The sequence below is a fragment of the Dasypus novemcinctus genome, chromosome 4, assembly GCF_030445035.2.
Source record: "Dasypus novemcinctus isolate mDasNov1 chromosome 4, mDasNov1.1.hap2, whole genome shotgun sequence".
NCBI lineage: Eukaryota > Metazoa > Chordata > Mammalia > Cingulata > Dasypodidae > Dasypus > Dasypus novemcinctus.
In genome coordinates this window covers 45,441,040-45,991,396 of record NC_080676.1, presented here as the reverse complement: position 1 = coordinate 45,991,396, position 550,357 = coordinate 45,441,040, and the positions used below count along the sequence as shown (strand labels likewise).

The following is a 550,357-nucleotide window of genomic DNA, read 5'->3' as shown; positions in this document are numbered from 1 at the left end:
TAAGCACTAATCAAAAGTATTTAAATGGTTTCATACTATTTTTTTTCATAGTTGAACCATAATTTATTTAATCATTCCCCCTATTGTCATTTGATTTGTTTTGGCTATGTATATCTGAATTCCATTCCATATTTAGGGAATGCCACCTCATCTGAATTTTGGTGGGGAGGAAAGCTCTCCTCCCAGGCTAGAAGTCCAAAAGGCCAAAGTCTTGCTTACCAACCTCCTTGCAACTAGAGTAGAGACACATGACAAAGACTTGATGAGTGAGAGGTACCTTCTCCAGAGTTTATATCAGGAATTTGTGACTTTGTAGAAGCTGTGAGAGTAGAGTACCCATTCTGGCCATGGCGAGAGGGGTGACAGTCACAGCACTTTCCAGGGGCAGTACCAGTGGTCAGGGGCTGCAGCCAGACAGTGCCCTCTGGTGCCGCATGTTCCGTGACAGCTGCAGTAGTGCACATAAACCATGTCCTGGGGTGATATTGACCATGGCATTGCCTGCTACCCAGCCGTCTTTTCTCTTGTAAGTTTTCCAAGCTTGGTTTGCCCACTTTCCTGGCAATACTATGAGTTATCTTTTTCTTGACCATTCTGAGACCACCATTAAATAAAATTGGAATGGTGGTACCAACTGACTTGACGAGACAGTGTGAGTACACAAACGATTTAGAACTATTTAGGTATTCAAATTTATGTTATTTTAAATGAACTAGTGTTTAGGCACTAAAAGGTATTGGATTTGAAACTGATCATATATTAAATAGCATATGACATTGCCTTCACATTTATGTGTGAAAGTGTAGTCTAAAATTGCAAGCATCTAAAATTCTCATAAAAATTTCATTATGAAAATACTCTCACAAAAATTTAATTATGTTTTTTCTGATATCCTGTCAGTGCAGTTAAAGAATCAATCACCATTTTTGCTTAAAGTTGAAACTATTCACGTTGCATTTATAAGAAAAAAAAAAAATATATATATATATATATATACTGTTCATTCATTCTCCAAACATATACTGAGCCTTTACTATGGACCAGGCACTTTCAGAAGTTAAGAATACAATAGGCCCAAATGAAAGACTGTTGTTAATTAAAGAATCACACAAGTAAAATGGTGTCTATAAAAAGTGCATACTTTAGAGGAATTGACCCAGACAGCAAGTGAAGCCTTTCTTGAGAAAGTGGTGACCAAGATGAGAGCTGAGTGATACAAAAGCGTAAGTTGGTAGAGCAATGGGGGGTTGGGATAGGACTTGCCAGAAAGAGGAAATAGCTCGGACAGGGTCAAGAACAGGAGGAAACATGGTACTTGCCAGCAACTGAATGATGAGCATGCTGTGTGCAATGAGGCCAGAAATATAGGTAGGGGCCAAAACAGTGGCCTTATAAGTCATCTTGAGAATTTGTTGTTTTCCCTGAAAGCAATGAAGAGCATCTGAAGGGTTGTTGTTGTTTTTTAAGATTTATTTATTTATTCACTCCACCCCCTCATTGTCTGCTCTCTGTGTCCGTTCTTCTGTGTCTCTTGTTCTCTCTTTAGGCAGCACTGGGAACCAATCCTGGGACCTTCCAGAGTGGAAGAGAGGTGCTCAATCTCATGCACCACCTCAGCTCCCTGGTGTGCTGCATCTCTTATTGTCTCTCCTGTGTCTCTTTTTGTTGCATCATCTTGCTGTGCCAGCTCTCTGCTTAGACCAGCTTGCTGTGCAGGCTAGCACTCTGCTCAGGCCAGCTCAGTGAGCTGGCCAGCACTCCACATGGGCCAGCTCACTGCTCGGGCCAGCTCGTTGCACAGACCAGCATGCTTTCACCAGGAGGCCTTCACCAGGAGGCCCCAGGAATCAAACCCTGGACCTCCTACATGGTAGACAGGAGCCCAATCGCTCGAGCTGCATCTGCTTACCCTCTGAAGGGTTTTAGTGTAGGAGTAGAGGGAAAATGGAATGGATGACATGATCATATTTGCCTATTGCAAAGACACAGATTCAAAGCCTCCATATTTCCTTCAAAGAATCTGTGCCTTGCTATTTCCTCTGCCTGGAGTGCCATCCCTTTTCCCCTCCTCCCCATATCCACATGTTTTTCAAGGTTTTACTCAAAAGTCATCTTTGTTGGATGCCCTATCTAAAATTGCAATTCTCTCAGATCTTTCGTATACCTCTTCCCTACTTTGTTTTTCTTCTTAGCACTTACCACTATCTAACATACTGCATATTTTACTTACCTTTTATATTATCTTTTCATTTTGTAGTAAAGTTAATGAATCTTGAATACTTTCAGGGAAAAAAAAGTAGATGGTATACAAGTAATCAGGAATTAGAATAGTATTGCATTTGAGAAATTCTGCAGAGTAATTCCTCTGACATTTTGAGGGAAAATCATGTCTGATGCAGAATTCCATACCCAACCTCTCCATAATTGTTATAGCAGAAAAAAGACAATTGAGATATTAAAGGTCTCAAAAAGTTTACCTCCCATGTACATCTCCTCATGTTTCTTTACAGAAAGTGCAGCGTGAAAGAGGTAAAGACTCCATGTGTAAGAAACTGGTAAACTGATCTGTCCATGGAAAAGAGCCAGGAAAAGGAAATGCCCAGGATAATGCTGGAGAACCAGAACAACAACCTGTGCAGTAGAGAGCTTTAGAGCCCATTGCAGCAGGAGAGTGGGGGGCTTGCAAGGCCATGCTTCCAAGAAAGAGATGAAAGTCCTAAGATAGCCTGGTGGGCTTGGATATGTTGAGAGGATAAATTAGTGATGGTTACATAGAAACTAAGCAAATTGTTAAGGGAAGGTTATAACACTAAGGAAAGTAAAAAGTGTTTCAAAAAAGGAGAACATAGTATATACATGTTTTTGCTTTACTAATATTTACATCAGCATCAAATGTGAATGCTGATGACAGGTCTAACCCCAAAATATTGTTTGAGTGTATTTGGAAGATGAAGGGAGAGAAAGTATATACATGTGTGCATGTGTGTGTGTCCTGCATGCAGGTGATTTATGGGGTGAGAAAGTAAAAGAGCTAAATACCCTTCTTTTATAACGATATATAAACAGGCAATAATATATAACTAGTATGAACATGCTTTAAAAAGTCTTAAGTAACTATTTGAAATTATAAACTTGTTTATAACTTTGATAACTTTTAAAAGTTAAATTCTAATATTAATTAGGTTGAAATGACTAGGTTAAAAGTAATAATGTTTGGCATCTGTTATAAAACTAATTGTAGAGTAACAATAGAAATATGGAAAGTTCCATTGGAATATCTATGTGGAAAAGTCTGGAAGCATTGCATATCATTGATTTTCTAACATATTTTAGTTTTTAGAAAACATATTACTTCAATAAGAAAATCATGAAGATTTAAAAATGAATTTCTAACCTTAATAATTATTTACTTTTTCATCATAATCACTCATGATAATATGACTAATTTGCAAATTAGAAAAAATATTTTTGGGTGCCTGATCATTTTTTTTTCCAGAAATATAAACTTTCTTATTTTCTGTTGATGTAATTGATATCAACTCTGGATCCTTAAAGCTTGCTAGTCTGGAAAGAGTGCTGTGTATTTCTTTTTTTTTTTTTTTTAAAGATTTATTTTTGTTTATTTAATTTCCCCCCCTCCCCTGGTTGTCTGTTCTTGGTGTCTATTTGTTGCGTCTTGTTTCTTTGTCTGCTTTTGTTTCTTTGTCCGCTTCTGTTGTCGTCAGCGGCACGGGAAGTGTGGGTGGCGCCATTCCTGGGCAGGCTGCACTTTCTTTTCACGCTGGGCGGCTTTCCTCACGGGCGCACTCCTTGCGCGTGGGGGTTCCCCCACGCGGGGGACACCCTTGCGTGGCACGGCACTCCTTGCGCGCATCAGCGCTGCACATGGCCAGCTCCACACGGGTGGAGGAGGCCCGGGGTTTGAACCACGGACCTCCCATATGGTAGACGGACGCTCTAACCACTGGGCCAAAGTCCGTTTCCCTGTATTTCTTATTTTGAAATATGTATATGGTATTATTTAAATGAGGCTACATAATGTGGTGGAAAAAGCATGAGTGATGAAACCAAGTACATTAGTACTTTATGTACAAAGACTGAATGAAACATTAAAATAAATTATGCATTTTATTAGGATGTCACAATGTAGCACATAAATTTGTGTCCTGTTTATATTTTTTATTTTAAATGAAATATAAAATTAATAAAATAAAATGTTTATTTTAGCAGTTCTTCCACCTGCAAGGCACTGTACAAGATTTTATGGGTCGTTTAAAGAAAAAAAATATTTTTGCTCTCAAATTGTCTAGAGAAACATGGAAGAGACTACAAATTGTTTACCCAAATCTAGAATCCTGGGAATGGTTCAATACCCTTCATAAAAGTATATTTCCCTGACTCCCTTGAAAATGTGACTGGCCAATGTGCTGCAAGCAAGAGTTTTGAGTTGGACTTCTAAGAAAGATCTTTTCCCTTCCCCTTCTGCTGCTTCTTGCCTAGAGCTCCTTCGGATGACAGGAGCTTGAGCTGTGAAGTGACCTTGAGATTGGAAGCCACTCACAAAGGATGATAGAACAGAAAAACCCAAGGGACTTGAGTTCCAGATGACATCATATCAGCCCTGGACATCCTATAATTCGATGTCTTTTAGAAGAAAAATAAATCTATAAACTTTTATCTTGTTTTGGGCTCTTTTTTTAGATTTCCTGGTGTATGTCTCCAATCCTGTTCCTAATTAATACAAGAAATAAGACACAAGCAAGTGAAAAGTTCAAGAATAATATAAAAATGACAGTTTAATAAAAGTAGAAATGGCTCATGGCAGTGAACAATTCATTGAATGGCACAGATAAAGCATGGAGGCACAATCCATAGTGCCGAAGTGTTGAGTCTGGACTCTATAAATACAGACAGAAATTTAGTATAAAATAAAGAGCATCTCAAATTATTAGGAAAAAGGTAGATTTTATAAATGATGAAACAATTGGATAACTATTGGGAAAAAAGATAAAAATTGGATCCATATATCACTCCATACAGCCAAATAAATTGCAAATCAATCCAAAAAATAAATGTTAAAAATAAAACCACACAATAATAGGAAAAAACAATGGATGCATTTCTTCATAACTTGGCAATGACTAAAGCTTTTGTAAATACGAATCAAAATCCATGAACAATAACAAAAAGACTGATAAATTTGACAACATAAAACTTAAAACTTTTCCATGACAAAAAAAAATAGTAAAGTTAAAAAGACAATTGAACAGCTGGGGAAATATTTCAATATATATTATTACGAAGGAATATTCTTCAACACCCAAAGAGTTCCTAAAAACTAATTGTAAAAAGTAGATCAACAACCTAATAGAAAAAATAGGCAAGAAAAAATAGCAACTCACACAAAAAGAAAGGCAATTTTACTATTAGTGGCAATGCTGATGCTACTTGAAATTATTTAACAAGAAGATAAATAACTATGTTTATTGGTTATTATTTATTAAAAAACAAGATGTTTGGTATAAACATAAAATGAAAGACCTTAAGTAGATAATTGAAAATTGAATTTTAAATATATAGATTTACAACTTTTTATTTGGAAATAATTTGCAAATAATTTAAAAAATAAGTTACAATAATAGTACAAAGGAACTCAGTTTACTATTTTCCTGTTTCATCCATTATTACCATTTTGCCCAGTTTTTAAATCATTATTTATTTACACACAAGCTCATGTTTGCACATGATATTTTTGTGAACCAGTTGAGAGTAGTTGTATACATCATGATTCAGTGGATATTTTCCTGAGAAAAAGAACATTCTTTTTCACACAACTATCAACTTCAGTAAACTGAACATTGATTCAAAACTTATATGTAAGTATAAATGTTGAATACTTATATCTTTTATCTAATATGAATTCCATTTGTATTTTAAGTTTGCCAATTGACTCAAATAATGTCCTTTATAGCAGGTTTTCTCTCTAGTTTATGATCCAGTCTAGGATCAGATGTTAGATTTAGTTGTTATGTCCCTTTGGTCTCTCTTAATATGTAACATTTCTTCCATCTTTCTTTTTCTTACATCACACTGACATTTACTGAAGACTTTAAAAATAGAATGTTCCTCATGTTGAGCTTGTCTGCTGTTGACTTGTGATTAGATCAAGATTGTACACTCCTAGCTGGAATACTACCTAAGTGACCCTGTGTTTGTTGAGCTGAGGGTCTTGGCTACTACCAGGGGAGAAGGCCCACCACACAGAGAACAGCGAAGGTATGCCAGTGACCCAGGGTAGTCATCCAGACATTTCTGCCTACTCTATTGTACTGTGATATCGCAGTCACCATGGAAGATACAATATACGCAAGCACTGGTTGGAATAACATGCAAAAGAGATGGAGCAAAGCCAGCTTCAGTAGAAGGCTTCAGTAGTGGCCAATTCCCCATGGCCAGCAGGTCCCTCCTGACAGCTGGCCGGGGCAATGGACTGCACACACCCCTCTCATATTGCAGTAGGGAAGAGCTCATTTCCTCCAAGCCAGGAATAGATATACTAGTGGGGTTGGCCTAGTGCCATATGGCCACATGCTTAAGCAGGCCAAAGTTCACTGTGTACCTAAACAAGAGAGGATTACCCTATAAGGAAGGACCTGGCCTGAGCATAAGCTCATTGCCCAAACTCCAAATAAGGGACAGTTCTGGGCCCAGATCTCTGATTAGGGCAAGTCTGGAGAGGGGTGGCAGGTCAAGCAATGGCTGCTTCCCCAACATTCAACCCTGTGACCCTCACTGACCTGCCAGAAAGAAAATTTCAATAGCATTTTACATTCAGTAGTAACAGGAACTGCTTTGAATTTGAACACAGAGTTGGGTCCAATGTGGCCCTTGAATAGTCCAGATGTCAGTGACTCATTTAGAGAGTCTTGTTCTGCCAGTGGATAGTAATCAAGGGCTATCAGCTAACTGCCAGCGTCTTGCCTAGAGAACTCAATGAATTCTATTGGTCTTGAATTGCTTGGGTGCTAGTCCTAGATATTTTCACCATGGTTAGAGACAAGTTGCATGCCATCTGTCCTATGACATGCACACTTATGCCTGGTGTGAGCACCTGGACCACAGAATGGAGCCAGCTCTTCAATTATCCTGCTGAAAGAGTATGTTGGGCCACAAGATAGATGATCAGAGAGGGGGCCTTCCAACCCTCCATGTGATTGTCCATGTGGATGGTGAGTCCTAATATCTCAAGGCAATGAAGGACTCCATCCCAATAAATTCTACAAACGAAAACATATTGTGGCAGGGTGCATACACAAAAGACTTATTATTATAATGGGCCCTAGTCCTGCTATAAGTCTGTTTAGTTTGAGTTTCTCGCAAATTGACTGTGAATGAGTAATTGCGAGCATTAGCTCATCCAAGGTGTCAATATTAGTCAGTGACCCTGGTTCCTATGTGAGAGTCCCTTCCACACATGATATAGTGGTGTTGAAGCAGGGGATACTGGGATGAATTTGCAGCTAAACATGCATCCGTGGAGTTGCCTAGAGATTTGACCGATTGATTGCTCAAGGCAGGTTGGTGTCATTGTGTACTGGCCAAGCTGCCATGATAGCAGTCTGTGACGAGACAGATCGTGTTCTACAGTAGCAGATTCAGCATTGTTTTAAGTTGCCTCTTGTTGCCACTTCCATGCTGGCCTTTCCTACGGTGTTGCTTATCCAGACACTATCAGGATTTCTGAGGGGACAGAAAAAGGGGTTAGCTTCCCCATCCCTCCTCCACCTGCCCTTCACACTTCCCAGAGCCAGATAAGCTCCTGTCCTATTTGAAGTGAGGGTTGCTTAGGTATTGAGAACCAATCTGTCTATTCAAGTACTGAGGCTACTACTCCAGTGGAGACTCATTTCAATCATGTCCCAAGGGCAAATAACCACCCTACTGTACAAATTTAGGTATCTTAATGCTGTTTTCCACTACAAGGTACCAAGGATTCTTGGAGAAATGACTATTTCCAAGTCTAGAGTGCAGAACATACAAGGCAAGCCCAGGGTATCTTATTGGGCCACAGAGAAGGAAAGTTCTCAAAATCTAAGCAAGTCATGCCAAAGGGACTCTGGAACCAGGATTCCATTTACCAAAGACAAGACAATTTGAGTATCAAAAAGAAAAAATAACCATAATAGATTGGTATGTATTGACTATATAAATCTATAATGTGTCATAATAATACTCCCCACACCATTCCTAGTACAGGATATGCCCCAATGACATTTTCTGCCCCTTGTTTGGACTGTTGTGCATGTTTTGCCTCATCTGAAAGAACTCATCTTTCAAGAACCAGCACAGGTGCCATGTCCTCTGAGAAGATTTCCCTAAAGCCTCTATGTCATTCATTGTTCTTTTCTCTATATTCCAGTAGAGTTCGTTGTGCATGCGTCTTTAAATGCACTTACCATACGATATTGGAATTATTTAACAATATTTTTCTTCCTCGATTGTAAGCTTATAAATAAAGGACTTGTATGTGTCTTATTTATGTTGGTATCCCCCAGTACTTAGAACATACTATGTGCTTAAAGACAGTTATATATATAGTATTATTACTATAAATAGTATATATATTCTAAATAGTGTTATTGTGTGTTATGAGTGAATGGATCAATTTCAATAGTCCTCTCTGTTTCTTCATGATCACACAATACAGATTTGTCTATATATTAGAAAATGGTTGAGTGGATTTAAATAACTATTTTAGTCAACCTGTCAAATTTTTATCATAATAGATCTAAATGTTTTCACTTTCAGCCATTGCTTTATCACTATGTAGACTAGAAATGTACCCCACAATCTTTTTCTGATTCTTATTCTTAGACAATAGCTTTCTATTGTTTAAGATTCAGTCTTATCTTTTGATTCAGCCCTGTCTTCTCCCCACTAAAGACCTATCCACACACATAAACCTACTTTTTGAAAAAATCTCACACATACAACACATGGAGTTGTCTCCCTCCTCTCGTTGCTTGTTGTTTTGCATTCATTGTCTATTTTCTTTAGGAAGCACTAGGAACAAAACCAGGGACCTTCCATGTGGGAAGCAGGCACTCAACTGCTTGAGCCACATCCACTCCCCAACCTACTTTTTTTTTTTAAAGATTGATTTTATTTATTTCTCTCCCCTCCCCCTGCCCCAGTTGTCTGTTCTCTGTGTCCATTTGCTGCATGTTCTTCTTTTTGTCTGCTTCTGCTGTTGTTAGCTGCATAGGAATCTGTGTTTCTTTTTGTTGCGTCTCCGTGTGTGGGGTGCCATTCCTAGGCAGGCTGAAATTTCTTTTCCGCTGGGTGGCTCTCCTTATGGGGCGCAATCCTTGCATGTGGACACAGGAGGACACCCCTGCGTGGCAGGGCACTCCTTGCCTGCATCAGCACCATGTGTGAGCCAGTTCCACACGGGTCAAGGAGGCCTGGGGTCTGAACTGCAGACCACCCATGTGGTAGACAGATGCCCTATTCCCCTATTCGTTGGGCCAAGTACGCTTTCCCCAACCTACTTTTAATATAGGGTAGAGAATGTTAAAGTACATCAAAAAAAATTTTTTTTACTGTTATATAAAAACAACTTGTAAGTAACTGGTGATTTGACTTAGTTGTAATATTCTAAAAAATACTTACAAATAAAAAATGTTTTAAGTCAATTTGGCCCAACGTCTGTAACACACCAGCTACAACCAAGCCAATATGTAGCATGTCTAACTTGTCTTTTTCAAACCTCAGGCAAGTCATCTTTCACTAGGTGTGGAATCTTTTATGCACATGTTCTTACATCCTGCTTTAAGTCTTTGTGGACTTTCAAGCATTGACAATTTAGGTGGCAGAGATGGTGTAAACCTGTCAAAGCGTGTACGAATACACTAGAGGGTTAAAACCTTCCTGCACACGCTGTGAATGGATTCTCCTGTAGGACCTTGGCGAGTAAGAGCCGACATGTGAGGGGAAGGCGACTGCTAAATGCGCAGTCTGTGCTTCCGGGGAGTCTCCCCTGCTCTCTCGGGAAGTAGAAGAGAGACGATGGAGCAGCGAGTGGAAAAGATGCCCGGGACCCGACTGCGGGCGCGGCTCACAAAGCCCTGTGGCGCTCAACCGGCTCACAAAGCCCTGTGGCGCTGAAGGGCCTGGAGGGTCCGGGCGCTGGCCGGGGTGCTGAACCAGCTCCCGGGACCGCGCGAGGAATGGAGCGCCTCAAGGTTGTGGGGGAGGGCGTTGAGTTCGCCGAGACTCCCAGCGAGGACAGGGGCGGCTGGCGACCCATTCTCACCGGGAGCCGCTCCTGCCCCCTCAACAGCAATCGCAGTAAGAGTAATGCAGCCTGTATTTATTTACTGAGCACCTACCCTGTCCCCGAAACATGAAATCCACCTCCAGTCCTCACATCAGTTTCTCAGTTCAAACCACAAAGGAACTGAAGCGGGAGATCTAAGGCTTTGGCCACAGTAACACAGCTATTAATTAGCTGATCTCTCTCAATTATTCCACAAAACGTGTTTACCGCGCACCCCCGAAGTGCCAGCTTCACAGGCTCTGCTCTTCCCCTTACCCTGTCCATCCCTCCTTCCAGACAGGTGTCTTTCCTTTTGCTCCTCCCACACCCTGCCCCCCCCCCCCCCCACGGTCCTGAGATTATATTACGCCAAAGCAGTTTCCCAGTCAGCATATCCCCCACGACCACCAATTTTGGGGAGTGTACAAAGAACTCGGATTCAGAGCAGGGTTCATCCATAAATCAGACTCTTGCCTAGCGCGCTCAGAAGAGGCAAACCAGATGGGAGATACAGTCTGGTCTCTGCGCCCCCAACTCGCTGTTTAACCTAGCACAGTTGGCGGCACGTGTCTAGGCCTCAGTTTCTCTCCGCTAACACGAAGATAGGTTCTAGGACCGCGTGGGGCTCTTCCCAGGTGCACGACGATCTCCTCTCCATTCGGAACACAAACATTGTTCCTTTTTTTAACTTCCTACCCCCTTTTCCCCAAGCCAAGTTTGGCACGCTTGCTCCTCCCCTCTAGGTCCATGGCCAACTCTGCCTCAGGTGGCGGAAGAGCGCAGATCCCTACTGACGCCGTTCTCCCCGCCGCCACCAGCGTACCCCATCCCACCCCGGGTGTGACCTGTCCTTCCCGGCTACACTAAGCCGGCAGCGCTCAAGACTCGGGAGAGAAGTCATCGCGCTCCCCGCTTCCCAGCGCTTGGTTTCTGAGGTCCCGGAGCCCCGGCGGCACTTTGAGAAGAGCGAGATGGTGATGGAGAGAAAACGCAAAAGGGAGGTCGAGCTGGGGAGGCTACTGCCGTGACAGGTACGTGTGTGGGGGCCGGCCGGAAGCTGCGTTGGGGGAACGGCACTTTAGGGAGAGGACCGGGGTGAAGGGAGGTGCCAGAGAGGGAGGGGGTGGCCGCGGGTCACTTTCTCTGTCCCTTTCACAACCAGTCCTGTCCATCACTCCCTCCCTCCCGCTCTTTCTCTCTGCCGCCTCATTGTTATTCTCAGTCTCACCTCCTCCTAGGTTTTTGCCTCTCCCTTCCCTCTCGTTCCTCTCCAGGCGTCTTCCCTCTCCTGCGCCTGAGGGGATCTCCTACGGTTCGAACCTGGTCCGGTCTCCCAGCACGGTCGCGTACTACAGCCCGCGCGGGGTAAGCCGAGGCGACCGCATGTGGAACGCGACGCCGAACCAGGAGCCGGGACTCAACCTCACGTTGGCGGACCTGGCCTGGGACGCGGCCCCGGACAATGGCTCTCTGGCCGACGATCTGCTGCAGCTCTTCCCTGCACCGCTGCTGGCCGGCGTCACGGCCACCTGCGTGGCGCTCTTCGTGGTGGGAATCGCGGGCAACCTGCTCACCGTGCTGGTGGTGTCGCGCTTCCGCGAGCTGCGCACCACCACCAACCTCTACCTGTCCAGCATGGCCTTCTCCGACCTGCTCATCTTCCTCTGCATGCCGCTAGACCTCGTCCGCCTCTGGCAGTACCGGCCCTGGAACTTCGGCGACCTGCTCTGCAAACTCTTCCAGTTTGTCAGCGAGAGCTGCACCTACGCCACCGTGCTCACCATCACCGCGCTCAGCGTCGAGCGCTACTTCGCCGTCTGCTTCCCGCTGCGGGCCAAGGTGGTGGTCACCAAGGGCCGGGTGAAGCTGGTCATTCTGGTCATCTGGGCTGTGGCTTTCTGCAGCGCGGGGCCCATCTTCGTGCTGGTCGGGGTGGAGCACGAGAACGGCACCGACCCGCGGGACACCAGCGAGTGCCGCGCCACCGAGTTCGCCGTGCGCTCGGGGCTGCTCACGGTCATGGTGTGGGTGTCCAGCGTCTTCTTCTTCCTGCCTGTCTTCTGCCTCACTGTGCTCTACAGCCTCATCGGCAGGAAGCTGTGGCGGAGGAGGCGCGGCGACGCGGCCGTGGGCGCCTCGTTCAAGGACCAGAACCACAAACAAACCGTGAAAATGCTGGGTGGGTCTCAGCGCGCCCTCGGTCCTCTCCCCACCCCCACCCCTTTCTTTCCCGGCCCCTTCTCCCTGAGCCTCTGCCTGTCTCTCTTGCCTCTCTCTTCCTCTGTCTCTTAGGGTCTCTCATCTGCGCTCTCTCTTCGTTTCTCTCTTGAGTTTTCTCTTTTTTTGGTCTCTTACTTTGTCTGTGTGTGTGTGTCTTTCTCTCTCAAGTGTCTTCCCTTTTGCCTCTCTCTCTCCCTTGCTCCCCACTCCCTCCCTCCCTTCCTCCTTCCATCTCTCTCCCCCACGGTCTCTTTCCAGTCTCTCTTGCACTCTGTCTCTTCGTATTTCTGTATCTCTGTGTCTCTCTCACCGTCTTGACTTTGTGTTCAGTTTTTCTCATCAGTTTTTGTCTCCCTTTTACACTCCTTTTTGACTGGTGTGTGTGTGTGTGCTTTTCTCACTGTTTTGTCCCTCTCCTGTTCCTCTGTGCCCCCTCCTTCTCGGTGTCTTGTCTCTATCTCTGTCTCTTTCCCCCTGTCTCTCCTTTCTCTCTTCCATGGAAAAATTTCCCACCTTTATTTTCCCCTAAAATGAGTTTTTTATCAGCCCAGAAGCTTTTTTCCCCAAAACCGAGATATTTCATCAAAGTCTATTGTGGTCCTTAAATATTTAAGGGCAGATTAAGCTTTCTGCCTCAAATAGAATTTGTGGATATCTAAGTTACATTAAGAAAAGCAGACAGGGGATCTAGAAAGTATTTGGCCATAAATTTAACCTAAGACAATCAATTTGTGTAATTCGGTCAGAGATGGCTCATATTTCTTTCAATATTGCCGTTGTCTTCTGCCTTGCATTTTTCCCAGATAACTGTATCAATTCCATTTACCCTGCGCTATTTATACCTGTCTCTCCAGGTAAGACAGCCTAGGATAAGCTAGGATAGGCAGCTCCCCAATACAAGAAAAAGAGACTTTGTAGAAGCCAATAGTACCTGCTGCCCCCTCTTCAAATGTCCTTAAGAGAACATCCACTGCAGTGTCATTATTGGGGTGACCTGAATATTTATTGCATGAATCCAACTTCTTTAAGTTATGTGTTTAGTAGAAGTGAAAAATACAAAATGTGCCCATATCCAAGCAAAATCCTGTCTACTTGCTTTTTCAAAACCAGAATTGGTCTTTTTATTATTTGGACATTACAGTAAACGTTTTATACTTATTTGCACATTTAATGCTCCTTAGAAGTCATTCCAGGATTATTTCATAGCTGTAATTTTACAATTCCTGGAATCCTGCATTCTAAAATGATAGTTTATTCAAAGAATGTCAAAGGTTTTCCTCTTCTACACCAGTGATTCCGTGACTTGACTCATGGATTGTAAACCTGCGAGGCTCAGAGGACGGTGGGCACTCACCTATGAGATTCATGTTGCTGCTGAAGTAGTCAAGTTGCTACTTTGCAACTTAGTTTTGAGAGTGTGTAATAATTTCCTCCAGTTTTATTTTCACACTGTTAATTATCCTCATTGGTGTCTCAATATCAACGTTAATTTTCTTTTGCCTTGACAATTTGAAGGGGATCACTAAAAAGTGGTCTGCCTAAAATATTATTTTCTGATATATTTCTGCTGATTTCTGAATTTTTAAAATTTAATCTAGAAATTTAGAGGTCTTGAAAAAATAGTGTTAAGTGGAGGAAATGAAGACTTGAGTGAGTGATAATTAACGTCTGTTCGTTTTATGGCCTTCTATACCTCAATGATGTCTAGAATCATCCCTCTCAGGGGTTCTCCATCCTGGCTGTACATTCAGGCCTCTGTGAAACTTTGAAAAGAAAGAAAAAAGGTTCCCAGGTTTCCTTTATAAAGATTTTAATTTAATGAGTCAATAGTGCATCCAGGAAATCTGCATTTTTAAAAATTACCCTAGCAAACTGATATAAACCTTATGATGAAAATGCCCCCTTTACCTCCTGTATGTTTGGTTGTTTCTAAAATATATAAAAAGGTGGGCCATTGTGAATAAATTGTCTGATTAGTTGAGCTGGTCAATTTATTAGCTTGTATTAACTTGGTCATGAGGTCACTCAAATAGGTGTTAAATAGAAATGACTGACCAGCTCAGTAAAAATGGTTGAAGTGTTGGTCCAGACAGACTCACTCTGGGTTAAAATGCAGGAATGGGGAGGCGCAGAAAATTGCATTTCTTTGAAGTCAATGATCATACTATACATAATCAAAACAAAACTATGTCTTAAAAGTAGAATGTGATTTGCTATACCATTGCTTGAACTGACATTCTCTTTCCCCTTGTCCTTTTAGCTGTAGTGGTATTTGCTTTCATCCTCTGCTGGCTACCCTACCATGTAGGGCGATACTTATTTTCCAAGTCCTTTGAGCCTGGCTCCCTGGAGATTGCCCAGATCAGCCAATACTGCAACCTGGTGTCGTTTGTCCTCTTCTACCTCAGTGCTGCCATCAACCCCATCCTGTACAACATCATGTCCAAGAAGTACCGGGTGGCAGTGTTTAGACTGCTGGGATTCAAACCCTTCCCTCAGAGGAAGCTTTCTACCCTGAAGGATGAAAGTTCTCAGGCCTGGACAGAATCTAGTATTAACACATGACCAAGCACAGTGCTGAGCAAAGTCATTGCTTTTTATACGGAAAGCCATAAAGACCGCAGAACTTGGAAGGAAGTTGAAGGTTACATTTAGAATTAGGAGCACAACCATCTGGGATCAATTTTAGGGGAAGATACGATAGGATTTATAGGGTGTGGGCAGTTTGCACACTCATCAGTGCGCTCATACACTATTTCTGCATATTCACTATGATTTTGCTTTCTGCTGGCAGTGCTGGCAAGGGCTTTGCAAGTCAGAGGGAGGAAAAGGCACAGAGGGGCAATTTGAACACTTCTTGGTGGGTAAATACTAAATCTGATTTACTTTTTCATAATGATAAGAATGATTTGATTAAAAGAATGACATTAAAGTAGAACTTTTAGAATATGACTGAAAAACAGCAACTTTCATATAGCTCTAGGATCAGCGCTATCCAAGAGAAACAGAACGCGAGCCATAAAGGTAATCAATATAAAAATTATAATGAGATATTTTATCACACAAAGTCTGAAATCTGGCATGTTTTTTAAATACTGATAATCCATCTCAATTTGGACATTAAAATTTCATCAGTAATACCTGATATATTTAGATTTCATAATGTTCAGAAATAAAAGGTAGAGTCATATGACCACGTTGTCCAAAAATGCTTAAACTATTTCCAATAAATAAAATGACTATAAGTTTTTAAAGTTAATTAAAAGTAAAATTTAGTTTTTCAGTCACCCGTAGCCACATTTCAAGTGTTCAATAGCCAAATGTGACTAGTGACTACCATATTGGATAATGCAACTCTAGAGTATATACAAAATTATTATTTAATCTTATCAAATGCATTAAAATAAATACCCTTTCCCTGAAATGTTTTATGACAAAATTAGCATAATATAGTTTTAAAGAGATGTTATCCTAAAAATCACACCTAAATGTCCTATTCTTCATGGTGGGAAGAAAATGAATATGAATTATAAACCACATTTTGAAATCAAGTTGATTGCATGTGTTAATACAATGAAACTTTAATAAAATTTTACATAATCACAAACTGCCTTATTTGGCTTAACAGAAATACTTAAGCCAATTATAAGGTTTTGATTTATGAATAAGGCAGGTACCTGGGTATAATTTATAATGTATTCTGGAAAGCTCAGAGGAGCTTAATGAATGAACATAGAATATTTCAAATTGGTAAAAGTAATCCCATGTGAAAAATTCAGAATCCCTTAAATGCTACGGCTTATTAATATTCAAAGCTATTTTTAGTCTTGTAGTCATTTATTTCAAAATGTCTTTATCCTGTCCTGTCTCCAAATTAGTTTTGCAGTTAAAATCTCACAGCTTATCTGATAGATATATTTACATGGATTTCCAGTCTCCCTCTTAATCATAATTATGAATGATTAGACACCTTCTACTAAATATTGTGTATTTTGGTTACAAATCTCAAATTTTTACTTATATTGACATTGTTCTCTGTGCAGTCAACCTTTTGTATATTAAATATATTATTCCAAAAATGATTTCTATATAATCCTATGTAGTACCAAGTCATAAAAGCAGTTCCTACATGAAGTTATTGGTTCAACAGGAGAACTGATTGAGCCATTTGGGGAAATTACTGCCGTAATTGAATTATCACCCACCCAAAGGAAAGATTATTGCACTGAAATAATTGATTGGCTATTTATTTTGGAAACATAGAAACAATGAAACAATGTCATAATTAGAATTATTTATCTAGGGAGATATTTCCGAAATTCATTTGGACACTAAAATTTCTCCATTGATTTAGTCTACGTGCAGAACTTTAGCAAATTGATTATTCAATTAATTCTTAGGAATACACCAATAATTTTTTAAAGCACACCAACTCATTTAAGTCCATAGGATACTAATTAGAGCATTCAGCTTTATTATCTTAAATAGTGTGCGGTAAATCTCCAATAGGTAATTTAGCTTCCGGAAGCCTTAGAGTGTTTGTCTACAAATACAACCAACTTGAGAGGAATCAAAGAAAAAAAGCTTGACTTCCATCACACAGGTGATTGTTTTGGAGACAAACAAACCTAACTTCTAACTGGTCGTTAACCTGTTCAGTGATTTCCCCTCCTGGGTGTCAGGTGTCTGTGTCTGTAGGCATTGCCTAACTTATTTCCAGAGAACTGTTCACACAGCAAGGATCACCATTGTCCTTCACTGGTGTCAACCTGTGAACTTGGTGGAAATGTTTAGAGAAAGGAATCTTTAATTTAAACTCTCCTCATACCATTGTCTTTTTATTGTTTGTAACTGCTTTATGACATCGGACTGCATAAATGGTCTAAGACTCAGGGAAAAGGGGAACTTGTGCTGGGGAAAATAATGTTAAAAGTGTATTATTTCACAAATATTTATTATGTGGCTGGTATGTGCTAAACTCTAGCAATTAGTAAACTCGTGTGTTATTTTGCAGTGGGCAGCTGACAAAATATCTTTAACTTTGTGAAGTAAACATCTCCAGCTGACATTGGATCAAATGCCTCCCCAGCGTTAAAAGAGCAAAAGAGGCTGTTCCTCGCTCTGTATTGTTGTATATATGGCTCAAAATCAATTCAAAATGTGCAGTTCCTACACACACCAGTCAGACTTGTGGCAATTATACTAAGTGCTCTTCATCAATGTAGAAAAAGTAAAAAAAATAAATTGGTTCCTTTTTTTATTTGACTGTGTTTCCATTTTCCTGGTCATCCAGCAAAGAGGTTTCTGTCACCATCTTACACTGTGTCACTAAATGGAGGGTTGGGTCATTTATTTTTAGAAAGTAACTGTTAGATGCTCAAGAACTTTTAAATAATTGTTTTAAAGAAATCACTCCTTGCCCTGAGTTATTTAAAGCTAGAAATTTTGTGGTAATGAGACTTAGAAACACTTCCAGTGTTTGGCCAGATCTTGAAAACCATTCCTTTGTAGACAATTTTTTCATGCTAGCTATGATGGAATTCAATCTGAAATTCCACGTTTTTTTTCACTCCAATGTTTTTTAAGAGCCTAAAATCACTGCAAAACATTTACAATTTTTGATTTAACTTTCACAATTTTACCTATAATTTTCTTTGCTGTTTTTCATCTATCCATATACTCGATAATACCATTTAAAAAACAACCATGAGACTTTTCTTTCCAAGATCAGTGCCTGAAAATATTCCTTTGTCTTTTAAAAAACAGTGTGTACATGTTTTAATGTGACATACAGTTACATATATCAAAATTTCTTGTCACACATCTAAGTCAATGGAATGTACTTTCTGCTTTCGGAAACACTATATCTAATGTAAATAATGTCCTTAAGATATAAATTATAAACTATGTCTAACATGTTCATCATCTAAGATTCTCCTATGATTTCTTTGCAATTTAAATTATAATACTAGCCACGATAAATACAATTTGAATTTAATGAAGTAATTATTGACCGATGTTAATTCAGAGAAGTGATAACACAAATACTTTTTATCCAGAGAATGAACTGCAAGTTAAAATCAACAGAATGCAATGTGCTGGTAATAGAAGCTAAATGCTTTAACTTAGGTCAATTAAATGAATTCAGTCATGTTAATTCTTGACAATAATCTATGTTTGAAGCAGGTGGGGGAAAGGTTTGGATGAGATTTGTTTTTGTGTTTTAACTTTTGAACGCACACTTGTAGGATGCTAGAGACTAGCAGTTTTGATTAACAGAATATCTTCATCCAAAAAAAAAAAAGCAGTCATGCATTATGTTCCTTCCAAGTGCCTGGACATTTGCCAGATACCCAATTAATATTTTATAGTGTGACATAGTACATACCTTTGCTCAAAGGACTACTGACTACACAGCTGGCAAGCCAATAAGGCCCTTGCAAAGCTTGCCTCATGTAAATGATCAGAAAGTTCTGCCAAAATTTACAAATGTTCCTTCTAGAAGAATTGGGTCCTTCAATTCCAGAGAAAACACTGGATAAGAATAGTTTGAAAGATTTTTCTGTGATTTTAACATCTCAAATCCAAAACATTTCTCTGGCTGCAAGAACAAAAACATTTAAGTCTCTTTATATTTTTCATTTTAAGCACTATATTTTACGATTCTAGGGAGTACTTGCTCATATAAATATATCCAAACAGCATAGTATCTTGTTTCACTGATACATGATGTATTCTTGGTCTGTATGAACTTTAATATTGGTCAGTTTGGGTTGAATATGTCATAAATGTCACTTACAATATTTTGATTTGTAATTCTTTTTATATGAGGCCTTTGTAAATGTTAAACAAAAGCTTACTATGGCTCTCATGTACCTGTCTTTTGGAAGTAAGGCATTGGTTTTCCTTCCTTTGGGTGTTCTTAACAAATTAATTGCCTAATAAATATCTTTTTAAAGCATGTGGCTAATTTCATCCACTTATTGCAGTAAGCGTGGGTGTCTGGGACATTTCACCTCTACTCCTGTTCTAGTTTGAGTTCTATTGTGTTCTTTCATTTCTGAAATACATATTTTGCAGCTGTGAGGAGGTATTTTCTGAAGTGAATTTCAATTCTTTGGGGGCTCCCATGTTTGAAAATGAGTTAAACAATTCTTGTCAGTATTAAGAAGAGTCAGAGGCCCTGTGGTGGACAGTGATGACCAGGCTTTCTCCTCCTTCTGAACCTTTGCACCCGTCTCCCTTAGAGCTGATGTGGTTTTGCACCTATGGATGCCCCACAGACTACAAGCTCTTTGAGATCAAGGAAGGATTCCCGTTCATCTTAGTTTCCAGACATATGGATTCCAGGTACACAAAAAATTTAAAGCTGAATTTGGAGGACCAATAAAAATGGGCAACTTTTATTTGCCAATTAAAGGACTTTAAAATACACTACCACTATCATTATCTTTTCAACTTAAAAAGAACATTAAACTAAAAAAGACAATCTCAGAATAAAGGATAGGCACAATGTGAAAATTCAACATGCTCTATATACTTTGAAAAATACACATATTCTGTCAACATGAGTTAATTATAATTGGGAAATAGTACCTAAATTAAAAATGTACCTAAAATAAAATGTCAAATAACAATAATTAGCAATATATTAAAGTAATCCAAAAGTGCAAATCACTGGATTTGTTTTATTGCTCTGCTGAAGCCCTTCCCCATACCTTCTGCCCCCTTCCCTCCACCTCTCCTTCAGTTGAGTACTGTCCAGTGCTCCTTGGTTCTTTCTGGCTCAGCCTAAATGTAGGTGCCAAACCTGACTCTAAGCTTTAAAGAGGAGAGGCCAGCAAGCCTGCCCAGGACTCAGCAGGTCTCAGATTCTAGGGTCACCCTACAACTGTTGGTTGCTCCCTGCTCCCTAATTCATAACTCATAAGCAGTTCCTGATTTCATAGCCAGTTTCCCTTCAGGGGCCATCTCATTAATTATATATCAATACACATCTCCTGGAGAACAGTATGTATCAAATACTGAAAAGTTTTGCATATCATTTGATCCAGTAATTTCACTTCAGGAATAAAGATTTATGGATAAAGATCATTTATAATATAGTCTTCCTAACATACTGTGGTAGACTGATTTAGGTACCCCAATTTAAACATCTTCTTAATCGTAATCTGCATACCTTTGGGTGTGAATCCATTGTAAGTATGACCTGTTGACCATGTTATTTTTAGTTAAATGTGGCCCAATTAAATGACGGTGGGTCTTTATCTTATTACTGGAAGCCAAGTAAAGAGAACCAGGAGGTTACAGGAGACAAAGGAGAGGACTTTGCCATATGGCAGAGGAGATACAAGCAAAGACCCCAAGCATTGCTGGAAGTCAACATCAGAATCCTACAGTCTCTGGGGAAAAGTAAGCCTTGCCAGTGTCTTGTTTTTTCCTGATGATTAAGCCAAAAGCAGCTTGTGGTATTTATGATAGCAGGTCAAGCAAACTAGTACACACACCTGTTGGTGTGGAACTGAAGTTAACTGAAATGAGAGGTTTTGTCATATGGTCAACAAACGGCAGAGCTGGGAGCTGAACCCACACTTGATAGGTTCCATTCTACAGCACGATGCAGTTATTAAAACATGCTATTTTGGAGGATGCCTTAGTTTGCCAGAACTGCTATGACAAATATCACATAATGGGTTGGCTTAAACAACAAGCATTTATTGTCTCACAGCTTTTAAGGTCAGAAGTCCAAAAACAAGATGCCAGCAAAACTGTGCCTTTTCCGGGGCTGGGTAGTGTTCTGGCCACGGCAGTGCTCACCTGTCTCATGGCGATTTCTCCATCTCTCATTTCTGGTTTCTTCTAACTTCTGGCTCCTCTGAATTCTGGCTTCTACTGACTGGCTGTGTGCACATTTCTGTCTTTGCAGGGCATCCAGTCATATGGATAAAGGACAACGCTGATTAAATTTGGCTTCTTCTAAATAGGATCTTTGAAGATCCTGTTCACAAATGAGTCCACACAGTTAATAATAACATCTTCAAAGTTCCTGTTTACAAATGGGTTCACACCCACAGGAATGCAGATTAAGACTTGACTATATCTTTTATGGGGGTTGTGATTTAATCTCCAACAGAGAATTTTAATACATGGAAAAATGTGTCACCAATATTACTAAGTAAAATATATTTTTTTATATATATTGTCCCATCTTGTAAAGAAAAAAAGCTGTTCACAGAGGCAAAAAACCTGAAACAATATAGTATATTAAAGCATTAACAGTATTGCTCTGGAGGGTGGAAGTACTTACTTTTTTCTGTTTGTCTCCTCGAAGGACTGGTGTTACCCTTGTTACCCAAGTTACCCAATGATTACTACCCTACAGAGCCTGTCTCCCTGGCCCTGCCCCAGGCTCTGCCCACTCCTCTCTGCCTCTGACTGCTTCAAGGACCTTGGGTTTGCCTGGTTTCTGTGAGAAGCAGCACCCTGGCTTAGGCAGTGGTTAGCAGTAGGGGGTGACAGCCTCAGTACCCACCCCTGACTCGGACCCCTGGACCTCTGTAACAACACATTAGACACCACTTGTCTCTGGGGTTAATCCTTAAGACTGTATTTGTATGGGGCCACCTGACCTGCCCTTACTTGGCAGTAATGGTCTCAGGGAGGTGGCAGAAAAGGGAAGCCGTCCAGTGTTGGGCTTGCAATCCAGTTCTGCCACTACAAACTATGTGACTTCTTGCAATTCCCTAACCCTCCTCCATGTAAAGTCATAAACACCTAGTAGATGTTCATTAAATGAGCACAATACCCTTTGGTCACTTTTCAAAGTATGCAGCAACACAAATTTGTGCCCTTCCTCTTTGATGCTCTGTAACCTAGAGCCCTTCTCCCGATCTTTCTGTCTGCCCCACAGACCAGCTGGGCAGAGGTCTCCCAGAAACTGCATCAAACATTTAGGCTTTTAGAGAGACTGATAAAAGCAGCTGCAAATTTAGCAATACTTGGCAATTGGCTCTGGCCAGAGTGTTAACAAGGCATTCTCAGGTTTTTACAAAATACAATAGACATACTTCAGAGTGAATCCCTGGACCTTCTCCCAGGATACATTTGTACCTCTATTTGCAGAAAAAAATAATTTCAGGTTCAGTGAGAAGAAGCTGGAACAAGATTGTTGGGGAAGTAGGTGGGGGGGAGGACTTGGGGAGACTTCTGTTTCTCCTGAAACTATATGTCTATTTGTGGCCATTTGCTCATTATCTGGGCCTGTTTAACTCTGCTTCAAAACCTTTATTGAACAACTTCTTTATTTCAAAATATAGAAACAAAATGTGAAATGGAGTATGCAGAGGCTTTGGAGCCAATCAGGTGTGGAATTTATTCTGGCTTTACCATTTCCCAGCAATGCAAAGCTGGACAGTCACCTAACATTAACCTCTCTGGATCTCAGTATGTTTAGTAGTACAATGGGAATCATAAAGACTTAGAATAAGTTGAACCCAAAATCAAAGAGGGGTAAAACAAAACCATGAGGCAAGGGAGAATTGACCACCAGAGTAAATTTACCAACATATTCAGGTGCCTAGACATCAGCAAAAAATTACAAACTATATTAAGAAATAGGAAGAGATGGCCCCAAATCCTGATGAGATTAAAAAAAAAAAAAAAAAGCCAGCCCTCATTGGGGGCTGGATGTAGCTCAGTGGTTGGGCACCTGCTTCTCCTGTACAAGGTCCTGAGTTCAATCCCTGGTTCATCCTAAAAAAAAAACACTTGAAAGTCTGCAAGGAAAAGTAAGAGAGCTTGTGGGAATGAAAAACACAATGGATGAGATTAAAAATCCATTAGAGGCATATAACAGCAGATTTGAATTGATGGAGGACAGGACTAATAAAATTAAAGACAGAACATCTGAACTTGAAAAGACAGGAGAAAAGAATGGGGAAAAAATGGAGCAGGGTCTCAGGGAATTGAATGACTACACAAAATGCACAAACATATGCATTATCAGTATCCCAGAAGGGGAAGAGAACAGAAAAGGGGCAGCAAGAACATTTCAGGACATAATGACCAAAAACTTCCCAACTCTTATGAAATACATAAATATCAACATCCAAGAAGGACAACACACCCCAAACAGAGTAAATCCAAATAGACTTACTCCAAGACACTTACTATTCAGAATGACAAATGCCAGAGAAAAAGAGCAAGGAAAAGCAATGCATCACATATAGGGGAACCTCAATTAGACTAAGTGCAATCTCTCATCAGAAACCATAAAGGGGAGAAGGAAGTGGTATGATATGTTTAAGGTACTGAAGGAAAAAAAAAAGACTGACCGCTAAGAATTCTTTATCCAGCAAATTTGTCCTTCAGAAATGAGGGTGAGTTTAAAGTCTTCCTACACAAACAAGAACTGAGAGAGGATGTTACCAAAAGACCTAATTTCCAAGAAATACAAAAAGGAGTTCTATAATCTGAAAGGAAAAAACAAGGGTGAGAGGCTTGGAGAAGAGTGTAGAAGTGAAGATTATTGGGAAGGGTAACTTCAAGGGTAAAAGACAGGCAATAGTAAGATAGCCAAAGGAAAGACAAGAATAAAATGGATGAAGTAAGTAAAGCCTTTACAGTAATAACATCGAATCATTAATGGATTGAATTCCCCAATCAAATACATAGACTGAAAGAATGGATAAAAATATATGAGCCATCTACATCTATATGCCATCTACAACAAGAGTCTCACCTCAGATATAAGGACAAAACCTGATTGAAAGTGAAAGGTTGGAAAAAGATATTCCATGCAAATTGTAATCAAAACAAAGTGGGCTCTTAAACATACTGGTAGAGAAAGCAAACTCCTTCCTGTATCAGGTGATTGTGGGAGAAGTATGGGGAGATGTTGGTTTAGGCAGCTCTTTGATGTACTTTCCAGCCATGCTACAGCCACACAAAGCTTTCAGTCAGCAGGGACAGTGGGAAATGTGCAAAAATATAGATTAGGCACATGTGCAAGAAGTACAGGAAATAGAGGTTGAGCAGTCCTCCTGTTGGGGGTAATTTGAGCACTCTGGTTACAATGGTAGCAAGTTTTAAATTTTCCATAAATTTACTCATTAGTAAATATTTTAATAAGGCTGTTCCCAAAGATGAGGATTTGACACATGATACTGCAGAAGCAGCATTTACATTTTGGTATGCAAAGCAAGAATTTTCATTTAAATCAAACAACTTTTCTTTTAAATTAATTTTATTCATTTTGGATTTTACTCTTTCTTGCACATGTACGAAAAGTTCATGACAGCTGTTATTGTGTTGGCTACATTGTCAGAAGATCTTGGCACCACAGTTGAATGAGGCCAATTTTATATCTATGCCATCAGGTACTTTGATTTATTTATTTATTTTTACCATCAGGTACTTTAAATAAAAGATCAGATCAGTTAATCTCATTTACTCATGAATAAGTTTTTTCAATCAATTCATGCGATTGAGGTATAGCTTTTGAAGTCATTTAGTCAAAGTGAAACATTTTACATGATTGGAAATGTAATTGCAATTTCAGTTAAAAAGTTCAACACTGAAGTTAAGTATATTCACTTTGTGGTGGTAATATAAACACCAATTTTGTTGGGTATAGTAATGGTAAAAAAAAAACAAACCCAAACTTACTAAATTATGAAGCCTATGGAACAGGCAATGGAACTTGGAATTGGTTAAGGTGCTGTACCTTATATTAAGGCTGTAATAAGTTCAATAACTTCTGATACCAAGTGAAAATACTGCATTAACTTCAAACATTTTCAACAGCAACTCAATCCAATAAAACTCAATTCTAACTACCCGAGTTAGGTCAGACGCCACGAGTAAGAGGCAACTCACAACAAATTGCCCTCTGACATCAGTCACAAGTTTGGGAGACCAGACCAACAGTACTTCTGACCAAGTGGCTACAAATTTGGGAGACCTCTTAGTTATACTACAAGACTCACAGAACTCACTAAGTTTACACTTAGAGTTTTGGTGTTGTTTTTTCCTTTTTAATTATCTTTTTTTTTTTTTTTAAAGACACATAGATCACAAAAAATGTTACATTTGAAAATATAAGAGGTTCCCATATACCCTACCACCCACCCAACCCCGAGTCTTCCCACATAAACAACCTCTTTCATCAGTGTGGCACATTCATTGCATTTGATGAATACATTTTGGAGCACTGCTGCACTGATGGATTATAGTTTACATTGTAGTTTACACTCTCCCCCAGTCCATTCAGTGGGTAATGGCAGGATATATAACGTCCTGCATCTGTTCCTGCAATATCATTCAGGACAACTCCAAGTCCCGAAAATGCCCCCACATCACACCTCTTCTTCCCTCTCCCTGCTCTCAGCAACTGCCATGGCCACTGTCTCCATATCAGAATTTCTTCCATTGCTAGAGTCACAATAGTTCTATAGTAGAATACCAGTAAGTTCACTCTAATCCATATTTTCTCTATCCATCCTGTGGGCCTTGGGATGGTGATGTCCACTCCACCTCTAAATTGAGAGGGGGCTTAGATTCCACATGGATGATGGATGCAACTCTTCTGTTTGCAGTTATAGACACTCTCGTTTCCCTGGTATAGTGGTTGACCATCTTCACCTCCCTGTTTTACAGTTTTATTACAGCAAAAAGGTATAAATAAGATGAAGCCAAAAGAAGAGTTGCACAGGGTGAGGTTTAGGAGGGTTACAAACACAAACTTCCATATCCTCATATCCACTCAGACATAAAGTGCTATTTTATCAAACTTGGAAGCTCCCTGGAGATTTGGGAGTCCAGAGTTTATATAGGGCTTCATTATATAGACAAGACTGGTGGAATAAATGCCCACGTGGTTGAACTCAGTCTTTAGCTCCCTCCCATCTGAAAGTTTGGGGAAGTTGGGTCAACAAACATGGCTCAAAACCCCAAAGCCCTAATCTCAAGGTTGGTCTTTCCGGTATGGTCAGTCCTAGGTCCCACCCTGAGTCATCTCATTAACATATGAACTATCAGGTGTGGCCCCAGGCCAACCGGAAATAACAAAACACTGCTATCACAGGACATTTCCAAGATTTAGAAGACTTCTCCCTGGAACTGGGGACAAAGGCCAGCAAATTACTTATTATATACCATATAATTTGTAATTCATCTGAAGAAGTTGTGATATTCTACTTCTTGATATAGAAGATATATTGCTAAATTTACCAAAAACAAAATATAGGTATGATACATATGCATGTACATGCACACACACGCACACACATACACAGAGCAAATGAAATATAAAATAAAATGTCTCAGCCCGCTAGTACCCACCCGCTCTCTTTGCTGCCCATCATCAATCACGTTTCAGAAATGCTTGTGCCTTTGAAGAATTACTTTGTAATTCAAACTTAGTGTTCTAAGATGGGATTGTAAACGAGTCTGCTACATTTGATTACCTTTTGCTTAAAATCAGTTGAAATCTTTAATCAAAGTAGTCACAAATGGAGTACTCAAAAACAACAAACCAAAAAAAAATCTTTACCTTTTGAAGCTCTTAGAAATGTGTAAATTTACTAAAAACAAAGCTGTGTAAACCTAATGAAAACAGAAACACATTAAAATATATGCTTATGAAAACAGAAACTCAGCAAATTACAAGAATTACATGATAAGGGCTCAAAAGTTGTGCAGATTTAATTTTGAAATTTTATAATTGATCTTTGGACTATCTCTAGGTTTGAGTTGTATCTTTTTGCTGAAATGAAATTGAGATAGTCTACTATTTTTCTAAAATCTAAGTATGTTGAAACATTCAAAGGAGTCATATATTCAGCTTATTTAACAACTTTTGCCTTATAAAAATATTTGTCTAAGAAATGTACTTTAAATGTGAACAAAGTGATAAACTATAAAGATATTTGGGCTGAAATGAAACATTTCAATAAGAAAAAAATACAAAAAAAATCCTCCATTTTAACAGAATTTTCTCTGATCTTACTTGAAGGAACAATCGAAAGTGTTTAAAATGTCAAAATTATTTGCCATAATAAAACCAGTTGGTTAGTCAACAAGTAAATGTTTCAATAATTACCCATTCTAATTATTTTCTGTATCTCCTTTCACTATCCAATGTGTCCTATTTTGGACACAGATTTTTATGATTATCCTAATTCAAAAGCTATACCTGTCCTTTGCGGTAAAAAGTGCCATTTCCTCTTAGTGATGGCTGAGGGAAATGGTCTTGGGGCATTTCCTAATGGTTTTGATTCTTGCCGGAGAATGCTATCATCTATTAATCCCAATTTTACCTTTATAAAAGAAAATCCCTTATGTTGCAGTGCTGGCAGTGACAGGCCCTAAAGGAGGATTTTCTCAAAAGTCTCCCATAAAGCTGTTATTATAGGGCACTAATTTCAATTTAAGCTTGGGAGTCAGGAGTAAGAGTCAGATATCAGATAAATGTCAATGTCACCTGAATCCTGTGTTCTCAATGGTGTGAGTAGACAGCTCTTTATCAGTTTCTTGCTTCCTCTCTCTCTTTCTATCTTTGCATCTGTCCTGAAGAGCTCCAAGATGCTAATCGTAGATAGGTAAGAGAGAGAAAGAGAGGAAGAGAAAGAAAGGTCTCTTTTCCCCCTGGTACCCATGATTGCGGGCATCAGTAAACACTGCTGTGGTATCAGGAACTATACCTTGTTAAGATGGAATTCTGTAAGGGAGGCTGCTTACCAAGCTTAGCCTGTTAGAAACACCAGACAATTCTCTCTGATAGACTATCTCCAGTTCTTGGTCTCTCCATTTCTGGGAATTGACAACTATTCTTCTTAAGCCACTCAGACCTTGAGTTCCAAGCTGGACTGTGGCATCACTTGATCTGCTACTTTTTTGAAATCTTCAATCAGACCACATCCCATTCTGTGACCATGACTTTCTACTTCAGGACTCTCAGCTGCTATTTCTTCCACACAGAAGTTCTCCAACTTCTACTTTCTCCCAGTCACTGGCACACCTATCTCCATGATCCTAGTCAATCCATATTCCATCACTTCAGTGCTTTCTGGTTAATGCTCTTAGTTCACATGCCTACTGCCCATCCACGTCACCAACCTCTGCCTCATCCTCTAGCTGCTGACGATGGAGAAATATCTCATAGCCAAGTGCTCAGCACCTCCAAAAAGCCACAGTTGACAAACTCTTCTGGTCCTTCCACACTCTGTGGCATTGTCTCCCTAGTTAGCTTTCTTTTTCCCCACAGAATCTATTTCAAACCTTCTCCCTTCTCTTCAAACCACCCCTGTCACTTAGCAGTCACTCGCACTTCAAAAAGGAATAAGGAAGCATCAGTTGAGAACTCTCTTAGCTCTTTGCCACTACATGGACAAGGTCATCTGGGGCTGCATATGACCTTTACTCCTCTGCTCATGTCATGGTGGGGGCCATGTCACCCTGCCTAAATAGAGCCATTTCCTCCATCGTTTTTCTGCTTCCTTTCTCTCCCCACCTTCTGTGACTTACTCCCTCCCTCACCTGAAGCGTCATGCTTCCCCTTGCTGTTGCATCTGCCCTTTAGCATTGAAGCGGGCTGAGGGCTTCCCACGATAAAAATTCTGCCCTTAACTCACAGTGTCCTCCTAGGTCTGTCCTCTTTATAGCTAAACTTGTTGAAGCATAGTCAGTCTCCACTTTCTTTCCTCCCATTCATTCATTAACCCACTGACATCATACATAATGATAGTATTGAAAAAGAAAGTTTAAGTAATGTGACACAGGCCAGTACAGTGGTTGGACAGGCCAGGAAAACAAACATTGAACAAATTATTGCTCAATAATTATTTAACTAAAATTGAGTTACATCTTATACAGAGCAGTGTGGGGTGGTTACTGTGAGAGCCTATTAAATTTACCCAGCTTGGTCTGGGGTACAAGGCTGAGGAGGCTTTCTCTGGAGTAGGGACATTCATATCATGCCTTCAAGGATGGGCAATTGCGGATGGTATTGCTCATTCCAGGCACAAGCAACGGCATCAAAAAAGCTCAAGTTAGGAAGGAGCATGGCATTGTCGTGGTGCTGAAAGGGCAAAGGACTGGAGCATGAGGAGGAGAGTAGCTTAAGGACAATACCCAAGAGATAAATAAGCAGGGCCATGGTATGCCAGGGACTGTGCTCATTATCCCAAGAGCCAAATGGAAGGTTTGGAACGGGGAGAGTGATGACGTAGCTTTTGCATTTGAAGAACACCACTCTGCCTGCTCTTGGGAATAGGCTGAAGAAGATAGGAATGAATATCAGGAAACTTCTCTTCAATAATAACTAAAGCCTTTTCAAAGAGAGAAAATCACTTGAGTCAATGATGCCATATTTTTTTCACACGTGGTAAGATCGAAGGGTGGGTGAATGGAGACAGCTCACTGGTCTGTTCTTGCCCACACAAGGCCTCAGTGTCAAAAGTGCAAAGTTGTAGCATAGTTGAAGACAGATTACCAGAAAGAGTTCTCTTGACCTCAGGGATGTGAGTTTATCTTGAGCTGACACCGATGAGTCTCTGGCTGCCTGGGCCATCCATATTCTTCCCCACCATGGCAGCCACCATGGGAATCAGCACAGCAGATGGTGCTGCAGATGGGATTGGGAAATGGAAGCATTTTCACTTTGTTTTTGAGCCTCCATCAACCAGCAAGTGAATGTCAAGCCCTGGTGCTTTAGCTGGCTCGAAATTCTCCATCAATTAGAAACCCCAGAAGAGATGTCTGAATGTCTTCTTTATTTGTAGAAAGTTGTTTTTGTTTATTTGTTTTGTTTGTTTTTGGTAAGGAGAGATGGAGGAGGGCACACTTCGGGCTGTGGATTGGTGCCAGATCACATCATCCCTCCTCCATCCCCTCTTCTCAGTGAGCAATGGCTGCCTATTGCCTGCAGATAAAGTCCTGAGTCATGCACTGGTTTCCCTTGCCCAATCACATCTGCTCACACATCTCTATTTCCCTTGTCCCCTGCAGGTCCATGAACTCCAGCAATTTTAACTATTATTACCTGGTCCCTGTACAAGTGCCACATTGGCTTCTTTGTTTTGCTCCTTCATTAATTCCCTCAAAAAATATTTACTGAGCACCTATTATGTGCCTGGGAAGTAAGGATAAAGCAGAAAACAAAGCAGTCTTCACTTTCATAGAGTTTACATTCTAGTGAGAGAGTTAGGCAATAAATATCAAGTCGTCATCTTTATTTTTGTGTGTTTGGAAAAAAATTTAAGTTCACTGTAAATTTTATCATTTAAGAAACCTCCACTGGAATCCTGTATTTTATACATGATTGTCCTGCAAAACCATGACTTTTCTAATTAAAAAGAAAAACACCACCATGAACGTCCTTCCAGACATTTCTCTATACGTACACTGTCCAATACACACACTCACATATACACATCTATACACTTTTACGTTAGTAGGATAAAACTATACATTTGCTTGATTTAACTTAAGAAAATATTAAGGAAATATTTTCATGTCACTGAAACCAATAGGAATCATATTTTTAAATGTCTGCACCATGTGATATTAAATAGATCAACTATAATTTACTTAATCTTCTCTGATCGGCCTTTATGCTATTTTCAGTCCTTTTTCGGTTGTTCTCTAGCCTGAAATGCCCTTTCCTTCATTACAGTTGTTCACATGGCTTGATCCCTCAGTTTCTTCAGCTCTCTGTTTAAATATTAGCCTCTCAGAAAAGTCTTCCCAGAGTGGCATAAGTAAAATAACACCTCCTTATTCCCTCTCACACGGTTTTATTTTCCTTCTAAGCGGAGACATGAAGGAACCAAGGTTCAAGCCATATGAATATCTGTTAATGAATGAAAGAGCATTTCAGACTGGAAAAATACAGAAGGAAAATAAGAAGGCTTAGAGTTAGTTGTGGAGCAGCTGGACTGGAGAGCAGCACTTCTCACTCTTGAGTCCAGGGTTTCTTCTGCCATAAACAGATCTCCCTTTTTAAAACGGGGAAGCTTATGTCCATCCATTAATACTTTGCCTTCTTCCTACAGGACCTAGACAGTGCTTCTTAAACTTAAATGTACATACAAATCATATTTAAGAGCAGGAGTCTTTTTAAATGAAGGATTTCATTTAGTCTGGGTTGAGGTCCAAGATTCTGTAGTTATAAGAAGAACCCAGGAGTTGCTAATGCTGCCAGTTCAAGGACCACTTTTGGATTAGCAAGATCTAGAAGTTTTCCTAGATGGCTAAAGTTTAAGAAAGATTCCTCGAACTCCAGCTGCATTGCCTCCACTAGGCCAATGATTTGTTCTTCTATCAAAACTCAGCCCAGCAAAATTCCTTTCACTTTCCATTGCTCTCCCACCCTCCAACCCAGAATCTTACATGTCTGCGACACCAGGCCATCTGTCTTTCTACCTTCCTCATTGCTTCTTGGACTGTTTCAAACCTGTTCTATTTCCAAACTTGTTCTACTAACAAACCCTGCTCTTCCTATGGAAGTGATTCCCTGGGCTTCTATACCTGGGCGTGTCCTCCACAAATGTGCGAATATATAATGGTGTCTTTACAACCATGGCTCTTAATCTTGGCTTCACATTAGAATCACCTGGGGACACTGCAAAAAATACTGATGCCAGAGTCACATACTAACCTAATTAAATTAAAGTTTCTAGGAGGAGACCCAGGCATAAATATTTTTAATATTTCCCAATGGTTCTATGCAGCTAGGATTAAGAACCATTAAACTCTAGACAGACTCTAAATGACACCAGTAGCTGAGGACCCTTTCCTGAGCTCCCAACATGAACAATTACCACTACTACTTCTCCTTCTTTTAAAAACAGCTTTATTGAGGTATAATAGACATGAAATAAACTGTACATAATTTTTTTTATTTTTGTAATTAGAGAAGTTGTAGGTATACAGAAAAATCAGTAAAAAACACAGTGCTCCCATATAGCACTCTTCCCATTGTTAACACTTGGTATTAGTGTGATGCCTTTGTTATACAGTTGATGAAAGAATATTATCATTGTACTACTAACAATAGTCCATACTTTACATTAGGTTGCATTGTTTCTCATATACCACCCTATTATTAACACCTTGCATTAGTGTGGCACATTTGTTATAATTCATGAAAGAATATTTTTATAATTGTATTATTAATTACAGTCTGTCATTTACAGTAGGGCTCACTGTTGTAATCTTATGTTTTATCTTTTATTTTACAACATATATACAAACAAAATTTCTCCTTTGGACCACATTCACATACATAATTGAGTACTATTAATTATACTCATAATGTTGTGCTAATATTACCATCATCAATTTCTTAATTTTAAAAATCAACCTAATAGAAATTCTGTAAAAGTAAGCATTAACTCCATATTCCCTTTTGCCAACCCAGCCCTGGTAACCTATACTCTAGATTCTAACTCTATGAGTTTGATTATTACAATTAGTTCACATCAGTGAGATCATACAATACTTGTCCTTTTGTGTCTGGCCTATGTCACTCAGTTTAGTGTCCTCAAGGTTCATCCATATTGCTGCATGAATCAAAATGTCATTCCTTTTTAATGCTGAATAATATTCTCTCATATGTATACACCACTTTTGTCTATCAATTCATTCATTGATGGACACTTGGGTTGCTTCCATCTTTTGGCAATTATGAATAATGCCTCTATGATCATTGGTTTGCAAATATCTGTTTGAGTCCCTGCTTTCAATTCTTTGGGGTATATACCTAGTAAAGGGATTGCTGGACCACATGGTAATTCTATACTTAGCTTTCTGAGGAACCACCAAACTGTTTTCCACAGAGGCTGCACCATTTTACATTCCCACCAGCAATGAATGAGTATTCCAATTTCTCCACTTTCCTCCAACACTTGTTAGTTTCCTGTTTTTTTAAATAGTAGCTATTCTAGTGGGTGTAAAATGGTATCACATGGTTTTGACTTGCATTTCCCTAATAGCTAGCAATGATGAGCATCTTAACATGTGCTTTTTGGCCATTTGTATATCCTCTTTAGAGAAATGTCTATTCAAGTCTTTTGGCCATTTTTTATTTAGGGTTTATTATTGAGTTGTAGGATTTCTTTATATATTCTGGATATTGAACCCTTATTGGATATGTGGTTTCCAAATATTTTCTCCCATTGATGAGGTTGTCTTTTAACTTTCATGATAAAGTCCTTTGATGCACAAAAGTTTTTAATTTTGATGAGGTCCCATTTATCTATTTTTTTCTTTTTTCTTTTTTTGCTTGTGGTTTGGATGTAAAGTCTAAGAAACCGTTGCATAACACAAGATCCTAAATATACTTCCCTACATTTTCTTCTAGGAGTTTTTATAGTCCTGGTTCTTATATTTAGGTCTTTCATCCATTTTGTGTTAATTTTTATGTATGGTAGGACATAGGGGTCCTCCTTCATTCTTTTGTATATGGGTATCCAATTCTCTTAGCACCATTTCTTGTAGAGGCTATACTTTCCCAGTTGAGTGGACTTGGCAGCCTTGTCAAAAGTCAATTGGCCATAGATGTGAGGTCTATTTCTGAACTCTCAATTTGATTCTATTTGTCTGTATATCTATACTTGTGCCTGTACCATACTGTTTTTTTAATTTAAAAAAAATTAGTTAAAAATAGTAGACATTTTATTATGTACTTTTCAAACAGACAGAAAATAGGGAAAAAAAACAGTACAATGAGCATAGATTCAATAATTAACATGTTGCCTTATGTGATTCAAGGACACACATGCATCTACATTTTGCTAAACCATTTTAAAATATATTAGAGACATTATAACATTTCACTCCTAAATACTATCAGCATGCAATTGTTTTTTAAAAAAAGATATTTCCTATAAACTTCAATACTTTCATCACAGCTCATAAAATTAGCAATAATTACCTAATTTAAAATTCAGTCCACTTTCAAATTTCTTCAGTGTCCCCCATCATTTATAGATGGTTCTTCAAACCTGGGTCCAATCCAGAGTGCCATATTGCATTTAGCAGTTATGTCTTTTAAGTCTCTTTTAATTTAGAGCAATACCTATTCTGTCTCCTTTTTTTCTTTTGTGACATTGATTTTTCAAAGGAATGAGGTCAGGTATTTTCTATAAAACTCCACTTTCTAGCTGTCTTATTGTTTCTTTTGTGGTGTCACTTAACTTGTTCCTTTATCCCTTGTAATGAGATTAATACATAATCCCATTAATATTACTTGATTAAATTCTGCTTAGCCTTTTTGGTCCAGAGCACTTCATACGTAATACAGTGTATTTCAGATTGCATCACAAATTAGAAAGCATATGTTTGTTCTGACTAAAAGTGGAGCAAAGTTTCATCACTGATTCTAGGAATCTCTTTTTGTAAAGATATGTTTTTGCCACACAACCGGTCAGCATATATGTGGTGAGATGATGCTTTAGCACCATGATGAAAATCTAGTGGGGGTGGGGAGCAAGTTTTTACCCAATAGTGTTGGCATCAAAATGTTTTGAATATTGTTATTACCATTAACATTTCAATTGTAAACATTCGTTTTCTGAAAACCACAAAATATGTGCAAAAGTGAGATGTACTTGTGTGGTGATAACAGACTTACTCCTGATTGTTTCGTTTGAAACCCAGATAATAGCCAGTATGATAGCCGCTCATGTACCAAGAGATTAACATGCTTCCCAAAGCATCAGTGTCTTCAAAAGAATCTGGACGTATGGGAGAGGAAGGGGGAGTGGGAAGTATTGGTGGTCCGGAAGGAAGTGGAAGCAGCCAGCATGACGGAAAGGGGAGTGGGGGGGGGGCATTGAAGTTTAGGCCTGACTTTGCTGGTCCCAGTCCTGATCCTGGCATAGGGACTGACGGAGGCAGAAAAGAGGTCCATGGAGTAGCTTTTGACTTTATGTTGTTTGGTTTATTTCCAGGAGACTTGGAGGAGTTCTCACTTTCATCTGTTGAAATTACCTCATTTTCATTCTCATAAGCATTCTGTTCTACATTGTTGACTCCTTCTAAGGTTGGGAAAAGTAAATCAGACAGATTTTGCTTTTCTCTATTGCCATTCCCAGTGTAAACCACAGCACAGTTACCACTCTTAAAATCAATGAAAGCAATGGCAGCTGAGTGAGTGCAGCTGTCTTCTGACCAAACGGCAGAACAAATGTTACCAACTTTCCGCTGTTTCAATGGAGTTGCGATAGTCTTTTTTTTTTTTTTTTTTTTTGGCTTTTATTCTTCCTAACAGACTTTCTTTGAAGTGTGTCTTTTGATCTGTCTGAAACTTCAGAAATGTCACCGTTCTTCAGAGCATGCATAAATGAAGCCACAGCTTTATCATGGGCTTTTATCAAAGCTGCATCATCCTAAATGTTGGAGTCATCACTCTGCCACGTGTCACGCAGGAACAGCACTGACTCCTTCTGCTCAGGAATGCTGCCACCGCGACCATCCATCACCATCAGTAGCCTATTGTGGGATCCGCGGTGTGAGTACCATGCTCTTTTGACCACTGTAGCTTTGTAATTAGCTTTAATGTCATGAAGAGTGAGTCTTCCAAATTTGTTCTTTTTCAGGACATTTTTGGTTATTCAGGGCCCCTTGCTCTTCCAAATAAATTTAGTAATTGGTTTTTTATATTTCTGCCAAGTAGGCTGCTGGAATTTTGATTGGGATTGCATTGAATCTAAATCATTTTGGGTAGAATTGATATCTATATATTATTTACGAGGTACCAGGGCCAGGGGTTGAACCCGGGACCTCATAAATGGGAAGCAGGGGCTCAATCACTAAGCTACACCCATTCTTAATAATATTTAGTCTCTAATCCATGAACACAGAATGTCCTTCCATTTATTTAGATTTTCTTTGATTTCTTTTAGCAATGTTTTGTAGTTTTCTGTGTACAAGTCCTTTACATTCTTGGTTAAATTTATTACTAGATATTTGATTCTTTCAGTTGCTATTGTAAATGAAATTTTCTCTTGATTTCCTCCTCAGATGCTCATTACTAATGTATAGAAACACTACTGATTTTTGCATGTTGATCTTTTACCCAATCACTTTGCTGAATTCATTTATCAGCTCAAGTAGATTTGTTGTAGTTTCTTGGGACTTTCTGTATATAGGCTCATGTCACTACACATAGTGAAAGTTTTACTTCTTCCTTTCCAATTTGGATGTCTTTTATTTCTTTTTATTGCCTAACTGCTATGGCTAGAATTTTAAGCACAATGTTAAGTAGCAGTGGTGACAGTGGTCATCCTTGTCCTGCTCCTGATCTTAGAGGGAAAGCTTTCAGTCTTTCACCATTGAGTATGATGTTAGCTGTAGGTTTTTCACACACACTTTTTATGTTGAGGAAGTTTCCTCCTATTCCTAGTTTTTAAAGTGTTTTTATCAAGAAAGGATGCTGGAATTTGTAATATGCATTTTCTGCATTAATTGAGATGATCATGTGCTTTTATTCCTTTCATTTTGATACTGCAGTATGTTACATTAATTGATTTTCTTATATTGTGCCACCTTGCATATCTGGTATAAAACTCACTTTATCATGGTATATAATTCTTTTAATATTTTGTTGGATTCTATTTGTAAGTATTTTGTTGAGGATTTTTACATCTATTGCCATAAGAGAAATTGGTCTGTAATTTTCTTTTCTTGTAATATCTTTATCTAGTTTTGGTGTTAAGGAAATGTTTGTTGCCCTCCAAGAATGAGTTAAACAGTATTCCCTCCTGTCTGAGCAGGATTGATAGTAATTCTTGGAATGGTTGGTAGAATTCATCTGTGAAGCCATCTTTGTTGGGATGATTTTGATGACTGATTCAATCTCTTTACTTATAATTGGTTTATTGAGATGTCTTATTTCTTCTAGAGTCAGTGTACATCATTGTATATTTCTAGGAATTTGTCCATTTCATCTAGTTGTGTAATTTGTTGGCATACAGTTATTCATTGTATATTCTTATGATTCTTCTTTTTTTCTTTTAAACATTCTATTTTTTTAAAGATTTATTTATTCATTTATTTCTCTCACCTTCTCCCTCCCCCCCCAGTTGTCTGTTCCCTGTGTCTATTTGCTGTGTCTTCTTGGTTCGTTTCTGTTGTTGTCAGTGGCATGGGAATCTGTGTCTCTTTTTGTTGCGTCATCTTGTTGTGTCAGCTCTCCACGTGTGCGGCGCTATTCCTGGGCAGGCTGCACTTTCTTTCGCGCTGGGCGACTCTCCTTACGGGGTGCACTCCTTGCACATGAGGCTCCCCTACGCAGGGACAACCCTGCGTGGCAGGGCACTCCTTGCACGCATCAGCACTGTGCATGGGCCAGCTGCACACGGGTCAAGGAGGCCCGGGGTTTGAACCACGGACCTCCCATGTGGTAGACTAATGCCCTAACCACTGGGCCAAGTCTGCTTCCCTCTTTTTTCCTGTATGATCAGAAATAATGTTTCTCTTCCCAGTTCTGGTTTTGTTTATTTGCATCTTCTCTCTCTTTTTCTTAGTCAGTCTAACTAAGGGTTTGTCTGTTTTATTGATCTTTTCAAAAAATACACTTTTAATTTTGTTAATTCTGCTATTTTTCCATCTCAATTTCATTTATTTCTATTCTAATCTTTGTTATTTCTTTCCATTTGCTTGCTTTGGGATTAGTTTGCTGTTCTTTTTCTAATTCCTTTGGGTGATTTTAGCTCTTTCTTCTTTTCTTTATGTAAGCATTTAGGGCTATAAATTTCCTCTCAGCACTGCCTTCACTATCTCATAAGTTTTGATATGTTATGTTCTCATTTTTATTCATCTCAAGATATTTACTGATTTCCCTTGCAATTTTTTTCTTTAAGCCACTGATTGTTTAAGAGCGTGTTATTTTTTTAAAATTATTTATTTATTTATTTTTTTTAAATTACATTAAAAAAAAATATGAGGTCCCATTCAACCCCACCGCCCCCGCCCCCCACTCCCCCCCACAGCAACACTCTCTCCCATCATCATGACACATCCATTGCACCTGGTAAGTTCATCTCTGAGCATCACTGCACCCCATAGTCAATGGTCCACATCATAGCCCAGACTCTCTCATGTTCCATCCAGTGGGCCCTGGGGGGATCTACAATGTCCTGTAATTGTCCGTGAAGCACTATCCAGGACAACTCCACGTCCCAAAAACGCCTCCACATCTCATCTCTTCCTCCCGTTCCCCACACCCAGCAGCCACCATGGCTACCCTTCCCACACCCATTCCACATTTTCTCTGTGGACATTGGATTGGTTGTGTCCATTGCACACCTATGTCAAGTGAGGGCTTAGATTCCACATGGGTACTGGATGCACTCCTCCCGCTTCCAGTTGTAGACACTCTAGGCTCCATGTTGTGGTGGTTGACCTTCTTCAACTCCATGTTAGCTGAGTGGAGTAAGTCCAATAAATCAAAGTGTAGGAGCTGAAGTCTGTTGAGGCTCTGGGCCTGGGTGTCATATTATCAGTCCAGAGATTCAAATCCCCTACATATATCTTAAACCCAGCACCAACTACAATTCCAATAAAGTAGCATGCAAGTCTTGTGAAAAGAGATCCCCTCTGAGTCCAATTCCATCACGCAGAAACACCAGCTCCAAAGAAGGGCCATCTGTCATGGCAGTGAACCCCTTCTGCCATGACCATAGAACCCGTGGGTCTCTTTATCCCTCAAAAGAACCAATACCTGGGGTTGTATCTACCTTATCTGTCTCTTAGACTCTGTTCAGTTGTACATAGGGGTATTCCTTTTGACAACCTCCAGACTCTTTTTTAGAGACTCACAGCCTTATAATCTCATTTCTCCTTTCCATTTCCCCCTTACATTAGGTCAAACAGCTTCCCGAAGTCATGTTATTATATGTAGACAGGTATATTCTGCTGTTCCGCATTGAATCTTTAATTCAAGGTCATTTTCTAGTTGCTTCTTCAGCTGGTATGTGGTAGTGATCCCTCGGTGCCAGGGAGGCTCATCCCCGGGTGTCGTGTCCCACGCTGGGGGGAATGCATCGCATCTACACGCTGAGTTTGGCTGTGAGAGTGGCCACATTTGAATAACATGAAGGCTGTCAGGAGGAAACCCCCAGGCACAATGCTACTCTAGGCCTTGTTCTTATTAAGAGCGTGTTATTTAACTTACATATATTTGTGGATTTTTTTATTCTCCACCTGTTATTGATTTCCAGCTTCATTTCATTAAGGTCAAAGAAGATGCTTTGTATAATTTCAATCTTTTAAAATTTATTGAGGCTTGTTTTGTGACTCAACATATGGTCTCTATTGGAGAATGATCCATGTGCACCTCAGAAGAATGTTTATCCTGCTATTTTGGGATGTGGGTTCTGTATATGTCTGTTAGGTCTAGTGCATTTATCCTATTATTCAAGTTCTCTGTTTCCTTATTTATCTTTGGTCTAGATATTCTGCCTATTGATGAGGGTGTTGTACTGACATCGCCAACTATTGTTGTAGAGGTCCCTATTTCTCCCTTCAGTCTTGCCAGTGTTTGACTCATGTATTTTGAGGCATCAGGATAAGATGCATAAATAGTTATGACTGTTATTTCTTCTTGGTGCATTATCTCTTTCATTAATATATAATGGCCTTCTTTGTTTCTTTTGATTTAAAGTTTATTTTGTCTGATATTAGCATAGCTAGCTCAGCTCTTTTTTGGTATTTGCATGGAATATTTTCCCCGTTACTTCACTTTCAACCTATTTGAAACTTTGGGACTCAGGTTAGTGTCTTGTAAACAGCACATAGTTGAATCATGCTTTTTTTTACCCATTATGTCCATCAGTGTTGTTTGATTGGGCAGTTTAATCCATTAATGTTAGGTATTATTACTGTAAAGTCAGTACTTACTTTAGCCATCTTGTCCTTTGGTTTCTATGTGTCATATCCTTTTTTTGTCTTTCTTTTCCTATACTGCAACCTCCTTTTCCATAGTTGATATTTTGGGATGTATCTGACTGATCCCTTTCTCATTTCTGTTTCTGTATATTTTTAAAATACTTTCTTTGTGGTTACCCTGGGGTTTATATTATACATTATAAACTAGAGATCTATAATCTATAAACTATAAACTAGATCTATCACCTATTAATTTGAGAAGATACCACCATAGCTTCAGTAGCATACACATTTTCTTACAAGAATTAAAGAGTAGAATAGTATATTGAGGATGCAGTGCTATTAGGTTTTGCACTTACCCTTTTAGTTGCCCTTATTGAAGATCTTCGTTTCTTTACCCCTTTCCAAGCCACTCTCTCCTGTCTTTTCCTTTCAACTTGCAAAGCTCTCTTTAGGAATTCTTGTAGGGCAGATCTTTTGTTGACAAACTCTCTAAGTTTCTGTTTATCTGTGAATATTTGAAACTCTCCCTCAATTTTGAAGGACATTTTTGCCAGATAAAGAATATTTGTCGCGGTGCAGGCCGCGGTGGCGAGAGGCAGACGCCGGAGCTGGGCCGGGCCGCTGTAGCGAGCGGAGCCAGGCGGAGCCGGGTCAGGCCGCGGCGGGTACGGAGTCGGGCGGGGCCGGTCCAGGCCACGGTGGCCGGAGGTGGACGTGGGAGCCGGCTGGGCCCCTGTAGCGAGCGGAGCCGGGCGGAGCCAGGCCAGGCCGAGGCGGCGTAAGGAGCCGGGCAGAGCCGGTCCAAGCCTCCGGCGGGCGGAGCCGGGCCTGCGGAGGGGTTTCTGTTCTTTTTTTTTTTTTTTTTTTTTTTTTAATTTATTTTACTTTATTTTATTTTATTTTATTTTATTTTTGGAGCATCTGCAGTACTGGGGAGTTCGTGGGCCCTGGGCGGCCTATTGGGGGTTTGTGGGAAGGGAGGTGCTTGCAGACCCATTTGGGCAGACAGACGGGGGGTTTTAGGGCAAAGCGGGGGGAAGTTGTTGTTTTAGATAGTGTTGCAATTGTGACACGTGTATACCTGTATCTCTCTTCTCCCTATCCGTTCCCCACCGTTTGCCCATCCTCTTTTTCTTTCTTCCTTTCTTCTTGTCTTTCTTTTTTCTTTATTATAATTAGTTTTTTTTTTTTTCGGTTTTCTCTTTCCCTCTTGTCCCTCATCTTCCACTTATTTTTATTTTAATTCAAGTATACAATAGGTGCTACAGGGAACACCTCACATTTGCTGGGTTTTCCGATCCTCCACTGCCTCATTTCTGTGTGAACTGATTTAGGCTACCTACACTATCCCCCTTCCCCTGCATCTTGATATCCACTATCATCTACTGTCTCTCCTATATTCCACCCCCAACCTCCCGTTCTTTGATCCACAAAGTGTCTAACTCTTAATTTCTAATACCTTTGTTCTGTTTTCTGTCTATTATCCACTCTTGAAACTATTACCTCTCCTTTCTTTCTCCCTCTCTCATGAAAACAATAGCTTTGTAGTTCATACCATATTCCTCCCAAATTCAGTCATCTACTTCATAAAAGGTACTCTACCTACAGCTATAACTCTATACAATCTACATGAATCTAACCTCCATCCTTCCAGATCTCATATTCTTGCTTTGTTAACATACATCACCAATACAACTTTACACTTTTCCCTTGCTTACACAATTGCCTTTCCCCAACACTAATACTTTCCTCTAAAGTGAACTTAACCAACAACAAGTAACTAGAATAAGAAGAAAAATCTGACAAAGAGAAGATATAACACCTATGCAAAAATAACAACTAATTAACCTCCAAGAGCAGACAAAGAAGCTAAGGAACTGATTAAATTCGTCAAAATAAAGAGATGACCAGAAAGCAACAAAAATCTACAAACCAAACCAATAATCAGGAAAACATGGCTGAATCCAATCAACAAACCAATAATCATGAAGGGGAGCAAAACTTGGCACAAGCAATGAAAGATCTTAGAACATTTATCACCGACAAATTTGATGCAGTAATGAAAGAGGTTAACAACATGAAGATATCACTTGGAGGGGAAATTGCAGACATACGCAAAAACATAACAGATATGATGGGAATGAACACCACAGTTCAAGAAATCAAAAATACACTTGCAGCAAATATCAGCAGACTAGAAGAGACAGAGCAGAGAATTAGTGATGTGGAAGACAGTACATCAGAAATCAAACAGATAGTAGAAGGGGTCAATAAGAAGATAGAAAAAATCCAATTAGGATTTAGGGACCTGAATGACAATGCAAAACGCTCAAACATACGTATTATAGGCATTCCAGAAGGTGAAGAGAAGGGAAAGGGGTCAGAAAGAGTGTTGCAGGAAATAATGGCTGAAAACTTCCCAAATATACTGAAAGAGACAGATGTACATATCCAAGAAGCACAGCGCACTCCACAAGTCATAAACCCCAACAGGCCCACCCCAAGACATATACTTGTCAAATTATCCAATGCTCAAGACAAAGAGAAAATCCTAAAAGCAGCAAGAGAAAAGAAAACCATCACATACAAGGGAAGCTCAATTAGATTAAGTGCTGATTTCTCTTCTGAAACCATGGAGGCAAGAAGACAGTGGTATGATATAGTCAAGGTACTAAAGGAAAGAAATTTCCAACCAAGAATACTTTATCCAGCTAAACTAGCATTCAAATATGATGGAGAGTTCAAAATATTCGCAGACAAACAGAAACTGAAAGAGTATACCAACAAGAAACCTCCCCTTCAAGAAATTCTAAAGGGAGTGCTGCAAGAAGAAAGGAAAAAACAGGAACGGCAAAGTTGGAGGAGAGTATAAGACCAACAACAACAACAAAAAAGACAAAAAAAAAAAATACAAACAAAATATGACAAACACAAATCCAATCAAAGTATGGCTAACACAAATAATTCCTTGATAGTAATAACACTGAATGTCAATGGATTAAACTCACCTATCAAAAGATTCAGACTGGGACATTGGATAAGGAAATATGACCCATCCATATGCTGTCTACAAGAGACACATCTTAGACCCAGAGACGCATGGAGATTGAAAGTGAAAGGCTGGAAAACAATCATACAAGCTAACAATAACCAAAAAAAGGCAAGAGTAGCTATATTAATATCAGACAAAATAGACTTTAAATGTGAAACAATTTTGAGAGACAAAGAAGGATACTACATTTTACTCCAAGGGAAAATCTGTCAAGAAGATCGAACAATCATAAATATCTATGCCCCTAACAAGGGTGCCTCTAAATACGTCAGGCAAACGCTGGAAAAACTAAGTGAAAGAATAGATACATCTACAATTATAGTGGGGGATTTTAATACACCACTATCAACTCTGGACAGAACATCTCAAAAGAGAATCACCAAAGAAACAAAACATCTGAATAGTATATTAGAGGAGCTCGATCTAATAGACATATATAGATCGCTACACCCAAACACAGCAGGATATACATTTTTCTCAAGTGCACATGGATCATTCTCCAAGATAGATCATATGCTAGGCCACAAAGAAAGGCTGAACGAATTCAGAAAGATTGAAATCATACAAAACATTATCTCTGACCACAGTGGAGTCAAGCTGGAGATTTGCAAGGGACAGAAGCCCAGATTTCACACCACGATTTGGAAATTAAACAGCACACTCTTAGGAAAACAGTGGGTCAAAGAGGAAATCTCAAAAGAAATCAATGACTACCTTGAAACAAATGATAATGATAACACAACATACCAAAATTTATGGGATGCAGCAAAAGCAGTACTGAGAGGGAAGTTTATAGCCATAAATTCATATATCAAAAAAGAAGAAAGAGCAAAAATTGAAGAACTAACTGCACATTTGAAGGAATTAGAAAAACAACAACAAAGCAACCCAACAGGAAGAAGAAGGAAGGAAATAACAAAGATAAGAGCAGAACTAAATGAAATAGAAAATAAGAAAGCACTTGAACAGATAAACAAGACCAAGAGCTGGTTTTTTGAGAAGATTAACAAAATTGACAAACCTTTAGCGACACTAACAAAGAAAAAAAGAGAGAAGATGCAAATACACAAAATAAGAAATGAGAAAGGCGATATCACCACGGACCCCACAGAAATAAAGACTATCATAAGAGGATATTTTGAAAAACTATATTCCAACAAAAATGACAATCTAGAGGAAATGGACAAATTCCTAGAAAAACATAAACAGCCCATATTGACAAAAGAAGAAATTGATGATCTTAACAAACCAATCACAAGCAGAGAGATAGAATCAGTTATTAAAAATCTCCCAACTAAGAAGAGCCCAGGGCCAGATGGCTTCACAGGTGAATTCTACAAAACATTCCGGAAAGAACTGACACCAATCCTGCTGAAACTATTCCAAAACATCGAAACAGAAAGACCGTTACCCAACTCCTTCTATGATGCCAACATTACCCTAGTACCAAAGCCAAACAAAGACATCACAAGAAAGGAAAATTACAGACCAATTTCTCTAATGAACCTAGACGCAAAAATACTTAACAAAATACTTGCTAATCGTATTCAACAACACATTAAACGTATTATACACCACGACCAAGTGGGATTCATCCCAGGTATGCAAGGATGGTTCAACATAAGAAAATCAATCAACGTAATACACCATATAAACAGATTGAAGGAAAAAAATCACATGATTATATCTATTGATGCAGAAAAAGCATTTGACAAAATACAGCACCCTTTCTTGATAAAAACACTCTAAAAGGTTGGAATACAAGGGAATTTTTTGAACATGATAAAGAGTATATATGAAAAACCTAAAGCCAATATTGCGTACAATGGAGAAATCCTAGACTCCTTCCCTCTAAACTCAGGAACAAGACAAGGATGCCCACTGTCTCCGCTCCTATTTAACAGTGTCTTAGAAGTACTTGCTCGAGCACTGAGGCAAGAACCAGAAATAAAAGGCATTCAAATTGGAAAGGAAGAAGTCAAAATTTCATTATTTGCAGATGACATGATCCTATACATAGAAAACCCTGAGAGATCTACAACGAAGATTCTAGAACTCATAAATGAGTTTAGTAAAGTCGCAGGTTATAAGATCGATGCGCAAAAATCAGTAGCATTTCTGTACACCAATAATGAGCAAGATCAGGAGGAAATCAAGAAACAAATACCATTTACAATAGTAAATAAAAAAATCAAATACTTAGGAATAAATTTAACTAAAGAGGTAAAGAACTTATACACCGAGAACTATACAAGATTGTTCAAGGAAATCAAAGAAGACCTAAATAAATGGAAGACTATTCCTTGTTCATGGATAGGAAGACTGAACATTATTAAGATGTCTATCCTACCAAAACTGATCTACACATTCAATGCAATCCCAATAAAAATCAATGCAGCCTTCTTTAAGGAACTAGAAAAACTAACTATGAAATTTATTTGGAAAGGAAAGAGACCCCGAATAGCCAAAGACATACTGAAAAAGAAAAACGAAATTGGAGGAATCACACTACCTGACTTCAAAACATACTATAAAGCCACGGTGGTGAAAACAGCATGGTATTGGCATAAGGAGAGACACATAGACCAATGGAATCGAATTGAAAGCTCTGATATAGAACCTCACATATACAACCACATAATATTCGATAAAGCCACCAAACCCTCTCAACTGGGAGAGAGTGGCCTATTCAACAAATGGTGTCTGGAGAACTGGATAGCCATATGTAGAAGAATGAAAGAGGATTACCATCTCACACCTTATACAAAGATCAACTCAAGATGGATCAAAGACCTAAATATAAGAGCCAAGATCATAAAAACCTTAGAAAGCAGTGTAGGGAAATATCTACAGGACCTTGTAATAGGAAATGGATTTATGAATATCTCACCAAAAGCACGAGCAGCAAAAGAACTAATAGATAAATGGGACTTCCTCAAAATTAAAGCCTTCTGCACCTCAAAGGAGTTTGTCAAGAAAGTAAAAAGGGAGCCCACACAGTGGGAGAAAATATTTGGCAACCATATATCTGATAAGAAACTTATAACCTGCATATATAAAGAACTCCTATATCTTGAAAATAAAAAGATAAACAACCCATTTAAAAAATGGGAAAAAGACTTAAACAGACACTTCTCCGAAGAAGAAATACAAATGGCAAGAAAGCACATGAAAAAATGCTCCAAATCTCTAGCTATCAGGGAAATGCAAATCAAAACTACAATGAGATACCATCTTACACCCATAAGATTGGCAGCTATGAAAAAAACAGAAGAATACAAGTGCTGGAGAGGATGTGAAGGAAGGGGAACACTCATCCACTGCTGGTGGGAATGCAGAAGGATCCAACCATTCTGGAGGACAGTATGGCGGTTTCTCAAAAAACTAGCCATAGATTTGCCATATGACCCAGCAATACCACTGCTGGGTATATACCCAGCAGAACTGAAAACAAGAACACAAACCGATATATGTACACCAATGTTCATAGCAGCATTGTTCACTATTGCCAAAAGTTGGAATCAACCCAAATGCCCATCAACAGATGAGTGGATCAATAAAATGTGGTATATACACACAATGGAATACTACTCGGCTGTAAGAACAAACACACTACAAACACATGTGATAACATGGATGAATCTTGAGAACCTTATGTTGAGTGAAGCAACCCAGACATTGAAGGACAAATACTACATGACCTCAATGATATGAAATAAACAAGCTGCCCTAGATAGCAAGAGACTGAACGAAAGGCTTACAGGAAATCGGAGGGTGGAGGAAGGATATGAGCCGATGTCTGCAGGGGTGGAATTTAAGACGAGATGGTGGTAAGTATGAACACAAAGAAGAGATAAAAGGGGGGCAAGGGGTTGCCTTTGCTTGGGGCTTTGCGGGTTTGAGGGTGGCTGGGGAGGGAATGATGGGTAACGTTGCCCAAAAGTGGGGGGAGGGAGGGGTAGCATACGAACCAGGAGAGGGTCAGGTGTTGGTGGAGAGTAAAATGCCGAGAAAATCATATCAAAATATAATAAAGAGGGTTACCTGTTTAGAATGCTCGGAGGGGAGGGTCTGATGCAGGACGGACTCCTGGGGAATGTCTAAATGCTCATTCTGCCAGAGTGGGTGACACCATGGGGTAGAAACCCAAGTAGTGAGAGTGGGGGTGGACCCACATCCTGGGGAGGACTAATGCCATCAAATAGAGGGAACCGTATCCCTCGAGAGAAAGGGTGGCTCCCAGGGCATTGGGGCAGTTGAGTAAGTTAGGACCTGAACACTATTCCATCTATCTCTGGAAGTGGCTCCTCAGGAAACGGAGGTTGGCTATCACTGAGGACACCAAGGTGGAAGGGAAAATGGACGTTAAATGTGTGGAACCAAAGTAAATGGGGGGTAAGAGAGGAGTTTCTTGAGAGTACACAAGGATGGATATAAAACATGTAATATTACACTATAACATATAGGAGATGACAGACTGATAATGTAAACCATAATGTAAAACATAGGATAACTAAAAATGTAAAGAACTGTGTATCCTAAAGTATGCACCACAATGTAAGCACAGATGTCACCTTGTTAGAAAGCTAATGTCTCAGACTCTGTACATCACTTTAAGTAAATATGATATGAATAGGGCGTAAGAGTATCACTGTGGAAGGGAAAAGGTTTTCTGGTGGATGTGTGGGAGTGCTGTATATTATATATATACATTGCTGTGGTCTAGGACTCCTGTGAAGAAAAGCTGAATAATTAGGGGGGGGCGGGAAAAAGAAAAAGATAGGATGTGGAATTTTTTCAAGTCAACATTCTTTATCTAAGTTCTTTATCTAACTTTATCCAAGTTCTTTATCTATCCTTTAAGCTCATCGCTATATGCCATTCCCTAGTAAGGGACCATGAAATTATATTGGGCTTCAAATTTCGGGGAGTTCTGGATCACAGAGTGTTTCAACAATGGCAATGGAGGGATACTGGTATGGGGTACCAATGACAGGTGATATATGGCTGACAGGGAGCTGTACAGAACATATGTCCAGGGTGCATGGTAATGTTTGGATATACTCATAGTGGCAACAATTAAAAACCACAGTAGGGGGGGTACTGGGTTCCTGGCCAGTGGTGCTCTGTCGTGGTCCCTAGGGGAGCAGCGACAGTCTCCCAGGTATAGTGGCAGGGACCGGGAGGGAGTGAGGGTTCAACAGTGAGCCCCTGATGCTAATGACTATGCTTGTGAGCTGATAAACCCAAAATAAGAACAAGGCCTAGAACAACTTTGTGCCTGGGAATTTCCTCCTGTCAGCCTTCATGTTACTCAAATGTGGCCAGTCTCGAAGCCAAACTCAGCATGTAAATGCAATGCCTTCCCCCCAGCGTGGGACATGACACCCGGGGATGAGCCTCCCTGGCAACGAGGGACCACTATCAACTACCAACTGATGATGCAACTGGAAAATGACCTTATACAGAAGGTTCAATGCGGATCAGCAGAATATCCATGTCTACATAAAATACCATGACTTTAAAATGCTGTTTGACCTAAAGTAAGGGGGAAATGGAAAGGAGAAATGAGTTTATATGGCTACGAGTTTCTAAAAAAGAGTCTGGAGGCTGGCAGAAGGATTGCCCTCATGCACAACTGAGCAGAGTCAGAGAGACAGATAAAGCAGATACAACCCCCAGATATTGGTTCCTTTGAGGGCTAAAGAGACCCACAGGAGTTATGGTCATGGCCGATGGGGTTAACTACCAGGGCAGATGGCCCCTCTTTGGAAATGGTGTTTATGTGTGATGAATCTGGACTCAGATGGGATCTCCCTTCATAAGACTTTCATGCCAATGTGCTGGAGGTGCAGTTAATGTTGGGGTTTAAGATATATTTAGGGGATTTGAATCTCTGGACTGACAATGTGATAGCCAGATCCTGAGCCTCAACAGACTCCAGCACCTACAATCTGATTTATTGGACTTACCACACTCAGCTAAGATGGAGTTGAAGAAGGACAACCACCACACCATGGAGCCTAGAGTGATTACAACTGAAAATGGGAGGATTGCATCCAGCATCCAGGTGGAATCTGACCCTCCTCTTGACATAGAGGTGCAATGGACACAACCAATCCAATGTCCACATAGAAGAGGTGGCATTGGAATGGGAAAAGTGGACATAGTGGACGAAGGGTATGGGGAAAGGCAGGAAGAGATGAGAGGTGGAGGCGTCTTTGGGACATGGAGCTGCCCTGGATGGTACTTTAGAGGCAATCACCGGACATTGTAAATCCTCACAGGGCCCACTGGATGGAATGGAGGAGAGTATGGGCTATGATGTGAACCAATGTATATGAGGTGCAGAGGTGCCCAAAGATGTACTTACAAAATCCAATGGATGTGTCATGATGATGGGAACGAGTGTTGTTGGGGGGGGGGAGAGGGGGGGTGGGGGGATGGGGTTGAATGGGACCTCACATATATATTTTTAATGTAATATTATTACAAAGTCAATAAAAAATAAAAAAATTAAAAAAAAAAAAGAATATTTGTCTTGCAATTTTTCTCTTTCAGTACCTTAAATAGATCTGAGACCCATCCTGTCTTACAATAGTTCCATTTCTCCTTTATCTTCTCTGTGAGGCTTTTCTGCCTTTAATTTCTTCCCTGTTAGGGTATCCCACCCTGGGGAACCAGATGAGGTCAATCTCGAAAAGTGTTTAGATGGTCCAGCAAAGAGAGACTGGATTGAATGTGTGTACCTCTTGCCCATGATTCTGCTGCAGTCACTCTTTCTCTCTCTTTTTCCCCTCTGGGGGCACTTTTGTGTGCAGCACTCCTTAGCCACGTGTGTTCCACCCTGCCTGTCTGCAGATTAGGTCCCTGTATCTGAATATGTGTGGGGTTCTAGTTCGCTGCTGTGAGTGGCTCTATGATCTGCATCTGCAGCTGGAGGGAACCTGGACATGCTCAGGACAGAGTAAGGGGGAAGGGTCTGGACTGGTGGGCCCAGGAGGAAAATCAACCTACCTGAGTTTGGAGATTATTTTCCTTTTTCCTTGTTTGAGCATTTGTGGAGCTGAATAACAATGGCTATGACAGTCTAAGCAGATCTACTTAGGCAGCATGAAAATTGTTCTGGAAAAAGGCTGCTCATAACTAGAAGATCAGTCCAGAGTCCATATGAATAACATGCCAAAATCAAAATAAAACTCCCTGTGTAGACTAATTTTAGATCATCTTTCCCAGACAACCATCAGGAGGGTGGGACTGTGGATGGGGTCAGAGAACATGTGAGTCTCACATTCTTTTACTCTCATACAGAGTGACCCATGTAATATGTGGTCATATCAGTTTTTTTCTTATATAACTCCCCACCAGCAGGATATTTGAGTTCTTGAATGAGGTAAATGTGGTCCCCAACAACCTGAAAACCCCTGAATCAAATATTCTGCTTTATTTTCCTCCACCCACTGCCTCCTATTTGGCATCCTAAAAATTGAACACGGGCAATTCCTCTGTGAAATAACTCTGTAGTTACCCCAAATTTTTATGTGTTCTAGGTATTACTCCACAATCCTCTGGCTGTGAAACCATGATAAATAGTACCTTGTGAAGATGTTATTTTTTGTTAAGACAGGGCCAATTGAGTGAGGTTGGGCCTTAATCTGGATTACTGGAGTCCTTCTAAAGCAGAAGTTAAGTAAGAGAAAGTCATGGGGAAAAGCTTGAAGGCAATGAAGAGAAAGGAAAGGATATCACCGTGTGCATTTCTATGTGACAGAAAAAAGAAGGACTAGGGATTTCTGGCAGCCAGCCCCAGAATGCCACAGTCTTCAGGGAGAAAGCATTGTCTCCTAGCCTCAAATCTGTGAGCCAAAAAATTTCTGTTATTTAAACCAATCCATTGCGTGGTATCTGTTTTAGCAGACAGGAAACTAAGACAATCTCCCTACCTTCCTCATTTACTTGCTGAACTCAACCTTCTAGGAACTCTAATACCAAGCAGAATGGGATAAACACCATCCATCCATCCATCCATCCATCCATTCATTCAGAAAACACTTCCTGAGCATTAATTTATCCCTGAAGATTCATCTTAGTACCATGTCCTAATTTCCATCACCAACACCATCTCCCCAATTTCTCTAAGCTACTACAGTACAAATAATCTGATCATTGCTCTTTTGTTGTACTTATCACCCAGAGGAAATTTTCTGTTTATATATCTGGTTTCACCATTAGTATATAAACCCATAGGATCAGGGGTTTCCCCTGTTCTTCTGTAGTTAGGACAGTGCCTGGCACAATGCAAGTGCTCCATACATCTTTGTGGAATGATTGTGTTAACACATAATAAAGAAACCATGGTTTTTATATTGTGCAACAGTACTAGCAGTATCTTCATTGAGGTCTGTGTGGTACAAACTAACAAAAGTAAGACTGATTTGTAATGCCTTGTCATTACTATTATATACTAAAACTCATAGAGAAATCAATCTATAATTCATCTTTTAATTTAAAAACTGAGCATTCCCACTCATTCTTTTCACAATGCTTCCACACTCCCTCTCTCATCTTTCTCTCATGACTCTGTGAAGTAGAATCCTTCCTTACAGTAAATAGGAGGTCTAGCGTGGCTCTATGAGGTAACATGACTTGCTGAAGGTTACACAGCTTGATTACAGAAAACTCAGGATTAGAATCTGGGATTAAAGTCTGTTTGTTATGAAGAATGCTCATTGCCTTGGGATCAGTTTATTTGAATTTGAAGGTTAAACAGGATACTCTAGGGTAAAAAATCCTCTGGGCTCCATGTTTAGGGGCAGAATCCAAGGAAAAAGAACCAGGTGTAAGGGGAGAGAATTGATGTCATTCTGTCATGCCATCCTTTTCTCTTGATTCCCTGTAACCCCTTTGCTATCCACAAGGAATGAATAGAAAGATGCTCCAATTATATAGTGATGTGTTTCAATGCAAGTGCATTCAAATTCACATATATTGATGAATACCTCAATCCAAAACCATGTGTTAGGTGTTGCGAAAGACAAAAAGATGAGTGGGACATTCTTGCTATTCAAAGCTGCAATATTTAATGAAGGTAGCAGATAATTAGATGCAAAAAAAGAGAATATTTTATAAGTATTATTATAAATTATAATAAGTATATATAAATTCATTTAAATATTTATTGGGTGCCCACTGTGTTCCTGGCAGTGTTCTAAGTGCTAGGATTTCAGAGGGGAAATGACAAAGTTGGTGCTCTTGTGGTGGTCCCGTTTAAAGAAAAAAAACCTAGATAAACAATTAAGAAAAAAAGCAGGGCAATTTAAGATAGTTATTTATGCCATTTAAAAATCATGACTTTTGTGTGTGTTTAAGGAATGACTGTAAAAAGAAAAATATATTATTATCTTAGTAAAAACATTGCACAACATTCAATTTCCATTGTTGTTAAATTTCTCAATACTTTAAGAATAGAAGGGTGCTCCCTCAACTTGATAAAGACATCTCTGAGGAATCTACAGGTAAAATCATACTTAATAGTGAAAGACTAATGCTTTAGCTTTAAAACTGGAATGAGGTAAGGCTGTTTCTTCTCACCATTTCTATTCAATATTGTACTAAAGGTCCTAGTCAGTGTAATAAGGCCAGAAAAAGAAATACAGGCACAAAGTTTGGGAAAAAACTATTCTTACCCTCAGATGACATGATCTTGTAATTAGAAAATACCAAATAATTTATGGAAAAAAAAAAGCTACTAGAATAAGTGAGTTTAGTAAGGTAGGAGATTATAAGGCCAATATCCCAGAATCAGTTTATTTCTACATACTAGGAATAAACACTTGGAAATTGCCAGAAAGAAAAAATAAATACCATTTAGAGTAGAATTTAAAAAAAAAACAAAACTAGGAATACTTAGAGATAAATTTAATAAAGTGTGTGAAGGACTTAAAAACAGAAAACTACAAAATGATGATGAGAGAAATTAAAGAAGGCTCAATTAAATTGAGAGACATACCATGTCTATGAGTTAGAAGATTCAATAATGTTGAAAAGTAAATTTTCCCCAAATTGATCTCCTGATTACAATCCAAATATCTGATGTGTTTTTGGTAGAAATTGAAATTGAAAATAGGATTCTAAAATTTATATGTAAAGGACCTAGAATATCCAAAATAATTTTGGAAAATAACAGAATTGGAGGACTCACATTATTTGAGTTTGATACTTACAGTAAACCAATCGTAATCAAAACAGTACACTATTGGCATAAAATAGACATATAGAACAATGAAACAGAATAAAACATCTAAAAATAGACCCACATATACATGGGTAATTGATTTAAACTGAGGCACCAAGGAATTCAATTGAGAAAGGATAATCTTTTCAACAAATGGTACTGGAATAATTGGACTTCCACATGCAAAACACACACAAACAAAGAAAACAAACCTTTGTCATTCACCTCACACCACATAGAAAAATTAACTTCAAATGAATGAATGATTTAAATGTAAGATCTCAAAGTATGAAATATTTATAAGAATCCATAGGAGAAAATGTTTGAGCTCTTGCACTAGGCAAATTGTCCTTAGAATAGCAAAAACATCAACCATAAAAGGAACACTGATAAATTGGACACCATCAAAATTTAAAACCTCTGTTGGAATAAACTGTTAAAAAAGTGTAAACACAATCCAAAGACTCAGAGTAATTATTTGCAAATTGTAGATGTGATTAAGGACTTGTATCTAGAATATAGAAATCTTTACAGCTCAATAACAAAAGGACAAACAACCCCAAAAAATGTCCAAAATATTTGAACATATATTTCATCAGGAAGGGATAAGGCTGGTAAAAGATACCACATAAAAATGCTCAAAATTAATAGTAACCAGGGAAAATAAATTAAAGCTGCAATAAGATGCCTACTAAAATTTTAAAACTAACAATACAATATGCTGGTGAGATTGTAGAGCAACTAGGACTCTTATACATTGCTGGTAGAAATGCAAAATGGTACAACAAGAGGAAAATGGAAAATAATTTGGCAGTTTCTTAAAAGTTAATTTACCATATGACTCAGCAATCTCACTACCAGGTATTTACTTAAGAGAAATTAGAATATATTCCACAAAAGGCCTATATGCAAGTGTCTATAGTGGTTTTATTAATTAATAATCAAAACTGGAAACAACTCAAATGTCCATCAACCAGTGAAAGTATAAACAAATTGTGGTAGGTCTATATAATAGAATACTAGTCAATTATACAAAGGAAAGAACCAAGATGTCTGCTTCTGATAAAGATAGAGTAACAGGGACCAGATTTTCCCTTCCACCTGAAGCAACTAAAAATCCAGACAAAATATTTGAAACAATGGTTTCAGGACATTAGACATAAGGCAACATTGGACAGTGATCCCTAAGTGATGGGGAACATATGAGATGAGTCTTATGATAGTCTCAGCTTACTGTAGTGAGAAGTCTTCCAGTCTTGATAGAGTTTCTATTCCCTGGGTTGAAAACATTGAGTGCAAAGCTCAGTGAAACCAGTGCAACTAGAATGCACAGGATAGGGTACTGGAGAAAAGAAATCTACACAGAGAACTCAGGAGACCTTCAGAGTGTTTCACTCAAGACTTCAACCAAATACTTATCAGAACTTATATATGAGGCAGCTGCTGAGTCAGGAAAAAGAACTACCTGAAATATTAGAAGGAACATCACTCAGTGCTCACACACGTTCAGGAATAGTTCATTTTCCCAGCAGCCATACTGGAAAACTTCATAATACATGAGGCATTAGGTAGAGTACTCAGATAGGCCTTATCCCAGTAGTAATTAGGGAGTAATTAGTCCTGAATCAAATGCTTTTGGATTTAACAAATCTTAAGGCAAGACTTGAAATGTAGTCAATAAATATAGTCCCTGAGGAAGTCCAGCTATTGGACTTACTAGACAAAGACTTTAAATCAGCCATGTTAAATATGTTCAAAGAACTAAAAACAACGTTGTCTAAAGAACTAAATGGAAGTATGAGAGAAATGTCTCACCAAACAGAGAATATCAATAGAAAGAAATTATAAAAAGGGATCAAATAGACATTCTGGAATTGAAATGTATAACTGAAATGAAAATTTCACCTTTGAGGCTCAAAAGCAGATTTGAGGAGGTAGAAGAAAGAATCACTGAACTTGAAGATAGGCCAATTGGAATTTTCAATCTGAGAAACAGAATGAAAAAAAAATGAAGAAATTAACAGAACCTCAGAAGCCTGTGGGACACCGGCATATAAGCACACATGTAATAGGAGTCCCAAAAGGGAGGAGAGAGTAAAAGGAGCATAAAGAATATTTTTAAAAAAATAATGGTGGAAGCAGATGTGGCTCAACTGATAGAGTATCTGCCTACCATATGGAGGGTCCAGGGTTCAATATACAGGACCTCCTGATCATGTGCTAAGCTGGCCCATATGCAGTGATGCTGTGTACAAGGAGTGCCATGCCACACAGGGGTGCCCCTGCATAAGGGAGCCCCACATGCTAGGAGTGCGCCCTACAAGAAGAACTGCCCCATTTGAAAAAAGTGCAGCCCACCCAGTAGTGGCACCGCACACATGGAGAGCTGATGCCACAAGATGACACAACAAAAAAGAGGTGCAGTTTCCCAGTGCCACCTGACAATGCAAGTGGATGCAGAAGAACACACAAAGAATGGACACAGAGAGCAGACAATGGAGGGAAGGGGAGAGAAATAAACAAAATAAATCTTAAAAAAATAATGGCAGGAAACTTCCCAAATTTGATGGAAAGCATTAATCTACACATGCAAAAAGCTTAAAGAATTCCAAGTAGGATAAAATCAAGAAGATCCACACCTACACACATCACCATCAAACTGTTAAAAGCCAAAAGCAAAAAGAGATCCTTGAAAGCAGAAAAACAGAAGCAACTCATCACATACAAGTGAGCCTTAGTAAGAGTAACAGCTGATTTCTCATCAGAAACCATGGAACTCAGAAGGCCATGGGGTGACACGTTCAAAGTTCTGAAAGAAAAAGACTATCAACCAAGAATTCTACATCCTGCAAAACTATCCTTCAAAAATGAAGGAAAAATTAAGATGTTCCTAGATAAACAAAAGTTGAAAGAATTAGTTAGCAGAACTTCCTTCCAAGAAATACCAAGAGTAGCCCTTCAAGCAGAAACAAAAGGACACTACACAGTAACTTGAATCCATGTGAAGAAATAAAGAGCACCAATAAAGGCATAGGTAAATATAAAATATAGTATAGAATGTACTTTTGTTTTGTAACTCTTTCTCTCCTATCTGAGTTAAAAGACAATTATATGAAAGAATAATTATAAATTAGTGCTGATGAACACATAATGTATAAAGGTGATTCTTGGAGAAGGCAAATAAAATTGATAAACCTCCAGCCAGACTGATTAGGGAAAAATAAAGGACACAAATTATCAAATAAGGAATGAAAGAAATATCATTACAGATTCTACAAATATTAAAAGGATAATAATGGGATACTTATGTGCCAATAAATCCAACAACTTAGAAGAAATGGAAAACAACCTTGGAGACACAAATTACCAAAAGTCATAAAGAAGAAATACATGGACAGAATAGTCTCATATTTATTAAATAAATTGAACCTGTTATTAAAAAGTTCCCAAAGGAAATCTCCAGCTCCAGATCGTTTCCTTGGAGAATTCTACCAAATATTCAAATAAGATTAATACCATTTTCACACACTCTCTTCCAGAAAATACAAGAGGAAACATTTTCTAATTCATTTTATGAGTACAGTATTACCCTGACACCAAAACCAGACAAAGATAGCAAAAAAGAGAGAGAACTTCAATAGTCATCATGCAATGAAAATATAATATGCAAACATAAGTGCAAAATTATTTTTTAAATTTTAGCAAAGCCAAAGTCAACAATATATAAAAATAACAATACTTCATGACCAAGTGGTATCTATCCTAGAATTCAAGGTTGGTTTAACATTCAAAACCAATACTATATTAATAAATTAAAATTTAATTTACCATATAAATAAATTAAAATGAAAAACTATATGATCATCTTAACAAACACAGAAAATGAGTTTGTAAAACCCAACCATCAATGCCAGATTTAAAAAAGAAAACTCTCAGCAAACTAAAATACAAGAGAACTTCCTCAACTTGATAAAGTTCAACTACAAAAAACCTGCAGTTAACATTATACTTGCGGGTGAAAATAATGAATGCGTTTCTCTCTAAGATCAGGAACAATTGAAGATTTGTTTATTTTCATCACATCTATTCAACATTGTAATGAACATTCTAAAAAACACAATGAGGCAAAAAAAGAAATAAAACATTCAGTTTGAGTAGGAAGTGATCATAAGATCCCTTTGGCCGCAGCATGGAAGATAAACAGGATACATCCAAGAAATACATATAGTGGATGTTGGAATTTGCTTCATATTTTCCAGTAACTGCTTTAAGAGTATCACATACACTACTTTACAACAACCTCTTGAGGAAAATACTATCATCATCACTATTATTCAGATAAAGAAATGGGAACTGAAAGAGGTTACACATGTCTTAGGATAATTACTGCTGGTTACTATAATAATTAAAGTATCATAACTTTAACATAATCAGCTAGAAAGTCCAAAGATATTAACCCCAAATCGTAGGCTCAGGTTTCTATTAGGCCAGGATGAAGAATTGGCAAGGGTTTAGCTCAAGAATATTACAGAGGAAATCTAGTCAGGAAATAGTGATGAAGAGGGTGAGCTCTTTAGAATTCAGGAGGCAAACAGATCTGATCACAGGCCCCATGATCTTGGTATGGATTAGATTTCAATTCAAGCAGGACTTGTGACTTCACTGGATGGTACTAATGAAACCAGGGCACACTGACTCATTTCTGCTTGACATTTAATTCGTTTCATAATTCCTAGCATACTCTGCTATCATTATGACAAAAAAGTGTTTTCAAGATAGAACATTAAAACAGATGCCTTCTTGCTTAAAGAGGTGGTGATACTGATGAGAAAGCATCTTATGACTTTAAGACCCAGGTTCTGTACAAACTCAAAATTTCAACTTTCTTTAATTCATGATTCTTTCAGTCATAACAGGTCATTAACAGTATTGGTGTCTTTTGTGTTTTGGGCCTTCATAAGTTTAATATGCCTGGTGCCTAGAGAGAAATGTGAAAACTCAGGTAATTTCTGGTTAATATGTTTGAAAAGAAGATAGTATTTTTCTTGAAACCTATAAATTGGAGGTTTTTTGACTTGTCAAAGAATAAAAATAATATGATATGATTGTATTAGAAATATACCTTGCAATAATAATCATTGCCATGCATTAGCAATGTTGGACAATTATACACTATATCATGTAAATTTCTTAGGAAGTGGAGGAGAGAAAAGAGGTGAGAAGAAGGCATCTAAGAAGTGGGTAAAATATTTATTCAGTATCTCCTCTGAGTTAGAATCTGTGTTAGATGCAGGGGATTTACAAAAAGGAATATCAAGAAGAATGAAGGAGTTAAGAGCTGGGCTCAAGGCTCAGACAGGCCTTCATTTGAATCCTGTCTCTGTCATGGTATAACCTTGTGAGGCTATTATGGTTACAACTGCTACATAAAAAATTGGGGGTATATGTGGACCTCATATTTTTTTAATGTAACATTCATTTAAAAAATAAAGACAAAAAAAACTAGTTACAAAGCAATAACCAATTAATTTTGCTCATGATTTCATCAGTCAGGATTTCAGGAAGGGCTCATCTGGGCAGTTATTTCTTGAGATCTCTTATGAGGTTGCAGTCCATTGTTGGCTGGGGTTGCAGTCATTTGAAGACTTGGCTACATTGGACCAGAGCTCAAGATGGTTCACTCACATGGATGGCAGTTGATGCTGGCTGCCACCAGGAGCTCACGCATGCTCAGATGATGCTCTAGCATGGCAGCTTTTGGGAGGCCAAATTTCTTACATGGTGGGTGTCTTCCCTCAAATCAAGTATTCCAAGAGAACTGGGAGGTGGATGCATGCCTTTTTATGACTTAGCTTTGGATGTCACATAGTGTGATTCTTGCTATATTCTATTGATAAAAGCAGTCACAAGCTTATCCAGATTTAGGTGAAGGGAAATTAGACTACTCTGATGGAGGAGTATCAAGGGCACTTGCAAGGGTGGGAGATACAGTTGCAACCATCTTTGGAAAATAAAATCTTTCACTGTGGTCTTGGGCAAATAACCTATCTAAACCTGTTTCCCAATCTGTAAAATCATCATGATAACCATATCCTGTGAAGGATTGTTGTGATGAATAAATGAAAAAATACTTATACTAGACTTAGTCCTATTCTTGGAAACCCAGGGAGTGCTTAATAAACACACAGAGTCTTAGACCTTGTAGTGTTTACTCTAGCTCCCACTTTACCTGCTTAGGGTACAAAATTAAGTCATACGACTTTTTTTTTTTTTAAAGACTTATTTATTTATTTCTCTCCCCTTCCCCCTGCACCCCGGTTGTCTGTTCTCTGTGTCTATTTGCTGCATCTTCTTTGTCTGCTTCTGTTGTTGTCAGCAGCATGGGAATCTGTGTTTCTTTTTGCTGCGTCATCTTGTTGTGTCATTTCTCCGTGTGGGCGGCACCATTGTTAGGCAGGCTGCACTTTCTTTGGCGCTGGGCCGCTCTCCTTACGGGGCGCACTCCTTGCACGTGGGGCTCCCCTACACGGGGACACCCCTGCGTGGCAGGGCACTCCTTGCGCGCATCAGCACTGAGCATGGGCCAGCTCCACACGGGTCAAGGAGGCCCGGGGCTTGAACCGCAGACCTCCCATGTGGTAGACGGATGCCCTAACCGCTGGGCCAAGTCCGCTTTCCCATATGACTCTTTTTTTCCCTTAATTTAGAAGTTGTGAGTTTATATGCATAAAATACAGGATTCCTATATACGACCCTATTATTTATACATTGCATTGGTGTGGAACATTTGTTACAATTTATGATTATCACATATCTCTCTCTCTCTCTTTTTTAGAAGGTATAGGTTTAATTAGATTTGATTGAGTTAATTAGAATTGATCAAATGAGGTTATGGTCAATAGTTGAATTATCACAACCCCAAAAACTCAGGGGCTTAAAAAAACAATATTTACTTCTTGTACTTGCTACATGTTCATTGCAAGACAGCATGGGACTGCTCCTTGGAGCCACTCAACACCTAGAATGGAAGTATAATCACCATCTTGAATGTTGTCAATTATCATGCCAGATGGCAAAGTGTAACAATTAAACGCTATCACTGGGAGTAACACATATCTTTAGTTTACAATTCATGGACCAGAACTAAATCCCTTGGTACCACCCCAACACAAAGAAACTAGGAAGTTCAATCCTACTATGTACCTAGAAGGTGGGGAGCTAAAAATATTTGGTGAATGCATTAACAATCAGTGGTCACCAGTGGTCAACACACTCACCCTCCTGAAGGCAAAATACAGTTACATTTTCCCCAAGGAAGAAAACCCCAAAGTCCATCCAGGCACAGTATCAAACTCTAAGTTCGGGATTGTCTTGGTTTATCTTTGTGGATCCCAGAAAATTATGTTACCTGTGGTGTACCTGCAGTGTAGATGAGGCCTTTGATTGCATTACATTCAGTTAAGGGAACTTTGATTAGATAACTTAATTAGGTTACTTTAGGCCTTTTGATTGTCCTACATTAGTGAGGTATGACTCAGGTTGGGTCTCCAGCCTTTGCTGGGGTCTTATACAAACTGAGAACACAGAGAGAGAGGGAGAGACACAGAGAAAGGGAGCTCTGCCATTTTGGCTCTGCCAGGTCAGAGAGGATTCCAGGTTCACCTGCAGCTACAGAAAGACAGAGAAGCCCAGAGGTTCAAGGAAATGAGGCCCAGGGAGAAATGCCTGATTGCCCACAGCTGAACTCGAGAAGAAAGTAGAGAGAGACCAGAAAGTCCACCATCTTGCCTCACCACATGGCTGGACTCCAGGACCTGCTAGCAGCTGACTTCTGGTGAGAAAGCATCTCTGATTATGCCTTGATTCAAGAAGTTTTCGCAGTCTTGGAAATGTAAGTGTTTACCCCAAATAAATCCCCTTTTCAAAAGTGAAACCATTTCTGGTGTTTTGCATTGGCAGCTTAGCAAAGTAAGACAAGATTTTATAGGTAATGCACAGTAGTCTAAAATTAAGGAAGTAATAAGTGGTAGTCCTTTTATGAAATCCAGATGTGGCTACTCTTTATCTGAGGCTCTATGAACTAAAAGAACCAACTTCATGGCTTCACATGACCTGTATTGGAACAGGGTAGAACAAAGGTACAATGAACAGCCACAACAAACACACCATGAAAGATGGAAAATGGTTCCTTATAGTTCAGAATACAGAAGTTCTTTCCTTGGAGTAAGAAATGAACCTTGTTTGGGGTTTGCCTTTCCTTTCTTAGAACAGCTTTTTTCCTTATTGTTGTTCATTACTGTTTATTAGTCTTCAAGGCCCTTGGCTCCCCTTCTGGGAAGTCCTTCCTTTTCCATTATCCTCCCTACCTGCATCTTTGAAGGACTTTGGGGAATATGCCCTCCTTGGGCATCTTCTTTAGCCCACTTTCTGCCTGTGGACAGTTTGGGATCCAAGAGCGGTTTAAAGTCTTAAATAGGTGCAGCCCCTTTTAGCTCAGAAAGTACAATTATCTCAAAAACATAATTGACTTTTATCTATGTGATTCCAGTCAATGACAGGTGTGTATAGTCACAGTTCTTTTCTGAACATACTTCCTATGTTTACTATATTTATCTTCTTTATTGGCCCCTGTCCCCTCTCTCCTTCTTCCTCATCTTAATTCATGCACTTTGAGCTTATACAGCTTCAATGGGGGAACCACATCCTTAGACTGACTCATCTCCAGCTCTTTTATCCAATTGAAAGTATTTATGGGCACCATAACATTAATTGGGTATATTTTCTGAGAAATCTTAGACTATTCAGAGATTTAAATGAGTTATGTGTCAGTCATATATTTGATTTGATCTTTGCTACAGACTGAGTTTCATTTAGATTTTTTCCCCTCAGTCTCTCTCAGTTTATCCCAGAAGCATAAATCAGGCCAGCAGCTTCCTCCAGTGTCACCCCTGAGTTGGTTTTGTAGTGGTGTGTCTCCAGCTCTTGCAGCATTTGAAGCTTCACCAGGTCCTGGCTCCTATTGTGCCTGGTCGCCTGCAGCTAGCAGCTTCCTTGGGCAATACCCCATCTCCCACCCCCATCCCATCATTGAGTTTGTAATAGATTGCTTCCAGTGAGACAGAGCAATAAATGGCATCCCTCAGCACCACAGAGGGTGGATTTCCAGCAAGTTCCAGAGAGCATGCAGGCATACCTTGGATTTATTGCTGGTTCATTTCCAGACCACTGCAAAAAGTGAATATTGCAAAATGTGAGTCACATAAATTTTTTGGGTTCTCAGTGCATATAAAAGTTATTTTTACATTATACTGTAGTCTATTAAATTGTAATAGACTCCCATCCCAAAAAAGCGAAGTATCTACAACTGCAAGCAAAACCATTCCTTCCATCTGCCTCATAAGATCTAAGCCCTTCTCCATCTGAAGCAGAGTGGGCATCACTATCCCAAAATCCTCAAGATTGAGGAATGAACAAATATAAGGGGGGAATGCAACCATGGACCAAAGTAGACTTACTATTATTGAAGTAATGGAAGAATTTGGAACATTGATATAAAGATAGTGCTTTCCAGAGGTTTAGGAGAGGGAAGAATGGGTGGAATATAAGGCATTTTTAGGGCATTGGAACTGTTCTGCCTGATATTGCAATGACGGATACAGGCCATTATACATTTTGTTAAAACCTATAAAATTGTACCATGCAATTTTGAACTGTGTGATAATTACAAAGTCCATTTTCTTTCTACTTCAGCAGGTAATGGAAAATAAGGCTAGGGCTTTATTGTAGGAGCTTTGACTTTCATGTAAATATGTCATAGGGAATATTCAGAAATATAAATATATTTTAATCTGAAAGGTTCACATCAGGGCATATGGCGGTTTGGGAGGATATTAAAAGAGAATCACCTGGGGAGCTTTTTCAAAACACACATATCTGGCTTCTCCTTTCCTCCAGCTGTTTATTTGCTCCTCCACTTGAAGGTAGTTGGGGCTGTTTGACGACTCCCTGCGGTCGCCCCTCGGGCTGAAGTGTGGTTTGCTGGCCTGGCGGGGGGCGGCGGCCGCGGTAGGCCTATTCCAAACCGCTGTCCCTGTAATAGGGTGGCTGGTCGGGCTCACCGCCACCCCTGAAGGAAACTTGGCATGGGCGCAGAGTGCCCTCGGGTCTCCCCTTCTTGGCAGCCATGCTTCCGTGGCCGCCCCTCCTCCCAGATAGCGCCACACGATGCCTTCTTTCTCCCTGCGCAGGCGCAGGGCGGAAATTCCAGTCTGCCCTTTTCCCCTCCCCCGACAGCAGCAACAGCCAGGCGTGGGCGGGAAACTCAAGTCTGCCCTCCACCCCAGCAACAGCAGCCACCAATCCCTAAACCCTGCCCCTTCCCCCAGCAACAGCGACAGCCAATCCCTAACCACCACCCCTCCCCCTTCCAGTACCTCCCACTGACCTTTCTCCGGCAACCAATCAGAACAGGGCACGGCTTCGACCAATCAGCCTTCCCCAGCCCCTATAAAACTGTTGCCTCTCCCTCAATAAAGTGGACTTGCGTGTTTACCTTGTCTCCGCGGTAGTTCTTCTGCCGTGCGCCCTCCAGTCCTGAGAGTCCCCGACAAGGGCCTGGCCTCCCTTGTCCCCAGTTCGTTGCCTGCTTCTCCGGGCGACCCCCTCATCGCCGGCTTCGCCGGGCGACCCCGTCAGCCGAACTGCGCAACCCCTGTGAGACCGACCCCTCGTCTGCTGCCGGACCGACCCCTCGTCCCAAGCGGGACCGACCCCTCGTCCAAAGCTGGACCGACCCCTCGTCCGCAGCCAGACCCCACCTCTACCGACCGAGCAAACCGTCACAACTCCCTCTACATCCATGTTAAGACCTAGTCCAAACAGTCAAACTTTCACATGAGGAAACGAAGTCCTGAGTGACCAACAAATTTGCTTAGGTTTTAAATCTGCTAAATGCCATGATTTTGTGTTTGCTTTTTTTTTTTGGCGCTGTTAAAAAGTCCTTTATTGTAAAATTGTAAAATAAATAGAAAAATAGATTGAAAGAAATTACAAATTTTAAACAAGACTGCAAAGTCAGGTGAGATTTAATAAAATCATTTATAAAAAATAGATAGCACAGGGAAGTGGACTTGGCCTAAAGGATAGGGCCTCCGCCTACCACTTGGGAGGTCCGCGGTTCAAACCCCGGGCCTCCTTGACCCGTGTGGAGCTGGCCCATGTGCAGCGCTGATGCATGCAAGGAGTGCCCTGCCACGCAGGGGTGTCCCCGTGTAGGGGAGCCCCATGCGCAGGGAGTGTGTCCCGTAGGGAGAGCCGCCCAGCGCAAAAGAAAGTTCAGCCTGCCCAGGAATGGCGCCACACACACGGAGAGCTGACACAACAAGATGATGCAACAAAAAGAAACACAGATTCCCATGCCACTGATAACAGAAGCGGACAAAGAAGAACAAGCAGCAAAAGGACACAGAACAGACAACTGGGTTGGGGGGGAAGGGGAGAGAAATAAATAAATAAATCTTTAAAAAAAAAGATAGCACAGTAGCAAACATTTATAAATATAAATAATAGTTCAATATAATAATTATAATATACTTCTATTTTTTATATTACAGCTCTAAGTATTGGACATAATAATCTCTAAGAATGAAATAAATTATTGGTTTAGTTACTTAATTTCCATTTAGGCGTTACTTTTTCTAGATAATCAAATTCCTATTTGGGAATTCTTCACATATTATTGGAATGAATTACAACAGATAACAATTGGCCAACTCCTGATTTTATGAAGTAGAGGAACTCAAAATCTTGTTCAATAGTAGTCATGCTAAGTCATTATTGACCCAGATATATTATTTTAATTAGAGGGTATGAATAAGAAAGCCTTAAAAAAAAATGAAGTACCCAAAAATATATCTCTTCTCCAGTCCTCCTCAATTAAAAGCAAGTGTTTATTTTATAAAGAAAAAAATTACAGAATACTGATCATAGGAACAATTTGCCAGTTGTACTGAGTAATTATTGTTCATATACTACTAAGTTGTTATTTTACATTTATCTGGTCTATTCCAGCTCTTTTTTGGTTATTATTTGCATGGAATACCTTTTTCCAACCTTTCTCTTTTAACCTAATTGTGTCCTTACATCTCAGGTGGGTCTCTTGTAGACAACATATAAATGACTCATATTTTTTTTATCCATTCGTATTAGTCAGCCAAAAGGGTGCTGATGCAAAATAACAGAAATTGGTTGGTTTTTAGAAAGGGTATTTATTTGGGATAGATGCTTACATTTACCAGGCCATAAAGTGCAAGTTACCTCCCTCACCAAAGTCTATTGCCATGTGTTGGAGCAAGACGCCTACAAGGGTTCAGGCTCCCTGGATTCCTTTCTTCCCAGAGCTTGCCTCTCTCTGGGCTCAGCTGTTCTGCTATCTCTACAAGGCCAGTTGTAGACTCTCAGGCAAATGGCTCTGTCTCTCTCTGGGACACCGGTCTGTCCAGGTTCAGCTGCTCTGGATTCTCCCATGTGTTTATTTCCCAGGTTCCAGCTCAAAATTCCCAATTCTGTTTTCTGCCTTGTCTTTTCTCTGTGAGTCCCCACCCACCAAGGGGATGGGGATGCAATGTCCTACTGACTTGGCGCAATCAAACCTTAATAATTATTTAATCGAGTAAAACTGAAACCTCTGAATCCAATATAATCTAAAATGACCAGAAGGACAGACCAGTTTACAAACATAATCCACCATCTATTTTTGGAATTCATAAACAATATCAAACTACCACACCATTCTATCAGTCTATGTCTTTTGATTGGGGAGTTCAATCCATTAACATTCAGAGTTATTACTGTAAAAGCATTACTTACTTCATTCATTTTGTCCTTTTGCTCTCTGTTGTCATATCACTCTATTGTCTGTCTTCTTATCCTTTAGTTTACCCTTCCTAATAATCTTCATTTCTAAACTCTTCTCCAAATCTCTTGCTGTTTTTTTCCTTTCAGGTTGAAGCACCCCCTTTAGTATCTCTTGCAAATCTCGTCTTTTGGTTGCATATTCTTTCTGTTTTTGTTTGTACACTGTGATGACTTTGAACTCAACCTCATTTTTAAAAAATTTATTTCTCTCCCCTTCCCCCCCCCACCCTATTGTCTGCTCTCTTGTGTCCATTAGCTGTGTGTTCTTCTGTGTCTGCTTGTATTCTTGTCAGTGGCACCAGGAACCTGTGTCATCTTGCTGCATCAGCTCTCCATGTATGCGGTGCCACTCCTGGGCAGGCTGCAGTTTTTTTGCAGTGGGCAGCTCTCCTTATGGGGAACACTCTTTGTGCATGGGGCTCCCTTACATGGGGGACACACCTACATGGCATGGCACTCCTTGCGCACATCAGCACTGCGTGTGGGCCAGCTCATCACATGGGTCAGGAGGCCCTGGGTTTGAACCCTGGACCTCCCGTGTGGTATGCAGATGCTCTGTCCATTGAACCAAATCTGCTTCCCAATCACCCTCATTTTTAAAGGACAGCTTTGCTGGATACAGAATTCTTGTCTGGCAGCTTTTCTCTTTCAGTGCCTAAAATACATCATACCACTTTTTCTCTCCTCCATGGTTTCTGATAAGATGTCGGCACTTAATCCTATTGACTTTTCCTTGTATGTGATGTTTTGCTTTTCTCTTGCTGCTTTCAGAATCCTCTCTTTATCTCTGATATTTGTTATTTTGAATAGTAGGTTGCGGTCACCCCTCGGGCTGAAGTGTGGCTTGCTGGCCTGGGGGGGGAGCAGCCGCGGTAGGCCTAATTCCAAGCCGCTGCCCCCATAATAGGGTGGCTGGTCGGACTCACTGCCACCCCTGAAGGGAGCTCGGCATGGGCGCAGAGTGCCCTCGGGTCTCCCCTTCTCGGCAGCCATGCTTCCGCGGCCGCCCCTCCTCCCGGATAGCGCCACAGGATGCCTTATGAGGCAACACCCTTCTTCTTCTTTCTCCCTGCGCAGACGCAGGGCGGAAAATTCCAGTCTGCCTCCCCCCCCCCCCCCCGGCAGCAACAGCCAGGCACAAGGCGGGAAACCCAAGTCTGCCCTCCACCCCAGCAACAGCAGCCACCAATCCCTAAACCCTGCCACTTCCCCCAGCAACAGCAGCCACCAATCCCTAAACCCTGCCACTTCCCCCAGCAACAGCAACAGCCAATCCCTAACCACCCCTCCCCCTTCCAGTACCTCCCACCGACCTTTCTCCCCAGTAACTGCTTGCGGCAGCCAATCAGAACACGGCATAACTTCGACCAATCAGCCTTCCCCAGCCCCTATAAAACTGTAGCCACTTCCTCAATAAAGTTGGACCTGCGTGTTTACCTCATCTCCGCGGTAGTTCTTCTGCCATGCACCCTCCAGTCCTGAGAGCCCCCGACAAGGGCCTGGCCTTCCTTGCCCCCAGTTCGTCGCCTGCTTCTCCGGGCGACCCCTTCGTCGCCGGCTTCGCCGGGTGACCCCGTCAGCCGAACCGCGCAACCCCTGTGAGACCGACCCCTCGTCTGCTGCCGGACCGACCCCTCGTCCCAAGCTGGACCGACCCCTCGTCCCAAGCTGGACCGACCCCTCGTCCAAAGCTGGACCGACCCCTCGTCCGCAGGCAGACCCCACCGCCACCAACCGAGCAAGCCGCCGCAGTAGGTGTCTCAGGGTATGTCTATTCAGATTTATTCTGTTTGGGGTGTGTTGTCCTTCTTGGATATTGATATCTATGTCCTTCATAAAGGTTGAGAAGTTTTCAGTCATTAATTCCTCAAATATTCTTTCTGTCCCTTTCCCATTCTCTTCTTCTGTTTTCCTCTCTTTTCCAGTTCAGGTGTTCTGTCTTTGAAATTATAATTCTGTCTTCAAGCAATTAAAATCTACTCTTATGTGCCTCTAATATATTTTAAATCTCATCCATCAGGTTTTTCATTCCCATAAGGTCTTTTAAACAATTTTTTAAAAAAGATTAATTTAATTTATTTATTTCTCCCCACCCCCTTGTTGTTTGCACTTGCTGTGTCTGTTCGTTGTGTGCTTGTGTTCCTTTTAGGAGGCACCAGGAACCAAACCTGGGACCTCCAAGGTGGGAGGGAAACACATCTACTATTCTTTGCAGGCTTTCAAATTATTCTTTATGCTACCCCAGTGTCTTCTCAATATCCTTTATTTCTTTAGTCATATTTTCTTTAAAATTTTTAAGTGATTAATAAGAGTTGTGTGATTATCACTGATTAATTTTATTAAATCCTGTATCTCTTCAGGATATGTGTTTTTCTTTTGGCTGGACCATCCCTTCCTGTTTCCTATTATGGCGTATAATTTTTTTCTGATGTCTAAGCATCTGAATATGCTGGTGAATTTACTCCAATGGCTAATTTCTTTCTCTTGCCTATTTTATTCCCCCACAGCTTTTCTTTGATATTTGATTCAATTTATACTGTCTTTAAAATTGCTCAGCTTAAGTTTTCAAAATCAGGCCAGGGACTCACTAGTGGGGTGCAGATTTTCTCCCAAGGTTTAGATGCAGAGAATGGTAACAGTGTTTGTCCATGCAATTCCCAGACTTCCCAGCAGATGGCACTGGTCAGGGCACCTTTCCACAGAGGTGTTTTGGTCTTGGCTTTCCTGTGTTCCAGTGTTGAATTTCCAACTTGGCAATTCAAAGAGGGTTCTGCTGGTTGAATTCACCAAAGAAAATCATCCTGTCCTCCACTCCTTTTCCCCTTAAAACAGCTGACAAGAAGAAAGATGTCAGCTCCCCTCTCAGTGGTTACAGTGAGTCAGGGGTTTTACCCCAGCTTAATATCTTGGAGATGGTGGAGGGAAAGCCTTCCTGGCTGCCACAGGGGCATGGCAACTCACAGTCATCACTTTGGCCTTCTCACCTCTCTGTCTTTCATCCTCCTGTGTAGCACTGTCCTGGTCTGCTGACCCCAAAAAAGCAGGTCTCTCAGACAGCTTTTGGCTCTTTCTCCATTGTTTTTATGAGAGCATTCAGCTCTGCCTGTTAGCCCATTGCCATCTTCCCACAATCCCTGCATTTGCTTTTAATGCATGTTTGTATGTGTTGCATGTCTGTTTTTTCTGTTCTTTTAAATTAGTGAAGAGACACATGCTTATAGTAAGTCAAACATTACAGAAGTTTACAAGAAAACATTATCTCTAACTCTCAATTTCTACTTTTTTTTAAAAAAAAAGATTTATTTCTCTCCCCTTCCCTCCCCACCCCACCCTGGTTGTCTGTTCTGTCTATTTGCCACATGTTCTTCTTTGTCTGTTTCTGTTGTTGTCAGCGGCACGGGAATCTGTGTTTCTTTTTATTGTATCATCTTGTTGCGTCAGCTCTCCGTGTGTGCAGTGCCATTCTTGGGCAGGCTGCACTTTCTTTTGTGCTGGGCAGCTCTTCTTACGGGGCACACTCCTTGCGCGTGAGGCTCCCCTATACAGGGGACACCCCTGCGTGGCATGGCACTCCTTGTGCACTTCAGCACTGTGCATGGGCCAGCTCCACACGGGTCAAGGAGGCCCGGGGTTTGAACCGCGGACCTCTCATGCGGTAGACGGACACCCTAACCACTGGGCCAAGTCTTCCGCCTCAATTTCTACTTGATCTAATGGAGGAACCAATATCAACAGCTTGATAATCCTTCCATAAATTTTATGCTAATATTTATTTCATATTATGATAAATCAGAGACTTTTTTTCAGGTTGGTAAATATGATTTAATTCATTTTCATTTTTTCCCATTTAAAAATTTGAGATAGAATTCATATACCATAAGATTTATCCCTTTAAAATATAATTCAGTGGTTGTTAGTATAATCACAAAATTGTACAACTATCTCCAGTACATAATTCTAGAACTTTTCATTATCCCCAGAAGGAACCCTGTACTTATTGTAGTCAGTCCCTTATCCTACCTCCTTCCAACTGCTGTCAACCACTGTCTCTATAGACTTGTTTCTTCTAGACATTTAATATAAATAGAATAGTATCATATAGGGCCTTTGTGTCATTTATTTTGCATGGTATGATGTTTCAAGGTTCATGTTGTAGCATATATCAGTACTTCATTCCTTTTTATTACAAAATAATATTTCATTGTATGGATAAAGTTTACAATTGTGCTTTTTTCTAAGAATTTTATAGTTTAAGCTCTTACATATAGGTCTTTGATTCATTTTGAGTTACTTTTTTTGTGTATGGTGTGGCATAGGAGTCCACATTCATTCTTTTGCATATGTTTATCCAGTAGTACTAGCACAATTTGTTGAAAAGACTATAATTTCCCCCATTGAATTGTCTTGACACCTTGTTGAAAATACATTGTCCATAAATGCAAGCTATATTTCTGGACTCTTAATTATTTTCCATTGATATATGCGACAGCACTACACCATCTTGATCACAGTAGCTTTGTAGTAAGATTTGAAATTGGGAAGTGTGAGTCCTTCAACTTTCTTCTTTTTCAAGTTTGTTTAGACTATTCTGAATCTCTTGTATTTCCATATGAATATTAAAATCAGATTGTCAACTTAGGCAAAAAATGCCTATGGAATTTTGACAGGAATTGTATTGACTCTGTATATTAATTTGGGAAGTATTGTTATCTTAACATTATTAAGTCTTCCAATCTACGAATATAGGATGTCTTTAGATCTTTAATTTCTTTTAATGATGTTTTGTGGTTTTCAGTGTACATGTCTTGCACTTGTTTTGTTAACTTTCCCCCTAAGTGTTTTATTTACTTTTTGATGCTATTGTAAATGAAACTGTGTTCTTAATTTTGTTTTTCAGATTGCTAATGCATAGAAATATGATTGACTTTTGTATATTACTCTTGTATCCTGCAACCTTATTGAATTCACTAGCTTAAAGATTTTTTTTATTCCTTAGAATTTACTATATAAAGATCATGTCATCTGTAAATAGTTATATTTTTTTCACCAGTCTGGATGCATTTCTTTTTCTTGCACAATTGCCCTAACTAGAACCTTTAGTACAATGTTGAATCGAAATGGTGAGAGTGGATATCCTTGTCGTGTTTCTGATGTTAGGTGGAAAGCTTTCACTATTTCACCATTATGATATTTATTGTGGATTTTTTCCATAGGTGTCCTTTATCAGCTGGATGCAGTTTCTATTCCTAGTTTTTTTAGTGTTTTTACTACTAAAGACTGTTGGATTTTGTCAAATGCTATTGTTGTCTCTACTGAGATGATCATGTTTTTTCTTTTATTCTGTTAACAAGGTTGTTTTTTATTCTATCAATATCATAAGTTGAACCAACTTTGCAACCCTGGGATAAACCCCTTTGGTCATGCTTTATAATTCTTTAGTTATGTTGCTGGATTTCACTTGCAATATTTTGTTGAGGAGTTTTGCATCTATATTTGTGGAATGAGTTACTCCACATCCTGGGAGCAAAGGCTCAGGGCATAATAGAAACTTTCACCTAATGACCACTTTATTACTTACATAGTATAAAGTGTCCAAAAGAGTAGGGGAAGAGATCCCCTACTGACTGGTCTCCCAGGGTGGAAAAAAAAAAATGCTTGGGTAGGGACCAGTGGATGGCATCCCCACACATCCCATTTTATGTCAAAGAGGAGAGACAAACTGCTCCCTGGGGGGAGGGAGCCCTGCCACTGATAATTCCTGCCTCAATTAGCACCTGGGGATACCTGTTCTCAGTTTCTGGGTCTAAGGTCTAACTGGGTCATTTCCTTAGACTTAATATCTTCCCTGGGTTGTGTATTGGAAGCAGGCCGAAACACCATCACACAATAGAAGAGAAGGAGGGGGTAGTGAAGGCTGGGTGATAGCCCCTGCGCATGTGTTTGTGACTTCACCAGCAGTTCACCTCTCAGCCTTTCAGTCAGGCCTAATCTACTTCTCCATGCTATCTTCCACAACTTAAGCCCACTTCTAATTCAGACATGAAGGTGGAGATGGGTCAGGTCTGCTGGCCAGTGACTCTCAACAATGTTGGCAGTAAAGGTTTGGGAACGTCAGCAGGCGCAGCACATCAGGAATGCTTCCCCTATACATACCATTATTCCAAATAGGGTGATTAGGCTTGTCTGAAGTAATGATTACATCCTTACTCTCCTGCCTCCCAGGCAACAGCTAAAGAGGTCCCATATAGAATCTGTTGGTAATAACCAGAAAAACCCCAAGAACATAGCTTGGTGAGTGGGGTCCCTGAGAAGAAGGGGCAACCACTGACCATGGGTCCTGGAGCTCATTAGGTTACTAGGAATTTGCCTACCCCCTGCCAGGTTGCCTTCCATGCGGTCACCAAGGCAGCCACTGGCCTAGCATGGTACCCACTCCTCCAAGCAGGAAGGATGCAATAAACCACTCAATAATGTCTCCTAGGGTAAGCCCTGGGGTGAGGAGCAAAATCATCTTGTTGCCCATTCATGGGGGCCCCTTCTGATAAAACCATCAAGGTCCCACTGGAAGATGGGAATCTGGTGAGGGGCTAAAGCCCTCTGGTGGAGGTGGAATATACACGAACCAATGCCCAGCAGTTGGAACACGTCCACAGCTTACTCCTTGTTACTCTACAGCTCAGCTGGAATTTGGGGAGGACCCGGATATTCTTAACTCCCTTTATGACCCCAATAAAGGTTAGGGCTATGCTGTGCCTGACGGCGGCTCCTTGCTTGTGCCCCACTTCCTCCTCACTTACCTCTAATTGACCGACAGTCTGTTGGAGGATGGGGCTGGGCATGAGGTGGCTGAGACTTTTCCACTAAACCTGGATGATCAGGGCAGTCATCATGCCCTCACTGTAAAGCTGCGACAGCCACCAGAGATCTCCTGTTTCTGCCCATATCTAGCTTTCGCATCTTGTATCTCCTTTTCCATAAAATCTCACTTTTATTTTCACCTCTGATTCCTCATCTTTGGTTTCAACAGTCCCCTGAATAATGAATAACACTAACCTCAAGGTCAGTCTGTGTAGAATGGCCAAAAAAGTAACCAACTCCATATTTCCCCAGGTACCCTGCTCACCGCACCAAAATCTGTGGAGCAAATTGCAACATGGTGCATTGTGGCAACACAGGCTCAGGGCACAATAGAAACTTTCAGCAAATGACTGTTCCATTTCTTACACAGCCCAAAGGATCCAAAAGAGCAGAAGAATCGATCCCATCATGGCCAGTTCCCAGGGTGGCAAAAACCTGCTTGGGTTAGGGCTGGTAGATGGCAGCTCCATACACCCCACTTGGTGTGAGAAATAAATCTATGCTCTTTGAGTGTAATATTTATCCACTCTAGGTGAAAGGGGCCCTACCCCTGAGGATTCCTGCTTTGATTAGCATCTGGGGCTACTTGTTCCCAGTTTATAGGTTTAAGGTCTAGCTGGGCCTTTTCCTTAGACTTAACGTTTCCCCAGATCATGGAATGAAGCACACTGCAACACTGGCATGTAATGGAAAGGCAATAAGTTGGCGAAGGCTGGGAGATGGATGCCCGTGACTTGCCCAGCAATATTCATAAGATATATTGGTCTGCAGTTTTTGTGTTAATTTTTAACAGATCCACAATAATCCATCATATGAATAAATTGTTCTATTTGTGGGCATTTAAATTGCTTATTTTGCTGAACTAACGATGAAATTAACATCCTTGCACACACACCCTTATATACCAGTTAATTTTAGACTTTCCCATATCAAATTGCTAAGTCAAAGGGTATGTTCATTTGAAAAATGTTGTAGCACTGTACATCCTCCCAGAGCAGCAGTTTTTAACCTTTTTTGTTCCATGGACCCCTCTGCCAGTCAGATGAAAACTATAGACTCCTTATTAAGTCCACACTATCCTGTATATTGTTTAATAAATATATCACACACACCCCCACATGTTCCACAAGAATAATAATTTTTTGAATTTCAGTTCAAGCTCATGGACCCCTTGTTAAGAACCCCTGTCTCAGAGGGATATGTGATTATATCCCCCATACTTTCTCTAGTATAAGATACCCAAGTTATACATTTTTGCCACTGTGTAGGACTATTTCTCAGTACTCAAATTTTGATTTTCCTAGCAGGTACCAAAGTTGAACCTCACTTCCTATAATTATTTGCCATTTATATTTTTTCTATAAATTACCCATTTATTTGCTTAGCCTATTTTAAAAATTGGGTTGTGAGAAGCAGATGTGGCTCAAGTGATAGGGCTTCCATCTACCATATGGGAGGGCCTGGGTTTGATCCCTGGGGCCTCCTAGTGAAAAAGAAGAAGAGAAAGCGTGCCTGTGTAGTGCGTCAGTGTGCACGTGGTGAGCCGAGTACCCTCATGAATGCCCGCAGGCAAGCCAAGTGCCCATGTGAGTGTCCATGTGGCAAGCCAGTGCTCATGTGGTGAGCCAGTGCTCATGTGGCAAGTTGAGCACCCGTGCAGTGAGCTGAGTGCCTGTGCAGTGAGCCAGTGCTCACACAAGTGAGTCACGCAGCAAGATGGTGATGCAACAAAAGAGAGACGAAGGGGAGAGTCAAGGTGAAGCGCAGCAGAGACCAGGAACTGAGGTGGTACAATTGACAGGGAACCTCTCTCCACATCAGAGTTTTCCAGGATTGAATCCTGGTGAATTCTAGAGGAGAAAAAATGAGAAGACAAAAAAAGTAGATACGGAAGATCACACAGTGAGTGGACACAGACAGCAAAAAAACAGCAGGGTGAGAGGAGGGGGAGGAGAAGGGGAAGGGGAATAATAAATAAATAAACCTTTTCAAAAATTGGGTTGTGTTTGTAACTAATGTATAGGAGTCTTGGAATATTAGGGATATTAACCCTTTATCAGTGGTGTTTTGCAATCATCTTCTCTACCTTTAACTAGTTAAATGTGTCATTGTTTATTTTCCTTTCTAGCTTTTTTTTTTTTTTTTTAAAGATTTATTTTATTTATTTAATTTCCCCCCCTCCCCTGGTTGTCTTTTCTTGGTGTCTATTTGCTGCGTCTTGTTTCTTTGTCCGCTTCTGTTGTCGTCAGCGGCACGGGAAGTGTGGGCGGCGCCATTCCTGGGCAGGCTGCTCTTTCTTTTCCCGCTAGGCGGCTTTCCTCACGGGCGCACTCCTTGCGCGTGGGGCTCCCCCACGCGGGGGACACCCTTGCGTGGCACGGCACTCCTTGCGCGCATCAGCACTGCGCATGGCCAGCTCCACACGGGTTGAGGAGGCCCGGGGTTTGAACCGCGGACCTCCCATATGGTAGACGGACGCCCTAACCACTGGGCCAAAGTCCGTTTCCCTCCTTTCTAGCTTTTAGGTTTCTCTTTATGCTTAACACCTCACCCATCCCAAGGCTATTCAAATTTATTTTTATAATACTGCATTCATTTTTATTGCTGCTGTAAATACATTGTACATCTCTTCTCACTGAGAAAGCTGAACAAAGCAATCTAGAAAGATGCTTAGAATGATTGTGAGAAATCTGCTTTGATGACTGATAGAGGGAAAGAAAACCCCAGGGTTGGTTCTGAAGGGAATCACGTTGCCCCAAGACTAAAGACCTCAGAAAGGATAGGCACACAGGGAAGCAGTCCATTTTCCAGAGATCATGGTCCTCTGGGGGAAAACTTGCAAGGGTTCCATGAAATGTCTCAGCAAATTCCCTTGGCCTTTCAATACCCAGCTCTTCAAAGAACTCATTTGCAGCGGCTTGCTCGGTCGGTAGAGGTGGGGTATGGCTGCGGACGAGGGGTTGGTCCAGCTCAGGACGAGGGGTCGGTCCCACTTGGGACGAGGGGTCGGTCCGGCAGCAGACAAGGGGTCGGTCTCACAGGGGTTGCGTGGTTCGGCTGATGGGGTCGCCCGGCGAAGCCGGCGACGAGGGGGTCGCCCGGAGAAGCAGGCGACGAACTGGGGACAAGGGAGGCCAGGCCCTTGTCGGGGGCTCTCAGGACTGGAGGGCGCACGGCAGAAGAACTACCGCGCAGATGAGGTAAACACGCAAGTCCACTTTATTGAGGGAGAGGCAACAGTTTTATAGGGGCTGGGGAAGGCTGATTGGTCGAAGCCAAGCCCTGTTCTGATTGGTTGCCGGAGAAAGGTCAGTGGGCGGTACTGGACGGGGGAGGGGTGGTGGTTAGGGATTGGCTGTCGCTGTTGCTGGGGGAAGGGGCAGGGTTTAGTGATTGGTGGCTGTTGTTGCTGGGGTAGAGGGCAGACTTGAGTTTCCCGCCCATGCCTGGCTGTTGCTGCTGTCGGGGGACGGGAAAAGGGCAGACTGGAATTTTCCGCCCTGCGCCTGCGCAGGGAGAAAGAAGAAGAAGGGTGCCGCCCCACAAGGCATCGTGTGGCGCCATCCGGGAGGAGGGGCGGCCGCGGAAGCATGACTGCCGAGAAGGGGAGACCCGAGGGCACTCTACGCCCATGCCGAGCTTCCTTCAGGGGTGGCGGTGGGCCCGACCAACCACCCTATTATGGGGGTAGCGGAATTAGGCCTACCGCGGCCGCTCCCCTCGCCAGGCCAGCAAACCACACTTCAGCCCGAGGGGTGACCGCACTCATTCCTTCACTTCCTTTCCACTTATGCCCTTGGTATCATGTATTTATCCTAATCCCTGTGGGGTTAACATCTGAAATAACCTTTGTAGAAATATGGCATGTTTTTTGAGCAATTACTGGGGTTAGCTAGGCAACTCTCTTGACTGGCAATTTTGCAATCCAAATTTCAGATGTTTACAGAGCTTGGTGCCAATTTCCTCAGTCAAAGCTGGAGGTTGCACATATGTGGAAGACTCTCCAGATTGTCCCGTGACTAATTCAATCAAAGAATTATAGTTTGGGCTACCTCAGAAGAGTCCAGTCTTCATAAAATCATAAACTTGTTAAGGATTTTAGAGATTATGCAGTTAACTTGCTTGCTTGACACCAAGGCTCAGAACCCTGAGCTATCCTCCTTGTCTCAGGAGAGACCTCTTCTGTTCTTTATAGGAACAATCATTCTGTAGTAAAAAAAATTGACTATTGCTTTAGTACACTTGGTGCCTTTTCTTTCATGAGGTGGTGGTAGTAGAGGAGTAAGATGAATGTGCTGGGACAGACTCAAGCCTGAAGGTAAAAAGTACAGCTGCTAGTCCTTTAATATGATCTTATACCTTGTTTTAACATCACACTGTTTATGATAAAACCTAGTTCTGGTGTTGTTGTTCACATCAGTTAAAATATAACTACAAAGGAAGAGATCCTGAAGGGTTATTTGGCAGGCAGTATAGCACAGAAGTTTCCAGCCCAGAAAACAAAGATGGTTGTACCTTTTGGATATAATGCATCCTACATTACATAAGCACCCTTCACAATAGGAAATAGGATGTGTTTTCTGCCCTAGTAAGCAAACTTCTGGCTCCTGGTATCAGAAACCTAAGACCAACTAGCTTAAACACAAAGGGAAAACAATAAGGGAACTGGAAAAGCAGTCCCAGCGAACCTAAGGAGAGAATAAGCTAGACCTCAGGTAGGGATTTTGTATCCTATATATGCCCCTCTTTGCTTCTTTTTTTCTGCCAGCTTCATTCTTTTCTCTCTGAATACCAGCTTCCTCCACATGGAGAAAACAAAACATGGCTGCCCCAAATTTTCAAGCTTTTCATCTTACAGCTTCATTCACTGGAGCAATGCTAACTTAGAATCTTAATTACAAATCCAGAGATAGGGATGCTGGCTCATGTGGGCCAATGGGACTGTTCTGGAGAACTTCAATTTGCTTTTGACATGTTTCTTTTTTTAAAATAATTTTTTATTATTTTATTGTTTTGAGGTACCAGGGATTGAACCTGGGACCTAGTATGCGGGAAGCCAGCACTCAACCACTGAGCCACACTGGCTCCCCTGAGTTGAGGCACCAGGCTAGGGGTCTGAACCCAGGACTCCTATATGGGAGGGTAGTGCTCAACTGCTTGAGCCACATCTGCTCCCCAGCATAGGTTTCTAAACTATAAAATTTCTAAATCAAAATGAGCAACTGTCAAAACTCAAGTCACTCCGGCCACAATATATAAAAGTTCAATTCCATAGCAGACATAGCATTTTTTAAAATGTCATTTATATGGTAGTTTCATGGCTTTGAGAACCATTTAAAAATATTTAATGAAAATATCCATAGAAACGCAAGAAATATTATATTTGTAATATATATGTATTACACATAATTGTGATTTTTTTATAGCTTAGAGGTTGAAGTCATTGTTAAAAATCCAAAAGCAAAAAGTATGTTTCTTTTCTAGGCAAAGAAGTCTACAGCTGGGTAGGAGTAAGGGCATCTACATTACAGAGTAGAAAATTTAATAGGGACTAAGAGGGATTTTAGTGAATTACGTACTTTTTTTCCCTAAAATTGAATGAATGGCTTGCCATACCATCCTGGTTTTCCAGTCTGATAAAGGGAAAAGTTCATAGATGTAATAAGATAATTGAAATTTAAAGAAATATTGATAGTAAGAGCTTTCAAGGTTGTCTTCTTTATGTAAATCTCCTTTTGTACTAGTAATGGAATGTTTTAATGTTTGATATTTAGCAGTGTTAACTTAAAGGTGTTAAATAGCAATACAAGGAAATAAAAAAAACGGAAATTGAAACGATGCATAGATTTTGCTTTGAAGTTATTATATTAAATTCTGTTAAAAACAAGGTTAGGATTAAACAAATTTCCTTATGTTAAACAAATAAAAATTTTCCTTAATGAAAATTGTTAATCACTGCTTTTAAATATATATTGGTTCTCCCCTTTCCTTTTTTTTCTATTGTATTTTAACCCTGAAATTAAAGATACACTTTTATGCCATCTCCAGATGACCACAAACACATCTTATGATGTTCTTTCTTAATTGTAGTGTAAACAGAGAAAAGCACATCTACTGTAGTTATTTTAATTTCAGTGAATGCTTTGCAATTTACCAACATTTTCACATATTAGTGGCGGACATATTGATGTCTAAATGAGTCTGCACTTGACTTGTCTACTGTTACAAAGTCTGGCATTGCTCACAAAGTCAAAAGTACTTTGTAACCAGGAAAAGAAAGAGAAAGGAAACTTTATTTCAATGCTTATAAGTTGAAAAATGCAATAAGATTTATACTTTTTCCTATCCTAGCTTATTTCAAAATGTGTTATGGAAAATAAAGTGATAAAAGCCGAGATAAAATATAAGCTATTATAAAGTTGGGATCACAAACTCAAGAACCTGTAGGCACAAGATAAGTAAATAAATGACTAGTCAGGTATTAATTATATTCATGAAATGTGTGCCCATCTTGAGTTGATATACCTTTTATTTATTCACTTTCAACACTTTAAATATGTCAACCCACTTCCTTCTGGCCTCCAGGATTTATGATAAAAAGTTAGTTGTTAATCTTAATGAGAATCTCTTGTACATAAGTCATTTTGTTTTGCCACTTTCAAAATTCTTAGTCAGCCTTTTGACAGTTGGACTACGATGTGTGCAGGTGCGGATCTCCTTGAAGTTTGTTGACCTTGGATGTGTAGATTAAATTTTTCAACAAATTTAGGAAGTTTTCTGCCATTATTTCTTCAAATATTCTTTTGTCTCCCATTTTCTTTCTTCTCTTATGGAATCCTATTATGTATATATTTGTATGCTTGAGGGTGTCCACAGGTCTTTGAGTTCTGTTAATGTGCGCCACTTTTTTTTGTATGTTTCTAGGGCTGGAAAATCATAATTAACCAGCTTGCAGATTCTTTTGCCTGCTCAAATCTGCTGTTGAGTTCCCTCATTTCAGTTATTGTACTTTTTTATCTCCAGAATTTTTTGGTTCTTTCAAATACTTTGTCACTTCCTTTTATATAACATCATTTTTACATTTTCCTTTTGTTCTTTGAACATATTTGTAATAGCTGATTGAAAATCTTTGGCAAGTTCAACATTTGGGTCTCCTCAAGGAGTTTCCACTGACTGCTTTTATTCCCACATATGGGTCATATTTTCTTTTTTGTATGTCTCAATTTGAAAACTGTACATTTTAGATAACATTGTGGAGAGTTTGGGAATCTGATTGTGTTACCTCTCTGGGTTTATTGATTTTCCTGGACTAACTATGTAAAGTCAGTATACCCTGCAATGTGTGGTCACTGAAGTCTGTTCAGGTTATGGTCAACTTATGATTAGTCAGATATTCCTTACATGCCTTGAACCATTAAATCTTCCACTCTTTGCTGAGTGGTTCTGTGGGTATGTTGGCATATATCTTAGTTTACAACTCTGCTCTAGCCTTCACTTCCTGCTTACAAAAGGCCTCTAGGTCAGCAATAGGTAGAGACTGGGGCCTTATCAGGTCTTTCCTGGGCATGCCATATTCCTAGATCCCCAGGAATATGTCAGAACTTTTAAAAGTCTTCTATGGGCATTATATTCCCAAGATCTTCTTTTTATGTTTTTGATCAGGTTCTTATTGCTCCATGTAGTACTGCAACCTCAAGCAGCTAGCTGCTGTTAATTGCCACTGATGATTTTCAACAAATGCCCTGGGCACAGGGCTTTTCCTCTAGACCAAGATCTGAGTCAGGGTCAATAACTATTTTCAAGGGAGCCGAGAGGATAAATAGACACTGCTCAGGGAATATGTTTTGAGGAATTCTAAACCTAGTATCTCCTGCAGGGTTCCTGGCTTTCAAGGTTACCATTGCAATACTGTTGTTTTCAAGGCTACTGTGGAGCTAGAGAGAGGATGGTTGTGAGTAGGTTGAGTTAAAATTCCCCAAACTCTACTGTCTTACCAATGTTCAGATTGTTGCAAGTATTTAGTTTCCGAAAAAGCTGAATGCCAACTTTTGCAAGATTTCTGTTGCTTTCATAGGAGTGAATTTACAAAGGTCCTCACTCAAATCGGTCCAGAAGCCCTGCTCCCTGTTTAACTACTCTGGATGGAGATATGAATACAAAAGTGATGTTCTATTATAAGAGGGAACATATTAAGATACGGCTTTGGAGAACCAGCAAGATGGCAGCAGAGTAAGGATCTCCTAAAGTCAGCTACTGCTATAGGGCACTTAGCAAACACCCAGAGCTCTCTGAAGCTAGCTGAAGCACCTGTTTGGGGGCTCCAGGAGACCAGAAGAGCATCCTGCAACATCCTTAAAGGAGTGGAAGAAGACTGCCCACCTGCAGAGACGACTCATAAGTAGAGGGCTCCACACCCCAGAGGCTGGTGCCCATCCTCCATTGGAGGCACAAGTCACCTTGGGAGCTGTTCTGTGGCTGGAATTGAAAGTTCCACTTCCCCAAAATGGGGGGAGGAAGAGACAGTTGGGCACCAATTTCAGCTACTGATGAGTAAATTCAGTGGGCTACAGTATAATCCTGAGAACAGCTAAACTTTGAGCCTGTCCAAGTCGGGAGCCGCCATCTTAACTCCATGCCTGGCAGGAGGGGAAGTGGGGCGGACTGAATATCCCAGTGCTGGTGGGTACTGGCTTCTTTCCATCCAGATCATGTTGCAGCTCTAGCGTAGGCCCAGTGTCACCTCCAGCAGGGAGGAAGCTGCGGGGATCCACGCAGCTTCAGGAAATTACCGGCCAAGTCGCGGAGGCCAGTGATTAATTATCCTACTCTGGCAGCATGAGCTGCCCCAGGAACTATTCTGTGGCTGGAATTGGAAGCTCTGTTTCCCAGAAACAGGGGAGGAGGAGACGGTTGGCTGCCAATTTTGGCTACTGATTGGTAGACTTGGCTGGCTAAGATATAACCCTGGGAACAGCTGGGTTGTGAACTAGCCCAAGTCAGAAAGAGGCCAGTAGCTGCCTTTTGGACTACGCCCCCAGCCTGAGGGGAAGCCAGGTTGATTAAAACTGTGTCCACAGGAACCAGTTTCTTTCATGCAGATCAGCTTGTAGCTCTAGCCTAGGCTTCAGCCCCATCTCTGGCAGGGAGGAAGCTGAGGAGCCCTGCACCAGCCTATACAGGTAACTGCAGGTGACTTTGGCTGGCATAGACTGAAAATCAGAAGTCTACCAGGGCAATTGCGGTCATCTTGGACCTGGACTGCATATAGACTGCTGCCCACACCTGCAGCTCCACCCCTGCCCCAGGTAGGGGAGAAAGGGATGTGAACCTTCATCAGTCTCTCTGGGCAACTATAGTCTAGACCTGCACTTGGATTACTCCATACAGCTGTGACTCTGTCCCTATCCCTGGCAAAGGAGGACGTTTGAAGCAGCTTCGTTGGTCCCTGGTGCAACGAGGGCAGCTTGAGCCTCCACAGCTTACAACACCAACTACATGCTTGGCTCCAACTGCACAACCAGTAAGGGAGAAAGGATAGGAAGCCCTAATCTAAAGAGAAAAACTGCACCCAGAAAAAATACTCTAGTAAACAGATGTGAAGACATCACCAAAAAAATTACAATCCACCAAGGAACAGAAAGCTATGGTCCAGTTAAAGGAACAAGATAAACCTCCAGACGACATAAAGGAGTTGAGACAACTAATCACAGATGTTCAAACAAATCTCCTTAATAAATTCAATGAGATAGCTAAAGAGATTAAGGATAGTAATAAGACATTGGATGAACACAAAGAAGAATTTGAAAGCATATATAGAAAAATAGCAGATCTTATGGGAATAAAACGTGCAATCAATGAAATTTAAAAAAACACTGAATCATATAATAGCAGATTTGAGGAGGCAGAAGAAAGGATTGGTGAGCTTGAAGAAATGGCCTCTGAAAGTGAACATACAAAAGAACAGATGAAGAAAAGAATGGAAAAAATTGAACATGGTCTCAGGGAACTAAATGACAGCAAAAGGCATGGAAACATATGTGTCATGGGTGTTCCAGAAGGAGAAGAAAAGGGAAAAGGAGCAGAAGGAATATTTGAAGAAATAATGGTAGAAAATTTCCCAACCCTACTGAAGGACATGGATATCCACATCCAAGAAGGATGTCCTCCCCTCAGAAAAAATCTGAATAGACCAAGACACATACTCATCAGAATGTCAGAGGCCAAAGACAAAGAGAGAATTCTGAGAGCAGCAAGAGAAAAGCAATACATAACATATAAGGGATATCCAATAAGATTAAGTGCTGATTTCTCACCAGAAACCATAGAGGCAAGAAGAGAGTGGTCTGATATATTTAAGATACTACAAGAGAAAAACTTCTAGCCAAAAATCTTATATCCAGCAAGAATGTCTTTCAAAAATGAGGGCAAAATTAAAATATTCACAGATAAACAGAAACTGAGAGAATTTCTAAGCAAGAGACCAGATTTTTCAGGAAATACTGAAGGGCGTGCTAGAGCCTAAAAAGAAAAGACAGGAGAGAGAGGCCTGGAAGAGAGTCTTGAAATGAAGATTATAGCAATAAAACTAACTAAAAGTGTCAAAAGAGTGGCGAAAATAAAATATGACAGATAAAACTCAAATAGGAATAAACTTAACCAATAATGTAAAGCACCTGTATTAAAAAAACTGCAACTCAATGTTAAAACAAATCAAAAAAGCCCTAAATAACTGGGAAGAACATTCCATGCTCAAGGATTGGAAGACTAAATATCATTAAGATGTCAATTCTACTCAAATTGATATACAGATTTAATGCAATTCCGATAAAAATTCCACCAGCATTAAAGAAAAATTGAAAACATGATCAATAAATTTATTTGGAAGGGTAATTGGTCCTGAATAGCCAGAAACATCATAAAAATGAAAAGTGAACTCTCATCTCCAGAGTTTAAATCATAATACCTACCTATAGTGGTAAAAACAGCATGGTAGTGGCCTAAAGACAGACATAATACACCAATGGAACCAAATTTATGGTTCAGAAACAGACCCTCACAGATATGGTCAAGTGATTTTTGACTAGCCTGTCAAACTCACACAGCTCGGGCAGAACAATGCATTCAACAAAAGGTGCTGAAAGAATTGGACATCTATAGCTGAAAGAAGGAAGAGGACCCCTATCCAACACCTTATCCAAAAATTAACTCAAAATGGATAAAAAACCTAAAACTAAAAGAACTATGAAACTTCTAGAAGAAATTATTGGAAAATATCTTCAAGACCTGGTGGTAGGTGGTGGATTCTTAAAGGAGATAAGAGGACTGAGTGGACTACTGATTTTTAATGTATGGAGAAGTTTTAATTGGCTTTACTGTAAAAGTGTGGAAATGTAGAGTGGATGGGTAACACACAGTAACAGCTAGTTTATAAATGGGGATGTGGCTAAAAATGGTAGTCTAGTTATGTAAATGCCAATTGACAGAATGCTAGAGAATAATCTAAGAACTAGATAGCACAGTAAATCAAGAGATGGATGAGAATTGTGGTTCATGGTACAGATGCAAGTGTCCTTTGTTAGAGCAAAATGTTTATCATTACTGCAGGGTGTTGGAATGTGGAGAAGCATAGGAAAAATACAGCTGGAGTGACCTATGGATTGTGGTTACTAGTAATAATATTCTTGCATCTATGTGAAAGATGTACTGTGTTGTAATTGAAGCAGTATGGGAAATGTGAGCCAAATGTACACTACGGACATGGTAACAATCAGATGATGTTATTTTATCTGTAGCAAATGACACACCACATTGTGCTGTGTTGATGGAGGGGTGTTGTTTGGGAATTCTGCACATGTGCATGATTGTTTTATAAGTTTACAACTTCTGTCATAAAAAATATATTAAAAAAATAAGAGTGGGTTGGGGGAAAAACACACCAAATGTAAAGATAAGGACTGTGATTAGTAGTAAGATTTTGACAATATTCTTTCATAATTTGTAACAAACATCTCATGACAATGCAAGGTGTTGGTGGAGGGTTGATGTATGGGACACCTGTATGATGTTATGCATGTTTGCTTTGTAAGTTTACAACTTTTACTATACTATACACTTAATTGTTTATGCATGTTCATATATAAATGATATAAAGATAATAATAGGATTGGTTGGGGGGGAAATACTTCGGTTAGTAGTAATATTTTGACAACGCTCTTTAATCATTAGTTAAAAAGGTTTAACAACAAAGCAAGTTATTGGAGGTAGGGTGAGTTATGAGAGTCCTGAATGATGTTATGTATGTTTGTTTTGTAAATTTAAAACTATTATACACTTATTATGTATATTTGAGCGATATACTTCAATAAATTTAAAAAAATTTAATTAACAAGAAAAGGAAAAGAGAAATCAAATTTTTTTTTAAAAAAAGGGCTTTGGTGGGGAATGTGGTCAACTGCAGAGTAATGCCCCAACTGACAAGGGCAGCCACTATACATTTCTGTTAATACCATTACAGAACAAGGATCAGAGCTGCCAGGTCTTCCAAATTTGAACAGAATCAAGAATTCAGCATTTTGTGTGAGATTTCCACAATTAAATTACACCTACTTCAATTTAAAAAATCAAAATTCTGTACCATTCATAATATATCAGTGCAAAAAGACTTGTTTTGGAGAAAGGATTTATGGATCGCATTGCTGTTATGTGAACTTTTTCCTACCTAACTAGCCAACTGAGTTCAGAAGTCTTTATTTAGCTTTTATTTTGTGTCAAGTACTGTGTTATATGTTTCAGAGCTGAATGAGACTTGCTGTTCCATGAGCATGGCCTGTTACCTCCCACTATTTAGGGACTTACAGTTTAGCAGTGAAGGTGGAGCTTTTAAAAAGAAATCTTGCATTGCCACATTGAATAAAGGCTACCTGTACACAGATTTACTTGTTAGACCCAAGGCAAAATATCCGGATAGGATTGTAAAAGGGTCGTTTATAGCCTCTTCATTCAGGGTAGTGTGTATGGTTATGAGCACTGGATTGTTGGTAGTGGGGAAAGGATAATAAAGTGCAAGCTGCATAAATCCTTTTGGGACAAAAGATCAGATAGTCAACTTCTGCCCTGAATAACAAGCACTGGAGATGAAACCCCATGGCTGTTCCTTTCTTGGTTTATTCACTTATACAAGAGAGCATATTCCTTAGTAACTTCCTGAGGAGTGCATTAAAGGCTAATTTTTGAGATCTTCCCTTTCTGAAAATGTCTTCATGCTACATTTACATTTGACTGAAGAGTATGGCAGGAGGTAAATTTTTTCCTTTCAAAATCTTGAAATAATTGTTTCACTGATTTCTTCTTTCAGTGTTGCTGCTGAGAAATCTGAAAGTCACTGATTCTTTATCTATGTGACCTGTTGTCCAATGTTTTTTTTGAAAGTGTGTGGCATCTTCTTTGTCCCTCCTGTTTTGAAATTTCATGCCATACCTTGGTATAGGTCCTATTTTAATTCTTTGTCCCAAGCATTCTGGTGACCGTCCTCTCTGGAAACTCAAGTATTTGATAATTTCTGCCAGTTCATTTTCTGCATTCTTTCTGGAATTTCTATTACTTGGATATTGGATCTCCTTTACTGAATCTACTCTTTTTTTTCATTCCTTCTTGCTCTATTTTTTGGGTTTGCTCAATTTCAGTTTCCAATCATCCCTAAACAATTTTTAATTTCTAAGAACATTTCTTTGTTCCAGTGTTCCTTTTCAAAAGCATTTCATTCTTATTCTTAGATGCCTTTCCTTTTCTCTCTGAAGATATAGTAGTTTTTTGAAGTTTCTCCCTGCAGTCTCTGATTTTCCAAATTGGTGGCTTTGGTTGTTATTATGCAAGTTAGAAGTTTTCATTAGATGTCAGAATACCCTTGTTTAAGGTGGGGGAATAAAAAGCTGATAGAGGATTGTTGACTGAGCCTTCCACTTTGGAGCAGTGGTTCTCACCTTGGCTGCGCAGTGGAAACACGTAGGAAGTTGGAAAAAAACTCATATGCTCCAGGAATATTAATTTAATTGGTCTAGGTATGGCCTGGATATTAAAAGCTCTACAGATGATACCAACATGCAGTCCAGGTGGAGAAGCACTACTGAAGGGTGATCTGGCTGGACCATTTCAAGAGGATTTTCAGATCTCTCACTTTGGTTTCATGAGGTACTTTGAGACTCTTTTTAACATTGTCCTGTACATTTAAAGTCCACTTAATTCACATTTTTGTTATGGTACCTTCATTCTCGACTGCAGACTGTCTCTAGGACCTTCTGTTTACCCTCTCCTTGGAATGAACTCCCAAGTTTCTGCAAAGGTGACAGAGGTGCAATTGTTTAGCTGAAAAGAAATGGGAAGTGATTCTGGCGATGTAACTGCATCTTAAATAGTTTCCTCTTAAATAGCTCCCAACCAATTCTATTTTGGACTCTCATACCCTCACCACCAAGGGACACTCAACTTCACATTTTTGAGACCGCAGGGTATTCTGTATGGAATTTGAGTTGGTTCTCATTTTCCTGTCAACTAATTTAAATTCAGCTTTCTTTGGTTAGGTTTCCAAAATTCTGGTGCTAATGACTTTTCTTCCATTTCTTCCAAACTTGAGGGAAGTTTTAACTTAAAAAACAATCCTTTACTATGTTGAGCATGGCATGTCAGGAACATACAAAATTAGATGTGCTTCAATTTTTCATCCATAAAAATGCCTACTATGCTTTATATACGCAAGTCAGTTTTAAGTTATAACAATTCATTTCTCCATACGCCTTGAAATCCTCCCTCACCCCCACAGATAGAAAAAAAAGATACTAGGGACTCCTAGCCAAACAATCTAACCATAATGATGAAGTGATGGCCATGGTAGGAACACTACACTTTTGTTGTTGTTGTTGACTGTAACCTGGAGGGAAAAGAGGAGGAAAAAACTCTATGACTGTGTCCTGGGAGAGGGAGCACCCACAGTGTTAGATGGACAGAGGCAGGTCTGGACTCCTGAGTTTTGGCATATAAATATGATGTTAGGCAATGAGGTACACTCTCCACACAGACTCTGGCAGAGGTTTTAAACTGAGAGCCCATGGGCCTATGAGGCCCATAATCATGTTTTAATTTGTCTAAATGAGGTTTAAAAAATATTTTGGATAGTCGGCTTAAAAAATTAGGGTATTCTATACAAAAATCTGGATTTTTGGCTTATTTTGAAATATCAGCATATGTGATTGTGCCCAGCAATCTTGCAAGGCCTCAAACAGCAGGAGCTAAATTGCAGCTGCCTGTTTAGATGGCACAAGCAAGTTTCACATATGATGCCATCTGCCCAACTTCTGGGATGTAGTTTAAGTTTTAAAAAAGTAACAACAACAACAAAAGCAATCCTATTCATGGCAGAAAAACCCTATTTAAGTCAGAAAGAATTAAAACATTTATTGGGCATAAATATATTACATATACACTACAGATACAGTTAGGTATTACATATAGCATAGTATTTGCAAAATCTATACATTAAAATTGATATGGCAGTTTTAATACAATGTATATGAAATCGTCTAAAATTTACAATACAGAAAAACATGATTATTTTTTTTTTTTTCTCCTAAAGTTGAAAAGCTTGGAATGTATGTCCACAGTGAGGTAAAACATTTTGTCTTTCAATTTAAAGAATTGTGCAAGGATAACATTCAAACACATTCAATTAGGGCACTTTTCAATTTTGACATGAATACTGAATTACTGTAGCTAACAAAACAAGGTTAGAAAATGTCAACATTTCAAGTTGATAAGAACAAGGCAGATAATATGGAAAAATTCTTTTAAAAAAGTTTTCTCATTAAACAATTTCTTTGAGGACAAAAGGCAATTTGCTTCACATAACTGGAATTTCTTGTGCTAGGGATGAATTTGACAGAGAGAGAAAAGTAAGGGCATCAGAGAGCTACTCACTCATTCCAACACATTGCAAAAGGGCAAAGAAATAAGGTTAATAAACACTTTATTTTATTGTTCATGTGTAATGGCAATATATATATAGTTGCACAGCAATATCACATATACATATTCGTGATAGAAAACAGTGCCATATAGAGTAATGATTTTGAAAGGATTATAAAGAATATCAAAAAATGGAGAGCAATAAAATAAAGTGCCATCAGCTTGTATTTCACACACTTCAGCCTTCTGATGGTTAAACGGATAGTAGGAAACTCTTAGAAAGATCAAATATTCATAGCAATTTTGGCCTAAAGTATTATTTCACTTAAAAAACTTCAAACAATTCAGAGAATTTCTTTATAGCAGCAGTTCTGAAGTGTCCCAAAAAGGATTTTTCCCCCCTCTGCAAACAGCAGGGTTTTTTGTACTCAGTTGAATCTTCATTGTTTAAAAAAAAGTCTTCTCCCCAAAACACTTGCAAGAAATTGTCTCATAAAATGCAGATGCAATGCCACAGTGGGACATATGACACAGAGGGATGAGTTGTGGAAGTCCAGAACTTTGGCAAAAATATATTGACATTGATGCCATTCATTAGTTTGCAAGGCTAATTAAACTAATTATTATAGTCAATAACAAAATACAGAACTCTCTAGTATTTACTACATCAATATAGGCACACAGAATAATTCATTGATCTTAGCACTTTCTTTGAAGAGATGATTATGGTTTTTGGATACATGTAAACGTTGCAATCACTGATAATGGATTTTTTCTTTTTTTTTTTTTTTTGGCATTTAATGCACTAGATGCTCGTATCTTTAAAAACACAAGAAAATGTCAGAAGATTAATAATACTACGGATGTTGCCAAGGAACAAGACTGACCTAAAATTACAAAAGTATAAAACACAAAAATATAACATGCTACAAGGGGAAATTAGTACATAAGTACATTAAAAAATTTTTACAATAAATAAAGATTGCACTGTAATTGGCATTTAAAGTACTGTATGCAGAATATAGTATAAATAAACCAAAAAAACAAAATAATGTTGGTTTCCCCATGACTTTGGTATGGGAATATTATAAGCTAGTACAGGATACTGCATCTTAGACAGCACAGACCAAGCACAAAACAGCTATGATCAAGAAAAACCAAGTAGCAAAAATATACAAAAACAGAAGTAAGGGGATACACTGTGTCTGTTGCACCCTTTTGGAATATATTTGCACCTCCAACTCTTAAATGTCCCTGAGGTACTTAAACATTATGGACTTCATATAAATAATCCAATGACTTTGGGTTAAAATTGATTATCTCATGACTCAAAATAAACATGCAAGAGTAACACTTTGTACTCCAATAGCACCTGTTGATAAAGGATCTCAAAGCACTTACAAACATTAGAATCCCCATTTTATTTTATTTTATTTTTAATGCATGGGAAAACTGAGGCACAGAGAGGTAAAGTGACGTGTTTAGGTCACGCAGCAAGTTAGTGACAGATCCAGGGATAGAATTTAGGCTTCTCGACCCCCCAAAACCCTGTGCTTACTGCCAAATACCATTCCCTCTCAACACATGGCCAGGCCAACTCCACAGAAATAGGAACTACAAAGTTAGACATCTTTCTTTTGGGGCTTTTGCAATTTTCATCTGCTGACAGATTAACTGTATTATGTGCATTGACAAATTAAGGTATTGAAATTCAATCTCTTCATTGATACCTCAAAGAACAGCCTAAGGGTAAATCTTTCAAAAATAATGAGCTGATGTGTAAGAAGATTGCTCACAATTAGTGTGAATCATGGACAATGGGCAGAGGCACTAAACTGTCACCAGTTTTTGTCATATAATTCTGGTCAAACATAACAGAATATAATAACTCTAGTGATTAGATTAGAAGTAGTTATATACAAAGACAAACAAACAAGTTAAAGCAGCTTTAAAAATAGCTGAATAAGGAACAACTAACTATTGCACAATGCCCTCTTAAAGTTACGGCTATGAATCGACGTGGTAAAATCTACAATGCTCTATAACTTATAGGTGCATTCTGGTTACTTGATTTCTTATACAGGCAGCTCATAGTGTTAAAAATCATAAGAAATACAGACTATTAAAATATTTTAGATTGATGTACATACACATTTTGATTTAAATGAGCTAAATGCAGTTAAATAAGTGATTGACAAAACAGAACTTGTTTAGGGCAACCATCTTTAGTGAACACATCTTCTGTATGTTTTTGATACTGTGTGTAATATTCTGTCAACACCGTAATTCTAGTCCTGTAACTACACACACTGTGATTCATGTTTACAGATATAGACAATCAAGACGTAAGAAGTGACCAGTGAATATAAATTACTAAATTGTAACATATAAAAAAAAAATCAAAGGCTTGCAAAAAGACATCAGTGAGAACAGAATTAAAGGCAAATCTGAAAATGTGAAAGAAAACATATAAAAGCTAGCTTTTGGTATCTGGTTTGCTTTTCTTCTTCTTCTTCCCTTTTTTTTTTAAATCCAGTTTAGCCTCTTCCTAGTTTTGCATTTCAAAAAGGTGCACCGAAACACTGATATTTTTTCCTAGCTAATCTGTAAAACAAGAGAAGTATATAAATCAAAGAACAAAAGGGCTTAAAAGGGGGAGTATCTGAATAAATGTGTGTATTAAAATGTGTAGTATTAATGCAATTCATACCTCTAGTTTTGTTGGGTTTGTTTACTTCATTAAAAAGTACTGTAATATAAAGGCAAATAAAATGGACAGAGTTGCAAAGCCAACCACAATGAGGGCTGCAAATTGTTCATCAGTAGGCATCATGCTCTTCATTTTGGGATCATCTAAGCTCCCCATGTCCCCTGTAAGCATGACCTCATTTCGTTGCAGTACAAAAGCCACCGAGGGGCTGAAAGCTCCGCTTAGCTCCTGAGAGGTGTCTAAACAGCGACGACATGCACAAACGCGGAACCTGTAGTCTGTGTTGGTCTGGAGACCTGAGATTTGGAATGTGGCGTCCTCTCCCTTGTACACCTTCAAAAAAGGAAAAGAACTGGTCAATTAATTTGTAACAATATTGTAGCCTCTAAAAAGGTATTTCCTGCAATCCATTAAAAAACAAGGCAATCCAATCTACTTCAAATAAAACAATAAAAAATTGAGTGAGTATGACTTTGACAGGAGATGGGGCACTGACTGGAGATGCAGCTGGCATTTAAGTACCAAAGATGCATCTAGCTAAATTTTAGTAATGATAATTTCCACTACTAAATTAGAAGATGATGTAATACTTAGAAATGACTTGCTTCTTCCATCGTTACTGCTTGATGTAGCAGTTTATTATTTTTTTGCTCAGTAGTTAGCGCTCCACTGTTTATCTCACTTTATCCATTTTCCGTTTGATGGACATTGGGGTTGTTTTCAGTTTGGGGCTATTTTATATTGCTATGAACATTCTTGTACAAATCTTTGAGGACCTAAGTTTTTATATTTCTTGGGTAAATTCCTAGCACTGAAGTGCTGGGCTATAAAGTATTAAAAGGTCTATATTTAACTTTCACGAGAAACAGTTTTCTCAGACGACTATCATTTTTACACTTCCACCAGCAAATTATGAGTTCCAGTTGCTCTATATCCTCACCAACATTTGTTATGGTCAGTCTTTTGAGTTTTATCCATTCTAGTGGATATAAATGAGACCTCATTTGCACGTCCCTAATGTGTAAGGAGGCTGAGCACCTTTTCATATGCTTACTGGGCACTCATATATCTTCATTTGTAAACAAATTTTTAAAAATTTGTTTGACTTTTAATTATCAATGTGTATGACATCTTTGTGCAATGTGGATACAAACCCTTTGTTGGATATATGTGTTGTGAATATTTTCTCCCAGTTTTGTGGATTCCTAATTGTTCATGAAGCAGAATTTTTTCTAATGCACTTCAATTTATCATAAACATTTAAATAATTCAGAGGTCTACTTGTTTTGAGTGTATAAACAGCCTGCTTTCCTGTTAAGGATCTGGGATGTTTTCTTCCCCTTTAACATAATCACCACAAGGTTTACTATACAGGGACTTGAAAACTACAAGTTAATTTAGACAAATATTATCACCCTTTGAGTTGACTGGAACTAACAGGAGTCTTTGGGGCTGTGTGGGGTGGGAATGGTTTTCACAAGGTTCTTCTATCAAAGTGACCCTGATTTTTAAAAATGTAGAGAAAATGATAGATTAAAATTACTTAAAATTTTACAGTTTATTAATTAGATCCCATGAACAGAGACAGGGAAAAACTAGCTGGAACTACACCACATTAAAAAGAGAGTTGGCTGATGAATAATTTAAAAAGAAAGTAAAATTAATTTAACCCTTTCTGTAAGAAAGTACAGGTACTTTACACCAAGTACCTGTAAAGTGGTTAAAACAGCATGGTACGTAACAACAGCACAGAAAGAATTAGCTATTACTGATAATACTACTTAGAATCTAGGAACAACCCCAAATATACTCTTAAAACACAGCAATTAAAAGTGACAGATATGGGCATCTTCAACCTAAAGACATAATAGTAATCCTAAATAGAATCAATACGCCATTTTAGTAAAAGCTGTCAGTTTTGACCATTAATGTAAATCTTCTAGAAAACAAAAAGTATTTCCAAGGGTCTCCACACTTTGAAACACTCACCAGCTACAGAGAGCTGCCGAGAATCTACAAAGTTTCTACATATTTCTGAGGTTTTGTGTGCAAACTTCTACCAAGAAGCAGCACATTCCACCAATGAATACAAACGCACTGCTCAGGACTTAGCGCTGGGCAAACTGAAAGACAGCAAAAGTTTGGAAAAGGGACCAGAATGCCACAGTTTACCTTTTTTAAAGATTCCTCTCCCTCATTTTTAGACTTTACCAGTAGGCTTTGTCTTATTATTGTGCTTTTGTTCAGTGTCTAAGCCCCAGAAAGCTAATTCTGTTTGCTGCTTATATTTTTTTGGATTTACTACTGCTTTTGCTATTCCTTTGTTAAGATCTGAAGCACGTTCCTCCTGGTGAGTTATCCTGTTTCTGTAAAGACTGTGACATGTGCCTTAGCAACTAGCATTAGAGAGCTGAGTTAGAGCAACTAAGAATGAACAAGCTTAAAAAAAACCCTGGTGATGCTGAGAAACCACTCCTTTCTCACAATGAGTCTAAATGAATGTTTTAAGATGAGTTTGTTGTCATGGTAATGACTACAACTCATGGCCAGCTTGTCAAAAGCCCAGACTACTACTGTCTCTCCATGAATCGGTTCCAAATACGTGGGTGGTCTCAGGAAAAAACAATCATGTACAGTTTTTCTTTAAACAGAATAGATTTTAATTGTGAGGTCTCTTTACTTTGTTAAATCTTAAATGCTCAAAAGTCATTGTTCGGTGAGACAAGCCTTTTCTTGGAAACTGCATATCATTCCTTCTATGACTGGTCCCCACAATCTATGGAACTAGTACACAGTTTGATAAAGCAGGTCCCATCACATTGGGCATGTGAACTTTGGTTTCCCTACTTGCAACATTCCAGATACACAATTCTTTCTGATACTATCTGGTGGTGCTAAGTGAAAGTTGGAATGTTTATCAAGTTGGAGGAAAGCTGCCAATAAAACGTAGTTAGGTGCAAGGTTTTCTGATATGCCTATTTCTTTAATTCCTTTTAAAAATTGTATTGTGGCAAAATATATAACAAAGTTTGTGACTCTAACCATTTTTAAGCATGCAAATTGGTGGTATTAATTACATTCACAATATCCATTTCTGAACTTTTTCCATCACCCCAAAAACTGTACCTATAAGCAATAACTCTCCATTGTCCCATCTCCCCAGTCTCTGGGAACCTCTAATCTACTTTCTGCATCTATGATTTCTATGTATTCTAGATATTTCGTATAAGTGGAATCGTATAATATTTGTAATTTTGTGTCTGGCTTCTTTCATACAGCATAATGTTTGCAAGATTCATCCATGTTGTAGCACGTATTAGACCCTCATTCTTTTTAAGGGCTGAATACTATTCTGTTGTACGCTGATAGCACATTGTTTATCCATTCGTTATTCGACACTTGGATTGTTTCCACCTTTTGGCTATTGTGAATAATGCCACAATGAACATTACTGACAGGTATCTTTTTGCATCCTTCCTTTCAGTTCTTTTGAATATATACGTAGGGCTGAAATTGTAAAGTCATATGGTAATTTTGTTTACCTTTTGAAGGAACTGCAGAACTGTTTTCAACAGCAGCTGTACCAGTTTCCTTTCCCATCAACAATGAATGAATATTCCTATTTTTCTACATCCTCTCCAACATGTTATTTTCTGATTTTTAAATAATAGCCATGTTAGTAGGTGTGAAGTGGCATCTTATGATTTTGATTTGCAATTCTCTAATGACTAATGATATAGACCATTTTTTCATGTGCTTACTGGTAATTTATATATCTTCTTTGGAGAAATGTCTATTCAAGTCCTCTGTTCATTTTTTTTAAAAAGATTTATTTTTCTCTCCCCTTCCTCCCCTACCCCTGTTGTCTGTTCTCTGTGTCTATCTGCTGCGTGTTCTTCTTTGTCCACTTCTGTTGTTGTCAGCGGCACAGGAATCTGTGTTTCTTTTTATTGCGTCATGTTGTTGTGTCAGCTCTCCGTGTGCGGTGCCATTCTTGGGCAGGCTGAACTTTCTTTCCTGCTGGGTGGCTCTCCTTACGGGGCGCACTCCTTGCGCGTAGGGCTCCCCTCCCCCGTGGCACAGCACTCCTTGCGTGCATCAGTACTGTGCGTGGGCCAGCTCCACAAGGGTCAAGGAGGCCTGGGGCTTGAACTGCAGACCTCCCGTGTAGTAGACAAACGCCCTAACCACTGGGCCAAGTCTGCTTCCCATCCTTTGTTCATTTTTAAATTGGATTTTTTTAAATTGTTGGGTTACAGGAGTTCTTTATATCATCAATTATTTTGGAGGCCCCACCTCTTGAAATATCTGTTAAGCACTATCGAAGAGTGCAATGTTATAGCTCTTCCTTTCCTCTGGGCAACCCCAGGCAACAGGGTCTGGTCTATGGGAGGCACTAGTCTTTCCAAGTATAATACCTGAATTAACATCCCACGTCTAAGTCCTTGCTCTGCACTTATTAGGTTTGTGATCTTGAGTAAGTAACCTAATATCTTTTGAGCCTTAGTTTTCCTCATCTTTAAAATGGGGATAATAGGAATGTCTTACCTAATTCCTAGGGGAATTCAGGATGAATGAGAAAATGTATGCCAGAAGTGCTTTGGGAAATGAATATGCTGTAGATAAATCCTTGATCAACTTTAATCTAATTCAATCCTCATAAATACTATGTCAGGTAAATATCATTACTTCTGTTTTAGAAATAAAGAAACAGAGGGCAATTAATTTCCTAAGAACTTAATGTTATAATGAGTACCTACTTATAACTTAATACCTAAGCTCACCACGAGAACTGCCCCAACTCCACTTGTTCTTCCCTTTCAGCAGTGATGCCATCACACCTGTCCTCTTAGACCTCATGTACCGACCACAGTATGTCTCCAGGTTCAGTTCTCTTGGGCCCTACCTTTGTCTTCACCAAAGCCCTACCATCTCACTGGTGCTTCCATTAAACATTTTCCAGATCACCCTCATCTTAGGTCTGGCTGCCTCACAAAGGAAAGAATTGCCTTTCCTTTATGGTGTCAAAACCACTTATCTAGCTCCATCTATCTCCACAGATTTTCTAGAGACTTTTGGAAAGTAGATGTGAAGGTACTTTTATATCTGCTTAAATGATTTATATGGTTTCCAGAATTTGCAATGGATAGGTCCTTTTAAGAAAGTTGGCCTAAGTACCAGCTGATGATGTAACTAGAAAATGACCTGGAATAAAAGGGTCAACTCGGACCAGCAGAATATCTCAGTCTCCATATAATACCAGGAGTTAAAAATGCTTTTTGACCTGAATAAAAGGGGGAAATGGAAAAGGACAAATGAGTATATATGGCTATGAGTCTCCAAAAAGAGCTGGGAGGTTATCAGAGGGGTTGCCCTTATGCACACCTCAGCAGAGTCCCAGAGACAGATAAAGTAGATACAACCCCAGGTATTGGTTCTTCTGAGGGCTACAGAGACCACAGGTTCTATGGTCATGGCAGATGGAGTTCAGTGCCATGTCAGTGGGCCCTACTTTGGAGTTTGTACTTCTGTGTGATGGAGCTGGACCTAGATGTGATCTTTGTCCACAAGCCTCTCCTGTTATTTTTACCAGATCTGCTGGGGTTTAGTGTATACCCAGGGGACCCGAATCTCTGGACTGACCATGTGATAGCCAGGCCTGAGACTTGCAACTCCTATACTCTGGTTTATTGGACTTACCCCACTCAGCTAACATGGAGGTGAAGAAGGTCAACGACCATACCAGGGAGCCAAGTGTGCCTAAACTAAAAGGAGGAGAATTGCATCCAGCATCCATGTGGAATCTAAGCCCCCCTCTTGATATAGATGTGAAGTGGACACAACCATTCAAGGTGCGCAGGATGGAGGAATAGAGTATGGATTAGAGTGAACTTACTGATATTCTATTCATGAACTGTTGTGATTAGTAATTGAGAAAAATGTGGCATTGGTGTGGAGAAAGTGGCCATGGTGGCTGCTGGGGGTAGGGATTGGGAGGAGGAGATGTGATGTGGGGGCATTTTCGGGGGTTGGGGTTGTCCTGGGTGGTGCTGCAGGGACAGTTACCAGACACTGTATGTCCTCCCATGGCCCACTGGGTGGACTGTGGGAAAGTGTGGGCTATGGTGTGGACCACTGACCATGAGGTGCAGCAGTGCTCAGAGATGTATTCACCAAGTGCAATGAATGTCTCATGATGATGGAGGAGGTTGTTGTTATGGGGGGAGGAACGGGGGGAGGTAAATGGGGACCTCATTTTTTGAATGTAACATTAAAAAATAAAGATAGAAGAAACTTAAAAAAAGTTGGCCTGAAAATTATTTAATTTCTCAAAAATCCAATTAGGAGATACTTGAACAGAGACTTCATATAGGAATTTTAATAGAACTTTTCAACTCTAACTCCTTAGAGTGAAGATTTCTGAAATTATGATTGGAAAGCAGAGAAATGCTACTTTTCTTGTACCATTAGACAAATGGCTTAGTGAAAGAAAAATGAATACTGAATTGAAGGGAACTTCTTTAATGACAAGTCCAATCAAAAGTTAGGCTTTAATTTATAAATACTTAAAACTTTTTTTTAAGCTATTCTTGTTACTTTAATTGGAATTGCTGTCTTCTTTCAGAAGCATCTTCTTTTTAAATATTAAGAGAAGTAAATATATCAATTGTGGGACTGTATTCTATTATCTCCATAGCAACCAGTACCATGACTTGAACCAAGTATATGCTCAGTAAATGCTCTCTAATTAGAACCCTCAGATATTCAAAGTAGATATTATACCAGTGTTTGAGAGGTTACTTACCAGAAACAAGTAAATGTGAACACTGCAAAAAATGGAATCATTAACAATAATTACATCATTATCAGTATAGTATACTGACAGAAAATACGGAGTTTCTGATATATTTTAGAAATGAATATTCAACAGTGCTTGATTTTTAACATTGACCTTTTGTATTAATTCTTAGCAATGGAAAAAATTAAATGAATCCCATTTAATAATAACTGATTTGTTTTCTAAATAATCACAGCCACAAAACTGACACAATTTTTTGTGATAACTCATTACACTATTCAATTAGCCTGGGAATACTAAGTTTCTATACATACTATCATGAAAAACCATATGCCTACGGATCAAGAATAGCCAAGACATTCCCAAAGAGGAACAGGGAGAGTGAGGGGATGGCGGTGGGGTGCATGGTCCTACCCAAACAGATTTCCAGACATGCTATGAAGTTATACTAATGAAGACAGTGTTACACTGGCACAGAGATGGAGAAGTTAACCAGTGAAGCAGAATCAGAGGCCAAAAATGAAGTAAATGAGAGCCAAGACCGTAGGCAGGCTCAGGGCAGAGGGAACCACTGGCAGTACTGGATCAAGGACAGAGCCCTGGATGGAGTTAGCTGTTGGCTTGAATTCTAGCTCTGCTACCTACCACCTGTGTGACCTTGCCTCACTGGTAAAATGGGCATAATAGACTTCAACTCTCTGGCTTATTACAGCATACTCTGTTAACTGAACTATTTTGAATCCTATATGTTAATAACTACTCCCAAGATGTGAAATTGTATTTCTTTTTTGAGGTGGGGGAAGAAACCTGTGTAAAATGCCTTCATGGTAGCATTTTGAAGTATTTTAAAATAGTGCTCAAACAAAAAATATGCAAAGAATTTTTACAACTATTCCAAATACTAAAATTTTTCAATGGTCTTTTAGCTCTATAAATATGTAAGTGTGGGTGTGAGCATGCAAGTTCACAGCTTGTCTCCTCTAGGTCTGATTACAATGTCCTTAGGCCGCCAAGCTCACATGGGTCAACATGTACAGCCAGTCCTATGTTAAAGGAAAGAAGTGAAGATTGTTCCAAGGAAACATGACAAATTTTCAAGTTCAAAGAAAGTGTGATGGGCTTTAAAATGAAATTAAATGTCACTCAAATTTTTAAAAGTGTTTGGTTGAATATATTACGATAACCAATGATATTTTATATAACTAAATGAAAATATTATTTAGTCATTACACTGGCAAATCTATATTAGGAATAAACTGACAGATATTTGAAACAAAAATATGAATTCAAAAGCCCTAGATACCATTAAAAAGCCAAAATCACTAACAACTGTTCATTGAAGGTGCCAGGCTTTGGCAGATAAGAAACGAACCCCCTCACACAGTGAGGATAAAATACCTAATCTTATAGGATTATTGGTAAGATTATATGGGATAACATATAGCAAACCTCCTGAACAGTCCCTGGCATGTTGTTGGCATTTAAGAAATGGCAGCACAGTAACACATTATGTAAAAAGCACTAAACTGCTAATCTTGACCTTCCTGCAGGCATCATGTACAACACTCAAGGACCAACACTGATGTCAGGGAGACTTGGGGCCCACAGCATATAGGATTTGCAAGGATACACTGAAGGGGAGTTCTGGCCTGGTGTCTACAGTGTGTCTACAGTGGGTGCTTACAACTCAGCAGTACTTAGGCACTGATCGTGCCATGGAAACCTAAAGCCATCAGACCCACTGCACAGCTGTGTCTCTACTGAGGTGACTTTTCACTGGACTGTGCAGAGCTCCACGCCAGGGCAGCAGACTGTGTCCCATACCTTTTGTTTTCATTAATTTTGACAGGGGCACCATTATGAGCTCTTCCACCTCCCTCAACCTAATTTATAAGGCATAGCTGTACTTAAGATTTTCTTTATTGAAGTAAGCAATCACAATATCACAATATGCACAGAAGCAATATTTTTTTGCAATGACTATTTCTGGTCTTGATTTGATGAGCAATATATTTTACAGTAATTTTGACATATTCATTCCAAAATGGGAAGACTTAAAGTAATATCCAGATAACAAAAATGAAGAATCTATGACCCTTAGAATAATATGCCACATAGTTGAAATCCTTTCAAATAACAGAGAACCTTTTGGGGAGGATTGCTGAGAAAAGTGCATGCTGGACTTCTTGAGGGCTCTGTCTGGGTCAACACCTGCACCTCTTTATTAATGCCCCTTCCTCCAAGAACCAGAAAGTGAGACCTAATGTACAAAGCATTATTTACTTACTCAGTGCCTTCTCATGACTGCACAGATCTGATACTCACAGTAACTTGCTGAGTTAGAGGATTATTATCCTTACTCTTACCTACTGTTAGAGAGCCGAGGCTCAGCGAGGTGAATTAATCCCCCAGTTCCACATGACTGTTGCAGGCAGACTGGCCCCATGTCCCTGGCTCAACAGGAAAGCCCCTGAGCCATAGCCCTACCCTGCTGAGGGCACACAGCTGGGCAGGCATCCTTACCCCGGAGCAGAAGAGAACAGGCAAGAGTCCTAGTACCTAACTGCTTCCAGGGCGTATGTGCTTTTCACCTCGATGGGCCTATGAGCAATCAGGCACTGACTATGCTAGTCTTTGTTATAGGCCAGTGGCACCCTTCATGGTACAAAGCACTTCAATGAACCAGAGGTCCTATATCTGGACTCCCTGAAATTGAACATAAATGTTATCTTCTATAAATTTTAAGTGGATGTATGGATGGGCATTTTTCTGGGGTGAGGAATCATGGCCTTGATCAGATATTTAAAGGGGCCTGTTTGAAAAAATTAATATTATGATGGCTTTAAAATATCTAAATCTTGACCTGTTCTTATTTCCCTTTGAATCTGACTACGTACATAAACATTTTAAAAAAGCTGTGCAATGAAGACTATCCTAGACTCCTTGTTTAAATTTCTGTGTTAGGGAATAGAGGTGTGAGTCTTGAAAAGATACAGAGGCTCCAGGACATGCTGTAGGCTGAAGACTTCAAACTGCTGTGCAGAGAGGAACTTTCCTCATGGTACTTTAGGAAGGTATCAAAACACAGAGAATCAATACACATCCCAACCCCATACTCTAAAAATATTACAAGATAAATTAATAGAGAGATGCTATTAAGTAAAATGTGCACCCTACAGATTTTTAGAGGATTCTAATTTTTTTTTTCTTAATGGAATAAAGCTGAGCACTAAGAACATTAGTAATTTGTTAAAATTTTTAAACTGCCAGTAGGTAATAATTTCTTGCAATGTGATGGTACTTTTCTCATCTTCAATGTTTTTATTCAATAATTTTTAATAAAAATTACTGTTGTCTGTACAGGTACATGAATCGTTTTGCTTTATGTGTTACTTATATACATACTAAACTGTCTTTATGTTACAGCCTGCACAAAAAAGTCATAAGAATTTACATACAATTTTCATCTATCTCAAGAAAGCGTTTCAATTAACAATACCTATTTGAAAAGGGTTTTTAGCTTCCTGAAAAAAAGCCTGTGGTTGGAGTGTTTATTAAGGGGTGGAAAAGCCAAATATATTCATGCATTCTAATGCAGAGTCAAACTTAAAGTGAGGATTTAATACTTTAAGTTAATAGACTGTTAAATGAAAAAAACCATCTGCTGCCCCTACACCATAATAGCTGAGTGAAAGCAAGCTTGTCAGCTAGAGCAAAGTTAAGGTCAATGCTTCAAGCAAAACAACCAGAAAAAGCCTTGGCCCTTTTCACATGCTGCCTGTCAAAATAAGCTTAGGGACAAGAAGGACAATCTCCTGTTAAAAGTGATTTTGATAACTTACAAACATCATTTATAGATCCACCCCCAGCTGGACTTTATTCTTATCACCATTATAGGTATTACTTGGTTACTTTGAAATTGCCTCTTTTATGCATGCAAGAAACATTTACTGAAATGCCTACTATATGCCAGCCCGGGGAAGAGATAATAAACTATCACAGCCCATATGTTAGGGGACCCTGTTAGACACAGGACACCACCAGAGCTTGTGGCCCTACGTGGTAAAACAGAGCAACGATTACCTTTCATTTTCTTTTGGTTTTCCTTATGAATTCAAAGCGCATTGCCTGTTATCCTTGGACTATAATTATTTTAACCATTACTCTGTACACATAACATAAATAGGTTTCATTCCCTATCTCATATCCAAGACAAGTGAATGAAGTAATCAAAACATCATGTTTAAGTTAATGCTTGCTGAATAGGAAGAAGCAAAAAAATAAAAAACCAGTACAAATTGTCCCTGACTCAACTGTGGCTTTCCATGTACCACTATTTGCTTTAATCTTTTCTTGGTAAATGTAGAAAACACATGGTCATATAAAGAATGTTAATTCCTATCTACTGAGATGGCTCTGTAGTACTGTGACCTGTTTCCAACAACTGTTTACATCAAGAAAAATATTCTGATGTATATATATATAGGATTTTGCATTATTATATCAAGAGTCAGTATTTATATGACTAAATATATTAATGAATAGCAGATTCAAAACAGCAAATCTGCCAATAAAATCATTGTTACCAAACGGATTCTCTTATATTTTATATCTTGGCAATGCCTGACAGGCACAGATATTAAGCAAATATTGCTGCTTTTTCAATGTGTAACAACTTTGAGAAGCAGAACATTTTTCCAAGAATGGGTGGAAAAGGATGGTACACAGAGTAAAAGACTTAAAATACAACGATGAACATGCGGTGAATGTACGGCTGAGAAATGAATTATTGTTAAGTGTCAAATGATAGGCTGTAAAATTTCCTAACATCTCATCTTTTAATCATTTTTATATGGCTATGGAACAGGACAAATGTTACTGGTGTTGAAGATGACTAAATCTACTGGGGAAAATCCCCTGTTCTCTATTTGAACCAGTATCCTAAAACTAAAAATATCTTTTGGGAAAGATGAAACTATTACACATGTGAAGTTGTTTACTATGAGGATATATTGTAAAATAGAGACTGTCAAATGAAAGGAAACCTTAGTGTCTTTGTTCTTATTTAAGAGGAATTGTAGAAATTTTGATGCCTTCTTCATCTACTGATATACTAATGTACATCATATTTAAAATAAAGTTTTGCAAAATGGGTTTAAAGCAATTCTTTTTTATCTGTTACTTCATATTAACAAAGTACAGTGAAACTGATCAATCTTTTGATTTTTTAACACATTTTTTGGGTAAATATTATTTATTATTATGAGTAACATGAGCAACTTAGCAAAAACTCTGAAATAAATTATTTTCTACTTGTGCTTTGTATCCGGAGCCTCAAAAGATGAATTAAGAGGAATCAACAAATTATACCAATGATTTGGAAGACAGGTGGCATTATCTTCAACTGTGAGTTTGATATAACACATGTTCTTCCCATTTAGAGTGCTGGTAAGGCATGGCACCTTAGCTTTCCTAATGGAATTAACAGTGCACCCGGATTTTGCATAAACAGTAGTTACATTTCAGGAAATATTGGAACCTAGAGAGTATGTGAGCTCTTCACAGCAAGTGACAGATAATGGGTGACTTTGGAAGAATTAAGGGGCAATAAGAGGTGTGGAAAATGACTACAATCAAAGTCTTTAATTACAGGCACGCTTGCACTGGATTATGACATGCTCTACACAAGTCTCTGTACTCAAGTACCATCCATGGACCAGCAGCATCGGCATCACCTGGGAGGAGGTTAGGACTGGAGCCTCGTGGACCTCACCCCAGACTTCTGCATTTTAACAGAATCTTCTAGGTAATCCTTAGGCACATTAAAGTGTGACAAGCAATTACATAGAACTTCTGATTTACAGGCCTTGAGGATTTATTGGTCACCTCCCTTATCCTTCCATTATAAAAAAAAGGGGAGAAGACATAGTCTAAAGTATACTGCTATTTCTCCTCTGTAGCAAAACCATCACTACTTCTGTTTTCAATTATATATAGACTTTGACATTTGACATTACTGCCAGTATCAAATACAAGACAGACTTTTGCTTGAGAACTGAATATCTGAGATAAATAACACTACTTACAAAATAAAATGTAAGCTAGGCCTTATGTATCCTAAATAGTTATGTAGCATGTACATGCTAGGCAGTTTCAACCACTGATTTTAGAAAAATACAGCTCTCTGATTACCGACTCATTCCTGCCAAGGAGCGGAGGCACACAGCCAGTCTAACTCTTTCAAGTCACACGTGAGCCAGGTACACTGGTTCTTACCTGTTTATACTCAGAGTCTCTTCCAACCAATACCTGCAGAATGTAGTTGACAGGATCACCTTTCATTGGTGGTACCGTCTCCCATAAAATTTCACATGAATTTCCTTCTAATTGAGTCACTCGAGGTGCTGAAATATAAAGCACACATATAAGCTCAAAATGCAAAGCATGGTATTAACAATATCTCAAGAGTCTTGAGTGAGAATCCAAAGACAGAGAGAGAGACAGCCTGTCCTGAGAGGGAAGTTACTATTGCCAGCCACCCTGAGAACCAGCACGGTGCCCTTTAGGCACAGAGAAGATGCTGCCGGACCTGTAAGCCACTGATGAAAAGTCCTTTGCTCATTATCCTATTAATAACCATCCTGGATCACATTTTATTTAATTTTTTTTTTATGGCTAGTGAGCACTGCCTGTGATTTAGGCTCTGTGTTAGGTACTTTGGGGGATGCAAAAATCAGTAAAATTGACCCTGATTTCAAGAAATGTAAAGTCTTGCTGTGAGAATGGGACTGTAAAGCATGAGAAAAGCACAGAAAGAAACATAATGTCAGGCAGATTAAAAGGAGAGGTTCCAACAAAATATTAGGGATTTCCAGGAGAGGGGAAAGAGCAATTCTGAGGAACAAGTGACTTTGATCTAAGCCCCAGAAAATGGGCAACACTGAAAGCGCTTTTAAAATTAAGACATCTATATGTAATTATTTTTTACCTACTGGACTCATCATTCTGGTTTAAAGCTAAGTTATATTAATCTTTAATAAAACACGTAAATCTCTTCTCATATCTCCTCATAGTTTATGCTTTATAGTTCAATTTAATATTTGGTACTTTTCTATTTTGTAACTAGAATACATAACTCCTCTCTAAACTGCATCATGCTATTGTTCCCAATTACATAAAATTAATTCTACAGAAGTAGTTATTTCAACTTGTAATACTGTAGTTTTCTTAAAAGAAAAGGAAACAAAACCAAACCAATTTGTGTTGGAATTACTTGGCTAAAACCTCAAGCAACTTATGGAAAAAATAAATAAAGAATCTTACAAACTAGATGGTACTCCAACTACTCCAAGACATAATTTCCTGAAAATAAAAGAGGAAGGAGTCATGTGCCCGGGTAAGTGTCCTTGAGGAAGACAAGTGCTATCAATTTTCTACAAAATGAATCCCCACTGAGTCATTTGGTAAAAGTAACTGGTAAATGTGGCAAATCTTCCTTGTTACCAGCAAACCAAGTAACCATAGTGTATTCAGGAATCTTTTCTGTGACAGCTGAAAAAGAGAGCATTTACTGCCAAAATGACCCAGCAAGCTGAGGCCTTGCATGTATACATACTTTTACACAGCTTCTTAGTCACATAAAGAAGCAATGGCCAAAGAGTCTTTGGAGCTGAGAGGCAAGGAAGCAGGGGGCAGGCATTTACCATAAACTAGCTCTGGAAGGTACTATGGGAACCCTTCTAGCATCCGAGTCAGACCTGACCCAGGTCCTGGCGGCCTATCAGCCTTCTTTCATCGACTCTGCTGCTCTGGTGGTAGCTAACATAGCTCCCCATGTGGAAGCAGAGAGTCATTGACCTTGCTTTGGGGCTAAGCACATTTAGGGTTTTTTTCCTATGGGTTGTGCTTATTCTCTACCCAAATAACACAGCAAACTCTCATTTTTAATCACCTAAAGCCTGGTTCAGGTGGACTGTTTGTCTGTCAGCCTCAGGGTCATTTTGAGCAGCATCTGGATTAGCCACTAGTACTGCGCATCCACTTAAAGACACGCAACAGGGACCTAAGACACACGGCATTTGGAAGAGCAGGTCTAAAGCTGGGTGGGATGGGCTTAGCAAGCTTCTGCCCCTGCTGCTGTTGGCCCTGCCATGTAGTCTGCTGAATACAGACAGGGACTATGTGATTGAAAATGGGCGACAAGGCTCAGCAGGTCTGGTGGAGGAAGGATCTAGGCAGGTGGCTTTTGTTCACTTCCACTGAAGGATAAAGATTTCAGAACATAGAGGTCTTAGGCCTTCTGCACTCCCTGAATGCATGAAGGGGGTGGAGTAGTAAACTAGTCATGCATAAGCCACAAGACAAATGCTCTTGGAGACAAGACCCAACTGCTGCTACACCTCAAGGCACCAAAGTTATCCAAAGATGAATGCCAATCTTTGTTCCTCTTGAATGTCTCTGGAAAAGAAGATTATCACACTTTCCTTGGCAAACTTTCTTACATGCTATCACACCTTTATTTCTAACCCAAAGCTTGGTCACTCATGTCTGTTTCTTTGTCCACTGGTCTCCTGGGGAGATGAGAATGCCTGACAATAAAATTATTAGTAATAATCATTTCTACATACTTGAGAAAAATCATGACCCACAGGCATTCTCCTCTAAGGTCTCTCATTTTTCAGAAAACCCATTTTCCAACCTTCTATTTTGGGATGTCTTTTTGATTCTCTCGTTGATATTAGAAGATCATGTTTAAGTTCAGAATTGAGCCTCATACTCTTAACTCTCAACAATTCCCTACTCTAAAGCAAAGTACAATAGTATACATTGTCTACGAACCTTTGATGGCGGGAGGGACACTTTTGGTTGTGCTGAAAGTATAGGTTTCTGAGAAGGGCCCTTCCCCTGCACTGCTGGCTGCCTGAATTCTGAAGGTGTAGCAGGTGAATTCCATCAGTCTCTGGACCTTGTAGGTGTGGCTAGGTCCTCTGTAGATTGAAATAAACCTGGAGGAAGGAGTAGAATCCAGTATCGATCTGTACTTTCATTAATGACAAGAAATTAGGTATGATGCAAACTTGTGGAGCAGATTAGGCCAACCTAGTAAATATTTTTCACACAGTCTGAATTAATAATCAACCAAGTGCTATATTACAGTTAAATTTTAGTATCATGCCTAGCAAGTTTACATAAAATAAAAATACAAAATAAACACATATAAAGCTTGGAAATGAGATTAATTATGGTCTAGATTCTAGTAACACCAGGCGTTTATATTCTAGTAAGAAACAGAATTTTCAAATCTCCCATAATGGCCATATCTGTGTAATCTGATTGTGTTAATTTACCTCCGTCATGGGTTAGGGCAATGACATTAATGTTAACTGGGCAAGTGAGAAAGAAAAAACTTTTAATTTTAAGCCTTATTTATCTTTCCAATAGCTTAAAGCCTCTTTCCTAAATTGGTAAGAGAACATTTATCATATAGATCTTTTGAGGAAATATGTTTTTAAAAAAGTACTCAGAATCATACATCAGGTTAATAAAAATAACAGAAAAGCAGCACAGGCCTAGAGAGTTTAGTTTGGCAGCTACTGGGCCCTTCTCTCACCTGACCCAGGATTATTTTGTACTTCACTCTTAATTAATATTTCTATGACATGTAAGCACAGAGGGCATCAAGATAAACAATAAGGCCTCAACATTTCTGGGGTTTCACCGTAGGATCTTGAAAAAAAAAAAAATCAACATTTCCACAATGAAACTGGATTAGTGAACTATGTTATTTTGGAAGTAACTTCTCCAAAGTTATCGAAGATATGTGGTAGATTTGTGATCTGAATACTGCTGGTCCCAGGACACAATGAGAACCACTCTTTGTTGCTACCTAAGCTGAATGGTTCTGCCAGTTTCCAGTGCTCTGAAGCTAACTGTCTTCAGATACTAATGGAAGTTGGTGACTGACAGACAGACAATTCAAAAAGGTCTGACTCTTAGGCAGGTGTGGTCTAAGGGGTAAGCAGAATTTATGCATTCAGTTGGCAAACATTTCCTGATGTTTGCTGATTCAAAGATGAATAAGACCTAGTCCCAGTGAGCAGAGTTTTCTAAAGCTGAGCTACAGCTCTTCCATGTGCTGGGAACAGTCTTTTGGGATACACAGAGATAAAAAGATGTGGATATACAAATCAAACAACTTTTCTTACAAATCCTATCAGAGTCAATACTTATTTTAAACTATCCATGAATTTATCAGCCTTTGCATTTGAGTTCTTCAATTCCAGTCATTTTACCAATTTAATATTCCTTCTGCTTTTCTGTATAAGGAAGTGCTTATTGAGGGTTGAACATTTTTAATTTCAGGGAAAGCCAGAGTCCAACTGGAAGCCCACAAATACCATGGTAACCTCTTTAATGCTCGATACTACCAGATTAATGAAGATACCCCTTTGCCAATGCTAGAGGCAAACAGCTATTTATTAACTTTAGCCTCACCTGGGAGCAACTGCTCTTAATTACATCACAAAATGGAACTCATGGTTTAAGATGTAAAAATGTTACATCTTCATTAGAAATTTGCAATAAAGCGCAGTTTTAGAGGAGCCTGGGGAGGATATCAGGAATAGTACTGCTTCCCTACCATCCCACAGAGTAAGGAGAGTATTTCCTTTTGAAAATATGTCCCATACATATTTGTGTCCTGATTTAATTATATGTGTAGGCAGCAGCATTCACAGGCACAAAGAAATTTACTGAAGCAGACTCAACTCTAATTTAGCAGTATAATCTAAATTGAGCAAATGGCATACATATTGATTCTCAAACACATTAAAAGCTACTGTTTCTGGAATAGCTATTTGGTTCCTTTAACTTATTTTTGTGCTTATACCACAGCATTTTATTTAATCTTTTAAAAATCGCATGCCTATTTATAAAAAGCACTGTGGAAAAAGCTGAAAGAAACAAAACATGTTTAAATTTTGCCATTTGTTCATGTCCCTGAATTGTGTTACTTAGAAATACAAGAAAGGCTACGTTTGCTTCCAGGAAGAAGCCAGAGTACCTCTGAAGATTCTGAAGGAGGCATTTAAACAGACGATTTCAAGATTCAACTTTAACCACCTCTGCATTGAGTGAGGGTGGAACCAAGAAGCTGCAGTAGGCCCACTTTGTAGCTGGAGTTCCCCTTGGAATGGAAAGTGGGATCTGCTCAGCAGAAGGGAGCTGAGAAAGGGGTTGTTGATCTTTCTTTGGCCTTTTCTAGAGCAAGCATGAATCTGAGCGGTCCTTTAATTTAGCCATTGTCTACCACGGTAATAATAAATCATGATCTGCTTCTTGCTCTATGAAGGCTACAACTGCTTTGTCTGACTTCCCTTCCTTGAAAAGGCATGGGAAGAAATTCTGGGGAGAAGGAAAATTCTTATTTTGGTCTCAAAATGTGTAAGGGACTAGCCAAAATGGCAGGTAGCTTATTCCTATGTCAAGTAATTAACCAGATACTGAACCCTCAGTAAGTGGCATGGAAAAGAAGATGAAGTGCAGGACTGGATTCAGAGGGCTTGGGAGCCCTAAGTGTTGTAAGTGGTGGGTCAGAGAGGGGGAGACATTCGAAATCCTAAGAGTTCTGAGAAAAACATCCCAAACAGCCAAGTATCAACAGTGTCAATCCCACTCCAAATGACCACCTAGAGAAACAGGTGACCCTTGTCCTCTTGGGAATTGCACCCTAAAGTGGTGACACAGGCTCAAGGCCAGAAGGCAATGAGCAATGAAGCAAGATGGTTGTACCCAGAGCCTTCCAAGGACCTGCCCCCAATCAATTCACTCTGATGGGAGACCAAGGGCCACAAAGAGATGTTAAAGACAGTGAGAGCTAGTCCATATACTGGTCAAAGTTTGCTTTTCTCACTTTAAAGGTCTCTAGTACACTTAATTTTCCTTAAGGAGAATTAAGGAGAGAAGGAGAATTGTAAGAATAAGATAATGGGGCAAAAGATGAGAAAGACCTGTTACTAATACTTTTTATAACATGAAAATTGTTTATTATGGTCATTTCCAACTTCAAGTCACTTTTATGCTTTTTAACAAAGAGTCATTAAATGCATTAGTGAATGAATTCTAGTTAAACTTTACATGTGTTAATTCATAAAACAAAAGAAAATCTCTCATAAGATCTCACTCCTCAATTTTAGGTTTCTGAAAGTATGATCCTTATATGGTAACAACCAATTTGGCACTGTAAGTTTGATTAAGGGTTTTAATCTTGGGACAAACAATGGCTGTATGTTGCTTCTACCCTTCCAAAGATCTGGGAACTTGATATGCTCTCAATAAATGCCAGTTCTGGCACCAGAACTTCTCTGTAGACTATGGAGCACTGACAAGTTATTTAATCTCTTTCTGCCTCGATTTTCTCCTCTGAGTAATGGGAATACTTGTGAGATTTAAATGGATTAATAAGGGAAGCAGATGTGGCTCAACTGATAGAGCATCTGCCTACTATATTGGAGGTCCAGAATTCAAACCAGGGCCTCCTGGCCTGTGTTGGGGTGGCCCATGTGAGGTACTGCTGCACGTGCAGAGTGCCGTGCTGTGCAGGGGTGTCCCCCGTGTGGGGGAGCCCCACACACAAGGAACGTCCCCCACAAAGAGAACTGCCCTGTGCGAAAAGCTCAGCCTGCCCAGGAGTAGCACCACACACATGAAGAGCTGATGCAGCAAGATGACGCGATGAAGAGACAGATTTCTGGTGCTGCCAAGAACGCAAGCGGACACAGAACACACAAATGGACACGAGAGAGCAGAGAACGGGGGTGGGGTGGGGGGAAGGGAAGAGAAATAAAAAATAAATCTTTAAAAAAATAAATAAATGGGCCAATAAATGAGAAGTGCTTAGGATAGTCATGACATGTAATAATCACTCAATATGTGTTGGTTATAATTATTTTATAATGCCGAGAACAGGATTTTAAAAAAGAAACCCATTCCTCCTTCTGAGAGACCATCTCTGTCATTTTTGGCTAACACAGGTCATTTTCAATCCTTGGTGGGAAGAGTGAATCTTGTAGCCCATGCCCCAGCGCAGGCCTGCCTGGGTTATGGGGATTTCCTCAGCCAGGCGTTATACCTTCTCTCATGCACTGTGTCCTTTCAGTGAAATGTAAGTAAGAATACCTTTCTCATATCACTGTGGTAGGGATTAACTTTGCACATGAAAAGCCCCAGCCCTAATACAAAGTAGGCACAAATAAATGCCTGTTGGTCCTAAATTTCTTTCTGGTAGGTGATACATAAAATATACACATTAACAGTGACTTCTGTTTCCCGTTGTTCCCCAAATAACAAGGAGGCAAGACTGACCAAAACATAATAAAAAGCACATAAGACAATAAAGAAAAGATACAGTACCTCTTTCACCCCAATTCTACAATTATTTCCCATCATTCCAAGATAGAGGAGAAGAAAGGATACTTTTTGTTCAGAGCCAATGATGTATGGCCAGTTGTGTGGTGGCCTCTCTAGAAGCTTCTGTAGGTTATATCCCTGTGGCTAGAACAGCTCTGGCAGAGATGAAAAATATTCCTCAAATATTTGTTTTACAAAAACCAAATTATTTTTTTCTCTTGCCTAAACCTTTTGTAAAAAAGACCAACTTCATTTAAAAATTCATTAATAAGTAAGCCAGAGGCCTTCTGTGATGTAATTAAACACCCTAAACATCGCAACACACAATGATTAAGTGATGGAGGTTCCATGTTGGGACTCTGAGCTTAGAGCGAGGCTTTGCAACATCCAAGCAGCTTTGTGCATCTGCTCCCCCTTCTATGGGTCGGTGCTTGGACCCCACACGCTTATGCAGCACAGGCTGTGGTCCACTCTGCTTCAGTGAAGCCCTGGGGAGGGAGAGGACTGCCCTCCTTTGGGAAGGGGAGGCCGCTGGAGCATAACCAGCGGAGACTGCAAAGCCTTCCAGAGACCCTCCATACCTGGATTTCTGAGGGTGGGTTGGCGGAGACAAGGGTGCACTGTGTGGGGGGTCATACCTCCTTTGCCCTGGGCCTCTTCCCTGGTCTATGCTGCCTGATAAAGGCTGGGCTATTCACTTCCCTACTGTTGGTCAGAGGTGGTGGGATACAGGGATGTGGATGAAGACTTGGACTCTAATCTCAGCTTTGCCCTTTACTGCCAAATCACATGCCCCTGCTGAGTGCCAGTTTCTTCCATCTGCAATATGGGGACAGTATCTACCCCATGGATTTTCTTAATAGTCAAATGAGACAATGTGGGTAAAATGCTCATCACTGAGTCCAGCACATTCTAAGAACTCAATAAATGGTGTCATCCAATGTTTCTAATCTGTACTGAGAGTGCCACAGTAAACCAGTATCTAGGAAGTCACCTTTCAGACAGGGTGAGGAATCCTGAGGACTGGCTATGGCTCTCTGCTCTTGGCATGTAGGCCCCAAGCTAGTGGCACCATTATTGGCTTATGCCCCAACAGGAATAGGCCAATCTGAATTTCGGACATTCTGTTGCATCTGTTATGGCCTGTGCCAGACATTTGGTATAAAGTCAAATTTAGTAGTTAAGCAATACAAATGAAATGTTTGCTATTATTTTCATTACATGAGTATTTGCACGCTGACAAGAGCAACAAGTACATAAATGAATGTATAGCAGGTAGTATTCCATCACGGAATGTAGTATGTGCTCAAAAAAATCACTGAGCAATAATTTTAGTATCAGTTCAGGCATATGTAACCACAGGTACCCCCAGTGGTATCACGAGCTCCATAAAGGTAGCCCAGGAGCCCTGGGCTCACACTGGAAATGCCTCTGAGGGGTCTACTGAACCTTTGCTGCTTATGGCCATGTACCTTCTTGAGGCTAAAACCTGAGCCTTTAGGTCCTGTAATATTGCCTTTATGGTGCAACACTGCAGTGCTATAGGAAGAAGAGGGCCTGAGACCATGCGGTGGCAAGTTTGGGTTTTTGAGCCAGCCCCACTGCTCACCATGAACACTGAGAGCTCAAGAGGGTCTAATCACTTCAATCTTTTCTACTATGTATAAAGCAGGCAGTGTTATCAGTGCCATGAGGACTGAGGATCTACTATAAGGACCGAGTAAGGGGGCATTTGTGGAAACACCATGGGGCTTGTGATGCGCTGTGTGAGTGCTGGCACAGCACAGTGGGTGATGACATTAGCTTTGTAGTCAGCAGACTTGGGTTTGAGTTCAGCCTCTGCAGCTGGGCAAGCTGCTACCTACTCTGTCATATGGTTGTGTGAGAATTAAATGAGATAATCAGGGAGACTCTGTTACACAATGCCCTGTACTTGTCAGTGCTCGACAAATGTTAGCTGCTATTGTCAATGATACTATGCTGTTAATACCAAAGCACCAAGGTTCGTGAACAATTTATCTTTTTCAAGACGGCTGACGGATGGCAGCTCTCTCACATACATTCCCTTACATTTCTTGACTTGGAGAGAAAAGCTGCGAATGTGAATAGCATCCTTCCTACCCTGGCAAACTCAGGTTAAAAGCTGCTGCTAAAAACAGATGACGATGGTAGCAGCAGGTTATATATATATTTTGTCTACTACATGGAAATTTGGGCTTTTTTACTAAGAAAAGGGAAAAATAGAGAAGAAATGCACTTCTGTACTAAAAATATTTATCGGGAAGGGGATGCACCAACAAGGCATTGGGTCATTAGAGTTTACAGTCTAAACGAATTTTTTATGGCTCCGCCTCCAACTTGCTTCAGCTTTGACAGTAATGTATTCTCATGTTCAGTAAGCACAGGTTTGAACGTTGGTGACTTATCAATGATTTAAAAGAATATTCTCCATATCTATGAATGTAAAATGATTTTGCTTTACCTGCTTGCTCTTCAAGAGTATTCAGTGGGGCGGGATGCAGAAGTACAAGGAGCAGAAAGACCTTGGCCAGAATGAAGAGGCTGTTACCTTCACTATGAACTTGAAAAAGTGAGGTAACGCTTCAAAGGCTCACTTTCCAGAAACTCTCAGTAAAAGTTACTGTCCTAATCACCTGACAGGAATTTTTATAAGATCTGAATTAAAAAAAAAATAGCAAATTCTATAGTTCCTTAGTAAATATACACTAGGACAGGAAAAAATAAACTCTTGACATTAATAATTGTAGGGGAAAGTTACACTTTTAACCTTGGTATTTTAGGCTTTAACACTGTGAAAGATGACTTTTTCTACTGAATTGCATCCGAAAGAAGAAGTTCACACTTGATACAACTTTTAAACGGTCCTTTATTTTAAATCATTTCAGGGGGAAATGATTTCATCTTAAGATGCTCCCTTAAAAGCATTTTGTTTCAAAAGAAACATCCTTAATAAAACTTATTAAGGAAGGGTAGTCTTAACTTTGCAGTAAAAAAATAAGAGACACTTAGGTTTCTATGTTTACGACCTTGCTATCTTATAATCGCTAGGTCATTACAGGTTAACAGCAGCCCATTAACATTAACTCCTCAAAACGATCTAACCTGCTGACCTAAAATGGCCTGTTCTAATAAAGCCCTGCAAATGGCATCTTTAAAAACACATTTCACAATATCACAGATCAACAGCTGTTAATAAGCTCAGTACAGTTTTATTTACAAACAATGACATGTAACTGCTTTTTTTTTTTTTTCTTAACCTCCCTGGACTCCATGGAGTGTATGTACGCGAATTTCCTGTATCACATGTGGCATTTGTTTGGATGTTCAAAATAGGAATATATAGTATATGCCCTCACTCTGCCTAGAACATAGAGTCCTATGTCTATGTAGAAGCAGATGGAAGCAGATGGTATCAGGTGGGGTCACCGGAGACAGGGACTAAACTGATTTTGCTTACCAATTGGGTAGGAAGGTCCAAGAGCTATTTCACAAGACTCCTGAGAAAAGAGGTTAATTTCCTACTCCCATATCCCCAGCTGTGTAAGGACCTTTTTTTAGCTTGTGATTGATCAGGATGCAATATATTTTGGTTTAATGGGTTGAATTTTTACACTCCTTTTTGAATATATATGTCACTAGAGTTACTGATAGGTGGACACTCTCTACATAGAATAAAGGAATACAAAAAATGCTTATATATATATATTTTTTGGGTTTAAACTGTGCTGTAGACATTGATATATTAAAAAAGATTTATTTATATTCAAAGAAAGGATGACCAGAAGCTCTAAAGAATACTTGAGAACCTCAAAACAACCCCCTCTTCATAGATTTGTTGCCTCAAAATCTACACAACAAATTACATGTTCAAGGATCCTCATCCCAGAGCTTTCTGCTGTTTGCCTACTCTCAGTATTAGTTTCCTTTGTGTCTTTGGAATAGTTTCAAGTCCAGTGACCTTGCCTCAGTATTACTTGATTTAGAATAATGGTCAGGAAAATGCTATGCAATTCCATTCTTCTCTCTTTTTCTTTTTAATAGCTTGGAAGTAGAATTCAGTAATTTGAATTCCACTTCTGATCCCAATTAATACCTCAATTCGTTCATTTATCACCCCTCACTTCTGCCTATGCTTAGATAGTTTAGCCTGACAATGGACTAATCTAGCAATGTTCTTTATTTTATATGCTGAATTTTTATGCCACTTTTGCTAAGAAATAAAAAATGCTTTTGAAACCATTTTTTTCTCCATTAATCAGAGACTAGAGACAGGCATCCTTAGTTCCATTTTATAGAAAAACTAAGGCAAAAACAAGTTAAGGGACATGCATGTAGTCACATTGCGATGTGAACTGGGATTATAACACATACCCATAGAGAACCACAATTACCTTCTAGTGGTTGAAGAAAATTGAAGCAAAGGAAACTCTTATGGGTTCTGCTCTGAGCTGGCTGACTTATATCCATTTCATTTAATTCAACAACATACCCTGAGAAACCTAAGAAGCTTGTTTTATAATAGGCATATAACCGGGGAAGTTTATTCCTCCCCACTGCCTGTATACTCAAACCACTTTTACTAGTTTCCTGGTGTGTATTCTTCCAGGGTTTCTTTATGCAGATGATTTTCTGTCCCTTTCTAATAACCCCTCCAATTTTGCTGGCTGAAGTGAAAAGTGTCACGGGCATAAGGGCTGAGTTAATGGACAGCAAGAGGTAAATTATCTACTCTATTATACCCTTTTTTTCTCCTCCCAATTTTGTTGGAGCCTTGCTTTAAAAACACTGGCTGTCTGACTAAACCTGAACAACAGATTAACCACAAATTCATTCCTGGAATTTAAGTTCCTTCTGCCTGAGTGCTATATATAATTATCAGGGAACATGGGTCCATCGGGGTCAGGATGAGAATCACCATCAACTCAAATTCTGTTAGGGCAGCATAACATTTCAGTTCAATAACACGGACAAATGCATCTTCAATATCATTGGTACAGCATTAGAATCTTAAAAGGCATGAGTTGATGTTGTTTTTCTAATCCTGGTATTAGGTTAACACAGCATTATGAAAATGTTTACTTTGGGTATGTATTTTTTCTTGCACACACACAGGAACCAAAGACATTCAGATCTTTTGATGCTAGATTTGTTAAGGATAATACTTAATCACTCTCAGGATAAATTAATTTTTTGTTGTTTTTGAAATAAAATCTCATAATAGTTTGCTCATTGTTTCATGTTAATTTATTTCCTCAGGAGACAAGCTCCTTAGAGGTAGGTTACATATCTCACAAGACTATTACTAGGGATGAACAGTCTCATAAATATAAAGCACTACTACTTGGAGGCTGCTACATAAACATGTGGTCAATGCCTATGGACTAAGGAACTTGTGGGGCAAAAGCCTGCATACAAGGAAAAAAAATATTCTAGTTAAGGGGGAAAAACCCATTCAACACAGCAAATCCAGGTGATATGGATAAACCATGGGGGTTCTCTTACCTTAAGGCAAGGGGTTGGGGCAAAATGCCTTTTGGAGATCCCTCCTATTTACATGAAATAGATTCAAGCTTCAAAAAAATGGCTAGGTTTAAAAGTACCAGAGAAAAAAAGCCTCTACTTGGGAGAAAAACCCAGCACACTTTTCCATGCTTTGGAGACTTAATCAATGGTTTTCATCCAATCTCGGTTCTTATCACTATCTCTGGCCTAACGCTCTCCTGCATGGGGTGACAAGACTGGGATTCTTGTAGATTCACCCAACTTGTTGCCCTCTCAAGGAAGCCTTTTCTGTCCATTTAATGTTAAGACTATATTAGATGTTACTCTTCTGGCCATAGTATTAAAATACTATGGGCACAGGTCAATCATTAAGCCCTCTGCATAATTTACTTTAATGTGCCTGTTTCTTCTCCCTACTCCCCACCAGGCTGTGAGCTCCTGTAGGGCAGTAATCTGTCTTATTCACCTCTGTTTACCCAACACTCAACCATAAGTTAATTGCTTTGCAAGCAGGAACATTTCAGAAATCATAAGCACATTATAGGAGCAAAACCTTAAGTACAGCTAATAAATAGAGACGGTACAGAATGGGATTTAATGATAAATTTGTATTAATAGTTCTCATTCTCATCTTTCAGGTACATTGCTAATCACTGTGGGCTCTGGATGACCTGTATTCAAATTCAGGTTCCACTACTCTGTAGATCTCTGACCTAGAAGAGTTATAATCTCTGGGCCTCAGTTTTTCTATCTATAAAATGGGGATGGTAAGATCTGCCTTATGAATTATTGTGGAAAAAAATGACATAGAACACAAAATCCTGTACTGTTACACCCTTCTTTCCCCTATTTACTTCCCACAAATGTTCCCATGGTCTGAAGCCAAAATGATTGCTGTCCTCCTCTAAGGCCATCGCTGCAGAAGATGTTCTTAGCAATAGGGTCATGGACAAAAAGGAGAACTAGCTTGATTATGACCACAAAAGACAAGCTGCTGCTCTAAAGGTTAAACAGCCTATTTGAAAAAAGGGAAACATTTGAAAATATTTCTTGTAACTCAGCATGGCTCTGCAGATTACAAGTGAGAGCAACATGTTACACACAAGTCAGCTGCAGGGAGTTAAAAGCCAAATTTACTACTATTAGCCAGAGAAACTATCACCCAATATCATTTCCCAAATGACTGTAAAAGACTGCATTTATTGGGTTTTGGGGAAAACACCATTTTCTTTGAAAAATGCTTTAGCCAGAGCATTGAATTTGCCATTACAGATGTTTAGTGTTCCATGCAGTAAATTTTTATCTGATCTAGACAGAATTTGTCACTTGGATGCCATGGGCATGAAAATCCTTGCCTCTTCAGCCAAATCTTAGAATGCACTTGTTACTTGGTTGCCAGAACCCTGTCCTTGAACAGTATAGGAAGGAAAAGGGGAAAGAGAACAGAAGTGGCACCTGTGACTTTCCCCTTAATCCTCCAGGTACCATTTCAGGCAGTGGTCTCCTGATCACTAAAACTGCTTTTTGACACACTGCAGCATGATGCAATATTCCTGCATTAAGGAGTTTCTCTATTCTCATTCTTTTGCTTCTTCTACGGGAGGTCAAGAAAACTTTTTGACAAAAGAATAAGATCACCTTCAGGATATTTCAGAGACTCTTAGAACTTCCTGTTTTGCTTCTCAAGGGCATTAGGATTTGTGAAAGAAGAAAATTTGCTTTGGTAGAATGTTCTGGGCATAAGACTCATTTTAATATCTCTTACAAAAACTCCAATTCTTCTGAAAAGTGCTACTGAACCTCAGGTTTGGCCCTTAAATGACCACTCTTAGAGGAAATTAGTATCTTCTTATTTTCTTACCATTTTAAAGTTTAGTTCACAGATATCTATAAAAATTCACTGCTTTTAGGTGAAGAGGCAAGGGGAGGTAGGAAGGAATTCAGAGATCATTTTCTAGCTCAACCCCATTATTTTACAGACAAGGAAATAGTGAGATCAAGAGTTTAGCAGTCAAAATCTACTCGACTCTTTAATTTGATAATTATCAAGCATGAAGTCATTAATTTTCATGGTGCTTTTGCTGCAAAGTATGTTTAAAGAGTTAAGATTTATTTTCATGGCTGGTTAGGATAGCTGTTAAACTCAGATATTTACAGGTCTCCTTTCAATGCTCAAAGTGTTCATAGCTAAAGAAATCTTTTGAGAGCTGACAGTTAAGACAGTAAATTAAAACTACTATTAAATTTCTCTTTGGTTCTCAACTTGGTCATAAGCAGGTTATATTATTTTTTCCCCGACATCCCTAAAAAGAACTAGCTAACGTAACTTTTGCCCATGCATATGTTCACTTTTCCCAGGAGCCACAACTAGAAGCCACTATAGCATCAATAAGTTCAACTAGAAAGACAGTAGTCCCTTTGAAAGAAGATACTGCCCCTTTTGACTAGAGAGGCAAGGTCAAAGTCCTTAAAGAAACTTATTAAGACTAGAATTGACAAAGACTAGACTAATAACAAGCATTATGATACAACAGACTCAACAAAGTCAAGATTCAAAGTTGAAGATTTGAATTTACAGGGCTTTGTGACCCCAGCAGGAGAGACCACTCATTACAAGAGGTCAGCTTCAAGATATGAAGGAAGGTCATCTTCAAACAAAAATTAGGCCAAGTTTCTATTTTATTAAATTCCCAGAAAATTATTCCATAAATAGAGCAAGAATTTATTATGCTCTATATTCCCATTACTTTAATAACTTTCTGAGAGCACTGAAAAATCTAATTTAAAGATAAATTTGGACTCTAGCTCATAAAATTAAGAAAAATACTGTTCCTAATGGTAAGTTTTCTTAAATTGCCATTTCGATTTAGACAAGTCATTTATTTGATTGACAAGGAAGCCTTGGGCTATTTTTTGGAGGAAGGAGCAGGAATTGGTTACTTGATTCTGCACTATTTTCTCTCTGTTGCATATTTAAATGTCTCATGGCAGTGTGCTCAACTGGACAGCTGCTCATAGAGCTTCTGCTCTGAGCCCTGGGACTTCCCAAGATCATGCAGAATTTGGGTTGGACCTTGTATATCTGTACAGTTCTCTCTATAGGAGGCACTCCCAGGTGCTGCCCCTTACCAGGGCAGGAATGCAGCAAATGGGATGGGATGGGATTGTATGTCGCAGAGCCACACTCTTCCACATTTCTGAAGGTAATAGAAGAGGCAGCTGTACTGGGAGTCAGGAGGCGTCAGCTCTAATCCCAATTCACCCACCAGTTTCAACTTCTCTGGGTTTTACTTCTTTTAAAACAATACAAGTAGAGGATATTTTCTTTACAACCAGTGAAAGCCAAAAGCCAGGAAAAAATGTAAATATGCTTTGCAAATTTCCCCAAATGGTAGTTTTTAAATATTTTTTGGGATTTCTGTTAGTCCATAATTCCTATTCTTGCCAGCCCTATTCAGCTGAGGAATAAATACCCTGCCAGTAAAACAATGAGCCATGAAAACACATCCAAAGCACAGTAAGAGATGCTCAAAAGAAGCTTACTTTCTCCATGCCTTCTACACTGGGACTACTTTCCAACAGGATGCTCACTTTTTGTTCTTCTGTAGCCAGGTCCTTCAAAGTCAAGGTCAAATGTTATCTCCTTCAAGAAGGTCTTCCTGATCTCTACAACTCAGATGGTCTCTGTATCCTCCTAACTCCTAGGGCATTTTTCTCCTATGGTACTGATGTTTTTGACTACTTGTGATCTGATAGCATGCCTCTGGAGAAAGGGCTTGTTTTACTCTTCATCTTAGTCTCCACTGAAGGCCCAACTCAAACAGTGCCTTCTACCACCTATGACCTGGTAGGACACCATTTGCACCATTTTGAAAGGAATCAAAACACTTGACTACCTAGTGTGAGTGAGATGGGACAGGGGCTTTCTGTAGTAACTAGAACTGGTCCCTATGAAAAGGTATGGAATATAATATTACATAAAAGGAAATGACAGAAATACTTCTACAGTGACCAGTTTTGTGTTTTAGCAAGTATGTCCCAGGAAAGCAGCAGCATGTAACATGATAGACATGATTCCATCATATCATCTTGATTTTATGGTTATTTCTCACCCCCTTTGCCAGATTCTTTGAGGTGGACTTTTGGAAACAGAGCATCTATCACTATTGGCTTAAGCTTTGCATTTGAATTATTTGTAAATACAGTTCAGTTGTCACCTTCTGATTTGCTATTTTCAGAGCAAATGAAGTTAGGTTAAAAAAAATACTAAGTGAAAGACTGAATTTGAGTTTTATAGCCAAGAGTGTTTTCTGGGTATGAAATCTTATAAAGAATCTTCTATTTGCTCTGGTTAATTTGATACTGCATTGCCCATAGTAACAGAGTACAATCCCCATCTGTATATCACCCACAGCTATTTCAGATTGGTAAACATGTTTTTTCCTGATAGTTACTGAATATTTAAAGAGCTAACATCTCTTCCCAAGCTGTATTTCCCTCTGCATTCATGACTAATATGACATTATTACATAGCATGAACTTGAATTTGACAATTTCATTTTGAGATAATTTCTCTCCATTATCATAAAGGAGGGGGAAAAGGATATATTATATGTAGGAAAATCAGGATATTTAGAATCTTTCATTTAGAAATTTCAATTGGAAGGCAGAACTTTGAATATAAAATGCAAGACCCAAATACATAGGAAATTTTTCAACAAGGAGGAACAGTGTTTTAGAGGACAAATGAACCAGTAAGAGGCCAGCCTTTTCACATGTATCCTCACTCCCACCTTACCTCTTGTTCCTGTCCTCCAGCTGTAGTGTGTATACCATGTCATCAGCAACATGTATCTTGGAGTTGCTGTCTCCCCATTTTAGCTTCAGGCTCTGAGGACCAGCTGCAGCACATTCTAGCCTAGGAGGCAAGGGTGGTAATGGCCGAGTTTTTGCCTTAATGAACTGACTAAATGGTCCAGCTCCAATTTCATTTATAGCCTGAATTCTGATCCTAGAAAAAGGGAGAAAATACAGACAATACAGGTTTAAGAAGCAGTGATTCCTCATTTGTTTAAACATTGTGTAATTCTTACATGCCGCTAAGCAATACTGAGGGTAAAGAAAAGCAGGTTAAAGTATCAAGACAAATAAAAAACTGGATAGCTTCAAGGACAGATTATCTCTCCATTAAAAAAAAAAAAGCACATTAGCAATGCAGCCTTTAGCTCTTTGATGATGATGATGATAAAAGGCTGGTTGTCTGAGGGGAGACATCCTAAAAACATGTTTTTATATTTTGTTCTAGCTACCCTTTAGCTGCCTTAAAATCGGCTTTGCCAGTAAGTGGGGAATAAATAAATGAAACAGGAGAACAAATGAGTTGTCTTCTGAGTTCATAAATAAGGGACAACAAATCTTCAACAGTTAGAGATTTTTCCCTCCCACATTCACCAGCACTAACCAACAATCTCACTTAATCTATAACCAGAGATAAATGCAGACACTGTTGGTAAAAGGGTGTCATTCAGATATTAAAAAACCTTAACTTACTGAAGATTTTTATGCTATTATGTATATAGTATTATGGGTAATAAAGATATATAACACTGCCACACTGTCTTGGAACATAAAATTGAAGAGTAAAATTGTATACATAAAATAACATCCTGTTACTGATCTACTTTTTCTTGTTCTTCCACATTCTCACTAGTTGACAGAAACAGTTCTCCCGGGTCATCCAACACATTCACAGTGATGCTCCATCCTCGTCCTCAACACCCCTTCCTGCAGTGGTGCGTGTTCATGACGCTTGCTTCTTTCTGTACTCCGTAGAGCCTTCTCCTCCCTTGCTTCTCTGACCAAAGGCCTTGGACCCCCTGGCTGGCTTTTCCTCTCTCCTCCTGTTCAATATGGGCATTTCCTACAATTCTGTTTTCTCACTTGACATCACACATTTCCACAGTTTCACTGAATTGTTGTATCTCCTCCAATCTCTTCAAGCCATTTCTAGCCCTCCAATGAATCTTCACTTAGACACCTTGGTATGTACACAGGCATCTCACCGAGTTGACTGAGCAGTGTAGTGTGACTATTTCTGAAAGTTCTGATATTTAAACTTTATTTAAATTTAAACAGAGTATTTAAAAAACATGAAAATAAACATATGGTCAAAGAGACAGATTCTTAGGAAACAGATCAGTTTAAAATACACTTATAATTTAGTCTTATGTACTTCTGTTAGAGTAATTATTGCTCACATTCAAAAAGAAATTATTTAAATATTACAATACTTAAAATCATCATATGACTTCAGATTAGTATAAATTCTTCAAATGCAGCCAACTTAAGAATTACATCATTTAGGGAAGTGGACGTGGCTAAAACAATTGGGCTGCTGCCTACCACATGGGAGGTTCCGGGTTAGGTTCCTGTGCCTTCTAAAAAAGACAAGCAAGACGGTGGACTGGTATGGTGAGCTGATGCAACAAGATGACACAACAAGGAGACACAAAAAAGAAGCAAAATGAGAGACACAGCAAAGCAAGGAGTAGAGGTAGCTCAAGCAACTGGATGCCTCTCTCCCACATGGGAGGTCCTGGGTTTGGTTCCTGGTGCCTCCTGGAGAGAGGTTGAGCAGACACAGAGAGCACACAGTGTATGGACATGGAGAGCAGACAGTGGGTAAAAATGGGGTGGGGAGACAGATAAATAAATATTTAAAAAATTATATCATTCAGCATATCAACCTATTAATATGCCTGTATACTGTTCAAGGAAAGAAGGTTAATTCTTGGTGAGATGGAGTAAGCACACTTTAGCATGTCTCTCCTAGAATGAATGCAGCTACTAAAACTAAACCTGGGCAGAAGGAGTAGTGCAGCTAATATTTAAGAGTCTGAAAAGTAAAGACCAACAGACAGATTGGAGAAGTCCTAAACTAGAAGTACCACCACACCAGCAGTGAGTTTACTATTTTTCCCTACATTATCCCCCAGCTAGGAGAGACAGCCTGAAATCTAGAAACAGGAAAAGCTTCAAGAGAAGCTTCCAGTTCTGACTCAAGGAGAAAGGAATCTCCTAATGCTCAGAAAAAGTAGAGGAAATCTCCCCCTTTCTCTATTTTTTTTCTTTTCTCAATTCTCTCATGTCCCAGTACCTCTAGACAATTAATAATGAAAAGAAGAAAAATCACATAATCATATGATGCATGAAAAGCACCTGACAAAATTCAACATCTGTTCTTGATAAAAATTCTCGGCAAACTAGGGATCAAAGAGAACTTCCTCAATTTGAGTGAAATCTACAAAAATACATAAAGCCCCTATCATACTTAATGGTGGAGGATTAAATGCTTTCCCTATAAGATCATAAACAAGGCAAGGATATATACTCTAACTACTACTATTCAACACCATGTACTAGAAGTCCTAGCCACAACAAAAAAGGAAAAAAAAAAGACATGCAGATAGTAAAGAAAGAAAACAGAAACTATAAAAGTCTTGCTAAAAAAATCAAATTGAAGATCTAGATAAATAGAGAGACATATGGTGTGAGGGAATTGGCAGAATATACACAGTAAAAATGTCTAATATCTCTGATATAAAAATGTAGTACAGTTCTAATAAAACCCCAGGATTCTTAGTAGATAAAGAAAAGCTGTTGCTAAAATTTTATCTGGAAAGGCAAGGGAACCAGAATACCTAAAACACAATTGGAAAACAAGAATAAAGTTGGAAGAATCATATTTACTGACTTTAGGACTTACTATAAAGCTACAGTAAGCAAAACAGAGTGACAAACGCATAGATCAATGCAACAGGAAAGAGACTCTAGAAACAGACTCATACAGTTACAGTCAACTGAGTTTTGACAAAGGTGAAAAAGCAATTCAATGAAGAAAGGATAGTCTTTTCAACAAATGGCAATGGAATAATCGGATATCAGTACACCAAAAAATAATGAACCTTGACCTCAATCTCACACCTGATATAAATATTAACTCAATATGGATCAATCATAGATATAAATGTAAAATATGATACTTTCAGAAGTAAACATAAGAGAAAGTCTTCATTACCTAGAATTAGGCAAACAGTTTTTCACTGTGATACCAAAGCCATGATACATAAAGGAAAAAAACGAAAAACTGGACTTCATCAAAATAAAAAACTTTTACACTATTAATACAATGAAGATAAAGCTATAGACTGAGAGAAAATATTTGCAAATTACATATCTGACAAAGGAACTGTATCCAGAACATATAAGAACCTCTCAAAACTCAACAGTAAGAAAAGAAGCAACCCAATGAAAAAGGGGACAAAAACAGCCAGCAAGCCAAAGACAATATACAGATAGCAAATAAGCACATAAAAAGTATTCAGCATTATTAACTATTAAGGAAATGTAAATTAAAACCACACTATCTATTAGAATGGTTTAAAAAAAAAAAACCAAAAAACTATTAAATGCAGGCAAGAATGCAGAACAACTGGAATTCTCACATTTTATTGGTGAAAATGCAAAATGGTACACTCATTTTGGAAAGCAGTTTAGCACTTTCCTTTAGAGTTAAATACACACATAACAATACAACCCAACAACCCCACTCCTAGGTTATTTACCCTTGAGAAATTAAAATTTATGTTTACACAAAAACTTGCACATGAATGTTTACAGCAGCTCTAGTGAAAATTGTGTAAAAATGCACAAACATCTGCCTTTAATGTGAAATACAGCAAATACCTCTGATAAAAGTACAGCAAAAATATCATTAAAAAGAGCCTTACCTTCTCAGGTTCTATTATTCTAGGAGCTACATGAGGTCAAATTTCAAGTAGAACTAAAATTCTTCCTTGCCTAATAAGAGTCTTACAAGCTATATGGCATTAATTCAAGTTTTTTCTATGATTGGAAATTAACATTTTTATGCAACTTGAGAGTGAAAATATTTTTTAAAAGGTAGGCATCATGATGGTAGAAATTACAACTCTTTCCCCTCTCAGGAAAAGGGAATTAAGCTAGAGTTTAAGTCTATTCTTTCTTCAGTGGTGCACAAATTTCCTTACCTAACGATTTATATTAAGGCCTTTTTGGTGCCTAAAACAGTCATTTCTTCCTTACATTCTGGGGAATCAGTATTCCTAGAGCCCAGAGGCAAAGATGCTTTCTTCCATCTGCTGGTCTATAGTCCTTCAGAGCCAAGTTCATCTTTTACTCCAGATGGTACTATTGTGTTGCACTGTGTTGTGCAATGTAGCCCTTAGCTATTTTAATATAAAAAATGAAGTGAATGCTATTTTAGGGAAAAAAAACCACTAGATTTGAATCATTCATATGAATTAAATAGTTTAGAATATTGAGATTTAGATTTAATATTTGATTGTCTTTTGAAATTCACTTATTTCTCCAAAGCCTCCATAGTATTTTGATACATATCAGGTTCCCTATAGCTTTAGCTCTGTGGTTCTGTGTCCTTGACTGTGTACTGAGAAGTAGCTAGGCTTATCATATTAGCCTTATAGCGCGTGCGCGCACACACATATACACACACACACAGAGGGAGGGGGAGGGGGAAAATGGGGAGAGGGAGAGGAAGAGGGAGAGGGAGAGGGGGAGGGAGAGGGAGAGAGGGACAGGGAGGGGGAGAGGGAGAGGGAGAGAGAGAAAACACCAAAAAGAATACCATGGGAATATTTTAACTTTCTTTAAGCTGGCTGCCTGAGAGTAGCTTCTTTGGGAGTCCTGCTCACCACTTCAGCAACCTTGGGAAAATTATATAAAACCTTTAAGTACCAGCTTCCGTAGTTTTATAAATATAGTAAAATCTTTGCTGTATTTACGAACAGGATTGTTTAATTAACATAAGGGATAGGAAAAATGCTTTCTAACGTTTAATATTTCACATGCCACCAAACAACCAGAAAAATATTTGAGGTGGCTAAAAGCATTTTGGTGAACTTTAATGAACTCTGATGAGTTAATTTATGGACTCAGTACTCCTCTGACTTCTTTTGAGCCTTTCATTCCTTTCCAGTACTGAAGAACACCACTGAGCTTCCCTCAGGAGCAGCTCTGCGCTGGCCGCACACTTTCATTTTAGTTCCATTTTTACAATCACCTCACTTTATCACTTGTCATTTGCTGATACTATGTTTTTCCTTCCTCTGAACTATGGCCAAGCACTCACAGCAGCAGTTAAAAGGATTGGCTTAAAGGTGGCTTCTTTTTAAACCGTCCTCAGGAAGGGGAGGGTGAGACCAAGAGCTTGGGAATAGATGGAAATGACAATATCAACCACCACAAGAAACGAGAACGTCCCCTGTCGGAGGGACTGTGCTTTTAATTAGAGATGAGAAAACTGGAGTTGCAGAGGGTAAATGTGACCTAAATGACACAGTAGCTACTAGGTGTTGAAGCCTAGATTTGATATATACAGTATTACACCTGATTTCTACACTGAGCCCATAAGGTAGGAATTCCTTTGTGTGTGCTACAACGAAGGAACCCAGGCCTAGCTAGGTTCCCTCACCTGCGCTGAGCCGCAAAGCAGATGCAGGTTCAGCTGGGTGTGAACCTCGTCTTCCAGGCTCAAAGGCTTTGTGCCCTCTGGCACACTAATTTCTCACATCATGACTAGGACCAAACACAGCTATGAATCCAACCAACAACAAAGGAAAGGAAATTTTGCTTTCCAATTTGGGGAAATGATGTAACCCAAGGCAAACGCTTATTTGGCCAGGCTGATATGAAATTTCTCTTTAAGACTCTAGGAGTTGGCAATATCCATGAATACAACTAATAATATTGATAAAATAAGCCAAATTAAGAGCATGTTCTTTATTAATTTTGATTGAAAATTTACTATTAAAATATCTATCTAATTTTAGATGTGATGCCTAATATATTCCTGCTTCAGAAGATCATAATGCTCTATAATGAACCTTACACACACAAACCACAATTCCAACACTAAATATAAAAAGAATGACTTTCAAAACAGTCCTCAAATATGGAAGATGACTTTCCCTAATCCCGATTAGCCATCCCAGAGCTTAGCAGGTATGTGGGATGGGTGGGGAAGGAGTGAGGATGGGCCCCCTGAGATGAGGGGTTGGGATAAAGGCCTAAGAAGCTGAAGATGGGCTGTCTACACACATACACACAACCTACCATCTAATTAAGAAGGGAAAAACACGAAGGAGAAAAATCATCAAATAACTTCTAATTAAGAAGTATAAAATAATGTAAATATAGAAAACCCGGTTCCCTGAGGGGAAAAGATGTGCTCAGAGTGAAGTTATTCAGAGGAGGCTTCCTGCAGGGCACACTAAGCTGGCTCTGGAGTCATCTCTCCCTTCAACCAAGGTACTTATCCTGACAAAGCCTTGGTTACCAGGGCCACCATTCTAAACAAAGCATGTTTAGAAAAACAAGACTTGCTTTTCTAAACATGCTTTGCCTTGGTGGGAAAAAGACCTTATAAATATCTTTCCACTGCTTAAGGGATCATGTATTTCCAGACAAACCTGCCTATACCCTGGTCACGACCCCCTTACTAGCTAATTTCGTCCCTACCAAACACTAACAATGAGGAAAACAAATCTGCCCTAAGTTTTAGTATTAATAGTTGAACAGCTCAGTAAGATTCAGATGTATAATGAGGTTGCCAAAAACAGGAACCATAGGAAACCTTACTAACTGCTCAGTTTGGAGGACAAGGAAGGTGAGGGTCTTGCTGAGCTGGCCGAGCCATTCCTGGAGGCCTTTGTCCTACACTTTAAAGAGGCCATCAAGACACAGAAATTACCCAAAGAGCAGGATGGAGCTGCCTACAGAAAACCCTTGCTAGTGAAGGCAGACTGGAATGAAGTGAGGGCGGCTAGGAAGAAGACAGCAATGCCTGCTCTCCCTGCCCCAGCCTCCCCAGCGCCCCCTTCCCCAGGGGTCCATAATCTACAGGCTCCAGGCAATTCTTATAGGTATTAGCATTTAAGAACCAACCATAGCTCTAGAGCGGAGGTCCTCAAGCTTTAACAGGCACCCAACTTGCCTGGGGGGCTAATTAAAGCTGAGCCCCAAACTCAATGGGGGCCTGAAAAGTTGCATTTTAACAAGTTTCAAGGCTCTACCAAGGTTGATGATTCAGGAACCCATCTATTGAGAATGACCGCTTTAAATGAAGTCCTAGGAACAATGGGTTGATTTTAGGTGAGAGAGTGAAAATATAAGGGAAACACTATACAAATTTATTCACAAATGGAAAGGACGGACTGGCAAGTGAGTCCTGCTCCTGTCACTGGAAATGCCCAAGCCAAGGCACTGGGAAGGGGTGACACCAGGTAATCTTATGTTTCTCCTAGTTCACAAAGTCTTTTTTCACTTTTTGGCTGGAAAGGAGGGCTAACATTCCTATTTTTGATAATTCCTTCTTGACCCAGTAGGTTTGCTAGAGAGGTGCACAACATAGGGAAAAAATACACATTCAGTGTGAGAACAATGTGTAACTGCTAAGGGCTAAAAAAAAAATTCTTAAAAAAAAAAACACAAATAAAAGAAACAAGTCCTTTATACACGCCACACAGTCTCATGGCCTGCTTAAAATGTTTCATTCTACATTTTTATCTAGAACATCATGATCTGTTCACTTATATTTTAACAAATTTATGGGACAGAAAAAGGTGAGGTAAAAGTTGTTTGGACCAAAATTATACCCTTAGTTCCTTGAAATACTCATTTTGTATCACACCATAATTATTATAATTGTGTTTTTGAAACATAAAAGAACAAGACTGTGGGTTGAGTAGAGTTCTACTATATAGTACGCAAATTGTGTACTACAGAAACTAAATTTCTTAAACTCTACAAAAGTTGATCTTAAATATGAATTATCTTAGCATCTTAAATATGAAATTCCCAATTTATTTAATGACCAGCAAAGGCTTTGGCCAATTTTTTTTTTCTTTTGACCAAGGAACACAATATGACTAAGGTCAATGATCTGTCCTTTTCTGAAGCCATTCCATTTCCACAGAATCGGATCATCCAAGCTAACCTCTAAATTAACATCCTCCCAATGTGACTTTCTTACCACATTCAACTCATTATACAAGCTTTGGCATATTAATAATCTATTGAATTATTTATATTACAACCATTAAATGCTTTTAAAATAGAGCCTTAAGGTATTACTAGCCAATCAAAGCTCATTCTTCCATAGTTCCTACCTCACTTAAATTATTTTATCTTCTGGAAGATATTTTTAATAATTTCAACTGTAACTGGCATTTCCTCTTAAAACAAGTAAAGATTCCCAACCTTTGTTCCTTCATTTGAGCCCCTGGGCACTACATTTCTATTCTTCCCCCTTTGATAAAAGTTATGAAATTGTTATTTGAAGGAATGGAACAATGAAAGAAATTGGTAGATGCTGAAATAACTTATAGGGAAGGTGAACATGTATATGCTGCCAGGGGACCACGGAAGTCACTCCCGTGGCTATGGCGAGGCCAGCCTAAGGCTTAGCTGTTTTCATCACTGTTTTCCAGGGTACACTTGTCAAAGAGTTACTCTGTCAAGCCAGATTCTGAGGCCCCTCTCTTGCACACATTGGTTACAGTCACCCAATTCTCTGATAGATTTCACCTGCTCATTCAGGTAATGAGTCTCAATGAAGTCACACAAATGGAGATTGTTTCAGTTAGTGGCCTTTTCATGCAGGTCCAGTAGTGACTAAATCACCTTTAGCCCCAGGCACAACACTGCATTGCTCTCAGCCCAAATTTCCAGTTGTCACGTTTTGGTTTCTTGATATCATGAAGGAAGATTTGGCCACTTCATTAATTTCTGCAGCTTCATAAGTTTCTTAGCATGTTTCCTCTCTTAATGAGATCAGGAAGAACGTATTTGGCAAAGTTTTTCAAAGTCACATCATCATGGTTAGTGTAGAAAGACAAGGACAAGCAGACGTAGGAAGCGTGGGGTTCCAGGCTGGTTATGGTGGTTGATGGCAGCCTCTGAGCCTGGTTGGAGTTCTGCGCCCCAGCGATAGGGACGTGGTGGTCATGGAGGGAGCCATGAAGAAGGGGTGGAGGGCTGGCAGAAAACCACAGCGAATCTGTGAAGACGTGTGACCCCTAGATTTCTTTTTAGAAGTCATCTGTACAGTGTTTAATATAAGTCAACATACTCCCAATGCCACTTGCTACAAACCTCAAAGTTACACAATAATTTAAGCCACCTACAAAGTAGGTGAAACTTCAGGAAGAAGTGAAATTCTTGACCTAATAGTATCTTGTCCCCAAAGCCTTTATTATAATTCCTGACCTTTGAATAGAGGATTTGCCTACTCTGAGTAGATATGTGTGTGGATCAGAGTAGACACAAAACCATCCACTAAGCCCCTGAACCAGTGAGGTTTTTTTGTAGTTCTTCTGGCCTGAGGAATCAAGGTCAGGCAATTTTCTGGACATCTGGTCTATTAGAAACAGCTGGGAGATGACATTTTCTTGGTCATTTCCCCTTGGAGGTTTACCTCACAGTCAGGTTTTCTCAGAGTATAGCACTAGGGAAATTCCCTGAGGGCAAGGTCTATATTTAACCATCGTCACATTTCCTCAGCACCTGATGAGAGTGTTTTGCACACAAGCAGCCCTCAGTATTTGGTTAGCAAACAGGAGTCAAGAAGTTCGGTTTTCTGGAATTGGCCAAAAGGCTAAAAATTAAACAATATCCTTTTCCTGCCTCTTCATCTCTGTAAGTCATACCCTCTTTATTCAGTTTCTATCTCAAGTCCCCTGGCCATCCGAACCATGGGTCTTCCTCTCTGAAACTTGCATGGGACACTGTACAGTGTCACTTGCATCATGTGATATCACAATAGTCCACTATCTTAGATTGCTATTTAAGTGTCCTCCAAATCTGTGAGTGCTCTAAAGACATAGGTAGTGTTTAATCCTTGTTTTTAAAAGTAAAATAAATATACAAATATATCTCATTCATAAAAGAAAGGTTTGGTAAGAGAAAAACAGAGGCAGAGATAATATGATTCAGCAGGACACAACTTTAGCATCTTAGAGATGAGTTCTTCCTTCAGTCTCTGGGAATAAAGAGGATAGGTAGAATTGGAAAACACTGCAGAAAAAAATAAGTGAATTGATTAACCCATTTTTAAAAATAACAAGTTTACCTGCCTGCCCTTCATTATTCACATCCCACCGCAGGAAAGAAACAGTTTGTTGGATGATCATCTTAATGATGAAAATGACAATGCTTATTGTGCACTTGCTATATACTGCTGGGCTCTACTATAAGCATTCATTCATTCATTCATTTATTCCTTACAACATGCTTATGAGAGAAGTATCTTATTCTTGTTTTCCAGAAGACACAGAGAGGTTAAGCAAGTTGCTTAAGAGCAGAGTTGATGACCTGAAGCTGAAGCTATGCTATCTACCTCCTTCCTGAGAAAACATTTAATCTGACAAAAGGAGATGCCCTAATGGGGCACCTGAGTAGTTACGGATGGTTCCAGTACTTCTAAGGAATGTGGTTTTGCTAATGAAAACCATTTTTGTTTTGAATGGGTTATGCCAACTTGGGGAATAGCTAAATTATTTGAAAATTTGAGAGGCCATGTTGGAGAGGAGGTGTGGGAAGAGGAAGATGAGGCAGTTGGTTCCCAGGTAGGAACTCTGGGAGAAAGTGGTGACGAATGTAGATGCTGAGCTTTGAGGGATGGCCCCTCATGAAATCCTGAGTAAAATCTGTATCAGGAAGGCTTTATAAAATTGTATATGCTTTTGGGGAATCAGAGGAACTGAGAATTGAGATAGGTAAGTACAGGAGTGAGGAGTCACATTGAAAATACAAAGAAAAAGTGATTATCAAGAGATCAAGAAGGAAGTGAATCAAAGTTGTAGTTGAAATTCTCCCCTAGCAATGAGGAGGTGGATAAATTTTCAATTGATTTGTAAAGTATTAAAGCCATTCAAAATTTTAAACAATATTTGCATTTAGTACTTTAAAAATATTATTATTTAAGGATGGCTAGAATCCACCCATTTGGCTTTTAGAACCTGAAAGATGTGTAGTCCCCAAGTGCTGTATTGACGCAGTTTTGTTTCTTCTTCCCTTACTGCCAAACAAACTCACCGGTAGGTGGTTTCTGGAAGGAGATCTTTCATAACATGGGTGGTGGTATTGCCCACGGTAATATTAGTGTCTCCAAGATCAATGTTGTAAGCAAGAATTTCAGATCCATTATTGCACGGCTCATCCCAGTTCAATACAAGGCACACAGAAGGTGTATCAGGATAGGAATTGAAGGTCTCTTCCTCCAGAACACAGAGAGTAGAGACAGGGTCGGGGACAGATGCTGGTGTTTGGCAAAGGACAAGCTCACAGTATGGTCCTGTTCCTGCTTGATTGACAGCCTAAAAAAAAGAGAAGAGTAAGACAAAGTCTGAATTACACCATTAGCATATGCTAATGTCAGATGCTGTTAAATAAAACTAAAATAATACACAATTTCCAAAAAAAATTGTAAAAATAATTCCTAGAAAATTTTCATTTTCATAATCACTTTCTAAAGAATGCCCAAAACATCTTTTCCACTAGTAAAGCAAAAAATAATAAAATAGCTACTATCTCCTCTTTTAAAAATTAATTATAAAATAACATTTTGTATTTGCATGGCCCATTTCAGTTTAAATATTATCTTTGGTGGTCTGAGGGAGATTCTAAAGGGCAGGTATTCTTATCTGCATTTTACAGAGAAAGAAACTCAGAGTCAGATTAAATAACTCAGGCTGCAGATTTAGAGGCAAAGCTGGGACTGGAATCCAGTTCGCCTGACTTTAAGTCTTGTACTGCCCTGGTACAGTGAAATTTTAGAAAAGATATCTACTATTTTCTGGGTTAGTGAGAAACATATCTGAAGCTTTTATTAAGAGCAGTACCTGAGACCTTGATCACTCATCACACTTTCAAACACATTTTCTCTTGTTCTCTGGGACTCTGCACTCTTGTTTCTCCTCCTACTTTACCTGCTGCTGCTTCTTAATCACCGTTGCAGGTGCTGCTCACTATGCTAATCACTTAACATTGGTGGGCCCCCAATACCTCTTCTTTGCCATCTCTAACTCTCAGAGATCTCACCCTATCTCACAGAGGTGAATGACATCTATTTACCCAACTCCCAAATTTAGCTGTCTCCTCAAATCTCTGCCTTGAATGCTGTGTATCCAACTGCCTATTAAATATCTCCACTTGCATGTCAAATAAACATCTTACAGTCAAGTGTCCAAACAGTTCCTCACCCTTGCCCCACTTCCTGCCCCAAACCCTCCATCTTCTAGAGTCTTCCCCATCCTTCCAGGTGTTAAGTCCTACCCAGAGTCATTCTTGGACATCTGTCTTCTCTTCCTCTTTTACCTCAGTCTAGTCAACCAGGACATCCTGTACCAGTCAAGTGCAGCTACACTCTCACACCTGATTATTACTGCAATGGTCTCCTAACTATGTTCTGTGGTGGCCCTTGTCTCATAACCTATATTCACAGCAACCAGAGTGATATTGTTACAGCTGTTTAAATCCCTTCAAAATGGCCTCCTACCTCACTCAGAATAAACTTCCAAGTCCTTACAACAGCCTCCATGACTCTATCTGATCTGCTCAACAACCTTACCCCTCCAAAAAAACCATTAACCCTCTGACTTCATTGCCTACCACTCCCCCCCTCACTCACTCTGTTGCAACTACCCTGGCCTATTTGCTGTTCCACAGGTACACCAATTTTGCTCCCACCTCAAGGCCTTTGCACTTGCTACTGCTTCAGTCTAGAAAGCTTCCCCCCAGACATCTGCAGAGCAGGCTCAACCACCTCCTTCAATCTTCTCTCAAGTGTTACCTTTTCAGGGAGCCCGCTCTAAACACCATATTAAAATTTGCAACCTCCCTTGAACCCCTGTGACTGTCCTCATTTTCTATTTCCTTCTTTGCTTTATTCTTCTTCATAGAATTTATCACCAAAGCAAAGTTGTCTATCTCTGTAGTTCATTGTTACCTCTCCAGCAACTAGAATATCTGATGTATTTGAGAGTATGATCTCAGTAAATGTTATTTAAAAAATGCATTTTTTAAAACAGAGATTTAGCAGCCTCCTTACAAAACTCAATAGAATCTAAAACCTAGATCTCATTTACTTCATGAGACAGCTTATGAGGACAAACCTCTAAATTAAAGGAAAATATTTTGAGCCCTTAAATCAAAGGTCTAAAACAAAACTAACAACTGTTGTGTTAAAAAAGCACAGTAAACTGATGCTCTTTACTGTGGTGGCAGACAGTTCTTGATAACCTGACTTGTTCTAAAAAAGAGAGTGTAGCATGTAATTTAACCTTTTCCCAATGATTCAACATCACTACTATGAAGACCAGATAATGTGCCAGGACCATGACTCACTGACAAAGGGTTAATTGTGTCCCATGTGTTCCGTTTGAGATGGAAGGAAAGTGTAAAGCAAAAAAAAAAAAAAAATTCAATCAGAAATGTTTAAGATAAAGCAGGCTTCCGCATTTAACAGATAAACTTCAGTTATGTGGAAAACTAACCTATGCAGAGAATATTTTCTCCAAAGAGTCAGAAAGATTGGTGTAGGTCAATCTGAAGCAAGCAATTTGATCCATCACTTTTATCAGGTGGGAACCTAAAACCAAGCATCTTGGCTTCTTTATTTAAATCTAAGTGTGTGTGAAGACAAAACTCTTCAGGGTCAAGTACCACATCTGATTATCTTTTTATCTCTCATCTTGATCATCCTTTGATCCTGGCACAAAGTAGTGCTCAATAAATGTTACTGAACAAACAGAAAGAAATGGACAAAGACTCCCATTTTCCCATCAGAACAGTAAGGCTTTGCAAAGGGAAAAAATCCATTTATCTAAGTGAATAAAATGTGTTAAAAGTAAACCCTTGATTATTGTCATTCTTAGGGGCTGGGCTATAATCCAATAACTTTGCCTTGACATTATTCTAGGACTCCAATGTGGAAGCTTACATATAACAACTTTCAGAACAGTCACTTAGAGGTGGGACATAGGATTATGTAATTTCATATGTCAGTCCAAACTGATATTACTTGTGGCTCCATTTAACCAGATGGCATATGAATTTTCCATCCTTGGCCAATTTTAAGTGGCCTTCCCACTGAAATGTGTATCTTAGGGTAATTCAGACAGAAGGCATACTCTCTAAGGAGCTGTACCCACTTTTTCCTTGAAGACTTGGCCATTTATTCAGTGAACTGACAAGCAAGAGGCAATGGCAGTGGGGAGTAGAATGGAGAAGAATCTGGTTTTGTTCTTAAGTTTCAGGACCTCCTAAAGATATAGAAATTAATGGCAAAATATCCAAACAACTAAATTTATCTTAATTAAGAGGACTCCTTTTTCCACATCAACCTTTCTGATAGCCTCCATCACAAGCCTTTGAGTAGGTTCACAAAGTGTCTTTCATGGAACCCCAGTACTTGTGAGTAACATCTGAAGTCATGCCAGCCTACCTGTAGTCTACAGCAATATTGTGCAGCAGGCAACAGATCTCTCATTTCAAAGCAGGGGTCTGTTCCGTGATAAACGAGTTCTAAGGATTCCTCATCTTCTCCCCATTCCAACCTGTACTCTGAGATATCAGCACCAGAGCTTTCAGGACTCTGGAAAGTGGAAATTTAAGTAGTTAACACTTCCATTCAGGAGAAGATCCTACCATGTTTACATTCAATCGTCTAAAATGGAAAACAGAACAACATGTCCTAGGTATTTCAAATACATGTAAAAGAAGGGCATGAAAGAGACACTCAACTTCCTCTCAGATCTGACCAGTGGTAAAATTCCCACAACTCTACATGACATAAGCATGTGTCAAAAGAGACTGCTGTATAAAGAGCAAAAAAAATCACTCACATGCTCATTTTGGCTTTATAAGTTCATCATAATTTAAATTTGGTGATAAAGTCAAAGAAACAAATTAATGCACACATGCCTGACTCACCTCCCAGCTCACTAGGACACATCCATCAGGCGTAAAAGAAATACAAGGTGCTTTGCATTGTCCAGGGGGCCCTGCAGCAGTGGTAATTTCTGATACATCAGAATAGGGACCATACTGAAAAAGAAAAAGCACATACATGCCTGTATGCAAGTATATATATGTCTATGTGTACACATGCATGTGTATGTTTGTGTAAGTGTATGATTATGAGAGCTTAAACAAATAAGGGTTAGGCTAACATCATCATCAAAGCAAACAATTTAAAAATATTACCTAATGGTTTTCACTTTCAACTACATATATATATTATATAAGGTTCTCTCCTATATACATCCCCTGCGTGGTAAATGTGTATTATATAGCAATCTCTCATGCAAAAGATTTACCACTTTTAAAAAACTATGATAGCAGAAAGAAAACCACACTGATTCTTGACAGACCATGGCATTCTGTTTTAACAGTTGTCAGAGGACAGAAATGAAAACTAAACCAGATTTAATGCATAAAAATCCACATGGAATTGTTGGTTGATCATCAAATTCTAGGTATTTCTTGTACTTATTGGTATTTTCCATTTTGAAAACTAGCGCTCTTCTCAGTATATCATCATCATCTCATTATTTAAAGGTTTATAATGCACTCCTCTTTTCTTTATATCATCAGTGACCACACTGTTCAGAGACAACCATTACTAGGAAATATATTTTAGAGCTGCAACCACCCATTTTAATTGTAGAATATAAGATATGTCAAAGAGTTGGGACAAAGAGTAAAATAAAATAACTGCAATTCAACAAAGTATGTAACTATGCTTTTCAAAATGGGGGAAAAAAGATTAAAAATAAAAATTTCTCCCATTTCAAACATAACTTGCGAAATCATGGAGGGGGGGTGTGGGAGAAAGGAAGATCTCTGAAATGGACGTCAGAAGGATAAGTGCAAATCAAATACATGGTTAACTTTCAATACAGGAATAAGTCAAAGCTGAAGATATTTTCTTTATAGAATCAATCAACGTAGGAGAAAAAAAGTAAATCTCAAATCAATTCAACTGCACATTTATCTTTGTTATAGAAGAGATTCCCTAAAAAGTTGATGGGGACAAGGGCAAAAATAATAGTAAAATAAAGTTTCTGTGATCACTCCATTCATCCTTTTTTTACTTCTGTAATTATGAGTTTGGGTACAGACTGTCTTATCTACTCATCAATACACTTTTATTGAGGTTAGTGTTTTTTGTTGTTGAGCTGTTTAAATTTTGAATATCTGTGCTGTGTCTGAAATTTTTTTCCTAAAGGAGAATCAGAAGAAATCCAGCTTCTGTTCAAGGGTCCGCTTCTTTTCACAGCCAGCTGTGGCCAAAATGGAACTAAAGAAAAACACCTTTCCATTTTGAAAGGCTTGAACTGGACTTCCAAGAACTAAAAAGAAATCACCATCAGCTTAGTGTCAATGAACCAATGAGTCCCACAGTTTCTGGCTCACTGAGTCCACATGATGAATCTCTCCAAATCCCATAACTTCATATTTTCCAAAATACAGAGGATACAATATAGATGTGTATACTCTCCATCTCTGATACTCAACTTCAAAAGTCCAAATGGACAGTCAGAGGAAGGGCTGGAAAGTTTTACAATCTGGCCTTGGCACTACTGCATTTTTAAAAACTGATGTTAAGACACTGCCTGACAATTTAGAAATGAGATCTAGAAATATTATATAGTCCTAATTTCCCATGACTGGTAAAAACAGTCCAAAGCTTCTACAGGGTGATGTTCTTATTAATCTTGAGTATTATCTTAATGGAATGTTATGAAGACAAAAGAAATGGAAAGTCCCAGTACTGGGTCTATATGAAATCACAACTATCTATCAATTCACAAATAAGATTTTATATATACTTCTTTAATTGTTGTCAAGCTTGGATGGATACTGCTGAGGTATGTCAGGAGGGTGGAAACAGAAGTATTGTGGTGAAGGTGCAGGGCCTTACACTTACCCCTCCATCGTTTAGAGCCCTCACCCTGAACCGATACAGAGTTCCAGGAAGCAGGTTCCCAACCGTGCACTCCAGGTCTGGCCCATGGTACACCTCCGAAGCTACATCCTCGGGTTCCGTCATCTCTACACTGTATTCTGAGACCTCACAGCCACTTTCAGATGCAGGAACATCTGGGAATAGAGAATTTTTTTCTTTTCAAAATGTTTTTAGGCTTCCAGTTGACCAAATAACACCTGATTTTCCCTAAGTTTTGCAAAACATCATGTAGATGGTCTGTCCTTAGCATTTCTCTTACAAAAGCAACCCCTCTTCAATAATCACTGTATTGTTACTACAGTAATTCTAGTAATTAGAATTCTTATTCTAATCCAGGCATATTTCTTTACATTTTGGTTCAAGATAGAGGGAAGAGCTAGAGAAAGAATCTTCTCTTTACCTTGAAACTAAAAGTAACTTTGCTCTGTTAAATCAAGATGCAGGACCCCAAATCGGCACAATTTCCTTATTTTTTAGGCATAGGTGGTGGGAAAAATACTCTGCTAGAATTTTGCAAGTTTATAACTTGCAATACAGTAAGAGGTAAACTGCTGATACCTTGGGAAAGGGTAATATAAGAGTAAATACTGAAAAACCACCAGGGCCCACACGAGACAAAGCAGCAGTTTTATACACAGAGAGGAAGAGGCATTAGATGTTATCTGGCGAAACATTTCTAGATTAATCTCTAAAATAAGCTTAACTTTTCTTTTTATGAATAAATTTTAAAAATTCCTGAGGAAGACTGGCTGGATAGAAACTTCCTCTAGCAGAGTGTCCTCTGAAGGGCAGAGGACCAATGACATGTGTGATACCATCAGGAATGAGACAAGGAACAGTATAGGGGACAATACAAACTCAAGTCAATATACATGAAAAAGAAGATGAGCATATCTTCAATAGAAAAAAGTGGTTTTCAGAAGGAAGACTTGAAATTTAATTACAAAGCATTCCATCTTAAACCCAATCTCCAGAGGTCCAGACTGTCAATGTCAATGTGAAGATTTGTTCACTCACCCCACTCTAAGTGGACTTCTTTGTGTTTTGGTCTACCCAAAACCCTCGGTGGCCGACACTGACCTGGTGCAATGCTTAGTGTGCGAACAGGGAGACTTTCAGAACACTGTGGGAAAAACACCAGAGAGAATCATCTCTTAGTTACTGTGAATTATTAGACCTCAGCATAACAGGCAAATTCCACCCCACAAATGTAAATGCTACCAAAAGGGGGTTAAATGCTAAACCTGTACACACATCATTATATGCTTTTTATGCAGTAAGATCTCCAGCTGTTTGCGAGTATGTGTGTGTGCGTGTTCTATGTGTGGTCCTACACTGCACTGACACTGGTAAAATTAAGAATGATTATTTCTAAAGTCAATTAGTAGATGTGAGTGTTAAGGACACAATTATTTTCCTTTAAGCCAAAATTAGAAAGACTCTTCATGAGGACAGAAGAGAACACAACACAACAGCTGGATGAACTTTTCAAATGGCGCCATAAATGGCCAACCATCTAGGTATACAGCAGAAAAGCAAAGGAAGTTATATTAATCAATTGAGTCTAACATTAATCAGCAGGTTCTGTTAATACTAAAATAAGTAGTCCTTCTTTTTGTAGGATCTGCTTAAGTGAGGCTGGTGCTGTAGAAGCTGACCCTCATTTTGGACAGCAGAAAAGAAGGCAGACGTGGGCAGCTCAACCAAACTAAGTCTTCTTCCTTAGGAGAAGAGGTGCAGAAGACACATGCTGAATACATTCAAGCAGCACAACCTTACTCCACCTTGTACGGTGCCTTGTGATAACCCAGTAATAATCAGTGGCTTTGACTATACTCCACTTTGGCAGAGGTCTGGTACTGCATAAGAATGGTCTAACTGACCTTCTTCTCAAAAGTCTGGGCAATCTAGACCTTGTGGTACCATTATCCTTGGTGTGGAAAAAAAAACAATCTCAAGGTACGGGAGGTGGGGTGAATCATTAACCAAACAAAAGGTGGCTACAAGCCACCTTACCACTCTATCTCTAAGCATTAATGGTTTCAAGCCACAATGGTAAAAATTCCTCTTGCTTCTCACTGACTTCTCTGAATATAAGTTAAAGCTCTTCAGCCAACAACTATCTTATTTCTACAGTCCTTTAAAGTTAACAAAGAAATTTCGTGTACATACATGGTTATTTTAAGCCCGTAAGAACACTGTTGGGTTGAAACTGAGACTCCTGACATTTTAACTGGATGGTATAAGGTCATATAAATATCTGACACAAAAGGTCTGTTGCCTACAGCTGTGCAAGCTGGGCACTGCACAATTGTAGGAGATGCCATTTAACTCATTCATCATAAAGATACCAATTTAGTATAACAATTTTTCCAGCAGATGGCAGTACAGTATCTTGAGGGAAGTATGTCCCAAATTCTCACAGAATCGCTAGATGTGGTTAATAGCAGAGCTGTGCAGGGGGTCTTCTCTTTTTCACTCTGAATTCTATGCCTATTTAGCATTGCAAGAACTCAGTGAGGTTCCCTTTGTTTAGCTAATGCAAATTCCAGACAACATTCAATTTTCTGCTGCCACATGTGATCATGCCAAAGTCTTATAAGAAATAATTAGTGACAAATGTACCTGAATGTACTACAATGCAGTTGAGAATCATTTGGATCTATCTTTCATGTCCTCTAAAGCACAATTCCTAATGTGATACCATAGCAGGGTTAATTACCAAGAAACATTTTAAAGACACAGTTTTATTCTGCTATAGAAAGGTTGTACAAATTTGACCAAAGATGTTTAGTTCTATATTGAAACAAAACGAACCTCGCTGTGTCCACCAGTACTGATGCAGCATGCTCGGAGTCTGTACAAAGTGCCTGGTTTCAAGTGGATGAAAGTGTATTCGGTAGCGGATCCACTGTATGCCACTTCCCACTGATTCGCTGTAAAACAAGACTCATGTATGAGTTTATGCCTTTTATAAAAATGAAATTTTATCAACCTTTACTGATGATAAAACGCTTCAAGTGATTTCCAGGAAAAGCAGTATTTCCTATTCTTTTCTTACAGTTAAAGGGCTCTCCTTCCATTTCATTTACTAAGTTAAATACTAAATTAACATGGAGATATAATTAATGCCACTGAATTATACACTAAAAATGGTTAAATGGCAAATTTTATAAGGTGTGTGTGTGTGTATGTATATCTAAAACCATAACAAAGTAACAATAACAACAAAAACATGGAGCCATTTTTAGATATTCAGAATTGGTGGCTACATGACTTCTTATTCCCATTATTACATCATTACATATGAGGTTTGGATGCTAGAAACCATATGAAATTTGTAGTTACAGCACTGTGGGGAGTGAGAAAAGGAGATGAGGAATGGAATTGGGCATTGTATTATGGCATGAGGAAGTCTATAGGCACTCAGCCAAAGATATCTGGCACTTCTTGGGATAAAGAAAGCAGGGTGGCTAGAGGGGTTGCGGTGCCTGATAAGGCTGATACCACTGGAGGAAAAAGCAGCTGGGGTTACTTCAAACACTTGCTGACCTCAAAAATGTTGGTGGCTGGGATAATTTTCCCCACCTCTTTGGTGCCACTATGTTTTGCTTCTAGCTGACTATTTTATAAAAAACTTTTAACTCCATGGCTTGTTTTAGGGGAAATATTTTTACCCTATTCTACGATATTTTACTAGCGTAATTACCACAAATTCCCTCAGTTGTTTGTTAGGCTAGAATTACAATTAAGTCACAGGCACTAACATCATATGAGAAAGGAGAATATTAGACACAATTAACCTGACATTGCCCAGAAAAGACAACAGGAAGCAGGGGCAAGTGAAAAGATTCAATTCATCACTTGCTCATGTACTGGCAAGGTGGTTAACTTTAAAATACAGAGTAACATCTACTTTTGATTTGGCATCAGCGGTGCAAATTCAAAACAGACTTTGGTTTCTTGAGTAAATGGCATGTACATGACTTCTAGGTAGGTTTCCTAATGTAAAAACAAAATAAAAAAAAAAAACAACCAACAAAACCTAAACCAGGTTTTCCATGTAGAATATGGTTTTATGTTAAGAACAGTTATACCAATCTCAAGAATTCTCAAGTTTTTAGTTTGAAAATAGGACCTGATAGACATAAAAGAAAAAAGGAATAATTTCACTTGCTACCAAAGATTCAGTATCATTTTTCTAAAACATGCTTCATTTCAGAGCCTGTTTCCAACTTATGCTTTCTGCTGATTGCTTCTAACAATTTCTCTGTTTAAAGGAGTTTCCAGAAAAAGCAGGCAAGATAAGGGATATAAAGTTTAGTTATTTATTCTGTTAATTAGCAACTTTGGTTTTAAAAAAAGACAACATGGAAAATAGAAAAAAGATGACAGACACGTACGTTTCTTTCAAGTTCACTCTGTTCACTTGAAAGAGAAGAAACTGTTAACATGTGATTAAGATTTATACTTTCGGGAAGTGGACTTGGCCCAGTGGATAGGGCATCCGTCTACCACATGGGAGGTCCGCAGTTCAAACCCCGGGCCTCCTTGACCCAGGTGGAGCTGGCGCATGCACAGTGCTGATGTGCACAAGGAGTGCCGTGCCACGCAGGGGTGTCCCCCGCGTAGGAGAGCCCCACGCACAAGGAGTGCGCCCCGTAAGGAGAGCCGCCCAGCACTAAAGAAAGTGCAGCCTGCCCAGGAATGGCGCCGCATACAAGGAGAGCTGACGCAGCAAGATGACACGACAAAAAGAAACAGATTCCTGTGCCACTGACAACAGAAGCGGACAAAAAGAAGAGCATGCAGCAAATGGACACAGAGAACAGACAACTGGGGGGGGCAGGAGGGGAGGGGGGAAGGGGAGAGAAATAAAATTAATCTTTATGAAAAAAAAAAAGATTTATAGTTTCATCACTGAAAGTAATGACTTCCCATTATTACTATAAAATATTTACCATATTATAAAATAGGGCTTGCTACTAGATTTGAATAGAAAGATTTCTAAAAACTTCACCTTCAAAATTTCCATCAGTAATCTCCAGCAAATAGGTGAGACTTTCTGAACCACCATTGTCCTTTGGAGGATCTAGAAAGCAAGCAAATGTCTTACTAGTTACTAAAGATATCAACTTTTATTGCTAACACATAAAATCATATAGATTATAATGTCCTAACTCTGGGCTTGACCAAAAGGCAAAATAATTTTTCATTTCATCCAACTTCTTTCTTGAAAAACAAAACCAACCAACCCAAGAAACTTGTAATATTATAAGATTATTCAAAGTTCTTAGAGCAAGAAATGTCAGTTATTATTAATTTAGTGAAACGAATAAAATTCAATATATGGATTGATTTTTCTAAGAGTTATGTTAATAAATTTACTTTTAGAATTCTGATGGCTTCTCTTCAATTGATGATTTTTATGTAAGATGAAATATTCATATATTTCTTTTTATTATTTTATTCTTTTTATTTCACTTATTTTAGTACAAAGCTGACAAGAATCTTTTGAGAGATTGAGAGGGAAAGGGAGTTAAGTGAAACATCTACTAACAAAATAAATAAAACATAGGAATGGAGTATATCTGTTTCATCATAGTTTGCTATGAATCAAACTTCACAAACCAAGTGAACCTCTGATATAAATCTAGAGATATGGATCAATAAAAAGTGTACACCAAGGAGATAGTTTGAGTTAGAAAGTTTTGGCTCATTACTAGCCCTACAGCATGTTGGGCATTTAGTCTACCACTAGCTCTGAGCCTGAAAAGTTTTATTTTCTGAGCAGAAAAACATCTTGCAGTATAATTTTGCAAGACTATGCAGAATTTACCTCTATGGCCACTGCCACCTACACATTCTCATATAGACTTAGGAGCTTTACTTCCCCTTCTTTGCACCTGGTATTTCCAATAACATACATATACATCAGTAATAGAAATTTACAATGGTAGTCATAAAGTTAAATATTACAGCATGTTACTAATGAAAGTAAACAGTGTTGACAGCAATTTTTCAGATTTTCTAAGAATAAAGCTCCACACAGCCCAGCAAAAGCATATCTAGATTTTCAGTTTCTCTTAATTATACCCATTTTCCTGGTAAACAGATATCCCAATAACTTTGCCTCAAAACTTTCAGATAATTTGAAATAGTTATATGCCTTGATGGTTCGTTTCCAATAAGGATTTAATAATGTTTTAAATTTCCCTTACATAATACTTGGCTGCCAGGTAAAATATTATTTTAGATTTCCATATTAATTGATGTTAGACAGTTAATACTATTATGACATTAGTGATAATTATACACAGTATAAGAGTTTAAGAGATTCACATACAATTGTAAATGCTTATCAACATTCAAATTGCCTTCCTTTCACTGAAACAATACATGCAGTAGAGGTAAGGCAAAATATTCTACCAACCAGATGCTCCCAAATACCATAAGTATCAGTACATAAACCATAACAATGAAAACAAACAAGTTTACCTAACTTATCGCATCGTAAACATTCTGTACATCAAAATTTGTTTATGATAATAACATCTTAATTTTGAAATTTATTTTCAATATTAACTTTATAAATTCATTAAATATTGCCAAACAATTTTTAGGGAAAGCTACTGAAGAATGAAGTATATATTCAAATCAACAAAGGTTTAAAATATAGGGAAAACATGAAATACAGGAAAACCATAAAGCAAATGAGATATGCTCTGGGCATCTTCTGCTCATTTTACCAATTGGTGGAATTCTCAGGATGTTTCTCATACATATATGACAAATGCTTAAACTCCCAACAATAATACTGTCCTTTTCTTTTTTTCTGGTGTGTCAGTAATGAAATAAATCATTTTTTTTAAATTGGGGGGAAAAAAAAAAGCAGCAGCGACTGAAACCTACCCCATTTGACACTAAAGCCATGAGATGTTACTGGTCCTCTAATAAGGGGTCTTGTAGGAGGTCCAGGCCGGTCAGGACTTGTCGTACAAACCAAAACTTCACTGGGACAGCTTTTTCCTTCCATATTAGATGCAGTCAGCTATAACACAACCGAGAAAATGTTAACCTGCTTTAGATAACAGGGATTAAATCAGTGATGACTTTTTAGCACGACAAGATGAAGGCATTCATAAAGCCACATAGACACAGACATAGTTTTCTCTCCTCTCTTCAATCACAGGTCATAATTTTTAGTATTTCTTTTATGGAATATTTCTTTTCTGCATACTTGACTATTAATCAAAAATGCTCTGGATCTGAGGAATGTTTCCTAACCATAAAGTAGGTTTTAGCTAAAGAAACTTTTACACTTTTACAAAGTTATTAAAAAAAAGGAAAAAAAATCCCAGCAGGTCATCACCTAGTCTGTATTGTTTTGTAGAAGGAAACTATAGGAGAAAAAAGCAGAATAACCTCACTTATTTAAGAGTAGGGTAATGCCCCCTTGTGGAGAAATGCTAGCAGTAACACTATGGTCTCATAGTGTCTGAAAGTTTTCTGAAGATATTTAACATTTCTAAAATAATATTTGTTCTCATACATTTTAAAATATCAAAAAACTCATTTTCCTCAAATAGTCAAATACTCTATTTGAAAACTATTTACTGAGTGGTCACTACATGTTCAATAAAACCATTTGGTCCCTAAATTAGGGAAGGAAGGACGGAATCAGAACAACTGCAGTGCTCCAAAATGCACTGTAGATTAGAAAGGATAGTGCCTTATAGAGAATCAATAAATACTGTAGCAGCACACAATATGGCATGCTGCTCTTCTCTGCTACTGATTACTAGGTTAAGTTCACTTTTGTGTCTTTAAGAAATGAGCTATTTGCTCTGAAATCTGAGATTACAAAATAAAGGTCCTAAGGTGACAGTGACATGAAGGGTGGTGGCTAATAACTGTAGCCCAGGGAGGATGGGGCAACAGCAGAGAAAAATAAAAAGGGGTAAGGAAAAAGAAACGCACAGAAGAGCAAAGGAAAACTGAGAGAAAGAGAAATCTGAATAAAAGGAAGAACCGCCGAGAAGAAAGGTGTGATGTGCAGTGAGAGTGGGTACGTGTAGCATCTGGTTTGGGTCCTCTTAGGCTAGGGCTACTGGCCATGCCGAATGCAATCACAGAGCATGACCTCCTCGAAAGTCAAATTTAAAATTCAAGTATGATGCGTATTTTATAAATGTTACTTTAAAAATGTAAAATGCTGTGGACTTATATTACATTTACCCTCAGTGACTGACTTACCCTGAATTTATACTGTGTGCTTCTTTTAAGACTTTTCACAGTACAGGTTAAATCCTCTCCAGTGTATTTGGGGTGGAAAAGGTTATCCTGAAAAGGCAAAGCCAGAAGGAAACATCAGTATCATAAACCCTGGGCATTAAATACCTTGGTATATAGGATTTTTATATTGCCTCTTTCCACCTTCACCAGTGGGCCAGAGGTCTGGCAGCTATTACAAAAAAAAAAACAACAAAGAAAAACAAACAAAAGTATCCAAAACCCAAGGTGTTGCGGATAGCACCTTTAAATAAAATTTAACTTTAAATAAAAATTTAACTCTTATCACGGCATAATTTCTCATGGGTCTGGTCTACTTTATTAGAGGCTGTGGGTTCCAAGGCAAATACTAATTTGAATAAGCACTATACCCTTTGTCACAATGTGGATTTGCTCTGGAATCAATGCCACCATATGTTTTTCTCACAGAGCAAACTTTTCCTGTTTACCCAATAAGCATTTCAAACAAAGAAGAATTTACAAGTAAGTTCACAAGTAGTACTATGTGACAAAGCAGAATATACTGTTTTTTAATGTGGTTAATGCTGTCATGAAAAAAACCTCTTGTAGTGAGGTTTTCACTGTCAAGCTGTAATGTGCTATGCAAAAAACTGTGGTTGGGGTTTCTGACCATGCAGTGTCCTCTTCTGGCCATGGAAAAAAGGACAGCTTGGATGGAGAATGGCATAATCCTTTGAGGATAAATATCACACTATAAACTGAATGCAGAGAATTCATTCAGTAGTGTTCTCAATCATTTGTTCATTCATTTACTCATAGACACATGAAATGTCACTGAGCTCCTTTTATGTGTCAGGCTTTCTTCCAGGCTCCATGAGCTCAGCACTGCCCAAGAAGAGATAAAGCCTTCCCATGAGAAGCTTACATGCCAGTTGGAGAAGGAAATTTAAAAAAAAAAAAGAAAAAAAAAAAAGAAAAACTGGGCACAGGTCTAGCTCAATGGTTGAGCACCTGCTTCCCATGGATGAGGTCCCAGATTCAATCCTTGGTGCCACCTAAAAACAAAAGAAAACAAAACAGTCCTACATATAAATATGACGCATGTCATGTGATGTTAAGTGTCCTGATGAAAAATAAAGCTGGATAAGAGGACAGAGTGGCGTGAGTAGTGAGGTGTTATTTTCTATAGCCATGTGATTAAAATGCACTCGCCACAGGAGGCTCTTCAATTTTAAATTAATTAAAAAATAAATTAAGTATCCTAGGCACACTGGCCAGTATTTTAAGTGCTCAATAGCCACATATGGCGAGGGGTTACTAAATTGGACAGCACAAATTATAGAGTAGTACCATCGCAGAAGGTTCTATTGGACAGTGATAATCCATAGGGTTCTTCAGGGAGGCCTATCCAAAGAGATAACATTTGAGAAGAATCCTGAAGGAAATGAGGGGAGTGAGCCAAGAATTATCCGGGAGAAGGGCATTCTAGCCAGAGGGCATGGGCAACCGCAAAGGCCCTAAGGCCAGAGCATGCTTGGAGTATTAAACCAACAGCCACAAGGCTAAGGAGTCTATAGTGGAAGGAACAGGGTAGCAAAGAAGAATCAGTTCATGCAAGGCCTTGCAAGCATTGTAAGGCTTTTACACTCTGAAGGAAAGGCACTGAAGGGTTCTGAGCACAGTAATGTGATCTTTTTTTTTTTAAAGATTTATTTTTTATTTCTCTCTCCCATTCCCCCCCCTCCATTGTCTGCTCTCTGTGTCCATTCACTGTGTGCTCTTCTGTGACCACTTCTATCCTTATCAGTGGCACCGGAATCTGTGTTTCTTTTTGTTGCATCATCTTGTTGTGTCAGCTCTCCATGTGTGCGGCACCATTCCTGGGCAGGCTGCACTTTGTTTCGCGCTGGGCAGCTCTCCTTGAGGGGTACACTCCTTGTACGTGGGGCTCCCGTATGCAGGAGAAACCCCTGCGCGGCAGGGCACTCCTTGCACATCAGCACTGCGCATGGGCCAGCTCCACGCAGGTTAAGGAGGCCTGGGATTTGAACCGTGGACCTCCCATGTGGTAGGTGGACGCCCTACCCATTGGGCCAAGTCCGCTTCCCTGATGTGATCTTATTTGTAGTTGAACAGGATCACTCAGGCTTGGGGTGGGGAACAGACTGCAGCATACTAAGGGTGAAGGTAAAGAAAATGCTTAAGAGACCACTGCAATAATCCAGTGGCGAGATGGTGGTGGCTTGTAAAGGTTAAGTAGCTGTGGAGATGGTGAAAAATGCTCTGATTTCTGGGTATTTTGTGAAGGAAGATTTAAAAGGATTTGCTGACTATATATGGGGTCAAAGATGACTTCTGGTGTCTTCAACTGAAAGGATGGGGATGCCAGTTACAGAGAGTATGGGAAGAACAGGTTGCTGTGCTTACTGGTGGTGGTGGTACAAATGAAAGAGCTTGTTTTTGAACTTAGTTGCCTATCTACTTTCATGGACTGCAGCTATGATACTGTTGATGCATATGTGTATGGGGATAAAATTCACAAAACTTACATTTTCTTCCTCCTGAATTTCCAGGGTGTAGGTGATCACTTCCTCAGGTGAACAGCCTTCTGGCTTATTCCACTGCAGTGTGATCCATGTGACTCCAGCTCGAACAAGTCTTGGTGCAGAGGGCATCTGGGGAATGTTTCCTAAGGTGTAGCATACTACCTCTTGGCTATAACCACTGTTGAGGGATAAACATAGTGGGACATACATTTAGGGACATCTGAGGACTCTCTCAGGGTCCTAAATGGAGAAAGTATAACCCAGCCTACTACTGCCCACCTTCCTCAAGTTGGAAAGTCTGGGCTTGATGGGTTCAGCAAAGAAAAGAAGGCAAGGACCCTTTGTGATATTCCCTACCACAACTTTCAATTTGCCCTACTTCTCCCTACACTTTACTACTAGAGAAGCACACCAAGTTATAGGACCACATATTCAAGAATTTATTTTCTTTCCAAAAGCATCCACCAGAAAGTATGGCATAGTGCAGTGTTTACCAAGCTAAGAGCAACAGCTGCCAAGGAATTCTCAAATCCATGCGTGCAAAAACACTGCCTACTGATGAAATACATGTTTTACAAATATATACTGACATTTTTCAGAAGTTTGTAGATGCTGCCAATTCATTAAATTCTCAAATCCTAGAAGCCTTTCATTATTGTGACTTTTTTCAACTAGTGGATTCTAAAAATACCATGACTATCAAGGAAGGGGATGGGAGGCCTGAAAACCTTTGTGATATTCAAAAGAAGTTCCTTAGGCTGAAAAAGAGGATAGGAATAATTAACATGTCTGATCTTTAAGATTTTCAACAAGCAATGATGAAAGAAAAAGATTTTGCCCTTAATTAAGAGTTACCCAGCAAGTGCGACTGGAATACGGGATTTTTAAAGCATTTAAAATCAACTGATGGCTTGCTGTCCCCCTGTTCTTGCCCTTCTCCTGCAGCCTGAGGCATGCAGCAGCATTCTAGACAGTCTAGGTGGTATCCAGTCCTGGGAGCATCTACCTTGGGCATGAAAATAATGGCCGGCCCAGCAACCCTTTATTTGTATCAGGAAACATCACACATAATTGAAAAAGGTAACTGAATGAACAGTTTGCTAAAGTGACGGAAGAAGAAAAAGGTATTATCTGAGAAAATAAACTTCCAAGAGGGATTCCTTTTAAAATCAGTAGTTACCTTCATCTTGTTTTCCTTGGTGTTTAGAAATCCTATTACAGCTTTTAAGATTGCAAAGAGGCCACAAAGGAGCATTTGTTGCCTCAGAAGGGGACTTCTCCCCTGAGTAGGCTTTCCTTTTGGAAAATCACAAATTGGTTCAGTGTGGAGGCAGAAGCTTTCTCAAGCCTTCTAGCAACACCAGAGAAGGCTCAGAAGCACCACCCAAATATTTAGGGGGAAGAGGACAAGAAAGCACCATACCTGGTGCCAATGTCGTTCCGAGCAGCCAGCCTGAACGTGTACCCCATTGCTGGACACAGCTTGGTCAACTTGCAGTGCTTCTGGCTCCCAAAGAAACACTGCCTGAAACCACTGTTTCTTTTTCCCTAAAAGAAAACAATGAAGCAATATACATAAACATTTCTTTACAAATAACCAAAAGTAAATGTAGGAGCATTTTGAGAAACCGTTTAATTTCCTAGCTTCGATGAACAAAACTAGCAGAATAGAAGCTTACAGGACAGTGTTCATGTTGCCTATAAAGTACTTTACAATGAAATTTCATCCATCATACTAAGGCATACAGAACATCCTGTAACCCATGCAGGTAATCCACTGTGCTTATGGTATTTCTAAAGTGGTTTTTGGTTAAGGAAACAAAAAGAGGTCCTCTCAGGCATGGTTCAAGTTAAGAATGACAATTTCCAAGATCCCCTTCCCTCAGACTCATTAGCTTTCACTTAGGTTGGTCAAAATTGCCCAATCTGACCAACCAATACTAAGTCTGCAGCCTCTGGCTTTGGCAGTGAATTACCAGCTCTGGAACTACCCAGCACTTCGCTGCCACTCTCTAGTGCCTGCAGGCCAGTCTAGGCAGTTTAGCCTGCCCTCTTCTCTCCTGTCACGCAGTAGTCCCCAATTTCCTCATGCATGGTGAGCTGTTTGTTCAGTCATTCTTAAACAGTAATCACATTTCTTAGAATTATCTTGCCTGCTTTCCTCATAACAGCACTTCGGACAATCTGGGAGCTGAATAAATGCTTGCAGATATGAAATGAATGTCTGATAAGCACTTGAAACTTTGGTTGAATTCATCTATATGCATGAAATCTACTCTATGTCTTATGAGGCTGGAAATATATTTCTAATGTCTTCTTAGCCTTACATTCTGCTTCTAATTGCTTGAAGTAAAAATAAAACATTCCAGTGGGTTCTCTTATACCTATGAGTAAAATAAGAACTAACCAATGACAGACTCAGAGGCATGAAATACACATATTATCAGTTATTAGAACAAGTATTTCCTATCCATAATCCACATTATTTTTATCTATGTTCTTATAAAAGAAAACCACATGCTAACACTGAATGAATCGTATATTGCACAAACTTTTAGGCCCAAAGCTCTCAGGAATATGTTTGAAATTCTCAGTTTATTTTAAAAAGAATGAAGCAAGCACATTTTTTTCCGTAAGCAAATTTAAGCATTTCCTTCCTTTAAGCAAGGCTATAGATGCTTACAACTAAAACACATTCCAGGTGAAGTTTAATTAAAAATAAACAAACATACGACCAGCTTGAAGCTCTACTGGGGTGAAGAGATAAAAATCAACCATGTCACACTCTCCCCCAAGTAAGGTGGTGCCCTTTCCAATGGAAGGGGAAGTCCTAATGTCTTAAGATTCAAAGTTCATTTTATCAAGGGTTCAAAGGGCATTCAGGTGTTATCTATGAAAAAGGAAAGTAAAGCATAACATTTTTTAAGCTGTTACTTGAGAGAAGTCACTTGTGGTTGGTATATAGTGTTCTTATGTTCACTTTAACCTTGAGCGTTAAGGTTGACACGGACAATTTATTCATAGAAAAAGTGCTTATGCACACATTTGCATAATTACACTCAGTGATTATATTCTACGTGTATTTTGTATGTTTTGTATCCATTTCAGGCTATAGCAAGATCTACCTTCTTTCCTCCTCTACTTCTGAAAAAGTAAACAGTGCAAGAGAGGCAAATCCTGCCACCACCTCGGCGGAAGCTCTCATCCCTTCCAAACTCTACGCTGGCTCCTCTTCAATGCCTCATTTTTCCTATTTCTTTGTTTGGTCGCCCTTGCCCATTTCTGATGCTTAGAAGTAGGGCCAATAAATAAAAGTCAGTCTGTTCCTAAGTTGATTTGCTTTAATATGGTGAAAACCAGACTTGTGGCTTAAACTAGAGTGGGGAGGCATCAACGGTGGGAACTAGACCTCTCTTTTCAAAGGGCTATAGAATTTGGGCTCACTAAAGAACTGGGGGGCAATGCATTATGTGCCCTTCCAGAAATTTCCCTATATTGAGGATTAAAAACACTTTTTTTCTACTTCAGTATCAGGACCAATCCCTAAATAAACTTGTTTAGGCAAGGCATGCCAAATTTTCCATCTTAACATTTTCCAAGATATACTACCATGAGCATGGGCCTTAAGAACATGTAGAAAGATCCAGATTTGTTGGAAATTTGGGATCAAGTTTTAGAAACAATGTCTGTAGAGTGTGCAGGGGTAAGGGTACACATTGTACAGAGTTAAAAAAAGAGTTTATGGTGAATTTTAGGAAGTCATTGAGAATAGAGCAAAAACAAATGAGGAAAACAAGGTTAACAATGTATTTCAGACATGAGAGAAGTCTTTGAATAAACACATATGGTGATGTATGACATGGTGTTTAATATAAAAGGAATATGTGGGAAGAAAAAATTAATATTCACAAAAGTTGTTGTAGTAACAAAAGTGATCTATGGCAGACAGGTTGGCAAGTGAAGATGGAGAAGACTCTTGGCTCCAGCGATCTGGATGGCTTTACATACAGACATGCCATGCTCCCGCCTGGCCCTGGGGTCTAAGCACTACAACTACAGGAAGGACATATTTCAAGGTAGAGAATGATCCGGAAAATCTGCTCAGAAATCAGGAGAGATCCTACATTGCAAACAACATTTATAAATAAAATATTATCCAGGTCTTGTTGACAGGACTGGATAGGGTGGGGAAAAAAAGAGAAGACTTTGCTTTAGAATATTGTAAGATTTACAAACTGATAGGAGTGGTAATGGGACTGTTTACCATTGTTGATCATAAACTAAATATATCCAAGCCTTTACTGTCAGTGAAGTTTTACAGAACAAATCACAACTTTTATATATTATAGATAGCATGGCTCCAAATGATGTTGAGAGATTATAATCTGTAGCAAATGCCCTCTTCTAATAAAGTCTAATTGAAACTACATAGAATTACTGAGATATATTAGCTTTACTTGGAAAGGAAACTTTTTAACAACTTAAAGTCAGCCTTGTGCACTTTCCTACTAAAACAAGGCCCTACTAGAAAGGGGTAATCTCCTCCACCTTTTAGGCCTGCTGTAATTTGATAATAAGGACAAACACAGGCAGCAGGTACACCCAAGGTCCAGGCCTCCTCTGGGTCAGCTGCCACTGCAAGGCCACTTGTGGTGTGTTCACAGGGAGAGCAGAGCAGAGTGGCTCCAGATAGGCTGAGTGGGCTGATGCACAAGGGAAGAGCAGGGCACGAATGCCTAGCAGCACCCCAATTTCCCATACAAAGGCAGATCAGGTAGCAGCAGAGGAGTAACCAGGATCAGCACCTGTGTCAGCGGGGGAATGAGAGAAAACTTCACCTCCATTAGAGAAGGAGGCGAGTGACAGGAGGCTGGAAGCCCACACCCTTCATCATTCTGGAGCAGACTTAGCCGCAGGGCTACTGACCTCATTCGATGTGACCCAACAAAACCCCTAGCTGTGCTCTGGCTAACTTTCTACTCAGCATCCACGAGCCAAAAAAAAAGGGCAGATTTTCAGGGTTCACTGGCTTATTTCCATTTCATAATCCAGGGCTTGCTCAAATGTGTGTATCTAGAGTACACACTGAGTTCATTCAAGGACAAGGTGACTCTTACTAGAACACGGGGAAATCTTACAGACTGTGTGGAAATAAACCCCAGGTGCTCAATTTGGCATTGGGTGACATTACAACCCTGGGTTTGCTTCCTGTTCCAATTTGGTGTTCCTCTTCTACACTGGACTGAGTTTACAGTTCTTGTTATTCTGTATCATTCCATACCCACTTCAGTGCCCTGAGCCTTGAGAACCATTTTCTGACCAGGGCCCAGAGAGCTTGTTCTGTACTTCTGGTCAAAACTGTTCTCCTGGAAAGCACTTGCCTTGTCAGCGAGTTGGCTCATGTTCACTGCATATATTAGAGGAGTCTTTCCCCAGTCAAGAGCTCCCCAGTTTTACCCGTTTCCTCTTTCTTCTATTGAAACAGAATATTACATTATTTACAACTAAAACCTCACTGGATCAGCTTATTGTCCATGCTTGACAGTGTGCTTCAGGCACCCAAACTGCCTCATCTCATTGTAACTCTATTTTTACCACTGAGTTTATCAGCCCTAAGCTGGACATCTCAAATTTTTCTGATTCTTGGCATACAAGTACCTCATTAGAATACTACAGACTAACAGTATCCACTTCCCCTTTATTCTATCCTCTTCCTCAACCACTTTTAGAAGGATCACACATTTGGTCACAAGTCTTAAGGAGAATCAGAGTTCAGAGGTTCCTCTAGATCAGGGATTGTTAACCATTTTTGTTCCATGGACCCTTCGGCCAGTCAGGTGAAAACCATGGACCTTTTATTAAGTCCACACTATACTGTGTATTATTTAATAAATATATCACACCTACACTAACAGGTCCCCACAAGAATATTTTAATTTTCAATTCAAGCTCACAGAACCCCTGAAATCTTTCCACAGATCCCTGTTCTCAATCCTACAAGATTCCTACTAAGTTCTGAAGACTGGCAACAGACTCCAACTTTTTGGCACACTATGAAAAGGCCCAATTTAAAAAATGTGGGCATGAGAGAAGGAAGGATGGGGAAGGAAGGATATGAAATGTGGAATCTTATGTGGCTACATAGCAGAGAATGACTGACCAATAATATTATTTCCTAGCAAAATACTTTACTGAACTCCTGTGAGTCATCCAAAGAACAGGGCACATTATCCAGCTTTTCAGGTGTGACAACCGAGGCCAAGGCAGGAACACTTTGCAGTGAGCTCCCTTTCCTTATCACTAAAGGAGCAAAGTGATTTCTTCCATCTTGCAAACAGGGAAAGTATTACTTCTTCCTTTCTAATTTGGATGCAGTTTATTTTTCTTCTCTACTTGTTCTGGCTAAAAATCCAGTACAATGTTGAGTAACGGTGGTGACAATTGGCACCTTTGTCTTGTTCCTGATCTTAGAGAACAAGCTTTCAGTCTTTCACTCTTGAATATGATGTTGCTGTGGGGTTTTTATTTATGTCCTTTGTCATATTGAAGAAGTTTCCCTCTATTTCTAGTTCTCTAAATGTTTTTGTCACAAAGCATTCCTGGACTATCAAATGCCTTTTCTTTGTTACTCAAGAAGATAATCTGGGGAAGCGGACTTGGCCCAGTGGTTAGGGCGTCCGTCTACCACATGGGAGGTCCGCGGTTCAGACCCCGGGCCTCCTTGACCCGTGTGGGGCTGGCCCATGCGCAGTGCTTATGTGCGCAGGGAGTGCCGCCCCACACAGGGGTGTCCCCCGCGTAGGGGAGCCCCACAAGCAAGGAGTGCACCCGTAAGGAGAGCCGCCCAGCGCGAAAGAGGGTGCAGCCTGCCCAGGAATGGCGCCGCCCACACTTCCGTGCCGCTGACGACAACAGAAGCAGACAAAAGAAACAAGACGCAGCAAATAGACACAGACCCAACCAGGGGAGGGGGGGAGTTAAATAAATAAATAAATCTTTAAAAAAAAAAAACAAAAAAAAAAAAAACAAACGATCCAGGATTAGATCCTGGACCAACAATTTAAAAAAAAAAAAAAAAAAAAAAGAAGATAATCTGTTCTTTTCCTTTGTTTTGTTAATGTGGTGTATTACGTTCATTGATTTTCTTTACAATGTAACACTCTTGCCTAGGATAAATCGTACTAGATCCTGATGTTTAATTCTTTTAATGTGCTCTTCGATTCAGTCTGCTAGTATTTTGTTGAGGATTTTTGCATGTATATTCAGATGGGAGGGTGGGCTGTAATTAATATTGGCCTCATAAAAGGAATTGGGGAATGTTCCTTCCACTTCAATTTTTTTGTTAAGAGTTTGAGTAGGATTGGTGTTAACTCTTTGTGAACTGTTTGTAAAATTCACCAGTGAAGTCATCTGGACATGAATCGTTCTTTTGGGGAGGTTATGACGATTAATTCAATCTCTTTATTAGTTATTGGTCTGTTGAGATCTTCCTCTGTCTTCTTGAGCTTCTCCATTTTATTTAGGTTATTTAATTTGTTCGCATACAGTTGTTCATAGTGTCCTCTTAATGAAACTTTTTAAAACTCTGGGGTCAGTAGTAATATACCCTTCTGATTTTGGTAATATGTGTCTTCTAAACACAACTAGCTATAGGTTTATCAATTTTATTGATCTTTTCAAAGAATCAACTTTTCGTTTCCATAATTTTTTTTTTCCCCACCCTATTTCATTTATTTCCACTCCAATCTTTGCCATTTTCTTCCTTCAGTTTGCTGCAGATATGGTTTGCTTTTCTTCTTTTAGATCTTCAATTGTGAATTGAGGTCTCAGATTTAAGATCTTTCCTCTTTTTAAATATATGCATTTAGAGCAAGGATCCTTCACCTTCTTTGTTCCACAGACCCGTTTGCCAGTCAGGTGAAAACTACAGACCCCTTACTAAGTCCACACTATACTGTGTATTATTTAATAAATATATCACAGCACAAACACAGCCCCACAAGAAAGTTTTTTAAAAAAAATTTCAATTCAAGCTCATGGACCCCTTGGTAAGAACCCCTTATTTAGAGCTTTAAATTTTCCTCTCAGCACTGTCTTTGCTGTACTCCATAAGTTTTGCTATGTTGTGTTTTTGTTTTCATTTTCCCCAAGGTATTTTGGAATTTCCCTTGTGATTTCTTCGACTCACACTGGTAGTTTAAGAGTAAGTTGCTTAATTTTCATAATTTGTAAATTTTCCTGTTCTCCATCTGTTATTGATTTCTAGCTTCATTTCATTGTGGTTGGAGAGGCTAAAAAATTTATGGAGACTTGTTTTCTGATGTAAAATAACATTCACTAGAGATGAATGTGAATTCTGCTGCTGTTGAGTGAGGGTCTAATTAGTTTAGAGTATCAATGAAGTCTTCTATTTCTTTTATTGATCTTCTGTCTAGATTTTCTATCCATTATTGAAAGTGGTGTAATAAATCTCTTACCATTTTTGGTTCAAAACTCTCAATATTTGCTTCAACTATTTTGGGGCTTTGCCAAAAATGCATATATATCAATATGTGTTATGACTTAAGTTGATCCCTTTTGTCCTTGATATCTAAGGGACATGGTGACCTTCGTTGTACTTGGAACAGTGTTTTGACTTAAAGACTATTTTATCTGATATCAGTATAGCTCCCCCAGCTATATTATGGTTATGATTTACATGGTATACTTTTTTCCAATCTTTCACATTTAACCTACATGTCTTTGAATTGAAGATGAGGCTCCTGTAAACAGCATATAGTTGAGTCATGTCTTTTTATCCATTCTGCCAATTTCTGCCTTTTCACTAGAGCATTTAATCGAATTACATTTATAGTAATTACTGATAATGCAGGACTTTCTTCAACCATTTTGCTATTTGATCTTTATAAGTCTTAAACCTTCTTTGGTCCTTCAATTCTTCCATCAATGCCTCTTTTGATATTTATTTGATTTTTTGTAGTGCACTATTTTGACTCCCTTCTCATTTCTTTGTGTATGTATTTTTCATATGTTTTCTGTGTGGTAACCATGAGGCTTAAATTTAACATCCCAAATCTATTAACAATCATGTTTGATTTGATACTAACTTAACTTCCATAGCATACACATATACTGTTCCTATACTCCTCTGTCCCCTCACCTTTTTGTTGTACTTGTTAAAAATTGCATCATTATACACTGTATGTCCAAAACCATAGATTTATCATTCATTTTATGCATTTGCACACTAGAATCTGTAAGAAATAGAAAGTGGAGTTACATACCAATAAATACAATAGTACTGGCATTTGTAATTATCCATATGTTTACCTCTACCAGAGGTCTTTACTTCTTTGTGCAACTTCAATTCACTGTCTAGTGTGCTTTCCTTTCAGGCTGAAGAACTTCCTAGAGCACTGCTTGTATGAAAAGGACTAGTGATAGAGAGCTCCCTTGGCTTTTGTTTATCTGGGAAGGTCTTAAATCTCTCCCTCATTTCGGAAAGACAGTCTTGCCAGAAATAAAGTTGTTGGATAGCAATTGTTTTCTTTAATATCATTCTGTTCCAATGCCTTCTTTCCTTCCTGGTTTCTGATGAGAAATTGGTACTTAAATCTTATTGGGACTTACTTGTATATAACAAGTTGTTTTTCTCTTACAGCTTTCCAAACTCTCTCCTTATCCTTGGCATTTGACAATTTGACTACTATGTGTGGGGAATGGTTCTCATCATGTTCATCCTGTTTTAGGTTAGCTGGGCTTCTTGAACATGCATATTCATTTCTTTTGTTAAGTCTGGGAAACTTTCTGCCATTATTTCCTCATTCCTTCTGCCCTTTTCTCTCTTTATTCTCCTTGTGGGACAACCACAATACGTATATTAGTAAGCTTGATGGTGTCACACAAGTCTCAGGTTCTATTCACACTTTTCCAATCTCTTTTCTGTTCCTCAACCTGAATGATTTCAAATGTCTTGTCTTCGAGTTCACTGATTCTCTCTTCTGCCCGCTCCAATCTACTGTTGAAAGCCTCTAGGGAAGCTTTCATTTCGGTTATTGGGATCTATAATTCTTCTTCTTCTGTTTGTTCTTAAATCTCTCTCTCTCCTATTGAGAATATCATAATCACTGTTTTCTTTACATCCTTAATTTCCTTCTCCATGTTTTCAAATATCTCCTTGTGCACACTGAGGATTATTTTTCAGAGTTTTTGTCATTTATGTCCAAGCAGTCTTTTTCATTGATGGTGTTTGAATTTTTATTTTGTTCCTTTAGATGGACCATTACCTGTTTCTTTTGTCTTGTAATCTGCTGATGCACACTGTACATTTTACTATTTTAAAGTATATACTTTGATTTAGTCTTTGAGCTGTCTGTTCCTTAAAAGTTTGTCTAGCTGGAGGTATGACTGAGTATCAGGAGCTAATGAAAACAAAGCCATGAAGAAAATACATTTCAAAATCTTTGCAAACTGGCTCTGTGTTGGCTGGTGCTCTCCTTCAGGGTTTGAAGGATAAACATGAGGCAAATGTGAAGTACAGGGTCCTCTCCAACTTTTCTGAGCCTGTGTCTTGTTCTGGGCTTATACTTGCTAGAGACCTCAGGAGTTGCCCTGTTAACAGGAATTTGAATTTCCCCCCTACTCCCTAAGAGACAGAGTTTTCACACCTCCATGGTATCGTATTGTATACTTAAAGCCATAATCCTTTACCCTAGGACACTTTGACTTAATTGTTTCTCATACTATTTTAGCTGTTGGCAAGCTGCTTCCTCTTGCAGGACAGGTTCTAGGAGGGATAGTCTGGGAGATCCAGAGAGGAGTTTTATGGTATAATCTTTCAGGCTACCACCTACATAGACTGGCACTAACATCCAGTCACCCTAACACATGCACAGAGATTATTCTGCTCCCTCGGGAACAGGGCCAGGTACCCACAATGGGGGCATGGGTTGGCTCCACACTGTGCTGGGGAGAAACTGTGGAGGGGCCAACAAGGGTGCCCTGAGCTTTGCCTACCAATTTTTTAAAAGCTGTGTTTTCTTGATTCAGCACTTGCCTAGTTACTAAAATCCTTTAACTATTTTCTGTCTGAGGAAGATGGCTCTGCCAGTTTTTGTTAGTTGTTCAAAGATTCTGTGGAGGTATAGCACCCCGGAATGTCTTATGCTGCCACCTTCATCACTGGAAGTGTAACCAATTTTTAATGTTAAAAATATGCATTTAAAAACAACTGTTAATTTGCAAAAGTGTGTGACTGAAAGACTGAAAAGAAAACAAAGAAACTTCAACTGTTTTTCTTCTTCACTAATTTACATTTCTTCACAAAGCCACCCTAAGTACTTGCCAAGATGAATCCTCAAAATGGGCTGGTTTCCCATTAAGGAACTTAACATATCCAGGGCCAATTCTATACATATGACTCACACATAACACCCTCCCCTACCCCCAATTAAGTCAGGCTACAGTGTTGTCCTTCTAGGAAGAATTCTGTACACTGCAAGGGCTGTGGTTTCTCTGGCTAACATTTTCAGTTACCCTGACACTAACAACCCCGACAGCTGATATTCTAACACTATAGGCACTAACAGATGAAGCTGGCTGGTATTTTCAATTGCTTTCAAATTAATATATTAGAAACAATCCTTCCTCTACCTTTTTCTGTAACAGCTTCATTCCTGACACAAAAAAAATGAGAATGGCCAACACAAGGGAGCTAGAATCCAGGTGAACTGTCTCCTTTTGTTCAGGTGCCTTGCACTCTTCCTACCGTTTTGCTGTTGTTTTTTTTAATCTATGGCCTCTTTCCATTGTCCTTGTTCTATACAGGTTCTTTCACATCCATGCCTTTTACTCTCCCAAGCTGCTCTTACCAGGCTTATTAACCGCCTGCTGAGCAAGTTAGATGAAACAAGAGGAAACACTTTGGTTATCAGTTGTCAAGTGCCCATGGCCCGTGGCTGCTCAATCCAGACGTGGGCTGAGTGATTTAGGGCTGGGCACTTTCTATAACAGCATAGTTCAACATGTCAGAAATGGCAACAATAAATCAAATGAAAAATAAAGTCGCACTGGCCAACTGAACTACTGCCAGGCTCCAAGATTTAGTCTGCTGGTGTGTCTATATTTAGAAGTTGTTCCAGCACTGGCAGACCCTAGGCAACATCAAAGATCAATGTTGGCTTGAGAAATAAAAGATCATGTAAGTGTTCAGTGTAATCATATATAAGAAGGGGTTCATAATGGGGAGGTGGGGGCACTCCACTTCTGGGTGGATTGAAGAGTTCCTCTTGCCAAACCATACTCTTTCTGCCTCCTCTTGCCCCCCAGTGATGCCTCTTTCATTTTACTGAAGCACGCTGAAACAGAGGAACTTTCAAAGTTAAGAAAAGAGGATGGGAAGGTTTGTGGCTACATGTTCTTAACTAAATACTGCATGTATTTTATCTCTGGCACATTAGTGCTTTCTACTAATGAGAGAGGCTCCCTAAAATAGACGATCATCAGGTCCTCTGATTAAAAACAATAAACGAAAATATCTTTCCTATAAATCCCTCCAAATAGAGTTTCCCTTTAGGTTAGTAAGATCTCCTCTTAAGTTGTATACAACTCCAAGAAGAATAAGCCTTATCTTCATTCAGAATCTCATGCCAACTGTTCTGCTAAGATCAATGTGTTGAGATTGTCCCAGGGAAAGGGGAGGAAATGAGTAAGAGGGAGTAATTTTAGAACAGGCTGCCTGTACTATTTACAAATGAACCAAGGGATGGGCTTGGTCCAGCCACCTAGCCAAGGCCCAAAATGGCTGACTTCCAGCTGGCAACCAGCAGGCGTGACAAACACAAGTTGATAAACCAGGTGCCAGGGACCTGTAATTTACTCCCAGCCAGAAGCTCCCCACAAAGTATGCTGCCCAAACACATCCTGCACACTGTGAACAAATGATAAAAAGCAGGGAGAGAAGAATCTGTTTCAGGTGTGCAGATATCTGGGGCTGAGGTCCCTAAAAGAGAGGGCTCTTTCTAACTTAGCCCTGTCTTTGATGCATGTGGGCTGCTCTGAGTTATTCAATATATAAGATATATTTACTTGAAAGATTTGGAGAAAGCTATTCCCCTAGCTCTCTGAAATCACGATTAGATATGGCAGCAAAGGTCTATGATTACAGCAAAGCACTCCCACTCTGCTGCGTCACTGATTCTGCCTAAGTAGGAAAAGACGGTCCCAAATAGCACAGACTGCCAAACAAACCTAGAAAACCCCTCTCCAATCTCAAAAGAACATATGGACGTGCACATGTGGCATTTTCCCACTATGTTTCAGCCAGGTACCAGGGTTGGGTTGGGAATGGGACAGTCTTCCCAGTTTTCTCCACTGAACCAACACACTATACAACACAATGGAGTGTGGCACCCTGGAGAGACAGAGCTTGTGGAATTCTGAGGGAGGGTTGTCTCATCTAGAGACCCAGCAAGTCACTCTGCTTTCTGATGCTGCAGGTCCCTCTATTCCCAGAAAGGTTGGTATTTAACCAGAAAACCAAAACCAAAACTCAAAACCATGTGCAAAATCATGCCTAAGAAGCATTCTGAAAGATTATAATATTAACTGTTTCACACTAGTCTTAATAGGAGGCAGATTCATAAAGCATTACTGAGCACCTCCTATGAGGCTAGCACAATCCCTAAATGAGCTAAATTGGCCTCTCCTGAACTAGATGCCCAAAAGGCTACAATCTGGTGCCAGTCCCTGCTCCTGGAAGTTTCTGCAGCGGGCACAGCCTGTTCTGCTAATGGGGCCCCAAGAGCTTGTGGTCTCTGCCTGCTGCTGGCCTTTTTTCTACTCTTTCAATTCTAAATTATGCTTCCCTTAATTTCAGGGGTATTTATTTTACTCTTGGCCCACTATGTTTTATAGCTAGGTTGGTTCATCAATCATTAGAAAAAATAGATGTAAAGTTCCTTTCTGGGTGAGCTGAATCATGTACACGATTCTCAGGAACTCCACTAATCACATTCCCAAAAAGCTATTTCTCTGGTTCTTCTGACTATTTCTTAGATGCCATGTCCAGAAGCTAAGTTAATGACAAAATAACCTCTAGATATAGCACAGATACAAGTTTTTGTTTAATTCAAACCAGCAACACTAACTTAAGGTCCTGGTAAAGTTCCTGACAGAAGAATGTCATATTCCTTTCACAGAATTCTTTTCATTTTTTCACTTTTCCTACCTCAGATATCAACATTAGCTGGACTTGAAAACCTACAGTATGAAATAATCATTAGACAGAATTGATTACTGCCCAAGTTATCTCATTCAATATTAACCAAACCTGTGAGATAACTGACACTATACTTCAAGTGGAGACACTTCTTCTCAGGTGTAAAATTACTTGCTTGGGGTACTATGACTAGTTAAGAGACAAAGCAGAGACTCCTAATCTGGTCTTTAGGTCAACACCATGCCATTGACATAACGATATGAATCTACTCCACGTGGCTTACCACCCGGCAAGATCTTAGGAGACTTGCAACTGCTCTGAGTAACTAGCTATAATAGCACCAATTAAAGTTTCTGTATAGTACAAAACAGTCTCAAAAACTAGAATTCCTAAGTTTTCATAAATACTTCCTACTTTATAAAACTTGTTTTGTTTTTGTTTTTTCTAAAATGGAGAAGAAAGTTCCTATTTGACCATGAAGATCACTCCTTTACTCAAGCTTTCAAGGAAAAGGCCAGACCAGCATACAATTAGGAGCATTGAAACAAATAGGGCAGGCATTTATGAGTGGTTAAATCCAAAGGTTCTTAACGCTTTTTCTTTCGAAAAGCCCCTCCTTACCTCAGAGGCCACCAGGGATCCTCAATCCTTTCCCCATTGCCTCTTCCAGAGAAAAACTTCTGCCTCTACCCCGCACTGAGGTTTACCCTGCACCTCACACCCTGGTAGAGAAGCACACAGAAGGGGGTCTGAGGGATCCGCAGGGCATGGTTCACGGGGAAGTACACCTCTGACACTATTCCCTCTTTTGGACCCAACTCTCCATTGTGGGAAAGAGCCTCTACCTGGAGAAATCCATCATCCAAGCAATGATCTGCTGTTGACACAAGAAATAGGTTAAGAAGCTTTCCTCCTCTTCTTAATCATGGATTAAGCTAAAACTAAATTCATAAAAGAGTTTCTATACTTTCTGTATATCTAGTAGCCCAAAGAAAGAAATCTTTATGAGGCTTCAGCTCTGCTTTCTGTCAGCCCTCAGAATGACTATCGTTTGCAGATTAAAATGTAAACATGGGGGTGGAGGCACACTATGATGAGAAAGAAATTAAAATGTGATGATGACTCATCCAGCAGTCAAATAAGACTGTTTTGAAAAAGGCCTTCTGCTCTTCTGCTCATAATGGAGAGTCTCCAGAGGGAGTAAACAGTGGAGAAAGACCTACAAAAATGCAGGGCCAGCTCAGAAACCCCACTGCTCTGAACATAAAAACTCATCTGAGTCATTACAACTATGGGACCTGGAGAATAACAGGCCTGGCCAGGAAAGGTCACCCCTTTCCAAGTTATGAAAACAAATTAGTTTCAGGTAAAAACTGAAACTGATGGCCACAGCTGAAAAGCCCAGTGACACCTGTATGTTCCATTTTTAGTTGCTCATTACCATTTCTTAGTCCCAGGTACCTATTATGTTGATTTAAAAGTTAAGGGGTTGTCTAGTTACAATTGCTACTGGGGAATTTTTATAATTTATAACAATTGTTGTGAAGAAAAATAAGCAGCCAAATCTCTCCCAGAATTATTATGAGTAATTTCTATGTGAACTCTATGCAACAGTGATGACACATGCATGACAATGAATTCATGAAAGATCAGCTTCTGCCGGCACTGTTACGTGTTTCTATTTTCTGTTCCCTATTAGGGTGCGATCCGCCCTGGTGCTTCTGAGACAGGTATGTGTTAGCTATTGATTACAGTGGCTCTTAGTTACTTCATTCTCAATCCTAGCAGAAAACAAAGGTCAGGTACTGGCTCATCTCTCTGCTGTTGCTCTTTCATTTATGAAGGTCTTTTCCTAAGAGACCTGAAAGCCCTATCTCTTAATTTACCAAGACTTTCAAAATTTTATACTAATCATGATTACTGGAATGGTGATTAAAAGGTGAACAACAGGGAAGTGAATTTGGCTCAACTGATAGAGCGTCTGCCTATGACATGGGAGGTCCAGGGTTCAAACCCAGGGCCTCCTGACCCTTGTGGTGTGCTGGCCCACACGCAGTGCTGATGCATGCAAGGAGTGCCGTGCCACACAGGAGTGTCCCACTCATAGGGGAGCCCCACGTGCAAGGAGTGCGCCCCGTAAGGAGAGCCACTCCATGCAAAAAGAGTGCAGCTGCCCAGGTGTGGCACTGCACACACAGAGAGCCGACGCAGCAAGATGGCACAACAAAAAGAGACACAGATTCACGGTTCTGCTGACAAGAATCCAGGCAGACACTGAAGAACACACAAAGTGAGTGGATACAGAAAGCAGACAACAGGGTGGGGGAAGGGGAGATAAATAAATAAAAATAAATCTTAAAAGAAAAAAAAAAGTGAACAACAGAATAAAGTATCCCAGAAACTCTTATCAGTGCTGTCCGCCTTAATATGTGGGCACATAAGACAATAGATACGCAAGTATTAGTTGGTGGCATACAGGTATATGGGTGACATATGCCCCAGGCTTTGATCCTCAGGCCAGGGTGCTACTCCTTAAACACTACCATCTCTGGGACTCTGAGTGGTACCCATCTCAAGATGTGATTTTCTCCTCTGTGTACACTACAATTGTTCCGCACTCTAAATATTCTTCTGGAGGCCCCTGGGTAGCACAGAGGTGGGTGCATAACTGGGACAAATGTCCTTAGAGAAGAGAAGAGAGTTCAAGGAAGGTATGGGTGGCACTCCCTCCCACCTTCCTGTCCCACTGCACTCTACTAGCCCAGAGTTTGAAAAGAGTCTCTGGTTTACCAGGAGTACCTGGCTCCAGAAACTACCAGCAGGTTTCAGAGGGACAGCCAGCGTCATGTGTTCACACTTCCTGCATGTCCAGACACTGTGATCCTGTTTTTATGTTTGCTTTTCCTCTAGAAAAACATGGCCCTGGATGACATGGAAATGTGGGATGTAAAGATTGACTCAGGGGAGCTGCTCAAAAAAGGCTAGTGATTCCTTACTTAGCCCCGAATTTATAAACGTAGATTGCCAGACTGTTTTGTCAGAAGCTTCATTTCTGAAATGACATGCTGGGAAGGAAGGAACTAGTTACTATTGGTTATAGTCTCACTGCTAGGAAAACCAAAGGCATCAATTTAATCTTTTCAGGGACCGGAAAGAAAGGAGATAGACTATAAAGCACTGAAGCTACAGGATGGAAAAATCTGTGAGGCTAACTTTGTTTTATTTATGTCTGTGTAAAAGTACAACTAGAGGATAGTATTACATTAGTTCTTTAGCTTGTTCAGCTATCAGAGTAAGGGTATTGTCCTCCCCAAGTTACATATCCCTCACAGGACAGAGCAGTGTTGAGGCACTGAGAGGTATGCTCCATTAATGCTGAAGTAATCAATAATAAATGAAAACTGGCAATATATTAAGCTTCATTTTTGAAGAAGTTTTGGACCACAAAGAGGTTCAAATATGGCAGGGGAGGAACAATGGTATAGGATGTTATAGATAGGGGGCACATGGGTGGGAGGGAGTTCTCCATGGCATGTATACAGGGTACATAAAAATGTTTGGCTATTTTCATAGTGGTTACAGTTAAAAATGACAACTAAGGGAGTGCTGAGTTCCTAGCCAGGGGTGCTCTATCACATTCCCCAATGGAACAGCAACAAACCCCCCAAGTGCAATGGCAAAGACCAATAAAGAGGGAGGGTCCAACAATAAGCCCGTGCACCTAAAATATGAACTAGGCCTAGAGCTGCAGAGTGCTGAGGAGTTATCTCCTAAGAGCCTCCATGTTGCTTAAATGTGGCCACTCTCCAAGCCAAACTCAGCATGTAAATGCGTTACCTTCCCCCCAGAGTGGGACACGATTCCCGGGGATGAGCCTCCCTGGCGCCAAGGGTTTACTACCAAGCACCAGCTGATGATGTAACTAGAAAAAGACCTTGAATAAAAGTGACAACTCAGCCATCATGTAATATCAGGTGTTAAAAACTGCTTTTTGACCTTGAATAAAAGGGGGAAATGGAAAGGACAAATGAGTTTATATGGCTGTGAGTTGGGAGGTCATCAGAGGAGTCATGCTTACACACACCTCAGCAGGGTCCCAGAGACAGCCAAAGTAGATACAACACCAGGTACTGATTCTCCTGAGGGCTACAGAGACCCACAGTATCTATGGTCATGGCAGATGACTCTGGAATTCAGTGCCATGTCAGTTGGCCCTCTTTGGAGTTTGTGTTCCTGGATGTTCCTGGAGTTGGACTCAGATATGACCTGTCTACACATGCCTCTTCTGTCACTTTTACTGGACCTGTGGTTGGCACTGGGATTGGTGTTACTCAGGAGACCTGAATCTCTGGACCATATATGTGACAGCCAGGCCCTGAGGCTCAGCAGACTTGCAACTCCTACCATCTGGTTTATTGGAATTAGGCCGGCCAGTGAATAAGGAGGTGAAGAAGGTCAATCACCATTCCAGGGAGCCAAGAGTGCCTAGAACTGCAAGTAGGAGAATTGTACCCATCATCCATGTGGAATCTAAGCCCCCTCTTGATTCAGAGGTGGAGTGGACATAACCATCCCAGTGTCCACAGGATGGAGCAATAGAGTATGGATTAGAGTGGACTTACTGATATTCTACTATGGAACTACTGTGATTAGTAATGGAAGAAATTGTAGCATTGATGTGGAGAAAATGGCCACAGTGGCTGCTGAGGGTAGGGAGAGGGAAGAAGAGATATGATGTGGGGGCATTTTCAGGACTTGGAGTTGTCCTGGGTGGTACTGCAGGGACAGATGCTGGACATTGTATGTCTTGCCGTGGCCCACTGGGTGGACTGTGGGAGACTGTAAACTATAATGTGGACCCTTGACCAGGTGGTGCAGCAGTGCTCAGAGATGTATTCACCAAGTGCAATGAATGTCCCATGATGATGAAAGAGGTTGATAATGTGGGACGAGTGGGGAAAGGGAGCGGTATATGGGAACCTCTTGTATTTTTTGAATGTAACATTAAAAAAAAAATAGGAAAAAAAAATAAAAAATGAACAGGCAAAACAAGAGAAAAAGATCCAAAAACAACCTTGTCAGAAGAGACAATACTAAATAGTTTCTTTTGAGATAGCACAAAAAATATAAGTGCACACCAGCTGATGGGCAGACAGGCAAATGGAGGCCCAGAGATGTCACAGTCCTAGAGCTGGCCAGTGTATAACCTGGAACTAGAATCCACGTCCCTTAGTTATTGGTTTTCTTTTGATTATATCCTACTTTGATGCCAGAGAGCTCTTCACAGAGTTTAGATCTCAGTCATTTTCCTAGGAGGTGAATATTAAGGTCACAGAATATGAAAGGATACTTGGGTTGGCAAACAACCGGTGGTAGGTGAGTCAACCAACATGCAATCTCCAGCATAGCTCAAAGGAGCCATTATCAGCAGAAATGAGAAGGTGGGAAAGAAAATAAAGAGGAAATGGGAAACAGAATTGGCTCAACTGATAGGGCATCCGCCTACAACAGGGGAGGTCCAGGGTTCAAACCCAGAGCCTCCTGACTGGTGTGGTGAGCTGGCCCAAACGCAGTGCTGATGTATGCAAGGAGTGCTGTGCCGCACAGGGTTGTCACCCATGTAGGGAAGCCCCATGTGCAAGGAGTGCGCCCCGTAAGGAGAGCCACCCTACACGAAAAAAGTGAAGCCTGCCCAGGAGTGGCACTGCACACACACAGAGCTGATGCAGCAAGATGACGCAACAAAAAGAGACAGATTCCCAGTGCTGCTGACGAGAATACAAGCAGACACAGAAGAAGACACAGTGAATGGACAGAGAGAGCAGACAATTGAGGGGAAGGGGAGAAGGGACAGAAATAAACTTAAAAAAAAAAAAATCTTTAAAAATATATATATAGAGGAAAGACGAAGGCCGAAGAATTAAGATAGAAGAAAGAAAAAGATGGAAGGAGACAGAAAAAGGAAATGGCAGGAAGAAGCCCATAAAGAATCATTTAACACTTTATGATTACGAGTCTATACAGGGTTCTAATGACTGTACATGGTCATCAGCTGCCTTCTCATTTCATCTGAGGCTGTAACATTATAGCCCCTAGCATTTCCACAGGATACATTCATTTCAGATTCCAAGGTGAGGTGGCCAACACTGGAGGCACCTACAGCCACTGGGTTTTCCTTGGAGGTTTCCCATTCGAGTACTCAACTTCTCTCACCTTACTTAGGAGATCATGGTCCAAGGCAGAGAAAGAGCAAAACACACACAGAGTTCTCTGAAAGGATATATGAAATGAAACACAGCCCCCTCTTTACTGTAAACTCTATTCCCATATAAAACCACAAGATATGAGGAAAAACACCAGGTCAGTTTAACAGGTCAACACACCTAAAATTAGACTTTCATAAAAAATTTCACTCATCTTTAGGGGGAGAAGGGAGATGGAGATGGGAAGGTGAGCATACTAATATGCTCACAGGTCAGCCAAGTTCCTTTTCCCAACTTTCTTGACTGCCTATAGAAACCTCTTTTCCTAAGTGCCATGGGGGTGGTTCACTTTCCAATCAGACTGCCTTCAAATGAAATTCACCTGATCTGTTAACTGCACCAGACAAGTCTGATATTTCACCAATCTGTACACACATATGAGCTGTTTACAGGGTTCCTAAGGGGAAGAGATCATTGTCTTTGGTAACTTGGAACTTTAGCAGTTCAGAAGCAACCCAGAGGGAAAATATGATCCAGCAGAAAGTAATAAGGGGCCCCTTCTCTCACATAGAAATTGTATCATGAGAATTTATCCAGTTTTCATTTTACATTTGGTTAAAATATTTTTTCTACACTCAAAGTCATTTTTTGTCTAAGCTTATATTCTGAATCTTGCATTTCTCCCCAAATTACTCATTTCCTATTCTTAAAATCTTTAGCTTGTTTACTCTATCACAGTAGAGAAGCAAACAAATGAATGAAAAGAATTAAGATCTATAGAACATAACCTAGAGTTGTGCCTTAGAAATTAAATGTTTCCAAATCAAGTGTTTCCTGTCTGAGATTTTGTTAGTAGCATTAGCTACGCCAGAAATGTGTCAGGGCACCATTCAGGTAGAGAGTAGCCTTGGGAATAAGGAAAGGCCATTGGATACTGACCATCGGGAACAGCTAAGGTGACAACTGTTACAGGATGGTCAAGCCACAGGGCAACTGTACCATGTGCAGAGTGAGACCTGCATATACTGCTCCACTCTCTCACAGAGAAAACTCAATAGCAACATGCACATGTGACATTCCAAAAGGAATTATGCTTCCCAAGTCATGGTGAATTTTACCATATCAAAATAAACTACACAGTATGGCCTTGGGCAGTCAAAAGATGACAAAGCAGTCAACTTTTAATACCAATTAATGGCTGGGTAGACATTAGAGACCCCAAAACAGGTAAGAACCCTTCTTTCTTTAGGGTAGAATTACTTGCAAATAAACCAAATAAATACGTTTCGATGTACATTTAATCTACAATTATTGCACCACTTTAGTCAATGTTAATTTTCCACAGTCAATAACTACTGACTTTGCAGCTTTTGTTCATTCATTACTTTGTTCTGTGTATTCAGTTTATCATATAAAAGAAGAAGATATTTGTTCAGTATTTTATTACTTTGTTTTACACTTTACTTTTACTTAACTCTTTTTACTTTATTTCACTTTTCACTTTACTTCACTGTTTACTTTATTTTTTAGGAGGTACTAGGGATTGAACCCAGGACCTTATACATGTGAAACAGGTGCTCAGACACTGAGCTATACCCACTCCCCAGAAATTTTATTTTTGAAATGGTGTTTTGGATGGATATGAAAATATGCTTACCTCATCCCATTCTAAAAGGTAGTTGGTGATTTTTGAACCATTGTCAATTGGTGCCTAAAAAAAAATTGTTTTTAAAGATTAGAGAAAGTTGTTTAGACAATATTTATGAGTTACCCACTTAGTTCAAATACAACTGCATGATAGTTCAGTCCTCTCCCCTAAGTGGGGGTAAATCTGGAAAGCTCCTGCATTTACTTGGTCAAAATGATCACAAACCACCCTTAATACAACTCAACTGTAGAGAGACTTCCCACTATTAATAAATCATACCCCACAAATGGCCACCCCGCGCCCCCAACCTCTACCTTTATGCCCACATTATGCTGTACTTCCTTTAGGAATAAAACTTTGAAGAGGCACTTTAAATTCAAGAGGAGAGGTAGAAGATAAAAGCAGTTGAGAAACACTGGCCCTGCTGGGGGTGAGGGGATACAATTTGGGGGACAGGACAGAGATGAATGTAAAGTCCTAAATAACTGACAAAATCATAGTTTGGGATGAGAAGGCTTTTTTAAGGTAAGAACTACATTTATGACAGCTCATAAATTCCTCTAGAAAGTATTCTTTAGGATTCTCCTCTGATATCCTGCCCACTAGTTAGAGCTGTAATTCCCTGAGGGTGGGTACACTGGCTGTGGCTTTTTACACTGTTTATCTGCTGTAGTAACTGTTGTTGAATAACAAGTAAATGTTAGAAGAGCTTTAGTTTTCTCAGGTCTTTGTGGATCCCAGGAAAAGCTGGCAGCCAGAGAATTGTTCCCTGTCTTGTGCCACCACCTATGCATTATACTCAGAAAAGCTGTTCTAAGGGCATTTAAATGAAACCTGAAACAATCCAGGACTTTCAAGGTCTTACATAACTGAATAAAACAAAAGTATGTTTCTGACACATGAAAGGGAACAAGAAAATGTAACGTTTTCCTACGAAGAAACTTCTGAGACCTGAATTTCAGCCAGGTTTTAAGCACAGTATGTATCAGTGATTCCCAACTTCAGGTTTATAAGAGCCTGGGGTCCCTCCAATAACCTTTAAAATATTTCTCTTTTATTTTCCAAACGAAACAGATTTTTAGAAGTTTCCTTAAAAAGGATATGTTTACATATATATGGTGTATATATAGAACACTTTTAAAAATGGATTTAGTATGTCTCAATGATGATAAACAATGATGCCCATTCGAGTGCTAAAACTCTGAAAAGGTGGGGAATCACTGACCTGGATTATCCCTGGAAGCCAGGAAGGAAAATAAAATAGTTCAGTTTCTAAGTTTCAACTTTGCCTTTGTCCAAATAACACACTCAGTTTGACCACTGACTGTTAAGAACATAGCAGCTCCCTGGAGAAGGAGCTAGGGCAGCCTGTGCTTTGGTGCTAACCACTACTCTCAACTGCTTTTATCAACTCCCTAGATAAATTTGACCCTCTGCCCTAAAAATAAAAAGATAAAATATTTCTTCATCAGAAATGGACTTCCCTAGGATCTTGTTTATTTCATACCTTAATATTTTCCCTAATATCATATATCCTTATTAGCCGAACCTCCATATAAATACCATTTGTATATATAAGACAGAAAAGGAACATATTTTGCATTTAAACTACATTTTAAAAATATCAGTACTTAGGAATAATTACTGTAGAGATTGACAACATAATTCATTTTCTTGCAAAAGCACAACCATGACCAATAGCTAACAATATATCTGAAGGATCAAAAGTACTTCTGTTTTGCAAGATTTGAAGCCATTTATATGTAGTTACTTAATGGTCTATTTCATGAAAATAATTATGCAATTTAGAATTTTTTATAATTAGTAATCCTGACTGATCTCAGGCTTAATTAGTAAAAGTTAATAAAATCTTAATGCAGTTTAGAACCCTAAATATTCTAGGCAGAGTCTTAAATATTAAAACATTCCAGAGTCACCCCTGAAAGAAGGCAACCTTATCTCTAAATCTTTCTTCAGAAAGTGTTTTATGAAATCCTTAAATATTTGTTGAAATGAACTAAACCAAAAGAAAGTAATGAGATTTGGGTATTTTAAGTATTTAATATCACTTGTAAGTATTACTTATGATGCTAGGAAATTTGCTAAATTCTCCTGCAAGGTGAACTAAAGCTGGATTTTGCAATTCCTTCTTCCCAACCCCATGTCCAATATTCATAAAAAGGGCAACTTTTGAAAGCACAATAATCTATTTCACATAGTTACTACATGGAAAATCAAACACCATCACAAGACTGGAAAAGTGCTACATACTATTTCAAACGGCTACTACCTTCAGACTATTCCTGGCACTTTGAGCTACCCACCTTCCATTGTAAGGTTAGTGAACTTTTGCTCCTGTGTGCCAGCTTAGGTGGGAAAGGACACTCAGGTGCACAGCTGTGGGTGGTGAAGCTAACTGGCTCAGAGCAGGATCCCTTTACAGAATTGTACATGGCATACACCCTGAAAACAAAAGAGACAAATACAGTCAGTGGGGCGGCCAATCACAGAAGGCGAGGATTGTTTAACATCACAGCTCTTCCCCAGGCTTCCGTAAATGAAGGAAATTTCTTATACACAGTTAACACCACAGCTCTAGGTCTTATTTGCTGGTCTTGTCCTTACCTAATATTTTCTTCAGTGTCCTCTCTCTTTATGCTAATTGTGAAAACCACCTGGCCAAGTAAGAGAGGGAAGGGTCTACTAACTGGAAAAGAATATTTTAAATCTAGAAAACAAACCTTAGTCCACTGCATAGTTTACAAACATAAATTCTAAAAACCAACAAGCCATTCTCAGGTTGACTTTATCTGGAAAAATAGAAATAAGAGCTGAATAAAAAGGCACAAGAAGAGGAGACGAGAGTCCACAGACTGGAGAGAGAATACTATCAGGGTAGAGATCACCTTTTAACTACTGATAAGGCTGCACACAGTTAATAAAAACATAGACATCTCACACATAGGAACATGTTTGCTTGTACCAACTCCATTTCTCACTAATTCAACAAAAATAATGATCACGTACAGTTGATTCATACGATTATTTAACCCTCACACATGACGCCAAGATTAAAAACACTCATTCTGCACATTGAAATGCTTGGCTCAACGTTGAACGTATGTGCCTGATTTCTCCAGAGAAGCTATGAAGAAAAGTATGTAACATCCCATTATAATACCACACTCGGTAATAGCATAAAATAGGATTGTGTTGATTTTTAGCATCCTTCTTTCTACTCTTCCATTTATTGGGTATGAAAAAAAAAATTAGAAGACATATTCTTTTATAAAAAGACAACAAAGAACTCACTACTTTCTGCATGATTTTTCTATAAACCTAAAACTGCTCTAATACTACTAACAATAATAATAAAAATGTCAAAAAGATCTAAAGGTAAAGCTATTTACAGAGTTGGTAAAATAAATATCAAGCCCTTAATTTTATAATGACCCTCTCTATGTGGGATGGAAGTTTTACTACCCCATTTCAGACAGAAGGAAATTTGAGACTTGGAAAAATGAAGTGAATCTCTGAAAGCCACACAACTAGAAAGCCAGATCGACAGTATTCAGCTCCAGAGTACCAACCATTACATTACTATATTGCCTGCTCCCCCTGCTCATCCTGCATTTATGCTTCTCTACACATACACAATCCACTTTTCCTCACTACACTCAATGGAAAAAAACAACAGCTAAAGATAACATTATGAAAAATTCCTGCAAGGGAATAACTGGACAAAGCTGACAGCAGCTCTCCCTTTATATGGACAGGTGCTGTCCAGTTCACCAGAGTCCCCACCACTCCCTAATGTCTCTTCAGCATTGAGTTTGTTTATCAGCTGCTTTACATTCAGCCCACTTTACCCACTTTGGTTTCTTGCCTTTCTGATATATCTGATTTGCAGTCCTTTGTCCTCAAAAAAGATAACTGCCCATCACATAAAATTTAGAGGTCATGCAAATCAAAAGTACTAATATAAGTGTCTAGTTTCCATCCTGAAGGGTAAAGTATATATTTATGTTTTACATTTGATCAATTTGCCTTACTGGAAGACATATGATTCAAACAAACAATGCTTCCCATTAGGATGCTCACCAACCAGTCTCCAATTAATAAAGTCCTCTCTTTTGTACTCACTATAAGTAGACATCTGACAATATAAAACTGCAATGGTAGATGTGGCAAGATCATTTCTAGGGTCAGGATGGGCTCACTGGGAGTAAGCTGCTTAAAATGAATCAGCATGTTCCAGACATAGGCAAGGCTCCAGCCTGAACTTTTTTTGATATGTAAGAATTTTGCTAACTGATGTCTCATGGGGTTGTAATGGACCAAAGATATTTTGGGGGGAAGAATGTAGTGTTTTTAAATATTAGAGCCTATTGCAAACTAACGAATATACCCAAGGATCATCACAAAAAGAGACAACCAGACATTATGGACTCCTAATGAAAGACCATGCCACTACCTATAAAGTAATCATGCTAGAAAAATTCAAGCTGTATCTAATTAAGCTACTTCACCACTTTACAGGAAACACAGAGGACAGGGGAACATATTAGCAATGCAATAGGGATGCAGTGAGCCAAATTCAGACTGTGGCAAACTCTACAGGAAAAATAGAAACAATTTCAGTCTAAAGTTGTAAAAGGAAATCAAAGGAGAGGGAAATCCTATAGATTAAAAGAAATTTAAGAGATGTTAACCAGTCAGATTATTCAGATCATGTTCGAACTCCAATGATAAGGAAGTAACTGAAAAAGAAATAAAACATTCATTTTTAGACCAATTGAAGAAATGGATACATTTATTATATTAACATTATATGAACATCCATATCATTATATTAAGACATTAAGGAGTGATTCATTAAGTTTCTGATGGGCATGTGATAATGGTATTTTAGGTTACAGGTGAAATAATAAACAGTTTCGACTTTAATTCCAAACGGTCAGGGGCAGAGGAGGCAGAGTATTAAGGAAATATTAGTAAGTTGGGTGATGGGTACATGTGAGTTCATTAAACTACTGTCTACTTTTGACTATATATATCTGAAATTTTCTGAAATAAAAACTAAGCCAACACTGAAAAAAATCTGGGAGTTTCATAGAAATGTGAACCTCTGGCTTCTATTTTAAAAAACTTCTAAAAACACTGAGCCAGCAATTCCTGCATGGATAGAAGTGAATAAAGCTGAAAGCAGCTCTCCCTCTAGATGGACAGGCACTGTCCAGTTCAGCAGAAGCCCCGCCACTCCCAATCATCTCCTTAGCAGTGGAATTTCTTATTAGCTGCCGTTCCTCCACCCCACTTTATCGATTTAGGTTTCATGCCTCAGTCTGGTAGATCTCTCAGTTTGCAATCACTGGACATTCGCCTACAAATATTCAGGCACACTAGGGCCTGGATGTTCACAAAAACAGTTGGCATCAAAAACCCATTTGAACAAAAGATCAGAGGAAAGGAAGCAAGGAACATGCAGCAAAATACTAGCAGACTACAGTAAGTTATCCGGGAAGAGGTAAATTTGGACTCAGTCAAGGTCTCTTTTTTTTTTTTTTTTTTAAGGTTTATTTATTTCCCTCCCCTTCCCCCTCTTCCCCCCGTTGGCTGCTCTCTGTGTCCATTTGCTGTGGACTGGGGATCTCATCAGGCAGTACTGGGGATCTGTGTCTCTTTTTCTTGTGTCATCTTGCTGTGTCAGCTCTCTGTGTGTGGCACCACTCCTGGGCAGGTTGTGGTTTTGTGCAGGTGCCACTCCTTGCATGGGGGCACCCTTACACAGCGGCATCCCTGCGTGGGCAGGTACTCCTTGCATGCAGCAGCACTGCACGTGGACCAACTCACCGACATGAGCCAGGAGGCCCCGGGTATTGAACCCTTGGACCTCCTACATGGTAGGTGGATGCTCTATCTGTTGAGCTACATCCGCTTCCCCTCTTTTTAAAGGGATTCTTTCAACAGAAATCCATATCTCCTAGGCTAGAGAAATATGAGTGATGGAGGCTCTTGGCAGCCAGGTTGGGAGGATGACCATGGGGATAAACATGAAAGAACCTCACAGCAGAAGTCAGAATTTGAGGCATTTGGGGATGGAAAGCTATATGGGACACATGGAGTTGTTGTCCTTACGAACATTTTCTTCTTAATTTTGGAGAATGTTATGGTTTGTTTAAATGAGGGATGAATAGTATGCACAGTAAAACTATGTGTGCCAGGGAAATAAGAGTCATTTTATACAGAATCATGAGTTGCATACAATACAAAAGAAAAAAAATTGACACCATATCTAGGTATCTCATCATTACATCTGTCTAACAACATTTTTCAGTAATAGATAGCAACTAATTGCAAGAATAGTAACCAGATACCAATAACCTTTCCAGATTAAAAAAAAAAAAGGCCTCTAGAAATGATGCTATAATTTAAATAATGTTGTAATATTTTATTTCATGCAATGGTGACAGGTTTTTCCCTAAATAGCATGGTATGATGGGAGGATGGGTAGAGAAGGGGCCTTTTCTTGGGTTAAATTAATCAGCAAACAGTTCCAATTCTTTTGCATTTATCCCAGGAAAAAAGGATGTATTTCTCTAACAATATCTTGTGTTGGGCTTTCACATTTGTTTCAGCTTAACTAATGGGTAAATGCTTACAAAACAAGTGCTCCAAGAATTTCAGGAATATGCCTTCAATTTCCTCCAGCACATCTTAAATCCTGGGACCCACAATTTCTGGTCAATAATACCTATTGCATAATCCTGGACTAGTGCTAGTCAACTTTTATTTTTGGATGTTTCATCACATAATTTTTCTGGGAAATGTTATTACACGGTATCATCTCTGGGCAACTTCTTTTCCAAATTGTTTTTGCCAATGACTGGACAACTGCTTGCCACAAATTTGTCTTAAAATTGCTATCCATTCCATCACTCATATTCCTGATTTCTATCATTGATAAAAACATAAATTATCAACTCCCATAGTAAAAATGGGTATTTCAAAGGCATTATTAATTATAAAACTACCAATTACAAGAGGTGCATACTTCTTTGCAAACTTAAGGACAAAATGCAGAGAAAAACCACTAATGTTTATGTATAAATATTTTTAAAATAATTCATTTAGATATTGACTTTTTCTCATTTCTCCTTATTCCCCAACACACACACACACACATCCTTTTAAGATAGAGATATTCTATTACTGCCTTTATATAAAATCCTATATGAAAGCACTGAATATACTTTGTTGATTATAAAATGACTGCTTTTAAATATTCTACCAACAGAATTTATATATCAAAAAAGAAGGAATTTGTATAAGAACTGGATAACAAATTTTAAAATGATGATTTAATAAAAATCTGATGACCCAAGACCAATGTAAACATTATAAAGGAATATTCTTTTCCTCAATCACCATTAGGGGAAAAAAAATGATGTGGCAGTAACACACAAAAATTTCTTAGCAAACAGTAAGAAAAAAAATTTTTAAACCTGATCTGTCTCAGGTTACAATTTTCTATGAGGAATTTGGCCTAAATGGTACAGTAGGTGCCAATATAAATAGCCATGGGCACAAGACCTGTGGCACCATCTAAAGCATGCTAATGGTCTCTTAATAAATTATTCCCAATTACTGTATGGTAACTGTGAGACCTGAGAGTCATTCTTGCCTAATAACTGAGGCCAAGTACCATGCAGTTACAATGACAGGATTCCATGACCAAGAGACTGTAAAACAAGGTTTATATATCTGATTGCCAAAATAAAAATATTAAAATGGGGGAGGGGGGCATGATTGAAGAAAAGCACTAAAGATATCAAACAATCTATGTGAATGGAATGGAATCAGAACAGCAAAATCAGAAGCAACAAGAAACAGAAGAGGAAAAGCCTTTGATGAGACTTCAGGATAGTCTATTTAAAGTAATTTGAATACAGACTAATGCACAACATTAAATTCTAGAATGAAAACGTATCTTGTATGCTGAGAAAAAAACCCTCAGGTTTCACCACTGGCTCTGCAGACTTCTGACAGGGCAACACTTTCTAAATTAGTATAATAATGACAATAAATAGAAATGCTCATTTTGCTCCTGTGTAATAACGGAGTCCTTTTATAGCTACTATTATGGAAATTTAGTGAGGAAATAATTTCCACATAGCCTTTTGATCCTCTATACATGACAGTTTAAAACTATACTTGAAGAAACTATATGTGATATCTTATTGTTCCTTGAACTAAGACTTTGAGAATATTAACTGAATCACATCATAAAAAGAGATTTTGCTCCTTCTTTTTCAGTGCCTAGCATAATATATCCCTATCCCAATAAAAGAGTGAGTGGTATGGTTAAACAACAGGTTCTTCAAGAAGGCCTTACTTTCATTTTCAGCATGTGGAAAAACAGATAAAAGCAAACAATAATAACACATACAATGCTGTGCAAGTTTATAATAGATCTGCACACCTATCTTCTGTTTTGGTCTCATACCATCTTTTTGAGGCTGGTATCATTATCCTCATTTTCAAATGAGAAATCAAGGTCAAAGAGGTTCAAATGACTTGTCTAAGCAGAGAGAGCCTTAACTCCAAATTCCAAATTCCAAGCTACATACCAAGCAGCCTTTCCAAAGCAATTCAAGGCAGAAGGAAAATGTAATTAAAGAGAGCATGAAGTGTTAAAATTCTTTTCTAGTTTGAAAAATCGAAGACTCTATAAGGAAAGAAAATGTAAGATCTATATTGACTGTGGACAAGGCAGGGCAAAAGAATAAAATTTGAACCATACACATTTTTTATTAGGAGAAAGAGAATTTCTTAAAAAACTAAAACAGGCTATGGTCAAGGAGACAAATTTTGAATCTCTCTGGTGGTTCCACAGGCTATATGAGTGGTGTCACATGTGCACCATCTATATCTTATGTGTGGGATCCCAAACTTGTCAGTGGAAAAGTTGGGTCCAAGGCCTCTAGGTGGCCACCATCTATCTCCCCCTTCTATTCTTTTTTGTGGAATCCATTAACTATTCCTTTTACCTGACTGGAAGTTCGAGATGTTCATAAGACATGTCAGCAAAAAGAGTCGATGAGCAAGGTGTTTTAAAACAATCCCTGGAGCTGTTTGATATTATTGATGAGTTTCAAAAAGAAATATTCGATTATGTTTGTAAACTGATGTTTTCCTCTGGGCATATTAGATTATACTGGAGTCACAGGTTTACTTGACTAATTATGTAAACCTCTTGTGCCAGTAGGGTGTTGAGTCCCCACCCCTTTGGTGGGTAGGGACTCACAGATAAAAGGCATGACAAAGGACAGAGTTAAGGGTTCTTAATATTGGAGTTCTGATGTTAGAGTTTGATGCTGGTCTCAACCTGGATTCCCCGGGAGAGAGACAGAGCTGTTTGCCTGATAGTCTATAGCTGACCTTGCGGAAAAAACAGAGGAGCTGAGCAAGGAGGAACCCAGAAAGCCTAAACCCTCGCAAGCGTTGGCAGTCATCTTGCTTCAACACGTGAATATAGACTTTGGTGAGGGAAATAACTTGTGCTTTAAGGCCTGGTATCTGCAAGCTCCTACCTCAAATAAATACCCTTTAAAGAACCAACCAATTTCTGGTACTGTGCATCAGCACCCCTTTGGCTGACTAATACAATCCCCTCTAATAATTTTCCCCTTTTGTAAGAGGAGTTAAAAAAGAGGGGGGAGGAACAGTCAGAATGGTAAATCAAGGGCAGACTCTTTATGGAGTTCAAATTTCTTAAGGACAGCATAAGCACATACATGAGCAGGAAATTAACAAAAAAAACCTTTAATAAAACAATAACAATAAACTGTTACAATGGATAAACACATGGCTCCCTATTTATTTGTTAAATCAACCATTTTGAAGAATGGTTTTAATGCTTATTTTATCATCTCAACTTTACAAATTACACAATTTTTTTTGTTTGTATAGGTTATGTGAAAAGTTCAGCCAACTGACTCAAAATCTCAGTTTTGATTTAAACAGAAAGAGACGGTTACAAAAGAATTTTAAAAAATATTTGGGCGGTGGGGTATTTTATGACTGAATACAAAATAGTATCTTGCTCTTATACACATTGCTTTAAACTTAACTTTAAACACTTGTGCATCTACTAAGATGAAATAACCTCAAGTAATCCTTGTTCTCCTATCTTTTTTTACTGAGAAAATTGTGGCACAGGGATTCTACATGACTTGACCAAAGTGAAATAAAGTAGCCAGTCCTTAATAGAACCAGGCCTAGAATCCAAGCTTTGTATTAGTTAATACATGTTCTTCTTAACAGACTACCCTGTCCCCAACCTATCACAAGAGAACATGTGATGTGAATTAACCTTTGGAAGGTAAAATAAAGAAGGTGCAACTGAAGCTTGCAATTTTACGACACAGTCTTTATGCATACATATATAACCGAAGAAAGCAGAGAGAACCTATTGTATATCCTATTAAATAAAATTACATTTTATGGTAGACTTAAAAATTAAAATAAAATTTAATAAATAAATGCAGTAAAATGTTATGAGACCCACCAATTTGAAATTAAAGCATGAATGTAAATAACTAACCAATGAATTAAATACTCAGATGTGCTCTGTAAAAGCTTAGGTAATACTTCTCCCCTTATAGGTCTTTGGTTGGCTAGGTCTCTTCCTAAGGTTAGTGTTGCCTTCCAGAGCAATTCTAGAAAATCACAGATTTCAGACTATATATCATACTACATGGGTCCACTGTTTTCCCAAATTGGGTTAACTTGTGTCAGAGATAATTTGATGATTGCAAAATGTGCCTTATTTCAAAACCTACTGATTTTAAAAGTTGAAATGTGTTCTTGCAACATCGGAAAGGCTTACTTAGTTATTTGGGCTGAACCAAGAGTTTATACATACAATTTATAAGAACAACTCACAAACCCTTGGTAGAAAATCATTTGTTTTATAGAAAGAAAATATTATATATTAAACTATTCAGTCAAATAGATGTTAGGAATCATATAAAACAAAAACTACATTTTAAAATTCTTTTCAGTGTAAGACTTATTCTCCTATTACGAGAAGGACTTCCAGGTACCCCCAATCACTATGCTCTAGAGTGCAGAACACTAACGAATGGCCAATGAGCTATGGTACTATAACTTTCAGGTAGGCAAGTGCCATTAACAAAAAACTTTTAAAAGCGGGTACATGACTTATTACGGTAGCAACTGGGATTCTCTTATAAAGTCCAGCTCTCATATGCCTAACTCACCTCACATGATAATCGGTTGCTGGTCTAAGATCTTTCAGGTTACATTCTAATTCTTCTCCACTGCAAAGAAAAATCATTCATTGGTTAATGATACCAGTTTCAAAAGTAATATAGGTTTTGGTTTTGGAACTCAAAGTCATGTATCATCAATGATTCAAGAACTATTATGTCTGACTCCACTGTAAACTAGAAATAAACTTTCTCATTAGGCATTATTGTTTTTAGGATGAGAAAACTAGATTCCTTTTAAGGATGATATCATAGATCTAGAAAATAGCAAGGTTAAAGTACTGATAATATTTCAAAAGGCAAGCAATTTAATGCTTTCTCGCTATAGGGGTGAAATCTTATCATTTCTTAAAACAGCAAGTAAATGCAAATAACTACAGCTATCAATCAAGGGTAGCTCTAAGACTTACCTTGGCAGGAAGCCCAATTACCTCAACTATCTCTTGATGTACTCTCAATCTACTTTCCTCACATACCAAAGCACTTGACAGCTATAAAATCAAGAGTTGTAACTGAACCTCAACCTAACGGTGAGGAAATAACAAACACAAAACAAGGAATGTTTCTTTAAAGCTGTTTAATAGGTGGGAGGATGTGTGTGTTTGACTATATTCATCAAAAATGTCAGTGTCATAGAAGACAAAGAAAGGCTGTAGAAATGTTCCCAATTAAAGAAAGACTAAAGAGATGTGATAGTTAAAAAGCAGTATCTGACCCTAGAATTAAGTTTTGCAAAATTTTATAAGCTTGAGATTATTTCCAAATAAAAAGTTAAAAAAGAAAAAGCGGTAAACTGGAGGCATACATCCACACTTTACCTGCAGTCCTGTTGTTTGACCTGCACGGTGTTTTCAAAAACTTCTGAGTTTTCTCAACTACCTAAATATCAGGAAGGTTTACTTAACTGTTTGAATTTTCACTACCTCTTGAAAATTCCAAAGAATCAGCTGTTCTGGGCCTACCTTCCCTCATGGCAACAACCTATTTACACAGAATGGTGGCTGCTCCCTTCAGATGGAGGCAGGAGCTCTCCTTTCACTCCCTCTCAACCTTCCCACTTTTCTCACTTATGTTACCCTTCTGACACCTGAGGCTCCAACCCATGATAGAGCCGGTGCCACCACTGTACATTCTGCATTCACAGAGTCTATTTGTTTCTTGGCAGCGGTGGGGGAAGTGGCTCTCTGTATTTCTTTAAGGTCTCTTTCAAGTCTCATATTTCGAAATAGAGCCCAATAGTTGGGAGCCAGAGAAACGAGCTGGGATCAAGCACATGGGGAATCCTGGAGCGCTCGCTGTAGGCGAGTGACATGGCCTGGCTTAGGTTTCCAAAGTATGGAGGTTAGACTGGAGGAGAGCAAGGGTGGGTGCTGGAGACCCTGAGGAGATTCCCTCTGGAATTAGGGAAGACCCAACAGCAACAGTACAGTAGCAAGAGGAACAGAGGGCAGCAAAAGGGCTGCCTTCCTCTGTCAGGGAGAAGGTACGACCCTGGAGCAAGGTACAGAATAGCAATGGGATGGGGAGATAGAAGGTCTGCAATGCCAATGCAGCAGGGAGGCAGGAGAGATGCTTAGGCAGGGTCGGGGAAGGGGGCTTGTGTAACCACATTACCCTGGGCTGGGGTAGTCATTTAGGGGGTTACTCACAGGGCGGTCTAACAAGTAATTAAAGCAAAAAAGGCTTTTTGACTCCCCGATTTGCAAATCTGAGCAGTGTCATTTACAAAGGAAAAACATTTGACTCTAAAATTTTTATCACAGTTTGAACATGGCTATAAATCATTTGGATAGTTAATATCCGGGAGTCCATAAAAGAGAAGGGGCTATTTGGAGGCTAATCCCTCATTCTGTGCGTTAAACTTTTTGATCATTTAAGAAAGCCCTGGGATGAAATGTTCTAATCTTTATTCAGGTTGGAAAACTATTGTGGAGGATAAAAGAAGTAGGGTAAAATGGAAAAACATCCTGTAGAATTTTTTTAAAAAGCAGTAAAAGGTCTAGATTTAAAAGTTAAGTAATATCTTACTATTGCCTCATATAGCTAAAAATTACAAGTCATAATCACTTTTTTGATAGACATTAATAAAAAAAAAATTAGCTGACAAGCTAACATAATCAAGTCATGTATTTCACCAATACCAAAGAGCTCTATAATGCTCATTTTTGCTTCATAGTTCCACTGGAAAAAATTAAGCTTTGATGTTAAGATTATTACTAATTCTTTAAATGAACTATTTAAATGAAAATTTGAAAGGGCTTTAAAATTTTGTCACTGTTTTCTATTTTCCTTAACAACTCCAACCTCACAGCTTAGCAGCAAAGAAAAGCACATGGAAACATCTGCTACCTGTAAATTATCTTGTATTTTCCATCTCGTCCTTTGTCTGATAAGGCAACCTCATAACTGTAGGGGAAGGAAAGACCACTGTGGGGTCCACATGAGAGTCCAACTGGGGGAGACCAGGACAGCACAACTGCTCTCGCCTGAATATTAGAAACCTGAGGAAGAAAAACATGGGACAAAAGTGTTCAAGTCCATTTCACGTGGTTCAGACACTATTTCCTCAAATTACATTTTTGTAATTATATATATATGTGGCATAAGACAGGCTTAGAGTTAATCCAAGGTAAATAATTTTAATAAAGGATGATATCCTGTATGGTGCTCTCTAGTCAAAGTCCTGATGTCCAAAATACAGGTCTTGCAACACTGCCTTCAGGATGAAATTTTCATCTAAGTCCAGTGCAATTCACATTCAGCCCTCCAGAAAATGAAATAAGTAGTCATGCTAGGATTTTTTTTCAGTGATAAAAAGTTGAACGTGAGAGTTCCGTGATCTACATGATGTCATCACATGTCAAAGGAGCCATAGCCTCAGGTACTTTCTGGTCACCTCCCAGCCTTGGTTGATATCAATCAAATCAACCTTTGAAGCAAATAGCTTTCTGGCAATGCTCCTTGGAGTCCCGCAGGTTCCTAGAAGAGCCTAACAGGCGGGGAATTAGAGCCAAAGACCAGCTGGTATGAGGCAGAAACGTGTGGGAGATGGAGATGTTTTGCCTCCCGTAAGTCCTGTTTTTGTGTGATCTTTTGCTGGTTTAAGATTCAGAATCTTTTGTTCAAATGAAGTTTTATGCAGAGGCTAAACCAAAAAGACAAAAGCAGAGCTTGGTTTAGCCTCTAAATCAAGGGGTTCTTAGGGTCCATGAACTTGAATTGAAAATTCAAAAATACACCATTCTTGTGAGGACGTGTTGGTGTGGGTGTGATAAATTTATTAAATAATACACAGTGTAGCGTGGACTTAGTAAGGGGTCCATGGTTTTCACCTGATTGGCAAAGGGGCCCGTGGAACAAAAAAAGGTCAAGAACCCCTGCTCTAAAGACTTCATTTGTCTACCTTCGCACTGGACTTGGGACTCCCTAAAGACCAGGGCCAAGTCATAGTCACCTGTGAAGAGCTGCTGTTTACTATTGTTGTTGAATATAATATAAAAACCAAAAGGAATAAGATAATCTGAATTTCTGAAACAGGCAACACAACAGACAACAGAATAGCATTACATTCATTTTCATAAAGTCTGAGGAGGCACAGAATCAAACTCTACCAGAGTAGCAGCTCCTCTTCCACTGTATCCCTCCACATGCCCAAGCCATGTCTCTGTGGCCACCCCTTTACCATGCCAACCTGTCATGCTTCTCTGATTTAGCTTCTGACTTTTCCTCTTTCTTGGCTTAACAAACTTCTTTTAGACCAGTTTATATGGTGCCTTTGTTCATTCATTTAATCATCAACCTCGCCCCGTGAAGGGCTATGGCCCCAAAGATGATTATGATGTCATGTCTGCCCTCAGTGAGTGCCTACCTGAGGAGAAGAGACAGAGGTACTGACACCCTGAGCAGGACCAAGGGTGGCCTAAGACCAAGCCAGGAAAGGTCTCTATGCTGTCCTTCCAGACCCCTGGTTTAGAATCAATCTCTGTTTCTTTCTGTGCTCCAATAACATTTTGTTGGTAACTATATTTGACACTTATTTTGCTATACTGTGCATTACTTGGTTATTTGTGTGCTGTTTCCCTGGCTAGACTTTAAGGTAGCTTTTTATCCTGTATACCAATGTATTTGCTTAATTTCAACACACTCTATTGATTAATCCTGAGGTATTGGATATTACATGTGATTTTTTTCACTTAATAGGAGATATTTTGTTACAATGAGTTGAGTGTAATTAAAAAGGAGGCTGATTAGCTATTGCAAAACATTCAACTGAAGTGATAAATGGTTGCTCTGCACAATTTCAAAATCACAGTATGTAATAACACTGATGCTAGGAGCAATACTATGAAGTAATACAACGGCACAAAATAGCTTGAATGCTAGCACTTTTGATACTGAACAAGTATCCGTAAATTCACATCCCCTTTAAACTATACCTTTTTTCATCAGCTGAGAGGACTTTTTCCTTCAGGATTTGCTAAATTATTACATAACTGAACAGTGATGGAGAACACTGGAAGCATCAACTAAAATCATATTCATATTTTCTCTGGATTCCCTGGGCCAATTTTAAGAAGGCAAATTGTCATCTGAACTCAGATATCTGCACAAATGTATTCTTCTGATATGCCAGTTTATCAGAAACTCACTTTTGAGAACTCAGCATCATTTTCAAAGGAGAGCAATTTCTGCAAATTCTTTCCTAGAGCTAAACAATCTGCTACCTAGATTGTTACCATAGTACTGGGACCAAATCCCTCTTCTGTGCCCCATCTCCCTCCTTTTACTGACTCTAAGAGGTCAGGATTCTTTTCAAGCACTCAATCCTGACAGGAAGAGTGCTTTGTCTCAGTCAGAACTTGGAACTCACTTCCATTTTGAGGGTGACTCCAGGACATTACATCTTGCCTTTCAAGAGTGTGAAGGTAAAGGTGAATCCTCAACACTAGACTCATTTACTCCCAGTGCCCTGGGAGATGACACCTCAATGAGAAATTCAGAACTCCCACTGCAGGACTCCTGCTGGGTTCAAGCCTACTTCAGAGTGATCATCACACTGCAGGTTTCTCTCTCTGAGGGAAACCTCTCACCAGCAGTGACCACTGACCTGCAATGGGGCTCGGTTAATCACATGCAAAATAGCTGTTGCCTGCTCCCCCCCCCCACTTTATGTTTAATTAACCCATCAAAACTAGAAGTCAATCTCATTTTGCAATGTGATGAAACTGATGAAACTGATGACTTCTAATTACAAAATTATCAGACAAGATCTAATCTGATATTTGTTTCAGAACTAGTGATATGAAAGGTCCTGCTGTGTAAGTTACTCTTATAAGTTAAATTATTTACACTTAAAACTGCTTTCAAGCACCTTGAAGGACTTGTAAAGCCATATATGCCACTATCTACATCTAAATGATTACATACTGATTAGAAATCATTCTTGCCTATGTGTTTATTAAATAGCAAGTCCCCTCTGGATTCCAAATTGATAACAGTTCTTAAATAACAGCATGTGTAGGGAAGCTGGTGTGGCTCAGTGGCTGAATACTGGATCCCCACATATGAAGTCCCAGGTTCAGTCCCCAGCCCCGATACCCGAAAAAAAAAATCCCAACAGAATGAATGTGTGTGTGTACATTTCGGGAAATGATAAAAAGTGCATTATTTTGCAGCTATATGACATATAATCCCTAGCTCTCTTTCTCCTTGGAACCTTCTTTACTATTCATCCCTGTGTTTTAATAGTACTTTGTAAAATTTTAACATCTTCATTTTCAGTATATATTATATGTAAGTGATAGTCATTATTTGGATCAGAAGTACCATTTTGTTCTCACAGTTATTAAATTGTTCCCCTTGTACTGAAAAATAATTATTTGTCCGTTTCATATCCACTAGAATGGCTACTATTTAAAGAAAAAAAGGAAAATAAATATTTGAGAGGTCATGGGGAAATAGGAACACTAGTTTATTGGTGGGGATGTAAAATGGTACAAATACTGTGGAAAACAGGTGTTTCCTCAGTAAGTTAAGTATATGATTGAATTACTATATGATCTGGCAACCACATTTCCAGGTATAAACCCCAAAGAATTGAAAACAGGGACTTGAGCAGATCTCAATAAACCAATGCTTTTAGCAGCATTCTCCATTGCCAAGATGGAAGCAGCCCACGTGCATATCAATAAATGTATTTTTAAAATGTGCTATGTAAATACAATGGAATATTATTCAGCTATAAAAAGGAATGAAGTTCTGATATATAGGGCAACACGGATGAACCTTGAAGATATCATGTTGAATGAAATAAGCCAGAAATTAAAGGACAAATATTGTATGATCTCACTGATAAGAAATAATTAGAATAAATAAATTCATACTCAGAAACTAGAATATAGTTTGGCAGGGGCTAGGATGAGAATGGGGAATGAGGAGTTAATGCTTAATTGGTACAGAGTTTCTGTTTGGGGTGATAGAAAAGTTTCGGTAATGGATGGTGGTGATGGTAGCACAACACTGTGAATGAGGCAGGGTAGAACAGGCACCTGAGGAGGAAGGGGGCGGAAAACACAAATGCACCTGGCCTGCTGACTAACATTAGCCTGCTGAGTCACACCGGCAAGTTAGGAAGGGGCAGCTAGCTATCAGCACACACCCTGCAGCTCACAGCACACACCCAAAGCCTGCACTATCAAACGGCAGCCAGCAAGGAGGAAACGGGCGAGAGGGGCACCACCACCGCCCACCACCTAGCTTTCAGGTTACCTCACGACTCATGGACAGTGACCAGAGGCTAATCATTGCCGATCAACATGCCATGCAGAGGTCATGGACAGCAGCCAGAAGCCAGTCACCACCGGAGAGCAAGCCCCACACCCCTAAAGCCCCTAGTCCTTGCTCAAACACAGACCCTGGAGTCCTATACCCAAAAAAAGAAGGGATCCCAGGGCAAGAACTTGCATTTCTCTCCCCTGAGAATACCCACCCCTCAACTCTGAGGGTGTACTTTTGTTCTCTTGATTTACCCCCCAATAAATTCTCTGCCTGCCTGATTAATTTGGGGTTCATCCTTGAATTCTTTCCCGCAACGAAGCCAAGAACTTAGATGCTGACTCCGATAACATGAATGTAGTTAACACTAGTGAATTTTATATGTGAATGTGGTTAAAGGGTAAATTTTAAGTTTGTATATATGTTAATAGAATAAAAGTGTTTAAAAAGCCACAGGACTACATAACACAGTGAATCTCAGTGTAAACAGTGGACTATAGTTACTAGTATTATTATAACAACATTGTTTCGTCAATTGCAACAAAAGTACCACACTAATGCAAAGTGTTAATAACAGGGAAAACTAACTGTAGGGGGTGATGGGCTGGGTATTGGGAGCTATGTATTTTCTGCAAGATTTTTCTATAAACCTTCAAATTCTCAAATAAACAAACAAGCAAACAAATATTTCATTGTACATTAGTAGCTCCTAAATTCAGTCTGGTTTTTGTAGATACAACTGTGCGGGAGGTCTATTGTGCTAATTAAGAAGTACCTTAAGGAATTTTATTGTACTATAGAAATATTAGCTTCACTTTGCAAGTACCATCATGAGAAATAATACCACAAAGCAAAACAAACAAACAAAGGTCAAAGAGATCATAATTCAAAGAAAATGGATACTCAAATCTAGGGATTTCACAAACTAGGAATTTCACTCTTATAACTGTCAAAGTGCTAATATCCTCATAACTGTTCCCAGTTATATTACTGTTAGTCTTTCAAAAAACTGCTTCTTACAGGGACAGTGCTTCCCTCAGGTCAGTTTACTCACTTCTAGAACTGACTAATCCATGGTTTCTATAAATTAAACATTAGCAATAGAAACAATTCAGAACCATGACTCCAGGTCCCATTTATCTACCCCCTGAAAATGAACAGCTCACCACTATGTATGAGACTGCATCCTCCAGCACCACCACCAGAGGAGATTAACACACAAGAGGAGGGATCTGGCTGGTGACTACATAGGAATTAAGGCTGCTACAGTATCTGGGTCATTGAAAAATAAAACAACTTGCTCCATTCACCATGCCTAAAGTACCAGAGAGAAAACTAGAATACATAAGTTCAAATATTGGTTTTACACCTAAAACAAATGATCTGCAAAATCTCAAAGAAAAATATAAACCTTTCATTTAGAGGTGTTACCATATGGCTGAAAGAATAAAGGTTTTAAGAACAATAACAATTTTTATAATTGTGTGCCCAACTTCCTGCAACTCTGCTTCTTTCCCTGAAAAGTGTCCTGACAATCTTCCTTCCCATTTCAGAGTATAGCAGGGAGTTTCATATTTGTTTAATGATAAGCTACTAACTAGAGAGAAATATTCCATTCCAAGTATTCTTCAAAATTATTCACTTCTCAGACAGTTCCAAGTGGTATTTCTTATCCTACCTTTTACAGATTAGGAAACTGAGACTAAGGGAGGGTATGTAACTTATCCAAGGTCACAGAGCCAGTCAGTGGCCAGGCTAGTCTCCCAACCCAGGAGGACCAGGTTGTGAAGCACAGGGTCCCCGCTTCCTGCTCCTGCTTGCGCCTGCTGCTCTGGAATTTCAAGTGTTGGCTGCACCTCACTGTCTGATGCTAGCCAGCCTTCAGGCATTTGCCCCACGTGCCCAGAACCTAGCTGCCACATGGTTATTCACCAAACATTTGTTAAGGGTCCACTATGTGCCAAGCACAGTGCTAGGAATTAGGAGTAGAAAGGTAAATAAGATACAACAATGAGTAAGAATTTCCATTCTAGTAGCAGAGAGAAGGGAGACCTAATGTAAACAACTAAACAACTAACCAGGCTGGAAGGATGAGTGGATTGTCACCAGGCAGATAAGGGCTATTTGAAGGGCAAGAGGTAGTGTGGTGGGCAGAAGAATGGCCCTCCAAAGAACACATCCTAATCCCTGGAACCTATGAATATGTCTCCTCCGAAGGGACTTTGCAGATGTGATAAAGGATCCTAAGATGGGGAAACTATCCTAGATCATCTAGGTGGGCCCAATGTAATCACAAGGGTCTTTGTAAGTGAAAGAGGGAGGCAGGAGAGGCAGTCAGAGGAGGAAAGGTGATGACTGAAGAAGAGTCAGAGGGAAATTTGAAGGGGCTACACTCCTGGCTTTGAAGATGGGGGAGGAAGTCATGAGCCAAGGAATATGGGCAGTCTCTAAAAGGCGGAACAAGCATGGAAACAATTTCTCTACCAGAGCCTCCAGAAAGGCTTGGTTTTAGCCCAATGAGATCCATTTTGGCTTTCTGACCTCCAGAAAGGTAAGATAATAAATTTGTGCAGTTGTAAGCCACTAAGTTTGTGATAATTTATTACAGCAGCAATAAGCAATTAATACAAGTAGACAAAAAGGGACGTTGTTTCAATGATGTGCAAGAGTAGGAGATATGAAGGAGCATGGCCTTCATAAAAACTCACTTGTCTGATATGTCCTTGGCCAGGCGACCTGTATATGCTGCCACCCACTGCCCCAGAACTGGAGCACCAATAACCCACCCACTTATGATGGAGCAACTATGTCCAAAGATGGCCACTTCAGATCGAGTGATTTTCACCGAATTGTTTGAAAAGTAGGATGTAATATTTTGGCAAGTCCAAGTCTCAATGTTAAAAAGAGCCTCAGCTACAAATATGTACCGACCTATAGCTCTTTACTTACTCTGGAGTTTGTTACTACTTCAGACTGTTGTCTCTATTCATCTCCTCAATGTTTTTGTCTGTCTTTTGCAGTTCTAGATTACATGTTGATTATACAGCAGAATTTGACAACTCTAGCTTTATAGGAACAAGGAAAATCCCTAGTGCTACTCACTACATCTATACCCGGCTAAACCATGCTGATATGGAAATACTATCTTTTGAATGAATTTCTTACACTAAAAAACATGGGTTCTTAACCTTTTATGTTCTACACACTACTTTGCCAGTCAGATGAAAACTACGGATCCCTTACTAAGTCCACGCTAAACTGTGTATCATTTAAGAAATATATCACACCTGCACCAACATGTCCCCACATGAGGTTTGTTTTGTTTTGTTTTTAATTTAAATTCAAGCTCATTGACCCCTTCTTAGAAACCCCTGCTCTAAAACGATTTTAGAAGTTAGGAGAATGGAAATGAGAAAGGATGGTGCCCAGATCAGCTGGCTGGGCCCCCAGACAAGTACCTACCAGGTGCCATTTAACGGACTGAATTCATCGGGTCTGGCCCTACCCCACGCAGACCTGGACACTCAGTCTAGTTGGTCAGGAATATTAGCATGAACTATGAGACTTACAGAATCAGATACATAAAATCAGACTGCTAATTAATTCATAATGAGAAACTTAACACTCTGGTGGGTTAGACAGTACTTGTCAACCTGCACCACACATTTCCCCTCTGTTGGCCATTCTAAAAAGCTTCTGGGTGGGTACTAGATGACGCCAAGGAGAGCTGTCTATGTGATTCGAGAGACTAAAGGCACCGAGCTCTGAAAATCCAACTCTCTACGGTGGGGAGAGACGTACCTGGCCAGGGCTGGGCTGGATAGAGCCAACAACCATCTGCTTCTGTGACTAAACAATCCTCTACGACAATATCTTACCGTATTACACCTTACATGATTACTTATATAAAAGCCTATCTGCCTGATTGCTCTAAAAACAATGTCTTGAAAATTTAAGTGCTGAATAAATGCTAAATCAAGGAAAGGACCAATGCATCTAAATATTGCTATTATTGTGTTAAAGTCCCATATGTGGTAGAGAAGTGATTGGGAACAACTGAAGAAAAACACTATGTATACAAATACATGACATGAATATGAAGTTTTTTGACTACTTCTAGGACAATGAACTAACCTGTTACTCTGTCTTCTCTCTCTGATTGTGGCTCTTCTGTTTTCCCTGTGATTTTTCTTCCTCCTGCTGCATTACAAATGTAGCTTTTCTGCAATTCTGCCTTCAAGCTTTTACTAATTTCTCCCTCTACATCCCTACTACCCTCCACAAGCTGTCATCCACACCTACAACTTTGACTATCATTTCTTTGCATATGCCCTCCCAATCAGTCTCTTGTTCCCTCTTCCTCCACAGCAGTGATCTACAAGACATTGCAACTCCTCATTGTATTTATCTATCTGGATGCCTTGATAGTAAAACAAACCAAGAATGATACTGAAAATACAAAAGGACATGTATACAAACCTATTCTAGAGGACCTCAAAGATTACTGGAAAGACACAGAAACAGGAAAAGGCAGTAAAATATTAAAAATAATAGCAGAAGAAGATGCAGAGCACATTGGAACCAGAGTAGAATCAGCAATTCTGAGTAAGTGCCATAGTGCCATGAAGATCTCACTTGATGGTCATGGCCAGGAAGCAGGGCAGACGTCTGGGAGGCATCTCAACCAGAAAGCCTGGTTATTCATGACACTTGATATCAACAGGATATTGTGTCTTACTGATTTATCTCTAGAAAGGAGTCTAAAATCTAGCCCCTCCTTGCCACATCTAATGTCACCACCCACTGCCCAAATTCTGGCTTTCATAGCCTCTCACCAGAACTACAGTAACAGATTCCACCTTCTTTCATTCCAAGTCATTGGCCAACTATTTGATCATCCTGAAAGCACAGCTCTGATTATATAACTTCGTTCCTCAAAAAGCCTCAATGGCAACCTGTTCTTTACCAGATAAGAACAGACTTCCCAACCCAACACCAATGCCCTCCTCCTCCACAAGTGCCCTTTTATGCCCTTCCTCCAACACATCTCACGCGTTTAGGTTTAGTCAAACTCAACTATGTGCCTTCTGGCATGACTGGATTCTTCTGTCAAAAAACCTCAGTATTTGAAACAGAATCAAGTTTTTCCATTCAGCTAGGAAACACTCCAAAGAACTTTGGCTCTCCTATTACACATGAAAGGCTGAAATGACATTTTGAATTCTTCATTTAAATTTCAAAATACCTGGCAAAATCAAACTTAAAACCTCAGAGTATCACCTCTACCACCAATTTTTTCTTGCTATTGCACCAAATATTCTGGACTTATTTTACTCAGCTAATATTTAAGCATCTTTTTGAAATTTACTTGGAAGATACTTGGAATTACTGAGGTTCTCAAAAGTTATTATTATTATGTTTAAACAAGGAAAAGGAAATTACTGAAAGAAAAGTGCTCTGTAGACTGGAGAAAGAAAAAAAAACATTACATCCTTATAAGTTAGAAGAAAATCTAATTGCATTCAGGATATCTAAATAAAGCAGACATTTCAGGGGGTAATAACTAAACAGAAGACTTCTGTTCCATATTTTCATGCTCCACTAATAATCAAACACTGTATTTCACAGTTTATGAATAATCTGCAATGGGAAGGGGCTCTTTTGCTTACCTACCGTATGGTGAAAGAAAAGCACATTTGAAATATTTAAGAAAATGTTTTTTATCTTGAGAAATCCAGAAGACATACCTGTGGTTTCTCTATTCCTGAAAGAATGTCTTGTACCCTCTTTACTTCCAACTCATACTCTGCACAGTAAAAGAGAAAAAAGGAAAAACAGTTAATGCCATTATAAGGTAAACAGGTCATCAAGTTCCTTCCCCAAGGCTTTTAAACTGGGGCTATCATTAAGTCAGTTGTATGTTACCATGAACTTTTGATACCACAAACATGATGAACTTTAGTAATGGGGATGTCTTTGGAGTAGAGGTTTCACTCTAGGTGGTGGTGCTAACTTGCCACTATATAGAGTAACTATCAACAATGTTGACTAGATTAACACTGGCTTCCACTTAATTTAATCAAAGAAACATTTAATTAGAGAAACATTTAACATACTGTGCTAGACTCTGCAGGGAAGGGACTGTACACACAGTCAGTGCTCTCAAGGACCTTACAGTTTAATAAGAAAAGACTACAAAAGTACAAAAAGCTAATTAAAAATTGGATTCCAAAAGTCAAAAGTACCATTCACTTGTCCATTTACTCAACAAATACTTACTGAGTGCGTATGATATGCCAGGCACCTTCTAGGTGTTAAGGATACTGTGGTAAATAAGACAGGTAAGGCTCTTTAGTCTCTCTGAATTAATATTTTAGAGGAGGAGACAGACCATATGCCAACTGAAAAGTAAGTAAACTGCTATGTAGAGAATATAAACAAAATGTTATAAAGAATAATTGGATGATAAAAAATGACTTCAGGTAGGAGAGTCAAGGCAGATCATTCTGCATGAATGAGACCTAAACGATAAGAAGGAGCCAGGCAATGGCTGGTTTAGGAATAAAAGGTCCTAAAAGGGAGTGGGGGAGACCAGTGCTGATGGAAGCTGAATATTGAGAGAGAGATGAAGTCAAAGGGACAGTTAGTGGCTAGTTCATGCAGGGCTTTGAGGCCAAAGCACAGACTTAAATTTTTATTTTAAGTCTGACAGGCAGACACCAAAGCTCTGAAGTAGAATAATTGACATGATATTTGAAAAAATCTGTTCGGCGTCTGTGAATACTGGATATAAGTGGAAGCAAAAAGACCAGTCAGTAAGCTGCTACAGAGGTCCAGGTGAAGAGTAAAGTCAACCTGGGCTAAAGATGGTGAGAACAGACTGATTTCAGTAGTTTTGGAAGTATAAGTGCTGATGGATTGGCTATAATAGGCAAGGCAGAGGAAATGATAACAATCAAGGATAATTCCTAGTTTTTGGCTTGATCAGCTGGACGGGTGATAGTGCCTTTTAATAAGATGGGGAAATGGGCAAGTTTTTGTGGGGGTGGGGTGGGGCAAGAATTCCATTTTAGGGAAGCAGACTTGGCCCAGTGGTTAGGGCGTCTGTCTACCACATGGGAGATCCGCGGTTCAAACCCCGGGCCTCCTTGCCCTGTGTGGAGCTGGCCCATGTGCAGTGCTGATGCGCGCAAGGAGTGCCCTGCCATGTAGGGGTGTCCCCATGTAGGGAAGCCCCACGCACAAGGACTGTGCCCCGTAAGGAGAGCCGCCCAGCGTGAAAGAAAGTGCAGCCTGCCCAGGAATGGTGCTGCGCACACGGAGAGCTGACACAAGATGACGCAACAGAAACAAACACAGATTCCCGTGCCGCTGACTACAACAGAAGCGGACAAAGAAGACAATGCAGCAAATAGACACAGAGAACAGACAACCAGGGAAGGAGGGGAGAGGAGGGATATAAATAAGTAAATAAATCTTTAAAAAGAATTCCATTTTAGAAATGAGGGGGAAAGTGCAGGGAGCAGAGAAGTTGGGGTAGGAAAGATGAGCACACAAAAAAAGATAAATAATAGGATTTATACTTCAGAATCTGCTTTCTAGAGCCTGCTTATAGAATCCAATATTGAGGTTACAGATTCATTTAACTGTTCAACCCAGTTTATGAGCTAAATGTTAGAGACACAATTATCAAGATATAGGTTCTTATACTCAAGATAATTCATGTGTATGGGGAGTGGGGTGCAGATGGTGAAAGCAAATAGGCAGATATAGTAGTGTTTGATAGGTGATATGGTAGAGGCTGTCCAAAGAGGGCGGTTAAGAAGACTTCCTAAAGGAACAAACATCTAGCTGAGTTCTGTGGGTACGAAGGCATTCAGAGATGAAGCAGGAGGTAGAACTAGAGGGTGAGAGAGTCAGTCAGGCCAGCCCTTCACATGGCTGCTCACTCACTGTCTCCTCTTCAGAGAATTCTGTCCCAACTCCCTACTGCTTGTTCCAGTCTCAGGCCAGTCACTCTTACACCCTATTTATTTCATTCCTCAATTATCAGAATCTGAAAAGTAATTTTTGCCTACTAAAATGTAAGTTTCAGGAAGGTAGAGATAATATGGGCCAGGAGTAGGCAAATTTTTCCTGTAAAGAACCAGATAGTAAGTATTAAATTTAGCAGGTCTCACAGATCTGTCATATACCCTTCTTTCTTTTTCTTTACTTTGCTTTTATAATCCTTTAAAAATATAAAACCACCTTCGTTTGTGGATCATACAAAAATAGGCTGTACAGCAAGCTATAGTGTGCTGACCCCTGTAGTAAAACATGCTCATCATTCAGTGCACAGTTTCTGGTAAATTTAGAGCTCAATTAGATATTTGTTTAATAAATGAACAAAGTCTATATAAGCAATAACAAAAACATCTAGTTGGCACCACCTTAAACTTATAAAAGACTAGTTCTTCATTTTTTCCCTTCACCCTGCTTAGCAGAACATGTATACCTTTATTTTGGTGAGAAAAACAAATGAACTGGGGATAAAAGGATATGTGGCAACAGCATATTTTTAAAAACTATTATACAACTAAAAGAAACCAGCATTCAAAAAACCAAAGCTCATCTATAATCACGTAGTCATGTTAAGATAAAGACTTATACACATAAGCCAAAAGTGTAAATACCCTCACATTTTTTGGAAGGCCTTATTATAGTAAACCACAAACACTGTGTATTGCAGAACTTAATTGTAGTAACATAAGCACCATCAAAATAAATGAACTGGTGTCACTATTAAAGACAAAATGTTTTCAATCACTGATTATTCTAGAGTTTGAAGGACCCTACGGTTTCAAATACTCAAAATTTCAAATAACTAGTTGAAGGAGTTCACTGTTTCCCTCTGCCATGGCTGAAAGGTACAGTGTCTTAGAAGAGCAATAAACCAGACCCAATCCTGGAGGTAATAAAGGTTGAGACTAAACAGGGATGATTAGCTCTACACCAAAGAAAGAAAGGAAGAACTGAAGAGGTCTGCCAAGGGAGAATTCTCAGGATTATGGACTAGAGATAGAGCATGAAAAAAAGGAGAGTAAAGGAGAATAAAAAAGGATGCCCTGCCCCACACAAAAAAGTGACTCCCCACAACCCCTACACCCCAGCTTTCAACACGGACAAGAGAAGAAATGGTAATGCTTTTGACATAAAAAGGAAAATTGGTACAGCAGGCTCGATTAGAAGGGAAAAAAAGATGTTCAAAACAAAAAATGAATGGGGGAGGGGGGGAGGGCATTAACAGCCAGAAATACACAAGAAAGGTCCTGACTGAGATTTAAAACTAAAAACAAAAAAACAAAAACAAGCAACAACAAAACACCTTCCAAAGAGAGGTCAGGACTTTCCCTGTCTGTTTGACTTTGATCACAATTACAGCTGATATCTTCTGAGTACTATGTGATACATGCAGGTCGATGCACTTAACATCTATGGCCTTTGCTAAATTTTACAACATCCCTTGCAAAATGGACATTCCTGCTCCATTTCTCGGGGTGAATGGCCAGAGACCGCTGTTGCTCATCACAGTTTTCTTCTCCAGTGCTGGGCACAGAACCTGGCATGTCACAAGACGTTAGTAAATACAGGTGTTTTGTTTTGTTGAATGAACAAATGAGGAAACAGAGACTCAGAGAGATGTGATTTTCCCAGGGCCACAAGTGCAGTACGCTGTGCAGCAGGCTGCAAGATGGTTTCTATTTGGTCCCCAAAAGGGTAAAACCTTTGATTGTACCATGACAAATTAACATGTTCTGGGGGTCAGGAGGGAGAGGATGTGCAGAGAGAAGAACAGAATGTCAAGGGGGAGGGGAGGAGTTTGCACTGAAGGGGCATGAAGAAAGCAAAGGCAGCAGCAGAGATCCTCTAAGTCCCATGGAAGCCATGAGAGAGTATTTTTTTACTTTCACTGGTCAAATAAATAGAAAAAATGTCTTTGGATCTGAGAAGAGAAAAGGAAGCCCAAGCAATAGTGGACCATGAATAGAGTCAAATGAACAAAGGATTCTGAGATGATCAGAAATAAGGGGCAGGCCATTGGGGGGGGGGGAGGGAGAAGGGGCGGTATTGCCAGGACAATTGCCATCATATTCTATCTGGTCACTACCTTACTACAGCAGGAGAATGGGGGTCTCAAAGCTAGACCAAAATTCTTTCTTTCAAGGTTTTACATTGTGAATATGAAAAAAGAAGAGAAAAATGCATTTACACAACATTTATTTAATGTTTTTCCATTTGTGCTTCCACAGACCAAGAGAAAAAAGTAAATAAATCCCAGGCACACAATTGCACAAGGAAGAGTGAAAATATCTATTTAACTGAGCGAAAGTAACAGTTACCACATATAAAATAAACTCTGGTATGAAAGCTACTACTCTGGTATGAAAAAGTCAGAATTCACAATTCTACTACCTTAAGTACGGAGTTAACTCAGACCATGGTCTACCTCTCCCTAAGAAAGATTTAACTGTGCCTCAGGTAGCCTATGAATTATCACCTTTTCTATATAACAGCTTCCTAGCCCAGCTGTACTCAGAGTATATTTCAGAGCTTGGATCAAGTTTCTGCTTGCTCATGTGCATACTCTCTCAATCTCTCCCCCTTCCCTCTTACACATACTTACACACATTTACACACGCACACATCACCACATTGTGGGTTAGAGGAGAAAAGGAAAAAATAGCTAATCCCCTCACAAAAATTAACAAACAAAATAAGACTGGAGATTTTCCTTTAGCATATTTATTTCTATTTTAAGTTAAAAAGAAAACAATGTCTTGCTTGTTTTTATTCCCCCATAAGAACTTGGTGTGTGCCAAATGAACAAGAGATTGTCCTAGAAGAGGGAAAAAATGCAAGGTTCTGGTGCAAGGTCGTGGGACAAGTTTCTCCTTCTTTACTATCAGGGCTGCCTTCATTCCTCTGGTTTGCAGCAAGCAAATGAATCAAGAGGCAAATGTTGTATATAGGTCAACTATGAATTTCTCTCTCTCATTCAAACTGCCATGAGATAAGCAAACAGATTCAAACCACTGTTCTCCCTGCTTACATCTTGTTTGTGACCATGGCTGCAGTAGGTGAATGTGAGGACCTACCTTTTACATTACTACTTTGAGCACTGGAAGGCCTCTTGCCTACAGGTAAGATTGTGCTCGTCATTTAAAATGGAATCAGGGCACTCTCAGACAGTGCCCCAAAAGTCAAGTAGAGAAGGGGCATTTTGTTTTGCAGACACAGGCACATCTGGGGATGGAAGAGTGGAAAATTTCTTGAAGAGGAGTTAAGATGGGAACCTCTGGTTTAAAAATGCCCCAAATGAAGTAACAGCCTATTTGAAGATGCCAAAAAGTAGAAAGGGGAAGCTCAGGTCAGCAACTCAAGTCTTTCTTGACCTCCAAAAGCAAATCTCCTACCAAGAAAATAAATCATTTTTATCAAATGGAAGGCTAAAATAAAGGTACATAGAGGAAAGAAAGAAAAAGAAAGAAAAAAAAAAAAAAAAGAAAAAGGAAGGGAGGGGAGGGAGGGAGGGAAGACGGAAGGAAGGTAAAAGGACCACATACATACATAGAAGATGTGTCATGTGAAATTTAAACTTTCCATTTTCATGTGCTCCTAAAAGAACTCTAAGTTCACTGTTCGAATAACTGTGAGGCCTAAACTAATTTAAAAATCCCCTGTTGTAAACACATTTACTTTTTCAGTTTGGTTCACATTTTTTCCTTCTTAGAAAAGAAATACAACCACTTAGCTGCTAGCTATAGAATGTATTTATGGTTGTAAACACCCCTTCGTTCCAATGGAATGACATCAGTATTAATTCTCTGTAAACCTTCTGTCTAGTTCTCATCCAAAAGGTTCATGTGCAGAATGCCTGTCATAGCAAAACATGCTTTCTCAGATTTCCCAAGGAGCTGACTTAGCTATTTGCTTTAACAGATCATATACAATAAACTGGGGGTATGAAAAAAACACAGCTACTGATAATGCCCATTTCTGTGACAAGAGGCTTAAAGCCAATAGCAAACAATCAATAAGAACTAAATTAACAGAAATAAATACTTTTGAAAAAGAAAAACAATAATAACAAGCTAGATACCCATTGCCTACTGATGCTTAAGAGAATAAAAGTTGATGAATGAAGGCAATATTAAAAGAATGCTTGCTGAAAAAAAGGAAAAGCAAAAAGTGACCTGTTTTTCCACTCAGAAAAAAAAAGAGGAATATAAGTGCATACAAAAGTAGAATTAATTCCCTGAGAATCTTCATTTAGTGATTATGATCCACAGTTCAGTTTTTAATAGCAAATATTAAAGATGTCTAAAATCACAAGATGAGGAATAAATTTGCATAATATAAGAACAACGCAGTTAAATCTCCAACAACAAATTTTCCAGAAATATCTTGAGACATCATCCCGATGCTAAAACTGCAAAGATAAACATCCTTCTAACCATGATAGCTGGTTAAGTCGCTATCCGAAATAATGAAAGATAGCCAAGAGAAAATACCAGACTCTCAACAGTAAAACAAACTGCTGTCCACAAAGCAGTTAGCAGGAGAAGATATACTGTAGGAAGCTACCTACCAATCTTGGAAAGTTGCTTGGGTTCCAAATAGATTCCAGAACCTTAGAGAAAGGAGAAGAGGAGAGAGGAATTGCTTTTGCAGGAGAGATGGTCAGAGAAACTAGGTGGGACAACAGAAGCTGATCTCCTCTGGACTTCTGTTGCTATTTCTGGAAAGGAAGAATGGTTTTCTTTCCTGGCCCAAGATTTGAGCAAAATCCTACTGTGACCATTCAAATGGGTCCCTTCAGGCAAATGCTCAGCCCCAAACCCCTTACGTAATACAGAATGCTAGGTCTGGGTTTCTAAAAAGTGGGGAAGGGAAAGTACCACACACATTTTTGACTTCCAGATCAACTCAAGGCTTATTTCTCAACCACCTTCTCTGATGCCAACTAACCAGACTCTACCTGAAGTACTAGGAAATTCGATGTTCAATTCTGTCAAAATCCCCAAGAAAAATCGCCTTTACTTTAAAGACAAAAATCATACATACGCATGGAACTAGGCAGAAGTAGCTAGTATTTTTAAGAAAATCAAATTAAACAGGGATGAAAATACCACAGAAATGGATAAAGTATTAGGTAGGTATGTTCGCCTGGCAGGCTCAATTCCAGCACTAGCCCTTTCCTTTCCTTCCCTCTGAGTGTTTGAACTTTTTCACTGGTTAGCTGAGTCCCAACCCATCTAGCTATAGATAGCTCTTTTAATTTGGGGGAATGCTCAACTCCATGATTATCCAGCAGAGCTGTTACCCTCCCTGGGTGTGTAAAAGGAAGGCAGACACTTAAGTACGGGATAGAATGACTTACAAAGGTAATTAAAGTTGATACACTCCTTTCTCCATGGGCATCTATAAACATTTCCAAAAAAGACTTGGCACATGACACTGAATTCTTTTCAAGTAACTTATTCAATACTTTTGTAAGACTGTAGCAACCAGCAGGCAGAATCCACAGTGCACAATTTTCTAACATACCAGTCTGGTAGAGAATTTTAGTATCTATACTAATTTTTTTGAACAGTTTAGTATCTATACTACTATTCTGAACAGTTTTTATATCTATCATTTCCTCAATCAGTATTACATACGACTAAATTAAATGCATTCGAGGCTGAGGACAGACATTTAGTCTATGACCAAAGAACCCAGTGAAGCACATTAGCTGACATGTGGATCAAATTTAGAGCTTCCTTCATGTGCTAGTGCTCCAAATAACTCACTACCTACCGCCACCAGGCAGGTAATGTCAATGAGTCATTTTCAGAGTGGGTAAGAAGATGGGTATAAAGCAAAAAGAAGGGCAAGGGCTGTGGAAAACTGAAAAAACAACAACAACAAAGCAAAAACAAAACAAAACAACAATCCTCACCCTACCTAGAAGGAGCAGCTGCTATGTATCTACTATGTATCTAATCTATTATTACCAGGTAGGATCATGAGTCCAGGATTGACAGATAGTCTCATTTTTTTTCCCCAAATTTTATATGGACTAGATATATCTGAGTTTTAAAATACGTTAATTTGAAACATTTTATTTTATTTTATTTTAAGATTTCAATTTTTTATTTATCCACCCTCCCCCCTTGCGGCTTGCTTGCTGTTTGCTCTCTCTGTCCATTTGCTGTGCAATCTTCTGCTTGTCTACTTGTCTCCCTTTGTTGCATCATCTTGCTGCACCAGCTCTCCGCGGGCACAGGCCATCAGCTCTCCACGGGCGCGGGCCAGCTTTGCCTTCACAAAGGGTCTCCCATATGGTAGGTGGGAGCCCAATCGACTGAGCCACAGTCGCTTCCCAAAACATTTTAAATCTACAGGCAAGTTGAAAGAATATCACTATGAACACACATCCTTCACCTAAAATGACCAATTGTTAACATTTTGCACTATTTGCATACACACCTACACACACACACAGGCAGACTTCTTCTCAGAACCATGAGAAAGGAAGTTGATATCATGACACTTCAACCCAAAAGCTTCACCATGTCTTTTCTAAAAACGAGGACCTGCTACTACACAATCACATCATTATCCAACCAAGAAATTGAACACATATTCAAATTGTCCCAATGTCTTCAATATTTTTGTTGCTGCGGATCCAATCAACAGGATCCAGGATCCAATCAAGGATCATGTGCTACATTATTTATCATGTTTCATGAGTAGCCTTTAATTTAAAACAAACTTCTAAATTTTTTGTCTTTCATAAGGTTGACTTTCCTGATGAGTCCAAACCAGTTTTCTTATAGAATGGCCCATTATCACGATTGTGTGACTATTGTCAGGACAGACTCAAGCTAAAAAAAATTTTCACAAAAATTTTACAGCGATGTTCTTCCCATCCTGTTATATCAGGAAGCACACAATGTCTGTTTGAACCATTTGCTGATGCTTACCCTGGTCACTTGATTACACAGTTGTGTAACACACTTCTCCACTGTAAAAGCATCATTTCCCTTATCACCTCTGGGGTTTCAGTAAATACTGATGACCCTTTTCAGAACACATCATTATATTGGTAGTTGCAAGATGGTGATTTTAAAAATTCTGTTATTTCGTCTTTCTTAATTAATTCACCCTCCCCTTTTTAAAAGTAGCTATGAACTCATGGATCCTTATTTTAATCAATGTGATATTTGTGATATTCTATTACTAGTATTATTCTCTTGGATGTTAGAATTGTCTCAAATGTAGCCAATGGGAGGTCTTTCTAGCTGTTTTGTGTGTTGCTTTATCTTGGCTCCACTGGCCTTTGATAACTTCCTTGCTTGCTGGCACCAGATGGACAAGGCTCAATTTGCCCTAGAACTGGAATCAGCTTTTTCTCCACGAATGGTATTTAGAAGTCAGTATCTGGATGCTATGTCTGCTTCTTGCGATAGTGTCCCATTGCTTCTAGGCCCTTTTTCTGTACAGAACTAGGAAGTTTTTTTTTGTTTTTTTTTTTTAAATCATATCTATCCCTTACATTGAAAACCAGTATCACAGTGTTCTTCCTCACCTTCCCCCATTCCATATTTTCATTTGTATCGCCCTCCAGATACAATAAAAGAAGCCTAATTCCAAAAAATCTCTTGATTTTTAAATAAGGTTGACTGAAGAAAGAAAAGAAAAAGAAAACATCTTCTAAGGGACAAAGAAAACACATCTGCAGGCAAGACCTGACTAAAGTATACTATTTCGTAACTTCTTTTCTGAAGCACCTGTAAGGTAATCTGGTTTAGATAATGTGAGCAAACAGTAACAGAATACAAAGTACAACTAGACTGCATGGTGAGAGATTTTAGTAGCATAAAATGAATATAATCAAACATTTTAGATTTGTCAAAAGCCACTCTTACCCAAAGATTTTATTTAAATGTGATTGATAAGGGAAAACCATCTGAATATTTCTGACTTCTATATCTTTCAGAAAATAAAGTAAAAACAAAGCAAACCAATTAACTCAAGAAGAGTCATCTTAAATGGCATTTTAAAATATAGCAAATGAACTCTAGAAGCTCAAATATGAACAGTAGTAAATTTTAAGTAGGAAAAAAAACAATATTTGGCTCCTCTTAGACTGTATAATATCTGATGTCAATTTAATTTGGTCATGTTTCATTTCTTATTCTTTCTAATAAACATCTTCCTTAAAAACAAACAAACAAACAAAAAACTAATCAAAACAGACAGCACCATCTGCCCCAGACCAAAATAGAAAATGAACTGTCTTCTAAAGGCAATGAACTGCAAAATGAAATAAGATGAAAACTTAAATTGAGCCAATGGCAGGAAATGTCTATGTGAAGAATGCTAACTCTGAGAGACTTTTCACCAGAATGGGAGCCACTCTTTGAGGACAAGAAGCCGTTAAGTTTTTCTATTTTATTCTCTATAACATATATGATAGAGCGGAAATCCCACAAATCTAAAGTCAATGTGAAAGAAATCTTGAATTGTTTTCAAATAAACTACTCTCTGCCAAAGCCATATACACTGATCTCAGTCTCATTCTCAGTGTTTTATAAAATTAAGTAATGTGGAACTTAATTTCATATAGCTTCCTATATAAAATAATGAACTCTCTGCAGGTGTGGCAGCTGGTATCTCTTTTGTCCAAACAGACTGCCCTTAATTGTTCAAAGCATGATAGGTGATAGACCTTAATAAAGCTTTTTTTACTTGCATATTTTCCCCTTCTGAGAATGAAAGTAGTGCTTTATTTAAATTTCAGTTATAAGGTCTGAGCACTAAAACACGACAATTATATGCCAAAGAGCTCTGGTACCACTTACCAGCCACATTTCAAAGTCTTCAGAAAATAGACCATGCTCATCTGATCACCTAACAAGGAAGGTGCACCAGCCCAGGGCACCTATGAGCAAAAGCAGCCATTTGGGCCATGGACCAAACTGGGCAAGAAATAAAAAGGCACAAGGGGAAAAATAAGAAAGCACAAAGAAAAATTGGGAGAAATGGCCAAAAAATAAAAAGGGAGACAAAGCAAGGAGTGACAGGAGTGACAAAATATGGCTCTCAGAAATCACTATTTTACCAATTTCTAGTCTAGGTAATAGAACTTAAAATAATTTCCTAGAGATTATAATGAAAATATTTCTATTATAAAACACTGTTAAGAAACTAATTTGTACAGACAAATCTTTAAATTTGTGTAGAAGGACAAGTGTAGAAGGACAGTACAAACTGAAGTGTCTACCCTTCTCATCCAGGTCTGGCTGACTCTTTTCACCCATCACGGCCCTGCTTAGAGGCCAGTTCTTCTAGAAAGTGTTCCCTGATTGCCCATGACTGCGATGGTGTTCTTGTAGGTCCCCCCCTAACACCCCATCCTCCTCTCCACATTTAAGCATCCATATATCACCATATGTTACTTTTCTGTTCAGAGCATACCCGCCACCCTTGTAAGGACTAGACTATGTCTGTGTTGTTGATTGAGTCCCCAGTGCCTAGCTCAAAGTCTAGCACAAGACAACTTACTGAATGTATGACTAAGTAAGTGGCCAGAGAAACATGACCCACAATGCCCAAACTGTGCTTTTATTCTCCCAGTATTTAGAAACAAGCCATTACAGAGATGGTGGGAAGAGGGGCAGTGGTAGTAGTAAGAGGAGATACGGACGATCTAGATAAATCATGGTATATCAACATACTATGATAAAATTGTGTCAAAATCTGCAGTTTGTTTTTTTGTTTTTTTGCATGAGAAATCAGTACACACATTCTAAATAAGTTCAGTAAGAATCCCAAATTTGGTGTGGATTAGAAATATTCCTTCAGCCAAAGATAACAGTCTGCTTGGGAAAGAACTCAATAAAAGCATCACTTTGGCTGTAATGAAAAAATGCACCTGAGTAATTTACTAATACTGAACAAACTGAGAATTCTTGAATCTCACTTGGGAGAGTATGGTGGAAGTGAAAAATGGAACATTTTGCCTACGGTGACTTTTTAATCCACTAAATACAGGTCTTATTTCAGAAAATTAAATTGGAATATACAATGTTGTTTTTAGAGGTTAAAAAGCCTGGGTTTTGTTTAGACAAATCAGTGATTTCCAGTTTTCCAGGTCCACAATAGTTTTTTTGTGTGCACAAATTGTGTATTTCTAAAGAACCATCTGAGATGACTATGTCTATTTAGCAACTAATTACTAACAAGAAAGGAAAGTTCAACCTGCAAAAGTACTTATAAGTCTCCCTTTCTGCAATCTAAATACTTGGTTCCAACTAACCTGACTACCCCTTTCTCATTTCCGCCTTAGAGAATATGACCATCTGGGTGCCTTTCTTCCCATAACTGACAGTCCTCTGAGTGAGATCCTAGTAAATTTAAAGCTCAGCATTTTCAATTGAAGGATCTCTCATTCCTTGCATTGCTCCCTATCCCAGGCCCACAAAAGTCCTACTTGGCTTCACTTCCGGATACTATGCAAGACTTGTTTTTATGGTTTACTACCTTTAGCAGGCAGTCTGAGGTAAGACATTTTCTGTAAAACAGAGCCTTTACTCAAGCTTTAACTTTCATGTCACGCAGGCATCAATTACCCTGGAGCAAAGATTACTTTACATTTCTCAGACCCTGCTGGCAATAAGCAATTCAACTCACACATTCCTGCTGAAACCTTCCCAATAAACTCCCCAACAACCCTCTAAAACCAGATAGGAACCAGAATGGTGTGTACACAATGGTTCCATCTTATGCCTACATAAGACATTTTTCTCACTTGCAAATTCACTGTAAGAAATGAAAACACAGCTGAGCACTAAGCTTTAAGTTTTAAAGAAGGAAATGAAAATTTTTTTAGCAACGTGTCCAACATAATACATTTTACTAAATTAGTCTGAATATTCTAAATAAATTATAAGAATTTATTTATTCTGAATTCTTATTCTAATTTAAAGAATTATAAACCATACTAATAGTATGTATAATTTTATTTATATAGTCCTCTATAAATGTACCATACAATTGCAAATGTTTATTTGATACTATTTTACCCATTCACTAGAGATGGATTCAAGAAAGCAGAGATTTTAAGTATTTGGTTAAGATCAGGTGAAGTCCAAGAAAGTCCGATATCAACCCTAAATATTCTGATTTCACAAATCTGACTCCATTTCCTCTCAGAGGCTCTCCAATGCCTCCTCTCCTCTTAGCATACCCTATGCACAAGGGCAAGAAGGGGAGACAATTTCACTTCTTCACATAAACAAGTCTATCAGCCTGTAGACTGACAGACTACTTGGTTCAGTACAAAAAAACTGCATTGGAGGTTAAAGCATGTTTATATTACTGCTTTCATAAGAGATCACATCTAAGTGAAGGTCAATATTAAAATCTAAGGGAAGCTACTGAAATTCATTTTAAAACATCAAAAATGACCATTTTCTATGATAATTCTAATGACTATTCAGTGCAAATGGATCAGTACAACAACATTCTCCCCCCTTCCTCCCACATTTAGAAATAGAACATTCAGGATGTTTTGATGCTAGTACACTGAGTATTATTCAGTGGATGCTTCCAAAACACATGTTACAATATTTTTGCAGCTGACTGTGACTAGAGAAGTACACACTGATTCCAAAAGAACAGAGACTCTGTTAGACCACCGACTACAGCTGTTTGCAGTATTGCAATACCTGAAATATCTGTATTTTCTTCCTAAGCAACTAGTATAGAGAGGATCCAGACCTCTCAACATATTTATGGCTCCAGCTGTTTTCTGTATTTTCATGCACTTGGTATTAGCTTGTGAGCAGATGAGCCTTCTTTCTGAAATCTTTCAGTAAGGAAAAAGAAGTGCTAAACTGTACAGCGGGTGTAAACTCTATTCTTAAGGTAACAACCACTAGAGTAAATCAATGTCTTTGCATTAGTAGAATAAAGTTCCTAATTTGACCTTCTTAACTGCCACTGAGCAAAAGTCTCTCACACAGTTGCTTTGTGGAAGAAACACTAATACCATAGCGAGTAAGGCCAAGGCCTGCATTGCCCATGAGTTGCTCTGTGAATATATAAGGCCCCATATAATTATAAGCCAGAGCAGAGACAAGGACACAGGCGGGGTTATAAAGAGAGAAGGGAGGGAAACGAACTTGGCCCAGTGGTTAGGGCGTCCGTCTACCACATGGGAGGTCTGAGGTTCAAACCCTGGGCCTCCTTGACCCATGTGGAGCTGGCCCATGCGCAGTTCTGATGCGCGCAAGGAGTGCCGCACCACGGAGGGGTGTCCCCCGCGTAGGGGAGCCCCACGCACAAGGAGTGCACCCATAAGGAGAGCTGCCCAGTGCGAAAGAAAGTGCAGCCTGCCCAGGAATGGTGCCGCCCACACTTCCCATGCCGTGCTGCTGACAACAGAAGCGGACAAAGAAACAAGACGCAGCAAACAAAGAGAACAGCAGAGAACAGACAACCGGGGGAGGGAATTAAATAAATAATCTTTAAAAAAAAAAAAAAAGGAAAGAGAGAGAGAGAAGGGAGACTATGATGAGGTAGCAGAGTAGTTGAAGAAGGCGGCTGTTCTAGGTGATTAGTTTGATTACATGAAACACAGGAGTTGACCCGGAATTACCAGTAGAAATGGACACAGAGAAAAATGACAGACTCAAGCATTTCTGTAAGCATTAATTGAATTTTCTAGTTGTAATTATGGTGAACTAGTCTTCATTGCTTAAATTTAAAATACATTTCTGCCTTTCAAATGAACTGCAACAGTCTTATTCTCTTTCCTACCTACTGTGCTTCTGATAAGTACATCATTAAATTGCTGATAACTAAAGTACAATTTTGAGTAAGAAATTGCCTGACCAGAATTATAAATGACGACCACAGGCATGACCTATAAGGCTCATCACCTACAACAATTAAAGCATCACATTTGACCAGGACTGTATTCCAGGAGGATAAAATCAAATGAACTAGAGGAAAAGCAAATAGGTATTGTGCAAATTTGGGTTTACAGCTAAGATTGTGAAATTATAAGCATTCCATCTGCTCACCAGCTGTGGTCCCTAATCCTCTTTAATAACTTCAGCTTGCACGACTCCATGAGAATCCAAGCCTCTTCCAAATTTCACTTTACATTAGTTGCCAGGATTGATTTTTTGACACCAGTCTCCAGTGGATAAAGTTGATTTCACTGGCAAGTGTTAATTTTCAAGGCAGTGAAAGGGGAAGTGGGAGGTGAGTCTAAGAGTGGGAAGAAAGAAATTGAGATGGTGCTAAGGTCATTACAATACTCTTAAGGGTGCTACTCTCTCCAGCAAATTCAAATGGCTCAAATAGAGAATACTGGAGTAAAGAGGGATTTAAAATTCCCTAAACCACGTAAAAAGCAACATCTAAAATAAAATATCGTCCCCAGTTGTGTCTAGAATGAGGCTATGTCCTTTTGTCCCCACGCCACCCGTTGTCTGCCCTCAGTGATGCGGATCACTGACTAGAAACAGGGTCCTGGTGCTGTGAGCTACTCCCCACCACTGGAAAGCTCAGCTGACTTGCCCTTACGGATTTACGGCAGTTTCTAGCGAGGCTCTGCAACAGGTGTTCATCAAAGTCTACTTAAGGAGTGAAAAAGGTACTCTAATAAAGAAAATACCCACATTTTATTAGAGTTGCAAGCAGGGCTCATGGTACTACGTTTTATTATCTTTAAATTCCAACACGCTTTTCTGCCCCCATCCTTAGATAATTATTCTACAGAGTAAGGGATAGAATACTTTCTTTCTTAAGCTTGGTGACAACCTGGTTTCCAGTCATATACAGGTTTATATGTCCTCTATTTTTAGCTCAGACTTCTGGAATCTTTTGAGAAAAAATCTCCACAGAATTAGAGGTCTCTGCATAAACCCTATGGTGATATGAACAATATTGCTGCTATGAATCATTAAGGCCTAGGATTTGCTTACTTTCAAATGTGATCTCCAAATGTGATAGGCTACATATCACAAAGACTTCCTCTACTAGAATGCTATAATTAGGGGGGGGTTCTGAAGCAAGATGACAACGTCCAAACTAGTTCCAAATTGTTAGTGTACTAACTGGTAGAGAATGCTTTCTTATCTCATTTATAGTGACTCCATTAATGACTTTCAAAGTATAACCTGTTGCTCTGTCTCTCTAGTAATACTTGGAAGGTGGTGGATCTATATTTTTCTTTCTGGCACAGACTTGGAATTTCTTTAAGATCTGCTTCAAAAGAGCATGGTGACTTACTGAGGTAGCCCTGGCCGGCAGAATCAAGTGAAAGCCAAGTAGGCAAATACTTCCTAATAACATCTGACAGGGCAAAGGGTTTAAAAGGCCAGCCTCTACAACATTTCTCAATACTCAGAAAAGAATATTTCACCTCATCTTTCAATTCTGACTTCAAAAGGTGCTGAGTAATACTAAATTCATTATACCATTTCTTTACAATGCTTTTATAACAGTCCTAAGGGAGTCGGAATCACTGAGAGCCACTGCCTGAAAAACATCCTCAAGTTCGGAGGGGAAATCAAGAGTTTTAAAATGAAAGGTTGAATTGGAATCCATTAATATTCCAAACTAAGTCTGCTAACAGTTTTATTTCCTATGAATGAAGTTTTAATTCCTATGAACTTCAAAGAAAATCGGTTGGGGGAAATGAAAAGTCCAGATTCAATGTAAGGGTAAAGCCAATGGTAGTAGAAATGCTACTGGACAGCCACACCTGAGTCTGCCACCACCGAAGGGTATTCTTACTGAACAAGTACTGGAGGGAGGGAGGCAGTGATGACAGCTTATTGTATTTATTTGGCAGGAAAGAAATATAAAATTTTATTCTTAGAAAAAGCCTTCATCTGTGGGGCTGAAATAGCTTAAGCATAAACCTGGCGGTTCAGTTCCTTAAAAAAATATTTCATGCCTACTGTGCGACACTACATGCTGTATAATACTGGCACTCAAACATGAATAAAAACCTATCTGATAACTCTTTATAGCTACAATAGAATTCTGTAATTTAATCCAAACCTTACAAAATGAAAATTTAAAAATAAATAACAATTTCAGTAATTCCTTTTATCTATAGAAAATTTTTGGGAGTCACCTTGGGTGTGCTCTGGGAGAAGACAGGTAACTTACATATATAAGAACAAGCATGATGAGAGGTAGGACAGCTAGAGGTGGTGGTGTCATGAAGAAAATAAAATGGGCGGTGTGATGCAGTGGTCAAAGAAGGCCTCTCTGACCTTGAAACATTTAGGCTAGGAAAGGAACAATAAGGAGACCCCATCACACAATGAGTGAAAAAAACTTTCTCTAAATAGAGTGAACAGAAAAGGCAAAGACATTAGGGCAGGAAGTGCCTGGCATGTGAGAGTCCTAGAAAGGTAGGCTGTGGGCCTGGGGCACAGAACACAGGAACAGAAAGAGAAAAAGCTGAAACTGCAGAGTTGGGCAGCAGCGAGATGATGTACTTTATGCTAAATTCAAAATGAAAACATGAAGATTTTCAAGGTCTGTTTCAGCTGCTGTGTAAAGAATGAATGTAAGGGGGAAAAAGTTAAATACAGAAAGACCAGCTAAGGGAGTAAAGCCTATTTTATACATTTAAGCTCTGTAAAAGCACAGGTGCACAAGCATGTACACACACACACACAAATATATAAATAACAAAAAACAAGCACTATAGAAAATTTAGGAAAAGAATCACATCTAAGGAAAAAGATCTTGGATATGCTGAAACTAGTTACTTGTTTCATAATAATGTGATTTTCTTAACCTAAGTTTTAGCCTATGGTATTAATATCTAGGAAGACTTGCAATTCAAGTATGTATTCAATAAAATGTCCCATGAAAAAGCAAGGTTTTGTGAAACACTTGCTCTACAATCAAAATAATTCAGAATAGGAAAAAGTTGTGAATTACAATATGAGTGCTTCATTGCAGTCTGAAGTTATGTTTGTTGCAAATGCTGCTGACATCAGAGATATATAGTATAGACCATAATATCCTTCTAGGTAAAAAAATAATACCAGTACTAAGTCCTGGTCTCCACTTGATGATTTGAATGAATGTTGCAGAGCTCCCCACGCCCCAAAATCTAAATTCTACTAAATGGAAAACATATCTCAGTCTCTAGAGCTGTTCACAAATACTAAAACAACCTACCAGACATATTTAAATAGTTTTTCCCTAAGCCTTCTATTTTTTTTTTTTTTTTTTCCCCATTTAAATTGATTCCAAAAGAAACTGTCAGGGTATAGTATATGCTGTAAGTGACTGATACTCTTATGGGGGAAAAAAAAAAAATACATAAGTAGCTAAAAACTCCTAAAGGTTCATGACTATGTGTTGAGCTAAGTGGCTTAAATTACACAGCTTTAAAAAATCATTCAAAGTAAGACCGAGGAAACACTTCTGTAGAGTGTAAAGGCTTTTTTCCGCCTTTACCAAAGTCCTCACAATATCACAGGAGCTGATGATACGATGAAAACAAGCTTTTCTGATAGAGCCTAACTCTGGCCACATGGAGGACTGTGAGCAACACCACTCACACTTCATCCCTGATTGGTCAGTTTACCACTTACAGAACTGTCATGGTTTTGTACCTACTGCCTCTGCTAAGTATCATCTTGCCTGATACAGTCTAATCAACCTGAGTTTTCAAGTCAAAACATTTTTCCCCCTAGATTTTCTTCATTACTTGCTTCATATACACGATCTGAGCTGTCTACCTCTACTTTATGATTCTCATTACCCTCTTGTCTAGGACTCCTTGTAATTCTGTTAACTGTTTGGGTAGTTTTTTGAACTCCATAGCAGATAAAGACTTCTAACTAACTTGTTCATCCAATCTGATGTTAAAAGTATATAATTACATATACATAAAACTTAACCTTGATACATGTTTTCCACCAGGTTTTATAGAGTCGTGGAATTCCAAAAGAGCAAAGAACCCTAACAGACTTCAAATATTATCTCATATGTAGCTGAACTCTTCTGTCTTTCCAATTTGGGCAAAGCACCCTTTCAAAGGTAAAAAAGGACATCTCTAAGACACAAGTTTCATTAGAAATTAGAAACACAGAAATTATTAGAACAGTTAATAATTACTAAAATGCCAGGAAGGCAGATAGCAAGGGCTTTAGAATTTATTATCCATAATTCCACCTCAGAGTCTACATAATTCTTCTTCAAAATTAAAAGGCACCTGTAATCAATCCATAGCATTAGTGACGTAGTCCACACCCAGGAAGCACCAGCTTTTAAGGAATTTTTTTGGGGAAAAGTAACACTGAAAGGATATTAGATTCATTAATTATTTTAAAAGCTTTTTTAAAAGTATCTTAAGTTTCTTTTTTGAAGAAAGTATACGTTTCATATTATATAGGGTCATGTCACTGTTTCTTGGGAAACACTATTAATTCTATTTGTCTTGTAAAAGGAATGACACAGATCCTGATATTTATCATCCATTAAATATATCCTGAAAATACATATATTTTACATTTGTAAACACAAACACACACACACACAAACCCTTGAGGAACAATGGTTACAGCACTCAATTTTGTGACCTGCCTCAAGTAGCTTAACTTACTTTGCAAAAGTTTTACTTATGTGAACTGTTACCATAAAGAAAGGCGGTAGATCTCCTCCATGATTCCTGGTCTATGTTACTGGAGAGAGATACATGGTGCTGCTTTCCTACACTCATATTATTAAATCAATTGTAACTCACTGAAAGGTTTATGGAGGATCCTGAGGAAGGTGAGGGACTATGTTAACTAAACCTAACAGTATGCAGGGCATTGGCTCTATGCAGGTTTCTAGAATAGAGATAGTGGAAGCAGCCTGTGGTAGGCCGAAAAATAGACTCCCAAAGATATCCACTTCCTAATTCCAGGAACCTGGGACTGTTAATGTTACATAGTGAAGTCTTTGAAGATGTGAAAAAATTAAGGATTTCCTGATGGGAAAACTTTGTGCTAATTTGTTATAGCAGCCCTAGGAAACTAATACGCAGCCTAACAGAGGTGTACATGTTTCAGCTGCTAACTCTCTCCATGGACAGTGGTGATTTAAATATGAATAGAAACAAAGAACAAAACATTAGTCAGATAAAAAGGATTGAGAATGGTGACATTTACTCCTGTTTAAGCAAAATCTCCTAGTCACAGAAACTAATTCCAATCTTATGCTTTTTATTCTGCTTTCCTGTTTTCCCACCTTGAGCATTAAAATGATTAAGAAATGCTGAGGGAACATCTGCTCACAGCAATATATCAGAAGGGCAGGTAAGTTTTCTAGTAAGTCTGACAATAGAAATGTTCTTTTGATAGCTGATACTATGTATGGTTTTCATAAATCTAGACTTGAAGACATTCACTAAGATTTAATGAAATTTAATAAAACTGAAAAATTCTACACAAGACTTTACATAAAACAGTTGATCCTCAAACGCCTCAAATTTTCCTTGGGAAAAGAAAAGGCAATTTTCCAGAAACAAATCCATGACCTAAATAAAGTAAAATTAGGTGAATTGTCACCTATGATTACTTCTTGTATGGAAATGGCTTGTTTTCAGGTTTGGTATTTCATTCACCAGCAGTAATCAATAAGAATCTAACACTGTTTCAAGTACAAAACTGTGACTGTGATTTTATTACACTTAATTCCTTGATACCTTTACTAAATCCAGTATCTCCTGCCTTCACCAGATCAATGATTCACTGCTCCACCCAAAAATCCCTTTTGATATGCTGCCAGCAAAAAATATGCTACAAGAACTTGGAAGATGGTGTACTAGAGAGACAAAAGGATTTACTTCTCTCTCAGAAAAATAACTAAAGGACAGGAAGAAATGGCCTGGAATAAAATGTTCTAGGGTTTCAGAAACCCAGGGAAGACTGGACACCACCCAGAACAGAGAGGAGCACGGGAAAATAATCTCGGCAGAAAGCCACGAGTAGAAGCTACAGCGGCAGCCACCAGCACTATTCGGTCCACCCTACCACCAGACAATTTTGATTTCTCTGGCCTCACGCCAGCAGACATATACCTCCCCAGGAAATGGGAGAAAGAAGGCTGATTCAGCTTTCGGCCAACAAGTCTGGCCTGCTGTGTTCCAAGAGTCCTTCCAGGCTTGGTGCACTGCACCGTTGTCTGCCGTGGGAGCTGGCAAGGGACTAAAGAGATTCGACCTCCGCAGTCACCCTCTCTCTTGACCAGGACTGGTAGCTGAGGACTCAGAGGGGAGTAGAATTACTGCCTACCCAGGAAAAGAGAGGGGGGCTGCCAGAAAAAGTTGGAGAACAGCATCTAAGAAAAGTTTAAATTGTGAGGCTCTGAATTAAGTCAAGACAGGATTTTCTGTCACATTATTGCTGTTGGGTTTGCAGAGAACACACTCCAACTAGGCTTTGCAATGAGAGCGTTCAAAGAGCACCATCTGCTGGCAGACCAAGGAAGTGCATGTGAGGAAATTAAAAGTATTAATAAATAAATGAAAAGGGCTTTTTCCAAACATTACAGCCTCTCTCTCCAAGGCCCTTAGAAGCAGGTCTGTACCCCATTATTGTCTCCATGGCCCAGATTTGAGCAACAGGGACAATGCTAAAAAGACTTAGAACAGGTTGAAATGAGAATCAAAGAATGGCAATAACACAGTCTTCCCCACAAAAGAGAAATGGAGCATCAGTGCAAACTCATCATCATTAGATGCCTAGACATCAGCAAAAAATTAAAAGCCACATTAAGGAAATGGAAGAAATGGCCCAAGCAAAGGAATATAGCTGTCTAACAGGATTTGAGACAACTAATCAGTGAGGCTCCCACAAATCTCCAAAATCAAATTAATCAGTGGAAAAACAATATGGCTAAAGAAGATAAAGGATATCAGGAACACACTGGGTAAGTGAGCACAAAGAAGAATTTTAAAACCTGATAGAAAAATAAAAGAACTTATAGGGATGAAAGACACTATAGGTGACATAAAAAACACACCAGAGGGAAGGCAGATGCGGCTCAAGTGATAGGGCCTCCATCTACCATATGGGAGGACCTGGGTTCAATCCCTGGAGCCTCCTGGTAAAAAGAGGAAAAAAAAAAAAAGTGTGCCTACGTGGTGAGCCAGTGCCAGCATGGTGAACCGAGTGTCCGCATGGCAAGCCAGGTGCCCAAATGGTGAGCTGAGTGCCTGCACAGCAAGCCAACAGCCCGCATGGGTGCCCGTGCAGTGAGCCAAGTGCCAACTCAAGTCAGTCACGCAGCAAGATGATGGTGCAACATAAGAGACACAAAGGGGAAAGTCAAGGTGAAGTGCAGGAGAGACCAGGAACTGAGGTGGCACAATTGACAGGGAACCTCTCTCCACATCAGAGGGCCCCAGGATTGAATCCCGGTGAATCCTAAAGGAGAAAGACGAGAAGAGAAGACAAAAAGAGAAATAGATATAGAAGATCACACAGCAAATGGACATAGCAAAAACAGCATGATGGGGGAGGGGAAGGGAAAAAAACCCAGCACACTAGAGGGAAGTGGATAAGGCTCAAGCAACTGGGCTCCCAACTACCACATGAGAAGTCTGTGATTCGGTTCCTGGTGCCTCCTAATGAACAGAGAGCTGGTGTGACAGTTAGGTGCAGAAGGTGACACAAGATGATGCAACAGGACACAAGTAGAAAAAACATAATGAGAGATAAAACAAAGCAGGGAGCAGAGATTTCCAATGCCTGCTAAAAGAGGAGGAGCAGGACAGCAAGCTGGCCCAACAGGCAGCATGGCGACCTGATGCGACAAGAGACACCAGAGGAAAAACATAACAAGAGACACAACAAAGCAGGGAATGGAGGTAGCTTAAGCAATTAGGTACCTCCCTCCCACATCAGAGATCCAGGATTTGGCTTCCAGTGCCTCCTAAAGAAACAAAAAAGACAAACAGATACAGCACGTGCAAACAAGGGGGTGGGGAGAGAAAAATAAATCTTAAAAAAAAAAAAACACACTAGAGGCATATAACAACAGACTCAAAATGACTGAAGAAAGAATACGTGATACAGAAGACAAAACAACTGCAACTGAAAAGAGAGAACACAGAAAGAAAAGAATGAAAAAAACTGAGCAGGAGCTCAGGGAATTGAAGGATAACACGATGCACAACTACATATGTGCCATGGAAGTTCCAGAAGGAGAAAAGAAGGGAAAAGGGGCAGAAAAAGTATTTGAGGAAATAATCGCCGAATATTTACCAATTCAGGAAAGAACTGAATTTACATGTCCAAGAAGGGCAGCACACCCTAATCTGAATAAATGCAAAGAGACCTACTCCTAGACACATACTACTCAGAATGTCAAACACCAAACATAAAAAGAAAATTCTTAGAGCAACAGGGTAGGAGCAAACCATTGTATACAAGGAACACCCAGGAAGACTTAGTACAGATTTCTCAACAGAAACCATAGAGGTGAGAAGACAGTGGTATGATACAATTAGGATACTGAAAAAGAAAACCTACCAGCTGAGAATTCTGTATCTGGCAAAATTCTCCTTCAAATATGAAGGTGAGTTTAAAACATTAACAAATAAACACAAACTAAGAGAATTTGTAAAAAACTAATCTGCCATTACAGGAAGTATTAAGGGGAGCCTTACATCCCAAAGGAGAGACAGGAGATAGAGGCTTGGAGGAGAGCAGATAAGGCAAGAGCTAGCAGAAAGGATAATCAAAAGAGAAAAAAAGACAGATGAAAAATAACATACGACATGAAAATCAAAGAAATGGTGGAAGTAAATAATGTATTTACAGTAATATTATTGAATGTGACTGGATTAAACACCCCAATCAAAAGAGGCTGACAAAATGGATTTTAAAAAAATGAGCCATCCTATGTGGCCTACAAGTGACTCACCTTAGACCCAGGGATAAAAGCAACTGAAAGTGAAAGGTTGGAAAAAGCTACTCCACCCAAAAAAAGAGCACAGGTAGCTATACTAATATAATATCACACAAAAGAGACTTTAAATTTAAAAAAATTATTAGAGCTACAGAAGGCCATTATGTATTAATAAAAGGGACAATCCACCAGGAAGAAATTACAGTCATATATCTAAGCACCTAATCAGGGTGCCCCAAAATACATGAGGCAAACTCTTATCAAAACAATGAGAAATCATTTCATACCTATCAGAATGGCCATTGTTAAAAATACAGAAATCTACAAGTGGTAGACAAGATGTGGAGAGATAGGGACGCTTATATACTGTTAGTGGGAATGCAGGAAGGTACAGCCACTGTGGAGGACTGTTAGGCACTTCCTAAAGAAGTTGAATATAGACTTGCCATATGACCCTGCAATACTACTACTGGGTATACACCCAGAAGAACTGAGAATAGTGACACGAACAGACATCTGCACACTGATGTTCAAAGCAGATTATTCATGACTGCCAAAATCTGGAATCAACCCAGATGTCCATCAACAGATGAACGGATAAACAAACTGTGATGTAGTCACACAATGGAATATTATGCAGCTGTAAAAAGAAATGAAGTCATAAAGCATATGACAACATGGATAAATCTGGAGGACATTATGTTGAACAAAGAAAGCAAGACACAAAAGGACAAATACTGCATGACTGCATTACTATGAACCAAATATACTATGTAACATATTGTATGATAAAAAAATTCATATGTATCCAGTAAAAAAAGAGAAAGAGACATCTCTACAATAACAGACTTCAACACATCACTCAACATCATTAGACAAAAATAAGAGAGATCAACAAGGAAACAGAAATTGAATAATCTGATAAACAAACTGGACCTGACAGAACAATGCACCACAAATCAGCAGGTTACATTCTTCTCAAGTACTATGGATCTTTCTCCAGAATAGACAACACGATGGGGCACAATACACTTCTCAATAAATTTAAGAAGACTGAAATTATACAAAGCACCTTATTGGAACTTAAGAGAATGAAACTGGAAACCAACAACAGACAGGAAAGGGGAAAATTCACAAATGTGAATTTGTTAGGCTAAACAACACACTCATAAACAGTGTGTCAAAGAAGAAATTGTAAGAGAAATTAGTAAATATATTGAGTTAAAAGAAAGCAAGAACAACACAACTTATCAAAACTTATGGGATACTGCGAAGGCAGTGTTGAGAAGGAAATGTATAACCCTAAATGCCTATATTTAAAAAGAAGAAAGAGCTAAAATCAAAGATTTAACAGAACTGGTACAACCAATCCCACAGCAAGCAGGAAGAAAAAAATAAAGACTAGAGCAGGAATAAATGAAGTTGAGAACAACAACAAAAATAGAGAAAACCAATAAAATCAAAAGCTGGTTCTTTGAGATCAATAAAATTGGCAAACCCTTAGCTAGACTATCAAGGAAAAAAAGAGAGAAGAGGCAATAAAATCAGTAATGAAAGGGGGTTAAGTTACAACTGACCCCACAGAAATGATCTTATGAAAAACTATATGCCAACAAACTAGAGAACCTAGATGAAATGGACAAATTACTAGAAATGCACAAACAACCTACACCGATGCTACAATAAATACCAGAACTTAACAAACCAATCATATTTAAAGAGATTAAATCAGTCATCAAAAATCTCCCAACAAAGAAAAGTTCAAGACCAGATGTCTTAACAGGTGAATTCTACCAAGCATTTTGAGAATAATTAACACCAATCCTATTTAAACTCTTCCAAAAAATTAAAGAAGAGGAAAAATTATCCAACACATTTTACAGAGCCAGCATCATCCTAATCCCAAAGCCAGATAAAGATACTACAAGAAAACTAACAGACCAATCTTTCTAATGCAAAAATTCTCAACAAAATACTTAAAAATAGAAACCAACAGGGTATCAAAAGACTTATACATCATGACCATGAGGAATTTATTCCTGGTATGCAAGGTGGTTCAACATAAATTCAATTAACGTAATATATTACATTAACAAATTGAAGGGAAAAAAATGATATGATCATCTCGATTGAAGGAGAAAAGGCATTCAACAAAATCCAGCATCCTCTTTTGATAAAAACACTAAGAAAGACATGTTGCTTTCGTGGGGGTAGCTGTAGTAGTCAAGCATGCAAGTCTTTGGCACTTAGTAAAAATGCCATTAGTATTGCTTTTCGTTACACCTAAAGGTAAAGTAAGAGAGAACCTACTCATTTCTCTTTTGATAGAACTGGCTGCATTTTAAAGTCACCTCAGTTTGGGAGAAAAAGGTAATGTGGCATCTTCGATCTAAGCAGGATATGTTTAACAAAGGTACACTAACCCGGTGGGTGAAGAAGTGGGCATCCCTTTCTATTAATTTTCAATTTAAAGCCCCCCAAAAAGAGAAAGCTTTCTAAATTTCCAAGTTTTCAACTTATCAAAACTCTATAGCTTTATTTCAGTAAATATAGAGAACTAATCAAAATGTGAAATACTTCAATATAGTGTATTCCTACTTCTTTCAAAGTACTAGTTAAGACTTCATTTTTTTTTCTCTTATCAAACCAACGTACAGTGCCAGTGGGTGATCTGAAAAGAGGAGGAGATCTATTTACAAGGAGACTGTGTTCAAAGTGGAGCAGCCAGTAAAAGCGCTCATTGACCACAATAGGATAGAAAGGCTTTCCTCTCTCAATCCTACTCCTTTGGAAAAATGTCAACCCAGGGGGAGGACTGAAATATATAAAAATAGAACCAGGAAATCTCTCTTATTTTCTGCCATTTGTTCCACCCCCCCCCCCCAAATTATTTTCATTCCAGAGTCCATCTAATCTTCCCTGCCAACTGCATTTGCTCCTTTCATTCTACTTGCTTTCCCAGTCTTTGCCACTTGCCTTTTATTTCAATGTACCATTCCTCTGAGGCCCGTCTCATTTCGCTCCCCACTTCTTATTTTCCAGTTTCCTGGGCCATCACCATCCTTGTTTGTATTTAAAGCAAATCATCTCCCACCATTATCGCCTGTTATTTCCTTATACACGTTATTGTGCAACTAACAAGCACTAAGCTAGTTGTTTCCCAGGCATCAATCCACACTTCACATTTGTGTTCTCTACTGAATTTTTAATAGTACTTCAGATCTCATCAAAGTACCAAAAATCGAAATAGAGTAATATAACCTGCTACACTGTGCAGGTGGTTGAGCAAATTATATTCATAATAAAAGCCAAGGCTGATATGGTAAAAATGATGATCTCTGCTCTCCACATTTACAATACTGACTATGTTTGTCACATCACAAAGCATGGATCCTACAAAATGCCCTTTGATGTCCTGACTCTTCATGTCACACTTGTTTGCAGGGATCCTAAAGCACCTTGCCATGGAAGGAGATGCAGCAACAAAATCAATGTTAACATAACAGCTGGAAAGTTGCCAAAATTCCATTACAAATCCTGAAACTATTTCAGATAGCGTATTAATAGAAATGGTTTCTGACTCCACACGTCATGTGGCAGCTAGCCTCCATGACGGCCCTGCCCACGAGCTTCGCCTCCTGTGTGCAGGTTCCTTCTACCATGCACCCAGGCAGGCCTGTGTGACCAATACAAGTCTGAGGAAGTGGCGGTGTACGACTTCCAAGGTGTAAGGAAAAACAGAGAGGTTTTGAAATTTCACGGGGTTCCTGGTTAGCTTATGGGTGTAGGTTAACTTGCCTTATCTAGGCCAGAGGATCTGTAAGCTTGAAATTTAAAAAAATCAACTTATCTTTATTTTCTCTGACCTCTAACTAAAATCTAGCGTTCCCTTCATTTATGAATGTATGCAATAAATATGGCAAAGGGGTCTGTGGAACACAAAAGATTAAGAACCCCTGATCTAGCCTATTTTATATTCCTGTATAAACAGAAATTAAGTTGTAGAAAACTGATAATACCACAAATAATTCCTGTTAATAGAAAGAAAAATTATGTCCAGTGGAATGCAACTGATTATTGGACTGCGGGTAGTGACCACTTCTGTATCATTTGTAAATTCATTTCCGCATTCCTTACCTGACTATAAATGTGTGGTACTCTGAGTTATCTTTTAAACTGGATGTATTATCTTACCAGTTCCCTGGTATGAGTCATGATTTTATCATCATTTAGAAGTTGTCCCTTAGGAAAGCCTAAGTCATTAAAGACGTGGAAGCTTCCATGTTGGTCTCTGAGATAGCGCACTACGGGAAAAAGCGAGTCGCCATGCCGTGTGGATGCTCAAGCAGACCTGTGGAGAGACTCATATGCAGAGGGACCAAGGTTTCCCACCAAGAGGCAGTAACAATTAGCTGGCCATGTGAGTGAGCCACCTTGGAAGTGGACCTCCAGCCCGTTAAGCCTTGACATGACTGCCGTCTCCATTGTCATCTGACTGCAATGTCATGGAAGACCGCAAGTCAGAACCACACAGCCAAGCCATTCCCAAATTCCTGACCCATAAAAAACCGTGAGAAATAATATATTTATTTTTATTTTAAGCCACTAGGTTTTGGAGCAGTTTGTCACACAGTAATTGGTAACAATATAAGAAGGAGAAGCAGTTTGTTCCCCTAACTAAGCCCTCTTATACCAGTTACTTAAACAAGGAGCTCTATTCTGATGATCAGAATACCATATGCAGAACTAAATTGGGCATTTGTGAAAAGAAATACTGCTTATGTTTGTACACTGGTCTGTTCCCCTGGGCTAGTGATACTATTAGAATGGATTGGATTCAGTGGTTTCACTTTTACTTGATTAAATAATGATTAAGGCTTTGATTGGGCCACATCAGTAGGATGTTGAGTCCCTGCCCCCATATCAGAGAAAATGACATTGCAGAAGAGAAACTTAAGAGTTTTTGAGCTGGAGCCCGGAAGTAAACACACAGAGAAGAACACAGGTATAGAGATGGCTCCAAATACACTGCCCCAGGAAGAGAAAGAGAGAGCCTAATAGTCTAAAGCTGACCTTGTGGAGGAAAGAGAGCAGCTGAGCCCGGAGAAAAACAAGCCCCGAAAGAGAGACAAGACTTATCCTAGCCTGCAACTGAGACTGGAAGAAGCTGGGACAATGAAGACTTAAGAGGAAGAAGGCTTGACCCTGGCAGACATCGGCAGACATCTTGCTCCAACACATGGCAACAGACTTTGGTGAGAGAAGTAACCTACACTTTATGGCCTGGTAACTGTAAACTTCTTCCCCAAATAAATACCCTTTATAAAAACCAACAGTTTTCAGGTACTTTGCATCAGCACCTTTGGCTGACAGATACACTGCCCTACAGCAAATAAGATGGGTATCAGTAAAATAGAGAGTTGCTGTTGTTCACCCAAGCCATCTCCACAAAAACCTTCCAAAATTATTATTTTTAACACTTCTATATCTAGCAAAGCAAGTTAGAGCAGTCAACGTATTGAGCAGGTTCCAAGACAGAGTCGAGTAGGTTCACTCTCTCATATAAAGAATTCAGCCCAGAGAGGAGGCAAAGGACAGATGAAGAGAGAGAACTGAATTTTATTCTTGCCAGAATTCACCAGGATTTTTGTGGGTTGACAACAGTTGGAGAGTCTTTTTGAGAGTAATGAAGAGCTTTCTGAATCCCCTCACTCCTCAAAATACCTGGGCATTCAATGTCACAACACTGATCCAGATAGCGGGAGTCTTTCCCCTCAGCATTCTGAGGGGTATGGTCATGGGCTGCGGGTTCTGCTGCAATTACCCATTGAAGGCAGTTCTCAAAACGTTATAATGCCATGGTTTTTCTTTAACCATACCCTCTAACATTTTAAAAGCACTTGGAAAGTTCTGGATTTGATAGGAAGCAGCTCATGACAACCTTCTGAAACAGTTGGTATTAACTGCCTCCATCTTCTAGATACACAAGGAAAGTGGAGCTTGAAGAGATTAACTTGCCAAGCACACAGAGCTCACAAGTGACTGAGGGAGCTGAACCCCAAATTGCCACGTTCAAGCCTATGTTCTAAACTCGATGTTATTTTGCTTTTCAGTATGTCACATCTGTGATGATGACCTCTAACCAAGCTAAATTCAGAATTCAACTTAGATAAATGAGAATACCGTATAAGTTTTAATTCAATAAAATTGAAGGTTACATATATACCAGAAACAAACCATATTATCACTTATACCTGCTGTTTAAGGGTTCTTTGGGAGGACATGTATTTTACCAACATGGGTTCTGATGTCATCTAAATTCCTCTATGATCATTTTCCAAGAAAGCAAAAATACTGAGAAAATAATATGGGTTTACAGAGTTAAATACCACGCATAATAGAAACTAATCAAAATTCTGCCCTCAAACTCCTGGTGAATTTTAAAAGAAAGCTCAAGATTTTTTTCACATGTTTGTTTTTTTAAATGTAAGTTAAAAATGTGAAGCTGCAAGTATGATTTAATGGTTAAGACTTCTTAAATTGGTATGACAAAAACATCTCATCCTTCCTGTTGAAAGAATAATGTAGTTAGCATCTTTATAACATTCCAGATTGCAACAAATATACAAGGGGGGAAAGGGCAAATGGCAAAAATACATAACAACAGGATGAGTGATATAACTTGATAAAGACAACAACCTATTCTACTCATTAGCAACAATTTGGGGAACAACATAATTTTTCTTTTTTTTGTGCCACAGGATTTGCCTTTGCACATTAAAGTCAGCACCCTGGAAGGAAAACTAAAATTGGCATATGAAAAATAGTTATTCCTAGTTTGATTTCTAGAGCTCTACGCCTCAGAGGATAGTGCCCAGGTCAGAAAGCACATGTTAAGAAGCAGCACACTCCTAATGAAAACAGTCTTCTGTCCCCAAGCCTGTCTCCCTTCTCGTATCACATGTAGGCAGTCGTTGCAAGGTCCCGAAGTCTGCTCAGACCTCCAGCCGAGTCACACTGAGGCCTCCAAGACTCGGGGTAGAACTGCAGCCTTCTGCCTGAAATCCAAGTGAGGGTGTTCACTGCCCAGTTTCCTGCCAAGAAGAATGTCTTTTACATTCTGATCCATGGGTCCACATTGTCCTTCTGAAAAATAAAAGTTATTTGGGCGTGTTTGGCCTATTTTCACTTTTCTGACACCTAAATCAGTAAATTCCATTGACCTGAGCAGACCATGAATTTTTTTCATGTTTTCTTGATATTTTTGCCATGCTCAGGATTCATACACAGCTGTAGATATATAAATACCCACAGGATTGTCAACTACAGATTTAAGAGATGAAGCAATATTGAAATTCCATCTAGAAACATGTACAGTTTTCAGATGCAGAGAGTAAAGCCCCTTCCACAACCAAGGATCTAAAGCACACTATGTTCTTCCAAAACATCCTGTATGAGCATGCCTAGGTGGGAATGCACTCATGAGCTAGAAAAGGGTAGTAAGTAAAAAAAAAGAGTAACCACTCCTGAAGTGGAAAACCCCACTAAATATCTTATGTAAACAGAAAAGCACCAGTGTTCTCTTTTAGAGGGAGCCAAGACCAAAAGAGATCCCAAAAGAAAATCTGTCTTGATGCTCAACATTCCAGCCCTTAACGTTAGTCAAGTCACACCAAACAAAGGACACCACTGCTGGCCCTGCACAGGTGGGTGCAGCCATCCGTTCCTAGAGCCAAGGCTGTCCTGCAAAAGGACAACTCCAAGGACCTCTAGAGGAAAAATGCCATCCCAAACCTCTGGACTGTAATTCTTACCTGTAGAATGAACGAACACTCATGCTAATTCTAGGTAAATAGATGCTGGAAATAGATTTTGGTACTGAGCAGTGACAGAAAGATATAAAGATTTTTTAAATGTCTGGGGGTGGGGGGCTGGGGAGTGGGATATATGGGAACCTCTTACATTTTTTAATGTAACATTTTATGTGACCTATATATCTTAAAAAGAAAAAAAAAGAAAAGAAAAAATTTTAAAAATGCCTGGGAGAAATATCTAAAAGGGAATTAGAATATAAAACCCGACAATAAAGAACACTGTAATATTCTGGGGCAATATGCGGTCACTGAAGGAAAAAAGCACAAGAATAACGCCCTCATCACTGGCTTTCAGTGTTATAACCAGAAACTATGATTCCACACGGTGGAATGTGGTCTAAAATGTAACTGAATCTTTGGAGTGATAACAATTCCAAAGGTCAAATACCAAAGAATGCTATATATTCATTTTCTTCTATATTTGGAATGCTTACCATTTTGCCTCAATTTTTTCCCACACGACACTCTAACTTCTAAACAGCCTACACATAAGTTACTATTTATAAGTTGGCAACATCAAAGGAATTCTCCCACCATGATACAGGTATAATGAGGACTATGCTTCATCTTAAAGTAAAAGTTTTAACTGTATGCCTTCCACCTATCCACCTCCCATTCAAGATTTTTGTTTAAAATTGCTTAGCACTGGGAAGTGGATATGGCTCAAGTGATAGAGCTTCCACCTACCATATGGGAGGACCCAGGTTTGTTCCCTGGGGCCTCCTGGTAAAAAAGAAGAAAAAAATGCATGTCTACACAAGTGCCCGCATGGTAAGCCAGTGCCCACACAAGTGAGTCAAGCAGCAAGAGAGAAACAAGGGGAGAGTCAAGGTGAAGTGCAGCAGAAACCAGGAACTGAGGTGGCACAATTGACAGGGAACCTTTCTCAACATCAGAGGTCTCCAGGATTGAATCAGAGAAGAGAGAAAATGAGATGAAAAGACAACACAGACAGCAAAAACAGCAGGGCAGGAGGAGGGGAAGGGGGGAAAATAAAGAAATAAATCTTTTTTTTAAAAAAATTGCTTAGCACTGAAAGAGTTGTTGGTTTTCAAATGTTAGTTTGCCTAATTATCACCTGGAGGGAATGATAAAACCCAGATTGCTGAACCTTTCCCTGCCCATATCACTGTTCAGTGGGCCTGAGAAAGGCACCAAAGAGATGCTGATGCCAACAGGTCTGGGTGATAAGTAGCCAAGGTCTACACTAGGGCCTGGCCCCTAAGAAAGCCTGGCAGATGAAGACAAAGGCCCAAATTCTGAGCTCAAACCCAGCAGCTCCGATCTGCTAAAAGCTTCGATCTGCTTTTATATGTGTGAGAGACAGATGACAATGGTAAAGGGAGAGGGACAGTGCATTTAATTGAGGATCCACATAAGGTTTTGTGAATAAAGAGAAAACTGCTCACTGATAAAATATTGATAATCACTGACCCTAACCCACTTGTTCATTTCAGCAAAAGGGAAAATGAGGCCTAAAGAAATGACTTGTTCAATATCACATAGTCCAAAACACAAACCATTAAATTCTTAAAACTCCAAGTTCTTAAAATGCCCAAGTAGTGTGTGAAAAAGACATCCTCACTTTTGGGTTAACACTCAGGAATGAGGTAAAGGTCAGCAGTGTCTACTATACACACAATGGACTTTTAGACTTTATTCTGTAGAAAATGAAGAATGCTACAGTAAAGGTTTTTCTTCTTTTTATTTTTTCATTTCTTTTTTGTAGAGGTTTTAAAGGACGAGAGTAGCATGTTCAGATCTGATTTAGCTCTAGCCATTTCACGGAGGATGGGATGGAGGGGAAATGAATACTCATACATCTTAGAACGTAAGGTGGTCCTTCTCTCTGTGGGATCAACTTGAGCAAAAGGAATCTGAACTTGGGTAATAAGGAATATAGGATGAGATACCCAAAATAGGGGTCCATGACAGAGAATTCCCCAAGAGTTCTCTCCTCAGAACCATAAGGCAGAGAAGCTGTGTGAAATCTTCTTGTACTTATTCTACCTGACGCCCTGAGGGTACATGGTACATTTTTATTTCACTAGCAAACTCTGGGAAAGCCTGGATGCAACTTTTAGAGGCAGTAGTTCAGGAATAGAAGGTTTAGCTTTCAAAATGTTAAAAGCAAAAGGAAGCCAAACCACTTCTGACTTATATGAAAAGGAGTTTGAGGGGAATATAAAGGGAAGGGGAAAAGCCATCTAAAGGAAAGAGAGGGCGATACCTGTTTTGAGGAAGGGATATCTTGGATAGCAGAAGCCAGGGGATGAGGAAGACAATATTCAAGTACGCCACTACACTGAGGTATTAAGAACCAAGCTAGGCTATTTTTAAAACTTAAAAAGGGTATTATCAAATATCTATTTTATGGACAAGAATAAACAGATTCAGGGAATACTCTGTCACTAAAGTGACAAAGCCTGACTCTTAAGTATGTCTGGTACTAAAACCCCTTAAATGTTCTCTGCCTGCACCACCTCATTAGCTCCAAGGTATTGCAAGGAAACAGGAATACTGCCTCTCTCTGAGGGAACTGTGGGGCTTTTTCCCATCTAAGGTCTATTTCTAAAGGTAATACTAAATGAAATGAGAGGTCATAGCAGCAGAACAGTATCTTAGAGCAATGTAGCACTTTGTCCCTTTTAAGAGAATATGGTACAATAGCTACATGTGTTCAAACAGAAGTCTTCCTCTAGAAAACAAAGCAATTAAGAATACAGAATTCATTCCACAAATACCTACTATTCATTCCACAAATATCTACTATATACCAGACACAGCAATAAGAGGTAGAGATAAAATAGTGAATAAAAACACTTTCTGATTCACATTGCATACAATTTAGGGAACCATATCTTCAGTAACTGTATTAGTCAACCAAAGGGGTGCTGATGCAAAATATCGGAAATCTGTTGGCTTTTATAAAAGGGTATTTATTGGGGTAGAAGTTTACAGTTATCAGGCCATAAAGCATAAGTTACTTCCCTCGCCAAAGTCTGCTGCCACTTGTTGGAACAGGATGGCTGCTGACGTCTGCAAGGGTCAAGCCTTCCTCTTTCTCTTCAGGTTCTGTGGTCCCAGCTTCTTCCAATATCAGCTGTAGGCTGGGATCAGTCTGGTCTCTCTCCTGGGGCTCATTTCTCTCCAGGTTCAGCTGCTCTTGTCTTTCCACAAAGTCAGTTGTAAACTATCAGTCTGTCTTCCCAGGGCCTAATGGAGACTTCTGTCTTCCCTTGGTTTTCCTGGGCTCCAGGATCAAAACGCCAACTATATCTTCTGCCTTGTCATTTTCTCAATGTCCTACTGACATAGCCCAATCAAAGCCTTAATCATAATTTAATCAAATAAGAATGAAATCTTTGAATGCAATACAATCTAAGGTATCACTAGCCCAGAGAAACATACCAGTTTACAAACACAACCAGCATTTCTTTTTGGAATTCATCAATAATATCAAATTGCCATAGTAGTTAACCTTAATTTTAGAGCAATAGTTCTTAACGTGGTTTATCAGCATCCCCAATGGAGTTCTAAAAAACAATGAAACCAAATCAGGCAAGGAGATTCTGATTTAATAAGTCTGAAATGAGGTCCAGAGTTCTGTATTTTTTTTTTTAAGTTCAACCAGTGTTTCTGAAGGTCAACTGAGAACCAAGCCAAGAAAGTAATTAATCTCCATTATTTTAATTTATTTGTTTAGATTAACACAAGTTGTTTGTTTGCTCCTTTAAGCCGTACTTAGTACAGGACCAGATACAAATGTAAAGTTTACCATTGTTAGATTTTAAAAACACTTTTTTAAGTGGTGAAAGGATAATAACTCACGTAGATTCCCTTAAAAGTTAGGGGGAAAGGTTCGACTCCACTGCAAATGAAGACTTCTTAAAGGAGAATACAGGAAAATACCATATGCAAAATGTCATGGTTAAGTGCATATCCTATTCTACAAACCATATATGAATTCAAATAGGCCAATCGTACTGTCATTAACTACAGTTAAATATTAATTAGGGGGAAGTAGACGTGGCTCAACTGATAGAGCGTCTGTCTACCATATGGAGGGTCCAGGGTTTGATCCCCAGGGCCACCTGACCTGTGTGGTGGGCTGGCCCTTGCGCAGTGCTGCCACACACAAGGAGTGCCATGCCACACAGGGGCGCCCCGGTGTAGGGGAGCCCCATGCACAAGGTGTGTGCTGCACAAGGTGTGTGCCCCACAAGGAGAGCCGCCCTGCCTGAAAAAAGCACAGCCTGCCCAACAGTGGCACCACATGCATGGAGAGCTAATGCAGCAAGATGACACAACCAAAAAGAGATGCGGTTTCCCAGTGCCACCGGATAATGCAAATGGACGCAGAAGAACACACAGCGAATGACACAGAGAGCAGACAATGGGGGGGGGGGGGTGATAAAATCTTTAAAATATATATATATATTAATTAGGTAACCCTGCTATTTAAGAACCTCAATTCCCATGTAGAAGAGTCAGCTGTAGGAAATTCAAGCACAAATCCACACTGGAGGACCAGAATGTTCACATTTATGAGAAAGGAGACAGAAGACTTTTGGGGTCATCTGAGCTATTTGAGGCAGACAGGACTGAAACATTATAAGCACCAAAACTGACTCCATGAATAGGGGGTGCTTCACTGGTCACCTTCTCCACCTGGTTCATGTGTCCCTCTTTGCTTGAGAACCAGGACACTCAAAGCTAAATATGTGGCCCACATCAAGAAACTCTACAGGAACTTTATAGAAATCTTTTATGTACAACCTAATTCATGACTTAATTTTTCTTCAATTAACTCACATTTTTACCCAATATTTAAACCCCCTCAAATCTTTATTAGAGTGTTATTTTATTAGAATATATAAAATAACACTAAATATAATAACACTATCTTTCAATGCTTAAAACATGCGGAGCATATGATTTTATGGAGGCAAAGCAACTATTGAGAAAAAGAGCAACAGATCAAATCAGGACTAAAGCTGAGATTAAAAAATGTTTTTCCTCCCCCTTTTCATCATGAAATGAATGCTCCCAGAAGCCCACAGCAAGAATGTTATCACTGTTACCCACACAATTATGTTTCCTACACAATCGCAAAAAGGTGAAGGTGTTCAATATAATTATACTCTTGTTCTCTTTTGAGATAAAATGCAAAATTACTGGTAAGCATGCATATGTATACCAGTAATTATTTCAATATTACTTTCAATGTAAATCCATTTCCTCCCTTACTGCTACGAGAATATTAAAATATAGACTAGGTTACACATTTAGGCATATCTGATATGAGATACCTTCATGTATACGGAAGACGCTTATTTTTGTCATAATCTATATTAATTTTACATGTTAACTTCACCCATTTATTTTCCTTCCCTTATTATCTTCTGTCCCTTAATTCTTACACTTGTTTAATCTGCCTCTACTATATGTATCTAAGTCATCTATCTTAAATCCTTTTGCTGCAACACAGGGAAAAAATTATTACAGAATGAATCAAGCAATCAGAGTAGTTCAAATTCATGAATACTCCAATGACAGCTTACACATTCTTTTCCTCGTCAGACTAAAATCTCCTTAGGAAAACCTATTCGTAATTTTGTATGTGTGTGAATTCTCTTGTATGCCCATAGTAAAATTGTAGCACTGTTTGTAAACTAATTTCAAAGTTAGAAACTGTGTCATTTGACTAAAACTAATTGTATGTGGCAGAAATATCACTTTCTGTTAAGAGCTGTTTAAAAAGTTTTCTGGCCCTTGAATTTCTTTTATATATTTGATTATGTTCTCTTTAAGTACCTATAAGAGTAATGCAGAACAGAAGAAAAAGCAAAATTAAAAGAACCATCTACCCAGGGAAATTACAATTCATTCATATACATAAATTGGGTGTGGGGGGAAGCTGATGCTGATGTGCCAATATCTGATATTCCTCTCACCTGACCGAGACCTGTCTTCCCTACACAATCGAACCCACATAAACCTCATTCTTCTTCATTCACAAACACATCTCACATATTCAGTCTGTTTCTATCTGGATGAGGACCAAAATGAGTTTCATAATCAGTCATTCATGTCTGTTTTCCAGTTCATTTGCATCTGTAAACTTATCTAGCTGTTCAAAATATGACCTTCTTTGGCTTCATGTAAGTCAGTCTTCTGTATGCACATAAAAAGTGCCCCTTTGTTTTTAATTATTGTGCCATCAAAATAGGTTGTTTCTAAATCCCATCTGAAAATCTCATTTAAATCATGTGTATCTCCCACCCCAAGTCAATGGATCTACAGCCACAAGATTAATCTACAAAGAAATCATATGCCCTTCTGAGCTGGTACCTCTCTATCTATATGTGTTGACTTTAATTCTTCCATCTCATTCTCAGTCTATGAATACCTCAGTCTGGATGCCACAAGTGCCATTAACCAATAACTGATGGTGCTCGCCTCAGCAGAATGTATACTAGAAACAATAACTGATGCCTGAAACTGAACAGAAATACAGTCCCACAATGCAATGAAAAATTTTACTACACTGTAGAAGTAACTACTTCTGGTTTTATGGGGTGTAATTATTTTGCGATTTAAACTAGCCCCTTACTTCTTAGATTATTTTACTTTGTATCTCTTCCAAAGCAATTTAGAGTGAAACAACAAAAGCAGCTAATGTAAAAAGACTTCCAGACACTTGTTACTGAAATGAAACTAAGAGTTAAATGGCACATGTGATCAAAAATATTTCTACTATGAAGTACTAATAACAAAATAATAAAATTGCAATATTCTTTCCAGGGTAAGAAACAGTTCAGAGAAAGTCTGCCCAATCTTGAGTAGAAAAACTAACCACCGTGAAATAATGGTCTTACGTAAAAGATCTTTCCTTTATGATGTCCCTGTCTTGATAATTCACCCTTTATGGCAAAAGTCTTGCACATTACCTTGCAAGTCTGAATCATTCGACTTTGGACTACTTCTTGCTCGCCGCTCTGTTTTCTTAATTCCTGGCCCACCACCACTGCCGCCTCCACCGCCTCCGCTGCTTCCACCACTGTGGCCCTTCCCATAGCCATTGTACACTGTTGTGCAGTTGCTTTTGTAGATAGAAGAAGGAGGGCTATTGAGGCGGTTCTGGCGGTCAATCTGGCGGTCTTTCAGTTTTTTGTGCGGAGGCTTGCTGTACTGGTCTTCTCGAGTAATGTAGCTTGACATTCCATAGAGTGGTATAATTTCTAAAATGGATGATCAGGACAAATGCAAGCTCAGTCTACATTTTCAATAATAAATTACTAAATGGTCAAATGACCTGAAGAAAGAAGTTGAAAGCATTATTAAATACAGTATAAAAAAATAATATCTTTAAGAAAATGCTATAAGCATTTGTATGTATATATTTAAACCATACCATGTGATTAGGAATGTTCCACAAAATGCAGAGAATACTGAAGACAAGGTTACTGTCCTCAAAGTTCTAGCTGAATTAATAATTAAGTTTGATTTTGCCTGTCAAAACGTTTTTAGTAGATGTAATACACACAAAAAAGTTAGAACTAATAAAATAGTCCCCTTAAATGTGTATAGCACTTACAATGAAGACAGAAGTATACATATCCTTGCAGACAGAATAGCATTCCTATTGGAAAGTATGTAGCAACCAAAATAAAGTTATTTGTAGCCTCCAAGAGAGCCAACACCTGAACAAAACTTAAGAAAATAATGAAATGAAAATTTTCCACCAGAAAGAATCAAGGATTACAGAATTAAGGAAACGCTCAAGGAAAAATGGTAAGGACAAAGATAAAGCATCTCTGAAACCACATTGATGTGAACCGTAATAAGCTGTGGCCTGGAACTTTACTATGCAAATTTTTAAGTGGCTTAAAAGAACATGGAGTCTGCAAAGTAATCTTGAGATCCCTAGGGAAGAAAATATTTTATTTTTAAGTTTAAAATGTTATATCAATTTAAAATTATCTTGAAGCATCAATAGAAATGGTAATAAACACAGAGATTTGATCCTTCTATCTTTATGGGCGGAAAAAAAGGACTCCACATATATAGAGTTACCCTATAAATTAAGTATTCCAAACTAGGAGCACTATTCATAATTTCTCTTGAAGAAGAGCCCTAAATCAGAACTGTCCTAGGCACACCAGCTGTTCCTTGGTAGAACTGCACTTTTAATACTCTTTCTATTCACATATCTTAAGGAACATCCTTTTTTAAAAAATTTTCACAAGATAATCAATTTGCACTAGAAAATGTGTAAAAACAGAATAGCCCTATTATAAGTATATCCAAATAAACTATATCGAAACATACAAGAAGGACAGTAAATGTCCTAAATATTACAATGCACTAGAGCTTTAAGATTTAAATAATCACCCAGGTACTAATATAATTATTAATCTTGTAAAACATGATAAGGGCTTTTTTTTTTTTAATCTAAAAAAATTTTATTAAGTCGATAAAAATTAATAGGTTTATCTAATTCAGGGGAACATTAAACAGTTGATATTAGACTTATCTGAAAGACGAATCATACCAAAATATTGAAGAAAATTTTAAGGAGAATATCCATAAGTTTTAGAATGTATGGTGAAACACTGACCCCTTCCAACGTCATTGAAAATGAATTTGAACACAAACTGTGGTTAAATGATAAACGAAACATTACATGTAGTGAGCAAAACTGAACATTACATAATCTTTTAGTAAAATGAAATAATGCTGGATTTCTAACTAATTTCTTTTTTTTTTTTTTAAGTAAGGTACATTCATTGCAATTGATGAACACATTTTGGAGGACTGCCACTAAGTGTGGATAACAGTTCACATTGTAGTTTACACTCTCTCCCACCCAATTCTGTAGGTAAGAGCAAGATAAATAATGTCCTACATCTGTCATTGCAATGTCATTCAAGACAATTCCTAAGTCCCAAAAATGCCGACGTATTACACCTGTTTTTCCCTCTCCCTCCCTGACCTCACAACCTCCAGTGGCCACTGCCTCCACATCAATGACAAAAGTTCTTTCATTGCTAGAATCACAATGTATCTACAGTAGAATATCAGTAAGTCTACTCTAGTCCATCGTTCATTCCCCAATCCTGAGAATTCTGGGATGCTGGCATCCACTCCACCTCTATCAAGGGCTTTTTAAAAACTCTAATGGTTTGGGGAATTAATGTTTAAATTGCTTTTTGATATGCACATTGAGAACTAAGGTAAGAGGATACATAAATAGCTTTATTTATAAAGGAAAGTGGGATTTTGTTTTACTGTTCTTTTTATTTTTAAATCAATGAAAGCATTTTAATGTGTACATTATTATTGCTCTGTGTTATTTTATTGAAATTAAACCAAAATGGACTATGAAGTGAAGAAATAATAATTTCTTTTTTGCTTAATTCCAATGGCAATTAAATCACTATTCAGAAAACAGTTAACTATTGGGCATACCACTAACAGACTGTTAAAATAAGACAGGTCAGATACTTTTCATCAAGTGATGAGTCAGTCAGTAGCCAAGGCTTTTCACAATGTCAGCATAGCACAGATCCAGAAAATTATGGCACACGCTCAGATACTTAATATATATTATGCTAAAGCATTAAATACTTTTTAAAATTAATGTTAACTGAACTTTTTCCATTTTTATCCAAATGTTTTCATGGCATATGTGCTCTAACTAATGTTAACGGGTGTTCAATTACTAGATATAAATATCATATTTATAAGAAGCTATTGATGCCTCTATGAAATCAAAGTGATGAAATCATACTTTTGAAATTACCTCCTCACATTCATATGATAGTACCTGATAATTTCAAATTACACCAAATTTTTTGTGACTACTGAAATAAATAACTAACCAATTTTTATCCCTAAGTTATGACAGGATATTCCATTTAAAATACCCATCTCAAAATTTTTCCTGTGTTAATGAGAAAAAAGTACAATGTGAGATGAATATCCAGGGGAGGAATATTTATAATTGATAAGAGTGAGATGGTAATTTTTTCAATAAGTCTATGGGGTAGTAAGCATTTCTCATTTAATTTATTTGAACCAGCAAAATATTCAAAGTAGGAAAATGCTTTAATTCATAGTCAGACTCACTAGAAAATCACGTTTCAAAGTCCTAGAGGTTGAAGCCTAATTTTTAACTTCCCTTAACTGGTTTCTTAGTATCCATTTTCATAAAGAAAAGCTTTCTACTAAACCAATATCAAGACCCAAACTAAAAAGACATCATGTTGATAGCTCTGAGGCTCTTTTCATTTAAAGTAAAGTATTTCCTTAACTAGTGAAATTGTGGATCCACTAACAGCTATTCTGAAACTATTGGGAAGGACCCAATCAACAGCAAAGGATTTTTTGAGTTCTACCAAAGATAGCAATACAGGTGTATTTAGGAAACCCAAAGGTCACTGAGACCTAGCAATCTTCTAACACTGAGAATGGGACACAAAATACCTTTCAATTTCTCTTCTAGACCAAATGGACAAAGAAATAATGTGCCACAGTTCTGTCTTAGTCCACTCTCACATTCAAAAATGTTTATAGGACATGGAAACATGCAAAGGATCACTGCCTGTTTATAACTAGTGGCTACCCACCCCCTTTATCTTTGTGAGGTGGGGATGAGGGGACAGAATTTGGGAAAAAAGAGAGAAAGACATCTAGTTGCAACCCACAAAGTAATTTTGCAAGACACAATTCAGGACATAGGAAATTAGAGACCCCCAAATGTGCTGTGCAACAGATGGATCTTTCTACTGTGCTTATTATAGTCCAAACTAAGGACTCTTTTATTAAAATACTTGAGTGTTATAACCAGTTTCAAATGCTCCTGATGCAGCAATTTTCTACTCACCTTGCTCGCCATATATTGTGGGGGGAAGATGATGCTGAGGAAAAAACTGAGGCGGTATATCTCCAGGTCCAGTAACAGGTGGGTAGTAAGCCGTGTGTGAATTATGAATAAAATGCGGGTGGTGAGTCAAGTAGGGGGGTAAGTGATGGGTTGGAGACATGGCTGAGGAGTAGCTAGGGGGGTAACATTCAGGAGATTGGGGTGTGACCACCACCCGGCGGACTCCAGTACTGTCTTCAATCACCTAAAGAAAAAAGCAAAGGAAGAGAATGTAGTAGATATTAGAAAACATCCTATGAATGTATCTTATTTGCCCTTAATTGTTAATAATTTCCACTTTAATTTTAATTGTCTCTCCTTCACAGAAAAAAATCTTTTGGTGCCTGCTGAGTTCTGGTTCTCTCATTCCAAGAGTTAAACAGATTCTTTTAAGCAATACTGTTTAACTCCTAAAACAAATTTTTTTTCAACCATCTGATCTTCTATAACAATTGTACAAAACTTTGGGAGATATCAATATAGAATGGTACTAAATCTCATTTATCTCACAAATTTTTCACAGGCTTTGTCTAAGACAAGTGAAGTTAATGTGTGCTTAAAATGACTGTAGGAATGACTGAATACAACTATCAGTTTAGCGGTCTTGTAGAAAGAAGAGACTTTCGGGCCACGCAAGTGTGCCAGTATACTTTTCCTGGGTTGGGCTTTGAGACCTGCCTGAAAACATAACCCCATTCTGCGTTAGCATACACAGGGCCATCATCACAGTTAGGAAGCTGTGCATACTCAGGGAATAGCACAGGGAATATCAACACCAGAAGCCACAAAAGTGCCTTCCAAGATTAGTCTAGGACCCAGGATGTAGAGTGAAGGGATTCTGATGTATGGGACACTTGAGCAATCCCAAATCAGGATGGACACCTGGTCTCCCAGATGCTGGAATGAGTTTGAGAAGAAGACATTATGACTGTCTCGCCTGTTACGGCAGAGTGGAACAATAAACATTCTATCTGTACTCTCTCCAAATGTTTTTTATTTTTTTTATTTACTCAAGGAAAGTGACTAAGGGAACACAATGCCAATATTTACTGCTTCTGTGGCCAACTTCAGGCTGTCTTCTCAAAGAGCAAATAATTTTGTTGAGACACAAGGTAAGAAACAGCTAATACAACAAATACCCATAATCAAAAGATAAGCTGTGTAGTACAGAGAAGTAGACCATGGTTGGCAGAATCAGGGAAGGCTTCAGGGACTTCAAAGAACTAATAAAGCTAAGGCAGGTGAGGGATGATTTTCAAATCACAGCCCTACAAGGAAGGGGACAATCTGGGCTTAAAGGCAATCTTGGAAGCCAAGACCAGGTTGCCAAGGAAACACCAGCTAGTCTAATAAGTATTTTAGACAATCAGGCACACTATGGGCAAGTTTTGCTTTTCAAAAAACAAAACACTGAAAATTAAACTTGTATATTGACGTGGAATTCTTGTTACACCTCAGGAGGTTGATTACAGGCTCAAATAAAGTGGCTTACTCATATCTAATAAAACATTCTAGTTTTAAAAGCTATACTTATTTTATATTTTAAAATATTGCTGAAGACAAATCAATATATTTATTGATGCTTAGTCTGTAATGTACAAATAGGTTTAGTGTGAATTAACACCCAGAACTTTATGTTAGATACATAATTCTTTATATGTTTATTAATGAACCTATTAACGTAAATTAATATGTTAATGAAACTATTAACAATAGTTTCAAAATAGACTCCTATGTTAACAAGTTTGCTAATAAAGCAATAGTAACTACTTAAAATTAGGCATCTGGGTCATACTACTTAATAAAATGATAAAAAACTTTCTCGTTTGACATTTAAACATTTATATAGAAGAACCAATCAGGTACAAGGTACGTTCTAGGAGTTTCAAATTGAGAAGGCAGATAATATAAACTAACAACTAAAATAAAAGGTATTTTCAATAGACACAAAGTGCTATAAGGGACTCTACTTGATACAAAAATATGACTCAGAGATAAATTAGGAGAGATATCTGAAATACACAAATAGCCAAGGAACATCCAAACTGATTAGCTTTTAAGAGAATTACTAACCGCTTAAGATTTTACAGAAAAACGCAAAACTACTTCTGTAACTTTAGATCATGATCTGCAAGGACAAGCTAAAACTTCCATCAGAAAACAGAAAAGAATCTTTGTATCTGCAAATTAAATAAGGTGCAGGCTAACTGAAAGTTTATATTATAATAAGGAAGCATAAGCTCTTATTTTAACATCTAAATCAAAATTCAAATTTGAATATAATTCAAGATTCAGTAGTTTTAAGACTTATCACCCTTTACGCTCTTCAATATAGAAAAAAAATTGATGGATGGATGCACATTTTTCTATTAACAATAAACGATATGGTCTTCAATTACAATTTAGTATCAGGATGAAGGTAGGAGGAGTCAAGATTAGTAAGAGATCATTTTTGTCACTATAAAATAAAACTACTATATAGACCGCAATCATCAAAATTTAGTACAGTAGGGGGAGCAGATGTGGCTCAAGCAATTGAACTGTGCCTGCCTCCCACCTGGGAGGTCCCAGGTTCAGTTTCTGGTGTCTCCTAAAGAAAAAACAAACATACAACAAGCCAAAAAAAGTGAGCAAAAAAGACAACTAGTGCAAACAACAAGTGAACAGTCTGAGGGAGCCAATGTCGGGGCGGGGTGGGGGGTGGGGTAGAGATAGGAGGAGAATATATTAAAAAAAATAATTAGTACAGTGGGACTAATCTGCACTACACCAAGGAAATTTCACATAGAATATTCTTCATAAATGGGGTTAACGTGAATAGTAAATACATGGGTAAAGGTAGGATAGATGCATGGATCAATCAGAAAAAAGCATCAAGAAAATGGACCATTTTTAAAGTGCCAAGTAAGAAATTTTTCCAGGAAAAGGTACAATAGATGGATGGATGGATCAGGAAAATAGCATTAAGAAAATGGACCATATTTAAACACTGTATAAGAAATTTGCAAGGAGGTTTTCTGGATGAATGATATAAATGTAGTTAAAGCTCAGGAGGAAGCTTTTTTTATGTATTCTTTAATCCGTGTGACCTTTTCTGGGCCTTGGCAAGCTATTCACATTAACCCCATTTATGATGGCATGGCTTTAATTTATGGGTGTATGGTAATGGTACTTAAACCATGTCAATGGAAATTCTCATTTATGTGTTGATAAGTATCAAAGCATCTTCTAGTTTACCTAAAATGCAGAGCATAAATATGCTATTTAGTCATATACTTTGTACAATTTTAATATAATATGTTATGGATTTTTCCTACAATCTGACAGAGATATGTATTATTTTACAGTGCCCCTCCCCACACTGGTTATTAAGAAAAACAAGATATATGCCAGATGTCCCTCTCAAATGGAATCTTTATTCAATACAGTGCTAGATAGTGAAAAAGCCACAGAAGTAAAACACTTATTTTCTAGGAGCTTAAAAACCATCATTTAATATTCAATATAAAACTTTCAGTGATGAACCAGCCACATAGACTTGATGGATGTAGTAAAATAAGAACAAGGGTCTCAATAAACATGAAGAAGAGCTCTTTGGACTTGTAAACATGAGAAGCTATAACAAAAAGGAGAATTTATTTTCACCAATTCATCATAAAATTTCTGACATTAAAACAAAGTACTGTGGGGTTTAAGTTGAGAAGAAAGCACTAACAAAGACAATTCCAGTCAAGCAAAAAGGGGGAAAAAGGTAAGAAACAAAAACAAGGGAGATACAGCACTGATATGGCTATATTTTAAATATTCTTTTTATGACTATTTTATAAGAATAAATATTTCCACTACTTAAAAATCTAATGCCTCAATCTAGGGTATAAATCACCCTTCACATACAAAAAATAGATTTCCAGTTAGAAAACTAAGCAGCACACAGAAACCACAAATTGCCTCCATATATACAAAATTGTTTCAAAGCCCCATTTTTAATTATCTTAAATTATTCTGTGGTATTTGTGAAAGGTATGTACATGCATAATGAGACACTGTCAGAAACACTCTCCCTTCCCATACCCAGAGTTGCCATATTGATAAAAAGCTTTATTTTAAAAAAGGAAATATTAATTCTGAAATAAGGAGAAACAAAAATCAAAGTTACGTACTGAATATTTCATTCACTTTTCTTCCACAACAGAAACTACAGCATATTTTAATTACCAAACACAATTTTAATCTATGTACATGGGAACTATGCCTATGTACCCCCAAAAAAGTAAGAAAGTCTGGGGAGCAAAAAAATGTGAAAATATAAAAAGTGACTTAGGAAATGTTGGACAATAACACTCTTTGGTTAATGAAGAGGGTTCACAAAGAAATATATTATTCTAGCAGGAGAATTTAGACATTAAAAAGAGTTCAGTCCAAAAAACCCAGGGCTGTAAAATGTGCCTTCAGTCTTCAAAGATGACTATGGAAAAAACAGATTCATTTCCTTGTAGGGTGAATAAGATTGTGAGGCAAACAAATCACCTGTATTCAATTCAACAATTATTTCCCGACACATATCATGTACTAATAAGCAGTGGTTATTTGAAGATGTGAAAATAAAACAGATGCTGAACAGTACAGTTCACCTACACAGCCTAAAATGGATTAAGTCCGAGTAAGTGCTGTTACAGCAATCAGAGCAAAATATTATGATTGCAAAAATCAGTACATAGTGTTCTTTATCTAGATATTTTTCCCTGTTCTGTGACTCAATACCTCAAAAACCCTCGCGTTTTTTTTCCAGAGAATCACAGACCCTTGGAAAAGATTCTCAGATGCCACCTTACCACAGCCCCACAGTGTGAAGGCTGCATTCAAGTTCTACACTATAAGCCTTGCCTGCTTAAAAAAAAAAGGTAAAAAAAAGTGATACAGTCATCCTCCATGAAGGAATACCTACTCGCGTTCCTCAGGCTAATGAAATCAGCATGGTGGCCGATGGTAGTTGGATCCCTTATCAAGTCATTTTATCTAGTTCAACAAATATTTACAGAATCAACTATGTGCCTAGTATTCTTGCTATCCTGTGGCCTGGAAACAAGAACAAGAGGCTAGAGAATGAGGCTCAAAAGTTCTTACTTGCACCAGTGCTTTTATAGGTATGACAAGAGAACTATTAAAACAAAATGAAATATCCTGGAGATGGGAGCAAGAGGGAAATCTAAGGGGAGCACCATGGGGAGATGAGAAAGGAACTCATAGTACCTGTGGTCTGCCAGGTGTTCCACGAAGGAACACCTTAACTACTTGTTTTTCAGGAAGGATACCAAGATACAGCATGACTGAATTTTACAACTAATTATGGTGCAGAACCAAGATCTTTATACTTGTCTGTACTCTTAAGTTTTCAACATGTGAAGAACTGTACAGAAGTTAGATATGCTAAGAAGTAAAATAATGAACTGTGAAAATCAGGATATCTGGGATATTAAGAGAAGTGAAAGGATTTAAGAGAAACCAACATTTATTGAGCACCTGCAGGAGTCAACACATTAAGTTCCTAGAACAGTGCCTGACACATAATGATAGCAAAATAGTACCCTGGTGTCAGTATTACTAATATTACCACATCATTAAATTCTCCCAACAATCCTGTGAGGCAAATACAGTCATCCCCATTTTAGAGACAGGAGGAATGAAGCTTGAAAAAGTAAACACTAACTCCCCCAAGGTTATAGAATGGGCGGGGGATGGAATGGGACAATTTCAAATCAAAGAATTAAAATAGATCTTCTAAAAACCTTATATTTTAAATGTTTTTTTCTCCAAGCTAGCAGAGAAGGAAGGAAGTTCCCCTTACTGATTTGAAATGCTCCCGGGAATTTGTGTGTGTGTGTTGTTTCTTTTGTTGTTTTTGTTTGTTTGTTTGTTTAATTTCTCCAGGAATTTTAGTAAACTCCTCACAGCTCCTGACTCTTTCCTTCTGAACTCCCCCTACCAGGTGTAAGTCATAGGATTAAAAAAGGAGCTTAAAAGACAGAAGGCAAAGGAAAAATTAAAAAGGGCTGCTCCAGAAGGCCAGGGATGATCCAGGAAATGGACAGAGCTGAATCTGCACAGGACACGCATGAACCCACATACATGTTTGCAGGCAGAGTACCTGGCAGCCAGCCTGCTGCTATGGCAAAGAACACTAAGTAAGCTGGCTAGACACAGACGACTGGGACCAAATAACTTTGCGAAAGCTGGTCTCCCAAGCCATATTGAGAAGGGAAGGAAACCTACCATGCAAGCAGTGGACAAGGAGAAGAAAAAGGCTGGTCAATACAAAACAGCTGCATGGACAGACAGCAAAGAGTCCAGCTTCTCTCAACTGAACTGGTGCTCACCCCTGCACCCCCAACACCACTAAACAAAAGCCTGGATTACAGATCCGTCCCTCCCACCCAACCGCAAGTCCTTCAGTGACAGCTGGGAACACAGAAGGCTCAATAAATGTTGGTTAAATGAACAAATGAATGAAAAACCAGTTATTTGCTTAGGCTTGATGTCTTCCAAGAATACTAACACATTTATTATCAAACTTTTCTCCATAACTCAGAGTAACCTGACATCCCTCTCTAAAATTTTAAATAATCTGAACTCAGTTAACTACAGACCTGTCCATTCCTGATACTTTTATTAAATAAGTGTGGGTTCACCACAAGTGTTTAGACTGAAAGATCTTAACCTGCGGTGTTTAAGTTGTTCTACTTCAATTCCGAATGAAGCTGAGGGGCTGTAATTTATTCATCACCTGCTAGAAGTACAAAAGCCTTAACTTTCACTTTTTTTGCACGAACTGTTCATTCTGCATTTTCTACTATAATGAACTAGACAAAAAAGGAGAGGTTTGTTCTTCCTATAGGGCAGAGATATGAAATATTAGGACTGTACCTTCCCTAGGTTCCTTAATTTACCACTATCGATGAAAAACCCAAACTACCACCCAAGTAGCATAAGAATAAAGCAGAAATTAGAATTTTAAAAAGTTAGAGGAGAAACAAAAGACTAGGAATAAGTAGTCAAACATTCTGTTTTACAGATGAAGTTAAGTTACTTGGCTTGAAATGTGGCAGAATTGAATATTATTACCCATTTCCTGACATTTTCTGTCTTTTTAATAAAATGGTTAAAACTGTGTTTGAACCCCAAGCCTTAGCATTCAACCTCATTTAACTTTAACATCTGTAATGGCTAACAGTTGGGCAAATAAGTTTTATTCTTTCAAGTATTTCATTATCATGAATGCTCTGAGACAGCAGATCCTCTCAGTTTAGGACTCGTTCCTTTTGCCATGGAGCATGATTATTTTTGTACCCAATGGATAAAATAAATGATTGATGATGTTTCTAGGTTTCTAAAAGTCTTTTATATAATATCAAAGGATTATCCTGCAGAGCTGTTACACCTGATTTTAAAATAGGTATTCTCTCCTGGATCAAAAAATATGTTCCTTGAAGATTATCTCAATTACTTTTCTCAACCACTACTTGCCAATAGTTAAGTCCAACCATCCAACTTTGCCTGCATTATAGGTCACCAAAGTTAAGGTTTTAGGTAATAAGGTGATTCATGAATAGGAAGAAGTCCCCAAAGCTTTTATCTACATACTCATGTATACTTTGGAAACCTTAAAATGTCTACTGGTACTTAAGTTTAACCCACAAATTCCCCCTCCCTACGCTGGCAATGGCTAAGGTATGGATTAAGGTTAGATTCAAATAACAAATCAAAGGATCACAAGCTGAAGATATTGCTATGTCACTTGTCTTCAGTACTCTTAGGTCTTTAATCTCATGAACAGGCTTGCAGCAGAGGTATGGGAAAAGGAGACACCACCACAGAGGCAATCCTCCTTCTGTTGGCTTTACATTTGCCAACACTTTTATACAATGTGTAAAAAGGCCAGACTTCTACACAGTTATGTACACTTTTCATCTGGTATACACAAATGAAAATTTCAGGAATATACAATTTCAGGCATACACAACTGAAATAAACTTTTTGTACTTTACAGGACACACCTGGCTCTTTTAAGGTACTACTGTCTATTTATGACTAAAAGCCACTGCAGGTTGGAGAGAAGGCTAGAAATAAGGATTTTCTCCATGGTATCTTTTTCATGCAACACAATATCTTTTTCATGCAATCTCAATGAATTATATAATGCAATAGTAGAGAGGGATATTGGTGGCCATTTACTAAGACTTTGCAAATTAAAAGTCCAGCAAGGTTAAGAGACCTTCATCTTACCACACCCCAGTTGCCCTAACTCAAGGACCACAGGGGGGAGACAGGCCCTTGTTACAGAGAGAGCTAAGCTTCTCAACATAACACAAACAGCCAAGAGGCCTCTAGCTTTGGGCATGGATGCTAAAGGCAAAATAGCAAATTGATTAATAAGGTATAACAATTAAAGGTAACAGTAATTCTTACCATTTGTATTATCACCGAATAGTTTATAAAGTGCTTGGTCCAGAACTTAACTTAATAAGATCCTCTAACATTTGCAACATCATAGTCCCGATGATAAAAGATTTCAGGACTGATTAAGTAACTTAAACAAAGGTTAGCAAAGTGGGTGGCCAGAGTCATACCTAAGTACTCTGGTCAGAAGGGCTGTACATTTCAATAGGAATGCATAACACGAATATAAATTGTATAACACAAATATAAATACCAAAAAGAACCAATTTTGAAGATCAAAAATCAAAGCTGATCCTCCTAACATCTGGGTGACACATAAAAATGCTAGCCAAGAGAGAAGAGTTACTTCCATAAAGTGGTCATTATAAATAAAGTGGGCCAAAAAATGAAGTAAATGGAAATGCTGCTTTAAGGAACAAACTATTTATCAAGGGAAAAACTTGATAGTTTAATTTGAGCTAAAATGAGCTCCTCTGAAATAAGAATAAAGCTATCACCAGCGGGAATGTGCAGGTAGTACCTGTTTCTATTACTCCAATACCTCCATTAATCAGCACAGAAGGAGATAACTAATCAGTGACACTCCAGTGCATGGAAATGTGGGCAGATTATTCTAGTGATACAGATATACAAAACAGAGCCTTCTAAAAGGCCATTAGCATTTTCCTTGACATGAAACAAGTCCTTGAATTTATACAGAATATATTATTTTTCAAGACTTTCACATCTATATGACAGCCATGATAATCTCCCCAGGGAAGAGAACAGCAGCTAAACCTTTCAGGAAACCAAGGCACAGACCGAGGTTAAGGTATCTGTTCAAGGTTACTCAACTAGCATAAGGTAGACCCCATATCTGGAATACTTTGAAGCCCATGCTCTTTCCACTACTGTGATATCCCACTCTTGGATGAGACTGGGCATGAGGCATTGAGAAATCAGGGGTTGTGTCATTCACAGAGACAGAGAGAGGTGTGGTTCTAAATGTCAAATACATAATTACTATTTGCCAGTGGGGTCCATTACACTATATTCTAGGAGTCTTAGTCAGAGCCATGGACTCTGAGTCCCTGGAAAATGATGGATAGAACTCAGAAGAACCATGAACTCAGAAAAGAAATTACATCTTCATTTTCAGTAACTTTTAATTGAAATTTAGCATTTCCCTCAATTATGAATGCAGGCCGTAAACCATAGCAGTATTAGCAGTATGACTTTGTTACTATTAAATCTCAGCTATTTCCATATCACAGCACAGAGTCAGGAATATTAACAATATTTACAGTCATCACAACCTCAAAAATATTGCAGTTACTAGACCTGCTGCTAGGTACTGCTAACAAAGAAGCACAGAAATTGCTCTGTTTTTAATATTTGACAACTGTATTTCAAATTAACCGGTCTCCTTTGTATCAATGAATTTTATATTTTACATTTTAAAATGCTTCACCAGTCTATCGATGGGTCCATAGCACAAAAAAAGATGAAGAATCCATGCTGACAATCCGGACCATCTCCATCACAGAGCAACGTAATTACACTATTCAATTAAGTCCAAGTTTGTGATCCTGGTGGGTTTCGAATAATGCACAGGAATATATAATTCATCCAATCTTGGTAAAGTTTTGTTACACTACAGGTCAGGCAAAGTAGTTTTTCTAAAAAAGTTATGTATGCCAAACATGGGGTTACTAATTTAGAAAGAATATAAGGATTATGCAGTAAAATAAAATATAATGTGCACAATCTAATCCTTACTGAGTCATTTCTAGATGTGACACTGTCTCAATATTATTGTTATGAAAATCAACTATCAATTTTCTACATAAATAAAGAATAATGTTCTTGTCCACAGAATGCTAAATACCACAGGAGTATACCACACCATTTTGGTATTGATTGTTGTTGTTTTTCAGGGTAGGCAAGGAAGTCAAGAGTTTATTAAGAAACAAGAAAAAAGATAAATATACAACCTGAGAAAATTGTTTTTGGAATCTTGCTTATGTTTCCACTTAATCTCTTTTTTAAAGAACAATATCAACAGCAGAGGAGAATAATTTTAGATTGGTGGGGACACTTTTCTTTCCTTCTCCCTGCACAAGATAAAAATGATTCATCCATCCATACATGCAGATTTTGGTACATGCCTACTGCATGCTGGGCACCTTTCTAGGCACTGGGGATCCAGCAATGAACACGACACAGAGACCCACCTGTGTGGGGTTTAAATTCTAAAGGGATGAAGACAGATAATGATCATGTAAACAAACACATGACGCACACCCCAATAAATAATAAACATTATTTACAATGTTTAAAAGTAAACATTATGCTTATAGTACTTATAATACTTATATTATAGTATAATATATTATAATGTATAATTATATAAACAATAATAAGTAATGTTCTTAAAAGCACATAAAGAGCGGAGGCAGAGGCCCATCTGGCCCAGTGTTTCCTCCTGCTAATTCTGTATTCTTCAGCACATCAGGATCTCAGAAACAAAGGAGGGAAGTGGATTGGCTCAATGAGTAGAGCATCCACCTACCACATGGGAGGTCCACAGTTCAAACCCAGGGCCTCCTTGACCTGTGTAGAGCTGGCCCACACGCAGCGCTGCCATGGGCAAGGAGTGCCCTGCCACACAGGGGTGACCCCCGTGTAGGGGAGCCCCATGCGCAAGGAGTGCGCTCCGTAAGGAGAGCCGCCCAGCACGACTCAGACTGGCCAGGAGTGGTGCCACACACACGGAGAGCTGACACAGCAAGATGATATAACAAAAAGAAACACAGATTCCCGGTGCCACTGACAAGAACAGAAGTGGACACAGAAGAACACGCAGCGAATGGACACAAAGAACAAACAACTGGGGCAGGGGGGTAAGGAAGGGGAGAGAAATAAATAGGTCTTTGAAAAGAAAAAGAAACAAAGGAAAGGAATCTGAGAGAAAATGGAGAACAGAGAGGTGGAAGGCAGGCTCAGAAAGTGGAAAGTGGCACAAAATTGAGGGAAAGGGGACATCTTTGGTACCGTTTCTTTATTTGGCATTGCCAGCCCCACCTATGATTATTGTCCTGAGAGAAAAATAAAAGCCATAAAATGGAAAGTAAATAAAATTGATGCAAATCAGCTGATCACAGAAACTGAAATAAGAAAATATACACACGGTACTGTTCTCTTTTCCATGGCCCCTTATACTCCCATGCATGCTGTCTGCACATAGTAGAATACTTTCCTAAATTCCTACAGAAACAGCATTCCTCCATAGGACTTAAAGTCTTGAAAGAGACTCCAGTTTCCTCACTGTTGGCTGCCAAATGGTTATGATTCTTAGTCCTTCAAGGCACAGAACAATCAAGCCCCCATGTTCCTTTCTGGCTCATCATTTTCACAGTTCCGAAGGTGAAACAAAGAACTGGTTTAATCCCAGGTGGTAATGACCAAAGTTAAGTAGTTGAGGCTAAAGTTTACAGTTTAGCTAGCTTGGCCGAGCAAAATGGAGAAAAACATTCTATACTTTCTCTTAACAGTCTCATTATTTCTACACAGGGGCTTCTGTTTTCTGGCCAACTCTCAAAACAGTCCCCATTAGAGAATGCCCAACCAAACCAAAATTTAAATGCATTCCTCAACACACTTCTTGTCTTTCCCTGGCAAAGAGGAACAGCATATATGTTATTTCAACAGCTAATGACCATTAACTAATCCCCAAACTAATGCTTATTTTGACTATTAATTCAAAGTGTTTAGTTTCTACAACTAATCTAGAAAATAAAGAGTACTTTCCCAGTTGGTAAAACATTAATTTGGGTGCTTCCCTCACTTTTGCTATTCTTTGTCTTTTGTTACGTTTTTCCAATCTTTGGGATCAACCTGAAGTTTCTCTTATAACACTTAAAAAAGATCAGTATGATCTTGTATTTTCTAGCCATCAGGTATTATGCTTCTCTAACTGACCCTGCAAATCTTTGAGGCATACATATGAGCTTCTCCCATGCTGAATTTCAGCTTGGAAAATTACGTCAATGCAAACACATTTATTGATAGCAACTATATGCAAGACAGTATTCAATTCCTCTGAAGCATTAAGAGTTCTTGGGATGGTTATAAAATGCAGTGGATCCCAAGACAGAGACAAGACAAATTGCCAGGGATGGGAAGAGAACAGAAGAACCATTTCCATGTTGGAGAGTCTGGAAGGGTCACACTGAGGAAGGGCAACTGAACCGAAAGAGTGACTGAAATGTCAGAGAAAGAAGAGGCTTCAGAGTATTCCAGGCAGAGGAAATAATGGCCATAAAAGTAGTGAGAAAAAGCCTGATGTACCAAAAGTTTGACATGGTACCAGTATGGGGCAGCAAGCAAAGATGAACCACAAAAGGCAAGTAGGTTGAGAATGAAGAATCTCATACACTACACAACAGCAGTTCAATTCTACATTACATGCAATATACACCCAACATTAAAGCTGAACAAGAAAGCCACACATTATTTAGGAAAAGGACTTTGGGACTAAGATATAGAATTGACTAGTGTGAATAAAAATGCCTTATGGACTGTTTCTTTCTCTTTTTCAATATAGGCACCAAATTATTCCATTTCTATTATTTTTCCAATGTATCTTCTAGCATTTTCTTCCATAAATCTTGTTTCACTATGCTTTAATCATCAGTTTTATGGAAGTGCGTTAAGAGCTTTTACCCATTTTACTTGGATAGAAGTTTTCCCATAGAAGTTTTCCAGAATCAGAAATATATCATGGCCTAAAATTCTCCATTTTCTTTAGGATTCCAATTAAATGCTTTGTAATTAGAAGAATCACAGCAACACCATGGCAAGAAAAATCGCAATGCAATTTCTCTCCACTAGAATGTTCAACTTTAACTTGGTACTCTTTAAATGAACCTTTAAGCATAGAAAGTCCTAAAAGGTTCTGCTATTACAATGGTGAGAACTATATCCTAGTCAACAGAATGAAACACTTCCTCAAAATAAATGAGCAGTAGACATAATGGAACTCTACATCTGTTAATTGACTGGTGATGTGAATGTGATCCATCATCCCCTGTTCTTGCTGTAAGGGACTGTTCTGTATCCGTTTCTCCCTCCAGTGATGCTAATTTACAAAGACTTGTATAAAACCAGCCATTTATTTGCTACAGTGGAAAGACTGGCCAATAATCTGGCTTCTCAAAAAAAAAAAAGTCAAATTGGCTCATGTAGAAGTAGGGATGGAAAAAATGAAATTATAGTGGCTGCAATGCCTCAGAGAAGAAATGGACAAGGTATTAGGTCTAAAAAGGATAAATCTTTGATTCCTGCCTGCACTTTAGCAATTTTCCTAGGTAGTTGCCAATTTTTTCACTCGAGCATAATCTTTAAAAACTGAATATTACGGATTATTTAACCACTTTAAAAGAAGAGGAGAGACAGAGAAAAGAGAAAGACTAGAAAAATACATCTGCAAGGATATAATTTAAAGAATGTTATCACAGTTTTTATCACCTCTGGGTTGTAAAATTACAGGTGTTTTCTTTTTTATATTCTTTTGTGTTTTTCTCCCCTAGTTTTTTTCCCAATGAGCATACAATGCTTTCACAATATAAAAAAAGAACAACAGGAATGCAGGAATGCAGGATGTAATGCAACAGTAATGCAGGAAGAAGCTGAGAGGTTGCAGACTGTGCTGGGCCTGGGACAAAACCTGAGGCATATAGAGATAGATATCCAGAACACTGTAGACATGCTGAGCATTTTACATCCAGGTATGGGAGTATAACTGTATCTTTACAGCATACATCTGAGATTGCTATTACCGTTTTTTGATTTAAGAGAAAACCAAATTTCAGAGAAATTCAAGTACAAACAGCCAAGTTCTCCCACGATTCTCAGTAATTAACCAAACCTGGTTATGCCACACTAGGAAGAAATGAGACTCCCATAACAGAAGGCAGGGCTTATTTACATTAACGAGGTCTCCAAGGTCTCCCCTCTGATATTTTTACTAATTCAGTCTATGAATATTTATTTGTCCAGCAAACTGTGGTACAGATGGAAAGAAATCTTTAAGACAGGGGACTCCATGAATGAATCACAATCAAATGGTTGCATGTGAAACCCAAAGGACAGTTTGGTAGCCCTGCTGTGTTTCCCTCCCTCTGAATCTCTGGCACATGAAGTGGCAAAACACAGGAGGCATCAGCTGTTGGCTTTATTCGTAAGCAAACTGAAACAGAAGGTAAGACCCTGAGTGAGTACCACCTCACCACAAAAATGATGGCGACCTTAATATTAACAGGAGTTAACAAACTAAGTACTATAAGAAAAAGTTTATCAAGCCTCAATATATATGCTTTTAGAACAATGACAGTGCCCACAGTAAGTGGTGAAGACCATCAGACGGTTTACCTGTGAGATATAACCTGGAGGCACATGGATAGGAGGAATGGATCCATTGGGTGACATCATGGGAACTTCAGCGGGTCCTAAAAGAAGTAAGAGCAAGATATTAATAGTTAGAGAATATATATCCTTCAAAATAATCATTGATATTTTCAAAGTATTGTCAAAGCTAAAGAAAATTAACCACTTTGACTACTTTCTCTTCAATTACTGGTACACACTGCCTTAAAGTTAGACCTGAAATCATGGATTGAAAGGAATTCTCCAGCTTTTTAATTCAAGGGGAGGGGAGAGAGGGAGCAGAACTGTGAGCATCCTCATAAACATTTAATAATTCTCAAAGCCTCAAATTCTATAAACCAAGATTGTTCACTTAAGAACTGTCTTAATATGGTGGGAAAAAAATCTTTTTTTTCTTTTTGCATTTTAAGTGAACTTAAATCTCCGATTCAAAAACTTCCTAAAGATTTTGGTTCAATAATTTTGGTTTAATAATTTTAGATAAACATTTTCAATAAGTTTTCATAACATGCTATTAATATGAAACAGACACCTTTAAAACAGCTCAAATCAACCGAATCTGATATGTCTCTTATGTTACAATGCAAAGGGGAAAATAGACAATATTTTTAAATTAGACCCTATATGCAACAAATTAACTTGGATTATTTCAAAGTTAGCCATTAAATTGCTAAAAAATGAGTTTCAAAATATTAAATTCAATGAATGTTAATCATACATCTATGATCAAATGGCTTCCCTAAAATTGAAAGAATCCAATGGTCTCTAGTTTTTCATTTGATATCCGGCTCGCCTCATATTCATCAACCCACCTCTAAAATGTCAATCTAAAGCTATGGGTTTCTAGTTTGGGGTGTGACTTCTTGACTTGTGTCTATTATTTGCTTTTTCCTAACGTATGCTTTACTGTCAGCTATCCTCAGCTGTAACCCAAAAAAAACAACAACAAAGGAACAGAGCAGAAAAGATGCATAATAGTCACCTAAAATTGCTAATGACTAGGTTCCCTGCAACTTCATGGACAATATGCCAAGGCACTAAACTATCTGAAATCTCTATGCATATATAAAACCCCAGTGGTTTCTCATAAGCAAACATACCGGCAGGCAATAATTCAAAACAAAAGAAGAGAGTGGCATAAGAATGGATAATTGCATGACTCTATTTTATTTATTTTTAGAAGATTTATTTTATTTATTTTTAGAAGATTTATTTATTAATTTATGTATGTATGTATGTATGTATGTCCCCCCCACACACACCCAGCTGTGTGTTCTCTGTGTCTATTTTGCTGCGTCGTCTTCTTTGCCCACTTCTGTTGTCAGCGGCACGGGAATCTGTGTTTCTTTTTTTGTTGTGTAATCTTGTGTCAGCTCTCCGTGTGGGCGGCGCCATTCTTAGGCAGGCTGCACTTTCTTTCGCACGGGGCAACTCTCCTTACGGGGCGCGCTCTTTGCGCATGGGGCTCCCCTACGCGGGGGACACCCCTGCGTGGGGCCGCACTCCTTGCGCGCATCAGCACTGTGCATGGGCCAGCTCCACATGGGTCAAGGAGGCCTGGGGTTTGAACCGCGGACCTCTCATGTGGTAGACGGACGCCCTAACCACTGGGCCAAGTCCACTTCTCTCCATTTTATTTTTAAGTGTGAATTAAACTAATACATCCCCTGACCACTGATATCACTGGCTTTCAAATCCATCATCCTCACCAGCTTCACAATTTTTGCCACAGCCATCAAGACATATAGGTATTTATTTAATATTTTTATTTGAATTGACTCAACTTAAAATAAATAATAATAGATACCTATTTCAGACTCAGCCTAAGCAGCACTATCTGTGAAATCCAAGGGTTGGCATATTCAGCTCTATGGAACAGGCAGTAAAACTGTGATCTCTACCTGATTTCATACTGGCTCACTATTCACACTGATTGGGTGACCTTGGTCAATCACTTAACCTCTCTGAGCTTTACTTTTCTCCACATTAAATGAGAATAATAATTATCCCTTCCTCATAGTGTTGGGTTTAAGGATTAAATTGATAACATATGTAAAACTGTTTTAAGGAACACATGGCACAATATAATCGCTCATTAAAATGTTAGCAAGCATCAATATTATTCCTCACAATTTTTAAAATTTTTCTTCCAACTACACTTCAACTAGGAATTTTTTCTTAATATGCACAGCCCTATAATACACAAAATCAATACGGATAAACTTTGTAAAATACTGACTTAAGAAATGACAAACTTTGCTCAGGTAAAAATTAAATATTTCATAGTACAGAGTGAGAACAGAAATGCTACCCCTCAATAAAGTATGATTTTTTAATCACCACAATGTATACCATGCAAACAGGCTCTTAACCCCAGGCATGACCCCTAAAACTGTTAAAGTCATTTGTGTAAAATGCTTTAAAGGATAAGGACAAGTAAGTGATTTACAGCTAGAAAATGTTTTCTTCTCAGACTTGATTTCAAGAGTAGCCAAATGACTTTAACATGCTTGTTCCTGCTTCCTCTTGTCACTATCATCAAAACCCTTTCAAAGGCATTGAAAAATACACAGAAATAGCTTCCAAAATTCAGCTGTGCCTTGGATCCACAAGGTGCCTGTCTTCTCTGAAATAAACCGTTGCACCTTCAGGCATCTGGAGTTTGAAAGCTAGTAGAATAAAATTTCGTTCACAATGCTGGAATGAGAAAAGGTGCTGTCTCCTTAAACTCTTCTCCCAATCAATGAGATTAATGCCTCTATTCAACTGTTTGTGTTTGAGACTTTCTTGACAATACTAAAATCCTTTCCTATTTATGCACAAACTTCCCTTCCTAAACATCTAGTACAAGGTTCCTTTTGGTTTTATGTTTGATACATTCACTAACACAAAAAAAACTTACAAGAATATCACCTTTATAATCTGGTGAGAAAAATCGTTCTCATTCAAATGCCAACGCTAACCATATGATTAGAGGAGCAGCAGGGGTGCATGTGGTTACATGGTTTCTCTAACAGCTAAGCTCCTACTTGACTGTATGGGGAAATCAAAAGACGATTAAAATTTTTTTAATTTAAAATATCTTTTAAGATGTCTAGAATCCATATAGGTAGTTCTATGCAGATATATTTAAGCATAGATTTATATAGTTTAAAAACGAAGTATACAAATATACATTTCCAAAATCATATCAATGAGGAGATATTTTTCAAGCAAAATAATAATTAAGAAGCTCCACTAGAAACAACATGAACTCCTTCACAGACAAATGAAAACTGTCAAATGCACAATTCGTAGAACTGGAAGTGGAATTTATGCAAAGAGTCAAGTGATCCCATGAAAAAAAAAAAACGCCCTGGGGAATTTGATCCATTTCAGGAGTAAGGGTATGAATTCAATCATCAGGAATTCCTTATTTTCACTGAACAAGATGTGAGACCCAAAAACTTATTGACAAAATGTCACTACATATCCAAGTACATCATCTAATATCTTAAAAGTGTGCTAATAACTGTTAATTAATTGAGTTTTCATTTACTTATTTAGCAAAACTTGAACCAGAAAGGTTGTAGGGCACCTTAATTATTCAATCAACATTGTACGTACCCAAGTCAAACAATGATTCTTAGACTATTCCTACATCAAAGAGACTCAAGGAAAGACCAGCAAGGCTGCATATGCAGGACCACACACAAGCTCACAGAGGGCTGGAGGCCCAGCTGAGGCTGCAAGGCCACCCTGCCTCACCCCCTTCTCTTTCCTGGCTACCAGAAAACCCCCAGAGCTCACATATTTAGACAATCCTTGCTCTGATGGCAACTGATGCAACATTCAGAAAATTTGCCCATTCTGAGGGCAGAGTTAACTAGGTTGATTTAAGGTGACTGTTCCAATGAGGTTTAGAAATGTGAAGTGGTGAAAACTGGGCATGCAAGGTATGAATCATCATTTAAACCAGCCTTAGAAATTAAACCAGCCTTAGAAATAGACCAGCTATAAATGATTAATTATACTACAATGTTAGACATTTTTAAATAGTATTTTTATAAGCTGGGTGTTCACTAATAGGTAAACAGGTAGTGACTAATAGGTTGTTTTTGTTTTACTATGCTTACCTATAAATGGTTACCTGTGTGTCCAAACGGCTATTTTCAACAAAAAAAACTTTAGCAACAATAGATTATTACATTTCCATCTTAAATTACATACCATCATGTTCAAAATCTAAGGGGAGGTGAGATCATAATACAGCAAGATAAAATTGAGAAAAAGGAAGCAAAGGTGAAATGATGTGGTAAAGTTCTATTACTCTATAAAATGACCCTCAAGTCTTTGTAAGGAACCAAAAAAGAGAAATTCTTGTTGTCAGAAGTAGTCATAAGGATAAGGCCTCAGTTATTACGGAAGCAGATGACTATGATTAAAGTAATTATCCGAACACACAGCCTAAAGAATAGGTTAAATAGGCCTAAGAGATTACTCATGGTGACTTCAAGACTCCCAGACAGGTAAGAGACTATGTAAGCACTTTGGGGAGTTTTGATATCCTTTTGTTGTTGGGTTGTTGTTATTTTAAAATTCAATCCAACCTGTCTCATCCCACAAGGGAACTACGAGAAACACAAGATAATAAAAATAAAGCACAAGTCCTCTCCCTCAAAGAAGCTTAAACTCTAGTGCAGTGTTTCTCAAACTTTAGTGTTCATCAGAATTACCCAGAGGACTTGTTAAAACATATCGCTAGACTTCCCCAAATTTCAGAATCAAGAGGTCAGGAGTGGGTCACAAGAATTAGCATCTAACAAGTTCCAGGTGATGCGGCTACTACCACTGGTCCAGAGATCCCATTTTGAGAAACCCTGACTTAATGGGTTAAAAGACAATAAGCCCATAACCAAGGAAAGATAAGATAGTAAAACTCAGGTTACTAATAAACTACTAAAAAGCAACTAAGTACAAATTCCCTACAGTACATTGTCATCCCATATATAGTCATATTTCTAAGAATGCTATTTACAGGAAAGGTGCTATGCAAAGACTAGTAAGATTCATTTTCTATCCTTGAAGGACTAGTGGTCTAATTTGGGGACCAGCCGAAAGCAAGTAAACACAAGCAACAAACACAAATAAACACAAGGAAGCACGTCAGGCAGTCTAAATTCAATAAGATTTGAATTTACACAGTGGAACATTTGGAAATGTTAGTCATTACAGAACTGAGCAGTGAAAAGGTCCTTAGGAATTTAGTAGAGGTCACATTTTTTACAAATAAAGAAACCAAGATCCAGCAGCAAATTGTCCAGCCCAGGTAGCAGCAGGCAGGTGATGGAACAACAGGGACTAGGATCCAGTTCTTCCCATTTTCAGCCCATTGTTTTTTCTAATTTTACTTCCTCCCTTCATGAGTAAAATTTGTTGTTTCTTAAAATTCTGCTACAAAGTCATGTTCTATCAAAATGTAATTTTCATATAGAAGCTGGGTGCAGGTAGCATATTCCTCTGGCTCATATAAAATGATGAGAGAAACTGTCTCTCCAATCTGTAACTTCCTCTTCGTCCCAAAGGCATTCTGTTAGATGTGAAACAGACTGAGAAAAACAGTCTGTAGTACACCAGAGACCAAACACTTTGGGGCAGGGCAGACATGGTTTGAATACTGGTTCCACCACTGTCTATCAAGAGCTTGAGCAAATTACTTAAAACTTCTGACTGATCACACTGACTTGCCCCATGAAAAGGGGTGAAAACTAAAGGGTTGGTTTAAGGATTAGAAGAGATAATGCATATGAAGTATCTATACTTTGACAAATAGTACTATGTAAAAATGTCACTGGGGAGCGGATGTGGCTCAAGCAGTTGAGGACCCACCAGTGCTTCCTAAAGAAGACATACAAGCAAGCAGCAGACATCAAGAAAAACAATGAGCAGACAAGAGGAAAAAACCAAAAACCAAAAAAAACAAGCAAACAGAAGAGGGAACCATGGGTGGGCAGGTGGGGGGAGGAGACTTTAACACTGAGCCACTAGAAGAAAAACACTGTATGAGCAAAGACGTTGATCATTTGTCACAGAAGCCAAAAAATAATTACATGGTTTCTCAAATGAATGCTTGCTGTTTTGCTCTTCACACTTTTTTTTTTCTAAAATATGGTTCCATCTTCTATCTTCCATTATTCAAGACATATGAATTAATATTTTTCAAAAAGGAAAAGAATAAGAAGGAAAGGATAGTTGCTTTCTTTTGCTGCCTACTTTCCTACCCCTAATCCTAACTCTCTACACCTCCCAAAAATTACCTGTTATCTTTCCCTAATTTCTAGGAAAACTTAGGAAGCTGGGTGTGCCTAACTTTCTAAATGCTATGAGGCAGTCTATATCAAAGGACCAGCTCTTGTTTTCTGACAGTTCCCTGCATCTCTCTGACCTTGGTTTTATTAAAAGAATCTCTAGTCTGGTACAGGCACTGTCCTTAAAAGTAGCAAATGAATATAACAACAAATTGCTCAAGAACTAAAACATCCCGCTAATACTACTACCAAGAAACAAAATTGAAAGAACTCATAAATAATGGGTCACTACCATCTTATCACTTAGCCATTTCAAAACAGAAATGTAGTCACTGTATTGGCTAACAAATCGCCTTGCCATATTGAAATATAGGTCTTTCTTTCCACATATTCCTCTTTGCCATGGTTTTGCTGGCTGCTATAAGGAAAAGAAATAGGGAAGACTGAGATTTAATTCTCACATTAAGACAAACAGTGAATTCCAATTTTCCCCTAATTTCAATATACCGAAATAGCGCCCCATTCAACCCTACCAAGTTGTTTTAAGGCTTAAATGCTAACATGTATATACTTACTGTGTAAAAACATACTGTTTGTTTACTTTAGTTAATATATAATTGAATTAAATTCAACATTTATTAAGCAAGATGGTCTAAGGAATTGAAAGCCAGAGAGAGGTTTTTACAACCTGGGGGGAAAAAAACACAGATATATAAACAACAAACTACTACATAAAGAGGCAGCCATTGTTTCATTACAGGCAAAGAGCTTTGGAGTCAGTAAATAAAAATTATGCAGCTTTGGGGTGGGGAGCTTATTTAAACTCAGTTCAATCAGTGACTGACAGAGAATGATGAAATGAAGTTGGTGAATCCATTCATAATGGGCATGATGACCTAATAGAATCTTTTAAAGGAACTTGATTTAAATTCAGAGCTACAGAATTGCAAGCCCTAAAGATACCAGGAAAGAGGCTTTTGATACAACCTGTAGCTCCTGATTTTAGTGCTCTTGGTTGTTGTTCAGTTCAAGAAACCTCTTCAGAATCTGTTCTGGTTGTCAGACCTTGTGAAGGATTGCAAAGGATGCAATGTGGGAAAAGGTACCAGAAGTTGATTTTTTAAAAGGAAAAAGAAAAGAAACCAATAGTGGGGGTTCATATATCCAGCATGGTGCAGTGGCTGGCTCTCTGCCTCTCATGGCCCCAGTGCTTTATATTAACCTTATCCATATTATCCAAATTAGTCACATACCCTGGTCTCCAAATGAAAAATATTCAGTATCACCCTGTCAGTTTGAAATTATTTTAATGAATACTAACATTCAGTCTTTCTTTGTTTTTATTTTTAGTGGCTGGCTTGAAGTGATAGACAATCCATGTATATGTTCATTTATACTTAAACCTGGGCCTTGGTCAAAGCTCTGAGGAACAATACAAATAAAACACAGTAACACTGAGGAAGGACTTCTGACAAAAGGCCCTGCAAATATTAACAGCACAATTAAAAGCAAGGCAGTAGAAGGGGCATAAAGCACTTTTGTCAAAGCACTTAAAAGCACAGCACTCCAAGTCATTTTATTTTAGGCTCATTAAGGGTTTCAAAGATTGCCTCACACCTTCCTCATACAGAGTCAAGAAGGCTCTTTTCACCTAACTACTGATATTCCAGCTAAAGGGAATTACCAAGAGAGGTAAGTAAGAACAGGTAAGCAGAATTCCCAGCAGAGTCCTCCAGATATTCTTGTTTAGGGTAAAATTTTCCCCCAACTTTCCCTTATTAGAACAAGAGTATTATAAATTTCATTATAAATGCCCTAAGTTAAAACACATGCATATTTTTAAAGGAATAATATTAAGTTCTATTGATTTAATAGGGAAAAGAATCAGAAAGAAAGACAGGAAAACAAGTAGAACTTTTCATAATAACTTTGAGGAGAACTAAGGGGCAAAATGCACATATCATATTTTATTTGTGCTCCACTTTATAACTCCAAGGTCATGCTCTAGAGGGACAAGTTTGAAATTAGTATTGAAATTATTAACCAGACAAAATTGACTGTATTCTTTATAAGCTGTTTTGCATTATTCATTTGTTTCAAATGAAAGAACATTAGAAGCATCATCCACCTGAAAGCTGTACTAAAAATAATGTATAATTTACCAACATATCATTAGTCAATATATTTAAGCAAGTTCAATTATTGGTTCCTCTAATGAGATTTACAAAGCAAACCACAGAGGATCCCTTGATAACTGCTCTCAGGGTTGGCTCTTCATGCACCCCTAAAAGATTGCTAGGCATAGAGGAAGGAAAGCCTTTAAAGAGCATGTGAAAGGCACTTTACTGAAAACAGCCCAACCAGGTTTATTTAGCTGCATTTTTTTAACTCATGCACCTCAAATTCAAAGGCAAAAGAGAAATGTCAGGGGTTAAGAGAATAGAAAATCAAAACAGTTATTATGGGAATGGAAAAAAATGACTCAAACTTTCCACAAAACACAAAGTCCTATCTACCTGATGCCATTGTTTTCTCCAAACAAATAAAGCTACTTGTACTCATTATCATGCCAGTGCCAGGTTGGAAATTGTCTCTCAACCCTGGACTACCAATCTTCTGAAATTAGCTTAATTTTTCAAAGGTGTTTTTTTTTTTTAAAGATTTTTTATTTATTTCTCTCTCCTTCCCCACCCCTGCCCTCCCTGTTGTCTGCTTTCTGTGTCCATTCACTCTGTGTTCTTCTGTGTCCACTTGTATTCTTGTCAGAGGCACCCAGAATCTGTGTCTCTTTTGTTGCATCATCTTGCTGCATCAGCTCTCCGAACATGCAGTGCCACTCCTGAGCAGGCTGCACTTTCTTTTCACACGGAGTGGCTCTCCTTACGGGGCACACTCCTTGTGCATGGGGCTCCCCTACACGGGGAAAACCTCTGTATGGCATGGCACTCCTTGCACACATCAGCACTGCGCATGGGCCAGCTCACCACATGGGTCAGGAGGCCCTGGGTTTGAACCTTGGACCTCCCATGTGTAGGACGCCCTATCAGTTGGGCCAAATCCGCTTCCCGACAAAGGTGTTTTGATTGCTAATAAAAATCGTCGCAAGTGGGCTCTAATAATAAACTTTGGGATTTCCAGTTCAAATTAATTTACAGTTCTAGTCTCTGCCTTACGTTCCCAACCCAGGGAAGTAAATGAGAGTTTGTATAACCAGCCATGTTTATATAGTCTGTTGCTTCACTCTTTTGTTTGGATGTGAAAAACAAAGGCCAGGCTGAGTATTGAGCGAAAACAACTGTAAATAGGCTAGATTCTCCCATCTCAGTGTTTGAAGACTGATCAAGGGTGGTCAGTAACCACTTCCAAGTGACTGCGGGACACTCTGGACTGCCATTTTCTCAGCTGTAAAAATGAGCTGAAACAGTTACGGTTTGAGGGGTAGCAGTTTGCTATAGGGCTGCGCCATAGGTATGCTCTAGTCCTGGTATACTGTTCCACTGAAATAATTTTACTAAACGAAGTACAATTTCACTTTCAAAAATCAACCCTCCATTTCTTAAGGAACCTGGTCAAATGAAAATGGAGAGTCTATAATCAGGGAAGAGGTTGCCAGAAAAAAATCATGGCACAGGTATCTTAATAGATTCACTGCTGTTTAATTTCTGCTGAAAACACAACAAGTTTTTCAAGAGAACAGACACATTTTAATGTCACTTCATGTAGACACATACCAGTCCTCAGCTTGCTACTCACCATTGGCCAAGAATAGGCCCTTTTAAGATAAGTAAAAATAAACAAATTTTTAAAAACCCGTAAAATCAAAAGAGGGTGCTTCACATGTACTACTATCAATGGTTAAACAACAGTATAATCACAAAGAGAGATAATATAACAACTTGAGCAACTCATATATCCCTTAAGGCAAGACTTTAGGCTTATACCTCTCCCCTTCCAGGTATCTCTACTCAGATTAATCCACGAGCGTGAAGAACACAGGGAGAAGAACACAGGAACTCTCGTCATTTTTATTTCCTTTGCAACATTCAACATCACTGCCTTTGAGAAACTACTGTCTTTTGTGACTTCTCTACCCTGATTTCACCTATAAAATAATCCCCGTGTGTACACATGCACATATCCTTAGGTCCAAAGTGACTCTCATCACCAGCCTCTTACATACCTGTAAACAGGCTAACTTTCAGAAGAATAAAACAATGTCATAGTATTTGATTTTAAAAAAACCCTGGTCACAAAGTTTTACCTGGTAGGCAGTCTGCACAGAAATTCATTACTAGAAATAAGGAATTGGGGGGAGGGCTGAGGGCAACAGTTGAATATGGAAGACTGTCAGGTATATGGTTGAAACTACAATGTTGAGAGAACTTTTTAGAAAATTATAAAAAGGGAGGATTATGTGTTTAAGGTGCTTAAGGGGAGGGGCAAGTGGCACATGGGCTGGCTTCTAGGGAGTGTATGAGTGCTCATTTTGTTATAGTGTGTTGTATCATTGGGTGGAGACCTATACAATGAGTATGAAGATAAACCCACATCCTGGGGAGACCTGATGTTCTCAAACGGAGGGAATTATGTCTTTCAAGAGAATCAGTGGCTCCAGAATGGCTAGGGCAGTCTATTATGTCAAGCCCTCAGCATTGTTGCAAGTATCTGTAAATCTGGTCCCTTAAGTAGTGAAGAATCTGGTCCTTTAAGTAGTGAAGACTGATTGTCACTGTGGGCCCTGAGGGGAGGGGGAGAGAGGTATATAACAGATGGAAGCAGGGCAAGGGGGGGGGTAATGGAAGTACTCCACAAGATCATGTAATGATGGATATAGAACATGTCAAATTACACCAAAAAATGTATGAAAGTCTATAAGCTAAAATATAAACCATAATATAAAACATAAGGAAACTAAAATTTTAAAATGTGTACAATCTAAAATATAAACCATAATGTAAACCAAAATGGAACCATGTCTGATAGCTATGTTTCAAAATCTGTACATCAGCTGCAGCAAATACAACATGAACATGTAAAAAGATCATTGCTGAGAAAAGCAGAAAAGGGTTTGATGTTGGATATATGGGAGTTCCCTATATTGCATATGTGAATTACTGTGATCTAAAACTTTTTTGAAGACAAAATTAAAAATTAGGAAAAAAAAAAAATAGAAAGGATGTAGACAACAAGGAAGAAATAAAGTGCCTTGCCACTGTCCATTCAGGGGCAACACCTATTAACACTGATGAAAGGCAAAATGTTAAAAACAAAACTTTATAATATTTTTCATTATTTTAATACATCCATTTATTTTTACTTTAGTATTTCTAAATTAGTATGTATTCTATTTATAAACTTTAAACCCATCACTATATTTCACTTTCCTATTAATTGAATTTGGCAACATATTAGCCTTCACTGTTGAAGAAGTTTTGGACCATGGAGAGGTTCAACTATGGCAGGGGAGGAACACTGGTGTGGGTTGTTATTGATGGGGGGCACATGGGTGGGAGGGAGTTCTCCAGGGCATGTATATAGGAGACGTAAAACTATTCTGATATATGTTGGGTATTTTCATAGTAGTTACAGTTACTAATGTCAACTGAGGGAGTACTGAGTTCCTACCCAGGGGAGCTCTGTCACATTCTCCAATGGAACAGCAATAATCCCCCAAGTGCAACGGCAAAGACCAACAAGAAAGGATAGTCCAATAATGAGCCCTTGACTATGCTTATGAGCCTGTGTACCTGAAATATGAACTAGACCTAGAGCTGCTGGGTGTCTAAGAGTTATCTCCTGAGATCTTCTGTGCTGCTCAAATGTGGCCACTCTCTAAGCCAAACTCAGTATGTAAATGCATTACCTTCCCCCCAGCATGGGACATGACTCCCAGGGATGAGCCTCCCTGGCGCCAAGGGATTATTGCCAATCACTGGTGATGCAACTACAAAGAGACCTTGAATAAAAGGGTCAGCTCAGACCAGCAGAATATCTCAGCCTACATTTAGGATCATGTGTTAAAAACTGCTTTTTGACCTTGAATAAAAGGGGGAAATGGCAAAGACAAATGAGTTTATATGGCTAAGAGTCTTCAAAAAAGAGTCGGGAGGCCATCAGAAGGGTCGCACTTACGCACATCTCAGCAAGACCCCAGAGAAAGCCAAAGTAGATACAACTCTAGGTATTGGTTCTCCTGAAGGCTACAGAGACCCACAGGGTATACGGTCATGACAGATGGATTTGGAGTTCTGCGCCATGTCAGAGGGCCCTACTTTGGAATTTGTGCTCCTAAGTGTGGTAGAGCTGGACTCAGATGTGACCTTTCTACACATGCCTCTTCTGTCACTTTTACTGAACCTGTGGTTGGTGCTAGGGATGGTGTATACTCAGGGGACTTGAATCTCTGGACTGCCCATGTGCCAGCTGGGCCCTGAGCCTCAGCAGAGCTGCAACTCCTACTCTCTGGTTCGTTGGACTTACCCAGGTCAGCTATCAAGGAAGTGAAGATGGTCAACCACCACACTAGGGAATCAAGAGTGCCTACAACTGCAAGCAGAAGAATTGCATCCATCATCCATGTGGAAACTAAGCCCTCTCTTCATCTAGAGGTGGAGAGGACATCACCATCCCAGGGTCTATAGAATGGGGGAATAAAATATGGATTGGAGTGGACTTACTGATATTCTACTATAAAACTACTGTGACTAGTAATAGAAGAAATTGTAGCATTGAGGTGGAGAAAGAGGCCACAGTAGTTGCTGAGGGCAGGGAGAGGGAAGAAGAGATGTGATGTGGGGGCATTGTGGGGAGTTTTTGGGAGTTGTCCTAAATGATATTGCAGGGTCAGATGCTGGACTTTATGTATCCTGCAAGAACCCACTGAATGTACTGGGGGAGAATGTGAACTACAGGGTAAACTATTATCTGTGTGGTGCAGCAGTGCTCCAAAATGTGTTCACCAAGTGCAATGAGTGTGCCACAATGATGGGGGAGATTGTTGGTATGGGAGGGGTGGGGTGGGGAGGGTGGGGGGTATATGGGAACTTCTTCTGTTTTTTAATGTAACATTTTTTGTGATGTACATATCTCCAAAAAAATACAATTTACAAAAATGATGGGGGTGGGAGGTGGTGAGTGGGTTATATGGGAACCTCTTATGTTTTTTAATGTAATGTTCTTTGTGATCTATTAACGTTAATTTTAAAAAGTGTAAAAAAAAAAAAAAATCCTGGCCACAAAGTTTTATCTCGTAGGTAGTCTGCACAGAAATGTGTTACTAGAAACAAGTGGAGAACAGACAGTAAGAAGAAAGAAGTGTTTGGGCAGAAAGTGGACCTTGTCTTTGAAAGAGGAGATAAACCAGAAAGAGACACTAAGTATTTAGAAAAGGTTTTTAAAAACTTTTATAGGGAAGCAGATGTGGCTCAACTGATAAGAGCGTCCGCCTACCACACAGGAGGTCCAGGGTTCCATACCCAGGGCCTCCTGGCCCATGTGGTGAGATGGCCCACATGAAGGAGTGCCAGGGGTGTCCCTCCCATAGGGGTGCCTCATGCGCAAGGAGCGTGCCCTGCAAGGAGAGCCACCCCGTGCGAAAAAAGCACAGCCCACCCAGGAGTGGTGCACACACATGGAGAGCTGATGCAGCAAGATGATGCAACAAAAAAAGAGACACAGATTTCCGTTGCCACCTGATAAGAATGCAAGCGGACACAGAAGAACACACAGCGAATGGACATTGACAACAGGGTGGGGGAGATACATAAAAAAATAAATCTTGGGAAACGGACTTTGGCCCAGTGGTTAGGGCGTCTGTCTACCACATGGGAGGTCCATGGTTCAAGCCCCGGGCCTCCTTGACCCGTGTGGAGCTAGCCCATGCGCAGTGCTGATGTGCGCAAGGAGTGCCGTGCCACACGGGGTGTCCCCCACGTAGGGGAGCCCCATGCGCAAGGAGTGCACCCATAAGGAGAGCCGCCCAGCGCGAAGGAGGGAGCAGCCTGCCGAGGAATGGCACCGCCCACACTGTGTCGCTGACGACAACAGAAGCGGACAAAGAAACAAGACGCAGCAAAAAGACACAGAAAATAGACAACAGGGGGAGGGGAGGGGAATTAAATAAATAAAAATAAATCTTTTTTAAAAAATAAATAAATAAATAAAGTTTAAAAAATAAATAAATCTATCTTTTAAAAAAAATTTTTATAAAAAATTGCACTGGGGGTTGAAGGTCTACAAAGAAGGCAGAAAAACAACATACAGAAAATACATGGCCCCAATTATTCACAACAGAACTGATTTCAAACCATCTGTGTGATGCATTAAAAGGTTGAAACCAGGGCACTTTTATGATACTTTCAAATCAGTGACTCATTTAAAAAACAAAACAAAAACAAAAAAAAAACACAAGAATTCAGAGGCTGGAAATTGGTTCACTTCAGCTTTCCAATGATATTTTTTAAAGTTCTTCTCTTCAAAAAAGTTCTTCCCCATCAAAATCAGTGGCTCAGTGGAGACATGGATTTGTCTGTGTAGCCCTGGACCAGTTAACTGCCTCATATGCAAAGTAAAAGAAAAGGAACCACATGAGTTTTATGCTTCCTTCTACAGCTGTGTGGTATTGGTCTCATGTAGGTCTATCCTTGCAGAGGTTAGAAAAGAGTTAGCTGTTAACTGACAAACTCTAAAATCCTTTCTGCTGGAACCTTCAAATTTTAGTTATATTAGCATCTCTGGGGTCTTTTGAAAATGCAGATTTCCAGGCTTACAGAATCTGCTTATTATCAAAAGCTGCCCCTCCCTACCCCACCTCACCACACACCCTAACGATTTTTTTTTAAAGATTTATTTTATTGATTTCTCTCCCTCCCCCCCCCAACCCCACCCATTGTTTGCTCTCTTATGTCCATTCGCCGTGTATTCTTCTGTGTCCACCTGCATTCTCGGCGGCACAGGGAATCTGTGTCTCTTTTTTTTTGTTGCGTCATCTTGCTGCATCAGCTCTCCATGTGTGCGGTACCACTCCTGGGCGGGCTGTGCTTTCTTCGTGCAGGGTGGATCTCCTTGCAGGGTGACCTCCTTGTGCATGGGGCTCCCCTACACGGGGGATACTCCTGCGTGCATGGCACTCCTTGGGCGCTGGGCCAACTCACCACACGGTTCGAACCCTGGACCTCTTATATGGTAGGCAGACGCTCTATCAGTTGAGCCACCTGCGCTTCCCAACACCCTACTGATTTTAATGCTGTTAGTCTAAGGATGAGTAAGAGGAAACACGGTGTAGAAAGAACACCATAAATAAAAGGGTGAAAACCTAGCACATTCAAGATCCTTGAGGCATATCTCATTCTACTCTAAGTCCAAATTAGCTGAGTCTTAAATTCAGTGCAATATTTAAAGGTAGAGAGAGTAGGGGATGAGGGAGAAAGACCTTAGCAGAGTTCCATAAATGTTATCCTGTTCATGGGTATTTAACTAATTAAATACATTAACTAACAAAGATGAATATGATTGAGCTAAAAATAGTCCTCCAGCTTTTAGTCATAATAAAGGAATGATTATTATACTTCCATGGCAACAAAAAATGATCATTGGTTTTATATAATATAGATTAATAAGCACTCTATTAAGAACTAGTCTATGCAATTATTGCACTGTATACTGGCCACCAGTGTTGGTTTAATATGAAATACTATGCATCTAAGAATAGGCAAATGGGTAGAGCAGCTGATAAAATCTTTATAAAAGTGTTTTTAGGTGAGAGCCAAGATCACAGAATCAGAGATCCTTAAAAGTGGGAAGGATCTTAAAAGTCACCCAGTTCAATTCCCTATATCGGGCTTGAATTGCTGAACAAAATCACTAGAAAGTGGCCAGAATACTTCAGGCTAAAATTTAGAGCTCACTTTCTCAAAATGCAGCAAATCGCATTTTTCAACAATCCTAACTGGTAAGACTTGACAGTCTTTATCTTCCCTATTCCTACCCACACACACACCCCAAAAAAATTAATATAATAGCTTATAATCTGGCAAGAAGATTTGAAATAGAAGAAATTATGTGGATTCTACTCTCTATCTTACTTAAATTTCATGGTAATTTCTTAAAGTGCCAAAATAATGCATGAAATACTCTGAAAAATTTTAGAGATGGTTGCTTCCATTTGATTTTGTTATTTTAAGAAACAAAATGTTCTCTTTAGTGAGAACTTGCTTCTTGAACTTACCCCCATTCTGCAGGTTTTTCATGGGGATTGTTATGAAGGTATAATGATAATGATGTGGGCTACTCAATTAATGGGGTTCCTAGAGGATTACTGATTCAAAACATTGATAAAAATTCAGCTATATTTATTAACAATCCAAAGACTAGAATACCTACTGTGACCTAACAGAGTAAGAAAGAAAAAAATGCATATTTTCGTATGTAGCACACAGTCATATTCTTACAAATATTTTGTCTTTAAATCTAAGATAGCATCAATACAAGGCCATATAATTTTATATGCTAATAAAAATGTTTACAATGTTGCCTAACTGCATTCAATTGGCATTTATTCATTTAAAATACATGTCGATTTAAGAGACGTTAAAATAGGAGGAAATGTGCCTCTAAGAATTCACAAAACATAGTACATGACTTGAGAAGAAACTGAAAGAAATCAGAAAGTACAGAATTCCAATCTGAAAAATGTCCAATGGCCCAATACAGCTCAATGGGTTATCTGTGGACTTAGTCACACTATTCCCATTAAAAACTAAAGATGGCTTTATATTTATACCTTGTGTAAACTGAATGTTCTAGAAACATTGAATATTATTTTCCTGCACAAAATTTCCAAAATATAAATATAGTTTAGCTCTTGTAAGTAAATGCACCCTACCCCTTTCTCCTTTAACTTCAAATTCAGGTTCATTTACTTACAAATGAATTCAACATTCCTATAACCAATTCATTTGTTTTACTTAAGGTCAATACAAAGCAATTTTTACATTAATTTTTGAAGCTAACTTGGAAATATCCAAAGTTTACAAAAAAGATAGGCCACTGTCCTCTTGAAGGACTGACAATCTCACTACCCAATAAATCTAAAACTAAGACAATTTCCTAGAGTAGTCCTGCATTGAGCAGCTCTCTCATATCTTGAATACATACAAACATAGATTCAGAACTCTTAGCACAATTTTTTGGCAAAATGAAAAAGAAAAGTTTATAAGTGGTAGGAATGTGGAGAAGCATGTGTAAAATACAATTCGAGTGACCTATGGACTATGGCTAACAGCAGTACTGTAATATTCATGCATCTAAGCCAAAGATGTACTGTATTGATAATGGGGGAGTACGGAAAAAGTGTGCCAAATGTACACTATGGACCATGGTTGGTGGTAATAGTCTGATGACATTATGTCATAAACTGTAACAAATGTTCTATCACAGTACAGTGTGGTGATAAAGGCGTGTTTTGTGGGAATTCTGCACATGTGCATATTGTTTTGTAAGTTCACAACTTCTCTAATAAAAATATATTTTAAAAAATAGTAATAGGGTGCACTGGGGGGAAATACACAAAATATAAGATATGGACTACAGTTAATAATAAGATTTTGATGACATTCTTTCATAATTTGTAAAAAAATGTCTCACAACAATGCAAAGTGTTGTTGGTGGGTCAAAGTATAGGACCCCTGTATGATGTTATCCATGTTTGCTTTGTAAGTTCACAACATTTACTACACATTTATTGTTTATGTATGTTCATGTATAAATAATAAAAATTATAATAACAATAATAATAAGGTGGGTTGGGGGAAAATACACAAAATGTAAGATACTTTAGTTAGTAGTAATATTTTGAGGATGCTCTTTAATCATGAATTAAAAATGTTTCACAACAATGCAAGGTATTGGTGGTAGGGTGAGGGTGAGGTATGAGAGTTCTGTATGATGTTATATATGTTTTGTAAGTTCACAACAATTACTACACACTTACTGCTTATGTATGCTTATGTATGAGTGATAGGTATACTTCAATACATTTTTTTGGAAAGTGTTACTCCAGTGAATGATAATAAAGAGAAACAGACTTCACTTGATATGGAGACCATTTTAGCGGTCTGTACAGAAGACCAAATTACACATAATCTTCCCTTAAGCCAAAGCCTGATCCAAAGGCAAGACCCTAAACCTTCAACGCTTGTGAAGACTGAGAGGGGTGAGGAAGCAGCAAAAAAAAAAAAAAAAAAAGTCTGAAGTTAGCGAAGGTTTGTTTATGAGGTTTAAGAAAAGAATTCATAACATAAAAGTGCAAAGTTAAGTAGCAAGTGCTGATATACAAGCTGTATCAAGTAAACCAGAAGAGCTGGCTAAAATCACTTAAGGTTGCTACACTAAACAAGAGTTTTTCAATGTAGATTCAACAACCTTCTATTAGAAAAAGATGTCATGTAGGACTTTTCATAGCTAGAGAAAAGAAGTCAATGCTTGGTTTCAAAGTTTCAAAAGACAAGGGCATCGAATGCAACTGGTGACTTAAAATTGGATCCAAAGCTCATTTACCATTCTGAAAATCCTAGAGCCCTTAAGAATTATGCTAAATATATTCTACTATGGTCCAGAAACGGAACAAAGCCTAGATAACAGCACATCTGGTAACAACATGGTTTACTGAATATTTTAAGCCCACTGTTTGGAACCCATTGCTCAGGAAAAAAAAATTCCTTTCAAAATATTACTGCTCACGAACAATGTACCCGGTCGCATCTGATGGAGATTAATGCTGCTTTCATGCCTGCTAATACAAAATCCATTCTGCAGCCCATGGATCAAGGAGTCACTTCAAATTTCAAGTTGTCTTATTTAAGAAATACATATCATAAGGCTATAGCTGCTATAGATATGTAGTGATTCCTCTGATGGATCTGGGCAAAGTAAAATGAAAACCTCTGGAAATGATTCATGATTTAGGATAACATTCAGAACATCTGTGATTCATGAGAGGAGGTCAAAATAGCCACATTAACAAATTTGGAAGAAGTTGATTCCAACCCTTATAGAAGACTTTGAGGGGTTCAATACTTCAGTGGAGGAAGTAACTGCAGATGTGCTGGAAACAGCAAGAGAACTAGAAATTAGAAGTAGAGCCTAAAGATGTGATTGAATTGCTGTAATCTCATGATAATATGTGAACAATGGAGGTCCCGGGTTCAGTTCCCAGTGCTCCTGGAAAAAAAAAACAACAACAAGTAAAACAAGCAAAAGACCCAACTCAGGGAAGCTGATGTAGCTCACTTGTTGGGTGCCGGCTTCCCACATATAATGTCCTAGGTTCAATCCCCGGCCTCCGGGACCTCAAATTTTTAAAAACATGAACAAATGACGAGTTGCTTCTTATGGATGAGAAAAGAAAGTGATTTCCTGAGATGGAATCTACTCCTTATAAAGATGCTATGAACACTGTTGAAATAAAAAAGGGTTTAGAATATTACATATACTTCGTTGATAAAGCAGCAGTAGGGTTGTAAGGCTTGGCTCCAATTTTGAAAAAAAAAGTTCTACAGTGTAAACTGCTATCAAACATCACATGCTACAGAGAAATTTTTTGTGAAAGGAAAAGTCAATTGATGCAGCAAACTTCGCAGTTGTCTTACTTTCAGAAATTGTCACAGCTACCCCAATATTTAGCAACCATCACCCTATCAGTAAGCAGCCATCAATCATCAAAGTAATCCTTCTATCAGCAAAAAGATTATGACTCACTGAAGGCTCAGGTGATGGTTAGCACTTTTTAACAATAAAGTAAGGTTTGTACATTTGTTTTAGACATAATGCTATTGTATACTTAATAGGCTACAGTATAGCATAAACATAATTTTGATATGCACTGGGAAACCAAAATATTTTAGTAATGCACATTATTGTGGTGGTCTGGAACTGACACATTAAAGAGCACTATTGAACTACTAACCACTAAACAAAAGAGCCAATCACTTCTTCAGGAAAAAGGAACTAAGAGAGCCAATAGTCATTTTACCTTATAATAGTAAATACAATCTAAAAACACTGCTTACTCACACATACACATACATTTTCACATTACAACGAAGTATACAACTGGTGATTTATATATTTATTTTTTATATATGATATATAAGTGTATATATATATATAAATATCCTAACATCAGAAAAAATTCAAAGATGCCCACTTTCACCGTTCTATTCAGTACTGTACAAGGCTCACAACTTTTACTGTACACTTACTACTTATCGTTTATGTATGTTCATGTATGAATGATATAATTCAGCAACAACAGAAAACCCTTAAAAAAAAGAATAGGGTAGGTTGGGGAGAAAAAAGTACACCAAACGTAAGATATGGACTATAATTAGTAGTAATACTTTGACAATGCTCTTGCAAAGTTTGCAACAAATATATCACAATGCCAGCTGTTGGTAGAGGAATGATGTATGAACCCCTGTATAACGTTATGCATGCTTATTTTGAAAGTTCACAACTTTTACAATACACTTGTTTATGTATGCTCACATATAAATGATACATTTTTTAAAATATTGTACTGGAAATTCTTGCTGGAGAATTAGGCATGTAAAAGAAATAAAGGTATCAAATTAGAAATGAAAAAGTAAAATCTATTTGCAGATGACATGATCTCATCTATAGAAAATCCAAAGTAATCCACAAGAAAACTATTATTCATTTGTTAAATGAATTTAGCAAAGTGGCAGGGCACAAAATCAACACTCAAATAATAATTGTGTTCCTATACACTAGCAATGAAAAAAATAATAGTGGCCATCGCACAGCTCTTACCTAACTGCACCTCCTTCTCTGCGGACATCACTAGTACACTCCAAGTGGTCACCCTCCAGCTTTCCACTACCCCACCTCCATTTCTATTTTGTGCCATTCCACAACTTGGGGGAGATGTTAAGTCAAATGGACAGGCCTGGCCAGGCCCTAAACCTGGAAACCAGGTAACAAGCAGCCCCAGATGCTTCAGGAATTCTAAGTGGTAGGGCGCCCCTCCTGGAGGTCTATAAGAACCACACGCTCAAATAGTATAGCTCTATTTCTCTTCTCTAAGAGTAAGTAGGGTATGTGGAGATGCCATTTACGAACTCTGACCCAGAAGAGTTTTGGCCACCCCAGGACAATGGCGATGATGGGATTTCTTCATCTGATCATTAGGACTCTTTGTGCTGCGTAAGTTACAAAGACATCATTTGTTGAAAGTTTCTGTTGTGCCCTGAACCTGTGTTCCCATGACACACAGCTGTAGGCAACTCGCTCCACAAATTCCATTTACAATGGCAACTAAAAGAATAAAATATCTAGAAATGAATTCAACTAAGGACACAAAAGACTTATATACCAAAAACTATAAAACTGAAAGAAATTAAAGAACACCTGAATAAATGGCAGGATACCCTGTGTTCATGGATTTGGAAGAGTTAACATTAATTTGCCAATATTACCCAAAGCAATATACAAAATCATTGTAATTTCCATTAGAATTCCAGGAATCTTTCTGCAAAAAAAATTTTAATGCAAATTTATATGGAACTACATAGGGCCCTGGATAGCCAAATCAGTATTGAAAAGAAGAACAGGGTTGGAGGACTCATATGTCCCAATTTCAAATTGTATTACTAAGCAATAGTAATCAAACAGTACATCACTGGCATAAAACTAGACAAATAGACGAGTGGAAACAGAACTTAAAGTCCAGAAATAGACCCATGCATCTACAGCCAAATTTTTGACAAGGGAGCTAAGAACATGCAGTGGGGAAAGAATAGTCTCTTCTACAAATGGTGTTGGGAAAACTGCGAAGAATAAAGTTAGACCTCCATCTCACACTATATACAAAAACAACTCAAATGGATCAACAACCTAAATATAAAAGCTAAAACTATAAAACTCCAAAAAGACAGCACTGGGGCAAATCTTTATGACCTGGAATTCATCAGTGGATTCTTAAATATGAGACCAAAATATGGCCAATAAGAGAAACAAAACTTTAATTTCATCAAAATTTACAACTTTTATGAATCAAAGGAAATTTTCAAGGAAGTAAAAAGACAATCTACAGATTGGGAGAATAGCTTCAAACCACGCATCAGATAAAGGTTTAATAAACAGAATATATGAAGAATTTTTAGGGGAGTAGATGTAGCTCAAGTGGCTAAGCACCTGCTTCCCATATACAAAGTCCCAGATTTGATCCCTGGTACCTTCTAAAAACAAACAAATGGACAAATAATAATAATAATAATAATAATAATTTTCCTTGGGGAGTGAATGTAGCTTAGTTGTTGAACACCTGCTTCCCATGTACAAGTTCCTAGGTTCATTTCCCTTACCGCCTTAAAAAAAAATTTACAGTGCAATGACAAAAGACAAATTTATTTTTAAAATGGACTAAGAAGCCAGGAGAAGTCCAGGATATTCCTCAAGGACTTTATCATTGGGCCCTCCTGGGAGACTGATGGGAGAAATAAGCAGTCAAAGCAATGAATAGCTGGAACTCCCTCCCCTGCCATTAGCAAAGGGGTGGGATAATTAACAATTCAAAAACCAGGCCCGAGTTAGCTCTCTCATGCTCTCTTGCCTCTGGACTCAACTCTGGCTGCCTTCTCCCCTGCTTGGATCACCACACAAGTAAACCTGGGGATTTATAACCTATAATGGGGAATTGTAGCCTGGAAATCAGTGCTCTTTATCATTTTTCAACCCCTTCCTCTCTACCTGGGCCCCCTGATCTGTTATTTTTCCCATTTCTCTTCCCTCCCTACCTGAATAGACCACTGGCCTAACTCAAAAAAAAAAAAAAAAGGAAAAGAAAAGGACAAAGGGCTTGAGTAGCTATTTCTCTAAAGAAGATATATAAACGGTCGACATTACTAGCCATTAGGAAAATGAAAATTTTAAAAATCACAATGAAATAGCCCTTCATACTCTCAAGGATGACTAATATTAAAAAGATGGATAATAAGTGTTGGAGAGGATGCAGAGAAATTAGAACTCTAGTGCGTTGTGGTGTAAATGGTGCAGCCACTGTAGAAAGCAATATGGCATTTCCTCAAAAAGTTAAATATATAATTACCATTTGACCCAGAAATTCCACTTCTAGTTTATATACACAAAGACAGTGGAAACAGGGTCACAAACTGATACTGATACATCAATGTTGACAGCAACATTATTCAAATAGCCAAAAGCTGGAAACAATCCAAGTTTCCATCAACAAACAAATGGATAATACGTGGTACATATATACAACAAAGTATTATTCAGCTGTAAGAAAGCAATGAGACATGATATAACATTGAAGAACCTGAAAACAATGCACAGTGAAACAAGCAAGATACATAAAGACAAAAACAGTATAATATCCTTATAAGAGACAACCAGAACTACTCATTTCACATAGAAAGCAGAAGAGAGGGAAGCAGATTTGGCTCAACTGATGAGTGTCCGCCTACCACATTGGGAGGTCCAGGGTTCAAACCCAGGGCCTTCTGATCTGTGTGGTGAGCTGGCCCACGCGCAGTGCTGCCGTGCACAAGGAGTACTGTGCCATGCAGGGGTGTCCCCTGTGTAGGGGAGCCCCATGCACAAGGAGTGTGACCCTCAAGAGATCCGCCCCTTGCATAAAAAAAAAAGAAAAAAAAGCACAGCCTGCCCAGGAGTGGGTCCGCACACAAAGAGAGCTGACACAGCAAGATGACACAACAAAAAGAGACACAGATTCCTGGTGCCACTGACAAGAATACAAGCGGACACAGAAGAACACACAGTGAATGGACACAGCAGACAACTAGGGTGGGGGAAGGGGAGAGAAATAAATAAAAAATAAATCTTTAAAAAAAAAAAAAAAGAAAGCAGATTAAAGGTTACCAAGGGAGGAAGGGATGGGGCCTGGGTGGGGGCAGGGAGAGGCAGAATAGTTTTTTGTATAAATTAAACATTCTTTAAAAGGAAAAACAAAAACGAGGGGCTAAGGCCTAGAGTCAACGTGTGGTAATGGGAGGACAAGGTTCCTCATGCAATTGTTTAAGGAAGACGTGAGTTAGCATATATAAACGCTCAGAAGAGGCCTAAGCCTGGCACACACTCAGCATGCCAGACGGGTTAGCTGAAGTCATTACTATTATACCACAGCCATGTCCTCTCCTCCCCAACTGTTCCCTCCATTACTGTTGCATCACAGTTTTAACCAGTAACTTTAAAGGCCTGAATTTTGTGTAGGTACAGGTGGTCCCAAGTAAGAAGTAATATCCAGACAACAAAGAGGGTTAATACCACAATTGAGTGGGAGGGGGCAAGAGGGTAACTCTGTTGCTAAGTTTTTACCAGTAAAAATCATTTACTCCAGCTAAGCAATATAGTTAACTGCTGCATGGGAATCTAACTTTACACTCATAAAAGCATTCCATCCTTCCCAACGATAAAAATTCTTTCTATTTCCCCACAATGAAATTGGTTTACCCAGTCCTTAATAGGACAACTCAAGCCAAAATGGATACATGTCCTAGGCAGGACATGTGCCCATTTAGCGACGATACCAATCAAAGTAATTTTTCCCACTCAACCAGGGTTTCTAAACATTAAGATGTAGAAAAATAGCAAGGAATGCCTAAACTTCTATGAGTGCGGGCCTTAAAGCATGTAGTAAATACAACTTTGGTGGAAAGTACTGTCACTGTGAACTTACACAGTACAGAAAGTGACAAAAATTTTCACCCTTTAATATAGAATTAGCTTGATGCTCTAAAATGAAAAGGTTTTTATAAAGTAATCTAAAGTCCTTCATGTCAATCTTCTATTTTTAAATAACTACTCAGGTAGAATGGAACTCTTACCATCTAATTAGTAACACATTATGAATGCATTACATGGTTTGGCAGGTATATGTGTGTACATTTAAGTGAACAGAAATGCACTATAGGCTTGAAATTCAACAGTTAAAGTTTTATTTTGCTCAGGAGAAATCAAGAATATTCTCACAATTCTATTTACAGCAAGACAGTCTTGGTTTATTTATGAAAACTTGGCCACAAGTGGCCACAATAAAGGCATTTCAAAGGGGCTGTCTTACTTTATTCTGTTCTCCAGCTCTTTCTCGTTATCCTTAAAAAGTATCTCTGGTGTATTGTTTTCTAAAGGTCTGATGAGACTATGGATGCTCTAGTGAATGCTGAAGTCTGAGAGAAATATTTCCCTCTCCCTCTCTTTGAGTCAGAAAATTCTGAGCACAAGAGGATCCATTCAAGGCATGATGGAGTGCCTCACAGAGGCAGCAATATGTTCAGAGTTGGCAAACAGAGATCTGTTTGGACAGTGAGTCCAGCCATCCACTCAGCAAACATCAGCTTTCCTATTAGTTCACAGCAGAGAGAAAGAGAAGCTGCCTGCTCTTCTTTCAGACTCCACCACCACTATGGGACAAGTCTTCTAAACAAAATGCCTTTGTCCAACAGTCACAATTCAGTGAGCCTCAACAGCTTTCCTAGCAGCTATGTCTGTCTATTTACAAATGCATTTGGGTCCAAAAAAAATCAAGTGTAATCAAGGTCTAGAGGAAAAAAATGATGGGAAATACACCAATTTCCATGTACAATTTCCATGTACAAGAAGCAACTGAATGCCTTTATACCAATCAGCAGGAGCACCAGCAGAAAAGGTATAAAACGTGTGATGCTTCTAATGAGCTGCCTCTCCCAGTAAGGTGCTTTTGGGATCACAGATGTTGTTACCAGCATCGTGTGGAAGAACATATTACCTTTCAAAGGAAGCCAGAAAAAAGATGGAGCAAGTCAAAGAGCAATCTTCCAGGAAGCGGATTTGCCTCAACAGATAGAGCATCCGCCTACCACAGGGGAAGTCCAGAGTTCAAACCCTGGGCCTCCTTGCCCGTGTGCAGCTGGCCCATGCGCAGTGCTGATGCACACAAAGAGTGCTGTGCCACATAGGGGTGTCCCCCGTGTAGGGGAGCCCCACATGCAAGAAGTACTCCCCGTAAGGAGAGCTGCCCAGCACGAAAAAAAGTGCAGCCTGCCCAGGAGTGGCACTACACACATGAAGAGCTGACGCAGCAAGATGATGCAACGACAACAACAAAAAGAGACACAGATTCCCAGTGTCACTGACAAGAATATAAGCAGACACAGAAGAACACACAGAGAGCAGACAACGGGGGGGGGGGGGGGGGGCGGGTAGGGAAAAGAAACAAATTTTTAAAATAATAATAAAAAATCTTTAAAAAAAAGAAAGAGCAATCTTCCTACTGAGTGTATGTGAATGTTAATATCCCTCCCCATAACATATCACAATAAAATGCCTAAGTGGTATCTTAAGAAATGTCTGTTCTGAAAGATAACAAAGTTAAGAGTGTCCTGTTCTATCCAAGCTTTCACCAAATCCACCATATCAAAGTAAGCACAAAGACAAATTAGATAAACCAATGCCTGCCTTGCTTTCTTCCCCCTTTGGGCATGAACTTGCTATGTGACCACTTGGCTAAGACACTTTACAGAATCTGCTAGAATGTCATTTATTTGGCATAAATAAGCAAATTTTTAAACAAGAAATTTAAAAAATTATCCTTTAAAAATGAGTAATTGTCTCGGGGGAAGACTGGGGAGGTGGTGAGCTGTATTATCGACAGCTTATAACACTAATTTTATTACTAAGTCTTCATCTTTTACACACAACACACACACCTCTCCCATTAAATACCCTTTCCATATACGTCAAAAATGAAGGACGATGGGAGCAAATATGGCTCAACTGGTTGAGCATCTGCTTCCCACATGAAAGGTACAGGGTTTGGTTCTTGGTGCCTCCTAAAAAAAAAAACGACAACAAGCAAACAAACAAAAACCAACTCAGGGGAGCCGATGTGGCTCAGTGGTTGAATGCTGGCTATTCACATATGATGTCCGGTTTCAATCCCCAGCCCTGGTACCTTAAAATACATACATAGCACATACATACAAACATACATACATACATACATAGTGAACCTCAGATCCCAGGCTACTGTCCATGTATATATTTGCAGATGTAAAGACTTACTTGGGAAAATTATGCTTACTTAGGAAAACTACTGCCAGTCTACAGCTTATTTTTTGTACAGTCCATAGGCTAAGAATGGTTTTTATATTTTTAAAAGGTTGTAAAAGAAATAAAGAATATGCTTCAGTGATCATATGTCTGCAAAGTGAGATATTTACTATCTTGCCCCTTATAGAAAAAGCCTGATGAGTACTGTCCTTAATCGTTAAAAGCCTTAAATAATAATGCTTGTTTATTTAAGACAAATCACGAATATGAAGGCAAACCAGCAATAACTCCCCCAGGAGCCAGTGGCCAGAGACCAGGGACCAGAGACTCAGAAAACTGAGGACAGAAGGCCCTACCATGATTCCACTCATTAAACAGGACAGCGTTACTAAGACAATTCTAAGGTTTCAAATAAGCCAAAACCTTTATCTTCTGGGGAAGGTACCCATTAAATTGATCAGCTTGAAGAATATTATTTTCACTTACAAAATTATAAACAATAACCATTTGCCTTTATGAGAGTGTGTTGGTAGAATCTAGTGAATCAAAGTATCTAAGAGAGGATGGGCAAGAGCTTCATTTGTATCCTGTGAGATTCTCTGGTCTTTCAGTCCAATATGCCAAAGGAAATATAGGCCAAATAAAAGACAAAGCAAGGCAGAAGGCCCTATAAAATTTTCCCTTTTCCTTATAGCATGCACAAATACAACCCTAAATAGAGTAGTCTGCATTAAGACTTTTCATTATTTTCAATGAACAACAGAAAAGAGAATTTTGTGAGAAGAATGCCTAGTGAGTCAAAATTTCTAACCAAAAAAATAAAGAGTCACTAAAGACAGAGAGAGGGAAAAAGGATAATGAGAAATTCTGGATAATATAACTTTAAGTTCCTAACTCAAAGGAGCCAGTTCAAAAGGGTTTAGTCTGGGAATCCAGAATATGTGAATTGCCAGCTCAATTGCAGTTCAATTGCCTTGTAAGGAGGGATAAGATTAACCCCAAAACTATTACTCAAGGGTTAATTTGTGCATCTTGAAAATGATATAATACAGATAACTTTTTGATCTGAAGCCAAACTAATTTTTAGAAATTGGTCATACATACATATTATTCTATGTACAAGATGCATCCAAGTTACCACCATGCAAAAACCCATGAAGCTGGGTTGCCAGATAAAAGGTAGGACACACCCAGTTAAATTAGAATTTTGGATACATAAATAATTTTTAGTATGATGTCCCAAATATTATATATACAAAAAAAAACAGGTGTAAATCTGAAATTCACCTTTAACTAGGCATTCTGCTTTTTTTTTTTTTGCTAGATCTGGTAACATACTATAAAGACAGGAAGAGCACCCCACCCCCCCATCTGTTATTAGACAGCTGCCATTTTGTAATACCCCATAGGCTGGTATGTGAGAAACTGACAAGGATGCCCTTGACTTTCAACAAGTCAGCATTTTGTTCACAAAAAGCCACAGAAAGGTTGTTAATGACAGCAGGAGTTCCCTGTTACCTTGTTCAATCACAAGGATTTTAAAATGCCCATGGCAGGGAAAGCCTCTAGCAGTACACACTCACTCACAGCACGCTACTATAACTCATGAGGACACACTTACAGGAAAACCAGTGGCAGAAGAGCACGCTGAGGTGCTAACTACCCCACCCCCACATGTACATTCTCAGTCCATATCCCCAACATGCCCAGGTACTAGGTGTTATGGTTTTTTTTGTGTTTTTTGTTTTGTTTTTGTTTGTTTTTTATTTAGGAAGGAAGAAAAAAGAAACTTCACGCACACTAAAGGGTCTGGAAAGCAGCCAGGTACAGGGTGGGAAAACTCCACCCTGTGCTTTCCCCACTGGGCTGGGGCTTTCTGTATAGGGGCACTCTGCCAGAACCCAGCCCGTGATAGGTTTCCAGTAGAAGCGGTAACAGAACTTCACTGTAAGAGCCCTCAGGAGCCTGGCAGGAACAGGAAAAACTGAAACCAGGGATGTCCCAAATAGCCACACAGGGGAGTAAGATCATAAACATAAAAGTTTTGAAGTATTATTCAAGTAAATCTGCTAAGAATTTGGTTTGAGTTAACAAGCGCTAGTCAAACTCTCTGCCCACATATGCATATGGCAGAGATTATGTTAGCAATAACCACCACAAAGGGCTTTTATTAAAAGGTAAATAAAGGCAGTCACGTGTGTGTACTTTTGACACTCTTCAAATGTTCCTCCCCCAACTACAAGATCCATTTTTATCCAGATTTTAAGTATAGTTTCATTTTTTTCAGACTAAGCCATTGAACCGAGGACGTATACACCACTGCATTCATTCCATTAAACTCCAACTCACTTGGCAAAAACAATTACAAGGGAGCAGTTGTAGCTCAGTGGTTTGACCGCCTGCTTCCCGTGCAAAGGTCCTGGGTTCAACCCAGTTACCTCCTAAAACAATTAAAAGAAAAGAAATAGTGAACTTTAAAGGAAAAAAAAAACCAATTACACACACATATCTTTACCTTGGTATAATTAAAACAATAGGTTTTAACAAATGAAATATTTCTAACAGCTACCACTCTCACTCGGCATGTTAAAGACAGACATGAAAGTTGTTCCTCCTTTACTTTTTCTTCTTCCTGGTCCCCAGACTCCAAGGTCCATCCTGGGGCTAAGGGGTCAGCCTGATGTGGGGACTGAGAACTGCAGTGGGGTAAGGAAGATGACCAGACATGGAGGCAGCCCAGCACGGGTGACCATGTAAAAGGATGGCCAAGCATGTACAATGTAAAGAACAACTGGGTTGAAGATACACATGGGAGCAGGAGAAGCCTGGCATAGGGTGCCAAAGCCAAAGGGGTGAGGTGGGGAATGCACTGTGAGACTGGTAACATTTACAGGAAGCTGGATTTATCACTGTCATAGACGGAAGTTTTATAAATAAGGAAAGGAGGATTAGAATGAATAGTGAATAAACTCATAGAATGACATTTTGATGAGGAAAAGGATATTTACATAGCTTCAAAGTAATGCCCTAAAAAATATTCACTAATTACAAAGGGAAAATGAGGAACTTTACTATGGAGAGTTCTGGCAGTTAGTACCTTAATCAAGCAATCAACGTGGTTGTCATCAGTGATGGGACAAATTGAAATTATGAGCACCTGATAGGATGCAATGAGACTAGAACATTGAATCTGTAATGTTCCTGCCAAAGATACATAACCTGAATCTAATTATGAGGACATGCTGACAAACCTAAAAAAGAAGGACATTAAACAAAATAACCACAAAAAATATCAAGGCTGTAGAAGTCTAAGAGAAAGCCATCCTTGTCAAGGTGGAAAGTTTCAGAGCTCCAAGCCCCACCCCACATACACAAATGTTTTGAACAACTAGAAAGAACTAGCAGAAACACCTTTCTCACAGCTCCAGAAAACAGTGAAAGGACTGCAGTAAGAGCATGGATTCAAGAAAAAGGCTACTTAAAAAGTAGTCGAATCTGGGTGGGGAGCGAGTGTAGCTCAGTGGTTAAGTACCTGCTTCCCACATACAAGGTCCCAGGTTCAATCCCTGGTACCTGCTCCAGGAAAAAAAAAAAAGAGGAGGTAGGATCTTGTGGCAACATGGTTGGGCCCCCCCTCACCACTCACCAGCTAAGTGCAGAGCCAGCCTACACACCCAGCGTGGATCCCTGGTCTTGGGTACAGAAGGAGTAAAATACCCTCAATGACTTACTGTGAGCAGGTATAAATTATGTTTTGCCCAATCAGCCTAGTGACAGCCTGAGGGGCTCCTGTCCCAGAATTTGCCCTACATGGAAAAGATTGCTCACTAAGCTCTACTACAGGGTTGTGGGAGAGCAGTCTAGGGGCTGCCAGGGGGCTAGGACTGTTGGCTGTTGGATAGTGCAGTGCAGTGCCCAGGACTGTGAGGAAACTGGTTCCTAGAGAACAAGCGACATTTGAACCCGTGTAAATGGGGGAATTCCTAGGGTCAAATGCACATGCCACAGATAAGATGCCATAAAATAAAGGATCAGGAAGGTCCCCCACACTTACGTTGCAAACTAGTCTCTAAATTCATGTATGGATCAGCCTTGAAGGAGAGCACTTACACAGGTCAATCTGCAAAGACTGAGAAAGGTGTTTTCTTTATTCCTTTTTCAGTTTTTGTTAGCAGCTGACATTCAAGGAAAGCTCTGTCATAACAACTGTGTACAAGTTTAAGGAACAGATAAGTTGGAAAAACTAAAGAGTATTAAGACAATTAAATGAAATACATGATACTGGATGGGATCTAAGGATGGAGGAGAAAATGCTCAAAAAGACATTATTGGGACATAAAAAACTAACATAGAATGCAAGCTTTATAGCAACATTAAATGTCTTAAGCTTGGTAACAGCAATTAAGGTGATTACATAAATAATCTTTATTCATAGAAAGTATACACGGAAGTATTATGTGTTCAAGGAATATGATGTGTGCAGCCTGCTTTCAAATGGTCAAAAAATAGGTAGATGATGGATAGAATGAGGGAAGGAAGGGCAAGCTAAGATGGGAAAATGTTAAAATCAGTGAATCTCAGGGGGGTGGGGTACGGGGTATGAGTGAACCTTTTATATTTTTTAATGTAACATTTTTCGTGATCTATGTATCTTCAAAAAATACAATTTTAAAAAATTGGTGGATTTCGGTATGTGGAAAAGGGTAAAATGTAGGTATGCTGGAGTTCTCTGGGGTTTGCAATCTGATCTAACTGGGACTCGGCTGTACATAACATTCTCTTGCAGCTTTCAGAACTCTCTCCTTGTTCTTTGCATTTGATTATGGGATCAGTATGTAACAGGCTGTCTTTTTTTTTTTATGTTTATCATGTTTGATGGTTCCTGAGCTTACTGGATGTGCATATTCATATCTTTTGCTAAGCCTGAAAAGTTCTGTTATTTCTTTGAATATTCCTTTGCCCACTTTCTCTATTAAATGTAAAAAATAAGATAATGAAATAAAAATTTTAAAATCTAAAAAGTTTTTGTGGACGAGGTCTTGACAAATTCAAACTTAAACTTTTAAGATTTAAAGAAAGAACTCACAGCCCCTAAAATGTGTCTCTAGATTAATAATTAACATTGAACATTTATAAAGGCTAACAGTAAATGCCAGAAACCAAAGAACTGCACATAATCTCATTTAATCCTCACAACTCTTTGAGGTAGAAACTGTTATCATCCCTCCTTTACTGCTAAGGAAATTGAGGATTAGAGTCATTATGTAACTCATTTAAAGTCAGGAAGTTTGAAGCAAAAGATACAAAACTTAACCCAGACAGTCTGACTTCCAAGTTTGGGCTCTTCATTGCTTATACCTACCCCTGTATGTGCAGACTGCTCACACCAATTCTAAAGGCTGGCTTGTGATTTCAGTGTTACTATCTACCATAAGGACACTGGTTTCAAATGGGAATAACCCCTTCTGCATATTACATTTGGAAAACAGTTAAGACCAGGGTTTTTCAAAATGTGTTTTGCAGATATTCAGAGTCAGAAATTAGAATGCCAGGGACTGAGCATGGTTGGGGAATGAAGAGTTAATGTTTAATTGGTATGGAGTCTCTGTTAGGGGTGATGGACAAGTGTTGACAATGGATGATGGGGATGAAGGTACAACTTTGCATATACAATTATCACCACTGAACTGTATATTCAAAAAGGGATAAAAAGATAAATTTTAGATAATGTATAAGTTACACACACACTCACAGACCACAGTTTTGCATAACAAAATCAGGGAGCCCTAACATAAACAGTGGACTAAAATTAATACAATACCTATTAGTACTTCATGAATTGTAACAAAGGTAAGAGACTAAAGTTAAATATTAATAATAGGAAAAACTGTGTTTGTGAAAGGGGTCTATATGGGAACTCTATACTTTCTGAATAATGTTCCTATAAATCTACAACTGCTCAAATTAAAAAGGAAAAAATTTGATTCACAGAAAACAAGCACTCCAAGATGTGTGTACGTGGAAATCACACACACAAAAATATGGAGGTAACCTAAGTTAAATAAAATTACGAAGAGTTGTAGCACAACTTTTCACATTATTTAATATATTAACATTCATTTTGGAGCTTCAAGATTCTGCAATGGTGCCAAACTTATCTGACAGAAAATATATGCCATTTAGCAAAGCTAGCAAAAGTCAGGTCAAATCCTTGAACAGAATTTCAATCTCAGTAGCTTAAAAAATAGTACACAGTATAGTGTTTATTCTTTTATAAAATGTTGAATCATTTCATTGCAAGAGCAATTTATATCAAGTCAATAAAAGAATTTCACACAATTTTTTTCTCACAATCTCAATATTCAAAACAGTCTCTAATACATTGTAAACACACTGCAAAGAATCGCTATAAGAAAGCAAAAACCGAATGCAACACTGAGGAAGAAACATAACACTCTACACCAAAATCATTCTAACTGAATACTATTAAAAATAGTATTAGCTTTATACCTTTGATCATAGTATATAGGTCATGATTTACAAGAGCTTGTACTTTCTAATATGCCAGTTTTTATAGACCTAGGTTTGTTTCCCTTCTTGATGAAAAATTAGTTATAACCTGAGAAACAAATTTTATAAGATCCTTCATAGTTCTGATTAACAACCCCCTAGCAATGCTAAGAAGTCTTAAGAAGCCATTAGTTCAAGGATAGCATGACACGTTTCTTGGCAACACAGTAGTCACAGTAACCATTCACTATGGTATTAAAAGTAGGATACCCATTCCAGTAGAGGCCAAAAGAATTTAAACTCAGTAAATAGACTCGAGGTAACAAGAAGACCCTTTTATAATGCCCCCTGTAATTCACTAATGTAATAAAGTTCTTATGTGACTCTTCAGGGCTAGAATAGAGTAGAAACTAACAATCAAAATTTCAATTTTTAAATCAATGTTCAGAATACCTTTTTGTTTTATTTGAAGCTAGGTGCATAACCTATGCCATAATGAGCATATTCTCAGTAGAATATTTTCATCAACGTATTTCGCAGTAGCATGTATAATGTTGATAAGAACATTACAACTGCTCCCCTGTAACTGTTTTTGCCAAGTGAGTTGGGGTTTTAAATGTGATTGGTTTATTAAGTTCTTGTTTGCCACTGATAAAATTAAGATACAGAAAGAGAAAAACTGCCAGCTGAGAATTCTTTATCCAGCAATACTGTCTCTCAAATATGAAGGTGAGTTTTAAATATTCACAAATAAACACAAACTAAGAGACTTCTTTAAAAAAAAATTTTTTTTAAGGCTATATTACAAAAGAACAGCCAAAATCAAAGATCCAAGTGAACTAGTGAAACTAGAAAAAGAATGGCAAACTATTCCCAAAGCAAGCAGAAGGAAAGAAATAATAAAGGTTAGAACAGAAATATATGAAACTGGGAACAAAAAATAAATAGATAAAATCAACAACCTAAAAGCTGGTCCTTTGAGAAGAGCAATAAAATTGGCAAACCCTTAGGTAGACTAACAGAAAATAAATGAAAGAGAAGATGCAAATAAATAAAAGAAGAAATGAAAGGGGTGAAGTTACGACTAATTGCACAGAAATAAAAAAGGATCGTAAGAGGATATTATGAGAAATTATATGCCAAAAAACTAGACAACCTAGATGAAATGGACAAATTCCTAGAAATGTACAAGCACCCTACATTGACACTATAAGAAAAACAAGAACTTAATAAATAAATTACATTTAAAGAGATTGAATCAGTTACCAAAAATCTCCCAATGAAAAGTAAGGACCAATGGCTTCACAGGTGAATTCTAACAAGCATTTCAAGAAGAATTAACACTGGTTCTGTTTAAATTCTTCCAAAAAGTTGAAGAGGGAAAAGTACCCAACACACTTAACAAAGTCAATATCACCCTAATACCAAAGCCAGATAAAGACACTACAAGGAAAGCAAATTACACACCAATCTCTCTACTGAACATATTAATAGATGCAAAAATTCCCAACAAAATACTTGCAAAGAGAATCCAACAGCACATCAAAAGACTTATAAATCACAACCAAGTGGGACTTAATCCTGGTATGCTAGAGAGTTTCAACATAATATACCACATTAACAAACTGAAAGGAAAAAAAACCCTATGATCATCTCAGTCAATGCGAAAAAGGCATTTGACAAAATCCAGTTATCCTTTCTTGATAAAAACCACTTTGAAAGGCAGGTACAGAAGGAAAATTACTCAATATGATGAAAGGCATATGTGAAGAACCTACAGCCAACATTATACTCAATGGAGAAAAGTTGAAAGCTTTCCCTCTAACTCGGGAACAAGGCAAGGATGCCCACTGTCACCACTATTATTCAGTATTGTGCTAGAATTTCTAGCTAGAACAATTAGAAAGGAAAATAAGTAAATAAAAGGAATCCAAATAGGAAACGATGAAGTAAAACTCTATTTGCAGATAACATGATCCTATATTTAGAATATTCTGAAATGTCTATAGCAAAGCTACTTGAGCTAATAAATGAGTTCAACAACATGGCAGGATACAAAATCAACACGCAAAATTCAGTAATGTTTCTATACACTAATATTGAACAATCTGAGAAGGAAATCAGGGAAAATTTTCCATTTACAATAAACAGCAACAAAAAGACTCAAACACCTAGAAATCTATTTAACCAAAGAAGTATAGGACCTATATGTAGAACTCTACAAAACAATGCTAAAAGAAATCAATGACAACCTAAACAAATGGAAAGACATTCCATGTTCATGGATTGGAAGATTAAATATCATGAAGATGCCAATCTTATCCAAACTGATTTATATATTTAATGCAATACCAACCAAAATTCTAATAGCCTATTTATGGAAATAGAAAAGGCCATCACCAAATTCATTTGGAAGGGACAGTACATTCAAGTAGTAAAAAGCATTATAAAAAAGATGAGCAACATGGAAGGACTCTCACTGCCTGACCTTGAAACATGTTACAAAGCCACAGGGATCAAAACAGCCTGGTACTGGTATAAAGATAGGCACATCAATTAGTGGAATAGAACTGAGAGTCTAGAAATAAATCCTTACCTCTACAGCCAACTGGTTTTTGACAAATCTACAAAGTCCATGTTGATGGGACAAAACAGTCTCTTCAGTAAATGGTGCTGGGAGAACTAGATATCCATAACCAAAAGAATGAAAGAGAACCCTTATCTCAGTCTCTATAAAAGAACCAGCTCAAAATGGATCAGAGACCCAAATATAAAAACCAGGACCAAGTGGTAGGTGGTGGTTTCTTGGACTTTACACTCAAAGCACATGCAACCAAAGAGAAAAATAGAGAAATGGGACCTCCTCAAAATTAGACACTTTTGTACCTCACAGGACTTTGTCAAAAGGGTGAAAAGGCAGCCAATTCAATGGGAGAAAATATGTGGAGAGATGCTACAGCTCGACAATAAAAAGATGCACAATCCAATTAAAAATGGGCAAAAGACTGAATACACATTTGTCCAAAGAAGAAATACATATTGAAAAAAAAAAACATAAGAAAAATTTTCTACATCACTAGCAATTAGGGAAATTCAAATCAAAACTACAATGAGATATCATTTCACCCCTATCAAAATGGCAACTATTAAAAAGACAGAGAAATACAAGTGCTGGAGAGGAGGTGGAGAGATGGAGATACTTATTCACTGTTGGTGGGAATGCAGAATGGTACAACCATGGTGAATGACTGCCAGTTCTTAAAGAAGGTGAATATAGATTTGCCATGTGGCTCAGCAATACCACTCTAGGTATATACCCAGAAGAAGTGAGAGAAGTGAAATGAACAGACATCTGCACACCGATGTTCATAGTGGCATTGTTCATGATTACTAAAAGATGAAAACAACCCAGGCGTTCATTAACCAAAGAAGAGATTAAAAAACTGTGCTGTATACACACAAAGGAATATTACACAGCTGTAAGAAGAAATGAAGTTGTAAAGTATACGACAATATGGATGAACCTGGAGGACATTATGTTGAGTGAAGCAAACCAGAAACAAAAGGACAAATACTGTATGACTGCACTATTACGAACTAAATATATTGTGCAATCTCATGGTCTTAATAACTTGAATATCAGTCACCAGCAAATAGAATGAGATTAGAGACTGGAAAGCTGAGAGTAAACTTGCGCACTATTGGTAAAAAGGCTGTGTGTTAATCTTTGGAAATGAATAAAAAGGTGAATGCCCAACATAATGTTTGCAACTAGCAGTATTATTGTATGGGTAGAATGGTGGTTTAAAGGAAAAGTCTAAGGTCATATATATTACTAAAAGGAAAGCTAAAAAATGTAACATGGAACTGTATAGCATGGTAAAACTGCTTATGAAATACGAATATGGTAAAATTGCATTTATCACTGTTTTTCTTTGAGCTCAGCAAATATATGTTAATACAAGATGTTTGTATCAGATAAAAAAAAATTATGCTAAGTGAAAGAAACCAGGTACAAAGTACTACATTTTGTATGATTTCATTTGTAAAAATGTAAATATAAATCAATTTATAAAAATAAAATTAGAATAATGGTTATGTAGGGCTGGGGAAGGACTGCTAAGGAGTGTAGAGTGTTTTGAGTTTTTTAAGTAATGAAACTGTTTGAAAATATTTTGTGATGAATGCACGACACTGTGATTATACTAAGAGCCACTGATTAAACACTTTGGATAAGTCATGTGGTATGTGAATATACCTCAATAAAACTGTTTAGTAAATAAATAAATAACAGTGCAAGAAAAGCCAGAAACAGCAGCTAAGTACAGCAAGGGAAACAGAGGGATTGAGAGATGAAGACTTTTCTTTTTTGTTTTTTCTTTATAATTATTATTGAAATAATGAAAGTGCTCTTATAATGACTGAAGTAATGAATGCCCAACTATGTGATTATACCAAATAACAATGATTGTACACTTTGGATGAACTGTATGCTTTATTAATATGTATCAATAAAATTGATTTGTTTAAAAAATAAAATTACAATTATTTCTAATTTGTTAAGAATATCTAAGAAACAAAAGCCTGATAATTTTCTTTTTAAGTTAACTTTTTATGTAACCATTTACTCAGATATTACAGAAGGTTAATGAATGTTCTATTTATGAAAAAGAAACAAATACCTACCTCATGTGATAACACTTTCCAAAATTTACAGCAGACACTGTGTCTGTGTTTAGAAGAATGTATTTTAAATGGCAATGAAGAGTTAAATAATAAACTGCTCAGTTTTATAGTACTAACTACCCCCGCCATTTCCATTGTTGCTAAGATTGCATATTACTTACAAAAACAGAATGTCTTCAACAAATGCCATGTTTTTACGCTAGGAGCTTTCCAATCTCATCCTACCCATTGAAAGAATACTCCAAAAGAAACACAGGTCTGATTACCACATCTGACCATTATCTACAACAGTGCAACGTGATCTCATTAGTAACTGTTCAGCATCACCTGTCATGTCTTTATCACTTGACAGATCACATTAAGTTAAGGACCATGCATTTACCTCTCTTAAAGTTCTCAAAGGATCTACTAAAGTACCCAGCAAACAGCAGGACCTCAAAAAAGGCTACTGGTTAAACAAACATATTATGATCATTACAAAATTTTTTAATTTTTGCCTGCTCACCCATAAGTGACCTTTTTGTTTATGCATTCATCCTTCAGTGTGAGCAGTTCAGTTTCCAAAAAGATATCAGTTTTGAAAAACTTTTGATCTTTCTTTTGCGGCAATACCTTAAGTTACTGTAGTTTTCTCTCAAGGGCACATTTCTAGACATCAAAATCATCTTTGTTTCCAAGTAAAAAAAATGGAAGAACGACACCTGGCCAAGCCAATTTAGACAAAATCCTGGTTTCTCAATTGCTAAACAAAGTCCACCAGGGGTAGAGGATGGCAGAGGTGCCACAAGTCAGCAATCAAATGCAATGGTGCACATGGAAGAGGGAATAACCACAAGCACAAGATCATGAAGAATATATTAGGGGCTGTGTAATCAAAATAAAAGTTATTTAAAATAACTGCTCTAACTTTCATGCTAATGTGCTGGAGGTGCAGTTAATGTTGGGGTTTAAGATATATTTAGGGGATTTGAATCTCTGGACTGACAATGTGATAGCCAGATCCTGAGCCTCAACAGACTCCAGCACCTACAATCTGATTTATTGGACTTACCACACTCAGCTAAGATGGAGTTGAAGAAGGACAACCACCACACCATGGAGCCTAGAGTGATTACAACTGAAAATGGGAGGATTGCATCCAGCATCCAGGTGGAATCTGACCCTCCTCTTGACATAAAGGTGCAATGGACACAACCAATCCAGTGTCCACATAGAAGAGGTGGCATTGGATTGGGAAAAGTGGACATAATGGACAAAGGGTATGGGGAAAGGCAGGAAGAGATGAGAGGTGGAGGCGTCTTCGGGACATGGAGCTGCCCTGGATGGTGCTTCAGAGGTAATCACCGGACATTGTAAATCCTCACAGGGCCTACATGATGGAATAGAGGAGAGTATGGGCCATGATGTGAACCAATGTATATGAGGTGCAGAGGTGCCCAAAGATGTACTTACCAAATCCAATGGATGTGTCATGATGATGGGAACGAGTGTTGTTGGGGGGGGGGGGGGAGAGGGGGGGTGGGGGGGTGGGGTTGAATGGGACCTCACATATATATTTTTAATGTAATATTATTACAAAGTCAATAAAAAATAAAAAAATAAAAAAATAAAAAAAAAAATAAAATAAAATAAAATAACTGCTCTACTTAAAATTCTATCAGTTGACCAATCTCCTGCAGCTGAATAGTATTTTGTGATACCTCTTAATATACCTGAGACTAACAACTCAAATATTTTGAAAAATGATAGGGAAGGAGTGAGATACAAAAAGGAAAAAAAGAGAGAAAAGAGACTGGGGCCTCATATTTAACATAGGTAACACAAGACTACAGATTTGGAGAGAGCAAAGCAGGAAAAGAGATGAGGAATGAAGAGTCACTGGCTGACATTTAAGATATTCATTTATTTGTAAATTAACTACATTCTTCTTGATGCTGACATTCTAGATAATGAATTCTTTCAGATAATTATCTTAGTTTTTAAAGACATTATTCTTTTCAGCCTGGAAAAAACTATGTTTGGTACAGCCAACCCTGATGGATAATTTACAATTCCAGAGCTCTACAGTTAAATCCTGGTTGCTGAAGTCAGCACTTGAGGCCTGGAAGGTTATCCACCAGGGAAATCTTCAAAATTAAGATGAGCTCAGAAATCATCATTTCCTATAACTAGAGATTTCAACAGTCAACACAAAATACGAGATATACCATGTCGATAATTAATCTTTCCTGAGCAAGAACATGTGAGTATTCAAAACAAAAGAAAGGCTAATTAATTGATATTAACTGGTATTGATACTTATAAAACAGTCTTGTGGCTTTTGTTACTATGAGTTGGTTTTCCAGAGCCTGATCACCAACCCTACTTCTTCTATCTTCCAATGCAAACTTAGAAGTTGAGTTTCTTCTCCTGTTAAACTGAGAATCAGTCTCCTATTTTAGGAAAAACGGGAGGTCCATCCAGCAAAATACATGTCGCCCTTCCCGCCCTCACCCCATCCCAGTCACGGCAGACATCACCAAACACTGTGCTCAGAAGTTGTTTCTAGATTCTCTACACAATATCCCAATTTACCGCAAGAGCTGATAGAGTTGGTAGAAGCACTGAAAGTCAATGTTCCCTGCTGCGAAACAGACAATACTTTAAAATTAGATAAGAATTTGAAAATTAGATCCTCCACTCAAATAGTCTGCTTTAATGTGAGAAACTCATGCTTTCCCATCTTTAGAACATTGATAATGATGGTGAAAATGACAATGACAATAATAATCCATTAATCCATTAAGGGTTAACAGAGATTAAGAATAAAATTTGCCAAGGTCAGTGTTGCACAAGGCATATTTAGTATGTTAAATTCTTCCTGCAGGCTACTCCCTCCAATTTATATACCACTGTGTTGACATCAACCATAGTATATATACCAAGTACTGACAACAAGAGTCTGAGTTTCAGAGTGAGGACAAGGAATACATTTTTAAAATAATTGTGGGTATCTATATGGCTTAATTTTTTGAAATAACTGTATGTATATGTACTCTGTTGAAGAAACTTCAATACGGAGGTGAGGCTGGAGGGAGCCCACACTCGTTTCCATCTGCTGTGTGCTGTGTAACCTTGGGCAAACTGCATAGCTATTCTGAGCCTTAGTCTCATTCTTTGGAATATAAGGAGAGTGGGCTCTTTTCTAATGTCTCGTTTACTTCTAAACTATGATTTATAAGTTAAATAATGAGATTATATATAAAGATAACTTTGAATTCTTCAATACTTTATTAATAAACAAAAGGCAAAACTGTTTGTCAAACTACAGACAAATTTTTTGAATATTTGATGATCAAAACCTCTAGATGTAAAACTAAATAAACTAAATTATTATGGTTATTTAACCCAGCCATTGAATTCTATAAATATTTACAGGGACAGAATCTGAAAATTTACTGTAGAAAGAAGGCATTTCATGACATAAATGCTATGTGAAGCAGACACTACAATCAGATTCCCACTGTTTGGAAAGCACTAAAAGCATTTCCATCTCACCCGACAATAACTGTCTTATCTTTTGAGCCTTCTGAAGCCTTTATTTAGAATGTTACATATGAGACTATATAATATTAAAATCATGAAAAGGACATCATAATATCTGTATTTCGAAGTGTTTCTGATTTGCCACCATTCCCATAGCATCATGCTCACTGCCCTTCTCTTTTGCCCACTCCAGTCCTGTTTGCTTGGGGACACAAAACTTATATAGCACCTTTATAAAAGCTAGGTACTCATAGCAAGTTGGCCTCACCAAGGCTCCAGCATGACAGGGACACAGTTTAGAGTGGAGGATCTGAAGACATGCTGCCTAGGCTGGAATTTCAATTCCCCAACTCGCTAGCTCTTTGGCCATGTTACTTAACTTTACTGAGCTTCTGTTTCCCCATCTATAAAAAAGAATAGAAATAGCATAATTCTAAGATACAGTAAAGCAACCAGTAAATGTGAGTTACTCATATTTGAAAATAATAAAAGATCACAATATGTTCCCTGGCATATTTTCCCCGTTCCAAACAATATAAGACACATGACTCAACGATGTGATTTTAAACAAAGCAAATGATCAGATGCACTGATCTTCTGGGACCTTCATTTATTATTAGACGAAGGAGGAGCTAGTTTCTTACTTCAAAAATGGAACAGACTACCTCGTTTCCATAGTGACCATCTGTTGAGGTGGGAGCACATTGTCACAGAAAATTTGAAATAGAAAGCAGTTAATTACCGATGAAGGCTGTTGCAGAAAGGACACCAGTGATCAGCTGGGGGTGGGATTAGATGGTCTCTAACAAAACTGCCCTAAGTAGAAAACTGTTTTTACCCTATCTTGAAAAATAAGATTGTTTAAATAACAATTTTTTTCCTTTAAATGACAATATTTTGATTGAACATTTTTATGACTTCTCTCAAAAATGGCACTGTGGTAGGGAAAAAATTATGTTTTACAAATTAAAAAATTGTGAATATATTATTATAATTAAAATGTAATAAATTTAGGCAGGTTCAGTGTTCCTTGAAAGTAAATATTAATGTTAAGTATTCTTCATTAACCAATTATAAAAATATAGTAAATAAATTTTAAATGCTTCTCTTTCCACCAAGATGATTCACTCTAAGAACTCTTCCTCCAGTATTAGGGGAAACATGTTGACAGTGATAAAACAATGGTGAAAAAAAATTTTTTTTTTAAATTATGTAATTGAAAAAACAAAAGTGTACAATACAATCCAAAATGTTGCAAGGGAAGTAAGATACCTGGGGTGTACAAGAGGAAGAAGGGTGTGATAAGAGTTTCACTTTTTAAGGAGAGGGTGGAGCACATAATATATGGATGGGGAACAAAGGCCAGAGGGCAAAAACGTGCAGGACATGTGGTTAGTACAGTTCACAGGCCTGAAACCTTTTCAACTTCAGGGTCAGGATTATTACTCTAAATAGGAAAAGTCAAGGGGAAACTTGCCTTGTTCCTACAATACCACTTCTTAGTGGTGCTTATAAAACTTTACTAAAAAATAAAAATGGTATTCTAATTGTAATTCAATGTATATTCCTATTATTAAATTCTAATTAATAGCAATACATATAAATAAGCGGATCAATCAAATGCGCAATACATCTTCAAGTTAAAATTCATCAAATTTGGTTTAAGAGGTGTAGAAATAAATGAAAAAATAGTCTTACTTTCTCACTAAATAGTATTGTTATTTCAATTTCACATTTTCTAGAATCAATCTGATTCATGTATTCAAAAATCAGTCCTCCAATATTTACTGATTGCCAGAGTACCAGGCATTGCTCTGAGTGATAAGGAGGTGAGCAAAACACTCATCTTGTTTGGTTGGGATTGTGAGAGTGGTCAAATGGTCATTAGCTGAGTGAATATATTAATCCTTTGATTCTGTCACACATTATTACTATCCAGTGAATAAGCAGAGGGGTCAGATAATCTTTTTCCCTAAACCAAATCCATTTATTTTTCAAGTTAAATAGGATTTTAAGATACTGTTTTTTAAAAGTGCAATATTGATATTTAAAAAGGAAGTTCTACATACTTTTAGGATGATGAAAATATTACATACAGCTGACGCTTTCATGAGGCTATGAGGAAAAGATTGCTACAGAACTTGTCTTACACATCTGGAGAAACAGTACATGAAACTGATCTCAGCAGTAAACTATTTTGCAGAAATGAATTCTGCAATAATGTGAAAGGCATTATTGCCTTAGATGGCATTATTGTACTTAAACAGACTAATAATGGTCATGGTTACCCACCTTAAAACAATGGAGCCAAGATTTTATAATAGTTCCCTATTTAGCTACTGAGGCAGATTAGTATAGTGGGAGAGGGCAGCTGGGAGCCAGCTGAGAACTTGGCTGTGGGGACCGTGCCCGGAAACCTCCTGAGGGGATGGCTGCTACTAAAGAACATAGCCAGAATGATACCTGGGGACCATGGCCAGGAGATCCCATTTGGAACTTTTTCTGGGTCAAGGGGAAGCCCCAAATACCTTCAAACAAAAGTTCTCACCATTGGCTCCCTGACAGCTAGAGGTGGGAATCACATAAGGCAACTAATCAGAACAGCAAACAGCTGGGGCCCTACCAACATTATGAAGGGGGAGAGGTAAAAGTCTTAAAAAGGCCTAACCCTGTGCATCTCACTCTATAGCACTTATGCAAACTATTTCTAAGATAGTGTACTGTTTTTTTGTTCTTGTTTCTTAAAAACCTCTTTACTCCCTTCCTTTTACCCCACAGTGTGTCCTTAAATTCTTTCATGCAACATAAGCCAAGCACTTCGAAGTCCAGACCCCAGAGCGTTTCACTAACACTACTACTAAAAAAATTTCTTTTAAGAATTAAACCAATGTTGTCAATTGCAACTTTGCTTTTGAAAACTCTAACTCATAGCAACTATGGGCTAAATAATCCACTTTCGGTTCTAATGATGACACTGAAAGGTCACTCAGTGAGGTCCTCATAATGAAGAAATATTAGCTACACTATAGCTCCACAAAAAAGTATGCATGAGAATGGAGCAAGAAAAAAAAACCCACCTTGAGACAGAAAAATGCCCAACCTCTCTTCATCACCTCATCCACTAATACAAAAATGAAGATGAGTAGTTGGCTAAATGAGTATCCTTTGAATTTTCATTATTTTTTCCTCCCACTTATTTCATTTTCTTATACTGTTATAGATTTGTAAATCAGGAATATAAACAGCATACTGCCAAGACACTAGGAACCAGGAATCTGGGCAAATGGCATGTGCATTTGCCTCCACTGGTCTGGTTTATGGGGTTTATCAGGCCTTTCCAAGAATGGGAAGAGTCCGCAAGTCTGGCAGTAGGTTTTCTGGGAGGTCACCCGAGAATGTGTCCTACCCATAAATCTTTAAATTCTTAACTGATTTAAGAAAGCAAGCATTTCCTGATGCCTTTAGAAGGACATCACCACAATGTTCAAACCCCAAATAAGGAGCTATTTTTAAAAATATTATCGTGGGGAAGAGAAGAAAAGCACTTGAAAATCCCACATTTTATTTAAATATCAGAAAGAAACAACTAACATATGATTTCAATTTTTTATTTTTTCCAATTTCCATAAACTAAAACTCTTAATAGAACATCATACAAAAGAAAAAGTTCCATGTCTGAGAGAGGGGAATGATTAATTCCAGGAATGTTTAATTCATCAAAATTCTTTAAGGATCCCAAATTTTGAAAGTTTACTTCAATATTTACTCTTCTAGCCTCTCACTTGAGATGTTTATGACATCTGCAATCATCTTATTGTCACTTCATTATATTGACTTTTTATTATATAGTCTTTTTAAAATCTTAGTCCCCAAGTAAAACAGAAGGTATGGTCCCCAACACAATGACAGATACCAAGAGCTAGTTACTTGGTGAGAATATACACTTAGTATATTCAATTTTTAAGAGGCAAAGAAGGTACAAACTCTACATTAAATTAAGCAGAATAATTACTCCCTTGTAAGTAAAAAGCACAATGAATTCATTAGACAAATTATTTTTCACTGTAATAGACTAAATTAGCAATACAAAAGTTCATGGAATCTATTGGCTTTTGCAGCAACAGGAGTTAGATTTTGCTGTAGCTGAGATAAACATATAAATAAGAACATTAAAAACATAAATAAAAAATAAAGTGATACATGGTGACATGTTGCAAGTAGCAGAGAATTAAGTTTTGCTCATAGGCTTTTAAAATCAAAACATACCCTTTCAAACTTAATAAGAAACAGACTACTGCAAAAGAATTCAATCTTTAAACCCTTAAAATCAGAGTAAATTCATTCTAAGAACTGAATATCTTTAGCTTTGTCAATTAAGAATGCACAGAGAAAGTAGTAATGCCCTGCTTTATAGCACAAATAATTTTTAGGTGAAACCAGACACAGGATTAGGTGTTCTTCCATGTCTGTCGGATTGCTTATATCTAATCAATTTCCAGGGAATCAAACCAATCAATGGGCATGGAGGTGCGAAGTATGGAACATGGGTGGTCAGAAAGGGTCAGGACATTTCTTAAGTCTACCTAGTAAAAAGATATCAGAAATCCTTCTTCCAAACTTTTACAAAAGAAAGGGTTTATGTGTCACTTGAAAGACATGAACTAGACTGAACCTACTCGAGAAGTACCAAACTACATGCATAACAGAGCTGTGGTGCCTCTTCTGTGCTGGATCAGTGTTTTTGAAAACTTCAAAATAGTAAACAGCAATGGTTTTGCTTCACCCATCCAAAGAAAAAAAATTTTTAATAGACAATTTTTCAGCACTTGGACACCAACTTTACAGAACTGTCTCATCATTCCTTAATGTTTGGCTTTCTGAATCTTAAAAAATTCACTTGTAGGGAAGCAGACATGGTTCAACTGATAGAGTGTCCATCTACCATATGGAGGGTCCAGAGTTTGATCCGCAGGACCTCCTGACCCATGTGGTAAGCTGGCTCACATGCTGTGCTGCTGCGAGCAAGGAGTGCTGTGCCACAAAGGGGCGCCCTCGCGTTGGGGAGCCCCACACGCAAGGAGTGAGCCCTGTAAGAAGAGTTATCCCGTGTGAGAAAAAGCGCAGCCCGCCCAGGAGTGGTGCTGCACACGCCGAGAGCTGACGCAGCAAGATGATGCAACAAAAAAGAGAAGACAGTTTCCCGTTGCCACCAAGAATGCAAGCAGATGCAGAAAAACACACAGCGAATAGACAGAGAGCAGACAATGGGGGGGGGGATTTTTTGGAGGGGTTATCAAAAAGGATAAAGGAGAAAACCTCTGCTAATTAGCACTCCTTGGTTGTTCAAATGGTTCTGATGAGACTCCACCACGGTATTATCATTTAACTGTGCAGTGTTTCCTATAAAAAAGGAAAGCTCAAGGAGAAAATTCCTCACAACTCAGGAATAATTGGAAGGTAATTTAAATGTTCCAGTTTAAACCCTAACCTTCTTAACATTTACCCTCTTTGGCTGGTCACACTCCCCTGCGAGGTACACAATTACCCTTTGAGTTTTCAGGCTGACATGCTACTTGCAGTAAAATCACCAACTCAAGTAAGATTTGAAACTTGCTAGATTCTGGATTTGGTTTTTGTTGTTGCTGTGGTTGTGTGTGTGGGTGTGGGTGTGTTTCAAGTCTGGTTTATTTTTTCCATTCAACCCTTGCCTTTTGTTCATACTACCCTAGGCTTTTAAATAGAACTAATGACCAGAATAGTTTCTCATATTTTTTCCTTTTGCTAAAAAGCATACTCCCTTTATCTCCCTTACTAGGCAATTAACACTACTAGAGATTATATTCATTCACTTGTTCATTATCTGTTTCATACCAGTTCTGTTTGTTCTTTTTGGCGCTGTCTTCTCAATAGCCAAGAATTGTTCGTGGCATGGTAGGTACTCATTAATACGAGTTGAATAAAGCTAACACGAGAGGTAGCAGAGCACAGAGGCTAAAAGTAAGGGCTGTGAGGTCAGTTGAGACCTGGGTTCAAATTTCCAGTCTATCCCTTAATAGCTATTTTCTTAAATGTTTTTTCCCCTTTTTTTCTTTCTTTTTTAATTTTATTTATTTCTCTCCCCTTCCCGGCCCCCAGTTGTCTGCTCTCTGTGTCTATTCGCTGTGTGTTCTTCTGTGACCGCATCTACCCTTATCAGCGGCACCAGGAATCTGTATTCTTTTTGTTGCGTCATCTCGTTGTGTCAGCTCTCCGTGTGTGCTGTGTGTGCGGTGCCATTCCTGGGCAGGCTGCACTTTCTTTCGTGCTGGGCGGCTCTCCTTAAGGGGCGCACTCCTTGCGCACCCCCGCATGGCAGGGCACTCCTTGCGCACATCAGCACTGCGCATGGGCCAACTCCACAAGGGTCAAGGAGGCCCGGGGTTTGAACTGCGGACCTCCCATGTGGTAGGCAGATGCCCTATCCATTGGGCCAAGTCTGCTCCCCCCCTTAATAGCTATTTGAATTTGGGTCAATTATTTTTATTTTCTATGCCTCTGATTATATTCATAAATTATAGTAACTACCTCACAAAGTAATTAAGGACATTAGAGGCAGGTTACATACCTAGCCATGTATGAGGCATGTAGTAAGAACAAATAAAAAGCTGCAAATATTATGGAAATCATTACACCAAAACTTTGGGATGGGGGAGAATCAGAAATCCTCAGTCTCAATAATAACTGGTTGAAATATTGTAAAGTCATCAAGCCTATCAGATGATTAACTTCTTGCCTTCCATCTTCAAAGCTGAAGGGAAACTACATGAGGATAGAAGAAAACATATTCCTTTCTACAGTTTAATAATTTTATAATGCAGTTGAATTCAGTAATACTTCAAAGGGTTATCTTAGTCAAGGAGAATAATAGACCAGGCACCTACCCTGCTAATTAAGACTAGCAAGGGAGAAAGTGGTTGAGTGCCTGCTTCCCACATATGGGTCCTGGGTTTGATCCCTGGCACCTCCTAAAAACTAAAACAACAAACTAACGAATGAAAAAAAAAAAACTTGGGGAACCGAGTGGTTGAGCACTGGCTTCCCGCATATGATGTCTGGGGTACAACCCCCAGCTCCAGACTAGAGAACCTTGGTTAAGTGAAAATCTGAGGCTCCAGAGATTAAAAGAAACATAACGTTATCTAAAGAAAATACATAGATTATATTTTCTTATAAAGCAAATGGGAAATTAGACCAGTGTGCAACTTAACAATATTTTGAACAACCAAACAAAATGTTGTCAGGACATTCTGACAAAGTTCACTCTCTAAGAACCATAGAGGAAAAGCAAATCACTTCAATGGCACAGAGCAAAAAAGAAATAAAATCAAAGTGTTTTCATATATTTGTAAAGCACAGAGAAATTATAGTTTTAAAGTACATGACAAATGTAAACCTCTGGAAGTGAAATTAATAAGAGATCAATTTTTATTTTCTAAAATTATAGCTCTCTTTTTTTAAAAAAAGTATTACCAAGTTGTATTCTTAAATAATCAAAAGCTATCAGGCAGAAGTTCTGACTCACTCGTCAGAAAGTCTCACTTCTTAAAAAGCTCAAAGAAGTACAAGGATGACCTGGATCTGTCCACATAAATTCCAAAGAGCAACCACCCAAAGGCTTATTTCTTATTTTTAGACCCTTTACGTCAGAGGAAGCGAAAGCAATCTAGGATACTCATCTTTTACCTTGTTGTATCTTGTATTGACTTGCCAAAGAGATGATACAATCAGCTTTCTGTAATTTCTCTGCCACTAGTGTGGCAAAAAAAGGGGGGTGTTCTAGAGCTGAAAGCAGTGATGTCTACATCACTGCCACAGGAAAGGGAACACATGCATAAAACCTATTTTAGGTATGGAATTCGGAGACCCTTTAAAACTCAACAGGCCACTTTGCATCCCCCCGCCGTCCAAAGTGAAAAACAATAATGTACGAATCTTCATTTATTAAGCAGTCTGGGAAAACACGATGAGGCTACCCAAGAAAACTGACTCAGTGGGAGAGCAGTAATCTGTTTGTCCAAGGAAGGCATCAGTACTTGTACCCACCCTTCTATCCTTAGCCTAAAGAGCCTGGAATGGGGTACTGAGTGGGTATCGCTAAAGACATTATTTATTATATATTTGAATACACTATTTCAAATATAATTTACAAGGTTTATTCTAGTAGATTCAAAATTAATAGATTATCTTTCTTAAAAAAATCAACTTCTCAAGTTTGAGAGAAGAGCATAATGGCTTCCCCCAATATATAATTCCCCCAACCTTAACAATAATCTCCAAATGACATAAATTTTTCTTGCTTCTGAGGAAACTAAAAGAGGAGCTAGATGACCCTCTCAACTCTAAGACGCTATGAGGCTAAAGTAGTGTCAACTTGACAATTTACAATTCTTTAGGTTCCCATTTTATGGGTATCTTCTCTCCCAAAGTTGTTGCTTGCTCTGCTTCTGTCCCCATCTCTCTTAACGGCACAATCAGATTCCCATACCCAGGTTCAAACTTGTTAATTACGTTTAATCTCTCCATGCCCCTCATATCCTATAAGTCTGTTTTGTCTCATCAAATATAATCCCTTCCGTCTATTCTTACAGCAATTAACACAGAGCTTTGGGTGCACTAAGCACACAAGTATTTGTTTTTCCATGGATGAATAAACTGAATGATTACAACTTACTCTGAGAAGTTTTATTTACCACATGCAGGTGGCCCCTGCCTTCAGGGAACCATGGTATTTTTTCTTCTTTTTTTCCCCCCTGAAATCTACAGCTCATACTTTGAAGTAAATCCCTCCTATTCTCAAACCCAAGGATCACTGTTGGGTTAAATCTGTTAAAATACAGATGCAAGAACCATATTTCCAGAGAATCACTTTTAGTAGGTTTGTGTGGGGACCAGGACTCTGCATTTTGACCAAGCACCCCAGGAGGTTCTGGTGCAGGAGGTCCACAGTCCATATCTGGCAAACACTGCGTCCAACTGGTTAGATGGCAGAAACACAGCAGTGTTGCTTGACTAGAGCCAAGGGACAACGCTCCTATTCACACTTCTATGTACTTCAGAGCAAGACATCCTGTGCCTGTGACAACACTAAGTCACAAGAACAACTGCAAATGAAATATGCCAAAGGGAAGAGAAGAAGAAGAAATGTTTCCATGAATCACCAGGTCAGAGGCACTTACCACAAAACTGTGGTTGATGATTCTGGAATGTAAAATTCAAAGGCACTTAGCAAAAATTCAGCCAACCCCCTCATCAGACATATGAGGGAACTAAGGTCCAGAGATAAAGTTACCTGTCTAGGCTCATACTACTGTGTGTGGGGTAGTGTGAGAGGATGAGAAATACATCTGGGGGTGGGGGGTTGGACAGCATAAAACTTGGGTATCTCAACTCATACCAGCTCCCTTGTTATATATGAAATTTGATGTTTACTTTTAAAAGCAGTGAAAACATCCATTTTAAAACTAATTTCTGCATCTTGCATTTATTTCCCTTGATCACAATAGTTATTTTTATAAGACATCCTGTGTAAGTATGTGACACCACCCCTACCCACCACAAAGAAAAGCAAAATTTAAACTTTTCATTTAAAGACAATCCAATTTTGTGGCCAAACACTTTTATTTACGGTTCAAAAACCAAAAACACTAGATCCTTCATGTTATGCATATAAGGAAGCTGAACAGGACAACATGAATGTAAAAGGCCCTAAGGCTCTCAAAATATGGCAACAGGATTTTCATCCACAAATGACGTATCTTGGTCCCAAGACAATAAAATCAAAACAAATTAATAAAAAGAAGACAGACAAAATCACATGGCAGGGATGCCCTGGCTTACTGGGTCTCCACAGGTGTCCAGCTTTTGCTGGGTTTTTGTCCTCCCATCTTTCCCGTTATTCTCCCAGCTTCACCCCTGTCCCACTATAAACCTTTAGCCAAGTCTCTTAACTCACGCCAGTCAGAGTGGTCTCATATAAGTCATTGACTTAAAGTCTTCTGAAAATTAACAGGTAGTTTTATGAAAAAGTTCTAATTTTCTCTTTCATTTCTTATTTTAGAAAGGTAATTTATGACCTCTCAGATGATAAAGTAGCATGGCTTCCTTCAAATGTCTTCCAGGCCTTAAATCCAATGCCCAATGGGTTTGCTGGGGTTTGGGTCTATCTGGCTTCTAGGATCAGTATGCTGGCTCCAACTGCCTATTGTATTGCCTCCCTCTCACCCACTTCCATTCCCAACTGGTTGTGAGCATCAACATTTGGAAATTCAAAGTACACAGAAGCTGAGAGCTTGGACTTCACTCTCTGATCAGAGTTCAAGCTTGGCTCCTTTCATGACGAGGTGTGTGTTTCAGGAAGATTATCTATAGCAGTTTGATATGATTTATGAATTCCAAAAAGAAGATATAGATTATCGGTGTAAACTGGTCTGTTCTCAGGGTTAATACCCTTTGATTCTATTAGATTCAGCTGAGATGTTTTTTATTAAATTATATTAAGATTAGGGCTTTCATTCAACCACATCATTAGGGCAGGCAGGGTTGAGTTCCCACCCTATTGGTGGGGATACAACAGATTCTCACACAGAAGTAGACACACAGGAGAACACAGAGGAATAGAGATGGCTCCACAGTCACAGCAGAGGATCCAAGAAGAGAGAAGAGCCTAATAGTCTGCAGCTGAAGAGAACTGAGGTGCTAAACCTAGAAAGAAACAAGCCCCAGGAAGAGAAACCAGCCTTATGCTAGCCTACAGATGAGATTAGAAGAAGTTGGCACATGGAGCCTTTTTTTTTTTTTAATTTCTCTCCCCTTCTCCCCCACCGCTAGTTGTCTGCTCTCTGTGTTCATTCCCTGTGTGTTCTTCTGTGTTCTTCTGTGTCTCTTTTTGTTGCATCATCTTGCTGTGTCAGCTCTCCGTGTGTGCGCGGCAACATTCCTGGGCGAACTGCACTTTTTTCGCACTGGGTGGCTCTCCTTACTGGGTGCACTCCTTGCGCGTGGGGCTCCCCTACACGGAGGACACCCCTCATGGCACGGCGCTCCTTGTGCGCATCAGCACTGCGCATGGGCCAGCTCATCACACAGGTCAGGAGGCCCTGGGTTTGAACCCTGGACCTCCCATGTGGCAGGCGGACATTCTATCTGTTGGGCCAAATCCACTTCCCCACATGGAGCCTTAAGAGGAAGAGCAAGGCGGAACCCTCACAGAGCCCAGCAGCCATGGCAACAGACTCTGGTGAGGGAAGTAACTTACATTTAAGATTCAAGGCCTTGTAACTATAAGGTCTACCCCTAATAAACACCTTTTATAAAAGCCAACAGATTTCTGGTACTTTGCATGAACAGCCCTTTGGCTGACTCATACATTATCTAAACTTTCTGACCCTCATTTTAATCTTGTCCAAAAAGTGGGGGTGACCCAAACTGTGCCTTCCTCAAGGCTATTTGGAAAATTGTAACATTATGGAAATCAAGTGCAAGCAAAACACACAATAAGGTTTGAGCAGATATGAGCCCTTGACATCAATTTACACCCCTTGTCCCAAGACAGAATTCCTGTTTGGAAACACCTTCATTTGATAATCCTGTGACCAGCTCTAACAGAGCTCCCTCATTCACACTCCCCTGCTATACAAAAGCAGTGTCACAAGGCAACTTAAAACTTTAAAAGTTTGAAATTTCTAGTTCAGAATAAGTAGCTCTAGCATAATATGTAAAAGGAATACCCAAGAACCCTGTTAAAACGCAGATTCTCAGATCCTTGCTCTCAGAGATTCTAATTGAGTAGCTGTAGGATTAGGCCCAGAAATCTGCATATTTAGCAAGCACTCCAGGTCATTCAGAAAAGTAACACAGGACTTCACTTTTATAAATACTAAGCTCCAGTTTCAGATGAACTCAAACTTTCTAACTGCAAAGCACTCTGATATTCATTTGACCATCATCATCTCCAGAAAGAGTCTGAATCTTCTCCAACTGCTGCTTCCTCCCTCATCCTCTCTATGAAATCTGCAGTTGAAGCAGGACTATCTTGAGTTTTCTAGCCCAAATTATTTTTAATTCAAGTCATCTAACAAAAACAGCTCACAAAATCTGAAACCAAAGACAGACTGGAGGTATTCCATGAAAGGTTAAGCCTTTCAAAGTATCGAAACTGAATGGAGGGGGAAGCGTATGTAGCTCAAGCAACTAAGCTCCCATCCACCACATGGGAGGTCCGTGTTGTGGTTCCCGGTGCCTCCTAAAGAAGACAGCAAGTTGGTGCAACAGGCAGGCACAGCACGCTGACACAACAAGATGATACAACAAGAGACACAAGAAGAAAAACATAATGAGAGACACAGCAAAAGAGGGAGCAGGGGTCCCTGGTACCTCCTAAAGAAGACAGGTAGGCACGGCAGACTGAAGCAGCAAAAAGACTCAATAGGAGACACAAGAAGAAAAATATAATGAGAGACAAAACAAAGCAAGGAATGGAAGTGGCTCAAGCGATTAGGCGCCTCCCTCCTACAACGGAGGTCTCGGGTTCAGTTCCCAGTGCCTCCTAAAGAAACAAGGAAGATGAACAGTCAGAGCAAGTGCAAACAATGAGGGGATGGGGAAAAATTAATTTTAAAAATAAAAACTGAATGGAGGGGAACAGATGTGGCTCGAGCAACTGAGTGCCCACCACCCACATGGGAGGTCACAGGTTAAGTTCCCAGTGTTCCTGAAAAAACAAAAACAAACAACAAGTACTACAGATGATAAAACCAACTCAGGGAAGCTGATGTGGCTCTGGTTGAATGCTGGCTTCCCACCTATGAGGTCCTGGGTTCAATCCCCAGCCTTGGTACCTCAGAAAAAAAGAAAAAGAAGAAAAAAAAAGAAAAAACTAAATGGAAATTTCATTAAAAGCTCTCGTGCACTGCGAATTCTCATGTCTACTTTTTATAATTTCTCAATCTTGTAAACCTGTCTCTGAGATAGTTCCCCTTCCTTTTAATTTGCTGATTTTAATCTGGCTTGGTTTTGAGAAAACAAAAGCTTTAGTGGTACCACATGCAAATCAAGGAATGTCTGGCTCTACTGAGGGACAAAAGGGCATTCCAAGAGTCAAATGGGTATGTGCTTTATGCGACAAAGCTAAATCCCATTGGCCAAAGCCCTCTCCAATCAATTGCCTGGCTTGCAGTCGATTTGGGAACTGCATACAGGATTATGTGTTACTCTTAACACTTCAGCCATTTGGGGCCCAAATGCTGAGCCTTTCACCTGATGGGAAAATTCATATTCTGTGTAGACATTTAAAATTCAAAAAAGGAATATAAACACTTAGAAAAATTTTATAAATAAAACTCTTATTCACTACAGGAGAAGAATATTCATTTTCATCACCCTCATGCAGAAAAGGATATTAGGGCAGATGCTTTATATCTCTACTAACACTGGCTCCCTCCCCAAGAGAAATACTGTCTTCTTCTTGGGAGACCCCTGGTACTTTACCTACATGGTACAAGTTTCTCATCTATCATGGTATTCATGTGCTTGTAAGTATGTGCTTTGAATTTATGGTTTTCTATGTAGTTATCTGGGTAGGGTGCTATCACAGATTCATTAAAAGAATTTAATAAATAAAATATGTGTTCAATGAAGAACCATTTGAGTTTCTTTTTATTACCATGGCTACAATCCCAAAGTTGAACTTTCCTCAGATACACATTCTAAATGGCTCCTTTCTAATTATTTGCCTTTCAGCAATGGGAAGGAGAAAATTCCAAGTTAAGAACAAAAAAGAACACTGGCCGAAAATAATATTTAAGTGTGTAGCTGTAACATCTCCCCTACCATCTATCCACCATACAGGACCATAATATCTTGAAGAAACCATTTAACGTAACAGTTTGTAAATGTTTCAGGGAAGACCCTTTCTCTGCTCAGTCTCTACTCCTAACTTCCAAAGGCATTAGGAAGAAAGCAGGAGGTACCAAACATTGTCTCCTATAGGCCTTTTCCCTGACAATCAACTAATTTCTCTATATGAAACAACTGAGAAACAAAAGCAATATGGACTGTCAGGTAAATCATGTAAACAAAGAAGGAAAAGCAAAGCAGCAGGGGCCTGATAAGGAAGCAAAAATTAAAATGAGGAGAGTGACTGGGAATTCCTCTGAGAAAGCATGGCAAGAAAGGAAATCAGGCTGTAGAACGGAACGAACAACAAATGGCAGGAGGTGGGTGGGTGGAAGTGTGTAGAGGAAAGGTTTCGAAAGTCCACAGAGAATCAGCAATTTGGCTAAAGCACGTATGAATAATTGGGAATTAACTGTATACGCAAGACTTCACCTCATTTACCACAGCAGCTAGATAAACACCATATTAAACCAAGTAAGAAGCTATTCACCCACAACCATACCCAGACCATTTGTCTTCATTCTCTATTGAAATTTTATATAAATTTCGCCATGATTTTGCTGCTACCCTCTCAATCTATATAAGGCGTTTAGTTTTGAAGAGGCAGATTCCAAATCTCAAGATTGAGATCTGAATAGAACCATGTTAATCCAAATGTTCTTTCTAAATCTTTCAAAATCAGATTCAAAACATTAACATAAAGATTATCAGAGAACAGCTGCTGCAATTAACGAATTGTTTATATTTTCCCTTCCATTTGCTTAACAGTACTAGAAGGAATTTTCAGCAAGATAAAACTGTATTCAGATTTGGGAGTTTTAAATAGATGGTTTTCATGTTTTTCAGGCTAAAAATAATAGTTTGTATGTTAAACTTCATGTTGTATAAGCAGGCTTTAATTTACAAAACCGAATTAAGTAGGGATCTACCATTCAGAAGAAAACCGAGCAAATAAAAACTGAACTATTCCGTATCTGGAAACTTCTGATTTTTAGACCTTTCCCATTTCAAAGCCTTCCCCAAAAATGCTCGAATGCTTTAGATTATAACAGGTAGAATCATGAATCTGCTTTTTGGTGTCAGGAAGAATGAGAAGAATTCTACATCTGGAGCTCTGAAAGCAGCACAGTCTTTACAGCCCCACCACAAGGCACCCACATTCCTCTGGTCTGAGATGCTGCCCACAGAGCACGAAAAACACCTTTCCCCAAAGGGCACCTTTCACTGCACCCATGAATGGATCCTAAGTTCACCAACGGACTCAGAGTTTTTCCTGTAAATAACACATTCCTGAGACATGCTATATCAACATTGGATGAGTTTCACTGGTTACTACTATTCTCTTTTTAGCACTCCTGCCACAGTAAGAGTCATCTATTCTTAGGAAATTGTGAGGCTTCAAACATTCCCAACATGATTCACATAGCAGTTCAAAAACTACAGATTATGAGTCTTCTCTTAGAAGCAACAGGGTCAAAGAATCTGTCAAAACACATGACTCCAGTTGTTTACCTCTTGTTTGGTAAGAGAAAAATCTCTATAAGTGTTTGATAATCCTTGGGTTTTATTTTTGAATACTAACAGTCCAGTTTAAGACAGTGGTGGTAAAAGAATCTAAGAGATTCAAGGCTTGGGAGTATCCCCAGGGAGGTGGCCAAAAGAAGGAAAGATAACCTTATGGCAAGCAAAAAAGCGAATTCTCTACATTTCCTTGTCATTCACCCCCAAGCAAAGGTCTCAGGATAATGTTCTTCCTTCATTACACTTGACTTCTAATATTATACACTAATACCAGTTTCTTGTTCTCTGATCTCTGAAAAAGTGAAAGACTTGGAAAAGTTAATCACTTAACTTCATAAGTTTTTTATAAATTATTTTATTAGGACTTCTCACAAACTAAAGAATCATTTAGTGCCCACATTATATGGATGAGAGACTCTAAATATAAGATTAAATATAGTTAAAGTAAAAGTGACATCACTCTGAATAGAATACACCCTTAGCAACTCACTTGTGAGCTTTCCTTATTTATTGTTTATTGGAAAAGATTTTAAAAATGAAAGAGGGGAGTGGATGTAGCTCCAAGTGGCTGAATGCCTGCTTCCCATGTACCAGGTCCTGGGTTCAATTCCCAGTACCTCCTTTTAAAAAAAAAAAAAACAACTCTCATTGCTGAGCAAATGTAGCTCAGTGGTTGAGCACTTGCTTCCCATGTACGAGCCTGGGTTCAGTCTCGACGTATCGCCTTAAATTTCTTTTTCAAAAAGGAAGAAAGAAAAAGAAGTAGGTTCCTAATGTTAAACTGTGAGTTTTTTTAACTATGACTTGTTAGCACCAGTCTAAAACAGATGACCTGGGTGATAAAAATTCATAGAAAAATAGGTATTGCAACACCAAATCAATGTCTCAACCTGTAATTTATAGGAATCTATTTCAAATGCCAGGATAAAAAGAATCTGGCAATTCCCCAGACAAGTTCCTGGAAATGTATTTTGCTGTGTTTCCATAGAGAGATACTTCTTCAATAACAGTTCTACTTCATTTATTCCCCACCATTATTCAGGGACGTTCCTTCCCCCAGGAAACATACTGCTTTAGAACACAAAAAATAATCCATTTGAAAACCAGGCAATTATAGATATCCCTTACTTCCAATCTTAGAGATTCCAAACACAGTTATTCTTATTTGTTCATTCAAAAACAATCTAGAAATTGAGATCTAGGTAATTTTTAGTCATGAGTTAAAAACACTTGACAAAAGGGAAGGAGATGTGGCTCAAGCAACTGGGCTCCCACCTACCGCATAGAAGGTCCAGGGCTTGAAACCTGGGACCTCCTGGTAAAGGCAAGCTGACCTGAGCGGAGTGCTGGTCTGCACAGGAGTGCTGCCCCACGCAGGAGTGCTGCCCCGCACAGAATGCTGGCCCACATGGAGAGCTGACACAGCAAGATGACGCAACAGAGAGACATAGAGGGGATACAGTAAGAGATACAGCAGACCAGGGAGCTGAGGTGGCGCAGGAGAACGAGCGCCTCTCTCCCACTCCAGAAGGTCCCAGGATTGGTCCCCATTGCCACCTAAAAAGAAGACAAGAAGACACAGAAGAAAACACAGCAAATGGACAAAGAGAGCAGACAACAGCCGGGTGGGGTGGGGAGAGAAATAAATCTTTAAAAAAAAAAACACGACAAAAGTACAGAATCTCTCAAAGGCAACAAAAATAAAGTGTCCATTTCTAGGAATGCTTTAGAAAGCCTATAAAAAATTATAAACCCCTTAAAATCATCATTTACCTACTGACAGCAATAAAACCTGTTAAGATGATTTAGACCCTGTCTAGTGCCTAAATACTGATAACAGAGCACAATCTGCAGGGACACATGTTTTCTTTTTTCATAAGGGGCAAAAAAGGAAGAATGGAATGATGAGCCAAGCAAAAAGGTTCTCTTAGAATAATAAACCTTAAAATATTTGTAGTCAACCACAACACACCTATTTTGCTACAAACATACGCACTCTCACCACAAGTCCATCTCTCAAATGCTGGCTTCCATTTCCATCCCTGGACAATGGTGCTAAAGTACAAGGCAGACATAAGAGTACTGTGGTACACATCTGGTATTTATGGGGGTTGGGGAGAGTAGAAGGGATCCACTACTAGATTCTTTATTTCAAAGTACTTTCATTAATAAAGTATATAGCTGTTTTCTATTGGCTAATAATCTGAACAGCAATATTCATGCATGCTGACTCTTAAGCATAACTATGCCAAGCTATTTTGTGTTCAACTGTAAAAAACTGGAATTCTAGGTATCAAAAGATATCCCTGTACTTTAAAAAAAAAAAAAATTTACTACAGCTGTTTTGTTCTCAGGAATGCTAAAAGAAAGTAATTCCTCCTCCCTCTAAGTTACCCCAACCCCAGCTCCACTAGTATTATGTTCCCTGCCCATGCTAATGAAAGAATCACGTTTTAAAAAATACATCTCATATTTTAACAGAAAGAGTAGAAAGGAAAAAAATGCTGGGCATCAATGTTTCCAGTATTAATTAATATGTGCCACATCTAAAACAAAGCCGAATTTTCTCTTAAATAAGAAGTGAGTACTAGACTGTATTCACACAAAATGGCAGTTAAAATTTTCATAGAAGTATATTGCTTTCTGAAATATGTGTTTTTTAAAAAGCCTCCATCAGCACATTCTAAGCCTACCATATATAACTGCATGAAATGTTTATGTACTTGTCTGGCATGCTGCTGTTGTTGTTTCTAAAGACACAACTGCATTTGGAAATAGGGGACACAGGAGCTTCAGTTTTCCGTCTCTGTAGACTTCCCCTTAGCTCGGGTGCTCAGTTCCCCACCTCCGTAGGGCCACAGAGGCCTTTGTGTGCAGGAGGCCCGCTTGCACAGAAGGCTTCTGTGTACAGGTCTCAGTCCCATATCATGCATCCACTGGCAAAGTCCTCTGAGAAGTCCTTTTCTTTTCTGACTGAACACAAACGTTTTATCTTAGTGTAAACAGAGAAGACATTTATCTGGATGCCATAAAAGTGGCTCAAGAATTTGTATAACGAAATTCTATTGTCTAAGAGTGAACTCAGAACTAGCCATTGAAAGACAAAGGTCAGTAATAGGAAGATGTTTTATTACCAGGAAGTTCGGTTTACAAAATGTGTTAGTATCTGAGCTCTTCTGCAGGCTTATCATCTGAGCTCAGAGAGGATGACCAAGTAAAAGGGGCAGAAACTATATAAAACCATGTCTGTGTAACATTTCCAATAGCCTCCAGCCCCTCGTAGTTTACTTACTTCATATACATCACCATGAGCCCTGAAACAAGGGAGAGGGAAAATCAGATATCCCCTACCTCTTTCCCCATCAGCTCTACAGGCCTACTGGAGTGGAGACCGGGAACAATTTCAGGCAGCTAAGAAATGATTGATTTGTAAGCAGTGACTGTACCACCTTATCTACCTTCCCCAACTGCTTCCATCATGGTAGCAAAGGTGAAGTTTTGCTTTCTCCCCTGAGCCATCAGACACTTCAGTTCCATGTGGCCCCCTTGTTTTTTTCATTTGGAGAAGTGGGGTTAGGCACAGAGGGAGAAAGGAACACAAAAAAGGATATCTACAATCCTGAATATTCTACCTTCAACTACAGTGAGGAGGTACTGCCAGCTCCTTTGAAGTAAAAAGTTGCAGCGTCTCTACAGAACTAGTAAATAATTTTTCCCTCTAAGCTTGCATTTTTATTTTTAACGAAAGTACCAGTAGGGGGAAGGAGAGAAAACTTGGTTATCATTTTAGGTAACAAAGATAATAAAATTTAAAACAAAAGATATGGTCTGAACGTTAATAATTCTAATTGAAGGAAGGTAATTGGCAAGCCTTGACTTGAAGCCAATTCCATGTAAAACAGCAGGGCACAGGATAGGAACCAAAGTGGCTTAAACTGATGTTAGATTCTGAGAGGTTTTTAGGTTCCCTTAGTTTTCAAAATCCTGTTTTATAAGTTTAAGCAATAAATTTCCTTCTTTGTAATAAACATATAATGTTGAAGATACTACAACTTCAAAAGTACTTTTATAAAGTGCTATTTAATGGGAATAGTGCCAGGGTAACTTTCAGAATGGAGATTAAGGTCACTCACGCAGGAGAAGTGAATGGACCAGAACAACTTATTGGGCACATAGGTTGCCTCGTTATTCAATGCTGAGTGCCACGCTCCCTAACAAGACCAAGTCAGCTGAGCATGATCATTTCAAAAGAGTATGAGTCATAAAGTCAGTCCCTGCAGGTTTTTCTGGCTGCGTGACTCTATTATGAAATAGTTCTTAATTGTTTAATATTGGCTAAGTAGCCAGGAAATTTACAACTCCACTCCAATAAAGCCACTGCAGTAAATAAAAATGCCCTTCTTTAAAAACATCTCTTTATGAAGTGGTTAATCCCTGCATCTATTTTAATACTTAATAACTACTTTCCGATCACACACAAACACCAGCTCCCAGCCCCTGCTTCTCCAGGCAGGTCATGCTCTCAGTAACGGGCATTCAGAAAAAGGCTGTATGACATCCCAGAGTCCTGCTCAGGGAACCCCCTCAGGTGCTCCACTAAAGGGCTATTGTGTACCTCTGGTGCATCGAGACAGCCTTCAGTGTTCCACATGTGTTCAAGGCACTCTCAGAATAGAAATGTCTAGGAATGCTGAGATGAGCTTAGTAGTGAAGAGTCCCAAACGTCAGTGATGCATTCTGGAGTGTTCACTTAAGAATATATGATTATCTGACATAAGGAAAAATTTTCCATCAGGGTAGGAGAAAACATTTTGAGCAATCTAGTTTGGCAGTTGAACTGTGAGGCTCACAAAAGAGTATCTACAAGTGACCTTAAATTATGAAATGCTCAATTATTTGTTATACCCACATAAACACACACACACACAAAACTGTAGTCATACAGGTGACTATTAACAAGTGAAGAATCCAAACACTTGTCTCAGAAGCATCCCTGACAACTTGAGCTCTAAAAAAAAAATCTATGAAATTATTCTAAAATGGTTTAAATGCAGTAATGATTACATTAAAAAAGCTAAATTATTATAAGGCTTTTAGCTAAGAACCAGGTATTGGGTAATCACTGGGTTCATAAACTATATCTACTTAAAAGAAAATGATTTCTTAAAAAAAACAACCTACAATGGCAACCATATTATATATCAGTAGAATTTCAACATACACATCATCTGAATTAGTTCTATGTTTGCCTCTATGCTAATGTGTGTCTCTGTACCTTGGCTTACTTCCTGACTGCTGAGAACAATCTCCCAGTTACATCTTTTCCTAGTTATGATTAAATATTATGAAGATAACCAAATAACACAGAAGATGGCAGTAGCCAGTCCCCTCCTCATTTCTAGGCATTCCTAGATGTAGTGGATATAGTAATATAAGCTTAATAACTGGCTCGCCAGGAGAAAAGGAGAGTTGTACTGGATTGTAGTGTTTATAGTGGATATAGTAATATAAGCTTAATAACTGGCTCGCCAGGGGAAAAGGAGAGTTGTACTGGATTGTAGTGTTTGCCAATTTCCTTGGTGTAAATTCTCCCATCATGGCCCATTTCAACCCACCAACATGGCCTCACTAAACACAGAGTTGGGAATAGATGAATAGCAGAATCCCATTTTATGGTATCTCCAACCGTACAGAGATAGAACAAATATTTAAAAAACCTCAAGGCGGTGGACTTGGCCCAGTGGTTAGGGCGTCCGTCTACCACATGGGAGGTCCGTGGTTCAAACCCCGGGCCTCCTTGACCCGAGTGGAGCTGGCCCATGCACAGTGCTGATGTGCGCAAGGAGTGCTGTGCCACGCCACACAGGGGTGCCCCCTGCGTAGGGGAGCCCCACGTGCAAGAAGTGCACCCTGTAAGGAGAGCCACCCAGTGTGAAAGAAAGAGCAGCCTGCCCGGGATTGGTGCTGCACACACGGAGAGCTGACACAACAAGATGATGCAACAACAATAACAAAAGAAACACAGATTCTCATGCCGCTGACAACAACAGAAGCGGACAAAGAAGATGCAGCAAACAGACACAGAGAACAGACAACCGGGGGGTTGGGGGTGGGGGCAGGGAAGAGGGGAGAAATGAAAACAAAACAAAAAAACCTCAAGAGCATAGATAATAGGCAATATGTGTTAAATGAGTCATGAAGTGATGAGTTCTAAGTATTTCTCACCTTTGTTTATAAATATAACTTAATGGTAAGCTTGCATATTTTAATTTTTAATAATCACTGTTTAACAACCAGCTTACAATATATCTGAAAATTTAACCAACAGTTCTTGTGAAACGGTCTGCCATGTTCTCTTCCATTATTCTGGGCAAAGGCAGGGGAATATCAATGATGCTTCTGGTTCTCACAACTTCAAAATAGCAAGACTCAAAAATTTTTTTTCATTGTTTTTTTAAAAAAAAGAACTAATCTGGTAGTGCCATTTTATAAGATTAGTAGGAGAATAGGAGAAGTGGACCATTGCACATGACTACAGGGCTCATAGGAACATATCCTACTAGGATATGGTAATACGTATAATAAGGTCAGGGTCAGTTTAACTTTATTCTAGTTATTTTCACTGCCTATAACAACTTGAAAATACTAAATATTAAGTTATGCATTACATATTATTGAAGTCATCAGAATGTTCTGTATAGAGAAAAAGACTTATCCCATAACATTAAACAGGTAGTAGGTCAAAATGGTCAAAATGCTTTCTGTGTTGGGAAGTTTAAGATAATCACATCACTGGAACATGTTCACTTTTTTTTAAACCTTTATTTGTACATTTAATAATTTAAAATATAAACAATTTAAAAATAAAATAGTTTAATAAAAACATTCTTTTCTCAATTTATTCTACTGATAAATACAATTTTTTTTCATCATACAATGTTACACAAAATATTTGGTTCATAGTAATACAATCATACACTATTTGTCCTTTTGTGTCATGACCACTTTTAAAGAGAGATTTAAGTCAAAATGAAAACTTAAAAAAAGTTAACTTTTAACAGAGCAGGTGTAGCTTAGTGGTTGAGTACCTGTTTTGCATGTATGAGGTCCAGGGTACAATCTCCGGAACCTCCAAAAAAAATTAAGAGTAAGTTTAGAAAATTTAAAAACAAACGTGAAAAGAGCTCGTGGGTTAAGGAATGAAAACGACTTGCAAATCTCAATTGTTTCCACTAACTATGCAAGTCACCATGCTACATAATGAGAACATTAAAAGTGAACAAACGAGGGAAGAGGTTGTGGCTCAACCAACAGAGCATCAACCTACCATATGGAGGGTCCAGGGTTCAATACCCAGGGCCCACCTGACCCATGTGGTAAGCTAGCCCACACAAAGTGCCGCTGCATGCAAGGAGTGCTGTGCCACACAGGGTGTTCCCCACATAGGGGTGCCCCATGCGCAATGAGTGTGCCCCACAAGGAGAGCCGCCCCCGTGAAAAAAAACCACAGCCCACCCAGGAGTGGTGCTGCACACACAGAGAGCTGACACAGCAAGATGATGCAACAAAAAAAGCAACAGTTTCCTAGTGCCACATGACAAGAATGCAAGGGGACATCGCGAATGGACACAGAGAGCAGACAACAGGGAGAAAGGGAGAGAAATAAATAAAAATAAACCTTAAAAAAAAAAGTGAACAAATGAGATATAGCTGCAGCCTTCAGGGAATGTATAGTCTAGGGCGCAAATAGAGTAACACCTGGGACCCTTGGTTTTCAGATTTATAAACTCGATTAATCATAATTCTAACCTGCAGAGCTAATGAGGGAATGTTTGAAAAGCATCTGGCATAAAACATTCTTCTTTGTTTCACTATCTAAATGTGCTTCTTTTCTGGAAAACTAAATGACACCAATGTTTTTGAAATCTTTTCACATTGCCTTCTCTGGCAAAGAGTTAAAGAAAAGCAGAACCCCTGAGCTTCTGAACCATTTGTATGCGTAAAGAGGATGATTAATGAGACCACCAACAGAAACTACAGGTTCCAATTCTTCAGTCATTGCCTTAGTCACAATTAATTCTTAAGAGAAAAATGAACACAGGGCCTATGGCTCTAGATTCCAGAGAACCTAGAACAAGCAGACAATGACAAGAGGACACACATTCTTCAAGTGAATCACTTCTGACTATAAAAGAAAGGAGCATTTCAGTGGTTGGGGAGGTCAAACAGTTCAACATAACTTAGAGGCTCAGAAGCAATGGGAATATAGCAATGACACAGATATATATACAGATAGATAAATATATATCCAAAGATTCACAAGCTCAGCTGTAAAATTACGGTCCTCTTAATATAGAAGGAAAGGCGAGTCTTTGAGAATCACAGACTTTTACCCCCAAGTTTAATGCAGACACACATCTGACCATTAATAAATTTATAGATTAAAAATCTGAAACTTCATGTAGGTACTTAGTCTCAAATGTATGTTATTTTAGTCCCTTCATTCTCTACAATTTAATCTCTTTGGTTCAACTTCAACAGACTACGAGAATGTGTTTAGCATTTCTTGGTGCAATATATATTGAATAAATTAATTGTTTTGTTGAAATACATGAAATATAGTTTCCTAAAGTGTTCGTTTTTATTAATATAAATTACGAGCACTTTAGACCCTTATTGTATAAAAGATTATACTTTTCCAGAGGCCAGTAGTCTCAAAGTTTCATAGTACTCATTCATTCCTCTAAGAAACAGAAATACTCTCAAAAGAATAAAAGCAAACACTTTTTTAAAAAATGGAATGAGCTACTCTCTCTTGATAACCAAGTTATTTTGTAACACACACACATATATGTATATAGTCCTGGATTTCTAAACCTGATATGATACATGAAGATTAGGGGGAAATTCAAGATACTAAACATCCATGCCTTCTAGCACTCTCTTTTTTGTCCTTACGACCACTAATCATAAAAATTGTTCTACAATGTGGAGGGAGATGTTTATGACACAATTTCTAAAATGGAATTTTACTTGTTAAAAATAGAAAAACTCATTTGACTTCAGAACTGAAATTTAGGGTGGTGAAAAACAAAGACTTCCACACTATATAATACAATAAGAAAATTCAATCTAAAGTAAGCTTATAAGAAGATATTGCAATTTTAATGATGGGGAAATAAAACTAAAATTTGGTCCAAAACACAATCATGAAAGCAAAACCTGTTAAGCTACTTGACAGATCCATTCAGATTTTGAGAATCAATGAGAGAATCTGCTTCCTCTATCACCATACCCCTTCCCTAAGCCAACAAAATCCATGAAACACAAAATTTAATTTGAGGTACATTTTTCTTATAACAGTAATAACATAAATATTCCTGGCATATCTTTAAAAATACATAATAACCTTAAAATTGTCTAAATTCAAAACTGGAAACTGAAATAAAGGCAGCAATTCATCAATTTGTCTCTCCAAATTCATTACACAAAGCTGTCACTATCTTTTTAAGTTAAGAAAAAAAAGAGAAAATCCTCCAGGTGGAGTACACTATAATGATCAGGAATCATATACTGAGTATTCATGAATTCATTTAATTTTTTATTTCTTACAAAACAGTTTCTGCTTTCAGTCCATTTCCTCACACTTGATGTAACAGTCTTGCTTTTTCCCCATTAAATTAAGCAACATTTGCTTTTAGGTTATTATTAAGTTTTCAAAATATTAATATTCCCCTTTAAGAATCTTCTTCCTATGGCACAACAGTAAAAAAGATCCAAATGCCGTATCTTTCAGAGCTTCACACACACACACAGTCTCCCTTATTAATATCTAAAATCCTTCAAACTAGTATGTTACAAATTCATCTAGAACTGTAATTACTCAATTCACCATAAACAAATGACAATTTATATAAAGTTGGGCTTAGAAATAATTTGGCTAACCCCAGACTTAATGCAAACCACAGACATTGCTTGTAGCTTCCTCTCTGTTAGGAAAAGATGACAAGATGGTAACCTAAATAAGTAATTCCATAAATGTTTTAATTTTTACACAAAAATTTATCTGGCAAGAGAACATAAGTGAATTTAAAACTTCTGACCTATCAGAAGTTCTACCTGATATCTTAGATGATAGCTCTATCATCTAAGTGATCTAATACTCTGTTATAAGTAATATACTATGTCAATAATTTTTCAGTAGTACAGGTAAGACGTCAGGTAACCCAATGTCCATTTTTCTTCAAGAAAATAAAAAATTTATATAATTGCAAATGCCTGGGTAAAATTTTAAAAGTAATAAAACACTCAGAGAATTGCAGATTAGGTCTTTTACAGGCCCACCCACAAGTCTGGCAAATACTTAAAAGCCTAAAAAGACCAAAAGTCTTTTTTGCCTTTGAAAAAAAGAGTGTGGCGTTATCGAATAAAGCTGTAATTCCAGTCCTAGTAAATATTCCAGAAAAATTCCTGTAGAGCTGGTGTCACACACAAGAACATCCACAGCAGCACTCATAGTAACCCGAAACCAAGAACAACCGACATGCTCATCAAGAAAAGAATGTAAAAATAAGAAATTCTGGTATATTTATACACCAGAATTCTGTTACTATATGCCAAAAAACCTAGGTACACGTGGTATCTTTGAAACTCACTAACTAATGTTAAATAGAAGTCACTAAAAAGTATATATGGTAGGATTTTATTTATATAAAGTTCAAAACAGACAAGCTAAATAGTGCAAACAACCCAAATGTTCATCAACTATGAATAAAATATGGCATATTCATATTCAGCAATAAAAAGAGATAAGGTAATGATACAAATGGATGAACCTTAAAAGCATTACGCCAAGTCAGTCAAAAAACACTACATACTGTAAGACTGCATTTACATAATATGTCCAGAATAGGCAAATCTAAAAAGATAGAAAAGTTAGTGATTTCCTAGCACCAGGAGGTAATAACAGATTGTGGGTAATACCAATGGGTATAAGGATTTGGGGGAGTGACAGAAATGTTTCAAAATTGATTGCGTTAATGATTGTACAACTGTAAATATACTAAAAACCACTGAATGGGTGAATTGTATAGTGTGTGAATTAGATCTCAATAAAACTCTTGTTACAAAAATGTGCATTACAGGGGATCTCTGCCATAAATAACACTGCACACAAAAATCCTCAGAAACTGTCAGGTTTCAGTAAACAGGTGCATGTGTCAAATGAACATTCAGCACCAAGTCTGGGAGAAACCTGAGCAGTAGTCATAAACCTAAATGCTACACAAAATGACTTTGTTCCCAATTATGGATATAGGAATTAATAGATTTTGATTGTATTCATCCAGAGTTTGTTCCAAAAGCCATGGTAATCTGCATTAGCCCTAAATTTTACATGCATGCAAAGAAGTTTCTTCTCTATGTGACCTATAACCTCTTTTTCTAAAGTTATTTTTCAGGACTCTCTATGAAAGGAAAATCTGAAACTCACTAAATTCGTTAACCAGAAGGCTTGCTCGTGCTTTCTGGACTTCATATGCAGATTTATTTTTCCAACCCACACTGGAAAATAACAGGATTGGAAAAGTGATCAGTCAGTTCACATTCCATTCCACCAATACTCATCAGCCTGCCTGGCCAAATTCAAATGTGAAAGTCAAACACTACCAATGTATTTTGGTCCTATATCTAATGACAGGTCTATCTAAAAGTAAATCAAACTAAGAAATTATAGAATATTGTAAAAGGAAAAATTGACAAAATAAGAATGAAACTTATTCTGAAAAGCTCTTTAAAGGTAAAAATCAAAAACCATTCCTGGCTTCCTATTATTTTGCTAACATTATTTTCTTTGCTTTTTTTTTTTTCACTTCTTTTAAATTCACTGTATCTCAACAAGTGTATACGCAGCTGTAAGTTGTCAAAAAGCCTTTCACAGCAAGTCAGGGTTATAAAAACAAATAAAATCCAATAGGGACTTCTTCCATTATTCTGGATTTATAATAGTTGTATAAACGTGCAGTTACATTTTAACATCCTGTGGCTTCCTCATTTTAAAAACCTAATTTTTAAAAAAAAATTATAAAAACAAAGGTTTAATCCTGATTTTTTATAGACAATGAGTATACTTAAAAATACATAGTTTTATATATAGATTTTTCTATTAATCTTGCTCTGCTATTGAATCATGCGTCCCTAGTCCATCAAACTGACATCTCAGATTTATAATCAGTCTTTTCATTTCTCTTTTCCCAGACAATTCTGAAAGGAGCTGACCGATATCAGGGGAATTTGGAAAACAGTTTTTATATCTTTAATTTTTAGCAGCTCTTGCCTAAGATTTAATAAGACTTCTTAGGGTTCAGGTCTAACTCTTAAGAAATGTTAACCTAAACCAAAGCAAGGAGTGGTCTAAGTAGCAGACTTGCAAAGATAAATACTAAAAAGTTAAGTTCGGGAAGTGGATTTGGCTCAAGCAATTGGGCTCCTGCCTACCATATGGGAGGTTCAGTTTCCAGCGCCTCCTAAAGAAAAGAGCAGGCTGGTGTGACGGGCAGGCACAGCAACCTGACACAACAAGATGATGCAACAAGAGACACAAGAAGAAAAACATAATGACACACAAAAGAGCAGGGAATGGAGCTGGCTCAAGTGATTAGATACCTCCCTCCCACATCAGAGGTCCTGGGTTTGGTTTCTGGTGCCTCCTAAAGAAACAAGGAAAATGAACAGACACAGCAAGTGCATACAATGAGGAGGTGGGGAAAAATAAATCTTTTTTTTTTAAAGTTAATTTCATTTGATATGTTAAAAACTGCATTGGAAGTGTTTAAAAATCAAGAGAAAGACTTCAGTATTGTCCAATTCTCTTGTACATTCAAACCAGGCCTTCAATATACTACATTTTGCCTCTCCACTAGGTCGGTTACTGACCCCTAAAACAAAGATATAAATCTACTACTTCTCTGGTTGTGCTCCTAAAGTGAATGGAAACTACATTGCAGTTTTGGACTCCTGCAGCAGCAGGCAATGGTTGGATATGGCCATATGGCCAAAAGTACAATCAATATTGCCTCCAGGGTGGTACTGTTTCACAGTGCCGAAGGGCACTATGTACCTGGCTGGTGAAATACTGGAGCCTACCTTCCTAGTTTCTTTCTAGAGTTAACAGTGCTGCAGCATGCTGGCTGTGTGAAGGACAGACCAAGCGGAGCAGTGATTACCAGAGTGATGTGAGCAGAACCTAAACACAACTGGCACTATGGCCTGCTCCCATGCTGAGATAACATGTACGGTATTGCAAACCTGGAGTTTAGATCTATTAATTGCAGCTCAAAGAGAAACGTATGCATTGGTTAGTGCATTGTTTAGTATTAAGTACTGTATCTGTATCTCTTCTATTCTAGATATATGCCTGATGATTATGATGATCTTTTCTATATTAGATCATATGCAGAGCAATACTGAACATGTTAAAAGTCCAGGTAAACTTCATTTTCAAAGTAGTTAATGAATATGCCTAACCCAGGTCTCCCTCTCCTAGCCCTTGTTCCAGAACCTGTCCCACTCATACTCTGGGAAAGACTGGCAGATCCACATGCCATCTTGCCAGGGCTAAGTGTTTCCCATCAGAAAGGAAACAGCAGATGAGGGGACTAGGACCCACTTCAGCTTAGCCCTTTCTAGATGGTCTACGGACAACCTTTCCTCACACAGGACCTGGAAACCAGATTCTGATCAAAACCTGGTAGGAAAACAGGCCTCACTCTCAATTAGAGCCAAAAATCAAAGGAACCTTACTCTGCAGTTCTGATCACTCCCAAAGCTGTTAAAGGAACTCCCAGCTTGGTGCACTTATCCCAAATAAAGCCAGCTGCCCAAAGAAATGTCAGCTCACCAGAAGCCCCTGATGGGTCATAAAAGTGCCAGTCACTGGACAGCCTGAAATATCTCTTCAAGAGACAAAGCTAAGTAGAGTCTGTATCAAAGCCAGTTGGTCCCTCCAACTCTAGCCCACTGCTAGGGGGAGGGAAAGCCAGACACTCCTTAGGAAACATGTCTGTTTCCATTCCTGTAGTTTTTGCCTATACCACAACTAAAAGGGCAATGCCTCTTCTCATCCACCTCTTAGCTATCTTATGCATAACCACCACCATGGAAAACTGGGATTGGCAATTTATACCAAACTCCATCATCTATTGCAATCACTTCCTAGAGCTAATTAACAGCGTAAAAGAAACTAGCCATGCCTTAGAATCTCTAAGACAGCAAACAGACTCTCTTGCTGCTATAGTGATGCAAAATCTAAGGGCACTTACCATGTTACCAGCAGCAGAAGAACATGTCTGTTCCTTAAGAAGGAATGTTGTCTCTGTGTAAATCTCTGAAAATGACCTAAACAGCATTCAAAACCTGCAAAATAAAGCCCACAACTTCGGGAAGATACAGTCTTTAGACGCACCTGGCCTTTTCTACATTTGTGGTCCAGTATCCTTTTAGTGGAATGATACATCCTCAAAATTCTAATTAAGTTTATTTCTTCCAGAATCAACACCTTGTTAGCTATACAGGGATTTCATCCAACTTGTCCTCAGTGCCAGATTAGGCTTCCTCCAACCATGAAAGAATAGCATGAGGGTTTCATACCTCATCAGGTAGGGCCTACTGCCCTTAACCAGCAGGAAGTAATTACAGAAGAATGGCCATCATCCTTCAGTACCCCTTTAAGAATAAAGGTATAAACCCTGAGGGGGGATTTGAGGCAGGCTAGATTAGGAAATAGAGAGAAGAACCTGGGACCCGGCAGGAAAACATGGCCATGAACATGTGGCCATGGAGACCCCACAAGATGGCTGCGGGAAGAACCCCACAAGAACTCCATTCAAAACAGGATTTGGTCCAGGATCAAGGAAAAGCCCCAGATGTTCTCAAGAGGCCTTATCACTGGGCCCTCCCAGAGTACTGATGGGTAGGGTAACCAATCAAAACAGCAAACAACTGGGATTCCTCCCCTGACATTAGCAAAGGGGCAGAATAATGATTTAAAAAGCAAGCACGGAAGCTAAATTGCCCTGTTTTGGCCATTCTCTCTTTGCCCAGATTAGCATACAAGTACACCTGGGGACTTGTAGTCTGTAAATCAGCCTTTTTACCCCTTTCTAGCTCGTTTCCTCTCTCAAACTGGGACCCATAATCTGTTATTTTCTTCCACTAGAAGAAGCCAGTAGAAATGCAAAGTCAAGCCCTGAAGGACACCTCCCCAGCAGGTAGGAAGCAAAACTTCACAGCAGGCAAGGCCCAGCAAGCACAGCAAGCACAGCCAAACTCCAGTGTGATGCCAGGTACAGATCTATGAACAGAAGATTCAATTCAAGGGAGTCGGATGGGAGAGTAGTGATGCCCATTATTCAAGTTCTTATCCTCTGGACCACATCAAATGAAAAAGAACAGAAGTAGGCCTGCCTAGAGCCCCAGCAGGAAAGAGAAAAGCTCCCTAACTATGAGGGAGGCAGTTAATGGCTGCTTTTCCCTTTCCCCACACTCCCACACACATCTTGCCAGACACCCAGGATACAAAACAGTGCAAGGTAGTAGAAGGCCTAGATATGCAAGCTGAACCCCCACATGCTTTTGGGTATGTGAAAGGTCATGGATTCTAGAAGCTACTCACCTCGAGGCAAAGTTGACCACTGAAGTTACCCTCCAAGCACTTTGGCCCTCGGGGTTAAAGTAATAGAAAACTATCCCAAATCTCAAGTCAGTGAGAGCACAGCTCCTGAACAGCTTCCACAATAGGCTCCCACACCAGCAAAGTGTCAGGTTAATACTCAAGATAGTTGGGATGGCACTGCAACACAACAGGGCTGATGTGCTTTCCACAACTTTTAGAGAATATCAGTTAAATCTGTGTAAAAATGGTAACAGAGTTATAAGCATGCAAGTATAGTTTATGGAACTGGAATTCTACTTTCTGTCTGTCTCTATCACATACTTAAAGGAAAATGTTTCAGCTGTGCCCAAATAAAACAGCTGATACAGCAAGTGTGTTTACTGTTCATCAGTACATGCACATCTACCCTGGATCAAGATGCTCTCTCCACATGGACAGGCTGCCTGCCAAGTGCAGATGGACCAGCCCATTTATAAAAGGGTCCTTGTTTACTACCTGTAAAATATGAAGGTTAAATCAATTGAACTCTACTTCCCACCCACAAAATGCTCTAATCTGTGCTATCTGAAGAAAACAGAACATACAGGAGGGCTTCAGTGTAGGTAAAACGCCTTAAGATACACAAACAACTCTTGGTTATAATGAATCTGGGTTCCAAAATTATTTTTCAAAACTTTCTGCTTTTGCTGTTACTTTTGATCATAAGAGCTATGTTTCTGACCAAAACTGACTCAAAGATCTAGACTTGATGACCCCTCTAGACCTAAAGATCCCAGAGACTTTGGTGACAGCGATACAGAACTTAAAATTTGCAAACCAATTTTTGTTTTTAACATTTCTTCGTTTTTCTGCACACTTCCTTTGTGGTTTTCCTACTGATTAATTTTCTCAGAATAAATGAGAACTGAACCAAATGCCTAGAAGATAATTCATATTCACAAGTATTTGCTTAAGGAGAACTGGCATATTCTTTTTGGATCCCTAACTGCCTTTCCTTTTCAACAAATGGTGCTGAAGCAACTGGACATCCATAGGCAAAAAAAAAGTCATACCTTATACAAAAACTTAAATGACCACAGACTTTAATGGAAAATTCAAAAACATAAAATGTGTAGGAAAAAAAAGAGGAGAAAATCTTTGGGATCTGACATTAGACAAAGAGGCTTAACACAAAAGCATGAGCCATAAAAGGAAATACTGATAAAATGGAACTCATGAAAATGACAACTTTTGCTATGCAAAAGAAGCTGTAAAGAAATTTTTTAAAAATAAAAAAGAACCTGTGTAAGAGAAAAAAGATGAGCTACAAACTGGGAGAAAATAATCTACAAAGCACATATGTGAAAAAGACTTTGGATCCAGATTCTACAATGAACTCTCGAAACTCAACAGAACTTGCATTTAAATCATTAGCCACAGAAATTCTGGTTTTGATTTTAGTTTAAAATTATGCAATTAAATATTTTGATTTCTAAAAAATATTAACACTTAACAAAAAAAGGATCAATAGAGGGGAGCGGATGTAGTTCAATGGTTGGGTGCCTGCTGCCTATGTATGAGGTCCCAGGTTCAATCCCCAGTTAGTCCTAAAAACAAAATGAAAAACCAAAAAAAAAAACCAACTCTCATTGGGAAGGAGATGTAGCTCAGTGGTTGAGCACCTGTTTCCCATGGATGAGGTCCTGGGTTCAATGACCGGAACCTCCTAAAAAACAAAACAAGCAAATGAAAAAAGAACCCTCACTAGGGAGCAATGTAACTCCAAGTGGTGGAGCACCTGCTTTCCATGTACAAGGTCCTGGGTTTGATCTCCAGTACCTCCTTTATCATTTTTTTGTTTTACCCAGTATCTCCTTTTAAAAACAAAAAACTCAGTAGAGAAAAAGCAAACAATCCAACTGGAAAATGGGCAAAAGACACAAAGAGACATTCCATCTAAGAAGAGACACACATGGTAAATATACACATGAAAAGATGTTCAATATCAGTAGTCATTAGGGAATTGCAAAATAAAACCACAATGATCTATCACTGAATACCTATCTGAATGGCTACATTAAAAATAGTGCCAGTACACCTGGTGGTAGGAGGTGGATTCTAAAAGGAGATAAGAGGAGGACTGAGATGGACTACTGATGTTTAATGTATGTAGAAGTTTTAATAAAACTTTACTGTAAAAGTGTGGAAATGTATAGAGTTGATGGTAACACATTATAGTGAGTAGCAGCTTGTTTACAAATGGGAATGTGACTGAAAAGGGTAGTCTAGGAATGTAAATGCCAATTGGCAGAAAGCTAGAGAATAATCTAGGGACTGAATAACATGGTAAACCCAGAGATGGATACAAATTGTGGTTGATGTCAGAGATGCAAGAGTGTCCTTTGTGAGCTAGAGCAAATGTACATCACTATTGCAGGGTGGTGGGAAAGTAAAGCAGCATGGGAAAAATACAACTGGAGTGACCTATGGACTGTGGTTAACAGTAAGAAATGTAATATCCATGCATCTATGCCAAAGATGTACTATTCTGATAATGAGGGAGTATGGAAAAAATGTGCCGTATGTATGTTCTGGACCTGGTAACAATCTAATGATATTATTTTATAATCTGTAACAAATGTTCTACCACAGTGTGATGTGTTGATAGAGGGGCGTTATATGGGAATTCTGTACATGTGCATGATTATTCTGTAAGTTTACAACTTCTGTCATTAAAAATATATTTTAAAAATAATAATAAGGTTGGTTGGGGGGGAAATACACCAAATGTAATAAGGACTATAGTTAGTAGTAAGATTTTGACAATATTCTTTCATAATTTGTAACAAATGTCTCACAACAAAGCAAGGTGTTAGTGGTGGGTTGATGTATGGTACCTCAGTATGATGTTATGCACATTTGTTTTATAAGTTCACAACTTTTACCATGCACTTATTGTTTATGCATGTTCATGTATAAATGATATAAAAATAATAATAATAGGGTGCATTGGAGGAAAAATATACCAAATGTAGGATATTTTGGTTAGCAATAATATTTTGAGGATGTTCTTGAAACATTAGTTTAAAATGTTTCACAACAATGCAAGGTATTGGTGGTAGAGTGAGGTATGAGAGCCTCTATGAGGTTATGTATGTTTACTTTGTAAGTTTACAACTATTACTATACACTTATTGTTTATGTATGAGTGATACACCTCAAAAAATTTTTATAAAAAGTGTCAATACAAAATGCCTACAAGAATGAAGAGAATCCAGATCACTCATACATTGCTTATGGGAATGTAAAATGATACAGCCACTCTGGAAAATTGTTTGGCAGTTTCTTACAAAGCTAAACATGCAATTACATTACAACCAGAATTGCAGTCTTGGGCATTCATCCCAGAGAAATGAAAATTCGTGTTCACACAAAAACGTATACAGGGAAGCAGATGTGTCTCAAGCAGTTGGATTCCCGTCTACCACATGGGATGGGGGTGAGGGGGAGTCCTGGTGTCTCCTAAAAAGAAGCCAAGCACACAAAAAACAGACACAGAGAGCAAACAACTAGTGCAAACAATGGGGAGTGGGGGGTGGGGATAAATAAATAAATCTTTAAAAATATACACAAATGTCCATAGCAGTTTTATTACTAATAGCCAAAAATCTGCAACAACCAAATGTCCATCAACATATTAACAGCTAACCAATCTGTGATACATTCATACCATGGAATACTACTTTGCAATGAAAAGGAATGAACTATGATACATAAAAACCTCAGATGGGTCTCAAACAAATTATGCTGAGTGAAAAAAGCCAATCTCAAAAGAGTTTCATAATACAATGATTCCTGAATGATATCCTTGAAATAGTAAAATTAGAGAGAAGGTGGCTAAGGGTTAGGGCAGTAGGGAAAAGCAAACATAGGTGAAAGATACAAGGGATCTCTCTTCAAATTTTTTATGGAATTCCTTGTTAATCTACAATTATGTCAGAATTAAAAGTTGGTTTTTTTTTTAAAATACCAAGAACTTTGTTACCATCTTGTATCCAAATTCTGATTCTGCTACTTAATACTTTTGGGTAAGTTAGCTGATTATTCTGAACCTTTGCTTTGTTTCTTCATGTTTAAAATAAGGCTAATAATATTAGCTGAAAGTTTAATTGTGGGAAGATGGCAGAGTAGGAAGCTCCGAGAATCAGTCCCTTCACCAAAACAACTATTGAAATGGCAGACACAGTCTGAATCAACTACTTTTTAACTCCAAAGACTGGGGGAACCCCGTGCAGCATCCAGGGAGAGGAGAAGGAAAAGACATGCAGTGGCTACCATCCTCCTTCCCCAAAGCTCCTGGTCAGTAGCAGTGGGGACTGGAGTCAAGGTGGGAAATAAAAACTCTAATCCTCCAAACTCTGTGGGTGTGTGGTCTGATCTCACAGCTAGCTCTACCTCCGATCAGCTGTTTCAGACCCATGGGGGCCAGATGCGAGGTGCCCATTATTCCACATCCCCTAAGCAGAGGTATTTTAAAAATAGCAACCTTTCTAAAAATTATAGAAAACAGTTAACGGGCTGCATTAACCAAGCAAGTGCTGAATTGAGAACTCAGGTTCAAAAGCCATAAAAGCAGCTCCTGGTGCCCTTGCTGGCACCTTCTCCCACTTTCTATAACACAGGGAGGAACCAACTTGCACTCCCATTGTGGGTCCCTGGCCAAATCCTAGAGGGAGCAGAACAGCCCTTGTGTACATGCTGGGGTGCAAATATGCCAGTACCTATCTTCAGGTGGAAGTCTGAGAGACTGAGCATGTCTCAGGCTCTCCTTCCAAAGAGTAGCCTCTTGCAGAGAACTAAGACAGTGCTAGACAGACAATTAAGGGGAAGCAACCTAGTGCAAAGGAATACCTGCATTAAGTCACTTCAAGGGAACACCCAGGAGGTAGAGGAGGTCTCTTGCAAAGGAAATAGAACAGGTGTTCACCAGAACTCCTGTAAACTGTAAACAAGGAATTCCTATGAGCTCTAAAAAGCACAAGAAAAGAAGCAGGGTCTCTGGCTCTGGCTCCTCCAGACTCAGATAAGATAGAGAGTACCCTGCACTTCCCATTTGCTCAGACTGATCTTGATGGGAAGGCAAAGCACAAAAGGAGACAACTAGTCAAAGGAGAGATTCTTTGCAAAGACAGTGAAAGGTGCTTTTTACCTTGGTTTATTTGTTTTGTTTTGTTTAGATTTTTTATTTTATTTATTTCTCTACCCTTCCCACCCCCTCCCCCCTGCCCCAGTTGTCTGTTCTCTGTGTCCATTTTGCTGCATGTTCTTCTTTGTCCGCTTCTGTTGTTGTCAGCGGCACGGGAATCTGTGTTTCTTTTAGTTGCATCATCTTGCTGCGTCAGCTCTCTGTGTGTGCAGCGCCGTTCCTGGGCAGGCTGCACTTTCTTTCATGCTGGGCGGTTCTCCTCAAGGGACACACTCCTTGCGCATGGGGCTCTCTTATGCAGGGGGCACCCCAGCATGGCACAGCACTCCTTGCGCGCATCAGCACTGCATGTGGGCCAGCTCCATATGGGTCAAGGAGGCCTGGGGTTTGAACCGCAGACCTCCCATGTGGTAGACGGACACCCTATCCACTGAGCCAAGTCCGCTTCCCTGTTTGTTTGCTTTGATTAGCTCCTGGCATTCAAGAAAATCTTTATGATATCATCAGTTGGATATAAATTTAAGGGACAGCTAAGGGACTGAATATCAGAGTTAACACTTCAAATTATTAAAATGTACAATATCCAACAAAAGATTACAAGAAAAACAAAGAAACAAGAAATGATGGCCCATCCAATGGAACAAAATAATCAGGAAACCATCAATGAAAGGGCCCAGACTTTGGACTTACCACACAAAGACTCTGAAATAATAATCCTCAATATGTTCAAGGAGATAAAGGAAAAGATGGAGAAAGAACTAAAGGATATGAGAAAAACAATGATTGAACAATAAGAGAATCTCTCTAGAGAAAGACTTGCAGTAGGAAAAAAATGCAATAACAGAAATGAAAACTTCCCTAGACAATTTTCAACAGCAGACTGGAGGTGGCAGAAGAATCAGAGGTCTGAACACAACACATCTGAAATGATTCAGGCTGAGGAGAAGAAAGAAAAAAATTTAAAAAATGAACAGAACCCAAAAGACCTGTGGTACACTGCAATGGTTAGTCTAATATGTCAACAGCCAGGAAATTGTGCCCACTTGTTTATCAATCAAGCACTGGGCTAACTGTAATACAAGGGCATTTATGGGCTTTAGTCATCAGTGAGTTTACTGCATAGGTAGCTGATTACATCTACATCAACCAGGGAGAGTGCCATCAGCAATGAGTGAGGCTTTATCCAATCACTGAATGCCTTAAAAGGGGAAGTGATTTCAGCATTCAGAGAGAGTTTCCCAGCTCATCTCTGGACAGCCAACATCTCCCAGAAACTCATCCAGGACCTTCACTGGACGTTCATCGGAGCCCCTGGTTTGCAGCCTGCCTGTGGAACCTGGACTTGCACATCCCTACGGTCATGTGAGAGTCTTATAAAATCTTATACTATTTACAGATTTCTCCTGTTGATTGTTTCCCTAGAGAACCCTAATACATATGCTTTATAAGCATTAGGGTTATCTCAGAAGGATAAGGAGAGAAGAAAAGGGAGAAAGAGATATTCAAAGAAACAATGGCAGAAAAATGTCTGGACTTTAACAGAAGATATGAATATGCGCATCTAAGGTCAATTAACTTCTTTGAGGTTATAACAGGATAACCTCAAAGAGAACCACATCCAGACACACAGCAATCAAAACACCAAAGTCAAGGACAAGGAGAGAGTTCTGAAAGCCACAAGAGAAAACATCCAAGGGAATCCCAATAAGATTAACTGATTTCTCATCAGAAACCATATAGGCAAAAAGGCAATGGTACAAAAACTTTTTTCTTTAAGATTTATCACCACCACCACCCCTTGTCTGCTCTCTGTGTCCATTTGCTGTGCATTCTTCTGTGTCTGCTTGTCTTCTCTTTAGGCGGCACCAGGAACTGACCCAGGGACCTTCCAAAGTGGGAGAAAGGTGCTCAATCTCTTGCACCACTTCAGCTCCCTGGTCTGCCACGTCTCTTATTGTCTCTCCGCTGTATCTCTCTCTGTTGCATCATCTTGCTGCACCAGCTGTCTGCTCAGGCCAGGCTGCCATGTGGCCTAGCACTCCTGCACAAGCCAGGACTCTGCTTGGGCCAGCTCACTGTGCAGGCCAGCACTCTGCATGGGCCAGCTCTCTCTCAGGCCAGCTTACTTCACCAGGAGGCCCCAGGAATCAAACCCTGGACCTCGCATATGGTGGAAGGGAGTCTAGTTGCTTGAGCCACATCCACTTCCTGGTACAAAAACTTTTAAATGCTAAAAGAAAACAATTACCAACCAAGAAATTCATATCCCACAAGACTTTCTTTCAAAAATGAGAGTGAGATTAAGACATTCCCAAATAAGTAAAAGCTGAGGGAGTTCATTACCACTAGAGTTGCCTATACACAATGCTAAAAGAAAGTTCTTCAGACTGCAAGGAAAGGACACTAGACAGTAATCAAAGCAGCATAAAGAAATAAAGACCTCAAGCAAAAGTAACCTCATGGGTAATTATAAATGCCAGTTATTATTGTACCATATTGTTATGTAACTCCACTTGTTGATTCTTACAGGTGCTAAAATGCAAACACATAAAAAGTAATGATAAGAGGGTAGCTTTGAACATAAAATGCCAAAGATAAAATTTGTAACGAATACAAAAAAAGGTGGATGGGACATGGGGTATAGAAAAATTTTATGCATAAGCTATTGACAATAAGTTCACATTAAATCAAATATGCCTGTTACAGATTTAGAATGTTAAGTTTTAACCCCATGGTAACCACAAAAAAGAATACATGAAAAATAGATTAGGACAGATAGGAGAAAGGACTCAATATGGAAAATACAAAAAATATGAATGTAGGCATTAATGGAATAACTCAAAGTCAAAAATGGTATAAGGCTTAAATACAAAATAGCAAAATGGCAAAAGAAAGTACTGCATTATCAATAGTTGCTGTAAATGTAACACAAACCCCCCAATCAAAAGGCAGAGATTTACAAAATGGATAAAATAGCATGACCTAACTATATGCTGTTTATAGGAGGCTTGCCTAAATTCAAACACATAAGTAGGTTGAAAGTGAAAGGAACAGGAAAAAATACTCTATACAAGTAGTAATCAAAAACAAGCTGGGGAAACTATACCAATATTTGAGAAAATAAGACTTTAAGTAAAAAACTGTTATGAAGGAAAAAGAGGTCAATTCAACAAGAAAACATAACAATTATAAAAATATATATGCAACTAACACTAGAGACTTAATACATGCGACACAAATACTGACAGAGGGAAAAGTAGATGGTTCTACATTAATAGTAGGAGATTTCATTTGCCACTTTCAATAATGGATAGAACATCTAGACAGAACCTCAATGAGTAAACAGAAGACTGGAATGATACTCTATATCAGCTGCACCTAACATACATACATAGAACACTTTACCCAACAGCAGCAGAATACATGTTCTTCTCTAGTGCACATGATCATTCTCCAAGATAGAGCATATGTTAAGGTCACAAAACAAGTCTCAATATTTCAAAAATGTTGAATTCATTTATCTTTTCCGACCACAATGAAACGAACCTGGAAAACAATAACAGCAGGAGAATTGGAAATTTCAAATAGATGGAAATTAAATAATACATTGAAACAACCAGTGGGTTAAAGAAGAAATCACAAGGGAAATTAGGAAATATCTTGAGGCAAATGAAAAGATATCAAAACTTATGGAATGCAAAAAGGGCAGTGCTGAGAGAAAAAATTATAGCTCTAAAAGCTTACTTTAAAACAGAAGATTTAAAATCAGAGTTATAACTTCAAAACTAGAAGAATTAGAAAAAGAACAGCAAACTAAGGCCAAAAGGAGCAGAAGGTGGAAAATAAAGATTAGAGTAGATATAAATAAAATAGAAAATTTTAAAAAATAGAATTAAAAGAAACTAAAAGTTGGTGTGTGAACAGATCAATAAAATCGACAAACCTTTAGCTAGACTGACAAAGAAAGAAAAGACAAGACACAAATAACTAGAATCAGAAATGAAAAGGGGGACATTATCTCCAATTCCAAAGAAATAAAAAGAAATAAGAGGATACGATAAACAACTGTACCAACAAATTAGGTAACTTATATGAAATGGAAAAATTCCTAGAAATAGACAAACTATCCACAATGACTCAAGACGAAATGAAAGATCTCAACTAATGACAAGAGTAAAGAGATTGAATCAGTAATCAAAAACTTCCTGACAAAGGAAAGACCAGGACCACTTGGCTTCACAAATGAATTTTACCAAACATTCCAAAAAGAATTAATACCTATCCTGCTCAAACTCTTTCAAAAACAACTGAACAGCAGGGAACAAATACTCCCTAACTCATTCTATGAAGTCAACATCGTTGTTTTACCCAAGTCAATTAAAGACAGCACAAGGAAACTACAGATTAATAAATATTCTTGACGAACATAGATGAAAAAATCCTCAACAAAATACTAGTAAACTGAATCCAACAGCACATCAAATGAATTATATACCATGAATATGTGGAATTTATACCAGGTATGCAAGGGTGGTACAGCATAAGGAAGTCGATACATGTAACACAACACATTAACAGAAAAAAAAAGGGGGGGGGAGCATTTCACAAAATCCAGCAACCATACCTGATAAAAACATTTAAAAAACTAGGAATAGAAGGAAACTTCCTCAATATGATAAAGAGTATATATGAAAAACCCACAGCTGCTTTCATACTCAATGGTGAACGACTGAAAGCTTTCCCTCTAGATGAGGATGCCCACTGTCAGGACTGTTATTCAATAATACACTGGGGAGCTAGAGCAATAAGGCAAGAGAAAGGCATCCAATTTGGAAAGGAAGAAGTAAAATGTTCCCTATTTGTAGATGACATGATCCTATAAGCAGAAAATCCTGAAAAATCCCCAAAAAGAGCCACTGGAACTAATAAACTAAGTTAGCCAAGTAGCAGGGTAAAAGGTCAACATGCAAAAACCCAGTGTTTCTATATGTTAGTAATGAATAATCTGAAAGGAAATGAAGGAAAAAATTCCATCTGCAACAGCAAGTAAAAGAATCAAATATCTAGGAACAAATGTAATCAAAGATGAAAAGGACTTATACACAGAAAACCACAAAATATTGCTAGAAGAAATCAAAGAATTTCTAAATTAATGGAAGTCCATTTCTTGTTCATGGATTACAAGACTAAATATTGTTAATATGCTAATTCAATCCAAAACAATGTACAGATTCAACACAATTCCAATCAAACCTTCAAAAGCTTTCTTTGCAAAACTGGAAAAGAGAATCATAAACTTCATATGGAAAGATAAGGGGCCCAGAATAGCCAAAGCTATCTTGAAAAAGAAGAGTAAAACTGGAGGACTGACACTTCCTGATCTTAGACCTTATTACAAAGCAGAGCGGGTGTAGCTCAATGGTTGAGTGCCTGGTTGGCACGTACAAGGCTCCAGGTTCAATGCCCAGTACCTCCTGGAAAAGGGGAAAAAAAAAAAATTATTACAAAACCATAATCAAACAGTATGGTACAGGCACCAGACTAGAGAGTTAGACAAATGGGACTGAATTTAGAGTTTAGAAGCAACTCTTCACCTTTACGGCTAACTGAATTTTGGGAAGGGTGCCAAGTCCAATCAAAGGGGAAATAATAGTCTCTTCATCAAAAGGTGTTCGGAAAACTGACCATACATATACAAAACAATGAAAATGGAACTTTCCCTCACACTGCATTAAAAAATCAACTCAAAATGGATTAAAGACATAAATATAAGAACCAGAACTATAAACTCCTAGAAGAAAGCATAGGGATATATATTCAGGACCTTCTAACAGGCAATGGTTTCTTTATACCCAAAGCACAAGCAACAAAAGAAAAAAATGGATAAATGAGACCCCATCAAAATTAAAAACCTCTGTGCATCAAAGGACTTTATCATGAAAGTAAAGACAATCTACTCAATGGGAGAAAACATTTGGGAACCACAGATCCAATAAAGGTCTAATATCCAGAATATATGAAGAAATAAACTCAACAATAAAAAGATAAACAACCCAATTAAAAAACAGGGAAAAGACTTGAATAGACTTCTCCAAAGAAGATTTTATAAATGGCCAAAAAGTACAAGAGAAGATGCTCAACATCCTTACAAATTAGGAAAATACACATCAAAACCATGAGTTACCATTTCACACCCCCTAGAATAACTACTATTTAAAAAAAAAAAAACAGGGATGTGGAATTGGCCCAATGGATAGGGCGTCCGTCTACCACATGGGATGTCCCCGGTTCAAACCCCGGGCCTCCTTGACCTGTGTGGAGCTGGCCCACATGCAGTGCTGATGCGCGCAAGGAGTGCTGTGCCACGCAGGGGTACCCCCCGCGTAAGAGAGCCTCACATGCAAGGAGTGCACCCTGTACGGAGAGCCACCCAGCGCGAAAGAAAGTGCAGCCTGCCCAAGAATGGCACTGCACACACGGAGAGCTGACACAGCAAGATGATGCAACAAAAGAAAAAAAAAAAAAAACAGATTCTTATGCTGCTGACAACAACAGAAGCGGACAAAGAGCACAACAGCAAATGGACACAGAGAATAGGCAACGGGGGGGGGGGGGGCGGGGAGAGAAAGAAATAAAAATAAATCTTAAAAAAAAAAAAAACAAACAGAAAATTGCCTGTGATGGAGAGGATGTGGAGAAATAGGAATACCCACTCATTGTTGGTGGGAATGTGAACTGGTGAAGCTACTATGGAAACGAGTTTGAGGGTTCCTCAGAAAGTTAAGTGTAGATTTTCCTATGTCCCTGAAATGCCACTTCTAAGTATATCCCCCAAAGAAGTGAAAGTTGGGGTGCAAACAGATACTTGCACAACGATGCTCATAGCAATATTATTTGTAATTGCCAAAATATAGAAGCAACCCAAGTGGCCATCAATCGATGAATAAAGAAAAAGTGTTATATACACACAATGGAATATTATTCACCATAAAATGGAATGAAGCTCTGATACATGCAACAAAACTGATGAACCCTGTAGTCATCGTGTTAAGTGAAATAAGCCAGACACAAAAGGACAAATATTTTGTGATCTCACTGATATGACATAATTAGAAAAAGCAAATTCAAAGACTCAGAATCTAGAATGCAGGTTACCAGGGACTAGGGGTGAGGGTAAAGAATGGGGAGTTAATACTTAAATTCTACAGCGCGTCTATATGGGTGTATCATAAAATTGTGGTAATGGATGGTGTTGTTAATTAACATCATTGTGGATTAACACCACTGAATTATATATTTGAATGTGGTTAAACGGGGATATTTTAAGTTGAATATATGTTATTAGAATAAAAATTAAAAACGAAAGTATTGTACAATACAATGAACCCTACTGTAAATGATAGAATACAGTTAATAATACATTTATAAAAAGTTTAGCTTATGAACTGTAACACATCTACCATACTAATTGTGACAGTTTGAGATTATTTTTGTGAATCTCAAAAAAGAGAAAGATTATGTTTGTAACTAATCTATTCTGGGTGTGATACCCTTTGATTATATTGGATTCAGTTGAGGGACACTTGATTAAATTACCTATGAAGATTAGGGCTGCGATTCGATGAGGTTGGTAAGGTGTGACTCAAGTTAAGACCCTGCCCCCTTGGTCACTCACTCAAGAGAACATGAGAAGAGAGAACTTCATCATTTTCATCCTGCTGTGTGGCCGAAAGAAGGCGGCTCAAACAGCTAAAGCCCCGGGGAGAGATGGACCATTTGCCTGATAGCTTACAGCTAACCTTGGGAAGAGAGCCAAGACTGATATAGGAAGCACAGAGGGGAAGGCTGAAACCCTGCAGATATCAGCACCCATCTTGCTTCAACATGTGGCAACTAATTTTGGTGAGGAAGCAGCCTTGAGTTGGACTTTTTCGGGCCTCACAATTGTAGCTTTAACTCCCCAAAAAAGCCAACAAATTTCTGGTACTTTGCATCAGCATTCCTTTGGCAGACTAATACAATGTGTTAATATGGGAACTCTTATTTTATTTATGATTTTTCTGTAAACCTACAACTTCTCTTAAAAAACAAAATAAAACATATCATCAGATCTGGGGTGCTCTCCTTATTACAGCAGTCTGAAAAAAAATCAATTAAGAGTAAATAAATAAACATATATATATATATATATATCAACAGGGTTTCATCTGAGATTAATGGGAGCAGATGTACGGTATTTTTCAAGAACAGTGCTATATACTACACCATTTGCATGATTAAGTTACACAGTACCTACAATTTCTTATAATCCATTTGAAATGTGACTTTTTCTTATACGTAGACAAAATTAGGCTTACACTAGAAAGCATTGTTAGTAGAACAATAGCCATGTCTGCAGTGCAGATTAGCATATTGAAGACAAATACATTTTCTATACTCCATGAACTGTTGAAATACCTCAAAAGTTTAAGCAAACATTCTGCAAGGGAAAGTGATTTGACCCACAATTTGATATGACTCCTTTCCACAGCAAGATCAAATAGATTAATTAGCTATTCTTTGACCAAATAAATTTTGTTTGCTTTGGAGAGTCAACACTAAAGATAATTTCAAAAATTCTGCACAGGTCATTTTTCTCAATAAAGCCCTGCTAAAGTTAGGCTTTCCAGGTTCATATTAGCAAACAATAGAAAGAAATGTTTCCAATCTTGACTGGAAATCTGACACCCTCAAGTCTACCTGGTCCTCTCACAGTGTAGCGGAAATTCCTGGGCCAGTCTCTTGCTGGCGACTGACTCCCAGCCAGCCCATCTGAGGTTCTGCTGCTGTAAGCCCTGGGGGCAACAATTCAGCTTGCTACATTTGGCAAGCAACCCTAAACACTTCCTCTTGTTCTCATGGAATACCAACAAGAACTGCCACTTGGCAGAGGGGAGGAAGCCACAGGGAGTGGGTAGCTAAAAGTGGGAACAATAACATCTTATAGTTAACATTTAGTCAAATCGTTTTTGAGGAAAGGGAGAAGACACCAAACAAATGACTGCCTGAGTTCTTTTATTCAAAACATTGGAATTATTTTATACAATATATGACAGCAAAACCTATGAGATTAATAAAACTTTTTTCTAAAAATGACAACAAGAGGCTTGATAATATGGTTTTGCAAGGGCTCAGAAGTTTCACTTAAACAAAGAGCATCCTGAACATTTGTAATGCAGAAATTATCTCATTACCATCACACATAAGAATGGTCGTTCCCACTGCCAGGGCTTCCTACTCAAAGATGTATTTGAAGAACAGATTTACCAAGAACATTTAGAAGAAGAGTCTCTAGGAAAAAGCATATAATTACATATACAGTACTTTTGCCACTGAAACAGGATTAACAGACAACGCTGTTTCTTCCCCTCTGGCCCTGCACAGTGTAAACCCAATTTATAAGAAGAGCTAAAAAACACACACACACACATATAAGATATAGAAACTGTCTAATTTCACCTATGCAGTCTATGAAAACAATATCCCTTTAAAGGAAATCAGATTAATTTACTAAAACCTTTCATACGTTTTAAGTCCCATTCTCCCCATTCAATTTTGCTGAATTTTCCTGAGATTTTGTTTGCTATGGGCAGATGCTTCTGTCTACTGAGCTAAGGGTGATAATTGGGGAGCAATAGAAGGAAGTGGCTTAAGTCTCTCTTCCTTCCATCAGCACCACTTATGCCTGTTTTGTAGAACCTTAAATGAAGAGGTCCCACAATAACTTTTTAAAAATAGATGAAAGCTACTGAAGGTCTAGATCAGAATTAAAGTTCCAGATCGTCCTAAAATTCCAGGTTACTTTGGCCTTTTTTTTTTTTTTTTTTTTTTTGAGGGGAGGTGGTTCTACAGCAAAATAACACTATTTGGACCTTTTCAAACAAGCAAATTCAAGGTACTGTTTAGCGGCTGAAACATAAGCTAATATTGAGCATCAAATGTGACGAAGACCCACAGATGGGAGAGTCACCCAACAGGGTTCACTCCAGAACAGTTTCTCAAAGAGCTCTCCTTTTCCTTCTGTTTCTACCAAGCTGAGGATGTTTTTTCCACCAAGACACAAACTACAAAAAATTTTTTAAAGGTCTGTCTGCATTCTGTCTGCAGGATGTGATCTGAGCGCTCACGCTCCCACCAACTTCTGCAAGAGCGGGGCCTTGCAGGAGGCTTCAGGATGCAGCCCAGTCTGGCCTTCTAAAACATCCTCTCAGATGTCTGAAGCAGACTGGGTCTCACCCCAGAAGTTGGCTCCTGCTGATAAGAAACCATTCCTTTGGCCAAACAAATCAGTTTGATTTTTGCAGCATTCTTCATTCCTGTTTTTCTTCCTCTTCTCTCCTCTTATAAGAAAGGTGTCTTTTAAGTAATAATATAAGGAAACCTGAACAATTAGGCACTGTTCCCTCTTAATTTGTTCCTTATCCCGCCGGTGCTTCATCCCCTCGGCTGTTCTCCTTCCTTAGCACACTGAGGTGGCTCTATTCTGCTCAGCTATGGGAGGCCACGTCAGCAGGAAACAGCACTGGCTGCCAAGTCACATTCAAGACTGTCTGGAGAAGTCAGCGTGCAGCACATGTAGGACAGAGGCTGCTTCTATGGTTTCTACCGAGGAAGGGAGCACTTGGCCGGGAAGGAAAGCCTGCCTCTGAGCACCCACAGCAACCCAAACTTAAGGGAGACACAAAACACCATGGTTTAGAGTTTTCCCATTTCTGAACGTTCCCCCCAAATAGCTCCGGTTACTGAGTTATTCGTTTCTCTTTTTTCCCTTCTTTTCTTAGAGGACTTACTGTACTGCATCCAAATTCTTATTTAGAAAAGGCTGCACAAGCCAAATCAAACTTCACCGTGGCTTTCTGGCTCCTGGGTCCAACAGAGGAAATTCTGCACACCCAACCGCTCAATCTCGGCAGCTCCAACATGCATGAGTCATGATGGAAAAGCTGATCTAAGAGGCTGGCGCAGTAAAGTGATCACTACAGGCCTTTTCTTCTAAACACACATAGTAAATAAAGTAAACAAATAAGGCAGCCAGATGTCACCATGACACCACACAGGATAGATTCAGACATGAAGCAAATGAATCGCTCTGTACAAAGAGGTATACTGAATAAATGCCATACCATACATTTTTCCTGTAGCTGGCTCATTAAGTTCTGAAATCAATCTTGCTCGAGTAGACTGACATCAATGAAGGTTAACGTCTAAAAGAGCAGGGCTCCTATGCACTTGGGATAACCTAAAAGTTTCTTAATTTACTGCATTTTAGACCAGGGATCCTTGTGAAAAGAAGAAATGTGTTTTTTCTCAGCAAACTTTTAAGATTAGGGCTTTCCCCTCCCCTCAGGGAGAAGACCTTCCTAGGAGGACAGCCCAAAAGCCAAACCTCTCTCTCCAAAAACACCAGAGTTGCTGAAGAAAATAGCCCCTCCCATGGAGAATAGTAGTAGGAACAGGAGAGAAAGGAAAAAAAAAAAAAATAGAGTAGTTCAGGACATGAAGAATGGTGTGTGAAAGGGAGAGAAGCCACAGATGGAGAGAGAAAATGCAATGCAAAATAAAAACTGTAGAAACACAGTACAGGTGGCTGATCCTAGGAGTGCTGGTAGGCAGTGAGCTATTCTTTAGACAGAGAAGGATCCCACATACACACCATGGACAACCACACACACCCAAGCCCAAACCCACACATGAAAGGGACAAGGAAGCATCTAAATGAGCCCATATTGATAGAGGTATTAGGGGCAAATCAAGAGAAAGGAAGCAAAGGAAAGAAGAAAAAAAAACCCTGCGCAAGGCCGGGAGATCCCCTCTGACTGCAGAGCCAACTTTTCTATGGGAAGGAACTCGTGATCAAAGCAAAATCAAAATGTTATAGGCCACCTAGAGAATTCATGACGTAAAAAGTACTCATTTTTACTTCCAACCATTTGCAAAAGTAAGGAAACCCAACAAAGCACACTGAAACTGAGTAGCCACTTCATCAAACTGGCTTCAAAGAGAGACTATCTTTAAGTGGATCTCAGCAGTACCTCTAGTTATGAGGGAGAAAGGAAATCAGTATTAGATTCTGCTACCAGACAGATCTCTACACCAAACAGATATTTCAAGTTTAATTAGCTACTATAAGCTTTACATAAATCTGTAGCAGTGTCATGGAAGAGGATTTCCCTGCACCCTGAGAAACCAGAATACAACTTTTAAAGTGTTTCAAAAATAAAAAGTACAAATCTCATATACTGCTGGCACACTTGTAATAAATTTTAATTAGTTATTATGCAAGGGAAGTATTTAGAGGCAGATGGTCTAGTACCAAAGTACTTCTTAGTTGACACTGGGGAAGGGGGGCACGAGAGGGAAGTAAAGAAAGCTAAGTATTTTCTCAATAAATGTTTGAAGTGCATACGATTGCTAAACAGAGCTATATTGTTTTTAATAACATAATGCTACAACAGCAAACACATAGATAAACAATGAAAGAGCCTTAAAAGCACCTTAAGTAACTGAAAATAAATTAGTGTATTGTACTGGCTCCAAGTTGCCTCTTATTACATTTTGAATCTCCTGAAAAAGGAACATACCTTACAATTAAAAGCATATCAGTTTAATTAATGGTGTTTCTCTTTTATAGAGATAAGTAAAATAACAGTACAGCTTAAAAATCAATGGCTTATCAGATTTTATAAAATGATAGCAAATAATCCTAAGAAACCAATACAAAAGTTACAGCAATGTTTCCTAGATATAGATAAGCAGCAAGGAAATCTCAACCAGTCTTAGGTAGCTATCTAGGGGTAGTCAAGACATAAACAGACCCTTCATGTTAGGAAGTATACTTGGATAAGAAAGGATATGACCGTTTTCATCTTTTTAGGATTGTTTTTCAGTCCCAAATAATCCTATACCCTAATTATTAGATGACACAAAAATGAATTCCAAATATTTTATGTAAACTACTTATCACAACACTATTTTTAAAAATATACTAGGTAATTTTCTTTTCCTTTTTGTTTGCTGTCATGATTAAGTTATGCCAATAACTTTCTGAAATGCACGTAGAACCTAAATTAGGAGTCCCAAGTAGTAATTTACCAATCTTACTTTGAAAAACTATCACTTTCAAATAAAAAACCCTAGATAATTAAGCATTTGAAATATCCTCACACTCAAACTTACTATAAGTAAAGCTTTAACCTTTTTATGAAAATTAAGAACATATAAATGGCAGAGAACTCTAGAATTTCTTAGAAATGATCTAAATGATCTGGGCTAGTCCTCTTATTTTAAAAATAGTGAGAAAACGGGAGGCTGTAACTGGTACATTCACAGAAAGAACCAGACTGGGTGGAAAGGGAGTTAAATCTATATAGGGGATTTACTTCCTCTTGCCAGAACTGGAAGGTTCTGCCATGTTCTTCATTTAAAAGGGAAGAGAAAAAATAAGAATATATTCAAATGAGTTGAAATCCAGTGATTTGAATGGAAATGAATTGAAATCAGGTGATCTTTGATGTGACCCTAAGTCAATGTTTTTAAAAAGGCTATACAAAACAGAAAGGATGTTTGAAGAGTGCACAGTTAAAGGATTTATAACAAAAGGAAACAGGACTGAAATTAATTTAAGAGGCCAGATTAGTAAAGCTATTTCACCCTTCCGGTTGAGCCATTTCCTTTGTCTCTTAAAAAAATTACACAGAGGCACTTTTTCAGCATTCTGGCTCAAATTCTTTTCAAATAATCTCATTTTCTACAAAGTCTGCTTTTATGGTTATTTGCCTCTGACTACTCTGAGTACTCCAAGGAACAGGTAGAATGTACCTGTTGTTCTTGAGTTCCATCTGAGATGAAGGCTGCAATTCTATTCACCCCTGAGGAATGTTAATTGCTGATACCAGCATGACAGGTACAATAAGGAGCAGAAAAATGATCAATGAACTCAACTCACAGAACAGCAGCAAATTTCATCTAAAGAAAATGGCTCAAAACCTGTAACTTTAATTACCAACAAGCAATTTGGAATACATAATTTGACCCTCAAAAGAGATTTTTAACACAGGGCCTAAAAAATTCTAAGCCTCAACAATGGTCCCCCCTTCCATGGGGGAATGGGTGGAATATGGATAATCCTGTTTTCCACATTTCTATGGAGTTATTCACAAGTCAGCAGCCTTTCATAGCTTGTTCCTCCTCTCTTTAGGCAGTGGTCCTGTTTCAGTTCATTGCCAGTGTAGAGTCCTATCATTTTGACTTTTGAGTCACTTCCTTTTCCCCCAGTTTTAAAGCATTTCTCCTCCTTTAGAATACTTTACATAGTGATGACTACTTCCCTATCGGTCCACCTACTTTTTAGCTCCCCCCCCTTGGCCTTTTCTTTTATTCTGACCCAGCTGACTTGAGGGGTAGGAAGAAGGGGTTGTATTTGCCTATTGCTCAAATACACTGTATGATATTGTTTATTTATTTAGCGTATCTTCATTACGGGCTTACCTCATTTTATTGTGCTTTGCTTTATTGTGCTTCAAAGCCATTAAATTTTCTACAAATTGAGGGTTTGTGGCAATCCTGTGTCAGGAAGGCTAGGCAGCATTTTCCCAACAGCATGTGCTCACTTCATGTCTCTGGCCATGCTGTGGTAATTCTTACAATATATCTTATGATCATCTGTGACCAGTGATCTGTGATGTTACTATTTTAAGTGTTTTTTTGGGAGGAGGGGCATCACGAACTGCACCCATGTAAGAGGGCATTTAATCGATGAATGTTGTGTGTGTTCTTACTATTATAGCATTTCCCCATCTCTCTCTTTCCTTGGGCCTTCCTCTTGGCTGAGACACAACAATAATACCTACAATGGCCTCTAAGTGTTGATGTGAAAGGAAGAGTCATAGGTATCTTACTTTAAATCAAGCTAGAAATCATTAACCTTATTGAGGAAGGCATGCTAAAACCGAGATAGGCCAAAAGGTAGGCCTCTTGCACCAAACAGCCAAGTTGTTTGATGTGAACCTAAGCTGCAAAGGAAAGTTCCTGAAATAAATTAAAATTGTTACTCCAGTGAAAACATGAATGATAAGAAAGCTAAACAGCCTCATTGCTGATACAGAGAAAGTCTTAGTTTTAGTGGTCTGGATAGAAGATCAAACCACCTACAAAGTTCCCTTAGGCCAAAGCCTGAGCGACAGCAAGGCCCTAGCTCTCTTCAATTCTATGAAGGCTGAGAGAGATGGGGAAGAAATGTTGGAAGCTAGCAGAGGTTGTTTCTTGAGGGTTAAATGGGGAAAAAAGTCTCCAGAACATAAAAGTGCAAGGTGAAGAAGCATGTGCTGCAGCAAGTTATCCAAATCTAGCTAAGATCACTGATGAAGATGGCTACACAAAACAACAGATTTTCAATGTAGATTAAACAGCCTTATATTGAAAGCAGATGCCATCTAGGACTTTCATAGCTAGAGAAAAGAAGTCAACGACTGGCTTCAAAATGTTAAACAACAGGCTGACACTCTTGGTTAGGGACTAAAGCAGCAGGTGACTTAAAAGTTGAAGCCCAGGGAGCAAATGTAGCTCAAGCAGTTGAGCACCTGCTTTCTGTGTTCAAGGTCCTAAATTCAACCCCCAGGACCTTAAAAAAAAAAAAAAAAAAAAAAAAAGTTGAAGCCAATTCTCATTTACCATTCTGAAAATCCTACAGCCCTTAAGAATTATACCAAATCTACTCTGCCTATGATCCAGAAATGGAACAAAGCCTGAATGACAGCACATATGTTGACAACATGATTTACTATTTTAAGCCCACTGCTGTAACATAGAACTCAGAAAAAAAGATTCCTTTCAAAATTTTATTGCTCACTGACAATGCACATGGTCACCCAAGAGTTCTGGAGATGTACAATGAGATTAATGTTGTTTTCATGCCCACTAACACAACATCCATTCTGCAGCCCACAGGTGAAGCATTTGTACTTTCAAGACATCAAATTTAAGAAATACATTTCATAAGGCTACAGCTGCCATAGATAGTAATTTCTCTGATGGACCAGGGCAAAGTAAATTGAAAAGCTCTGGAAAGGATTCACCACTTAAGATGCCAATCAGAACATCCATGATTCGTGGGAAGAGGTTAAAATATCCACATTAACAGGAATTTGGAAGAAGTTGATTCTAACCCTTTGGATTACTTTAAGGGGTTCAAGACTTCAGTGAAGGAAGGATGTAAGTGCAGATGTGGTGGAAAGAGCAAGAGAAATGGAATAAGAAGTAAATCCTCAATAAGTCACTGAATTGCTGCAATCTCATGATATAACTTGAACAGATGAGAAATAGGTTTCTTATGGATGAGCAAAGAAAGTAGTTTCTTGAGAAGGAATCTACTCCTGCAGAAGATGTTGTAAACACTAAAATGCCAACAAAGGATTTAGAATATTATATAAACTTAGTTGATAAAAATTTCTATTGTGGATAAAATTCTACCAAACAGCCTCATCACATGCCACAGAGAAATCTTTCATAAAAGGAAGAGTCACATCGACGTTGGCAAACTGCACTGCTGTCTTATTTTAAGAAACTGCCACACCTACCCCAACCTTCAGCAACCATCACTCTGATCAGTTAGCAACCAACAACATCAAAGCAAGCCCCTCCACCAGCAATGATGATGACTTGCTGAAAGCTCAGATGACAGCATTTTTTAGTAATAATGTTTTAAATAAGGTATGCATATATTTTTTGAAAACATAATGCTATTGCACACAACAGACTACAATATAAACTTTACTTTTATATCCACTGGGAAACCAAAAAATTCACTTGACTTCTTTATTGTAATATTGGTTCTACTGTGGTGGTTTGGAACTGAACCCACAATATCTCTGAGGTAGCCTGTATTTGCATAAGGCTCCTAACTCCCAGATTCCCAAATACTACATAATACTATTCATTAAATTTTAAAACATCTCTAGGATATCCTTTAAAATCATATTTATTCTCCTTATATGGAAACTAAGGCATGGAGAAGAAAATGAATTCCTGATTTAAAAAAAAAAAGAGCCAAGCAAATTAGGAGATGTAAAAACATAAAGACTCTATAAATCAGTCCTTTGAAATTAAAACTCCTGGTTCAAACCTCATTTCATAAAAAACTATAGAAGAGGATGGGGGAAAAAAATAACTTAAGAAAAAAAATTCTATCTTTGAACTTATAACTGAAGAAGTTTTTAAAGCCAGCTGTCTTTTTTTCTGCATTTACATGAGTTTTCCCTTTTGTCCATTTTGTGGCCAAATGTAATCCTGAGAGTTTTATCTTTCACTTAAAGGTAAAGCTTGTATAAATCGCCTTTTCTTACAAGTGCCCCCCACACACACCCCAACAATCTTCTACCTCAGTTCTCAAAGTGTGGCCCCAGTACAAAGAGTTATCAGTATCACCTGGGAACTTCTTAGCAAAACAAATTGTCAGGCCCCACCCCAGAACTGAATCAGAAAATCTGAGGGTGAAGTTTACAAATATCTCCAGGTGATTCCAATCTGTGCTAACATTTGAGAACTAACAAGTATACACCTATTGGTTACTGTCAGGGTCTGACCCCAGATGTCACACCCTTCACTTAGATATACTGATGAGACCCACCTGAGTCAATCAAAATGTTTTCTGGCACCTAATCCGTTCAAGGTACCAGATCTATGATAGGAACAAAAGGGGACACAAGAGTCAGAGTGTTAGTCAGCCAAAGAGATGCTGATGCAAAGTACCCAAAATCTGCCAGTTTTTATAAAGGGTATTTATTTGGGGTAAACGCTTACAGTTATAAGGCCCTTTTGAGTCCAATTCAAGGTGCCATAACATGTAATTTCTCACCAAAGTCAACTGCCATGTGTTGAAGTAAGATGGCAGGCCTATCCCCTTCCCTTCTTCCCCGTCAGGTTCTGTAGGCCCAGCTTCTCCTGATCTCAGCTATAGGTTGGCATAGGGTTTGTTTCTTTCCAGGCTTCCTCAACTCAGCTGCCCTGTTCTCTTCAGCTGCAAACGATCAGGCAAATGGCTTGTCTCTCTTCCTGGGGCCACAGGATCAAAGTTCTCTCCTCTGCCATGTATATGGAGCTCTTTCTTCCTGCTCCTTCTGTGTGTCTTCTTGAATGAATGGCCATTTATACAACCCACCAAAGGGGCAAGGACTTAAACTGAGTTACACCCTACTGACACGGTTGAATCAAGGCCCAAATCTTAACATAATTTAATCAGACACCTCAGCTGACTCAATACAATCAAAGGGTATCACACCCAGAGAACAGACCACTTTACAAACGTAATCTCTCTTTTTGGAATTCATAAACATTCTCACACATATTCTGCCACAGTCAGATTCCAATGCTTTCATTAAGCCAAATGGAAACAGAGCTAAGAGCAACTTAGCAGCTTCTGAAAAGAGCAAGTTGTAAGATGATAATGGTCTCATCTTATTTTTTCAACCACATCCACCCAGAACAGTCTTACCTGTTCTACCTAATCAATTTTGATTTTATTAGTTTAAAGTAAGTGAGCTATTATTGTGTTTACATCCAAACAAAAGTAAGATAAACCTCTACTGTGCTGAGAAGAGTAACCCCAATTTTCTGGGATGGCCACTATTTATTACTTCTGGAAGTTTATAACAAAAGTTAAAGAGCAATTTTATTTAATAGGTTTAACAAAGCCAAACACTATATAGATTTTACTTAATGAGCATACATAATAAAAGATCTTTAGGCACTTTTCAAAACAGACATAGGTATGCTGCCTGGGCAGTGTGAAGTACCTGGGAAAGCTCAGCATGAAGACTGCATAAACTATTCTGAGGGTTTGGTTAATCCAATCTCTGCTGCATATCAGAATTACCTAAGAACACTTGCAAAAACTACTAATGACCAGGCCCTACCCACTATAATGTGAATTTCCCTGGTTCTAGACAATCTGTAGAATTAGTCTGGAGATGAACGTGTGCATTTTTAATGTTACCCCCACGAAATTCTGATGTGCAAAAGTTGTAAAACGCTAGATTAATACAGACAGCTTCAAAATCCATGAGATTCTTCTCCTTGAGCATATGAAATATGAAATATGTTGCTCAAAATGTGAGTCCTTGGCCCAAAGAATAAGAATATCCTCCATCATGAACTAAGACTAAATTAACCAAACTAATCTCAGATCCTGATTTCTGCTATATTTTATTAACTTTTTTTTTTTACTATTTCATGTCTCTCCTCAAAGACAATTCAAGTATAAACCTTTGCATTATACTAACAAAGATTTCTTCTTCTCAACAGGAGGAGACAAGTTAGATTCTAGCAGTGCCTAAGTACTTATTTTGACCAGACTGTTTACACCACAGTGCCACAGGCACAGAAAATTGAAACTGTTGGATCTAGTATAAATCCACTAAACTGAAGTTCAAAGAAACCAAAATAATCCAACCCTGGACAACTGTTAAAGACTTGGCACTTCAAGAAAAGAAAGCACAAAGTTTAATTTGACATTTACACGACATTAGCCTGTGTATCAACTTTAACCAGAATTGCAAAAAGTAACGGGAAACATAAAATTCACCTATAGTCAGTCTGTTAACAAAGAATACCACTATCACTCAAAGGTACATTAAAAACAATGCTTATATTTTGATTGCTTTTAAGTTTCCATTCCTTTGCACAAAGACTTTTACTTCCCTTGATGCTAAGCCTCCTTTTTTTTGGTCAGTTTTGAAAATAAATGATAATTTGCTAATTATTGGAAGCTTTTTATTAATAAAGTGAAAATATGGAAATTCCTATAGCCAGAAAGTTACCACAAAAATGGTATTATGGCTCTACACTGTAATACAGAAAATATCCACAAAGTCCTTTAACTAGACAGAGGACTTGAATACTCAAGAACACTTCACCTTCTCTCTACAAATTGCAAAAGTGATGTGGGGAAAGTTACATCCAACCACACAAGAAATGTGGGGTATACTAAAAACCAGGAGTCTCAAAGGAAACCCTACTAACATGGGCTATGGTAAGGCCAGTTTTCTCCATTTTTGGATGGATCCAGAAAATAGTATTAAAACACAGTACCCATTTTGCCCACCTTCACATCCTCACAAATAGCATGCAAAATACCTTTCAAGTTGTGAATCCTCAGAGAAGGAATATTCAAGTTTAGGAGCAGAAAAAAAAATCTACTTAAAAAACAGCAAAGACTTATTTTGCTTTGTTTTTATCCTTTTTAGTCAATCTTAATGCTTGTCCAATTAGGACAGAGGGAATAAAAAATGTTTAGTAACTATCATTTATATTACAGGATGAAAATTTTTCTAAAAGATCATATTCCACCTATCTTGGGGAAAGATATTCCAGTTTCCAGTGCCCATCCACTTAACTCAGGAACCATCGCAGACTCCTCGGTAAATGTCCCCATTGGTAATAATCATGACTCTCTACTAAAGATGTCTAATAATCCACTCCTACTTCCACATGTGGACCACAGCTACCCTCAGGCAGCCTCTTATCGCCTTCCATCTATCCCTCCCTGCCATCAATCTCACCACTTTCCTCCCACTTCAACCATACTGTTAATAATGAAAAAACCTATAATACCAACCTCCTTTAACTCAGTAATCAGGCTCGTTTACAATTTAAGTGTACTCTATTCCTGGGTTTTACATGGTTTATTATTCTAGATAGATGTCATAATTTTAAAGTGCAAGAAAACATTAATAAAAACATTAATTAGTAATGCAAATAAAAATATTTTCTAATTACACAAAAAAGAAATATAATGTCTGGCAAAAAGTTGGCATACCTTTTATTATTAAATAGCCTTAAAAATATTTTCGAAGGTGTTCCCCAGCCTACTTCCAAAAGAAAAGAATTATTACAAAAATGAATATTAATTTCCTCAAACTTTTTACAGATGAAAGGAGCTGACCCTTTAACTTTTGAACTTTTACTTTTTTACTTTTCCTTTTATGTTAGTAGTTCTTCAGAATTACTGTTTTCTGAAACAAACTCATACCTTTGCTCATTGTTCATTATTGTAATTTGAAGTGAAGAGTAAAAATACCCAAATTTAACTATCTAAGCACAATAACAAAAGGAGAGAAAAAAAAAACCTGTGAAATAACTAAAAAAGCTTTTCAATCATTTCTGCATAAATATTTAGCAGTTTATTAGGAAAGATTTTTCTTTATTCTAAATGCCTAGTATGTGGTAGATAGCATGTGCTAGATAGGACTGTGATACAAAGATCACCAAGATTTGACCTCTACCTTTAGAGAACTCTATCCAGTATTCTTTAAAGACACTTCTAACGTGAACTTTTCCATTTTAAGTTTGTAAGTGTAAGAACAATAGCAAAAATTATAGAAAGAATAAATCAGGAACTAAAAGACTACAAGCTGTTAAGTAACAATATGGCAGACAATTGAGGTAATGGGGAACTGTGATATTTTTGCAGTTCTGAATTATCTGACAAGCAAAGATCTGTGACATTTAGAGAACTCGAAGCAGTGATACCTTCAGATGACATTTTAATCATAGTTAACACTCCTGAAAGGCAAAAGGGTGCAGAAGCTGAACTCCTATTGCAAAATTCTGGGTTATATTATTTTGAAAATTTAGGATCAAAATGTGAAGGCATTTGAAAAATCCTAACCAATAACTCAAGTTCATTTAAGTTTCCTGAAATGCTTTAAAATGATAGGTAACAAAAAACAAAGAATGGTTCAATGCCTATCCGCAGTGAAGACCTAATTATTCGCCCTTTACTATGAATAAGAAACTGTTCTAGGTGCATTCTATAAAATATTTTATCTAATCTTCACAGCAGCCCTACAAAACACACAGAATTATTCCAATTCTAACAGCTAAAGAAACTAAGGATTAGAGAAGTTAAGTAACTATTTTTATGACACACAACTAATAGGCAGGAGATTTCTAAACTAGGTAATTTCATACCAAAACCTATAATAATCTTACTAATATGCCTTACTGCCCTTCAGCAATGCCATAAGAGCAGGATGTATTAAATATAGATTAAAAGAAGTATGATCTTTAATTGATATGTAAAATGCAAGTCCTAAAGGTGAGGCATACACAAAGGACCTGCTTTATTGGCTTCAACATGAGATTATAGCCTATCGGATATAGTTGCTGAGGCTTGATGGGAAAGTTAACTGCTTATTATCCAAAAGAAAAGCAACAACTACTGTTTAACTACAACAAAACTTATCTGAAATCCAAGTAACAGTGGGCCCATTGTTACAACCATAGTCCTCTATCTGAACAAGGATGTTCATTCCCACTAACCTTCACCTGAAATATCTGAACTGGTGCCATCATCAACGAAAGCCATGAAAGCAAACCTATCATAAATAAGAATGAAATGCAGTCTAGAACTTCAACTGATCTCCACAAGTAGGAAAAGCAAGTCATTGCCCACATTTAATCGTGAAATCTCCTTTAGGGGAAAAAAAATCAGCAAAGTCTTATGCGTTACTTGATGGCTATGTTGATGATAGTCTTTACCATGGCACTTACAACGGATTATTTTACAACTCTGATAGGTCCTATCACTAGCCCTATTTTAAGAGAAAAAACTGAGGCTAAGAAATTAAGCATGAGCTAGAGAAAGCAAAGAACCAGGGATTCATTCTACAGAACCTCTACTCTCAAAACACTGTATCAATTAATCTTTGCATCTTTGAACAAATCAAATCACTTTTGAAAAAAAAGTCCAAAGAAAGTCTGATACTATAACACTGGGTAAAGTGTTTATCATATGGGTTTAAAATCCCATAATTATATAAATGTAAAGAATAAACAACAAGAATAATTGGGAAGGGCAGGAGGAGCAAGGCAGAATGAAGTAGACACACTGGGTACTGCCCTTAAGAGGGACTTAACGCCTCCAGGAGAAGTAACATAGTTCGGTATTGATATAAGGCGGCCTCATGATGTCACTCAATCCCAGTGTTTTAACAGGTTCATATATGATCACAGGCTTTCCTTCCTCTCACTGCTTCCATAAATTGGGCTTTCTTCTCTGGGTCCATCAGTACTTACAAGGCCCTTGTATAGACACTACTGCTGGTAAACTTCTAGTTACTCAGCAACAAGTTATTGTCTTTAAAGAGGCCTATCTGGTCAGCATACTAAAAGCCTGTTTGCAACAAATGGCTGTGCATCAGTCCATATTTGGAAAAACAGCTAAATCATCATATGCAAAATAAAGCCCCCAAACATTTCAGAGACCAGGTGTACTTCAAAAAGCTCAAAGTGATTTTATCCAGTATTTCAATCTATATGTGTTGTTTGTTAGTGGGTATGTGTGTGCATATATATACTTTTTTTCAAAACCTGTCTAATCAGAAGCTAACATTTAAGAGAGAAAATGAGCTGGAAAGTTGGTGAAAATTTTCATATTTTCCTAGAAACGCAGAAAGGCTCCCTAGAGGACTGTGAACTAACTCTCACCAATTACACCTTCAGATCAATCAGAAAGATGGGCAGTCCATAGGGGTTAATCTGGCCAAAGGACGTGATATTTACAAGAAAGATTTTCAAGAGAGGCCTAACAGCAAACAGTAACATTTTAGCTTATTAGCAATCTCTCACAAACCCCTCAACTTTCTGGGGTAGAAACTTATAAAATCCCAATCTCATACTAGAAAAAAAAATTCCATTCATAATACATCTTACAGCTAATTAGTCATATAATAACCAATTATGTGTCCAATATAACAACAAGTTTTCAAAAATCAGGATTTAAATGCGTTCTTGCTACAACAATTTCACTTTCACACCACCTATACATGAAGATACATAAACAGTAAGTGTATAGTAAAAGTTGTGAACTTACAAAATAAACATGCATAACATCATACAGGGGTACCATACATTACGTGCATTGTTGTGATACGTTTGTTACACAACTGTGCAAGCGCATCAGGTCAAAATTTTACTATTAGCTATAGTTCATATCTTACATTTGGTGTATTTTCCCCCAACCCACCCTATTTTTTTTTTAAACAAATCAATTTTATTGACACATATTAATAAAGCAATTTATTCACAATTTATCCTAAGTGAACAATCAATGGTATTTGGGATAATCACATCACTTCCATCATTATTAAAGCATTTTCATTATTTCAATAATAATAATAAACAAAAAACAAACAAACAAGGAAAGTCCTCCCCTCTCAATCTCCCTCTTTCCCCTGCTGCATACAGCTGCTATTTCTGGCTATTCTTGCACATTTAATTTTTTATTAAGGAGTTTTATTGAAAGATACTCACATACCATATGATCTATCCAAAGTATATAATCGATGGCTTTTATTTTCAGCTGTTAAAAAGACCTTTATGGTAAAATTGTAAAATAAATAGAATAGATTTTTAAAAATTAAACATTTTAAAAGAGAGTAAAAGGCCAGGTTAGATTTAATATAATCAATTTTAAGAAATAATTCAAATTTTTATATTACAGCTCTAACTATTGGACATAATAATCTTAAGAACGAAATAGGGAAACGGACTTTGGCCCAGTGGTTAGGGCGTCCGTCTACCACATGGGAGGTCCGTCCGCGGTTCAAACCCCGGGCCTCCTTGACCCGTGTGGAGCTGGCCCATGCGCAGTGCTGATGCGCGCAAGGAATGCCCTGCCACGCAGGGGTGTCCCCCACGTAGGGGAGCCCCACGCGCAAGGAGTGTACCCCGTAAGGAGAGCTGCCCAGCGCGAAAGAAAGTGCAGCCTGCCCAGGAATGGCGCCGCCCACACTTCCCGTGCTGCTGACGACAACAGAAGCGGACAAAGAAATAAGACGCAGCAAAAAGACACAGAGAACAGACAACCTGGGGAGGGGAATTGAATAAATAAATAAATCTTTAAAAAAAGAATGAAATAAATTATTGGTTTAGTTATTTAATTTCCATTTAGGTCATAATTCTGAATAATCAAATTCCTATTTGGGAATTCTTCACATCTTACTGGAATGAATTACAGCAGATAACAATATGCCAACTCATAATTTTATGAGGCAGAAAAACTCAAAATCTTTTACAACAGTAATCATGCTAAATCATTATTGATCCAGATGGATTATCTTAATTAAAGAGTATGAATAAGAAAGGGTTAAAGAAAATTGAAGTATCCAAAAATATCTCTCTTCTCCAGCCCTTCTCAATTAAAAGCAAGTGTTTATTTTTTATGAAGAAACTTACAGAATACTGATTAAAGGAACCACTTGCTAGTTGCATTGAGTAATTATTGTTCATATACTATAATATTGTTATTTAGTCTACTCTGGCCCTTTTTTGGTTACTACTTGCATGAAATACCTTTTTCCAACCTTTCACATATTTTTGATCAAAAAATTGTCTATAATTTTAGCCAAGGAAAGAGTTCAACTTTTTAAAAAAAAAAAGATTTATTTATTTATTTATTTCTCTCCCCTTCCCCCCCTCCCACCCCAGTTGTCTGTTCTCTATGTCTATTTGCTGCATCTTCTTCATTGTCCGCTTCTGTTGTTGTCAGCAGCAAGGGAATCTGTGTTTCTTTCTGTTGCATCATCTTGTGTCTGCTCTCCATGTGTGCGGCACCATTCCTGGGCAGGCTGCACTTTCTTTTGCGCTGGGCAGCTCTCCTTACGGGGCGCACCCCCTACACGGGGACACCCCTACGTGCAGGGCACTCCTTGCGTGCATCAGCACAGCACATGGGCCAGCTGCACACGGGTCAAGGAGGCCCGGGGTTTGAACCACGGACCTCCAATGTGGTAGGCGGACGCCCTAACCACTGCACCAAGTCTACCGCCCAATTCAACTTTAGAAGACAGACTTGCAACATGTCTTCTGCCAGAGTTTTAAGCTACTCAAACAGGAACTTCTCATTTATATACACTTGGCTTTTAAGAAGTGAACCATATAAAAGCTCTGCTTTTAAAATTACAATCTACCTTAACCTATAAACTAGCTATGACACCATTCATGCCATTTCTTAATAAACAAAGCAAGAGAACCCAAGTTCCATAGGACCTGTCATAAAATTCTTAGAAAGAATGGCAGGTCAGTTTTATCATGTGCCAAACAAGTCTAATAAATACACTTAAAATACAGTGCCAAATAAGAAAAAAAAAAAAAAGTAACATTATGTTCCCTGTGGCATTCTGGGTGCTGATTCATACATGGAGGGGATGGGGATGGGAGACAAAGAAGGGGATGGGAAACAAACAAGATTCAGAAACTTCAAACTGCTCTCAATAGTGTCGTTCATGGAGCACTTAGCACAGCTTGCTGTTCATCAAAGATACAGTTCCCACACTCACTGGAATAGGGAGAGAATGAGACACATAGACACAGAAGGCTTACAGATAATAACCAAAAGAGAAAAGTGTTTCACATTCTAATAGCTTCAACACTAAAACCATCTCAGAGTAGGGCCCTATTATTTCCCTCCTACCACAAATTATGCTATCGTTTAGTCAATTCAAGATTTCAACTCACTTAACACAAGTTAGGTGAGTAAACTGTCTTCATATAAGATGTCTACATTGTTTTAGATAAAAGCCATTATCAATTTGGTAACTTTAAATATTATTTATTAACAATAATGGTGTTATCTAAGCATTTTACTTTAATCTGTTTATTCTTATATAACCATGGCAATCACCTATTTTCTTCAGGAACACAATTTTTATATAACAGTCATAAACCACAAGTAAAAATTAACTGCAATATTAATATAAGGTCAATATGAAAGTTCTTTAGACTTTAAAACATGTTTCTCTAAGGCAGGAGTTCTTAACAAGGGGTCTGTGAGCTTGAACTGACATGTTCACAAGGGTGTGGTATTTATTAAAAAATACATGGTATAGTGTGGACTTGTAAGGGATCTGTGGTTTTCAAATGACTGGCAAAGCAGTCCATGCAACAAAAAAAGGTGAAGAACCCCTGCAATTATCAATACAATAAGAAATTTGAAAGTTCTAAGAAATTACAGAGACCACTGAAAGCACTTAGCTCCCACCAGAATAGTAAAATTTTAAGAAAAATTTTCATGCCTGATGTAATTAAAAGAGCCAGTCAAGAGTCCAGTCAAGTAATTATTACCAGACTGCATGCACTGCAAGGCTGGTGGTAGGTAGGGAATATCCTGTACCCTGTCACAACTGATTTCACAGTCTAATTCACCGACTAAGCACAAGGCTTACACATATAACCAGAATGCACAGTGCTAACTCTACCTGCTCCTCCAGGGACTCATAAAGGACAGAATGGGCTGGAGTGGTCTAGGAGGCTCCTAGAGAAGCCAGACATAGAGCCTTAAAGGAAGTGCAGTATTTGTTTTGGCTGAGAGCAGCTGGGAGGATTTTATAGGGAGTGGAGAAATGGCCCAGATAAAAAGATGGCATGTGTAGACAGGAAGGAAGGCTGCATTGCCAGCACCTCAACCCAGACAAGGATATGAAACTAGTGGGAAAGACCTGCAGCTGCCCTCTCTTAATTCCTGAATTTAAGCAAAGACAAGGATTCATGTTAATTGCTAAGATTCTTTTTTCCTAACAATGTGCTCTTTATGCAATTTCATCTGGCGCAGGAAAAGAAAAAAATCTTTTGTCTAGGATGTCACAGGTATAGTGCAACATCCAAGAGAGAATAAACTATGACCTTCGGTGGCCCTTTCAAGACCTATGACTCAGGCATCATGGAAAATACTGAGAAATATTCCATTAGAAACAATTATGCTTTCACAGCATATTGCATGTTTCCTGTGTTATTCTTTCTTCATTATCACCAAGGACATTCTCATTGGGAAAAAAATCTTGTTTTTTCCCAGAATAACCATATTCTTCTATATTAATTTGCTTTTGATTTCAAAACTACCTTTGAATGACCGCAATGAGCTTCTCAGGTCTTTCTAGTGATGTCATAAATGCTCACTAGAGAAAATTATTGGGCTAACAAATTCAACTACAAGCTAAGGGGGATGAATTCACATGGTGTAATTTCAAAATTTCCAGAAGGCCCTGCAACCAACTCCTTAATCCCCCAAAAGCAGTCCCTAACCTAAAAGCTAGTATTGAAATAGTAAAGTAATTAGGCTAACACTTTCAAACATGGCATAGGCAATGGTGTGACTTCAAAGTTTCCAGGAAGGCCCACACCACCAATCCTCACCCCTAAAGGAGGAAAAAATTTTAAAATGCCTCCCCACCTGCTGGCTAGTGCTAGAGTTTTCTTCTCTTAACTTTAATCCCTGGTAAAAATGCAAAGGCTTCTTTTATAGATATTTCCATTACAATTTGACCCACTTTCAGACCCTTTCCTGATAAGACAGCACCTGGAGCTAGGAGCCCCCCCTGGAAACTCAACCCACCCCAACTCTAAGCCTTATTCTGACTTTGAACAAAAAAAAAAAAATGTACGTTTAGAACCAATATCCCTTGCATCATGCTGCCTGCTAGTCCAACACTAAACCCAGTGCATCTGAGTTCTGTTCACAAGGTGCCTATCTTGTTCCTAAGACCCAATCTCTTCTGTCTGCTCTTCTATGTAAACTATTTCCGTCTCATTCTGGCTATCATTATACCCATCCTGGTATTCTGCCCAGAATCCCGTCCCTCCAGGAATGGGAAGCCACTCTGCTCTTGTAGCCTGGGGAGAATGGAGTTTTGCTGTTTGAGGTTATACTTCCTTGCTGTAAAGACACTGGGCCCAAGGCAATAAAGAGATCTGGTTCTGGTGTCACACATACCAGGGATGAAAAAGACTCTTCCTCTTTCAAGCTATGTGACTTTGTGTGTGTGCAAATTAACTTCTCTGGGCCTCAGCTTCCTCATTTGCACCTAAGATACCCATTAAATGAAATAATACATAGCATAGTATATGAGCTGAATAAATGGTAGCAATGATAAGGACTTTAATCATGGTAAAGGTAAAAGTGATAACACAGCAACTTGTATTGGAATTTACAAATATACTGCCAATTCTCACATTCTGCTTTGCTATGTCCTACCTACCTAGAGTGAAGCATTTGCTAACTCATGTTGGAACTCAAGTGTAGGTTTTTGGGTCTGAATGACTTGCCGGTTACATATCAAAGGCAGCCACTGGGCTTGAATTCCTGCCTCAGCCTGCCAGGCTGACTTTCCTTCCAGTTTCTGCAGTTCATTCTAATGACCCACTGATTCCCAAGTCTTAAGAAGCCACCTGGTTCCAGATCCTGGTGCCGCCCATTCTGTCCTGTGCCATTTCAGTTACCTGGTTCAGGTACCACTATGCCCCAACAAAGATAATGTAGTACCTGGGTTTTCAGAAGAGAACAAAAAATAGGAAGGCTGGGGGAGTCAAAGAAAAATGACTAATTCTGCTTTAGTCAAATGGCATTTTTTTAAAGCAATGGAAGGGCCATTAATGTCATTATCTCTAAGAACCAGCATAAATAAAAACAAAGCTCCCACGGTTAACAAAGCAACATACCTACAACATTTCCTGCACAGTACAAGTTACTAACACGGACTCAAAAAGAAAAAAAGTGGGGGAGAGACTACATAGACAAACATATATAACTCCTTAGACATCTTAGTGGTTTGAAGCTGTATGTACCCCAGGAAAACATGTTCTTACAATGGATAAAAACCCATTGTGAGAAAGACCTTTTGATGAGGTTACTTTAGTTAAGGTGTGGCTCTTAACTGATCCATCAGGATGGATCTTAATCCTATCACTAGAGTCTTTTCAAGGGGAAACAATTCAGACAGATATACGAGAAAACCATGGAAACATGCAGCTTAAGGACAATGGAACCTGGAAGAGTAGGGAGAGCCTAGGAGAGGCCTCCATATCCACTGCCATGTGACAGAAGAGTCCAGGACCAAGGATCACCAGCCACCAGCAACAGGACACACAGTCTTTGGAGGGAAAAAGCACCACCTTAATGATGCCTTGATTTGGACTTTTACCCAGTCTCAAAACTGAGCTAATAAATTCCCAATGTTTAAGCCAATCTCCTGCAGTATTTGCTTAAGCAGCCAAGGAAACTAAAACAGACACCAAAAAGTAAAATCAGGTGGAATGAGGAGTACATTTTATATATGCTGATCTATTCAGTAATTTGCTTTTAAAGTATTTATTTCCTCTCTTCCTTGACCTTTAGTTTCTTTTTATTTTTCATCAACAAAGATTAGGTTTTGTTTTTAAATGGTTCAGAACATCAAAGGTCAATTGCAAAGACACAATGAATAGTCAGAGAAATGCAATCAGTAAAAATCGCTAATTGAAATACTAAATCATTTCAGAATAACTGCATTTAATAACTCATTAGGCTTGAATCTCCAAAAATACAATCATTTCTCAATTTTTTTCCCTAAATTTTTGTTCTTACAGATACAAAAAGTGAAACTACAAAATAGCATTCTCTGCTATTCTGCAAGACAATAGAACAATCGATTGTTTCTATGCAGCTCACTAGAAGAAACCAAAGGGCATTTCTCCTAGTTTGTCCTTGTAGGTGAGCAATTATTGACAGAGCTATCATAGGTAATGCCTTCCAATGCAGTAGTGTTTACGGGCAAACTACCAAAATGGACTGATCTTCCAGCACAGACTTCCTATCGATCAGAATACCTAATTCATTTCTTTCCAAATTCAACTACGGAGAAGAAACATAGGTATTACACAAACAAGAAATTAGTTGAAATGTCCGAGGAGTTATAATTAAATATAATGAAAAGCCTCACCAACACCTGGAATTTATTTGGGTGGTAAAATTCGTAACTTTGAGCTGATACTGCTATAGGATGAGATTTATGGAGAACTTGGAAGGGGATGTTTTACATGTGGGAGGGACATGAATCACTGGAGGGCCAGACGGTAGTAAGTAGTTTTTCTATCCTGCTTCCTGGTATTCCCGGGTTTGTGTAATCCACTTTGTTCTTTTCCAAATTAAACTCATTCACTTAAAAGTCAAAGAATTCTAGATGTATTGTATGATACTCTTACCAAATTCAAGAAGGGGGAGGGGAAGAGGGAAAGGAGAGACTAGAGGGTTCAGAAGAGAAAGAAAAAATTTACTTCTAAAAAATCATATGCAGATACAGAAAAGCCTCACTTCCTTAAAATAATAAATAAAGGGAAACTACTTTGGTTAGAAGGTTTACAAAAAAATTTCCTTACCTTGAATGCACTGAAGTGTTCCATCCTCTGCTCTTATTGTAAAAGTCTCACCTGGATTAACTTGAACGAGAATAACCTGCCAAAATAACATATTAATTTCAATTTAATACTAGAACATCTGGGATTTTCCTTCATTTCAACAGTGTTATTACTTAAATTTATGTACCTGTCAGGAAGTATGTAGCACAGAATCTTGTATAAACACAAAACTGGGTATAAATCTTATACTTAGTTCAAATTTGAAGGAGGGGGAGGTACATGCATTTGAATTTAGCTAAGTGAATCTTCCTATGCTGCCTATGATGTCCTGTAACAGAAAAAAAAAACCTCCATCTTAAGAAAACTTCTTTAGAAAGCACAATCCCTTTTTCTCTTTCCTAGTTTAAAAACAATAGCGAAACTAGATTTAAAAAAAAAAAAAAAAACCAGAAACTACACTAATGAAGAAAAACTTCACCAAGAAATGAAAGCATGATTACAACTATTGCATACTGTTTCCAAGGAGACATTAACAATTTGGGTTATATGATTTTACTGTGTACAATTAGGAAGCAATTTATAAGAAAACACCTGGAAAAGGAAAACATCTGTGTATAGGACCTCACTATAATAGCAATCCAAAATAAATTAATAATATCCTAAGTAGGCCCCACCAAACACTCGAATTTTGAAATCCATTGCCTAAAGGCAGTTTTTAGTTATATGAACTGTGCCAACACAGATATTTAATATTAGAAGACAATTTCCAAAGGTCTGGACCATGAGTGGCAATGACAAACTATTTTCTTTCTTTACAACAGCCCCATAATTTTATAACTAATTATAGGATAACAAAAAGTAAACTCACTAATTTATATCTAAACACGACTAAAGGACGCAACCCAAGTTTAAAATTGTAGTTATAAAAAGAATCACCATGTGCAAGGTTGATGCCATTAAAATAATTACTACATACTTCAAGAAAGTGGCAGGATACAGGATATATCACGTTTCTCTTACAGTTCTTGGAGCAAGCCATGCTCCTCCCTGCCTTGGGAGCCATGATGCACACTGTTCCCTCTCTAATGCTCTTCCAGAACTCTTCCACTAAGCCCCTCACCCACCTTACTCCTCCCCAACCAACTAGCATCTACTCATCCTTCACTGCTCAAGAAGTGGCATCTGGCTTTCAGGACAGGCTGGGTCCTCCATTATGTTTTCAATAAAACTCTATTTCTCATTCCTAGAATTTACAACTATAATTAATTAACCAATTAGTTTAGTATATGTCTTTCCTTCTATAATCTAGGTGCTGTAAGGATTAGATCCTACTGTCTAGGACAATGGTTGGCATAGGATAAGTGCTCAATAACTACTGTTGACTGAATGAATGAAAGTCATAAATAACAAAGAAAACAAACCACTGCATATTGCTAACAATTATTTTAATATAACTTATGGAAATTAAGCTTTCACAAAATGTAGTCTAAAAGCCAGTTTTATTTACTGTGTGTACCATACTTTATCTGTTTTAGGAAACTATTTATTGAGATCAAAGTCATCTCTCATTTAAGAGCCAAATCTTTAATATCCATGTCTTTCACCTCTTCTAATAATTTACTGCAAGAGACACTGCTGGGATATTAAACATTTTAAATCAGCAAATATATTAACTGGAAAAACCAGGACTATTAAGGGAAAAGGAGTCTGAGCTTCATGTCTGGTATGTCTCATTATCTTGAATCATGCTATATCTAGACAATTTATCTTGTACAATAACTTGGTCAATTATTTTTCAATCTTCAGTGTTAAAATTCTCAGCCAGTATTCAAATTCTCACCAATGTAAACAAACTGCACCATTTCAACAACTCAAAAGGAATTCCCTTCAGATCTCCAGAGTGATTAAAATATTTCAATTGTTTTCCTAAAACTAAGCTTTTAAAGTAATTCCTTTAACATGAAAATTGTTTCGTGTTAACTGTTTTTATATAAATATAGAATATAATTCTATTACAATGGAATAAAATAATATTTAGCAAGGAAAATTACCTATATCTTCTTAAAACTCCTGAGACCAATTCTAACATCACTATAATAAAGAACCCATCTGCTTTGTGTTTAAATCCCCAAGGATAGGACAATAATGTTGGTAGAATTATTTGAGGGGGGCGGCGGGCAATCAATGGACACCAAGACTTTCTTTGACAATCCCAAATGCATATACTCTCTGTTACCATACTTAAAATGTTCAGACAATGTATCTTGAATTTTGGTTCTGGGAATATAACTCACCATTACTAAGGGAAGCCCTGGACAGGAAAGAGATTTCTGAATTGGGGTATGTTCCAGATTCTGTCACATTTTCTGCTGATCACATTGAAAAAGTGTCTGAAATAGTTCCTTAGTGTCAATAACACCAGACCACAATTCAAAGAATGGTGTGGAGGCATCCAGCCTCCAAAATCCAAGGCTAACTCATGTTCTACTTCCCTTACCCGCTCCTCCCTTGCAATCCACTTCTTCAGGTAGAGAGATGATAGGTAAAGGAGCTTTCAAGCATCCTACTAAAATACCTCTTCAAATGTTTAGCTCCCAGAATTTTCACAGCTGCTAAATTATCTGGGCAACCAGACTATAACCTACCAAATTACCTCAGAGATCAGGCATATATAGCTTGTATCCCAATACCAATTTTTTCTTACTAAGAGCAAAAAGTCATTATTCAAACATACAATATTCATCTTGGCACAAAGAAGTTTTAAAAGAAAATATTTTATTATACTGAGGGAGGACAACCACCTTACTGCTTTCACTGTCAATAAAACAGGGACAAAAATAAAATTTCGACACACACCAGCACACACCTGCCCAATGATGCATCCCTGACAACAGACATGAATGAGACAGTGGCAGCAGGCGCTGCACCATGCAGCCTTGGGGTGCATGAGTCACATTCTGGCAAGACTCCGGCACTTAATCTTTTCTTCATACGAGTCAGTTTCTCTCTCTCTTTCTCTCTCTGTCACCACAAAGCAGACATAACTGTTACAAGTTCTCTTAAATATAGAACGTAAAACATAACATCACTGTCTAAACCTCATCATTTTTTTGCCCACTCACTAAACACTTCCTGCTTTTCCAAAGCCAGCATTAAACCAATTCATGCTGAACTGTTTTGTCAGAAGGGTTAAAAAACAAAGATTTTAACCACTGATAGATTTTTTTCTCTCAGAGATGTTAAAATAGTACCATGTTAATTAACTCATAGAAGCATATTTTAGGCTACTATTGCTTCATCAGATCTGCTTCATATCTAGAAGTGCTACATATTCCAAGAGGCCTGAAATAAACAGCAGGCAATTTATCAAGGCTTAATGGAAAATAAAGACCTCTCTTCCAAAGTCTAAAGAAACAATTAAAACAAGAGTTAGAAAATATAAGTGAACAAAAGGTGAAACAAAAGCTAAGTCCAATGCCCACACAATTAAGATATAAACTGGGCTAGGAAAGGAGATCCTGTTTCACTTCTGGAGCTGTTTCCACTTGCCACACTCTTTGAAGCTTGTCTTACTGGTTGGTCCCTGTTTCATGTGTAAATGAATACTTTTCACTTAGAGCCAGCATTTATGATTATCCAACAGATACCTTAAGGGGGAAAAACTGATACAACCTAAAAGCTAGAGAAGATACCCATGTAAGGAAAGATCCTATCCAGGAATAATTAATAACATTTAAAAAGCGGCCTGACTTCATGAGAGGAAGAATGGTGTTCACACACGTGCGCGCGCACACACACACACACACACACACACACACACACACACACACGCCACATTCCCAAACTCCAGGGATATCTCAGAGAGCTCCTCCCAGGCACTGGAAGTCCCAAATTATTCACCAATACAAACCTTTGGGAAGTCCCATCCTTGCGCCTTAGACCAAAGCCAGCCTCAGGCAAAACTGAAAAGCAGGCGCATTACTTGTCTTCTGTTTTCTCCAAATCAGGAAAAGGGAGATAACAGGCTGCAAATGACCAGTAATTATTTCCATGTTTCTGGTACAGCATGTACAAAGAAAATATCCCAGGATTAAATTTTGAGCAGATGAAATAGAAAGATATTGAAATGTGATAGAAAAGTATTGATTGCCTCATCTGGCTCACTTGTCCTCTCTGAAAAATGAATCAACAGTTGGCCTGAAAATATACAAAACCAGGAAGCCTCCAAGGATGTTTAGAAAAACATTGTGTCAAGGCACAAGGACAAATAAAGCAGGTGAAGCTCTTCCTTGGTCAACACAACTAATAGGATATATGATATTGTTGTACTACTTCTTGGGCTTTACAACTACTCAATTTAAAGCAAAGTACATAAATACTCCAATACTCCAAAATTTTTAACGCTCAGGTTTCCTCAAAGAATGGAAGGCTCACACGGTCCACCTTGACTGACCATTTCATAGCTGTAAAATTAATTCAGCATGAGGCAGGCTACCTTATCTCCATTTTTCCAGTTGTTTTTCTACAATGATTATAAAAGTAGCTCTTCAATGAACCCCTATTGCTTGCTAGGCAATATTATTACCTAAGTTTTTCAGACAGGGAAACTGAACTTAAGAAGATTAGTAACGTGCCCAAAGTCACAAAAATAAAAAGTGACAGAGCAAGCAATGGAATCCAGCCTATCTGACCTGTCTCCCATTCTACCATACCTCTTTCCCCTCTGATATTTGCAGGTTTCACAGTCATTTCTCCATGGAGACACTACAATGAATAATTTTAATGAGGAAATGCACATAACTGGGTCAAAGGCATGTCCCCAAAGGTAAGTTCTATTTCTTGGAAATCTGTGCTCATTCCCTGAGGCAGAGTCTGCAGTTAGGTGATGGGGAATCCCTTAATTAACAACAAGCAATTGTTTTTATATTGGGCAAAATTTATTCTCATAAACTCCCTGTCAAGTCCTTGAATTCTCCTAGAATCCTAAGGTAAACCAATGAACTAACCATTCAATCATAACATCTCAATCACTAGATGTCATTTCTTATGCCCCAATTGTAGACATAAAAAAATAAAAGATAGCTCCTGGGAAGACTGCATTATAAGCTCTTACGTTTTCCAAAAGTCATCCATCATTAATAAAAATACTGACATGGACAATAGGTAGCCCAAGAATTAGAAGTCAGATCAACCAAGGAGGAAATACATACACACTGAAAGCATACCAGTATCTGCAGAAAACATACACATGCAAAAAAGAGTTAGATTGCATTTCATGAAATAAATACCCCTAGAGAAAATGCTTCTATCTCCAGCTTAATTCAGCAAGTATTTTTGAGTGCCATGATGGGCCAGACAATCTCCAGGCATGGAGATAGAGCCTTAAACAATACAAAGTACTGCCCACTTGGGGCTTACAAATAGAGTTTGCAAGAAATGAGGAGAGAAAGGTAAGTGGAAGTCATTTAAATTATAATAAACCATTTAAAGATAAGTGGTAAAGGCTATAAAAATACAATATAACCGCAGCTTGTAAGAAGTTGTACATTTCTACCCCCTCTAATTGTATACTGCCTTGTATAAAGAGATTTTATTACCAAAATAAATAAACTGCTATATGTTAAGAATAAAAATACAGCTTTAACTGAAATGAAGCAATATAGATAGCCCAAACTAGTTTAAAAGCCTCCTTTAAGAGAATCACAAACACCCAAGTCTACAGTTTCAATTACAGGACTTTCAAGTTAAAAAACAAGACCATAAGACCAAAATTCCATGTAAGTTTTAGTGTAGTTTTTCCCTGGCTCAGAGAAAAAGCTACCAAATATCCTTGTGCATTTGGATCACCACTGTATTTCTTTAAATCATTTCCTTCATTTTATTAAATACATTTTTCACAGATTAGTTGAGTATCAAAATTATAACTCTTCTTCCTTTAGTTGAAAATTACATTTACTGAGAACAAAATGTGTTCCTGCCATCACCATTTCAGGGCTATTTCTTTTCAAAACAGTTCATCAGGTAGGATGAAACAGCTGTCTCCCCCCCATTTCTTGCCATTCCCACACCCTACATTCCCAAGCCTGACTCTGGCCATGCTGATGGAGAATGAGCAGCTGGATCCACTTTCTACCTAATCAGCCCTACCCTGAATGTACTTTGTGCACTGAATGTGGCCTGAGTCCATTTAGAGCCAGCTACCTCAGATCTGGCTCTGATTAGCTAAGACAGAGCAATATGACCCAGGCTGATGTGCTAATTAATTAATGTCACACATCTCTAGTAAATTGTGCACTGAACCTAAACAACCAACTCTAACTTCAGAATGACAAGGCCAGTGTATTTTCAGTGTACTTTACCACCTATGCCAGGCTTGCCTTGCTCTCTACTGCTATTTTTGAAACTCAATTCAATGGTGGTCATGCCATTTATTTAATACTGTTCTTCCCCATAAAACATAATCAGGAAATAATGTGCCCATGGAATAATGTTCCATCCTTGTAAATGACAGAAAAATCAGTTCCCAATATTTTGTAGTTAAATATTCTGTATTTCCTAAATTATTTTACTATACTTTTTAATTGCTTAAAATTAACACTACTGTTGCCTGATATTTTGTACCCACTAACATAAAAGCAGAAATGAACACAAATACGGAATATTCTAGGGGTTTAGAAGAATTTAGAGGAAAAGAGGAGAAGGATGTCCCCGCTGCATAGGACCACCTAATACAATTATTGAAACTTTGGTTATTTAATCCAACAAACGTTTGCGGAGTTGTTAATGTGTCAGAAACACTGAGGAGTCTAAGATGAAAAGATGAAATAGTACCCATCTTGTAACTAACTGCAATAATATATGATCATTTGCTACAGAAACTGATGAAGAAACTGCCTAGAAGTCAGGAAAAGATATAGCCGGAGCAACATTTAAAATTTAGGAATAGAAGATTGCAGGTGGGCAGCAAAATACAATCACACAAGAAAAAACACATGGAGGCCCGAATGGTATGATGTGTTTAAGAAACAACCAGAAGTCTGCTGTGGATGCACCAATGTAGGCATGTGACATGTAAAGGAAGCCTGCAGAGGCAGACAGGGGCCACCTTAGAAAGGTCTTATCTTTCCCACTTAAAGGTCTGGACTTTATCCTGTGAGAAGTAGGATTTTCTAACAGGAAATTAACATTATTAGATAACCGACAGTAATAAAGAATACAAACCAAGAGGAGACACTGGACACACAGAGACCAGGGAAGAAGTTGCTAAAACATCCATCTATGACATAATTCAGGGAGTACGTCGTTCTAAGTAAGAGCTCTCAAAAATAACTGATTGTTTAACCTTTTCTTATGGCTGCCTGGACGTTACAGTTTGCAGCCATATAGTTCTGCCCTACCTCTCTACCATCACTGGGACATCTAAGATTATAAAGGTGTAGCTGTGTATGGCTCTCCAAGCTATACCTACACTTCATTTTTTCCTGTCACTCTAATTCTGTTATCTGTTTTCATTTCCACCCTTACTGTCATTGTCCAGCGTCCACAATCTCACACTCTTTTATGTGCCTTCTTTTCCTTCTGGACTTTTTCTTGCCCTTATTTCTTCTTTCCAGTTTCTTTGTTTTTTGCTCCAAAAAAAAGCTAACCTAAACAGCATTCAACAGCCAGTCTAGCACTCCTTTATGTTAGTCAACTTCACCAAGCTGTCAACAGTGGATGTTTGTCTACCTACTACATTTTTGCTGATTTTTCTTACCATAGGAAAGGAATACTAGTGGAATTACCGGGAATCAAATACAATTACAAATCTAAGGAGAATTGTTGCACTACTTACTTTCAAGAGTCAGAAGTCAATATCCATAGAACATCTACTTTTTGATTCCTAAATAATTCCATTTCAAACTACTTAATTCATTTATTTCAGGAAATTAGAGTTTACCTTTTATCACACTGTATGTATATAAGCAAAAAAGGTCTAAAAATGTCAAAGACTCAGAAATGCAGATAAGAAAAAAAGCTTCACCTACCTCTTGTTAATCTTCAAACTAAAAGATGAATTTCAAGTACTTTTAAGATTTCAAAACATACAAAGCATGTAATTAACACATATTTCCTGCTACATGTTTAAGTTTCTTTTTCCTGCTATCCTATATGTTGAGGTAAAATTAGATGGCAACCAGCCCAAGAGGTCTTGAGTAGCATTATAAGTATGTAAATATAGAGTAGTTAAGTCACTTTCTGCTAACCTCACTTTAGTTTCAATTCATCTTTGAGATAATACTTTAGAAATCAACCAAGAAACCTAAGATATCTAGTGGGAAGAGCAAGTCAAACAGATCAAGGATGACTACCAGGCAAGTCACTTAACCTTTCCAACCCTGTAGTTACTGATCTGTAAAACAGACATAATATCTACCTCAAATATTTGCTCTAAGAAATAGAAATCTAGTACAGCCCCTGGTACAGGGCCTGACACATAGTATGTGCTCAACAAATGATAACTGTTATTAACACTCCTTTTTCTTTCAGTTGGCTACCAATGGCAAGTCTCTCAGTAAAGTAAAAATTTAGCCTCTAATGAATTTCAAGAAAAAGTATTTACAAATCTGCCACATATTTTACATTTTCAATAAAATCTAAAACAAGCCAATTCTCACCTCTGACCGTATTTTCTGTTTGGGAAACATACTGGCTTTCCTTAAAGGCTCACCTCCCAACTCATTCACATTCCGCTATCTATTTAGCTTTTATGAATCCCAGCAACCGACAGTGACTTTGGAACCCACTCGCAGAAGTTCTGAAATCCAATCTCTTTACATCAACAAAATGGTTTGAATTATTTTGAAATGTTTCTAATTAAGATTATCATAATGAAAGTCACCAATAAAAAGTAATAAAGTAACACCACACAAAAAATGTTCAGGTTTTGACCCACAGGCTGCCCTCTCACAGGAAGAATTAAACTCGGCCGAATTTCTCTAAGGAGCATCAGGTATTTATTTGCCTTTTATACACTTAAGCAACTACTCTTATTGTGGGGTTATTCACCATACAATCCAGGAAAAAAAGAATTATACAGCTGGTTACACAAGATCATTAAAAAGTTTCAAACGGTCCAGATGTAAGATTTCAAAACAAACTTAAAATACTCTTCAAAAATATAATGCTTTAAAACTTTCTTTTCTAGATTTTAGTACGAGAGCTTTGTAAGCAACTGTTGGAAAACTGGGCATACTTAAACACTCAGTTTTGGAAGAACTACATCACTGAGTACATACACATACCAACTGGTACAAATGAGCAGATTATTCCAATTCTTCCCTCATTCTGTACCAAGTCCAAACTCAAGAACTGACTCTAGCCTTTGCAGACAGCGAGGGAAAAATGTGACAAAGATTTTCCAGCCAGCCCCTCCCCTCTGCCTTGCACGTCCTCATCACACACTAGCACACAGCAGATTCTATGCACGTCTCTAATTCAGGGCCAGTTTATGCACCATGACATCAGTGCAGTATAATGAGCCAAGTTTAAACTCCATCTGGGACAAATAACGTCCAGGCACACTGTGACTTCTTTTGTTTATATACACTGACTAAATATGTCTTGGTGGTAAATTAACTAACTCTCAAGATTTATTTCCCAAAGCCTCCAAAACAATATTCTGCACCCTGAAGCAACTCCATGCCTCCAGTTCTCTTTCCAAGGCTATGCATAAGTGATTTTTAACAGAACACATGATTTTGAAACATATAATTAACATCTTGTGAAGAATAAAAGTCCAAGCAGTCCATCATCAATCTAAAACAAAGAAAATGAGGAACTCACTAGCACATGGGTGGAGTATCAGGGCTTAGGGTACATATACTGCACAACATTTAGTTCTATATTTCCCTCTGAAGAACAGGAAAAAGTGGAGGTGAAAGATTTAAGAAAATCTCATACGGTAAAGTGGCCATTTTCTTTCTTTTTGAGAGGTAAACTTGAATTTTTGTTTTTGTTTTATTCTGGCATTCCTTAAGAGAAATAATTTTAAATTCAGAATGAAAAATAACCTCATAGGCTCAAGTCTTACAATTTTTTAGATTTCTTAAGTCTCAAAAACAGCCTCGCAGTGATGTAATTGCAAATGAAGGGTAAAGTTTAGAAGGGAAAGACACAAAGGCCCTCTCCTTACTCCTACTCTTACCGCCATCTCTCAACAGATGCTGAGCCCAGAGAGAACCCCTTCCCTTCCGTTAATCCAAGGGAGAGAACCATTCCTTGAAGAAAGAAAGAGAGCGACTGCCGTGGCTGAACCTCCTTCCTCATGGGAAGCAGGCAAGCAACCTTGTGCCTCCAAGCCTTTACCACTACTGCACAGCCCCCCACTCTCAGAATCTGGAGAGCCAGAATAACTGCCATCTTCTGGGGTAAAGGGGAAGATCATATAAGATAATGAAAGAAACACTCTTCTTCGTAAACTTTGTAAAATTTACCACTGTGCATAAGACCCAAGAAGATAAACAGATACATACCTATCCCAGGCAACGCCATCCTTCCTGAAAGATAGGACATGAGTTTTGACATACTTATTAGACATAAGTAGATGCAAATCCCAGCTCTGTGATTCCCCCACTCCAAGTACTCAACCTTCCTTATCTGTAAAAATGATCCCTACTTTCTAGGGTATAAGATTTCTGGATGAAATGATATAAATAAGTGCTTAGCACCATGCCTCACACCTCTAAAGTCCTCAAACGGTTACAATCCATTCCCTCCTCCACAAGGGAACAGGAACAAAGAAACCAAGGTATCAACTAAAAGCCATTCTTTTCAGCAATTTAACTTATCCCCAGAAATAACTACTGAAGTAAAATGAAGTCAGCAAGCTTACAAAATAACATTTAAGTTTGAGGTAAATGCCAAAAATTTAATAAGACACTTGCCATTCTTCCATTGTCATAAATCTGACCTTTAATATATGTCTCCTTTATGTTGTTGAAGCATTGAAATCTATGGAAGAGTCAACCTTACAGTCAGCTCCCACCCCACCCCAGGTTTTAGAAGAACTGCTAAAAGATGAGTCCCAACAAAGAGGGACACAGCCGATGTGATGATTGTCTTCAAGCCTCCTTAATGGTGGCTCCGAAAGCGGGAAAGCAGCCTGAAGTAGTAGCATGGTATGGACAGACAGTTAATAAAAACTAGAACACTCCGTATCTAACCTGAGTAAGACACTTAGAAAAAAAAAGACTGAGAAGTAAGCAATCATCTATAAACATCTTTTAAAAATCCTCTAATACCCTAAACTCCACTCTCAACTGATTGTCGGGATCTTTAAATTCACAGACAGGATATAGAAAAACCTAAAGTCTAATTTCCCATTGCAAACCTGAAAAGAAAAATATGGATGTCATTCTACTATAAATCATACTACGCAAGTATTTTATATTTTTTTATTTTTAGGCATGACTAAAGCCACCAAATAAATTATAAAGAAACAACCATTCAATAAGGAAGCTTTTCATGTTGCCTTCTTGCCAAGCTTTTGCTAACTAAAAAGGATCTTAAATAAACCCATTCTGGCAATGCAAAACAAAAATGTAAATGGTGAAATTAGCAAAGATGAATGAACTGCATTATTCTGGTCAATTTAGCTACCAAACAACAGCATTACCAAAGCTCATGCTTTGGAGTGTCATGGCTTCTCTCATGAGCCAGAAGAACTCTTAACACCCCAATATAAAGTCCAAACAAAGTTTTGTCTGAGGCAGTGACATGATCCAGTGCTGAATTTTTCTAACAACGTAGAAAACGTAAGAATATTTTAATGACCCCCTCAAAAAAAAAGAAAAGAAAAGTCATGTAACATACCTGGATAATAGCCCACATCCACTTTCCTCCAAATCTAAATTTCGGCTCTCCAGAACTGATTTCCACTTTTCAAAAAGGAGCAGGAATGGAACCCTAATGACAGTGTTAAGTAGAGCTTTACTGATAGAAACTCTAGTCAACTTGTCCCCAAAGCTAGACCAGGTAGATATCTCTGGCTCTCTGCAGTCTCCACTTAACCGGCCAATTATTTTCAAAAGAGAATTCCTTGGCAAGGCAATTGGCTAAATGCAGACTCTGTATTTTACCCAAACACTCATCTACTATATTGCAAGAAGTAAAGAACAGGCAGCAAAACAAGGAATCAGACAGAGTCTAATTATTCTAGTTAATGATTGTGCTCAACATACCTGCTGCCCATTATACATATTCCCCCTCAGCAGATGATCCGAGCTGATGGTCCCCTATTAAGGAAAAAAGCCTCAGAAAAGCAATACCAGTGTAGGCTCATACACTAAAACAGTACAATGAATTTTGTTTCTCCTGGGGTCCCACTACTGTCTAGCTTAAAAGTTATTGTCACATTAGAGGTGTCTGGAAAAATGACAAGGGGGCACACCTAGATCTGGTCAATGCCAATCGAAATGAAGAAACAAATATAACCTGAAAGTAACTAAACTCCAAATTACCTAGATCAGATACAATACCCATGGTGCTTTTACAACTGGCTGGCTGTTTACTTTTACATTTAGAAATTAACTGTAATAGAGAAAGAGAATGAGAATGAATATCTGCATTTGAAACTTGGAGATAAATGTAACTTTATGTAGCTTACTCGCTGTTGTCATGCTTGAATTGTGTATTTTATACACAGTCACATTTTTTAATCGATCACTTAGACAAAAAAAAGGATTTGCCTTCATGAAAACAATTACAAACCTAACTTTTATATAACATTTTATATATATGAATTATTTATACTGTGCTATGATGTAAAACAATGGCTACCACATTACATTAAATATGACAAATAGGCATTTTAAAAAAGAAAAACACCAGAAATCAGAGGTTGGATCTCTGCTATCAAATTTAATCTTATTTTTAAAAAAGCGTTAATGTAGAAATGTTTAAATATAGATGTTTCACACAGGTAATACCAGGAAAAGCTCACTTTAAAAAATATATATATATTTCATTAAATAACTAAAGAAGACTCAATTCTTGGAGACTGTGAAAAATAGTAAAAACAAAACTATTTGCACCTCTGCCCTTGGAACCCTGATTCCTTGCATCTATTAACATGTTTAACGTTCCCTGACTAGACTACAAATAGTCAAACCAAAGGGCCCAGCTTATTTCCTTTGCCTTTCCTATGTGTTAGTGGATGCTCAAAAGGGCACATATTGGGGATCAAACATTTTTCACTGAAAACCAGAGGCCAAAACAATATATGGGTTCTAACTTGTAAGACATATAATTGAAACACTTATACAAAGTAATACTAACTAGAGCTCACAATAATTCATTTTACAAGTCACAAGCCAGGCAGAAAACTAAGACGCTTACATCAGTATGATGCGCAATGTCTATGCTAATAAATCTTAAACATTTTTGCTATATTTAAAACCCAATATACCTGAGCACAAAAAGCAGTTTCAGGGTGGCAGACTTGGCCCAGTGGTTAGGGCGTCCGCCTACCACATGGGAGGTCTGCAGTTCAAACCCCGGGCCTCCTTGACCCGTGTGGAGCTGGCCCATGCGCAGTGCTGATGCGCGCAAGCAGTGCCCTGCCACGCAGGGGTGTCCCCCGCGTAGGGGAGCCCCACGCAGGAGTGCACCCTGTAAGGAGGGCCACCCAGCATGAAAGAAAAGTGCAGCCTGCCCAGGAATGGCGCCACACACACGGGGAGCTGACACAACAAGATGACGCAATAATAGAGACACAGATTCCCGTGCCACTGACAACAACAGAAGCGGACAAAAACACACAGCAAATGGACACAGAAAACAGACAACTGGAGCGAGGGGGAGGGGGGGAAGGAAGGGGAGAGAAATAAATAAAAATAAATCTTAAAAAAAAAAAAAAGGCAGTTTCAAAGATAAAAGTTAACAACACCCAGGTTCCAAACTCAGATGACCGCAGAGCCCAGGAAGGTGAGGAAACTGAGCGGAGAGAGTGGAGATTGAGGATCACACTCCCTGTTTAAAGTGAGCAGCTGCTACTTTTTGTCAGTCAATTGTTGCCAAGTGGGAAGACCAGTCTAGTGTTACCACATGATCTGGTATTCCCAGATAAACTGAAAAATCCAGATTTTTGAAAGTAAAGCATCCAATTTTTCAATACTGGCACCTCCTTTTTTTTTTTTTTTTAAATTATAAAGGTCAAAGAAAATACACTTATGACAAATGCAACAAGTAGTCCATTTTCAAGCCCTGGTTTAGATTAACTAAATTGGTTCATTGCTTTTATCCTTCATCCATTCAAAGAGATTTACTCAGTGCCATCTCAGACACCAGGCACCTTGTGAACAAAATAAATGCAATCAAGCCCTGCTCTCCCTGAGCTTACAATGGAATCAGACAAATGTTCCAATAAGTTAAAAATAATCATAATTTTAAAACCACCATAATGCTTTAAATAGCCATTATTTTGCAGTATAACCTTACCACACCAGTACTTTTCCTTAATCCACCCTTTTTTTGATGGCAGCTCAATTTCTACCTTTTGAAGGATATCACTAGATCTTGTATCTTATTATTACTGCCTTTGGCTAATTAAATTCTGAAATGTCTCTCAACACAGCTCAGAGCTGTCAAAATTATACGTAATATGCCATAATTATTGTGGGTGCCATATATAGCAACATCTTCTAATGACACGGCATCATCATCCTCCTTTCTGAGACAGAGTTTCTGGGTAGGTTATTCTTTTCAAAGGCCTTCGTAGTGGGCAGAATTGGCAAATCTAAGGCAGAGAGGACTGAAAAATCACACCATAGATCTGGATAAACGTATACCTTTTCTTACAGTTAAAAGGAGTCCCGTTGAAGCCGGGCTGGCTGCCTCTGCCACCAGGAAGGAGCTCTGGTGGAGGAAAGCTGGAAATCTACATCTCTGTGGAGGAACAGCCATCAAGGCGACAACAGGTGGTCTGCCAGACTGGATGCAAAAGACTGTGAGGAAAAGATCCACTAACAAGAATACTGAGTAGGAAAGGCTAGATAAGATAAAGATATTATAGAGTGTGCAGATGAGGTTTGTCCTTAATACAGTATTCGCTCTTCACTGTATATACTCACTACAGAATATTCTCATTTAATAAAATAGGAATTGATATATTATATGTGAAGTCTGAGTAACAGTCCTAGCTTTTCTTCAAATTAGGTCCCCATTCCAGCTCAACCTCCTGCAGATACTCTTCCTGCCCCAGTCTGTTTTCCTGGGTCTCCCTACCCTACCCCCATTCCCCCACTGCATACATTCTGTAATACAATCATTTCTCCTGTGGCTCTACACATGTATAAATACAGCCCTTTTTTTTTTTTTTTTTTTTGTAAACCACGTTTCTTTCCTCAGCTAGACTGCACATTCCTTTAGGGTAAGAACAGTGGTGTCTTATTCATCTTTGTACCACCAGCCCCTAATACAGTGCTAGCAAGTTGACATTTGACAAATGTGTATTAAAATGAATGAATCTACTATCCAATCACTCCTTAATTCAGTCATAAATCCTACTCACACTCCTTTCTACCCCAAAACTCAGAGATGAAAGGCTGACAATATCTTGAAACCAGAAGCCTTTATAAGTTTCAGTAGTAAAGGGAATGTGGATGGCAGTCTGTGATAATTTAAGCATTTGCACAAGTTGTATATTTCTCATACACCTTGATGTTTAAGAGCCAGAACAGAGACTGAACTTCCTCAAACCTGATTTTCCAAGCCCAACATTTGACCAGCATCTTTCTACTTTCTTGTTCAAGCCCAGTCCCTAAGTAGGACTGTATCATAAAAGAGCCATAAAATAATGTCATTCAACAATAAAAGCTGTAACCTCTTTTTCATTGCCAGTCTCCATTCTCATTTGGATCTTTTTTATTTCCCTTGGGCAATCTTCCAAAGAGCTGTTCATTCATTTTTCTATGCTATACTAATTGTAAAACTTTCTTTCTGTTGGAATATCTGAGGAACAGACAGGATCTGTTATATGCAAAACTCTTCACAGATCACCACTGACGAGGCTATCAGTGCATTTAAAGAGTAACCTGTGCAGTGAGAAAATTTCAACTGCTGAACTCAACAAGAGAGCTGTCAGGGGATAAGTATTAAGAAGATACCAACTACAACAGAAAAGGTCACTGGATTAGGAGAGCACTTTTGATATAAAAGACATTCTGATGATAAATACCATCTGAACAGGGAAAGTTTTAATATGTTTAATATGCTGTCTGAAAATGTGTACTCAAAAGAAAACTATGTATTCTATCTAGAAGAAACAAAGGCTTAGAAAAAGAAGAAACAAAAGTGGGGGTGCAGGGAAGGACCTTCACTGACAGTGAAGTGACATGCTGAATGCGAGAAATAGGCAAAGTCAGGGAAACTGGACATGGTATGGCAACGTTAACTTCCTGTCTTCCAGGGCAAATGTGTTAACATGCTATCCTGAGCTAGCAGGAGAGGCATGTTTTCTTTACACTTAAAGAGATCTACTTCCCACAGAACAACATTAAGAACTCTCATTAGCAAGTAATATCCTGAAGGAGATTGAAAGGAAAAAAGGAGCTAGAGATAAGATATACTGTATGACAAACAGACTAACATTTACTAGGTGCCTTTCATACGCTAAATGCTAGTCAGGACAAAAGGCATCTAACCAAATGCTCACCGACTAGGAACTCACTGCCTAGTCAATGTGTATATGAGAAGAATCACAAAGAATAAAAGAATATAAGATGGCATACTACCCTCATGCAGGTTATAAGTGTCACAAGTTAAATCAGAAAATCAGTAGACTCTCTCATCCTATGTTGATATTTCTTAACCTAATGGTTTCCTCATTTAACTGATGGCTTCGATATTCTTCTTCAGTGGTTATTAAAATATTAAATCAACAGGAAAAGCCAGAAAATGGGCTGATGTTTACCTTTGATGCTCAAAAGTAAATGCTACGTTTTTAAATTCTCTAAGGTGTACTAAAAAGTCCATAATAAAGGCGGTTAAACTAATATACCACTAGAGGTTTCGATAATGTTAACATAGGTACTAATTCTTTGATTACTGAAAGGTGTTCACCATAATTTATAAAGCCAAACATTAAACCTCAGGTCAAAACCTGACTTTTGTTACTTAAGAATAGTGTTCATTTAAGCATATTAAAAGAAGCAAACTTCATTTAGCTATGCTGGGCTGTAATTGTTTAGAGGTAGAAGAAACTACAAGTGCAAAAGCAGATACTTCATTTAGAAAACAATAATTCAAAATAAAGCTGTTAAGTTCCACTCCTAGGTATATAACCTAGAAAAATGAAAGCATATATTCCCACAACAAGTTGCACATGATGTTCATAGCAGCATTATTCATAATAGCCAAAAAATGAAAACAACCCAAATACCCACTAATTGATGACAGATAAACAAAATGTGGCAAGTCCATACAATGGAATATTATTTGGTAATAAAAAGGAATGAGGTACTTATACACAAAAGAACCTGGATGAGCCTCGAAAACATTATGCTAAGTCAAAGAAGTCAGATGCCAAAGACCACATATTGTATGCTTCCATTTATATGAAATGTCCAAAAAAGACAAATTAACTATAGAGACAGAAAGTAGATTAGTGGTTACCCTAGGACTGGAGTCGGGGGTGAAGAGGTATGGGGAATGACTGCTGATGCATTATAGGGTTTCTTTGTGGGGAGATAAAAATGTTCAAAAATTAGTTGGGGTCATATTTGCACAATTATAATGTGAATATACTAAAATTCATTGTATTGTATACTTAAAATGGGTGGATTATATTTCACAAAGTTGTTTTAAAAAAATAATAAAGGGAAAGTCTAAGGTCATGTGTGTTATGAAAAAGATAAAAAAATGTAACATGGAACTGTATAGCACAGAAAAACCACATGCAAAATATGAATATAGGTAAAATTGCATTTATAAGACCATTTTTCTTTGAAGCTGAACAAATATGTTAATACTACAAGATGTTAATATCAGACCAAAAAAAATCACATTATGCTAAGTGAAAGAAACCAGACACAAAGTACTACATATTGCATGATTCCATTACACCAAAATGTAAATATAAATCAATTTATAAAGATGAAATTAGATTAGTGGTTAGGTAGGGCTGAGGAAGGATTGCTAAGGGGTGTGGAGGTTTTCTTTTTGGAGTAATGAAATTGTTCTAAAATTTTTTTTCATGATGAATGCACAACATTGTGATTATACTAAAAGCCACTGATTATACACTTTGGATAGATCATATGATATGTGACTATCCCAATAAAACTATGCTACTTAATAAACAAATAAATGAATGTGAAAAAAAAGTAAAGCCAATGAGTAAGTTGCTTCTGTCCTCATTGTTTTTGTTGTTGTTCATTTTTTAGCAGATAATATATTAAAAAATCTCTTCACTCATAATGAGGATGCCTCTTTTTTATTCTCATTTTCTGCTACCTGTATAAAATGACAAACCAAGGTTTCCAACTTAAGGTGACTTCAGATGATGATAATTAACATTGTCTCTTACTTAGAGAGCCAGAACAGAGCATGCTACCATGAACCAGTCCTAATTAAATCCAGATAACACCACCACAACAGAAATCAGGAGGACAAGGGCTATGGGAACTGAAGAACTTTCTCATAACTGTGGTTCTTTTGCATATATAGAAATGTTTAGAATCTCCTTTACACAGCTGCAAAGTATTAAGAATGCTGTAAACACATACAAGGTAAGCGGTGTCACTCCTGAAGGACATTTAGAGAGAGGCAGAGCCCCGTGGATCAAAAGTGGCTACAGTGCCACCTACCTTAAAAGAGAGCGGATGTAACCCAGTGGTTGAGTGCCTGCTTCCTATGTACAAGGTCCCGGGTTCAATCCCCAGTACCTCCTTAAAAATAGAGGAACTACATCCTTAAAAAAAAAAAAAAAAGAGCAAGCAGCAAATACCAACAGATGCCCTGGGCAAGCACTCAGTATTTGTGCAATCCCAGGGTCCCAGATTCTTTCTTGAATACTCATCTTTGGTCCTTGTTTGTTTTGATCAACCTCTCCCCCTCGCCTACCTTCACCTCCTTTCTAATATTTCTCCACCCTTGTTGGGTTTGCTCGCTCCTCCAGTCTGTCTTTCCCTTGAGCCCTGGCCCAGGTTCCCCACACAAGCCCTGAGGAGCTCTACCGCACTGACCTAGGCCAAAGCTAAATGGTGGGACCAAAATAAAAGAGCAGAGGATGAAGGCAATGAGTGAAACACAGGATGCGGACTCTGGGATAGAAAGGAGAAAAATGTCAAGCACAGAGGCCACTCATGTAAGGCAAATATGAGGCCATGATAAACCCTGGGGTTGGTCCTGGGATGGGGATATTTCCAACGTGCTCTGCCTACTAATTCTGCCTCATTAAGGGAAATCTAGAGTTGATGACAATCAGTAGCTTGGCCTACATAACCTATAATGTTACTGTTTCCAACCCAATCAAAATATACTTACCAATAAGACTCAAACACTTCCTTCCCATGAGAGTTTTTAACATACATGTACCCCATTTTGAGAAAGCTTGATATCTGACTGTGTATAAAACAGATAAATTATCAGCCTTTCCCTTTCTAAACTTTATAGAAAGCTTCCTGAATGAAATAAATATGGGATTTTGTTAACCAAAATTACTAAGCAGCATCTGCTTTGAAATGAGGTTAATGTTCAGAATAAGGAAATGGCCTCTTGGCCTTCTGAGGAGATCCTCAGCCTGTTCAGTCTCCAGTCATTACTAAGGGCAAAGGACATTTATTTCTGAGAAAACTGAAAATCCTGTAACTGAGAGTCCTGGATGTTGGTTAAGAAACTACAAAAAGTCCATTCTGGGCAAAACAAAATACAGAAATGAGGGGGAAACCAACAAAACAAAAAAATGGTCTACAACAAAAAGGACACGCAGTCCCAGGTCTTAGGCTACTTAGGTAAATGGGAGTTTAGTCACATTTTAATACCCTTTTTTTTTAATTCCTAAAAATTAGTAAAAGGAAGAAAACACAAACACTGCATCTTGAAGCCATTCATAGCACTTAGAGACTTTGCCATATATGGGTGGAACACAGTGAGCAGAAGAACAGTCAGAGAATGGTGAAGAGAGGGGCAAAGTCTAGATGCATTAAGACTGACAGACCATGGTACTGCCTGTGGATCTTATGACATGTATGGCAGGAAGGCTTTAAGCAAGGGAGTGACATATTGCAGCTTATGTTTATAAAACAGCGCTGGGGAAACGGACTTTGGCCCAGTGGTTAGGGCGCCCGTCTACCACATGGGAGGTCCGCGGTTCAAACCCCAGGCCTCCTTGATCCATGTGGAGGGGAATTAAATAAATAAAAATAAATCTTTCAAAAAAAAAAAAAAAAAAAAAAACAGTGCTCAGGCTGCTGTGTGGTAAATGATTTCTAGTGGGGAAAAGGTAAAAGCAGAGAGACCAGTGAAAAGGACTGTCCTACTCTGGTAAGATATGATGGCTTGGAATCCAGGAGTGGTAGTGGAAATGAAGTGGAAATGCAATGTCTGAATTCAGAAAACGTTCCTGAGGTAAAGCCAATGGGAGTTGGTGACTCTGGGTCTGAAGAGGAATGGAAGGTAAGGAAGATGAGTCAGTAAGTACAGGCTCTACTTAGAGAAGTATTGCTAAAAAGGGAAACAGAGATGAGGGGTGCTAAATGGGGAAAAGATAGTTAAGTGAGGGGGGTTTGTTACATTGGGTGGGGGAAGGAGTAGTTGTTTTTGTGTTTAATGATCCAGTGGTGAGAAAGATGAATGAATCAGGAGAAGAGATATCCTCATCAGTGGGTGGCTAGAAGGAATGGAATTTAGTCAACTGACATTTATTGAGCACCCATTAGATGTTCTTGGTTCATAATCAGGTCACAGTCAAGTGCAGGAAAAAAATCACAAGTAAATTATTAATCAGAAGATCCAAAAGATGTATATTCAAATATCTATGTACTCTGACCAATGGAAGGTATTAATTTACTATGATAGAAGAGGGAAAGTACTACATGAAAAAGTTAACTGATTCCACTTATTTGAATTATTCATATATTTTGGCCAAATATTTTTCAAGCAATTGTTTCTAATTCTACTTTTCATAAAACAAAGACTTATTTTCATGCCTCTAAAGATCTATACAAAGAAAAAATATTTATTTAGTATAAGACTGAATGAACCCAGTTTTGTAATCAATAAAAAATTAATATTATCATATAATATATAGTTCAATCTCTAATATTTTTTTCAATTTTTACTTACCATTTAAATTTTTTCTCAGGCACTACATGAATAATAAGTTAAGAAATAACTTTTCTAATCTGTAACGGTAAGCAACTAGAGACAAAGAAGTTTTATAGAAGATAAGTACCACTGCCTTTTGAGCAACAGACGTTTGGAAGGGCTATTCCAGGAACCAAGCAGGATTCGCCCTGACTTGCCCATGTAGTCAGGTCAGTAACTCTGCAGCAAGAAGAGAACTCACTGGCCTTCTCCGAGATCAAATCCTGACCCACTGAGCATCCTGCTCTGGCCAACCAACACACCACTCAAGCACAATGCATGGCATGAATAAACAATTACTTTAGTCGAAAGACATATATATTTTCAAAGCAATTCATTTCAAAAATCAGATCTTATTTTGATGCTTCAAGAATACTAAGAGCAGGAGGTGGGATTTGCTGTGCTATAAAATCACAATTTCTTCCTGATAGTGTAAAAACCATGACATAATTCTACAACAAAAAACCTACCTACCTCTAGAAATAGTAAGGCTGAAAGTCACAGAACTTTGATCTCAAAATAAGACAATTTCTGAGTCAGCATTCCCCTCTTAAACAATTTGATTTAAATCTCCCTCTTACTACACCAACCTGTTGAGCTGCATCTCCATTTACCAAATGAGGCATCATGGCAACTTCTCCGTTCAGCAATGGTGGCAGTTCCAGAGGGATTTGGTCGGTCATCATCATTGTGACGTACATTCATGGAGAATTTCTCTCAACTGACTTCCTGCAAGAGAACCACCATTTTTTATAGGCTATAGGACCACAAATAATTATCACCTGTAACATTACATACCTGCAATCTAAGTATTCCATCGTGAAGTGAGCTGAAACCCAAATCATTCTAATCACCAAGTACTGTATTATTTTGTCAGGCCTCGAGCCAAGAGTAGAGCAAAGGCAATAACCTGAACTAAGCGACCAAAATCTGAAACCCCAAGCAGCCATGTGAACACGACCTCTAATGCCTTGGCACTGTGATCTAGTTATAAATTTTAAAAACGTATGAATAATAGTAACTACTCTACCCTAGGGATCTGAGGATAAAATGAAATAACAACTTGAGAAGGTAAAAGTGCCAAACAAAAACATGATGGTATCATTACCCTTAAGGTAATTGCCAAGACAGAAAGTAAATTAAAATAGAATGACCTATAACTATTAGTCATGAATACAGATTTCCTTTTCATGAGGAACAAAATACTGATCAGAGTTAATCCAAGCAAGAAGACAAACTGCAATGGTGCAATTGCTGCAATTTCTGACTTTACCATTAGTTTATTAATTAACCACATTCTAATTATATCTCTCCTATAGTTTTCTTGAATAATAATTTAACTGGTTGCTTTTGCACATCTTGAGCCTTCCTTTATCTCTGTCACCTTGTACAGAGTATGGCTGCATTGAAGGTTCCATTCTTGTTCCCACAGAACCAATGAAATCCACACAAGAATTCAAAACAACACGAAGTCTACTTCTGTTCTGTAATAATTCTTGCCATGAACATTTAGCTTTTCAATACAATAACAAGAAAATAATAATAAACTCCTATTTAGAATAATTTGTTTTTCAAGAAATACGTAATATCCTTCCCTTGTGCCTAAAATTTATGGCACAGAATGGATAACACCGTGAACAAAGAAGAATAAATATACATACATGTATATACACACAGACACATACTGCCCTGATTTCAGAAACAAACTGTCATATATATCAGTTGAAATTTTTATCATTCATAATAAAGTTTCAAATTTCAGATTCAAGAGTATTTAGTCACTGAAGGCTTTATAGCTCAATAGATTATAAGCAAATCAGGCAAAACAGTATGGCAAATCCTTTAAATTTGTCTCACAGGTTGATAGAAAAAAATATTTCTTCTCATTTTTCAACACTCCCATTCTGAACATTAAATATACTCTCCACCTTTCCATCCTGCCAAAATATATAAATAAATAAATAAATAAATAACTCTTGTCTGAAGTATCAAATGATGCATAAAGGCAATCCAAGGGATTATAAACTTTTTTATTTAAATAGGCAAAATTTTACACTATTCATTATAACCCTTTTTGGAGAAACTGTTTTAAGCACCAAACAACAAAGTCTCGTCCCATCTATAGAAGCACACTCTATAATAGCAGGTCTTATAATTCATTGTTAATAGTAACATGCTATTTTATGAGGCAATTACTCAGTTCCTAAGTGAATAAAAGTACAAAACCCAAAGCCCCATAGTTTATCCTGATGAAGAAGCAGATTCTTTCACAGTAAAATTGACTATGATAATTCCATTGACATCTTCATGACATCACTGTTTGACTCAAGTCAAATGATGAACATGGAATACTAATGTCCATTTCAATTTTATTTCTAGTATACTTTATCCTATTAGTGCATGAGGAAATAATGGCTACTTTTCTTAGATTGACAATATGACATAGGCTTTTCTTAAGTTTAATGTTTCTTCAAAATTGCAAGTTGCATAAATAGAATAAAAATATACATTAGGGGCCCAAGTATAAGCGTTTAGGGATAAAGAAGCCCTCCAGGCTCTCTTCCACCTTTTCCTCACTCTTCTCCATGGAGGAGTCCCAGGCCACTTGCTACGAGGCCACAGCTGAGACTGTGGCTCTCTGTCCTCTCTGCTAAGGCAGTAAGCTCCAAAGCCCTCTCCCAGGAGTACTTGTCATTTCACAGATCAGCATGAGGAGTACTCTCTTAATTTTCACTCAACAAGGCAGAATAAGTAAATCACATCAGAACCTGTTCCTAGGTCCTTTCTGCCTCTCGATTCTTCCATTAGGCATAAGTAGAACAACTGGTGATGCAGGTTTGGGAGGGTGGAGGAAAAGGGACATACGTGGGGATCCACTGGAGTCAGGACCGGCTTGCTTGAGTTGAATCTACTTATGCTTCACATGGTCCAATTCAGCTAACTCAAGTTTTCAGCATTGGGGTTTGAACCTCAAATCCAATTAACAGTGCTATTTTGTTTCTATTTGTCATTGTTTTTTGTGTGGACACTGGGGGTGGGGAGAAGAAAGAGGTGGAAGGTGGGAGAGATAGTTGTGATTTAATGCAAATTTCTGGCATTCCTATCCCTATTCCTGGTCCCCTATCCCTAATGCCAAAGAATGTCTTAATATCAACATTGTATCTAAGACTGACAGTCACAGTTTAGGAAACCCTTTTGGTTGGTGTAGTATTAAACAAGAGGATGAAGCAACCCAGGCCCACTGGGTAGCACTTGTAAGCACAGGTGCCAAGTCCAAAATAAGAAGGGAGCTAAACTCCAGGTTCTGCAATGGTGGGAATAAAATGAAGAGGCCCCTAGGCCCAGGTCCACAATGCTTTACAGAGTTAGGAAGGGAGAGTATGAGGGCAGACAGAGAACAGCAAAAACATTTCTTTTAGTATAGGATTTACATCCAAAGGAACAAAGTCCATTAAAACAAAGAGAAAATTGTATTTGCTTTCCAAAAAAAAAAAATGTTTTTTTAAAGATTTATTTTATTTCTCTACCCTTCCCCACCCCCCCATCTGCTCTCTGTGTCCATTCGCTGTGTTCTTCTGCTTCCGCTTGCATTATCAAGTGGCACCAGGAATCTGTGTCTCTTTTTTGTTGCATCATCTTGCTATATCAGCTCTCCATGTGTGCGAAGAACCACTCCTGGGCAGGCTGCGCTTTTTGCACATGGGGTGGCTCTCCTTGCAGGGCGCACACTTTGCAAGTGGGGTACCCCTATGCAGGGGCACCCCTGCATGGCAGAGCACTCCTTGCATGTGGCAGCACTGCACATGGGCCAGCTTACCACACTGGCCAGGAGTCTCTGGAGATCGAACCCTGGACCCTCCATATGGCAGACGGACACTCTATCAGTTGAGCCACGTCCACTTCCTTGCTTTCAAAATTTTATAGACAACTTTGGGTAATGTAGCTATTTCAAAAAGAAAAATATGACTATATCTTTTTTTTTTTTCCTAGTAAGTGATCAATTATCTACCTCAAATGATGTGTATAGGTTATTCCAGTTTGCTGGAGCAGAGATGGAAAGGAAAAACAGGATTAACTGTATATAAAAGAACATCAATTGTATGTACAACCCTTCCTTAGAAAGTCTATGGGGGAAATTTTATATGTTGAGTGAAAATTAAGAGAGTACTCCTCATGCTGATCTGTGAGCAGACAACTGGGGGGGAGGGGGGAAGGGAAGAGAAATAAATAAAAAATAAATCTTTAAAAATAAAATTAAATTAAATTAATTACACATTGGGGAGTAGGTAAGCTCAATGGTTGAGCGCCTGCTTCCCATGTAAAAGGTTTCAGGTTTAATTCCCGGTACCTCCTAAAAAACAAAACAAAAAATAAAATAAAATTAATTACATATTTTCATACTTCATTAAGAGCAGGATGGCCAATAAGCTTATCTTTTCTTAGGGATTAAGGTCATTGTGGACAATACTGTTTTAGTGATAAGCATAAAGTGATGTACTAGGTAATTAATGAAGCATTTTAACCTTAAATATCCAGAGAAATTCACACCTCTTTGAATTCTTACTCTTAATTTTTATGGATCTCTCTTTTTTTTTCCTCTCTCTCTCTCCCCCACCCTCCCTCTCCCACTCTTCCTGCCTCCCTCTCTCCCCTTCACCAGGCAGTACTGCTAACCACACTCTTTCAAATCTCAGGATCACAGACACACTAAATCTGCCATTCCAAATTTGGAGCTTGGAGGCCAGACTGCTAGTTATACAAAAAGCCAAATGGTCTGAGTGAAGGTCTCAGACCTCCCTATGTGCACTACAACACCTGCCTTGACTACTTATGGATTATCAGCTGTGACAGTAGCTGAGTGTGCCAGATGCATGATCTGTGGATAAAGGAACTGCATGAGAAACCAACCTAATGAAACACTGATATTCTTGGTCAAAGTACCTTCTGCCCCAGACAGATGTTTATCTGAGCTGGCCAAATCTCTCACAGAATTCACACATTTCATTCAAAGCTGTGCCATATCTACACTATCCACACCGTCCACACATGACAGAGATCTTGTAATAAATTCATATTTAGACCTAACTACACTTTACAAATCCATCAAATTCAAGCCATTCCACGAAGGATGTATGTGCTGCAAAGCAAATCAGAATGAACAAATGGAAAATAGATTATTTCTACTAGAATGCATTTTCCTCATCCTCTGACCTGTTTTTTCCCCACTCAAAGCTTGAAAGGTTTCTCTCCTAGTCTTCATTTTGTTCTTACCTATACATCCATCTCAAAGAATTTGGTAATAACCACAGGTCTTCTCAACTTCTCCCTCTAACCACACATCCTAACACTAAAACCACAAGTGCTTCATGCCCAGCCAGTTCTATTTTTCTGATTGACAGGGAAAGGATGCCACATGAGCATTCGTGGTTAAAATGTCTCTCTCCTAAGAGAGCAAGTCTTTTCTATCTGTTAGCAAGGCCCAACATTACCAACAGCAACTCCAGGACTCTGGAAGTAGGACTCCGGAAACAAAATGGACAGATCCTCACTGTTAGCAAAATATTTAATTCTCTCCAAAGAGGCCCCCAAAGCTTTTCAAGAAAATCTTATTTTAAAAGAACATTACAAAGGGTTTTCAGTTTTTACATTTCTCTAGGCAACTAGCTTATTACTTTTTCCTCTTATTTTGCTTCCCCAAACTCCAAGTCTAAAAGGTTTTCCATGGTATTTTGGCCCCAGCATATACTAAAAAGCACACTGGCCAAATTTACGAAAACCCTAATTCTAAGGAAAGAACCTCAGATCCATTTCCAAAGGCCAGAGAGAGAAATTATATGCTAGGAAGAATTTCTGACTAAAAAATCAAAGCCCTAGTAACTGCTGGGAGAGTTTTAAGTCTGTGAACCTGGCCTTCAAATTAACAACAATATGATGGCCCTCGCTCTGTGGGATGATAACCCAAATTTCCTTACACTAATTCAAGACGTAAAAATTAGCAATATGGTACACAAATGAATTTCAGGTGATGAGAAAAAGAAACATAACACCACCAACAGGAACACAGTATAAGCATCAAAACCAAATAGGCTGGGAGATGAAACAAGATGACTCACTGAGTTAAATCACAAATCAGTCCTGAAGTACAGGCACCCAAGCTCACTTTATGGACACCCTGATGAAGTTTTTGACTGGACTTCTAGACTATCTCAATAAGTGTTTAAAAAGTAGTTGGTGTAACGAAACCAATTAAAGGAATGAATGTAAATGACCAATTTTAAATATTTGTTTCCATGCTCCAATCCAAAATACACTTTCAGAAACCAAATGGGCACATAAATTAGAGACCTACAAAGCAATTAGGTAAATAACCTAAAAGTAGCCGCTTCAGAATTCATATCACTAGAGTTAACCATAATTCCCTCTATTTCAAAAATCTGATCTTTGCCTATAAACATAGATTAACTCAATCACCTTCACATAAAACAGCATGTGGACATTTTCCTTACTACATGCTTATGTAGCCTGAGAAACATTTTGCCAAAGGCGTATTAGTAAAGTCAGACTTTGATTCATACATTAAAAAAATTTTTTTCCCTCTGTTAAATGTACCAGTTGACTTCTAATAAAGAGAATCTATTATGGGTCAATAGTATTGTTCTAGTCATTTACATAAAGTAACTTTCAAAAGAAAATGCTTTTTCCTGATTCAGTAAGGGGAGGGACATCAACAGTCAAATTGACAACTAGATAAACATATTAAATAACAGAAAACAGGATTTTTGTTTCACTGTATTACACTGGGGGGTAGGGTTACTAAGAAATTACTGGATTCTCTTTTAAAACAAAATAACTATCAGACAGCTAATGTTTTAAAAGTGATGACAAGCCTAGCTTCTAAATGGTTTCCAATATAAACATAAGCCTAACAAAACCTAATCTTAATTTATTATGACAAACCTTCATGCAGCTAATTTACACTTACTTATGACATGGCTATTAAAAAAAAAAAAAACTCCAGAAAAGTCAGAACTTGACAGAGAATCAGATCACACAGAACGAAGAGGAGGAGGAAGAAGAGAAAGAGAAAAGACAAAAGAAAGACTGCTTTCATGAACCCTCCCCCCATCCAGGTGGCCTATCATACAGGTAGTTAGTCACAAGGACTTGTCAGTCACAAGGACTTCCTAAATGTGTAGTCTTCCTTTCTAAGCATTATTAGCAAGATAAGAAAGGAACAAAGAAAAAAAGTTGTATGTGTCAATGGGACTAATGGGATATCAAAGAATCATGGGTTATTTTTATTTTCCTCATCTGGGGGAAATAAAAACAGCCTTTCTTCCAGCTCCAGGTTGGCTTTGAAAGGTAAATCCCTCCACTGATGTTTCAATACCTAGAAACCCTGAAAACACTTGCCATTCTAACCTTCCCAGAAAAACTAGAAACAGCCTTCTAACTATGGAAACACCAACAGCATAAATAGAAGGGGGAAGAAGCGATTAAAATAGAAACACATTCCAATCTTCTGTATCTCTGAAATTCCAGAAAAAATCTGCTTACCCATCAACACACACCAGACTGCTTCTACCACCCCTGCCACTGTCAGAGTATGGCTTTCTTTCCCCTTCCCAGGAACAGTAAACCAGAACCATGGGCATGGCCTCTGGCCATGTGGAATTAGCATGTGGGCTATTTATGAGCCTGATGTGGGGCACTATCATTGGACACAAGAAATCCTGGAGTGACTTTAGTGCTTTTCCTTAAACTAATCTCTTCTGTATGCTTCAGACAACCATAAGGAAAGAATACTTGGTATTGGGAAACACTACCCTCCCCCTATGATTTTTTGACAATCGAATTAAATAGAGCAAAAGGATATGGCAGAGACTAATAATTTTTATTAAAATTTTTGATAGCCCCTCTGCTTTAAAAATAAAAGTTCAAAGAATTGCTGTGTTATGGTATATTTTTAAAAAATTTTTAAACATAAAAGGCCCTAATAACAGAGCAACCTAAGACTAAATGCTGGAAAATCTGAGTCCTAATCCAGGGTTTGCCAATAATGAGCTCTGATTATGAGTAATTAATCTCTTTTTTTAGAAAATGACAAGATTTATAGATTAAATTTAAGGTTTTAAGTCTATACTATCAACTGTCCACTTAATACAGATTAAACCAAAGCTAAAAAGAAAGGTTAGCTTCCTGTATTTGTATGAATATAGCCTGACCCTTATGCATAAAAAGGATGAGAATGCAAGTAAAATATTGAAAAAACAGAATGTATAAATAGTGATGGTAATCACTGTGTTTTTATGCCAATGAAATCTAACTTTTACACCTGAGTTCTATATTGCTGCGCAAGAAAAACTCTTGCCATGGCTTGCCACTTGAATGAAGGAAGGAGTGGTGATAATTGTTCATGCAGAAAAACCTCTCGAGACATGAGCAGTACCTAGAGGTATGCGCCCAGCTGGTTGGTCGAGGCACAAATAGTCTGGAATTTGTCTTCTTGTCTGATATGTGTTCATTAGTGAAGTTAAATCACAGTTGTCTGAAAAAGCTCTTAACCTTAAAAACACTCATGCTTTTTGCATCCAATTATAAACATTTAAATCCACAGAAATCTTGCAAGTGGAATCTTTTTTAATTAATTTTTTAAAATCCTTTGGATTAAAATAGTTAATAATAATCAGTTCAAGCAACAAATCAAAAAAGAACTGTCTGTTGTGCTCTAGAGAGCAAGGAAGAGATACCAATCTCTAACACGTGGACCCTCCCCTTAAGAATGCATAGATGTTATTTTTTAATTTGGTTTTGCTTAATTGACAAAGCAGAGTCATGGTTGAACCTAAAACTACTGTATTGGAAAATGTCATTATTTAAAAGCCATTATTTCTGAGAGAAAAATGCCAAATATTTAAGGATTATATGAAAAACTACATGTAATATGAGACTTTTCATTCTTCCCCCATTAATATAGAGGTTATAGCCATAGTTCCTCAACATACTCCAAATTTTTACAGAAACAAAAACTAGAGAGAAAAAAATTAATCACCATATATATATACAATCTCTTTGGTCTCAGATCTACACACACACATAAATAGCTCAGTTCTGCAAATATTAACTAAATGGGAAAGGGGACCTCTATCTACAAAAAAGTTTACCAACCAAAGGTTTGTTTACTTTGCTTGTTGTTTTAAAGTGGTGCTTAAATAAGTTTGTAGACCTAATTAGATATTCTATGAGAACAACTAGAGTCAAGGTACACACATATCACAGTGAATCTCCCAGCCCTCACTGACATCACCAGCATGGCAGTCTAAGAACGAAAATTAAACATTCCAAAGCTATAAGCCCTTATTCTCACCTACCTTTGCCAGATACATTATCCAAGGAGAGTTAACCGAATATATGTATTTTCAGTGAAATTTAAAATTATATGACTGCTTCTTTATATCTTTTTCTATAGAATAGTGAGGGAAAAGCATAGAGAACCATAGTCTAAGAGTGGAGAAGTCATTAAAATGTCATTTCCAGGATCAGGACATTGTACCGAGTTGAGTGGGGAGCTGGAAAGAGATAAAATTTTAAGTCAGAAGGCCTGCTCTCCTGACCAGAAGCCCACTCCTCACCCAGCCTCTGGCACTACCACCAGTTTGGAGTCCCGAAAGCACTCTGACAGGTCCCACTGCTTGTCAGGGCTGTGATTCAAGAGATGTTCCTGCACAGGATTTCTGCGACTCATTTTCTTCATCTGTAATATGGTTGTTTGAACAAATGGCTTCTAGATTTCCCTTTAATGACATCTAGAATGCCTTTTATTATCCTATTTTGAGAGCTCTTTTGTGAATAACATTCACATTTGTGCATTCACCTGGGTACCTGATAACAACCATGCATACCACCTTTTATTAGGGAAAAAAAATGTGCTGCAAGCACCAAATAACTGATGGCTTTCAGGGAATGGTCTGGAGGAACAGCTCTGAAGCTGGTACTTCAGTCTGATGGGGAAAGGACACTATTTCAGGCACTTACACACTAAATTCTTAGCTTCATAGCATTCACATGAAGCAGACTATGGCCACTGAGGCTAAAAGAGGTTAAGTAAATTGTCCAAAGAGACACAGATAGAAAGCATGGTAAAAGGTAAATGCTCTTAGCAAGCTGATTTCAACACCGAAGAATTTGACAACGGAAAACAGGAACGGAGGAGCTGATGAAAAATTTACAGATTAGTGATTTTTTAAAATTAGATAAATCAATCACATGGTACAAAATTCAAAAGGTTCCAAAAGATATCCAATGAAAGTACATCAATCTCCTTATCCAGTCCCCAGGTCCCCTCCACAAAAACAACAATTGAGTTTTCAGGGTACTACCCAGGATAAAGATTTAATGGTTATTAATGAGTGTTTTAAAGTAGCTTAAAGAAGGTTAAGCAAATCCATTTTACTATCATGTAGCCCATATGGTTGAAAATTATAGGGGTGGGGAAGTGGGCGGGAGGCCACAGCGATAGCAGAAACCAAACTATATATCTACTGAAGTTGTTTTGAGCATATGATTTTAGTGAGATGTGTCATGATTAAACACAACAGCAGAATGACTTCAACAAAGGAAAGCCAATTATTGATGAGATTGCTAAAATAATGTTTTCCCTACATAGGGTCTCAAGATTCTATTTATTTAAAAAAAAAAAAAAAAAAACTTTCCCAAAGTTAAGTACATAACAGGTTGGAAGCATTTCTACTTAAAGAAAAAAGAAGGTAGCAATATTCCTTTGTAAAAAAATACCAAACATATTATCTGAAAAAGCTAAGTATCTACTACTTTGAGCATCCACTATGTGCTAGGCACTGTACTAGAATTCTAGGATTCTAGAAATAGAATGATGAGGCTAACAGCATTACAGTGAAATGTTATACTCGACTAACTAAAAACAAATCCACATTGGAGGCTTCTGATGAAATACCACACAAAGTCAACAGACCTCCATGCTCTATGAAACCTTTCATCTAAGATAAGTCCCAAAGTCTAAATTTGGTTTCCCAGCTGTGGCCTCTTTTCCAGTCTTTGAAATCTGACAAGTCTTCCAGAAGGTGAATTGGACTTCAAACATGCCCACTGCCACAATCTTCATTTCTGATTACCCAAGAGAATACTAAAGTGATTTCTTTAGTCTGCTCATTTAGAATGCAAATGTTTATTTTACATATTCAGTTTTTGTTTAATTGAATAGTTGTTATCAAGAAAACTGTTTTGGTATATTGAAACAAATCAACTTCATTATACTCACTAAAAGGGAAGCAATCTAGACCCCTAAGTAACATTGCAATTTTATTCAATTTATACTTATACATGTATTTCAAAGATTTCTGATATTAGCAATTCTAGATGTTGGGTCAAAAATTTGCTTCAAGAAAGTATTTTATTCTTCTCCTCCTGCACCTCAGGAGGTTAAAAAAACAACAACAATGAAAACAGTATATGATACTGAAAATCAACTTGTTTTTAAAAACAAGTAGTTTTTAAAAATCAGTTATTTCTTGAAGAATCATAATTGATGACATTCTGATAGGCAGTCTTCCACCTAATGTGACAAACACAAAGCAAATAAATAACAGGTGTTATTTAGAGCTTATATGGGACTGAAACAGAAAATTCACATAAAAAGAAACACAAAGAAACAAATTAGCAGGTGCAAAGACATATTCAAAAGAACATATATTTACTATTTCAGACTAACCCATTACAACAAAATTTTAATATGAAATATGTATATAATCTCATTACTAATTCAAGCTAATATTTAGAAAACACAAAAATGCTGAATTCTTTAGAAAATATATTTCCTTTCTTTCAAAGGAAAAAAAAAAAACCACTGTCATATACCAGAGAGCATTAGGACACTTGTTAATCAAAAGATGAGATTGATCCTTGGTATATACATGGTTTATATACAGATGAATTGTTGAGTTTGAAAGCATGGTGCTTGCTTATATTCTAAACACTCCCTATGAAAAATGATTACATCATTAATTTATAATAAGATAATTTGTTAAGAAAATTCAAGGGGTTCTATTCATCTTTTTCATGTGTATAAATATGTGTGTGTATATATATTTAGGTTCTGTTCCTTGCAAGACCCTTTTTTATGCCAAAATCATGCAAATTCTTAATTTTAGGAGCCCCTTCATGAGCTGTCTTTCCAGAAAATTCATTCTAAACTTCAACTTTGATACAAGACACATGTTTCCCAACTCAATTTTTATTTTTCAGAAGGCACCAGGAGCCGAACCCATACCTACCATGTGGGAGGCAGGCACTCAACTGCTTGAGCAACATCCACTCAATTTTTAATATTTTCTCCATATGTATGATGAGCACAAAAGACTGTGCCCAAATCACGAAAAAACATTTTTTATTTAATGTTACTGATGGACTTGGAAAAGTACAAAAATGAAAAAGGTAACTAATATTTTAAGATTATTATAAAAAACATTGTGATCTCATGAACTCCACAAAGGTCTCAGGAAAGCCAAACTACACTGAGAACTCAAAATACACTGAAAACTGCTGCTCTATACCAAGCAGCTTACATGTAAAAAGCTAGGAAAATTTTAAATTTACTTTCTAGTAGACAAAGCTGTTCCTCTTTTGATGTATGGTTTGTACATCCACAATTCACTTGATGGGGTCTGAATGGAGAACAAATTAATCCAAGTGAAGAAATTTTCTAATTCCAGCCTGAATTTTTTTCCCCATGACTTAATACTACATTCCTTAAAGCACTTTTATGAAGCAAATGCATTTGGTAAAATCATGAGGGAAAAATGGAAGGAGGCTGGAGGGATAAGAAAACGGATATATACAGGGCCAGGTACTCGGTGCTGAGACTGTCAGCAAACCAGGGTGCAGGGAAGGGTTGGACCAGGACACCAGGTAGGCCTTTGTTATCTATACTAAATCCAAACCCATTAAACTGGAGATTCCTGTTCAATCTCTCATGTAATCAGACTCGGGTCCTCGATTCAAAAGAAATGATCAACATGGGGGAAAGGACAAAAATTTTTGCTGCCATTCCCAGCTCTAAGAATCTTATCTAACCTGATCTCCGGGCCTTCATTACTGCCATTCTTTCAATAAGCCCATTTTAAATCCATAAATAACTTGATCTGATATTTTCTGGGTCACATTTATTTTCTTTTTCCACAGAATCTAAAAGGAGTTTCCTGAGGGATAAGAAGACTCTTCACAAAATGAGAATCTCAAGTTTCAAATATAGACAGAATTAATAAAGACTGAAATTCATTTCCTAGAGCAACGAATTAACAAAATCAAAATCTGCCTAAGCTAATTGATTTGCATTCAGCAAACACTGTTAGATGAGAGACTTCCCTTTTATTTTTAAAAATAGATTTAACAGGCAAATTAATTTTCCACTGGCCACTAAAAATAAATGGAACTCCAAAACATCTTTCTTCGCAAGAGCATTCTGGTCAGTCACTGTTACCCTGACCCCGAGTGGAATGTGTATTTACATTTGCCGAGAGGCGGCATTGTGTACTGGTGGGAAACCACTTCTCACAAACCTCCCATTCAACCAGAGGGCTCCACAATAGGTATTCACACAGGAAGCAGGCGAACACCTCTGGCTGTTCCAGAGAGAACTTTCCAAGGAAGTGAGGATGAATGCCACGTTCACAGGCACTAACTGCCTACACTTCACCCATCAACAAAGCCTGAGTTGTCCACAACCATCCGCCCTAGTTCTTACCAAGGTGAATAGTCAACACTTTCCTTTCTCAGGGCATCACATCTTTGTTGTTTTTTTTAATCTTTAAGGTACATCAAAAACTATGATTTTTTTTTTCTCAAATGAACTGGAAAATAATCCCAAGAAGCTACTGCTTTTTCGAAGCCAACTGAAAGGTAGTTGTATTGAACATACAATTTAAAAATTAAAAACTTCAAATGTCACTTCATTATCTCCCCTGAAAATTAGTTTCTTAAATAGTAACAATTTTGTTTAATTGCAAAGCAAAGAAATAAAATAACTCTTCAATAGAGAAGCATGTATCGTAACTATTACCTTATCAACAACAGTGACTTCTGTATAAGAATATGCAGAAAATCAAGAAAATGGTGACCATGTGTCCCTGCCATCAAATCAATCTACTGGTAGTTAAAAAATGCAATTAAAAGTTGGAGGTTTGGTCAGTACAACACTAAACTACTAAAATACAGGCTTGACTTTTTCCTCTATACTTGAGCATGAAACAAAGCCTGGTTCTTCAAAAATGTGTTGTGACTAAATTCTTACTACTTCATTATCTCAAAATGCAAGAGAGAGGTACAGCTGCTTCCTAAGAAATGTTTTAAGGCCATTAAATAATTTAAAGATATTGGTAGAAGGGCAACTCTTTTATTTTTCTCATTTCGCAAATTAAGGGACTGGACTCCATGGCCAAGGTCTCTTCCCAGCTCTAATAATCTTATCGATTTGGGTATAGCAACAAAAACTAGCAACATGTCAGGGGTTTACTGGATGTTTACCTTAAGGCAGCCACAGTAAAATAAAAGATATCTGCATCCCTGCCAGTCATAAACAACATCACTAACTAGCTTCAGGAACTAACTTTTGTAATATATATAAAAAATAAACCTCAAATAGCATGAGGAAATGCTCACAATACAATGTTTAGTGAAATGTGCACAGATTGTATATACAGATGTCTTAAAAGATGAAATGAAATAGAACCAAAATGTTAACAATGGTTAACCTACAGATAAATGGAATGACAAGTGACTTTTATTTTCTCCCTTTTACTTACATTTTTTAAATGTAACGAGCATCGATAATTTTCATAAATTATTTAAGTCCTTAACTTAAAAAACAAACAAACATGTAAATCATTTTACTTTGCACCACTGATTGTTTAAGTGTTTATAAAGAAACACTTTTCAAATGACTATATATACCATAAAGTAGAGACCTAAAGGATAAGGATTTAACCAGGTCTCACAGAACGAACTGCCTTCCTTTCAACTCTAACTGTGGGACACAACAATGGAAGAACATCTGTGGTTAGTAATAGACTTGGTAGCATTTACAAAACGAGCCCCTCAGGTCATGCTTGCTGAGTAATCTCTAGATTAGGCATGCTCACTAAAACCAATGGCAGTTACAACAAGCAAGACGGGAGGGCAGGTTCCCCAGTCTTACTTTTTCAAGATAACTAATGCTTCAAAAACTCTCTTTCATCTGCCAAAATAAATCAAACTTTCTGGGTGGAGAACTCTGTCAATTGAAAATCAGCAAAGATAAACTAATAATATAATGTTACATACTTCAGTGTGCTAACTATTCTAGCTAGTCTCATATCCCCATGTATAATATATATTATATAATAATATTTACTATATGGTAATCATATACATTAATGTATAATACATGTTCACTCCAGGACTCTGGAAATACAGAAAAGCAAAAAGAACTTTTGAAATAGTCATAATCATACTATCCAGAAATAGCCAGTTAAAATGGTGATGTATTTTCTTTCAATCTTATTTTTCTAGCCTTAAAAAGCTCTATAAATTTAGTAGGATACAGTTTATACAACATAGATCATACTGTATTATTTCCATTCTTAGTATTTGACAATTATAAGAATGAAACTGACAACTTTAAAAAATAAGTGGGATCTGGTTCCTAAATCACATTTTACTTTCTATAAAGCTGCAAAATTCTCCTCTAGCCTCCCTGACCTTAGCGGAAAGGCAAACGGCTGGGGAAGCAACAAGGAAAAACAGAAGATACTCAACAGGTATTAACAATGTGCACTTCCAGAGGCATAATCTTTTTTTACCATATTGCATTAGATTTAGGTTACAACTACTTCAAACTTTAAAGATTGTTCACACATATTTCAAATAGAATTATGAAGTAAATGATCCCCAGAAATTAATGACAATGCAATTCTTTGTTCTATGTTTACATTTATTCAAGTTTCGAACAGTAAAAATTTCTATGGCACTATACCCCAAAACACTTTTAACCCTGAGCACCTAAGTGTACTTACTGCTGCCGTAAAATTATTAACTGAGAACTGGACTGGCAAAGTATATTATGTGACCTAAATCATTTTAATACAGTGTACAAAGATAGGCCACAATGGAAGACTGCAGCCATTTTTAACTGTTAGGGAAATTAATCTGCTAACATGACAAGATGTTCACAACACAGTTTATAGGTAAATAAAAAGATGACCTATTCTGTGATCCTATTTGTGCAACACTAGGCATAAAATACATGGGTTGTTTTTTTTTTGGCACGGTAAGAGTCTGGAAGAATAGTCTCCTAAGTATTCACAATGATTATGGGAAGATAGATGGGATGAAGGATTTTTTTACCTAGTAGTTTCTATTCACTTTTTTAAAATATGTTAGGAGGGGAAAAGTGTATAGCACAAAGAGCAACTTAAGGGCATATCCATCAAATAATCTAATGGAAAGAACTGATGATGGATATCTGGTCAAGGACATTCCTATTAGAAAAATATACCTCTACGACTTCCTAATAAAAGCCACTGGCTATAACAGCCCCACCCTCTAAGGCTTTGCAATCGCTCATGAGGAAAGACGCATCTTTCCTCCTCCATTCTAGGCACAGCTGCACTGACCAGAGTCGGGGTGGGGATTGTGAATCTCCTAGAAACTATTTTGAGTTTCAGAAGCCTAGGTCTAAAAAGGAACCTTGAAAAGTTCAGATCTGACTCAGACTTGTACAATATCTAAACATCCTTAATAGACCAGAAGCTTCAAAATACCTTAAGCAGGCATTTTTTTAAAATAATTATACTAATCCTTCAGTTAGTTACCCCAGGATTTCCTCCCTTAAACAGCCAGTAAAAATACATTTATTTAGAATAACAGGATGGTAGGAATAGATAAGGTCAGAATTAGAGAGAACTGTGTCTGAGTCAGTGAAAAATACAAATTGGGTATTTTTATTTTTTCTCTCCCCTTCCCCCAACTCCCAGTTGTCTGTTCTCTGTGTCCATTCACTATGTGTTCTTCTGTGTCTGCTTGTATTTTTTCAGTGGCACCAGGAAACTGTATCTCTTTTTGTTGTGTCATCTTGCTGCATCAGCTCTCCATGTGTGCAGCACCACTCCTGGGCAGACTGCACTTTTTCATGCAGGGCAGCTCTCCTTACAGGGCGCCCTCCTTGCACATGGGGCTCCCCTACACAGGGGACACCCCTGGTTGACACAGCACTCCTTGCATGCATCAGCACTGCACGTGGGCCAGCTCACCACACAGGTCAGGAGGCCCTGGATTTGAACCCTGGACCTCCCACGTGGTAGGCGGACACTCTATCAGTTGAGCCAAATCCACTTCCCAAATTGGGTATTTTTAAAGCACCACCACTGAATGGATTCTTCCTTTCATAAAGTCTGTTACTGTGTCCCTTCCTTTCTATTACCACCAGCAGCAGCAGCAGCATCCTAGTTCAGAAACAAATCAAATCAGTTCTGGATTCTGGAAAAGTCCATTTTTCCTGCCTTACAGTCTCCCTTCCACCCACTCCACCATGCATAAGCTGGCTATGTAATTCACATCTGGACCGCCCTTTCCATCAAGCCACTCACTTGCTCATAAAGCACAGTTCAAGCTCGGCCCAGAAAAGCATCCATAAGATTCATGTGGAATGGGGGACTCCACACTGTAGGGAAAGTGGTTCTTCAACCACTCAAGGTTAGTGTTTCTCCAAAACTGGTGCAGGAACCACTTGCAACCGAATCCAAGTGAGGTACTTGTTTAAAAATGCAGATTTCCTCACAAATGTCCATATATCATTATTTGTTAAGAGCCAAAAAAGTAGAAATAACCCAGATGTCCATCAACTAAAGAATGGATAAATAAAATACGGCATATTCATACAATGGAATATGACTTGGCGTAAAACAGAACAACATACTGATACATGCTATAATATGGATGAACCTTGAAAACATTATGCTAAGTGAAAGCCAGACACAAAAGACCATATATAGTGATTCCATTTATATGAAATGTCCAGAATAGGCAAATCTTTAGAAAACAGATTAGTGGTTGCTTAGGACTAGAAAAGTAGGCAAAATAGGTGGTGATTGCTAATCCTGTGAATATACTAAAAAACACACTGAATTGTACACTTTAAGTGGGAAAATTTTGTTACATGAATTATATCTCAATAAAGCTGTTTTTAAAATGCAGGTTCCTCAGTTCCATCTCAGATCTACTAAAGCACAATCTCTGAAAGGAAGGCCTAAGTATCTTCCCTTTGAAGGGGACAGTGATGTGTATTTTTGCTAAGTACCCCCAGGAAGTTTAGAGCACTCATCCATATGTTGACCACAATGTCTTTGTTCACGTTAAGTTGATCCCTTCCATCCAGACATCACTTGCTGCCTAAAGCTACCTCAAAATTGCTCTGGTCTACAATGACCTTCGCTAAGAACCCTCTGGGCCTTCCTCTCCTCCACCGTGGAATGTGGATGATGTCTGCTACTTTGAGAGACTTAAGACAGACTCTAGGCAAGCAGCCTTTTTTCCATTCAATCCACCTATTACATTCATAAAATGTGTCTCATGCAATTATCTCCCCCATTAATGTGTGGGAAAGTTAAATAACTTGAGGGAAAAAAATTTTAAGGGCCTAAGAAAGTACACTTGTTAAAAAAGTCCTCAGAATACTAGTATAGGGCCTAGCATATGACAGAGGCTCAAGTATCTGATGAATTCCTTAACTGATACTTAAGAAGCTAATTCTTTAGCTTGAGTCTAATTCATGGACCTCTCTCTAGGTGTACAGAGGTGTCTATACAGATCTTCTGCATGAGGAGCCCTGTCATTTCTGTACTGTTTCTGTTTAACATATTCTTCTTTTCCATGATGACACTACCGACCCCTACCAAAAAGACTTATTTGTAAAGTGTGTTGTTTTATCTATCAGTAATGATGGACTTATGACAGCATTTGAGAGAAAACCTGTTCAGGTTCTATGTGCATTCCATGGTCATGAAGTGCACAAAGACAACTGGCCCACCCTGTGACCAAGTCTGCAATTTTATTCTCTGAAGCAGCCTAAAGCCATTCATTATAGTCTACTACTCCCTCTGCCCACCTCCTCCCTTCCCCACTCCCTACATACATCACAAGGTCAGTAAAAAGCCAAGGCAGTGTGGGTGTGATTCCTGGAGGCACCCAATTCTGAAAGTTGCTCTTCAGTGACTACTTTTGTTAAGACAAATGCATGCAAATTCTACATGAAAATGCATGTAAAAAAGGTATTCCCCACCAATCAAAGCCAACTTTTTGAAGAAACTGATAACTTTTGTATTGCATTTTATACAATACATATATGCATTCTTATTTTTGCAGGAACTGTAGTGACAAATTTAGCCTCAAAAATCTGAATTTAAGATGTTCCAAAAAAAATACATACTGGGAAACGGACTTTGGCCCAGTGGTTAGGGCGTCCGTCTACCACATGGGAGGTCCGTGGTTCAAGCCCCGGGCCTCCTTGACCCGTGTGGAGCTGGCCCATGCGCAGTGCTGATGCGTGCAAGGAGTGCCGTGCTACACAGGTGTCCCCCGCGTAGGGGAGCCCCACGCGCAAGGAGTGCACCCATAAGGAGAGCCGCCCAGCGCGAAGGAGGGAGAACAGCCTGCCAAGGAATGGCGCCGCCCACACTTCCCGTGCTGCTGACGACAACAGAAGCGGACAAAGAAACAAGACGCAGCAAAAAGACACAGAAAACAGACAACCGGGGGAGGGGAGGGGAATTAAATAAATAAAAATAAATCTTTAAAAAAAAAAAAATACATACTAATATACATATATACACATATGTGTATATTAGTCTTTAGAATACTAAGAAATTATTAGAGTGCTTCATATGACAGTGTCCATTTCTAAGTCTATATTTGACTTCTATGACTTCTAGTAATATTTTTTCAGAGTTTTGCAAATTAGTGGAAAATACCCATCTTTTTTTCCAGATTCTCCAGGCTCTTTCAGATTCTACCATTTCTTTTCACATTTTAATCATATAGGCAGTAAAGTCTTGATAATTCAAATTAACTGAGGAAAGGCTCATCTATATATGAAAAGAATCATCTGCTACAACAAATTTCAATGCAGCTAAAACTTTCAACAGCATTGCTAAGTGAAAAGCCTTCCTGCTCTACTTAACAGATAAGACATCTTGTTCCTATAACAATTGCTACTTTAAAAAATTTTTTTCCCAAGTACTTCAGAATAGTTTTATTGTATTATATTCTACTCCCTCTTCCCACATTCCCAAGCACAGCCCTCTTTTGCTAAATTTCCCAAACTCTTCATAGGCAATGAGGAGATTACTGGATGAAAAATTATATTAATTATATTATCTTCAGTACCCAAGTCAAACAAGGTAAAGAATGATTTAGTTTTGTGAGTTGATCCCTAAGTAAGGATGTCAGCCTATTAATTTTCACAGCCCTATCCTGCTACATAAGTAAGTAAAGTGGTAAGAATACTACACAGGAAACTTGGGTCATTCTTCTAACTCCACCAAGAACCATTTCCGTGATCCTGAGCACAAATTCAGCTCCCTAAAGGTGTTGTTTGGTGTGACAACCTTCCTTACATGCCCACTTCAGTTGATTGAGTGACTGCCCAGAGTACAGTGTTAAAAAAGATTACTGCCCCAGTTCTGTGATAATTAGAGATGCCTGCCAAGGTTACAGGATTATGAAACAAGGAGATTACTGTCACCTATTTGCCATCCACTGGTTAGAAAAAGCACCTGCTCAATTACTAATCAAGAACATCAGTAGCAGAAAAGAGAACTGCAGAGGTAAAGTATCTGGCCTCCATTTCTAATTCAATTGACATTTCAGAGATAATATTATACCTGAAAATTAAAAATTGAGTAAAAAAAAAAAAACCTTTAAAACTATGTCTATTGATATAAATAGGATAAGTATACCTACTCAAGTTCATTTAACAGACATCAAATCTGACAGAAATCGCAACCAGAGCACTAATAAAAATGAATAATATGTACTAACATCATAATTATGATTGGAGTCACAGAAGCTGACAGATTTGGAAATTCCACTTACAGAAAAACCTTTTGAAAACGTGAAGTTTTTCACTTACAGCTAACTTTGCAATTGAGCTAAGTGTTCAAGACTTCAAATAATGAAGATAGCAAGATTTTCAAACATTCACATGATCCTTACAAGCCAGGTTTATTTTATTGAAGATTTATTATTTTATTTATCCCCCTCCACCCCTTGTCTTTGCACTTGCTGTGTCTTTGCACTTGCGCGTCCTCTTTTTAGGATACACCAGAACCAAACCCAGGACCTCCCATGTGGGAGGTGCCTAATCTCTTTGAGCCACCTCTGTTCCCTGCTTTGCTGTATCTCTCATTGTGTTTCCTCCTTCTATCTCTTTGTTGCATCATCTTGTTGCATCATCTCACCACGCCAGCCTATCACATCAGCTCACTGTTTGCTCGTCTACCTTAGTTGACACCGGGAACCAAACCTGGGACCTCCCATGTCACAGGCAGGAGCACAATCACTTAAGCCACATCCTCTTCCCAAGATAGGTTTATTGGAATTTTTTTTTTGTAATGTTCCATGATCCTTCAGTCAAAGATATTAAGACTGAAATCATGGTTTAGAATCTGCATATTGCTAAAGATTTATAAATTTGATTTCAACTTGTATGTGGTGTGTGTTGTTTCTTTCTTCCTCACCCCCTTCCAGTCAAAGGATGACTCAGAACTGACTTTTGTCCCAGGGAAACCTTCCAAACCTCTGCAGACAGCTGTGCCACATTGCATCCTGTTTCAAACATTTACTAAGGAAATTTCCTCATCCCTAATGAATTCTTACTGTTTTTTTCCAGGGTTTAAGAAAATCCTGTGATAAAACATCCTGCTCCTAATCTTATATTGCTGTCCTAGAACAGACACTGTAAAAGATGGTTTTCTTTAGAGTGTTTTTTTGTGGGGGTTTTTTAATTACCTCCTTCCCCTCCTCCCACCCTGCTGTTTTCGCTGTCTGTATTGTCTTCTCATTTTCTCTCCTCTAGGATTCACCAGGATTAGATCCTGCAAACCTCTGATAAGGAGAGAGGTTCCCTGTCAATTGTGCCACCTCAGTCAGTTCCTGGTTTCTGCTGCGCTTCACCTTAACTCTCCCCTTGTCTCTCTTCTGAGGCATCATCATCTTGCTGTGTGATTCACCTGCACGGGGCACAATGGCTCACCACAGGGGCACTCACATGGGCACTGGCTTGCTGCACGGGCACGCTTTCTCTTTTTTTTCACCAGGAGGCCCCAGGGATCAATCCCAGGTCCTCCCATATAGTAGGCGGAAGCTCCACCACCTGAGCCACATCTGCTTCCCAAACGATGTTTTCTTACATTCGTGACTCAAATATATAATTGAGAAAAAAGAATTAGGAAAGAAATAATTTGTTCTGAACTAATTTTTACTTTGCAAAGTCCTACGATAGATTATTTGTTTCCTATAAGTTTAAAAAGATAATATAACAGCACATTAAAATCCTATTTATTTTGCACAGTTCAACACCATGACAAGCCACTTTTCTCAACACCTCTGTCCCACAAGAAAGCTAATTTCTTTATCACTTAAAAGAGAGCCCTGAATATTATATGGCCTATATATTTTAAAGCCTTACTGATACCTAAGTGACTAAAAAGTTTACTACTTTCTTGTTACCTTCTGTACAAGCTAATCATTTTAAGCATCATACATTTCATAAGAGAATGCTATCAATAAAAATAATGAGATCATAGTCTCTCACAACTACATTTTGTAGAATTTATGTTTTTAAATGGCTTTTAAATAGTAAATATAAGATGAAGATAGATTTGTGTAAGTTGCTGCGTACAAATTAATTTCAATTTTTAAAATATTTTACAAGGAATCCTACCTGGACACATTACCTGAAATCCAGTGGATTACATGCTACTGAGGAAAGAGGACCTTGGTGGCAATGTGGAAATCTGGGCTTAATTTATATTTCTTGGCACCTAAGTTTATCTGCAACATGAAGTGGCTAGACTAGATTATCTGCAAATTCTCTTCTAATTCTAAATTCCATGATCCTAATATAGTAGTTTCACTAATTTGGAATTAGTCATAAATAAAAGCCTAGTTAGAAGAATCATTCCCTAGAAAGTATCTTGTTTAGTCACATCAGATCTTTAAAGAAAAATTAAAATAGCTGTACAACATTCATTCAAGTCACACCTTGAATGAAAAACATTTAGGATGCCAGCTTTTCCAGTAACAAGATGCGGCTAACAACTTCCTTGTTCTAAGCTTCTGGTTACTTTAAAAATGTGAATGGCTGAGGTGATGAATAGGAAAGCTTAAGATCCATAGGCAATATCATTTCTTGCTAAAGAAGGTTAGGCCTACAGCTCTCAAATTCTCCTGCAGCCTTCATATGGTAGTAGCCTTCACATGATAGCAGCATTTACTCGGTACAAGAAGATCACAAATGGACAGCCATTTAATTCTTGCAGCCCCTGGCAAATACCAAAGATTCCAACTCCTATTTTTACACATCAGCATTAACTTTTCCACCATGAGGGTTTGATTTCCCTTCCAACATGTTACAACTAATACTACTTTCAGAAATGCCCTCTCAGCACTGAAAATCTGCAAGAATTTTTTTTTTTTAAGAGATGATCTAATCCATCCCTTATTTTTCAGAGATGGTACCCCAAGTTCATACAACCAATTAACAACAGGGTAAGGTCTCTTGCCTCTCAAACGCCTTCAAATTTCTGAACATATTTCCCACCTAAGTTTATAAATGAAACGTACCAAGGTATAGGCTCTTTAAAACACACACAGAAGCAGATTTGGCCCAAAGATAGGGCGTCCACCTACCACATGGGAGGTCCAAGGTTCAAACCCAGGGTCTCCTGACCCGTGTGGTGAGCTGGCCCACGTGCAGCGCTGATGCATGCAAGGAGTGCCGTGCCATGCAGGGGTGTCCCCTGCGTAGGGGATTCCCACTCGCAAGGAGTATGCCCTGTTAGGAGAGCCGCCCAGCGCAAAAAAAGTGCACTCCCCTGCCCAGGAGTGGTGCCACACACACGGAGAGCTGACGCAGCAAGATGACACAACAAAAATGAGACACAGATTCCAGGTGCCACTAACAAGAATACAAGTGGACACAGAAGAAAACACAGCGAATGGACATAGAAAGCAGACAACTGGAGGGGTGGGGAGAAGGAAAGAGAAATAAATAAAAACTAAATCTTTTAAAAATAAATAAAATATACAAACATACACCCACTCTTACTTATCAAATTTCAAAATGTTAATCACACTGCCTCTCCCCCATCACATCAAGTTCAACCCACAAAATCCCAATTCAGGCAAGTATTAAGGCCCACAAAGAAAATATGTATTAAATATGTAACAGTAGGTCTCCAAAAGATTATCAGCAAACGAAAAGGGTAACAGTCTTAACTAGAAACACATTACCTACAAATAAGAAATAAATTCCTTTCAACAAAGACATATTCATTTTTAAACAAAAGAAAGATGACTTGAAATTTTTCTCTCCTTTTCTGTCTGGATTCTAGACTAGGTTTTAACCATGTCACTCACTGATATCCTGGAAGTAGTCTGAAAGAAATGGACTCATAAACCCAGGTAAAGGTGAGGGAAACAGATAAACATGGAGAAAGAACCCACTACATGCGGTGTCTGCTTTTTCTAAATCCATCCAGGCATCAGTGCTCCATGGAACAATTATTCTGCTAGGTGCTAATACATCTTATATGAAAAACAAATTCCACTATCTAGTAAGTCTGAGGAACTCTGGTTGATCAGAGTGATTCTTTAAGCTGAACCTCAGAGAACAAATATGCACTGACAAACTCCGCCATGTTAAATTCTTTTAAAGACTTGAACTCTTCAGGGTTAGTGTTTCCCAGAGAAAGTCTTTGTATAACACTGATATAACTACTTGTGTTTAGCTCTCCTAATGAAATTATGGAAATCTCAATTTAATAGCTATTATCTAACGATATGAAATGTTAGTAGCACTTCACTGACATAGTTCCTTTGGATAAGAACTTAACCCAATTTTTAGAAAAGAGTAAGAGAAAATTGGATCTACTGGTTAACCTCATAATCAAATAAACAATTCATGGTTCTAAGCAAATGACTACACAATCTTATTCATCCAAACAATATCAAGATATAATTCACATTTCCACATTAAACATGGTTTGCAACTGACTAGATATTCAAATTTATCCTAGGAATCGTACGTCATTTGTTTTTTTCTAAACCTAAAGCATTTGTTTTTCCTGAGTAAAGTATCACTTCTTAAAACATCAAAATGCTTTCTAAATCTTTTGCATTTTCTGTCACCATTACAAGTAGAGAAAAAATAAAACCTCTCTGATAGGCAGGAAATAGTGCAAATAGAAGATATACCTATAGGTTCCTTCTAACACCTTATCTGAGCACTAAGCAATGGGGTCCATGCACTTTCAACATCCAAATCCATTATGCATTTAATTGTTCAACAAAGGAAGCATTTTTCCCCAGACTCACGTTCCATGCTACCATTCCCACAAAGAACTGAGGTAAATTCCTCTAAGCCTGAGCTGCTATATCTTCCCTTGTGCATAGCATCAGGAATCATAACTATAATCATAAAATGTCTAGACCTAGAAGAAGTAGGGTCTTAGGTAGTCCTTAGGTCAAACAAGGGGCTGTTCAAATGCCTGCAAAGGCCAAGGATGTTACGTCAACAAGTGAAATGGTCTACCTTTCCTCTTTTCTTCTTTTGGGAAATATGACCACAAAGAAGTATTTCTTCACTCTTAAAAACAAAATTTAAAAAAAAAAACCGTATGGACGTGATGATGAAAGACAACTGACATTAAGTTTCGGTATCAAGGGTCAAGAGAAAGCAGTAGCGACCTGTGACAAACTGAAGAACACAAGCCCGTCTAAACAGTGAGCTGCTATTCAGCTGAAAACCATAAACGAAAGCCCAGGAATGTTGTAGATGCCAGTTTTTCAAGAAAAACCAGAAATCTTTTTTTATGTGAAACCCTTTAATTCTTAAATATTAGCTCCAAATTTTTAAAAACTCTATGTGATGCCAAAACAAAAGAAAAATCTTGAGGCCACACCCTCCAGCCCTAATTTACAAATTCAATCTCATCAAATTGGATGAGGCAATTTGTCTCATCAACAGAAGCCCAATTACTGGCCCAGAGCTAGATGCACAATCTAAGACACAGGTCTCATCTCTCTGTAGCGTCATATACAACCAGGAACCTCTCTTCCCCCCAATACCACTTCAACACCCAAGTGCTCAGAAACCTGTTGAGGGAAAACGGACTTGGCCCAGTGGTTAGGGCATCCGTCTACCACATGGGAGGTCCGCGGTACAAACCCCGGGCCTCCTTGACCCATGTGGAGCTGGCCCATGCGCAGTGCTGATGCACACAAGGAGTCTGCGCCACGTAGGGGTGGCCCCCGCGTAGGGGAGCCCCACGCGCAAGGAATGCACCAGTAAAGAGAGGCGCCCATCGCGAAAGAAAGTGCAGCTTGCCCAGGAATGGCGCCGCCCACACTTCCCATGCTGCTGGACAAAGAAACAAGATCAGCAAATAGACACAAGGGGGGGGGAGGGGAATTAAATAAATATATAAATCTTAAAAAAAAAAAAAGAAACCTGTTGAAGTGTACTATTTTAATACCACAAGGGAATATTTATACCTGTGAGGTATAAACCACACAGAAGAACAGTAAGACTTTTAATTACCCTATATTTTGTTGTTTAGAAAAAACTTTCATATGCTTTAGCTCAGAATTATCATCCCAAAGCAAAAATGAACTGAGACTACCAAAATTCAATTTTCTTTTTAAAAAATGTGAAGCCATTGTTAGAAGACTTTTATACCCGGTGTATAGAGGGCCTCGGGCGCTGGTTTCTTTTTAAATCAAGACTACTGGCACTCAACTCAGGTCGCTGCTGATCTGTTCATGTTGCTGATGAGCTCCTTTTGGAATGGAGAGTGGAATTTTGAGGTAAAAAAAGTGTGTGGTGACAAGCAGAAGGCTTTATTTTTTTATACTCTACCATCTGTTTTTTTTTTTTAACAAAAAAATTAAAAACTAAGGCCATGGTATGGTACAGAAACAAAGCTAAACTTATGCCTGGGACCACATGGCTACTATACTGTCATTTAACAAAGTAATAAGTAGATTTAACAGTGTACAAAGACTTAAAATCCCTAATGGTTTGGCTGTGATAATTTTTTAATATGATATGATCATGCCTAAAGTCATGGAAAAAAGATGTCAATTTACTGAACAAATCAAATTAAAGTCTTCATATTTTCCTCACATTTTCATTCTCCTGATTATGTGGCATATACTGTTTTCTTAGTGTGAATTTATTTTCTATCAACTATCTGATGCCTTTTACCAGCTGTGAAGTTTGCTAATGGGTTTCATTTGGTCATCCCCTTCTTATGACATGTAAATAGACAAAAATTCAGAACATTATTGTTGTGAGATATTCTTCCACCGGTCTCTCATGCTCCTACATGTCTTACAAGTATGCTAAAAACACAAGACCCTGACCTAAGATCATTACCCAAGCCATTTCCTAGGGTTGTTTGCAGTGAACAACCTTGACAGATAAGGTAATTTCTTTTTATGGTACAAAGACTAAGTATGCTTACTGCTTGCTACAAAAGTAATGGATTCCCCATGATTCATTCCTATTCCTCAGCTACAATGTAAATGCACTGTGTGTGGGTTGTGTGTGCAGCGGCCATCTGGGCCCTCCACATCACCCCCTGTGGGACTTGGGGGCAAGAGGCAACCAACACAAACATGCTCATGTCCATGCTGCTTGGTAATCCCGGAGTAATAAATTGCTTTTTCTGTGATGTGCAAGTCTCCTGTCTTCTGCCAGCATCCAGGAAACAGTAACAGGCTAACTTATTAGCCTACAGGTAAAGTAAAATCAAATACCAGTTCCAACAATGTCAAATCAAGTTATATAAAGAATGACATAGTTACATAGAAATGTCAATCTTGGTAAGCTTATGTACAAATTACAAAATTTCTAGTCCTAACAGCATACATAACTTCTTTTGCAATTTATTGCTAAAGCACACAAACATATAAACATAGTTTTAATGAAATCTCCCTTCATACTTGATTTTAGACACAGTTAATAAACCCCAATGGCATCTAACTAATTCATTATCTCTTGTTTCTAAATAAATAAATACAGAGCTAGGTCTGAATCTGAAATTGTGGTTTCCAATCAAGACTTCTACCTCCTCTCCCTAGGCTATGACAAAAGGAGACAGAGTGAGGCCTGGGGAAGTGTCCAAAAGTCCAGGTTAGGTCAAACTTCTCTGGGCCTGAATCTGTTTACTCATAAAGCAAGAGGGTAGACCAGAGGAACTCTGACCTTTTTTTCCAGGTATAATTCTGATGATTCTACATTCAGCCTATACACGGGTGGAACATTCTTTGCCGCTTTGTTCACTGCTGGAGTGGTTTATGAAGTGTGGTCCTGCTCAGAGTCTGGACAGTGAACTAGATGTCCTCTCAAGATGCCTCCAGGCCCTGTAATCCCATGATGTGCTTATAATGGAATTTGGCTATCCTTACAATTAGAAATGTAGCTTGCTAGTCACACATCTGGAGCAGATAAATCTGCGCAAATAGCATTTCATCAGGAGCAAAAATGCCAAGCATTTAACAGCTGTGTTGTTACATCAGCCCGCAAATAACAAGGAATACTACTTATCCACTGAAAGTAAGTGATGAGGGTAGGCAAGAAGGAAGCTGGGCTTATGCAAATTATTTTGGGGCAAAAGAAATGTTTATAAAAGAAAAAAATACATGGGGGTTGGACATTCATCTTAATTTACAAGATTGGTATAGAAAAGAATCCCCATACAAGAAACAACTCAAATGCCAAAATACTATTCCCTTATTTCCTACAATCCTAGTTAATGATAAGTTTCTTACTGAACTTTTGTAAGTATTAATAGGTTTGTCCAACTTCCATCTCAACCAAGCACATGGGACCATAAATTTAATCCACAATTAAGCATTATCAAAGTGTCAAATGTACTCTGGGAATATTCACATCCATAGAAAATAAAAGTGTGTCACGTTAATTTCCCTCAATCACTGTGCTGAAAAATGTGAAACAAGAGGAAATTAGCTTTCTAGAAAGAAAGAAAAGCTCCACCTGGTCAATTAAGTAAACATTAACTACTTTACACTTTGAAGTACATTTCTTAAACCCAAAAGCTTAATAAACTAATAGCCCTGAAGAACAACTGACAGAAGAAATGACTAATGACAAATAGGTATGAATCCACACTCTGTCACCTTTATTAATGGTCTAATTAATACCACTGTCCAAATTTTATTTTCCACATTCAAAAATGTATTCACTATATAATAGATTTGAGAAAGAAAATAGCTTTTATATGAAGGCCGTGCTCTGTTCTGAAAGGTAAGTTTGGAATACGGCCCTAAGATTTTACCCTATAAAACTCAAGATTCAAAACAGATTCACTTAATATATAAAGCACAAATATGGAAAAATGCAATCTTAGCACAACTGCCTTTACTCCAAATTCCAGGCTCATGTCAATAGTGTTTGTCATAGTAAAGAAAAAATGAAGAGTTTAAGATCAGAGAGATGATGAGACAAAGGAAATGCCACTGAAATAGGGTTACTTTGTAATAAGGAAGAAAAGAGTAAGGAATGGCGTTGAAGTAGGGCAGAAAAAACTTCAGCGTGGATGCTAAACAAGAGAAACCAAAAAGGAATGTGACTTGCTTTATATTTTATAATATTAACTGAAAATTAATAGTAACAATTAATGCCTTTGAATAAATCTTGAAAGGAGACTAGGCCTGCAAAAGTCAACTGGACAGATGAACTAGGAAAAATGAAGATAGCAAATCACAACTCTGAATCTTTATACATAAATTTTAAACTGAAACGATACCCTGATGGTCAAAAAAAAATCAATTTTCAAAACAGCATTAATTATTTCTAAACGCTGAGAAACAACTTAAGCAGCTAAAGTTCTTAACACTCATTCCTCAGTAAGTTACTGCTAGGAAAATGCATTAGGCACTTTAGAGAACCTAAGCTAGATTTAGAGAATTTAACCTACACTATTATTTTTTATATTTAACACATGAGGTACCCTTAATAAATACAATCACCAGGAGATTCATTTCCTAAACCCTCTTTGGGACCTGGCAAGTTTTTACTAAGTAAACAATCAACTCTGAACTGTATTGGGTACTTCCGTACTTCCGTGCACCACCTTCAAATCACGGGTGAGAGCCAGGCCTTCCAGCATTATGCCCAAACATTATACCAAACATTATACCCAGAAAGGGTAGGTGCCATCATCTTCAACCTGAAGATATGGTCGTGGCTGAAACACACTCAACTTTATTTTATTTTATTTTGCCATTCTATTATTATTTTTGTCTTTTTTTTTTTAATGTTACATTCAAAAAATATGAGGTCCCCATATACCTCCCACCCCCATCACCACACTCCTCCCCCCATAACACAACCTCCTCCATCATCATGAGACATTCATTGCATTTGGTGAATACATCTCTGAGCACCGCTGCACCTCATGGTCAATGGTCCACATCATAGCCCTCGCTCTCCCACAGTCCACCCAGTAGGCCATCGGAGGACATACAATGTCCGGTAACTGTCCCTGCAGCACCACCCAGGACAACTCCAGGTCCCGAAAATGCCTCCACATCACATCTCTTCCTCCCACTCCCTACCCCCAGCAGCCACCATGGTCTCTTTCTCCACACCAACGCCACCATACACACTCAACTTTAAGAGTCAATTCATGAAACATCCAACCCCTTTCAGATCCCGGATACAAGGCAATTAGTGAAACTGGATAGTGCCCCCAAACTCTTTCAAGTAACTGAATGTCACTAGTAACTAAGCTGAAGAGTGAAGTACACACTTTTTACAAGGTAAACCTAATTTTTTCTGTTTCGAGTGTTACGTATGTTCATGGCTCCATTTTCTTAATTTGGGGGTTTAAAAAAACTCCTAACTCACATGGAAAAGCAAAAAAATAGCTGGCTTATCAATCTTTTTCTCTTTTTTCCACCTTCTATAATTTTAAAGTCTTTCTTTTGTTTTATAACCCTGTTTGTGATTTCCAATTCAAAACCAAGCATATGAGATTTTCAACAGCCACGCAGACAGGATTTCAGTTACCAGGGCTGTCATATCAACAGCTAGTCCAGCAGTGCAACAATCAACTTTCCATCTTTTTTTTAAAGAAATGCATATTCTGCCTCAATGCTTTTCATTTACAGGAACAATACTTCTCTGGTGACAAGCAGTGACTTGCAAATAAAGGAGGGGTGCTTAGAAATTTGCCTTGCTCCCTCCTCACCCAACATCTCACTTTAAAAACTGCTTTAGAGGCTTTCTTTATTAGAAACAGCATTTCAACATCTTAAAGAAAACTGGTGATTCCCCAGTGTATGACTATTAAGGCATTATTTACCATTTCCACACATAAAACAATTTCTATAGGTTGTGGGTTACAGTATTATCTCAAAGGTCGCTAAAATACCTACATGAAAGCTTAGGGGTAAAAGGAGGTCAGAGTATTCTTATCTCCTGAACCAAAGTATCTAACAGTCAGATAAATACACTCCCATGTTCATCATGTGACAGTCATCACCTGAAGAGCTTCCCTAGGAGCCTAGCTGCCTTGGGCAAGAAACTCCAAAACTTAGCTGAATTGCCTCCCTCCCTCAATCCAATGAGACTTACGAAAGAAACAGAAGCCTGGGTGGCAACAGGCAGAAAGCTATCATTACAGTCAAAAGCATTTTGTGCAGATTGCACTCAGCCAAAAGCACCACTGTTTTCATCTGCAACAACCTAAATGTTTCAGGATATTTAAGTATTTATTTCGATCAGCCTACTACTCATTTCAAGGAAGCTAAGATGAAAAGACAAGGGAGGCTGAAATTTACCATTCCCAACTACCATGAATACATTCTACAGATAATTACAAACTGCTCCTCCCCGGTTCTTCTGATACAGAGATTTACAATGTATATCCACAGCGAAATAGGTATCTGTACTCACCCTCCCTTACCCCTAGGACTCCATTTACACAGCCGTATGATGAAAGCAATATTTTCACATATTTTAAAAAGAGGGAAAAGTACATTTTAAGAACTAATGCAGGGAAGCTGATTTGGCTCAACTGATAGGGCATCCGCCTACCACATGGTAGGTCCAGGGTTCAAACCCAGGGCCTCCTGACCCATGTGATGAGCTAGGCCACATGCCGTGCTGACACACGCAAGGAGTGCCATGCCATGCAGGGGCATACCTCGCATAGGGGAGCCCCCCACACAAAGCATGCACCCCAGAAGGAGAGCCGCCCCGCATGAGAAAAAGTGTAGCATTCCCAGGAGTGGAGCCCCCCACACACACACACAGAGCTGATGCAGCAAGATGACACAACAAAAAGAGACACAGATTCCCGGTGCCGCTGAAAAGAACACAAGCAGACACAGAAGAACACACAGAGAAGCAGACAACTGGGGGGGGGGGGGCGTGAGGGGAGGGAGAGAAATAAATAAAAAAGAATGCAAAAGCATCATCTAGGCTTAAGGAACACACGAAAGTTCACAGAAAAACAGTTTCAACAAGAGATCCAATTCGGATGCTCGCCTGAAACCATGTAATTAAATACATTCTCCTTCTCTGCATATTTTACTTTAGTTTCTATTTTTGGTTTTGAGGCATTATTCTATTTAAAAGCCAAAAACATGATTCGTTAGGTGACTTTAATACCAGTTGCCCAAATACTTTTTAACAGTCCATCTTTGTGAACTTAAATTACCAGGCAACTTAAAAGTATTCAAGTTTTCTTCTTTGGAAAAAAAAAAAAAAAAGTCAAATATTTCTATAGTGGAAGCCTTTCTACATGAGATCACAGAAAAGAATTCATTAATTTTCTCTCAGACAACCACACTGGAGGCCAAAATCTTTGTTCAGGAAGAGAGGGCATGCATCAATTAAGCGTAGTAATGTTCTAGGGCTTTGTTTTTAAGTCCAGCATAAATTGCCATCTGTTAACTTGGAGTAGAGAGCTTTAATTGATATTTATGTAGTTCAGAATAAAGTAAAGGAAGAGGCCTGTGTGAAAATGTCGCTCCATAATGATTTTCACACCCATGGATCAATGCAACCACATTCTTGTTGAATAATGTCATGGGCTTGCGTCCCATGCATTTTCATTATCTAAACATTAGTTCCTCATGTTAGGCATATATATACAGCTTCTATGACAAATCCCTAAATTATTTTTCCAAACGATAGAAAGAAAAAAATTCAGACTACTTTTTAAAAGGTAACTAAATTGCAACTTTACCTAAGCAGATTTCAAAATGCTTCAGAGTCCATTAATCACATTTAACTTATAGTAGACATATTTTCTTTACCAATCCATACCCATCAACTTCTTTGGTTAATTCTACTTACCTATAACTGTATTCAAGATGTACTTATTATGTGGCTTCACATCCATGGTTCATATAATTTTATGCCTATGGATTTTATTTGCTAACTCAAATGCAAGTTTTGAAGGTAGAAGCAACATTTATTTTGTTCACTCAAATCTCTTTCCCCCCAACATATTAGTTTACATATAACAGAAACTGAAAAGCCAACTCAACCTCCAAAATCATTAACATTGACCCATATTTTTCCATGCCAAAGTCACTCCAAAAACAGTCAAAATTTTATTTAAAAGGATACTTCATGGTCCCAAAGAGTTCAAGGCCTTTTTTGATGCCCTTGTGATCTGAAGTGAATTTACATCCTTTCATCATATATAATGAAAACTTTCAACCTTCCATAACCATTCTGAGCCCACTGGAAAAGTCATTTGTATTTTTTTTTTTTTACATTGATAACTTTTTAAACTAATTTCCACTTATTTTTTTTTAAGAATTAAAAGTAATAAAGGAAACACTCCATACTTTCTCCCTAGAAAATCACATTTCATCATTGCTGAGATGTACACTTGCATGGAAAGACAGGAAGAGCTCACAATTCAGAGGGGAACTGCCTAACAAGCACACAATAACAGAGAACCACAAAAGACCACGTGCAGCAGCGCTCTACAGGAAGATCTATGAATGAGGGCCTGGGTGGTGTTCCTAGTGCTTAGCACAATTCTCTCCAGTGCACTCTGAAACTTTTGTTTTCCTTCCCAAGCACAAAATAACAGTCCTGAGCACAGAGTAGTCAGTAAATGTGTGTGGAATAAATATTTGTAGAACAAATTCACAGCACAGAGCAGACATTAATAGGAAAGGAGGCAGAGATGAACTGACCCTAGATTTATTTCTGATATGACATTTCTTTCTGGTCACTCTACTTTACAAGGGATACAAACAAGCTGTACGTATTTTAGGAACAGTTGGTCAGAAAGGTGGTGAGTCAAAAACCCAAATCGTACAAGACTGTAGAAGAGAAGGACTAAAGGGAAACGAGTTAGCTACAGCTGAGTTTAACAGGTTGTCATGTGAAAGAAGAAACAAATTTGATCTAGGTTGCTATGGAGCAGTGTTTTCTGAACTACAGGTCAAGACCCATTCTTGGGTCATATCATCAATTTAGTGGGTCACTGACTGGCATTCTTTAAATGAGACACAATCGAATAGAACCGCATTACAAAAAATAAAGGAAGTACTGATTTGTGAAACTATGATTCAGTTATACGTATATAAATATTTTCGTGTATGTGTGTTTATTGGGCTACAACGTAAAACATGTTCTCAATGTATGTCCTAGTCAAAAATACATGGAAGAGCAGTGCTAAAGAAAGCCTACTTCTGACCATGACAATTTAGAAAAAAGGGAGAAAAAAAAGAATTAACTGTTTCATTCTCAAAGTTGAAGGCTCCTTGTCAGTGGATATTCACAAAGACCAAGAACTGAAAGAAACCTTAGTGACCATCTGGTCCGATTCTTTCATGAAAGATACCTAAAACCCAGCTGGTAGTTAGTGACAGAACCAGGACTGGAAGGCTGCTACTGCATCACAATGACTCTAGCACAGGCTGATAAGTACATGTCAAGGATTTTATACAAGGTATTTTGTTTGTTTGCTTGTTTCAGGAGGTACCAGCGATTAAACCCAGGACCTTGGACATGGGAAGCAGGTGCTCAACCACTGAGCCACATCCACTCCCCAATGAGAGCTGGTCCTCTTGTTGGTTTTGTTTTTAAGAGATACTGGGATTGAACCCAGGACCCTGTATATATGAGAAATGCTCAACCTGACTGAGCTACATCTGCTCCCATGCAGAGGTGAAACAGAGAATCAGATGACCTCCCGGTTCCTACAGATTAAAATTCTTTGATATAAAAACTACAAGTGCTATGCGCATCTTTTGACCTTTTATACATCAGATGTATAAAATTATCAGGATAAAAGGAAAAATGGAGACAAAATGTACATATGCTATTATTTATAGAGCTCGGGATTTCACACAAGATAAAAGCCATGAAGGAAAACTTAAAGGCTCTTCTTTTAAAGTTTCAGAAGACAAAAAAGAAGGAAAAACACAATTTTTAAAAAAGATTTATTTATTTATTTATTTCTCCCCACCCTCCCCAGTTGTCTGTTCTCTGCGTCTATTTGCTGCGTCTTCTTTGTCCGCTTCTGTTGTTGTCGGCAGCATGGGAATCTGTGTCTCTTTTTGTTGCGTCATCGTGTTGTGTCAGCTCTCCGTGTGGGCGGTGCCATTCCCGGGCAGGCTGCACTTTTTTTTGCGCTGGGCAGCTCTCCTTATGGGGTGCACTCCTTGTGCGGGGGACACCCTTATGTGGCACGGGATTCCTTGCACACATCAGCACTGCGCATGGGCCAGCCGCACACGGGTCAAGGAGGCCTGGGGTTTGAACTGCGAACCTCCCATGTGGTAGACGGACTCCCTAACAACGGGGCGAAGCCCACCACTAGGAAAAACACATTTTTAACCAAAAAAAAGTTAGATAACCCTAAACAAAAATGAAGAAATTTCACCTTGAAGTGAGTTACAGAAAACTTGAAACAAAGATCTTTCAAATCAGAATTCCACCTGTCATGTTTTCCCCAAAAAGAGAGGTTAACCTCTAATTTTTTATAGTATCTGTAGCAAAGTAAAAGGAAGTGTTAAGACCTGCCCATACAATTCTGACCCACCACATTTACATCACTCTCCATTCCTTTTCATAAGAGAACATAATGCTTCCCTACAGAAAACCCATTAACTTCCATGAAAGACTAGCAAAGAACATTTTAAATTAATTGTTATTATTTGATGTTTTTAAGTTTCTGTCCAAGTTTTGGGGGCCTCTCAGTTCCTGTATTTCTTTCAGACCCCATATACAAGGTAACTGGTTTGGGGCATCCTTCGCTCTTCCTCTTTAATTAGCTGGGTAAAAAGAAACCCACAGATTTCTCTAATATAGAAGGGTTAGGAAGGGATGGAGTCTTCAATTTCCTTAATGTTTTATTAAAACCAAGAAGTTCAAAAGTTGTGACTGGATCATGTTTAAAACTCTGTAATTATATAAGCATACAGACAGTCACATGTAAAGAATTCACCAGTCAAAAGACTGTTGTTATTGGAAGTGTGTTGGCATAACTGACGGATAGTTTGACAATGGATGACAACATCAATTCTGCCAGATGTAGTTCTGCAATAAGCTAACTGTGGTTCCCCAATTGCGAATCAGTCATGTGACTGGAGCCATTAATGGGTTTGGGACCTGCCAAGTTTCACATGTTCAACAGTTACGAAACAGCTTCCTTTTCATTTGTCTCAAAACAAACTAAAACTGTCATATTTTTTTCAGTCCTGAAAGCATAACTGGTGCTAGAAACTAGCAAACTAAGATATCTGTGACATCCCCCACCATGAAATTATCCTCTACAGCCAAAAGACAAGATTCTATTTTCACAAACAACAAATCTCACTGACTCTAGAACAAGTTACAAACATGTGAAAACATGAAAGAGCCTTTTTTTTTTCAGAGCAGCTACAGGTTTTCAGAAAAATTGTGCAGAAAGTAGTTCCAATATAATCCACACACACACCCTCAGTTTTCCATTATTAATATTTTTCGTTAACCTAGTACCTTTATTTAAACTCTGTACCAATTAAGCCTATAACTATTCATTTTCCACCCCCACTCCAGGCCCTGGTAATCTATACTCTAGTTTCTCACTCAATGAATTATTACATATATGTGAGATCATTCAATCTGTCCTTTTGTGTCTAGTTTTCTTTACTTCACTCAACATAATATCTTCAGGGTTCATCCATACTGTAGCATGCATCAGAACATCACTCCCTTTTTTGTTGTTGTTAAGGCCAGTAAAAATAATTTGGGAAATGGCTGAAAGAATAGAGATTGCTGAGAAATGGGAGAGAAAGAGAGAAATATATACCAAGTTTTGGTGCAGGTTCCTCTAGGCAGAGACAGCCCATTTCTTTTTACAGCTAAGTAATATTCCATTGTATGTATATACCACCTTTTATTTATCCATTCATCTGTTGATGGACACTTGGGTTGTTTCCATCCTTTGGCAACCATGAATAATACTGCTATGAACATGGGTATGCAAGTATCTATTTGAGTCCCTGCTTTCAATTCTTTTGGGTATATACCTAGAAGTAGGATTGCTGGGTCATATGGTCATATGGTCATTCCATAAATAACTTTCTGAGGAACTGCCTGTTTTCCACAGAGGCTGCACCATTTTACATTCCATCAACAATATAGAAGTGTTCCTATTTCTCAGCATCCTCTTCAACACTTGTTATTTTCCATTTAATAGTAGCCATTCTCATGGATGTAAAATGAGGGCTGCTCTTAAAAAGAACTAACCTGAAACCTTTAGATAAAGGAGGTTTTAACTCTGTGCTGAGTTTTCCTTTTTAAAAAGAGTTAAAGGCTCAACTGTCATCAGAAGTCCTTGATACATAGCTGTTCTGTGTGAGCACACACATGTGCGTATCATTTCCAAGTTAAAGATTCCACAGAATCTGTAAATAAAGAACTGGTTTGAACACTCCCATGGAGTTCTGGTCCTGCTACTACTTGTACTACAGGAGGGCAATCTCAGCAACAGTCACAATAGCCACAAGCTATAGTGTGGCGTTAACCACTGTATAAAGACCTCCCTCTGGATAAAAACAAACTTTTAATTAAATGACTAGAAAAATCAGGTCCAACATATGTGAATTCACTTGATAGGTAAATGTACTTTCAATACATGTTTTACAAGGTCATAACCAGAAACCATTTTCTTCCAGTCATTTCCTGTAATATACCTCTTGCTTGAAGATGAAGCACAACATTCTCCTACATTCATGAGAGAAAGCCGAGCTTCCAAAAGTGAGAACAGTTCTTGGGAGGTCATGTGGTGGGGAAGGGGCAGGAAAAAAAAAAACACCCACAAAATCAGTGTACTTTACTTTTCTGGCCAAAATAATGATATGTTTCTCAGTGAAAGGGACATAAAGCAAGGTCAGTTAATAACTTATACTGCTGCATCATAAGCCCATTACAAGGCTGGCTCCGTTTTAAAGTTTCAGGGGAAAAAAGTACTTATAAGCAAAACTTTGTGAATGTAATTAACAGCACTGAATTATATATTTGAATGCGGTTAAAAGGGGAAATTTTAGGTTGTGTATATTACTAGAATAAAAAAAAAAGAAACATAAGACTGTACCACACACAAGAGTGAACCCTATTGTAAATGGACTAAAGTTAATAGTGTAATTACAAAACGTTCTTTCATGAATTTTAACAAATATAATAAATATATGGGAACCCTGTATTTTATGCATGACTTTTTTGTAATCCTATGGCTTTTCTAATAAAAATTTTTTTAAAAAGTTAACAAGAGAACACACTATATATATTGACCTACATGTGAATAATTCATCAAATACATTTAAATAAGGCTTACTGCTCCTTAACTCTCTATTAAAAATTATAAATGGAGAATTGATTGCCAAGGAACAGTTATAATAAACACTCAGCTACCCTTCATTCCACAAATAAACCATAATTCTCTTTTCAAAAAGTCAAATCACTGTCTAGTGATATGTGGTTTCCCATCCCAACGTTAGTTTTGTCAAATGGGAAAGTCCATAGCAACTAAATGATCTGCCCAACTTCAAAGAGAAGCTGGTACCACAGCCAGGAAGGGGATAAGTTCCACCTGCCATTCAGAACTTTTTACCGAAAAGTCCCAATCCCCTTTCATACTCAGTGCTGGCTCTCTACATTCAAACTTTTCTATACCTGAGAATTACAAAAAGAAGGTGGGCAAACAAGACCCACTGAAAGCACCCCACCACAAGGTTAATTGCCAAAGTCTGTAGACACCTTCTTTCTCCACTGAACTTTTAGCAGTGGTCCAGGCCCATTGTTTAACACAATGGCTAAATAGTAGCACCTGGCTATAGTACTCCAAGCGCTTCACTTAAACAAATCCTAATGATAACAGTTCAATTCCATAAACAAAGAAAATGTCTTTTCTAACTGCTGAATAACAGCACTGCAGACGTGTTTAATATTGTCTCTTGAGTGGCCAAGGTCCAAAACCAGCCACCATCTGGATGCTTTGCTCACCTACATTTCAGATCCCCACCACTGCTGATAGAAACAACCATTCTGGTCCTTTTCATCAATATAAAGAAAAGATTAAAATAATTAGACTTAAGTGCCTCATAAAGACTTAGATGAAAGCACATTATAGGAGGCAACGATGCCATAGTTTATGTGGTCCCAATTGGAATGAAACCTGGCTTTATTACCACTGAGTCTCCTTGATGCACTTTCACAGATGAGACCTTTGCAGCAGAAAGATGAAGACAAGAGCTAATTACCTACTTCTTAATGGCTGCTATTGGCCCATTAAGTCTGTTTTAGTATCTTCTCATCACTCCTTGATGTTCAGCTTGACCAAGGAGCTGGACTCTTTACAAACTAAGAGCATTTCTACGAAGATGAAAAGCAATAAGAGAATGCCAAGGCAATGTTTGCTTGGTTACAAAGAATCAACAAGAGGATGCCTACAGACAGATGTGGTAGTCAGAAGATTTCTTATGTTGATGACCAAATAGGATTTTATTATTAGGCATTATGATTATAAACATCAATCCTCTTACTTGTAAGAGTATCTCTACTCACATTAACATCATTACTAATTAATCATACAACCATTGACTAGCCTAATGAGGCTGAAATACTAATAGAGTGACAAAACATCAAGATGCTGTCATTCCTCAAAAAAAACACAACTATATATTTTCCCCAGTCCCTTAGACTTTAAAACTTCACTGTGTAGTACTATAGGCACTAACTATACCTGGCTATATAAATTTATTTAACTTAAATTTAAAATTCTATTCCTCAGTCACACTAGCTACATTTCAAGAGTTCAATAAGCCACAGGGGACTAGTGGTTCCGGTATTGGATAACACAGATAGGAAATTTCCATCAATTCAGAAAGTTCTACTGGACATAGCAGCTCTAAAATATATTTTCATTGAATAAAGTAAAAGGAACAAGTTTTTAATATATGAGCTATTAGTACTCCACCTCTTAAACCAAGTGACGCACTCTAGCACAGTTGTTAAAAACCAGGACTCTGGAGTGCAAACTGCTGAATTTTAATCCTGGCTCAACCGAACCTTTCCCATGGCTCAGTTTCCTCTTCTGTAAAATAAGGATAATTACAATACCTATCTCATTGGACTATGGTGAGAATTAAATAAATATATATGTAAGTGCTTAGAATAGCAAGCACTATGCAAACATTTGTTTTTATTAATTTCATTTGCCTTTTAATTTTTTTATTAAAGAACTTATAGGTTTACCAAAAAACCATGCATAAAGCCTTTTTGACTATCTTTCAAAGTTAGCTCTTCACCTAGAATGAATAAAATACAATTTTATTATTGTATTGTCTAAAATAAGTATTATTGTATTGTCTAAAATAAGTATTATAATCAATTAATTCTATATGTGTGTGTTAACCATGTTATTTTTCCCAAATCAGGTTAAATTCATAGCATTAAGATATAAGAATGTGTGTGTATGTATACACTCACACAGACAAACACACCTAAAGATAAATGAACCAATAAATCTTAGTCGTAAAATCTTCCAAATTCTCCTTGTTAATTACCTGCAATTAACAAAAACCCTCCTTGAATGGATGTCACTATTAAAGTTACATACAGGGGAGCAGATGTGGCTTGAGCAGTTGAGCACCGGCTTTCCACACGGGAGGTCCCAGGTTTGGTTCCCTGTTCCTCCTGAGAACAACAAAAAAACGGAAGACAGACAGGTGAAGGGACCACCTTGGAGGAGCCAATGTGGTTCAGGTGTTGAGCAATGGATTCCCATATGCGAGGTCATGGGTTCAATCCCGAACCCGGTACCTCAAACAAACAAACAAATAAATGATGAATGTTATATACAACTTACTGAAAATTCCAAACCGGTGGAGTCTAAATTAATGATTGCATAGGCTAAAGAATACTAAATGTAGCTCATTTGAAAGAGCTAGGAAATGTAAAGATTGAAAATACATAAAACTGAAGAATATTTGTTTCCATACAATAGTTCAAAAGTTTACTGAACATTTTGATTTTTCTCAATACAAAAATATTTTAAGTCTGAAATACAGATTAATTTTTAGTACCATCAAAGCATGCATTTGTTTGTTCCTGTTAAAAACTTTCTCATTTCAGAAAAATAAAAAAATTTTTAAAAAGTCAACTTGGAAAGCACTGATTAGTTAGAAATTGCATAATCCTAACCACCAATTCCTATGTAGGAAAAATTCCAATATTTCATTTGGAAAACTTTTTGTTTTAAATTAGAAGAAAATATTTCTGAAAGACCTTACTTGAAAAAATAATGAAATACATATGAAAGGATAGGATGTCTGGGATATGCTTCAAAATAACACAGCAAGGAACGGGTAGGGACAGAGCTGAAACAGGATTGACTTTTGAGTTGACAGCTCTTGAGGCTGGTGACAAGTAGATGGGAATCACTACTACTCTCTAATTTTATTTAAGTTCAAAATTTTCCATTACAATCTTGAAAAAAGTTTTTAAAAAATCTTACCTAAGAAAACAGAGGTTTTGTAGTGGCCTGTTTTTATTTTTTGTAGGGTTTTTGTTTAAAATAAAAGGTAGAGATTAAAAGTTATAATAAATGTGCATCAGTTTCACAGTCGGTAGGGTGCTCAAATCTGCTATTTCCCCTCTTCAGCCACTACAGGCAGTATAAGAATTTATGAATTTATGAATTTCCAAATAACTGTACACCCAAAAGAGTGTTAATTCTTTCGTGTGACTTGGTTTTGAATTTTATTTGTGACTTTCTTCATTTCACCAATTCCACAGAGAGAAAACCGCAGGGTAGATTAGCTAACACACTCCAGAAATAGCCACGGGTCTTATTTTGAAATCATAATTCTTAATATTCCTTTTTTTTAGGCAGTACCCGGGACTGAACCCAGAACCTTGTACATGGGAAGCAGGCACTTAATCACTAAGCCATATCTGCTCTCTGATATCATAACTCTTGAGTGTAGGATGTGCCCTTTTGTGTACGTGCTTGTATGTGTGAACGCTATAGAGAGTTTACATTCTGTTGATGGACCCGAGTTTAGCACTAGAACACCTAAAATTACAGTTATAGTAATGACTGATTTGCTTGTATAAAATAAAAAATAACACAATCAAGGAAAATGTTAGCATAATAAAAATATTTTAATATTTGTATCATTTCAAAAGTCCTTAAGTTATGTACATACAGAGTTTCAGTTAAGGTTAGCCAATATTGAGACAATGTTTTGCCCTGAAAAGAAGAGGAGGACATGAAATCAGAAGAATGGAATCCTTGCCTGATTTCTCCCCTTTATTCCCTCAAATACCCTGAGGAAAGGCACACTCTCCTCTGGGTAGGTTTAACACTGCACCAATACCCACTTTATTTGATAATACATAGAAAACTGCTTTGAAAACCATTTTGCCCCTGTAAAATGGTCTCAAGGCTGTTCCCCTATTAGAATCAGAAAAGATACAAGAGCCAATTAAATGAAGACGACTAAGTGGAATTGTCAACAAAACTCCACAATTTACTGTGGGTGATGAAGAAACAGGAGCCACCTAGGCAGACATGTAGGCACAATCTAGGTGAGGCCTCCAAGGTACTCTGAAAAGTCCAGTTGGGGTGGGAAGGGTTTAGAAACTGAGGCCAACCAGACCAAAAGCAAGAGAAGAAGTATAATGATTGACTTATAAGATCAACTAATTATTGGAAGATCTTAACTTCTACCAAAGTGTTAGCACTATATTTGCTCACTCTGGCCACATAAAAGCCACAAAACATTTTGCTTAGCAAGATAAAATATGTAATGAATATAGAAGAACCTTTCAGAAGACTCAGTGGCCAACAGTAAGGCCATCTCTCGAGCCTTAAATGCAGTTATCCACCCGCTATCCCCCAGGAAATACGGCTCACCAGTTAAAGGCAAGAATTAACTGGCAGGGCTAGCAAATCTTTCCAGGCAGTTGCCAGGACAAGAAAATTGACATTTTGCAGCAAAAGCATAAGAAGTTGACCCAGATGACAATGAAAAATGAAATATGAAATAAGTAACAGAAATATGTAACAGAAAAGGAAAATGGAGTTTCAGGAAGGGCAAGTTTTTATGTTCTCTCGTACCCCATATAAAGACCACAACAACCTGGGTTCAAATTCTGACTCTACAACTTACTAGCTTTTAATCTCCTCTGTGTCTCAGTCTTTTCATTCATAAAATGGAGATGAAGGTGTGAAGATTAAAAGTAAAGCATTTAAAACAGTGTCTGACATATATTAATCACTCAACCATGTTTATTATTTTTATTCAATTTCCCTACGAAACAATTTAATTCTTTCTTGCTGTTAATGGGTACTCTTCACAAAACATTCTGGCCCAAGTATTTGGTCAGTGGTTTGGAAGGACAGAATTAGATATTAACTTGAGTAAAATGTCTGAGGAAAGAGAGTTAGATGAGAATTGAGAGTATGCGAATCGTTCTCAGGCCAATCACTAATTTCTTATTTTCTTCTTTCATGTGCTTCTTCATTCAGTTGGCAGAACATCAACTCTGACCCTGGGAATATGAAAGGTGAGTCTTCAGTCCCTCCAGAGGAGCTAAGAGTCCAAATCCCACAGAGAAAGAGCCAGGTAACTAATGACAACAGAGTGCAAAAGATAAAATAGAAGCTTCTGGAAAGAGCTATGGGAGCTGCAGAATGGGCCACTGACTACTGAGAGTTAGAAATCCTGAGCTGCAGTCGAAGCAGCAGACCTGTGCAGAGAGGCAGGGAATCAGACCCTGGGAACACAGGCGCTGAGCGCTGCCGGTGCCGGGGAGCACATGGGCCACAACGGGCACAAGCAGGGAAGAAGCAGTAACACTCTGGCCTCTCAACTCAGGGCAATACTGCATGTGCAATCTGAAACAGTGGCAGTACTATGTGTGGAAACTTTAAATAAAGTATTTCAGCATTAATCCCCAAACAAAGTATCTTAAAAACTAACAGGAGGGGAAACCCCTAAAATGCATGTAAGAAGTCATGAGCATCAGTAATAGGAAAGGTGCTGGCTTCCCGAGGTCTAGGAAAGAGTGTCTGTTCTGCGGTACTAACTCCTGGACCACAAGTCCCAAAGAAACACAAACTTCCACATACTCTTAAAAAGCCTGTTAGATAAAATTTTTTCAAGGGTGATGGCATTATTTCATTCCACTGATACAGATGCAAAGACTATACCAAAAACCCACTAGAGGTCGTTTCATAAAGAAAACTCTTAAAGTAATTGTAATGCTGATTCATGATGTCTTACAATACATCTATAAACACAGAGAAAACATACCTTTATGATTTTCAATAAAACAGCAGCAATGTTAATTCATCACTGTAATAAAGTAATATTTTAGAAAAGCAGAGTCCATTCTGGTACCTTTGTGAATGTGGAGAAGCCTCATAGGTCAGATTTACATCAGGTCAAACAAACCCACCTCCACACCATTTTTAACCTTCTCATCAAAAAAGCAGTAAGATTCCAAAAAGCAAATCCACTAGAGAAGGTGGTCCCTGCAGTTTGAGGAGCTATACCCAAAGTACCCATGAACTAATTACAGTACCACATATTATAGAAAGAAAAACACTACTACTATCTGAATAAAATCAGACAACAGTGGAAATTTCAAAAGAGAAGAAAATTAAGAAGCAGGACAGTAACAGCCTAGAGCAGTATTCTGGTAGCCCACAAAGTCTGAATCAGGAAAGGATGGCTGACCAAGTCTTAGATCTGCAAAGGGAAAAGGGCCTGCCTAGAAACCACCTTACTAAAGGGGATCTCAGGAAGGGCTACAATCTGAAAAAAGGGTGAGGTGGCACAAGTCCTGTAAACCCATAACAAACAAATAAGGGAATACTGTACGTCTGCTACTAAACAACTACCTTTAGACCTGTCAATAAAAGCGCCTCAAGAAAACTATGTCGAACAACCAGTGCAACCGATTAAAAGTATGGCAATCAAAATAACTGATTTTTTAAATTGTTTTCAATTTATATACAAAAATCTCAAAAAAAATAAAAATTCCTTTTTGTGGGATGCAACTTAATGTCACTTTCCCATGTGTAGCATTTTCTTTGAAAACAAAAACTTTGTTAATGTTCTTCAAACTCCTCAAGTTACTCAATAACCACAAAAGTAACTGAAAACAGCCTGGGAGCAACAGCATGTAGGTTCATTCAGGTCTTAATCTGTGTCTTGTGACCAAGATTTACTAAAAGGCTCAACTCAGTCAGACAAGCCCCAAGTTTCCCAGAGGAAAATGAGCTTTAGTTCCTGGAGCCTACAGTCACCTCTGCCTTGAAAGGGCAGGGACGTGTATCAAATTTCTCCAAAACTGTATGTGAACATATGGGAGAAGGAGCTACCTTGTTAATACCTTGGGCAGATTATTACCTCTCAGAGTCTCAGTTTTCACATCTGTAAAATAGGGATCACATCATTTCTCTTCCATGGTTGACATGAAAGCATATGAGGTCATGTGAGAAACGAGAAAAAAGCTCTAGTGCCCAGACCAGCAAAAACCTAGTTGCATATCTCCCCAGCAACATTTCCCACTCATACTAGACACCCATACTTCATCATTACCCTAGCAACCACAGAAGCATGGGGAAACACCGAGGACAGCTGAAATAATGCCTAGTTCCCATCAAGGGATGGGCCAACAGATTCAGGAAAGCCATTAAAATAACAGCCAGTAGATTAAGCACATGTAACCCAAACGAAGCTTCTGAAGTCCATTTTCAATTCAGCTAGAATGGTTTTGGTATACCTTTACATTCCAATTCTTCACTCATCTTCCGGACTTTGTAAATACTAAATGCCAGAGGGTGGAAGATACTGAAGTTGACAGAGCAACTATATTGACTACACATCATGAGCATTATTACTGGGAACAAACGTATTCCAAAAGATTAGATTCTATAACTGTAAAGCATCATGTTCCTCCCCTCATTCTCTCTGGAAAAAAAAAAAACCAACTCTGCAGAGGGATAAAGTGGGAAGTCAGCGTTCTAATATAAACATGACAAGCCCAATTCTATCACTGCAATATACTTTCTGACTTCAGCACAAAAATCTTTTCTGACCATCTGGAGCTACTCCAGGCATGAGGCCAAAACTTTGTAATTCCTTTTCAAAGTAAATGACAGATCAGTAACTGCCACGTTGCTAATGCACAGCCAAAAGGGAACACCTCATATCCTATTTGGTGCTCCCTGGCATTTTACACTTGTAGTAAAAACAAAGTGCTTCCAAATAAATCTGCCCACTTTTCAATATGTCAAATTGAACAGTGATCATGTCACTTCCAAACAAGGTGGCATTTTATCAGGTGTGATCCCCCTACCCTATTTTATAGGCAGGAAGTAGGACCTTCTAAAACTTTCACTAGAGAGAGCCATCTCTAAACTAGAATGAAGACTAGGCACTTAACTAGTTAACATTTCATTTCTTCAAGAATAGCACATGGAAAAAAAAAAAAAAATAGCACATGGGAGTAGATCAAAAATGTTCAGAGCCATCCCGTGCAGTGACTGAACTGTCCAAAAGGTTGTAATAAACATGGGCTCACATCATACAATGAGCAAGAGAGGTGAACTAGAAATCCATGTCGACTATCAAGTTGGGGGAGACTTCTCTTTAAACTCCAAGGACCAACAGGACCACTTTCTTCCTTCATCCAATGCTCTATAACAAAACCAAAGGTCTCAACATCTCTGCCAAAAAAATGTAAATCCAGAAAGTCCAAAACCAATTTCATGAGTAAGTCACCAATAGCAAAAGCAACTTAAAAGCTCAGAGGCTTAAATCTGGTAATATCCCCCTGGAGCATACTGAGTAGACAAATGTTAAACCAGCAATGGCTATGGACTTCCTGCATATATTTTTTTTTCCAGATTTCAAAGAAATGAAAGTTATCTCTGAAGTCACACTTTCCACTGGGGACCTATCTTATTCTTTTAAGTAAAACTTTTTAAATCTTACAATCTGAAAATGTATCTGGTAGCAGACTGCTTCTTAACAAGATAAGTTATAAGGAGTTTTACAGATGACTAAAACAGCAGCTAAGCACTGATTATAAAATTAAATTGCATAATCCTTAAATTGTACTGCGTTTCTATTTGCGATGATGGAAAAGTTTTGATAATGGATGGTGGTGACAGAAGCAAAACACTGTCAATGTAGTTAGCAGTACTGCATTTTGCATTTGAATGTGATTAAAAGAGGAAATTTAAGTTGTAATATATGCTACTTGAATTTTTTTAAAAATTTTAAATCCATAGGACTGCGTAATACAGAAAATCCCACTGTAAACCATGGGTTATACTTAATACAATTATAGTAATATTCTTTCATCAACTGTAACATACCATATATATGCAAGGTATTAATAATGGGGAGGTATATGGGTACTCTGTATTTTCCACATGATTTTTCTGTAAACCTACAACTTCTCTAATAAAAACAAACTGTAGACAGATTACAAACAAAAAATATAAACTAGGCAATACTGGGTCTGATTCTTATGATGAACAGACTACTCCTGGAGGATAAACGCACAGATTCAGAACAAGAGAGCTGGAAAAGGCACTATGGTTTATCCCTGATTTTTACCCAGCTCACCTCTTAGAGAAGCTACTTTTTAGTTTGTTTGCCTTCAAACAAGCAGATAATCATAACTAAATTAATGGTATCTGAATGCCCTGAACCAATTTCAAATGGGATCCTTATAATACCACCCTAAACAGGGAAGAGATCAGTGATCTTTACAGGCAGTCAGAGAGAAATCAGAACCCTAATAGAGAAAAAAGGAGTAGATTCCTCATCACAAGATTGCATAAGGAGAATTCTGTGCCTTTAGTCTTTGGGACTAGAAGAGAAAGAGGAGTGAATGCTGACAGAATTACCTTTCCAAAGAGTTTAACACGCAGAAGTGGAAATTCCAAGACAAGTATAACCATCAAAGAAAGCTAACTGCTGGGAGAAGATTAGGTAGAAGAGAGCATCAACAATACATTCAAGACAAATGAAAAAAAAAAAAAACAACAACAAAAAGAAGAACAAATTCAAGTTCCTGAACAGAAAAAAGATGGGAACGGAAAAGCAGGGACTTTCTGAAGACATATGGGTTGAGAGGTGGTGGTGATGATCTGTTAAACAGCAAAGAATAGACTATAAAAAAAGACCAAAATGGTATGATATCTTAAGAAACATTTGAAGAAAAATGGGAAAATACATAAAAATCAAGACTTTCTTCAAGTTTTTTTTAAAGTATTTAACAAGAAAGAAAGGGAAAGATACAGATGAGCAAGAGATGACAGAGAAAATAATCTAGAGGGTAAAGGTGATTTTTGTAGCGATATCTCATAAAGCTATTTCACTTCTTTCAAAGGAGTCACCAATAGCTAATGTTTTACAGAAGGAAACTACTTTCCTGACTTTGCCGAAATTTATTTAATTCTTCCTTCATTCTCCTCTTATTTTGATCTCTATTAATTATACTCTTACTTAAGGTTATATTTTCTCTCTGTAGTGAATGTGGCTCAGTGGTTGAGCACCAGCTTCCTACATACGAGGTCCCAGGTTCAATCACCAGGCCCCAGTACCTCAAAAAAAAAAAAAAAAAAAAAAAAAAAAAAAAAAAAATATATATATATATATATATATATATATACTTTCTCTCTATGAGATATGGGCTTCAGGAAATAACTAATACAAGTTAAAACGAGAAAGAAAGGAAGGGAGGGAAGGGGGCTAGGGAGGAAGGACGGTGGGAGGAAATTAGGCAGAATCAGAAAAGTACTTAGAAATTCTAAAAATAAAATCAGCTCTACCCAAATTGCAAAATGCCAGTCACAATGCTTAAAATGTCAACTAACAATGATTTTTAAAATTCTACTTTCAGGAAGGAGAAAAGTTGCAGATGATTGGGGTGGTGGAGAAAGGAGAGCCAACCACAGAAAAAGTTAAAATAAATAAATACAGCCAGGGAAAGGGGGAGTCAGGGGGATAGGACTGACAACTTCATGGTAATGCTGGCAGGACACCAGTTTCAGGAGATCTCCCTTATTGGGTTAATAAGAAGCTATTAAGAAGGAAGTAAAACTGTAAAGATTAAACCTCTGCACCAACATGATCAACTCATGCAACTACTTTTTTCAGTATCCCTAAACAAGCGGCCATTATGATAAATACAAACTATGTTTTTTGTTAAATGTCCACCAGGAACCTGATTCATGTATCATATGTTAGTTTGTGGAACTGAAAGGTTAATCCTGAAAAAGTGATCAGAATTCTATTTGGTTCCTTGCCCCAACTTAGTTAAGATTGTGTAACTTGTACAAACATAACCATTTCCTGTCCGCTGAACAAAGCAATTAATGGACTTGGCAGTTCCTGAGATGATTCATGGGAAGAAATCAACCTGGCCATGTCTCATTGCAGGTCATTTTTAAGAAACAAGGGAGACAAGAAAATACAGAATATCCCTATTTTGTTGAACAGTGATCATTCATTCTTTACATATAACCTTCCTCCCACATATTGTAAATGACACAGAAAGGAATTTGCTTCAAAACAGCTCTCAGACATACATTCAATTCATCATTAAAAAAATAGTTAGAGAGAAGCAAACGTGGCTCAACTGATACAGCGTCCATCTACCATATAGAGGGTCCAGCGCACAAGGAGTACCACTGCCACGCAGGGGTGTCCCACGCGCAAGGAATACCCCCCATAAGGAGAGCCGCCCAGCGCGAAAAATGTGCAGCCTGCCCAGGAATGGCACCACACACACACAGAGATGACACAACAAGATGACACAACAAAAAGAGACACAGATTCCCAGTGCCGCATGACAAGAATGCAGGCGGAACAGAAGAAAGCACAGCAAATGGACACAGAACAGACTGGGGGCGGGGTGGGAGGGGGAGGGGAGAGAAATAAATAAATCTTAAAAAAAAAAAAAAAAACATAGTGAGACTCAACCAATTTGGGAGAAAAAAATAAAACCTGATCTTCTTTATAAATAAAGAAGTATCCAGCTGTTCCACATTCTTGTAAGAGGGACTCTACGAGGGAGCAAGGAAGAAGTATAGAGAAGTATCAAAGAAGAAAGGAAGAAGAGCAAGAAAGAAGAAATGCAACCTTGGCTCCCGATGACTTCTCAGAGCAGTTCCAGGACCTCATGAGATCCAGGAATACTGCCTGCCTTTACCTTCCAATAAACAAAATCTTTGAGTTGGCTTCTATTATTTACGATACAAATAATCCCTAACTATTTTTAAACACTAAAAATCTTTCGATCTTCATATATTTTCAAGTATCTCAATTATTCCTTTTACTCGAAAATTTCATATACTTTCCAAGAATTAGAACATAGCATTGAAAATAAAACCAAACGTAAGTTTCCTTCTAGTTCAAAAACAAAGCATCTCGGTGTTAAAACAACATGTTGTCTTGCTCCATCATTAAGGCATTCATTCAACATTTACTGAGCACTTACTGTTTGCCAGACACTACATAAAAGAGAACAGGAAAGAGAAAGTCCGTGTCTCCAAGGAAGTTATATTTTGTAGGGAAGACAAAGAACTGGAAGTCTTCTTCTTCCTCCCCTTGCCACACCTTTACAGTTACACTCAAGTAAACACTACTCTGATTGAACTAAAGTCTCCTGAAGCTTCAGGTAATGGCTCATGCAATCCATTGAGTCCAACAATCTTCCACCTTTTCTAAAGGGGAAATGAAAGTATGGAGTGGGAGACTAGGGTTTTCTTTCACGACAGTGTATAACTAACTTCATGACCTGGGGAATGCAGGGAAAAGTCCAGCATGACTCCAACACATAATACTGTCTGCTTACCCACCATCACCAAACTCTCACCTGAAAGCCATCTACAATCATGAACACATACCCTTCCCAAACCAATGGGATAGACTGACATCTAAAAAAGTCTCTAGGGAAGCAAATTTAGCTCAACTGATAGACCGTCTGCCTACCATGTAGGAGGTCCAGGGTTCAAACCCAGGGCCTCCTGACCCATGTGGTAAGGTGGCCCATGCGCAGTGCTGATGTGCACAAGGAGTGTCCCCTGTGCAGGGGAGCCCCACATGCAAGGAGTGCGCCCCGCAAGGAGAGCCACCCCGTGTGAAAAAAGTGCAGCGAGTGGCACCACACACACGGAGAGCTGACATAGTAAGATGAAGCAACAAAAAGAGACACAGATTCTGGGTGCCGCTGACAAGAATGCAAGCAGGCACAGAAAAACACACAGTGAATGGACACAGAGAACAGACAACGGGGAGGGGTGGGGGGGAGATATAAATAAAAAATAAAGTTTCTTAAAAAGAATCCATAATTTGAAATTAAAACCACCTTCTCTCATTACTGATACTTATTCAGAGATTCGCTGCAAGACTGTACTGAGACTCCTAAATGGAGAAAATAAGACTGTTGTGTCAACTGGCCTTATCAGAATTCACTATGATGGTCCTCTCTTCATGATCAAGCACATTCTACAAAAAAGGTATTTAGTAAGTACCATCAGCTGAGGCCAAAGATCTCTCACAACTAATAGGAACTGACCAACCGGCTAAATCTTCACATTCTTACAAACTTAAATATGTATTCCCTGAAGCTGAAGGCCCGAAGTAACTGACTTTGGTCAAAAGATGCCTAATGGATTTGAAGCATTTATCTTCAAATCATTCAAAAGGACAGCCCTAGAAATAAGTGATGCATGACCTCTATTTGTTTAAAAGTTTTAATTCACTAAAGAGATAAACATCCTTATACGCAATCATTAGGTCAGCATCCTGGAAAAATACCATTATGCTAAAGGTTAAGTAAGTTTATATAGTCTATCAGGTATTAGATTTTCAATGATTACTTTTCCATGGCAAAACATGAATTGCGTTATTGACTGAGAAAAATAAACAATAATGCCTAACTTGTATTTGTGCCCTGATTTTTTGCCAAAGTTAATATACCAGATATATTGCAAATAAATAGATTAGGCAATCTGTAACAGATTCCAGTTAGTTAATAATCCATACAACCACTTTCAAACCTAAATTCCGAATTAAAAAAAAACAATTGTTCAAATCAAAATATTTGATTCCCAAACACTCTCTGAATAACAAGTGAAAATTTTCAAAGAGTTTTACTCCACTTTATGTATCAGCTTCAAATTCCCCTTACCACAAGGCACATTTAAGAGTCAGGAATCCTTAAAAAAACTAATCTCTGAGTTGTCACAGAAACTAAACTACTGGGAGGTTCCATGGCTCCTGGAATCCTTTCTATGGAAAGGGCCATGGAACACCCCATTTCTTTATAAGTGAAATATAAATTTGGAAAAGGTTAAAAAAAATTTTAAAAAACTTGCACTTTCCCCCAAGATGTGTCATGTGCTATCAACCAAGCATATTTTACAAAACAACACATATGTTAAGTAATACTATTATAGTAATTGTGAAAGTCAAGAATACCAGTTTTCTTTTTGCATGACAACTTACTTTTTGTAAGACTTTACTTACAATGACAAATGAATGAGTAAAATAAAGGTTATGAAAAACATTGCCATTGATGACAACCAGAAGTAAACCATCAAAGGCAAAATGGCATTAGGAATTAAGACAAAGACAAAGCTCTCTTGGGAACACTGTTCTCTTCCTGTGAAGATGTTAGAAACACTCATTTTTCCAATATATCATTTCAGGAAAGAAAGAAACATCTCTGTTTCTCAATGCAAAATGAATCTGATAACCTGAAGTTATGGTATTAACACCAGAAGGGCTGCTTGATATGAACTACAGATACACTAAGATGGAATGATTTCTTTTACATCCCCTGGACACAAACACTGAAACATCTCTTGATCCTATCACTGACTACCCTTATGATTTTAAGGAAGTCTTTTCAACTTAAGATCCTCCTCTTATTTCTCATGAGAATATCTAATCTACATTGATCCTAGTAAAAATGAATTCTTTATCAACTAAGAATATCCCAATAAATCAAATAACATGGCAAAATAGCAAAAAACAATTTTGCTTTATGAAAAGTAGTACAGATATAGGAGGGATATTAACTTGCTAAAGAAAATCGTTTTTAAAATAGCTCATTCTTAAAAGACATAAAAGAACTAGTGGAAACTGAGTTAGCCATAAGATTAGAAAATATAACTATGAAAGACAGTATAACTATGATGTTCAAGGACAGGTTCACATATTTTCTCTGTAACATAAACTATTACTATTTTTTTCTTTTTGTTATTGAACCCACAAAGTAATAGACTGCCCTAATAAGTATACAGATTCTGTTCAACATGAATGCTGGTTTTTTAAAAGCAAGCTAATCTTCTGTGATAAAGCTGTGACAAAGCCTTTCCCTTCAAGCAAGTTTCCAGCAGCCAGTGGAAAATGTGAAGAAAAGGGCAGTTTGCAAATGTGTTAAAATGTCTAGAGCTGGACCAGTTCTGACAATATTCAGAAAGGTTTTCTACACACTTAACTTACACATAAGTTCACTCATGATTACAACATGAATAAGGGCCACATAATTCCTTTGATGGAAATGAAAAAATTCAAGTTATTTTTAACACGACACTGCTCTTATTCCAGCCCAAGAATCAGTGTCTATGTGGTACTGTGTGATTTTTCCCCTTCCAAGTTAGAAAATTAGATTTTCTTCATTTCCAGTCAAAGGCCATTCAAACAAATCGAATGGGTGTAGACAGCATTTCCTGCCTTATTGCAAAAAAAAAAATAATGGATTGCCATTATTAACATGGCCTGAGGCATGCACTGAGGAGGGGCACTGAAGAAACTGACCTTCAATTTTCATCAGTTAGCCTGCACTGACTGCCTGGTTTTTGTGTTTTGTTTTCTGTTTTTTTAAAAGGTAGATGTTACTTTTTTTCTCCAACATTAAGGCCCAACACTGGCTCATTCACTGTCATGGACCAAGACAGGCTCCAATCCCTATTATCCTTTCCATTCAACTGTGTTTATGTCTAGAAAAACCCTGCCAATAAAAAACTAGCTAAAACTCAAATTTGTTTTTCTTCTCTTTTTTGAAGCTAGGTTTCCAACGTATAAGAAGTTGGTGAAATTCAGACACTTCCAGAACAGAGTAAACTACTTTATTCACTGACACTCTGCCAAACATTCTATGTCATTTTAAAGAAACGAATATCTAAGCAAACAGTGAGCAGCAAAGGTAGATTTCTAGAAAGATTTCAAGGTATTCTTAAATCTCTAATACACTGTTCCCCACCAGCGGAGCCCTGAAGCCATTACTGCGATGAGGGACACTGTCTGAGGGGGTGACCCAGAGATGAAAGGCAGGTCTTAGGAGCCCCATGGATTCGCCCACTAATGCCAAGGCCAGATCTTCTCCCTTAAAAAGTTAAAAGAGCATCCACAAATGGGAGGAGGGGGAGGGACGCTCCTTAATTACAACCTTTCTTTGATCCTAGACTTAGGAAAGGAAGAAGCGCTGTCATATATCTACTTAAAAAGGGGCAACTTCTCTTTAAAGGGGCAGGAAGGAAGAAAAATACTGGTAGAAGTAGTACTTGTAAACTAAATACTGCTGGGAATTCAGACTTTTTTTTTCTCAAAGTGCTTTTTACATGTATTATTTCTGTGCTGTCATACTACCTAAAGTAAACAGCTCGAGCTGTCACTTGAACAAGGATACAGTCATTAGCACAACCAAGATAAAACTTGCCCTCTCAAAGTAACTGGGAAATTTTTTAAATAACTATCATCCCATTAAGAAATGCGTCCAGCAATTAAATCTGACCACTGAAAGGAATAAAGTGATAAAATAATAAAATGGCAACCATCACTTATTAAGCACTTGTTGAAAGTACTATGCTGAGACAAATAATCCTAACAATTTCAATTCCTTTTTAGAGATGAAGACCCTGAACCTGAGAGATTTGAGTAATTTACCCAGAGGCAGTAAGACGTTTACACTATGGAATCTCAAACTCACGTCTCAGTTGAGAGCATATGGGCTCAACCATCCCACTACAAATAACGATTAAGTATTTACCTTCTTATCAAAAACATTAATTCCAAATTAAGTTTCTCATGCCTCCCAAATATTAAAGTCTTACATGATAATGTGCTATTACTTACCAACAAAAGTTAAGTAATTCCCAAGAACACTTACCTAAAAAGATGTTGCATGCGAAGCAGATTTGGACAGGGCATCCACCTACCACATGCGAGGTCCACGGTTCAAACCCCGGGCCTCCTTGACCTGTGTGGAGCTGGCCCATGCACAGTGCTGATGCACACAAGGAGTGCCCTGCCATGCAGGGGTGTCCCCCGCATAAGGGAACCCCACGTGCAAGGAGTGTGCCCCGTAAGGAGAGCTGCCCAGTGCGAAAGAAAGTGTAGCCTGCCCAGGAATGGTGCCACACACACGGAGAGCAGACACAACAAGATGATGCAACAAAAAGAGACACAGGTTCCCAGTGCCACTGAATAAGGATAGAAGCGGTCCCAGAGGAACACACACCAAATGGACACAGAGAGCAGATAACTGGGGGGAGGAAGGGGAGAGAAATAAAAAAATAAATCTTTAAAAAAAAAAAAAAAAAAGATGTTGCATGTAAAAATATCATTCTCAATTTTTTCATGAAAAATGTCATGAAAAATATCTCATAGCTAAAACTGAAACTTACTGAAGATACACAAATACAGCAATTTGTTTTAAAAACCATTAAAAAAAAGAAGAAAGTTCTTCATTAACCTGCCAAGCAGAACATCTCACAGCAAGTGGAACTGTCCCTCTACTGAACCCAAGGATGACTCAGGGGAAACTAAAATTTGGAAAACTTGCCACCCCCCCCGTGAAATATAATAGGCACAAACTCACCTTCCTTACCCCTACATCCTTCCCAAGCCCCCACCTACTCGCCTCTACTCACTCCTACTATCTCTGTTCCTCACAAAAGCAAGGGAGAAAAATCTTGCAAAACTTATCAAACACATGGGATCCAAAATTGCACTAAATGAAATGAAGCTATAGTAATTTATTAGAGAAATATACTTGAATCCTCTATATTTTTCTGGTTTTTTGCCAACTCCTGTGTTCTTATAGGTTTGAAAAAAACCCTGAAAACACTGAACTAATTTAAGAGAATCAGAAAGTGAAGCACAACAATTAGGAAGTGACAATGTTTCCATGTGTAAATTGAATATAACAAGCAAAGAGAGAAGCTAAAATTAAAAAAGGCTTTAAAATCATTCTGTTGTCACAGGTATCAAGACCCAGTTACTAAGACAGCACAATAACCACAGAGCAAAACTAAAACAGGTCCCAAATCAAACCAACCATGAAATAACTATGTTTCTTCATTAATGAAGAAAATTGGGGGTAAATTAAGGTATCAGTTGCTAATTAAAGGCAGAAATAAAATGTAAGTTTTTAAAAAATGGTATCCAATTCTTCCTCCCCTTCCTAACTCCCTTTAAAAATGAAGACAGCATTTTAAAAAATAAACTTGTTTCCTAAGAGGCTCTTAATGAGTTATTATAATAATTTCCTTAAAAATGATTATATATACACCAAGTTTTAAGATAATTTTTCTAAAATTCATTAAGTATATCTGTATAACTTTTGGTGATGGTGGCAAATGTGTGAAAGGTTAGTCCAATCAATCAAAGAGAAAGTAATATAATCAAACAAAACATTAAAATCCTAAAATCAAGCACCACATTCCTTTTTTATAGATATTTAAAACTGTTCTCTTTTGATCCTAAGATAGAAAATAGATTTTAAGATTTTAACAAGGGGTCAATAAGCTTCAATTTAAATGCAAAAAACATTATTCTTGTGGGGACGTGTTGGTGCAGGTGTGAGGTAGTTAGTAAATAGTACGCAGTATAGTATGAACTTAGTAAGGAGTCCATGATTTTCACCTGAGTGGCAAAGGGGTCCATGAAACAAAAAAAAGTTTAAGAATCCCTGTTTTAAGAAATGAAGTGGGAAGCAGATGTGGCTCAAGCACTTGAGCTCCCGCCTAGCACATGGGAAGGCACTGGTTTGGTTCCCAGTACCTCCTAAAGACAGCAAGTTGGCGCGATGGGCAGGCGCAGCTAGCTGATGCAACAAGAGACACAACAAGAGACACAGAGAGGGAAACATAATGAGACACAACAAAGCAGGGAATGGAGGTGGCTCAAGGGATTAGGTGCCTCCCTCCCACAACGGAGGTCCCAGATTCTGTTCCTGGTGCCTCCTAAAGAAACAAGGAGCACGAGCAGATAAAGCAAGTATAAAACAACACAGGGGTGGGGAGAAATAAATTAATTAAATCTTAAATAAAGAAATGAAGTACTCTTAAAAATTGGTTCGATCCTATACTAAGTTGCATCATAAGAATCCACCACCAACAAGCCCCGAAACCCAGATAAGGTCCCCAGTTGGAGGAAGAAGAGGACTTATGGGCTGCTCAGTGTTAAGGTCTCCTTTTCTCCAGGTCTCTTCCATTCTTGGATGTTTTCACCATTTACAGCCTCCCTCCTGAGGCAGAAGAGAAAGAAGAAAAGGTGGTTCTAACACCCTTATCATTCTGTGGAAACACAATCTCCAGAGAAGCATGCAGCAACTTCTGGACCATGAGGAATAATACTTCAGTGAAGAAAGAAGAAACTGTTTATAGGTAACAGAGCTCTGGGGGCTACATCTTCATTTAGTCTCTTTATCCACACTGCATAACACACAAGCACAAGGAAAGAAAGCAAGTCGGGTCCCACTTCAGAGCCTTGTCCTTAACTCACCTTCAGTGAACTCACTTTCTAAAGATGGAGTGGAGAGCTAAATGATTTCTAACAAAGGAAGCATTTAGGGTTGCCAGCTCCCCAGGTTTAGCCTGGGCCGTCTGGGAAAGCACAGGGTTCTTCTGAATCCTGAGGTCACCTTTAATTAACTGCAGGAGCTGCTCTTATGAGACATGCTCTAGTCAGTTCTGTGCTCGTCCCATTCCTTTGGCTGCCTGTGGGGCAACCCAAACCACCGTAAGTTATTAACCTTAAAAGGAGAAAAAGGGTTAGTATTAGGAATAGGAGGATTTCCTTTTCCAGGGATAAATTTTAAGTACAAGATCTTACTTTGTAATTACTTAAATGAAAAGCACCGAGCATAGGGATTAAGATGAATAAAACTGTATTACTACTTTGTGAAAAAGGACTCTCTTTCATAGACTTCTAAAGTATGTGAATAAAGTAAACTTTACTACCATTTCTTACGCAACTAACTCCTATTCACTATACTGAATTTCTTAAATATAACTTTCTATGAAATACACTTTTATTCTATAGTTTCTCTTATTCCAAGGTCAGGTTCCTATTATAGAAAACAACCTAGTCTCCCTCTTGGGAGATGTCCAAAATTTTATTGTTTCAAAAAATAAATTTTATGTTTCTAGACAATAGAAAGACTGAGCACACAAAAAACATTCAGTGACTACTTAGCCTTAGCATTCAGCCACTTGAAAACAAAAACACTGTACCAAGACTGGAGATACAAATAAGATATTTGATGTGAACTACTGAGGAGCAATGCAATACAGCTGAAAAAAGTTCTGAAATCAGTAATCAGTGTAGATGATCTTAGTCAAGTTTTTTTTACCTTTTTTGAACAGGTCTTCTAATCCTTGATCCATTCAACATTTTAAGGCACCTAGTATGTGCCAGCTCCTGTTGTGTATACTGGAAACACATGTAGAAAAACAGAAATAATATCTACCTTCCAGATTTATTTTTATATATGTATAACAAATATATACAGATAAAAATTCAAATATAGATATAGATGCCTAACAAGTAGCTAATGCTCAACTGGTTATTATATTTTATATCTGATTTGTAGCCAAAGTGTTAGGAAGGACAAGTGTTCTCATTTCTGTATAAAACTGCCAATAGCTGGCTATCATTTTAGTCCAAATATATGATTGATGAATAAATACCTTTTAAGTCTGAACCCTTCAATTCTGCCCTAGTTCCTAACTGGAATCCTTTGGTCTCTCTAAGTACTCCTTCCATCTCATTTCTTTCTAGTCACTAGTTCAAAAATCTTAAAAGGACAAATTACCAAGGGGGCAATTTTGTCTGATCATACCATTCATCTAAAACACTTATAAAATCAAGATTCCCAAGTACCACTCCAGACTCCCCACATCCCTCTGCAGACACACCCCTATTGTGCTAGATGATTCTCATCAGACATGAGTTAATTCTGTCAATTCTGCCCTCAAACAGCTGAGATCGTTCTCTGCCAGTGTCTTCCATGGCATTTGGAACTGCAGCCCTTTCTCTATGGCTGGTTCATCACTAAATGACACTCTGGCCACCAGACTCACAGAATTAACATTCCTGACTGGGCCCCCAACAGATCAGCAAGAAACATTTCATTTTTTCTATCCCTTAAATATATTCCTCCTAGATTTTCACTATAAAAGGATAATTTAAAACTACCACATATGTATGAAAAGTTACCTTTTTTAAAGAACAATTCTTAGTTTATAATCCCCATACTGATTTTAAAAAAGAGAAAATATACATAACATAGGGCCACATTTTCAGGGAAGAAATACAAGATATTTGTTCAAATTTTCTAAATTGAGTAGCAATCTAATATAGACATTTAAAAAGTCCATGTATTCTCTGAAGAATTTTCATTTCTTTAAAATAGCAATAAACGAAATCTTAGGTTTGCTTTGAAGGTGACTCATGTTTTGTTTTAATTTAACTAAATATTTATAAGATCCTACCACCTGGGAAAAACTAAGTAGAACTGTGGGAACACAAAAATGTCTATAATGTGGCCCACGCTTCAAAGGAAATCAAATTCAGGAGAAGACACAGTGACTGAGCTCCTGAGGAGGGGTACTAAGTCTTAACAACACATTCAACCTGGAAATTCACCTACCCATCCATCCATCCATCCAATGATCATTTACTGTGCACCCAACATCAAACACCCTAAGGCCAAATCAGTAATCATCCCTATATTCAAGTACGAGAGATAAGGAGAAAACAAAAAAAAAAGTTGAAAAAGACAAGTGTTCTGAAAATTACAGAAAAAGTGGCTAGAAAAGGGTTTTAAAAATATGTTATTTATTTTTAAAAGATACTTAGATTACAACCTAGAAGAGTTTAAAGAAAAAAGATTACCTAAAATGGATGGTTCTCGAACATGATATGCAAAAAAATAACAAGGCAATATTTTCTTTTGAGTGGGCCAGAGTCAATGAAGAGCACTTTGTGAACATGATGTAATAATTCTTCTTATATCTCCTGGATAAAAAGAAACTGTGACTTTCATTATCTTTTAGAATCTTTCATAATAAGTTAATGATCTTACCTCCAAAGAAATGAGTAGGTCACAAAAATGACGTGGCATAGTATATAAGTTCCTTTACTGGGTTAATATCAAGCCTTTATATAGTCAGTAAAGAAAGTATATACCATATATAGAGCACACACACACCTCAAACCATTTTTCAGGTGTTCCGGAATTAATGAACTATTACTAATGGCAAATATTTACAGTCCATCATATGTTACTTTCCCTATAACTTGTCATATTTATTTATTTCTCTTGCCTTCTACCCCCTCTCCCCAGTTGTCTGCTCTCTGTGTCCATTCACTGTGTTCTTCTGTGTCTGTTTGCATTCTTGGTGGCACTGGGAATCTGTCTCTTTTTGTTGCGTCATCTTGCTGCACCAGCTTTCCGTGTGTACGGCGCCACTCCTGGGTGGGCTGTGCTTTTTTTGCGCGGGGCAGCTCTCCTTGCAGGGCGCACTCCTTGCGCGTGGGGACCCCCACGCGCATCAGCACTGCGCATGGGCCAGCTCCACACGGGTCAAGGAGGCCCAGGGTTTGAACCCTGGACCTCCCATGTGGTAGGCAGACGCCCTATCAGTTGAGCCACCAGGGCTTTCCCTAACTTGTCATATTTAAACTTAAATCTTTCCATTTAAATTTTAATGATATTTTCAGTATTTGAAATATATACTCTACACATCTGCTGTTTACCACTTAATGACAATCCTGTCCCATCTTTGATAAGTGATCCACCTAAATTCAACAAATACCTCAGAAATGAACAAAAGAAAAAAAAATCAACACTCAAAGCACTATCAACTTATTAAATGCTAGAAACAAGTTCAGATGGATAAAACAAAACACTTCATGCTTGCTTTCACTCTATCCCTTCCTAACTTGGTTTTATAGTCTAAGGAACTAAAGAATTTTAACACCTAATTAATGCATTTCCAACATGAGTACTGAGATCACATAGATCATTTCAATAATAGGAGATCAAAGTGCTTCCCAAAGTACTGAAGATGACAAAATTGAACAAAATGTATAAAGAGTCAGAAAATGTGACAGATCCAGTTGTATATTCTACTCCCTGGTTTCTAGATGACTCACAGTACAATTCAGGATGGGTCACTTCATCTATCCTGTACCAACACGGTCTGTGGCTATTAAGAACTCACCTCACTTATCTAAATATTAAAATGTCTTTTTCCCCCACCAGAGATTCATTACTTTTAAATTCAAGTCAGTTAATAAAATAAGGATCTCCAAAACCTAGCCTAGAGGAATCCCCCTTTACACTACAATCACAGGATTGGGTAAAAAAAAATCTATATATCTGCCCAGTGTAGATCAAGGGATAGAAAAGAGAGACTGCATAGGATAAATCTGAAATATATTTTTAAGTATTCTTCAAGTCTCTGGCTCAGATTTATCTTTACCTCCATTACTCAAAACTGAACATTTTTCCCTCAGACAAGGAGAAACACAATAGAAAAATCAGAAACCATAATATATAAAGACTTTCAGTATATTCTTCTTACATTATTAAGATAGAAAATATAAAACAGATAAAAAGCCTTTAAAATATCAGAGAAACTGGAGCCTAATATTCTAAAATTATATTAAGTATTCTCTCCAAAAAATGTATACCATAAAAACTGACTGCTAAATGGTCACCTATCAGAAAACTTCATGTTTGAGTAATTGGCTGTAAAATCAATCTGACTAAAAGGTCTGCATTACAAAATATTTTAAAAGAAATATACTCTTGTTACCTCTAAGCTCAGAGTCTGGAACTGAGCTGCCCAGGAGAGTCTGGCTTTTGTGAAAATAGAAGAGGAAGATGTGTAATTAACTTATCAAAGTACTAATCTCAGGACTTTCCACAGGTCTGCCCAAAAGCACAGGCAGGAAGAGCTAGACAGCTAAAAGCAATAATGATGTTCTTAAACCTTTCACACCTGCTCACACCAATTTGCTGTCAAATGCTTAGAGATGGCAAAAAAATTAACTAATGACAAAACAGATATCAATAGGAAAACTCCCAAACAAGTAAATAGGCCAGGGATTCTTAATCAGGGGTCCACGGGAAGATTTCAGGGGATCCAAGAGCTTGAACTGAAAAAAAAACAAAAAACAAAAAAAACCCCAACTTATTATCTTTATTTTCTCTGACCTCTAACTGAAATCTAGCATTTCCTCCCCTTATGAATGTATGCAATAAATTACAGTAGTATTCATTTCATATCGTATTACAGTCGTTGCATACCTCGAAAAATCCATAACGCTCATCCATACTTCTAAATTACAGTAGTTGTTAGACCCGATGCTAGTTAACTGTCATGAAACTATCTGCTGCTATATTCTGAGAAGGGGTCTGTAGTTTTCACCTGACTGGCAAAAGGGTCCATGGAACAAAAAAGTTTAAGAACCCTGAAATAGGCACAGCTGCAATCTACTGAGTGAGTCTCATTATTGAGATTCATTTTGCATACAGATAATACAGTTCTAACTTTCACTGGACAACTGTTCCAAGTTCATTTGATGGCACTGAGTAAATCAATATTTTATTTCATGGCAGAGGTCCGACTTCAAGGGGCTCCTGCACCTCCGTGCAAATTGCAGCATCTCCGTGCAAATCACAGAAGAAAAACCAGCTTCAACCCATATTGCAATTTTACAGTATTTTTTTTAAGTAAATTCGTTTTTCCAAGGTGCTTAAAATGACTTCTCTTAATTAGGTAAATATCCACCATCACCCCTTATGAACTCCTTAAACTTCTGATACATGATTGTAAAACCTTGTCATTTAAAATAGGAAGCCAATCTTAACCTAAACTTGCCTGTATAAATGCAAATTCCTATTTAGTTACATGCAGAACAATGGAAGTATGGAGGTTTTTGGGTTTTTTCAAACAGAGACCCTTTTTTTCACCCTGCTGTGGATAAACTAAGTCTTTGAAAATAAACTGAATCATATATTTCCCAGGATTTTTTAATCTTCAACTATTTCATTAACATGCTACATTTGCTCATGTAAAAGGACCATTTTCTAAACAATTAGTTCAACAGAAAGTTTTTCTTAATTGAACACTGAGTGAATATTATTTCAATTTCAAGTAAATTTATCTAATTGGTTCCCTTTATAAAAAATGTTTACCACTCTCTCCAAGGTCAAAATGGAAAAAAAAAGCCTTAAATTCCAACATAAATTTAGTTTTACACATAGCCTGTAGATGCTCCAGGTTTAACATTTCTCAAATTCCAGAACAGGGAAAGAATTGAAGTTGTAATCACTATGACCTAGCAGTCCAGTGAGAGACACAGCTCTCTACACAAATTCCAAAAATAAAAGCAAAATACCCGTGTGTGAAGAGAAAAATGCCTTACTTTTGCCAAAAAAAGTCAGACAGAGTAGAATATATTGCCATTAACAAAGAACCTGGACTAGCACTCAGTAAATGTCTTCGGAGCCAATAAATGAGTGAATGAAGTAAAATTACATTTTAAACTCATATATATATCATTTAACACAAAGGACCTCTTAAGCACTGATACTAGGACCTCAAACGTTAACTTTGGCTCAACACCAACTCACTAACATCTTTTCCCCCAGTTATTTTAAGCTGAAAGGCAGTTTTAATGATATAGAAATAAAACACATTACGAGCCAATGCCTGAACCTACAATGAGAATCTCCAAGAGCATCTCATCAACCAAGAGCATCAGAAATTATAATCCCTATCTCCACCAGTGACAAAAAAGAGATTTAAGGATTGGTCAGTTTCAAACCGAGAAACAGTCCCACCTGTAGGTGGCAGATGACTACAGTCCATCTTAGCCTATTTAGACGTGGTGGTTTAAAAACCTCCCCATTCCTCCCACCCAAAATACCTTTAGTTCCCAAGGACTGATCAGTGACTAAACCTGCACCAAAAATCAACTCCCCTCTTGATGTGCCTGTGTGGCTAGGGACTGTCACAGCACAGCACTGGCTGTACCTTGCAAAGCTCTCAAGTACCTTCTAGTCACCTTCCCAAGGGAACCTGTACTTGGTTTCTACAGCTGGAAGACACAGACCTGCCTCTATCTAAACACAAAGATTCAAGCATTTTCTGCCTTTTAAAAACACATAAGGGGAAGTGGATGTGGCTCAAGTGATAAGGCCTCCACCTACCACATGGGAGGACCCAGGTTCAATCCCTGGGGCCTCCTGGTGAAAAAGAGAAAGCATGCCTGCATGGCAAGCCAATGCCCATGTGGCAAGCCGAGTGCCCACACAGTGAGCCGGGTGCCCATGTGGGTGCCCGTGTGGCAAGCCAAGTGCCCACATGGTGAGCCAAGTACCCACATGAGTGCCCATGTGTTGAGCCAAATGCCCACATGGCAAGCCAAGTGCCCACATGGTGAGCCAGTGCCCGCACAAGTGAGTCACACGTCAAGATGATGACACACCCAGGATTAAATCCCAGTGACTCCTAGAGGAGAAAGACAAGAAGAGAAGACAAAAGAGAAATATGACAGAAGATCACACAGTGAATGGACATAAACAGCAAAAACAGCAAGGCAGGGAAGAGGGAGAGGAAGAAAAGAGACAGAAATGAACTGTCTCCAGTGGACCAAGACAAAAAAAAAAAACAACACATAAGCAGAGTAGATGTAGCTCAGTGGTTCAGTGCCTGCTTCGCATGTCTGAGGTCCCAGGTTCAGTCCCCAGTACCTCCTAAATTTTTTTTAAAAATAAAAACACATAATACCATACCATACTGATTATTTTATGGCAAAAATATGCTTATGAATACTTTCATAGACTGAAAAACAGAGTAAGCTAAAGCAAAGAACAAAGTTTCTCCACAACCACCATCTAAGTGCATTCCCAGCAGCTTTAAGAATTATAATTGTTTATTTGAAAATCATGTCTTACCACACAATACTCTTTTAATGGATTAAGTTCATTAACTTGAAGAAAAGACAACTGTGATTTTCTTAAGGGGAAATGCAGGTAGGTTGCAAAGAGTTCTTTACACTGTAAATATTCTTTTTCCTCATTCTCATTTGTAATTTTGAAAGTTCAAATAGGCTTTTAAGAAAATACACAAGGACTAAACCTTATGCCTCCATCATTCAATACTAGGAACTCCTGTAAGAGATTCTAACTTTTCCCCTCCATCCTAAGAATGACTCTGAATCAAACCAGACTGGCTTGTCCACTTTAACAATACTAGCCCAGCTACAAGCCACATCTATTGAAAAATTTCCCAAAAATGTAGAGCTGGGATGACTTAGGTATATTACAACTTCTGAAAGATCACAAATCAGCTATTCCATTAGAAGTTAGGAGAAAATGAAACATGGCAATCTAAAGCTTGATTCATCACAAAGGGAAAAAATAAAATTTCAAACTGTCCAAGCTCAATTTGGAGGTCTCTGAAAAGGTAAAGTAATACTGTAGGAACAACTCATTTGGAAACTTTGAAACACAATGAACTATCAAGTTTGTATAAGGCTCTGCCAAACACTTTTCAATATACTGACTCACTAATACCTTTTTTTTTTTATTTCTCTCCCCTTCTCCTCCCCCCCCAGTTGTCTGCTCTCTGTGTCCATTCACTGTGTGTTCTTCTGTGACCACTTCTATCCTCATCAGGGGCACCAGGAATCTATGTTTCTTTTTGTTGCATCATCTTGTTGTGTCAGCTCTCCATGTGTGCAGCGCCATTCTTGGGCAGGCTGCACTTTCTTTTCCAGCGGGCAGCTCTCCCTATAGGTTGGCTCTCCCTATAGGGCGCACTCCTAGCGCATGGGGCTCCCCCACGCGGGGGACACCCCTGCATGGCACAGCACTCCCTGCACGCATCAGCACTGCGCATGGGTCAGCTGCACACGGGTCAAGGAGACCCAGGGTTTGAACTGCAGACCTCCCATGTGGTAGGTGGATGCCCCATCCATGGGCCAAGTTCGCTTCCCTCACTAACACCTCTTGACAACCATTTGGAAAGGTATGAGTGAGATGTTTTTCCCTATATTAAAATGAGGGAACTGAGGCTAAGAGAGGTTCAGAAGCTTATCAAGTACCTGGAGCTAAAAAGGAAAATATGTCCCCGATGGACTAGATCTTTTGATTTCAAACTGATGCTCGGGTGTTGCCCTCACAAGGGGTGTTAAGGATAGATTTTTTATTTTGTTAATCTTTTCAACATTTTTATCTTTTAAATGTGTACAAACAAGGTGTTTCAGCTATCTGAAGTTTCATTAACTGATGCCTTCCTTACCTGTTATTTGAATTTACAATTTTCAAAGAGCTGGAAGCCATAAAATTCACGTAACAACACTAAAATAATATAGTACAATTTAATGCTGACACTGATGAAGGTCCTTCAGGATCATATTATGTTCTCATATTATGTTCTCGGGTCAGGATTATGAATTGCAATTATCCCTGCACAGTGATATAACTAAAGCAGGTACACCAAAGCACATTCAGACAGTCATACTGAACCTGGAAGATGCCTCTTAAAAACCCCTAACAAAAAAGATTATCATTTGTCATTTCCTAAAAGTAGCATGGAGAGAGAAATGAACGTCTACTTTAACAGAGATTGGAGTTTTCGCTATTTCATATAAAATCAGAAAGTCGCTGAAATTCTTTCTTCCGAATAAGACTTTAAAATGCAATGGGCTTAAATTAAGTACACTAATCAAAAAACCGCTTGACCATTTGCAACTGAAAGGATCTTTTTTGTTTTAATCTCACACATTCCTCCTAGTTCATGGATGAATATAGTGTTTTATATACTTTAATAGTAAAGTAATGATTATATTTTAATTTTCCAGATTAGTTTTGCAACTACATAATGAAAAGTGAATGATGGCTTTGCTTTATTATTTACCTACCACTTACAAAGTCATTTGGAAAAAAAAGACAGGAAAACATGAGTATAAAGGGGTCATTTTTGCTCAACTCTATATTATTTGTGACTTTTCATATTGCCAACTATTTATATTCCTTTATTACACTTAAATAACAAGCTCTATTTTTTCTATATACAATTACTTCAATCAAACAAGAAGTCACTTAAAGCTTCCGTCCATCAGTTTTATTATGACATGTAAAAATTTAAAAACAAATGACGTCCTTATTTTATCCTCTCAACATGTAAAAGCAAAAGTGAGTTATAACTAACTCAATATTTAAATTCCATTTAAGGGCTGAGTCTAAGCACCTTCTGGTGTTAAAGAAAAAGAAAATTGAACAAGAAGATCTAAACAAACAAGATGACCCAGGTGAACATGAATAGATTTGGGAGTCAGAAAGTTCTATACTGCGCTCTCCAAGATTGTAACCATAGGCTACAAGTGGCAATTTAAATTTAAAATAATTGAAAGTAAATAAAATTTAAAATGCAACTCCTCAATCACACTAGCCACATTTCAAATGCTTAACAGCCACATGTGACTAGTGGCTGCCATACTGAACAGCACACACTAAAAACATTTCCATCCTGGAAGAAAGTGCTACTTGACAGTACAATGAGTAACCATGTGATCACAGGCAAGTTCCTTAATTTCTATGAACCTCAAAGTCCTTATTTGTAAAAAGTACATAACACCACCCAACCTGAAAACTGTTGAATTTTAATGATAATGTATGAAAAGCACAGGACATAATGTTTAGCACACATCAATTATTCAAGAAAAAGGAGCTAATAATACAATCCTATATTAGTCTATGATAGTGACCCTGAACAAGTCACTTCTGCTCCCTGGACCTCATTTTCCATAAGAAAAGTGAGTTCGGGAAGTTCTTATGGTAAACTTCAAGGACCCCATCAAATGCTACCATGTTAAATGCTGAGCAAAAGGGGCACACACTCCTACTGAGTAAACTACTACCTAAGCTCCTGGAGCTTCCTAACTGATCCCTAGCATTCCTCCAGAAACCCCAGAAGACAGGCTCTCCAACATAGCTCCTAGTCTAATGTGAGCTATTTACAAGGGCTATCTTAAAAGGTTACTGGAATATCTTTTTGAAATTGTAAAAACTCTAATCAGAAGTCACAACCCCCTAGTCCATGATGATATCTTTGCAGTTTCAACATCTTTTTAAAAACGAACAATATCTTTAGTTTTTTCTCTCAAAAGCATTGAAACCAAAACATATTAAAAGCACATACTAGTTAAAATAATTTTTTAATGACTTTTTTTTTTTCCAGTCAGACATGTCTCATTCTTAGCCAGCCTGTGGGTTCCCCACTGACGTCTAAACAAAGTGAGAATTATACCCTCCTCATGAATGAGGTCTCCTTGCAGGGTCAGAAACAAGCCTGGAGACTATACCCTCGTTAAAGCTGCTCCTAAGAAGCCAGGGGATTTACTGAACGCTGGGTCTACAGAGCATGCCTCCAAGGTGAGAGAACCAAGGACCCCACAAAAGGCTCAAAACCAGGGCCACGGACTGGTGCTTAGTAGGACCATGGGCGTCTTCTCCAGGGCGTTGTCCAAGCCCCCCGAGTCGCAGCTTTAACCTGGAGATGGGAGAGTAACTCCGGCAGCAGAAATCAGACCAGTGTGTGCACTTCTACCCAAAGCCTGAAGTCTCAAAAAAAAAAATGTTATTCCAAAGCAGATTCCTTTTCTTCCGGGTCTGTCTGCTCCCTCTGACTCTGCCCACAACCACCGTCTCCCCACCCCCATCCCCAGCGCCCCACCTTGCTCCACTTAAAAAAAAAAAAAAAAAAAAAACTGGCTTAGCTTTCCCTAGCAGGGCCTAGAAACGGGAGGAAATTCAAATCAAATTAGCTGCACATTAAAAAATAAACAGACAAGCAATCAGAGGGTGCCCACCCAACAAAAGACCTCGCCCGTTCCAAGACGTGATTACGCCTAGAAGGAAAGAGGGGGAGGGGGACTAGAAACCACCAGGGATGGAGAGATAAGCGCAGGGATTTTTTAAGCCCCAGCGTGGGGTCATCGCTGCCAATTTTGTTTAAAGATGCTGGGCTGAAGAGAAAAGAAAATAAAAAGTTGTAACTTTTAAGGAATTCCACAAACGACACTGTCTGGAGAAAATGCCAGCGCTTCCCTTAATCCTTATGGCAGGGTGGGAGTTGAGATTCGAAAAGCTCCAACTTCAACCGCGCACTGCTGGAAGCCTCCCCGCCAACGGCGCCGCCGGGCGGCCCAGCCCCGTCTCGGGAGACGCCGGGCCCCGGTCTGCTAGCACCCACGGGGTGCCGGATCCCAGGCAGTTGGGAGAGTGTGCGAGCATAGCCAGAGGCCCCACTTTCCACCCTGAGTGACAGGCCCTTCCCACGCCGGCCGGCCCCTGCCCCGCCGCGGGCACCGGACGGTCCGCGCGGCCACAGCCCGCCCGGCCCCTCCTGGCCGCCTCGGTACGCGGATGCCGCCCTCCCGCCCCCCCCGGCCCAGGCGCCCCTCGGGGTGACCGACTGACCGGAGCTGAGCTGGGCCACACACCGGGTCGCCCGCTCCTTCCCGCCGCGCCCCGCTCCCCGGCCTGAGCTTCCAGCCGCCAGGCTCGCCGAGTCCGGTTACCGCCCCCAGCCCGGGGGGAGCCCGGGGGGCAGGACGGGGAGGGAGGACGTGGCGCGCACCGAGGTGGCCAGCGGCTAGGCTGGGAGTGTCCCGGAGAGGCCCGGCCGGGGGCGGGGGGCCGGAGCTGCTCCCGGGCTGCCCGCCCGGCTCGGGACCCTCCCCGCCAGCATCCCCGGGCCGGCCGCCCTCGCCCGGCGCAGAGAGGCGGCCCCAACTCGCAGCCGCCCGCCCTCCACCATCCACCATATGGAAATCTACAGCCTCAGAAAGTGACACGTCGAAGATTCCTCGGCCTCACCGCCCGCCCTCCCCCTCCTGGGCAGCGTTCCTGCCGCGGAGATTCCGGGAGGGGGAGCGGATTCCTCGGACAAAATCTGCTGGGAAGTCTCGGGAAGGGGGTGGGGGGAGCGGGAGCCACTGCCCAGATTTTTTTTTTTTATCAGAAGGAATCTACCCGTTTCCCTCGTTCAAACCCTGGCAATCAGGGGGAACCGGACGGATATCAGACCCCACAGAGACGCGGCCCCACAGCTGGGGGCCGCCCCCGCCCCCGGGCCCGTGTTCCCAGAGTGCCCAGGCGAGCGCGGGGCGCCCCAGCGCTCTCAGGACAGAAACGCATTCTGGCGGACTCGGCGTCCGGCCGGGGCTTTCCAGCGCGCCGGGACCCGGCGGCCGAGGCGCGGGGTCCAAGTCCTCTCCAGCCCTCGGCTCCAGAGCGCCTTACCTTCCCTCGGCTGAAACGCGGAGGTCCCGGCGCACCACACACCTGGTCGCCCACGCCTTCCCAGCCGGCAGCCCGGAGGTTCCCTGCCGCCCCCTTCGCTGCTCCCGCCGCCGCCGCTTTCCTCCTCCTCCTCCGGCCGCCGCCGCCGCTGCTGCCGCCGCTAAAATAACTACCAGGAGGGTTGGATGGGGGATTCCGCCATGTCAATGATGTCGGGACCACATGGGCTTTGTGGCCCGCCCACTGCCGTAAACTGCCGAGTATAATCACCGTCCCAAATGTAGACTTTCGGGAGCCGAGCGCGCTTCCTTTGACCCCCAACGCTGCCAAGCGCTTTGGTTAACCAGACGGGAAAAGTGTGAAGCTTAGGGCAACTAGTAACTTTAGAAAGGCAAGGCTGCAAATCTGGAAAAAAAAAAAAATCGCCAAAACGCCAGATATAAATGTTTGCTCAGTAATAAGAGCTAAGGCTCAGTAACATTTTTTCATTTACATATATATTTCCTTTTTATAATCATCCCCTCAGTAAACTTGTGAGCTATCTTGTCAACACTTTCTTTTTCCCACAGCGCTTTGTTCATATATCCAACATAGCGTGAGCAGATTTTTTAATACCTAAATTAAAATGTCTTACCTCCCCGTTTTAGTACTCATGCATTCACAAGGGCAGAGATTGACTCATTAGATAACTATTGAGTTTATATTAATTAAATCAAATTTAAAATATTTCTGTTGTACAGGCTTAAAGTTAACAGACTGCATCCCACCTCCTTCCCGCAATTATCCAGAAGACAAGATAGCAGAAGTCATCCCAAAGAAATCTCATCCCACGGTAGCTTCCTAGGTATTCTGAATAACTACACTCAGCTGCAACTATTAGGCTACAAAGCATACTCAGTATGACCAAAAGCCAAATATTACTTTCATTAACCTAAAAAAAGTATCAGATAAATTTATTGTACATATTACTGTATTGACAAACACACGCACACGAAAAAGAACACTGAGAAATAGTTCCTTCCTTTGCAGAGTTTGCAATTCTTTTTGGAGATGTGCAGGAAAAATGGTGAGTGCAAGGAAAGGAGCGCTCCCTCCTAATTAGCTTCTTTCCTGCAAGTGTCCCCACCTGGGGCTGGTGAAACCATCTTTCTAAATCATGGTTCCAATCCTAGGTCATAGCTGTGTGGGGGGTTTTGGAAAAAGAAGAAGAAAAGTGAAAAGAAGTGGTTTCCCAGTGACCACAGGGTACAATTCAAACTCTTGTCCTGGCGTGGATGACATCCCATTTAGGCTCAAGTGCCATCTCCAATCTCAGCTTCTAAACCTTCCCCCTGTGCCATAACATCCAGCTTAGCTAAACTCTCATAGTTCCCAACTGCACCGCTGTCCCTTTACACATGCTTTCCGTCTGTCTGAAACTTACTTCTCCCACTTCTCTATCTTAATATAATGTACTTATCCTTGAGCCTCACCTGAAATCATTCTCTCCAAGCCCACAGTGTCATAGCTCACTGAACATAATTCTGTTTTGTTTTTCTCACATTGCTCTGTAGTTATTGTTTACCTCTTCCACTTGTTCATCACTGTATCCCCAGCAGAAACCTAGCATTTTGCTTTGAATATAGTACCCGATGTATAGATATTTGTTGAATAAGTCAATTGCAAAGTATGTGGAAGAATCTGAATGACTAGATAAATGAGCAAACCTGAAGGTAAGGCTTGAAAAAGAGAGAGAAGTAGGTAAAAGAAATTCAGAAGACAATTATTTCTACCTATTTCTTCCATAGACTGAATTGCTTAGGATATATTTTCTTTATAATGTAAAAGGCAAGTTCATATATATGATATAAATGTTCCATTCATCTTATTCGTAATACCTAACACCAATTTTGGCACAAATAAAGTAACCCAGTAAATGTTTCAAAATGAGAGGAAGTAAGAGATAGTGAAAAGAGGATGGAAATTAGAATCAAACAGAAACCAGTTACCTTGGGCAAGTTATTACATTCTCTGAGCCTGGGTTTTCTTATTTATTAAATAGAGATAATGCCTTCCTACTAAGATTGCTGTGAGGATTAAAAAACACAGCACTTGATACTCAATAAATATTGGTTCCTCCATGAATGAATGAAGATGTCTTTCCTGGAGGGGCGTAATAGGACAGAAAATTGGAAGCTTTAATAAGGTGGGACTTTCAGTAGAGAGATCCCAGTATATATTGAGGGATTTAACTTACTACAATGAGAAAACACTGTATGGTTATAGAGGAATGTTGTGACAGAAATAGGTTGCAAAGCTGGTTATTCTGGCAGCAGGCTGTAGAGCAAGGCTCAGGTCAGAGAAGCATGCTCTGACCCTAGAAGAGAGGTGACAAAGACTGAAACCAGAGGAATGGTTCTGGAAATGGTAAGAAGGACCTTAACCCCAGGCGATGAGTACTGTTAGTGAGGACAACTAAGTCAATTGCCACCCTAGGACCCATATTATAGATCATGGTCATGGCCAAAACTTTGCTCCAAAGCAGCTTTGCATTTGCTCAAATGCTTAAATTGGCATCCAAATGAAAATGTCTGGAATTTAAGAACTATAATCAGGGAAGCAGATGTGGCTCAACTGACAGAGCATCCACCTACCATATAGGAGTTCCAGGGTTCAAACCCAGGGCCTCCTGGCCTGTGTGATGAGCTGGCCCATGCGCAGTGCTGCTGCGTGCAAGGAATGCCATGCCAAGCAGAGGTGTCCCCCATGTGGGGGAGCCCCACACACAAGGAGTGCGCCCCGCAAGAAGAACTGCCCGCACAAGAAAAGCACACCCCGCCCAGGAGTGGCGCCACACACACTGGAATCTGACTCAGCAAGATGATGCAAAAAAAAAAAAAAAGGAGACATAGATTCCTGGTGCCACTGAGAATGCAAGCAGACACAGAAGAATGCACAGCGGAAGGACACAAGAGAGCAGACAATGGGGGAGGAGTGTGGAAGAGGAAGAGAAATAAGTAAAATAAATCTTTAAAAAAAAAAGGAATAATCAAAAGCACAAATTTGTAAACCCTTCTATCACCCATGCAATATAGGCTGAGTCACATAAAGAAAAAGATTCAAAGTCATGCTCCCTGACTTCAACTAACTTACATCATAGCAAAATAAATGCAATGTGAACACAAAGGAAAGCATATGAAATATTGAAACTACCATTGAAATTAAATCTCTGAACACTTGTATTTTTTTTTAAAACATATATTTTCTTTATTTATCTCTCTCCATCCCCTCATTGTTTGCACTTGCTGTCTGTTCATCTTCTTTTGTTTCTTTATGAGACACCAGGAACTGAACCTGGGCCCTCTCATATGGGAGGGAGGAGCCAAATCGTTACGCCACCTCGGTTCCCTGCTTTGTCATGTCTCTCATTATGTTTTTCCTCTTGTGTCTCTTGTTGTGTCATCTTGTTGCATTAGCTCGCCGCACCTGCCTGTCAAGCCAGCTCGCCATCCTGCTCATCCCTTTAGGAGGCACTGGGAACCTTTGCTCCCTGCTTTGCTGTGTCTCTCATTATATTTCTCCTCTTGTGTCTCTTGTTTTATCAGTTTGCTACACCTGCCCATTGCTGTCTTCTTTAGGACACACTGGGAATCAAACCATGGACCTCCCATGTGGTGGTAGGTGGGAGCCCAATCACTTGAGCCATATCCACTTCCCTGAACACTTTTATAGTCTAAAATTTTTTTTAATTTGAACCTCTCTCTCAAAAATCCCTATTAACACTTAATATCTAAAAGACACATCTGGGTTCTTAGGCTCTAGATCTTTCCTCTGCCTATCACTAAGGTTTCTAGATTCTCACAGGCAAGTTCAGTCTCACCTTTAACCTTAAAAACCAGTTTTGACCTTAGATAGAAGGCATTAACTCTTTACATATACTTCTTGATCCAATGTCCTAAGCCAGATCTGATACCAGCTTCAATATGAACATAACAAACCCAATTAATTCTGTTTTGAAAAGTGTTCAGAATTTATTAGAGTACTGGAATACTAACTAGAGTCAAGGACAGCCAACCAACAACAACACAATCCCAGAGCAACACCACAACTTCAGTTAAGCACATTTCTCCACCTTTACCAGTCAAAGCTGGGAATACATCTTCTTTTCTTTTGTTTATGGCAAGACAAATGCAAATTTAACCAAAAAACAAAAAAACAAAAAACTTTCAAACAAGGAGAACTGTCCCACAATTATCAAAACTATGCAGGTAGAATCTAGATGACTGTCAGGACTTGTAACATCACAGTGTTTATGAGAAGCTAAAGATTTTGAGTCTATTCTCCCTCCCAAAGGAGATGCTTCGCTGCTATGTCCATGACGTGCACCCAGCCTGAACACCTCCTAATAGGAAGTTGTTTCTTGCCAAGGCAGTCTTTTATCAAAAACTCTACTTTATGAACCAAGTCTTCTGAAATCTACTTCCTTGCAGCTCTCCCCCACTTATCTTGTTTCTGCCCTCTGGAAGCAGACAAAATAAAAATATTCACCCTTCCTCATGACATGCCTTCCATTAAATTGACCATACCTGTCATATGCTCACTAAAGATTCTCTTTTCCTGGATAAGTATCTTTGTCATGCTCAACTCTTCATCTCATGACCTCTCTTATGGATCTCTCTCTCCATCCATCTCTTCTGCTACCCCTGAGAGCCTACTTGTTCATCATCTCTGTTAAGATGAGTACCCAAATTCTTTCATATTTCAGGCATGATCAGAACACTACCAAAAGGAGTGGTATCCTCTCTTCCTTCAACGTAGACACCACACTTCTTTCACTGCAGTTTAATATTGTGCTAACTTTCTTAGCAGCCTCCTCACTCTGTTAATTCATGTTTCTTCTTCCATGAAACGTTGTCAAGCTCTGCATGCTGTAGGCATGCAACTGACTTCATATTAATTCACATTTATTAATTTAATTGAATATTTACTTTATTAAAATTTATTTTTAAGTTTCATGCTCACATTTCAACCTACCTAGGACTTTTTGTGTGTTGAATCTATCATCAAACAGCCTTTCTCAGCTTTGTGACTTCCAAGTTATCATCCAAGTCACTAATAAAAGTGCTAAAGAGCACAAGACCAAGAATGTATCACTAGTAATTTTTCTCCAATTGGAGGCAAAGTTAATTTAAAAGCTATGAATCTGCCTATCACACAGTTTTAGTTTGTCATGCTGCTAAGACAAATATCATACACTGGTTGAGTTAAAAACAGGAATTAATTGGCTCATGGTTTGGAAAAGTATAAGTCCAAAATCAAGATAACAGCAAGGCCATGCCTTCTTCCCAAAGTCTATAGCATTCTGGTGGTGGCTTGTCACATCCTTGGGTTCCTGTGCCTTGCATTTCTACCTCCCACCACATAGCAATCCCTCTCTCCTTATGTCTCCTCTTCCAGTTGCCACTAACTTCTGTCTTCTGACTCCTGCCTGTGACTTTCTCTGACTTCTGGCTTCCAGTTTTTTCTCTTTATAAGGCCTCTCAATATCTCATGTTCTTGCAATTATTGTACAAATATTTATTGAGCATATTCTATATGCCAGACACTACTTTGAAGCTATAATGGTGAGCAAAACAAACGAGTCCTTGTCACTCTTAGAGAGACAATAAATAGACAAATATGTAACTCTGCATTGAGAAAAATACTACAAAGGAAGAGATCGGGTGCTTTGATAGCCAAGGAAGCAGAGCAGCAGGAGGCTACTTAGGTAGGAAGGTCTCTCCGTAGAAATGCTATGTAAGCTGCAATATGAAGAAAGAGAGGCACCTAACCCTGTGAAGAGTAAAAGCAGAAAGCATTGCAGAGAGAACCTGAGAGATCAGTGACACTAGTGAGCGTTTGAGTAACAGAAGATGACAGTAGATAAGTAATAGGAACAGATGGCACGCAGCTTTGTAAGTTATAGCATAGGGTTTGAATAATATTCAGAGAAGCTATTGGGGATTTTTAAAAGGTGGGGGGCATGGTTCAGTTTACTTTCATAAAGATTCCTCTGCCTGGCATTGGGCACTGGACTGGAAAGAGGACTATATCAGAAGCAGGGACAACATTACAGTGGTGAGGGTGAGAGGTGGGGGGGGTGGACTTGGGTTTTGGCAGTAAAGATAGAGAGTAAGAAATAGATTAGGAAGAATCTAACAAAACAACAGAAACTCATTGATTTGTTACCAATGTGAGGGAATGATTGGAGTGAAAAAATGTGTGTAAAAACAACTTTTTTATGTTGCAAATCATATATTTGATGGGAACTTAATATTCAAAATATATAAAGACGTCCTACAACTCAACAACAAAAAGATAACTCAATTAAAAATGACCAAAGGACTTGAATAGACTTTTTTCCCAAAGAAGATATACAAATGACCATCAGGGAAATGCAAATCAAAGTGACGAACTACTTTATACCCACAAGGATAATAAAACCCAGCAAAAAATACAAGTGTTGGAGAGGTTGGGATTCTCGTGACTTGTGGGAATGTAAAATGGTATAGCCACTGTGGAAAGCCCTATGGTAGTTACTCTGAAGACAGATACAGTGTTTCCACACCAGACTTCTGGTACAACTCACTGCACTCAGGATAGGATCTGTCCCATACACAGTGTGGACACGTACTACCAACCTACCAGAAGTACTCAGACACACCACAACCCCAACCTTGGGCCCATGTCTATGCTCCAAGCAAATATCCGTAGACTGAGCAAGGTAAGTTGCAGTAGGAACTACCAACTTATGTTCCATTCTCAGCTTGAGGTTTCATCAAGGACAACTGGTGCTGTTAACTTTATCAAATGCAAAGAGCACTGGTAAAGGAGCCCCAGGTTCTGGATAGTTGCTTTGACATGCTATTTAGTCTCAGGAAAATTACTTTACCTATCCAGATCTCAGGCTTCTTATCTGATATAGCTATAGAATTTTGTGTCTGGACTGAATGATATCTAAAATCATTTTCTCTCTCACTTTCAGAGATTCTGTGGATGAATTAAGCAGTATGACATTTTTGACAGCCCAAATGTGTCCCTACCTTTCCATAAAAATATCATATTTGTCTCTAGATTGCTCTGTGCATCTAGTAACCATATAAAAAATTAAGAGTAACCTGATATATTGTGAGTGGGACTATTTGTTTCCTAGTTATACACTTCCATTCTCTCTCCCTCTAAACTACAAACTATTCAATAGTTGCAGAGCTTTAGAAGGGATCGTTGCACTGTTTCATAGGATAGACTGAGAGTCTTCTAATATTCCATCCTTCTCTAAATTCCATAATATTATGAGGATGAAGAAAGTTTTTCAACAAGGAAACATCATCATAAACCTTAAATCAGAATTATATATGAGATGGATAGACTCAGCCCTATGCAAAGGTAGCCATGTATTCAGTTAATTTGATGTTACCTTTGTTTGTAAAATTTGTAATCAATCTAACTGAATTTGGTCACTATTGATTAAGAGTCATGAAATCAGGACAATAAAATTTAAATGACAGACAGGTCAAAATCACATTTTATTGCAACATTATACCCAATATAGTACAATTGTTTGAGTAAGTTTATGAATCACCACTAATACTTGTAATGCAAAGACAAATTCATCTTATGAGGGGTCATCAAAATTCTGCATCTCAAAGGAATTCAATAAATACTTAGAAGTTCATTCTCTTCTCTTTTAGTTTCCCTTACGTGAAAATCTCTGTGAGCTTTCTCTTATTCCAGGAGTTTAGTTCAAACAAAATTTCTGTCTTGATTAAGCAAGGTGTGTCTTTTATTTGACAATGAGAATAAGGCAGTTCATTGTGATTTTTTTGCTGTTGTTTGTGTTTTTGCTTTAGCTTCTAAGAAAGTCAGAAATAATTTCATTCCCAATTATAACAAGTATCCCTAGGCTAGGACTTCTAGGAAGGCTGACTATTCTCCTTTCCCTGTCATGACATGATTCTTATTCATTTTATTGGGCCTATTTTTTTAAATCTTCCTTTTATTGTATACTGTTCTATCCTTATAAGAGTTTGGTATATTATTTAGGACTAATTTGGTTTCAAGTGACAGGATACCAATCCAAAGTAGACTGAGGGAAGTGGATGTGGCTCAACTGATGGAGTGTCCGTGGCTCAACTGATAGAGTGCCCGTATACCATATGGAGGATCCAGGGTTTGATCCCCAGGGTCTCCTGACCCGTGTGGTGAGCTGGCCCATTCACAGTGCTGCCATGTGCAAGGAGTGCTATGCCACACAGGGGTGCCCATGCGTAGGGGTGCCCCACGCACAAGAAGTGCACCCCCTAAGGAGAGCCACATCAAAAAAGCGCAGCCTGCCTAGGAGTGGGACTGCATACACGAGAGCTGACACAGCAAGATGATCAACAAAAAAGAGATGCAGTTTCCCAGTGTCACTGGATAATGCAAACGGATGCAGAAGAACACACAGCGAATGGACAGAGAGAGCAGACAATGGGGGGGAAGGGGAGAGAAATAAATGAAATAAATCTTTAAAATAAAAACTAAAAATAAATTTTTAAAAAAGTAGACTGGGGTAAAAATATCAGGGTTGGAATGAAACAGCTCATGCTAAACCTGGTTTCGAATTCCTGAACCATAATAATACTACTAACACAAATGAAACAAACTATAATCTTTTTTTAAAATTATTTTTTAATTTATTTCTCTCCCCTTCCCCGCTCTGCCCCCGCAGTTGTCTGCTCTCTATGTCCATTCACTGTGTGTTCTTCTATGTCCGCTTCTTTTCTTGTCAGCGACCTGGGAATCTGTGTCTCTTTTTTGTTGCATCAACTTGCCATGTCAGCTCTCCACGTGTGCGGCGCCACACCTGGGCAGGCTGGACTTTCTTTCGCACTGGGCGGCTCTCCTTGCAGGATGCACTCCTTGCGTGTGGGGCTCCCCTACGCGGGGGACACCCCTGTGTGGCACAGCACTCCTTGCCTGCATCAGCACTGTGTGTGGGCCAGCTCATCACATGGGTCAGGCAGCCCTGGGTTTGAAACTTGGACCTCCCATGTGGTAGGCAGACACTCTATCCATTGAGCTAAGTCCGCTTCCCTGTAATCATTTTTTAAATTCTTTAGTTTCTATAGGATGGATAAAAAAATACATTGTGTATTCTTACTAGAATATGTTAATATTCTTTAAGTTACTTTTCATATATTTATTGAAAACATTTACGTCCAGCATTATTTCAATCATGCCAGGCAACACTGAAAAAAGTTTAAACATTGTCCCTTTTCTTAAGGAAATTTTAATACATTTAAGTGAGACTAGCACACATTGAAAAATAAATATATAGTTTGATCCTGAACTTTAAGAATTTTTACACATAGGGTACAATTTATACCTTGCAGGTCTTTGTTTATCCTATAATGTCTGCACTCCCTTGTAAAAGATATTCAAGAAAATAATTCAAGGTGTTGAATCACCAAATTTGAAATTGTATTAGCTGTGCTGTAATATTTTATCTTACCTTATTGTCTTTATTTCAAAATATACATGGTACTTGAAATCTGAAAGAGTTTGCACATTTAGGAGAGTAAATTTAAAAATTAGCAATCCAGATATTTCTGTAGGACAATCTAGCGGTTTAGTTTTATGACATGATTCACAAAATAGGTATAACGTGCATCCAAAAATTATGATCTTTATTATGGCAAGGTGGCATTCTAAGGCTTCATGGAAACAAAAAGCCATTACATATATTTTTCAGTATATTCAGTATAGCTGTCTTTAATTTTTTTTAAAGATTTATTTTTTAATTATTTCTCTCCCCTTCCCGCCCCCCCACCCCCACCCCAGTTGTCTGCTCTCTGTGTCAATTCACTGTGTATTCTTCTGTGACTGCTTCTATCCTTATCAGCGGCACCAGGAATCTGTGTTTCTTTTTTTGTTGCCTCATTTTGCTGTGTCAGCTCTGTGTGTGTGCAGGGCCATTCCTGGGCAGGCTGCACCCTCTTTCGTGCTGGGCGGCTCTCCCTATGGGGCACACTCCTTGCGCATGGGGCTCCCCTACGTGGGGACACCCCTGCGTAGCAGGGCACTCCTTGTGCGCGTCAGCGCTGCACGTGGACCAGCTTATCACACAGGTCAGGAGGCCCTGGTTTTGAACCCTGGACCGCCCATGTGGTAGGCAGACGCCCTATCCGTTGGGCCAAGTCCACTTACCAAGCTTTCTTTAATTTTAAATAAAATTGCCACTGTTGGTGACCAATGATATTGAAAATGTATGAACAGTAGACTCTTCTACATGAGGCACATATAAATACTGTTACTTGCATAGCAGCCATGTGTAAATCTTTGATGTTAATCCTTCTCAACTCACATTCTACCCAAGGACTTCGCTTTAAGGAGGCCATCTTGAAAACAACAACTGAATCAATACTTGGCCTGTATGTTACACTTACCTCCCAGCACATCAGAGCAAAAGCACATTATCAATAGGAGTACTTCAGTGAATATTGTTATAAACAATAGTAACAACTAGTACTTATAATTCTCTTGCAGCTTACTATGTATATTCATTTACATTTCCTCATGTAATCATTTAAAAGAAGTTATTTTCATCATTGCCCTCATTTTATACATGAGGAAAACAACTTGGAAAAGTAAAACGACTTGCTTAAGCCACAGAGTTAAAGAACAGAGCTAGAACTTGAACCAGGACAGGAATGATAGTCAAAATATTTAATATTTGGTATAACATTAATGCAACCAATCAGAATGAGCACCAGTCATTACACCACACAGCTATTTACTGGTTGAATATCAGCCTGAATTCTTGTCTTATCACTCTAAATGGTATTGTCTATCCCATTCTCCGCAGGCCTCTCTTTTCCCTCTAAGGCAATTATGTGTGAGCATGCAAGCTGTTTCCAAGTCCCTCTGGAGTTTACACAAAAGAAAGCCTTTTGAATGGCCTCAGAATTCTGGCAAAGGAGTTTTGTGCTAAAACCTTTTTTCTTAATGAGTCTATCTTTTTACACAAGCTCTGGCTCCAGGATGCCAAAGCAATCAATTCAGAGGCAAAAATCAATTAATCTGTTGCTTGCCCTTTCTATTATACCTAACAGTTTGACTGGTTTTCTAATTTTTACTAGGATTACTTAGTTGTAAGTTTATTTTGGCCTCTAATTGACACAGCTTTAAAGGGAAGTTTGGTTCATTAAGTGAAACTGATAAAAACTGCTCAAGAAGCCGGATGTGAGTCAGCATAATGGTATGGTCTGATGAAGACAGAAGTGGAGCATCGGCCTGCACCAGGAAAACCAAAGACACAGCCAAAGATCCCATTCAACAACACTAAGCTTAAAGCTTAAAGTGTCACCATTCAGTGGAAGGTGTCATTGGAGCAGCTGAGAAAAACTGGTAGAGTGTGGTATCATCATGACAACTAATTATTGACTGAATAACTGTCAGACCAAGGAAATACTATGACATCAATGCATATTAATTAAGATTCCCCTTCTTCAGCACTCATTTCTCAGATAACCACTAATTTCTATCACCCAACATTGAGACATCCTCTTAGCCCTAACCTAAATTTATCTACTCTTGGGAGTAGATGTGGCACCCACCTCCCACATGGGAGGGCCCAGTTGGGTTCCCGGTGCCTCCTGAAAAAACAAAAAGAAACAACAAGCAAAACAAATGATAAAACCAACTTAGGGAAGTCGATGTGGCTCAGTGGTTGAGTGCCAACTTCCCACATGTGAGGCCCTGGGTTCAATCCCCAGTCCCTCGTACCGCTAAATAAATAAATATATAAATAAATTTATCTACTCTAAAATCCATTTCCTCAAATTTCCCAAAATGACTAATCCTCATCAATTCATCACTCATTCAACCATCATTTCTTTAGAATATATTATGTGCCAGGGTTAGATGTGTTATAAAATCATTAAGACATGACACATTTCCCTCTAGAAGTTTGGTGGGGAAGAAAGGAAAGTAAATTCATGATGACATGATATGGGGTATATATTATACTTGAGGTTAGCATAGGGTGCTTTCTGAGCAAAAAGATAATATGCTGGGAATGTACTAAAGATAAGCTCTTTTCTCATAAAGATCTATAATATAGGTCTTGCCTTGACCCACAGGAATGACTAATGGTTGGAAATGTAGGTGTTGGGGCAGCATAGCAAAGAGGTTGTGTCCCTTAAATTATTCTACTTCTATAGCTTTGACTCCTCCATATACAGCACAACCTTTAATGGGCATTTTCTTTCTTTTTTTTCTCTTGGTACTCAAATTCACAAAGAAATAAATGATGGGTATGCTGCCCATGAAAAAAGGCTTCCTAGATCTCTTGTCATAGTGAACATAGTTGACCGACAACCTCAGCTACTACTCCTCTGTATCCACCACCACAATCTCTGAGGCCACATTTCCTCCAGGCTGCTCACAGTGAATGACTGAGCATGGCAGGGGTACTAGTGGAGGCTCATTCCTGCAGGACATAGAACCCCTCTAATGGGTGACTTTGGCTGGAAGGCTCCTCATGGACCAGGCCAAAACTTTCTTAGACCTGAACTGTAGTCTGAGACTCTTCCTACCTAGTCCTCCTTTCTTTCTTCCTTTTGTCTTTTACGTCCCCTTTTTTCTTTCACAGGTGTTTCATCCAATAACTCTCTTGCATGTATAATCCTATGTTTATGTGTTTCTCAGAGGACCCAAATTAACACAACATAGAAAACTGAGAAGTCCCTGAGGTACCATGTCTGGAATTTTTGCGAAAAAAAACTAGCTACCTTCCCACATGTATTGATTTTACTAAAAGAAAATTAAAAATCAAGTTAACTGAACACATTTTGTTGAAGATAATAGTAGATGTATTTTGTTTCTTGCTAATCCTTGTCTGCTGGATATTTCTCTCTGTGATGGTTAAGTTCACTTGTCAGCTTGGTCAGTTTATGGTGTTCAGTTGTCTGGTCAAGCAAGTACTGGCCTGATTATTACTGTGAGAATATGTTGTAGATTTAAATCATTAGTAAGTTGATTGCATCTATGGCAATTACATCTACAATTAACAATGGGGGAAGTCTCATCTAATCAGCTGAAGATCTTGAAAGAAGAAGTGATGACTTCAGTTGTCAGAAGACATACTTCAGCCAGTTAGCTTCTCCTATAGGAATCCATTGATAACCTTCATTCAAGTTCCCAGCTTGCACCCTGCCCTGTGGATTTGGACTTGCTCATCCCCACAGTCATATGAGATAATTATTTTAAAATCTTATAAAATCTCAAAATATGTATATTATATAAATATCTCCACTTCATAGTAGATATATAGCCTGTCTGTTCTGTGTCCCTAGAGAACCCTGACTAACACAGCTTTAGTACAAGAAGTGCTTTTGAGAAACAGAATATTAAGGAAGAAATTTCTGAATTGATTCTAGGGTTTTTGGAATAGGTTCTCTAATCTGATTAAATTCAAAGGCCCTTATGACTCTATTTCCAACCAGCAAGATGGCACTGATAGTCCATGGTGTGAGTTGGCAATAGAGATACACAAAATATCACCACGGTTAGGGCCAGTCAAATGCTTATAAGAGGCAAGGCTCTGGGTGAAAGTGTTTTTAACACCTTAATAGAATTTTATGGTGTAAAAAGGTATAATGAGGGAATCGGATTTGGCCCAATAGATAGGGCATCCGCCTACCACATGGGAGGTTCAGGGTTCAAACCCAAGGCCTCCTGACCTATGTGATGAGCTGGTCGATGTGCAGCGCTGACGCACACAAGGAGTGCCCTGCCATGCTGGGGTGTCCCCTATGTAGGGGAGCCCCACGCGCAAGGAGTGTGCCCCATAGGGAGGGCCGTCCAGTGCGAAAAATGTGCAGTGTGCCCAGGAATGGCACCACACACACAGAGAGCTGACACAGCAAGATGATGCAACAAAACGAGACACAGATTCCCAGTGCTGCTGACAAGAATACAAGTGGACACAGAAGAAAATACAGTGAATGGACACAGAGAGCAGACAACTGGGGTGGGGGGGGGGGGAAGGGAGATAAACAAATTTTTTAGATCTTAGGGAAAAAAAAGGTATAATGATGTTGGTTGGTTGTTTCTAAATATGCTGGATACAGTTGCAAAAGAGGTGAGCTAAAGTCTTTAAATTCCAAACTTAAGTGCCCCATGAAGGATGTGAAAGTTTTTTATGTGTGCCCTAAAAGAAAATGTATTTCATGTAACCATGGTCTTGAGATTTCTGAAAACCAGATCCAGAGTCTCATTGTGCAAGTGGCTGAATTACAACATAAATTAATTAATGGAGTGGGAAAAGTGGACATGGTGGCTGATGGGTATGGGGAATGGCAGGAAGAGATGAGATGTGGAGGCGCCTTTGGGACTTGGAGTTGCCCTGGATGGTGCTTCAGGGGCAATCACCGGACATTGTAAATCCTCCCAGGGCCCACTGGATGGAATGGGGGAGAGTGTGGGCCATGATGTGGACCAATCACCATGAGGTGCAGAGATGTCCAGAGATGTACTTACCAAATGCAATGGATGTGTCATGATGATGGGAGTGAGTGTTGCTGGGGGGGGAGGGGTGCGGTGGGGGTGGTGGGGTTGAATGGGACCTCATATTTTTTTTAATGTAATATTTTTACAAAATCAATAAAAAATAAATAAAAATAAAAAATAAAATAAAATAAAAAATTAATTAATTAAATTCCCAAATATGCAGGGTGTCGGCTGTTAAAGTGGGGACATTGATTGGAAAGAAATGGGATCCTGAAAATTGGTATGTGGACATATGGAGTGATAGTTGTGGTGGTGGGTGGGGACACTGAAACCCTAGATTCTATTATTTGCCTGATAAACCTTTAATGGTCTTCCCTGAGGAATCAGTCATTGAAACTCCACTCGAGATTAACTTAGTTGTTCCTGATAATCCTGTAACCACCTCCCCTGATGAAAAAACCTTCACTCCTCAGTCTGAAAAGATTAGTCCTGAGACGCGGACTTGGCCCAGTGGTAAGGGAGTCCGTCTACCACATGGGAGGTCCGAGGTTCAAACTCCAGGCCTCCTTGACACATGTGGAGCTGGCCCATGTGCAGTGCTGATGCACATAAGGAGTGCCATGACACACAGGGGTGTCCCCTGCATAAGGGAGGCCCACATGCAAGGAGTGCACCCCGTAAGGAGAGCCGCCCAGTGTGAAAGAAAGCACAACCTGCCCAGGAATGGCGCCGCACACACAGAGAGCTGATGCAGCAAAATGATGCAACAAAAATAAACACAGATTTCCGTGCCACTGACAACAACAGAAGTGGACAAAGAAAAACACACAGCAAAATAGACGCAGAGAACAGACAACCGGGGGGGGGGGGGATAAATAAATAAATAAATCTTAAAAAAAAAAAAGATTAGTCCTGTTTCACTAGATGAAATAGTAACGGAATGCCCTGAAGCATTTTATTTGGTACGTTATCTTTGCTTGGTAGATTGATATTATTTCTTAGAAAGTAGAATGCCACTGGTGATATTTGTATCAAAAATGTAATTTGTCTTTCTTGTTGTTGAGGATGTAAAATGATGCAGATTATAATATTAACAATAAATCTTTATTGACATTTGATCATTCTTTACATAAAAACTATAGAGAGAGATTTTTTGCTTATGCTTTCTGTACTTTTCTGTTTGTATGCTATATTCAACAAAATGTTTTTTAAATTTTTATCTGTAAAATTTTTCAGGGAGTAAAGGTGGCTCAAGCAATTAACACCTCCCTTCCTCATGGGAGGCCCCAGGTTCAGCTCCCAGTGTCTCCTAAAAAGAAGACAAGCAGAGAGAGAGCGGAAACAACAAGGGGGTGGGGGGAGGGAAACAAATGTGGTTCAACCAACTGGGCTCCCGTCTAACATATAGGAGATTCAGGGTTCAATGCCCAGGGCCTCCTGGTGAAGGCAAGCTGGCCCACATGGCAAACTGGCCCACGGAGTGCCAGCCCATAAGAAAATGCGGTCCCGTGGAGAAGAGCTGCCCTGTGTAGGAATGCTGCCTCATGTGGGAAAAGCTACCCGGCAAGGGAGGTCCAGCAGACGTGGAGAGCTGGTGCAGCAACATGATGCAACAAGAGACACAGATGAGAGAAAATAAGAAGACATAGCAGAAAAGGGGAGCTGAGGTGGGACAACAGAGCAATTGCCTCTCTCCCACTCTGGAAGGTCCCAGGATCAGTTTCTGGAGCTGCCTAATGAGAATACAAGCAGACACAGAAGAACATACAGCAAATGGACAGAGAGAGCAGAAAACAGGGGGGTTGGGGGGAGGGAGGGAGAAATAAATAAAAAGAAGTATTTAAAAAATTTAAAATTTAAAAAATTAAAAAATAAAAAAGGGTGGGGGAGAAGTAAATAAAAAAATAAATCTTTAAAAATTTTTTCAAAAGTAATGAAAGGGAAAAATAATTTGCTAATTGAGTCAGTATTTAACATGTGGTTAAGGCAATAAATTTTCCCATAAGTATTGCTTGAAGTGCATCTAATAAGTTTGATATGGAAGGATTTCATTGTCATTCAGATCTAAATATTATCCAATTTCCATTATTGTTTCATGGTTAATAGTCAGAAATTTATATTTTTACATTTCCTTTTTGTTTCTTCATTCTTGGTCCAATTTTCTTCGTCCTTCTTAAACATATTTATTTTCTCTAAAATATATTTATTTCTCCTTCACTCTTGAATGATATATTAAAAGAAATATATTTATATTGACTATTGTTTTCCCTCAGCACATTAAAAATCTCTGGTCTCTATTGTTGTTACTTAGAAGTCTACTGTCTAATCGTTTATTGTTTCTTTATAAGTAATATGATTTTTCTAATTGCTTTTAAGATTTTCACTTTGTCTTTAAGTTCTCTGAGTTCATCATGATCTCTTCAGGTGGAAATGTACTTTTATTTATGTTACACAGGACTTAATATGCTTCTCCATTCTGAGGGTCTGTATCTTTCATCAATTCTGGAAAATTCTCTGTCATTGTAATTTCAAATATTACCTCTTCTCCATTTTTCCTATTCTCTCTGGAGTTCCTATTAGACAAATGTAGGACCATAATCTGGTAAATTCCTCTCTTTGACTCTCCGTACTGTTTTCTGATAATTTCCTTAAATCTATGTTGCATCCAACAATTCTTCCTTCAATTGTGTCTACTATTCTATTTAACTTGCTTGTTCATTTATATTCCATTATTTATATTTTCACCTCTAAAATTCACTTTATTTTTCAAATCTGCCATTCTGTTTTCATGGCATTGTAGTCTTCTTTAAAACAGTTATTTTTTTGAGATATTTAACTCACATACCATAGAATTCACTATTTAATGTGTTCAATTCAATGACTTTTAATATATTCACAGAATTGTTCAGCCATCACCACAACCAATTGCAGATCCTTTTCACTACCCATAAGAAATCCTGCAACCTTTAGCCTTACTTTCCCCTAAGAATCAATGTAAGTCAACATAAATCTAGTAAACAAAAATGAGCTAAGATATGAAATAGAAAATTTAATCTAATAAATAAACAGATGAAAGGATTTTTACAAATATTTATGTATCCTCTGTAATGTAATAACTAGGGCCTGTGGGATGCAGAATTGTTCTCTAGCCTCCCCAGCCCTAGGAAACAAATAATCTACTTTCTATCTCTATGAATTTGCCTAATCTGGGTTTTTCACATAAATGGAATCATGCAAGGTAAAGTCTTTTGCAACCAGCTTGTTTTGATTGGCATAAATGTTTTAAAATTTTACCCATGTTGTATCGTGTATCAGTACTTAGTTTCTTTTTACTGACAATTAATATTCCATTGCATAGATATACACATTTTATTTTGTCCATTCTTCAGTTGATGGATATTTGGCTTATTTCCAATTTTGAATTATTATGAATAATGCTGCTATGAACATGTGTGTACTAGTTTTTGTGTGGTTTTCACTTCTCTTGGGTATACTATAACTAGGAGTAGAATAGCTGGTCATATAATTACTCTATGTTTAACCTTTTGAGAAACTGCCAGACTATTTTCCAAATGGTTTCACCATTTTACACCAGAGTCTTTCTTATTCCATCCTTTGGATGGTATAAATTTCTTTCTTTTATGTACTTTATGTTAATATACTACTTTTGTGGTCTTTTTCAGATTTGTGTTCTATTATTTCCAACTCTGGAGAGCATGTGTTACAATTTACTTAGGTATTCTATGATATTGGTTTGTGAGCTTATCATCAGTGGATCTTTCACTGTGAGAACTGGGAGAACTAGGATGTGGGAATGTATTAGTCAGGGTTCCCTAGGGAAACAGAATCAACAAGGGATATCTGTCGATAGTAAGAGATTTATCAGAGTCTCTCACGCAGACATGGGGATGCACAAGTCCAGATTCCGCAGGCAGGCTGCAACCAGGAGCTCCGATGAAAGTCCAATGAAGATTCTTGATGAGTTTTGGGAGATGTTGGCTGTCCAAAGACAAGCTGGAAAATTCTCTCTCAATGCTGAAATCAGTTCCCCTTTAAGGGATTCAACTGATGGGGTTAAGTGTCACTCATTGCTAATGGCAATCTCCCTGATTGATGTAATTATAACTAGCAATCTATGATTTACCACTGCAGTAAAGTCAATGGTGATTAAAGTTCATAAATGCCCTTGTATTACAGTTAGCCCAGTGCTTGCTTGACCAAACAACTGGGCACCTTCACCTGGCAGAGTTGACACAATAGCCTAACCATCACAGGGAGTGTACCTCCAAATCAGCTTTTCACTTGTATTTGTAAGGCACCCAGAGGCACCATCAACTAAGAACCACAGTTTATATTAATTTGTCAAGTAAGGAAGTTCTTATACCATGAAGATAGTGTAAATTCAAATCCAAAGACCCCAAGAGACACAGGCCTAAGACTCCAATTTCTTAGGGTAGACTTTCTCTTTTTTCACCCATATTGGCCCAAGCAGAGAAACATTTCTTGTTAACTAAATGTGTTGGTGAACATATTTTTTCCAAGCAAGCTTTGTGTTTTTGTAGAAATCTCAGTTCTAATTCTATACTTTCCACAGACCCTGTGTGCGTATTAAAATTGAAGCCCCTAGCCATTCCTGACAGGTAATATTCTCCTCCTAGAGCTAATAAGACATCAGCTTACAAACTCACTGCATTTCAGTTTTTGTATATGAGGACTGATTTTTCTTCCAAACTAAAATATACATTAAATTTTGTTTTTCTATTTTATCCAGCATTTCTAGGTGTTTGCAATCAGTTCTCATGATTAGTTATATCTACCACATTTCTGAACTGGAAATTCCTAATTTTCAAAGCAACTGATATGATGCACTTTTATTATTCCTACTTCACAGATGAAGAGACAGAGGCATGGAAAATTTAAGGAGTTTTCCCTAGATAATACACCTAGCAAGTGGCATTGCCAGGATTTAAATTTGGGCTGTATTTCTTCAGAGCCAATGCCCCTATCCACTGTGCTCTACTGAAATAATATAAACAGCCATGCCCATTATCCCATGATATGATTTAGTACTAAAGTACCGAAGTCTGTGGTAAAGGGAATTAAAGAGAGTGTTGGTTTCATTCTCCAGATGTCTCCCCTTCTGGCAGCAAAATGCTTAACAATTCCAGACCTCGTATCACATTGTCCTGAAGGAGAGACAATCTTATCCAGTAGGCTGAGAGAAAGCAAGCATCTCTTTCCCAGAGCCCCTAGTAAATATATCCTGGCATCTCATTGGTTCTGATTAGGTTATGTATCAATGCCTAAATCAATCATGGTGGCTTGGGCATAGGGGTATTGTGATTGGTCTAAACCAGTCTAAGCCTACCTCTAGAGCTCAGTGTAGAGTCAATCCCACCCAAACCTGTGACTAACAATGTAAGAGGCGATTTCTCAAAGGAAATTTGGGGAGTATTTCCAGGTGTAGGCAAATGTATGTTCAGTAGCATAGGACATTAGATAGAGGGGATGGGGGTGATATTTGAATAACAGATATGCAAGGACAAGAGTGTGAAGTGAGCACAATTGTGAGAATGTTAAGAAAGGCATGCAGCAAATCTTTTATTGTTATAATACAGGAACAGTTTCCATGTAGAGATCCAAGCTCAAATTTTTTTCTGATTATTTTCTCTCTCTAAAGCGAACATATTTTGCTCATAGACCAAAGAAAGAATGTGCTTCAGAGCCACATTCTCTGGGATCAAAATCATTCCTCATCCTCAATTTACTGCAATCAGACTCTCTTTTCACCACTCCATGGAAATGGTTCCTGACTTCCAATCAAGGCCTCTCAGAGGTCAAGAGAGGTTCAAGCTCAAAGGCGAGCCAGAGCCATGGATCTTTCCCTAAAATCACTCTCCTAAAGTAGCATCTTTTGATGAAATTCCTTGGCAGAAGCAGTGTAAAAAGAAGAGCCATTATGTTCATTATGTTGGAAACAATGCCACATGGAGAAAAGGGAATCAAGGTGGGAGGGAGGCTTTTTAATGTCCTGATTTCTGTCCCAGCTAATGATGCAGCTCTACCCCCTAGCTGGGGCTTGTCTCCAGACTTGAAACATTCGATTTTAAAACCTGGCTAACTGTAAGAATATTTTCATCTGCTGAAGATATGGGTATATTAAAAAATTAAATAGTAGCAAAACAGGTTTCAAACATTGTGGGGTATTTTATACATTTATATTTTAAAAATTAATGCTTTTCACCTTCACAAATATGCATGTATTATGGGGTATGGATATTGCTGCCTTTATGTGCCCACCCTTCTTCTCAAAGCTCTCCTGCCTTGATTTTGCTATCTGATGCTCATGTTCTCCTACTTCTCTCCCAGCTGCTTGTGGTCCCCCCCTCCCCCCCTTATCTTGATGTCATTGATTAATTCAACAAACATTTACTGATTTCCTACTTACTATGTGTCAGGCACTGTGCTGGGGTGTCTATGGTGAAAAAACCAGACACAAGCCAGCCCTCATGAACCAATTTCCCTAGCCTGGCACCCAAGGCTCATCACATTTCAACTTACTCATTCTTTCAGCCTCATCTTCTTTCTGCTGCTCTGCTTCTCCCACCCTGATCTCCAGCAAAAACCAGGTACACATGGTGCTCTGAGCATAACATATGTCAAGCCTCCAGTGCTGTCCCTTTCCTTGAGCTTTGTCCAATTAGTAATATCTGTGACCTGCCAGATTTACAATCTGTCCTTATTCTGTCTACTTTTGTATCTTGAACATATTTCTTTTGCACACATCACGCCCTATCAAAATAATTGTTTGCTGCCAGTGATCTCTCTTATAGCACTTTGAACTCTTGAAGGACAGAGGGAAAGACTGCATCCCACAGGCCCTAGCTATTTTATTATAAAAGACCAATAATTATTGGCGAATGGAATTGAAAAATGTGTATGCCATGTTGAACAATAACTCTTGCCTAGTATTTTTAGTTCAATTAATTTTGTTTGCTTAACAGTCATGAACAAAAGGATTACTGCCTTTTTATTATCTTAGTTTAAAGTCATTAAAGAAGTGAAAATGAGTTGAATTAGTGTACGATTCAAAAAATTGTTATCGTTTATTCATTTGACATTGTAGTTATTGTATTTGATTTAAAGATAAAATTATAATCAGCATTGAAAGTTACATAAATCACTGAAGGAAATACTGTTCATAATTATTGTTATTATTTGAAAGTAATTTCTTAAACCTTTATTAATATCATCTTTTAAAATTATTAAATCTTTTTTTACTCCACAAATAATATATGGCCTCAAGGCAGTATAGGAGCATATAAAGGATATGTAGATTTCTTACCTATGATCCACCCAAACTTCCATATCTTCTCAGAAGTAACCACATCAATATTTCTTTTTGTAAGCTTCCAGAAATTTTCTGTGTGCCTATAACTATAGTATATAATCTTTTTATTACAGAAATGGGATCATATTATAAAAGTCTTCTCTTAGGCATAACTTAATTTCTCAAACCATCCCAAAACTATTTCATTCCCACACCTAAACCAATCAACTTTTTTTCTTTTCTGATATCACACTCAAAGCCAAATCTATTTTAAGATATTTGCATCTGTCGGGTCTCTTCTGTGCCTTTCCTTTTTTTTTTAAGATTTATTTTTATTTATTTCTCTCCCCTTCCCCTTCCCCCTCCCCCACCCCGTTGTCTGTTCTGTGTCTATTTGCTGCGTGTTCTCCTATGACCACTTATATTCTTATCAGTGGCACGGGAATCTGTGTTTCTTTTTGTTGCGTCATCTTGTGTCAGCTCTCCGTGTGTGTGGCACCATTCTTGGGCAGGCTGCACTTTCTTTCACACTGGGCGGCTCTCCTTACGGGGCGCACTCCTTGTGCGTGGGGCTCCCCTACGTGGGGGGCACCCCTGCATGGCAGGGCACTCCTTGCGCGCATCAGCACTGCACGTGGGCCAGCTCCACACAGGTCAAGGAGGCCTGGGGTTTGAACCATGGACCTCCCTTGTGGTAGGTGGATTCCCTATCCATTGGGCCAAGTCCACTTCTCGCTTCTGTGCCTTTTCTATCTGTGCTCCTAACTGGACCTGTCTCTTCGAATGTTTTGTAATGTATAGGCTGGTAAAATATAATTTTACCCAAAATATGTGAAAAGTTGATTCAGTTCTTAGTTGTTAACCAAAAGAGTATTAGTTTTGATCCATACTTTAGCTCAACTCCTTCTCCTGCCAATCCAAATCCACATCTACATTTTTGTTATGTAATTTTACCTTTTGTCATATTAGAAGTTTTATTTGAAACCATGTTTTATTTAATTAAGCAAGTCTTTTACTGATTCTATCTTCTAAACCAGATCATTGACCTTGCCAGATCTAGGCTCAAAAGTCATTTCCATTTTGTATTTGTTCTGTAATAATTCAATTATTTTACATCTTTTTAAAAATTTGAAGGGCAAATTCATAAAGGTGGCTAATTTGATCCAGAGTAAGCACAAAAGTATGTTGGGAAACTAAGATATCCCCTACCATATACATACCATATTGCCTGAAATTTCTCTAATAAAGAGTCACAGTTTCAGATGGAGTATTGCCGTCTTCCTGTTGATTTCTCTTAAAATATAAACAACCTAGTATTTAGTGAGGGTTCTCCAGGGAAACAGAACTGACAGGATATATCTGTAAATATTAGGAGATTTTATAAAATGTCTCACATGACTGTTGGGATGCATGAATACAAATTCTGTAGGGCAGGCTGCAAGCCAGGAATTCCAATGAAGGTCCTTGATAAGTTCCACAGAGAAGCTGGCTCTGAAGTGGAATTCTCTACTGAATGCTGAAACCACTGTTCCTTTCAAGGCCTTGAATTGATTGGATAAATGCAATCAAATCGCTGATGATTTAAGTCCATGTCCTCACAATACAATTAGCCCAGTGCTAGCTTGACCAAACAACTGGGCACCACTACCTGGCCAAGTTGACACGTGAGCCTAACAATCACACCTAGGGAAATGTAATACATTAGGAAGCAAACTGTAATGAGAACTTTGTATTATTTAAGGTGAATTAACTCCTCTGGAAAATTTCTAAATGGAATAGCGCAAGTGGAGATGGAGCTTTGCCAAATGAAGACGAGAGCTTAGAGAAGGGAACATAAGTCTTACTTAAATCCTGGTTTCGTTTAAGGCCTGCCATGTTTTTTAGCTTGTTGCTGTTGTTTTTGTTTTTGCTTTTGTTCAGTGAAGTTAGTGTTGTCTAGTTGGTACAGGCATCATGAGAGTGGAATGAGCATATGACTAAGCAAAAGGAGAGCTGTCCTTTCTCTCTCTCTCTTTCTGTCTTGCAATAAATATTTATTGAGCTCCTATTATCCTCCCACCGGGGATACAATGATAAATGAAAAAGACAAAGGTCCCTGCCCTTATGGAGCTTACATTATAATAGAGAGGAGATAAGCAATAAATAAGTAAAAGATATACTATCTTAGAAGGTGATAAGTTCTAGGAAAAAAAGATGAAGTTGAACAAAGTAGGAAAGATCACATGTCACTGGTGTGTAAATGAACAGTGTACAATTTTATACAGAAAGGTCACTATAGACTCATTGAAAAGATATCTTTTGAGCAAAGGAATTGAAGAAATTAATTCTGTAGACATCTAGAGGAAAAGCCTTCTGGGCAATGGAGAGAGACAGTGAAAGACCTCAATGGGAGCATGCTTGGCTTAGTCAAAGAATAACAAAAAGGGAAGCAGACTTGGCCCAATGGATAGGGCGTCCGCCTACCACATGGGAGGTTCGCGGTTCAAACCCCGGGCCTCCTTGACTCGTGTGGAGCTGGCCTATGCGTAGTGTTGATGCATGCAAGGAGTGCCCTGCCACACAGGGGTGTCCCCCGCGTAGTGGAGCCCCGCGCAAGGAGTGCGCCCCATAAGGAGAGCCGCCTAGCATGAAAGAAAGTGCAGCCAGCCCAAGAATGGTGCCACACACATGGAGAGCTGACACAACCAGATGACACAGCAAAAAGAAACACAGATTCCCATGCCACTGATAAGGATAGAGGTGGTCACAGAAGAACACACAGCGAATGGACACAGAGAGCAAACAACTGCGGGAGGGAAGGGGAGAGAAATAAATTAAAAATAAATCTTTAAAAAAAAAAGAATAACAAGAAGATTGATTAGAGAGCATAGTGAACAAGGAGGAGAACAGTCGGAGGTAGAAGATAAGGTTGGGGAAAATGGGAAGCCAGGTGGCAGAAGGCTCTGTATGCTCTATCTGAGTAAAATGGGAAGCTATTGCAAGATTTAGAACAGAACGTAAGAACAACACTCTCTGATTTAGGTTTAAAAGGTTCACTCTGGATGCTGCTTGAGAGTAGCTTATTGGGAGCAAGGAGCCTAATTAGGTTATTGTAGTAATCTAGGTGTGAGGTGATAATGGCTTACAAGTGGTAGGTAGGATTCTATATCTGTTTTGAAGGTAGAACAAACAGGATTTGTTAACAGATTGGAAGTGGGGGTGTAAAAGGGAGATAAAGTTGATTCCAAGGTTTTTGACCTGAACTACTGGAAAGATGGTGTTGCCATCAATTAAGACAGGGAAGGTGATGGGAGGAGCAGGTTTGAGGGGACAACAGGAGTTCAGTTTGGGGCATGTTGAGTGTGAGATGTTTATTAGTACAACTGTTTCCAAACATGACTAGTTGTCTGATCTGAGGGAGTCCACTTAGCCTCTCTAGATTTCATCTGTAAAATGAGAAAATTGGACCAGAATAACTTTGAGGTCCCTCTACCATTTTTTGATTCTAAGTTTTACTTGGCTAATTTGTTTTTGTGCTAATTTATATGATTACTTGTATATGTGTCACAGAGTAATTCTGTGTCACATTGCAATTCTAAATAGAGTGGTTGGGGTAGGCCTCATTGAAAAGGTGAGTTGAATGGAAGAAATTAAGAAGCTAACCATGAAGGCATCTAGGAAGAATGTTCCAGGCAACAAAAAGTACAGATGCAAAATTTTAAGGTAAGAAGTGGGGGAAGCAGATGTGGCTCAAGCAGCTGAGCACCTGCCTACTACATGGGAGGTTCCAGGTTTGGCTCCTGGTGCCTCCTAAAGAGGACGAGTGGGACAGTGAGCTGATGCAATGGGCTGCTGTGGTGAGCTGATGCAATAGGCTGACACAGTGAGCTAATGCAACAAGATGATGCAGTGAGATGATACAATGAAGAGACACAGTGAGGAAACACAATGAGAGACGCAACAAGCAGGGAGCAGAGGCGGCTTAAGTGATTGGGTATCTCCTTACCACATGGGAGTTCCCAGGTTTGGTTCCCAGTGCCTCCTAAAAAGAAGATGAACAGAGAACAGACAGTGAGTGCAAACAACGAGTGAGGAGGCAGGGGGCATAAATAAATAAATATTTTTAAAAATTGCTGGGTTTAACTTAAAAAATATATATGGGTTAAATATAGGGTATATAAATTGACTGATAAAATCCACAAAGAACCCAATAAGACTTTAGTGAGAAGAAAAGAGACATTAAAATGTTTTAAAGGATTCAAAAACGAGAAGAACATCAAATAGCCTTAAGAAAACACTACATTGATGAAAACAATAAGTTCATGATGAAATGCATAAATGCATCAAAAATATAAGAATTACTTTTTCCCTTAAATTGCTATGAAGAAAAATTCAGACATAAAAATCCTGGCAAATAAGCTTTGGATAGTTTTTAAACTCTTTTCCTCCTCAAAAAAGTCTAACTCTTTAAATGTCAAATTCCAATTTTAGAAAACAATCTAAACAATCACAATTTGCAATAATGAAATAACTTTTTAAAAGTAATATGCTAATTGAATCAGTGAATGGGGTAACTGGAAGAAAAATAATACAAGCCATATAATAATTAACTTTCCAATTGTACAAAATCATTTTTTATAAAGCTAGGATTTGAAAATTGGATGAAAACAAAGAATTTCCTTATGTAATAGACCAAAATCCTTTCTGGTTTTGGTGTTCTCCAGGATTCTTACATTTTCAAAGATTTTGGGGTTGGACAAATATTTTCTCTTTTTCTTACTCCCCTTAATTGAAATCTGATGATATTTAACTCAAAGCTGGGAAACTTGAGTTTCCTTCTTGGCTTCCTGAGATGAAATAATTGAAATGTACATGAGTAAGAACAGAAAGGAGGATGTGTCTAGTGAATGAGTAGTGGTGGGTGGAGGTGTGGAAAATAAGGTAGATTAGAAGCCTCAGATTGTGCCCCTATGTAGTAATAATAGAAAACACATAAGAAAACACCTGCCATGTGCTGGGGAATGGATTTTACATATATTAATATATGTAGTAAGATTTTTCATTCAACCTGACAGGTGAAATATGTATCACCTTGTCATAGGAGTTTTAAATAACATTTTAGTTGCATTTAGTACATTCACCATGTTGTGCAACCATCACCGATATTAAGTTCCAAAACATTGCCATCACCCCAAAAAAAAGTCCCATGCCCATTAAGCAGTCACTCCCCACTCCTCCCTTCCCCCAGTCCCTGGCAACCCTAATCTACTTTCTGTCTCTATGGATTTGCCTATTCTGGGCTTTTCATATAGATGGAATCAAATAATAGGTAATCTTTTGTTTCTGGCTTCTTTCACTTTTCATACTGTTTCATGGTTTATCTATGTCATAGCATGCATTAGTACTTCATTCTTTTTTTGTGGTTGGATGATATTTCATTGTACGTATATGCCACATTTTGTTTATTCATCAGCTGATGGATATTCTATTATTTCCAACTTTCATCTATTGAGAATAGCGCTACTGGGAACATTTGTGTACAAGTTTCTGTATAAACATATGTTTTCAACTCTTTGGGGTATATATCTTTTGCTGAGTCATATGATCATTCCATGTTTAACTGGTTTCCACAGTGACTATACCATTTTACATTCCCACCAGCAATGCACAAGGATTCCCTTTCCTCTGCATCTTCTCCAACACTTGCTATTTTCCTTTTTTTAAAAAATTTATTATAGACATCCTAGTGGATTCGAAGTATTATCTTATTGTGGTTTTCATTATTTCCTTAATGCTAATGCATTAAGCATCCCTTCATGTGCTTATTGGCCACTTGCATATCTTTTTTTGGAGAAATGTCTATTTAAATCCTTTGGTTATTTTTTAAATTGGGTTGTTTGTCTTTTTGTTGTTGCATTGCGAGAGTTCTTTATGTATTCTGGATACTAAATCCTTACCAAAAAAACGACTTGCAAATACTTTTTCCAATTCTGTAGGTTTTCTTTTCACTTTCTTGATAATGCCCTTAGATGGAATAAGTTAAAAAAAAATTTTTTTTAAGGAGGTACTGGGATTGCACCCTGGACTTCGTACATATGAAGCAGGCGCTCAAAGACCAAGCTACACCTGCTCCCCCAAAAGTTTTTAATTTTGATGAAATTCAATTAATCTATTTTTCCTTTTGTTGCTCTTGCTTTATGTGTGCTACCTAATACATTGCCAAATCCAATGACCATAGGATTTTTCAGATGAAAATGAATTTCACTACTTTCTAGCTTCTAATATTAAAGAGAATTTTACTGCCAGTCTAATTTTTCCCTATTACAATTAAGTTATTCTTTCTGTCTGCAAGCTTGTAAAATTTTTTTCTCTTCGTCCTTGGATAAATAATAACAGAGAATATTTAAAGAGTGCTTACTGTGAGCCAGGAAATACTCAAAGCAATTCATATATGTTAATACATTTAATCATCACAGCAGCACTTTGAAACTGTTACAATTACTATCACTATTTTACAGATGAGAAGATGAAGGAAAAAATAACTTGAACAGCCTGACCTAGGTCATACAGTAGAGCCTGAATAGCTGATAAAAAGAAGAGAACACAAAAGATAAAAATAAAATGTAAATACGGTTTAAAGACACTGTTTCATAGAATTCAGGAAATCTCAAAAGGGAAATTGTGTCAAAGATGATGGGGCTGCTGAGATACAAGTACCTTGATGTGTCTAGCAAAGAAGGAAACTAAATGAAGGTAATTTTATGAGCCCAGTGTAAGATCACTCTGTAGTAGATTATACCACTTTCTTCCTAAAATTTAATTTAAGAGAAAACGCAAAATCTTCACTGTGGCAAATGTCACCTTGCATGATTTGGGCTGTTGTGTACCTCTTCACTGTAAATACATATAATTTTATTTTTTTCTTTCTTTGGTTGCTCAGCTCATTTGAATACCCATCCTATGTTTGGTGAATTCACCACCTTTCCAGATCTTACCTGCCTGCAGAAGCACACAGCTTTTTCAACCCCCTTTTATCAGAGTAGAAACTACATCAAATGTGAATGGCTGAACAGCTGGCAATATTTAACCTGGAGGAGAGAAGACTTGGTTGGGAGGTGGCTGAAGGAAACCACTGATAGAGAACTCTCCAAATATTTGGAGAGTTGGCTAATGAAAGAAGGCTGTGGCTTATGAGCAGAAGCTGGGGGTAGAGTTGGGAAAGAAAAAGTGGAGGAACAAAGAGGTAAATAGACAAGCTGAGTTAGGGAAACAACCCTAAGTACATTCTCAAAAACCACTGCCTTATCTACTTAAAAATCAACTTAATTGAGGCATAGCTTATATATGATAAAAATGCATCCATTTCTATGTGCACAGTTTCATGAGCTTGACAATGTTCACACCATATAGCCACTCCAATCAAGACACAGAACATTTCCATTACTCCACAACATTCACTTCTGTTCTCTTCCAGTCACCCACTACTACTCCCCAGTCTCTGGCAACCACTAACCTGATTTTGGCTACTCTAGATTACATTTTCCTTTTCTAATTTTTTGTGTAAATGTAATAATATATTTTATGCCTGACTCTTTCACTCAGTGTGATATTTTAGATTAAGCTCTGTCATAGCATGTATCAGTAGTATATTTCTATCTATTACTGAGTCGAACTCCATTGAATAGATATGCTATAATTTGTTTAGCCATTCATTTGTTGATGGACGACTGGGTTGTTCCCCCAATTTTTTATCTAGAAGTTGCTATTGAACATCATGTACAAATCTTTGTGATATGAACATTCACATACAAATCTTATTTCTCTTGGGTAGATACTAAAGAGTGACTTGGTAAGTGCATATTTAACATTATGTTCTTTAACTTTTTATTGTGAAATTTCAAACTTATAAGACAGTTGCAAAAATAATATAAACCCATTCAGAGGACTCCAGTATATACTGCTTCCCAGATACCCAGATCCACCAATTTTAATATTTTGTCACATTTGCTATATCATTTTATCTATCACTGTATCAGTCCATCATCTATTTACCTATTTCCTAAACATTTGAGAGAAGGTTGTGTACATCATGCTCCTTGAACATGCAATACTTCTGTGCATATTTCACTTATGTAACCACCTTAAGTACTGTTAGGTTAAAGAAATTTAATATTCATACAAAGCTTGGTGTCTATATTACAATTTTTCATATGTCCCAATAATGTCCTTTTTAAAAAAGATTTATTTATTCTCCCTGCCATTGTCTGCTCTCTGTGTCCATTCGCTGTGCATTCTTCTGCGTCTGCTTGTCTTCTCTTTAGGCAGCACCGGGAACTGATCCTGGGACCTTCCAGAGTGGGAGAGGGGTGCTCAATCTTTTGAGCCACCTAAGCTCCCTGGTCTGCTGTATCTCTTATTGTCTCACCTCTGTGTCTCCTTTTGTTGTGTCATCTTGGTGTGCCAGCTCTCCGCTCTGGCCAGCTTGCCATGTAGGCCAGCACTCCTGCACAAGCTAGCACTCCATGTGGACCAGCTCTCTATGTGGACCAGCTCTCCGCGTGGGCCAGCTCGCTGCGCAGGCCAGCTTGCCTTCACCAGGAGGTCCCGGGAATTGAACCCTGGACCTCCTTTATGGTAGACAAGAGCCCATTCACTTGAGCCACATCCACTTCCCCCAATAATTTCCTTCTGAGTATTTTAATCCTCCATTATTAGCTCTAGTCCAGAATCATGTATTGCATTTAATTGTCACTGTCTCTTTAGTTGCTCTTTCTTTTAATACTGTGGAAATATACAGAAAACTTTCCTATCTCAACCACTCCCAAGCATACCATTCAATAAGATGTTGTTGTTGCTACCCTCACCACCATCCATTCAATAACTTACCCATCATCCCAAACAGAAACCCTGAACTCATTCTGCACTGAATCTCTATCCCTCCTCCCCGCTTCCTATGGTAACCTAAACTCTACTTTCTGTCTCTATTAATTCGCATATTCTAGCTATTTCATATAAATGGAATCATATAGTTTTGGTCTCTATCCATGACATTTCTTTAAAATGGTATCTTCACGGTATCAGAACTCCATTTCTTTTTTAAGTCGAGTAGTATTCCATTGTATGTATAAATCACATTTTGTTTATCTATTCATCTACTGATAGACATTTGGGTTTCTTCCCCTTTTTGGCTATTGTGAATAATGCTGCTGTGAACATTGGTGAACAAATATCTGTTCAAGTCCCTGCTTTCAATTTTTCGGGTGTATACCAAGAAGTGGGATTGCCAGGTCATATGGTAGTAACAAGTTATAAACTTTTTTTTGTTTTCCTTACTTCTTATTTTAAATAATTTCAAACTTACAGGAAAGTTACAAAAATAATATAAATTCCATACAAAGAGCTCAAACATACCCCTACCCCATTCCTAATACCAAGATCCACCAAGTTTAACATTTTGCCACATTTATTGTTTCATTTTTTCTCTCTTTGCCTGCCTATCAGTCCATTTTCTGAACATGTGAATATGGGTGGTATACATCATGCCGTTTGAACACAATACTATCATGTACATTCCCTATAGGAAGTAAAAAGTGGAGTTACAAACCAAAAATATAGTAGTACTGGCATTTATATTTACTCATTCCATTACTCTCACTGGAGATTTTTATTTCTTCACTTGGCTTTTATCTATTATATATTGTCCTTTCTTTTATTCTTTAGAATTCTTCTTTGTTGACATTTTCTGGATTTTTAACCTCTTCCTTTGGATAGGCCATCATTTCCTGTTTCTTTGTTTGTCTTGCAATCTTTTGTTGCACACTGTACATTTTAAAATTTTAAAACATTAACTCAGAGATCTAGTCTCTGAGCTGTCTGATTTTTGAGTCTGTATCTAGCTGGTGATATGACAAACATTTCCTTAGGTGCCAGGAGCTAACAAAAACCAAAATAATGTAAAAAAAACATATTTCAGTTTTTGCAAATTGTTTTTGCTTTGGCTGGTGCTCTCCTTCAGAATTCAGACCTCTTCTAAGAAGGTCTCCCCAAGGTAAATGCAAAGTGCAGGGTCCTCCCTGTTTTCTGAGCCTTTCTCTTGTCCTGGACTTTTGCTTCCTAGTGACCTCAGCATAGGCAGCATAGCAGAGAGGTTAAGAGCAGGGTCTCTCTGACCAGAGTCCCTAGTGGCTTTAGGAGTTTCCCTGCTTATAGGAATTTGATTCTCTCTCCTACTCCATAGGAAACAGATCTTTTTCTTTTCCCAAGTGCTCCACCATTGGACTTAAAACAAGTAAACTTTTGCCTCTGGCTGCCTGACTTAATTGTTTCTTACATTGTCCCAAGCTACTTTTGCCTGGAGATCAAATTTTTGGAGGGGGGTAAGCTGGAGAGGGGTTTCTTAGGCCAGTTTTCCCCAGCTGGAAGGAGGCCAGGGATTTACAAAGAGAGAACTGGTCGACTCCACACCGCCCTGAGGAAGAGCAGGAGGAGGAGCCAGCAAGGGTGTGAGGATCTTTTCCTACGGTTCTTTGAAGCTGTTTTTTTCTTGTTTGACACTTGCCCAATAAATGCAGCCCTTTAACTGCTTTCCAGAGGTTTTGAGGAAGGGTACTATCTTTAAGATTCCTCTGCTACTTTTGCCCAAGGCAGTTTGGAACAATAGCCACCCTCAGAGCTGGGCAGCTAGCGATCTGCAGTAACTGATCAAAAGTTACAAAAGACAGTGACCAGTGTTCTGATTGCACCCCACACACACCCTGGATCTTGGGTAACTAGCACCAGGAGCCAGGAGCCATAGTCGAGGACCTCACCACTTCCTGCCATGAGGCTGGGACAGCAGCAGCCACTACACATAGTAAAACGCACCAGTATTTACTGCAGTTTGCCAATCTCTCTTTCCTACTCTTCCCTGGATGCTACACAGGGTTCGACTAGACCCCAGAGTTTCAAAGTAGTTAATTCAGGCAGTTTCTGCCTATTTATTAGTTGCTCTGTGGAGGTACTGAATCCTGGAGCTTCCTTCTTCACTATCTTCCTATAATCCTCTTTTACCTCTTTGAGCATATTAAAAACCAATTTTTAAGTCTTTGTCTGGTATGTTCCAGGTCTAATCCTCCACACTGATAGATCCTATACCTGGGGCATCACTTTCTGTCTTTTGTATGTTTTTGTAACCTTTTGTTGACACTTGGACGTTTTGACATTTTATTGTGTTATTGCTGGAATTTAGACTCTGAGGTGTCTGTTCCTTAACCTTGTATCCAGCTAGTGTTATGACAGAGCTTTCCTTGAATGTTTAGAGCTAACAACAACCAAAAAAAAAACCCAAAAACTGGTTCACAATCTTTGCAGGCTGACCTGGGCCAGTGTTCTTCTTTAGGGCTTATCCATACAACGAGTTTACAGAAGACCTCTGTGTCAAAGCACAAGGGCCTCCCTGATCCTTTTGGGCCATGCATCTTGTCTTGGGCATGTGCATGTAGCCCTAGGAATCCCCCAAATTACACAGTTCTGTGAGTCTCTTCTTCCCTAGAAAACAGTTTCCTTATGGTCCTGGGCACTGTACTGCAAGTCTTACAGCCAGCAATCCCTTGCCCCAGGCAGCATGACGGGCGTAATCTGCCATAGTCTTCTGTAGGAAATCTTGGTGAACTATTATCTATACACAGGCAAGTTCTGGGACAGCCAGTCTCTCAGGTCACCACCAGAAAAACTGGGCCAGACATATATGCTCCCAGTATATACATAAGTGTTTCTCTGCTCACTCTGGAGCTGGCACCAGAGATCCACATTAGAGCTGGTCAGGGGTAAGGGAGGAGCCATCCAGGGCTCCTACCATGATTAAGTTTCCTTTTTCTTGATTCAGTGTTCACTTGGTTATAGCAGTCCTTTCACTGCTATAACAGCTTTGAGAAAGATGTTTCTGGAGAGAAGTCCTTTATCAGATTATGTTTTCCAGATGTTTTCTCCAAATTTATGGTTTCACTTCCTTATTTTCTTATGTGTATGTTTTGAAGAATAAGAGAATTTAATCTTGATCAAGTCCAGTTTATCAAGTTATTTGCTTTATGGTTAATGCTTTTTGCACCTATCTTAAAATCTGTTTTGCCTAATCCAAGTTCACAAAGATTTTCTTCTAGAGTCTTGATATTTTAGCTCTTACATTTAGCCCTATGATTTGTTTCTTGGGTTTTTTTTTTTAAGATTTATTTTTATTTATTTCCCTCCCCTTCCTGTTGTCTGCTCTCTGCATCCATTTACTAAGTGTTCTTGTGTCTGCTTGTGTTCTTGTCTTGCGGCTTTAGAAAACTGTTTCTTTTTTTGTTATGTCATCTTGTTGCATCAGCTCTCCTTGTGTGCGGTGCCACTCCTGAGCAGGCTGCACTTTTGTTTTTTCACATGGGGCAGCTCTCCTTGCAGGGCACACTCCTTGCACGTGGGGTAACCCTACGCAGGGGATACACCTGCATAGTACGGCACTCCTTGTGTGCGGCAGCACTGTGCGTGGACCAGCTCACCACATGGGTCAGGAGGCCCTGGGTACCGAACCCTGGACCTCCTATATAGTAGGAAGACGTTCTATCAGTTGAGCCACAGCTGCTTCCCTGTGAGGGAGGGTTTGAGGTTCATAGTTTTGCATACAGAAATCCAATTATTCCACCATCATTTGTTGAAAAAACTATTATTACTGAATTACCTTGGCGCATTTGTCAAAAATCAAATGATTGTTTATGTGGGGGCCTATTTCTGGACTTTTATTCTGTTCCATTGATCTCAGTGTCTATCCTTATACCAGTGCCATAATCTTGATTAATGTAGCTTAATAGCAGATCTTGAAATCAGGTAGTATATGTTCCCCAAATATGTTCATTTTCAAAATTCTATTGCATCTCCATAAAATTTTATAATCACCTTGTCAATTTCTTTAAAAAAAGTTTCTGGGATTTTGGTTGGAATTGCATTGAATCTATAGGCAGTTTGGGGAGAACTGACATGTTAAAATGTTGATTAACAATATCAAATATAATTTATTTATTTATGGAGATCTTTAGATTTTCTTAGCATTCTTTTATAGTCTTCAGTCTACAGGTCTGGCACTTCTTTTTTTGATGTTCTTGTTAAAATTGTCCCTAAATATTTTATGTTTTTGATCCTGTTAAAAATGATCTTTTAAACTTTCAATTTCTAATTGATTTTTGCTAGTTTAACAATTGATTTATAGGTACTGATTTATCTCCCACAAATTTGTTAAACTCACTTGTTAGATTTAATAGTGTTTTGGAGATTTCTTAGCCTTTTCTATGCTAATGACAAATGTATGCCTTTTACTTTTTCCTTTAAAATAATTATTTCAGGGAAGTGGACTTGGCTCAATGGAGAGAGCGTCCACCTACATGGGAGGTCCGTGGTTCAAACCCAGGGTCTCCTTGCCCCATGTGAAGCTGGCCCATGTGCAGTGCTGATGTGCTCAAGGAGTGCCGTGCCAAGGAGTGCCGTGCCACGTAGGGGAGCCCCACGAGCAAGGAGTGCGCCCCGTAAGGAGAGTCACTCAGTGCAAAAGAAAGTCCAGCCTGCCCAGGAGTAGTGCTGCACACACGGTGAGCTGATGCAGCAAGATGATGCAACCAAAAGAGATGCAGATTCCTGGTGCCACTGACAAGAATAGAAGTGGACACAGAAGAACACACAGCATATGGACACAGAGAACAGACAACTGGGGCGGGGGGGAAGGGGTGAGAAATAAATAAAAATAAATCTTTAAAATAATTATTTCAAAACTCAAGAATCTATAGGCAAACAATTGAAAATAGATGTGGGGGAGCAGACGTGGCTCAAGAGGTTGAGAGCCTGCTTCCCACATGGGAGGTTCTGGGTTTCGTGCCCAGTGCCTCCTAAAAACAACAACAAAAAATGGCAGGCAGACAAGCAAAAAAAACCAACTCAAGGGAGTCTATATGGTTTAGTGGTTGAGTGCCAACTTCCCACATAAGCAGTCCTGGATTAAATCCCCAGCCCCAGTACCTCAGGGGAAAAACAAATCCAAACACAACTGTAAACTCTATAAAGACTTTTGGCTTTTCCTTTAGCATGTCATATTGCCAAAGTTTTTTGGGGTCTCTGGTTCTATAACTGCTCATTTGAACTTCTTGGTTTGGTGACAGATAGTATGTATTAAACATAAATTTTATTATCTCACAAGAGAAATAATTTTTCCTGTAGGTATAAACTGGAAAACAGCAAGAAGAAATTTTCTTTCCCAATCTTCATTGCTGATGGGAGTCCTGTGGATTTTGCTGTGTTCACAAGCTGACACATGGGACAGTACATTTTTTGCATTGTTTCAGGCCATGTAAATTTTTCTTAATAAATGATTCCAGCCTGCCAAGCCTCGGCAAATAACACTGACATTTTCCCAGTCCATGACGCTTGCCACAGGGATTACATATATGCATTACTCACCCAAAAGAATCATTGGCTCCTGTGCCAGAATGAAATATGATTTTACAGTTGCCTTTAGAACACACATTTCCAGCTTTGGAGCTACATATACAGAGATAGATTTGCAGTTTTTATTTTCTTACACAGATCCAAACACATTTGCCTTAAGCAGAAGTATTTGCTCCTTCTGCTGGTTCCATGGCTGTAGGAAACTCTTGCTTCTTTTGGGAGGCTCTTTAACCTACAAAAAAAAAAAAAAGCAGCTCTAAACTGTTTGCTTTGTTAAAACTTTAAAAAAGGCCAAAGGAAAATGTGCCTTGGAAATCCTTCACTGATTTGTTTTTGTAGAACAGCTGGAGGTAAGACCCACTATACTAATCATGTCCAGTTGCTGCTGGTCCTGCTGCACATTCAGGAAATTCATAATTAGGTGGTTATATCCCATGAGTTTCCCCTGAAACACACTCTTTGCAATTCTCAATTTGTCTTCTTTGTCATTCAAAACAACCAAAAAAAAACAAACCGAAACAAAAAGCAGATGAGAGAGGAATAGGGAAATTGAATTTTAAGTAATGATGCCTCTTCTTTGTTGTTTTGTTTTTCTTTTTAAAGATTTATTTTTTATTTATTTCTCTCCCCTCTCCCCCCCTCCCCCCCAGTTGTCTGCTCTCTGCGTCCATTCGCTGTGTGTTCTTCTGTGTCCGCTTCTATCCTTATCAGTGCCACCGTGAATCTGTGTTTCTTTTTGTTGCGTCATCTTGTTGTGTCAGCTCTCTGTGTGTGGCGCCATTCCTGGGCAGGCTGCACTTTCTTTCGCGCTGGGTGGCTCTCCTTACGGGGTGCCCTCCTTGTGCATGAGGCTCCCCTGTGCGGGGGACACCCCTGTGTGGCAGGTCACTCCTTGTGCACATCAGCACTGCACATGGGCCAGCTCCACACGGGTCAAGGCAGCCCGGGGTTTGAATCGCGGACCTCCCATGTGGTAGGCAGATGCCCTATCCATTTAGTCAAGTCAGTTTCCCTGATGCCTCTTAAATAAACCAAATTGCTTTATGATTGTTGACCTTCCTCTTCTTAAAAATAAAAAACAGCCATAGAACATGCATAAATCAATGTATGTGTGTATGCTTGTGTGTGCATGGAGTTCTCAGAAATATTTTAAAAAGTTATTCCCTTAAAAATTATGCTCTGGAAAGTTCATCTGCAATGAGCTGATTTCAAAGAGTATGCATATATCATCAACTGGTACTTCTGGGACTTCAAGGATTAAATTTAAAATTTCATGTAAGTTGTATACTTTTCCTTATTCTATTTGCTTCCCTCCCCCAACACTTTGCATTATTTAATAAACAATGCTATAATTTGTAACTTGAGCGTTTGTCAATCTCTTGTAGATTATTAGTAAATTACTCAATTCTATATTGGAAGAACTGTCTGTTAACATACACACTTCAGACAAGCAGGATTTCCTAGGATCTTTAGTTCTTTATTAAGAAGTTTTAGGAAAAATGAGGAAAAGAGAAAATGTTCCATGAGCTGGGCTATTGTTAAGAAATATGTACCATCATTATCCTAGTAACCACACATTACCAGCAGTTAATTCACTGACCTAGTTGAAATATACAAAGGTTCAAGAGAAATGCCACATGCTAGTTAAAAAAAATTAAAACCAAATAGAAAAATAATGAATGTTTTTTCTAAGAGCTCAGTATTTCTAAGAGTCTACAGAATTTGATGTTCCTACAGAGACGTAGGTAGGACCATAATTTAGCAAAGCAATATATTTATTCTTCACTTTTCTAAAAGTGAATTTAATATGTTAATTCATTTATTAAGAACATGACTTGTAAACATGAGAATAATCATTTCTATGTTTTCCTCAAAAAAGAGGTCCTTATGTGGCTTATAGGTACATTTAGGCCTCTTCTACTTTCAAATTCTATACCTCATCTTTCTAGAAGATGCATGTTAAACCATGTTACTGAGGCTTAATGTAAATTCAATATTTCTCATTTATTAAGTTATATCCCCTCATATCAAATAGACACTTCCCCTTCTCTAGGAAAGCTTTTTCTCCCACCTCAATTACACTAAATGAAAATTGATAGCACAGGAATTTTAAGTCTTTACTTATATTAAGGGAGAAGAGAGCTGATAAGAAAGAAAAGGGCAATGGCATTTCAAATTAAACTAAAAAATATGTCTTATAGAAGTAAAATTGTAGAAAATTAAGTTCATAGAAGCAAAACAATAAACTGGGGGAAGTTGAACATGGCCCTTAGCCCATGGAAGTGTGCTTGTTCTTCCTGGTCCTAGGAGGGATTAAATAGGTAGACTGAGTCATGTCTTTCTCAGAGAGCATGAGAGATGGGGTATAGAGAGCCCTCCTCCTGCTGTCTCAACAAGGCGCCGACAGCCTGCCTCATGTCACCCCGTGTGACCTCCGTGGCGGGAGACTTCCAGGAAGGCGACCATTCACTGGACTGTCACCACTTGACATGTACCAACAGCTGGAGCGGAGCCCTGAGGAGCAGTCCTTTAAAGACTAAACAGACAGGGAGAAGAACAAGCAGAACACTCAGAATAGGCTCCCTATGAATGAGAGCTGCTGGAAGACAGAGCAACAACTTAAACTTGGACAGAAAAGATAATAGAAATAGCGAAAGAGATTCAAATGCTGCACAAAAGAAACTTTCTGGATTAAAAAAAAAAAAAAAGCAAAACAAAAGTGATTTTTAATTCCAAATTCACTAGGAAAGAAAATTAAGGAAAAATAATAGTTACTGTTGAAATCCAATTAGTGACCTGGAAAACTATGTGCCTGAAATTTTGCAGAACAGAACAGGAAAGGATGAATATTATGACAGAAAAGTTAAGGAAGATTTTGCAGAGGTTGAGAACTGACAAAGGAATACTGGAATTCTAGAAAAAGAAAATGATGCACATGAAAGAGAGGAGATGTTAAAAATACAACAAAATGGGACAAACCAACCGAAAATAGACTTACTTAACTTGAAGAAAGTGAAGTTCCAGGCAGGACTGATGAGAAAAGTTAGGTAGATAGATAGATATACCTAGACACACCCTGGTAAAATTTTTGCGCTTTAGGGGTAAAGAGAAAAATCTTATTCCTTCTGTCTAGGAGAATTTACAAAGGGAAACTAACTTGACTAGTAATGAAATTCTTTGCAACATTAGAAGCTAGAAGACAGAGGGAGCTGGTTCAACTTAATATATTTCACTTGTCAGGGCTAAAGAAAGATGTTTGACCAAAATATAAGGACTCATCAAATATGTCATACATACTACTTATCTGGTAAAAATACTAGAAAAGAACTTTATAAAAACAACAACAAAACAAAACAAAGACTTCAAGATGAGGAAGATGAAGAGAAGAAACCATAGTGAGCAATGACCTTGTGATATTTAGTTAAAAATAAGTGGACAAAGACAGACTGGAAATGTGTAACATAAGTGCTAAAAAAGGATTCTAGAAATAGTGAAACATACTACAAGGAAAATTCTAATAATAATTTGGAATTTAAAGAACTAGACCACTTCAGCAAAACTGAAGAATTGTGAGGAAAGGGGATAAGAAGAAAAGAAGCAAAAGCACTCTGAAGGTTTTATTTCCTGGGAATGAGGAAAGAGGAAATTAAGGGGAAAAAAGTCTTCATCGAGCTGCGTATCATGAGTGGAAAGGGACAGTAAAGCAACAAAGTTTCTTTATGGGGAGAAGCTGGCATCTTCTTTCCATGTGATAGTATGAAAATATCTGTTTGTGTATGAGGGCTGGAAAAAAGTCAGGCAACAATTATAAAATGTAAAATTCAAAGCAGAGGTGGTGATATTAATACCAAAAAACCCACAAAATTTAAGTTTAAAATCTCTTAACAAAAAAAGAGGGACACCATGTAAAGATAAAAGACAATTTATGGGAAGTAGATATGGCTTAAACAGTTGGGAACCCACTTACCACATGGTAGGTCCTGGGTTTGGTTCTCAGTGCCTCCTAAAGAAGATGAGCAAGACAGTGAGCTGAAGTGATGGGATGGTGCAGTGAGCTGACGCGACAAGATGCTACAACCAGATGATGCAACAAGGAGATACAATGAGGAGACATGAGAAAGACACAACAAGCAGGGAGTGGATGTAGCTCAAGTGATTGGGCACCTCCCTCCCATGTCAGCAGTCCTGGGTTCAGTTTCTGGTGCCTCCTAAAAGGATGATGGGCACACACAGACAGCACACAACAAACAGACACAGAGAGCAGACAGTAAATGCAAAACAATGTTGGGGAGGAAGAAATTTTTTTAAAAAATACAATTTATGAAGAGAATAGTCATAAACTTTTATGTATGAAACAACATAGCAGCTAAACAAAGTAAAAAATTATTAGAAATGCAATTGTTAAAATATTATTATAGTAGAATATTTAAATATTAGAATTGACCAGAATAGATAGATAGATAGATAGGTAGGTAGACAGAGGCACAGAGGAATTATATAAGACAATCACAAAGTTTGATTTTATATGGAAATATGGATGTGGAAAGAAATCAAATATAGAATATGCATTTTAACATTCCATGGAACATTTCTAAAAATCAATTATGTATTTTTCCTTAAAAGGGAAAAATAATTCTGCAATCATAATTCAACATTCATAAATAAAGATTAAATATCTTAACTATATTAAAATCAAGAAGCACATATCCTCAGAATCCCAAATAAATATTAAAACTATCAAGGAAGCAATGAAAAATTGAAAATTATCTAGAGAGCAACGAAAATAATATTTCCTAACAAAATTAATGATACTCAGTAAAGGCTACTTTCACAGAAAAAATTTATATCCTCATGTAGCAGTTTGGTATTGTTTATGAATCTTTTTAAAAAGATTTATTTTTTAAATTTATTTCTCTCCTCTCCCCCCGCAGTTGTCTGCTCTCTCTGTCCATTCTCTGTGTGTTCTTCTGTGTCTGCTTCTATTCTTGTCCATGGCACCCGGCCCGAAATCTGTGTCATTTACTTGCGTCATCGTGCTGAATCAGCTCTCCGTGTGTGCAGTGCCATTCCTGGGCAGGCTGCACTTTTTTTTTTTTAAAAAAAAAGGACATGGAGGGAGCAAATGTGGCTCAAGTGGTTGAGCACCTGCTTCCCACATGGGAAGTCCTGGGTTCAATTTCTAGTGCCTCCTGAAAAAAAACCACAAAAACAGACAACAAGCAAAACAAACGAAAAACCAACTCAGGGAAGCTGATGTGGCTCAGTGGTTGAGCACCAGCTTCCCATATACAAGGTCCCAGGTTTAATCCCTGGCCCCCACCACCTCAAAATAAAAAACAAAAAAAAACACATGGAAACAATTTAGGACAATTTGAACACTGAAATAAATAATAATAGCAAAGGATTGCAACCCATTGAATAAAATAGGAATCCATTAGTCCACACCAATATAAACAAAATATTATCAGAAGAGAAAGCTCTTCCTTACAGTAGAATGCCAACCAACAAACATAGAAGAAATTATCAAATTAGAAATTCTCCATTTAACAATCACTATAGTAAATAATAGGCAAAAGCCATCTCCACCACTCCCCCTTTTCCCAATTAACAACATCTTTCATTAGTGTGGTATGTTTGTTACAAGTGATGAACACAAAATCAAGCATTGCTGCTAAGCACAGTCAATAGCTTACATTATAGTTTATACTTTGCACCGCATATTTTTATAGGTTTTGACAAAATCTATAATGGCCTGTTACTGTCATTGCAATGTTATTCAGAACAATTCCAATGTCCCCAAAATGCCCTATGTTACACCTATTCTTTCCCTCCCTTCAGAACCTCTGGTGACTGTTGTCTTTATATCAATGTTACAAGATCTTCCACTATTAGAATAACAATAAGTCTACTTTGGTCCATAGTTGTATTCTCCCCTTATGTTTGTTCAATGCTCAATCTTGAGGATTTTAGGATGGTGATCACAACTCTGTTTGATTTCTTTTTCAATATGTTTTTAGTTATTTGGGGCCCCTTGCCCTTCCAAATAAATTTCAAAATTAGCTTTTCTAATATAGTAAAGAATGCTGTTGTACTTTTTATTGTGATTGCATTAAATCTGTAAATCAATTTGGATAGGACAGACATCTTAATGTTCATCTTAATATTCAATCCATGAACAGGGAATATTCTTCCATTTATTTATGTCTTCTTTGATTTCCTTTAACAATGTTGTGTAATTATCTGTGTACAAGTCCTTTACATCTTTAGTTAAGCTTATTCCTAGTTTATTCTTTAAGCTGCTATCGTAAATGGAATTTTTCTCTTGATTTTCTTCTCAAATTGCTCATTATTGGTGTTTAGAAATGTTACTGCCTTTTGTGTGTTGATCTTATGTCCTGTCACTTTACTGAACTTGCTTATCAATACTATAAGTTTTCTTGCCTAAGTGCTTGAACAAGTATTTCTAATACAACGTGAAATAAGAACAGTGGCAGTGGGCATCCTTGTCTTGTTCCAAGTTCTTAGAGGGAAAACCTTTAGCATTTCACCGTTGAATATGATATTAGCTGTGGGTTTTTCATAGATACCCTTTAACATGTTGAGGAAGTTTCCTTCTATTCCTATCTTTTGAAGTGTTTTTTTTTTTCTTTTTAAAGATTTATTTATTTATTTCTCTCCCCCCTCCCCCCTGTTGTCTGCTTTCTGTGTGCATTCACTGTGTGTTCTTCTGTGTCCACTAGCATTATACAGTGGCACTGGGAATCTGTGTCTCTTTTTGTTGCATCATCTTGCTGCATCAGCGCTCTGTGTGTGTGGTGCCCCTCCGGGGCAGGCTGCACTTTTTTCATGCAGGGCATCTCTCCTTGCGGGGCACACACCTTGTGCATAGTGTACCCTTACACGGCGGCACCCCTGCGTGGCATGGCACTCCTTGCACGCAGCAGGGCTGCACGTGGGCCAGCTTACCACACGGGTCAGGAGGCCCTGGGGATCAAACCCTGGACCCTCTATATGGTAGATGGACACTCTATCAGTTGAAGAACCATGTTCACTTCCCTTGAAACGTTTTTCATCAAGAAAGGATGCTGTATTTTGTCAAATGGTTTTTCTGCATCAAGAGATGATCACGTGATCTTCTGTCAATCTGTTAATGTAGTGTATTACATTGATTTTTTCTTTTAATTTAATTTATTTTATTTCTCTCCCCTTTCTATCCCCCCAACCTCCCCCCTGCCCAGTTGTCTGCTCTCTTTGTGTCCATTCGCTGTGTGTTCTTCTTCTTTTTTTTTTGTTTCTGTGTGTTCTTTTGCATCTGCTTGCATTCTCGGCGGCACCAGGAATCTGTGTCTCTTTTTGTTGTGTCATCTTGCTGCATCAGCTCTCCATGAGTTTGGTGTCACTCCTGGGCGGGCTGAGCTTTTTTTGCATGGGGCGGCTTTCCTTGCGGGGTGCACTCCTTGTGCATGGGGCTTCCCTATGCAGGGGACATCCCTGTGTGGCATGACAACTCCTTGAGTGTGTCAGAACTGCGTGTGAGCCAGTTTACCACATGGGCCAGGAGGCCCTGGGTTTGAATCCTGGATCCTCCACGTGGTAGGTGGATGCTCTATCAGTTGAGCCACATCCGCTTCCCTGATTTTCTTATGTTGAACCATTCTTGCATACCAGGGATGAAAAACACTTGATCAAGGTGTATAATTTGTTTGATGTGTTGTTGGATATAATTAGCAAGTTTTTTTGTTTTTTTTTTTTTGAGAATTTTAGCATCCAGTTTCATTAGAGAGATTGGTCTGTAGTTTTCTTTTGGTGTCTTTATGTGGCTTTAGTACTAGGGTAATGTTAGCATCATAGAATGAGTTAGGGAATGTTCCCTCCATGTGGCAGTTTGTGATTATTTATGAATCCCAAAAAGAGAAGGATATTGTTTTCAAACTGGTCTGTTTCTCTGGGTGTGATGTCCTTTGATTGTATTAGATTTGGTGAGGAGACTCTGATTAAGTTTACTTGATAAAATCAATTTAGGGCTTCTGATTGGGCTATGTCAGTAAGGTGTAGCTCAGGTTGAGTCCCTGCCCCTTTGGCCTATATAAATAGACACTCATTCAAGAAGACACTAGAAAAAGATAGAGGGAAGAGAGAGCGCTCTGTCATGTTTGTTCCTGGGACCCTGGAGAGAGATGAACCATTTGCCTGATAATTTGCAACTGAAGAGAACAGAGTAGCTGAGCAACTGAGAAAGCCAAAAAGAAATAAGGCCTATGCCAGAGACTGATACAGGAAGCTGTATTAGTCAGCCAAAGAGGTGCTGATGTAAAATATCAGAAATTGGTTGGTTTTTATAAAGGGTATTTGTTTGGGGTAGGAGCTTACAGATACCAGGCCATAAAGTATAAGTTACTTCCCTCACCAAAGTCTATCTTCACTTATTGGAGCAAGACGGCTGCTGATGTCTGCCAGGGTTGACGCTTCCTGGGTTCCTCCTTCTAGTGTCTAGCTTCTCTCTGGGTTCAAGGATCCTCTCTTCCCAGGGCTTGCTTCCTCCTGGGTCCAGGGTTCCTCTCTTCCTGGGGCTTGCTTCTCTTTCCTCTGTGAGCTTACTTCCTGGGGCTCCAGCTGAAGGCCTCAGCATCAAACTCCAACATCAAAAACCTCAACTCTGTCCTTTGCCATGTCTTTTATCTGTGAGTCCACACTCAAGGTGTGGGGACTCAACACGCTAATGACGTGGCCCAATCAAAGCCCTAATCATAACTTAATCATGCCCAGGTACAGACCAGATTACAAACATATTCCAATATCTATTTTTGGAATTCATAACCAAATCAAACTGCTACAGAAGCCCTGAGAGACCAGGCAGAAATTACCCACCATCTTGCTTCAACATGTGGCAACTGACTTTGATGAGAAAGCAGTCTTGAGTTAGATTCTTTAGGGCCTTGCAACTGTAAGCTTTTACCCCCCAAAAAATACCCTCTATAAAAGTCAACACATTTCTGGTACTTTGCATCAGCATCCCTTTGGCGGACTAATACATTTCACTTCTATTTTTTGGAAGATTTTAAGCAGGATTGGTGTTAGTTATTTCCAGAATGATTGGTAGAATTCACCTGTGAAGCCATCTTGTTCTGGGCTATTCTTAGTTGGGAGGTTTTTGATGAGTAATTCAAATTTAAAATAACAGATCAAACAACCTAAAAAAAACCCAAAAACTCAGTCTATAAATTCCCTGTCATAAGGTGCCAGCTGGATACGACAACTCACTGGACCATTCTCTGGATCCCTTCTCTCTCTCTTTTTTAAAGATTTATTTTTTTATATATCCCACCCCCACCCCCCACCCTAGTTGTCTGCTATCTGTGTCCATTTGCTGCATGTTCTTCTGTGTCCACTTGCATTCTTGTCAGCGGCACCAGGAATCTGTGTCACTTTTTGTTGCATCATCTTGCTGTATGGGGTTCCCCTATGCGGGGGTCACCCCTGCGTGGCATGGCACTCCTTGTGCGCATCAGCACTGCACGTGGGTCAGCTCCACACGGGTCAGGAGGCCCTGGGTTTGAACCCTGGACCTCCCCTATGGTAGGCAGATGCTCTATCAGTTGAGCCAAATGTGCTTCCCATCTAGATCCCTTCTCTTCAGCAGTACCAGGGATAAAACCAGGGATCTAGTCAACATGAAGTGGACATTCATCCACTGAGCTAGGCAGGCTTCTGAAAGTTTTTCTGCCTCTCCCCTCCTCTGCCTCTGCCCTCCATCCCCTCAGGCAAGTTCGGTTTCTAACAGTTTGCAGGCTCTCTCCTGGCTTCCTTCTCTCTAGGGCTGTTAGCCTGCCCCCTCACTGATGTAGTTCTTTTCTTTCCCAGGGAGGGTGGGCAGCCTGTCTGATCTGATCCCACCTCTCTTCTGCCTGGGGCCATTTCAACACTGGCTGGGTCTTTATTTTTTAATTTATTTTTAATTTTTTTTCCATCTGTTCTGCCAGTCTTATCTCCCCTCCCCTTTACACTTCACTCTTTGAGTTTGCTGGGTGCCTGTCCCACACTTACTTGCCCTTCAGCTCCCGCATGGATGGCTCACTTGCAAGCTCCACTTGCTCGGCTGGCTACAGTCAAGATTCAAAGTGGGCTCAGCTGGCCAACTCTAAAGAAAACCCACCTTCTGCCCTCCTCCAAACCCCTTTTTCTTCCAGGGAGGAGACTGTTTTTCCCCCTGTCAGTTCGCTGCAGTGAGTCAGGGATTTTACTGAGGCTATTTGCCTTGAGGGTGAAGGATATGTACCCCAGCCACGGAAGTGAGTAATTCATGGTTTATGTTTGGCCTCTGTCTCTCTCTGTACCTCTCTATAACCTGGATGATGTGTAGCCCTCTCCTGGTCTGCAGATGCCCAAAGCGGCTCCCTCTGGTAGCTTTTTGCCTCTCCTCTGTTTTTGCGAGAAAGTTGAGCCCTGCCTAGCTACTCCAATGCTATTTTCCTGGAAGTCTCTGAATTCCTTTGTTTCTCTCTGAGGTACTGGGGCCAGGAGTTGAACCCAGGACCTCATATGAGGGAAGATGGTGCTCAACACCTGAGCCACACTGGCTACCTTGAGTTGTTTTTTTTTTTTGTTCGTTTTGTTTTGCTTTTGTTTTAAGGAGGCACCAGGAACTGAACCTGGGATCTCCCATGTGGGAAGTGCTCAACTGCTTAAGCCACATCTGCTTTCCTGAATCATTTTTAACACCTTGTTTTTCTTAGATAGCAAATTTTGAAGGCTGAATGATCTACATACATAAAGGTTTCCTTTCTCTTTACCTTGGCCTGTGTAGCTCAAAAGTAAAGAAGCTTACTTCATGCTTGCTCATTTTCTCCATGACCAAACTGAACACACCTGAAATTTTATGTTTTCTCTTAGATCTGACACTTCCAGAAAAATATTTATAACATATCAGCCAATGAGACAAGTAAATTATACCTTTCATTTTGGCATGCTTATCCATCAGCAGTATCGATTAGTAAAATTTACCAGGATAAAATTTTATTAATCTAGTCTCTATTTCACAGAACTTGCTTTTTGAAGTTTCTGCCAAAGGCTAGTTCAGTGATATTACCCACAAGTAGTAGTTTTCTGAATATGACATTCAAAATCTGTCTCCATAAAATAATTCAGGGAATTTCACAATACTACATTTTTACTGTCTTTTTTATGTTTTAGGTTCTTAAGTAAAGTGACTAGCACAACATAAATTTATCCCAGTTCAAATTACGTTTTCTAAAATCACGTTTCAAGAGAATCATCATGTACATGAAAGAGATTTAAAGTTTATTCAAATGATAAGATTTATGTTTTATTATTCTTTTAAAGGTTGAACTGAAATGAATCAAGCAAGATAACTTTCTGCTTGGAACAAGAAGAATAGAACTTAAATCCCATGCTGTTCTATTTCAAAGAGTTACCTTTGGAGTAATATTGATCCTCTTAGCACAATCTAGACTCCTTAATATTTTGTTAATAAAATATTAAAAATATAAAATTAAAAAGTGAAAATTTTAACCAAAAAGTTTCACACAATTTAATCTATTTAGTAGTATTAAGATATCTCACTGAGGAATTAGACAAATAACTTTTCTTTTTCTTTTGTTATTAAGTAACTGTTTAACACCATTAAAAAAAAACACTTTAATTCTTCTCTTCTTGAACTGAAGGTGATTTAGGTTCATAGGTGACATGCAATAAACATTTCAGATACAGGATGCTGTAGCAGATATAGTGCAGAAATTTTGGGGTTTGGGGTTCTGGTTCCAGCTCAGCTGTGTGACAATCTCCCTATACCACAGTTTGCAGGATTGCAAAAAAAGACAGTTGAATTAGGGGGAAGATTATGATCTCTTTTAGCCCTTAAAATCCTATTCTGTTAAGACACTAATGCTTGTGGGCTTACAAAAATGCATGTACTTTGGTACCTTATAATTAATTCATTTCAAACATCTGCATTGAACACATACTATGTGCCAGAATTGGGAATACAAGATTACCTACCCTCCCAAGTATGGAAGAAGTACATATGTAACCTATAAACACAGTAGACATTTAATAAATCTTGATTCATAAGATGTGTTATATTCATTCACTTAATTAGGCTTTTGTCCCCATCATTCCACTGAAATTGCTCTTGTCATCAATGACCTCCATGTTGGGAGATCTAATGGTCAATTTCCAGTTTTTATCAACTTGACCTAACTATCGCAGTTGACCCGTTTGATCATTCCCTCCTCCTTGAAGGACCTTACCCTCTTGGTTACTGAGACATCACCCCCAAAGTTCTGCTCTAAATGGGTGGTTCTTTTTAAACTTCTGGGCTGATTCTTCTCATTTCTCCTGATTGCTAAATGTTAGATGGCCCCTAAAGCTTTACCCTGGAATCCTTTTTCTTCTCTATTTACATGTACTTCTGAGGAGATTTTTCTCTAGTTCTATTGCTTTAACTACCACTGACAACTCCAAAATTTCTGTCTTCAACACTGTTTCTCCCCTAAGTTACAGAATCATGCTTCGGGTACATATTTGACAAGTCCACTTCAAATAAAACCCAAGTGTAAACCACTCTTCCCCTTGCTTACTCTAAGACTCTGAGATGTGCATGAGAAGATTTACTGGGGAGTGCATTTTGAATCAGTCTGTGATGGATGAGCATGAAAAAAGTAGGATTGAGAAGAGGGAAAAGTTAACTGTAATGTAGTTAAAACAGGGGCCTCAGCCAATTCTATGGGGAGCTCTGGACCAGGGATGGATCTTCAGAATTGTTCCATTTGAGCCAAGGGAGCTCTATACCACTGCATGAACCAGCTGTTGGAGACTAGCTGCCCTAGGATCATATCTTGTTGGGCAAGGCAGCTTCTTTGGCTGAAGGCAATGCTTGGAGAGATTCAGCTGTGAACACTCAGCAGTCACCGTTCCTGGTGACCTCATCCTGAAGGGGCATCTGGGGCCAGCAAAGCTTTTATTACAATCACCCAATATATGGTAGCATCTCATACTCACAATATTCATCTCATACTTATTGTTTTTTATCCCTCACACAGTTTTACTTTTTTTCTCAAAGTATATACTACATATTTTACTTATTTGTTTGCTTGCTACTCCTTACTAAAATATACCACCACATAAACAGAAATTTGCTTTCTTCCTTTAATCTTATATCCCTAGCATCTAGAAAGAGTACTTGGAATATAGTAGGTGTTCAATATTAGGTAATGCATAAATAAATGCATCACATGCTGAGAGCACTGTGCTATTTTCTAAGAATACAGAAATGAACACTGCAGATACTGTCACCACCCTCATGGAACTTACAATCTAGTTGAAATTATTTACACATATAGTACATATATGTAAAATATTCACATGTGCTATTTTTTAAAAATGTACTCACAGTCAAACTCTATTATCTATATTTTACTAAAAACCTCTAGATTTTATATATCTGAAGGTTTATAACAGAAAACTTTTTATTGAATGACTGTGTCAGACAATGTCAGAAGACTATATTGGAGGGAAGCAGATTTGGCTCAATGGATAGAGCGTCCGCCTACCACATGGGAGGTTCAAGTTCAAACCCCGGGCCTCCTGATCCATGTGATGAGCTGGCCCATGTGCAGTGCTGATGTGTGCAAGGAGTGCCGTGCCACGCAGGGGTGACCCCGTGTAGGGGAGCCCCACATGCAAGGAGTACGCCCCATAAGGAGAGCCGCCCAGCGTGAAAAAGTGCAGCCTGCCCAGAAATGGCGCCACACACACAGAGAGCTGACGCAGCAAGATGACGCAACAACAACAAAAAGAGACACAGATTCCCAGTGCTGCTGACAAGAATATAAGCAGACTCAGAAGAACACACAGCAAATGGTCACAGAGAGCAGACAACTGGGGAGGGTGGGGAAGGGGAGAGAGAAATAAAAAGACTATATTGGAGCTGATATATCTCCTCCTACCCATATATGATGTCCTAGGTTTGATCCTGGGTACCTCTTAAAAACAGAAAAACCAATTCTCATTGGGGAGTGGATGTAGCTCAGTGATTGAGAACCTGCTTCCCATGTATGAGGTCCTGGGTTCAATCTCTGGTGCCTCCTAAAAAAGGAATATAAAAACAGCGGAGACAGTAGTGAAAGAGTAATTTCTTATTCCTGCTAATTTTTGGAAAGAAAATTTAGATCACTGGGACACATGTCTTTTGCCCAGTTTAGAAAGAAAAACTGAGGGATGAAATAAAGACAGAACACAGAGAAAGTGAACACTTAATTAACTGGAATATTTTTTACCTTTTATTTTATTTTTTAGGAGGTACTGGGGATTGAACTCAGAACCTTGTATATGGGAAGCGATGCTCAACAACTGAGCTATAACCACTCCCCAATGAAAGTTGGTTTTTTCATTAGTTTTGTTAGTTTGTTTGTAGGAGGTACTGGGGGTGCCTACATGGAAAGCAGGTGCTCAACCACTTGAGCTACATCCAATTCCCTATAGCATAGTTTATTTCCATTCACAACCAACAAAATAATTTTGACTTTTATAACGTCAGTCAAATGAACCACTTATTTCCTTTTCTAATTTTTTTTAATATAAAAAGGCTCTCATTCTGTTTTCTGTGTGGTACTGAACACACCCTTTTGAGAAAGATCCTATAAAATTCACAACAATCAAAATTTCATTTTTTTGATTTGTCATAAACAAGGTACTTGGCATTTCTAGAATAACTCGCATGGAAAATCTCAAATTATTCTGTTTTTGTAAATTCACTAGTTTCTGCTTCTTTGCACATTACTGTTGCAAAGTATAGCATGTGAACTGGATCTGAGTGAACCTGTGCACCTATCTTCTGTGTGGTACTTCATCCAAGGAGAAGTGTAAGCCCTGAGAAGATTCCAGCCTATAAGAATTTCTACCTTAAGAGTGGAAAAAAACAAAAGTAAGATTTTTTTTATGCTCATAGAGTAATAAAATCACTAGGTCCTACTGTTCTTCACTTTGGGGAACTTGACATGTTCCTAAATTAAAACAGACTTTAGATTTCAGATGAATGCTTTGATTGTCAATTTCTATTTTAATTTACTGGGTTATCACCTCTATTCATGTACATCTTTTTAAAAAAAGAATAGATGACCACCAGCTTGCAGGTTTAGTGTGCAGATCCAGCCTGATTATATCATGGTCTTGATTTTTCTGGCAAGGTTTTTAGTGCAGCTCTTCCAGGGTACAACAAATAGCCTGCCTATTGACAATTAGTTACATTGTTCTCTTACAATTAGAGGTGATAAGAGTACCTCTAAGCACAGAAAGGCTGCAACAGCCCCTACATTTAAGGCCAACAGTAGTTGATAAGCATAGTCAAAGATTCACTATGGCAGAAGCAGCTCTAACTTGCCTAATAACTCACAGACCATTGCACCTGCCTGTGCCTCCCTCTACCTGTATTTCTGTACCTTTTCTAGCTCTCCCTATCTCGTCCTTCGTTCACTTTCTTTGAGTTTTTCTGTACCCTTCTTTTTTTTTTTAAGATTTATTTTTTATTTATTTCTCTCCCCCCCTCACCACCCCAGTTGTCTGCTCTCTGTGTCTATTCGCTGTCTGTTCTTCTGTGACCACTTCTATCCTTATCAGCGGCACCAGGGATCTGTGTTTCTTTTTGTTGTGTCATCTTGTTGTATCAGCTCTCCATGTGTGTGGCACCATTCTTAGGCAAGCTGCACTTTCTTTTGTACTGGGTGGCTCTCCTTACTGGGCGTACTCCTTATGGGGCATACTCCTTGCACGTGGGGCTCCCCTAAACGGGGGACACCCCTGCATGGCACGGCACTCCTTGCACGCATCAGCACTACGCATGGGCCAGCTGCACACTGGTCAAGGAGGCCTGGGATTTGAACCAAGGACCTCCCATGTGGTAGGTGGATGCCCTATCCATTGGGCCAAGTCCGCTTCCCTGCACCTGTCTTTTACTATTCCTTGATTTTATATCTTTTCTTCCTTTCCCCATTCCTGGTCACTCACATAAACTGACCAGAAAATGGATTTCAAGTGTTTGTTTTATGATGTCTACTCTTTATCCTACGAAAAAATTTATTTTCTTGTTAAAAGTTATAAAAATAGGAGTACAATTCTTTAAATTCCATTAATTTAAAATTTAATTTAAATGCTTTTCAATTACTTGGAGATGTTGATTATTATGGAGAGTTGCAGTTCAAGTTGAAACTAACACTCCGGGTCTGGTTACTCACTTCTCTAAAAATAGTCCTGCACTTAGTAGGTATCCAATAAATGATTGTGAGGTGACCATTCAATAAATATATACTCAGTTCTTACTATTGTGCTAATAGATGCTCCTAGCACACAGCATACCCAAAACACAGGCATTCATTAAGACATAATTCTCCAAAGAGTGCTGCAATCTGTTTTCACTCATCTGGGCATGAGAGTAATAGGCTGAATCCACCTGGATGAGATGTCTGTGTATATAACAAGACCTAGACGGGTCCTTTCATCAGTCTTTTGAACACTCAAAAACACTTAAGAACTACATACACTATATCTTACACACTTCTGCTCAGTGAACTCCAAAACAGCTCTTCTTAAACCGTAATGTACACATGATCTTGTTAAAATGCAGATTCTGATTTAATTGTCTGAGGTAGAGCCTGGGAAGGTGCACTTCCAAAAAGCTCGCAGTGATCTTACTCCACTTACGTCAGTGTGAAGCGAGGGCTCCCACCCTTCACCCTCCCAGCGTCGACGTTGCGTCGGGGCAGAAGTCACGGAGCTGAAAGCCGACGGCCGGGATGAGGAGGAGGGCGAGGCCGCGGGGTGCGCAGGCGCAAGAGTCCATGACACGCTTGTGCAGAGGTCACGGAGCGGGAGCCGAGAGCTGACGGCCCTGAAGGGGAGGCCGTGGCGTGCGCAGGCGCAAACCTACGTGTGGGGGCGGAGGCTGATCACGTCCGCGGTGCCCCCAAGGCCCAGATGGAACCTCCAGGTCCTGTAAGCGTGCTTTTGGAAGGCTCCGGTTGGTGTGGGCCATCTACAGAGCTAGTCCAGTCAAGGATGGCTGTATCACTATCAGCAGCTGAAATTCTGGACCTTCAGGACCCACAGGAACAAGAGAAGGTTATGATGATGGAGCCAAGGGAAGAGGGCCAGGCTTGGGAGCTTGAGACCACACTTCAGGGGAACCATTCTCCCAGTTAAGAGGCCTCTCCACAGTGCTTCAGGCAACTCCGTTGTTAGGAGACTCTGGGTCCCCTGGAGGCTTTGGGCCAGATATGAGTGCTCTGCCTTGAGTGTCTGAGGCCAGAGAGACACACCAAGGAGCAGATATTGGAATTGCTGGTGCTGGAACAATTCCTGTCTATCCTGCGTGAGAAGCTCCAGTCCTGGGTGCAGACGACATCACCCTAAGAATGGAGAGGAGGTGGTGACCGTGCTGGAAAATTTAGAGAAAGGACTTGATGAACCAGGACCACAGGTCCAAGGCCTTGTGCATGGACCTGCACAGGAAGAGAAGTCACCTTCCTGAGCAGCTCAGGAAGCATGAGCACCTGGGTCCAGCCCAAGGAGATCCAGCTCAAACGTGAATCTGAGGAGACCCAGGCTCTCCCAGAGAGTGATGAGGAACAGGAATGTGCTGGAAGGGAGAGGAGTTAGAAGGGATATAAAGACCATAGCAGTGGCACGTAGTAAGTATTGAAATGTTGGCTATCGGCTTTACTATTCTTATCTCTTAGGTAACAGGCTTAGCGTGTTTCATCACCTGTAAAATTAGGAATAATAGCAATTTACCTCATCAGGTAGCCCTGAGGTTAAATTAAATTTATATCATCTCGGACCATAAAGCCTGGCCAGCATCTTCTAGGCTTCCATCTTGTTTAGAGAGCTCTAAAATAGGACCAAAAAATACTTCATTCACTCCCTGCCTCATCATCTCCACTGCTCCTCACTCCCTGTAGTCCATATTATCTCTTCCCTTAGCTGCAGAGGCCAACCTTGAGAGCCTTTCCCTTTTAACTTCCTGTTTCAAAATCACACTTGTATAAGCCGTAGTGCAGTCCTATCCACAACTCTGCCAGTCACCACCTTTATCTATTACCTATCCCACATCTAAACAGCCCTCTTTGCAGCTGGCTCATGTCTGTACTTCTGCATTTCAGATTTACTTGTAAAAACTTCTTGCCCTGCCTGCAAATATCCCTGATAACATCCTCTCATTCCTTAGTGGCACACAGCAAATTTAAAGACAATATACTTAACCTCAGGACCATGAACTGGTCTGTCTGAGCACTATAACATTGTGAAACATACTTATATCACTATGTTGCTAGTGAAGATTCTCTTTGATACTTGGTTTTACACCTCACCAAACAAAATCATTTGAAAAATAGAGTTCTTATAATCAATAAAATGGGAAAAATTAGAAATGGAGATTAATCTTGGAGTCTATTCTAGAAGTATGTTTTTATCTCTTGGGTCTCCTTTCTTGTTTTTCCCTTTCCTCACAGAACTGGTTGACCACTTGCCAAGTCCTTGAAAATATAACATTTTCTCTTTTAATAAGCAAATCCTCAAAAAGAATATCCTACTCAGAAGCTTATTTTATTTTTCAAATAACTTTTATAGTGTTCCATTTGGGAAAATAGAAAGAAAAGAAAACCATAAGCGGAGGGAGAAAAAAAGGAAGAAGAAAGAACCCTTTCCCCTGCCCAGTCATTCACCAAACTATAACCATTGTTAATATCTGAGTAAATATCCTTCCAGACTTTGTCATATGAATATTAAGTATGTTTAAAGCTTTTATTTTCATGCTAGAAATGTAAATCTTAATGCAAGTGTCATTTCTCCATACACCTAAAACAGGTATATTTACATTTCCCATCAACTGTTGCAGATGATGACCCAGAGCCCAAGGACAAAGGATCATTGCCAGACTTGCCCATTGCTAAAGTGGAATCACTCGTGTTCTCAGAAAAACATGGTACTGCCACCTCTACATTTGAAGCTGCCTCTGAAGTTGAGAGCACCTTAGAGGAGCAGCAGGGAAATCCCAAAGGGAAGAGACTGTGGAGGCCCCCTGTCCAGGGGAAAAGTTTTGGGCAGATGGTTGTCATTCATAAGAAAACTCCATAGTAAAGAAAGACCATGAGTGTAGTGAATGGGGGAAAGCCTTTCGTTTTAACTGCCACCGTAAAATACACCAGAGAATTTGTTCAGGAGAGAAACCCTATGAATGTTATGAATGTGGGAAGTCCTTCAGTGGGCACACAGCTTTTCTTAAACATCAGAGATTACATATTAGAAAGAAACATGAATGTGAAAAACGCTACTCTACTGACTTGGACTTTATTGAACAACAGAGAATTCATAGGGAAGAAAAACCTTATGAATGTACAGAGTATGGAAAAACTTTCCCAGGAAGTTCAGATCTGATTCAACATTTGGTAATTCATACTGGAGAGAAACCCTATGAATGTAGTGAATGTGGGGACACCTTCCTCCAGAGATTGCACCTTGTTACACATGAAAAAATTGAGAAACGCTATCAGTGAAAATCTTCAGGCAGCATACAGTCCTTGCATAGCATCAGAGAATCCATAGAGGTGAGAAACCCTATGAATATAAGGAATGTGGAAAAACTTTCACTTGGCATGTGACTTTTAATAAGCATCAGAAATGGGAGTGACTCAAGTAGATCGTGCCTTCCTCTCACATGGGAGGTCCCAGGTTTGGTTCCCAGTGCCTCTTCAAGAAAATGAGCAGACACAGCAAGCAGACACAGTGAGCACACAATGAGCAGACAGATGAGGGAGCCATGGGGGTGGGGGGTGGGCACAAATACATTCTACAAAAAAGGGAAATGGCATGCTGGACAGAAACTTGAAGAAAATGGGGAAAACTTGAGCAAGATTGAGGAGTTTAGGGAAGAGCAAAGAATTCACAAGGGAGAGAAAGCTTATCAGTGTAACCAGTATGGCAGAACTTTCCAAGACAGCTCAGACTTCACCAGACATCAGGTAATTTATACAGGAAAGAAACCATATGAATGTAAAGAATGTGGGAAAACTTTCAATCAGAGCTCTGACCTTATGAGACATCAAAGAACTAACAGTGGAGAAATACCTTATGTATACAACAAATGTGGGAAGTCTTTAGGGGTAGCTCAGATCTCTTTTAACACCATCATGTTCATACTAGAGAGAAACCCTGTGAATGCTCTGAATGTGGGAAGGCCTTCAGTCAGAAGTCACACCTTATTAGTCATCAGAGAATTCACACTGGAGAGAAACCCTTTGAATGTAGCATCCCTGGGCAGGCCTTCAGTGGGCACACAGCTTTTCTTACAACATCAAAAGTTTCATATCGGGGGAAGCAGATGTGGCTCAATCAATTGAGCTCCTACCTACCACATAGGAGTTCTTGGGTTCAGTTCCTCGTGCCTCCTAGTGAAGACAAGCAAACTGGCACAACCGGCAGGTGTGGCAAGCTGAAGCAACAAGATGACACAACAAGGAGACACAGGAAAGACAATGAGAGACACAACAAAGGGACTGAGGTAGCTCAACTGATTAAGCACCTCTCTCTCACATGGGAGGTCCCAGGTTCAGTTCCTGGTGCCTCATAAAGAGAAGACGAGCAGACACGGAGAGCAAACCCTGGGGGTTGGGGTGATAAATAAAAATAAATCTTTAAAAAAAACAAAACAAAAAACCCCACTTCATATTGGAAAGGAATTTAAGGAATATGAGAGAGTCTTCAAACAGGATGTCTTCTTATAGATAACAAAACTTAATGAATATAGTAAAAGTAGGAAAACGGGATGGAGACCCCACGTTAGTGTATTATAGAGGATTTTTATTGTTGAAAAACCATTTGAAGGTAACATTAGAGAGATTTTACTGGATGGAAAATATACAAGTGTAATATTGAATGTATCAGACTTTTGAAAGCATGGAAAACAATTGTTACAGTGTAGAAATGTTTCAGCAGTGAATGTTGAAATAAAAGTTACTTGAAAAAAAAAAAACTTGCAGGCAATGCTGGTGTGAGTGGTCCATAGTCCATGAATCATACTTTGAGTAGCAGAGTTCTAACAGTAATAAGATTTGTTTTTGTTTTTTTTTTTTTAGAGGAGTTATGGGTTTACAGAACAATCATGCATAAAATACAAGATTCTCATGGTAATGGGGATTTATAAGCAAATTTTTTCTCAGTCTTCAGGTCCTTTTCATTAAGAAACTGTTAATAAGTCTCGGCTGGGAGGAGTCTGGTCTGTATTCTATCTATCTTGTCATCTTTGTATTGGTGTATCCTGGTATATCCTGGGGTGTTTCTGTTTGCTGTAGGGCTTTATTACTGATGACACACTAACCCTGGAAACAGATGCTGGTTGCTAATTCATGCACCATTTGGGTACCGGTTCTGGCAATCTTATTCTCTGAAGCTTCTATTTGGTTTTCTTTGCTTTCCTGGGAAGGTAGATTATGGAAAGGAGTAGGGGAAGAAAAATTATTTCTTGCTCGATGTGTGGGCTTCTTAGTTTTGTAATACTCCCTATGTAACATTGGTGGTGATTTGGGCATTACCCTCAAATAGTGTGTGTCTCAAAGACATTATCTCGTTGAATTCTCAGAGCAACCCTGTGTGACACATAGTATTATAATCCCATTTTATGGATGGGATAGCTGAAGTTCAAAGTAGTTCAATAACTGCTACAAGGTCACAAAGGTATTATAGTAAGGGGCAGAAGTGGGGTACACATCCTTATCTTGTTACTCCAAGTCCAGTGCTTTCTATTGCACTTTGCTGTGAATGAATTTTGATAGGAAGAAGATTTCCTCTAGCTCCCTAGTCTATTCCATGAGCAGCTGGGGTGGGACATAAACTTGTCTGTTGAAGGCATATTAGTATCTTTAAAATGGGCTTTTTGAGTTAATTCATATATTTGGGCATAAATATTCAGTGTTTCTGGGTACCCTTCCCTCCACAGGCTTCAAACCAACATTGCCTCTGGGTATAAATTGAGTCTTAATGGTTCTGAAGGTAAAGCAGGGAGAGGGAGCACTTGTCCTTGAGCTGTCAGATTAAAATAGGCCCTCATGGGCTCTAGGGTGCTGCCCCTTTTCCCTGTTGGTTACAGGGAACCCTGCTATGTTTGCTGCTGAAGTCCATGCCTGGAAACTCATGCTCATTCTCTTGATTCAGCCAGGACCAGTGTGGTTGGGCAAGTTCACTCTTAGACCATGTCTCTGCTGTCTTGTGGTAGCCCCACTGGCTATCTATTCAGCTATCCCCAGCTAGGGCTATGTGCAAACTTTGGGATCCCTTCTACTCCACCTGGGAGCCACAGGAGACACTGGGGACACTTCTCTGGTCTTCTCCCCCCTCGGCATGTCCCTTAGCCATTTCCAACCTGCTTGCATGCTGGGGTTTCCCTAAGGGACTTGAAATTGTCTCAGTGTGTATTTAGAAAAGTTCGGACCAACCCCTGCTCTGGAAAAGCTTTAAACTTATCAGATTGTCTCCACCCACCCACTATCAATCTGTCTCCGGGGCTGCAGTCTCCGAAGACTTGGGCTGGAGGATTTGTTTCTATGCTCACTTACGTGGCTGCTGGCAGAAAGTTTCAGTTCCCCACTACATGGGCCTTTCTGTAGGGCTGTTCATGACAGGGCTTCCCACAGAGTGAATGATCCAAGAGAGAACAGCAACCAAGAGAGAAGCTGCAATCTTTCATGACATACCATCACGTTGCCATGCTTTATGAGCCACACAGACCAACCCTGGTTTAATGTGGGAGGGACTGCACAAGGGTGTGAATACCAGGAGGTGGGGATCATTGGGGGCCACCTTGGATGCAGATACCACATTGTTCTACCAGTGTTCCTCAATGGGAGCAGCACTGACATTTAGGTGGGACAATTCATTGTTGGGTAGGTTTGTCCCAGGCATTCTTGTGCTTTTGACAACCCTGGCCTTCACCCACTAAGTGCTAACAGCACTCCATAGTCACTGTGACAATCAAAAATGCTCCCCACAGCATTTCCAAGTCCCCCCCACATGGGCAGTATTAACCCCTGGTTGTCAACTTATCTGATAAATGATTCAGGAGAACCTAGGCTTTGGAAGATAATTTGAATAAAAAAGGATTGGTTTATCATTTGAAAAAATAGTACAACTCTTGCAGTAATATCTCCACATAGGGTCTGATTAACTAGGGCATTGATTGTCCTACAGGATATTGAGGGCACAGTCTGGTATAAAAGAAGGAACACTGAACTTGGAGTCAGAAAATTTACATCTACTCCCACTTCTACCATTTGCTAGCTGAGGAACTAAGAGCAAGTTATTAAATTCTCTGAGCCTTGTCTGTGAGTGGGAGATAATACTACTTATCTCACAAGGTGAGAACTAAATAAGGTCATGAAAGCCACCATAAACTCACTCCTTCCAGAGAAAGTTGTGTGTCCCAGTCAGTAGAGGCTGCTGCTTTTTCCAAGCAGCTAATCCTTGTGGGCCTACACAATTGGGCCAGCATTACTTTAATGGGACAGTCATGCAAGCTTTTCTTTGCTCTGTCACAGAGACCCAAGCTTTTCCCAGCTACAAGAGGACTGCTGGGGCTTCTTTTGGGGAGACACTTGATTGTAAACCCAGACCACTGTTCTTTCTAACCTATTGCCTCCCCTGGTCTCTGGCCAAAGTGTGACTTTCTTGGGACAGTTATTTTCTCCCATTTCACACCTCGCTTCTGGGTTGTCTTTCCCCTACCCAAACTCACTGCTCCTCTCCTCATAAGCATTTCCATTTTCCTTTCGGAAGGTGATCACTCCCCACATTCCACTTCCCTCTGAACTTTTCCTTTACTCCCTTGAAACCTAGCTCACTCCTGGACTCATTGCTTCTGACACAACAGTCCTTCCATCATAACTTTCAGGCAAAACTCTCCCATCCCACAACTATCTACTTTCTCCATGCTCCTGGGCTGGAGAAAGCTGCTAGAGAAAATCACCCAACTTTCTAGGTGGGTGTACTCCAAATTCGTGGGTGTACCCCAACTCAACTGGGCAATAAGCACTGGCCTGGAACTCCTGTTTCTCTGGTCAGCTCTCTTCCTCAATCTCCACAGCATCTGTTATGAGCTTTTTCCTCCATTGACTTCAAGCCTTCTATTTCACCCCTTCACATTTCTACTTATCTCCTTAACCTCAGACAACCTTGCTGGCTACTTCACAAAAAAATTGAAGCCACAAGTAAGAATACCTTAATTTTCCTGTCACGCCACCACCATATTATCTGTCTGTAGACTTGTACCCTTCTTGCCCCCAAACTAATACCCTCATCTCTCCATAGGCTCTCAGCATTTTGGGCCTTCCCAGGCACTTCTCTTCAACAATTTTGCCCTTCCTCCTATATTTTTGATCTTAGCCTTTTCACTGGATCCTTCCCGTTTAAATTACCTGCGTGTCATTTTCATTCTAAAACAAGAAATCCTTCCTCTACCCCCCACCCCACCTCTACTTTTGTCCTATTCTTCTCCTCCCCCTCACAGACAAAGTTCTTGAAATAACTGTTCACATTCTCTGTGGCTTCCTTACCTCCCTTCCTTCTCAACTTAACTGCAATCTGCTTCTGCCCACACCTCTCCTCAGAAACTGCTCTCACCAAGGTCACCAACTGCCTCCCTATTGCTAAATCTAATGAACAGTTCTCATTTCTTATCTGACTTGACCTCTCAGTAGTCAACACTGTTAACCACTCCTTACTCTGCTTGGAATGCACTCTTCCCTTTGCCTTCTATTAAGCAGCTTTTTCCTAGTTTTCCTTCTGCTTCTCTAAGCTGATCCTCAGTCTCCTTTGGGGCAATTTTTCTTCTGCCTTTCTATTTAATTCAATGCCCTAAATCTCTGACCTTGGCCCTGCCTTCTTGTCTCCACTCAGCTCCCCTCTTCTCCCCTCTCCTCTCCTCTTTTTTCCCTTTATGTACTCTGTCTAGGTGATCCCATCCATTCTCATGGCTACAATGAATACTTACCTGCTGATGATCCTTGAAACCATCCCACTGAACCAAAAGGCCCTCCTGAGCTGCAAAGCTATTATTTCAACTATATTTCAAGCTGTCTTTTGGATGTTTACACTTGGATGTCCCATAGCCATCTCCACTCAACAATTGAGCTCTTCTCATCATTTCCTCTTTAAAACCTATTCCTCCTGGCCTTCTTCCTTGGTTCTTCTCTCTCCCTGACCCCACATCCAATCAGTAACCAAATCTTGAATATTTTACCTCCCCTAAACATTTCTCAGCTCTGGGGGCTTAACTCCATTTGCACTGTCAGTAGCTTAGTTTAGGTCACCTTTTCTCTTCTGATCACTACCATAGCCACCCAATGAGTCTTTTGGTTTCCAGTCTTCACATTGACCCATGGTGATCTTTCTGAGACTCTACTCTGATCATGTCCCTTCCCCAACGCCTCCTTAAAATTCCTCACTGACCCTTATTGTCCTTAGGATATAAGGCTTTTTCATGATCTGCTCTTGCCCACGCTGTGTCTCACCACCCCTACCCCCCAATTTATCTTCAAGTACACTGAATTATTGGTAGTTCTATAAAGATTACTAGTTGTGTCCTGCCTTGAGACTTTTACACAGGCTTCTCACTGGTCTCTCCCTCTTTGTGGGTTAACTCTTATCCATCACTTCTTCCATGATTAACTTCAATAGCTTTTTCTTTTAGAGTTAGATGTTCCTCCCAGCTTCTATCATGTTACTCCAAATATTAGTTGGATTTGTGCCTTAGCTGAAAGGAGTTTTAGGGAGATAAGAGATGAATATAAAAGGGGTAAAGAATCGAAGATATTTTTCTCCTTCCATCTTGTGTTAGGTCCAGAAAGCCAGATGTTCCTTTGTCCTTACCCTTTATCTCCCTTGGCAAGGGGAAATCATCTGCCACTTAGGAAAGTCACTGCTGACCTTCATGTTGCCATTTCAAAAATGATATTAAAACAAAGAATGGGCCAGGATGGGAGAAATCATTGCTTTCTGGTTCTCATTGCACAATGCAGATGGAAAAAAAGGAAAGACTCAAATGGAAGAGGAGAAAATATCTTCAATTGTCACTGCTTTCTGGGCTGAAGTTTAAAAAGTATTTATTGTTTAGAATTTTTTGTTTATTTAGGTAGAGAGTTTGAAACAAACAAGTGTATTAATTGTTTAAAAAAAAAAAAGACAAACCAATGTATTTTCCAATGGCACTGCCCCTCATCTGCCTTACTTATTAAAGAAAAAGAGAATATACAGTTGCTAGTAAACCCATGCATAAATTAATGAAGCACAACTATACAAGACCCTAAGGAATGTCAATTAAGAACAGCCTGATACTAACAAGTAGATATAAATAACTTCTACTCTTAGTTGTAGTCACATGTACTTCCTCTTTACCAGACATCCAGCAGATTTAATTTCTATCTAGTTTGTTTTCAGAACTGGGGAGGAGAAATCTTGGATTTGGCAGGCACTGAGCTTGGAACCCACATTGGAGCAGTGGTGGTGTTCCAGACGCTCCTTGAGGCCAGTAACACTTCCAGCCCTAGGGAAACTTCTGTTCCAAACTTTTCCATCATTCCACAAGGGAGTTCTTTGCAAAAAGACTTTGGCTGTTTCTGAAACTTTCTCTCATTTTGTCTTTTAAAAAGCATTTTGCGGTGTTGGAACACTGCAGGTTTTTTCTTCCCTCTTCTCCCAGATGTTTCTAGTTCTCAAGATGTGCACCTGTGAAGCTGGGTCATTTGGGAGAGATGTTTGAGTTTTATTTACCACAGAGAAGAACATGATCTTTACTTACAAATGTTGCAAATGGTCATTTTGTTCTCAGGGATCAACTACAAGACCTCCTAGGACAGCATTTGTAGAGATACGTAAAGAAAATAGTGGGAAGCGGAGGTGGCTCGGGTAACTGGAGCTTACCATCTGGGAGGTTACTGGTTCAGATCCTGGGGCTTCCTAAAGAAGACAGTGAGCTGGCATGATGGGCAGGCATAGCAAGCTGACACAACGAGAGATAGAAGAAGAAAAAAAAACATAATGAGAGACACTACAAAATGGGATGTGGAGGTTCCCAGTGCCTCCTCAAGAAGACATCAGCTGACACGACAGCAGGCACAGTGACCTGATGCAACTAGATGATGCAACAAGAGATATGGGGAAGCGGATTTGGCCCAATGGATAGGGCATCCACCTACCACATGTGAAGTCCGAGGTTCAAACCCAGGACCTCCTTGACCGTGTGAAGCTGGCCCATGCGCAGTGCTGATGCGCGCAAGGAGTGCCGTGCCACGCAAGGGTGTCCCCCCCATAGGAGAGCCCCACACGCAAAGAGTGTGCCCTGTAAGGAGAGCTGCCCAGGGTGATAAAAGTACAGCCTGCCCAGGAATAGCACCACACACACGGAGAGCTAACGCAGCAAGATGGCACAACAAAAAGAGACACAGATTCCAGGTGCCGCTGACAGGAGTACAAGCAGACACAGAAGAACACACAGTGAATGGACACAGAGAGCAGACAACTGGGGGTGGGGAGTGGGGAAGGGGAGAGAAATTTAAAAAAATAAAAAAATAAATAAAAGGCCAATGTTATCACTTGTTCTGGGTGAAAAAAGAGAGCAATGAATAATATTACAAATAACAAAAAAATAAAAATGAAAGAGATATAGGGAGGAAAAACAGAATTAGAGACACAACAAAGCAGGAAGTGGAGGTGGCTCAAGCGTTTAGGCATTTAGGCACCTCCTTCCTACATCAGAGGTCCTGGGTTTGGCTCCTGGTACCTCCAAAGGAATAGAAAGATGAACAGACACAGCAAGTGAGAAACAACGAAGGGGTGAGGAGACATAAATAAATAAAATCTTTTAAAAAATATTAAGATCAAAATCATTTGATCACTATTTTTTTAATGCCTCCTCTGGCTCCCTGGCACTATCCTAGGTGCTGGGAATACAGCATCTAGTTAGCAATAGGGAGGGGAGAAGATGGACAATATACACAATAAAAAGCAAGCAAGGAAATATATAGTATGATAGATGAAATTATCTTGAATTTTGAGAGAGAAATTTTTACACTGAAATGCCTGCTTTTTGCCACACAGGGAGTCTCCTTGATTGGATGAGATGATGTATGTGAGGCATCTGGCACAGTATCTGATACATAGTAGGTGTTCAATAATATTAGTTCCTGTTCTTTTCCAAGCTTGAGCTACCATTCCATTGAAAGTATTTTTGCATACTAAGAATACATTTTCAGACTCACTTCTAGAAAAATGCATCACTTAGGCTCAATCAGTGTGACTTTAGGTGCATCCATAATGGAATAATTCATATCCTCAAAAGTGGCTGTCAGTCACTCAATTTCTGCTAAATAATTTTTGTAATAAATATTTATTAAGTTGCTAGTGCTTACCAAGGGATCCAGAAATTATGAACCTGCCATCTCTGTCTCAGAGGCTAAATTAGACAAAGGGCAGCAGTAACTATAAAACAAGGTCATGTCAGGTAAGCTCAAAAGACAAATACAAATAAAGTGTTTTGGGAGGCCAAAGAAGGAAAGGTCACTTTGTATTTGGAGAATGAAAGGAAGAAGGGCATCAGCAGGGGCTTCAACAGGGCTGAGCAGAGATGGCAGGGCAGAGAAGTGGGCTCAGGAAGCCTGAAGAGTGTGCATCCCATGTTACAGGCAAACACAGGATGCACAAGGGGGCAAAGCGGGAGATGGCCCAGAAGGGTAGGTAGGGATCATTACAATGTCTTCAATGATAGACTGAGGGTCGGTATTTCATTTGGCTGGCATTGTGGCACATTTTGAGATTTATAAACTGAGAAAGAATATGTCCAGGTACACATCGGACAATGCTGGGAACCTTGGATTTCTGTGGGGAGGAGCAGGAAATGGGAAGAAACGAAGAAAGTAATTATGGCCATATGATTAGGAAGGAACGAGAATCCTGAGTAGCACAGCAACTATGGGAATTTAAAAGCATTGGGATCAATTTTTCACAATTTGAAATTCTCTTGTTCATGTGCTCGCATGTTATAGTCTTTCTCCCTCACTAGAACATAAACTCCATGGTAACAGGGACCTTTCTCTTCCCTTCTTTGCTGCATTCCTGGTGCCTACAATTGCTCCTGGCACATAGTAGGAACCCAATAAATATGTGTTGAATGAACGAATGACTCTTGTGGAAATAGTATTCATATGACTTGACAAATGGCTGTTGTGGATCTGATGCGAGGCAGAAGTGTTAAGATGCTGTGAGGATAGTTTACAGTCTTGTCCCCTTAAGAATGTCTAAAACAAGGTCTAGACTTGTTTCCCACATATTTCCTTCCTTCCTTCCATACTTCTGCTGGTTATTTTTAAGAGAGGACTCTTTACAGCGACTCTAGGCATGGTGTGTAGGTTCATTGATTTTTGTTTGTTTCAGGGTTGCCATTCATTTGCTATTTGTTTTGTTTTACATTTGTTTTCTTCTCTTTTTTGGTCAGGGGTTTGGCAATGAAGTTTGTCCTGCTTTCTATGGTGGAAGCCCTTCCCCCATTCTATTGGTAAATTATCAGGATCTTTGAAGGTTTGTAGAGCAAATCATAAAATCTCATCTACAATCAGTAAGAAACAAAACTCAGGCTTGACTGATTGCAAATTCCCATACATAAAGAAATTCCCTAGTTTAGATGTATAGTGCTTCCAAGACTGAAACATATTTTTTAAGAAAAGATGGGGTATATTTTCTGAATTACTATTGTATTAAAACAGACAGAAAGGATAGATTTTCAAATCCAATATGGAAGGAGAGGGTGGGTCAGAAGAAGAAGCTGCCTCAGAGAACTGGAAAAGACTGGAGGACATATGACTTGAGGTCAATGTTTGACCTTGTAGACTTGTAGACTAAGGAAAGTGGGGGAAACAGGGATATCTCTTGGGTCAAGAATTATGGAGCCAGGAAGTGTGAAGAAAGAAGTGCCGCTATGTGCAATGAGAATTGGTCTTGTTCCACTTGGAGGGTGAGCAAGAAGATTCTCCACGGAGTGATACCTGCATTGTGAAGATCCAGGAAAAAGAGAATAGCGGAAGAATATTTTTCATAGAGGAATTTCATGAAAAGAAATGGGAGAGGTGGTAGCAGGAAGAGCTGTGCTAGGCAGGAAATTTGAGGAATGTGGTTTATCCAAGCCTGATTAGTACAAGGCATGGGGATCAATTGATGATACTGAAGTAAGGAGTGTTTATAATCCCCTCCTTACATCATATTGCAACAACTCCAGGGGCCACCACTCATATGGAGTTTATCTAAATGGGCTTGTGCTCCCGGGGGGTAACAGGCTGTACTCCAGTTACATAGACAGTCTCCTGTTTGCACCAGTCCACTGGGACTGGGAGTACTGTCCACTAGGGAGACGAAATCCTGGGATCTGGTGTTAGGACTCTTGGCTGCAAGTGGCGAAATTCAATTCAAATAGCTTAAATCAAAGAGGAGATTTCTTGGTTCATAGCAAGGCAGGTCTTGAGCTGGCCTTTGGTTCCATCTCTTGTGTTGTCTTCCTCTGTGTGTTAGTTTCATTATCTCCTATTGCTGGGGTTCCTCCAAGCTTTGTGTGTGTAATGGGGGTGGGGAGGTCTGTTGTACATGGGGTGTGTGTGATATTTTCCTTGCCAGATCCACCAGAACCACACCGAAAGGGAAGGGAAAAGCAATTGGTAAGGGGTGTTTTTATCTTCTAAATTACAAATGATGTGAATACCACAACTAAATGTCTGTAAGAGAGCTAGGGTAGGGTTGCTTATGGGTCATTAATGACCTTGTTGGTTAAACTGTACACTAAAAATTACTCTCTTAAAACACTTTTTTCCCTCCTTGTTGAAGATATTCCATCACCTTCGTAAAGAGCCCTAACATGAAAAATGTGGTTTAGAAATCTTCTTTCAAGGTCGATTTACAATCGTAATTATTATGGATTTGTGAGTTATTATGCAATTCTTCTAGAAATGAATATTACTGGATTAGGTTGTAATGAGTATTTTATAGAGAAAGCCAATACATGCTGTGTGTTTTCAGTCTTTTGTCATCTGGTTCTAGTCTCTGTTTGGCAACAAGGTTTTATACGTGGCTCTGGTAGTGCAGCCAAAAACCTTGCATACTTTACAGCTTGCCACTCTTTTCTGAGAGACTGAAGCTTATAGTACATGCTGCTGGATTAAACATCTAAAATGAGAGTCTCCTGGGCCTGAAATATCTTTTGTACCCACACATTTCCTGGTAGGCCAAACTTCACAGAATAAACATAGATGACCTCTGGTCCATCCAGTCTTCCGGAAAGTTTAGAAATGATGCAACCTTTTGGCAATACGACATGACACATTGCTTTTCTTAGGCAGAGCATGAACTTCCCTCATTTTGCACAACTAGGGACAATCAAACAAGCATTTACATTAGCACTGTCCCAGATTCTGAAATGAAATCTCATCAACTTTAATAAGATTAGACATTAAATAAATGGTCTTGGCTTGGGGGGAGAACAAGTCAACCTGTGACAACAGGGGATATCTCGTAATTGCTTCAGAGTGACATCTAATGTATTTGAGAGAGTAGAAGCTGGTTTTACTGTCAATACCTTGGCTTCCTTTTCTTTCTTTGCTCCCCCTGCATGCGGTAATAACGATGTCTAGAATCAATACAGGGCTCTTCGTCAGAGAGGTTCGGTGTTTTCCCACACGTGGAGCTGGCTGGCTTTCCTCTTTCCCTTTGCGGGAGAGTGTTAGCTGTGAGATTTCCTACTGCTCTCCTGCCTGCCTTGTTTGTCTATCAGCTCTCAACTAAGTTTCTCTTGCTGGAATAGCTTTTTCTGGTTTCTCTTATCCAACTGACATAAGGAAAAAAACCTTTGAATGTTGACTAGTGTACTAGGTGCCATTTAAAAAACAGGTCTTTAGTCATCTATAAAATACTGCATATTTGTCACTTTTAACCCCTTTTCCTTGGTTCAGTCTACTTTTTCCTGGGTATAAGATGGACTACATTTGCCCATACTTGTTTCCCAGGTCTTTTGTTTTTTTTCCTCTGTTATTGTCTAATTATTCCATGTTCTCTACACCCACAAGGCAATCCATACTTAGAAGTGTCACAATGAAGGTGCATAACTAGGCACAACCCAGTTAAAAAATTCTGAACAAAGAGGTGACCCAAACTTCTTTACTTATAGGCCCCTTACACTCTGGTCTCAACCTAATTGTCCAACCTGCTCCTTATAATGTACCCCATGATATGCTTCTTACACTATCTGAAGCAGAGGTTCTTAATGAGAGGGTCCATGAGCTGGAACTGAAAATTCAAAAAAATATTATTGTTGCGGGGATGTGTTGGTGTAGATGTGATACATTTGTTAAATAATACACCATATAGTGCAAACTTAGTATGATTTTCATTTTGATGTGGTGTACTCTGTGTGTGGTTAGATAACTGCTTGGAAAAAGGCTAGTAAGGGGAAATAGATGTGGCTCAACCAGTTGGGCTCCTGTGTACCATATAGGAGGTCCAGAGTTCGATGCCGGGGCCTCCTGGTGAGGGCAAGCTGGCCCACCGGCGAGCTGGCCCAGGCAGAGTGCCCACCCACGCAGGAATGCAGCCCCACACAGGAGTGCTGGCCGACATGGAGAGCTGGTGCAGCAAGATGATGCAACAAGAGACACAGAGGAGAGGAAATAAGGAGACATAGCAGAACAGGCTGCTGAGGTGATGCAGGAAAGAAATTGCCTCTGTCCCACTCTGGAAGGTCCCAGGATCAGTTCCTGGAACTGCCTAATGAGAAAACAAGCAGACATAGAAGAACACACAGTGAATGGACACAGAGAGCAAACAATGGGTGGGACGGGGGTGGTGGTGGAATAAATAAAAAGTGAAAAAATTTTTTAAAAGGCTGGTAAGGATGGTGGAGATGGTTTTATGACTCCGTGGGAAAACTCAAATTCCTAAATGTTTGCCGAAAATGATCATTTGAACAGATGTTGAGCCGTGTTAGGTTATCAGATATTGCAATTATGGGAAAGTTGTAAAACATAATTTTGAATAATCCCAAAATTTAATTTAAAGACATGCTGATGTTGCTACATTCTGAGAAGGAGTCCATGGTTTTCACCTGATTGGCAAAGGGGTCCGTTGAGCCAAAAAAGTTAAGAACCCCTGATCTAAAGTGAAGGACAGGTTGTTTTCATAGCCAATCTGTCAAGGCCTGGCATGCAGTCCTACTGTGTCTGATTAGTGTGCTCCTTGGGCAGCAAAGGACTCACTATCCAAGTGCTCTAGCCCTGGTCTCTGCCTTGTCCAGCAAGAGGAGGCTCCTGGCCATGCAGTGTAAAGTTGCTAAGGTTTCTGCATGCTTACTCTTATTTATCTTGTCACAGAATGGTAACAAATAAATAGCATTCCACTAACCACACTTCGAGTAGCTTAGGCATAGGGTTCTGCCTAATTCTTACCTTTTTTTTTAAACAAAACTGGGTTGTTCTTGCCTTTGAACTTTGACCCTTGGTGCTCCCTCAGTTTGGGGTGCTTTTTCCCAATATTTTGTCCAGCTTATCCCTACTTGTCCTTGATGTTCTTTCCACTATATTTTTAATTGACAATACATAAAATGTACCATATTAATGTGCACAATTCAATGATTTCTAGTATATTTAGAATGTTGTACATCCATCACCACTAATTCTAGAACATTTCCTTCACTCCATAAAGAAATCCTGTATCTATTAACAGTCACTCTCTGTATACCTTCCCCACTCCTGGATACCACTAACATACCTTATATCTCTATAGATTTGACTATTCTGGGCATTTCATATAAATGGAACCATACAATGTGTGGCCTTTTGTTTCTGGCTTCTCTCATTTAGCATAATGTTTTCAATTTTCACCCATCTTGTAGCATATAATCAACAATTCGTTTCTTTTTTATGGATGAGTAATATTCCCTTTTATAGATATGCTACATTTTGTTTAGCCATTCATCATTTGATGGACACTTGGGTTGTTTCTACTTTTTGGCTGTTAGGAAAAATGCTGCTAAGAGCATTTGGGTGCAAATTGTATGGACGTATGTTTTCATTCCTCTTAGGTTTAAGTATGAGTGGAATTGCTGGGTCATATGATAATTGACTTAACTTTTTGAGGAACTGCCAAATTGTTTCCACAGTGGCTGGATCATTTTATAGTCCCAGGAACAATGTATGAGGGTTCCAATTTCTCCGTATCCTCACCAGTGTTTGCTATTTTCTGGGTTTTTTGTTTTTGTTTGTGTGTGTGTGTTGTTTTTGTTTTCATTTGAGGTACCAGGACCAGGCATTGAACCCGATACTGTGTATGTGGGAAGCTAGCACTCAACCATGAGCCACATCAGCTCCCCTGAGCTGTTTTTTTTTTTTTTACCTGTTTGTTTGTTGTTTGTTTTTGTGTTTAGGAGGTACCAGGGATTGAACCAAGGACCTTCTTTGTGGAAAGCAGTCACTCAACCACTTGAGCCACATCTGCTCCCCCTTTTTTTTTTATGATAGCCATTCTAATGGGTACCTTAAATATTATTTTTCTGTGATTTGTCTCTGACTCTTCTTCCTCTGTGAATTCTTTCCTCTTCTCTGCTCTCCCAAGAATGTAATTATACCACAGTAATGATAAGAATAGCTAATTTTTAAGCCTTTATCTTGTGTTAGGTACTATGCTAAGTGCTTTATGTGCATGATCTTACTAAATCTTAATATCATTCTTATTAGTTTTATTATCTCCATTTCACAGAAGAGAAGATAGGTGGAGAGAGTAAATTGTCAAAAATCATGTAGCTGCAAGAGAGAATTGAACTTCTAGCCATATTTTGACCCCAAAGACATTACTCTTAACTATTAGGCTTTCAATAAATGGGAAGTATTAAAATTGAAATGTTTCTTTTAAATACGCCCATACCATTTCATTTCTAAGGATTTGGTGGAATTTTATCCTTTGTTTCTTCAAGAGTATTTCCACAAAGTACAGTCAGCGTTCTCATTTTTTTGCATTCAGATGGGTCTTATGAAATAAAAACAAATTGCCCCACCCCAAAGCTTATATCATGTCCAGCATCTAAAACCCTGTGCTGTGTCACTTGTTTATCCCCAGTTACATATCAGTTCTATCATACAAATGGAGGCACTTAATGATTTCACCTTTGAATTCCACCCCCAAGATGGCTCCTTTGTCTGTTTGCTCATTGTTTTGCTTTTTGTTCTTTCTCGTTCCTTTTTTTTCTTTAGGAGGACCAAACACAGGACCTCCCATGTTGGAGGCAGGCGCTCAATTGCTGGAGGCACATCCACTTCCCATTCTTTTGTTTTTGCTTGTGGTCTGCTCATTGTTTTTTGTCATCTTTATTTATTTATTTATTTTTAAAGATTTATTTTATTTATTTCTCTCCCCTTCCCCCCCGCCCCAGTTGTCTGTTCTCTGTGTCCATTTGCTGCGTGTTCTTCTTCTTTTTGTGTCTGCTTCTGTTGTTGTCAGCAGCACGGGAATCTGTGTCTCTTTTTGTTGCGTCATCTTGCTGTGTCAGCTCTCTGTGTGTGCAGCACCATTCCTGGGCAGGCTGCACTTTCTTTTGCACTGGGCGGCTCTCCTTACAGGGCACACTCCTTGCACGTGGGGCTCCCCTACGCGGGGGACACCCCTGCATTGATGATATTCCTTGCACGCATCAGCACTGCACATGGACCAGCCACACAGGTCAAGGAGGTCCGGGGTTTGAACCGCGGACCTCCCATGTGGTAGACGGACACCCTAACCACTGGGTCACGTCTGCTTCCCTTTTGTCTTCTTTAGGAAGCACCGGAGCCAAACCTGGGACCTCTCATGTAGGAGGTGGGCACTCAACTGCCTAAGCCACATCTGTTCCCTCACCCTTTGAATTTTATCTTTAAGAAGACTGTTTGGGATTTGCTCAACACATAGTTATTTATGTATGCTGTGGAGATATTCTGTTCTCTCTGCTGACTTCCTTTTTGCTTCTGGGAAATGAGACGCCTCAAGATACCACTTCACTACTAGGAAAACCATTGTCATGTTCTGTCCTTGCCCTTCTTTGTCATTATCCACAAGCCCTAATTAGTATGCTAGTGGGTGTCTCCGGGTAAATAGGTATCAGCTCTACTACTTATTACGCATGTTTCTTAATCTCTCCATACTTCCTTCCTTATTTGTGGAATGATAATAGTAAAACAAAACTTATATTGCTAGTGTGATCATTGTAAGGTATAGCTGAATGTATAGATATAGTTCAGAAATTGTAACAAATAAAAATAAATAATAAAAGCAAATCTTGCTGTGAGGGGCCTGTTTAAAGTATTTGATCACCCCCCCCCTTGTTGTTTGTGTTCACTGTTGTCTTCTTTTTAGGAGGTACTGGGATCCGAACCTGGGACCTCCCATGTGGGAGGGAGACACACAATCTATCGAGCCACCTCTGTTTCTTGTATCTCTCTTTTTTTTGTTTGTTTTTTTTTTTTTAAAGATTTATTTATTTCTCTCCCCTTCTCCTCCCCCCCCCCAGTTGTCTGTTCTCTGTGTCCATTTGCTGTGTGTTCTTCTGTGTCCACTTGTATTCTTGGTCAGTGGCACCTGGAATCTGTGTCTCTTTTTGTTGTGCCATCTTGCTGCATCAGCTCTCCATGGGTGCAGCACCACTCCTGGGCAGGCTGCACTTTTTTTGCATGGGGCGGCTCTCCTTACAGGGTACACTCCTTGCATGAGGGGCTCCCTTACACGGGGGACACCCCTGCGTGGTACGGTACTCCTTGTGCACATCAGCACAGCACATGGGCCAGCTCACCACACGGGTCAGGAGGCCTGGGGTTTGAACCCTGGACCTCCCATGTGGTAGGCAGATGCTCTATCCATTGAGCCAAATCCGCTTCCCATATTGTGTCTCTCATTGTGTTTCCTTGCTCTGTCTCTTTGTTGCATCATCTCTCTGTGTCATCTTGCTGTGTCATCTCACTGCATCATCTCGCCATGCTAGCTTGCTGTGTTGCTTGTCTTCTTAGGACCAGGACCTCCCATGTGGTGGCCAGGCATCCAACTGCTTGAGCCACATCTGCTTCTCCTTCTACCTTTTAAAAACAAATCTTTGGGAAGTGGATGTGACTCAAGCAATTGGGCTTCTGTCTACCATAAAGGAGGTCCAGGGTTTGATGCCCAGGGCCTCCTGATGAGGGCAAGTTGGCCTATGTGGTGAGCCAGTCCATGCAGAGTGCTGACCTGTGCAGAGTGCTGGTCTGTGTAGAGTATGCACAGGACTGCTGCCCTGCTCAGGAGTGCTGCCCCATGCAGGAGTGCTGGCCCATGTGGAGAGCTGGCACAACAAAAAGAAACAACAGAGGAGTTTCAGTAAAAGATGCAGCAGACCAGGGAGCTGAGGTGGTACAAGAGAATGATTGCCTCTCTCCCACTTGGAAGATCCCAGGATCAGTTCCGGGAGCCGCCTAATGAGAATATAAGCAGACAGAGAACATACAGCGAATGGACACAGAGAGCAGACAATGGAGGGAGGGTGGAGAAATAAATAAATAAATCTTTAAAAACAACAAGAACAACAATAAATCTTCTATAAAGAATTCAAGAGTCAGAATAATCTGCCTCCCACCCCCATCCCTTCCATCAGTCTTATGTCTTTCCTGTGACACCTTCCCAGAAGGAATTCATCACATCCTTCTGTGGTCTGGGTTTGAATCTCAGCTCCATCATGTACCAGCTGTGCAATCTTGGGAAATCTATTTATCATCCATGTGTTCATTTCCTCATATGTAAATGAGGATAATAACAGTCCCAACCTCTTAGGGTCATTCTGAGAGTTAACTGAGTTAAGATAGGTAAAGAATTTAGAAACCAGTACTTGGCACAAAGTATATGCTCAATAAATGTCAACTATTATTCTTTTTCTATTATTGCTCTTTTCTTTTTACTTCTTACAAGCTCTAATGCCCACATTCCTGGGTCTCCCCCAAATGTACATGGGAACATGCATATGTATGTATTTTTGTTAAATGAAACTGGATCTCATTTTCTAATACTATTTAGAATGCTTTCCCAATTCTCCCATTCTCTCCCCCATCCCCCCATTTTGCCCCTGTGGAATCTCCTGGGAGGAGTTCATCACTTTCTTTCCCTTGGTCGCTGCACTTAAGAATGCTGTGTTGCGATTTATTTGTTTACATGCCTGTCTCCTTCTGAAGGTAGGGCACATGTCTATTTATCTTTGTATCTCCAGTGTGATGTCTAAAACTGAAAAGTGTCCAATCAATGCTTATTTATCTGAATATCTGTCACTGTCATCTTGGACATGTGCACATTATTCAAAACTCCAAATAAGGGCCATAATGTGCATTGCTCTGAAGCAGGGAAGAAGAACAACAAGCTCAGCACTTCTCAGCACTTCCTGGGATGCAAAATCCAGCACACACATGAATCTTTAGCAAACGGGACCCTGTGGGTCAGCACGGGCTTTGGGTTGGCGTGCATTGACACTGAATGAATCTGCCCAGAGGCAACTTACTTGAATGGGCATGTGTCAATATGGCTTCAAAAAAGGTGTTGTTTTTACTTTCCTGGTGGACATTATCTTTTAAAAATTCCTAACTATCCATAAATCTTAATTTTCTTCTCATGCTTTTATCCATCAGCAGAGGAAGACTGCTTATTCCGGTTCTGGATAAAGTCAGGAGAAAGCTGAATTGAGTTTCGTTCTTTCTTTGATTCTGTGCAGACGGTTCCTTTTATTGTACATGCTCTTCTTGGGTACACGGTCGTGAGTCCCTCCTCTCTCACCCCAACCTCTGATTCTTCCCCAATCCATTTCTATACTTACTAGCCCCCCACCAAAATTTTGAATCACTCTTATCCTTTTTGTTACATATATCAACTATGCACTTACGCGGGGATTAATGCAATGTCCCCGTGAAGGACATTTCACAGAGGTTATTTGATGTTCCTCAGGTCACACAGGAATGTGAAAACTGAACCCAGAAGCCGGACTTTCAGACCTATGCTTCCCACTAGATTACATTCTCACTGTGTTTTTTATTTTTCATTGTTAAACCTTCATGTGTTAATCCCACCCACCCCCAACCCCCACAGAGTTTTATAGAGAGAGGGACATGAAAATTTCTGTTTTTACAAAGACATTAAGGGAAATGGAAATTGTGAAGAAAGCTGTGAAGAAGCACCAAGTCATATTCCATTATTTGCTCAGAGGACTGAGTTAAGTACACAGGAAAATTTCACCTCCCTACCTTCTCAGGGTGGACCCAGTCTTTCTGAGGAGTTGATTCTCTGTCCTTCCCCCAGATTTTCACAGTGGTGATCTCATCATTCTCTGAGCAAATGTGGTCAATACGGAAAGAGCAGGCACTACCCCACCTCCTGCCTCCCCTCCCTTCCTTCAAGAAGACAGTCTGGCCAGGATGTGGGGAGAGTGATTCAGCAGGTAACAGCAATTCTGTTCAAGTCACTCTGCGGAAATGTCCAGCAGGCCCACCCTATCTGACCAGTTTCAAAGGAGAGAGACCAAACTTCCAGTTGCCCATATTATTTTCCTCAAGATTAACTTTCTGTTTTCCCGTTTAGGGTAAAAATTTTATAACCTGATTCACTCAAGTCAGAAAATTCCTTATGAATTTAATCGTTGTGATATGGTTCCCTTTCTCTTATCATGAAAAGTATTGACAATAATTGTGTACCAACTATATTTTGGCTCCTGATAACTTAATGAGGTGTTGCTAGTTGAGGAATCTCAGTGTCTAGTATAGTCTGCTGCACATGGCAAGGGATTAAGAGGTGTTTCTTGAGGGAAGAAAAGGGAGGAAGGGAAAACTGTGAAGGACTATCCTTGCTCAATTCAGATTTTAACAAGCATGTAAATTTGATGTTTTATTGAAACTCTATAACTATTGACATCTGAAAACTTGTAATAAATAAATTAATTTGAAATTAATTGATTTCTTTTTTCTTACTGCTAGGCACTTGGATAATAAGAATTGAAATATTGTTCTCTTGAAGCATGTTTAAAGTCTTTTTCCTATCTCAGTGAATATTTTTAGAACTAACATTTACATGTAAATTATATGGATAAATTTCTTCCCCTCAGCCTTCAAAAGAGCCTGTGAAAAGTCAGACCACAGAGGCACAAAGACATTCTTATTATTTTTAACCTTTGGGGAATGCAGCATCGTCGACTGCTCAGGGTTTACTTGGGTATCAAATCCAAAAAAATACCTAGGGCTAGAAACAGCTCTGCCAGATAATGCTCCCACACACATACCAAGGTGCTCTCTGGGCTCTGCTATGGAGACAGCCTGGAAATTAATGACACAGACTGAGAGGGGGAAAGGGTTTTCTCAAATATCAGGGACTCCCTGCTGCTGACACTTTCCCAACAGCTTGTCAGGGACTTTCCTCTGAGTTACTGGGGCTAGATTTTCCCATTGGTAAAATGGTTATTCAGTGCTCACTAGAGTCTCCTCTATTTTCTCAGGGATCTCCCTAGGGTGTGATCTGAAACCCACCTGGGGTTCCATTACTCCAGGGTTGGAGTTAAGCATTGGTGAGGAGGTGAGATTTGGTGCTTTCAAAGGCTCTGTCATCCCAGCCAGACCTTCTCTCTGCTTTCCAAGAGAGAAATCTGATTCTCATCACTCCCCTGCTTTAAAACCTCCTTTGGGTCTTTATTACCCTATCTATATAACAAATCTAGGTTATTCAGTATAGTATACAAGACTCTTAAGAAACTGGCTGCATCCCACCTTTCCGCTCTCATTTCTTGACACTCCTGACTTCTTTGCCCCAAGAAACCTACGCAGAATCCATTGTAAACCTTTGCCAGTCTCCTCTCTTCCTAGACTGATTACTATACCCACAACTCATCCTTGGGAACTTGTTCAACAGTCAACCAACTCCAAGCTGCCTCTGGCACTTGTTTAAAGCTTCTATTTTGATAATTACTTCATTAAAGTGAGATTAATTTCTTACATTTCTATATCTTCCACCTTGAACACCTTGAAAGCAAGGACTATTTCCCATTTCTTGCTGAATTTCCCTCTCCCACACAGGCTCTGGCAAGGGCAGAGTTATTTTGTTGCAAGACATAAATTGTTATACTCTACCCATATTGCCATCTGTTCCAGTCTTGGGGCAAATAGCTAGGAAGTGGTAATGATCCCAGGAGGTTACAAAAGGAGAGTCTCAGGCAGAGACTACCAGCCCTCCTGTCCACTCTGCTAAGGGCTTCAATTCCCTCCAAGGCTAGGAGTTAACTAAGATGGAATTTATTTTTTTCCTGCAAATCACATCAAGTCAAATAAGACGGCAACAGTTTAACCAAAGACCTTTGGGATGGGAGTCAACAGAATTGGATTCTAGCCCTAGTTCTGACACTAATTGTGCATTCTAGGGGAGATTCCTTGACCTCTCTTACTGTTTTAGTTTCCTGGGTTGCTTAAGCAAATACCATGAAATGAGTTGGGTTAAACAATGGGAATTTATTCACTCGTGGTTTTGAGGTCTGGGAAATGTTGAAATCAAAGCATTATCCAGGCGCTGCTATCTCCCTGAACGCTGTGGTGTTCTGGGGCTGGCTGGGGCCATCCTTGGTCCTCAAGCTGTTCTATGGCAAAGCACGTGGCAGCATCTCCTGGTCTCTTCCTTCTCTTCCAAGTTCCGTTTCAACTTCTTGCTTCCTATGGCTTTCTCCTTCTCTGTCTGAATTTCATTCTCTTATAAGGGACTGCAGTAATAGGATTAAAACTCATCTTGATTGAGGTGGGAAACAACTGAAATAGCCTCATCAAAAGGTCCTCCTTACAGTGGGTTCACATCCACAGGAATGGATTCAATTTAAGAACATGTTTTTCTGGGGTATATACAGCTTCAAACCACACTGTTCCTCATTTTCTTTATCTATAGCCTTAAGAATTTGGCCTAGAGGATGTTATTTTCTAGAGAATATCTGTAGTGTCCTATGGGACAAAAATCCTCAGGGGTTTAAGGAAAAGGCAAGGTGAAAGGCTCTAGGTGATCCATCTTCTTCGACAGGTATTTATTGTGAGAGAGCCTAGCACAAACCTGGAAGGCAGTGAGCACTCAAGACAAGCAGTCCATTTTCCCTGGATGCCTTCATCTCTGTACCTCTGGGTACTAGAAAACCAGTCTTATCTTGCTTCGTCTGCTCCCCAGATTGAGAGCTTCCTCTCTCTTGAGAAGTGCGTCCTCCTCCCCCTGCTGCAGCGGGCTACCTTTTAGGAGGTAAGCACAGAGACATGGGAGCAGCTTCACTAAGAGGGGCCCAAACTGAGTCCTGTGCAAACTGCAAAGAGAAAGGGTGGTGTGTGCACGTACACATTTACACATGCATGCGCGTGTGTGTATTTGTTGTTGGCGGGTGATTTACAGCATGGGCTCATATCTCAGCTCCTAGGAAACTAGGCAGATATTTAGTCTGCATTTGTCCAAAATGATTTCAACTCACAGCAGATGTCTACCTGCCCTTTCTTCCTCCTCTTCTCCCTCTTCCTTCAATTTGTGACTTGCTGCAACTTGCCTTGCCCAGCCCACAAACCCTCCCTCACCTCCTCTCTCCAGTCCTGCATTGGATCTTTTATAAGGTACATTTTTATTCTGATGTTTACATAAAAGTGTTAGTACTACAAACTCTGGCATGATTGAAGAGGCCTCAGAGGAAGGAGAGAGACTGAAGCCTCCTACTTGAAGGAGAGTTGGAGAGCATCAAACCGTGGTGGCAGCAATGCAAGAAAACCAACTAGGTAAACTCCCCGCCTCCATCCACCCCCAGTTTGTAAATCCTCCTTGTGAAACTGATATAATAGATGCTGTATAAGAACTCTGCTGAATTCTCCCCTCTGGAATCTTCAGGGTACCCAACATAACCCTCACCCTCCTTGCCGTGGAGGGCAGAGAGGCCTCCCTCTGTGTGCTCCATCACAACTTTCCACTGAATCTGGGTTTGTGCTGCTTGGCTTGAATGGAGGATTGTTCAGCTGTAGCCAGTGCGCGGCAGAGCTGCCAGTTCCAACATTTAAAAAATACAGTGCTGCTTTTAAAGTAGAGTAGAAGGGCATTGAAGCAAGGAGGCAGGGGTTCCTTGTCAAATACACAGCCCGTCTGTCCTGGCTCTCCTTGAGGGGGTGGGAGGTTAGGCTTTGCAGAGAAATAGTCCCCCAACCACCACCAACAAAAATGGGATAGTAGGCCCACTCCAGGTCTGTGCTCTTGGACAGTCCGTTTATTGGACAGATTCAAAATGACAGTTTCTTTTCCACTAACTCACTCCTACAGTTGGTATTTACCAACTGCTAACTACTGACTAGTTGAATGCTCTGGATAATATATACTCCACGTTAAGTGCTGTGAAAGAGATATTATATCTGAGATTGTAAACATTGTTCTGTACTTTAGGAATCAGTGTAGAAATTATACACATAACTCCCTTTACTAGCAAGGCCTAGAGCGGCTTTGTGCCTGGGAATTTCCTTCTGTCAGCCTTCATGTTGCTCAAATGTGGCCAGTCTCGAAGCCAAACTCAGCATGTAGATGCGGTGCCTTCCCCCCAGCGCGGGACATGACACCCGGGGATGAGCCTCCCTGGCAACGAGGGACCACTATCAACTACCAACTGATGATGCAACTGGAAAATGACCTTATACGGAAGGTTCAATGCGGATCAGCAGAATATCCATGTCTACATAAAATACCATGACTTTAAAATGCTGTTTGACCTAAAGTAAGGGGGAAATGGAAAGGAGAAATGAGTTTATATGGCTACGAGTTTCTAAAAAAGAGTCTGGAGGCTGGCAGAAGGTTTGCCCTCATGCACAACTGAGCAGAGTCAGAGAGACAGATAGAGCAGATACAACCCCCAGATATTGGTTCCTTTGAGGGCTAAAGAGACCCATGGGAGTTATGGTCATGGCCGATGGGGTTAACTACCAGGGCAGATGGCCCCTCTTTGGAAATGGTGTTTATGTGTGATGGATCTGGACTCGGATGGGATCTCCCTTCATAAGACTTTCATGCTAATGTGCTGGAGGTGCAGTTAATGTTGGGGTTTAAGATATATTTAGGGGATTTGAATCCCTGGACTGACAATGTGATAGCCAGATCCTGAGCCTCAACAGACTCCAGCACCTACAATCTGATTTATTGGACTTACCACACTCAGCTAAGATGGAGTTGAAGAAGGACAACCACCACACCATGGAGCCTAGAGTGATTACAACTGAAAATGGGAGGATTGCATCCAGCATCCAGGTGGAATCTGAGCCTCCTCTTGACATAGAGGTGCAATGGACACAACCAGTCCAATGTCCACATAGAAGGGGTGGCATTGGATTGGGAAAAGTGGACATAATGGACAAGGGGTATGGGGAAAGGCAGGAGGAGATGAGAGGTGGAGGCGTCTTCGGGACATGGAGCTGCCCTGGATGGTGCTTCGGAGGTAATCACCGGACATTGTAAATCCTCACAGGGCTCACTTGGTGGAATGGAGGAGAGTATGGGCCATGATGTGAACCAATGTATATGAGGTGCAGAGGTGCCCAGGGATGTACTTACCAAGTCCAATGGATGTGTCGTGATGATGGGAACGAGTGTTGTTGGGGGGGGGGAGAGGGGGCGTGGGGGGGTGGGGTTGAGTGGGACCTCACATATATGTTTTTAATGTAATGTTATTACAAAGTCAATAAAAAATAAAAAAATTAAAAAAAAAAAAAACTCCCTTTACTGAGATGAAATGTAATTATGGAGTTAAATATTTGTATTTTAATTGCATTTTTAAAAGATTTATTTATTTCCTCGTCCCTCCATTGTCTGCTCTCTGTGTCCATTCGCTGTGTGTTCTTGTTTGTCTGCTTGTATTCTCATTGGGTGGCTCTAGGAACTGATCCTGAGACCTTCCGAAATGGGAGAAAGGCGATCATTCTCTTGCGCCACCTCAGCTTCCTGGTCTGCTGCATCTCTTATTCTCTCTCCTCTGTGTCTCTTTTTGTTGCATCATCTTGCTGTGTCAGCTCTCTGTGTGGGCCAGCACTCCTGCGTAGGGCAGCACTCTGCAAGGGCCAGCTCACCACATGGGCCGGCTTGCCTTCACCAGGAGGTCTTGGGTAATGAACTCTGGACCTCCTATATGGTAGATAGGAGCCCAATTGCATGAACCACATCCTTTTCCATCATATTTTAATTATTGAAAAGAAATACATTAACGAACCATTACTGAAATATTTTCCATGTGGAATCAAGTTGGAAAACCTAAAGAGTTAGTCTTTTTCTGTGCTTGCAATGAAAGCTTTCCATTGTTTGCTACAGCAGAAGCATTTTTATACAAAGCTGAGTGATTTGACCATTACTATATAAAACCTTTGAAAGGAAGCCAAATTGCTACTATTGGTTAGGTTCAAAATTCCACGGGAGTACTGAGATACAAAGAAAATAGAGTTTCCCTAAAAATGACTGGGTTTGTGTTGCTGGTGATGGGTAGAGGGAGAGATAAGGTGGTCTCTGACTATATTTTCTGGTTTGGAAAATTCATTTTTGTTATTAAAAAAAATCCAAAAAACCTGAAAACACTTTGCTTTTCAATTCTGGGAAGGGTAGGGGGAGTGTATCTTCAGATATCCAGAACCTACATTTTCTAACCCTTCTGATAACATCTGACCTTCTTGAAGCCAATTTACTTAAAGAGTAGGAATGTTTCCTTTGCCTATCTTTAGAGCAGGGGTTCTTAACCTTTTCCATTCCACAGACTCCTTTGCCAGGTAAGTGAAAACCACAGACATCTTACTAAGTCCACACTATACTGTGTATTATTTAATAAATGTATCACACATGCACTAACATGTTCCCACAGGAATAATGTTTTTTGAATTTCAGTTCAGGTTCACGGACCCCTTGTTAAGAACCCCTGCTTTAGAGCAAAAGAAATAGGATACAGAAATAATAATCAGTTGACTTTCCAGATGAATTCTAGTGGGGATAGAAGGATATTCCTATGAGAGGTCTCATAAAGGCTAAATTTTTGAGACCTCAAATATACCTCATTGAAAAGGAGGTGCATTTTCCTATTGTGTATTTTAAAAAAACAAAAAAGGGGGGGGGGGCAGGGAAAGGCCACCTGATAAAGAATTGTGCTTGTTTTCATCCCATTTGCAAGATCAAGTCCTGCTGCTTTGGGGAATAGATCATAGCTCATTGAAGGATGTGACTTGTCTGCTTAAAAATTTTATCACATTAGAAAGGGCAATGGTTATACGTAAGATCTAATTCTTATTGCCTTATTGATCATGCCTGAATGCCAACGGTGTTTGTACTAAAGAAACAATGTTATGTTCTCAGATTCTCAAAATGAGTTTGCCAGAGTTACTTAATCAAATCTATAGTAGGAAGTCCAGAGCTGAACAATGCACTAGCTGGTGTGTTTTGACTTCACTGTATCCATGGCAACATGCAAGAACAAATTAAAAATATGAACGATTTGTTGTAAGGGTAGGAATTTGCCAAATCTTATTTAAGTCTGATTAGTTTCAAAATTAATGATATTTTAGGGTATCATAGATGGTTAAAAGGTTTTCACAGGAATTCTCATGCAAAAAAAACCCTATTGTATTTTCTGGCTTTCGTGTGATTGAATGTCCATATTTTTAGAGTAAATTAGTTGTAGAGTGAGAACTACTAACCTGCATAAATCAAAGTGATATGCATTTTAACAAAGCCTGTTTGGGTAAGAAGCCAAACAATTATTTAAAAGGTGAAAATTTTAGTCCAGCTTATTATTTGACATCATGTAGACTTCATTTCTTAAAAATATGGAAATATATTTTTAATATAAAATTTTTTTTTAAGGTAAATTATGCTACTATACACAGGCTCTGTACTCAGGAAATGAACTGCAGTACAACAGGCAAAGCCAGGAAGTGGATATGGCTCAACAGATAGAGCTTTCACTTACCATATGGGAGTCCAGGGTTCGATACCCAGGGCCTCCTGGCTCATGTGGCGAGCTGGCCCGTATGGAGTGCTGCCGCACACAAGGAGGGGTGCCCCCCACGCAAGGAGTGGCCCTCGTGCAAGGAGTGCATCCCCGCGCAGGATTGCAGACCACCCAGGAGTGGTGCTGCCCACAGAGAGCTAATGCTGCAAGATGATGCAACAAAAAGAGACACAGAGAAGAGACACAGCAAACTAGGGAGCTGAGGTGGAGCAAGAGAATGATCACCTCTCTCCCACTCTGGAAGGTCCCACGATGGGTTCCTGGAGCCACCTAAATGAGAATATAACAGACACAGTAGAACACAGAGCGAATGGACATGGAGAGCAGACTGCAGAGGGAGGGGGGAAAGGGAGAGAAATAAGAAAAAAAAAAAAAGGGAAAAAAAAGGCAAAGCTACTGAAATCAAGGGGGCGTTAAAAGTGATACTCAGGAATACTGAAGTCCAAGGACTCTCTCAGTTCATGTTTAATCTGGAATATTTGGAAACTGTTTTCTCCTAACAAAGGCCTAAGTGAGGCACATAACCTTTCCCACTGCCAAAGCTTAAAGAAATGAGCATGAGGCTACATATTAATAACTCAGAACCAAAGCTCCTGTTCTTGGGGCCAAGAAAACAACCAGTGGTAGGGACTGTATGGTGTGCACTGTAGGCACACGGAATTTTCTTTTGCTCTGTAAGATTAATAACAGGGTTATCCCCTCTCAGCAATAGGTATTAAATGACCTAATACAAGGAAGCAATTGTTCCTGCACCAACTATGTGGAACCCAGAAAAAGGGACCAAAGGACAATGCAGGATCATGAGGAAAAAAATCTGAGAGAGAGAGAAATTCAGAGAGAGAGAGAAAGAATATCCCGTTAGACTTTTTCACAGTTCCTCAGTGAGGAAGGCTGGAGACCTTGCTGAAGAAACATTCTGTATGTTTTATGGTGAACACACACATCGGGGAAATTAATTACAGCTTGTCATTTACAACATTAACAGTTCAAGTAGAGTTTAGAAATATAAGCAAATAATTCAAGAGAGAAAAGATTTAAAATTAAGATAATAAAATTGTCCTCACTTTGCTATAAATTAGGAGGGTTCTCTGGACTTCAGATAATGTTTTTAAAAGACACTGTGAAAATAATAATAATAAATAAATAAAATAAAATGAAAGACATTGTGCTGGAAGTGGATGTGGCTCAACCAATTAGGTGCCTGCCTACCACATGGGAGCTCCTGGGTTCGGGTCCTGGTGCCTCCTAAAGAAGACGAGCTAAAAAAAAACAAGGAAGATGAGCTAGACACTGTACTCACTGCAACGAGCAGACCTCTAAATGATCAGATGCCATAAGCCAGCAGACTCTACAGCCTGCAGGGAGTAGATGTGGCTCAGGCTGTTGGGCATTCGCCTCCTATATGGGAGGTCGCGGGTTCGGTTCCTGTGCCTGCTGGAGGAGGCGAGCAAACAATGAGCAGACAGACAAGAGAATCATTGTGGGAGGGAGGGAGAAAAAAAGTAAATAAATCAATCTTAAAAAAAAGACATTGTGTTGGGGAACAGATGTGGCTCAAGCAGTTGAGTGCCTACTTCCCAATGTGGTCCCACGTTCAATTCCTGGTGCCTACTTAAAAGAAGCAAGCAAACAAATGATAAAACCAATTCAAGGACGCTAATGTGGCTCAGTGGTGGAGCACCAGCTTCCTACATACAAAGTCCTGGGTTTAATTCCCAACATTGGTACCTCAAAAAACAAAAACAAAAACAACAAAAAAACCCCACAACATTGTGCTAAAATTATAATGCTTCCAGAGGAAAATATAGGAGATATTTTTGTGACTGTGAAATTGGCCAAGATTTCTTACATGCCCCACAAAAAGAATTAACCATAAAAATTTAATAAACTGGACTTCTTCAAAACTTAAAACTTATGGGTCAAAGTGAAAAACGTTTTGCTTAGTAAAAGTAACCTTACATGGAAAAGAGCATACGGTATGGTTGTATTTATATAACACTCTAGAGCAGGCAAAACTGATTTACGGTCCAAAAAAAAAATCCTAACAGTGGTGGCCTATAGTGGGTGGAGGTGGGGATCATCTGAGAAGGAGCTTGAGGGAACTTTCTGGTGTGATGAAGATGTTTTGTATCTTGACAAGAGTTTGGGTTACATGAATAGAAGTGTTTGTCAAAATTCATCAAATGTATACTTAAGACTTGTGCATTTCGTTGTGAGTAAATTTTACCTTCAGTAAACAGACATTGAACTCTAGTTAGTGACATGCACATTAGTGTTGAAGTGTTTAGGAGTAAAGTATACTTGTATCTGTGATTTACTTTGAAATAGATAAAAAATGAGATGGATTGATAGATGGATAGAAGAATAAATAAGTGATCAAGCAAGTTAACAAAATGTTACTTGTAGAATTTAGGTGCTGGGCATATATTGTTTTTCATTTTTCTGTATGTTTGGAAAAAAGTTGAGAAAAAATAAAATTAAATATATACCTACTTTATGGCCCAGCAATTCCACTCCCAGCTAGTCACCCAAGATAAATGAAACCATGTCACATAGAGTTGTGCAAGAAGGCTTATAGCAGCATTATTCGTAATAGCTCCAACCTGAAGACATTTTAGGAGTCCATCAACAGGAGAAAGGATATGAATATTCATGGTACTGTCATACACTGGAATACACTAAGCTATAAAAATGAATAAGCCCCAGATATATGCAACAAGATGGCTAAATCCTAATAATAATAGCCAAAGGAGCCAGAGAAACTTCAGGAAAAGGCAAAAGTTCAGCAACAGGCAATCAGAACAGTGATTGCCTACATGGGATTGGAATTAATTGGAAGGGGCATGATGGAACTCTGGGGTGATGGAATGTTTGATATATTGATCGGAATGATAAAAATTTAGGTGTATGCATTTCTCAAAACTCATTGAATCGTACACTTAAGATCTATGCATTACTGCATGTAAATGTTACCTAAGGACAAAAAGGGTCTAGGAAAGGAAGATTCTAAATTGTTAATCAGAATTGTCTTTTCTATGTTACTTTTGATGACAAATCAGAGGCAATTGAGAACTGAGAATAGTAAGAGGCTAAGAGAGCAGATTTCAGGTCTGAAATCCAATTCTAATTAGAAGCACAGGCTTATTCTGGAAAATGGTCTGAGATAGCTCCACCCCCTCCTTGAAATTAATCAATCTTAATAGTTCAAAGTGTTATAAGAGGGGAGATAATAATAACATCTTAGTCAGTCAATTTGTGGACAATAGAACTCAGCCACAAGTTAAAATGTACATGATATTGGCCACCCTGGTACATTTTTCTTTGTTTTAGGAAATGCACAGATTAAGTTCCCATAGGGAAACTAGATGTCAAAACTGATGGATTGAAATCATTGCCCCTGACTCCTAGGTGAGTCCCTCAGGCCCTCTCTTGGAGTCTATTTTATGCACAAGGCAAAGAGGTTGAGCTTGCTGCTTTGTTTCCTAGCCCTCAGCAGGTTAGGAGCAGCAAATTAGAAATGAGGAGGAGGCAGTGAAATAGCCAGAGGCTGTCACTCAGACAGCAAGTGACAGTTCACAGCAGGCAGAAAGGATGAAACGAAAGGAGAAATATAAAAAGCCAACCTAAATACTCTAGAGCATAACAGTTAGCCTGGGGACTCCCACAGCTCAATTTATTAAATCTGCTCCTCAGTGCTCCTCTCTGCTTTACAGACCAGTCCAATACTTAATGTCTTAAAATAAAAGAACCTGGGATTTAGTGGCATTCATCATACATTGTCTAAGAAGCCAGAGGATTGTAAGATTTTCCCAAGATTTTAATCCAATACCTTTAGAATAGTTAAGCTTTTTTTTTTATTAGAAGGGTAAACTTTAGTTACACATAAAAAAATTCTTCTGTAAAATACTTGTTACTTGATGATGTTGAATAATACATATATTTTCTACCTTTTAAATTTCTAGTGAAGATTGATCCATCAAAATTGACTCATTGTTAAATGATATAACCATGGTAAAGAAAAATAATGGTAATATCCACCTATTACCAAAATGGTTGTCTTGAATTTTACATTCAAAAAGTCTGTTAAATGTCATCCCTATTATTCCAATAGGGCTTTATATATTCTGACATGCCATGGAGTTCTTTCTTCAGAATGTTAATCATTATGTCAGATCAGACCTTGAATTTTTTAGCAGTTTTCTGAAAATGAGATCACATTTTAAAAATTTTATATCCAGTGGTGTGGTGGAACTAATTCCTCATGAAAGCCAATTGTGGCAACTCTTGTGGCAACTCTTCCCAACTTGAGTGCAGTGACTTCACGTTGTTAGCTTAAAAACCACCAAGGTGAGAGTTTTGATACCATGAAAATCAACCAGTGTTATTGATATTGGCTGGGGGGTGGGGGGGTGCTGTGTGTCTCTTCATAAATAACCTGGGCTGTGTGTAAACTAAATGTGTTAATCCAAGTTCACCTGGAATGTGGAAGATAAATTTATTCCAGCTTACTTGGAATGTAGGGGGTATGTGTTAATTCAAGACACTCAGATAAAACACTTGAAACTCAAGGAAACTAACAAAAAGTCCTTTTGCATACAAGCACCATTTGTATGCACTCCTACATCCTCTGTATAAAAGAAACCCAAAGATCCTATTCAGCTCAAGTTTTTGAACAAGAGTTCCTGAGCCCGTCTGGTCGTTAATAAATTTTCCTTCCCAAAAGTAAATATATTGAGTCTTGGCCTTCCATACGCGATCATTGAATATCTCTGCATATTAACATTATCAATCAGGGTTTTTTATTTTATTGTAAAGTATTTACCAGCTCACCACTGGTTGCATTCAATTCTTTACCTGCATTGAATGGTTTTAGATTTCATTGCCACCACCTGTGGCTCTTCCCATACAAAGAAATGGAGATTGTTACACCTTGGTCAGTCCTAAGCAAAATTGACAAGATCTGAAAGCTTGCTTTCTTACTTACATTTTATAGGTTTACAGATAATTCAATTAAATTATTAAATTATTCAAACTATGATGACAAAATAGATGGGAAAAATGCTGAGTGAGAAAGAAAATTTATAGGGTCAGTGATTCTAAAACTTGCTTTCAAGGAATTATATATTTGTATCAGACCAATATACATCTTGGGAAAAATAGGCACGTCACCCAAGCAAACACTGCCACAGCTTTATATTTAGAATAGAAATGAATCACAAACCTCCACAAAGATAGTTATTTTATCAGGGAAGGCAGAAGTCCTTTTACTCTGTGGCTACTTGATGTTTTTTGGATTGGCAAGTCACTTAAACCACTCACTCTACCCAGGAGTATTATTTGTGCCTTTAGAGGATTCCTAAATTTCATTGCTCATGTTACTCCAACCTGATGAGATTATAGTCTATTTGGGATTTGAGCTTTGACATGAAATGCTGGCTTGTAAGCACTATGTATTTTTTACCATGTTTTTTGGCTTTGTACAACATGAACTCTTGAATGGGGCCAGAGCTGTCACTATAAGAAAAATTTGTTAATGTTTTCTCTCTCTCTCCTTTAAAGCTAGGAGAGGGCTAACTACGTGCTTTCAAAGAGATGGATCACCTATCCACCCCACCCTCATATTTAATCCAGAAAAGCAACAGAGAATTTCAGAGGAAAAATATCTATCTAATAGATGCTACCTAATATAGTCAGTTCATCAAATTCTCTAAATAATTCTATCCAGGGACTTGAATTCATGAATGTTTATTGAGTGTATATTATAAACAAAGCACTCTACTGGTCATTATACAAATGTAAAAGGATGACCAAAATATGGCTCCTGCCTTCAAGGAACTTAATAAATAGTGAAGAATAGGCATTTACCACAACATAATCAATTGCTAATTTTTAAAAAAATTTAAAGAATAAAATGAAATATTCAACTCCAAAGATATGAGTATATTATCTATTTCATGATCAGAACACATTTGAGAAACCACTGGAATGCTAACTACCGGAGGGTAGGATCCTGTCTCTCTCAGTCTCAGCTGTGCAGGGTGAATCTATATCAACAGTATTTGTCGAATGAATCTTGTTGTCCCTTAAGGTCATTTTTATAAACATCTATGATCATTTGAATCTAAAATTAATAATTAAAGACCACTGGATATCAAATAAACTAACTTCTCTTGTAGTCGTATATGCTGCTGGGTTTTGTTTTTTAATATTGTTTACTTTTTAAAATTTAGTTTTCAAATTCAATAGAACACTTGTATTTCCTTTGAAGAAAAATGCAATCAACGTGAAGTGGCATAGTATACAAAATAGCAATTTTACTTAAATTATGAAGTGCTAATCCCATTGCTTAAATATTCTTTATTTAAATAAATAACTTTATGCTTCCCAGGTATTAATAAATATAGAAATGTACTCAAGAAAAAGGAAATCTGAATTTCATGTAAGTGCTTTAATAATTTGCCAAACTTCCTTAAATTGGAAATTTTATCATCAAAAAAGAGGGAAAACAGAAAAAAAAACAACTAAAGCCATAAAAAATCATATTGAAATGAAGAAAAAAATTGGGTGAAACCCAAAAATTATACTTGTTAATTTGCCAAGCATTTTAAAAATAAGTCCTGTGAAATTCTGTTCCAGCACAGCAAATGTCACTAGAACAAGGGCACTAAATCTTTGAAGACACAGTTGACCAGAAGGCAAAATAAGCATTCCACGCTCAGAGCTTCTTTGCTGCCCTCTGAAAACTTCCAGCTCAAACTTGTAGGCCTCCCCAACCCCTCACCTCTACCCCCACCCAGGGCAAGACAAGATAGTAGATTACTTGGAGTTAGGCATCTTGGCCTGAGCTTTTTTTTTAATTGCTTAACAATTTGCAGTAGAGAAAGGAAGTCACTTCACCTCTTTGGGCCTCAGTTTCTCACTTGTAAAGTAGAGGTGACTGGTTCCTGACTTTCACAGTTTTTAGGAGGCTCAAATGACATGATGTTCAAGAAAGAGAAACAATTAAGCCCTGTGCAAATGTGGTTACTGTTTATTTCAGATTATCTTTACCCAAGTATATTAAAGAAAGGTTAGATTTATGAAACCATATTATTGCAGGTCCTTTTCCCTTGGCTATATTGGGAAGTTCAAAATTTCCCATGTTTCACACACCAATTACATTACTTCATTATGGAAAATGTTGGGTGGATTAGTGGTTAGGTTATAGGACTAGGCATAATATTTCCTATATTCTTATCTGACTTGGTCATTGTTTTCTTATTGCTTTGGGGAGATTCTTAATGCCTTAATTAGCTGTCAAAACAAATACTTATCACGGATATTTACTTTGAAAAGGGGTCATGAGACTTTGGATTCATATGAGACACATTTCTAAATGAACCTTTGAAGCCAAATTTATTTCTAAAGCAATTCTATATAATGCATTCAAAATCGATAAAACAGGAACTAACTTAATTGAGCTTTTACTTTGTCCCGAGTATTGTATGTGCAATATCATTTAACTTCTATAAGAAGCTGTAAGTGGTCCTGGGAAAAGCAGCATGAACATCACCTTGGATCTAGTTAAAAATACAGACTATCAATCCCCACCCTAGAGCTACCTATAAAATCACAATCTGATTTGAACAACATTCCACAATAAAGTTTAAGAAAATTTCATTAGGCCAAGAGGACTCTCCAAAAGAATGCGAACATAAACAGTCATTTTTACAGTTGACCTGGTTCCTGGATGAGCCCCCAGCATCTTCATTCTCCCCCAGCCCCCATACCACACATACACCTATACCAGCTCAAACCCCAGTCAAAATCAATCACCTCTTCTCTTTAACGCATGGCACCAGTTTATTCTTCCATTATAATCTCACCATATGGCTTCATGATGAATTGTACTTATGATCATTTTCTTTGCTACAGTATTATACTCCTTGAGGGCAAAATCAATGTTGTTCATCTTTGTATCCTCTGTTCCTGTAAGGTACATGATGATCGATTAAGTAAATAAAGAAATACTTCCTTAGCATCTTAAGATTCTCCCTGTGTTATCTCTTCCTCAAATATAGTCCTGGCTGCCAGACTTGACACTCCTCACCCTGAGAGGCATACAAACTATCCGTTGAAAGAGTTCCTACACGGACTGGAGCCAGATCCAACGCATGAGAAACGCCACTGTAGTGGGGAGCGCTCAGCTCCAGGAAACCTCCCCAGTCTTTGTCTTGAATTAGCCTCATGACCTTTGGCAAGTCCCTTTAACTCCTTGAGTTTCCACTTCCTATCAAAGACAAATAAATGTTGAATTCAGATATATAGGAAATTTTCACCTATCCTGATCTATTCTTTGTCTTTCTGTAAACCACATATCTTTAAACTCTAAACCTACTCTTTAAAAAGCCCTAAACCTTTCATTGGACTTACCCAAGTCAGCTAACAGGGAGGTGGAGATGGTCAACCACCACACCAGGGAGCTAAGAGTCCCTACAACTGCAAGCAGAATTGCATCCAGCATCCATGTGGAATCTAAGCCCCCTCTTGATCTAGAGGTGGAGTGGACATCACCATCCCAGGGTCCACAGAACGGAGGAATAAAATATAGATTAGACTGGACTTATTGATATTCCACTATTAAACTATTGTGACCAGTAATAGAAGAAATTGTAGCATTGATGTGGAGAGAGTGGCCACAGTAGTTGCTGAGGGCAGGGAGAGGGAAGAAGAGATGTGATGTGGGGGCACTTTTGGCACTTGGAGTTGTCCTACATGATATTGCAGGGTCAGATGCTGGACATTATATATCCTGTCATAACCTACCGAATGTACTGGGGGAGAGTGTGAACCACAGGGTAAGCTGTTATCCATGTGGTGTAGCAGTGCTCCAAAATGTGTTCGCCGAGTCCGATGAGTGTGTCACAATGATGGGGGAGGTTGATGGTGTGGGAGGAGTGGGGTGGGAGTGTGGGGGGTATCGGGAACTTCGAATGTTTTTTAATGTAACATTTTTTTGTGATGTATGTATCTTTAAAAAAATACAATTTATAAAAATGATGGGGTGGGGGGTGGGGAGTGGGTTATATGGGGAACCTCTTATTTTTTTTAAATGTAATGTTCTATTAACTTTAATTTTAAAAATGTGTTAAAAATTTTTTTAAATTAAAAAATTTTTAAAAAGAAAAGAAAATCAATAAGGAAATAAAAAACTTGAACAATAAAAAATAAATAAATAAAAAGCCCTGAAGAGGGAAAATTCAGGAAACAAGAAGAGTATGTTTCATAGTTCATCCTAATCCTAAGAAGATATTGCTGAGGAAAAATCATTCACGTTGATACAGTTTTAGGAGGTTTCCTGTATAGTGGCCTTTCATTGTTCTCGCAGGTCTTAGTACTATACTACCTCTTGGGTGTGCCACCTTATGTTGCCCTCAGCAAAAGACACCAAATTGGCCAGTTGTATGGAATGTGTTCTGTTCTGGAATGTAGACGTAGGTAAAGGAACACACTCAGCTTTGTACAGCAACTCTCAACTACATTGTCTCAGTGACACAGTTGTGAGATGTGTCCAAATCTTTGTTATTAATGAGTCACAATAAATAAAAGCTTGCAAATGACTTACTTTCTTTTTTAAAAAAGCTTGTTAGAATAGACTCAAGATCCTGATCATTGCAGCTAATTTCTATCACTTAGTGCTTTCTTGAATGGGAGAGATGAAATTACAGAGAGCTCTCAGGAAATTTGACAGAACCAAGAGCGTATCTTATCCTTGCCACAGTCCTGAAATCTAGGTATGGTTCAAACACATGTGAAACTCATTTCTCCTATACGTACTGGGGAGAAAGGGCTGAATTATGTATGGTACATAGAGAGATTTTGACAATCAAAGTTTGACAGAGAGTTTCCCTGTGAGGTTTTCATGGCCTGTTGAAGAAAGTAACCATTGGGAAAACAATCCAAGGCAAAACAAAGCGAATGAGTAGCCTTT

At 38.8% G+C, this 550,357-nt stretch overlaps 2 protein-coding genes and 2 pseudogenes across 26 annotated transcripts; 2 read left to right on the top strand and 2 right to left on the bottom strand.

The window, feature by feature from the left end:
• Nucleotides 1-11,082: 11,082 nt before the first annotated feature.
• Nucleotides 11,083-19,499, top strand: GHSR (growth hormone secretagogue receptor). 2 transcript variants are annotated; one of them, XM_004463952.3, is made up of 3 exons: nt 11,083-11,349; nt 11,593-12,497; nt 14,799-19,499. In XM_004463952.3, the coding sequence occupies exons 2-3, from the start codon at nt 11,702-11,704 to the stop codon at nt 15,101-15,103; spliced, it is 1,101 nt and encodes a 366-aa protein (XP_004464009.2). In that variant the 5' UTR covers nt 11,083-11,349; nt 11,593-11,701; the 3' UTR covers nt 15,104-19,499. The 2 variants fall into 2 exon arrangements, with proteins under 2 accessions (XP_004464009.2, XP_058152395.1); XM_058296412.1 differs by having other exon boundaries at nt 11,172-11,349; nt 11,557-12,497.
• A 15,668-nt stretch (nt 19,500-35,167) lies between these two features.
• Nucleotides 35,168-36,024, bottom strand: LOC101434619 (survival motor neuron protein-like; annotated as a pseudogene).
• Nucleotides 36,025-90,847: 54,823 nt separating this feature from the next.
• Nucleotides 90,848-457,239, bottom strand: FNDC3B (fibronectin type III domain containing 3B). Of its 24 annotated transcripts, none has more exons than XM_058295302.2 (28): nt 457,007-457,142; nt 386,109-386,247; nt 376,395-376,448; nt 364,195-364,270; nt 254,556-254,632; nt 239,652-239,895; nt 235,714-236,004; nt 196,655-196,713; nt 186,483-186,634; nt 184,125-184,184; nt 175,164-175,302; nt 172,849-172,902; nt 152,194-152,318; nt 150,774-150,948; nt 148,228-148,314; nt 146,884-147,022; nt 144,992-145,063; nt 142,789-142,907; nt 140,989-141,094; nt 139,933-140,105; nt 137,934-138,047; nt 137,446-137,595; nt 134,037-134,317; nt 122,683-122,895; nt 107,793-107,959; nt 105,231-105,358; nt 92,156-92,488; nt 90,848-92,049 (listed from the first exon to the last, which is right to left on the bottom strand). In XM_058295302.2, the coding sequence occupies exons 2-27, from the start codon at nt 386,217-386,219 to the stop codon at nt 92,177-92,179; spliced, it is 3,678 nt and encodes a 1,225-aa protein (XP_058151285.1). In that variant the 5' UTR covers nt 386,220-386,247; nt 457,007-457,142; the 3' UTR covers nt 90,848-92,049; nt 92,156-92,176. The 24 variants fall into 24 exon arrangements, with proteins under 24 accessions (XP_058151285.1, XP_058151301.1, XP_058151288.1 ...); XM_058295318.2 differs by lacking the exon at nt 376,395-376,448 and adding an exon at nt 426,969-427,045 and having other exon boundaries at nt 457,007-457,130; XM_058295305.2 differs by lacking the exon at nt 457,007-457,142 and adding exons at nt 426,969-427,045; nt 456,182-456,294 and having other exon boundaries at nt 90,848-92,488.
• Nucleotides 457,240-510,257: 53,018 nt separating this feature from the next.
• LOC101436189 (zinc finger protein 232-like) lies at nt 510,258-515,582 on the top strand (annotated as a pseudogene).
• The last annotated feature ends 34,775 nt before the right edge of the window (nt 515,583-550,357 follow it).

Coding starts and splice junctions, on each gene's coding strand:
- GHSR (XM_004463952.3), top strand. CDS start 11,702: ATGTGGAACGCGACGCCGAACCAGGAGCCGGGACTCAACCTCACGTTG. Junction 12,498..14,798: donor ACAAACCGTGAAAATGCTGG/GTGGGTCTCAGC, acceptor TTGTCCTTTTAG/CTGTAGTGGTATTTGCTTTC.
- FNDC3B (XM_058295301.2), bottom strand. CDS start 386,219: ATGTACGTCACAATGATGATGACCGACCAAATCCCTCTGGAACTGCCA. Junction 148,315..150,773: donor AAATTCAGGAGGAAGAAAAT/GTAAGTTTTGTG, acceptor TTGCCTTTTCAG/GATAACCTTTTCCACCCCAA. Junction 122,896..134,036: donor CTTCCAGAAACCACCTACCG/GTGAGTTTGTTT, acceptor CCCTTTTTCTAG/GATCAGAATTCAGGCTATAA.